A 576,716-nucleotide genomic window follows, 5' to 3' on the forward strand; every position below is an offset into this window, starting at 1 on the left:
GCTGGTGACCCCGGGTCACCCCCTGTTCGTCCTGGCCACATGTGTGCTCCCCCTGTCAATACCCGGGTGGCACCGGCCGTCACAGCCTGCTTCTGAGACCCGGTAATCCCCGAGGTTTTGTCTGCTCTGCTGTCTCCCACCTGGATATGCACAAAACAGCTTGTACTCGGTCCTTAAAAGCATGTTATCCGTGTTGTTACTGAAAGACACCTTATTATTCGTCAAACGTCTGTCTAACTTAACTAGGTTACGTTGACTTCTATTCCTGCCTTCAGAACCTGGCCAGTGGGGAGGCATCTACAAGAGCTTGTAGGAAGGCCTCAAGGCCCCTTCCAACCTGACAGAGGCCCCTCGATGACAGATCTCTGGGGCCTCCGGGGACCAGCCACCAGCCAGCGCCCATCACCCCGGCTCTGCTCCGCTTTGGCCAGTGTCTCCCACACTGAGGCTCCGGGGACATTTCCAGAGCATCACCAATAATGATGAGAGAGGAAACTCTTCTCCAAGGTCACCTGAGCTGCTACCCAGCCTTGTGGCCCGTTACCTCAAACGCTGGCAGGCTGTCCTCCACACCCCACGACCTCACTCTTGCAGCCGGCCTTCCAGGCTGCCTGTGGCCCTCCCTGGAACATTCTTCCTCCTCCTTCCCACTCATTTCTACCCTTCTTCTGGCCACCTTCCTTCCTCACATTCCTGCCCCTGAACGTGCCCTGAGCAGTGGGGGCCGTGGAGGGGCCTGCCCCCCCCACCCGCCCCCTCAGTGCCAACCCCCTGGACCCACCCCACCCAGGAGAACCGTCTTTGCTGCTGAAAAAGCTCTGTGTGTGCCACCCACCCTCAAAATACGCTCAGCGAGACTGGGGAGCTGGATTTCTAGTTTTATTTCATTTCAACCAATGTTAAAGTCACATAAATGAGCCCAACGAGAAGCTCATTGAGGAAATGGACTTCCCGCTCTCCTTCTGGTGTAGTGCCCGGCAAACAGCAGGGGCTCAGGAGTGAATGAACGAATGAATGAACGAACGAACGAACGAACATAAGGCACCAGGCAGCCTTGTGACAAACTCCCAGCTCTGATGCTGTGTTCTCTGGCCACCTTCCTAATGCTGCCCCCTTTGCTCTCCTTCCTTCCTGTCCCCCACTTTCCCCCCTTCCCCCCAACCCCCCGCGCAGCTGCTCTTAGAGGTCTCTCTCGCTCTCCCTTCTCAAAGCTATGGAAAGGCTGTTACCGGATGAACTGTGCCCCCCGCCACAGGCATACGCTGGAGTCCTACTGCCCACAACCCCAGAACGTGACCTGATTTGAAAACCAACAGGGTCTTGGCAGATGTAATTAGTTAAGCTGAGATAAGACCCAAGTGGATGGGGTGGTCCCCTAATCCAGTATGACCAGTGACCTTTTAAAAGGGGAAATTTGGACATAGGCAGACGCTCAGAAAACACAACGTGGGCAGATGAAGGCAGACATCACGGAGATGCTTCTACAAGCCAAGGAACACCAAAGCTGGCCAGTTCACCAGAAGCCAGGGGAAGGGCACAGAACCACCGCATCTCCCTCCCGGCCCTCAGAAGAAACCCAGCCTACCCACACCTTGATCTCCGATCTCTCGCCTCCAGAATTGTGAGACAGTACATGTCTTTTGTTTCAGCCACTCGGTCGTGGTACTTTGTTACCCTGGGAAGCCCTGGGAAGCTAATATACATTCCCGCTCACCTTTGTTTATAGAAAGGGATAAAATGGGGCAGAGAAAGCAATCAGGTGTCCTCCAGGGGCTTTCTAGGTTGGGAGGTCTATTGTATCAGGCGAGTGTATTTTCCAGGATGCTCTGACTTCAAATTTTCTGGGCTGATTTTCCTTACGAGTACACACAATTCTTACTTTCCAAGCTCTGCTGTTCCATTATTCTTTAGATCAGGAAACACAAGCACAGGGTTAACAATCATCGTCAAAAATATTAGAAAATTCCTATTCCAGTGTGCCAAGGGCTCACAAAGCATATTAAAAAGACATTGCCCTTATTTTCTGGGACACTGAGTCCAAGGCCAGCATGATGTTAGGACAAGTGCTGTTTATTTTAATTTGCTAATTTGTTGAAGGATAGTTATTGAGCACATGGTCCGCGTTATGGGCTGTAAGCTATCTGTCTAAGTCTTAAAAATCAGCAAAGAGAATGGCACGTAAGGGAGACGGATATCACATGTGATTTCAGGGCCCGCTGTCTCCTGGAAGGCACCGGGCGAAGGGCCATTTGCGAGTACACGTGGCAGTGAGGAGCCAAGGGCAGGCAAGAGGCAGGGCGCCTGCCATCCATCTCTCTTCCCCGCCCCTGGCTCGCACCTGCCACAGGCCCCTCCCGCAGCCCCATTAGGACGCTGGCTGAGACCCCGAGGCGGGCCTGCTCTCCTGCAACCCGGAAGCCAAATGGAGAAAAACGCATCTAGCTGGCTGAAAGGATGCCTCCTCCCCAGGCCCCCAAGCCAACGACTGGGTCCTGGCAGAACGTGGCTCCGGCTGCCACACTCGGGTGAGCACAGCCCCCAGGAGTTGGGTCGTTCTCAGTTTTGCCCTCATCCAAAAGGCAGCTGCTCCAGCACACCAGAAATTAAAGCGGGTGCATGCTGGGCACCAGCTGACAGCCTTTATGAGACAAAATGGCAAAAGCCATTGCCGCTGCCTGCGCTCTGTTCCAGCGGCAATGCAGGTACCCTCCTGCCGACCCCCAGAGTCCCTGGGGTCTAGGCTGTGCCCTTGACCGGAGACTCGGGCTCAGGCAGCCTCCCAGCTGGAACTGGCCCCTTGGTCCAAGCTCCCTCCCTGCCTTCTCTGCAGGGCCCGGGCACTCTGTCCCTTTGGCAAGAGCTAATCCCACCTGTGGGATTTTCCCTGCTCTCCGTAGAGTGAAAAAGAAGAGGAAGAAGAAGAAGAGAAGAGAAAAGGAAAGAAAAGAAAAGAAAAGAAAAGAAAAGAAAGAAAAGAAAGGAAAGAAAAGAAAAGAAAAGAAAAAAAAGAAAAGAAAAGAAAAGAAAAGAAAGGGAGGGAAGCAAGTCGTTATTTAAAACTGAAGCCAAAAAGCTTAACCTCCCCTTGGGAAAGAGTTCTCCTCCTGGGACTGGCTGTGTTGTGCCAAGTTGGGGAAGGAAAAGCAAATGTGGGAACAAAAGCGCCAGGCTGCAGCTGCCTGGGCCGATAGGCAGGTGGCCGGCCACAGGCTCTCGGTGGTGGCCGAGCTGCACCTGGTAACTATGAGGCAGGACCTGGGAAGGCGGTGAGAACGTGCGGCTCCCGTCGCCCAAGAGGCAGAAATCCAGGGCGCCCTGACGCCCTCAGTCGGAACTCCCCTGGGACAGACTGCATTTGATGGGACTCTGCCTCTCCCCCTCTCTGAACTGGAGACAATTCTACCTTGCACTCCTGCATCTTTAAAGGCTTCGTTGATTGACGGTGATTAAACGCCTTGAAATCAAACCCAGCTCGAATAAATAAGCACCTCTCACGTAGGGAGGTCACGGGTCCGGCCCTCCAGCTAGGACGTCGGGATCGTAATTCAAGACTTGCCACTAATTTTAGCGCGTGGCCTCGATATTGCCGCTTCCCTGAGGTGCAGGCAGCTGACTGTGCCTCATGAGTCCCCGCCCTCTGTCTGGCGGGGCCGATTCTGGCACCCCATGTCGCTGTTCGCTCTCGGATCCCTTGCCCACGCTGGTTCCCCCACTCGCGGCGCGCCCTTCCCCGCTCTCATACCCCCATCTCCTCCTCTTTTCTGGTTTGCTCATCCTGTGCTTCGGGTCTCAGCATGGACACTATCTCCCTGGGAAGCCACCCCTGGCCCCCACCCAGCACACCCTGCCTCCAGCCTGGCTGAGCTCCTCTGCTCCGGGCTCCCTGTCCTTCCCACAGGAAGGGCTCCTCTCGTGGGCTCTGCAGGCAGGGCAGAAACCGTCCCTTGGTTTCTCCCAACCGCCACAACAGTGCTGGCACAGAGTGGGTTCGCCACGATCTCTCGAGAAGCGCAAAGCATCATGATCACTTTGTGTCAAGAGGTTAATCAACGCAGGACTGAGCCCTTCCCTTACTTTACGAGTCTTCAAAGAAACCAAAGCCCACAAAGTCTTTCAGTGGCCATCGACTGCTTGAAGGGAGGCCATTTCCAGGTTCTTCCAAAACTTCCGAAACTTGATGGGCCCCAGACTGTGCTCACCTTGGGTGGGGTTTCCCCGCTGCTTCCCCTCAACAATTGTCCTTTCTGGATACAGGAGTACTGATGCATAGGGGCACTTGTACCCCAATGTTTATAGCAGCACTCTCAACAATAGCCAAATTATGGAAAGAGCCTAGATGTCCATCAACTGATGAATGGATAAAGAAATTGTGGTTTATATACACACTGGAGTACTACGTGGCAATGAGAAAGAACGAAATATGGCCCTTTGTAGCAACGTGGATGGAACTGGAGAGTGTGATGCTAAGGGAAATAAGTCATACAGAGAAAGACAGATACCATATGTTTTCACTCTTATGTGGATCCTGAGAAACTTAACAGAAACCCATGGGGGAGGGGAAGGAAAAAAAAGAAAAAAAAGAGGTTAGAGTGGGAGAGAGCCAAAGCATAAGAGACTCTTAAAAACTGAGAACAAACTGAGGGTTGATGGGGGGTGGGAGGGAGGGGAGGGTGGGTGATGGGTATTGAGGAGGGCACCTTTTGGGATGAGCACTGGGTGTTGTATGGAAACCAATATGACAATAAATTTCATATATTGAAAAAAAAAACAATTGTCCTTTCTGTGAACAAAAGTAAGGCCTTCCTCTCACTTCTTCTGGGTTGCTCTGGAGTGTAAACACCTCTACTCTAGGGCACCAAAAGGGAGGACAATTGTAGAATGCACTGTTCCCGAGGATACCCTGAGGGCATGGCAAGGACAGCTTTAGACACGAAGGGAGCAGCTCTCCCTGGGGTGAGGACACCTGACCCTCCCCCTCCCACCCGCCCCCACACAGCCTCACCCTTCCACCCACAATCCTTCTCCCCCTACCGTCTCTACTCTTCACCTCTCTCTCCGTCTGAGCCCTGGCCATGTCAGGATTCAAATTCAGAATTGAGATGGTCATCAACAATAATAATAGGGGCGTCTACGTGGCTCAGTCGGTTAAGCATCTGACTTCCGCTCACGGCAGGTTCTCAGGGTTCGGGAGTTCGAGCCCCGCGTCGGGCTCTGTGCTGACAGCTCGGAGCCTGGAGCCTGCTTCGGATTCCGTATCTCCCTCTCTCTCTGCCCCTCTCAAAAATAAATAAACATTAGGAAAATTAAAACAAATTTTTTTTTAAGGAGAGGTGTTCAAAAGACTGAGGAAAGATTTCTGAGGCTGCATGGAGAATGAACAAGAGAAATGAAAGTGATCGGGAACAGTAATACTCAGTTTTTTCCCTAAAAATTCTTGAGTGGAAAAGAGCTGGGCTTTCCCATTGCTGAGAGGAGGTCTGTGAATTCAGGGGGACCCCACAACCCAGGTAGGAAAATAATTACATCTTCATTGTCACTAACCTTCAGCTGAAACATAGCATTGCCTTTCCCCACAAATGTGAGCCTTGAATCATGGTGGCATTTTCACTTGCTGTGGTTTGTTCCCCCCCCCCCCCAGATATCATATGTTCATATTCCATTGCAAGTTGCTACGCATATCTTGAAACATTATTTATCCTTATCACAACTTCAAAATTATGGTATTAAGCCTGTGTGAGATCTTATCTAACTCATTCATTAAAAAACAAAACAAAACAGTATTTACTCTAACACAAATGAGATTTTAAAAAAATTTTGATAACTGTATAACAATATAATGGGTTTCCCCCGCAATCCTGTGTATTTTATTTTATGCATTTAAAAATATTATTCTGAGGGCGCCTGGGTGGCTCAGTCGGTTAAGCGTCCGACTTCAGCCAGGTCACGATCTCGCGGTCCGTGAGTTTGAGCCCCGCGTCAGGCTCTGGGCTGATGGCTCAGAGCCTGGAGCCTGTTTCCGATTCTGTGTCTCCCTCTCTCTCTGCCCCTCCCCCGTTCATGCTCTGTCTCTCTCTGTCCCAAAAATAAATAAACGTTGAAAAAAAAAAAAATTATTCTGAGGGCGCCTGGGTGGCTCAGTCGGTTAAGCGCCAGACTCTTGAGGTCGGTTCAGGTCACGATCTCATGATTCGTCAGATCGAGCCCTGCGTCGGGGCTGACGGTGAAAAGCCTGCTTGCGATTCTCTCCCTCTCTCTCTGCCCCTCCGCTGCTCGTGCATGCTTTCTCTCTCTCTCTCTCTCTCTCTCAAAATTAAATAAATAAATAAATAAATAAATAAATAAATAAAAATTTTTTAAATGAAAGTATATATAATTCTGAAAAAGGGTCCACAGACTGCCAGAGGGGTGCCTTGGCCCCTCCAAAATGTTTAAGAACCCCTGCTTTAAAACCACACCAAAAAAAAACGTTTTGAAATGTTTATGGCGACCGCAGGCCGCAGTGGCTTAGGGGGAAAAAAAAAGCATCCACACTGGAGAAGTGGCGTGAGGGCAGGCTGAGGACCGTAGACACCCCAAGAGGCCTGCTGGTCACACTCTGGGTCTCAGCGAATGAGAAGCCTTTCCTACATTTAGCAAATGGACCAGCTCAAACCTGGTGACTAAGCACACAGCGCTCTAGGTTCTTCGAACACGGACTCAAGTCCTAGAAAAGTCGCTGGAGTCAACTGATCTCATTGTCCCTGGTTTCCCACAAAAATCTTGAGTACCGCATGGCGTTCCATCCCAGCAAGGACCATAGGGTGGCAACAGTTGAGTTTGAATCCCATTCCACAGCCTCCCTCCAGTTTTTGCTGGGTTCCGTGTCTGAGGTCACCACAGAAGATAGATACCAACCTTCCTCCTAGCTCGCACCGGAAGATAAGCCATGGGTACGAGTTCTGAAAGCCAGAATGCCTGAGGCTGAGGAAACGGATTAAAACAATTCAGTGCAGGGCACCTGGGTGGCTCAGTCACAAGAACGTGCAACTCTTGATCTAGGGGCGTGAGTTTGAGTCCCACGTTGGGTGTACAGATTACTAAAAAATAAGTAAGTAAACTTTGAAAAGTAATAATTCAGGAGCGTCTGGATGGCTGAGTCAGTTAAGCGGCCGGCTCTCGATCTCAGCTCAGCTCGTGATCTCACAGTTCGTGGGTTCGAGCCCCACGTCAGGCTCTGCACTGGTGGCCCGGAGCCTGCTTGGGCTTCTGTCTCTCCTTCTCTCTGCCCTTCCCCTGCTTGTGTGCTCTCTCTCTTTCTCTCTCTCCTTCTCTAAATAAATAAATAAACTTCAAATAAAATATTTCTCTCTGACTGAGTTTTTAAAAATCAATAAGAAATCAATAAATAAGAATTCAGGGCAGCCAGGAGCATGAACTAACCACCTGTTAGAACATAGTAATTTTATTCCCACCGTTCCCCATCCAGAGGAAACAAGGAAACTCATTTTTCCTGGACAAGGGGGACAAGGCGAAGCCATTTTTCTTGGGAGGCTGTGGGGAGCGATGGAAAGACAACGAACTTGGAGCTGCGTTTGACTTGGGGCTGGGGAGAGCTAATAAACATCCCATGTCCCCAGTCTCCTCATCTATAAAATAATGCTGATGGGAAGGCCCATCAGTCTTGTGCTCTTTCCTTCTTTCATAATACAGTAGAGGAATTCTTCCCCAAGAAGGACAGCAAGAAGTGTTTCCTCCAGAGAAAAGACTACAAAACAAATAAAATCATGTGCTCTTTGCAACAAAGCCAGTCTTTCTTCTCCTGGCCACACTCGAACTTCCCGATCGGTGCTGCGTGCCTCCCTCGTCTGGCAGAAATCTTTCAGGTTCCCTTGTGTACAATCCGTCAGAGTCTGGTGACCAGCTGAAGACTTCTGAAACCACAGAGCAGAAAATCTTAGAGGCTCCTGGGTGGCTCCGTCGGTTGAGCATCAGGCTTCGGCTCAAGTTCATGAGTTCGAGCCGCACACCAGCCTTGCTGCCCTCAGTCTGTCAGAGCAGAGCCTGCTTTGGACCCTCTGTCCCCCTCTCTCTGCCCCTCCCCTGTCTGCTCTCTCCCTCTCAAAAAAATAAATGAAACTTAAAAAAGAAAATCTCCCTCTTTTTAAAAAATGCTTATTTATTTTTGAGACAGAGAGAGACAGAGCATGAGCAGGGGAGAGGCAGAGAGAGAGGGAGACACAGAATCTGAAATGGGCTCCAGGCTCTGAGCTGTCAGCACAGAGCCCGACGCGGGGCTTGAACCCACGAACTGTGAGATCATGAGCCGAGCTGAAGTTGGACTTTTAACCGACTGAGCTGCCCAAGCCCCCCCCCCCAAAGAAAATCTCTTAAACAATCTCGACTTAAGCAGGGTTCCCCCCTGAGCTTCAGAAACCAGGGCGGGCAGGCTGTCCAGGAGGGAGGCCGAGGCTCAGGGCTCCAAGCGTGCCTGAGAGTGGAGGGCTTACGGGTCCCTGATTTGTGGACCGGGGCGAGCAGGGATCCCCCCCCAGACTGAAGCACCACAGTTTTGCCAGGTTTTGATCTCTGCTGGCAAACGATGTTATGTTTCTAATCGGTCATTACGGATTCCGTCTTCTGCCTTTCCGTTCAAAGTACAAATTCCCGGTCAAATACTTGAAAAGTCTTGTGCTTCCTTTTCTTTGTTTATTTCTCCCTTTCCATTCAAATGACAATAATTTTCACACCTCCCGGTGACAGCTCACATCGGAGAGCACTTTATGCTTTTCAGAATGGTTTTGCGTCCAGAGCCTCTGACGGGCGTCTGACCTGCCCGCGGCTCAACTGTCCCTAACCCGGTTACACACTTCTGTGAGCCAATGTTTGGTTTCATCATGGCCTCCTTGTGTGGTTAATTCCCTAGGTTTCCCTCTTTTTGCAAAAATAAGAGCTTCAGTGAGAAGGAGTCACCTACCGTGCAACCCGCCTATTGAAAGTGTGCAATTCAGGGGCGCCTGGGTGGCTCAGTCGGTTAAGCGTCCGGCTTCAGCTCAGGTCACGATCTCGCGGTCCCTGAGTTCCAGCCCCGCATCGGGCTCTGGGCTGATGGCTCAGAGCCTGGAGCCTGCTTCCGATTCTGTGTCTCCCTCTCTCTCTGCCCCTCCCCCGTTCATGCTCTGTCTCTGTCTCAAAAATAAATAAAACGTTAAAAAAATTTAAAAAAAAAATAATAAAATAAAAAATAAAGTGTGCAATTCAGTATGGCTATTCACAGAGAGGGGCAAACCTCACCGCCATCAGTTTTGGAACATTTTCATCACCGTCTCGTTACTCCAAAAAGAGCTCCACACCCATTAGCGGTCGCTCCCCCATTTCCTCCCCACCTAACCCCCCGCTCCCCGCACCCCCACCCCCGGCACCCGCTGACCCATTTCTGTTTGTAGATTTGTCTATTTTTGGGCATTCCTATCAACGGACTCATCCAATATGTGGTCTTCTGTAACTGGCTTCTCTCACTCAGCATAGTGTTTTCAAGGTTTATGCATACTGTAGCATGGATCAATACTTAATTTCTTTTTATTGCCGGACAGTATTATATGGAGAGGCCACATTTTATTTATCCATTCGTCAGTTGACGGGCACCGGGTTGTTTCCACTTTGGGGCTATTATGTATGATGCTGCTGTGAACCTACGGACCCGAATTTTTGTGTGAATATATGTTTTTGTTTCTCTGGGGTACTTACCTAGAAGTAGAGGTACTGGATTATTTCCAGTCTGTTTAAGAATCATGTTATTCTTGGGGCTCCTGGGTGGCTCAGTCGGTTAAGCGTCTGACTTCACTCGGGTCGGGAACTCTCGGTCCGTGAGTTCGAGCCTCGCGTCAGGCTCTGTGCTGAGAGCTCAGAGCCTGGACCCTGCTTCGGATTCTGTGCCTCCTTCTCTCTCTGCCCTTCCCCACCCCCGCCTCAAGAGTAAATAAACTTTAAAAAAAAATTAAAAAAAAAAAAGAGCCATGCTCATTTAATTCTTCTCAGCCCTTTATGAAACACGTATCCAGAGGTGTTTATGAGTTTATTAATTAGCAGCAGTAAGAAACAAACCCCAACGTTTCAACGGTGTAACGTTCTCAACCTTTCCTTCTCACTCACGTAACACTCCCGTTCGGCAGCCAGCCTTCCCGTGTCCCGGGCTCCCTGTATCATGTGGCTCAAACATCCCCTCTGCTTCGAGCTAAAGAAAAGGGGTGGGGGGAGTGGAGAAGGCATATCTTCTACAACGACGCTGCTCCATAGTACATAGCTGCACCCCGATTCAAGCGGGGCCGGGAGAAATGTCTGAGCGTGGGCAGATCCTTCTCCAAAGCAGCTCTGTAGCGTGACAGAGGGATCAGCTGACAGAATGCCAAATGGAGGTTCAGTAAACGCTGTTAGTTGGCAGCCAAAGGGCACAGGGCAAAAGATTTTGAGCCAGGATCTCAACGAGGTCAAGAAGGAGCATTTCTCTCTCTCTCTCTCTCTCTCCTCTCCTCTCTGTCTTTCTCGCTCTCTTCCCAGCTGATCATCTTCTTAGGAGAGTTATCCCTGTGTTCAATGAGACACTGAAACACGAGCAGGAGTTGGTAAGCATAGGAAGCAGAGTTCTGGTTGGTTCTGTCTAGCTGCCACAAAGGCACCCCCATACGGAGAGGCCAGCATGAATGCTTACGTGCTGGGCATTTCTTCAAATGGTCTGCTGCTGGTAACGCCATAGACCCCTCTCTCTTCGGGTAGGCTCTCCGTGAAGGGGGCCCTCTGCCTCTGGCCACAGGACAGACCGCTGGCCCAAAGTAGACCAGATTAACCTTGCTCTGTGGGACTGGAAGCTTAAGCAATGTGACAGAAGAGCAGAGACACCCTGAGGGTGGGATCCCGAGGAGGTGCTGTCCATTCCTCTCTTGCTCTCGGATTCCTCGGTGGTGCTGGGATCCCAGCGGTTCCAGAGACTCGTGCCTCAGCTCTGGCTCTGAGGTTTGCTCCATAGCCTTACGATAAGCCTTGGGAAGTAGATCAGAGTTGTTTCTTGTCCCAGGCACACAGAATCCCAACCGATACTCTAGCCGGGGCAGAAACCTGAGGACCGTTTTAACATCCTTTCAACCTTCTGCATTCCAGTCCTTTTGATTCCATGTCCTGCGCAGTGCTCAGATCTGTCCCCTTGCTCCTAGAACCTCCGTGGCTACCGTTGACGTTCTTACCACTGTTTGCCTGAACTTCACAAGACCCCTTAACTACTGCCTTCCTGTCCCGTGGTAACTTTTCTAACATGCAAGTAAGGGCCTAAAAAAATTACAATACCACCTTTAGTGCAATGCAATTATGCACTCAAAAATTCCTAGTGGGATTGTGATTTCTGTAACCTTTTTGAAAGGCCATCTGGCCATTTTGGAAGCCATTTAAAAAAAATAATACATCCTTTGGTCCAACACTCACTTGTAAGAATCTTTTTCCTAAGGAAACAGAGATGTATATAGATTTATGCATGACAGTGTCCTGTGAATCATTCATCCATCCATTTATTCCACAAATATTTCATGCCCCCTACATGCCAGGCACGACTATTATTACTTTTAATAACAAATTGTTGGGGAAATAGGGGCGCCTGGGTGGCTCAGTCGGTTAAGCACATGACTTCGGCTCAGGTCATGATCTCCCAGTTTGTGGGTTCGATCCCCGCGTGGGGCTCTGTGCTGACAGCTCAGAGCCTGGAGCCTGCTTCGGATTCCGTGTCTCCCTCTCTCTCTCTGCCCCTCCTCTGCTCTCACTGTGTCTCTCTCTCAGAAATAAATAAACGTTAAAGAAAAATTAAGAGGTGAACAATGGTTGTCTCTAGGAAATGAGATTATGGGTGATTTTTATTTTTTTGTCCATGTTTCTATGTGTCTCCAATTATTAACAATAAACAGGGAAGATTACTTCAAAAATTACTTAAAAAGCAATAAGCAAATACGATCACGCTCTCGTTCCATATAAAACCAATCACCGTTTCTTCCCTTGAGGAATAAATGCTGCAGAATTCGCTCCTCCAACATCTCCAAGCCCCCCACCTGTCCCATTTCAGCACACCCGCCATTGCAGAGCACATTTGACACCTCAGCTCCCGCCCCCCCTCCCGCCCCACAGTGGTCCCTCTTTTCCTGCACCGCCTCTGCGTCTTTGATCATTCAACACTCAGTCCTCGGCGCTAGAAACACAATGGCGAAGACAGTAGACAAAGTCCCGCCCTCGTGGAGTTCATCTCTGTGGAAGCAGACAGGACCGGTTCCTTCTGGAGGCTCCAGGCGGGAGCCCATTTCCTTGCCTTTTTTAGCCTCCAGTGGTGACTGACGGCCTCTCGTATTCCAGTGGCTTCCACCATTTCCAAAGCCAGCTTTGAAGCAACTTCTCTTCTCTTTGAACATCTGTGGATGTTTTGATTGCAAGATAGATCTGCATCCATCTTGCAAGGGCTTTTCTGAGCGCATCAGGCACACCCAGATAATCCGGGATCATCCCCCCATCTCAAGATCCTTAACTTAACGCCATCCGCAAAGTCTGTTTTGCCAGAGGAGCTCACATGTGCGTGGCCTCCAAGCATTAGAACGTGGACATCTGGGGGGACCAGCCTATCGCGTGTGGTATGTCGTATGTGTTGAATACTGCGGAAAACAAAAAAATAAAAGAGGTTGAAAGTGCTGTGGACAGGGGTAGTGAGTTTGATCTTTATGGTGGGAGGGGGGTTCTGGGACCCTGATAAGGTCCTGTAGGAGGGCAGACCCTCCACTCTTGCGATTCCTGTGGTTGTCCTGGCAAAAAGCATTCATTTTCCAAGAACGGGTTCAAGTATCCCCTCCTCCGGTAACCGTCCCTCCATCTACCACCGACCTTGTGGGTTAGTGTGGCCAAGGGTGCTTCCGTATATCCCACTCTCATATCGCCTGGCGTCCTGGGTGATAATTTTTGTGTACAAATGGGCTTTCCCTAATGGTTTACGGGCTTCTTTAGGGCAGGGTCAATGTACTGTGCACCCCCCTCCCTCCATTCAGCACGATGCCCGGCACAGACATCCAGTGAACAGTCAGGAAGCAGGTGAAGAAATGAGAGAGAACCGGGCTTAGGATCGAACGTGAACCCCAATTCCCCCCTCCACCTGAGCGATCACATGACAATGGGCAGGTTGTGACACTTCCCCGAGGCTCCCTTCTCGTCTCTGAATGAGATGGTAATAGAGACACCTGCTTTCTAGGATCAATCCGCCGATCCCACGAGGCCAAAGTCTGTGAAACTTGTAGCAACTGGCTTGAGGGAGTTCCACTGAATGACACAGAGCTGTGCTGTAATAGCAGAGGTGAAGAGCAGTTAATAGAAAAGTAAGTTGTGAAAACTTGTGACCAGTCCCTTAAACTTCAGCTGAGGATCCAAGCTGAGCTCAGGCAGATACTTCCCGCTCTGGCTCAGGCCTCTAGCCTGTTACCTGCAGGGGCCTTGTCTCGTGCTGTATCTGCCACGGGGCCTAGGACATATTTGCTTAGCTCAACAAGAGTGTCCTGAGTGCCTCCTGTGTGCCAGGAACTGTGATAGATGCCAAGGGTACACAACTGACCGGAGAAACCCATTTCCTGGCCTCACAAACAGGACACACACTCCATGGAATAGAAGAGCCGGCCTCCGAGGCCGATTGGACTCACGGGGCCGTGTCCCGATGTTATTTGCTAATGCACAATTAGAACAGAAGTTCTAATGCATCGTAAGGCATTTTATGACATCCGTACAGCCCTGCGAAAGAACATGCTCACAACCGGGAGAATAAACAACGAGCCAGGAACAGAGCAGCGCGGGCTCTCGGGAAATTTCCATCTTCTCCTCACTTAGCGCCGTGAACCATCATGCTGGGTGCTCCCTGAGTCCACAACGGATTCTGAGAGAATCCGTGCTTCCCCGCGCAGCTCTCTCTCGGCTCTGACGTGGATGCTGACAGAAGCCAAGTTTCTCTGCCCTTCCAACAAGGTAGGGAGCTCCAGGGTGCCTCCTGCCTCCCTCCCTTGGGAAAGGTAGAGCGAGCCCTCTCTGGCTGCCTGTGCGTGGGTGCTGTCCTCCTGGGTAGTCGTGTTCCGAGATCATTATGTCATTGGCCCTCCTGCCCCAGGAGGCCGATGAAAGACCACCGGCAAAGCACCTTGCAGTTCACTGCAGAGGGGACCCCAGCGGCTCTCCAGTCCCGGCACTGGTCAAGCGGCCATGGCAGTGAAGGAGGGTGCTGGGACACACTGACAAAGCCACGCACTAGGACGTCCCTGGTCTTGCCCAGAACGCGCTGGGGATACCTTTCCAGCTGCCCGACGCACCTGAGCTCCGATCTGTGTCTGACCCGCTGCCCTCTGGCCTCCCGTGTGATGCGTCTTCTTTGCTGGGAATCGGCGTCTTTTCTGAGATAACTGCTTAGATTTGCTTTCCCGCCTGTGTATATTGGACACTGGCCAGAGTTCAAGAACGATAGGCAAGGGCAAATGGCCACGGGGTCCGCGAGGACCAATGTGGCTCCTTTCAAAATTTAAATTTGGTTTTAAGTCATAAAAGGACTATAAAACCTTACACTAAATAAGGAAAACTATCCCGTCCGGGGGCCTTATTCCTGCCCCGTTCTGCTTGGGTTCTCTCTCTCATTACGCTTGTATAATACAGTATGGTTTCTATTGAGTCTTTCCTTCCTGTTTTTACACTTTTTCTCGCTTCACTGACTTTATTATCGGCAGGATTTTGCAGCATTTTTTTTAACACAGCCATAAATACTATTCAATTCCACAAATGCATACAAATGGTTTCCATTAGAATTTTAATCTACTCTCAAAATGAAAGAAAAGCTTAATATAAATCTTTTTAAATTACCAGAACATAAATTCAGACAGGGACGGCTCCACCTAGACTACACACAAGGGGTCACATTCTGCTGTCCTCGCTCATAAATTAATTGAGGTCTCTCGCCGCCGTAAACGAAACAGCGCATCCCGGAAAAGATCATATCTGTCGAGATTGCAGATTGGTTTCCCTCAGACTTTGTAAAAGTCACAGCTTACAATACCTTCATTATGCCGATGAGAATGGCTGTCTCCCCAACTGGAAAGAAATAGGTGTTTTGTTCTGTTGGACCAAGATGTACAGAAAGCAATTTTCCTCCATGCAGGAGATACGACAAACCCACTGGGAAAAAAAAAAAAAAATGTCATTTCACAACTTCTTCCATTTCAGCACCTTTTTTACTGCCTGGTGTAGATCCTCTCCCCCGTGCCAATGGGCTGCAGTGACATTTAATGGCTAAGTGAGGGGGCCGCCGGTGAGGGGAGGCCCCTTTCTGAGGGGCGAAGCTGCAGAGTCAGGGTTCTCTCCTCTCTCCCCACCCACGGGCTGTCTGGACGTGTCCCAAGCATCCCCCGGCCCCAGGGAGTGGCAAACCCGAGCGCCTCGAGCCCTCAGACCAACTTGACCGTGAGAACCCACGCGAAGTCTTGACAGGCTTTTGCAGACGGCCAAGTTGGCTCAGTTTTCCTGCGGTCTGCACCCACCCCTCCGTCCTCGGCTCTCTCTCAGGAGGACACCTGAAGGGCAGAGATTGGCCTTGGGCTTTTTTTTCCATTTCCTCGTGTCATGCCCTAACGCTGTTCTAGCAGAACTTGTGCATATTAAGTTGCCTTTTAGCCGCCGGGAAGGGGGTGGCTTGATCTGTGGAGAAAAAGGCCCCTCATGTAAATGGATGACGGCTGACACCACCCCACGGAGGAGAGAGGGCCAGATCGGCTTGGAGCCCCGGGGGTCAGCACCCCCCTGGGAAACGTCACTCTTTACCGCCACTTGGCCCTCCTGGAGTCAAGAGCCGCTGTCCTGGGCTTCTCGCCCCCAGCAGCCCCCGCCCCAGGCCTGTCACCGCCTTGTCCTCCCGGCCGTGGCTGGCGACAGGGCTGAGGAGGTCTGAGGGGGAAGCGTCGGGAAATGTTTTGGGTTCCGAGAGCTTCTCAGCGGTTCGGGTACCGGAGAGAAAGCAAAAGGCAAATTCCCCATCTGTCTCCTGCAGCGGACGAGCGCCCGGACCTCGGGCAAAATCAGGCTGCAGATGAGGTTCCCACGGCCACTCACTCAGCCGCTCCGGGCCGGGAGGGGGGCCACGAGAAAGCCTAGTGGGGCGCCGTCTCTGTGGGCTGGCAAGGTTTTTGCAAATCTTCCTACGAATGATGATCTCTATCCGCATAAAGTAGCATAACAGCCTCTTCGCTTTACTGAGCAGGGGGCTGGCTGTTCAAGTGCTTATTTCTTGATTCTTCGCCCATTTGCTTTCCATTAGCAGTAATTTCAAGCGCGCAAAACTCCAATGACTAAGTGATAATAGAAATGCTGTTCTGCCTCGAATTCTCTAGAGCATGGGGTCCAGAGCCGACCCGGGTTCCGTGCACAGCCACGTTGCAATTATATTTATGCCACGAGAGCAGGACATCTGGCCAAGCCCTGGGTGGAAGGCCCAGGGGGAACGCTCACAGCAGGTGTCTGTGCGGCAGGGTCCTAAGGAAGCTGGGTGAGACGGGAAAGGTGCCCCTGACACTGTCCAAGGCACTCAGGCAGGGCCGTGGCATCTGGGGGAACCGAGGCATAGAGCAGGATGCTGAATGTGTGCTTCGCGGAATTCTCGACTCGGGGGCAAGGATGCTGGGGAGGGAGCGATTATAGAGACAGACAGAGCAGGGCGGGGGGTGGGGTGGGTAAAGTCAAGGGGGCAGTCGGGAACTTCACCCAAACTCAGGAGACAATTCACCATCCCTGTCACCCCCTGGTGACCACATGTGGCAGGCGGGGGAGGGGGGGCAGCTGGTTTTACTTTTGTTCTTTGTTGTGTTAAAACACCCATAACATGAACTTCACCATCCTAATCGTTTCTAAGTATACAATTCAGTAGTACATTGTCTGTAGGACTTTCTCATCTTGTGAGACCAAAACTGTGTCCACTTAACAACTCCTCTTTCTCCCCCCTCTTTCTCCCCCGTCCGCCCCGTCTGCTTTCTGCCTGTGTGAATTTTAACTACTCCAGATACTTTGTCTAAGGGCCACGATACAGTATCTGTCTCTTAGGGACTGGCTCACTTCGCTCAGCAAAATACGTCCGCATTGTAACACGTATCAGGATCTCCTTCCTTTTTAGGGCTGAATAATATTCCATTGTGTATCTATTCCACATTTTGTTTATTCGTTGATGGACTCTGGGGTTGCTTCCGTTTCTCGACTATTGGGACTGGCGCATGGGTCTCCTTTATAGACGATACGTCAGTCATCGTAACGGCACACGGGGGGTCCGTCCACCTGACCCACCTGACTCCTCCTGAAAAAGTCTGGCCACTCTCTTCCCCTAAGATTTCCCGCCCTCGACACCAAGTTCCCTACGCCCCGATCAGTGCCGTCTGGCTTCTTTCTTTCTGAGGCTCCCATCCCTCCAAATGTCTCCATTTCCCCGTTTCTGGCCTTCATGAATAACTATCGGGTTTTTTTTTTCCATTTCCTCCTCAACCTTAAAACTACTCACCATCCTTAGCTTGTTTCACTTCCAAGCCCTTCTGCTGAACTTCACCAAGCCCTGGCCTTTCCTCTTCCAAATTTTTCTTCAAATGTTCTCAACTGCAAAATCTTGTCCTAAACACACTAGAAAGGTAGCCTTAGGTATATGTACAGGCAAACAGACGATAGAATTTCTGGTGATCCGTATTTTGATGAGTTGCAGTTTTTTGGCTCAGACACATGTACACCCGTCCCCCTTGGAGAGCTCCTAATTCACGACTGCCATCCTGCAAAACCGTGAAGGCTTTGTCACCTGAGCAAAGTTCGTCCCAACGGTGTGTCCTCCCTCACACTGAAAAGTAGCAAAAAAAAAAAAAAAAACCCAAAACAATGAAGTGTGTGTGGTCTCTTTCCGGCCCCTTTGAGCTTTTCTGAGATGCTTCTCGCTCGGATTGCTCATTGTGGCACCAGCCACTTTTTTTTCTCTCCAGATATTAAAAAAAAAAAAAAAAAAAAAAAAAAAAAATGAACAGACGCTATTCTGGGGGGCAGTTTTAGGTTTACAAAAAGGATAGAAAGTTCCCATATTATCCCCTCAATTCTCTACCCCACACCCCCCAGAGATTCTCCCGTTATTAACATCTTGGGTTAGGGTGGCACATTTGTTATAAATGATGATACAATAATGATACATTATTATGAATGGAAGCCTATAGTTCGGGCTTCACTCTGTGTTGTACATTTCGTGGGTTTCGATACATACATATATATATGTATGTATATATATATGTGTGTGTGTGTATATATATATATATATGATGACATGTATCCCACACTATCACACGAAATAGTTTCGCTGCCCTAAAAATCCCGTTTTCCCTCTATTCATCCCTTCCCTCCCCTTGAGCCCCTGGCACCAGCCATATTTAAAATCACTTTGGACCAATTTTCATGAGACTTGCTACTGATCGTCCCTGGTACGTCTGGCCTCATGCGTCCTTGCTCAAATCCAAAGGAAGGGAGGGAGCGCTGATAGGACGGAGTGAACTCCCTTTCTGCCAGGGTTCCTGCCCGAGAGGCCATACACCAGGAGATTGGAGCAGAAAGCTGACTTACAAATCCTTTCTTCTGTGTCATTGCATAAAAATTGTTCATTGAGAGAGAGAGGGAGAAAGGGAGAGAGAGAGAGAGTGAAAGGCGGTATGTATTCTTCTGACACACCCTCCAAAACAGTGTAATGACATAAATGTTCGTCAAGTGGAAAATGGTTGTATGTAATTTCTTAGACGATCAGATTTTTTTCCACCTCCATACAGTTCTCAGTTGTGATGACTTCCTGGGCCTGGGTCCTGAGTCCAAGCCCTTCTGGTTTGCTTCCCCTGACACGCTGGCAGGTTCCTCTACCCTGCGGTCTTAGGATCAGTCCCAGCTCTGGGCCCCAACAAGTTTGGGTCACACCCTGCCCGTTCCCAGTCCTGGCACTCGTGCCGACCTGCCTGATAACCCAGCCCCTGAGGTGGCCCTGCCTCGCTCCGGCAGATCCCCTCTCCAGGTCCTGCCCTAGGGGCTGGGTCCCCATCAGCTGCTGACGAACCTGCCCCCACTGCCCATTCAGACGTCCCACTCCTGGACACCCTCACTGGCTCCTCTCGGCCTCCAGCCATCCTCACTCCGGGCTCGTCCCCTCGAGCGCCCGCTCCCTCTTGGACCATCGATGGCTCTCCTTCCCATCTATCATCACTGGACCCAATTCCTGGAAGTCCACACCCAGTACTTGATTCCGACTCTGGGGCTGGCCCTGTCTCCAAAGCTGCAGCCGACCTGTCCCCCCAGCTGCCCCGCTCCAGGAAAGGATCTGAGGCCAGGGTCCAGAACCTCAGTCTGCCTCTGCTGTAACTGGCCTGACCACCATCAGCCCTAGGACAACGTGGCGAGGGTGGCGTCATAAATGCCTCTCTGGGAAGCACATTGCGAGTGAGAAACAGAATCCATTTACATCACCCCTCCCTCTGCGACGTCTGTCCTCCGACCTTAGAGGCGGGAAAGAGACCTGCCTGAATTATAGAGAGCATTTCTGACCAAGACTTCCAGAGAGAAGTTCATCTGCTCACTCGGTCAGTCATTTCATACCTATTTTTTTTTTCAGAACTGCTCCCCACCCAGGCCCTGCTCGAGGCACTGGGGAGTCAACAGATAATAAGACACACGTGGCCTCTGCTGTCTTGGGGGGGGGGGGGACAAGTAGAAAACAACACAAAAAGCGGACGAAAGAAGGACGATGGAAGGAAGTCGAGTGCTATAGAAGCTGGGGGATGGGGCTGCTGGGAGGGCAGGTGGTCAGGGGAGGCCCCTCTGAGGAGTAAGGCCTCAGCGAGTGCGCACATGGGACGTTCTGGGGCGGGGCAGCTCCAGTCCAGGAAGGAGAAATAAATAGCCAGCGCCGCAGCCTTGCCTCGGACCGGGCGTTCAAGAAACAAAACAGACGCCAGCAAGGCCAGAGCATGGAGAAGAGGAGGGCGGGCAGAAGGCCGGAGACCCGGCCACGGTGGAAAGCCAGCGAGCGTGGGTGCCCTCCCGCCCGCGTGGGGCCGCGGACCCGGCTTCACCCCGGGTCACTTAGCCCGCGATCGATCGCAGCCAGGCCTCAGCGTCCGGGCAGCCTGTGTCCTCACCCCGGGGCTGCGTCTCCAGCTGCGGGAGCCTGGCTGGGCCCTTCCCTGCGCGCCCCTTCTCCACAAAGAGGGAGCGCCGGCCCACACGAGTGTGAACGCTCCGGTTCTCCGATGACAACGGTGCCCCGCTGCTCACCCACCACGGCGGACTGGCGGGAGCATCAGGACTCCGAGGGTCAAGGCGCCAGGCGGGCCTGGGATCCTCCGCGCGCAAACCCGGCGCCGCTCCCGGGAGAGTGGGAACCTGCCAGGCGCAGCCCAGGGCCGCTAACAGCTCACTTGGCCGCCGAGCGATGTCACCGCCGCGTCCAAGGGAGGACAGGCGGGAGGAGAGAGCAAACAGGCAGGAAGCCCACTCCCAGACAATGAGCCTCTTCAGCGTCCTGACGGAGCAGGACTCTAAATTGAAACATCATCCCGGGTCAGCGGAGTGATTGCACTAAAAGCAAGCTGGCAAAGCGTCAGACCAGCAGGTAACGCGGCGGCCCACGCGGCGGTTCCAGCTGACTTCCTAACGGGGCCAGCGCGCCCCGAGCTTCGGATGCACAGAGTGCACCGGCCGGGCCACCGGGCCAAAGCAGCTCAATGAAACGGGGCTTCCGAGGCGGCATGCTGCCCTCCCCGGAGGGTCCTAGGACTGACTCTTCTCATCTGCTCTGGCCTTGAGACCCACATCCAGGCTGCAAACCCCGGGAGCCTGGGGCTCACGCCCAGGCCTCTCCACCCGCCTGGCCTGGGCACTCTGCACCCTCCCCCCCCCCCCCCCACCTCCCTCCCACACCCCGGCAGACAGGCCTTAGCCCGGGAGGCATGCTCCACACTGAGTCCTTTCTGCAGCCACACGCCCATCACTGGGGAAGAATGTGCCCCGTGCTTTGAAATCAGGGTGCTGGTGCCCTTTGAGAACCCCGTCTGGGGGTGCCAGGGGACACACGTGTCACAGTGCCGCTGGGTACTTCTTTCCTCTATTGCACAAGCTGGAAGTGCGTTTCCAGGGAGGACAGACGCTCATACTGGGCAGCGAAGGGCCGGATCTGTGTGCGTGTGTCTTTTCATCAGGCACGTTTCATAAGGCAGCCTGCACCTTCCTCCCAAAGGCCCTGGGTGTGACGTGGGGCCAGCCTGCCTGGGGGCAGCATCCCAGACACGTGCTGAAGGGAGGTGAGCAGCACCGGCGACGTGGTCGGTGTCCCTCCGTGAGATCTGTGGGCTAAGGGAGGGCTGCGCTGTGCCCCCTCCCCAAACCCCTGCTTCCCTCTCCGAAGCCAGGGCTCCGGCGGGGCGGGCACTGGATCGGCTCCCTGCTCCCCTCCATTCCTGACTCCTCCATAGCACGAAGGAATCAAGGTCACAAAACATGCGGAGAACAGGCTCACAGTATGGAGTTTCTTCTAAGCACTACTTTTCTGATTCATTTCATTAAGAAATTAAATAGTTGGTCCGTTTGAACTCTCATTAATAGATATTAAATGTTGCTCGTTATAAAAATGCTAATAAATCATTAGGTTTTTTAAAAATTTACCACCAAATGGCTAACAAATTAAATTTGAATAATTAAGTCTGATATTCCTAGAGAGGGATCACAGGGGGTGGTACATTAGAGAACCTGTTTTTTTTATTTTGTTTGGATTTAAACAAAAGGAGCCCGTGCTGACTGCTGGCTCGGGCCTCCCCGGCCCCCTTCCAGAAGGCCAGGAGCATCTGCGAGGCAGCTGCCTGGGCGGAGGCTGCCGTTTGGAGGGTGGCCGGGCTACCTGGGCTGCGGGGCCGCGTCCGTGACCTTGGCCTCATTAGTCCTCGCTCTAAGCGGCCGCGCTAATCAGCGCCGACACGTGTTGTTCAAGTGCTGATGGCTCGGTTGCTTATCGCCTCTTCTCCGCCTGCCGCGGGTAATTAAAAGCTCTAATTCTACCACAAGGATGGCCAATCAGCCTCGTCTGGAGTTAGGAGAACTATGGTCCCCACTCCACGAGAAAGAAGCAGGAAAGAGGAAGGGCCCAGTACGGGGACAGTTTTCCTTAGAACTCAGAGCCGACCCTTCCAGCAGCCCGCCTGGGTAGCTGATAGACTAGAGCCGAACACGGCTTCCTCTTGAAATACAAGGCTGCCGCCTGATTCAATTCACTGTCTTTTATTAACATTTGGACACAGGGGCATTAAATAAGAAGAGAGTCGGTGATGTTCTAATTTGCAAACCATTACGGACGGCTTCATGTGTTCAGCTGCAGCATACCATGCGAGCCTGGTATCTATCAAGGTTGGGTCTATTTTTTCTTCTCTTAAAGTGAAGATATTAATCAGACCTTGCATGCTCGCTGTAATACGAGAGGAGATAAAATTACAGGGGAGGGGGAAATGATCGAGTCTTTAACACAAAAAACCTCAGGCGAGGTCACCCAGGCCGAGAAATGCATAAAGGGAAAGGGGCAAAGCCAACAGTGGACAGACATCCAAGTGTTCATCAGGCTGCTGCCACACTGTCATCAGAGCGGTTGGTTCTCAAAGCATGGTCCCGCAGTCTTTTCCGGGGTTTCGCATTGTCAAAACTATTTTCTTGCCTTTTTAAAAAAAAAAATGTTTTAGGGGCGCCTGGGTGGCGCAGTCAGTTAAGCGTCCGACGTCAGCCAGGTCTCGATCTCGCGGTCCGTGAGTTCAAGCCCCGCATCGGGCTCTGGGCTGATGGCTCAGAGCCTGGAGCCTGTTTCCGATTCTGTGTCTCCCTCTCTCTCTGCCCCTCCCCCGTTCATGCTCTGTCTCTCTCTGTCCCAAAAAAAAATAAATAAACGTTGAAAAAAAAAAAATTAAAAAAAAAAAAAAAAAAAAAAAAGAATGTCCTTGATGAAGCCCGGGAAAGGTATGACTTGTACTAAATCTTCGCCCTTGAGTCTCTCCATCACTCCCCGCATACCCGAGAGCCTCGATCGTCTCCAGGAAAAGTGCTCATTTGGTTGCTAGGTTGCTTGAGTTGCAAGCCAACCTAGCCTCTCGGCTCACGGAACATGTTTACTGGAAAGACAGACGGACAGACTGTGGTTAATCAGCTGTGGGTATATGGCACACGTTTTCTTGAAAATGAACAAAGTAAGCCTATCGCTTCAAGGAAAATGAAATGACAAAACTCCAGCTTTCGAGATAAAATTAAATTAGAGTTTTGGAGAACTTGATATCTGGCCCTGAGCTTGATAGTTTCCCAATACTTAAAAGACTTTTCTAATGAGATCAGCTGTGATACTTGTAAAGAAGTGATTTGGGGATACTGTAGAATGAAGTGAGTCAACATACGGAAGATCTATCTAAGTGAACCAGCATTTTCCAAATGACCAATGTTAATGTCATGTATGGGTAAAACATCAATTCGATGTACTAGACAGACCAATGGATTTTAATGTAAGGTACTAGGAAATGTTCACTGATATTTCAGATTTTATGTAGCAAGTCATTTTTTTCTTAATGTTGCTTTATTTTTGAGAGAGACAGACAGACAGAATGTGAGTGGGGGAAGGGAAGAGAGAGGAAGACACAGAATCCGAAGCAGGCTCCAGGTTCTAAGCTGTCAGCACAGAGCCCAATGCGGGGCTTGAACCCATGAATTGTGAGATCATGACCTGAGCTGAAGTCGGACACTTAACCGACTGAGCCACCCAGGCGCCCCCACATAGCAACTCATCTTTTTTTTTTTTTTTCAACGTTTATTTATTTTTGGGACAGAGAGAGACAGAGCATGAACGGGGGAGGGGCAGAGAGAGAGGGAGACACAGAATCGGAAACAGGCTCCAGGCTCTGAGCCGTCAGCCCAGAGCCCGACGCGGGGCTCGAACTCACGGACCGCGAGATCGTGACCTGGCTGAAGTCGGATGCTTAACCGACTGCGCCACCCAGGCGCCCCAGCAACTCATCTTAAAGAAAGTACCATTTATCAAGTTGCGATGTGAAGACTATACTTTTGGGGATCATTTCTATAGTTCGTTATCAAGTTGTGTTTTACAATTTTCTGAAAAGGCTAGTAAAATGCTCCTCCCTTTTCCAGCCACATATCTGCATGTAGCGGGATTTTCCTCACATACTACAACTAAAATATTGCCACGGACAGCAAGCACTCACAGAAACGAGAATCTGTTTTCTATTAAAACTCATTTAAAAAAGGCAATGGAAGCCAACGCTACTCTTTTCACTAAGTAGCTTTTATTGTTCTGGAAAATAGTTGTTTCTCATAGAAGTGTGTTAACATGTAAAGGGTTTATTATTGTTATTTGAAATGAATGAAAACATTTTTAAAATTTGTTTTAATCTCTAACATGGTACAAATCAGTAGCTATAACCCACATAAACTAAAGTGTTTTAGGGTCAATATCTTTTTTAAGGAGGAATATGTTAATTTTCTTCCCTTCCGATGAGAACTCTTAGGATTTAGTCTCTTAGCCACTTTCCTGTATATCATAAGCAGCACTCCCTAGTCACCGCGCTGCCCATTAGAGCCCTCCTACTTCTTTATCTTGCTCAATAATTTTTAAGAGTGAAGAGGGACCCTGAGACCATAAAGTTTGAAAACTGCTGCTTCTAAGGAATCTAGTGGAAGGCAACAGGAGAAAGGCGCTCTCTTAAAATCAGCAGTGCCACTGCGGGAATGTTCCAGATCAAAGGAGCTAATGAGACACCACCACTAAATGCACCTCCAACCCCTAGATTGCATCCTGTACTTTCATACCGTAAAGAAAATTATGAAGTCAACTAACAAAAGAGGAGTAGGAATGGTAAAGTATCGTTAACGGTGTTAAATGTACCGAAGTCGATAAATATGCTGTGGTTATAGATGAAGATATCCCTGTCCTCGGGAAAGACACACAGCATTTAGGGGATGGTATAACTTACCCTCAAACGGGGTGTGTGTGTGTGTGCGCGCGTGCGCACACACATGTACATGTGCTCGTGTGTATTTCATTTTTATAGTTCTACCCCAGCTGAGAAATGAAGATATTTTTTACACAGTTTGAAAGCCGGCTCAAAGGTCCACAAAATTCCCAGGGAGCAGATATCACCGCCCAACTCAACAAACATTTTAACCCCCGATACGTGAAAACCAGCTGCGTAAATTGCGTAATTAGGCAACTTCCCAAGCAAGGCGTAAGACGTGGCCCACGTTGTTACTGACAGCCACCGCTAACGCCCGCCCCCCTCGCGGCCTCCACTGCAGACCCTGGGACGCAAGTGCCCGCAAGGGGGCAGCCTCCCTTGCAGCCCAGGGCCGTCACGTGATGCGCGTGTGACCAACGAGACAGAAGCGCATGCGTGCTGAGGCTTCTGCGAAAGCTGCTTTCTGGATGGAAGGAATGCGCCCACCCCACCTCCCGTCCCCTCGTTCTTGCTCTTAGTGAGGGCCCTCGGCGCTTGACCCCACAAACCGGAGGACGCAATTCCAGAGATAGCCAAGTGAAAAGAAGCCCAGATCTCTGCTGACCCGCTCTACCAAACGCGTGCCTTGTATTTCCTGCTCCTTGCGGGAACCGTGTGCTGGGTGTGGAAGCCACTGAGAGTCAGGTGTCTGTTAGGTACAGCCGCGTAGACTCCCGATGCCTGCCTGTTCGGGACAAAATGGGGAAGAGACCGGGGAATACAAAGGGAAGGGCTGTATACGCCATGCACGACTGTCTAGAGGAAGCAGCCCCGGAACGAAACACCCACCAAAAACGTGGACCAAGTGGCATTTTTAACAATACCAGAGACGTAACAGTTTTCATGCGCGAAAGTTAAAATCCAGAACCCCTGCTCAACAGTAAGCATTCTCTGGTGATTTAAGACCTGGAAAGGTCAAGACAGCCCCTAATCAGATGGGTTTAAATGGAAACAACATCTGTGGGTGTTCTGACAAGAGTGTATATTATTGCCAGATTCCTAATTCAAAACCGCATGTAAGAATGCTTAATCTGAAACACTGAAGTTAAAAATACGACATTTAAATAGCAATCTCCCTTCTCTCTCAAAAGATAAATGTGCCCATTAACCCTGCATGCTAACAGGAAGATTTCTTACATTCTCTTTGACCATTTTTTCCCCGAGACACTCAAGAGGAAGTCAGTACAGAAAAAAATAATTTAGAAAGTGGGCTCCTGATCAGCGACTTCACTGAATTAAAGTGCAATCAGGTTCATAACTTTTAAACAGAGATATTAAACATGGGGCCCCTGGGCGGCTCAGTGGGTTCAGTGTCCGACTTGGGCTCAGGCCATCATCTCCCAGTTCACAAGTCTGAGCCCTGGGTCCTGCTGTGTGCTGACAGCTGGGAGCCTGGAGCCTGCTTCGGATTCTGTGTCTCCTCCTCTCTCTGCCCCTCCACCTCTTGTGCTCTGCCTCTCTCTCTCTCTCTCAAAAAATAAACATTAAAAAATAAATAAATAGTAAACGTGTACATTATAGCCCTCTGTGTAAGGTACCTACCGAGCAAACACGTGCGTGGGTTGGGAGGCAATGGGCACAACTGCACACAAGGCACAACACCTGCTCTTGTGGAGTTAATCATCTAGTTAGAGCAGGAAGAGAGCAACATGAAAAGTGAAATGAAGTGTTTCAATAACAGTTCTAGACGGTAGAAGAGATGTCATAAAACAGTGCACGATTCATTGCCAAAAAGATTGTTGCTGACAGTAACTGCTATAGGATTTCGGAGAAGAAAAAGGTCATTTTGAGCTGAGAAAGTCCTGGGGAGACTTTAGAGCAGGCAGGATCCCAGCTCAATCTGAAAGATGTGTAGGAGTCTGTGGGTGGGCAAAGGAAGTGTATTATTAAGAGCCTCTCAGAGAGGCTTTTAAATCTCTCTCTCTCTCTCTCTGAGCTCCTTCAGGATGTTTGGGTGACTAGTGTAGGACGGGAGGCGCCCAGGGACTCAGGCGGGTGATGCCAAGTTGTGAAGAAACATTAAGACGTTCAAAAGAAAATGCGGCCGAAGGCTGGAAACAACTCAAGCGTCCACCAACGAATGAGTGGAGAAACAAAGCATGGCTCACAATGGAATAGTATTCGGCCCTCAAAAGGAAGGAAGTTTTGACACATGCTACAAGACAGATAAACCTTGAAGGCGTTATTGGCTGAGTGAAAGGAGCCAGTCACAAAGAAAATTCCGTACGATTCCACTTACCTGACATACCTAAGTAATCAGATTCACAGAGACACAAAGTAGAAGGAGGGGGGGCGGTGGCCAGGGGCTGAGAGGAAAGGGGAAGGGAGACTTCGTTATTTAATGGGGACAGAACTTCAGTGCTGCAAGCTGGAAAGAATTCTGGGGATGGATCCTCGTAATGGTTGCACGATACGAATGCACTTAATACCACTGAACGATACGCTTTAAAATGGCGAAGATGGTAAATCTTGTGTGCATTACACCACGTTAAAATATGTATTTAGGGGCGCCTGGGTGGCGCAGTCAGTTAAGCGTCCGACTTCAGCCAGGTCACGATCTCGCGGTCCGTGAGTTCGAGCCCCGCATCGGGCTCTGGGCTGATGGCTCAGAGCCTGGAGCCTGTTTCCGATCCTGTGTCTCCCTCTCTCTCTGCCCCTCCCCCGTTCATGCTCTGTCTCTCTCTGAACCAAAAATAAATAAACGTTGAAAAAAAAAATATGTATTTAAAAGTGGAGAGAGGGGCGCCTGGGTGGCTTAGTCGGTTGAGCGTCCGACTTCGGCTCAGGTCATGATCTTGCGGTCCGTGAGGTCAAGCCCCACGTCGGGCTCTGTGCTGACCGCTCAGAGCCTGGAGCCTGTTTCGGATTCTGTGTCTCCCTCTCTCTCTGACCCTCCCCCGTTCATGCTCTGTCTCTGTCTCAAAAATAAACAAACATTAAAAAAAATAAATAAAAAATAAAAGTGGAGAGAGAGTTGGGGTGCCTGGGTGGCTCGGTTGAGCATCCGACTTGATTTTGGCTTGGGTCACGATCCCAGGGTCATGGGATCGAGCCCTGCATCAGGCTCCACACTCAGCGTGGCGCCTGTTTAGGATTTTCTCTCTCTCCGGGGTGCCTGAGTGTCAGTTGGGCATCAGACTTCCGCTCAGCTCACGATCTCGCGGTCCGTGAGTTCGAGCCCTGCGTCGGGCTCTGTGCTGACAGCTCAGAGCCTGGAGCCTGCTTCGAATTGTGTCTCCTTCTCTCTCTGCTCCTCCCCTGCTCGTGCTCTCTCTCCCTCTCAAAAATAAAGACTAAAAAAAATTTTTTTTAAAGATTATCTCTCCCTCTGCCCCTCCCCTTCTCCTGCACGCGCGTGAGCACACGCTCTCTCTCTCTCTAATACCTACATACATACAAACAGAGAGAGAGTAGCAGCAGGTGAGTGTTGGTAGGTCCTGGGGATCAAGGAGAATGGGGCTGGAGGGAAGAGATTTGGAGGACAAGGGCAATAAAGGCTGTGACAGCCCTGGGCCCCACCCACTAATTCCACTACTGAGTGGGGAGGAGGTGGCAGAGAGAACGCCTCTCCCAATTTTCTTTGGAAACCCCGAACTCAATTTAATTAAGGACCTTTAAGATCTTTTTAAAGCTTTGACCTTGGAGAGGGGGTAAGAGCCAGACACCTTCAGGCATACACTTCTGCCCCCTGCCCGTTCCCCACTGGCCTTATTCACAGGATGTGGACCCTAAAAGTAGACAACTCGACCGCAGAGAACGTGCAGGTCACAGGCACGTTGACAGCATTTTTGGTTCTTTGTTTTAAATCCTCACTTAAGTAACTTCTACCTCCAGCATGGGACTGGAACTCACAACCCCGAGGTCAAGAGTCACACACTCTTCCGATTGAGCCCGCCAGGTGGCCCACCCCCCCCCCCCTTTTTTTCTTAGTATTTGGGTAGCGTTTCATCCGGCTTAGCAAAGAGGTCGGCAGAGCCAACCCAGCAGGACGGCGCCATCCACATTGTCGCACCCGTTCAGGCGCTGGCCCGCCAGCCCCCGAGGGGCTCCTCAGGGAGGGCAAAGTTCTGTGCTTGAGAGCCACCGCGTGACAAACCCGGCTGGCGGAAAGTTGGGCCGACCTTGGGTCCCTGCATCTCCTTGTCGCTCCATCCCATCCAACAACCTACTGAAAAAGTTTTAGGGTGTGAAAGAAATGGGCTGGAATAAACTTTGCAAGTACCAACACGGTGTTCTCCATACAGTGATTATTAGCGGTCCCGTTGGATCCACCAATCTGTTGAGTTCAACGACAGGGAAAGGTTGTATGTGAAGGTAGGCCACCATTTTACACGAAAAAATAAAAACATTTTTGTTCTCTTCAGATTGTCTGTCTCGTGACGGGGTGTTGAAAACGTCCATTCTGAAGCTCATTATTGGATGCATTTCGGTGTGGAATTTACCATCTGGTAACAGAGTCAGTGGAAATTAAGGACACAGTGGTAAGAAAACCTGTTAAGGAGATAAATTCTTTAAATCACTGCTTAGGAATTTACTCCTATATCAACTTGGAAAAAAATTTTTTTGAAAAGGAACGCACGTGTGCGGGTAAGGGGAAGAGACAGAGAGAGCGTCTTAAGCAGTCTCCATGCTCAGCACCGAGCCCAACTCGGGATTCGATCTTGTGACCCTGAGGTCACGACCTCAGCCAAAATCATGAGTCAGACGATTAACCTACTGAACCACCCAGGTGCTCCAACTTTTAAATTTTTTTAAATTGTTTAAAAACATTTATTTATTTCTGAGAGAGAAAGAGACAGAGCGCAAGCAGGGGAGGGGCAGAGAGAGAGGAAGACACAGAATCGGAAGTCGGCTCCAGGCTCTGAGCTGTGAGCACAGAGCCTGACGTGGGGTTTGAACCCACGGACTGGAGATCATGACCTGAGTGGAAGTCGAAGGCTTAACGGACTGAGCCACCCAGGCGTCCTCCAACTTTTAATTTCTAATCAAGATAGTCTTTAGTGGATCAGGGTGTAGAACTACTTTATTATTCAAAATACAAATGAGCATTTCTTCTAGAGGAGCCACTTTGGTAAGTCAGAAAGTAAACAATGAATCCTAGTACCAGGAAAAACAAAACAAAACAAAACAAAAAACGTTGGCCAAGTTGGGCTTCATCAAGCGAGCAATTCTATTCTTGTACTACCCAGCCATCTAGGCCATCTCTAACTGTAAATAGGAGTCACCAGAGAATCCACCTGATGGCAGGTGGGTTAGAAATCTCTAATTTCTTAGGGATGCATATACTCTCACGGCGAAATGGCTTTGGATCCCTCCAGCAGTTACAAAGGAAAACTAGGGCTAGCTTTAGGTCTTTTCAGAATTCTTGGGCACCCCTCAATGGGTAGGAACGTGTTAAGCTTTTTCCTCTGAATGTGATCCTGGATCCCAAAAGTCCTGAGCTCAGAGTTATTCTGCCCTGCCTCCGCCAACCATCAGGGGGCGCCAGCCATCAGGGGGCGCTGGGCCCTTGAGCTCGGCTCTGCCCACTGAGTCTTCCGCAAGGCCTCCTGGCTAAGGACTTGCTAAAACTGCCCATTTTTTCAGTGGCCTTACGTTAAAAAACAAAAACAACAGAATCATGACTCTTAAAGCTTCTTACCAGTGTTGCAAATAGACCTACCTTCTCTGCATCCTTGGGCCCTCCTGCAACAATCTATCCTTCGACCGAAATATTTTTGACCCTCAGGTGGATGAGGACATCGGCAGATCAGAAATTATGCCCGGCACACCGGAAGTTTAGATCACTGGTGGTAGAAGCCTACGTTTTTATTCAAGCTCCTCTCAATTTTCCTTTATATGCTTGTTCCTCATTTGCAATTTAGGAAAAGATGGCTAATACATTATATCACTTTCGTTGCTGGGTCTTGTTGGGCTTCGGAAGTCTTTAAGGACAGACTCGTTAAAAAAAAAAAAAAAAGAAGAAGAAGAAAAGCATAAAATGTGTCAGGGAAATGGAGTTCCTATAATTTCACTCACAAATTTTGCCTTTTAAATGTAGTTCTCCTGCCGACAGGTCAGTGAAAGATGGTTTCCTTATTGTCATTTATTAGCCGTGACAGGTAGCAACACTGCTCTCAGATATAGTCTCCCTTTGCCACAATTATCTAGTAATGCCCGCAAGGCAGAAGACTGCTCAACCCTCCTTCCTTCTGGAATGCTTTTCCCAAAGGCAACAGTTCAAAGCAAACCTCTATTAACTGGAACACCGACATCTGCAGAATTCTCTGGACGGGAAGATCCCACTACTCCTGTAGTGATACCAGACACGAAATCATACTTGCACTCCAGTCGCCAGGAAATCAAGGTCAGCAACCAGTCTATATGTGAAGCCTTACATACCCACACGGAGAGGATCACCACCACATAAACCACCCAACCACACTGGATAGACGTACTTCCTTCTTAGCAAAGGTCTTTCCTTGTTAAACCCGTCCCAACAGGGAAAAAAAAATTTTTTCCCCTGCTAAAATTCAATGTAACCAATGGGGACAAGATACAGTATCGAAACGAAATAAATTAGATGCACTACTGGCTTATTAGTCTGCCGACATAATGGATGTGACATAAAACTTAACACTCTTTGCTAACAGGGCTCACAACTCATAATGTACAGCCACCTACAAATCTAATATATTTTCTATCTTTAAGTATCTTCACTGATTTCTTTCTTCTACATCCTTTTGTTTCATGCATTTTGGAGCAGAAGGCAAGTGGTTTGGGAGAGACAAGAGAAAAAAATGGAGGAGAGAAAAGAAGAGAGATTTAGAGAATAAGGTGAAGAAGACAGCAGGAGAAGGAGAGTGGGAAACAGAGGTGTCACGGGAGGGGGAAGCCTGGGGCCCATCGGATGGCCTGCGTGAGACAAGGGCACAGAGATAGATAAGTGAGCCTTTCTTAACACCTTCAACTTGGTCCATAAGGAAGGGTCGCCCATCCACCCTGGGGACAGCACCCTTACCTCCAACTGCTCTCCGAGCATGAAAACATATGCCGTGTGTTTCACAGACAACACAGAAATGACAGAAACGGAGAGCTAAGGACACGATTACACTATAAAAACGAACATACTTCAGTGTGGTGGATTTTAATAAGATTTTAATAATATTGGTAAGGAGCCAAGTTACAAAGACGTCCTGGAATACGGAGTACAAAACCTCAGAGACAAAAACAAAAACTCATGAGAACACAAGAGCGCTTGAAAACGGTAATAATCTCCAGGATAAAGAACCCATTTTTCTCAACAAAGCTACCAAGTGTGTTTAATAAAATCTAAAGGAGAGTAAAGACAAGGTGCACAGCCACGGCCCCAAGGCCAGCCACGCCCCCGAGTCTGGGAAGACACTGGGGAGGTGTGCTGCTGGAGGCTCGGCGGCCAGGAGCCAGGAGCACAGAGGAGCTCCCGTTGCCAGCAGATCTGGACTATAAACCGACTGCAGGCAGGCTGGATTTCCTCCCATCTCACTTACAGGGTGGGAATTCATTTATTCCCCGGTTGGAGAGCAGCCCTGGCCATGAACCGTGTTGGCACGTGGGGGCGCAGCGACTCTTCCCACACGACGGAGGAAGCTGGTGCGCGCACCACCTCGGTCCCCGCAACCCTGATGCCCCAGCAGGCGCGGTCTCGGGGGCGAAGAGGGGAGACAGGCTGCCTCCTCCAGGAACAACTCATTGTTCAGAGAAGCTAATGTACGAGCGCTGCGTGATGAACACACTGAAATTAAGAACCAAGAACAGGGGCCCCCACCCCCCCAAGAAGAATGTGCCATTACACTGCGGGCTGCAGGACAGCAGAAGCGGAGGAAGTGTCCCCCGCTCAGGTGTGCTCAGCATTTCTCAGGACAGATGTGCTATCCTGCCTAGGGTTTTTGGGTGGGTGGAGGGGGTTTCAACTCCCTGAAGCAAATCTTCCGCATTAGCTACCGTCATGTGGGTCCTATTTTTGTCTTTTTTTTTTTTTTTTCCAAGGGCACTACATGTTCTGCTTCATTGGGGCCAGATGTTCAAGTCAGTGTGTCTGATCATCCTGCCAGGAACACGACAACAATTATTTATTTGTCCTTCCAGCACCTGTAGCAGCGAGGACCAGCTGTGAAATGCAGGGGAGCCACCAGCGTCCTAAGCAAACCAGGACACGGAGCGGGAGGCCACTCCTGCCCTGTGCGACAGGCCATCTACAGGCTTCTTTACTTTAAACCCTAAATCAATAGCTTAAACAGATGCAGATTCCACGTGACAAGAGAGACAGGAAGATTTGAGGCTTTATATTCTTTAGATGTCTACTTTTGCTGTACTGACCATTAAAAAGTTATGTGTAACTTCAAGATGAAAGGCATTAGCAGCTTCTTAGGAGAGGATAATCCCAATCTTTTGGAGATTTAATGAGATGTAACTCACTGAAGCTTCTGGCTCGGTCTGCTGTTAATTGAATCAAAGTCAATGACAATCTTGCTGCACTTTGGTGTGAATTTCCTAAACATAAGAAACAAAATATATAGAGATATTATCCAGTGAGTAGTTTAAAGCAATTTGTTTACTTTGGCTTAACCTACATTTTCTGTGGGGAGGAAAAAATTTCCCGGGATTCACTTGATATCTTATCTCTATAGGAGCCAATTATAGTGCACCATACTGAGAGGGACACGAACCAGAAAAGACTAAGACAAAAAAAGGAATACATGGGGTGGCTCGGTCTGTGTGTTCTCCAGCCAGCTGAGTTCATGAATTATCAGGGAGTCAAAGGATTTCTAACAAGTTAGCTGCACAACATGACACCCGATTACTAGTTTTCCCACCAGATTTATCTTCCTTCCTAGGAAATTTCTGCAGCCAAGCTGGAATTGCTCAAAAGCAAAAAAAAAAAAAAAAAAAAAAAAAAGAGCAAATTTTCCTTTGCCTCTTGTACACAGCAAAAAACCCAGCCAGCTTTAGTGTGGAGTAATTTTTAAAGTCACATTTTAAAAATGCAGAAGTAAAATAAACCCGCTATATATTTTTACTCATTGATGTACCTTCTTAAAACAGTTAACAGGAAAATATTTGCAGACTGACTGTATTCTTTTAAAAACCAGTAAACAGTTGGGGCGCCTGGGTGGCGCAGTCGGTTAAGCGTCCAACTTCAGCTAGGTCACGATCTCGCGGTCCGTGAGTTCGAGCCCCGCGTCGGGCTCTGTGCTGGCAGCTCAGAGCCTGGAGCCTGCTTCTGATTCTGTGTCTCCCTCTCTCTGACCCTCCCCCGTTCATGCTCTATCTCTCTCTGTCCCAAAAATGGATAAACGTTGAAAAAAAAATTAAAAAAAAAAAAACAAAAAACCAGTAAACAGTGAATATCTAATTATCATTATTATGCAAACAATCTGCATGTAAAGTCTCATAAGGCAAAGCAATTCAAGAGATCCGTCACATCTAACCTCTATCCCTAGTGATGAACAGAAGTACGTTACCAATTACAGCACCCCACTGCTGACCACAAATACCGCAAAGGAATTGCTTTGAAAGCTTTCAGTCTCAAACGAAGTTTCTTACCATGAATCGAAGGTGGTAGAACTTACCTGCAAGTAAACATACCTCCCAATCTTTGCCTGGCAAAGATAAGCATAAAGGTCGAAATAACTTCAAATCTCCATTTAAAATGTTGTTGTAAAAAGCATTTCTACATGGCGTTTCAACCTAGCGGGTTACTTGCATCCTAAATTTTCAATGCCAGAGTTGTTACATTTGCAAACTTTATAGAAGTTTAACGTTAATATGGTAAAACTTGTGAAGTTTAAATTTTCTCCCTACTAGAATAATTTTAGTCCAAACCCCAGAAAGCTACTAATATTTAAGGGCAAGATCATTCCTCAGATCATCTTCAGATACTTCTGTCACTGCTCTTAAAAATCTACCCCTAGGGGCGCCTGGGTGGCGCAGTCGGTTAAGCGTCCGACTTCAGCCAGGTCACGATCTTGCGGTCCGTGAGTTCGAGCCCCGCGTCGGGCTCTGGGCTGATGGCTCAGAGCCTGGAGCCTGTTTCCGATTCTGTGTCTCCCTCTCTCTCTGCCCCTCCCCCGTTCATGCTCTGTCTCTCTCTGTCCCAAAAATAAATAAACGTTGAAAAAAAAAAAAAAATTTTTTTTAAAAATCTACCCCTAAAATAACGTTGGGATCCTTGGCCCATCGCACGTAAAACGAGGCTTCCAAGTGTGGAAGTCAGGCATCACAAGTAGAAATGAAACATCAGCGAGGTCAAATGTTTCTTCAGTAGGCCTTCGACGACCTTTACCCCAAGCTCTTCTGCTTACCTGAAGGCCACCCCAGCCATATCAAACAGGAGCCTCGCGGCTGTGGTCTCATCGCTATCGTGGTACTTATCAGATATGAAAATAACTTCTTTGATACCTTTGACACCAAAAGAAGCCCCATTAGTATATGCACAAATAGATACGGCAACAGAACGCAGACATATACCGAGCCCTGTCGTGTCTATGATTAATCACCTTTTCCCAGTGTGCTTACACACAGTGTCCAGTTACTGAAATACATATCGGCCACTTTCCAATACGGCAGACGATGTTATCTTTAACCTGCCCTCCAGTCTTTATAGATTTTTTTTTTTAACACGTGCAAAGTAAAAACATGTCAGGTAGTCGAGCCTCGATCCGATTAACAAAGTTTCTTTACTGCGGGCAAATACTCTTTAGTCGCAAGACAACTTCTGTCCGCTCAAGAGGCTGATGCAGGGGAGTGGACATGCTGGCGAAAATCAGAGGCAAGTGCCATCGTGGTTCCCAGAATGGTTCTGCAGACCAATTCCAGCCAGCTCCATGGACAGCAGATTGGTTTTCTTTTCCTGTCCCGCGGGGCAGGGCTAACTGGAGGGCACCTGATACACCACCCTGCTCCTCCTCCAGCCCCTGAAGGGACCACAGGAAGCTGGGTACACGCTGGCGGAGGAAAACTCCACGACGTTCTTTAACAGGGGCTGGCCTCTGAGTCTGAGATCACCAGACCTCTTCTCCTCGGAGACCCCCGGGCTCATGATGAACAGCCCCTTTAAGCCACACATCTGGCTAACATGATAAGTCTTTAAATCTCAAGCTGAGAGCTTTATGGAGATAAAGTGTGGCTGAATCTTAGATGTGACAGTCTGAAAAAGGTGAACTATTCAGAATACAATGGTGTAGATTTATGGTAACTGTAGCGTAAGGAAAACTTAAAGTAGTACCGTTCGAGTCTTATGACATTTATATGCGAAGATACGTTTAGGTCCTAAAACATCTACCATATATTAATACAAATTAAAATTGCATATGCAGCCTCCCAGCTGACCTTGCTTCTGACAGAAGTTCATTCCGCTCCCTCCCCCTAATCTATGCACAATATGTCAGAGAACAGTAAATTGACGGTAATCATATGCAACGCCGGTGTGGTTTTTTAGCAGCTTGCAGTTCAAGTTGCAAACTAAATTAAAAACATGCTAAGAATCGCAGAGGATACAATTAGTCTCAGAATACCTGGCACCGTTCAAAACCAAAACACAGGAAATACCTTGCAAAGTTGATAGTGCAATTAATTTCGATCCAAACAATGACAATTTAAGACCAAGCACTTTTGCAACGAGCCGCCGATGAGCGGGCAGCGACGCAAATGTGACAAATGGAACCGGCCCAGCTCCTACCTGCCTGGATGATGAGCTTAGCACATTCATTACAGGGAAACAAGGCAACGTACATAGTACAGCCTTTCACGTCGGCCGAGTTTTTGTTCATGATGGCATTCAGCTCGGCGTGGCACACTGCGGGTTCGAAAGAGAAAGAAAAGAAAAACAGCATAACTCACGAGGAACGTGCCAACGCTGCCGAAGCATTCCACTCGCCCCTCTGAAGTAGACACATGGAACAGACTCGATTTTTTAAACAGTGATTAGAAACGGAAAGTACCAAGAATACCAAATGAGGGCCGCGTGGTCTGACAGGTTGGCTTTTAGCGGTAAAACCGTTCAGGGCTGCAGCCCTGGGTCTATCAGCACCTGGCACTGCCAGGAGGGGCCAAGGTCAAGCATCTCCACCCACCCTAAGCACGGCAATAGCTCACGGCTCCACAAGACCCTGGGGTATGGAACTGCACACATAAAACGGCTCATTTGTGCGTTGCTACCCACATGCAAGGATATTCGCGGTGGCCGTTACGAGAGCAGGGTGCGATTTTAAGAGCAAGAGAACCGGGAAGTGAAGCTGAGTATTTCTATCCCGAGGGATCCGCTTCACCCCATGGATCTCGGCCCACATACACACAAGAAAAATGCCGGCAGACAACCAGCGGCTTTTCGTTTAGAAGGAAACATTCATCCACTTAATGAAACGGCAAGTTCTTGCCACACTGGCCCGTTCCGGCGGCGATCCCCAAACAGCGATCCCCACACGGGCCTGAGTTCAAGGGTGAAGGGAGCACCGCCTCTCCTCCCCCACACCTGGAAGCCCACCCATCTTCCCCAGCCGTTGGCCAGGTGCTCCCACCTCCTAAGCTTCAAGGTGCCCTCTCCTCAGGGGAGCACTACTCCCAGCCCTGATTCTGTTTAGAATCCCCTGCCCGCTCAGTGAGGTGGCCGCTTTGCCCTCTTCTGTCGTTATTCAAGTTTCTGGGTGCATCGCTCAAACTGTATCATAATCTGCAAACTCGTCTGCACTTGTCTGGAGTGTGGCCTGCCTGGGATGTGGATTTCGAAGAGAATCGCCCGCATGATTCTCATGTGCAGACACGTTCCAGAAACACTGCGTTGCAGAATCCTCTGGTAACTCCAAGGGGACTTAACACACACTAAGCACACAAGCGGTAAAATAAATGTCTGTTGAACAAATTAACGACAATCTGGCCGTGGTCCAAATCATACAAAACTGCCAGAATTATAAATATGGGGGCCCTCCAGGGGGGCCCCCCACCTTCTCCAACCCACCAACCTTTTACACTTAACACCCTCTTCTGGGAGTACTGAAGCTTTAAATGAAGAGCAGCCTAAGCATTGGGAGGGCTCCTTTTAGTCTCTGAATGCCACGACTGAGGGGGTCTTGGTCATATGTGTGGAAATGAACAGTTCCCGGGCATTGTAAGAAATTCTAAAAAAAATAAATAAACTGCGCTTAATCAGATCACAGCCCATTGGAGAATAATCCTCGCCGGCCACAGAGGGACCTGGGCCACCATCCCCGAGATGCCACGAGAGAGAAAAGAAAGGCTCCCAGGCTCAGTGGCTGTGAGGACACTGGCCTCAGAGAGGCCCCTTTTGGCCCCCATTTCCATCCCTGGTGACCGGGTTGTTCCCAGGCTGGGATTAACAACGGCTCCCAGTAAAAAACAATTAGATGTAATTGTTTCTTTTATTTCCCCCTCGAGGGCAGAGACCAGTCTTCTAGGTTCTTTGTAACTCCCCCAGAGTCCAACGCGGTGCCATGAACATAATGGGTGTTAAATATTTATTGAATGAATAAAGGAGGAAATGCAGATTCCAATTATTGACGGTGACATTGGGAAATGCAGGAAGTCCTCTTAAATTCAAATATCAAAACTATGCTTTCCCATCTAATAAATATTTTTTGATGGTGTTGGTACTAATATTCAGAACTACAGAGTTTCCGAGTCTGTTAGGAAACACTATTCTATTGCTTTCGTTTGAATCTCTAAAAATGGTCACAGTGACTCCAACTGTCTTCCTCTAATTCATCTGAGGCAGTTTGGGGACAAAATTTAGCATCGTGTGGTCTGGATTCATTAATGAAAATTCCCATAGGAAACAGGTTCTCGGGGGCGGCCTCCGACATCCCCGTATAAAGGGTGGTCTACAGAAAGAATACACGGGGTCACAAACAGACTTCCTTTCTCTCAGCTACAAAATCACAAGAAGCGACATACAAAGCTTCTTGTTTGTTGGAGAGATGTGAGGTCTACTGGGCACTATGACACTCAGGAGGCCCCCCGAAAAGGGACCATTCCAAGTCCCCAAACCCGCGGATCCAAAACTGGACAAGACGAACGCAAAGCTCCAGTGTTCCCTCCACACTTGACTTCTCTCGCTCATCCCTGTGCCCCCTCAACTTCGGTCCGGACAAATGCCCCCTCCAGCCTTCCCCCCAGAACCCCTGGCCCACCAAACCTATCTGGTGAACACCAGCTTCCCAGGCTGAGGAGGGAAACCCCAGCCCAACCCTGCCCGGTGATTTGCAAACTCCTCACGTCTGTCTGTCTGTCTGTCTGATCCTGAGGTCTGAGACGTTTCTGGCCTGGCACTGGCCTCTGAGGTCCGCGCTCCACACGACCTCTGCGGCTCTGACGCTTGGCCTCCCGTCCAAAAGTGCCCTGCGTTTCCCTGCAAGACTGACCCATCGACGAGGCACCATCTGGTCAGGCCTCGGGCCCCCACCGCGTCCTCACTGAGGAACGGGCAGACTCACGTGACTGTCCATCGGATTCGTTTACGGTAGGCCAGAGTGGGGTCTGAGGACTCCTTTCACCACCAAATGCCAGGTGACCCCCAAATCTGCCTCGGGCCACAAAGAGCAGGCTGGCCTGTGAAGGGCTGGCCCCAGGGCTCTGGCCAGCCTGACTGCAGGCTGAGAACCTTCCCTCTACTCTCCACCTCCCAGGCAGGGGTGGAGGAAGCGGGAGCTTTGCAGTCAGCACCAGGGTCAAGGCCCAGCTGCCCCTTGAAGCTGTGTGACCCTCACCAAGGCATGTGCGTGCCTTTGGCTGGCAGGAGGAAGCGACGCTGAGAAAGTGAACTGCCGAGGAACTAAATAAAAGCGAGTTTTGCAACACCAGGTAATCTAGTTTTTGGCCGTTTGCTCTTGTGTCCAGTTTCCTCCCTCCATCCACTAGAACAGCTGGTTCTTCTCCAAGACAGGCTCTCGATGGCAAATCACGAGGCCCCGCTCCTGAGGCCCAACGGCCTCGTCCCCACGCCGCGTCTCTCTGTTACAACCGTGGCCTCGGTCTCCACTCTGACCGGGCCATCTTCTCAGCATTTTCCTTTCGAGATCAAACTGTCCTGTCTACAAGCGCTAGGCTAATTCATTTTTAAAATTATCATCTCTTGGGGTGGCTGGGTGGCTCAGTCGGTCAGGCATCCGACTGCGGCTCAGGTCATGATCTCGTGGTTTGTGAGTTCAAGACCCACATCGTGCTCTCTGCTATCACCACAGAGCCCACTTCGGATCCCCTGTCCCCCCCCCTTCTCTGCCCTTCCCCTGCTCTCGTGTGCACTCTCTCTTTCAAAATAAATAAACTTCAAAATAATAATAATAAATAAAATAATCATCTCTTCACCCAGTAATGAACATAAGCTCGAGTTTTCACTAAATCAATCCTTTCAAACTGTAGGTCAAGAAATAAGTGGGGCGCCTGGGTGGCGCAGTCGGTTAAGCGTCCGACTTCAGCCAGGTCACGATCTCGCGGTCCGTGAGTTCGAGCCCCGCGTCAGGCTCTGGGCTGATGGCTCAGAGCCTGGAGCCTGTTTCTGATTCTGTGTCTCCCTCTCTCTCTGCCCCTCCCCCGTTCATGGTTGTCTCTCTCTGTCCCAAAAATAAATAAACGTTGAAAAAAAAAATTTTTTTTTAAAATAAAAAAAAAAAAAGAAATAAGTTTGCTGAGTTACAAACAGCTTTTTCATCCCTCTTTTTAGTGAAATGTTTGAAAGCAGAAGAGATCTGAATGTGTCCATATGACAGAGGTTAAGTGCTGTTCCTAAAAACTGTTTCAGGTGTGTGCGTGTATGTGTGTGTGTGTGTATTTCAGGTGTGAGCTATGTGTGCTGGGTTGCCATGTAAAAAGTATGTAACTATGGAAACCTGTTGACCTCTGTAATATGTTAGTAACATTTACAATCATTGGGAGGGGGGCGGTGGGAGGGGGAAAGGCCCTGATTTATAGAATCTGCTGATTTCGGGGGTGTGAATACTCCCACGCGGCCAATTTCAAGCTCCCGACAGACAGACAGTTGGGAAGATAGAGCGCTCAGATGAGCTGGGGAAGAGCCAGCTCCCACATACGCCTCTGGACGGCCTTATCTTCACCAAAATGCAGTCTCCCTCTGGTTGCCATCTCCGGATGGGCCTGCTCGCCAGGCCCACGCTTACGGCCAGCTCTCCACTCGAAACCCTCTCGGGCACCAGGCCCTATGGAGTCTCTTATGTTTCCGTGGGTCCTTTTCTTTCTCTTGTCTTTTGGGGCCTTTCCCAAGGTCCGGTCCTGCTCTTGGATTTTTTTTTCCTGTGGTCACTAAGAATCCATGCATTTGTAGATTCTCAGAGGGCGGATCTATCGGTAATACCCTAGAATCTGCATTTCCAACCCACCTTCTCTCGGGCCTTTGCCTCAGGTGTTCTGAGGCTTCTCCGTAACTCTTCTCACTATGATAAACACTCCACAGATATCTGACAGCAATAAATGAAAGAATAAATCGATCTTTTCCCAGTGCCAGCATTTTTATTGTGTTGCCTGGGAATAACGACGTCAAGAGTTGCAGAGAGGTAAGAGCAAAAACCAACCAACCGGGAGAGGTTCTGTTCGTGACCTTGAGATGAATGTAGTTTTTATACTTATAGCAGGAATAGGACCAAGTATCCCAAACACACACAGGCCCTAGGAGGTATTCCTAAGATAGCTCAATTGTCCAAAAAAAAAAAAGGACAAATTTTCCAACTCTCTACCCAGAATTACTCATCTCTGACTCAGTTATAAGCAGAAGAAATCTCCATGTACAAGTATATTTGATAAGCACAGAGGATGACACACAACCTTTCAATTATTCTCAACATTGTTGAAAAGGAAAAGAATCAAATGCTGGAAAATATCAGATTAATGCTTATAAAGTTCTTGATTGCCAGAAAGAGAACCTCTATTTCAGGTAATTATAAGACAATTCATATGCTGTGGTCTTTTTTTTTTTTTTTCTTTTCTATTACTAACTGTCAGAACTCAGAACTGCATTAACCTTGGACCACTGAGAAGAGATTGTATAATTAGAAAACTGTATTTTTCAAATTCCCTCTTCCTAGGGCTTGATTAATCCTCACTGTCTCATGTAGGCGGTTCTCTAGAAGTTTGACAAATTAACAGGATGTATTCCATCCTGGCTCGATGTGAGAGACTCACCATTTTATAGACTTGACTTTCATCTCATGTGAGACTAAGACAATATCTGTTTTAGATGGCAGTATTATTAAGGTTACTTCAATAAGTTTAAAAAAAAAAACCCACAAATAACACTAACCAAAGGCTAACTGCTGCACAAACAGTTTAGCAGCACTGGCGTGGCCCTGGCCTCAGCTGCTCTCCGTGTGCTACCAGGGTGTGAGGGGAAACGCTGGGCTGGACAGAGGTGGGAGTTGGGAAAACCAAGGTTCTCTTCCTGCTGAAGAAAGTCTCCAGGTTGGTTAAAACTCCTCATTTTCAGTGGTCCAGGTTGAAGCAGATGACTTGGTCGGGCCTGAGGGGTACTCTGGCAAGGCTGACCTAGAACGTGGGGCAGGCTGGCGTGCGGCCAAGGCTGACCTAGAACGTGGGCTCCAGTAGGGGCGGGTCGGAGGTTCACACTGGGAACACCTGCTGCCCCTCGGCAGGTGCCCGAGGTGCCTTCCGCTGACGCTCCCCAGCATGCACTGCACGAGCCTCAGAAAGTCTCTGGGGAGCGGGGTGGGGGGGGCGGGTCCGCCTCTGCCCCGACTGGGAGGGCGCTCGGGCAAGGCGGCCACCCACACGACAAGCATGGGGCAGTTCGCTCACTGCCAGGACACAGGGTCAGGACTCAAGTGCCAAGACGAGTCTGCACGTGGCCTTCCAGGCTGAAAAGGTGGCAGGCTTCACCCTGCAATTAATAATTGACATAGGGGCACTGGGGCTGAGCGTCCGACCTTGGCTCTGGTCATGATCTTGCAGTTCGTGAGTTTGAGCCCCACATCGGGCTCGCCGCTGTCAGCGCAGGGCCCGCTTCGGATCCTCTGTCCCCCGTTCTCTGCACCTCCCCCGCTAGCACGCTCTCAAAACTAAATAATAAACATTAAAAAAAAAAAAATCATTGACATGAAATGGGGCACCCGAGTTCAAAGTTGACCTATGCGTTTTAAAAAATAATTCAATGTTAATTTTTACAAGATATTCCATTTCCGTCCTGATGATGAAGCTGTCGTTATTTCTTGGGGCACCCAGGTGGCCCGGTCGGTTAAGCGTCTGACTTCGGTCGTTTCACCGTTCGTGGGTTCGAGCCCCACGTCGGGCTCTGTGTGGACAGCTCGGAGCCTGGAGCCCGCTTCGGATTCTGTGTCTCCCTCTCTCTCTACGCCTCCCCGACTCATGCTCTGTCTCTCTCTCAGGAATGAGTAAACATTAAAAAAAAAAGTCTTTAAATCCTTTCTTGAAATGACGGTCTAAGTGTTTTTATTTCAGGGGTCCTATAGCTATCAGAGTCACTGAACCCCGGCACATCTCTCTGTCGGGGCTCAGGCGCCCTCTTCCCGGTGCTTGAAGCCCCGCAGCTTTGAAAAGTCCACCGAGGGGTGTGGCATGTACATCCTCCTCTAACAGATCCATTTAGGGAACTGGGGCTTCTGGAGCTAAAATGGAATTTCAACTACTTATTTCTTAATTATTGAAAGATACCCTGACAGGGCCTCATACATCACTGCCAGCCTCCAAAGGACCCATCCTTCACATCAATAATTTAACAACAGAGTAGCCTCTACATTTAAGCACCCCCCCCAACCCACCGCCACCCCTACAATATCGCCCCCGAACGTTATCAAATGCTCACTATTACGGCTACCCCGAGATCCAAAGCGAGCATCCCAAGAATTTCGTGCCCAGGCAAGGTCAACTCTCTACCTTATCTCCCCTCCGTCAAGTTTCCACACCTGAAAAGTAGCAACCTGACTCAGTACGAGAGTGCCCGACGGACTGGGGACAGAGGTGGGGTGAGGAAGAGGGAGAAGCGAGTTAGAAGCCAGTTCAGCAGTGCCTGAAGCCAGCCCCAACCACCCAGGCCCACCCACCGCTGGCCCACAGCCTTGCGTCTGCCACTTTCTGGCGAGTTCCGAAGCCCAGCTCGCTCTTCGGCTTCTCAGCCAGAACGCGGCCACCCCAGCCGACGGAGCCTCCCTTTGTACCGGGAGGAAACAGTTTTAAACTGAAGCCATGTGGTGTATGCGTGTCGCGATGAATTCTGGTCGCGGGCAGGGCACCCACGGGGCAGGGCACCCGGCCCCGGCCCCGGCGGAGCTCAGGCCCGGCCCGGCGGGGGACACCCAAGACACATACCCGAGCTCCCAGCAAAAGGCTGTAGGTGCCAGGGAAGGAGCACCAAAGAGGTCAAGTGGTGGGAACGGCCGGGAAACGAGGGGTTAAACCTGCAGGCTGGTCGGTAGACGGGGAACTGAATCTGCGGGGAACAGTGTTCCGTGGGGAAAAGTACCTGGCTGACAAATGGCATTTCAGAACAGAGTGGGTCTAAACCCTGGGACTGGCCTACATGGGTGTTCCAGTCCCGGCGTCGCTCAAGGACAAACAGGAGTAACAGTGGCCTCCTCCCGGTCTCCCAGGGTTACAACAAGACCCACGTGAGGAGAGCGGCAGGGAAAAGCTTTGGGAGCTAAAAAGAGCGCTGCAAGCGAAGTCATGTGCCCCAGAGGCAGAACTGGGCCTGTTTCCGGAGGACGGACGGACGGCCTCAACCCTGGCTGGTCCCCACTGATGAAGATGCGTGGGCGTCAGGTGCCCGGAGGAGGGTCTTCCGGAGCGGAGGTGACAGGTGATGGGTGACAGGTGACAGCCCGCGTGCCTCACCTGACCACGCCCCAGCTGTTCCACTCCGTGTGCTTAGACGCAAACACCACTGCCCCTTGCACCCCCCTCCCCCGCCGCGCAGTGGAACGGGGCCTCACAACCTTCTGGCTTTGAGGGACACACGATTCGAGCAGAGAGACGTTCATTATTCCAGCGTGAAGTCTGAGGGTGGGAAAAGGGCAGGTAACAGCCCCGAGCCTGGAAAACGTCCTGAGTCTGTTCTGCTAGGCCCCTGCCCAGAGGAGGTCTCGGCCAGAGGAAAGGAATTCTGGCCAGGTCTGGGAAGACGGACGTCAGTCACTCACTTAGAAGGCGGCCAAGTCCTCAGGCGTCCGGTGTCCCGGTCCTAGAGCCGCGTTCACACCCATCCCCGCCGGCACACGTCCTGGGGCTGGACCCGAGGCACCCGGTTCTTGGAGCCATCGGCAGCCCTCTGCCGTCCCCTTGCCTCCGCCCTGCACGTCCCCTCGGCCACTCCTCACACGCTGCCTCCCCCACCTGCTCGTTCTAGGTCCCTACACCTCTTGTGGAGCCTCAGCCTCCCGGCCTGTGAAATGGACAGCAAAAGACCCGGCGTCACAAGGACGAGCGTCCGTGAAGAGCACAGCACAGAACCTCTCCGTCCCCAGGCTGCTCAGCTCGGAGACGGAGAACGGACGTTCCTCCCTCTCTGTCTCTCCTACTCTGATCCCCATCCCCTGCCTCCGTCCTCGCTGCCTCTCGCCAAGGCTGCTGGCAGCAACTCATGGCACCCAGGGGAGCCACTTAGCCCCAATGGTAGTGCTTAGGGCTAAAGAGAGTTCTGACTGTGGTGTTTCCATTATTGACAATAAAGCCCCCAGAACTCTAATTACATCGCTTCCCCATGTGCTAAGGGCACACAATCAGGTCAGAGGGAGGAGGGTGTGGAAATGCTGCAGTCCATCGGTGGGTAAGCCAGGCCAGCTCCCTTCCTGCAGTTCATGCGAAATACACGCATGAGGCCTAAAAGGTACTGAAGAAACATGAATAGGAACAGACCGCTAATCGCTGCTTGACAGCTTTGTAATGCAAATATGCGCCACAAAGATCCAAAGCCTCCCTCTTGCATTAATGGCTTTCAAAGGGTAAACTGGGACTGAGCAATGAGCACTGGAATAGGAGTCAGGATGTGTGTGTTCTAATTAATTCCAGCTCTACAAGGCCCGCCTCAGGCAACTCACTGATGCTGTTTCGGCGTGCAGAAAATGGGGCTTAGCCGACCTGACTCAGGCTTCTGAGATGAGACGCGAGCTGGAGACCCTGCCCTACCTTCCCTACTCTGCGCTCCGCACCGCGTTCTTTTCCCTCTCCCCTCAGCGTCCAACCCCGAACCCGCTCACCCCTCTCCTCCCTCCTTGCGGCTGATAACCTTGCCGCATCCTTCACGGAGCTGGGACTGATCACACTGCCACCTGCCACCCACGGACCTCTGTCAGCTGCCCCGCTCGGTGTCCCTCTTCTATCGCTCATCAGTGTGCCCGCAATCTCTCTCTGCTGAACCAGCCCACGTGCGTGCTGCAAAAACTAACAAGACCCAGGCCCTCCCCTCGTAGAAACCCTTCTCTTGGCCCCATCTCCCATGCGGCTGCCACTCTAACGTCTTTTTTTTTTTATGTTCTTATTTATTTATTGTGAGAGAGAGAGAAAGAGAGAGGCAAGGAGGGGCAGAGAGAGATGGACAGAGAGAATCCTGCGCTGACAGAGCGGAGCCCGACACGGGGCTCGATCCCACGAACCGTGAGATCATGACCTGAGCTGAAACCAAGAGTCGGATGCTTAACTGACCACTGAGCCACGCAGGCGTCCCAAACATCCTGCTTTCTTAACAACCATCCCAACCCCCTCTCCAGACAGGGTCCTGCTTTCCTCACCTGCTTTTCTTCCTTCAACAGGCTGTCACCTCCCATCCCCACCACTCCGTCAGCACTGCTCTCTCCAATAAGACCTGTGTGTCGCCGACCCCCCGAGGACGTTTGTTAGTCTTCAACGCACAGCTCCCTCCTCCTTAGCGGGGGGCTCCAAGCGATCCCTGCGAGCAGGCTCCTTCCCCCCCTCCTCCACCCACCCTTGTAGTGTTGCAGTTCTGAGACCAGCCCCAGGTCCAGCCTCTGCACACGCTCCCTACGTGCGCTCACGCATTTCCATGGCACAGTGTCACCCGAATGCCACACATGCCCACACTGACGTCTCGGACCGAGACCTCCGTCCCCACTCACACCCCCAACTGACACTTCTACTGGGAGGTCTCACAGACACCTCAAACTTCAGGGGCCAAAGCTTCCCCCAAACCTAGGCGCTCAGGCTAGGACTGCCCGGGGGAGTCAGACTCCCTCTCTGAGCCCCGTGTCACCCAGCCCTCTCGATGCTGCCTCCATTCCTCTCCTTCTCCTATCCCCCGGACCACCCACAGGTCCCCCCCACACCAGCTTCATCTTGTAAGTCCAGACTCCTTACCTCTGCCCCCTGCCGGCCCCCAACCTCGCCTCCGTACTCCGTGTGGCCCAAATTCTTTCCCTCCCACAGAAAGTTCCAAGCGCCCTCCTGCCCTCTCGCAGCGAATGTCCTTCCCAGCCCCAAACACTGACCAGCCAACCCTGACCTCCGGGAACCCATCGAATCCTTCAGCTCTCAGCCTAAAGGTCACTTCCTCAGAAAGGAATAAGCAACAGCATCTGTTTATTTCATTAACGTCTACCTCCATCACTGTTAGTCTGCCAAGTCCTTGAAAACAGACCTTGTACGTTTTTATTTGCTAGCGCGGGGTGCTGGCATGGAATGTGCGGCGAGGATGCCGGGCCACAGGTCAACGTCCTCCGAAAAATGTATTGTGATATAAAATATACTCGTGACTTTTGGGCGCCTGGGTGGCTCGGTCGACTGAGCGTCCGACTTCGTCTCAGGTTCATGATCTCACGGTTTGTGGGTTCGAGCCCCACATGGAGCTCGCTGCTGTCAGCACAGATCCTCTGTCCCTCTCTTTCTGCCCCTTCCCTGCTCGTGCACTCTCTATCAAAAATAAATGTTTAGAAAAATAAATAAAATATAGTCATGATTTTTAAAACGGAAACAAGTGACTTGAGAACTCCCCCATCACCAACAGACAACTCAAACCACTAGAAGAATGGATGATTCCTTAGTATTTATTTCAGTTCCTACAAAGTTGTAACTCGCTCGCATAAGGAAGAAGGACAGTGAGAGATTCTGCTTCCCTTTTCCACCTAAACCCAAAATTAATGGCATTCTGAACAAAGTCTTTTAATTGCAGAATTAAAAAATTCATGCTCAGTTATCATATTCAATATTTTAAATTTACTGTGGCATCTATCATTTGGCAGAAGCACAGAGACAAAACTCACACCTCTGCTAAGTGGCCGGGACGACCCTCCAGAGCGCGAGCTGAGGGGAGAGTGTGTGAGCCCTCCCGTCTCCACTGCCTTGCTCTCACCAAGACTCTGCATTTATCACGGGATTTCCCGATGCCAGGCAAGCACCCACGTTTCAGTAAACGTGGTCGCACAGACTCACAGAAGGACTTCTGAAGTCCTTCCCTTCCGTCTGGTCTAAGACTAACCTCTTCTCTCCTACAGTTCTGTACCTGCCTCCTCTCTTCATCTATTTTCCTGCACTTCGATGTGGGGTCCTTTTCTTCACTGCTTATCTTCCAACCTTTCTTCATCCAATGTCTTTGAATCTCCAGGTTTGTGGGGTAACCTCTACTCTTCGACTGCCCCCTCCTGCTTGTGCGTCCTGTCTTGTCCCATGTCGATTCATCTTAGGACTGGAGCAGATTTCCCATCGCTGGAGGGAGAGAGTGAATAAAGCCTGTTTCTCTCCTTATTCATTTGTCCCAACACGTGATGTATATTCTCTCCATGTCACGGCCTCCAGCAGGGTTTTACAAATCTGCAGCTTTCCCCCAGTATGGCTTCAGAACCCCCTGGGACCCCGTGAGCAGAGAAATGGCACTCTAATCCAATGTGATCCAAGCTGTATTGCTGAATTTTTCCTTAGAATTCTAGCACTGAAGGGGTCCTCAGTGATCATTTGCTTCATAAAGATACTGAGAAATAAACAGCAAATAATATAGTAACATCCCCACAATCACTGGGTATAAACATACCACACCTAGAACCTAAGTTCCAGAAGCCCTGTCCAGGATCCTTCCCCTTGAATCTGACAACTGCTGCTTTAAGCACTGTGGAGACTTTCTCAGCTAATATGTGTATTAAAGACATATATCATTGGGGCGCCTGGGTGGCTCAGTTGGATAAACATCTGACTTCGGCTCAGCTCAGGTCATGATCTCACAGTTTGTGGGCTCGAGCCCCGCGTCAGGCTCTGTGCTGGCAGCTCGGAGCCTGGAGCCTGCTTCGGATTCTGTGCCTCCCTCTCTCTCTGCCCCTCCCCCACTGTCTCTCTCTCTCAAAAATAAACATTAAAAAAAAATTGTAAAGACATATATCATCTCATCCAAATATAAAACAAAAGTCTTACAAAGTAAATGTGAAAAGCGATACAAATATCCGCAAAAAATCTCTAGGAACCAGGTTTTACTGCATATTTCCAGGAGCAAACAATATACACATATTCCATTTTGGTACCAGTATCAACAGGGTGTAGGAAAGAGAGATTCTTGATGAAAAAAATTCAAAATAAAATAACACCTTAGTAATTCAGACCGATTTCAGAGAAGATCAGCCCAAGTCAGCAAAACAATAAAGAACAGATCAAGAGAATAAAGACTAAGGCAGCTCATCATTGTCAGGTCCCCCCTGGAACCCCACTGCATGGTGGCCCAAAGTTCTAGACAAAGACTTATCGGAATTAAAAAATTTGAAAAAGTTATATTTATCACAAGGAATAACGGCGGGGGCGGGGGGTGTGGGGGGGCGCCTGGGTGGCTCAGTCGGTTAAGCATCTGACGTCAGCCTGCAGTTTCTGAGTCTGAGTCCCGCATCCGGCTCTGTGCTGACAGCTCAGAGCCTGGAGTCTGCTTCAGATTCTGTGTCTCCCTCTCTCTCGGTACCCCCCCACCCTGCCATTCATGCTCGTTGCTCTCTCAAGAATAAATAAACATTAAAAGAAAATTAAAAACAACAAAAAAAAGGAATATCCACTTGCACTCAATTAATGTGCTCACATATGTAAAAATCTAAAACAGACTGAAGGTGACCCTGAAATTTTATTGGTACTATTAAATTTCCCAACAAACCGTTTATTTTGAGCGATGGTACAAAGATAAAACTTCAACCCACTTCCCGTTCGTTAACTTGGAAATCACTACCCTTGGATTATTTAAGGTTTGAATACAAATTTCCATGAGGTAAACCGGTTCTTTGTAAAACGAAAGACAAACGCCGTGTATTTTTATGAGAAGGTTGGATGCCCAGAGATGAGCATTTTAGCTTTTCTTGCATATGCTTCTCAGGACTTAACCTGTTCCTATCTATACGTGCTTTGTAGATATTCCTAGTGAAATAGTAATCTCTAGCTCTTCAAAAACAATTAGCCTTGAATCTATAGATTAAAACACACAGATAAATGGGCTCCCGGCTGGCTCAGTTGGTGGAGCACACAACTCGATCTAGGGGTCGTGAGCGGGAGCCCCACATTGGGCGTAGAGATTACTTTAAAAAAAAATAAATAAATAAAATACATAGACAAAAATCTAATAAACTAACCCCCCAAAATCATGATTTATTCTTAAGACCATTTATAAACAGCTACACCTGAACGTGAAATACGCTTCCATCAAGCTGATTAATTTCCAGGGGGAGCCTCCGACATAAGCCGTTATATTTCTATGATTTGTCTCAAGCATCACACAATGAAACCTGAGTTGGCCCCTTGATTCATAAAAATCATCTACTTTATTTCTTTCTGGGGTACAGTCGCTCAAAGGTTTCCCGTTGGCTATTCGTTGTTTGGTACAAAAGGTCCTCCCGGAGCCCACCGTCAGGGCCACGGCTGCGAAAAGGCCGAGCAGGGGAGGGGCGGTGGAAAGCCGCGACGTGAAATCAGAATTCTGTAGGAAACGAAACAGCAACTCATCAAACCCACGGATCTGCCTAACAAAACCGGAGGGCGTTCAATTTCAGCCGGCTGAAGGAACAAATTTGATCTAAATTACGAAGAAGCTCTTACAAGTTTTGAGGAAGTCACAGCTTAAGAAGGATGAGCCGCCTAACTTCTTGATAAATTAGTTTCTCAGGACTAACCTTTTGGATGCCGAAGAAATACATCACACGCGTGGCAGTCAGGAAAATGTCAGTGTTCAAGGGGGTAAGGTAAATGGCTAAGTAATCACTGAAATGACATCTCTGCATGCTTAACAATATGCTAAATCTGAAAAGTAAAGACTAAATTTAAATATAAAATTTAAAGAAGCTCCACCATGCACTGGCAAAACCGATCAAAGTTGCCGTGCTGAACAATGCCTTTAATTAACTCCTCCCCAGCATGATATCCTCTTCTGAGTTTTCCTACAGAAATATGAACGGACCCTGGAAGGAGCCCCACGTCTCCCATTTCTGCCTGATGCACCTCGAGTGTGGCCACCACCCACTCTGGGCACATCAGAACCATGGTCGCCTCCATGATGAGCAAGTGGGATGCGGCAGGCAGAGCGATCCTGGCTTCTCGATCGATTGGGACAGAAGAGGCGGCCAGGCGGAGAGGCAATCTTACCCGCACATCCCTTACCAACAGGAAACGACATAACAGTAAAACACAGGCGAGCTGGATGAGCACTGGAACTACTATTGAAAATGGGAAGCCTGGTTTTTCTTTGAACTGTTTATTTATTTATTTTGAGAGAGAGAAACCCAGAGTGAGCAAGCAGGGAAGGGGCAGAGAGAGAGAGAGAGACAGAGAATCCCAAGCAGGCTCTGCACCGTCAGCACAGAGCCCGATGTGGGGCTCAATCTCACGAACCACGAAAGCACGACACTCAACCAACTGAGCCACCCGGGCGCCCCCCCCAAATGGCAAGTTTTTAACAACGGCTCTCAAGGATGAAAGCTGTTGATTCCACTCCAACTCTCTGGTCTGTAAACTGTCGCCAAAATCCACTACGAAATCCCAAGGAAAGTGTGCTATCTGCATTACCATGGGTTATTTTACCTCCATGTTATAAAATTGGTATTTTGATCAAACGTGCTTGGTTCTAATGAATTTCACGAAGAGAAAGGAACTAAAAATGTCAGCTGAATACTTCATCCTAGGTTTAGCAACCACCCCCTCCTAAAAATAAAAATCTTCCAAAGCTTTTTTATATGGTTAAATTAGATAAATCTGCTGCTTCCCGGTTTTTTTAATTGTCACTCATGCGAAAAGGTGTCACTTTTCGCGCCGGCTTCTTCCTGCCGCTTAATGTTACTGACATCACACTACCTTTTGGGTTTTTCAGGAAAAGAATGAGATAAAAGCAGTTTCCGTGGCAGGGGGAATCTTCATTTTCCATATTAATACTACATTATAATCAAATAGTTTCGTGGCGTTTTGATCCTGAGGTTGGAAGAACAAAAACGCCCCTTAAAAATGCCTCTCCGGAGACACAGCCCGGAAAACGCTCTGTCCTTCTGTTACAAGCGTTCTGCTCGTCCCTCCTTTCCACAAAAGGGTCAATCAAGACTAACGGCTTCTAAACTTCCAGAATTAATAAGGAGAATTAAGTTGTATACGTTCTTGGTCAACCCAAGCTCCCCTTCGGAGAAACGTTAAAGCAAACCATGTACCTTCTGCCTCATGCTAAGTGCAGGCGACCACCACCTGAGCTCCTGACCTCTGCGGAGTTACTCGCCTAAGCCCCCGTGCACTCAAGCGCATAGTGAAAAGGAGAAAACGGGTGATCCACTGTGTTCTGACCGAAGCAACATTTCAGAAGAGCTGAAGTCCTGGGCCCCACAGAAGAGACAGCTGGGTAGCAAAGAGCATTGACCTCAGGATGTCTCCCTGTCTGTGTGGCATTACAGAGGTGATTTACATTTCTGGGCCTTTCTTTTCCGATCCACACAAGACATTAGGCTTAGACTCTGTGGGCACAGGAGTCCAAAGCACTCCCCAGCTTCTGCAAGGGGTCCAAGTATGTCCCACAGACAGCAGAAACATCACATGTAGCACACACATACGCTTTTTCCAAACGCACACAAATGCTGTTTAATAAAGTACAGAATAAGGCAAAGTGTTACTGGTATCGAGTAGCTTTTGTTATCCGTGGATTTTCTTACCCAAAAGATGTTAATGATCTCACTTATGTGTGGAATCTTAAGAAAAAAAAAAAAAAAAGCTCACCGATGCAGAGAACAGATTGGTGGTTGCCAAAGGTAGGAATGGATGAAACAGGTGAAGGGGGCGTGGTCAAAAGGTACAAATTCCAATTATAAAATAAGTAAGCCCTGGAGAATGTAATGTATAGCATGGTGACCAGTAACAGTGTGTTTCATATTTGAAGGTTGCTAGAAAGATCTTAAAAGTTCTCATCGCACAAATTTTTTGTAACGATGTAAGGCGATGGATGTTAATGGGACTTACTGTGGGAACTGCTCAGCCGTGCATACAATTATCAACAAATCATTGTATCATGCACCTGAACTCTACTATAACGTTATACGTCAAATATGCCTCGGTAACAAAGAAAGATAGGGATAGTTTAATTAGCATTATACAGGGGTCCTGGAAGTTCTGTTGACATTTAAAAGAGGGTCCTCATATATTAAAAAGAATTAGGAAATCACTGGTCTAGAACTCTGGATGATCTCTAAAGCTCCTTTACAGGGATTAGCACATAATCTATCTTTCTCAGAGAGCAGGTCAGCCACTATTAATAGTGGTGAGGAAAGAAAGGGTTAAGCCGACTAATTCCAGACATTGTCACTTAATTTCAAAATCAATTGAAGTCTTAAAACGGAAGGAAAAAAAAGAACTTGCGTTTTGGTCAATTATCACCAAACGTTTCTATTACACCCAAGGCTATCCAAACATGTATTTCTCTGAGGCCTGAAACCCCTTGAAAAAAAAACAAGTCTGAGCACCCAGTTCATAGCCAGCCATCACTATTTAGACTTAAAGCCCATCTTTCCGTGTATTATGATGGTAGTAATACCAAATGCCTTTTAAAAACCATTTAATACCTTCTACGACTTTTATGGCACATCAAATTACAAGCCTACTCTTGTGAAAGGAAATTGTCTACATCCTCGCATAACCACGTGTCAAATGAATAATTGAGAAGAAACAAGGGCAAAGAGCTTTGAAAACCTAGAGGTATCATATGGATAGTAAAAAAAAAAATAATGCAGGGGCGCCTGGGTGGCACAGTCGGTTAAGCGCCCGACTTCAGCCAGGTCACGATCTCGCGGTCCGGGAGTTCGAGCCCCGCATCGGGCTCTGGGCTGATGGCTCGGAGCCTGGAGCCTGTTTCCGATTCTGTGTCTCCCTCTCTCTCTGCCCCTCCCCCGTTCATGCTCTGTCTCTCTCTGTCCCAAAAATAAATAAACGTTGAAAAAAAAAAAATAATAATGCAGACAGACGACCTCCGCCCTGAAATTCAGCAACTATTCAATAAAAATTACAAAAAAAAAAAAAAAAAAATCAGTGAAGTTGGACAAATCCCTATGTTGATTTTTTTTTTCATTCCTTCTAGAAAGGAGCTCTGAAAGGTACGGTCTCCAAGTTAGACAAAAGGCAGCGAGCGTCTAAGAACAAATACAATCGGCTACTTGAGAGGTTTCTGACCACTGGGAAGTGAGGGGCTGCAAACGTAGGCAAAGCTTTGGGCTTCTGGGTCACTGCCACAAATCTGCCGGGGCTCACAGGGACTCAAGAAGGCACAGGTCCTGAGGGAGAGCAGCTCAGGAACCAAGCAGGACCCGCCTACGCCTACCCACCTTTCTACAAGCCACCTCCCTGCGACAGACTGACACCTAAGAATTCCCCCATTCTGGGGCGCCTGGGTGGCTCAGTCGGTTAAGCATCCGACTTCGGCTCAGGTCATGATCTCGCAGTCCATGGGTTCGAGCCCCGCGTCAGGCTCTGTGCTGACCGCTCAGAGCCTGGAGCCTGTTTCCGATTCTGTGTCTCCCTCTCTCTCTGACCCTCCCCCGTTCATGCTCTGTCTCTCTGTGTCTCAAAAATAAATAAACGTTAAAAAAAATTTTTTTTTTAAAGAATTCCCCCATCCGGCAGGAGGACCGAGGCTTCACTGTGTGGACTGGGTGACATAGTCACCGTGCTCGTCATGTTTCAGCGCAGACCTTGAACACATAGACCTTTTTCACTTTTGCAGTTTTTGTAAATGTTTTTGTTTATTCATTTTTTTGAGAATGAGAGAGTGTGAGCAGGGAAGGGGCAGAGAGAGATGGAGACACAGAATCCAAAGCAGCTCCAGGCTCTGAGGTGTCAGCACAGAACCCGACGCGGGGCTCGAACCCACAGGCTGTGAGATCATGACCTGAGCCGAAGTCAGACGCTTAACCGACTGAGCCACCCCAGGGCCCCACAGTTTTACGGTTTTTACGTGGGACGTTGAACTGTACTCTGAAAAATTACCATCACGTGTTACCTACAAACAGCTGATCACTTCCCTTCTCTCTTACCATCGAAAGCTTACAGAACCAAAATCAGGATAACAAAAAGTTTCTCAAATACGTTAGCACGTTTATCTTTTCACTAGAACTCCACTCAGCTACAGAGCTAAGGCTGAGAAAACAGGTCTAATACCTTCCTGGGTCCGGGACCCTCCTCTCCTCCAGGGCTGGAGTGAGAAGGACAGACTGACTATAAATCCCCCGAATCACTCAACTGTGTTTCATTCCTGGAAAACCCTGACTGCTTTGCAGCCCCCACCCCCACCCTACCCTCATTCCTCTGTCCCTTCCCCACCTCCAGTCACATTCTTTCTTTTTTCTTTGGAAAACAGAACAGTTGCCCTGAAGCAATTTAAAAAGAAACTCAGGGGGCTTACTTAACGTGACTAAGGTCCAGGAATATCCGTAAAAATATATAAATGAGGCTAATGTAGACTTAGAATTCTTCATGAGAAAACCCCAGAGGACAGCCTACTATGGACAAATCAACAAAGCAGAAAGGTCTTACATTATTCCTTGACGCGGGCTTCCTACAGGCACAAGCTTTCCCATTTGAATGGCCTGAGTCTACTTTCCTCCCAACCAAGGTGGTGGGTTCCCTTCCAGACATAAACACAGGTCCTCATATTACGAAAAATCAGCAACCAGCGTTCGCAGCCCGATTCGCCTCTCTTAGAGCATTGGTTGTCCGGGGAATGAAAGGAAAAGCAAGTGAGGCTGTGGCCTGTTCCCGCCCCCGCCCTCCCAATCTCGAAAGTGGTTCTCCTTGGGGCTCAGATACGCAACAAATCACAAGAAGCACCCTTCCCTAATTGAAAGATGAAAACCAGAGCTGGCCAGGCCATGTGGTGCCACACGTCTGGCTTGCGGTCCACCCTGGGAATATAAAGCCCCCAGAACAGGAAGAAGAGAGGGCATCATCCATTTGCTGATGCCCCGCTCACAGTCATTTCCTACTTCCCAGAGACGAGCTTGAGATTTCCTCCACAGGCAGAGGGGCTGAACGAAGCCTGCTTCTCCTCAGAGCAAAGCCCTCGCCAGACCTTGGTCAGGTGGCTTTGCTTCCAAGCAGCCAGGAAAGCATGGGCAGGGCCAGCGTGCACATCCCTCAGCTACCTCTCCCGGGGGCTGTGGCCCTCTGCAGAAGCCCACCATCCACGCTCGGGTGTCGCCCAGCCTGGCGGGCTGCCAGCGAAACATACCAGGCCGGCCACAGACAACAGGTCCCTGGACCTCAGGGCCAGGCTGTGTACTGACCACTAACAGGCCCCCATGCACTGACTCTTTGGAACGTAAGGGTCGGGGGCAGGAAACGGAGGTGGTTCAACAGGATTCTTCTTCCGTCCAGCTGCTGATGACTGAAAAGAGATGATACTTTCTGACCAACTATCTTAGCTGAGCACCACCAAGGCCATGGCACCAAACAGAAGGAAACACAAGGCAGGCCTTACCGTAAGGGTACTTGGTATCCAGCTTTCTCTCTGCGGTCCTTCTCCAAGGCAACACGTCATCGCTGCACCCATTTGGCATTCCATTATACCCGATGCCGACAATCTTGTTCTCTGCGTTCACGATGCAGGCTCCGACCTACAGGGAAACGTGTCCAGACACTGGTGACGTCAAGTGGCCCATCGGCCCCTGGACGGGCAGTACATGAAACCACAAGCTTGCACAGCTTCAAAGCGAGCGTGCGGCTTCCGGCAGTGTGGTAAGAGCTCTCTCTATCTCCTTGCTCGCTTTCTCTGGCAGCTCCCATAAGCCCCAGGAAGCACCCCCTAACCCCAGAGCGGGCGCAAGAGGCGGTGAATGATGGAATGTGAAACATGAACGCACCCAGGGAGGCAGCACAGGAGACAGACTTCCTCTGCCTTTCAGGCGACAGGCATCCGTGGAGTCTTTCTTTTCCTTTCATAATGTGTTCGATTTGCAGGGATCTCTGTGCCAGTGAGGGTCCAAACATTCTCCCAGAACACTCACTTACCTGCGAATTTGGATCTTTGCTTCTCTGTGCCGATAAGAAGGCCACTGCCATGAAATACTCAGGCCATTCCAGGTAGTCATCACGTTTCCTGCAGGGAACTTCACTCATGCTGGGTCTAGACGGAAAACAACAGTTGAGAAAAGCATTTTGGCAAATCTGCTTTCCAGTTCAACGCAACCACGTTTAAACTTTCGGTCTGCAAAGTTAGACAATTTCAGTGACAATCAGAAATCACGGATCATGGGACCGCAGTGTCGGGCCTTAAGAAAAAAATAAATTATGTTACTATTTCGGAAGTTTGGATTCACGTCTAGTTTCACATTCCCAAATATTACACCTAGTCACTGCTTTCTCATAGGATTGTTTTCCACTTAGTACAAACGCCTGCCCCACAACTTGTTCTCTCCCCGATGAAACAGAGCCAGCACAAGAGAATGGGAGGGAGAAAGGAGAACATTTATTGATCACCTAATATATTTCAAACACTGTGAAAGTCAGACACATCATCTGTAGTACACATCAAAGGTAGTAACATCCCATGTTACAGACACGCAGGAGAACTTATCCTAAATCACATAGGATGATTATCCATGCCTGTCAAATCCCACAGGAGCTGTCCCAGCTCTGATATTAACCGGATTAATTCGTCCCTTTTCTTTCCCCTTGGTTTCCCCAGCTGAAACAGAAGTTATCAACCCTGAGTACGAATCAAATGAGGAGAAACTGACAAGTGTCGAGCCCTATGACTAAGGCACAGTTGTAGTAACAGGGGCTCTACTCAATCCGGGCCAGGCACAAGCTGTTCTCCAACAGGCCTCCAACAGGGGGCCTAAAACTTCCAGTAAGGGGTGGGGTGCTTTCAAGGGAGACCAAACAGGGCAAGGAAGGAGGGCAACTCAAGAACTGAGAAGTCTTGAGCAAGCCTAGGCGTCTGGGCTGAAGGAAGCCGGGAATTTCCCTGTATCTGGGCGGGGCGGCGCGGCAGTGCCTAAGACTGGGAACCATGATTACCCCGATGATGTTGCCCAAATTCCGAGAAGGCTGTAAACCCTCTCGACACCGAGCGATGCTGGACCGCGCCGGTTTGCCGCCGGCCTTAAGGGTTAGCATCCGTAACCGCTGCAGGGTGGGTACCAGATCGGTGCCAGCCTAACGGGAGGTGGGAGGGGCAGCAGAGGCGAGGGACGGGAACGCAGTAGCCCCGGGCGCTTGCCCCGGGTCGGCTGTGACGCTCACTGGAGTCCCGGAACCCAGCTGCGGAAACACGAGGGACGCCACTCCCGCTCCCCCGCGCACCACCACTCCCAGATTCCGTTCCCGGACGGAAAGCAGGCGCCCCCCACCCCCTCGCCATGTGGGCGCAGGAAGTGACCGCCAGTCTCGGCCTCCCAGTACCACCCTCCCTCGGTTTCCTGGAAGGAGAAAGCTGTCGAGCCCTCCCGGCCCGTACCCGCATGAGGTTCACCCGGGAGCCGGGATAACCTCAGGGCCCCCCGCCCCGAGCCCCGGCCGCGAGTCCCCCACCCCCGCGCCCAGGCCACGCCGCGTCGCGCGCAGGCCGCGTACCCGCAGGGCTGCCCCCGCCGGTCGTCCGCTCCGGGTCAGCGAACGCAGGCCACCGCCGCCGCCGCCGCCACCGCCCAGCCGCGCGCCCCGGGAAAGGAAGTCGGGAGAAGAGGCGGGGCCGCCGCGGGGCCGGAAGGTGACAGCGGCCGGGCGGTCACGCGCTCCGGGGAGGGGGCCTGGCGGGCGCGCACCTGGCGGGGTGCTCCACGGCGGGATCGCCTCCGCTTCCCTGTGCCGGCCCACGGTCTGGCCGTGCGACCTTCGGGACCCCGCGCCCTAAACACTCCTCCCGGGGCCGGCTGCCTCCCTTCGTCGAGGTGGATGCTTTGTGGTTTGCCCCTGACTTGGCGCCGGCTCCGGGACGCCCGAGAAGCCGCCCCGAGGCAGCTGGGCTGGGGGACCCGCGGGGTCGCCCCGCCGACCCGCGCCCCGTGCTCCCGGAGCCTCTCTGCCCGCGTTCGTGGTCCCCGGCTTGGGCCCCGCGAGGTCCCGGCTGCTCCCGGGGCTCCGACTGCATAATCTTTGCATTTTTTCAGATCTCTGATGCTGCGGGGTTGGGTCGTTTTCGTTGTCGATGGTGAGTTTGTTTTTACTCACCGGGCTCTACCGTCAATTTAAAAGCTCTCGCTGTAACTATATATTATTTGTAAATCAAAGACGCCCCGAAAGAGCACGGAAGTGCAACGAAACTGAAAAGGGCAGGGAGTAAGGAGACCTGGTTTTGGTCTCTGGAGTGGGCCTGCTGTGTCGCCGTGTCCTGGGGAAAAAAGGTAGAGCTTCACAGTTTCCTACGGGAGGGGTAGGGCGGGACGCTATGCCTCGAGGCACAAATGCCTCCAGGTTACATTTGTTTGTGCTTTGCTTGGCCAGCTTAGGGTTTCCTCTCAAACGGTGTGGAAGGGCCAAGTACGCTGAAGCCTGTTAGCCCTTCCCACCCCACCGCGGTGCGCGCACACCTCCGCCTTCCCCCACCGGGTTGGCCCAGTATAACTGTGCACACTGTGTTACAGCTGTTAAAAAAGTTCAGAGATACAGAGCATGGGTCAACAGGAAAGACGATCAGTGGCATTGATGAAGCTCCACGCCCCAAGGAAGTAAATCTGATTTTCTTGAACTTCATTATTCTATTCAAACGTGTAGCCTCTAATCCTGGAGGAACGTGGGTTCCAGCACAGAGAATGACAAAAGAACCCTTTCTGTTTTACACACAGAACCTGAGGATGTTGTCAGCACTCCATAAATAATAGCGGCTGTAATAATCATGAGTTCTGATCGGCGCATCCCAGATCTGAGCCACTAAGCCAAACAAAAGCTTGTTAACTTTATTAATTTACCCTAACGGGGCAAGAATGATGAGAATAAACAGTTGGTTCTACCTAATTTCTCACTCCCGCAGACATACCGTTCTTCATCATCATGGGCCAGCCTGTAGATTCAATAATTAAATTATGTACGGCTTTTGGTGGATGCGGGGAAAGCAGAGAGAAAAATACTTCATGGTTAACTATAGATTTTTTTTTTTTTTTTTTTTTTTTTGCTTTGATAAGAGTCAGGCTTGAAAGAGCTACACAGATTAAGATGATGCTTTTTAATGTCAAGTTAACTTTACTTGGCTGGCTTGTTGCCACTGAAATGCATTCTATACGGAGCCCTTGGTTCCCCTCCCCCCTCCCAAATCCACTGCTTGGTCTTTGTCAGGCTCATCTATAGTCTTCGAGTCTTCGTGGATTCATTTCTCTTCTTAGCAATCTCCAGCCAATACATCACCAATTGCTGCTGGGCCTTCAACCACAATATCATTAAGCTTTCTTCCTTCCTCTGCTCTATAAAGACTGTCATACATAATTTAGTTACTTCTCATCATTCTCCATTTTGGTCAGCTCACACACTCCCCTCTGCAATAAATTCAGGATCCTGCTTGCTGCAAACACATTACCCTGAATGTTCCTGCATTTCACAGCAAGTCTCTGGCCTTACAAGATGACATCATTCATAACACAGGAAACCCTCCTGATTCATAGTCTCAGAACTTGAAGTTTCAATTATTCTGCACCAACAGCCAACCCAGGCAGCCAAGGAGGAAGAAAAATGCATTCCTTGGTTTATCTTGCTCATTAACACCTTGTAACTCCAAGCGTGACTGTAAGTGTTAAATCTCTCTTGCTAATACCTTGTGTTTTGGTTGATAATTGAGGATCTTTCTCCGCCTACCACAGACCCAGAGGCTCACTCTGTTTTCAGCCACATCAAGAGCAAGGAGAGGGGGCTTCCCATAGGGGTGAACACAGACGTTTGTTAAGGACTCCTGTCTCAGGCTTGGTGTGGCTCCTCTGTTTACGGGACTGTGGGTTATCTATGCCTGATCTATAGTATAACCTGGAATATATTTCAGTACCTCAAAGGTGGGGGATCCAGATTAAAAAGATAGAATTCGGGGCACCTGGGTGGCTCGGTTGGTGGAGTCCCCGACTTCGGCTCAGGTCATGATCTCATGATTCGTGGGTTTGAGGACTCGAGGATATTGTCAGCACTCCATAATTAGTAGAGACTGTAATAATCATGAGTTCTGATTCACCACCGTCAACGCAGAGCCCGCTTCGGATCCTCTGTCCCCTCTCTCTCGCTTCCTGCCCCGCTCGTGCTCCTTCTCTCTCAAAAATAAATAAACATTCAAAAAAAAAAGGAAGAAGAAGAAAAGAAAAGATAGAAGTGAAGGCGAGATTCTTTGGGGGCTGCCTCAGATGGGGCTTTGATGGCATTCATGAGTGTCTGCTCTATCAAGATACTGCTTACCACTTCCCCTCCCCCCCCCCACCTCTTCTTGCCCGAGAAAGGATGTGGCTTGCAACCCAGAAATAGAGAGTCTGGAAAGCTGCCAGTGTGTGCATCAGGGTTATCATGGGAGAAGGGCACAGGCCTTGGACTCAGACCAGAGTCTGAACTGTAGTTCCATTTCTGATTACCCAAATGACTTTCAGAAGGGACTCCTGTTCTCAGAGTCTTTGTCTCCTCATCTGCAAATTCGGTAACATTCGATCATTCAATCTTTTTTTTTTTTTTTTACTAATTGCGTGCTCAGTGTTGTGAACACCAACAATAAACAGGATCAGCCAGTCCTTGCCCTCACGGGGCTTACCCACTTGTCTCCGAATGTCGTTGCTGGCTCAGTTAACACAATAAATGTTCTGATGAGGGGCAGCTGGGTGGCTCAGTCGGCTGAGCGTCTGACTTCGGCTCAGGTCATGATCTCGCAGTTCGTGAGTTCAAGCCCCCTGTTGGGCTCTGGGCTGACAGCTCAGCGCCCGGAGTCTGCTTAGGATTCTGTGTCTCCCTCTGTCTCTTCCCCTCTCCCACTCACGTTGTGTCTCTCTCCCTCTCCAAAATAAATAAACATTAAAAAAAAATTTCTTTTAATGTTCTCATGGAAGTTTCCTTTTGGGATATCTTGGTTCTTAATTCAATAGTCCTGAGGGTCAAAAATTGTTTTTCATAGCTCATCAGCTTAGATGCAAAGTACCACAGTTCCTGTTTTTCAGAGGAATAATTGTTTATATTTCCATGAAGCAGTCCAAACTAGAGAGAACTGTTTAAACCTTATGCAGGGGAATGACTGGAATATCTGCTAAACCAGAAAGGGAGTCGATGAAAATTCTAGAAAAGAATTAAATGTGTGTTCTTGTCAATATACACATTTTTATATGTGTGCTGGCACATGAGGTCAGGGGCGCCTGGGTGGCTCAGTCAGTTCACACATGATCTCACGGGTTGAGGGCATGATCTCGCGGTTCGTGAGTTCGGGCCCCACATCGGGCTCGCGGCTGTCAGCACAGAGCCCACTTTGGATCCTCTGTCCCTTCTCTCTGCCCTTCTCCTGCTTGTACTCTCTCAAAAACAAACAACCAAAAAAGAACATGAGGTCAGTCGTTCATGTTCAACGGAAGACACACAGACTGCAAACTGCTAGAATATTAATATCAAAAAAATTCAGGATTCCCAAATAGGATTTTTGTTATGAGTTAATGCACCCAATTAGCTTTATCATCACACAGCTTCAAAATTATAATGAAGATCAATGAGGAAATGTTAACTTGGCATATGCCCAGAGCTGGGTGCTTTGCTACATTGTAGGTCAGTAAATGTTAGTTGACCAAATGAAGGAATAGACAATAATTGCTTTATGCCAAAAATTTCAGAGCATCCAACACGTAAGGAGAAGCCTTCATCTGTAAACCCTACTCATACCTCTCTATCTGCTGCCTTTTTCTCCTTGCATTTAATGGACCTGAAAAGACATTGGATAAGTGAAGCCTTGAGGCTGGGGGATCAGGAACGAAGCGTGAACAGAATTGTTTCCAGGACACGTCATGTCTCAGGATTAGGATTTTGGTCTTGGCCTGCAAAGAACCATCTCTAGAATCAGAACGAAAGGCGGCCCGGAAAGGCCGTCGGCTTTTTCCCGGTTCCGACGGTTCTCCCCACGACTTGCTTTTCCTCTACAAAGCTGAACTTGTAGCCTCTTTCATACATAACTGGTTGAAGTTGATGGAAATTACATGTCTTATCACTTCTGAAAAGAAAAAAAAATAACAGAAAATGTAAATCTGAAAGAAATGGGCAATTTTCTTGTACCACTTTATATTTCTGTGTAAGTTACCAAGTGCCAATCATTCTTACTTTTTAAAATTCAAATTTGTCAAGCAGCCTGTAAGCTTTCAGTGTTGTACAAGAAAAGATAATGCCTCGTGTGGAACAGTCATTTATGCTAGTTCTGCAAAAGTGCCTGCCAAAAGAGAATTTATCAGATTACTGGTTTTATAGAAATATTAACGACCTCATTAAGTTGTCCCTCTACTGGGGGGGTCACCGCGGAATCTACTGAAAGGTAATCAGCAAGGCATTATGGCCGTGGATATAGAATTCTTTATTGACGTCAAAGCCCCTGCTCCTTTCATAATGTGCATTCGAACTACAAGAATCATTGTAAATGAAAGCCCGTGTGAAACGGTTTTCAGAAGTTGATGGCTATCATAACCTGCTTGACATGTTGTGTCTTCCCTCAAGCTACCTGGCGAGCTCACAGGGGGTAAACTTCTAAAACGAGAAAGCAAGAATTAAATGAATATTTTAGCAACGTGGTTCCCCGTGTACGTGTGTATGAAAGGTAACATCTGTGGTCCTGCCCTGACAACAGTCGATGCCGTCAGGTGAAACGTTTGTCTTCTACAGAGCACGAACAAACAAAATAAGGAAGCAAGCCTATCTTACCTGCATAAGTATTGACACTGTTCACAGTGAGAGATTTTACGATTCGGCGCGGGAGGTGATGGGGAGCAACGTGGCGGGAGCAAGGTCAGAGGCTTCCAAAAGCCTCATTTTTTTATCAACCCCTGTCTGCGACAGCATTTGATCGACAACCCGGAGGCAAGGAAGGGTGGAGAGCTGCCAGCCACGAAGCATTTTTGAGACAGTTTGATGGCAATGCTATCTTCAAATTAGCCCTGGACCGAGTTAAATATCAAACGAAGGGAGTAGAACGACCCTCGCGAAGTCATCCTTCGGAGAGGGAGAGAGATTTAATAGTTTGGTGGTTACTGTAACTGCTACCCTGCACGAAAAATCAATACCTACACTGTGTTAGAATCACACCAACCACTCTTGGAGCCGAGCCATTTCACTGAAGAATAAACCCAGATTCGTTAAACCAGAAAGTCGGGATGTGGCGGGAGGTCAGACGCAAACACACCCTGGGCTCTTTTGTCCGGAAACGCAAGTAGATGTTCTATTTTTTAAACACATGGAATTTACAGAGCTGGAAGTGACCTCAGCAATCAGGAGTCCAGCCCCTTCTTTTTATGGAGAAGGAAATAATGGCCCAGGAAGGCGATGTGGCCTGCTCCCATTCACACAGTTGACTTGCTGAGATTTCCTCCCTGCCACGCAATTTGGGCCCAGCCTTGGAGCCTCAGAATCGAACCACAAATGTTTACTAAGAGCCTCTGTGGAAGCCACTCCGCTAAGCCTTCAGGAAGCCTAAGAAAAAGCCCAACCAACGTGGGCAGAGAGAAGGCAGAGCCACGTAACAGGTTAAGCAGCATTCAGTGGTCAAGCAGCAGTGAGAGACTGGAGAAGCGTGGGTTTCTTTCTAGAGCTGTGGCTCGGCCCACACAAGGAAGAGCGAGCGTCTTCTCCTTGCATTCACTAAATATTCCATGGTAATACGTCCCCAGCGTGATCAGAGCCCCCGAGAACCAAGGAGTTTCAGGCAAATGAAAATACATACGTGCACGCAAGACTGGGCTCTCTCTGCTTTGTCCCATGTAATTCAATCCTTGTTGACATCCCAGGGATAACATTACCTCTTAGATAGACTTCTACTATCTTCCACCCACACAAAAAGCATCGCATGAAATTAAATAAATAAGTGTGTGCGGGAAGAAGACCCTCTAGGATTTGCAGAGCGAGGCGCCCGGACCTGGCGAAGAGACTGATAGCTCAACACTAAGTCTGGCTGCTGAAGGCCAACAGTATCTCCGCAATAACGCTCACACCCCCATGTAAACTCCTTATCTTTGCCTTCCACTCCTTTATATTTGCATGGCTCCTTTCATATTCATGGCTCCCCGTGAAACCCACAGGAGTCTATTTCTTGAAAGTCTTTGTTAATAGCCCATTCAAATGGTAGGCGTTGGCAAAGGGTGAGATAGGATGTTTACATTTTAGGGGGCCATCTCCTTCCGAAGCCATCCATTTGTTGGTAACAGCCTGCCGCAGTTGTAGCCAGATTCTATGAGCCAGGCACCCGGATCGCGGAGCAAAGCACCCCTTCTTGTAAAAAAAAAAAAAAAAAAAAAAAAAACGGTGGCAAATTCTATTAGCGATTTCAGCGGCACGTTATAAGCAGGTTATTATTAGACAGAACTGACATTTCACATGCAGAAATATTCATCACTTGAAAGTCAAGTGTCATTCAAAAGAGAGAGAAATTATTTGGAATTTTGAAAACATCAAAGAAGTCCCCCGCAAATCTCTCCTTATAAACACCTCCGTGGGCTGAGGGAACAGGGCTAGAACCGAGGCCTTTGATTTCTCTTTGATGCAAACAATAATACCAGAATGAAATGGGCTTTGCGAAATGCTCAGAAGCAGTGGTCAGGAAGGTAGATTCTTCTATCTCCACGGCCAGACCCCAGCGCCGACAGGCCGAAAAGTCTGTATTATTCATTCACAATGCGCACCACAAAGTACTCCCCACCCCCCCCCCCGCCCTCGCTTCCCCAAACAGAATCTCCTTCTTTTGCTGTAGAGACAGATACTGCAGTAGTAACTGAGATGCTTGAAGAGTTTTTCACTGCATATGCCTTTAGAGGTACACATTTAGCTCAGCGGAAGCTACACGTTTTTAAGAGCACGGTAAGAAATAGGCCAGAAAACATCAAAGCTTTATAGCTTTTTAGAAACCTTGATGGTCTTGCTGGTATAACTCCCTATGATATGGTTCAGTTGTAATAACAATGGAAAGTGTATCGGGGCAAACTGCTGATGAAACCTCAGAAAATGTAGCCAAGGGTCTTTTAAACACATTTAAGAACTGTTCTTTTGAACTGCGCCTCTTAGCCTTGGAAAACCTCTTCGAGATTTTAAACAGGGCGTCGGATGAACCGCAGAGGGAGAACCTGAAATTATCTCGTGCACTGGAATCAATATCAAGCAATATTCTCTCTTTGAGAGAAATTCAATCTGACAGAAAAGAGACGGAACAATAAGGAGACCGGGACCCTGGCTAAAACGCTCGCCTTAGAAACACGCGGCAAAGCAGTACAAATTAGGTGATGTCACCAGAGGCAGAAAACCAAAGTGACAGAATAAAATGTTAGCTGGGCTTCAGAATACTTCATTATCACTACCACAGGTCACTAAGCTTCACAAAATGCATCCATCAGCCTTGATAGCCATTTGTAAGCCACTGCTGTAGCTAGAAGGCGGGGTGACTGAACGCAGCGGGGAGCCTGGGGTTCAAAGGGAGGCCTGGGTGCCCAGACCAAGGTTTGTTAGTCTCAAAGTGCTCTCTAGTGGCCAGAGGGACGTAAAACCCCCGACGCACAGGAGGTACTTTGGGAGAGGATTCAGAAGCACACGGTTGTCTTGGAAAGGCCAGGCAGACCCCTTCCGGAGCAAATGGCATCTCCCGGACCCGTGGGAACGTTTTACAAGCAAACGTGCCTTTTCCCACTGTTGTGTTGCCACCCGTACAACAGTTATAAATTATTAAACTCCGCTGTGTCATTTGTGTACCGTGTGTTAGAGGCTGATCAAATTAATGGGGAAGCCTTTAGGTTTGAATGAACCCTTGTGCGCTTCTGGGAGGTTCGTTAATGAAAGGTATTTATGTCTACACGGAATACGAAGTACATTTCGTCTGTCCGTGCGTCTGGCTCTGCACATGCTCTGTACCGGGCTTCGAAACCACCCTGACTGGAGGAGTCGCTGTTTTTGCGGGGGGGAGGGGGGGAGATGAGATTAAAGGAACAGGTTGGTTGCAGGGAATTAGTTCTCAAGCACCTGTGTATTCCAGGCGCAGACCCGTTTTTTATTTCTAGTGCCCATTTAATCCTCACACACAAAAATAACCCTCTGATGTAGGAATCATTATCCTTTTTTTCCCCCCCAGGTGAGGCAGAGGTTGACAAACTTTTTTATAAAGCGCCAGAGAGGAAATCCCTGCACAACTCTGCTGTCGCCGACGCGGTCACGGACAGTAGGCAGACAAATGAGGGTGGCCGTGTTCCAACAGAACTGTATTTACGAGCACTGAAATGTGAATTTCATGTCATTCTCACAAGTCTTAAAATATTGGGTGTCTTGGGCGCCTGGGTGGCGCAGTCGGTGAAGCGTCCGACTTCAGCCAGGTCACGATCTCGCGGCCCGTGAGTTCAAGCCCCGCGTCGGGCTCTGGGCTGATGGCTCAGAGCCTGGAGCCTGTTTCCGATTCTGTGTCTCCCTCTCTCTCTGCCCCTCCCCCGTTCATGCTTTGTCTCTCTCTGTCCCAAAAATAAATAAACGTTGAAAAAAAAAATTAAAAAAAATATATACTGGGTGTCTTTTTTGGGGGAGGGGGGGTTCGTTTTAGCCGTTTGAAAATGTAAAAACTGGCGGCCATACGATAAGACGGGTAGTGAGCTGCGTTGTGCACCGGCCAGAAGATGCTGAGCCCTGCGATAGGGAAATTGAGTCTCAACCCACAAGTGTGTACATGGCGGCATCAGCAGCCAAGCCAGCAGCCTGTCTGCAGTCTTGTGCTGAACGGGGATCAGCCGTTGTGCCTCCATTTCTACCGTATCAGACCTCTCCCTGCCAACAACACCAGAGTAAAACTGTGTGTGTGTGTGTGTGTGTGTGTGTGTGTGTGTGTGTGTGTTGAGAAAGAGAAGAAGCAAAAGAAAACGTCTCCAGGAAATGCCAAGACAGAGACAGAAAAAGGAAGAATAAAACCAGTAAGGGAAGCCGATTAGGCATTAAGAAACAGGGACAGTACCCTTTCAGGAAGACCGCTTTATAAATTTAATAACTCTGATGAAGTCAGGGAGTGTAATCTCTCACTGTGAAGTCGATTCAGATGAGATCCTGCATGTGGACACAATCTTAACAAAGAGAGATTGAAATAATGGAGACACCTGAAAAAATAAGACTTTATGGACATTTCTGACTCACACAGAAGGCACAGTTCTTGAATTCAAAAGACTTCATAGCATAGAGGGACCACATAAGAAATTCATGGGAACATAAATAAAAACTTGCAGGTGTATATCCAATCACCTTTACTGGCCAAGGACATGTAACAAGAGTTGCTTCTAGGGGCGCCTGGGTGGCTCAGTCGGTTAAGCATCCGACTTCGGCTCAGGTCATGATCTCGCGGTCCGTGAGTTCGAGCCCCGCGTCGGGCTCTGGGCTGACGGCTCGGAGCCTGGAGCCTGCTTCGGATTCTGTGTCTCCCTCTCTCTCTGCCCCTCCCCCGTTCACGCTCTGTCACTTTCTGTCTCAAAAATAAATAAAACATTAAATCAATCAATCCATCAATAAATCAAGAGTTGCTTCTAGGAGAGGGACCTTGGGGAGCACAGGTCTCCTGTTTACAAAGGTGTCAGGCATTAACTCATTTGTAGTCTGAACAACAATTTGAAGCCACAAAACCCGGGTGAATAAAACCAAAAGGTACACTTTCTGATTTTTCCAGAATTTAGAGTAAATTCTGTCCTGAGCTCTAACGCCGACTAGTGAAAGAAATGCGGACTTGGTCACTGCAGGTTTAAAATCAGATCGGCATTTCCTGAGCTCTCTCCTGCCGTCTAGGAGGCGACAGTGCCCTCTAAGTGTTCGGTGGAAGGAACCTTTGTAGCCTCAGAGGGAAGGTGGGTGGCCCTCGGTGGGTGTTCCGTGGCCCCCTCCTGTCTCCAGTGGTGGGCATAGATCCCCACTGGTCTCCATGGTGATGGCCTCCAGGAACCCTGTGAATTCCTCATGCCAGCGCAAAGGCTCTTCCTGGGTGGCCACCAGCCCCCCACCCTGCCAGCACTGCTCAGGCTTCCCTGCCCAGCCGTGCCATGCAGCCCCCCTTCCTCCCTGCGGCCCAACCCCGCCATGCCGCCGTGCCGGCCCTGTGCTGCACGACCTGGGACCCCGCTCTCCTCCCTTCACTTCACCGGGACACAGGCACAGACCCCGCTGTCCCCAGACCCCCAAACTTACGCATAAGCACACAGCTGGCATGCACAGCACCCGGGTCACTCACTTCCCCTCCAGCGCTCAACATGGAGCTCTCTGTAACCTCCCCCCCAGCATCCACACCCCCCCCCCCCACCAGGATAACTTCAACTCACTCATCAGAAGTCTTCCCTATCTATTGTCAAGGTCAAGATCTTAACTCCGGAAGCTTTAAATTTCCTTTCTTCCCCTCTCTGCGTGGCCAGGAGCCCTGCCCTGACAATCTGAATCAGCTCAGTGTCTCCGTTTAACTGGGGAAGAAGAATGTGACTTTTTCAAAAGGTGTATGTTTGGGTGGGGGGGAAGGGAATTACAGAAGAGGCACAAAGGAACATTTCACAGTACTGTCCTACCACGCCGTCTAAAAAGTACGTATTAAGCGTCTATTATGTACTCAGCATCTGGTTAGGAAAAAGGACCGTCTCTGCCCATAAGGACATCCATCCTGCTGGGAGTGGGGGTGGGAGATGATGGGACAAGAAAGTAAGTTCATGTCTCACCACGACCCAAGAGAAGAACTGTGAAGTGTGGGGAGTCCCCATCCGTCAGGGGAAACACCTAAAAACCCAGAGACTGGAGAGAGCTTGGTGTATATTCGGAATGAAACAAAAGGGTGCCCAGAGCGGCCGAAGCCGGGGTGACCAGGGGAGAAATACAATAGAGGCGGTGACATTGGAGAATAGGGGCAGTACTCAGATCGCTGCGGTGGGATCTGATTATTCTGAATGTGGTGGGAACCCAACAAAAGAATGGAAACCTAAGAGCACAGGAGAACTCCCCTGTTGCACAGAGAACAGGGTAGAGGGGGAGCAGACAGGTGGCCGTCACTGGAGTCCAACAGGACGTGACAGGATGGTATGGGCTAGACGGCGGTGCGTGTGGAGGTGAAGGGACAGATCTTAGACTTTGTGGGGAAAAGTAAAGAACTGGGTACAGAGGTTAGGAGGATGAGGAATTAAGAATGACTCCCAGGGGCGCCTGGGTGGCGCAGTCGGTTGAGCGTCCGACTTCAGCCAGGTCACGATCTCGCGGTCCGTGAGTTCGAGCCCCGCGTCGGGCTCTGGGCTGATGGCTCGGAGCCTGGAGCCTGTTTCCGATTCTGTGTCTCCCTCTCTCTCTGCCCCTCCCCCGTTCATGCTCTGTCTCTCTCTGTCCCAAAAATAAATAAACGTTGAAAAAAAAATTAAAGAATGACTCCCAGATTTCTGGCTGGGGCAACTTGGTGGGATGAAGTCATCATCTGCTGAGACAGGGAAACTGGCTGAGGCATGAGGGTGGTGGTCGTCGGGGAGTGTGGCCTTGGAGATGCCACCAAGACATGGAGAGGAGATTCCAGAAGAACACTCTCCGCCTGCCCCATGCTGCCCAGGGCCGCTACTCTGCATCTGTCACAGTAGGAGCAGTAGAAACCTCCAGGCGCCGAACAAGCATGGGTCCGCTCTGAACAAGCCAAAAGGTGATGGGTGAGTAAGGTGCCCACAAAGGGAGTTGCTGAGTGGAAAGGGAGGGCTTCACCAACACGCTTCGCAGGTAGAAAGATGCAAATAAGGGAAGGAAGAATGTACAAATTATGGGACATATTGCCAAGAGCATTTGTAACAAGCGTGTGGTGAGGAGGGCATCCACTCCGAGGGAGGGGCCCAGCATAGGTGCCAGAGTCCAAGCAGGCTGAGGAGGGTGGCAAGCGTGGTGGGTGCAGGTCGAGAGGAAGGGCGGCCTCAGGGAAGGTTGTCAGAGGGAAGGAGAGCCACCACCGTGGACAAGGGGGCGCCTGGCATTGAGGGTCAGCCCAGGGGAGGGGAGGTGTGTGCATGGCCCAGCATAGGTGTTGAAACCCAGGTGCGGTGAGGAATGCACCCATGAGGAGGCGAAAGGGAACTGAGAGTGACACCAGGAGACTTGTTCTTTACAGAAGGACTGATCAAATAAGTAAATATGTTAGAAATACTAGGAGCCTGGTTTTTCACCGTGAGACAAAGGAATTACAGATATGAGAGGGGAAACTGGATGAACTCTAGGGTCCTGAATAGCAATTAAAGATACCACTGTGAGGGGCGCCTGGGTGGCTCAGTAGGTTACGCATTCAACTTCGGCTCAAGTCATGATCTCGTGGTTCATGAGTTCAAGCCCCGAGTCGAGCTCCGTGCTGACAACTCAGCCTAGAGCCTGCTTCTGATTCTGTGTCTCCCTCTCTCTCTCTGCCCCTCCCCTGCTCGCGCTCCCCCTGTCTCTCAAAAAAATAAACACTAAAAATCATTTTTCAAGTAAAGATATCACTTTACTTTTAAGTAAAGATATCATTTTAAATATACAGATGTAGAGATTAGCACAAATAGAGCCCAGGGTTGTGCTATTGAGGTGTCCCTGCTCCCAGAACCTCCCAGATGACAAAGCTTGAGAATACACACACACACAGACATGTTATATTAATTTCTACATCCAATCAAATCAGGGATAATTTGACCATCAAAATAAGTAACAACAGTAACATAGTACAGACCATTGAGTGCAACAGAATACTATCCGTCCATACTGATCCAAATTCATTCATTCGTTCATTGAAAGCTTATAGAGATAGAAGGTATTCATATAATTTCAAAGTATCTTCTCCAAGAATATTTAATCCAAGGGAAAAAAATGTAACTTTACAGTGAAGAAGCCTGGTAGACGCCACCTTAATCAAGGGTTCAAAGTTAATATGACCCATAATGGCACAAATCAAATTCATGTACCGCTTGAGAAGATTCGAGGAGAACACAGCATTACCATCGTGATAGTTCTGCCAAAGACATACGACCTGGGTCTAAAAGCGATCGAACATGAACAAACGCGGACTGGGGGACTTTCTACAAAGTAAATGGCCTATAATCTTCAGAAAGTGTCAAGGGCAAAACATTCAAGGAAAGACTGAGAACTGTCCTAAATTGAGAGCGACTAAAGACACATATGCTGAATACAGTATGTGCTTCTAGACTAAATCTTTGGGACAGCTAGAATGGAGTCTAAAGTTTAAATGGTAATACTGTGTCAGTGTTAACGTCCTGATTTTGATGGTTGATTTTACAGAGGAATATCTTTTTTTTTTTTTAATTTTTTTTCAATGTTTATTTATTTTTGGGACAGAGAGAGACAGAGCATGAACGGGGGAGGGGCAGAGAGAGAGGGAGACACAGAATCGGAAACAGGCTCCAGGCTCGGAGCCATCAGCCCAGAGCCCGACGCGGGACTCGAACTCACGGACCGCGAGATCGTGACCTGGCTGAAGTCGGACGCTTAACTGACTGCGCCACCCAGGCGCCCCAACAGAGGAATCCACTGAAGTGTTCAGGGGTGATGGGGTGACCTACTCTCAAATGGTTTATAAAAGTTCTTTGTTCTGTGCTTGAAACTATTCTATGAATTTGAGATTAAAGTTTATTTATTTAGAGAGAGGCAGAGAGAGACAGAGAGAGGATCCTAAGCAGGCTCCACGCTGTCAGCATGGAGCCAATATGGGGTTCCCTCTCACATCCCTGGGATCCTGACCTGAGCTGAAATCAAAAGTCAGATGCTCAACCATCTGAGCCCCCCAGGAGCCCCAAGATTAATTTAAATTAAAAAAAAAAAATAAAATAAAAGTATGCCTGGAAATATAAAAGTTCAGGAATAGCCAAGACGTTGCTGAAGAAGAACAAGGTGAGAGAAGTTGCTTTACCAGATGTCAAGATATATTTAAGTATGGTAATTAAGATCACGTGGTACTTATCAGCACCAGGGTAGATAAATGGGCTAACGGAACAGAATAGAGAATCCGTAAACAGGCTGACCGATAAATAGAGACTTCATAAATTACCAAGTTAGCCACCGCAGAGCAGCAGTGGGGAAATAAATAATGCTGGATTCACTGGAGATCCATGTGGAAAAAATTAAAACTTAACACTACCAAACACATACACAAAGATTAATTCCAGGTGGATTGCAGAACCAAATGTGAAAAGGAAACAAGACAATTTCTAGATCGGCGCTGTCCAATGGAACTTTCTATACTGTGCAATACATCAGCCACTAGCCACACGTGGCTGTTGAGCACTTGCAATGTGACTAGTGCAACTGAGAAACTGTATTTTTAATTTAATTTGATGAGATAGTCATATACGGTCAGCGGCTGCTATATTAGCAGAGATCTAGAAGATAACTAGATACCACTTCATAACCCTGTGTTAGGAAAAACAATGTCTTAAATAAGACATGAAGAGTACCAACCATAAAGAGAAAATGATACATTGTACCTAATTAAAATTAAGAACTTCTGGGATGTCTCGCTAAGTGAGATGAGTCAGTCACAAAAGGACAAATACTGTATGATTCCATTCATATGAAGAATCTAAAGTCTCAAAACCACAGAAACAGGAGAAAGGTGGTTGCCAAGCGCTGGGTGGAAAGGGGAGGGGGGTAGTATTTAGTGGATATAGAGTTTCAGTTTTACAAGATGAAAGAATTCTATTGCATAACAATGTGAATATACTTAATAATAATGAACTGGACACTTAAACATACTAAAGATGGTAAATTTATTTTTTTTAAGTTTCTTTACTTATTTTGAGGAAGGAGAGCAGAGAGGAAGAGAGAAAATCCTAAGCAGGCTCCATGCTGTCAGTGCAAAGCCTGATGCGGGGCTCGATCTCACAAACTGTGAGATCATGACCTGAGCTGAAATTGAGACTTGGACACTAAGCCAACTGAGCCACCCAGGTGGCCCATGATGGTACATTTAATGTTATGTGGTTTTTACCATGGTAAAGAAGAAGGAGGAGGAGGAGGAGGAGGAGGAGGAGGAGGGGAAGGAGAAGGAGGAGGAGGACTTTTGGTCTTCATTAACAGAGTGGGAAAGGTAAATTAAAGCCAAGGAAAAGCAAAGTATATAGTGGATAGAAGACTTATAATCGGTATGTAAAAAGAATTCCTATGAATCTACGAGAAAAAGATAGTCCAAAACCAAAATGTACGAGACAACTGAACAGACATTTCACAGAAGGTTATATCAAAACGGCTGGTAAATCCGTACATAATGTAGGCAACCTCATCAGTTATCAGGGAAATTTAGACCACATAGGGAGTTGTCCTGAATGCGCAGGAACTGGCAGCTCTCCTCCACTGGGTGGTGGGAGTGTCTGCTGGTAGAATCACTTTAGACGACTGTGTAGACTTATCCACTAAAGCGGAGTATATGCATCCCCTGCGACCGGGCAATCCCACTTGCAGGCATACACTCACAGAAGCCGGTACACATGTGCCCCCAAGAAACAGGTCTACAATGTTCATTCTCAGTCTCATTTGTAGTAGTCAAAATATAGAACCCAGACATCCATCAACAAGAAGATGGTAAATATATGGTGTGATCGATTCACGCAGCCGAATAAAAACCCCCGAGCCGTGGACGAGCCATTGACGCCCATCACATGGACGGATCACGCGAAGCGCACGTTGCGCTGGAGGGCCTCCGCCGGTTGTTAGGCGGTTGTCTTACAGCTTCAAGCTCCTTCCTCTCTGGGCTTCCAGGGCTGGGGCTGGGACCCAGAAGCGCAGTTGTGCTCAGCGAGCTGGCTCCCCGCCAGGTCCAGCCACCAGGGGGCGCTAGAGGCAGGCCACAAGGCTGAAAGAGGAAACTGGACCTGCTCCCCGCTGCTGCGTCAAGTGTTTCCACTTTTTGGTTTTAAATGGTCGCGGAAGAAGCATCGCTGCATGGCCTCGGACGTGGGAGCTTCGGTCCCCCGCACCCCGCCTCTTGGTCTGCCAAATGATAGCAATTCCGACTTGCTTTCTCTGCTCCCCTAGTCCTAGAGGTGGCAATCACATCCCGAGGTTGCCGCCTCCATGCCATCCTGGGGTCCCTTTTTGCCTTCTCAGTCCCCCAACGCCAGCAAATCTTAGATGAAACGAAATTACCCCTGTTGATATAGCCGGTGTGGTTTCTGTAATCGGATGCTACCAAACACAAAATAATAGTCTATGGTTCAATGTGCAAAAACAGGCAAAAACTAGAGACACCTTTGCAGAGGCAGGAGGGCGGGGCCCGGAGGGGGGGTGTTTCCAGGGTCCGGGGCAGTGTTGCATCTGTTGACCTGGACGGTGCTCACACGAGTGTGTTCCTGCCTCGTAAATCCCTGGGCGATTGATTCATTTCTGTTTTGTACCTTTCTGTGTGTGGCTTCTGCTTCAGTAACGTTTTCCTATTATTTTCTTATTTTTATTTTTTAAGTTTATTTAGTTATTTATTGAAAGAGCTTGGGCAGGGGAGGGGCGGAGAGAGGGGGAGGGAGAGAGAAGCCCAAGCAAGCTCCACAAGGTCAGTGCAGAGCCAGACTCCAGCTCGAAATCAGGAACTGTGAGATCACGACCTGAGTGACCTGAGTGGAAATCAAGGGTTGGATGCTTAACCAACAGAGCCACCCAGCCGCCCCGCCCCCATTTTTTTTTTTTTTTAATTAAACTTCTTTAAGTGTAAGAGGAGATTCCTGAAATGGCAAAGTGACAGCCTCTGTGACATTTTCTTCTCCTTGTGTGAACCACTGGCAGCAGTCAGGATTAAACAGGGTCGGCATTTGAAATGCAGGTGACAGAACCTCAGAGGTTCTAAGTCAGCAGGTCTGGGACGCCCCTCAGAATCCAAAGCTTGCTCGGGCTCCCTAGGAGCATCTCACACACATGCCAAGGTTGGAGGAGTGCTAATCCTGGCTGACCCGAGCCTCTTCCTATCAGACCCAGTAACTCCTGCTAAAACTCTATGAAGCCCAGCGTTGACTCTATCTCCAAATTCCTGTTGACGAGGAGTTTCTCGTGTATTTATTTTAATAAGGTTGCAGTGTAGAGAAACATCTCATATATTTGAAATAATGGGACTTTGCTGATAACCTGCATCCTCTGCTGACCAAAAGACTGGAAGTCTGGAAACTTTCAGGAGATCTAGGTATAAGATTGACCCAGATGATGGGTGATTTGATGGGTCCTTTGAGAATCTGCTGGCAGCTGTGGAAATAGGTGCAGAAGCACAGTTTGCCTACAGGGTGGATTGTTCTCAGAAGCCCAGCTGTGAGCCTCACAGGGACCCATAGACTCGCCGTTAAGAACTTCTGCGGTAGAGACTCAAAGCCCACCACTCCGAATTCTTTGCTGGTCTGTTTTGGATGCCTCGGAATGTGGAGAAGCTGGCAAAAGAGAAGTCAGCAAGGGTCAAATTCTAGTTCCACTTCTAACAACTGTAGGAAGGAACCTGTTCCCATTTCTTAATTTCTGTTCCAATGTCTTCTCTTGAAAAATAGCATTGATATTTGTCCCGCTTTCTTCACGGAGCTGTTCTGAGGCTCAGACAAGATGTGGAAAAGCCTATGCGTTTTGCAAAGTGTAAGCATCACATACATTTGCTCAACACGTGGTGCGAGTTCTGTGTGCAAACAGTTGTCAAATAGTTATACAAATACAAGGCACTATCCATGGACAGGGGTGGGTGGCCTCAAGATGTGACAATACAAGAAATAGGTGAAACCAAAAAATACGGGACAATTGAGTTTGTTTGGTTTTTTTTTTAAGGGAGAGAAGGGAAAAAACCTCACAGATAAAAATCATAGAACTGAAGGTCAACAAAATTCACAGTAACCACCGTTGTGAGGGCATTTTTATACTCTCCACAGGGTTCTGCAGAGAAAGCTCTGTCAGCACGCCCTCAGGAACCCTGGTCCGGGGACTTTGAACTCTTTGGGCTCCTCCCTGTGTGTCTCCGGTCTACTTTCCTGTCTTTGTTTCCTGCCCCCTTCACCTGGAAACATCCTCTTATTTCAGCTAAAGCAATGGGTCTTTGATGTCTTGACTAGTCTAGATTATTATAAACCATGGTCTACATAACGTGAAAAATCCGTGCTAATTCCTCACCTCGTATAGACAGCCTTCATCAAGGGGCGCAAACCCTTTCCGTGGAGAGAGAGCGTAATGTACCCCCCCACCCCCACCCAACTGAGCACTAATTAATTGACCGACAGTAGCAATTTTAAATATCTCTGTCATATTGGTCTTGCCCAGATTCTGCCTTCTGCTCTGTTTGATACTCTCGGGTCTCTGGTTTTAATATTTTTACAAGTTTGTTTGAAAAGGTAGGAGTAGTAGTTCTTCCAAAATTTGCATATGCTACTGTGGGAAAGAATGATATTAATATAACCAAAGCTGATTGCTTCGTGCGTTGGACAGATCTCACACAGCTTCAGAAGAATTTGCATTACATCTTTGAATTCAGACCTGCATCATCAACGGAGAAAATAACTGAGATTCTACCAGGGTTTTTCTCTGACAATGACAGATATTGTGTTGAATCCATTAGTGCTTGAGTCCTCAAATAGAAGATTATGTCGGGGAAAATAATGAGTTTAGTGATCATATGAAAACCAGGGTGACATATGCCAGGTCCTATTTTTAGTATCAAGGCTTGAAGGCAAAGAGGACATTAATAGATGTATGTGTACTTTTATTCATCATAAAGTGACATTCAGTGACATAATCCTTGGGCTCACCAAAGCTCCCTATTTCCAGAAGAGGGGAGACACTCTAGGTGTGACTCAAAAATAATAAAATTGATTGATTGTTGTGGAGTCTGTCTTGTTACTTTATAATCAAATTACAGCCTCTCGAATTGGTCGACCTTTGTCTTTGATTCAACTGTCTTACTAAAAAAAATCTGCCACGTTAGTTGCTACCATACAAGTTTTATTTTTTTTTTAAGTTTATTTATTTTGAGAGAGAGAGAGAGAAAGAGCATGAGCAGGGGAGGGGCAAAAAGAGAAGGAGAGAGAGAAAGAGAATCCCAAGCAGGCTCTGCACTGTCAGCATGGAGCCCTTTGCGGGGCTTGAACTCACGAACAGTGAGATCATGACCTAAGCTGAAATAAAGATTTGGATGCTTAACTGACTGAACCACCCGGGAGACCCCAAGTTTTATTTTATTTGCACCATTTAGAATCTTGAAACATATTTTGTCCAATGGCCAGCCAGAGCTCCCTCATAAGCTCTACACTTTCAGTTAACCTTAAACTCTAGAAATTATAAAATGAGTTATGCAATCGACATACATTGGAAACATCTTAAATATTTGGAAACACCACCACACCACCAGCACCATCATCCTCATCACTAAGATTTTCTGAGTATTTCACATGTATTGTATCAGTTAAATATCATAAGAACTCAGGAGAAATCTACCCATTTCCATTGGGAAATTGAGGTTATAGAAACCCAGTAACTCAGCCCAAGTCATATAGATAGTAAGCAGTGGAGTCAGAAGTTGGACCCAGGCGTTTTGATGCTGGAACCTGCCATCTTGCTATGTTGCCTTAGTTTCTACATTATGCTATGATCAAAAACGAATGGACATAGAGTACATAAATATAATGTATTTGAAGAATGTTTAATAGAATGAGAAATTTTCATCATATCTTAAAGAAAATAGAAAAATTTCTTGAACACTCACACTGCGTCTGACATTGTGGTAAGTTGTTATATATATATATACGATCTCACTTAATCGTTATCTGCACTGGTGGCATATTTAATTTTACTATTATCTCTATTTTAAGAGTATGGAAACTGATCAGAGATTTAAGAATCTTGGCCAAGATCACACAGGTAATAAATGGCAGAGCCTGCATTTGAACTTAGATTGATTCACTCCAGAGCCCGCGTATTTAAGCCCACGTATTTATAGCCCACCATGCCTATTGATTTTAGGACACAAAATCACACACAGTATATAGTGTCCATTTGGGTAATGGAGACATGTGCACACATACATGTGTGCACACGTGTAGGAAAGAAAAAAGACTGAAAGGATATACACAAAATATTTAAAAGTGATTGTCAGCAAGGGTCAGATTATTGATGATTTTCACTGTCTTTGTTATCCCTTTGTATTTTTTAAAATTTTTCTTTAATGAGAATTTATTTTAATTGGTGAAAACATTATTAACGATATACAATGAGTGTGTTATTTGCGTATGATGCGCTGAGCTCTCTGGAACCCCCACCCTGTGATAAGCCAACCTCTCCTTCCATCGTAAGCCTCTTCTTGCAGGTTCACCCCATTTCCTGTCACTGAAACCTTGAGCTGACCTTGAGCTCCTATGCCCCAGGGGACTGTTGCCACTCCAGACCATCACTCCCCCTCCCTTGAGACTCACAGCACCTGTTGGTACCACTCTCTCCTCCACTGAATGCTGCCATTAGCAAAGCTGGCCTCTTTCCCCTAATATGTCCCTTCCCGTTGACCCTCATGATCTTTCTCGACGGCTTCAACATCTACATGGATGATCCACCTAACAACCTGGCCCATCACTTCCTTGGCTTCCTGTGACCAAAGAATAACCTTTTCCTCCCCCCCCCCCCCCAGTGCTGTCATCCTCTTTCCTGACTGAATACACATCACCAAAACTTGTATCACCTTCAAAACAAACATTACGTACACTAACCCCAACCTCTTATCTTCTATGACACTTGACCAAGAACTCCCACCATATCTCACATTTATCACGACATAAAATCCATTGACTTCTCCATCCGCATCCACCCTTTCCCTGCTTCACATTTCTTCTGATTAGGCTCCATGGCCCGTCACATTAATCACCTAGCCTTTCTCTCCCTCCCCGACACTTGCCTGAACAGACCCAGATGCCCACCAGCCCCAAGTCTGCACCCGGCAGTTGAACTTTGCCAGATACACACAACTGGGCAAATTGACTTTACTTTAGAATTTGTGATCCCACACCCCAGGTGGCCTCTCATTGTAACCTACCTCCCCGATGATGGTTTTTGCTCCTAAGATTACTGTCCCGGTTTCCAGGAGAACCATTTCTTCTCTCTTCTCAAACCTTCTACCTTCCCAGTTGTTTGCTCATATCTTTCATCCCCCTACTTTACACTTGGTTGAGAAAGTAGGAGCTCTCGGGTGGTTATTTTCTTACCTTCCCACCATCAGATTTACAAGCTCCCTGCCCCCATGCTGTTGTTTATCTTTCCCCTCTTTTAGCAACTGAGGACACACAAAGGCTAATCCTCCCGTGTCTTTTCTGGATCCCATCCCTTCTCAAGGAATTTGCTCCTTAGTAATTCCCTCTTTCTTCTGCAATACCAGTTTTTCCATCTTTTAACATTTCAGCACATGCCAGGCAAGGCCAAGACTTAGGGATCTAATTATGGCATTGGGCGGACGTCCTGTAAAACCAACACATGCACACGTACACATACATGAACATAACACCTAACATGTAATTTTCTGAGTTTCAACTAACTTGTCTTTTAGCCCTGAAAGAGCCGTAACCCAGATTTACAGTAAGCATTCTTCATGAGGTTATTATAAACTGTGGTGACCTTAACGTATGGAATAAACCTTTTAAAATGTATTGTCCTCACTAAATTATTTAGGTTCAACGTTTAGGTGACAGTTTTGAGAACTCAGGATATGTTTCCATCATATCCAAAGTATTCCTACCCTCTGGACACCCCAGGGTAATTTCTGACGTTATGACAAATATAAAAACCTGAACGACTGACCTGCGAGTATGATGGCTCCTTAGCTCTCAAAAGAACCCATTCTGTCATATATTAGAGTTCATTTCTATAACATAAAATTTCACACTAGGGAATCTCAGGAATAGTTGCTATATATGGTTCTAGGCTTTGCTTTTAAGCACAACAGGAAAAAATGTCTCTGGTGTTACCAGAAGCATACAAGAGGGAAGATGGACCTTGATACTGGTGGCCATAACTGTTAGTTGTCATATCTACAAAATATGACTATGTATATTTTGTGGAATGTATTTATACTTACGTATTTTTATATTTAGTAGCTAATGTAAATCAAATATAAATAAATACATATTTATGTTCATAAACATACAAATAAGTAAATTTAAATTTGTCAAAAAACGATAGTTAAAGTATGGTACAGACTTCTTCCGTCTTCCTTTTCACTGCTGGTTATCTCCCCTTTTGAAGACTCCCCCTCCATTGGCTTCCATGATACCCACTCTCTTTCTCCTCTTCTGACCTCTCTGTCTACTCGAGAGTGTTCTCCTCTGATGGTTCCTCTTCCTCCAGTCCCTGCTTACACACTACCTTTCCCTGGAGACTCTAACCCCAGAGAGGCTACACTCTCTCTGCGGATCCCACTCGTGGCTTTTCACTGCCGCTGATGACTTTCAAATGTCTTCTTTGAGCCAGAGTCGCTCTTCAGAACTTCAGATTCATGGATGTGTCTTCCTGCTGGACATCTCCACTCTTATGATCCATAGGCACCTCGAGCATGACACGTCCAAAGCTCACACAACCCTTCCCCCCAAATACGTCATGCCTTCTGTATTTCCTTGCTCAGCAGATGATATTCTGCTCCTGCCGTGAAATGTTGGGGGTTATCTGAGACTACTTTCTCTCTGTTGCCTCAAAACTAATTGTTCAATGTCTCCGATTGAAACTATAGCCAAAATAGCTTTTAAATGTTTCTCCATCATCTCTGTCTTCACATTTGATGAGTTGATGGATGGCTCAATATTTCTGTAACATTCCAAAATCTTCTGCCTCTTTTAGGGACTATTTTGTGGATCTACCCCTTACCTTATTGTCAGAAGGATTTTCTTAATACACACATAATATCCTGTCCCTTCACTGCTCAACATGCTTTAATACCTCTTCTTTGTTTTTTTAAGTTTTTATTTTAATTCCAGTTAACATATGGTGTTATATTAGTTTCAGGTGTACAATATAGTGATTCAACACTGCCATACAAAACCGGTGCTCATCACAACAAGGGTCCTCCTTAATCTTCATCACATATTTTCCCCCACCTACCTCCCGTCTGGTAATCTCAGTTTGTTTGCTCTAATTAAGAGTCTGTCTCTTGTCTCTTTTTTCTTTGGTCATTTGTTTTGTTTCTTAAATTCCACATATGAGCGAGATTATATGAATACCTCCTCTTTACTCTCAGAACACCCATGCCCCTTAGAATAATCTACAAGGGGTTTTCTGATCTTACCTTTTGCCTATGCACACCATTGTCCAACAATCGTATACTGCATTTAATTTCTAAGTCTTGCTCTGCTGCCTCGTACCTCTTTGCCTTTGCACACACTGCTGTCTTTTCCTGGAGTGACTTTCTTCCATTTGCTTGCCTAGCTGACTCCTACTGCCCCTAAGAGAGTGAACTCAAGCAACGTCTCATCTAAGACTGTCCCAGTCTGATTAGCTATCTCCCTTTGTGCTGACACACTATTCTGTTCATATATCTATCAGACAAAATAATACAGTGATACCGGTTTATCATTGGATTGTGAAATTCCTAAGTGTCAGACTGTGTCTTTTTAATCTCTGTATCCACACGGCCTCACAAACAACATTTGGCAACTAACAAGTTCTAAATGGAAATCTGTGTTAACAACTTGTATCAAAGAGTTTCAGTGCGGGGCGCCTGGGTGGCGCAGTCGGTTAAGCGTCCGACTTCAGCCAGGTCACGATCTCGCGGTCCGTGAGTTCGAGCCCTGCGTCGGGCTCTGGGCTGATGGCTCAGAGCCTGGAGCCTGTTTCCGATTCTGTGTCTCCCTCTCTCTCTGCCCCTCCCCCGTTCATGCTCTGTGTCTCTCTGTCCCAAAAATAAATAAACGTTGAAAAAAAAAATTAAAAAAAAAATCAGATATTGTTCTGAATTCTCAATGCATTTTTTCCTTGCATGCGAAACCTATTTTCCAACACTCTAGGTCTTACTTAAGGTTTCTAATTTGCATCCAGCTGAACTGGGGCTGGCTGGAGATTTTGAGAGGAAATACTCTTTCATCATTTATACAAGAGCCGATGTTCTATAATCTTTATGAAGTTCACACGAACCACTAATTGGTGACAAGATCAGCTGACATTTTATGGATCATCAGAATCTTCCTCGAGGCAAAAATTTAGTGTTGCTTCTAACAGCCAACGGTCACCAAAGTACTCCTGTACCTGCTAACATTCATATTCCCGAACCTCACTGTCCAACTTCATTGTGTACTGTATAGCAATTCTTTCTCCTGTTTCCAATTATTTTTGGTTATGAAGCTGTAAAATTATGAAAACATGAGGAGTAGAATCTTCTTTTAACATTTTCCTTGACTATGCTTTTTAATGGAAAAATGAAATTATGCGGCCAATATGGAGCTTACTTGTATCCTGCATTTCTTTTCATTGTCAGTCTGCTTCTTTCCAAGGGAAAGACATACGTTGTTCCTTTGGCATGGAGGACAGAGAATCCTAATTCCTCTGGAACTCCATTTTCGGAGCCGGAATCTTGTTGAGATTATAGTCCATAGCATTCCCTTTTGTTTCGTAAACGTGAGGGAAGGTTACGCAGGAATCTCCAGGATCTGAAGGCCAAAAGACACAACTATGTGATAGTTCAGCACCACAGACAGCGGGGCAGCACTCCACGGCCACATCAGATTTTTTAACTTCTCCCCACACAACCGACACCCAAATTGAAATCACATTAAATGACCTTTTAGGATGCCAGAAGAAAAATATTAGAACTCTTATTCATAATCATTTTTTCTACAAAATTAAAAAGTTAAGCTTCATTACTGTTAAATATATGGATAGACAGGAGCACACATGCATAATTTAAAAGAAAACATATATTAGGGATGTGTGATCAAAATACTTTTATTGAGATGTACACAATCAAATGAGTTTTCAGGTTGTGTCTAGAGATGATGGGGCGCGACTGAAAAATTTGGCCATGATGAAGATATGATGAAAAGGGAATTTTGGGAAGAACAACCCAAAAGCAATACAAAGATTAGATATTAGATATTAGGGAGAGTAGAAAGAGTAGGCTGGTGGCACTGGGGAAACAGGAAGCCATTGCAGAAGATGTCGTAAAAGAAGAATCTTAAATTTTAGGAGTGAAAAAAAAATGTCAAGGAATATGTAGAAATTTTGAGCTAGGCTGGCTGGAAACAAACAAGGGGAATTGGTTGTGGGACTCGAACCACACTATAATCACCACACACAAAAAGGCCCACACAAATAATGTAGAATCTACCATATTATTTTCTGGAAATCCTTATAGTAGGAATACATAGTTGAATACACCACACCTTACAGGTTTGCTTCGTGGAGCAAGGATTGCACTCAAACTTGTGAAAGCCTTATGAATTTTTATGTTGGAAAAAATAAAACAAATACTCAGACCCCTCTAAATAGTTTTATATCCACAAAATAAGAAGTAAATATTAGATAAGAAACAGCTATCAGTTAAGGAAATATCAATAAAATGGGCACATATATAGTGGGTCATAATTATGATAAATTAATTTGCATTTCCCAGCTATCATACACTGGGAATTTTTCAGGTTATTCCTCTCCTGTTTTCCAGATGGGTTTTGAAATGTATTTCTTTTTTATTGGTAAAATGGCATACAGGAATTTTTTTTGTTGCTATTGAGTTTTATCCTCCAAATCTCTTCCGGATCTTTTTTTTTTTTTTTTTTAATTTTTTTTTCAACGTTTATTTATTTTTGGGACAGAGAGAGACAGAGCATGAACGGGGGAGGGGCAGCGAGAGAGGGAGACACAGAACCGGAAACAGGCTCCAGGCTCTGAGCCATCAGCCCAGAGCCTGACGCGGGGCTCGAACTCACGGACCGCGAGATCTTGACCTGGCTGAAGTCGGATGCTTAACCAACTGCGCCACCCAGGCGCCCCTCTTCCGGATATTTAAGTTGGATATGTTGCTTTCTGTTTCCTGGATCCCAATGTGATTCCAAAGATACAAAGTAATTTGAATGCTGAAGATATAAAATCTTTGGGTAACCTTCAAATCACCTGAACCTACCCACGTGGGGCTCTACCCACGAAAAACCAGGGCTAAAATACCTGACAACAGTGGATCTTAAATTTCTCCTAGACAATCTCTGCTGGCCTTTGTGCAAACAGAAAAAGGTCCTTCCTTTGTATAGATGCGGCCCCTGACATCACTGGGTGGATTTCGGTCTCCATTCTCACCACCGACCAGACGTGCTTGCCCAGTACACAACTGCTGTCGTGTTAAGCCCATCCGTTGGTGATATTTTGTTACAGCAGCCCTACCAAGCTAAGGCACCCACCTCCACCCTGCCTTCGTCTCACACCCCCGGCTGGTTGACAGAGAATAAAAAGCGGCTTAGTTCAAATATGAGTCGAGGCAGTCAATGCAGTCCGTTGAAGTGAGCTACAGGCTGCACCTCAGATCCACTCTAGCGATGGTCCTGAGAGACAGTGATGAGAACAAAATCCTCCCAGTGGGCACTACTGTACCCAATGAACCCTTTCTACGGAGAGAAAAGTGGATCGAGGTAAGTATATACATGGATGTCGGGCCTTGGTGAATGGTTTGGGCTCGCTTGTTAGGGCCATGGGAGGAATCAGTTTGGAAGGGGACAAGGAGGTCTAGGGGAGAGGCATATGGATGCACCTGTGGAAGAGGACATGAAACGTGGAGATCCTTCCACTGCGTGCCAGTGCTTACCAGAGAGCTGCTGCTACAAAAAAGGCATGAAACAACCAGGCAGATGGCCAGCCTCTGTCCTCGCCACTCCATGAACAGAGCAGTCATCATCACGGCACAGATAGAGGACTATTACAGAATTGGCTCCCCCGGGGACACTTTTTCCCATACATCTATGTCCTTGGCTTCCTCCCTCCCCTCCCTAGTCCTGGACAACCTCTCTTTCTTAGTGACACACACCCGCAGAGGCAGATTTATGTACAAAGCTAGTGAGCTTACGTCCCAGGACACACAGGACTAAGGTTTTATTCACACTTCTGGATTTGTTTCTTGAGGAGGCAGGCCTTCCGACTTGTACAAGCTTTGGGTCCCACACCCCCTGGCTTGCCCCTGCTTTTCCCGGCCGCTCTGTTTCACATCACACCTGCCCCTTTCCCCATCTCGGCACCCCTGATCTCGCCTACCCTGCTGTAATTTTTCTTTCCTTTGCTCTTCTCCATAGCACTCATCACCTCTGAACGTACTCTGTAATTTACTTCTGTTTGTTGCTTATTGTCTGACTCCCCCCCCCCCCCCATTAACATGCAGACTGCCAAGAGACGGGGATCTTGGTATTATTCCTGGATTCCACGTGCCTAACAGAGCGCCTCGCACATGGCAGGTACTCAAAAAATATCAGGGGAGAAGAAGGCAGAGGGAAGGAGAGACAAATGGAGAAAGGGAGAAAGAAGGGAGGAAGGGAGGGCCGTGGGAGGAAGCAATTGTTGAGTCACCGCAGTCACAGGACTGAGGCGGCAAGGGACAAGGACAGCGCCCCGCCCCCGCCTAGAGAATAGACCACAAGTTCATCAGTCGCGTGCGTCAACGGTGATCAACAGGGATTGCCGGCGGAGCACAAGGAGCCGGCAATGAGCAGGTGCACAGGACGACCAGCAAAGGCTCAGAGAGCAGCACGAGAAGCTGAACCTCAGGGCCTGAGGCCTCCTGTCCCGGCCACCATGAGGTCACTGAGCCCACCACGCCCAAGGCAGGAGAAGGCGGAAGGGGAGAACTCGGGATTCCTGAGCCCTGACCCGGAAGAAAGTACTTACACCGGAAGAGGAAGCTTTCATTGGCAACTCTTTCCTCCCTGCCCCCACACGCCTACCACACCCGTCGACTGAAGGTTTGAGCGCAAAATTCTATCGGCGATGGAAACAAATCCGGTGTTCTCTGCAGGTCTCAGCAGCCGTATGCATCTTTTTGAAGAGGAAGTAAAACCAGCGATAGAAATACACGGAAGAACCGGTGGCATTTCCATATGCTTCATTCCGCCGGGCTGCACATCCGGTGTATTAACTGGGATGTGGATGATCCCTAGCTGTGAGCATGGAGGGGGTGAGCTTGGGGTCCCCCCGCGTGGCCATCTTCCCGAGCTCTTTCCATGTGCTTTATTCTGAAAGGTCTGAGCATCCACAAAAAGGAGGTGTGCCATCAGTGTTTTGGTCAGTTTTATAAAACGGAAGCCTTTGTTGGTGTTTCTAATTTCACGTGTGCTGACTTGTGACTAATGACAGCCTCTAACCAAAATAAGAGACACCTGCTGGTTCTTACCGTGCACTAAACGTGTCGTGATACTTTTAAAAAAATCTTGCTTTGCATCAGTTATTACATCATTTATAGCATTTTGTAGTGCCGCCTTATGGCATGTAGCTTCTGCTATATTAAAAATTAGATTCAATTCATTGGATTTTAGGGGCCCCTGGGTGTCTCCGTTGCTTGAGCGTCCAACTTTGGCGCAGGTCGTGATCTCGTAGTTCATGAGTTCAAGCCCCGTGTTGGGCTCTCCGCTAACAGTTCAGAGCCTGGAGCCTGCTTCAGTTTCTGTGTGTGTGTGTGTGTGTGTGTGTGTGTGTGTGTCTCCCTGCCTCCACTCACACTGTCTCTCTCTCTCTCTCTCTCAAAAATAAATAAACATTAAAAATTTTGTTTTTAATTCATTGGATTTTAAAATATTTTGTAAAACAAATGAATGGAGTAAATAAATACACCCTTTATTTATGGTCACATTTTTACTCCAGTCACAGGATAAGGGGTACATACTATGTACACACACACACACACACACACAGCCTGAGCTTTAGATGTAGAAAATCATCCTCTTTGGCAAATGAATACCCTTAGCTGACATTTCACAAAGCGGGGAACACAAAATATTTGTTTTCCTGGAGTAAATAAAAACCCACATTGCCTAATTCCTGTCGGGACATGGCGGGAAGCCTTCCTCCCCAGATGAGGGCCAACCGCTCAATAGAAAATGCCAGTGGAGTTCATTGTGATGGAATTCTACCCATCTGTAATTTCCATTCCAAGAAACACACACTTTCATCTGTTCCCAACTCTTTCAAAAGATGCCTACCGTCAGTGGTAAAAGGAAATATCTACAGATTGTCATCTCGTTTTTGAGAGCCATTCAGAAAGAAAGAGACACACTGCAGGCTTGGGACCAGGAACAGATTGAATTCATAAAAAAAAAGGCACAAAAGCCAAACTGTTCATCTCTGGTACATGAAAAATTACCACTGTTGTTGTTAAAGCCATATGTTCTAGGTAAGGGGACAGCTTTTGTATTCGCTCTGACATTTGTTCTGAGGAATGTTAATGTACTTAATGCTAGCATGTGCTTAGCAGCAATTTGCAAATTTGAAAAGTAACCCAGAGTTCAAAAAATATGCGTAAGGAACATAAGAAACTTCATCTGAGAGATTTCTCAATTATCATTGTGTCTGAATGTTAGAGCATAAGTGAAGACCTGTGACATTTGTCATTATTTCACAGCTTCAGGTATGCAGATTCAACCTTTAAAAGTTGGTTCCCTCCCAAAGAAGTTAAAAAAAAAAAAAAACTTAAAAAATGTGAAGCTGCCGTAAGGTGAAATCAGTGGGGGCTTGGGTCACTGGAAGTGGCAGCGATTTGCATCTTTCAGCTGAGACTCTGCACAGTTTCTCGGCCCCAGGCTTAAAAAACAACACTTTTTATTGATGTAAACAGTGAAAGCCTATATGAGGTACAGCAATGTGCAGTAAATAGAAAAGGGTACAAATCAGTCGCGTTCATCTTGATAAATTAAAGCCAGGTGCACACAACTATGTAACTTCCCCACAATAAAAGGGGACCAGTTCACAATGGCTACAATTAGCAACTCAGGAAACAACAGATGCTGGCGAGGATGTGGAGAGGCGGGAACCCTCTTGCACTGCTGGTGGGCATGCAAACTGGTGCAGCCGCTCTGGGAAGCAGTGTGGAGGTTCCTCAAAAAATGAAAAATGGAACTACCCTACGACCCAACAATAGCATTGTTAGGAATTTATCCAAGGGAGACAGGAGTGCTGATGCATAGGGGCACTTGGACCCCAATGTTTATAGCAGCGCTTTCAACAATAGCCGAATTATGGAAAGGGCCGAAATGCCCATCCACTGATGGATGGATAAAGAAGGTGTGGTTTATGTATCCAATGGAATACCACTTGGCAATGAGAAAGAATGAAATCCCGCCATTTGCAACAACATGGATGGAACTGAAGGGTATTATGCTAAGTGAAATAAGTCAGTCAGGGAAAGACAGATACGTGCTTTCACTCATGTGGAGCTTCAGAAACTTTATGGGAGACCATGGAGGAGAGAAGGGGGAAAATAGTTTCAAACAGAGAGGGAGGCAAACCGTAAGAGACTCTTAAATACAGAGAACAAACTGAGGGTTGATGGGGCCGGGAGGGGAAAATGAGTGATGGGCATTGAGGAGGGCACTCGTTGGGATGAGCACTGGGTGTTCTACGTAAGCGATGAATCGTGGGAATCTACCCCCAAAATCAAGAGTACGCTGTATACACAGGACGTTGACCAACTTGACAATAAATTATATAAAAATAAAAAAATAAAATGTATAATTCAGGGGAGAAGAAAAAGGGGACCAGTTCTCTAGAACCCCCTCTCTTTGCCTTCCATCACTATTCCTTCCCTCTACCCCAAAGTTACCAATCGTACCGACTTCTAACACCATAGATTTGTTTTGTCTGTTTGAATTTATAAATGGACTCACGTATACATTCGCATAGGAAAGACCCATAAGTAGACTGATATATTCTGTGTTTGGCTTCTGTCTCTCAGCAGTATGTCTGAGGTTAATCCACACTGGTGTAGAGAACAATAGCGTGTTTATCCTCATCCCTGACGGCTTTCCATCGTATGAGTATGCCACAATTTATTAATCCCTGCTATCGTTGATGGGCTGTTTGGCTGTTTCTAGTTTTAGCTGGCTAATGATGTTATGTTACTGCTAACCTATTTTGACACACGTGGGCATGCTCTTCTGTTGGGTCTATACCTGTTAAAAAGAGAGCCACAGGCCCAAAAGGGCATCACTTGAGTGAAACTCCCAAGTCAGTAAGCCAAGACTTACTACCTAAACTATATCCTCAGTTTCACCCCCCCTCTCCCCCACAGAAATGTAATCTTTAACCAGTTGCCATCAGACCTGCCTGGTCAGTGCCAGGAAATTTATTGATAGACCCGTTCCGTTCCCCTTAGGAGAGCAACCTTGCCTAAAACAATGGATTCTTTGCGAATAATTTCTTTTCTTTTCCCCATTCCCTCTCTACCGTTAAAAACCTTTCCTTTCCTGTAGCCCTTTGGAGCTCTCCTCTACTTGCAAGACAGGATGCTGCCCGATTCATTAATCAGCCAATAAAGCCAGTTAGATCTTTTAAATTTCCTCAGTTGGATTCTTGCTACGGAACCTGCCTCAGAATGAAATTGTTTGGTCATGCGGTACGTATAGACACGTTCAACTTTATATTGAAGGCCAGTCTTCCAAAGTGGTGGTACGAACTCACACTACCACCAGACATCCCTCACCTTTTCCTGCTAGTGTCAGCCTTTTTGATTTGACCATTTTGGTGGTTTATAATTGTATCCTACCGTGGTTTCATTTTTTTTAATGTTTATTAATTTTTGAGAGGAAGAGAGAGAGAGAGACAGAGTGTGAGCAGAGGAGGCACAGAGAGACAGGGAGACACAGAATCCGAAGCGGGCTCCAGGCTCTGAGCTGTCAGCCCAGAGCCTGACGTGGGGCTTGAACCCACAAAGTGTGAGATCATGACCTGAGCTGAAGTCGGATGTTTAACTGACTGAGCCACCCAGGCGCTCCCCAGCGTGATTCAAATTGCATTTTCCTGACAGCTACGGAGGTGGAGTACCTTTTCGTGTATGTTGTGAATGGCCTGATCAAAACTATTGTTCACTGTTCTAATGCATTATCTCTTTTTCTTGATTTGCAGGATTCCTGTGTAAGTTCCAGAAATAATTCCTTAGTTTGCCGTATGTATTGCATATGTATTCTGTAGCTTTTCTGTATGTCTCCATAGCTTTTTAAACTCTTCTAATAAAATATTTGGACGAACAGAAATTCTTAGGGATTAGTTGTCTGATTTATCAATCTTACGACTTAGTGCAAAGTTGTTTAAGTCACAAAATGGATCTTGACTTTGATCAAATTCCTTTATGCATCTCTTAATTGATTTTATGGATTTTCTTTTTTATTCTTTTAACTTGATGAATTACAACTCAATTTTTATTTTGAAAAATTTCAAACTTATAAGATATTTGAAAGAACAATTCAATAAACACCTATATATCTTTCACTTCGATTCACCAATTATCTACATTTTGCCATGTTGGTTGCATCTACCTATCTATCATCTAATCTAACATCTGTCACCTCTCTATCTATCTATCTGACATCTATCAAAAGTAGATCTAACGAAAAGTAGATTAGTGGTTGCCTAGGGCTAGAGAAGATGTGGAGATTCGGATGGGATAGCTAAAGGCTTTCCTTTAAGGGTGATGAAAATGTCCTAAAAATGGATTGTCTTCATGGTCACACAATTGGGTGAATATTAAAAAACACCGAATTGTACAGTTTATTTTTTATTTTATTTATTTTTTATTTATTTTATTTATTTTTTTATTTTTATTTTTTATTTTATTTTTATTTATTTTTTATTTTTTATTTTTTTTTTAATTTTAAGTAGGTTCCACGCCCAGTGTGGGGCTTGAACTCACCACACCGAGATTAAGAGTCACACGCTCTACGGACTGAGCCAGCCAGGTGCCCCTGAATTGTTACATTTTAAATGGGTAAATTGTGTCTCATAAAACTGTTACCAAAAAAAATTTTTGAGGACATCATGACCTTTCTTCCCTTAGATACTTTAGAATGCCTCTCCTAAGAACAGAGCTAAGATGTTTCGTAAGTCAATAAACAGCGTTTTTTCAGTGACCCAGAGGTCTGGTGTTTCTGCTAGAAACACTCGCGTGTGTGTAACTATGTAAGCGGGATGGGGGGGGGGGGGGTAACATCTCAGACATTCACAGTTTTAGAGGCAACCTTCCATACGCACACCTAAGACGGAAGGTAGACTTTCCCAAGAGACCGTGTGAGCTGGGAATTGCCTTTTCTGGCACTCTCCAATACGATGTGCCTACGTGACAGCTCTTGCTAAAGAAAGGAGATCGCAAGTAACACGTACAATTTTCTTCTCACTTGCTTAAGAGAAAATCCCTAACCCTGGACGTGTCACTCCACTATTCTGTCAACTGAGATGGAGGAGCCTAGGCTGACCTTGGAAGTCATCTCTTGAAGAGGGGAAGGCTGCTGTCAGGCTGAGTTCGTGAACGACACGCATGTAGAAGGCGGTCGCTTGCCTCCCCCGAACACATGCCCTGAACTGCCACTCGAATTGCTCTCCCGGGGTCGCTGCATTTTCTGTGCCCTTTGCTGCAGCAGGTAATAGTACCCTAACTGATGCGGTAGTTTCTGGAATCACAGGGGGATGAAAGCTGTTCTCTGCCTTCTTCTGACCTTCTTTCATCGAGTGTGTAGCTTGGAGATATAAACCCCTCACCTGAAGTTATGGCTTCCGATATTCGTCCATCAGCGGGACCACTCCCCTCGAAAGCCGGGAGCATTTGAAGCAAGCTCCTCGGCAAGAAAAAGGACGTGGCTGGCTGGTACCCACGGGCACCTGATGGGGGGCTCAGACCTTTCAGTCTTCTACCCTAGCATGCATGCACCTATCAGGCAGGAATGCTTCCTCCGTATTTGCAACCTCATCATCTGTTTGTTCTCCCACACAACCGAGAGCCAGCAGCTGTCACTCTTAACTGTGACAAGGCCAAAGTTAATTTTTCCAAGCATATCTTCTTTGTTATGTAAATATTGGTCCTGGTTCTCAATATTTCTTCTTTCACTGTTTTCACTTAATTCTGCGTGTCCACGGGCAGATTTGGTCTACGTGCACAAAGCTGACTGAGTTCATTCCTATAGCACCTGCTACTTGGCAGGTTTCCCTGGAGAAGAAGTCCTAATGTTTGGGTTTTTTTTTTCTGTCCTAGAAAAGGAACCTCCTGTTTTCCCACCAGCGTTTGGCATAGGCCCAGAGGCATTTTGAAACCATCTCAGATTTTCACGGAGAACTATTTTAAAAATATCTGAGCCTGGACAAGAAGGGCGGGTGCTTTCAAATATGTGTTCTTATTTACTAGAAAGTTTCTAGCATTGCTGAAATTACATTACAGTCCGAAAATCCTTTTTATTTGTTTTTGGACGAGAAAAGGATTAGATAGAATCCAATAGAAAGCCACATGGAACCATATTTCCTAATATTAATATTCTGTGGGGGGAAAAGGTGACATTAGAGAGGAATTTGTTTCTGCTAGACTCACGTTTTTTTTTTTTTTTTTTTTTTTTTTTTTTTAATTTTTTTTTTCAACGTTTATTTATTTTTGGGACAGAGAGAGACAGAGCATGAACAGGGGAGGGGCAGAGAGAGAGGGAGACACAGAATCGGAAACAGGCTCCAGGCTCTGAGCCATCAGCCCAGAGCCTGACGCGGGGCTCGAACTCCCGGACCGCGGACCGCGAGATCGTGACCTGGCTGAAGTCGGACGCTTAACCGACTGCGCCACCCAGGCGCCCCCGTCTCACGTTTTTACATAAATGAATGCCTGATTGCATAGTTGTCACCGCAGAGCTTTAGGGAAGCGATTCAAAAACATAGCCAAGATTCATCTTGCTTCCTTTTCCAGTATGCCCTAAACAAATGGTAACCTTGGGGCTCCCGGCTGGCTCAGTTGGTAGAGTCGTGACGCTTGATCTCGGGGTTGTGAGTTCCAGCCCCACGCTGGGTGTACAGATTACTTACCTTTTTTAATATCTTTTTTTTGAGAGAGAAAGAGTGAGTGAACACGATTGGGGGAGAGGGGCAGAGGGAGACAGAGAGAGAGACAGAGAGAGAGACAGAGAGAGAGAGAATCTTAAGCAGGCTCCAGACTCAGTGCAGAGCCTGATGCGGGGTTCTATCACATGACACTGGGATCAGGACCTGAGCCAAAATCAAGAGTCAGATGCTCAACCGACTGAGCCACGCAGGCACCTTGGGTGTAGAGATTACTTAAAAATGAATTTTTTTTTTTTAATGTTTATTTATTTTTGAGAGAGACAGAGACAGAGCACAATTCGGGCAGGGGCAGAGAGAGAGGGAGACGCAGAATCCGAAGCAGGCTCCAGGCTCCGAGCTGTCAGCACAGAGCCCGATGTGGGGCTCAAACCCACGAACAGTGAGATCATGACCTGAGCCGAAGGGGGGCGCTTAGCCGACTGAGCCATCCAGGCACCCCAAAAGAAATCTTTTTTTAAGAATATAATATTTTTAGGGGCGCCTGGGTGGCGCAGTCGGTTAAGCGTCCGACTTCAGCCAGGTTACGATCTCGCGGACCGTGAGTTCGAGCCCCGCGTCAGGCTCCGGGCTGATGGCTCAGAGCCTGGAGCCTGTTTCTGGTTCTGTGTCTCCCTCTCTCTCTGCCCCTCCCCCGTTCATGCTCTGTCTCTCTCTGTCCCAAAAAAAAAAAAAAAAAAAAAAAAAAGAATATAATATTTTTAAAACCATTAAAAAATAAACAGTAACCTTGAATCATAATTTCACTACCAGAGACCATAAAATTCCATCAAATATCTGTAGCACCAACTATGTCAAAATTATCAAGGTAAAACCAAACGTTCGGTTTACCTATTTCAGGCAATGATCGACAAATACGGTTCCTCAATTTACAAAAACTTATACATACTCAATGCCTTCGAGTCTTTTCTAATGCTCAGGTGAGAAGAAGGCACATTTTGCTTTTTCAGGCTACATTTTAGAGTGAAACTGAAATAATGAGGGCTGTCACTGAAGGGCAAATATTCATCCTTCCTTTCATCTAAGCAGAAAGCTCTGGGAATGGGCCTCAGAAGAAAAATTCTTGAAGACGTGTGGAGAAGCCCGAGAATGTATGTCTGTGCATCTCTATAAATATAGTTAAATGTACCTACAGCTATTGCATAAGCTGTACATGATATCACACTAGAGGCTTTTTAAGAGGTGATTTTTCACATGCATATAAGTTTAAAACAAGATGTTTTCTGCATCCGATAAGTTACTAGCCTCTGAGACCCATAAGAGAAGTTCCGAATTGACAATTTTCCTCCAGAAAAGGTATGAAAGAGGGACCCTGTCAAGCAATAATTTAATAATTTTCTCTTCTGTGTAACACTCAGTAAGCCCAGTTATTTTCTCTAACCAAGATCTATAAGTACAATAAAGGTAAATGATATCGCATCCACTGAACATATTTTACATATATTCTGGCTAAAGACCAAACCCAATCTAATTTCCACAATAAATGAAGAATAATTGGAAAAGTCAGGCATCTTAAAGCCCTATTGGTTTTTTATTTTAAGGATTAAAGGAAAATTTGTATACGAGACCATTTTAATAAGGTCTACTCAACACTAAAAATTGTCTTTTAAAACCTGGATATGGTCTGAAATGTAATAGGTGAAAGGCAGGTCCATGAAATTCATCAACTGTGGAGATAGCTCTCTTTAACGGATAGGTAGTCACACAGGAACCCATTATTAAATTAATCATCGACCCCGAGAAGAGAAAACTAAAAAACGAAGTAAATATATAGACCGAAATATGACCGACTGAGGCTGAATAATTTTGTACTGGAACTACTCACCAGCTCTGCCCACTCCAAATATCAAACAGCAAAATCTTTCCCATGACGTTCAGCCAGGATCCTCTCAGCCCAGAGGTCTTTATAAAACAAGATATCAGAGCAGTTCTATAACCTAAGACCCAATGAAGTTTATGAAAAGATTCCATAAGGATGTCATTACCTCAGGGCTCCATCGGTGGAGAGAGTGACTCTTGATCTTGGGGTTGTGAGTTCAAGCCCCATGTTGGGTGTAGAGCTTATTTTTAAAAATTAAATCACATTTTTAAAGAAAGAAAGAATGTCAGGGGCCCCTGGGCGGCTCAGTCGGCTAAGCGTCTAGCTCTTGATTTCAGCTCAGGTCATGATGTCACGATTTGTGAGTTTGAGCTCCGCGTCAGGTGCTACGCTAACAGGGCAGAGCCTGCTTGGGATTCTCTCTCTTTCCCTCTCTCTCTCTGCCCCTCCCTGTTCACTCTCTCTCTCTCTCTCCCAAAATAAATAAACTTTTCTTTTCGTTTTATTTATTTTAGAGAGAGAGAGAGCACAAGTGGGAGAGAGGGGCGGAGGGAGGGAGAGAGACAATCCTAAGCAGGCTCCACACTCAGCGTAGAACCCAACGTGGGATCGATCCCATGACGCTGGGATCATGACCTGAGACAAAATCAAGAGTTGGAAGCTTAACCGACTAAGCCACCCAGGTACCCCAAAATAAATAAACTTAAAACAAAATTTTTAAAGTAAAGAATTTAAAAAAAGAGAACGTCATAACCTCAGTCTGAAGTGAGAATTTTGTACACTAACTATTAATTCGAACATCATTATGTGCCACTGTGAAGGTTCAGTTGTAAGTCCTCTTACACCTGCTAGGTGCACCACACTGAAAATCCAGGAATGGGTTTTCTGTTTATTTGGCCCAGTATCTACAAAAAACACTTCCACTAATATACATAGTGGTGAAAAGCTGAAGACTTACGCCCTTATCAGGAACCAAAGATGTCCTCCTTCAGACATCCTTTCTCACCATTTCTTTTCAACATTCTTCTGGATGTCCTAACCAGTGCAATAAGGCAAGAATTTAAAAAAAAAACAAAATGCATACAGATTGAAAGGAGACAGTAAAACTCTCTTTATATGCAGGTAACAATCACGGAGAAATTTACAAAAATGCTACTGCGGCTAATGAGTTAATGTATCAGGGTCACCAGATATAGCCATACATCAAAGTGACTATATTTCTATACTACAACAAACAAATAGAAATGAAATTTTAAGATAATACTATTTATGAGAGCATAGAGACAGGAAAGACTGAGGGATAAATTTAACAAGATACATATAAGACATACTTTACACGTATTAAAAATCTATAAAACGCTACTGATAAGAATTAGAAATATTAATACATGGAGTGATCTACTTCTGTTCATGGACTGGATACTGTTAAGGTGTTAATTCTCCCCAAACTGATCTATAGGTTAACCACAATACCAGTAAAATTCCCAGCAGAATCTTCTTCTGGGATCCTGACTCTAACACGCGTATGGTAATGAAAGGATTTGGAAGAGCCAAAACTATTTTGAAAAAAAAAAAAAAAAAGAAAAGCACAAATTTGGAGAACTTACCTCCCTGCTCTCAAGTTTCACTATAAAGCTACGGTAATCAAGACAGCGTGGTTTTAGTCCAAGGATAGACATTTAGATCAAGGTTACAGTTACAGAGCTCAAAATCAGAGCCACGTGTATTTATGATCAACTAATTTTTGACAAGGGTGCCAAGGTAATCCAACGAGGGAAAGGATTATCTTTTCAATAAATCATGTTGGGACAACTAATTGTCTATACTGGGAAACATAATAAACTCGACCTTTACCGCACACTGTGCACAAAAAATCCTGTTATGGGCTGAGTTGTACTCCCCCCACAACCAAATTCAGGTGCTGAAGTCTTAACCCACAGTACTTTCAAATGTGACTGTATTTGGAGACAGGATCTTCAAAGAGGTAATTAAGTGGAAATAAGACCATCAGGGTATGATGACCCCAATATGACTGGTGTTTTTATAAGAAGAGGGGATTGGGGGGCGCCTGGGTGGCGCAGTCGGTTGAGCGTCCGACTTCAGCCAGGTCACGATCTCGCGGTCCGTGAGTTCGAGCCCCGCGTCAGGCTCTGGGCTGATGGCTCAGAGCCTGGAGCCTGTTTCCGATTCTGTGTCTCCCTCTCTCTCTGCCCCTCCCCCGTTCATGCTCTGTCTCTCTCTGTCCCAAAAATAAATAAACGTTGAAAAAAAAAAAATAAAAAAAATAAAAAAAAAAGAAGAGGGGATTGGTCGACGACACTTCAACAATAAAAACTTAGAAAAAATCCACACGTGTGCCCCCAAATGTTAATTACTACGAAACGTATTATACTAAAAAATAGAAGCTGTCTAAATTTCTTTTAATATGGGATTATGGAAAGTGAACTTTACAAGTTGTGCAAATAAATAAAGGGAACTGGAAAAAAACAGTAATTCTAAAAAAAAAAAAAGGAGGCGGAGAGGGAGGGGGAGGAGGACGAGGGGAAACAATTAGGACACGGACACAAAGGAAAGACCATGGGAGGACACAGGGAGGAGACAGCCGTCGACAAGCCATAAAGAGAGGCCTCGGGAGGAGCTGACCCTCTGCCAGCACCTTGACCTTGGCCTTTAGGCCTTCAGAACTATGAGAACGTAAAATTCTGTTACTAAGCCACTCAGTCTGTAGTTTGTTATGGCAGTTCCAACAGACTTCTAAATATCCCTAAAAATAATCTCAACCATTAATAAAACTAAATCGGTGGTTTAAAAGTCTCATCACAAACAAACAGCAGGCTTAAAGGACTGGTTCCAGTTCTACCCAATAGCCAAGGCACAGATAATTTCCATTTCTTCCAAGGAATAGAAAAAGAGGTTGTGAGGCTAGCCTGCAGAAATACAAAAATTTTGAGCAAAATATAAGCAAACCAAATGCAACGATGTATTAAATCCCTGTTGAAGGAAGTTGAGAATAGAAAACAACTTGGGGCGCCTGGGGGGCTCAGTCGGTCAAGCGTCTGACTTCAGCTCAGGTCATGATCTCACAGCTTGTGAGTTCAAGCCCATGTCGGGCTCTGTGCTGACCGCTCAGAGCCTGGAGCCTGCTTCGGATTCTGGGTCTCCCTCTGTCTCTGCCCCTCCGCTGCGTGTGCTCTGTCTCTGTCTCTCAAAACTAAACAAGCATTAAAAAAGTTTTAAGTTAAGCAACATCAGAAACAAAACACAAATATCCGTGTCTACCATTTTGAGCAAATGAACCCATCACAGAATCAGAGACCCTGGACGGCACCTAGATTAGTCAAATTTAGAGAGACGGTGAGTAGAATCGTGATCATCAGGCACTTGGGGCGGTGACGGAATTACGAAAGGAAGGGGGAGTTGGTGCTTAATGGGTAAGGGTTTCAGTTAAGGAAGATGAAAATTTTCTGAAGATGGACAGTGGGGGCGGTTGTGCAACCACGTGAACGTGCTTACCTGTACGTTTAAAAACAGTGAAAATGATACGCTTTGTGTTACGCATATTTTATCACAATGAAGAAAAGGGGGGGGGATTTCTGTTTGAAATCTGAAGTCGGTGCAGAGGAAGACATTAGTGAAACAATAAATTATTAGGAAGAGCTCACTTCTAAAGAAACAGGATATGTCACCAAACCCTTAATTGTGTTTGCTGCCGCTCAAAAGCTCGGGAAGAATTGATGTTGAAATGGAAAGCGTTCCTTCCACCAAAGCCGTGGAATATTGCGAGCAACGCACTGTTATCTTGATCTCTGTACCTGAACAAATCTCCTTCTCCTGTTTGTTGTCTCCCTCTGATGTGTGCCCCCGGCCAGCACACTCCCCGCGTGGCTGTGTAAACTCCTCGCCTTGCCCTCGACCTCGGGGGTGCCCTGGCGTGTTAGTGACTCCTGGCTGAGGTAAATGATACAGCACGGTAAATAATGGCAACAGCCAGATCTTTCCCCTTTTATCTGCCTCCATCCACTGTCAAGTGTCTCTCCCCCACTCCCTCCTACCAGGTATCAAACACCCAGATAAAGGGGAAAGAGGTCATCTGAAGCATTGTGTGGCCCTGTAAGGAATCCAATTATTTATGGTCACTGGAGACATTTCCTTTGAAGTGTGTTAGTGAGTGACCTAAATGTATAGTTTTCCCTCCACCGTTAACAGAGTTCTGCCTTTATTTCGCATTTAAAAATCTTAAATAGTCCTTTCCCTTCTTCAAGATAAAGACGGAAGTTGCTAGAAAACACGCCGCGCCCTGTCACGAGGCAGAAAAGGCACGGATATTGAAGGCCTGCTCCTCAGAGCTCATTTTGGCCTTTTTTTTTTTTTCAATCGTTCCTAGGACAACAGCTGATGTCATTTTTTAAGGGACGGCTGAGTGGGACCATAATCCAAGGCACGGCCTGCGGTTCTGTTCCATCAAGGAAGTGACACAAAAGCATCCAGTCGTGAAAACCACTCCCACAGTCCCCTGGAAGGGTAAGGGGGTCGACCCCTGAGCTCACAGGAGTCCAGCTTCAAATCTCACCTGGGTGGAGGAATCTTCAGGCAGACCCAAAGATTGGTTTCATTTCTTTTTTTTTAAGTTTATTTATTTTGAGAGACAGTGTGAGTGGGGGAGGGGCGGAGAGAGGAAGAGAGAGAATCCCAAGCAGCCTCCACGCCGCCAGCGCAGAGCCCAATGTGGGGCTCGAGCCCACGAAGCCGTGAGATCCTGACCTGATTCGAAACCAAGAGTCGGACGCCTAACCGACGGAGCCACCCAGGTGCCCCGATTAGTTTCATTCTGCGAAAAGCCCGACACCCACCCCGTCCTTGGTGCCCCCTTGGAGGCTCCACGCGGGGCTCTGACCTGGAAACTCCGTGAATTGGATCCCTGTGAGGGTTTGAGTCTTGGCCTTAGGGAGCGTTCCCACTTGGGGTGCCCCCCCAACTGCTTAAAGGAAAAGAGGGGTGTTCATCTCCTTGAAGCCCTTTGCCCTTGTTGTGTGGGAGATAAATCCACGAGTGACGTTCCCAAGGAAGAATTGAAGAGGGAGAGGTCAGGGTCGGGACCTGGCAACAGCCTCTTGTTACTGGCTTTGGCCTGTGCCCTCTCTGGATTCCATGTTCAGAAAGGTCGAGAAAGAGCGAGAGCAGCCGAGGCTCCAGATCATCCCCGCGTGATGGCCCCAGATCGCCAAGTGCAACAGTGGCAGTTTCCACGGCCACCTGTGTCCCCTTGCTTGGTGGTCTCAACTTTTTTTTTTTTTTTTGTCATTTTTGCCCCCAGAAGGAGCCCTTTTAGACAACTTTCTCCCAATTGCGCCCCTCCCTGAAATTTGAGAAGCACGGGTACATCGGACGTCTCTGTTTCTGTACCCCCATGTACGTGGGTGCTTTAACACAGGAGTAAGGTTTCCACCCCTTCCCAAGAGCCCATTTTTGCTTGTGTTGGAGACGCGGGCCCTCATTCCTCTAGAGAGCCAATTGCCCCGGATGTGGCTTGAAGACAGAACGTGCTGCGTGGCGTCATGCTGAGGCCTGCCTGGCAGAGGGCAACAAGGTGACGCTGGGGCGAGACGCCCCGGGCATGGCCCGCCAGCTCCCCCCTTCCCTAGCGGGACCGGCTGAAAGAATGTAGGGAATTTCCCGTATTCTCGCAAGGCTCAATATCCTCACCTGTAAAATGGGGCTAATTTCCACCTTCAGGGCTGTAGGAAGAATTAAATGGTGAAATGCGTATTCCTCTTCTCTTTCATTGCTGTCAAAAATATAATACGCTGGCACTGCAGGTTATATGTAAGCAACGAATCACTAAATTCTACTCCTGAGACTACTGTTACACTATATGTTAACGAACTTGGGTCTAAATAACAATTTGAAGGGGCACCTGGGTGGCTCAGTCGGCCCAGCATCCGACTTCAGCTTAGGTCATGGCCTCGTGGGTCGTGGGTTCGAGCCCCGCGTCGGGCTCTGTGCTGACCGCTCGGAGCCTGGAGCCTGCTTCGGATTCTGTGTCCCCCTTTCTTTCTGTCTCTCCCCTATCCGCTCTCTCTCTCTCTCAAAAATAAACACTTAAAAATAAATAAATACATACATACATACATACATACATACCTGAGGGGAAAAAAACCCAATATATAATATTCTAGTTTATGGGGGCTATTTTGCGTTCTTTAGTCAGATTTTATTCTTTCTGGAGACCCGCTAGATTGAAAACTAATTTGCGGATGAATGTACAACGTGTTGCTGCTACAGCTGGTGTGGAAACGTTAACCACGCAGAGCTCGTAAACCCGATCAGACATCAAGAGAAAAGAAAAAAGTTATACACAGACTCAGACTTCACAGTTCACTGAAACTTCTTTGCACTTGAAAAAATGGAGTACTTGCATCCCTTGCTTCTCCCTACTTTCCTTCCCCAGTCAGGTTTCACCAGTCTGTACCTAAGGTGCCACATGGTGAGGACACCAACGAAACAGGGTTCTTTCTTTCCGAGCGTGGGCTCCACCAGGGACACCACTCAAGAATTTTACAACAAGCCTCTCAGGTGACATTTTTTAAAAACTTTATTCTTTTTCTTCACACTCAAATTAGTTAGCATATGATTTCAGGAGTAGCTTCCTTAGTGCCCCTTCCCCATTTAGCCCGTCCCCCCTCCCACAACCCCTCCATCAATCCTCTGTTTGTTCTCCATATTGAAGAGTCTCTTCTGTTTTGTCCCCCTCCCTGTTTTTATATGATTTTTGGTTCCCTTCCCTTGTGGTCATCTGTTTTGTCTCCTAAAGTCCTCATATGAGTGAAGTCATATGATTTTTGTCTTTCTCTGACTGACTCATTTCACTTAGCATAATAGCCTCCAGTTCCATCCACGTAGTTGCAAATGGCAAGATTTCATTCTTTTTGATTGCTGAGTAATACTCCATTGTGTATATATGCCACATCTTCTTTCTCCATTCATCCATCGATAGACATTTGGGCTCTTTCCATACTTTGGCTATTGTCGATAGTGCTGCTATAAACATGGGGGTGCATGTGTCCCTTTGAAACAGCACACCCGTATCCCTTGGATAAATGCCTAAAAGTGCAATTGCTGGGTCGTAAGGTAGTTCTATTTTCAGTTTTTTTGAGGAACCTCCGTACTATTTTCCAGAGTGGCTGCACCAGCTTGCCTTCCCATCAGATGACATTTTCCAAGATGGCCGGCTTTCTCTGGTCTGCCCCACTCACCCTTTACTATCCACCTAAACGTCAGCGTTTTTAAATTGAGCCCAATGGCGGGGATACAACAAGGAAGGGGGATGCTCCGGGTGTTTCGTGACGGCAACGGTAGGGCTTCATGGCAGCCTAATTTGGGAAGGAAATGAGGCATCTAGAACGACTTCAAATGATGTGTTGCAAGAGATAACTAATCAGCCAGCCAAGTACAAAATGTACTTTAAGGCGTGCTTGAAACTGAGAAAGTCACAGTTGTTTTAAAATAAGTAAATAGATACAATTAAATGACGTTAAATATCAAAAGCTAATTTGAGTTTCTGGCATCGGAGCCAATGCCTCCTCCACAAGCGTGGGTGGTGAGTGACAAATACTCCCGAAGTGGATTATCAGCAGCCTTCAGAGTTTGGGGTGTCTTCAGGCATCCCTGGGAGCAGTGGCTGGTGAGTCAGAGTTTGCCAAGGAGAAAAACACTCCCCAGGGAGGGAATTCACTATGATGTCCCCCTGCGTGTCATAGGGGCACAACAAATACCTAATGCTTCGTGGTTTTGTGTTTGCTTTCGACAAAGCTAAGCAGTCCACAATGCAGATAGGTGATGATGTGCCGCGGTAACAAATCAGTTCTGAACTCTCAGTGATTTAGGGTTTCAGAACGGCTTATGGCCAGCTCACATGAAGTCTACCACGGGCCCGGTGACTCTTCAAAGCAGTGTCCTCTGTATCATCGAGTCGGGTCGCTGACGAATTCGGCATCCTGCTTACCACTGTCCTCTTCCTTCCTCGGGGTATTTCTGGAATCAAATCGGATTTAGTCTCCCAAGGCTGTGCTGCTTCTGGTACAAGCCGGTACCCAAACCCAAGGGTTTATCTGGAACGTCCAGACATCTGGGACGTCAGAGACTGCAAAACGGGACCGCCCCAGTTAGCGCAGATGGCTGGTAAGCCTGTGGTCCCATGGACCGTGTTCAGGTACGAGATCAGTCGCGATTAAGCCAAGTTCGTTTCTTTTATGAACTTCTCATGTTTCTTGGCATACTTGAAAAGTGCAGTAAAAATGAAAGAGCCCTCAGCGATGTTGGTGCATCTCCGTGGTCCTACTGTTGCCTGGTAATATCATTAATTATGTACGGCTCCCACAGGGCCTTGCGTTTCAAGGGGGTGGAAATTGAATACGAAGTCTGTCATTCTTGTTTCCACTCCAACTCAAGTCATTAGTTCCCCAGCACTAATCACGCCCCCCCTCCCCCCCGCGCCCCTGCATCCTCGCCCACTCCCACAATTTTGCTGGCAAGACGGACGGCTACACCGTCACGTGACTCGGTGGTGTTCCTCCAGATCCCCACGGGGGGGGGGGGGGGGGGGAGGGGGCTTCCTATTTTAAGAAGTGGCGTAGTCCAAAAGAGCCACTCACTTCTCCCAGCGCCGGTCAGCACAACAGAGCCACGCTGGGACAGATACCTAGGAGAAAGTGCTTTCCTCTGCCAGAGGAGCCGCTTTGGGGTCCTTGAGAAGCTCCTGGTTTCTTCTCGTCCTGACCTGCAGGGCGGCCCCTGTCCTGAAGGTGGCAGAGCGCGAGCAACCGGGCGCCGCCGCCTGGGGACCCGGGGTCCCGCGAAAGCCTTGCCCGCCCCCCAGACCCTGGAATAGAAGGAAATGCTCCACCCGAGGAAGTAAAGCGTGCGACCGACCCCGACGGAGAGGGAAGCATAGGGGGAAAGAGGCGAGCCTCAAGGGCGAGGGCCAGCCGTGAGAGCAATGCTCCGTCGGGCTGATGGAGGCGGAGGGGGCCAAGGGGGTGGGGAAAGCAAGTGCGGGGCCCTCTGCTGTGCACCCAGCACCCACGGGGGCCGCATCACAGCTGTGCCCAGGTAGGACCTGCCCTGGAGGAGGTGGGGGGCACAGAGGAGGCTGCCCCACTGTAATGCCTCCCGGAGAATCCCTGCCTGGGGTTCTGACTCCCTTCCGACTGCGGGAGACCTCGGGGCTGGCCGTTCTGCGTTCTCACCGGGCCCACCGAGCTAGCGGCGTCCGAAGATACAGGTTTCACAGCAAGGTAAAGGAGATGGATGCCTCTTCCTCTGTGAAGCCTTCCCTGATTTCCCCTTTCCTGGCTCTCATACCATCGCGCTGTGTTTTCACATGTCGGCCTCTCCCACCGGGACTGGATCTTGCTCCCTGTTATCATCTCGGCGCTCCCCCCTCCCCATGGCGCCTGGAACGTGGTAAGAGATTAACAGTTAATTCAGTGGACAAATGAATGAAAGGAACAATTCTTTCACATAAAAAGGCAATGCTGGGCACGATAGTGTTCAACAAGACCGGCACCCACGTGTATGGTTTGTCCCTGTTGAGTGGTAGGTGTATTCAGCCCTCCGGGACACCGTGCCACGGAGGATAGGTGTGCTTGGCACATACAGATCATTCTATTTGCTTCCATGACATCTCCGACCACACGGTGTTCTTTACTTAATCCTGTGACTCCCTTTACGTGTTCATTCTTTAAGTGAACATGAATCCTCACGAACCATTGCTGAGTTTCGCAAACCGCGCATCTGTCTCGGGATATTTGTAAGGGCCGGATGGCATCCCTGGGAAGCTGCTGGAACAGCTGGAACAGGTGCACGAGCAGCTCTGGAGGCCAGAGTTCAGGCCAGAGTGACTTCTGCTGTGACTCCCGACAGCCGGGTTGTGAAGGGCTCAGGTGCCGGGATCCCTGGCAGATAAACGAATCTCAATTTAGGTAATATTTCTTTTTTTTTTTTTAAGTTTATTTATTTATCTTGACAGACAGAGAGAGCGAGCAGGGGAGGGACAGAGAGAGAGAGGGAGAGAGAATTCCAAGCAGGCTCCGCACTGCCAGCACAGGGCCCGGTGCGGGACTCGAACTCACAGACCAAGAGTTCGTGACCTGAGCTGAAACCAAGAGTCGGATGCTTAACTGACTGAGTCTCCCAGGTGCCCCTCAATGTAGATAATATTTGTAAAATAACTAAGAGGGGTCCTATGGATGACAGACAATGGCGACAGAGCCTAGATGCTCTGGAATAACCATCATAGAAACGGAAATCAGAACATGGTCATTTTCATTTCCAAGGAAACTTAGAACGCTGATTTATTCACTCCAAGTGACCCCTTCTCTGCGGACAGTTTAGAGTTTAGTCCCTGGGAATGGAAATCGTGTAACTTTCTTTCATCATTCAATTCCTTTTTCTTTACTTTGTAAGTAACTGGCTCAAATTGATCATCTTCTTTTTAAAGTGTGTTAACGTCTATTTATTTTTGAGAGACAGAGACAGAAACAGAGTAGGAGTGGGGGAGGAGCAGAGAGAGAGGGAGACACAGAATCCGAAGCAGGCTCCAGGCTCCCAGCTGTCAGCACAGAGCCCGATGCGGGGCTCGAACCCACGAACCAGGAGATCGTGACCTGAGCCGAAGTCAGATGCTTCACCGACTGAGCCCACCCAGGCGTCCCTCAAATTAACCATCTTTAAGAGACGAAGGGTAAATGAAGAGTCTGGTGCCTCATAGAAGTCTTACCGGCTAGAACCCCGATAGAGTGGATCGAGCCGGCCGGACCAGGTTCAGCCTCTACAACTATATGCTGAGTCTCCCAAACACCTGCTTAGCCCCTGGGCTCCTCCAAGCGGCTCTGTCCCTCCCCTCCCCTCCCCCGTGCCTGTGTCTGTGTTCTCTGGCGCTTGGTCCGTGAGTCCTCACTACTGTTCCTTCACCAAAAGGTCACAACCCGCGGCGCTGGTGGACTGACCATGGCCCACAGTCATAATTTCTTTGGCTCGCTTAGCAGTGTTAAAAATTTGCATTAGGTGCTGACATTTTTAAGTGGGGAGACCTCGCATTTAAAAGAAAAAAATTCTAGATTTCCATCTTCTCTTTAAAACTCGGAAGGTGCAACCCTGGGCAACACTGTATGGCCGCGCTGAGCTCAGACAAGATTGAATGACCCTCTAATAACACCGGTCATAGTGGTAGTGGTGACAGCTAATGCTTTTTATTAAGTTTATTTATTTTGAGAGAGACAGAGAGAGCGAGGGTGGGGGAGGGGCAGAGAGAGCGGGGGACCAAGAATCCCAAGCAGGCTCCATCCTGCCAGCGTGGAGCCCCTCGTGGGGCTCAAACTGGTGACTTGCCTGCACTATGGGCCAGACCCTGTCTTAAGTGCTTTGCATATATTGTCATCGAAGCCACACCCTGTCTTAAGTGCTTTGCATGTATTATCATCATCGAAGCCACACCCTGTCTTAAGTGCTTTGCATGTATTGTCATCGAAGCCACACCCTGTCTTAAGTGCTTTGCATGTATTGTCATCGAATCCTCACCTCAATGCTATGGGGGGAGGGGAAACTATAGTTATCTATCTCATTATCTTAAGTGAGGAAAACAAGGCACAGCGAGGTCAAGTAACTTGCCTCCAGCCACATAGCTTTAACTGGCAGATCCAAGCTTTGAACCAACCAGCCAGGCTCCAAAGTCTGAATCGTTAAGTCTAGTAAGTGTCGTCTCCCAGAAGATGCTGGCCAGGAAGGGACCCGTGTAGGCATATGGATGGTTAGATGTGAAACTTATCGCAATTAATGCGTAGTGATTAAAGATCGTATGGGCCCTAGAGTCAGATTGCTTCCGTTAGAACCTGGGCTCTGCCACTGGGAGAATGTAGGCCACCTGGTTAATATTTTTACGCTTTAGTCTCATCTGTAGAAAGGGAAAGTAGCGACATCTCCATGGATTCATTGTACTTTACAGAATTGAGGTACTCGATTTCTTTTTTTTTTTTAATGTCTTCTAAAAAATTTTTTTGAATGAATGTTGATTTATTTTTGAGAGGGGGGCAGACTGCAAGTGGGGGAGGGGTGGGGAGGGGGGACACAGAATCCGAAGCAGGCTCCAGGCTCTGCACTGACAGCACAGAGCCCAATGCGGGGCTTGAACCCATGACCTGAGCCGAAGTGGGTTGCTTAACGGACTGAGCCACCCAGGCGCCCCCTCGAGTTCTCATCATAGGTAAGTGCTGACACCTAGTAAGTGCTTAATTAATGTCCACTATTATTACTTTATGTGGGTAGCTCTTATAACGAAGAATTTCATCTGTGTTGGATTAAGAGAAGGCTTCAGCATCGAGCACCTTCTCCAATTTCTAACATTTTGCATTTTGTCATTTAAAAGAAATGTTTACAGACGAAAGTAATGTGCTCCGTGTCTAGGAAAGAGCGTTCAAGTACGATTTAGCTGGAAAGCATCATTCTATAAAACAAAACTAACTTTGAAAAAAAATAAAACCAACTTCTAACTTTAGTGTCCTTCAGCAAGTGTTTATTGAGCATCCAGAATGTTCCATTCATCATCGCATCGCTAATGCTTCAGCCGGGCTCTTGGTAGGGATGCAATAAAGATTTGTAAACTGCGTAAAAGATAAAAGCGAGAAGTTGACAAAACTTTGTTGGTTCTTCTAAAAGGTAAGAAACCAGAAAAAAAAAAAATTCTGAGAATCACTTCACGTAGAGTAGGCAAGCAGACGAACATACGAAATGTAATCAAAGAAATTTTTCTTGCTAGGATCAGAATACATTAATACTAATGAAAACAGAACCCAGACCCCTTCTGACATATTTTATACTGTTTAAAGATAAACATTTGTGCACTGCAAGCCACAAATGGATTTAAACTCCAATGAGGACTTTATAAGCCATCTGCTAGTCTCCTAATGAGGCTAGTAACTATCATTGTTTACATCTAGGCACCGGGGGTCATGGATATTTGTTGTAATGAAAACTGCAATGCATCACTGCAGAATCTGAGAGTCTTTCTTCACAAGGGCTAATTACAAATATAATAAGACAACATTAAAAAAAAAAACTCTTGGAGTCCGCAGAGAAACCTAATCTGGCACAACAAATACCAACCGTAGTTCCCGCTCTGTTTTCATTTCACGAATTCTGATTACAGAAGCCAAATCATATTTAACTACTAACAATACAAGGCCTTCAGTGGGTCCTTTGCTTCAGATCACTTAATCACAAGATGCTTCGTGAGCCATCTGGATCCGGAAGACGTTTGCTCTGACACTCGAGCATAAAGTGTGCAAATGCTCAGCAAGACCCACAGGTTATTTTTTGGGGGGGGGGGGTGTTTTTAATAAGGTGCTACTTTGAACTGGTGCCCAAACTGAACTTGCCGATTTGTCAGTTCAGCTGGGGTGGGGGTTGAGGGAGGGAGCATGTGAAAAATTCTTTGGGATCATAGAAAAAAGAAACTGATGGGCTGACTGAATTTTTACCTTCCACTTGGCAGTCTGAGCATCCCAGAAATGTAGTCTGAATCGTAATCGCCTTGATCTGCATATTGTGGCAGTGTGTCCACAGTCCCCTGGAGAAAAAAAATAGCCTGTTGCATTGATTGGTGACATCCACTTGAGTTCGTTATTCTCAGCATCCCAGAAAATGGGAGGAGAGTCTAGGAAAATGTAGACTCTCCGTAGGAAGGGTTCTTACAAAATGTTTCATATTGGGGCGCCTGGGTGGCGCAGTCGGTTAAGCGTCCGACTTCAGCCAGGTCACGATCTCGCGGTCCGTGAGTTCGAGCCCCGCGTCGGGCTCTGGGCTGATGGCTCGGAGCCTGGAGCCTGTTTCCGATTCTGTGTCTCCCTCTCTCTCTCTGCCCCTCCCTCGTTCATGCTCTGTCTCTCTCTGTCCCAAAAATAAATAAACGTTGGAAAAAAAAATTAAAAAAAAAATGTTTCATATTGATAGCACTATCAGAACCTGGGATGTCAAAAATGAGATAATGTTTTTGATCTCACTTAAATTGCCTGTTAATGGTAATAATAAGACCACAGGAATAAACATACCTTGTCTTTGTAGAGTGTTTCTCATATATTCCGAAGCCTTGTGAGTAAAACACAAAACCAAACAAAATCAAAACACAAACAACAACAAAACCCCACTAAGTAATGCATGTATCCCCTTGGGAGGGAATAAAGCTTGCCAGTAATGTTTTTAAAATAGGAGAGAAATTGCGTGGATCCCGCACTACCAAATATCAAAACATATGAAGTGTTGATAAGGTTGTATGGTCCAGGTACAAGAATAGAATGAGCACTCAAGGAACCGAACAGAAAGTGAAGATCCACAGGCAGGGCTGTTATGAATGGAGTCCAGGAAAATTGTGCCGAAGGTATTTAAGAAAGTGTATGTGGTATTTGAAGTAAGTGGAGAAAATCTGGGTGGCTCACTTGGTTAAGCGTCTGACTCTTGGTTTCTGCTGAGGTCCTGATCTCGCGGTTCAGGAGTTCGAGCCCCCCGTCGGGCTCTGTGCTGACAGCTCAGAGCCTGGAACCTGCTTCAGATTCTGTGTCTCCCTCTCTCTCTGCCCCTCGGTGCTCGCGCTCTGTCTCTCTCTGTCTCTTTCTCAAAAATAAATAAACATTGAAAAAATACTTAAAAAATTTAAATAAGTGGAGAAAATAAAAATTATTTCATCAATCACACCAAGATGAGAAGGTAATTTTGGGGGGCATGGGGGGCATCCTTCATATCTCTCATACGCCAAAACAAAGTCCATAGAATTAAGAATTACATGTAAAAAATGAAAGTATGAAAAAAATCTTTTAAAAAATGTAGGCAGATATTATTATATTGTATTATATTATATTATATTATATTATATTATATTATATTATGTTATGTTATATTATTAATATCATCTCTGGGATGGAAAAAGCAGAAACCACAAAGCTTTGTGGTTCACAGACCACAGATCGTCCCTAGCAGACTATCAAGCAGCTCGCAGGAATCTGCAGAGGAGAAGCTATAAACCGATTTTGTTCATATATATGTCATAAATTTTAAATGTGAGACAAACTGTGCTTTTCATAGAAATGCAAGTAAATTACTAAAAAGATTATGGGTTTAGAGGTTGCACGTAAGCTGTAAGGTGTGTTGACCGTTTTGGAGGGAATGCCGTCCGGTAAACGGAAGCTACTACCTTCTGGCTTATGTGCTTCCGAATCATTCACGTGGTACCGCTTGTTTAATTAAACGTGCCTTTTTACTTTTTTTTTTTTTTTTTTTAATTTATTTTTGGGACAGAGAGAGACAGAGCATGAACGGGGGAGGGGCAGAGAGAGAGGGAGACACAGAATGGGAAACAGGCTCCAGGCTCTGAGCCATCAGCCCAGAGCCCGACGTGGGGCTCGAACTCCCGGACCGCGAGATCGTGACCTGGCTGAAGTCGGACGCTTAACCGACTGCGCCACCCAGGCGCCCCCGTGCCTTTTTACTTTTACCCTCACGTCGCATGGTAGCTCCATTTCACAAAAGTGGATTAGTGGCTCAGAATGGTTTACTGAAGGACAAAAACCACAATGAAATAATAACGCGCGGACGACGACTCAGAGCAGCGTCATCTATCTATGTAGAGCACAGGATTGCCGTGTAAACCGAGAACGTGGATTTGTGCATGCTGGGACAGGCGCGTCTGTGAAGGTGCTGATTTCACATAAGCTTTGGAAAAGAAAAGTGTGCATAATAACGTAGGCTTCTGATATCTGAACGTGGAAGTTTCGTTCCGCTCATAATCCAGGCACTTCGTCCCTAGTGCACTGCCTGCATTGAAATTTTGTCACACAATGACATGAAGCCATCATGGTTTTTGCATCGTTTTCAATCCGGTCGGTGACCTTTCTAGCATCCATACAAGGTTTGCTGGGAGAAAGGCGAAATACTGCTTTATAAATAGGAAGCTGATCAGTGTCATCCCTAATGGCAAAGAAGAGGCCGTGATGGGACCAGGTGTCGGTGACACAACCGATAAGAAACGTCAAACCAGCCCTGGAGTCAATGGCAATATTATGCTTACGGGGAAGATAGAACAGTTCTTGGCAAAATGCCTCTGTCCGAGGCCACTGGTGGACATATCAGATCAGTGGCAAGTGAGAAAGTTATTACCATGTCTGCCTCCTGGTGGAGATTTCTCACCTTCCTGCTGGGCAAGAGCTCTGAGAAACAGAGCACGAGTCTGCTCCTATATGCACAGGACAAGCGCGGGAAAGACGTTCTTTGTGGCTTTTGACTCTATGTAACCTCCGAAAACCCTCACTCCATAAACTGGTACTTTCTTGTTTAGTTAGTGATTATTTAACCAATTAAGTGACAACGTAGTTAATTTGTCCACCGCTTATTCATGGGGAACGGTTGCTGGACAAAAAGATGCCCCTTGACCTTGGTTACTAAGTGTTGAAGAAAATAGCGAAATAGGTAAATATCCAATTGCCAGCCCTACGCATACACTATGTGAAGAAAATGACGATGAGTGTAGACTGCTTTTCCACACTGAGGTATGCTGGTGATTTCAGGGAAGGAGGATCACACAAGACTTCAAAGTCTTTAGACAATTTCTGTAACCTCAGTCATACCTTGAACAACCATTTTATAATTTCCAGTGACTCGTTACCAGCGATCTAATAGAAATATACTTGCTACCGTCTCCCAAGTTGAAAATCTCAGTCTTACACGGCTTTGACCGTGACAGACTGTTGTGTTAGCATCTCACAGAATAGTCGACATAGACCAGCTAAGAAGCTTGTCATATTTTCTAGGTTTTTATTCTATCTTAATATGCAGAACTAGCTGACAAACCATCAACTACCCACTGCCATTCCTGAAAACCTGAAACTTATTCAGAACAAACTAGAGGGGGAACATAACACACTTCTGGGGCAAGACGAAGAAGGCACCGTCTACTGTAAGTATGAGAAACGGCCCTTCCTCCTGGTGGGCAATGAAAGAACATACTTTCCAGATCAGCAGCTGCATACCATATAGCCATTCTGAGTTCGTCTGTCCTAGTAAACATCCCACATCCAGAATGGCAGCTAAAACTGGGGCATTACATGCTAAGTCTGTGCTAGTCCACGGTCATCTGCCATGACCCATCCAGATTTTGCAGGGCCAGACTGGTGAATTCAGTGGGGTTCTAATGAGGGCACCATTTTGAATTACTTGGTCAGACTTTGAATTATTTAAGTCTTTGACGGTGGCTACAATCTCTGCTATCCTCCAGCGTGATCTAGTTACCGTCATGTTTGGAAGGGGTGGTTTTGAGAGCTTCCCCTTGGTCTTTCCTTCTGTGGTGGTTCCTGTTCCACTACCTGTTTCATAGGTAGTCCCAATGCCAAGTGTGATCAACCCCATTATGTGCCCTGGAACTAGGGCACAGAATAGAGGTGAGCAGGTGGGAGGGATACGCGGACTCAATGTGCCATAGGCTTTATTTTCAAGGGCTTTCTTTTCTGACATCCACACTGCTGGGCTCTCACAGAGAGGCCACAATGGCATTTGGCTCCCTGACTATCAGTGTCAACCCCGATGCTGTTCCCAAGAGCCCCGGAAGGACCCGGACATCCCCCTCTTTCTAGCAAATGGCACGTGCATACACGGCCAGAGTTTCTCCTGGGATGCCCTGGGGGAATTCGTACCACAGAGCCTGTGCGGGAGATGCTGTGTAGACAGGGCCTTCCTGCTGGGGACCTGGCCTCTCCTTCAGTCGGTGAGCTCTGCGTTGAGAATCAGCTTAGATCTTGAAGTAGGGCAAGAGGTTCTAACTTTCCATTGAAAGACGGCTGACCTTGGCCTCCCGATCATCTAAGCTTGGTCTCTTTTTAAAGCTTAAGACTGGGTGGCGCAGTCGGTTAAGCGTCCGACTTCAGCCAGGTCACGATCTCGCGGTCCGTGAGTTCGAGCCCCGCGTCGGGCTCTGGGCTGATGGCTCAGAGCCTGGAGCCTGTTTCCGATTCTGTGTCTCCCTCTCTCTCTGCCCCTCCCCCATTCATGCTCTATCTCTCTCTGTCCCAAAAATAAAATAAAAACGTTGGGAAAAAAAAAATTAAAAAAAAAAAATAAAGCTTAAGACAGCACTAAGACTTTTAGTATCTCAAGCGGGACCCATGTATCTTGCTTCTAGAAACACCGTGTTCTGTGAGCCACAACAGACTCCCTACAGACTCTGCCACAGACCCCGTTACAGACGACCCTCTGTGGAACCCTCCAGTCCAGCTCTCGTTACACACGTACTGTCCTTACAGCGATCATGCCATCTAGCCCCTGACAATTAAGTTCTGCCCCTGCTACTGTGGAGAGCCCACCACCCTTATTGCTACCAGAGAGGACAGTTCTCTAACTGCATCTCCTACGTCAGCCCTGGCCTGTGGAAGACAGCCGCCACTGAGTTCTTCAGTGACGCCGGTGCCCCTCACCGGTGCCCGTCTTATCACTTCAGAAACGAAGGGTCCCCTCAGGGAACGCAGTCAGCTGATCTCATGTAGGACACCTACCCTAGCACACCCCCCCTTGCTTGGTCTTTGATTCTTTGCCCCAGAGCCGGCCAGGACCCTTCTGTCATCGTTGTTCATCTCACATAGGCCAACACTTTCTCCAAGTTTCTAAGAGTCACCCAAGTAGGATATTAGACCCAACTCCTGGGGCCTTTGCCAGGGAGTTAAATCCGGAGGGATGGGGGAGTGCTCCCACACTGACCAACTGCCCCCTTCACCGGCTGTATTTTCCACCCCCGCGACCCAGCTGCTCACAGCTCCCTCCCAGGCAGACTCACAGGTTCCTGCCAGGACGTGTCAGCCAGGCTCTACGGCTACTTTGCTATGGAACCCCTGCTTCCCTTCGCAGGCTACGCTGTTCCCCAGTCACGTCGTGCTGATTTTGGGCTCTAATTATGGGTCTGGGGGCCAAGAACAGAGGTGCAGGCCGATCCTGGGGAAGCCAAGCTATTTCTCAGAAGGCACTGTCTTACCACGTCGTCTTCAGGCCGAGGGGACCCACTGTCTTCCAACCAGGCAGTGGGGGCCACTTCTGCCGTCCTGCAGCTTTCAGGGGACTATCACTGTTTAAAGTTTTCGAGCACGTGTACCTACGTACCCTGTCGTAAGCCGTGAGGTCCTGTTCCTTCCCTAGCAAAGCCCTGAATTTATCTTCCCCCCAAATCACCGCTTCTTGGTTCTTTTCTTTCACATCACAGAAAAGCAGCATCTCTTGAGAGCGTTGGGTTAAATGTTGGAACGTAAAGAGATGTGACTGGTGCCTCCCTTCGTGGGGTTCCAGTGTAGGATGGAAAGCAGAAAATGTACATCAAAAGCAGAAATACAGAGGGACCGCTATTTAAGCCACGTCTCTTGAAGTCACTGCCCCTGTCCCGGAAGCATGCACGGAAGCGTTCACGAATCACTCTGCAGAGGGTAGCTGTCTCCACAGTGAACAAGCATAAAGTGAGGGTTTAGGATATATTCGCCATTCACTGTGTCATTGGGGAACTGTCACTCTTCCCTTGCCCAAACCTACCTTCAAATTTCTTGGTCACAGACTTCGCTGTTTACTCTTGCCTTTCCGAACTCTCCTTACCCCTAGATTTGTCACACCCAGCTCACTTGGCATGGAACCACCCTCCAGTAAGACCCCTTCTGGTTAAAACTGTCCCCCTGAGGCTCTCCCAGCTCAAATCCTGGCTTCCCGACTGAGCTGTGCGAGTCTAGGAACTCGGGAACATACCAACAGTGTGGAAACACTGGCAGCCGTTCAGTTCTGAGCTCAGGACACCTTTTTCTGTATTCGGCCAGTAAGCTAGGAACAGGAAACACGTCCCAGACTAAAGAGAGAATAGACGCTCTAAAACTCAAGGGTGAGAAAAGATGAAAACAAACTCCAGGAAGACAACAGGTCACTGAAACAGAGCTGTCTGTTCCCATCAGCAGGTGAGGAAGCCCCCCCAATGCTTTAGCAAGCTCTCCTCGATGCCCCATGAATCCCTCCTCCATGTGGCTGAGACATGGCTCTCTTCTCTCTTTCTATCCAGCAAGTAACCAGGGTTGTGGTATCTGTTTCTTTCCTTACGTCAAACATACCTCGAGAGCAGGAACCATGTTTATTATGCAGCTCCCCAGGTCTACTTGGCCCCACTTGGGGGCGGGATGGGAAACGTCTTATGCAGAAAGGCAGGAAGCATTCTGGCTAGAGGTGTCCACAGCTCCAACATATGTGAATCCAGGATAAGCCAAGGAAGTGGGCCAAACCACAAGTTGCTGAGAACCGGGGTAAATTTTGCCAGAGCAGACAGATATAGGAAGTAGTCGGGACAGCGAAACATCAGGAGAACTGGGCAGGGGCCAAAAGTTTGAAAAAAGCATGTGGTCATTGATTCACAGATGCCTGGAGACCATGAGGACCTTAAAGGTCATATGGGGGTGCCTGGCGGCTTAGTCGATTAAGTGTCTGACTCTTGATTTCAGCTCAGGTCATGATCTCACAGTTCGTGGGTTCAAGCCCCATGTCGGGGCTCTGCAATGATGGTGTGGAGCTTGCTTGCGACTCTCTCTCTGTCTCTCTCTCTCTCTCTCTCTCTGCCCCTGCTCAGGTGTTTTCTCTCTCTCTCTCTCAAAATAAATAAATAAACTTTTTTTAAAAAGGTCATGTGACATAATTGAGACCCTATGAGCTTAAGAAACAGGACTTGAACTTCCCTCCATCCTCAAGTGATAAGAACAAGTAGGGCTTGGTTTTCAGAGGAGTACTGGGATAGTAGGCAGAGGAAGAAAGACTTAGGAACTTAGAAACCAGAAAGCTGGGTACAAGTAATATTCAAGGTTAACCTTGCTCCTAAGGTATAAGGGAAGAATCAGTGACGAAACCAAATAAAAAGTCAGCACAGCAAGGTCTTACCAAATACATCACTAGGCCAAATGAAGACAAGTAGAAATATTTTGGGAATGGATGGATGGATGATTAAAAGGAATTTAAGATTCTGGACCATCTGTATATAAGGCTAGAACTCCTCAAATTCTTGCCTGCCAGGAATCAGATTGGTTCCAGATTTTGGACATTCTAGGTGAGGACAAAGTGGCCCCCATTGTGGAGATTCTCCATGCCGTGGGGTCAAAGGATGCACTAGAACATGGCAGAGCTTACGGTTAGAGGAAATAGCATGGGTGCCAACACACAGAGGAAAGAACCGAAGGCTGCGTCATCCCAGGTTTACCTCAAGCTAGAGAGGTTGGTAGCTTGGTCTTATATTCACCCTCTCAACCCAACCGACGGCCCATACCAACTCATCAGCCATGTGCGTGCGCCATCTTGAAAGTGGGTCCTTCAGCCCTCGGTCAAGGAACTGTAGCAAAGGCCAAGTCAGTTGAACAGGGATGAGCTGTGCCCTCCAGGCACTGCCCAAGCTACCAAAATGAACAAATAAATCAATTTGTTGATTTCGGCCACAACATTTTGGGATGGTCTGATACACAACAATAGACACCCCCAACTATCCTGTTGTTACTTCTCCCTCATCATTTCTTACATGTGCCCCTTCTTCATCTCTCTTGCCACTCGCTTCTTTCAGGCCCTCATCATGTCTGACTGCAACAGATTCTAACTAGTTTCCTGTCTTCTGCTTCCTTTCTTTCCCACCCCCCGCTTCCCGAAGGCATACCCTCAATCTCTTCTGCCGAGTAATTTTTCTAAAACGTCCATCTGCTAGAAATCCTCCACTGGCTTCCCGTGGCCATCAGAATAGAAGAGAATCTTCCTTACTGGGTGTGTGTAAGGGCTTCTAATGTCTAGGGTCCTGCCCACTCATTCAAGTTTCAAAACATCCCTCTCCTTCACCGCCCTCTACAGTCATGTTGACCTACTTAAATTCCCCGAATGGGCCACGCATTCTTCCGTTTCTGTGCATTTGAAGACGCTCCCCCCCGACTTCGAATGCCTTTGCACCACACATGCCCAGCCCGCAACGCCAGGTAGAAAACACGGAGCTCAGGCACCACCATTTCTTGAGAACTTTTGTTCACCTCTCTCCACTTCCCTTTCTCTGCCTTCTCACTGGCGCACTAGGAGGGGTGACTTCTTTGTGGTCCCACCCGCAGAGCCCTCTGTGTGCCTCTTCTCAGAGCTCACAACGCTGCTCTCTCTGTATACAGACCTTCCTGCCTCCACCCTATTATTTCGGGCTCCTCAGTGGTGGGAACAGCATATATCTGAATCCCCAAAGCACGGCACGTTGTCTGAACAGCCCAAGTACGTACAACTCAGAATATTTTGTTGAGTAGATGATTGCAAGTCATTGCGGAGGACATGTGACGTTTGTTTTCCAGGCTCCGCGTTCTCCCGTGCTGGAAACTTCACTTCGGCATCCTCTGGAAAACCACTAATGCTGCTGCCTGCTTGTGAGTTTTGCATGAGGCCGAGCCCCCCTCTGACTGCAAGAGTGAGTTCACGGAGGCTCAAGCCAATCACTGTTTTCTACTCCCTTGCCCCACGATTGCTTCAGGGTTGGGGATTTAATCCTGGAGGAGCCAAGAGGACATGAAGACACTTGGCTGAGGCTTCTGGAAAGAGACGCTTGCGCTCTTTATTAAATTGGCGTTCCAAAAGTGCGAGGCTGGCTGTGGCGTTCCCCTGCCACATCTTGTAACCAGGATGGGGAAACCAGGGCTTCCGGGAACTGGGGTCAGGAATTGCCACTGTAAACATCTGAGAAAAGGAGCCAGCCTAGGGGAAGCACTACAGAGAGGAGAATCCTGCCACACCGCTTCTTCTGTCAGTCAGGCCAATCGGAAGCCATACCCAACGGGATATCTCAGTTGTGGGAAACTATTTCATGCTATTATCTCAAAAGCTAGGGCACCTGAGGGGGGGGCTCAGTCGATCGGGCGGGCGTCAGACTCAATTTCAGCTCAGGTCACGATCCCAGGGTTGTCTCGTGTCTGGCTTCTCGCCGAGCATGGAGCCTGCTTGAGATGCTCTCTCCCTCTCCCTCTGCCCCTCTCCCTCGCTCGTGCTCTATCTCTCTCAAAATTTTTTTTAAAAATCCAGAAACTGTTCGGCTTCACGTATCATCGTTTCTTTGTGTTTGCTTCCTGACTAGATTGTCTGCTCTGTTGGGTCTTCTCCAACAGAACGCGCGTCTATAGAAGACGCTCAGTATGTATTTGAGATATTGATTGTGCGGAAATAAACGAAGACAAAACGAGAACAAGCAAAGGTGATTTATTCAGAACTTGCCAGAGCAAGGAACTCCGCTATCATCACTTGAGTTTTGGCAGACTCACGGGCAGGCAGAGAGTGGGAAAGTCTTACCGTGGAAGAAAGGGAAAGCATCCGATGGGCCCTGCTTGGAGGCTGTTGGCAGTCGGAAGCTAGAGCGGGCTAACTGGGAGCAGGGCATTTGGTGCGATTGGTTAGGGGTCATATTTGGCTTTCTCTGGTTGGTCCTAAGTTGGAAGCAGAGACAAGAATTAGGGAAGCTGTCAGTTACTAATTAAGTCTTGGCCATTTTGGACCAATCTGGACAGAGTGACTGTTTATTTTCCCGAAACTGCTACTAGAGACAATAGTCTGACCTCCCACAAGCCTGAGAGCAGGCTGGTTCCTGGGCTGGTTGCTGAAGGCTTGGGAGTCAGTTTTATGTTTACATATGGTCTGGCCATTGTTCGTTTGTGCATCTCGTCTATTGTTGGATCCTTTCTCTGACCTCCCTCAAGAGACAGACTTTTCCAGAACAGTTGGAAATTGTTATCTTTATTGCTAAAACGTAAACAAAAATGCGTCTACTATTTTTAATGCTCAGGGTTGGCTCAAATCCAATCTGGATTTGGAGAATCAGATCCAATCTGTGGTGATATTTAAGACAAGCTCGAAAAGAGAAAAACAACTCGGCCCACGTAAACGAGACAATAATGAATTGGATGCCGTACCTAGCGGTAAACAAAATAAGCTAGAAAGGCATTTCTCTACCTGTGTGGTGGCTTCAGGAGAAGCTGAAAAGTTCCTGAGGATTAAGAATGTCAAGTTTCCCTTACGCGGCAGAAATTCTAGAGAATTACTGGTACATTTCCCATATTAAATAATATACCAAGTATGGATATAACCTAAGTGCAGCCACATGTCCAGAGCTATAAAGTATATTTTTAGGCTTGAAGGGACTTGAAAAGTGCGCAACAAATTTTTTAACGAAAAAAGTAATAAGATTCCAGGGTAAGTTTAATCTTTGTAAAAATCCCCCTTTTCACCGTAGACACTTTATCAGTAAGAAAGCCTCCTGATAATCAGGTTCACAATGATACTGCTACATTTTCACAGTATATGTTCATAAACTTTAATTACTGGAATTAAAAGAAAGCAGCACATATGGTAAGACTATCTTGAAATGTAAAGTGACAGATGTCTATAAATATTAAAATTCTGTAATTATCAGTCTAGTTCATTAATTATCTGCCTTTGGATCATAAAAATAGGAACAATACTGATCACAAACATTCAGTCATTTAATGAATAACACCTTCTAGGAGGGAAATAAGACGTGGTAAGCTGAGAGGCCTTTTTTGGGTACTATTTTACTTTTAATAATCATGCAGTCAGAGGTATTGTGTTGACTCTTTGTACACTTTCATAGTGTGGATATCGCAAACCGGGTCTTAATTTGGATTTAACTATATAAGTTTCCTCCATATTTTTTTTTCTGAGGACAGAAAGAAAACCGGGACAAGTGGAGCCTTGTATATTGATGGGAAAAAATTAGAATATTGTTTGACCTGTTTGATATCAACGTGACTATTAGAGTCAGCAAAAGAGTAATGTTTGGCTTTCCTTGCACTAAGGATCCTTACCAGGGGGCCGGAGGGTTCGGGCAGAGTGATTTATGGCTTCCTCTCAAGATGATCGAAAACAGGGCTTCTCAGACTTTAATGAGCATACAAACTGCCTGGGGATCTGGGTCTAGGGTGGGGCCCTGAGTCTGCATTTCTGCAGAGATGCTATGTTGCCAATCTAAGGATTCTGAGCCACAAGACCTGGGTTATCAGTCACCAAGGACCTTTAAACTGCCTTACGGTAATCAACACCTTCCTGTAGCTTGGCTTGTCAAAAGTCTTAGGAGCGTCTTTAAAGACATGTTCATGATACGCTATCAGTCCTTTAGCGCTGATTGCTTTAGGGAAATGTGTTCTTCAGGGCAAACTTCCCAATGGAAATCTCTAGGAGCCCAGGGGCGGGGCAAATTCCCATCTATCATTGACTGCGGGGTGCAGGCTGGGAGAGCTTGCCATCCTAGCTCTCTAGGAAACAGGACTGTTCAAAATGGTTACCAGGAAGTTTGACTGTGGAAGGGTATTGTAAACGCTGGTGGTTTCAGTAAAGGAGGCTTCAGTAAGGAGTCTCTGTGCCTTGATTTACGCTCCCGTAAAGATCCCAGGGTCTTGGGATCCAGCCCTGCATTGGGCTCTGTTGGGCTCTGTGCTGAGCATGGAATCTGCTTAAGATTCTCTCTCTCTCTCTCTCTCTCTCTCTCTCTCTCTCTCTCTTCTTCTGCGCCTCTCCCCCACTCATGCTCTCTCTTTAAAATAAAAATTTTATAAAAAAGGAGGTTCTTCTGTATTATGAAATATTCTGAAGTAGTCCAGTAAAAGATTTCTACTTGCCCATTCAAATTCTTCATAAATAAATGAACTGGTAAATTTTGACTATGGAGATAGTTTATAGGATTTGATTAATTTCTTTGAACAAGGGGGATGGCAAGCTCCTTCCCCTGTGCCTGGAGGGGAGGGGCTGGACCGGCATCACTTCGAGTTCCCTGCTGACACCTTGCCAGGCTGGATGAGAAGAGGGTTGGGGGGCAGGCGGTCTGGGACTTGGAGTTCCCAGACCACCCCCGGCCAGGTCAGGTACTTAGCTAGAAACCCACAGACTCCTTTGTTCTCCAGCTTGTCTTAAGTGTGCCGGGATCCCTAGGGGTTTTCCTCTGTTTCCAGAATTTAGCCACTTCGTTCCTAATCCAGTGCACCTGACCCACATCCACGTTCCTCAAGGCAGGCATGGGCGACTGGCAAATAATCCAAATATTACGTGAAAAGACATTTGGGTAATTTTTTTTTTTTTTTTTTGTCTGAACCCTCTCTCCATCTCTTTATATCCAAGTGTTTCCTGTCCTTCAAGGTCCACGTGGATGTCACCTCCTCAGAGCCCCCCGGGTGCCCACCGCCGACGATAGGACGTGTTATTGTTCTCAAGGTGCTCACCCCATCTGCCTGCCGTTGTGTCCGAGTGTCCAGTCTCCCCTAAAACACTGCAGGCTCCTTGAGAGCAGACGCTGTGTCTCTTTAATCTCCAGCAGGCACTCAAGAAAGATTTTGGAGTGAAGGAATAAATAAAGGCGGGCAATGCCTACCAAGGTGTTATTGCAAAACTAAATCTCGGATGGGGTGCCTGGGTGGCTCAGTGGGTTAAGCACCAGACTTCCGCTCAGGTCATCACAAGGTTCCTCAGTTCAAGCCCAGTGTTAGGCTCTCTACTGTCAGTGTGAAGCCTGCTTTGGATCGTCTGTCTCCCTCTCTCTCTCTCTCTCTCTCTCTGCCCCTCCCCCACACTCTCTCTCTCTCTCTCTCTCTCTCAAAAATAAACATTTAAAAAAATTCTCAAAAAAACCAAATGCTTGGCTTATTCTTATGTGTTACCTTACCTTTGATAATTATAATGCCACTTAGACAGTGTGTTAAAATTTATAAAACATTTTGGGGCACCTGGGTGGCTCAGTCGGTTGAGTGTCTGACTTCAGCTCAGGTCATGATTTGTGGGTTCGAGCCCCGCATCGGGCTCTGTGCTGACAGCTCAGAGCCTGGAGCCTGCTTCGGATTCTGTGGTTCCCTCTTTCCCTGCCCCGCCCCGCTCATGTTCTGTCTCTCTCTGTCTCTCTCTCTTTCTCAAAAATAAGTAAACATGAAAATGTTTTTAATTTGTAAAGCATTTTAACAACTGCTTTTTTATAGACCATTTTTTTTTTAATTTTTTTTTTTTTTTTTTAATTTGAAAGGGTAACCCTATTGTAGGGAAGTGGCCATTTATTTACTATTTTTTTTTCAACGTTTATTTATTTTTGGGACAGAGAGAGACAGAGCATGAACGGGGGAGGGGCAGAGAGAGAGGGAGACACAGAATCGGAAACAGGCTCCAGGCTCTGAGCCATCAGCCCAGAGCCTGACGCGGGGCTCGAACTCACGGACCGCAAGATCGTGACCTGGCTGAAGTCGGACGCTTAACCGACTGCGCCACCCAGGCGCCCCTATAGACCATTTTTTTAAATCACTGGTTTCCAATGCTGTGCCACGAATGCGATGTTTTGGGGTTGGCACCTCTGTTCTTCTGCCCCTGAATTACAACCAGTAGTTGGTTGCCTGCACCCCCAACTGGAGATGTTGCCTGGGTAATAGCTCTCGACTCCACCAAAAGGTCTTGGCCAGGGACTCAGGACGTGAGCACAGCAGTTAATTCTCTGCTACAGCTGAGGGGGAAAGAAGAGTGTTTTGCTTAATATGTTATCAGGGTTGGTGGATATTCCCTCCATATTCTCTTTAAAAGTAACACTCCTTGTTCCCACAAATCTATTTTACTAGATTCAAATTGCCATCTTGTTTTAGTTTACTCTTCATCTAGATTGCCTTATTTTGTTCTGTTTTTTTTTTTTCAAATCTTTTTTTAAAGGTATATTCATTTATTTTGAGAGAAGGAGAAAGAAAGAACACAAGCAGGAGAGGGGCAGAGAGACAGGAGAGAGAGAATCCCAAGCAGGCTCCATGCTGTCAGCAGAGAGCCCAACGCAGGGCTCGATCTCACGAACTGTGAGATCACGACCCAAGCCAAGATCAAGAGTCGAACTCTTAGCTATCTGAACCACCCAGGCGCCCTGCCTTATTTTGTTCTATTTCTTTTTTTTTCCTATTTTTGTAGATTTTCGCCTCTTCTTTTCTACTTGCCAATTCTTTGAGCCCTTTATGTATTTGTCGTCTAGCCGTTTGCAATGAACTGAATGTTGTATATCCCCTCAAAATTCATATTTTGGAACCTAATGCTCAGTATAAAGGAAAACCTGATGTCCGATATAATGGTATTAGGAGGCGGGACCCTTGGGAGGGGCTGAGCCCTCACGAATGGGATTAGTGAGTGCCCTTCGAAAGAGACCCCACAAAGGTCCTTGCCCCGTCCACCATGTGAGGGGACAGTGAAAAAGATGAATCAGGGAGCGGGTCCTTATCAGACATCAAATCCGCCAGTGTCCGAATCTCGGACTTATAGACACCAGACCTGGGAGCGAGAAGGTTCTGTTGTTTATAAGCCACCCAGTCTGTGGTATTTTGTTACAGTGGTCGGAACAGACTAAGGCACTCTCTAAAGTGTGGTTCCGACAATGGCCATCTTCTTCTTGTTTATTTAAATTTTCTTAGGGATTATTCATTACCCGTTCTTTTACCCGTGTCTCAATTTTATGAATGTTCTACATCATCACTTCCTTTATTATTTTGGTTGTTTTTCCACTTAACATTCAAATGACCCCCACCCAAAAACAAACAAATCAGGAATTACAGTGTCATCGCTTCGGGCCCACCACTTGGCTTTACTTGACATTTTGCCCAATTTGCTTCAGATTTTTATTTTCTTGGAAAATGAAAAATCGCTTACGGAAGTTCATTTCTATTCCAATTTTGTAAAAACAAGATGTTACCATGAACTGACACTGAATTTTAGCAACCGCTCCTTCTGTGTTTTCCAAGACATTCTCCTTCTTTCCCCTTTTAATCTGTTAACATCACAAATAACAGAAACACAACTTTCTCATTTTAAACTATTTTGCACCCTGCAATAAATCCAACTTGTTCTCGATGTATTCTTTTCTTTATATATTGCCGATGCTCAGTTTGCCGAAATTTATTTAGGCTTTTTGTGACTGTGTTCACAAACGAGATTCTTTCTTTCTTGCACTGTCCTGGCCAAGATTGCATTCACTGGGAGCATTTCTTCTTTCTTTATTTAAAAGAGTTTTTATATCATTCAGATAATCATTCGTTATACACTTAACGCTTCTACGAGTGGGGTTTTTGATTGGTTGATTTTTTTTTTAACTACTGATAAAATTATTCCATGATTATTGATATGTTCAGGTTTTCTGTTGCTTTTCGAGTCCCTTTTGATAGGTTATATTTACTTTGGGAAATTGTTCATTTTATCGGTTTTCCTATTTTTTTATTTTTATTTATTTTTGAGAGAGAGAGAGAGAGAGAGTAAGCAGGGAAGGGGCAGAGAGAGAGGGACACACAGAATCTGAAGCAGGCTCCAGGCTCAGAGCTGTCAGCACAGAGCCTGATGTGGGGCTCGAACCCACGGACCGCGAGATCATGACCCGAGCTGAAGTCGGACACTTAACCCACTGAGCCATCCAGGCACCCCTTGGTTTTCCTATTTATTGGCTCAAATCGTGAAAAGCATTCTCTTCCGGTTTTCAAAATCTCTTCTCTCTTTTAGGCAGTGTCTCCATTTTAGTCCTTGTGTGCTGTGAGGGTGTCTCATTTTTTGTCCCACTGAATCAGCTATGGGTTTTCTAGTCTTCTCTGTTGTGTGTTTGTTTCCTCTTTCAAATCAGTTTAAGCTTTCAACTAATTCCTTGCATCTGGTATTTTGGGGTTTACTCTGTTGAACATCCCCGTATCTCATTGTTTCCTCAGGCCTTAATTTTTTAAAAATTAAAATATAAGCAGTTAAGATGGTTAATTTCCCACTCATGACCACCTTTGTTGTACTCCCCACGTGTTCTTTTTTTAAATTAATTAATCATTTAAAAAAATTTTTTTTAGAGACTGAGCGTCAGCGGAGAGAGAGGCAGAGGGATGGGGGGGGGGGAGGGAGAGAGAGAATCTTAAGCAGGCTCCACGCTGTCAGCCCAGACCCTGACGCGGGGCCCCATCCACCACCCTGGGACAGTGACCTGATGTGAAATCGAGAGTCAGACGCTCAACTGACTGAGCCACTCAGGCGCCCCGCCCATACATTTTCATGAATCTTACTTTCATGATCACTTGTCTGCATGCTTGTTTTCTAAGTGAAGAGGCAGTTTGGGTTGTGATAAAGAGGATGGTTCTGCCTCTTGGGCAGGTTATCGAATCACTCTGTGCCTCAGTTTCCCGACCTGTAAAGTGGCGAAAATGATAGTTGTCCGGGTGCTATGGAGATTCAATTGGCGCGTGGGAGGCCCGGCGGCTTCTCCCACCTGCTCCCACAGGGCCTGGCTGGCCGAGCTTGCCTGATGCTGGTTGCTGGGGAGGCAATGATTCCACACCCACGGGGAGAATGGAAAGGAGAAATCGCAGAGCTGTTCTGGTGGAAGGCTGTCAGGTTTCCGCAAACCATTAGCTGCTTTTTCCACGGGGTTGCCCAGTTGAATAATCTATAGCAGTAAAGTGCTTTATGTACTGTTAAAGCCAGTGATAAATCAAACATCCGTGTAACAACCTGAACTAAGAAGTAAACACAGGCAACACCCCAAAAGTCCCTCCCTCATTGCTTCCTGTCCCCAGTAGAAATAATAACCATTTGTCCTGACTCTTTATTGTTTTTTTTTTTTTTAATGTTTATTTATTTTTGAGAGAGACAAAGACAGAGCACCAGCAGGGGAGGGGCAGAGAGAAAGAGAGGGAGACACAGAATCCAAAGCAGGCTCCAGGCTCCGAGTTGTCGACACAGAGCCCGTCGCGGGGCTCGAACCCACCAACGGTGAGATCATGACCTGAGCCGAAGTCCGATGCCCAACTGACTGAGCCACCCAGCGCCCCTATCCTGACCCTTTCGAGACTCATCTGCTTACTGTCCTTTGTAGTTATACCATCTATGAAAGCATAATTTTGTGTTTTTGAATTTTATACAAGAGGAATTTTATTATCATTATTTGTGACCTACTGCTTTTTTAAATTGTGATAAAATACACATAAGCATGAAATTTGCCATCTTAACTATTTTTAAGTGTACAGTATAGTTATTACGCCATCATCACCACCATCCACCTACAGAACTCTTTTCGTCCGGGGCACCCGGGGGGCTCAGTCGGTTAAGCATCTGACTCTTGATTTCGACTCAGGTCATGATCTCATGGTTTAGGGAATCAAGCCCCATCTGGGAGCACAGAGCCTGCTTCAGATTCTCTCTCTCCCTCTCTCTCTCTGCCCCTCCCCTGCTCTCTCTCTCTCTCAAAAGAAATAAATTAAAAAAAAAAAAAAAAAAAAAAGAACCCTTGGGGCACCTGGGTGGCTCAGTCAGTTAAGCGTTCACCTTCGGCCCAGGTCACGATCTCACCGTTTGTGAGTTCGAGCCCCATGTCGGGCTCTGTGCTGACGGCTCAGAGCCTGGATCCTGCTTCACATTCGGATTCTGTGTCTCCCTCCCTTTCTGCCCCTCCTCCGTGCACGCTCTGTCTCTCTCTGTCTCTCTGTCTCTCTCTCTGTCTCTCTCTCAAAAGTAAATACTCTTTGAAAAAAGAACTCTTTCCATCTTACGAAACTGAAAACGCTGTACCTGTCACATAATAAGTCTTCATTCCCCTCTCCCCCAAGTCCCTGACAACCACCATTTGACTTCTGTCCCTGTGAATTTGACTGCTCTGGACACGACCAATACACGGAACCCGACAGCGTGTGTCCTTTAGTGACAGGCTTATTTCACACAGCGTAACGTCCACGGGGTTCACTCATGTTGCAGCCGGGTGTCAGAATTTCATTCCTTTTGAAGGCGGGCCACTATCCCACTGACGGTACAGACCACACTCTGTCTACCCGTTCGTCCCCTGACGGCCACTGGGGTGGCTTCTGCCTTTTGGCTGCTGGGCATGAGAGTGCCGTGAACGTGGCTGCGTGAACATCCCTACCAGTCCTTGCTTTCACTTCTTCTGGGCACGTACTCAAAAACAGATTTGCTGGATCACGTGCAGTTCTAAGTCTTTGGGGCACGGCCGTGCTGTTTTCCACGCCACCTGTCCTATGTCACACTCCCACCAACAGTCCACAAACGTTCCAATCTTTCCACATCCTCACCAACACTTGCTAGTAGGTATTTTTTCTCTTTTGACAGGAGCCATCCTGATGGGTGTGAGGTAGGATCCCACGGGGGGTTTTTTAAATATTTATTTATGTATTTATGTATTTATTTATGTATTTATTGATTTATTTATGAAAGAGAGAGAGCACGAGTGGGGGAGAGGCAGAGAGAGACAGAGAATCTGAAGCAGACTCCACCCCGTCAGCGCAGAGCCTGACGGGGGACTCGAACTCACAAACCATGAGATCGTGACCTGAGCCGAAGCTGGACACTGACCCGGCTAATCCACCCAGGCACCCTTGGATCTCACTGTGTTTTGATTTGCATTTCCCTAATGATTAGTCATATTGAGGATCTTTTCATGTGCTTATCGGCCATCTGCCTATCTTCTTGAGAGAAATGTCTATTCAAGACCTTTCCCTATGTCTTAATAGGCTTGTTTGTTTTTTGTTACTTTGTTGTAGGAGTTCTTAACGTTTATTTATTTTTGCGACAGAGAGAGACAGAGCATGAACGGGGGAGGGGCAGAGAGAGAGGGAGACAGAATCGGAGGCAGGCTCTGAGCTCTGAGCCATCAGCCCAGAGCCCGACGCGGGGCTCGAACTCATGGACCACGAGATCGTGACCTGCGCTGAAGTCGGACGCTTAACCGACTGAGCCACCCAGGCGCCCCGTAGGAGTTCTTTATATATTCCGAGCCTTAACTCCTTCATGAGATATGTGATTTGCAAATATTTCTCGAATTCTGCAGGCGGACTTTCACTCTGTTAATGGTGTCCTTTGATGCACAGAAGCGTTTCATGTTGATGTAATCTAGTTTATCTAATTTTTCCCTTTTTGGTCTGTGTTTTGGTGTCATATCCAAGAAATCATTGCCAAATCCAATGGCACGAAGTTTTTCCTGTCTTCTTCTAAACGTTTTATAGGATCTCGCAGTCTGTGGGTTGGAGCCCTGCATTGGGCTCCGTGCTGACAGCTCAGAGCGCGGAGCCTGCTTCAGATTCTGTGTCTCCTTCTCTCTCCCCGTCCCTCTCCTGCATGTGTTCTCTTTCTCTCAAAAATTAATAAATAAACTTAAAAAAAATAAACTAAAAAAAAAATCATTTCCTATACGTATAAGGGCTTATTTCTGGGTTCTCTATTCTATTGCATTATTCTAAATGTCTGTCTTAATGCTCGTACCACCCTGTTTTGAAGATAGGATCTTTAAAGAGATAATTAAGGTAAAATGAGGTATTTAGCATAGGCTCTAATCCAATATGACTGATACCCTTATAAAAAGAGAAAATTTGGGCACAGATAAGGTTTATTTCCCACCCTCTAGATTACACGTAGCATACCAAGACCTCTTGCCCATCCTATCCCATTGAAACTACGTGATGTGTAATGCATCATTGTGATATTATATGAGATGCTTTTATTTCCTGCCTCGAGAAGGGTAGTTTCAGAGGCTTCCACTTAGCCGTCTCCATTCTGATAGCAGCTAAGGGACCCAACGTAGAAGTTAATGCAACTGCAAAATATGTTGATTCCAAATACACACTCAGGGACTGGGGCAATCACTCCTGGATGGGTCCGTGGACCCGAGATCACTGTGGACTGGACCTTAGCCAGGACTCCATCTATTACCCGGCCAATATACGCCTGCAGTCTAACAGTTGGAGAGGAGCATGATGATCTTTTGGGTCTTTGGGTTATCCGTGTCACCTCAGACCCTGTGTCCAATAATTCTAGAAATGTCTGATTATCTCTCTTCCTCCAGTCTGCCCTCCTGTTTCGCTCCAAGGACACTATAGTTTACCAACTATTGGGCCATCTCCTTGCAGAAGGGGCTACCCCTTGGCTCTCCTCTCTGAGCTTTCATGGTCACAGTGATCGTAACCCCCTGGTGCCTGGTGCGTCAAGGCTCCGACCTCGCCTCCATTACTGCAGCTCCTTATTGTTCCATGGCTGACAATGAGCCCGGCTCCTCCCATCAGCCCTGGCCAGCAAAGGAGAGCCATCGCCGAACTTCCCACCAGCCCCTCTCTGGAGCACATCTTGAATGGCTTCGGTCAAGACCCTCTCGTAGTACATAATCCACTAGTGGGTTTTTGATCTCACATAACCTGTCCATCCCAGCATGATCACAATGTCTCAGACTCTACCATTTGGTAGGGCAACTCAGGCATTTCCACTCACCTGGGTATTGGTCATCCCTTTCTCCAGGCTTCCAAGAGCCATCCCGACAAGGAGTTTGCCCCCATTGTCTGAGGTCCTCGCCAGGATATTAAGTCTCATCTCCCAGGAAATTGCTTATCCAGGCTGACATTGCACTAGCCTTGACTGAGCATCATTAAAGTTCAAATCCAGGTTGCATCCTGGCTAATTGGTGCCATCCTTGTGGGATATGGTCTCTTTCCTCCCTTATCATGTCCCACATGCCTTCAGCTGGGTTGCACGGGGGTTCAGTCCTAGCCATCATCCTGGCAGCCAAGATAGGAGGCAGGACACTCCTAAGATGGGACAACGGCTGTCTTGTGGGGAAAAGGCCTCCTCAGTGTTCTCCAAGATGGCGGAAGTGCTCTTACTGGAGAAGGCTGGGAAGCCTGGAGAATGGGGAGTTACAGAGCCAACATCTGTAGGGCATTCATTCAGATGTCTCCTTTCCGGGTTTCAGAGTCCCCGGCTTTTCCCCAAAAGGACCCTAACTGTCGTGTAACAGATCTGTCTGGGCTATACACGCAAATGTCTCCAAGAGCTCTGTCTTCAGCCTGCTGCTCCACTGCAGGGGAGAAGAGCCCCTTTGGAATCTACCACCGAGGCTCTCACACTTAGCCATTAACTGCTTGTTAATGGCCCTTAGTTTGTCATTATCCCTCTGTAGGCCATCGATACAATTTAGCGGCAAACAGCCAACTGTTTTCGTAGCCATCCCCACCCCCTTCCCGCCATATTGCTTGAATGCCTGCATCACTGACACAGCCCCCTCACTGGGACATTTGTTCAGATGACCACTGGTGAAATCTTTAGCAACTAAGTCTCCACTTTGTGCCAGGGACTACTCGGGCCCCATCTACCAATGGGGATAGTGCCCTAGTGTCCTCCCGGCCCCCTTGGCAGTGTGCAAAGCAACCTCAAATCCCCATGCATCATCTATGGTCTGGATTATTCCTGGTACCACTTGTGTTAGTCCAGGTCTTCCAGAAAGCAGACACCACGACAAGAATTTATTGGGGAAATGCCTGTGAAGGAAAATAAGCACATGGTGAAGGGAATAGGAGTTGGGGGTTATGCTACAAGGCAGTTCTGGACCCTGGGAAGGAGGAAAGGGAGAAAAAAGAAGGCCAGGTGGGAGAGTCTTAAACCACAATGTAGTTGTAAGGAAGTGCAGTAAGGCCGTTAGGGGGTCATTAAGCCAGACTGGCCTGTCACAGGAATCCTGTGTCTCCCAGAAATAGGCTTCCCTCGGGGTTCTTGCTGTGTCCAGTCATGGGCTGGGAGCAGCCTGTGGAAGACAGGTCCTCTGCACGAATGTGCTAATGGGTATCAGAGCACAGCAGCTGGCGCCATCCGCCATTTATGGTCCCCACCCAGAGATCTGAGGCGCATTTTCACGGCGGCCACAGAGACACTGCAGATATTGGAATTCTCAAGGACAGACTGTGAAACAACTACTTTTAGGTATTAAGAAGTAAAAACAAAAACAAAATCAAAAAAACAAACTAGCTTGAAAATATCTCCAGGGAACCAGAAACTATAAATACTTCCTTAACAAAGAAACAAATAGAAAACTTGGAAAAATTGGAAACTTGGAAAAATCTAGAGCTGAAATGAATTACTCACTTATAGTTTAACAGCAAGTTAGACAGATCTAAAGAGGAAATTACTGAGCTGGATGTTAGTCAGAAGAAATTGTCTAGAATGCGGCACAGAAGACAAAAAACACAGAAAAAGAATAAAAGATGTAGAAAAGAGAATAAGAAGGTCAACTATATATTCAGTGAAAGTCTAGAAAAAGAGGATAAAATAAATGAGTAAAAACAATATTTAAAAAGATAATAGCTAATAACCGATAAAAGACAAATCCACAGATTTAAGAAGTTCATCAAATACAAAGCAGGAAAAAAACATCCACATCCTGACATATCAAGTGAAACTAAAACAAAACAAAACACATTTTTTAAAGCCTAAAACAATAATAATTATTTTTAAGATCCAACGAGAAAAATCTTAAAAAGAGCCAAGAAATAAAATGAATCACCTTGGAGGGATTTACAGTCAGATGGATACCTGACTCTAACAGCAACAAAGGAAGAGCTTCAGGGTGCTGAGAGAAAAGAATTGTCAGCCTAGAATTATTTCAGGAAGGGGGGCAAATAAAGCCATTTTCAGACAAACAGAACAGAGAAATTCAGAAACAGCAGAAATTCACGAAAGGAAATTCTAAAGGATATACTTTAAAAGAGGTAAATGATCCCATAATCGAGGGCCAGACATGAGAAAGAAATGAAGAGCGGAGGATGTGATAAAATAAATGTTTGGATTGGGGCACCTGGGTGGCTCAGTCAGTTAGGCATCTGACTCGGCTCAGGTCATGATCTTGCGGTTCATGGGTTCGAGCCCTGGGTCGGACTCTGTGCTAACAGCTCAGAGCCCGGAGCCTGCTTCGGGTTCAGTGTCTCCCTCTCTCTCTGCCCCTTCCCCGCTCACACCCTGTCTCTCTCTCTCTCTCTCAAAAAATAAACATTAAAAAAATTTTTTTAAGTAAATGTTTGGATAAGTCTAATAAACACTGACTGTATAAACCAACAATAGTGATGTCTTTGGGAATTTAACAGAATGATAGAAACATAGCTGGTATAATCTCTATGGAGGGAAATTTGGCAATAGCTATCAAAATTACAAACGTACATACTCTTTGATTAAGCAATTCCACCGGGAATTCTAGGAGTGTATCTGAAGGTTACATATTTCTTATTTTAATCAGTCTTCCCGATTGTTTCGACTGAAAATAAAGATATTTCAGACATGTGCACACTTTAGTGGAACTAAGAGAATGCTCAGTATTCTGAAATTGTGTAATTCTTACTAAATTCTTTCATCCTTACTGGCTTTCCGTTTACCCTCACTGGATTTATAAGTACGTCTATTTCTAAATGTTTTACAATTGAATCACAATTTAAATGCCTTCAGGACATCATGTTATTTAGACATTCCATGAGATGTTAATCTATGAGATAACATTTTTTTTTTAACATTATAAACCAAAGAGTCCCCAGTTTTTGTGTTTTAATTGCAGACAATTCGCGTCTTGAAGTGCTCTACATTTCTAAAGTTCTAGCTACTTGTTTGGATTCAAAGTGAATTTTCCCTAAAAATGGTTTTATTAATGATGTTTACAAATAATCTGGAGAAAACTATTTAACACACAACAAGCTGAGATGGTCTAGCCTTATGACGAAAATTAGCAAAAAACATCATTTATTATTGCTAGAAAACTGAGAATGGATGGGAAGAATTAGAAATCTTTGTCTTCCATATTGGTGCCTCAGAATAAGTGGGTAAGAGTGCGAACATCATTAGGTGAGAAGACAAAAAGAGACTTTTGTGAAACTCTGGGCCCCTTGGAAGGCTTGAGAATTTCATGGACAAATCATAAAATTGGCGATATCCTTTTTTCCTGGAACAATGTCCAAGAGGGTGGCATTTTTACTTTAAGTCATGATGGGTGTTAATGGTGGTGCACAGGTGGAACCTAGGAAAGGAGAAGGGAAATAACCATTTCTAAGGAAACCAAGCAAGAATTGAGGGAGGGAAGAAGGGCAGAGGGTGGAAAAGAATGTTCCCAAGAAAGCGAGTGCATGGGATTAAATAAACTGAAGCGCGAAAGTAAAGGAGATAGACAGGTCTGCCCCTAAGTAATTATCACCTGGCCTGACTCTCATGTAAACTCAATAAATGTTTACTGAGCAGAGCGAAACTGAACTGAACTGGGTGTAGGATGCCCTAGAGAAAATCGTTCGGGGGGTAAATGTTAGTTACCCCTATTGACCGCCAGGTGGCAGCATCATCTCATGACCCCTTGGGTGTCCCAGGTAAAACCCCCACAGGCAAGGGGAGCCAGTCTACAAATACAGGATTGTACATGGATGTTCATTAGTCACGTGTTCATAATTTGGGAAGAGCTCCTATGGACTCTCCAATCAAGCCAAGTACAGCTAGCGTAATCTTATGATGGATTTTTGGTCCCAAATTCCCCACATATTTTACCCTGAAATCATTGCTCTTCAAAAATTGTCCCCCCCCCAAACTACATTTCTAAACACCAGTATCAAGTTAAAAACCCGTGGAATGGGTAACATAGCACCAGTTTTGATAACAGACACTCAGAACGAACTATTGCTTCGAGATGTTACTTTTCTGATGGTAGTTGTGAGCTGACCTATTTCCAAAAAAATACAATTATTCGAGTTTCATTATTTCAGGCTGATTCATACATGAATATCCTTCTGGGTATTACTAAAATAAAAAATCAGGTGAAACAGATTAAAACCTATATTTAATGGTCCCCAAAGAAACCCTTTTAAAAAAGCCTTCTCTCTGCCCATGCTAGAGAATAATATCAGAACAGTTTGAAAGTTGAAAGCAAGCAAAGTAGAAAGTAAAACAAAATGTCCTTAGAATGTGTTGACCAAGATTTGGATAAATGCTGAAGAGAACGAGAAACATAACTGAGAGATGAGCCTTTTTGTTTGTTTGTTTTTTCTTTCATCTCTCATTTATCTAAGTGCTCATTGCCAGATTGGGATCACTTCCGTGATTCTCCTTTCTCTGGATGCACTCGGAATATTCAAGCCCTCCTTTTCTGCACTCCGTGGCTGACAATGCACCCATCAGCACAGTTCTGTTTATCTCCAGGTGTGGAAAACCCCAAAATCGCCCTCTTCACACAGATCTCCCTTTCGCTACCAAGAGTTATTTCTCTGTGTGCGGAACATCTACCATGGAAAACCCGTGGAGCTTGGAGCACCCGAGAACAAGATAGAAGTCAGATGCCATTTCCTTCTCATGGCCCTGCAGGATTTCACACAATAACCATTATTTACACATGAGTCATTAGCCTCACTGGAGATTCATTTGATTCCAGTGGACTTGAGTCTTGTACTTCTAACACTTTGTAAGGAGTGGCACTAGGTAGGCATTGACCGTTGAAATAGTGAGCGCAGGCCATGGTATTCTTGAAGTTTTATAAATTTGCCCAAGACGAATGAGCGATGCCTGCGCTCAAATTATGATCCTCAGTTCTACAAAGTAATGTGGGTAATACGTAAGGAGGTCAAACCCACAAGAAGATATCAACTCATACCTGTTAGCATGGCCATTGTCAAAAAGACAAGAGATTTACAAGTGTCGGTAAGGATGCGGAGAAAAGAGAAGCCTTGTGCACCGTTGGAGGGAATGTAAATCGGTGCAGCCACTGTGGAAACCGGTATGGACGTTCTTCAAAAAGCTAAAAATAAAAGTACTCTGTGATCCAACAATCCCACTTCTGGGGATATATCTGAAGGGAAGTACGTCAAAGAGATATCTGCTGCCTCATATTCATCGCAGCATCGTTTACAACAGCCATGACTTGAGAACAACCTGAGCAGTCATCAAAGGATAAATGGGTAAAGAAGTGGATAGAGATGTATGCTCTCGCTCGATACGTGGAATCTAAACAATAGAAGAAGAGATCGGATTTGTGGTTACCGGAGGTGGGGGCAGGGGGGGTAATGGTGAAGGGGGAGGTCAAAAGGTGCAGACTTCCCGATATAAGATACATAAGCGCTAGGGATGAATGCACACGACGACGACAGCAAACACTGTGGTATGACATGTAGGAAAATTGTTGAGGTACAGCAAACCTTAAGACTTCTCTTCACAAGAACAATTTTTTTCTTCTTTTTCATTTTCTTCTTCTTCTTCTTCTTCAAGGTTTATTTATTCTTGAGAGAGAGAGAGAGACAAAGCGTGAGAGGCAGAGGAGCAGAGAGGGAGACACAGAATCCGAAGCAGGTTTCAGGCTCCGAGCTGCCAGCACAGAGCCTGACGCGGGGCTCGAACCCACGAACCGTGAGATCGTGACCTAAGTTGAAGTCGTATGCTTAACCAACTGAGCCACCCAGGCGCCCTCCGCTTTCTTTCTTTCTTTCTTTCTTTCTTTTTTTTTTTTTTGTATCTGGTGAGATGATGGATGTAAACCAAACTTACTGTGCCAGTCATTTCCCAATATATGTAAGTCCCAACATGGCACACACCTTAAACTTACACCGTGCTATGGGTCAGTTATGCCTCCATAAAACTAGAAAAAAATAGTGACTGGGAACGGGGAGAAGGTGGAAAGTAAGTGAAACTCTGTGGGGGATGGGTTTTGGGCCTTGGAGACAAGGTCTGAGGAGGGAAGGGGATTCACGATTGATTGATTGAGTGATTGGTCGATTGAGTGATTTCATAGCTCGGGTCACGAAGAAGATAATCAAGTCATTAAGGGAGGGAGGGAAAACAGGAAGACGTAGGGATGAAAAGAGAATATTGGTCGAGGGAGTTCGAGCAAGATACAGCTGTGAAGGTGTCAACACGGCATTTGGAAAAGTCTGTGTAGACCTCAGGAGGGGTGAAACAAGGGCTGTAGATTCAGAATTCTTCAGCACGAAGGCCACAGGCGGGGCCACGAGCGTGAGTACTAGAGACGAGATACAAAGAAAACATACAGAAAGATGGATAAGAGTGCTGAGAAAGAACCCAGAGAGCCTGGACAGTGCGGGGCAGAGAGAGTGGTGGAGGAAGCAGGGGGAAAGCCTGAGTTCCCAGAAACGGGGCACAGTCAGCAGGGTTCAAGGACAGAGGACCCACAGCGGGAGCCAGTTTCAAGGCTAGAGCTCGAGACTGCGCTGCGTATTAGCTTGCTAGGGATGTCGTAACGCAGGAGCAGAACATTAGTACCACAGACCACGTGCCTTAATTGACAGAAATTTATTTCCCCAAAGCTGGAAGTCCAAGGTCATGGTTCTGGCAGTGCTGCTTTCTTCCGGAGGCCTTTCTCCTTGGCTCGTAGATGGCCGTCTCCTCCCCGTGTCTTCACGTGGCCTTTCCTCTGTGTGTGTCTGTGTCTGATCTCCTCTTCTTATGAGGGCACCCGTCACACTGAATTCGGGCCCATCCACAGGACCTCATTTTACCTTAATTATCTCTTTAAAGTCTCTATCTCCAAATACAGTCACATTTTGAGATACTGAGGGTTAGGACCTCAGCCTGTGAATTTGAAGGGGACACAATTCGGCGCATAACAGACTGTGGGATCTGAAACTTCCTCACTGATCAACCAAGGGACGTGCGTTATAATGACCATAGCTAGTCCTTACTGAGCACATATTATATGCCAGACCAAGTCTGAGCACTTCACGTGTATTAACTCAGTGTATACTCTCAACAACCCTGTGAAGTAGGTACTGTTATAATCACTTCTTTCTCCCATAAAAAGAAACAGCAAAGAAGGGGCGCCTGGGTGGCGCAGTCGGTTAAGCGTCCGACTTCAGCCAGGTCACGATCTCGCGGTCCGTGAGTTCGAGCCCCGCGTCGGGCTCTGGGCTGATGGCTCAGAGCCTGGAACCTGTTTCCGATTCTGTGTCTCCCTCTCTCTCTGCCCCTCCCCCGTTCATGCTCTGTCTCTCTCTGTCCCCAAAATAAATAAACGTTGAAAAAAAAAAAAAAGAAAAGAAACAGCAAAGCCAATGGATAACTTGGCTAAGGTCCCACAGCTTGGCAATACACAGTGAATTTTGGTCAGTGATTTCTGTTGTTTTTTTTTTTTTTAAGTTTATTTATTTATTTGGAGAGAGACAGAGACAGCTTGAGTGGGGAAGGGGCAGAAAGAGAGAGAGAGAAAGAAAGAAAAAAAGAAAGAAAGAAAGAGAAAGAGAGAGAGAGAATCCCAAGCAGGTTCCACTCCACCAGCGCAGAGCCCGATGCGGGGCTCGAACCCATGATCCTTGAGATCAGGATCTGAGCCGAAGTCCTCTGCTTAACCGACCGAGCCCCCCCCCCCCCCCCCCCCCCCGCCAGGTGCCCCGGTCAGTGAATTCTTAGTTTGCTACCAGCAGCACCAGAGAGAATAACGACAGATGTTGCCGAATACTAAATGGAGCAGAAGCATTTTCCTCTGAGCTGGGGTTGACCGCAGGCTTTCTCCGGCATGAGAGGAGAATTCTGGTGGCCAGAAGCAGCAACCTGAGGAGGAAGGAAAAGAAACAGTAACTAATAGATGGTTAAAATGCCTCAGACTGAAATGCAGAGGAAGCAACCCCATTTTGACTTCAAACCTCCTACATCCATTATGACCAGACATTTATTTCAGTTCTGTTTCCTACCTTTGGAATTGTAGTCCCAGAAAAGTACTATAAAATACAGTGAGGATATATTCTACACTGCATTTCTATGCTTAAAGATTTTAAAAATGTGTAGTTTGCACAAGAATCTTATAGTCCTGTATTTCCTATTGATTTTGGCTTTCTTGGTTTTTTATCAGAGATGACTTTGTGACCTTCGACTCTAAGGCCGACTTTAATGTGAGAAGACTGGAGAGAAAGAAACACTAAGATTACACACACACACACACACACACACACACACACACACACACTCAACATGTACACACCAATAAAGATGTGAGAGGAAAGGAAATAAAATTAGGTTACTAAAAGTAAATTTCACACAGCACCCATCAGTGAAGGTTCCTAAGAGAAGTTGGGTAGCCTGTCACTTTTACCTAGGAGACAGAGTCCCACGGCCATGGTACCAAAGACCAGAAATGGCTCTAGAAAGGTCTCAGACTGCTTTACTTTGTAGACCCCTCTCCAGAGGAGCAGTCTGGAACAAGAAGCCACAAGAAGTTGCATGAAATGAATTGCCTCTTCTGTGAAAACTGGGAGGTGATCCGTGGCTCGAGCTCTGACCACTGCTGAGAGTCTGGCCCCCCACTGGCACAAGAGACCCTTGGCACTAGACCTCTGCAGTACTCGCAGTCCAGTGCTGAGGCTGCCTTCGCCCTCCATGCTTCTTTGAGCCACTCATCACGGTCACATCTCACTGGGAGCATCTGATTGGCTGGGCTAAGTTGACGCACCGCCTGTGTTCCCATCCTGGTCCCTCTAGCGGGAGGCATTACCTGCCTTCCATCGAGTCTCCCACGCCGGGCTGCACCCAAGCTTAGGAAGAGGGTTCAGATGTCGGGAAAAATAAAGTCCTTTACGATTTTTCAACAGCTATTGTCAGAGACGGTGAAATGCTTGAAATCATGAGCTTTCTAAATTAGAAGCTGAAAAAAATTAAATTTATTCAGTAAGGATTAAAATATTTTAAAATGTACTTCCAAGATAATAAGAATCACCTGTTGGGGTAAGGAGCTAAACACAGAGGGAGGGAGGACTAAGACAGACAAGACTGTTAGAGGCTGGAAAAGAAAGAAGGGGAAGGGAAAGTGAACCACTTCTGAGCGGTGCTAGCCTATGTTAGACACTTGCAGCCAGTGTCTCAATGCTCACTGCAATTCCGGGAGGAAGGTGTTTGTATTCCCACGGAAGGAATAAAATTGGAACTCAAGGAAAGCGATTGGTAGGGTCACCCAGCTAGCATGTGGTGCTTCCAGGAATTTAACAAAGATCGTTCTGGTTGTCAGAGTCTAGGCTGTCCCCCTGGGCTCTTATAGCTTCATCTAGTGCTCCTACCAGAAGTTCCTGGACATGTGCACACACAAAGAATACAGTCCAAAAAAGAATGACAGAAAGGAATGCACACACATATCTCCATATTTGTGCATATGTCTGTTACCTCCACATTCACTGAAAGAGGAAGCCAGGGTAGCAAAGGCATTCGTCCATGCCCCAGGAACTCTTGAATGGAGCCGAAAGCTCCTACTTGGCCCATAGGTCAGAGGTTGCTTCACCCCCTTTGTAGGGAGAGTCTTCTAGCTTGCACCTTGGACTTTTCAGAAAGGGGACCATAGTGCCGTCTGCTAAAAGGAAAATCCCCTGTTGTCGACACACTTGATTTTTTGTTTTTTGGGTTTTTTTTTTTTTTTTTTTTTTTTTTTTTGCATTGAGAAACCAAAGCAAAACATGGGAATGAACTTTGTAGCTATTTCACTCAAAGAAAACAAAGACCAACTGGAGTGTTCACAGCCAACCGTGATTGGACAGCCATGACTTTTTACTGTGTGTTTGCAAACACAACGTGTACGTTACCTGGAATATCTTTGTGTACAAAATTAGAATGCATGTGGACAACCTTTCTGCAGTTCGATGCAAATCGATACTGGCCCTGTGATACATTTCTCTGCTTTACGGAGTTAAACAGGAATCCACCAAGAGGATTAGCTAATAATATGTGGCTCTAGTGAATATATTTAAGTCAAGAACATCTCAGTGTGTGATTTCTCTGGGCATTGAGCCCAAATTAGTTTTACGGTGCTCAATCTCCCATATTTATTTTTAAGTGAATGCTTTATAAATTATTATTCTATTATCCATGATATAAATTTTGATGGGTCAATATATAAGAATGAAAAAGCATTAGGCTCTGCAACTTACAACCGCAATGGCAGAAGAATGGACTTTTCCTGCCAGTTACAGTATAAATGCCAAAATAGTCTGGAGAACTTTCTGGACTTCATGGCAGTGCAGAGCCCATCTGTTTCATCTGCTATTTGGCTGTCTGAGTGGTTGGACTTTATTTCCTCTACGTTTTACTGAACTTTTAAGAACAAAGACTTACAGACAAGGATTGTGCACAGATGTGTGGCGTTACATATTCAAATAGGTTTTTATATGCACTTAATTTGTCTACCTTAAATAATGGAGTGTATGATGTCTTGCGAATGATATTTTTTTCACCTGGTGTACTGAGTAGTGTCTTACACAAAACAGCCATTCAAGCATACCGGATTTTCGAAAGGCCTTATTAGGCCACATAAACTGGCATTTTTCCAAAGAAGAATTATTTAGAATTAATACTATTTAAAGATTTGTGTGTGTGTGTGTGTGTGTGTGTGTGTTTAAAATTTTTAATTATTCTTTTTTGTCCCCCGAAATGTTATTTCAGGAGATTTGGTTGTGTAATACAATAAAAATTGTTATACACAAAATATTCGATGTTTCAAAATAGATAAGACCGACATTTTTTGGCTTTTGTAGATTACTAGCCAACGGTGCATGAAATGGATCAAATTAAATTCTTATTGAGCTGGAGTCATAGACCCGGAAGAAATTTCGAGATGCAAATGGTATCGCCCCCTCTGGTGCAGGAAGACCAACTTACCTGCTATAAAAGGCAATGATTGAATTTGTACATTTCAAGATATCTCGGGTCCTGACTGGTTCATTAGGAAGAGCATGCAACTCTTCGTTTTTTAATTTTTTTAATGTTTTTATTTATTTTTGAGAGAGAGACAGAGAGAGAGAGAGAGCACAAGTGGGGTAGGGGCAGAGAGAGAGAGAGGGAGACACAGAATCCAAAGCAGAGTCCAGGCTCTGAGCTGTCAGCACAGAGCCCAACGCGGGGCTTGAACTTGTGAACCACGAGATCATGAACCGCGAGATCATGACCCAAGCTAAAGTCAGACACTTAACCGACTGAGCCACCCAGGCGCCCCAAGAGCATGCAACTCTTGATCTCAGGGGTTGTGAGTTTGAGCCCCATGTTGGGTATAGAGCTTACTAAAAAAAGAAGCTAAAAAAAAAAAAAAAAAAAGATAGATCTATCTTTAAAGAGAGACATCTCCTGATTTCCTGTTCCCGTACAGTGTTTGAACTCACAGAAAAGAAGCTGTCTTAGGTCTACGTAAACTAATTTTCTTTCAGTCAGCTCTCTACTTTGGAATGATTTAGGTTTACATACACACGGCACCCAATTGCCCCTAATGTGGAAATCTTAAAAACCATGGTCCATTTGTCAAGCTAGGAAATTAACATTGGGACGTTACTACTCACTAAACCCCTGACTTTGTTCAGATTTCACCAACGTCTTTTCTGTTCCAGAATCCAACCAGATGCCTTTTAGTTATCATATCTCCTGAGTCTACTCCGGTCTATGATAGTTTCTCGCTCTTTCCCTGTCTTTCTTGACCTGTTTTGGAGAACGTCCCTCAATCTTGGCTTGTCTGATGTCTTTCCCAAGATTAGACTGGGGTTAGGGGTTTGGGGCGTGCATAGTGCAGGACAAAATACACTTCTTATGACATCATATCAGGGCACATGTTATCAATATGACATCACTAGTAATATACTAACCTCGATCACTTCATATTGCCAGATTTCTCCACTTTAAAGTTACTGTTTTTCCCTAGTCTATTTTTTAAAACGAGTCACTGACTCCAGCTCATACTTGGGAGGGAGGAGAATGGGCTTCGTCTCCTGGAGGGAGAAGTAGCCGCATGAATTGTTATGAGTTCTTTTGTGAGAAAAATTTGTTTCTTTCCCACATGTATTTATTCAATCACTGACTTATTATTGGACTCACGTATATTTATTTTATTTTGAGTTGTAACCCAAAACCGTGTTACTGATTTTGTTGGTCAAATAGTTCCAGCTTTGGCTATTTAATGCTATCTCAGGTTGGTGTGTTAAAATGTACCCATGAGAGGGGCACCTGGGTGGCTCAGTCGGTTAAGCGTCTGACTTCAGCTCAGGTCATGATCTCACTGCTCGTGGGTTCAAGCCCCGCGTCGGGCTCTGTGCTGACAGCTCAGAGCCTGGAGCCTGCTTCGGATTCTGTGTCTCCTTTCTCTACCCCTCCCCTGCTTGTTCTCTCTCTCTCTCTCTCTCTCTCTCAAAAATAAACAAACATTTAGGGGCGCCTGGGTGGCGCAGTCGGTTAAGCGTCCGACTTCAGCCAGGTCACGATCTCGCGGTCCGTGAGTTCGAGCCCCGCGTCAGGCTCTGGGCTGATGGCTCAGAGCCTGGAGCCTGTTTCCGATTCTGTGTCTCCCTCTCTCTCTGCCCCTCCCCCGTTCATGCTCTGTCTCTCTCTGTCCCCAAAATAAATAAACGTTGAAAAAAAAAATTTAAAAAAAAATAATAAAAAAAAATAAACAAACATTTAAAAAATTTTTTTTTAATGTTTTTATTTTTTATTTTTGAAGGAGAGAGAGAGAGACAGACAGAGCATGAGCAGGGGAGGGGCAGAGAGAGAGGGAGACACAGAATCCGAAGCAGGCTCCAGGCTCCGAGCTGTCAGCACAGAGCCGGATGCGGGGCTCGAACCCACAAACTGTGAGATCATGACCTGAGCCGAAGCTGGCCGCTCAACCGACTGAGCCACCCAGGCGTCCTAAAAACTAAACAAACATTTTTACAAATTAAAAAAAGTTGAGGAAAATCAAATAATAAAAGACAATGTAGACTGAGTGACAACACAGAGAGGCCAATGGCATCAAAGAAGAATTTGTTACTTACGGTTCCTGAAAGAAGGGGACATATCACACCACACAGGGTCACAGGGGGAAGAACCAGGTTTGGTCAGGAGGTGGATGCAGGAGTGAGGGGAAGGCATAGGCCACAGTCTTGACTGGGGTTTCCTCAGGAGAGGCAAGACAGAGCCAGGCAAACACCGTGGCACTGGTTGGCTTTGAGCCGTAGGGACTGTCGCTGGCCGTCGGGTACCTGGCCCTGGCTGGATACAGAGCCAGGGAAGTACTGACTCGGTGTGCGTGATTCAATGAAGGAGGTGGCTGGACACGTGGATCCGGGAGTAGTTAGAGGGCTTGTGAAATGATTTGAACACACCCACAGAAACTGGATCACAGGGGAGATACAATTTTGGCCTTTAGTTTGGCCCTGTGAGGCCACGCAGACAAATACGGGATCCAAGAAACGCGGTTGTATCAGTAGACTCTTGTCTATGTATATCCTCATTGTTTTGTTCTTTGATCATTTCGTTACTAGCTGGCATCACAAGGTGCTCCAGGCTCAGCCTGGACTTTCCCTGGCTCTAGAATCAGCCATTTCTTCAAGGATTCCTGGTTCTTTTATTGGAGGGGCAGAGAGAGAGAGAGGGAGACACAGAATCCGAAGCAGGCTCCGGGCTCTGAGGTGTCAGCACAGAGCCCGACGCGGGGCTGGAACCCATGAACCGCGAGATCATGACCTGAGCTGAAGTCGGATGCTTAACCGACTGAGCCACCCAGACGCCCGTGTTATTTTTATTATTATTATTATTTAAAGATTTTCTTTTTAAATAATTTCCACACCTAACACGGGGCTCGAATTGACAACCTCGAGATCAAGAATCACGTGCTCTTCCGACTGAGCCAGCCAGGTGCCCTAATGATTCTTAACTTTTTAAGAAAGTCTATGGCAGAAGATTTACTTGACCAAAACAGCCAATAGCCAACAGTGACCTGATGATGTTAAATTTTACAAATGTTCATAAATACGATTCCTAAATCACTATGAGACAGAAAGAAAAATCATTTTTTTTGTCATTATTATTGTTTTCTGCTGGACCTATTTCCTTTTTAGCTGAGAAAGTAGGCTTTTTTTTTTTTTTTTTTTTTACTTGAAGCCCGATCTTCCTTTGGGTCTGGAGTTTTTCTTTTATTATGTAGTATTTCATCACTTTAATATCCCCAGTGAAAAGCAGCACAGCAGTATTAGCATGTAACCTTGACATTCAAGGAATATTTTCAATCTTTGCAGTGGCAGTTTCTTTAACAATGTAAAAATATCTGAAATATTTAGCCTTGACAAAGATATAAGAGATATGTTCTGAACCTATCATTCGTCCATATCTCATTTGAGCATTATAGCTGCTCTGTCTACAGTCTTCCTTTCAAGTTCATGGCTATTGGTTCATAATTAAATAAAGTCTTGTATGGTTAGGTGGAAGGAAAATATCATAGAACCAGAGAGACCACTCAGAGTCGATCAGGGCAATATTTACAAAACTCACTTAATCAAAGGAGTAATGTGGAACTTCTTCAAGAGAACCTCAGGTTATTGGGAAACATAGATTCCACTCCCTTCCGTCGGCGAGTCTGATGCCATAGTCCTGACCCTGAACACCCGAATGCTTAACAAGAGTTCCAGATGGCGTTCACCATTAGGCAAGTTTGGAAACACTGATTTCATCCAAGACCCTGATTGTGTGTTAGGAAACTGAGGCCCGGAGGAGAAGATCCCCTTTCCTCTGAGTGCCCCTCCCCCAACACCCGTTAAACACCTGCTTGTAGATAGCACCAGTAAACTGGGAGCAGATGGCAAGGTTTGGGACAGTGCACAGCTGTGTTCTGCCGGTGGGATTGTACATTGGTACAACCTTCCAGACAGACAGTTTGGCAACGCATGTCAAAATATTAAACGCGCTCGTCCTTGGATCCCGTAATTCCAGACGAGAACGGCATTTCTTAGACTGTCACGGAGACCAGTTGCATCAGAAGCACGTAGGAGCGGTGCTCCGATGGAGAATGCGCTATTAGGATCCATTTTTGAGAGGTGAGGAAACTGAGGCACAGATAATTCAATTTGTTTACCCAAAGTCACGCAGCTCCGTGAGGACACTGGGTCTCAGACCCCAGGAAAGTGACTGGAGCGCCCGTGTTCTTGGCCATCTCACCGCAGGGCAGTGGTTAGTGTGGACCATTGCTATGAGGCGCACGCTGCCTCTTTTCTTTCTGGGCTCATTCGAAAGTGAGTCATGGCTATTAGTGAAAGTAATTTAGGTAGACTTGGACCAGGTTTCTCACTGCCAATTGATGTCAGTTGGTGGTTGCACAATATGAATGTACTTCCTGCGGCTGACCCGTGTTGTTAAAAATCATTAAAGTAACGCATTTTGTGCTATATCAATTTTACCATAGTAAAAAATGACGATAATGGGTTAAAACACACTTTATGAAAAATAATCCATAGGTCTTTAAGGATAAATAATAATGGTAATAATGATGACGATGGCAAAAAGAGATAGGGAAAGTTCTTCACACACAAAAAAATGCCATCTGCTAAATGTGGAAACAACCCCCACCATTTTGAAAAACCATCAAGGTAACAATTGATATGTGTAAGTATGGATCTTCAATAAAATGCCAGATCCAATGGGGGAAAGATTCGTTTGGGAAAAGGATATTCATGCGATCTCAAAGCGTCACCTCACAGATCATTTTTTTAGAGTTTGTTTTTATTTAAAAAAAAAAAAATTTAACGTTTACTTATTTTTGAGATAAGAGAGACAGAGCACGAGACAGAGAGAGACAGAGCATGAACGGGGGAGGGTCAGAGAGAGAGGGAGACACAGAATCTGAAACAGGTTCCAGGCTCTGAGCCGTCAGCACAGAGCCCGACGCGGGGCTCGAACTCACAGACAGTGAGATCGTGACCTGAGCCGAGGTCGGACGCTTCACCGACTGAGCCACCTAGGCGCCCCAGAGTTTATTTATTTTTTGAGAGAGAGTGGGGGAGGGGCAGAGAGCGAGGGAGGCTGAGATAATCCCAAGCGGGCTCTGTGCCATCAGCAGTGGGGAGCCGGGCACTGGGCTCGAACTCACAAACTGCGAGATCATGACCTGAGCTGAAATCAAGAGTCCGATGCTTAGCTGGCTGAGCCCCCCAGGGGTCCCATCACCCCACAGGTAATCAGTAACTACAGACGGAGAAAAGACATCTTTAAAATGGCATCAGATGCCCCTGTCAGTTGCCGCGTTAAGTGAGCAAATCAGGTTTCGCCAATGGTGGCACAAAACCAGCGACACGTGCCTCCAGATGTGATGAGGTGGCAAGTGTGCAACCCCGACTGTGAAGTTCTCTTGACACGAATTTTAATCTGGAACTAATCCTGGGGAGCTCAGCTAAAACCAGATAGTGAGACGTTTTGCAAAACTGCTGGCTTAGACTCTATATCGTTGCCATGAAAGACAAAAAAAAAAAATAAGCAAGGGCATGTTTGAGATTAAAGGAGACTAAGCAGGCAGGACAATTAAGTGCAATATGGTTAAGTTCGTTTTAAACAAAGAGAGGACGTCTTGGGGCAACGGGGGAAATCTGAATACTGACTGCATATTAGATAATATTTATTATATCAATTTTAATGTTTTAGGCTTGATAATAATGCTGTGGTTATGTGGGAAAGTATTTTTTTAAGAGATACATCTTGAAATATTTAGGAATAAAATGCCATATTTGTAATTTACTTTCAAAAGGCTGAGTAAAAAAGTCTAGACCTCGAGCTATAGACGGAATTAAAAGCAATGTGGCAACATGTTAATATTTGCCTCTGAATCTGGAAGATGAACACCTAAGTGCTCGTTATTCTTTCCATTTTTCTGCAGTTTTTCCATTTTTCAAAATAAAAAGTAGCGTCTAACTCTCTAAGTTATGTCTCAAGAAGTAAATGGTTTGGATTTCTTATTTCAAATATACGAAAATAAGGGCGCCTGGGTGGCTCAGTCCCGTCAAGCGTCTGACTCTTGATTTCGGCTCAGGTCATGATCTCACGGTTCATGAATTAGAGTCCCCCACCTCGGGCTCCGTGGTGACAGTGTGATGCCTGCTTGGGATTCTCTCCTTTCTCTCTCTCTGCCCCTGCCCTGATCGTTCTCTCTCTCTCTCAAATAAGCATTAAAAAATAAGTAAACAAAAATCGCACTATTACACCCATAAAATTATGGATATTTAAAGACACAAAAATAGCACAATCTATGGGAATACCCAAATACTGAGAATCAATATTGCGGGACCTTGTTCTTATTCACCTTTTAGTCTTCAGAACCCTGTTCATGGTAAGGGCTTAGTACATGTTGAATGGAGAAGTGAGGAATTTGTTTTATTTTGTAACCGGGTGTTTTAGGCAACTCCTTGGAAAGGTGATTTGGATGTTTTATGCAGAAAGAGGGAGGTGAGCCGGAGGGTAACAGAAAGTGGCTTGCGTGGAGTGCCTGGGTGGCTCAGTCAGTGAGGCGTCGGACTTTGGCTCAGGTCATTGGGTCTGTAAGTTCAAGTCCCGCATCGGGCTCTGTGCTAACAGCTCCGAGCCTGGGGCCTGCTTCCAATTCTGTGTGTGTGCCTCTCTCTGCCCCTCCCCCCCCCTCAAATTAAATAAACACTTAGAAGAATTTTGAATTGAAAGTGTTTGGTAAGTAGGTAGAACATTCCCTGTGTAGAATTATTGTTGTGTATAATTTGTTATAGTTTTTAAAAAGTTCTGGTACAGGGGCACCTGGCTGGCTGGGTCTGTAGAGCACGTGACTCTTGATCTTGAGGTTGTGAGTTCGAGCTCCACGTTGGGTGTAGAGATTACTTAAAAGTAAAATCTTAAATAAAATAAAAAAATAAAAAGTTGTGGTACAGGATAATAATTTGAAGGATATAGTTTCGTGTTATGGAATTATCATAATTGGATCTTCTTTGTATATAGGTCCCCAAATCTGTAAATAAATGAACAAGGAAACTCTTAGTCTATTTTAGAAAGAATAACCTTCAGTGTGGCATTTGCTTTCACACACACACCAAATGTGCTAATTATAACTAAATTTTTCATCTGTTCACGAAAGCATGTTTCCCAGGTGTTGGGTATTCCTCACACTTCGAGATCAAACTACAGTATTTCCGTGTGTGTGTGTGTGTGTGTGTGTGTGTGTGTGTGTGTGTGTGTACGAGAGAGCCAGAGAGACAGACAAAGAGCAGTTGAACATACAGAAAAGTGTGTAAAACAAGGCACACATTTTGACCAATAAGTAGTAAGCAAACAAGTGAAAAAACAGAACATTTTTAGAATCCCCCTTCCCATGTCCTTTTCCCCAGGTTCAACATCATCTCTCTCTTTAGAAGTAAGTACGACCTTGACCCTTGTGACAATTATTTTCCTGTCTTTCTCTATATTTCTACCTCTTTGTATACATCTCTAACCCATACGGCTTGGTTTTACCTGTTTCTGTGAACTTCACGTGAATGAAATCATACTGTGCAAATTCTTCTGTTACCTGCTTTTTTACTCCAACATGACGTTTTTAAGGATTCACCCAAAGGGTTTTGTGCACGTGTGGACAATGCATTTATTATTACTGTATTGTACTCCATTGTTTAAACATGCTACAACTTATTCATCCACTATATTCTTTATTGTACATATGCAAATTTCAGTTTTGGGGTTACTGCAAGTAATATTGCTCAACCGATTGAACCACCCAGGTGCCCCTATACTTGATATTATTAAAATTAAAAATTTTTGCCAATCTAGTAGCTGTAGGAGCTATCTGGTTGTGCTTTGAATTTTCATTTCACTTCATTCATTTTACCAATGATGTTGAGCACCTTTGCATGTGTTTATTGGCAAGATAGATTTCTTTGAACATGTTTTGTTCCATGGACCCTTCCCCCCCCCCCATCAATTTGAATATCCCTCAAATCGGACACATTTGGGAGATTATATTGTAGCTAAATTTTTTTTCTACTTTTTTACTGTTAGTTTTAATTTTTTAAAGCTTATTTATTTTGAGAGAGAGAGAGAGAGAAAGGGAGAGAAAGAGAGAGAGCAGGGGAGGGGAAGAGACAGAGGGAGAGAGAGAATCCCAAGCAGGCTCTACACTGTCAACCCAGAGCCCCACTTGGGGCTTGATCCCATTAGCCATGAGATCACGACCTGAGCCAAAATCAAGAGTTGGGCGCTTAACTGACTGAGCCATTCAGGTGCCCCACTTTTTTTTTTTTTTTTTAGAGTAGGCTCCACACCCAATGTAGGGCTTGAACTCACGACTCTGAGATCAAGAGTTGCATGCTCTCCCAACTGAGCCAGCCGGGCACCCCAATTGGAGATAAATGTCTTAACATCAAATTCAAAGCATTGAGGTCAACATCAGAGAACCAAGAACTGAGGGGAAGAGAGAAGATGAAGTGAGGCAAGAGAGACAGGCTGATAAATAATTACTAGAATAATAGTAAACTTTTAAAAATGTTTATTTCTTTTTGACAGAGAGAGAGAGAGAGAGAGAGAAAAAACACAAGCGGGGGAGGGGCAGAGAGAGAGGGAGACAGAATCTGAAGCAGGCTCCAGGCTCTGAGCTGCCAACGCAGATCCCAATGTGGGGCTCGAACCCGCGAACTACGAGATCATGACCTGAGCTGTAGTGGAACGCTTAACGACTGGGCCACCCAGGCGCCCCAGAAATAAAAACTTTAATGGAAATTTCAGAGTGGTTGGAAGGGAGAGGTCAAATTCCCTCCATAGGAGAGAATACAATCCCACCTTTTATTTTAATTTTTTTAATTTTTTTTTGTTTAACCTTTATTTTTGAGACAGAGAGAGACAGAGCATGAACAGGGGAGGAGCAGAGAGAGAGGGAGACACAGAATCGGAAACAGGCTCCAGGCTCTGAGCTGTCAGCACAGAGCCCGACGCGGGGCTCGAACTCACAGACCGTGAGATCATGACCTGAGCCGAAGTCGGACGCTTAACTGACCAAGCCACCCAGGCGCCCCCCCAATCCCACGTTTTAAAGAAGCTATTTTTCAGAGACTGTAAAGCTGGATGGAAACAAATGCAAATTGAAGATGGCAAAAGAAAAATAGAGCCTCGTATTATTTCATTATATAAGAAAGAATGTTAATGAACACCTACTCCAAGAGTCTACCGCACAGGGTATATAAGAGGTGCCCTCTGAGGGCCTCACTCACATAAATGTGCATTTAAGCTTTTGTTCCTTTCCACTATAAGTTGGAGATTCTAAATGTTCAATATCTTTTTAGCAACCATAGAATTTGCTCTGTGTGGGGCTTCCATCTGCAGTGAATAAGGTAAAACCTCATCTGTTTGATGTTGCTTACAATTGAATTTCAATGATGGTTGTTGCCTAAGGTGTTGTTATAATAATAATTAACTGGGGTTGGGGGGAAGTAGCTTATGGTAATCAAGATTTCTGGTTTGGCCTAGCGCTGGAATTCTTAAAGATCACATGCCTGTCTTCTGAAGGACTGTCTAGACCAATACATTTTAGGAATTATGGATTCGGGCTACCTAGCCACAATAATAGAGGTGTTATTTATTTCAACCAGTTCCGTGGCAAAGAACAAAAACAAGAACAAAAAACCCACTCTGGTTTGATTCAGAAAAAAAGGGACGCTCTCTTTATGAAGAAGTTCCACTTTATATGATCGCTGATCTCCCGGAGGAAACGGGGAATATTAAAATATTGAAAACCTGGTCATCTTGTCCCACACGTGAGTTGGTGCAGTAGCATAAGGATAAAGGTTACGGCAAGAATTCATTCACAGATGGTTTACACGCTAGGAACTACTTTGCACGCACATCCTGAAAATGGCGACCACATTTTACAAAGAAACAAACTAGATCATATGGCATGACCGAGGAGTCAGAGGCCAAATATAGGATTATAGATGGGTTGCTTAAATCTTATTGACTTGCCCTGACCTGTCCTTTCCCATATTCAGTCCAGAATCCTCGACCCTCTACAGACTTTCAGGTGGGTGACGCCCCACCATACATTTGCAGTCCTGGCCTTTTGTTTGAGCTCCAGTCCCGACCTTTCACTTTCTGCTGGGTATCTCTAATTTCTAGAAACAACCTCCATATCAGATCCCCCTTTGGACTTCCTCATTTATTTCAGCTATTTGAGTCTCTCTTGACGGCCTAAAATCTTGGACTCCTACCAGACTCCTCCTTCTGGTCTATTCACTGCGCCCTTCTTAATCTAATCAGTAGCACATTCTTGCTAGATCATTTCTTTTCATCCCCCCTTCCCCCACCCCGCTTGCCTTATTTTTAATGCAGACCTTTATCTCTCTCATACCTATATTATCACGCCAGCCTCCTAACTCCACGGCTCCAGCCAGTCTTGGGCTGTTTTGCGCCAGATTTATCTTTGAGCTTTGCACACCCGTTTCTTTGCACAAGCATGCCCTGCCTTGCCAGTCCGTTCTGGCGTCGTGTCTGAGCTCAACTCTACCCCATCCCCTTTCTTTAGTGATCATTTTCCTCATGTATACTTCTTTGACGGACCCCCCCCTGACGGCCCCCTGTCTCTATGAAAACTCCCTTAGTTTACTGTCTCAGTTCTTCCTTAGACACTACGGAAGAGTGCCGAACACTGCTGTTGGTCTTTACATTTTATGATTGGCTCTACCTCCAAGGAAGTTAGCAAGCGTGTCTTTTTTCCACTCAGTGTATCCTGGACATCTTTTTTTTTTTTTTTTTTTTTTTTTTTTTTTTTCCCCCAGCACATATATATTTATCTAATGCTCTTTATTTTATTTTATATTTGTAAGTAGGCTCCATGTGCAACGTGGGGCTTGAAGTCACGACCCTGAGATTGAGAGTCACGTGCTCTACTGACTGAATCAGTTCTTTTAACGCCTGCTGAGTATGGGGTGCATGAAAACTCATTGAACCAGTCTGTTACTCATGGACACCGGTGGTTTTGTTATCATCAAACACACTGCAATGAACACCCTTGCATATCTTGGGGGGCTATAATACCCATAGGTGAAATTGCAGCCCTGGGATTGCTGGATTGAAAAATATTTTTCAAATATGCTTAAACATATTTTAAAAATATTTTATCTCCTTTATATATTATATATATTTATATTTTTTACATCTTTATATTTTAGGTTTTATATGTTTTATATTTATACATATTTATGTCTATTAGTATATACTTTTAAAACTTGGATTCACATAATTTGCACCCTCTGCTTTCATTTATTTCCTTCTCATTTATTTTTTTAATATAATTTATTGTCAAATTGGCTAACATAGAGTGTGTTCAGTGTGCTTTTGGTTTTGGGGGTAGATTTCCGTGATGCATCGCTTACATACGACACCCCGTGCTCATCCCAACAAGTGCCTTCCTCAGTGCCCATCACCCATTTTCCCCTTTCCCCCCTCCCCATTCATCCTCAGTTTGTTCTCTGTATTTAAGAGTCTCTTATGGTTTGCCTCCCTCTCCCCTCTGTTTGTATCTATTATTTCCCCCTTCCCTCCCCCATGGTCTTCTGTTAAGTTTCTCAAGTTCCACATATGAGTGAAAACATATGATATCTGTCTCTCTCTGACTGACTTATTTCACTTCGCATAATACCTTCCAGTTCCATCCACGTTGCTGCAAATGGCAGGATTTCATTCTTTCTCATTGCCAAGTAGTATTCCATTGGATATATAAACCACATCTTCTTTATCCATTCATCAGTTGATGGACATTTAGGTTATTTCCATAATTTGGCTATTGTTGAAAGCACTGCTATAAACATTGGGGGTACATGTGTCCCCATGCATCAGCACTCCTGTATCCCTTGGGTTAATTCCTAGCAGTGCTATTGTTGGGTCGTAGGGTAGTTCTATTTTTAATTTTTTGAGGAACCTCCACACTGTTTTCCAGAGCGGCTGCACCAGTTTGCATTCCCACCAACAGGGCAAGAGGGTTCCCGTTTCTCCACATCCTCGCCAGCATCTATAGTCTCCTGATTTGTTCATTTTAGCCACTCTGATGGGCGTGCGGTGGTATCTCAGTGTGGTTTTGATTTGCATTTCCCTGATGAGGGGCGACGTTGAGCATCTTTTCATGAGTCTGTTGGCCATCTGGCCTACTTTCATTTTAGATATCACTCATCTTCCTGCCCCCCGGGATTTAGACATTGACCGTGGGGGTTTTGTTTAATGGCAGCTCATCCCCTCAGACTATGACTACCAGGAAGGTGTTAAGCCAGGTAGAGAAGAAGGGAAATGAGGGCCAGAAAACAGACTCCTTAGTGGCCAGTGTATAGCTTCTTAGACTGGGGGAATCTGCTATCCTCTGCCAGTTATTACCTGGAGCCCAAATGAAATCTGAATGTATCTATTTATAAAATAGGGATAATCTTTACTTCATTTTTATAGATATGAACATAGATGAAATAAGATTTCATTGTCTTGGGGCGCCTGGGTGGCTCAGTTGGTTAAGCATCTGACTTCGACTCAGGTCACGATCTCGCGGTCCGTGAGTTCGAGCCCGGCGTCGGGCTCTGGGCTGATGGCTCGGAGCCTGGAGCCTGCTTCCGATTCTGTGTCTCCCTCTCTCTCTGCCCCTCCCCCGTTCATGATCTGTCTCTCTCTGTCTCAAAAATAAGTAAACGTTAAAAAAAAAAAAAAAGAATAAAAAAAAAAAAAAAGATTTCATTGTCTTAACCATTAGGAATTCTCCAGGAGGTTGGTACTGTGCAATTGTGTGAACTCAGAACAGCAGAGTCCAAACTTGATCAAGATAAAAAAAGCGGTAGAGGGTAGTGAGTTTCTTGTCACCTTAACCGCTTTTGTGCGACCAAATGTTTCCTGTGCCTACAAGTAGGAAAGAAGGAGTGAGCTTGTCTCTTAATTGCTTTAGAGTTTTGTTTATTTACTTAACGCACCTTTTTGAAGTCCCGCAATTTATGGAACAATAAATGTCATTTTACCGCAGTGTGTTATTTTGGCATGCTCATCGGTTTTAGAAGTTTGCGTAAAAATATTTATCTGAGGGGCGCCTTGGTGGCTCAGTCGGTTAAGCAGCCCACTTCGGCTCAGGTCGTGATCTCACAGTTTGTGGATTCGGCCTCCGCACTGGGCCCTGTGCTGACAGCTTGGAGCCTGGAGCCTGTTTCAGATTCTGTGTCTCCCTCTCTCTCTCTGTCTCTCTGTCTCTCTCTCTCTGCCCTTCTCCCGCTTATGCTCGCTCTCTCTCAAAAGTAAATAAAGATTAAAAAATATTTATCTGAAAGCTTATCAAATTTGAAATCGTACCACAAAGTATTTTGCAGTTATTCATTCTAGTGAAACAAATTAAGTTGTGGCAACTGGAAAGTTACTTTTCTTTTTTTTTTTTTAAATAGCAGGATGTAGACATTTTAGTATAATACATGTTTTTTAATGGGTAGGTGCGGGAGCCTGGAAGGAAGGCTGAAACAAGAATAGTTTGGCTGCGTTGCTGAGTGATGTTATTAGTATACTAGAATGCAAATTTTGGCCATGCAAGTGAGTGAGTCAGTTCAGAGTGGTCCAAAACAAAGCCCCTTCACCTTCTCACACCTTAGTAGTGTGAGAGATTAGTTTCAGACAGGCCTCATTTTTTTCACACCATTCAGAAGTCCAAATTTAAGATTACCCACCAGGATGTCACAGGTCACTGGGAACTGGAGAAGCTTGCCTTGTGTGATCACGTCTTGACGAGTGGAGTGGGGGCAAAACAAGAGACCGGGAGTTGGGGGCTTCTCTTTGGAAGACCTAGAAGGACAAAGGGATTGAATTCATTGGATGACTCCCTTCCTCACCTTCTGCTTTTCAGAGTTTCTGGTGCTTTAAAGTTTCCACGTCAAGTGCAAATGCAACTCTTTCTAAGACTCCGGCGGGAGAAGGCAAGTCCTGTGGCTGCCGTGAAGCTGTTCCGAGCCTGGCCCTCAGTCCTTACTCTTCAGGACCTCACTCCTCCCTCCTCCACCTTCAAGACTGACTGCAGATGGCCGGACTCCCTGGGAATCTGGAAGCCCTGGACATCCCTGGGGCAGCTGCTACCCCAAACCTCGGTGTGCTGTACCATTGTCAATCCTGAGTCACTTGACTCCCTTACCGGTCTGTGAACCCAGGAGACAGGACTTTGTTCCAAACGCTCGGAAAGCCCCTGTCCCCTCTCCGATGCTGTGTCCTGCACAAGGTGGGGAAGTCATTTTGTGTTAGGCAGGACACAAATTGTCATGATTAAGCGAATTCATACCAGGAGGTGAATGACTGAGCTCCGGGACCCTTCTTTAGGGTGTTTTACTTTTAAAAAATTATTTATTTATTTATTTATTTATTAAAAAAAATTTTTTTAATGTTTATTTATTTTTGACAGAGAGAGAGAGAGAGACAGAGCATGAGTGGGGGAGGGGCAGAGAGAGAGGGAGATACAGAATCTGAAACAGGCTCCAGGCTCTTAGCTGTCAGCACGGAGCCCGATGCGGGGTTCGAACTCACAGACTGTGAGATCATGACCCGAGCTGGAGTCGGACGCTCAACTGACTGAGCCACCCAGGCACCCCTAAAATACTTTTTTTAATGTTTTTATTTATTTTTGAGGAAGAGAGAGAGTGGGGAGGGGCCGAGAGAGAGAGAGGGAGACACAGGACCCAAAGCAGGCTCCAGGCTTTGAGCTGACAGCACAGAGCCCCACACGGGGCTCGAACCCACAAACAATGAGATCCTGACTTCAGCCGGAGTGGGATGCTTAACTGACTGAGCCACCCAGGTACCCCATACTTTAAAAGAAGCTGTTAGTAACCCGGAAGAATATGAATGGGGGATGGTGTAGACCCAGCTGGAGAATACTTTTGGGCCTCGAAGACCCCCTCCCAGACCCTGTGGCTGGGGGCACTGAATGCCCTGCGACAGGGCTCTGCCAGTCCTACCGCTCCTGGTACTGTCCTACCCGGAGCCCGAGGTCCAGCCCCCAGTCCGTGCCCACCGGGCCGAATAAAGAACTGCTTGTGGGCTAAGAAAGATCCACGTTCCATGTAATATTCATCCAGGGCCTAGGAAAGCCTGGCTTCCGGGCCGCAGTGGGCTCCCTCCAGCGTGGTGGCCCACACCTTCTTGGCCACAGCGGGGTTCGGGTGGGGGACTTCCCGCCGCGGGGGCTGGGCGGAAGGGACCGGTTCCAGGATTTGTCCACGTCCAACTGTCCTAAACCCCTGCAGCGGAGGCCAGCGGCAGAGGGGCCCTGATGGCTGGCCTGGCCCCCGAGGGTTGAGCGGCCCGACCCGGCGGGAGGCTAGGGTGCCTTCTGCTCCCTGGCCCGCGTCGGGGTGGGAGGCAGTCGCTTCCCAGGATCAGGCTGGAGTTTCCCCCACAGGCCACAGGGGCAGGCGTGTCACTGCGCTCTGGGACCGCTGGACCCGCCTTCGCTTTCCGCCGCGAGGCCCGTGGCCTCTGGGCTGAGGTCATGGAGGGCCAGGCGCCCTGCAGAGGCCCCAGGGGCGACACCGCCCCGGACACGCCACCGACACGCTTCTAAGCGCTTTCGGTGCTTTTTACACTTTTCCACCACCCCGAACCGCCCTCGGGTGCCAAAGTAGCCCAGGGAGCGGCGTGGGGAAGCCTTTGTGCCCTCGCTGCTTGCTGGGACTTTTTCTTCCCGAAGAGAGCTTCCCCCACCCCTTTCCTCTCGAAAGTCTTGTGGTTTCCCTAGAAGTCGGAAAGAAGTTGCGAAGGTTGCGGAGCGCTCTCTGGCTCTTTTCTGTCCCGAAACTTTAAAAATCCCAAGGCGTGTGGCCGCCGGAAGATACTTGGGGTCAAGGGGAGGGAGCGAACAGCGCATTCCTTCGCCCTCTTCCCGCCCACCTGGTCCCCCAGCTCCCCTCCACCGCCCCCGCCCCGGGCTCGGCCCGGCGCCCCAGTTCTTGCAGCAGGCCCCGGGAGCTGCAGGGTTAAGCCCTGGAATGTGGCGGCGAGGAATGTGCATGCAGATGAGCCCAGCGTGGGGAGGGGCGGGTGAGGGCGGGCCCGGGGCGGGGCGCATGCTAATAGCATGCAAATGAGGAGGCCCGTCGCCGCCGGGGCCGCCGCTCCGTGGAGCTTCCCGGATCCGAGCCCAGACGGCGGCGGCTCGGGCAGCCTGGGCGCCGCGACCCTCGGCGGCCACAGGGGGACGGGGAGGAGGAGGAGGAAGAGGCGGAGGCAGCGGTTGCAGCCGCGAGGAGGAGGAGGAGGAGGAGGAGGAGGAGGAGGGTTCGCTCGCCTGCTCCGACGCAGACATGGTGGACTGATCCCCGGCGGGGCCGAGAGCAGGGTTTCCTGAGGCGCCCCCCGCGCGTGGCCCCGCCGCGCCCCGCGCCCCGCAGCCCCTCGCCGGCGCCCGCGTCGGGTGCGGCGGTCGGGCCGGGCATTCGCGTTCCCGCCGCGTCCCGCGCCCGGTCCCTATGGAGGCGCCGCTCGCCGGCGAGGCCGCCGACCATGCCTAGGAGGGCCGGGAGCGGGCAGCTGCCGCTACCCCGGGGCTGGGAGGAGGCCAGGGACTACGACGGCAAGGTCTTCTACATCGACCACAACACCAGGAGGACCAGCTGGATCGACCCCCGGGACAGGTGGGCGGCCGGGCCGCGGGTGGGCGCGGGGACCCGCCTCAGTAGCGCGGCGGCTGTTGTCCGGGAGATCCGGCCGATCGGCGGCGCCCGCGGCGCGGGGGGCGTGGGGCGTGGGGCGTGGGGCGTTGCCGGCCCCGGGGTGCCGGGAGGGGTCTCGGGAAGGAGGCGCGGGACCCTCAGCCAGCGAGGAGCCCCGTAGGGGGCCAGTTGGAGCCGCCCCTTCCAGGGCCTCTTTGCCTTGCTCCCTTCTCGACGCCCCCTGGGACCTTTAGACACTCCCGGCCGGGAGGCAAGGGTGGCATTGGCGCTCCGGGCTGGCACTCCGTGTCCAGTTAATGGACCCCGAGGGGCCACCTGAGCCCCGTGGCGAGCTCGCTTCCGCCTGAAGTGGGCCAGATTTGCGCTGGAGGGTATCTTCGGCCTTTGGGAGGAGGGGGCGGGCCGGGAGCCTCCTGGAGAAGGCCTGAGTGCAAGGTGGGGAACCAGCCAACCAAGCCACCTGTGGCATCTTCTCTTGGCTGTCCTTGGCTCCCTGCCTTGACTGCAAGCTCCTGACGGGGCGCGCCACCGGTCAGGCCGGAGGTCCTGGGCGTGGAGGGGGGCTCCAGGCACCCTTCCTCGCCGAGCCCTGGCTGTGGGTGTGATAAGCTCTGCCCCTCAGAGTTTAGAAATACTTTTTTTGGGGTGGGGGTGGTGGTGGTGTTACTGCGTACTGCCCTCACCAGAAACCTTGAACTGAGTCCCCACATCTTGAAAAGGCAGATTGTGTTTTGAAGAAAGAAATGCAGTGAACATTGGAACAGACTTGAGCTTATCACGATTTCTTGTAGTTTTCAACCCACACTTGTTAGTCCTGCTCGGAGGTAAAGAGGGGAAGCATAACCGAATCATCGTCTAAGAAGTTCCGGAGCTGAAGTTTTGCTAAATGTTCACAAATGTTGGTCCTTTATCCCGTCTTGTTACCCTTCAAAGGAAAATTTCTTATAGTGCGATTTATTATAAGAATAATAGATATTCCTAATTGTAAATTTGTAAATTGGCCATTAAGGAGGCCAATTTTTACAGTTCCTAACTGTAAATTAGGGGTTTATAACCTTTTTTTTTTTTTTAGGTGCTTCTACTAAACATTGCCCCGTTTCTCAATTTGAAGCTGGAAGAGTTTCATACTATATGTTCTCAATTAACTTTTCTCTTACGAATATTGTTTTTGAAACCTATTAACGAGTAATTATAAAAAAGTCATAAATGACATTATAAATTTATGGAACAGCCCTTATTAAATTATCCATGAAGGTATCAGTTTTGGTTTCCCTTCTGAAATGAGAAAAGGCACCTTGCTGAGGTTCTGGCTTGCCCCAGCCTGGCTGCCTGTTGCTGGCCTGATAAAAAGTTATGACAAGCATCACACCTTCACAGTTTCTCCAGACGTACTGGTTGTTGTCATAAACTTCCTGCTCCAGGTCAGTTATTTGACTTCTGCCCTTGCACTTGAAACTATTTAACAGATAGTAAATGTCAGTGATGATGGTGTGCACCCAGCAGTGACTTTTAAGGCACCTGTGTAAATATTTGGCTTTTACAGTTCTGTGGTCATTCTGCTTTCTGATACTTGGAGTTTCAGGCTATTGAAATCACAGTGAATTCTTGAAATATTTAGGCATTTCAGAGTCTCTTCATTGTGCATCTTCTATTATATCGTGTCATTTGTATTTACCCACAGAGATTACAAGAATATGTCATGCCCGGGTAAAGCAAATAGAAAGTGAAGTAAGAAATGACTTGGCTTATCCATATCACTACTTCTTAAACAAGTTAAGCATGCCTTTTATTTTAAACTGTTAATGGATTAACAATTATTATGAACTCTGTTTTCAGGAAACTGGGTAACCAATAACCAGTTCATTTGATGTGGATAAACAGTTTTGACTAAGATAACTTGTTACGATTCTAGTTTTCTGTGCAGCGGTTAGATCTTTAAGTATTTGGCAATATAAATTTGGGTTATACACATTTCTGGATCTCACTCTGAGTTTTAAAAGATTCTACGAGATCAGGGTCAATATTGACAATACTTAGTTTAAGTTTGATTGCTTTCTTTTAGGGCAACGAAGTGACTGTAGGTCTTGCTAAGTTGTGCTAAGTGAGAGATGGTGGGAGAGGATATTTGGAGGATGTATTGAACTCTAGTCAATTTTGTCAGACACGCACCGAACTTATGGAAAAAGAGATGTGACACGGGCCTTTTGGGGTGTGCCCATTCTTCTACAGGATCACATGACAAATCCTGAAAGAAAGTGAGTTGATAAACTGTGGGTAGGCAGTATTTTGGAACCCTCAAAGTCATTTAATTAAAATGGTCATGATGACTTATCCAGTTCTATTTATGTTAAGAAAAACTCTGACGGTCTATCAGAATTTGTGAAGTATTTCCGATTGTATAGATGAATATGCATATTTGTGGGGGGGAGGGAAGCTGGAGGCTTTTATGAGAACGTAATTTTGTTCAGTAAGTAGTGATTTTGGAATACCGAAGTATTAAAATTGCCCCAGCACTTATTGACTGAGTAAGCTTAGGTGAGTTTGTGAGTCCCTCTAAACCCCCGTTCTCAACTCTAAAATGGAGGTAAGACCACCTACCTCATGGCGATGGTTAGGGATCCATAATTAGGGCCCAGCCGAATGGTCATGGGTGTGGTGGTGTCATTCCAGTTCAGGAACTGAGGGGTGGTTCAGGTTACCCCTGGAACTAGTGGGTGTACCAGCACATATTTATTCAGTATTTATTGTGTGACAGTCACTGTGCTAGGCTCTTTAACTGTGATCTCCTTCTATTCTCCCATTAGTCCTATGAGGTCGATGCTAGGATTGTCTTGCAGTTACAGAGGAGATGGAGAGACGCCATGGCTGTTCAAGGTGGCCAGGATTTGAAGCCAGGTAGTTGGACTCTAGAACCTGTGTCCCATGTCATTCCTCCAGACCGCTGGAACACCTGGACGTGCTTAGAGGTGTTTGGGTGGAGCGGAACCTCTTTGCCCGGTGTTGATTTCTCAGGCCGATTGACCTGTCTTTATGGGTCTTCAAAGGTTCCTGTTAACTTTTGATGATTCTTAGATACATGTAGGATCCGGTTCATGAACGCTTTGAGCCTAACGGGTTGAAGGCCTGCCAGGTTGACCCCACCGAACAGCAGTGCAGGGCCAGGTAGAACTTGGAAATTCATTGCCCTCTTGGGCACATGAGAGAAGTTCTGTCTGGGGAAGAGTTAAGGGCTCTGTCTCATTCCTGAATAGACTGCAATTTTACGGTAACAGGCTTGACTTTACCCGCCCCCCCCCCTCCCCCCCATCACCGTTCCTGGGGAAATCTCCCTGTCCATGATTCCTTGCTCCCCTCCCCCACCCCCCAGCGGGTCAGCTGTTATTTTGCGGGTCTACTCCCTCCCTCACCTCTTATTTTGCCCACCGTGGACACCCTTTCGACCGCACCAGTTGGTGTTTATGGTGGCCCGTAGATCATGGCCAAATGGTGTGGTGCTTAAAAAAAAAAAAACACGGCTACATTCAACATAGGAGAAAAAGGTAGGACGGATTCATTGCCTCTGAAGGGACTAGGGGGCTAAGGTGGGCAGGCCTCGGAGACTTGGGTGAATGGGGGTACACACTCTCAGTAGAAGTTTTCTCATTTTCTGTGCTTGGATTGACTGCTGTCCGGAGATACCATAACTTTGTCTAGTTGAACGTGAAAGATTTACCAGCACACAAAAACTTGCTGATTTATATAGTCTTTGGTTTATGGCTAGGATCAGATATTGAGTGCCCTGTGTGCTTTCTAACTGAAGGGAAGAAGTTCTGGGGGGTGGGGAGGGTGACCGGGAGGAGGAAGAGGATGTCAGCTGGGTATCCTTGATGGCTGAGCTAACTCTTGGCTCTTCACACCCAGTTTATGGCACGTGATTAGGCTCTGAGGAACTCTGTATTGTCTTTCTTTCAAAGTCAAAGCAAGTAATTTTGCTAACCCTCCTGCTAGAGTGTAAATTCCTCAAGAGACCTAATTGCTTATTACTGCTTTCTGTGTCCTTTGTCCATGGTACATGTTAAATGAATATTGCTTAGGTCAATTAATGAAGAAAGTTGCTAAATTAATGAAAGAATGCTAGCTGAGCTACTCTCTTATTTCCAGTTGCTTATTGTTCGGCTTTCAGAAAATAAACCCATAACCACCAACCACCAGAGACCATTGATGTTCCAGTTAGATTAAAAATAATGAGAGAATTAAGCCGCTACATTTTGACTGATCGTATAAATATGGGAATTACCTCTAAGAGCAAAGAAAACAAAATCAGTCCTTACAGTCTTAATCACAGCTGCCGATGTCATAGATTTTGCCGGAAGTCGTTCCTCCCCGGCCGGCTGAGTTCGGGTGCCAAGTGGTTACTGTGAATTATTTGAGTGATTATGGTTTTTGAAGTGTGGAGAGGTTGTTAAAAGAAGGGTTGTTTTTGTTTTTTTGTTTTTTTGAAAAAAAAAAACAAAAAAAACAAAAAAAAACCCAACCCACTCTGGGAAGCACTAATTTAAACTCCACTGTGCTGTCTTCCAAAAATTCCCAAAGAAGTATTTCTTGTTTTCAACACAGTGTGCTGTAACACTTGCAGGAGGGCATAGTGGTTGCTTAGTATTAGTACTGAGATTTCTGCAGTGACTTTAATAGTCCACACTTTGCAGTTTCATTTTGTTGCAAGACCTAGGGCCATACTTGCTTTTTCCAGAAAGACTATTATCTATCAATAAGTGATTTTTTTTTTTTTTTTTCTTGTAGCTGCAGATCACTAAGTTGTGAGTTACATAGTCAGCCCTTGTGAGGCGTGGCCTGCCGAGGCCCTGCTCTGCCTGCCTGTGCCTTAAAAATGGCGCCCTCTAACTCGTTTCCGGTAAATGTCTGTAGGAAAAAGAGATGCCACCATTAAAGAGGGGCGTGGCCACCTTCATTCTGCCGATGGGGGCGTTACTGAAGTGGTAGCACGCAGTGTGAGCCCTCATGCAATGTAAATTCCTGGAGTTAGGGCCTGGGTCTGTGTATGCGCTGGTCCTGTGAACTTGATTTAAAATCGGTTGACCTGATTTCTTATTAGAATTTTGGACTAATTTCTTCATTTCTGAAGCTCCTGTTATTGGAAAAATGGTCACAGAAGTATATAGAATAGGAAAAGGGAATTTTCAGGACAGTGTATGTATAAGGTGTGGGTTAAAAGTAACATTTCAGAATGCTTTCACTGTCTTCAGTGGCTTTTCTTTCCAGTTACTTTATTTTTTATCGACAGAAAAAAAATCGCATAAAATTCACCATTGTAACCATTCTCAAGTGTACCAGTAAGTGATTTTTAGTATATTCCCAGGGTCGTGCACCCATAACCATTATGTAATGCCCGAACATTTTCTTCACTCCAGAAAGAAACCCAGTACCCGTCCGTTCTTTCGCCACCCCGGCTGCCTCTGGCAACCAGCAATCTGCTTTCTGTCTTCATGGTTGTACCTATCCTGGGCATTTCATGTAAATGGAGTCATACAGTGTGTGTCCTTTGTGTCTGGCACAGTGTTTTCAGGATTCATCTGTGTTGTAGCATTGTGTCAGAGCTTCATTCCTTTTTATGACTTGGAAGAATATTCTGTTGTATGGCTACACCATACACACTGCGTTTATCCATTCGTCAGTTGATGGGCATTTGGGTTGTTTCCCCTTGTTGGCTATTCTGAATAATGTTGCTGTGAACATTCACGTGTCGTTTTTGTATGGACGTATGTTTTCAGTTCGCTCGGGTAGATACCTAACAGTGGAACTGCTCCGTCATATGGTAATTCTATGTTTAACTTTTTGAGGGATCTGCCAAACCATTTTCCAGGGTGGCTGTGCCATTTCCCATTCCTACCAGCAGTGTCCAAAGATTCGAGTTTCTCCACATCCTCACCAACACTTGTTATTTTCTGTGTGTGTGTGTGTGTGTGTGTGTGTGTGTGTGTGTTTTAAAGTATTTCTAGTGGGCATGAGGTAGTATCTTACTGTGGTTTGGATTTGCGTTTCCCTTTTCAGGGTGTTTTGATAGCCTTCATGTGACCCGAAGCTTTCCCGCCTTTCTTCTAGCCTTTTAGTCCTTCCCACTCTCCCCACCTTTTTGTGTCCTCTTGCTAATTACCTGACCAAGAAAAGTTAGGTAAGAGACATTAGTTCTTTTTAGTCTCGCATCGTGCTTCCCTGTTTCCCCTTTCTGACCCCTTTGAATCATTTTAACACTGAAGTTGAAGATACAAGTTATTCAGCAGTTTTTACTGTGCCAGCCAGCTAAGTGCCTTGGACTCCCCAGCTCAGGCTACTCACTGTGTAGTTTGCATAAGCACCATTTAAAAAGTGAAAGAAGGGCCGCCTGTGTGGCTCAGTCGGTTAAGTGTTGGGACTCTTGATTTCGGCTCAGGTCATGATCTCAAGGATTGGGAGATCGAGCCCCGCATGGGGTTCCACACTGTCTGCTTGGGATTCTCTTTCTCCCCCTCTCTCTGACCTTCCGTGCTCAAGTGCACACACTCTGTCTTAACACAGGTAAAATTAAAAAAAAAAACAACTTAAAAATAAAAATCTTAATTTTTTTTTTTAAAAGTGAAAGAAAGAAGATTTGGGTAGTGTGCGTTAGATTTTCTTTAGCTATCCCTTTAATTTAGCCTAACAGTGAGGAGGAAGAGTTGAGAGGAATTAAAAGTAGAAGACAGTGACAAAATCTATTAACTTTTGTCTTCATCTCAAATATGATATGTTTAAGAGGCATAGATGTGAATCCTATAAATAATGAATGATGATGTATGTGTATATGTGTATAGCCAACTTATTAAAAATGATTTTGACATTTAAAAGCTTTTAGTTTAGTCCTATATGGTAAGATTCAAGTTCATTTTCATTATGTTCATTTTCTTATTTTGTAATTTTTTTTAAGTTTATTTATTTATTTTGAGAGAGAGAGAGGGAGCGCAGGAGGGGCAGAGAGAGCGGGAGAGAGAGAATCCCAAGCAGGCTCCGCACTGCCAGGGTGGAGCCCGATGCTGGGCTCGAACTCATGAACGTTGAGATCATGACATGAGCCGAAACCAACTCAGAAGCAAACGTCGGACACTTAACTGACTGAGCCACCCAGGCACCCTATTAATTTTTCTTTTTTTAAACAGTTGGAGGAAACCTGGCAAGACTGCCTCAGCCAGGTGATCAAGGTAAATGTCAACAGTGATGGTGACTCCTGTTGAGGTACCCTTGATACGATGTGATGACAATGGCACTTTTTCTAGGTGGTCTTCCTCCCCGCAAACTAGCATAACCCCAATGTAATCATGAGAAAAGCACCCACCAAATCTCAGAAGAGGGACATTCTACAAAATAACTGCCCCATACTCCTTAAAACTATTGCGATCACCGGAGACAAGGAAAGCCGGAGACACTGTCACAGCTGAGAGGAGCCTCGGGAGACATGATGAGGAACGTAAGATGGCATCCTGGATAGGGTCCTGGAACAGAAAAAGGACATTAGATAAAAGCTAAGGAAACCTGAAAAAAAGAATGGGTCGTAGTAATAATAATCATAACATCCTTATAGGGGGAACTGAGTGTGGCATATATGGAAGTTACGCGAACTACGTTTTTTCTATAAAACTGTTCCCCCAAAACAGTTGAATTTAAAAAGATTACAAAAAAAACACGCAAAACAGTTGGAAGTGTTTTTCTTCAGTCAAAATGTAACCGTGCTATGTAATTATGGTTTTTATTGCTATCCTCGAAAAGCAGGGGTGGCCAAACTATGGCCCAAGGGCCAAATCCCAGCCTGCAACCCTCTTTCCATGTAACCCTCCAGCCAAGAATGGCTTTTACATCATTAAAAGGTTGTAAACAAACAGCAACAAAGAGGAAGGTGTGTCCGAAATAGTACGTGGGCCACAAAGCTTCAATCGTGGCCCTTGACGGAACGATTTTGCCGACCTCTGATATAGAGTGAGATGATACAGTTTTTAAAATACTTTATGTAAGCATTTCAAAGAAATATTGATCTTCTGTGATACAGTGGCATGTTTAGCAGTCATCCTTGATCGTTCGTTTATGCCACAAGTAGCCGGGGCTCTGTGCTGTGTGCTGTAATGATGAATCACACACGGATGCTGAAGGTGAGGAGTTGCCTTGATTTTCTTATCACTTTTCTTTTAACGGAACGCAGCGTGTCACGGGAAGTTTTCCAAACCCATTCTTCTCTGAAGTGGCTGGAATTGTATGCAGGGACCTGAGAAAAACAGGCAAAAATGAACTTGTGGAGATACCATAGTTGTACCGTTGACAATTGGAAGGATAAACATAGTGATCCGTGGTGATGGTTGGAAACACTGATTTCCCCGTGATAGACGGACGGTATTTATAAAATCACCAAGTGGGTGGTGATGATCAAGTAGAAAATAAGTCCACGTTTGACCTTGATAAAGCCGGTACGTGTCACAGCCAAGGGTGTTCCAAAGATGCCGTGAAAGGCTACGATTGTATTGCTCTGTGAATGAATTTTCCTGTGCTGTTAGCCCTGATGCCAATAAAGAAATCCTAGTTCTGAGAGACCCGTGGGGAGCAGCACTGAAGATGGAACCAGCTGGGCAGTTGGGCAGGATAGTGGGGTAACAGAGTTAAGCTCTGGGACCCGGTCTTTGACTCCTGTACCACTCGAGGAGTTGAGGTGGTCCCGACAGAGACTTTGAACAGAGGTGAACATCATTTACCTTACTTTGGTCTCAGTGGCAGTAGGGGTAGAAAATGTAAAGAAATGTATAGGTTATCTTTTTTTTTTTTTTTTTTTCTTTTAGAGAGGGAGCGGGGGAAGGGCGGGGGCGGGGGGGGGAGAGAGAAAGAGAGAGAGAGAGAATCCCAAGCAGGCTCCGTGCTGGCTCAAAACTCCTGATCAAGAGCCTGTCTTCGGGGGAGCCCGTGGAATGTGTTGTGCACGTCACTGACACGGCTCCATTCTGTGAGAAGGTAACTTTATTAAGTGGCACTGATCCTCGGTAAAGTTTAAAGCTTGGGACACAACGCGTAACCGCGGAAGAGCGGGAGAGCACGCGGTTTCAGGCAGTGTAAAACTTTGCAGCTTCCTTAGTGGGATGGTTTTTCACAGAGGTAGATGGACACGCGGGCCTTTTTTTGTTTTTTCTTTGAAATCCTAAGCGCGAACGAACGTGTGGGATCCGTGTCGTGCGTGGCGTCCCCGGGCTGCCGGTTTTGTCGGCTGACGGGTGTAGGCCGGTTCATCTGTGGCCGGTCAGCGGTTCCGTCCACGCTGTGGGTTCCTTCCCTTTTTGCCGATCGTCCGGGTGTTTGAACTTCCCGGGGGTTTGCTTTCTCGCCTTGCTTACTTTCTCCCCTCATTGCCTCCCTTCCCCCCTTTCTGCTCAGTGGCCCAGCTCATGACATTTCTTATAGGACCGGATGACTGTAAACCGGTATTTAACTTGGCTAGACATTAATGCCCTGGTTTGCTGTTTGCAGATCCAGACTGCGGGGCTGACTTGGATGTCTAATACTCTGTCCGCACCCCCACCGGAGGGATGCCTTTCGATGTATATAGATGCATTCTTGAGAGATTTCCTAACGTCTCGCATGTAAGGAGCATCTGTGTGTCTGCATCACTAATGTTCTCGTAAAATTGAGTTCAAGTCAGTGGAGGACGGAGACCCGCTTTGCACGTACGCCGTTCCTTTGTGCTGTCTGCTCACACTGCCGGTCCCCACGGGACGTTTAAGAACCGCAGAGCCCCGTGCCCCTGTACACGAAATGTAAGTATTCGAAGGACCTTCGTCTTCTTCCAGCAGCTTCCATAATCTGTCCCCAGCCTACTCTTGACTGACTTGACCCTCTAGTCACTCATGCACTCGTTGATTTATTCGACCCTTCATCAAAGATTTGTTAAAAACACTACATGCCTAACACGTGTCTTGGGGACATGGCATGGAAGGGGAGAGGCAAGGTCTCTGCTTTCATGGATTTTACATTCCAGTTCAGGGAAGAGAAAGGATAAAGGCAGTAGTGAACGTGTTTTGATGAAAATAAACAAGGTGACACGGTAAATGGTGTCAGTGGCGGCTGCTTTGGGCGGGGTGCTAAGGAAAGGCCTTTCTGAGGAGTGGACGTTTAACGAAGACATCAAGGTGAGAAAGAGCCATCCCTGGGAAGATCTGTGAGAAAAGTGGCCCAGGCAGAGGAGAAGGCTACGGGGAATCCCAGTCTTGTGTCATAGCTGCTGGGAGTATGTGGCCATTTAAATTAATCAAAATTCAGTAAAGTTAGAAACCTGCTTTCTCAGTCTCACTAGCCACAAGTTAAGTGCTCAGGGGCCACACGTGCAGGTCTAGGGCATTTCCATCAGGGCAGAGAGTTCTACTGGACTGCACTGTCCTGAAGAGCTAAGGAGGTTGGTACGTTCAAGGAGCTGAATGGCAGCCTGCATGACTGAGGTGTAGAGACACAGAGGGACGAGGGTCTCGTGAGGATGAGGCGGAGAGGTGGAAAGGGGTCCGATCGGGTATGCCTTGTAGACCATCAACGCTTTCAGGGCATTTGGGAGCCGTGGAGGAGTTTTAGGTTGAATGGAGGTATGGTGTGCCTGTGTGTGTTCCTGTCTTTCCATTACGGGCACATCGCTTTGCAAGACCTTATCCATTTTTAAAAAGAGGTCACTGCTCTGTGGAGAAGGAGTAGTGGATGTTACTGCAAGGAGGTGATCGAGGGGAGAAACCATGAGATCTTGGCTTTGGCGTTGGGGAGAGCAGTGAATGGATTGGGGTGTTTTTTAGGTAAAAGTGACAGAATTGCTCATGCGTTGGCTCTGTGAGGCGTGAGGAAAGGAGAGGAGCGAGGGATTTGCTGGCACACCGATGGGGAAGGGGTAGGGTATGGCCGGTTGGGATGCAGTTGGGTCGGTCATCTGGAGTAGTTCTGTTTCAGATCCGTAGGTCTGAGATGCCTGCTAAGACATACACATAGATACCCAATAAGCAGCCGGATATAGAGTCTGGAGTTTGGGAGACAGCTCAGAGCTTGAGACAGTAAATTTGGGTGTAGATGGATAGCATTTTTAAATGGTGGGATGGGATAAGGTCCCTGGGAGAGAAGGAAAAGAAGAGGGGCCAGGACTAAGGACAGGCCTGAGGTTCAGTACAGGTCTTTTTTGTTCGTTTGTGAAGCCTTGTTCCAACTAAGATAGATGGTACTTATCGTCGTTGGAAAATCCCTTATACGTTGCACCAGGTGAAAGATGATGGGGACAAAGACGACGGTCATTGTGATGGCCGTCACCGAAGCCTTCAGGCATGTCATCTTGGGCCCCATGAGGGTACGTACTGTGTCTGTCTTGTTCACCGTTGCATTTCAGCGCCTAGTTCTGTGGCTTCATAAATGTTTATTAAATAAATGAAACCTTTGATAGGTACCGTTATTGCCCCCATTTTAGGAGGCTGAGGCTTCGCAGGTTGAGCGACTTGTCTCGGGCACAAAGCTGTTAACGTGGTGGCGGCCGAACTCATCCGAGTCTCTCTGACTTCAGAGCTGTGTGTTCGGCTATGTTCTGCCTCTGACAGCCGCCAAGAAGAGCCCTTGGCCTCTTCTCTGGGGTTGGAAGTCATAACGAAGTTTCAGCACTTGGAGCTCTCCCTTAACAGCTTAGCCACATGCTGTCCGCGAATGCCTTCATCCTCGTGGCACTTGGTTTTTGCATCTGTATCGAACCAAATTGTGCGCCATGTTGTCACCGTTGGGTTAAGTCCCGTACACTGTGGTTTAGTCAGGTCCCTCCCAGGACAGCCAGCACGTCTTGTGAGTAACCTTGCGTTGATTCTGTCACTTGTGCCTTATTCCAACGCTTTGAGTTCCTTCAGAGGCCGAGATCCCATATGCGATATATCCTCTTTATCCTTGTCTTCTGGTGCTAAAAACCCTTTGACCTTGTACCGCAACCTTCTCCCAATCCAGGCTTCTGTGGAATCGTCCCTTTCGCAAGTGTGCCTTATGCTACCTGCACCCTTCCAGGTGACCCGATTAGTAAGGATAGAGAATTTTCAAAGCAGAAAGCTGAATCCCAGGTCTTCCAGATTCTTTTCTAGAGCTCTCTTTCATCGGTGTAAACCCTGGTGGGTGATCCATTCATTGTCTGAGAATACCTTGGTTTTACCTCGAGTGTGTACCTTACAGACCTTGACTGAAACTGCTTTTTACTTTGAATCTTGTGGTTGAGCGTAAGTCTTGGGGAGGGAAATCATCTTTTTCTGTAAATTGCTATGCCCCAGTTTGCTTTATATTGCTTGGATTTGGAGTTAAGCTCTAGTCATCATAAATGGGAAGTGATAGAAACTGAGAGAGTGTGTGGTATATTTTTGTTTGATTTACTAATGCTGTGAAACTTACCTGGAAGAATACAAGCCCTACTAAAACGATGGTTCTTAAGGAACCTTGTAACTTGTATATTCTTTAACCTCGGCACAAGTTGCCGTACTTGTTTTGGTCTTTGTGGTAGCTAAACAATATATGGTGTATCTGCTTCTGCTTGGGAATCTAGTATTCTTACATTTCTACTTTTGACTTGGTTTGAGATCCAAGTTTGTGAATTTTAATTAAATGCTTAGATGATGCATGTGAAAAATCTTTTGTTCCCGTGTTGCTATGCGCAACGGTTGTTAAAGTTCACCTTCCCCTTTCTAAAGAAATGTAGACAAATAAATACATGAATTGTAACGCTCAAAAAAGGGTCATCATTTAGTGTTGTGACTGTTCTGCTTATAAAATAAATCGTTCCTGTGACCATAATTATCACGGCGAAGGGAAGAATGCAGCAGAAGTGAATAATCATCCGACACATTGACAAAACATTCCTAAAATACTATTCAAATGAGGAAAGACTTACGGGGCTGCAGCGAGTAGCCGAGCGTTGAGTCCTTTTAGTCGGTGCGTCTGACTGCGCTTACTGTTGTGGCTGAAAAGAAGCTGTGTGTAGAGTGGTTTGCATAGAAAAAACCATGACTTATCTGAAATCCCCCAACCTTTTTTCTTTTTTTTTTTAAAAACACTGCCTCGCATCCCCCCACACCACACTTTATCTCACTCTTAGAAGACTTCTTTTGTCCTGACAGTATTTGTTTCGTTGCTTTCCACCCTCCTTCCGTCTAAACTTTACTGGCTCCTGGTGATTGCTTAGGCTTGCCGTTTGATTCTGTTGTGTGATTTTTGATTACACTCCTTTGTGCTGTTTAAAGTAGCAGTGTTTACTTAAATTAGTGGTGGCTGCCAAGGACTCAGGTTGGCCCATTTGAATGAAAATCGAGACAGCGTTGACCGATGCATTTCCCTGAGCTCACTCCGCCGAGGGGCGCTAGGGAATTTGGCCGGACCGGGAAGCCAGCTCCCCGGTCAGAGGCAGGAGGGCTGGGAATGGCCGGCTTAGGGACTTACAGTGATAATGTAATTCATTCTCCCGCGGGGAATACAGGACTCCGGGAAGAGACGCCCTTTGCCTCCTGCTTTCTTGCCTCCGCCCAGCCCGCTCTGGAGAACGAACCCCCCCACCCAAGTGCCAATCCTTTACACGGTTTGCAGGGAGAAAACAGGACTTTCTTCTCCCAGATTTCAGCACCTCCTGCGGAGCTCTCCACCTTGAGGAAGGGGTGTGGGTTCCTCCGCAAGCCGGCGTCTCTGTAGCCGCGTGCTTTGGATGTTGGGAAGCAGCGATTTCTGTTTCAAACGGAAGTCTTATTTTTAATTCTGAAAATGTAAATTGGGCTTTTGCTTTTTAGTTTTTGGTTAAGATGCCAGTTTTAAAAGCACAGGCAGAGTGTTAGCATGCTAACTCTAAAATGCATTCTGGGGCGCCTCGGTGGCTCAGTTGGTTAAGCGCCCAACTTCGGCTCAGGTCGTGATCTCACAGTCCGTGAGTTCGAGCCTCGCATCGGGCTCTGTGCTGACAGCTCAGAGCCTGGAGCCTGTTTCAGATTCTGTGTCTCCCTCTCTCTCTGACCCTCCCCCGTTCATGCTCTGTCTCTCTCTGTCTCATGCTCTGTCTCATGCTCTGTCTCTCTTATCTCAAAAATAAATAAAAGTTAAAAAAAATTAAAAAAAATGCATTCTGGGATAAGAGTCGGAATTTAAAATGAGCACGTAGTATTTGGGATGGGTATTCATTCACCCAAACCCTGCCTCTTGTGTACGAAGTTCATTTCCTTTCCACTCTTGTCAATTCTTGTTCCAAGGGCCATCTTTAAGTCCTTTATTGTGATATTCACCCACGGTGTTAATTATAGAGTTCCTAAGCAATCTGTCCAAAGAACTTGAATTTGTTTATTGATGGGTTTTTCAAGAAAGTCACAGCGGAAAGTCACATTTCTGGATGGAAATCATCTAGACATCTGGTTTTATCAAGGCATCAGAGGTGACGTCCTGGCGGTGGAGATGAAAAGTTACCTTTGCAAGTATGGAAAAGATGTTTTTACTGCTTTAAGATGAACTTCTTCTAAGTTAACTAATAATTTCAGGATTAGAAAAAAAAAACAGGTAAGCTGGTTTTCTTTTTGTGGCCTTGAAGAGTAAAATGAAGAATCACTTCGTTGGAAAACCAGTTATTTTAGAATTTTTAAGGTCACGAGGTCAGTTGTTTGAAAACGGGTGTGTGTGTGTGTGTGTGTGTGTGTACATTTCATTGAAAAACACCTTTATTCATGTTGAACAGTCATGGCACATAGAAATGAAATACTGTGAACTGGTAAGGACGTATGGGTGCCGAGATACAATAAGAAATCTCTGCTGTGGTCCCATCTGAGTTAAAGCGTGAACGCACTCCTCCACACTCCTGCATTCTGATACTTGTCAACTGGAATGGTTTTGAGCAAGGGAGCTTTATTAGCAGCTACTTCGGGGGAGGAAGACTGCGATTGGGATAAAAACTTGGATTTTCTATAATCACTTCTGGGCCACATTTATTATTATGTACATAACTTCTCACTTACTGAAACAAAGCTCCTTTTACAGAGAAGAAAAAGCCCAAGTATTTTATAACTAAAGAGTGTTTGTTCAAATCATAATATCCCTAAATTTCCATTAATTAATATTGTATAATTTTCACCCCTCTGAATTTTGCAGGAAATTCTCTAAGCTCCTCTGGGATAAGATGGATGGAATAAATAAAACACATTTATTAATTTGTGAATGTTATTTATTGTTCTTAAAACTACCGTTGTGGAGGAAAACAATGAGATTGTTGATATGTGTGATTCTTGCTGATGATTGTTTCCCAAAAATAGAAGTAGAAAGATGTCCATAATCTGTCGATTGTCTGTGGAGAGAACATTTCTAATATCTACATATTTTAGTTTTGCCAGGTAAAATAGTTTAAGTATTATGCAGTTGCCTGGTTTAGTTCGAAAATTAATTTTAAAAGTTACATTTAAAAAAAATAAAAATAAAAAGTTACATTTTATTCAGTGCATATCATCTACACATGAAATATCTTTCTTCTTTGAGTGAGGACTGTTCTAGGGGAGTGGACAAACCGTGGCCTGGAGGTCAGATCCTGCCCACATTTGGTTTTTTAATGGCCTGTGACCTAATCAAGGGTTTTACGTTCTTAAGTGATTGAAAAAAATTAAACGAAGAGGATTTTGTGACGTGAAAATTATGTAAAATTAAAACTTTTGTGTCCATAATTCAGTTTTATTGGAACGTAGCCACACTCATCCGTGTACGTGTTGTCTACTTTTAGACTATAAAGGCTGAGTTGAATAGTGAGACAGAGACTCCTTGCTCCCAAAGGCTGACTTACCTGTTATCGGTCCTTTTTAACAAAAAGTTTGCTCAGCCCTCAAATAAGATAATACTAAAAAAAAAGTAGGAATGCATTTCTTTGTGGAAAACTATTGATGACAGTGAGTCTTCTTGATAAATCGTTTACCCTAATTTGGCCTCACTACATAGCATGTGTACTGGATCTATGGCTGTGTGTGTGTGTGTGTGTGTGTGTGTGTGTGTAAACCAACTCACCTCCTTTGCTTCTCTTTGCTAACTTTTTCTTACTTGACTTAAATTTCATTTTGCTATGTTATGTTTTTATAAGCCACCATCAATTGAGCTCTTAGAATTGGTAACCATAATAGCATTCCAGTTAGTTTTTGGGGGCCTTTTATGTGCCGGAAGTATGGTAGGTGTGTTAAATATATCATCAATTATCATAGCTTTTTAAAAAAGTTGTCAGAGGGGTGCCTGGGTGGCGCAGTCGGTTAAGCGTCCGACTTCAGCCAGGTCACGATCTCGCGGTCCGTGAGTTCGAGCCCCGCGTTGGGCTCTGGGCTGACGGCTCAGAGCCTGGAGCCTGTTTCCGATTCTGTGTCTCCCTCTCTCTCTGCCCCTCCCCCGTTCATGCTCTGTCTCTCTCTGTCCCAAAAATAAATAAACGTTGAAAAAAAAAAAGTTGTCAGAAAACACACAAAATTTACGATCTTAACCTTTTTTAGCATATAGTGCGGTAGTGCTAACAACACGCACATCGCTGTTGTGTCACAGGTCTTTAGAACCTTTTCATCTTGCAAAACGGAAATGGTATCCCCTGAATAGCTCCTCTTTCCCCCTCCCCCGCTGCCGACAACCACCACTGGCAGTTTCTGAGAGTTTGACTTAGCTTCCTCGTGGAAGTGGAATCATGGAGTACTTCCCTTTCTGTGACTGGTGTATTTCACTTAGCATAACGTCCTCAAGGTTCATTCATTCATGTTGTTGCACGTGACAAGATTCCTTTCTTTTCTAGGGCCGCATAATATCCCGTAACTTGTATATACCATATTTTCTGTTTCCATTCATCTGGTGATGGACATTTATTTATTTATTTAAATTTATTATTATTGTTTTTTAATCTTTATTTTTGAGAGAGTGAAAGAGGGACAGAGTTGAGAGCAGGGGAGGAACAGAGAGAGAGGGAGACACAGAATCCGAGGCAGGCTCCAGGCTCCGAGCTGTCGGCACAGAGCCCGACGTGGGGCCCTGAACCCACGAACCGCGAGATCATGACCTGAGCCAAGTCCGACACTCAACGGACTGAGCCACCCAGCCGCCCCTTCCTTTTTTTTTTTTTTTTTTTTTGGTGATGGACATTTAGGTTGATTCCATCTCTTGGCTGTTGTGAATAATGTTGCCATGAGCATAGCTGTGCACATATCCCTTTGCGATCCTGTTTTTAATTTTTTTGGATACATACCCGAAGTGGGACTGCTGGGTCATATGGTAATTCTATTTTTATTTTTTTAAAGAACTTCCATCGTGTTTTCCATAGAGGCTGCACCACTGTACGTTCTCACCAATAGTACAAAAGGGTTCCAATTTCTTCACATCCTGGGGCTCCGGGGTGGCTCAGTCGGTTAAGTGTCTGACTCTTGGTTTTGGCTCAGGTCGCGGTCTCGCATTTCCTGAGTTCAAGCCCTGCATTGGGCTCTGCGCTGACAGTGCAGAGCCTGCTTGGGATTCTCTGTCTCCCCCCTCCCCGCCCCTCCCCTGCTTGCTGTCTGAGTCTCTCTCGAAACGAATAAATACACTTAAATTTTTTTTTAATTTCTTCACATCCTTACCAACACTTGTTATTTGCTGTTTCTTGTTTGTTTTAATTTTTGTTTAGTCGCTATCCTCATGGGTGTGAGGCGATACCTCATTGTGGTCGTGGTGCGCGTGACTGCTGATGGTGAGCATCTTTTCATATGCTTCTAGGCCGTTTGTATATCTTCTTCGGAGAAATGTCTGTTCAAGTCTTTCGCCCATTTTAAAATTGGGTCGTTTGTGTTGTTTTTGAGTTGAACAAGTTCTTTGTATATATCAGATATTAACCTCTTATCACATATATGGTTTGTAAATATTTTCTTCCAGTTCATGGATTGCCTTTTTACTCTATTGCTCGTTTCCTTTGTTGTGCAGACTTCTGAAGTTTGATGTAATCGTACATGTCTATTCGTGCTGTTGCCTGTGCTTTTAGTGTTGTAACCAATAAATCATTGTCAAGTCCAATATCATGAATCTTTTCACTATCTTATATGAGGTTTAGTTTCTGGTCATGTCTTTAATCCACTTTAAGTTAGTTTTTGCATATGGTGTAAGCTAAGGACCCAAGTTCATTCCTTTGCGTGTGGATGTCCAGTTTTCCCATCATCGTTTGTTGAAGAGACTACCCTTTTCCTGTTGTGTAGCCTTGGCACCCTTATTGAAGATCCTTTGACCATACGCACAAGGATTTATTTCTGGGCTTTGTTTTCTGTTCCTTTGGTCTGTATGTCTGTTTTTTATATCAGCGCTCTTAGCAGGATAGGTAATATCCCCCTATAGATAAGAAAACAGGTTTAACTAGAAGATAAGGAGCCAGCATTTGACCACAGGCTTTGAAGTTATACAGTACACTAAGCTAGTTTGTCACTCTTCAGAAATCAAAAGGTCATTAGTACGTATCCCAAACAAGAAATATCTGAAGATGCAATGTGTTTCACTTTTAGGAACGATTATATGTGTATATAAGTATATATGCATGTTTCCTGTCTCTCCTGCTAAATTATAAATTCACTGAAGGTTGGAATGAAGATTTTTTGGTATGTTTCCCAGCACAGCATATATCACCTGCTGGTAACTGGAGGTTGGTATACACTTGTATGAATGTGACCTAGATGACATAATAATGATCTTATATTTGTAGTGTTTACTATGAGCTAGGCACTCTTCTAGGCTCTCCACATGCCTTATCTCATTTAATTCTTACCAAAACACCTTGAGGTAGATAGGTTCACAGTCTTCGGTGTTAGCCTTCTGACTTCGTTTGCTTCTTTATTCATTTATTTGAAAAATTCCATCACCTGCCCTGTCTTTGCTCTCTCTCCTAGGCTCTGCAGTTCCACTGTTGTTATGGTTCTGTCTTTAGGGGGTAAATGAAATCCTCTTTCCCCATCCTAGTAAGAGGCGGAAGATGCTTCATTACTTTAGCAAGTCAGGATCAGTTAGCAATTTTTTCCCTTTATTTTTCAATTTTTCTCATGTTTTGAATAGGTAATTACATGTTACACAATTCAAGAGCAAAAAGATAGTGAAAAGTCAACCTCCTTCCCACCCCTCTCGGTGCCCCATATCTCTCTCCAAATTACCAGTTTCTTGTGTATTCTTCCAGAGGTATTCTTTGCAAAAGCCTATGTGGGCACATGTATGGTTCTCCGAATATCTTAGCTTTTTATTTTTTGACACAATTGTACTGCCGCTCCGTGTTTTCCTCTTAGTAGGTCTTGGAGGTTGTTCCATGCTGTTGCGTATAACCTGCCTCTTAACACTCTATTTTGTGGGTGTACTGAACCTTTTGGAACCATCGCTTCATTGACGGACGTTTAAGTTTCTCCCAGGTTTTGTTTTTCTATTACAACAGTGCTTCCCTGACACTAATGTGTGTTAAGTTTCTTTAATGCAAGTGAATTTCTAGGAGTGAAAAGGCTGGGTCATCGGATTTGCATTTACGATTTTGATAGGTTGCTGTCCGTTGAGGTACCCGTTTCTGCTCCCGGCAACTTTCTAATTAGTGACTTTTCCCCACACCTTTGCCAACCATTATGTTTCAAAACATTTGGTATTTTTTACTGATAAGAGAGATGCAAATTAAAACGACAGTGAAATAGCATTTTCCACCTTTATGAGTGAGATAGAACATTATGTCACTTACTTAAAAGCCATTTATTTCTCCTCTTTTGTGAACCAAGTCTTTATATTCTTTTTTTTTTTTTTAAGGATTTTATTTTTAAGTAATCTCTATACCCAATTGGGGCTTGAACTTACAACCCTAAAATCAAGAGTTGCACACTCCACCGACTGGGCTAGCCAGGCACCCCAAGTCTTCATATTCTTTATTTTTTTTTTTTGCTATTACTGACTTGTAGACTTTATTTTATATTAGGAAATTGTGAAATCAGTGGGCACAAATAGATTACTCAAGAAATGGTGCTGGCCCAATAGGCCATCCATATCAAAAAATCCAATTCAGATTCCTGTGCTTTTCATACACAAAAATTTGTGGATTTATCAATGTGGAAAAACAGATTTTAAGCTACTAGAAAATTAGGTAGATGCGTGTCTGTGTGACTCAGTAGCAGGGGTTAAGAAGTCCAGACTGTTTAAGAAAAGGTTCATACATCTGACTACAGAAAAAACTTGACATGGCGAAAGTTACAAATTTAAAAGACAAAAGGGTAGGAGGGACAGCGTTGCATATAACCATAGAAAGTTAGTATTTAAAAAAAATTTTCTTTAACATTTATTTTTGAGAGAGAGAGAGAGAGAGACAGAGCACAAGCAGGGGAGGGGCAGAGAGAGAGAGAGAGAGAGAGACAGAATCCAAAGCAGGGCAGGCTCCAGGCTCTGAGCTGTCAGCACAGTGCCTGACACGGGGTTTGAACCCACAAACTGTGAGATCATGACCTGAGGCGAAGTCAGATGGTCAACTGACTGAACCACCCAGACACCCCAAATGTATGGAGAAATCTTGATCTCACTAGTAATAAGCGAAACACAAGAGTAAAACTCCCAACGAACTACCATCTCATTTTCATCAGATTTACTAAAGTTAATAAGTCAGGATAACATCAGATATGGAGAGGATGTGGGACTTCGGAGCTTTTATCACTGCTGATAGAAATGTGAGCTGGGGCACCTGGGTGGCTCAGTTGGTTGAGCGTCAGACTTCAGCTCAGGTCATGATGTCATGGTTCATGAGTTCGAGCCCCGTGTCAGGCTCTGCACTGACAGCTCAGAGCCTGGAGCCTGCTTCGGATTCTGCGTCTCCCTCTCTCTCTGCTCCTCTCCCGCTCCCGCTCTGTCTTTGTCTCTCTCTCTCTCTCTCTCTCAAATAAACAAACATTAAAAAAAAAAAAAAAAAAAAGAAATGTGAGCCGATAATATCACTAAGGAGAGCAGTTGGCAACGTATGTCTGCTTAAACATTTGCACTCCTCTAAGTCCAGGGTTCCATTTGCATGCCCTAGAGGAGGGCATATGTACAAGTGAGTTCATTGTAGCATGATTTGAAAAAGCAGAAAGTTGGCAACAATCCAAATGTCCATCAATAGGGGATTGTAATGAACAACTTTTATGGTTTAGTTATGTAATAGAATGCTATACAGCAGTTAAAATAAATGAGCTAGACTCTTCTTACATATATCAACATAGATAAATCTTGATGACAGTGTTTAGAGAAAAAAGCAAGTTTCAGAAGTGTATATTCATGTAAATTTTTTAAAAAACCCACAAAACTAGAGTTTATAGCATTTGTGGATACATATGTGTGCGGTCAAGATGTAAAAACAAATGATCCACCCTGACATAAGGAAAGTAATTGCCTGGAAAGGGAAGGGTATGTGAGGGTCTGTCCTCAAAGAGATTCATATTCTTGGGGTGCGTGGGTGGCTCAGTCGGTTGAGCATCTGACCTCGGCTCAGGTCACGATCTTGCCGTTCGTGAGTTCGAGCCCCTTTGCCGACAGCTGACTCAGAGCCTGGTGCCTGCTCCGGATTCTGTGTCTCCCTCTCTCTCTGCGCCTCCCACGCTTGTGCTCTGTCTCTCTCTGTCTCTCAAAAATAAATAAATGTCAATATATATATATACATATTAAAAAAGAGATATTCATATTCTTTGTGTGTTTAAATCTTCGTTCCTTAAATCTTGGTATTGTACACATAGATGTTCATTTGTCTCTGTATTCTTTGATACACTTTAAATATACATTTTGAATCTTGCCACACGCCTTTTCACTGTGTAGAGATACTTTGTGTTTTAAGCTAATAACACAGTGAAATTTATTGATAACTTAATGAATTTTATTAATTTTGAATTTTGATATAAAGCCCACTCAGTCATTTAAAAAGGGTATTGCCGGATTGTTTTCTAATACTTTATTTAGGACTTGTACAGTAATATTCACGAGAGTCATCTCATTTTTTTCTTCCTCTCTTTTGATGCTCCCTTTATTAGATTTCGGTCTCAGTGGTACACTGACTTCCTAAAATCAATATGGAAACTTTCGTTCCTTTCCATGGTGCAGTATCGCTGGAATTGGGTGTTCCTTGCAGTGTGGTAAGGTTCACAGTTGTGACTTCCTGTATGTATTCGATCTGCTTTTCCTGAAGGGTTAGTTCTCGCATAACCGTTTTCATAGCGGTATGGCTGATCAGGTTTTTGTCCCTGTCTTCAGGGATCAGTTCAGTATTTATATTTTCCTGGAAAATCATCAGTGTTTCAAATTTATTGGACAAGATAATCCCTTAATGTTCTTTTCCTTTCTACTACATCTGTGGTGGTTTTCCTGTTCTCATTTATTACTTCGTGTATTTGTGCTTTTCCATTTTTTTATCCTAGTTTAGGTTAGCTAATTGCTCAGCTATTTGGGTATTTCTTCTTAAAGCAACCAGCTGTTGAATTTATTCTTATTAAGTCGTCTTTTTCTAATTCAGTAGTTTTTGCTTTTATCTTTATTCATTCCTTCCTTCTGCTTTGTTTCTCATTTTTTGGGTAATTTCTTGAGATTGCATAATTTATTCTCATTGTTATTTATCGGTATTAGCAGTTAAACCTATGAATATTCTTTGGATCTGATGGGGTTCAGGACATACTGCCCCCAAATATGGCACACTCCTTAGTCTGTCATATTCCTCAACCGTTGTCCACTCTTCATCAGACCTAGCGTAAACAGACACAAGGGTAACCACCTCTTTGGCTCGTCATTTCCTTAGGAAGGCTTCCGTGTCGCATAAAACCTATTACATACATTTCTGTGTTTCTCTTCTGTTAATTTGTCTTTGTCAATTTATTTTTTTAAAGTTTATTTATTTTTGACAGACACAGAAAGAGAGAGAGAGAGACAAAGTGCAAGCAGGGGGAGGGGCAGAGAGAGAGGAGACACAGAATCTGAAGCAGGCTCCAGGCTCTGAGCTGTCAGCAGAGAGCCCGATGTGGGGCTCGAACCCACGAACTACGAGATCATGACCTGAGCGAAAGTCAGATGCTTAACCGACTGAGCCACTCAGGCACCCCTGTCTTTGTCAATTTAATTTTTGGACCCAGCCAGGGACCTTAAGAGAGTCAAGGAAAAGTTTTCCCTGCTTTAGTCGTATCAGAGCTTCTGATATGTTATGATTTCGTCGTTGTTGTTTACTCATTTATCATTACTCAGTTTTGAATTCCTCTTTATGTCAGAATTTAGAATCTCTGGTAACTCGGACTTTCTCCAGAGACGCATAGAAATGACTAACCTGCTCAATTATTCAGATGTGTTGTGTAGCCAAAGAGATGATCCCAAGTGTGGGAAACGTCCCAAGTGTGGGAAATGTCCCCGGTGCTGCATCCCTGCCAGGGGTTTGGAGGTGACACGGGCTACGAGGCTGCTTGTAATGTGCGTGGGGCACTGGGGCGGGGAAGGCTGGTGTAGGATTGCAGTCTTTTCTTTCAGTTGCCTTCATTCCCCTGATAGCTCAGGGCTGGAGGCTCTTACATAGAACAAGGTATTTTTCTCGGAACAGGGTGCAGGGGCGTGCTCGATTTTGCCAGTTCTGTTTCCAAATGACTCCCATTCCAGGGCGCCATGGGATCTGCCTTCATATGCCGAATGCAGGTTATCTGACACACAGTTTTAGCTGCATGTGGGTGCTCCCTGACAACTGTTCTGTTTTGGTGTCGTAGCTGTGATTGCCTATAAAGCACTGTTTTCATAATTATAAAATTTTAGATAAGTTGGTTGTTATTTTATAAAAATGAATGCTAAAAAATGGAAGATACTCCTACGAGTGAAAAATATGATGACTCCTTCGCTTCAATCAAATGCTTATTTGATTTAAGGTAGCTGTGTCTATGTTCAGTTGTGAAAGAAAATCAAAATTAAAGATACTCATGTTGGCATTGTATCATACAATATTAGGTCTAAAATTTCATGATATCGTCTACTTCCTTGCTCCCTCCCACGCCCACATAATGTAAGGCCTATGGAAAACTTTTCCTACTCAACTTAGTATGCTTTTTTTTTTTTTTAGTGTGCTTTTCTAGGAATTTGTTTTTTAATCTCAAAGCAGAAGATTCTGTATACTCCTTGCTCAAACTGCCTCCTGTCTGGAGGTGTCTTCCGCGTTCCGGCAGAATTCATGCTCCTTCTCATGTCCTTCCCTCCAAATTAGAGGAAGAGTAACCTCCCACCTGCTCAGCCGCGCCCAACGGAAAGGCCTTTAAGACTGTGTAATGAACGCCCACGTTGGGCAGATGGCAAGTGTTGGCATCGGTCACGTCCAGGACTGGACGGGGGTGAGGCCCAGGACGCGGGACCCGAGGAACCACTCCCCCCCTGTGCCGGTGCAGGTTTGGGGTCAGCCGTCGCGTGGCGTGATGCCGAGAGGGAGGGCCTCCTCGAGTCTCGTGTCCTGGGGCCCCGGCTTGCCTCCCCGTAGTCCCGGCCCTGTCCGCTTCCTCCGCCCGTGTCCCTCTTTCCTGCTTCTGCAGAGACCGTCTCTGGGGGCCTGTTTGTCCTCCGAGTAACTGAGACGCCACCATCTGGTCCACCGAGGTACCCAGGTAACTTTTGTCCGCTGCCGACCAGAACCGGGTGAGAACCAGTTCTTGTTCTGGATTGGTGTGAGAGATGATGCCAGTGCTGCTCTCCCGGGAGTGCGCCCTGTGGAGTGAAGGTCTGCTCCTGGTAGCTTCTCAGTTGAGTCCTCCCAGACCCTATTATGGCAGGCGCGGTGACTGGCCCTTGTCCTTCTCGGCCCGGGAGGCACCCTGGTGCTCCTCAAAATAGGACTTGGTGGTAGACGTGTGATGTCCTCCTCTCTGCTCTGGTCATTTTCAAGGCTACTGAAACTAGAAGTTTCTTAGGAGTAGCAGAGGAGCTATTGTAGATGAAATCGAAGTGATTTCCTTGGAACTTTCCAGGATTTTCAGGTCAGAGGATAGATGAGCTTTTTTTTTTTTTTTTTTTTTTTCATGAAGTTTATTTATTTTTGAGAGAGAAAGTGAGTGAGCACCAGCAGGGGAGGAGCAGAGAGAGAGAGAGAGAGAGAGATACACAGAATCTGAAGCAGGTTCCAGGCTCCGAGCTGTCAGCACAGAGCCCGACCCGGGGCTTGAACCCAGGAACCGTGAGATCATGACCTGAGCCGGAGTCGGACGCTCAACCGACTGAGCCACCCAGGCGCCCCCGGATAGATTAGCTTTTACATCAAACCTGGTTGAGTGAATAGGAAGAATAATTTGGAAAGTCTCTAAGGCCTGTGTATGCTCACACTAGTTTATTTTCACTTACGAGTGAGAATGGGGAGATGATTTGGAAAAGGAAGCAGAATGCTGTACCAGAACTCTGTATTATTTACTACGCTCTGAGATTAGTTGCATTTTGAATTAGGTGCAGGGATGAGTGTGGGTAGATATTCGGTACATCAGTTATTTATTGCTGCGTAACACGCTACCTCTAAATTTAGTGGCTCGGGGGTGCTTACGAGTAGTTTCGTGACTCCCAGGCTCACTTGCACATCAGACTTCCTTCAGAGTATGATCCACGTTTCTCTAATGCGAGTGGGGTCTTCACTGTCCAGTGAACAGACCCATTTGTGTTTTGGGCTCCCCACCGTCCCCGCTTGGAATTCTCCTGTTCCTCTTGTCATCCGTGTCCTGTGGATTCAGTAGGAGACGCTTGCTGTTTTCGTTCTCTTTCAATACATCTGTTAACTCTTCATTCCGTCGCTGATACTTAGTGTATGCCCGTTGTGGGAATCTACCCCTTTTGTTGAGGACTCGGTCAAGAATGGGCACGTGACCTGTTCTGGCCAGTGAGAGGTCAGGGGCAGTCCGCTGGACGCCGGGGGCGGTGGGGGGTGGGGAGGCTGGACGAGAAGACAGTCTTGTTCTCCTCCATGGTGTTTCGCCTGGAACGGTGGCGTCCGTCGTGCTGCCTGCAGACGGTGAAGCCACGGACAGCGGCACGGTCCTTACCGTCGAGGCGCCGCAGCCGTAGGCTCTGGGGTGCCCACTGTCGCTGTGATCGGTGGAATAAAAGATTTTCTTACTGTCTGAACCAGCTTCAGGCCCAAAGCTTTTACTGGGCAGCAGAAAACTTGTAACCTCACCCGTGGCCCTTCACATAGTATTGCGGTTCTAGAAAGCAGGATTTGGAATCTGATGGACTCTTAACTTTGTTTTGGTGCCTATGTAAGTGTATCACTTAATCCTTCGAGCGTGATCCTTTTGTAGAGTAAGGAAACTGAGGTTCCGAGTTTGCTGAGCTTGTTGGGACTGAGCTAGGGCCCGAAATAAAATCAGGTCTACGTGACTCCGCTTCTCAGGGCCTCATCATTTAATGTGAAAAGTGGAGATATTCTATAATGCTGACCTCATAGGGTTGTTGGGGGGATTAAATAGGTAATTTAGAGTTTTAAGTATATGGTCTGCTGAACAGACATCAATAAACAGCTGCTATTATCATTTGTGTTGCTGTTATTTTTCCCTGTCGTGTGCTCACCGCTTCGTACGGTATCTGGCACGTTTCAGGCTCTGCATAAGTATTTGCTGACTCATGAATGATTCAATGGCTAAGTTCTCAGATTCTGTGACTTCTGGTGCTCAGGCATGTGGCACCTCATCGTGCGTGCCATTTGACTACTTCACGAAGATTTCTCGCCTCCCCAGTGACATTGATTTGCATGTTCCTTGGCAGGAGGGAGCAAATCTTACCCTTTTCAGTTCTCCTACCTGGTTCAGTGGTAGGCATTTGAAGGCTATTAAAAATTAAATGCTTGCCGTATTAAGAAGTGTGTTTCAAGAACTTTTCTGTTTGGAACACTTGGCCCCTTGCACTGACTATAACATTCTCATGGGAATTGAAAGTTTTGTAAAGTATCCTGTTTGTTACCAGTTTTTTGGGCCGGGTTAATAGATTGAAGAGAATTTATTTTATGGATCACTTCTGAAATTCCTGTTTGCCTTACGCTTTGTATCAGAGGAACTCAAAAATTCTTTAGAAATATTTCCTTTGTCAGATTCTCACTGAGATGTGAACAGAGACCTAGTGCCTCCGTCTCATGAGTTGAATAACTTTTTTTTTTTTTTTTTTGCCTTCTGAAAGACAACTGAATCTGAATTTTACTCTGAATTTCTGATTTCTGGCTTATTGTTAGGCACTACATCATACTTTCTCTCAGGAGCTATAGATCTGTATTCTTTCCTATGACGGCACATGAGAACAATGGACATTCCATTCTGTCTGCCCTCTACGCGGGAAGGTCATGGCACAGGTACCGTGAGACCTTGGAGGGATAGTTTACGTTAAACGTGGTTGGAACAGCCCAGTAAGCTCAATTTCTCTGTTTTAATCCATTGTTTTACTGTTGTGATAATCTTTTTTTTTTTTTTTTTTCCTGCCTACATAGATAACTTGGCTGTATTTGTATTACCCATCAACACAGAAAAGAGTTGTCATTTTGTCCGTATGCTTCAGTAAATTAAGAAATGCTTTTGGGGCCTGGTTTCCTCTTTCTTTTTTAGGGATTTTATGAAGAATGGATATGCATTGTTTTGTGAGAATTAAATCTGATTTGCCAATAATGAGTAGGGTTGGAATATACAATTGTCTTTTATTTCCACGTCGAAATGGTATTCAAGAAGATCGTGGATCCTTTGGGTCCTAGAGACCGCGACTAAAAACAACCCAAGCACCTTTGAAATACCTTGATGCTTCTTTTCTTTCTTTTACTTGCTCATCTCCTTGAAATAAATTCTTCCACATTCAACAGTCAACAAATATTTAGTGGGCATCTGCTCAGAAAATGATGTGACTGATGCTGGACTACTTAACGACAACAACAACCACCACCTAAAACCCCTGGTCTCGTTGTCCTGTTCCTTTGCTTTATTATACTCTGACTTTTCAAAAGTAAACAGAGGCATGGGAATGCAGGCTGGTGCAGCCACTCTGGAAAACAGTACGGAGGTTACTCAAAAAACGAAGAATAGAACTACCCTACGACCCAGCAGTTGCACTACTGGGCATTTATCCATGGGATACAGGTGTGCTGTTTCAAAGGGACGCATGCACTCCCGTGTTTATAGCAGCACTATCGACAAGAGCCAAAGTATGGAAAGAGCCCGAATGTCCCTCGATGGGTGAATGGATAAAGATGGGGTATATATATAAATGGAGTATTACTCGGCAATCAAAAAGAAGGAAATCTTGCCCTTTGCAACTACGTGGATGGAACTGGAGGGTATTATGCTAAGCGAAACTAGTCAGAGAAAGATATCATATGACTTCATTCATAGGAGGACTTTAAGAGACAGAACAGATGAATATAAGGGAAGGGAAACAAAAATAATATAAAAACAGGGAGGGGGACAAAACATACGAGACTCACAAATACAGAGAACAAACTGAGGGTTATGGGAGGGGTTGCGGGAGGGGGGTGGGCTAAACGGGGAAGGGGCGTTAAGGAATCTCCTCCTGAAATCAGTGTTAAGCTATCTGCTACCTAAGTCGGATGCAAATTAAAAAAAATAAAATTAAAAAAAAAGTAAACAGTGGTCTTCTTAAATCCAGTGGCGAACCAATCAGGGCTGATTCAGGAAGACAGAAGCTATTCCCTTTTCTAAGGCATAGCGAGCGTAGGACGCAGTCAGCTGCGCATTGCGGAGCGAGGAGAAGCTGGTGTAGAAGGTGCAGGCCTGAGCCAGCACGGTCGCTTCTCAGGGCTCCTGGCGGTGACTGCAGCTCTGGCCGGCTTAGCTCCTCTGGCTGCAGGGGTGCAGTTCTCCCAATCTGGGAGGTCGGAAGGCTGCGGCCAGCCTCTGTTGGGGTTCCACCTTCTACCTTCATTCGTGCCTGCTGATCTCACGGGAGCTCCTCTCCTTGCAAAGCCGCCGCGAACCCTCCAGGCGGAGGGGCGCGGGGCCAGGATTTGTGGCCGCCCCGGGTGGTGGGTGGGGGGACAGCCAGCAGTCCCGCACGAGAGCAGCCTGCTTCTCAGGCTTCCTTTCATGTAGGACACGGTGGCCCCTTTCACTTGCTTGGGGCATTATCTGCCTTGCCTTGCATGAGGGTCCCCCCCACCTTTTGTCTCCTCTCCCTCCGTGTGTGGCCCTCTTCCGGTTCCCTCCTCCCTTCGCACCCACAACGTTTTGTGTCACACGCTTCGTCCTGGTGTCTTCGTTCTTCACCATGCTCTCTCCTTTGGGGGCCACTGTCGTCGTCACACGGGCGATCATTGTTTTCTGTTAGCGAGCCTCCCTGTGCTACGTACATCACGGAGACCAGGCGAGTCCCTCGTCTTTGCGTCGTTCCAGTAGTTCCCATAGTCGTAACTCCCTCCTTTACTGGCTGTGTTATTACACAGCGGAATCTCCTGCAGTCCCACCTCGAAAGAGGCTATATCGTTAGCAGTGTGTTATGTATTTGTCACCTTTTCTAAACAAAAAAAAATGCCTGTACTGACATATTTACTTTTTGTAAACCAAATGGGATAATATTAGATACGGTTTATAGCTTGAGCTTTTCACTTAATATCTTAGTTATCTTTCCCTATTCGTTCAGGTAGCTTTAATGCAAGCTTTTAATTAACAGCATCGTATAGAAGTTTCTTATAGTATTTACTTGTAGTATTTACGTGTCTATTGATAGGCATTGGGATCGTTTCCAGTTTTTGGCTCTTGTAAATGATACCCCAGTGACTGTCCTTACATGTACAACGGTGTGCGCTTTTGAAAATGTAAATCTTTTACGGTCCCTTAAGAGTCCGATTTAAGCTCAGGTCATGATCTCGAGGTTCGTGGGTCTGAACCCTACATTGGATACACTTCGGATCCTCTGCCCTCTCTGCCCTTCCCCCTCGTGCTCGCTCGCTCTCTCTCGAAAGTAAAAACTAAACATGCAAACAAATTTAAATCCTTTATTTTGAAATTAATCTTACAGAAAAATTGTAAAAGCAGCACAGAGGACCCTGCCTGACCTTTTCTCCAGGCTCACCAGGTATTGTGAACATTTTTGCCGCATCTGCTTTATGATTTTTCTCTTTTGAAAATTTATGTAGAACTTTTGTTTTCTGAACCGCGTGAGACTTTGCATATACATTTTGCCCGTTTCCCCCCGTGTTACTTCAGAATGTGCACGTTCAAGAACAAAGTTGTTTTCTTATCCAGCCTCAGTACGGTTTCAAGATTCGGGAAATCGATGCCGCGCTCTCATCTGCTGTCAGCACAGCATTTCATCAGTTGCTCCCTTGATGTCCTTCCCCGCTGCCCGCGTAGGGGTCAGAGCTGAGCATCGCATTTAGTTGTCACGTTTCTTTAGTTTCCTTTAATCTGGAACCCGGATCATCAACCCTTTATGGCCCTGACATTGCTGAAGACTGCAGGTCAGTCGTTTTAGAACATGGTCCCCGGTTTGGGTCTGTCCGATGCTACTCCGCGATTAGATTCTCGGCTGTGTGTCCTGGGCAGAGTATACTGTCACCTTGCGCCGTGTTGTGTCCCTTTGAGGCGTCACAGCAGGGGCGCGCGGGGTCCTGGTCCCCCTCGGTCGTGGTCGTGCTGTGTTGATCACATAGTTGAGGTGTTGTCTCGTCTCTTCCCTTGCTTCTTCTCAGTCTCCCGCGTGCTCCTCTCGTTGCCAGCTCCCCGGGAACCATCCAGACAGAGGGGTGCTGAGAAATTATTTACTGTTTTCTACCTTGTAAGCGAACAAGGGGTGTGGGGAAGACACTTTGAGAACGTAAAAAAGTCCTGTTCCTCTTCAGAATTCCCCTTAGATTCAGCATCCATTGATGCCCACGCTTTGCCTGCCTCCCATCTTGATAGATTTCAGAATGTTGATTTTCTGTCCTTCCCATTCCCCCCACTTGTACTCCTCATCATAGTATAAGGACGAGCCTTCTGCTGTCACCTATTTTTGTGTGTCCGTTTCGTTATCATTGTGGTTGATATGCTATTACTGTCCTGTGGGTACTTAAATTCTGACCCCTTCAACGTGCAGGATCTTTTTGGAGGATACATTTCTACGTGTGAAATGGCCTTCTCTGTACATGTACGCTTTTCATAGTTATTTTCAGTGTTGCCCTCACAAAGTGTGTTCGTTCCCACCAGCAGTGTTTGAGAATGCTTGTTTCCCTCACAACTTTGCTGTGATTCTGGGGTCTGCCTGTCTTTCCTGATCTGACGGGGTGGAGTGGTGGGGGGAGGGAAACCTTCTTTAATCGTTAGACTGGATTCTTTTAGTAGCTTCCTTGGAAAATGTTTTTCTCATGTTTAAATTTGGTTGTTGTTTTTTTCTTCTTATAATCTGCAAAAGCTCGTATTTAAATGCTTATAGCAGTTAGTCATTTGTTAATGCACTGTATTTTTTTCCATATAGATGTTATAGAGTTTTATGGTGTTTAATGTTTTGAATCTTTATTTAATGAGTTTTCCCAGTCTTTTCCCTTGTGCTTTTGGGTTTTGTCAAATGCCTATACAGGCCTTCTCTGTCTGAAGATTATGAAAATATTCTTCTATTTTTGTCTAGTCCTTAAAAACATTTTTTTTTATGTTTTATTTTTTATATCTGAGAGAGACAGAACATGAGCGGGAGAGGAGCAGAGAGAGAGGGAGACACAGAATCCAAAGCAGGCTGCAGGCCCTGAGCTGTCAGCACGGAGCCCGACGCAGGGCTCGAACCCACAAACCGTGAGATCATGACCTCAGCTGAGGTCGGACTTTTAACCGACTGAGCCACCCAGGCGCCCCTTGTCTCGTCTTTTTTTAAAAAGAAATTATTTTATACGTTTAATCTTCAACTCATCAGGAATACATTTTCCCGTTATTATTTCACATGTTCGGGGCCAGGCTCCCCTTTCCGCTGCACAGCAGATGCACCTTCTGGCGATGTTTGTACCATTGTCATTTCCACCACCCAGGAACAGGGTCTTCTTCGACTCTCCTCCAACGCTTCTTTCTTTGGCTCTTGCTAAGACACTCTCCTTGTTCTTCACCTTGATCTTTGACCCCCCCCCCCCCCCCCGCTACTTGGTGTTTTTTTAATCGGGTCTTTAAAAATCAGTCTTTTTAAAATTCTGTGTCTGTAGGGGCCATGTACCCGTGACCGTTGCATCACCACTGCCAGCCACAATGCTTGGCACACAGAGAAGTTGCACTTCTTGAGTTGACTGGCTGTTCCAAGATTTTGACAGTAGCTCTCAGTTCGGTCTTTTTTATTAGTGTCTTAGAGGAACATCTATCACATTAGCAGATTGGATAAAGTGGGGGAAAGATCAAGTACACGGCACATCACAGTGCGTTGTGGATTTGAGTAAAGTAATGAACTCAGTGAAACCTAATGCAACAATGTACGGCCTTGTAGAAGGATCTAAAAACCTATTGTATAAGTACTGTATTTCCTGATGGAAACGTAAGGGGAAATGACTTAAAAGTTTTCATCGATAACTTGGGTTTAACATAATTGAAGAGGGTGATCTTGTTTCTGAAGATGTTAAGGTGTCCTTATATGACCAGAGGAATAAATTCTGCTTTTTCCTGTGAGGAATTATATTTAGAATATTCTGTCTGGTTTAGGAATGTCAGTCCTGTGGAGCGCCTTCAGAGCCGAGGGCTTAGGGGATGGTGCGTCATAGGAATTGCGTCACAGGAGGATGGTTGGTGAAAAGGCAGATGCTTAGCCTGAAGAAGAGAATATTTCAGGGGGCAGGGAAGTGTCTCACAACTGGATGATCATATAATTTTATTGTCTAACGCAGGACTCTTTGAGAGTGAAAGAGGTCAGTGTTAATAATTATGCCGGGATGATGGGCGTAAACTGGGACTCTTCAAGGCAAGTGGAAACATATGGTCGTCTACTTAAAATAATCTTCAAACATTTGAAGGTCTGTTATGTGAAAGAAAGATTAAACCTCCCCTGTGGGAGAGATTGGGCCAGTGCACACAACGACAGGAAGACGTGCACCTTTCTCCTTTGCTAAGGAGCCACAATCTCGTTCTGCTTCTTTCTTGGGGAATGGGATGGGCTGCTTACAAGGTGGTATGTTTCTCATCATCGCTGGTGCCGAGAATTTGTATAGCTGCCCTTTCTAAGTCACGATAGTACACAGCTTAGAGCTTAGATGAATCAGTTTATACCAACCCATCAAATATTTGCGTATGTATTTTTTGCAGGAACTGTGCAGATGTCCATTTTCTCATTACCTGTAGCATAACTATTTGTGTGCTCATGGTCCTGTACCTTTCACTAGAGGAAGTTAGAACCCATGCCTTTGATGGCTTTTATGGGGACCTCGCCCTGTGGTCGTGGGATCAGAACCCGTGCATTCTGGATTAGGGTGTGGCCCCTCCTGCCCATTCTCCACAGTACTGGCCGGCAAGCCCTTTGTCTCTGGCCTTTCCCCCCCCACTTTCAGCTCTAGTGCTGTTGTCTTGTTCACCGTAACACCTCTCCTCCTAAATACCTTTCTGTTAAATGTTTTATTTCTGTGAGTCTTGGTTTTATGCTAAACAAAAGAGGTACCTTTTCTTCCTCGTGGCAGGGCCATCTCTTCAGCTTTAAGGGGTACAGACTTTGGATGTGCTCATTCTTTCTGTGGGTGCTGTGGTCATTCCTTGGCTTCCACCGGGCGCTGACGGGGTGCTTGGTCCTCTAGTACCTTGTTCAGCCCTTCACAACAGCTCTGAGTGGCACATGGGACTGTTTCCATTTTCTGTGTAAGGGTTGAGAAGGGTTCATCTCCGCTGGAGGTGACCCAGCCCGTAGGTATACCGATGGATCTAAGCCCAGGTCTCTTCCTTTGTCCCCTTATGTATGTATGTATTTATTTAAATTTTATTTGAGGTGGGGGGAGGGGCAAAGGGAGAGAGAATCCCAAGCGGCTGCACGCTCAGCGCAGAGCCCGATGTGAGGCTCGATCCCACGACCCTGGGACCATGACCTGAGCTGAAATCAAGAGTTGGATGCTGAGCCGACTGAGCCATTCAGGTGCCCCATCCGCGTATGTATTTATTTGACCAGTATCAGAGTGCATTGTGCCAGACTTCATCTCTCCCAGATTCGTAGCGAGTCTCCCCCCGCTTCTTCCCACAAGCACACGCTCGAGTCACATGGGGCACTTTTCTGTACCTTCAGAGTGCCAGATTTCTTCCTGCTGGGGTCAGTAAGACAGACCCAGCCACTGTCCCCATGTTGTTGGGGGTCTAGTTGAGTAAACAGATCGAGAATATGAGTTTTGTTTTACACATCACGATATTTAAGAAGACAAGTACAGAGTGTAATGGCAGTGTGCTGTGTGGCCCTTGACCTACTCTGGGAGTCAAGGAAGCTTTCCAGGGGAGCTGAGGAAGTGCCATTGAGACAGAAACCTGAAGGATAGTAGGAGTTAGCTAGAGAGGAGTGGGATGAGACTGCTTTGGGGGACAGAGGACAGTGCATGTGTAGAGTCTCTGGGGGAGAAACTTGATGTCCTAGAGGTTCAGAAGGAATCCGTGTGTGTGTGTGTGTGTGTGTGTGTGTGTGTGCATGCGCACCTGTATGAGGAGAGAGAAAGAGAGAGGGAGATGCTTGATGCAAGACTGGGGAGTTACGCAGGGGCTAGATCAAGGTCTTGGTAGATTATCTGGACCACCAGGTAGTTTTTCTTTCCTTTTAATTTTATGTGTCTTTTGCCTACGTGAAGCGATCACGTAATGGGATTTTCAAAGGACCGCAAAGGGCCCAGTAGTGTTGTCTCCTTCCCGCTTTATGTCTTCCTCCCTCCAGTTCCCTTCCCTGGAGACCCCTGTAGCCTCACTTCCTGTGTGACCTTCCACAGAAGCTTGTGCACAGACGGGTAGATAGACGACGATGTATTTTTCCTCCCCCCTTTTTACGCAAATAGCAAAATACTACACAGACTGTTTGGCATACGTTACTTTTTTCATTTAACATGTTTTAGATGCCGTTCCATGGCAGTAAAGGAAGAGCTATTTTGTTGGCCCGCGGCCCTCTCGGTGGCTTCCCAGGTGTCATCTGAAACCGGCCTCCATTAGTGGAAGGCAAGGAGAGACCGGAGAAGAAGGCAGGCGCCCCAGGTGTAGGTGGCAGTTTTCACGAGCAAAGGAAACCGCCTCACAAGGCTTCCCTGGGTGGCAGCAAGACAAGTGGATCCCTGCACCGCCCGCCAAACCGTGGAAGTCTGTACGGAGGCCCAGCCCGGGTTCAGTCAGCATACCGTGCAGGTGTTCTCAACATCACATCGCTGTCGCCAGGCTCCGTCCCTGGAGCAGCCTCTGGGAGTGGGACAGGCAAGCCGAGCCTACTTTCTAAGAACAAGGGAGGCGGTGAGGAGCCTCTGATTGCCCAGGTCCGGTCATGGGTCACTCGGCAGCTATGTCTGTCCGATGACCTCTCTCAACCGATTTCGTTCGTTCTTCTGGCTGCATGGTATTCTGTTGCAAGTATATACCTAACACCAATATACCTGACGAGCGCAGTATTGCAGAGGTAGAAGATAACTAGTAAACCGTTAGTATTTCAGGCAGGAGATGATGGGGCCTCGGATTCAAATAGTGGGGGTGGAGCTTATATGTGATCAATCGATCTACAACAAAAAAGGCAAGAATATATAGTGGGGACAAAACCATAAATGTGAGACCTGCAACCATAAAACTTCTAAAAGAAGACATAGGCAGGGATCACTTGAACATCAGCCTTAGTAAGACATATTTATGGATATGTCCTTGTAGACAAGAGAAACGAAAGCAACAATAAACTAATGGGACTGCACCAAAATAAAAAGCTTTTGCAGAGCAAAAGAAACTCTCAACAGAACAAAAAGGCAACCTACTGAACGGGAGAAAATACTTGTTTTTTTGTTTTGTTTTGTTTTGTTTTTAATTTTATTTTTTAAAATTTACATCCAAATTAGGTAGCATATAGTGCAACAATGATTTCAGGAGTAGATTCCTTAGTGCCCCTTCCCCATTTAGCCCATCCCCCCTCCCACAACCCCTCCAGTAACCCTCAGTTTGTTCTCCATATTTATGAGTCTCTTATGTTTTGTCCCCCTCCCTGTTTTTATATTATTTTTGTTTCCCTTCCCTTATGTTCATCTGTTCTGTCTCTTAAAGTCTTCATATGAGTGAAGTCATATGATTTGTGTCTTTCTCTGACTGACTAATTTCGCTTAGCATAATACCCTCCAGTTCCATCCACGTAGGTGCAAATGGCAAGATTTCCTTCTTTTTGATTGCCGAGTAATACTCCATTTATATATATACCCCATCTTTATCCATTCATCCATCGATGCACATTTGGGCTCTTTTCATACTTTGGCTGTTGTTGATAGTGCTGCTATAAACATGGGGGTGCATGTGTCCCTTCGAAACAGCACACCTGTATCCCGTGGATAAATGCCGAGTAGTGCAACTGCTGGGTCGTAGGGTAGTTCTAATTTTAGTTTTTTGAGGAACCTCCGTACTGTTTTCCAGAGTGGCTGCACCAGCTTGCATTCCCACGGGAGAAGATATTTGTAAGTAATAATGTCTGATAAGGGCTTAATTCCAAAATGTATAAAGAACTTACACTCAACACCAAAAATCCCAAACAATCCAATTAAAACGTGGGGAAGGACATTTTTCCAAAGAAGATACACAGATGGCCAAATGACGCATGAAAAGGTGCTCACTGTCATTCATCAACAGGGAAATGCAAATCAGAGCTACAGTGAGAGATCACCTGATACCTGTCAGAATGACTAGCCTAGAAAAGACCAGAAATAACAAGTGTTGGCAAGGATATGGAGAAAAAGGACTTGTGAGCTGGTGGTGGAACGTTGGTGCAGTCGCTGTGGAGAATGGTGTGGAGGTTCCTCAAAAAATTAAAAATAGAAATACCATGAGGTCCAGTAATTTCACTCCTGGGTATTGACCCGAGGATAATGAAAACACTAATTTGAAAAGATACTTGCAGTGCTATGCTTATTGCAGCATTATTTATAATAGCCAAGATGTGGAAGCAACCTAAGTATCCATTCGTACATGAATAGATAAAGAGATGTGGGATATATAAATGGAATTTTATTCAGTCATGAAAGAGAATGCAGTCTTGCCATTTGTGACAACATAGGTGGACTTAGAGGGTATTAAGTGAAATAAGTCAGAGGGACAGATTCCATATAATTTCACTTGTAGGTGGAATCTAGAAAACCAGATGAAGAAATAAAAAACTGAAAAAAACCCCCAGACAAATACAGAGAACAAATTGGTGGTCGCCAGAGGGGAGGTGGGTAGGAGTAAGGGTGAAATAGGTGAAGGGGCGTAAGAGGTATGGAGTTCCAGTTATAAAATGAGTAAGTCGTGGAAATGAGAGGTACAGCGTAGGGAATAGGGTCCCTAAAATTGTAAGAACATCGTATGGTCACAGATGGCAACTACACTTACTGTGATGAGCACTGAGTAACGTATAGAATTGTTGAGTCACTGTATTGTACACCTGAAACTAATAGAATGTTGTAGGTCAGCTATATGTCAATGGCTTATTTAAAATTTTATTTATTTACTTATTTTTTCACAGAAAAATAGTGGTGATGGAAAGAGAGCTTAAGTGGCTTTATACAAGAGAGATTTAGTGTTAAACAACGGGAGGTTCTGTTGATTAATGGCATATTAGGGGTGAAACACAGGGCTGTCTTCCAGCCTTTCAAGCTTGAGCAGTTGGGTGGAGGATGATGTCATTTTATAGGTTGGTTAACACTAAAGGAAGGTTAAGGTTGAGTTCAGCTGTACACCTGCTGAATTTAAGGAATGGGTGAGACAAGCACATGTGAAGTAGTCACTTGACTGTTGGAGCCCAGAGCTCAGGAGAGAGGATTAGTCCTAGGATATAATTTGGGAGATGATATTGTAGAGTGATACACAGTTACAACAATGGTAATTCACATTTGGGGAACGGGTGAGGTCACCCTGGTCGGTGACCTGATGAAAATGTTGTTGTGGCGGAAAGTGCTTAAAAAAGCATGTCCTTGTAGTCTTTGAGATAATGACATATAGCTGACCCTGGAGCAGCATGGGTTTGAACTGCATGGGTCCACCTACGTGTAGATTTTTTATAGTACAGGACTGTCATTGTTTTTCCCTGTCTTAGGATTTTCTTAGCATTTTTTCTCTAGTTCACTGTATTGTAAGAATACAGCATATAATATATATATATATATAAAACATACACAGTATGTGTTAGTAGACTGTTTATGTTATTGGTAAGGCTTTCCGTCCGTAGAGGGCTATTGGTTAAGTTTCAGGGAGTCCAGTTATACGTAGGTTTTTGGGTGCATGGGGTTCGGTGCCCCTAATCCCCGTGTTGTCCATGGGGCAACTATACCCAATGTTATAGGGTGTTATTAAAGTCCAGTGAGTGAGTGTGGAGACGATTACAGTTTGTTGTTTGATAACAATTAGCATATGAATAGAGTTCCTTGTGAAGTTGGCTATCCCACAACTTGACAACAGCTTATTTATTACAAATGCATTACAGATAGTTGGAATCATTCATTTATTCATGTAACATGTGTTGAGTTCCCACCTCGTTCTGGAAGGATGTTCATATTTAGTGTTGTCTGGAGATAGCCATTGTTTCCAGTTGCTTCTTTCACTTTGTAATTCTTGATTTCAGTTACTGGGGTGTCATTGTCTTCAACTGAGTTGTCGGAGTTATTTTAGCTGAATGTAGTCATGCATGTTCACACCAAGGGTATCTTTTACCCCTATTTCCTCCTGACAAAACTTCAGACACGCTAATTAGGGTTAAAATACGAACTGTCCCATATACGTGCTTATTCCTGAATTGGGAGGTATTTATAATAGTCATCCCAGACTTTTCTTAGATAGCTACCAGCTTTTTGTTAGTCCTGAGTTCTTTTACCCGGAAAGAGGAGAAATGGTGGGTGGAGGAAGCGGCCTGTGAAGAATTTCGCTCCTTCAAGGTGGCTATCTTGGCCAAAGAAATTTCCGAGCCATTGGCCTGGTGTAATGGCTGTCAACTCTGAGGTAAGCAGTAACTAAAAAAAAAAAAAAAAAAAAAAAAAAAAAAATTATACGTGCTTCGTCCTTACCCTAGAGAGAAACAACACAAAACCAACAAATTGTTAGAAATGGAAACCATTACAAAAAGCAAAAACATTGTGTAACTGTTTGGGAACTATGAACATTCTGGTAGTTAACGTATAATAGTTTTGTAAGGGAAGTAGGGAAGATGCAAAGTTTAATACTGTATTTGATAGATACAGTCCCTCTTTTGGGAGTCCTGGCTGTCTAAAAAACTGTTTTAACCGCATTAAAACTGAGCTGTTTCTCACAACTCAGTAATTAGAAAACTGGCAACGTAATAGAAGGTGGCAAAAGATTTGGGCAGACTCTTGACCGAAGAAGATACAGCGACGGGAAAACAGTATGTAAAAGATGCTCAGTATCATTTGCCATTAAACTGCAAATTAAGTCCTCCAGAGGTCCCACCGCACACCTACTGGAATAGCTAAAGCAAGCAAGGCAGCAAGCTGTTGCTGACACCGACTTCTGGTGACAACGTGGCCGCTGGACCGCTCGCACACTGCCGGTGCGCAGTATGGGACGGACACTCCGGTGAGCAATTTCATCTGCCTACACAGTTCCATCCAGCAATCCCACTCCTCGGTTATTATTCAAGAGAAATGAAGACATGCGTCCACTGATTTCTCGTAAACAAACTGGCACTTCTATATCGAGATTCTGCTCAATCGTAAAAAGCGACAAGCTATTGGTACATGAGACAGTACGGATGCATCTCAGATGCTACGTCGGTATTTATCAGCCTTGAAAAATTGCTATACCTCCTCTAACCTTTTTAGATTTTCCCCCCTAACTGCCCATTTCCCTGTGAAATTTTATTTATTTATTTATTTATTTAGGTTTATTTATTTTTGAGAGAGCGAGAGAGAGCTAGAGTGTGAGCGAGGAGGGGTAAGAGAGAGGAGACACAGAATCCGAAGCAGTCCCCAGGCTCTCAGCTGTCAGCACAGAGCCCAGCGTGGGGCTTGAACCCACAAACTGTGAGATTGGACGCTCAACCAACTGAGCTATCCAGGCGCCCCTCCCTCATGAAAGTTTAATACCTCGGGCCTTATGTGCTGAGGCCCTTTGGAGGACCCAGACCAGTGGAATATCAGGTTTTTGCACCTGCCCGGAACCAGTTTTTACCTCCTTGGGGACAGTATCGCTCTCACTTCCCCATTGAGAATGCATGGGCTAACTGAAGGAAGCCGAATTCATGAATTTATATGCCATTCTCAAAAAGGAAGAATTGTCAGGTCACAGGAAAGGCCCGTGCTTACCAGGGTAGAAGGAGGGGTCACAGACGGTCATGAGGCAACTTTGGGAGGTGATGGGAAGGTTCTGTTTCTTGATTGATTGTGGTGGTTGTGCTGCAGTATGCATTTGTCAGACTTACTAGAATTGTACCCCAAGAGACTGAATGTTACGGGATTTACACTGCAATAAGCCTCCCTTTACCAAACGTAGCGTCCTGGAGAAGCCTGGAATGGTTCGTGGGGAGTAAGATCAGAAGCGTCAAAGGCTGATCACTTGGGAATCCTGCATCACAGAGTGTGGTCTGTACGCTGAGAGATTAACATATGAAATCATAAGTAAACCCACAAAACTTGCTGGAAACACATAGATGAGTGTGTGTTTGTGTGTGCACGCACGTGTGCACACAGGCATGCGCACATGTACACACACTCACCCAGTGGGAAGCTCAAGGGACAGTAAACGATGGTGTAAATAGGGATTGTCTAGGGAGTCAATGAGGGTTTGATGGCCCAGCCTCCTGAGGACAGAGGCTTGATAAATCAAGGTCAAAAGTCCTAGTTTTCCCTAGAGACCTGCTAAAACCAAGTGGAGGTTTGATTTGCAAAAAGAGAACAGAAGAAAAGCTGCCTTCTGTTTCTTCGTGGGAGCTGAGCTGGCTTTTTTGTCTGTCAGTCTGACTTCAGGTAAAAGTTCCCCAGTTCCTGTGGCATCCAATCGGGGAGAAGTTTTTATGCTACATTTGCTTTTTGTTAATACGCTTTTTTTTTTTTTTTTTTTTTAAAGTAAGCTCTGCGTTCAGTGTGGGGCTTGAACTCCTGACCCTGAGATCAAGAGTCACTTGCTCTACTGACTGAGCCTAGCCAAGCGCCTCTACATTTGCTTTTTCTTCAGTTAAATCTGAGACTTTTTTCTCTTACTGCAATCTCCAACTGAAGTACATGTTATCATCTTCTATCAAGAGGAGCCTGGCGAAGCAGCGCTGGTGGAAATACAGGTTTTGCTTTTGGAATATCTTTAACAAAGGTATTTGAATTTGCAAGTGTTGCCAAGCAATGGAGATTCCTCTCCCATTAAAGCTCTTATGTGTAATCATTGTATGCATCTCTGAGCCAAATGCACGCATCTCTGTATGCATTCTGAGCCAAAATGTTATATTTTTAAATGCTCTGGTGACAAATGAGCTTTTTTTTTTTTTTTTTTCCTTTTCTTTTGAAAGCCCTTACTGAATTATCACATATTTTGGGAAGTTTCGCGGATAGTGCTGTAAGGAAAATTCTGCTTCTTGTAATCTTTCTCTTGCGGTAGTAGGCATAGGGGTTGTAGTAAAGGTTGTTGACTAGTGCAGATATTAAGGAGAACACCTTACGGACTGCATCTTAGTATATCTGAAAGCCGTGAAGAAGATATTACTGACTTCGTTGATCACAGGGAGACAGGCATCTTGTCAATACCTGTTGGTTGATATTTACAGCATGCCTTCTGGGGTTGGTAGGAACACAGGGAATACAAATGAAACTGAAGATACGCAGTCTTCAAGTTCAGTCACACTTTCAGCTAGCCTCGTGGATCACTGGCCCCTAACCTGTCACCTACCGCCGTTACCACAAGTGCTTCTGTAAGATTTATCACTGTTGATGCGGCCTTTAATTTGGCTGAGGTAGTGTCTTTCAGGGTTCTGTTTGCTACAGAGTTACCTCTTCCTTCCCTCTTCCCCTGCTACCCTACGTGTAGCCCTCACTTAGGGAGTGGGGGCTTATGCTCTGCCTCCTTGAAGGCACGGTATGTACATACATGACGACAGTGATTTTATAAGCTGGCAATAGAACATTTGAAACCAAAATTAAAACAGTAGCATTACCAAACCTAAGGTACACAAAACTACCATCTTTAAAGTGCCTAAAATGCCAGTGGAAGAAATCAAGGGATACCTAAATGAATGGGGAGACATAGTCATCGATGGGAAGACAAAATAGTACGGATGCCCACTCTTCTCAAACTGAGTAAATTCAATTCCCGTAAAAATCTCAACAGGATTTTCTTTCTGGATATACGCACGCTGAGTCTAAAATGTATACGAAGAGGTCAAGGAGCTAGAAAAGAGAAAAGAATTTGGCAAAAGAAGCGTAAGTTTGGAGGAATCGCACTATCCCCTGATAAGACCTACTGTGCAGCTGTAGTAACTGTGTTAGGGTTCACCAGAGAAACAATCGCTAAGAGGTATGTTCAAGGAGTTGGCCCACACAATTAAGGAAGCTGCTAAGTCCACAATCTGCAGGATAGGCCAGCAGCTGAAGACCCAGGAAAGAGCCGATGAAGCTTGAGTCTGAGGGGGGTCTGTAGGCAGAATTTCCTCTTCTTCTGGGATCCATCTTTTTTTTTTTTTTTTTTTTTTTCTCTTAAGGCCTTAACATCTAATGTGAATTTCTTCTAGAAAGTACCTTCACAGTCATGCCTAGGCTCAGGTTTGACCAAATATCTGGGTACTGTGGCTCAGCCAAGTCGACATATAAAATTAACCACCAGTAACTAAGACAGTGTGGTACCATGAAGGGCAGACATGGAGATCAATGGGACATAATAGAGAATCCAGAGATAAACACACGAATATGGGCAGTTGATTTTTGGAAAAGGCTCAAATGCAGTTTAACAATGAAAAGATACTTTGTGTTCAACAAATAGTATTAAAACAATTGAATATCTATGCAAAAAAACAAACCTCCGTGTAAACTTAACATTCTGTACAGGAATGAATTCAAAATGGATCATACATGTAAATGTAAAATATAAAATGAAAATTTTAGAGAAAGCATCAGAGAAAATTTTCATGACCTTCTGTTAGGCAAGGAATTCTTCGACATGATACCAAATACATGATTCACAGAAAAGAACAGTAGCTTAGACTTCATCAAAATTAAACAGTTAAGTGAAAGATGTTAAGACAATGAAAAACCAAGTTAAAGGGGCGCCTGGCTGGCTTGGTTGGTGGAGCATGTGATTCTTGATCTCGGAGTTGTAAATTCAAGCCCCACATTGGGTGTAGAGATTACTTAAAACTAAAGTCCTTAAAAGAAAAGAAAAAAGAAAAGTCAGCCTACAGATTGGGAGCAAATATTTGCCAATCACATATCTGACTATATTTTATGTAAATTATTCTTAAAACTCAACAATTGGAAGCATACATACCAATAAAAAGATGCCCAAAAGAAAGCCTATATGAAACACCCACATCCTCAATGTGGAAAAGTGGAGAGCTTTTCCTCTACGGTCAGGAATAAGACAGAGATGTCCACTCTCACCACTGTTAATCAACATAGTACTGGAAGTTTTAGACAGCTATCAGACAACAAACAAGAAATGAAAGGCATCCAGATTGGCAAGGAAGAAGTAAATCCCTTCCTATTTGCAGACGACATGATGCTCTACATGGAAAACTTGTAAGATTCCACCAAAAAACTGCTAGAACTGATAACAAATTCAGTAACGTCGCAGGATACAAAATCAATGTGTAGAAATCTGTTGCATTTTTATACATCGGTAATGAAGCCGCAGAAATTAAGAAATCAATGCCATTTACAATTGCACCAAAAACATTGAGATAGCTAGGAATAAACCTAACCAAGGAAGTGAAGGCATCCACGCTCCCAGATTGGAAGAACAAATACTATTAAAATGTCTATAGTACCCAAAGCAATGTACACATTTAATGCAGTCCCTAGCAAAATACCAACAGCGTTTTTCACAGAACTGGAGCAAACAATCCTAAAATTCGTATGGAACCATAAAAGACCCTGAGTAGCAAAAAGTAATCTTGAAAAAGAAAAGCAAAACTGAAGGTGTCACAATTCTGGGCTTCAAGTTGTGTTACAAGGCTGTAGTCATCAAAAACAGTATGACACTGGCACAAAAATAGACACACAGATCAGTGGAACAGAATAGAAAACCCAGAAATGAACCCGTAACAATATGGCAATTAATCTTTGACAAAGCAGGAAAGAATATCCAATGGGAAACAAATCCCTTCAACAAACAGTGTTGGGAAAACTGGACAGCTACATGGAAAAGAACTGGACCACTTTCGTATAGAATACACAAAAACGAAATTTGAAATAGATTAAAGACCTTAAGTGTGAGACCTGAAACCATGAAACTACTAGAAGAGAATACAAGCAGTAACTTCTTTGTCATTGACCATAACAACTTCTTTCTAGATCTGTCTCCTGAGGCAAGGAAATAAGAGCAAAAATAAGGTATTGGAACTTCGTTAAAATAAAAAGCTTCCAAACAGCAAAGGAAACAATCAACAAAACTAAAAGACAACTATGAATGGGAGAAGAGATTTACAAATGGTATATGGGATAAAGGGTTAGTATTCAAAAAACAAATAATCCAATTAAAAAACGGGCAGAAGACATGAACAGGCATTTTTCCAAAGAAGATATATGGATGGCTAACAGACACATGAAAACATCCTCAACATCACTGATCATCAGGGAAATGCAAATCAAAACCACAGCGAGATATCACCTCCCATCTGTCAGAATGGCTAAAATCAACAACCAGAAACAACAGGTGCTGGTGAGGATGTGGGGAAAGGGGAACCCTCTTGCACTATTGGTGGGAATGCAAACTGGTGCAGCCACTGTGGAAGACGGTACAGAGGTTCCTCAAAAAGTTCAAACTAGAACTACCCCACGATCTAGCCATTGCACTACTAGGTGTTTACCCAAAGAATACAAAAATACTAACTCAAAGGTATACATGCCCTCTGATGTTTATAGCAGCATTATCTACAATAGCCAAGTAATGGAAAGAGCCCAAGTGGCCATCAACTGATGAACGGATAAAGACGTGGTGTATGTATATGCTGAAACATTAATTACTCAGGCATAAAAAAAGAAGGAAGTCTTGTCATTTGCAACAACATGGACGGAGCTAGAGAGTGTTATGCAAAGCAGTAGAAGTCAGTCAGAGAAAGACAAATACCGCATGATTTCACTCATATGTAGAATTTAAGGGACGAACTGGCAAAGGGGAAAATTTTAAAAGAGAGAGGCAAACCAAGAAACAGACTCTTAACTGTAGAGACCCACTGATGGTTAGGGGAGGGGAGGTGGGTGGTGGGGATGGGGGAAATAGGTGATGGGGATCAAGGAGTGCACTTGTCACGATGAGCAACCCGGTGACGTACGGAAGTGTTGAATCACTATATTGCACACCTGAAACTAATATTACGCTGTATGCTAACTAACTGGAATTTAAATAAAAACTTAAAACAATGCTTCAAAGGTTTGAATAGACATGCCACCAGAGAGGATATACACATGGTAAATAAGAGAATGAAAAGATAAGCAGCATCATTAGCTTTTAGGGAAAGGCAAATTAAAACCACAGCTCTATTACCGCTGCCTGCCTATTAAAAAGGCTAAAGTGAAAAAAAAAAAAAAATGGTGACAATAGCAAATGCTGATGGGATGTGAAATGGCACAGCCATTCTGGAAAAAAAGTTGCCTAGCTTGTTAATGGAGTTACACGCAAACTTAACATACGACCCCACAATCCCAGTTCTCCATCTGTTTTTTTTAGAGAAGTGAAAACTTATATTCATTCCAGAACCTGTACATGAATGTTTCTAGCAGCTCTGGTCTAAATGCCCCCTACCTAGAAACACCCAGACGTCCCTCAGTGGGTGCAGGAACACTGCTCAGCCGCAAAACTGAAGGCAGTAGATTGGCTGGATCTCAGACATCTTACTGAGCGAAAGACTTCTGTCTCAAGAGGTTACAGACTGTCTGATTCCATGCATATGATATCCTCAAAAAGATAAATGTATGGGTGGTTGGGTGGCTCAGTCAGTTAAGTGTCCGACTTTGGCTCAGGTCATGATCTCAGGGTCTTGAGTTTGAGCCCCGCGTCCGGATCTGTGCGGACAGCTCAGAGCCTGGAGCCTGCTTTGGGTTCTGTGTCTCCCTCTCTCTCTCTCTGCCCCTCCCCCACTTGTGTTCTTTCTCTCTCTCTCAGAAATAATAAGTGAATACACTTAAAAAAATAAATTTATAGCAATAGAGAACAAAGCAGTGTTTGCCAGGTTTGAGGGTGGGTGGGTAGAGGACCCCGTAACTACAAAGAGGTCAAATGAGGGAGTTTTTCGGCGTGATGGAATTGTTCTGCGTTCTGTTCACCGGGGTGGCAGCTCTAATCAATACATTTGCTAAAATTCACAGGCTGAACACTCTCCGAAATGCCAGTTTAATTGTATGTCAATTAAAAAATCGCTCATAATAAAAAGGACAGACACATTAAGGTCAACACAATGAAAACTTTATATTTATTCATGTGGGTGACTGTCACTCATTTACAAACATTGCTCTGTCATCTTACGTTATAGAGGTACAGCCCGGGGTTGGGGGGGGGGGCCCGTGTCCGGTTTTACCCTGTGAGGACAGTCCTACTCCAGGCATATTTTACACGGCTCTTCGGGCACACGCGCAAGGGGAGATTCCCCAGAGTGCGTATCGAGGGCTGGGTCTGTTGGGCTGTTTCACTAGATAAAGCCAACTTTTTCAAAAGAAATTTTTTTTTTTTTTGTAAAGCAGTTGCCACTCCAGCAGCAAATGAGATTTCCCATTTGTATACATTCTTGGCAACACTTGAATTTGTCTGACTTCTAAACTTTTTTTCATTGCGTGGGTTTCAACTGGGATCTCATTGTGGTTGAACATCTTATGTTTAGAGGCCATTTATTTTCCTTTTCCTAGACATTTCTGGATGGGCTTTTTTTCTTTTTCTTTTCTTTTTTTTTTTTTGGTTGCTCACCTTTTTATTGGTTTGTTGTTTATTGAGTCTTAAGAGTTCCTTATATATTAAAAAAATTTTTTTTAACGTGTATTTGTTTTTGAGAGAGGGAGAGACAGAGTGCGAGCAGGGTAGGGGCAGAGAGAGAAGGAGCCACAGAATCTGAAGCAGGCTCCGGGCTCTGAGCTGTCAGCACAGAGCCCGACACGGGGCTCAAACACGCAAACCGTGAGATCATGACCTGAGCTGAAGTCGGACGCTTCACCGACTGAGCCACCCAGGAGCCCCGGGAGTTCCTTATATATTTTAGAAACGCATCCTTGTGAGTTATATGTGTTGCCAGTATCTTCTGGTTTGTGGCCCATTTTGCACTCTCTTTATGGAGTTTCTTGTGAATGGTAGTTCTTAAGTTAATATAGTCAGACCCGTCTGTCTTTTCCTTCGTGATTGTACCTGTTTCCTATTCAAGAAACCTGTCTCCTATTCAAGAAACCTGTCTCTTGTATCCTCAAGTGATAAAGCATCCTGCTATATTATCTTTGCAAAGCATTAGCAATTTGCCTTTCACATTTGGGTCTTCAAATCCCCAGGACTTTGGTTTTGAGTATGGGGTATAGGGTGGGGCCAGTGTCACTTTTTCCCTGGTGGTCTAACTTGTCACCACAGCACTCTGTATCCAGACGTCCAACTTTTCCCACCCAAGCAGCCGTGATACCTTTTCCAGGTCAGTTTCTATACATCAAGTGTCAGTCTTTGTGTGGCTCTGGTTTTGCATTGCTGTTCAGTTCTAGAACAAATTTCAGTATTTGGTAGTGAAGGTCTCTTAGGCTATTTGTGTGAAGACAGTGATTACATTTGCAAATAATGACATTTTTGTTCTCCTTTGCTGTATCCTTAATCCTTTTCCCCCTTTTTTCTTGCCATACAGTACTAGCTTAGATTTGCAATACAGTGTTGAATTCAAGTAGTAATAATGGGCAGCTTTGTTTTGCTCTAAATCCTACAGGAAATGCTTTCAAGGTAAATAGGTGTTTTGTGGATACCTTTATCAGGTTAAGGAAGTTCCCATCTATTCCTAGCAAGCTAAGAGTTGTTTTTTTTTTTAAATGATGTTGAATTTTATCAAAAGGTTTTCTGTTCTTTATGAGATAATCAGGTGCTTTTTTTTTTCCTATGAATGGCACAAATTTCATTAAATGCATTAGTTGATATTTTAATGTTAAGCCAACCTTGCATTCCTGGGATAAACTTAAGTCGGTTATGAATTATTTTTCAGAGTTTCATTTGCCAGTACTTTTTTATTTTTTTCAAATTTAAAATGCTGTTTATGTAAGATGCATTCCTATTTCAGGGATGTTAAATTTTCTTTCTTTCTTTCTTTCTTTCTTTCTTTCTTCCTTCCTCCCTTCCTTCCTTCCTTCCTTCCTTCCTTCCTTCCTTCTTCCTTTCTTTCTTCCTTTCTTCCTTTCTTCCTTCCTTCCTTCCTTCCTTCCTTCCTTCCTTCCTTCCTTCCTTTCTTTTTAAATGGCTAATGATGATTAGATTGTAAAACATATTGTGGTTTTGAGAGAAGTTAAAATATTTGAAATGTTGTGTCTTGATGCCAATTAAATGTTCTAATATTATATGCTTTGTGTTTGTGTTCTTAAGTGAACTTGACCTACAGTTGTCCTTCCTCATTCTTTTCTTGTCAAACTTAGGTATTAAGGCTGTGCACTATAATAAAATGAGTTGAATAATGTGTTTACTTTTTCGATATTCTTGAATAGTTGATGTAATATTGTCTTTATTTTATTCTTGACTTCTTGGTTGAACAAGCCTATAAAATCATATAGGTGTAACATTTTAACTACTGATATAGTTTCTTTAATCCTTATGAAACTATTCAGGTTTTCTTTTTTTCTTTATTTTAAAGTTTATTTATTTAACTAATCTCTACACCCAACATGGGACTCAAACTCATGACCCCCGAGATCAAGAGTCATATGCTCTTCTGACCGAGCCAGCCAGCTGCCCCTCTATTTATTTTTGATTCAGTTCTTTTGAAGAATTTGTTCGTTTCATCCATATATCCAAATTTGTTAGCCCAAAGTAATTCATAATAGGTTCATAGCATATGGTTGTTTAATCTATGTAGCATCTATAGTTGTCTACTCTTCATTTGTGCTATTGTCTATTTGTGTTTTATTCTTTTTTCTTCACCTGTCTTTGTTAGACGTTAGTCAATTTCACTGTTCTTTTTAAAGAGATGAGTTTTGACCTTGACATTTTTCATTTTCTTTATCACTTGCTTTCTATACCAGTTATTAACATACTTCTACTTTGGGTTGATTTTGCTGACTTTTTAAAACTTCTTACAAGGGATATTTAACATATTACATTTTGGTCTTTTCTCTCTCTCTCTTTTTAATGTTTATTTATTTTGAGAGACAGAGAGGGAGAGAGTGAGGAGGGAGGGAGCAGAGAGAGGGGGAGAGAATCCTAAGCAGGCTCTGCACCATCAGTGCAGAGCCTGATGCAGGGCTCGGTCCCATGAACTGTGAGATCATGACCTGAGCCAAACCAAGAGTGAGATGCTTAACCAAATGAGCCACCCAGGCGCCCCTTGGTCTTTTCTCTTTAAAATTGCACTTGCTAGGGGCGCCTGGGTGGCTCAGTCGGTTAAACATCCGACTCTTGACTTCAACTAGGGTCATGACCTCACAGTTTGTGAGTCCTGCATTGGGCTCTACACTGGTAGCATGGAGTCTGCTTGGAATTCTCTCCCTGCCTCTCTCTCTGCCCCTCGCCTGTGCACTCTCTCTCTCAAAATAAATAAATAAACATTTTTTAAGAAATAGAAAAAACAAAAATTGCACTCGCTAGATAATAAACTAAGTACACGGTGTTTTACTTGAATCATATATTTTTACATGCAGGGTTTTCTTTATTGCTGTTTTATGAATTTTGTAATTTATAGCTATTTTTTTCTTTTACCCATAACTCATTTTCCAAACAACTAAGGTTTGTTATTGATTTTGATTTCTGATATAATTGAACTGGTGTTAGAGAATATATAATATATATAGTGCCAGTCTTTTGACTTTGTTGGAACTTGGTTTATGGCCTGTTACATTATCATTTTAGTGAACATTACATGTGAGCTTGAAAACAGTATGTATTCTATAGGCAGTTATTGCAATGATTTTTTTGTATACAGATTTGAGACCATTGCTTCCAAGGGACAGTGGTCAGTGCTGGCAATAAACAGAGAAAGACAAGGGCAGATTTGCTTCGTTGTTATTCGTGGGAAGATATTGATCCACATGGGGTCATAGATATGAACTATTAACTTGGAACTTTTCAGTGCTGTCAAGAATATATTGAGATAACAGCTATTTTTTAGTGTATATATAGAAACATTCTTTTTTAATAAGCAGATAGAATTATGGTTTTATTATCAGATAAAATGATTTATGAGCTCTTATAGGAATAGCACTGGAAAGAAAAAAATGAATTACTCTCTCGATCTGGGCCCACTTTCGCTTTTTTTTAAACTAATATTATAGTATGACCTTCATAATAAAAGCAACCACCTTTACAGGTTTCATTCTGGACCAGTCATGAGTTAAGAGCCTAGAGCCCAGAGTCAGGCTGCCTTATTTCAGATCTTGACTTCTCTGCTTGATAACTGTGACCTCTCTATGCCTCAGTTTTCCTGAAATGAGGATGCTGGTTGTACCCACTGCACAATGTTATTTTGGGAGCAAAATTTGATAACTGTGCTCCTAAGAATATTTGCCAATATTATGTAGCATTTACTCGGCTACGCGCTGTTCTGAACGTTTACCGTAAGTTAATGAGAGCCTCACCACAACCCTATGAGGCTGACGTTTAGATTTACGGAGGCTTAGAGAAAGGCACAGAGAGCAATGAAACCTTTCCAGAACTGCTGACTTGTGTTACTAAAGCGGGGAAATCCTGACCCGAAGAGCTCCCCTGTGTGGATGAGAGAGGTTTGAGGGGAACCAGCGGGGGAGCATTTGACAGAGGAAGAGGAATGGGTTTCTGAAGGATTTCAAGGCTGTTAAAGATCATTTGATTTCCATCCCCTACGTCTTAGTCGGCTCGGGCTGCCGTAACAAAATACCAGAAACTAGGTGGCTTAAGCGACAGACGTTAGTTTTCTCACAGTTCTGGAGGCTGGAGGTCCAAGATCAAGGCGCCACCAATTGGATTTCTAGTGAGGGCTCTCCTCCTGGGTCGCAGAGGCCACCTTCTCACTGTGTCCTCACACAGCCTTTCTGTCTGAGTGCGCATGGACAGAGAAAGATTCCTCTCTCTTTAGGCCACCAGCACTGCCAGATCAGGGCTGCATCCTTGTGACGTCATTGAACCTTACTTGACTCCTAAAGATCTGCTTCTGTGTATAATCACAGTGAGGGTAATGGCTTTCACATATGAATTTTGGGGGGACACAGTTGAGTCGGTAGCATTCTGCCACCACCCAAGGAACACAGAACATCCTCCAAGACTAACTAGGTTCTCTGCTACCTTCTAGTGAGTGTCAGGTTTTTGTTTTGTTTTGTTTTTTTATTTATCACCAGAGTGGTTAGATTCACATTTCTATCACCAACAAGCATATTTCAAAGTATTTGGCATTTTTTTTAAGTTTATTTATTTTGAGAGAGAGAGAGGGAGAGAGAGAGAGAGAAGGAGAGAGGGAGAGAGAGAATCCCAAGCAGGCTCCATGCTGTCAGCACAGAGCCTGACATGGGGCTCGAACTCATGAACCATGAGATCATGACCTGAGCCCAAATCGAGAGCCAGATGCTTAACTGACTGAGCCACCCAGGCGCCCCCAAAATATTTGGCATTTCTGTAGGTAGCAAAATGGTATTGTTCTCCTAAAATAAGGCAGACCGTGGCACCGCTGTGGAGACCCCCAGAGTATGTCTTTCTGTGTACTGGGAGGCGTGTATAAGTATGCCGAGGTACAAATCTGCCCTCTTCATGTCTCATACATTTTTGAATAAACAGTTGCAGTCTAGTAGTCATTCATTTAACAAACACGTAACTATCCGGCTGTGTGCCTGGTACTCGCTCTGATAGTATAGCGAAAAGTGTATTCTCAGAGGGCCCTGCCTTCACAGACTGTATACTCTAGAAGAGGGACACACGTTTAACAGATAAAGAAATACATAGATGCATCTGTGCCGTGAAGGAAAAATACAGAAAGGTAAGGTGACTGAGGTTAGCAGTCTGGAGAAAACTTTAGAAAAGTGATAGGAAAGTAAGAGAGCGAGCCAGGGAATTATCTCAGAGACCAACGTTTTGGGCAGAGAGGACGAAACACACTAGTGGGGCTATGCTGGGCAAGTAGTGTGAGGGTGATGATACCCGCTGGCCCTGGGGCCTCAGTGCCTTGGGAGGGCCCAATAAATGTTCAGTATCGCTGTGACTGTCGTCGTTATGGTCCAGACGGAACTGCGATAAACACAACTTTTTTTTTGCCCAAATGTACCCTTATTGGAAGCTATACTGTTAACAGGGATCAGTTTGCCTCCCGTCTCTCCTCTGAATCAAGAGAACTTATTTTTTCCGCGTCACTCCTCGGTTTATGTATGCTAATAGAGTAATATTGTGTTTCTCTAAGTTTTCCACCAAACTATTCTTAATGGGAAGAAGATTGAACCCAAAGGGTATGTGTGCATAAGCGTGTATGTGTGTGTGTGTGTGTGTGTGTGTGTGTGTGTGTGTGTATGGAATCGTTCCATAAAGGGAACTTTTTTGGTAATCTCTTATTTTCTTCTAAAGATCCGTGCCGGTCTTCTATTCTTGTAAATAATATTATTTGTGCTTATTTTAATATTTAAATAAAGTTGTAAATGCCCTGTCTGTTTTGTGGATTTGAAGACCCTTGCCCCAGGTACATCACCTGGCCTGCAGCAGAATGAAAAGCCTTGGAACAGAGCCATGCGGTGTATGTTCTGGCTTAGGTTCAGCAGCAGGCTAATGTTACCCGAGGGTGTTTGGGTGTGGGCTGGGTGGTTTTACTCTTCGGTATCCTGTAAAGCAACACACGAGAACGTTCAGCTTCTTCCATAAATTCTATATAAAGTAAAAACAAGGAAAAGGCAGGGTTTTCACCCCCAGAATGAGCAGTATAAGGCAAAGCATCAAAAAATCCAATTTGCAGCCAAGAATGAGCCGTGAAACTCATCCCGTCACCACCAGAATTGAATCACCAGGTAGAAGGGGGAGCAACAAGCCTTTTCCCCCAATCACTTTCATCCGGTTTTGGAATCGATAATGTGATGCTCACTTCTACAGGCTAATTTTCTTCTTGAATTATGTTTCATTGAATTAGTGTTAAAATTAACTTGGCCGTCATCGAATATTTATTAATAGTGGGTGTAGGTGACAGGCCCAGTGTAGGCACCACCACACCCTTCACTCGCATCCTGGCCTTGGCTCTCTGCTGCCTAGAATCATCAACACCGTGCTCCAGGAAGTCGTTAACTAATTTCTTAGAGTCATCCTAGAGATGAACTCATTTGCTAACTCTGTTAAGTACATATATGAACTTCATTAGATGATTGGGAGTCCACTATAAAATAGCGGACCCTGATGATCATTCTTTCAGCTGTATATATTTTTAATAATAGAAAAGCATTTGTCCAGGCAAGAATTATGTTCACTTCCATTTCCAGGATACCAAATGAGATACACTGAAAGTTTTTCATAAAATTAAAAACGGTGCGCATTTTGAGCGAAGCCCTGATTTTGCACGGGATTGACGTTCTTGGCGTCAACTCTTCCTTAACGGGAAGGCCAAACTGCTAGTGAATATGAAATCAGGGTAATGGATCCAGAGACATAGAGAAGGAAATTAGAATAAACTGTTCTCCAGTATCTTCTTCAGGCACCTGTTTCAGAATCCTGTGTGAATGGGAACTTGTGGATATGCCATCGGCACATCCTCAGAAATTCTGAATGAGTTGTTTCCCTACTTTGAGTTACGTAATATTCGAAAGCAACAAAGGCAAGCTTCTTTTAAATAGCTGGTTAGTTCATTCATTACTTTAGTTTTTAGGTGTTTCCATAGTCCGAATCAGGGACCTTTTCCTCTGATGTGAATGTATGCGTTGAAGTGTTTGCAGAGATAAGAATGTAAGGTAAGAGTCTGATGAAATGTGACCGTTTTGACTTGAATAAGGCATAACTGTTTCCTGTGAAACTTCTGTGTTTAATTTAGTATCCAGTTGTAGTATTTCAGTTGCAAACTAAAAAAAATTTACAAATTTAGAGAGGATTTTATTAATAGATTAGTACTGAAATGACCTTGAAGAAAACTGCTTGCCATTAATTTCAGAATTTTGGAGCATTGCTAAATCATTCTTTGAAGGTTAAAATTAATATTTGAAAGTAATAATTAAGGCCTTGGCTGCCAGGACTAATTGAAATTTTTGTAGAGAGAAAATGTATGAGCCCAGATGTCATTACTCATTCATGATATGTCTTACTAATGAGAGATTATTCTGGCTTCAGTTGTTTCCATACTGTTTATAACAGGACAAGACTTGTTTAATGACGTTGATTGTACGTGGAATGCTATTCGTTGCATGTACAGATTGTGTTGTAATTAGAAGAGAATTACAAACAAACATTATCGTTTTTGAATTGGAAACAGTGTCACCTCAGTAACATCTCGGGCATTTGTAAAGCCACTCTGCTTTTCTTGTATATCTAAGTACTGGTTAGATTTGGTTTATTTAGCTGATGAAATCTGAATCAAAAAATCCCAACCCAAGGAAGCATGGCCATCGGCAAGATAGTGGTGTGCTCGTAGGATTTTTTCTTTAGAGTTTGGACTCCGTTGGTAGAGAGAGGGTTTAATGAACTTAGCCCCACAGTTGAGAAGCCGACAGCCTGGTCGTTGAGAGTATGGTTCATATCCTGGCACTGGGAGCTACTAAGTAGCCCCGTGGTGAGTTTCTCTGCCTGTTCCCTCCTAGGCTTTTTTCAGGGGTTAAATGTGCATTAATAAAACATTTAGGATCACCATTGCCTCATCGTCCCTGATTGTAAATGACTTTTAAATACATTTAAAAATTCCAGGCAGTATTTATTTTTAAGCTTTTTTGAACATATATCTGGCAAACACTTTTTCTTTTATTATTGAAAAGAGAAGAGATCAGCAGTATTTGAAAAAAAATTTTTTTTTAATGTTTATTTTTTATTTTCCGAATCCGAAGCAGGCTCCAGGCTCTGAGCTGTCCGCACAGAGCCCGCCCGACACAGGGCTTGAACTCATGAACAGTGAGACCATGACCTGAGCCAAAGTCAGATGCTTAACCAACTGAGCCACCCAGGCTCCCTGATAGATCATCAGTATTAAAGAGGAATTTAAAATAATTATCCATATAACCAGTTTTTAAAAGTAATGTTTGTTTGCATATTATCTTCTAATTATAATTTATTTGTGCATATTTTATGATAATTGAAATTATAATGTATGTAGCAGTCACTGTAGGCAACCGAATATGATTGGTCCATCCTGGTCACATGCTTGCTAAGGAGTGGGACGGTCATAGAGGTTGTAGCCATAGCCACATGGGAGGGGGCATGTGGTCTTCCCTCAAAGAGGGAGAAGGAGTGCTAATATAAGCTGCTGAAGGAAGAGAAGTCCACTATGATGAGCAGTGGGCTTTCTCCTACTGTGTGAGCGGTATTTCTTGTCCAGAAGTGTATGTTCATTAAACAGGTACAATCACTGTGGCAATGACAGCCTAGTACTGCAAAGACTCCATTTCCTTCGGGGATTCGAGCTGAGATCGTGATGTGGTAGGAAGAGTGTTAGACTGAAGGGCCAAGGGAAATGCCGTCTGAGCTGAATAACCTTGGACAAGCTTTCTAGGTCTGTAAAATAAAGCATCAGATCAGTTGATGTTCTTTTCTCCACCCCTAAATTTACCCTGTTTAAGGTACAGACTGCTTTTTGATATTTTTGTTTTGCCATACTGCTTATTTAGGATCGTTTATCAAGATGTTTTGTTTCAAGTTTTGTTGCCTTCCGCCCTCTTCTTTTTTGTCTTTAAACATTTTTTAATGTTTATTTATTTTTGTGAGAGAGAGAAAGAGAGAGAATGAGCAGGGGAGGGGCAGAGAGAGAGGGAGACACAGAATCTGAAGCAGGCTCCAGGCTCTGAGCTGTCAGCACAGGGCTTGAACTCATGAACTGTGAGATCATGACCTGAGCCAAAGTCGGATGCTTAACCGACTGAGCCACCCAGGCACCCGTGCCCTGTTCTTAATAGTGTCTGAACAGAGTAAGTAAAAAGTACATGTTTATCAAAATTGCCTTGCAGCAGTTTGTTTAACGAAATGATCTCTAAAAAGGAGAAAGGCGTGTGTCCATTTTCTAAAAAGGTGAAAAAAATGTACAACTTTTTTAGTAATCAAAGATACATGAGGGGCGCCTGGGTGGCTCAGTCGGTTAAGTGTCCAGCTCTTTATTTCAGCTCAGGTCATGATCTCACAGTTCATGAGTTTGAACCCCGCATCAGGCTTTGCATTGGCAATGTGGAGCCTGCTTGGGATTCTCTCTCCTCCCTCTCTCTCTCTGCCTCTCTCTCTTTTCTGCCCCTCCCCTGCTCGCATGTGTGCTCTCTCAAAATAAATAAACTAAAAAAAAAAAAAAAAAAAAAAGATACATGAGAAATAAAACCAATTCTCCCGCTTTTGAAATTGACAAAGCCTTAAAAACATCATTACACTCAGTGCTGTAAAAATATCATTATACTCAGTGCTGGACATAATGCAGGGAAATAAAAGCACGTAGCAGTAGTCAGACTGTAAGTTGACAGATAATTTCTGGAACAAATAGGGTGAAACAGAGTAATTTTCTGATGTGAACTTAATTAAAAATATAACCTCAGATTGTCATATCTGTTGAGTGCATATCTCTGACTTCACCTGTCAGAGATACACACGGTTCCCCAGGTTTTGAGGTTTTGGTTTGAGGTCTTTAAGTACTTACGATGATACTTGTAGGGCTAAACTCCTCGGCTGGGTATTTCATCGATAGCTGGAAGATCTTGGTGCCAGTTTTGGTTTGTGTCTACTCCGGACTCCACCAAGGCAGAAATTGAAGTGGCTTATCTTTTAGAGACCCCTGGAACAATTCACTGCCAGGGTGATGGTCTCTGTCTTCTGTTCCCCCTGAGTCTGGCTTTCATCTGAGTGGGTGCTGATGGGAACTGGTGAGTATCTGCTGGCAGAGAGCTCGTCTCTTGTACCCAAGCAAATTGGGCTAGTTTCATTCTAATTATCAGCCTTGGGTATTGGTAGAACTGGACTTTGACAGGACAGCATTCCAGAGAATCAGAAGAAGGAGGATAGAGGTTACCAGGCCTTGGAAATCACAGATGATGGAGTGTCTTCCTCGACTGGCTAATGCTCTCAGACCAGGCCAGCAGCTACTAGTTTGAACACCTCAGGCAAGTGTCCACCGTATTGATTTGCAGGATTGAGACTCCCTTTGTCTTGATTTGGGGCAGAATGATGGAAAAGATCTCAAGTGTGATGAGCTGCCTCCAGAACACTGGCAGTCTGTCTGTCCGCTGAGGGGTTTTTGGATGAGCACTTCCTACAGTTGGGGCAGAGAAAGGGGGGCGGGTGTGGACTCAGTTATGGTAAACAGAACTGCGAGTTTTGTCAAACCTTCGTCACTTGACTTGGAACACAATTCCAAGAAAAGCCTTAAAAGTGAGGCATAGGACATTCAGAGTTCTTGGGGATTCTTCCATGCCCCAGGTGCCGTGGATTTGGTAGAATAGTAATTTGAGACAGAACGGGGAAGGCTCACTTCGGGTCTGGGTGTGCATAGGCCGGCCTGCCCATGAGGGCATTGTACAGCTTGGGTGAATACCAGGCCCTTCTAGGTGTCTGTCTGTGTATCAGGGTGGTGCCGGGGGTGGTGATGGGACAGTTACCACATTGTCAGTGGGAGAGGAGTGCCAGGACGGGTAGCAACCAGCTGTGGTCTGGGAGGTGAGCCACTGAAGTCAAAAGTTGAAGCTACACGGCTGGGCAGTTGAAGGAGCTGGGGTGACCAGCAGGAAGGAGGAGGAAGCATGGGTTAGAACGTGGGATAAGGAATCACAAGAGGATGCTGCATGGAAATGCTTCGTATTTCTAGATCTGTAGTTCTCAAACGTTAATGTTCTTAAGCAACACCTGGAAAGCCAATAAAACATAGCTTCCTGGGCTTGTCCCAGAGATTCTGATTCGGGAGGTTGAGCTGGGGCCCACACCTTGAACTTGCATTTCTAAGAGGCTCACTGCTCGTGTCAGTGCTGCTGGTCCTGGGACCACACTGGAAGAACCACTATTTCAGATCTACTGGGTATCACAGGCAAGCTTTTCTTACCCCTCCAATCTCAGTGTTTCTGCAGAGAAGAGAAAGAAATAGGAACTTTTGAGTTCTATCCCAGATGCTTATATGTATGTATAGCATCAGTTGATTTTCACAAACATAAAGTTGCATAATCTGTATTTTCTGTGAGGCTGTGGAGACTCAGAGAGACCAAGTAATTTGTCCACAGCCACAGAGCTCGTCTGTGTTTTGACCGGTTTTCCGAGTTAATGCCAACTCCTATTGTAACTCCTGTTATTTTCCTCACAAGGAACTGCACAACAGGGTAGAGTTGAGGGCAGCGGAGGGAGCCTTCGCATCTGTCGTCAGGAACACTCGGGTTACTCTGGTGTTGGTACAGATTCTCCATTCACCGAGACCCAAAGTGTGTGGCACCAAGTGAATTTCAGAAATTTGTCACTGGTAAAACCTCTTCAACTTTTCGCTTAAAAACCTTGTAAAAAAAGAATGAAATTTCGGAACTTTAGAGTCAAGTTGAAGATGGTACAGAAATTTCTGGCATATTTTATTTGGCATTTCCGTTAAATCTTATGCTGAGAGATTTGGGGTGAGGTTAAGACAAAGGGTTCTGCAAATAACTTATTTCTTTTATAAAAGTCTGTTTTCTGAAACTTCATAAAGACAAACATGAAAGCATATCAAGGCAAATACAAGAACAATACGGTGAAACACTTTTTCAACAGCGAAGTATATATTTGCACGTGCTAATAAATTTCACTCTGTCTCATTGTTCAGTATGAATGGGAACAGGCTTTATAAAATGAATACTTAGAATGATTGTCCTGAATAATCCTTTTGTTTTGAATAGTCAAAAAAAGTAAAAATAGGTTATAAGAAATTTTAGAACTCTGTGAAATTATAGTCCTGCGGTTAGGTGATCTTACTAAAACCGCCCTTAAACTCTGGTTTACCTCGCCGAGTACAAAAGATACATGTGGTGTGTGAGATCGTGGCTGTCCCACAGGGCTTTAGGTGTGCATATTTCCCCCGTCAGGTGAAAATACTGGAGTGGGCCAAAGTGTGGGGTTTTTTTAATATAAGAAGAATATTGTTAAAAACAAACAAATTAATTTGGTAATGACAGATCCCATGTTGATCATGCTGCTAAGGAATATTGTAATCCAGTACACTAGGAAAATAGGAAACCTGTAGATGTGGAACTTAGATTTTTAACTAAGCGAGTACGTTTAAGGTTATCATGCTGCTTCGGTATTCCCCTCCCCATTTTAACCTTAGGGAACGAACATCGAGAAACGGCTCTGTTTCTTGGTAAGCTAGTGTAATGTTTACCAAACTCCGCGTTTACATTCCTTGCTGCCTTCTCCATTTCTCTGCTAGATTGAGTGTGGCTTCTTCCTCTCCAAAGATGGCACTGTTAACCGAAATAAGTAGGCTCCGGATTTCAGGGAGTGACGGCACGTCTTTGTTTTTTGCACATATCCTGGCTCTTGCTCTCAGCTCGGAGAGGGATTATCGTGTGCCCGTGCCGCTTCTGTCCCCGGGTTTGAACTTGTTGCAACAAGGACTTTCTTATTCAAGTTGGAATCTCTAGAAGAAGCTCTCTCTTTCCCAAACCAGGGTGTCCTAAATGAATTTGGCTACTCGCGTAGTCCTCTCGATTTGGGATGAATTTTCTCTTCAGAAACGTTTGGAGGGTTGTAGGTGTCCTCTTTTCGACTACTTTTTCTCTCTATTTGAGAGGAAAATAAAAGAAGAAACACATTGAAAATTTTTTCTCATTTGAGCTGAGCTCTTGGTTTTGTGGAACTGGACTGCAGTCCTAAGAATTTCTTTCCTTTTTTTTTAAAAAAATTAACTTTTAAAATTTAGATGTAATTGCCCTGTATCATCACCATTATGTTAGTTTCAGGCGTACAACATAATGATTCAGTATTTGTCCATATTGTGAAACGATCACCATAAGAAGTCTAGTTAACATCCATCCCCACACATAGTCACCCCCAGAGAATATCTTGAAATGATCTTGAAGCCCTTGTCCTGAATGAAGAGGAGACAGAGGTCAGGTACAACCCTTGCATTTTCCCCAGTGCTGGATTTCTGTGTTCACCAGCAGGATCTCCATTCCTGCAACCGAATGGGTACGTCTCCAATAGAGATGTGCCCTTCGTTACTGCTGTCCTTGAAAACGTGGCAACATTTCATTAACTTAGATTTATCTAACCAACAGTTCTTTATCATTTGAACTGGACTAGACGGAGTCCACCCTTCTGTCCGTGGGCAGCATTTGCTGACTACCCCTCAGGCCCTCCTCCCTCCCCAGGAGGGATAGATTATGCTGCCAATGGCTGTGTGCTGGGAGCACCGCGCCTGCCAGTGCTGCCCTGCCCACACTCTGGCTCCTGCTGTCAGACCACAAGCGCCGCTTCTCCCTGCGCCACCTTTGGCTTTACGCCTCCTCGAGAACCGTAATGGCTTCGATAGCTGCGCCATCCTGTTGGATTGTAGAATAAGCATGTGCCAAAGTACTTGCAAAGCTCGAGCAATACAAGAATGAAAGTGGGGGTAAGAATGACGGGCAGGACTCAGATCGTCGATATTTAAAAAAATAAGAACTCTAGGGCTTCTCTATCCTTCCTCCTTCTTCCCCACCCCCCACCCTGCTACGTGCAGCAAGTTCTAATTACTATTTCTTCCAAGGAGAGGGAGAGGGTTGAGGTAGTGAAGACAGGCTTCGTGGAGTTCGTGAGCCCCCAGGTGGGCTTTGAGGACCGTCAGGGCGAGTGTTAGGGGTCAGCGTAGACGTGGTGGCCAGCCTTGGCTCAAGGGGAATTGGAGAACAAGTTTGGAGAAGAAACCGAAGACTAGATAGGAGACGCTGCATATTTAGGGTAAGATTTTTGAACCTGATTGTTTTTAAATGTCTTTCACAGGGTTTTGATAAAGGTGTGGTGGCGTGGAGGGCGTATGTTAGAATTCGGACTCTGGAAGAGTGTGGTCGGAGAGATTGAAAAGGAGAGTGATGGGCAGGAGGGAGACTAGCTTAGGTAATATTATAATGAGCTAGGGATGATGCGGGCGCCTGGGTCCCGTGCAGTACCGGAATGGAGTTTTGTAAGAGTTGCTCCGTCATTCTTCCCTCTGTTGGCAGCTGGTTAGACCGTGTGCATTTGAAAGCAAATAGCGTGTACTTTACAGGGCGGCTGGGTGGCTCAGTCAGTTAAGTGTCTGCCTCTTGATATCTGCTTAGGTCGTGATCTCACGGTTTGTGAGTTCGAGCCCTGTGTTGGGCTCTAAGCTGACAGTAAGGAGCCTGCTTGGGATTCTCTCTCTCTCTCTCTCTTTCTCTGAAAATAAATACACATTGGAAAACCATGTACTTAAAAAAAAAATGTCATATAAACTTTTTGCTTGGTTCCTCTCTGTATGAGGAGGAACCTCATACAGAGGTTATTAGCCTGCTAGGCTAATACAGAGTCTATTTATAGTCATTGTCCGTGGGACACCCAGCGAGAGGCAATAGTTTCTCCCTGTGCTACCTGGCAAGGCTGGTGTTTTAAATCAGAATTTTCCAACCTGTATTATGGAGCCTGCTTAGTTTACAAGGTTACTTTTTTTTAATTTCTCAATTCAGAGTTTTAGATGATATGCTGATGTTATTTGTGAAATTTCATCTCTCTTTTTTTTTTGTTCTTTAATTAATCTCCTGTCTACTCTGCCATGGCCTTTTTTCCCCGGTGAATGAAGCAAGGCCTTGTCCAGAAAGTACACACTGGAAGCCTGGGCACAATTTCCCTCTTTTTTTCTCTAACTTGTTATTTTGAAATCATTTCCTACTTACTAAATAGTTGCAAAAAGAGTACAAAGAATCCTGGTTTACCCTTCATCCACATTCCTCAAATGTTAACATTTTACCGTGTTTGCTTTATCATTCTCTCTCTCCTCCCCTTTTCCTCCCTGCCACACCCACTGCCTTAGACACACTAATTTTTGCTCTGACATTCATGCTCTTAACATTTGACAGTAAGTTGCAGACATGATGCCCTTCGGCCCCAAACACTTCAGTTTGCATTTCCTAAAAACAAGGACATTCTCTTAGACAGTCACAGTCCGATGATCCATTTCATGTACTTCATTGGACTTGTGCTAAATTTTTAGCCCTACTTACGGTTCTTTATAGGACATTTCCCCCCCACCCCCCAGTCCACTCTACAATTCATACTCACCTGTTTTATTTAGTTGTAATGTCTCTTTATTCTCTGTTCTCCTGGGATAGTTTCTCAGTACCTGTCTTTCCTGCACTAAACATTTTGGAGGAGTATAGGTCATTTGTTTGGTATAATGAACGTCCCTCAATTTGTGTTTGTCCGATATATCATCATGGTTAGGTTCAGATTGTGCATTTTTGCTAGAAATGCTCCCGAAGTGATCTTGTGTCCTTCGCAATGCGTCGTGTCAGGGGGCACACGATGTCTGTCTGTCGCATTGCTGGGGAGGTCAACTTTGGTCTCTCGTGTTAGGGGGTGTCTGGCAAGGTTCTGACCGTGTCCTTGCTTTACTGGATGACTTGGGGACGACGGGAAGGATTTCCGTGCCCCTCAGTGGTTGAGAAGTTTTTTGTTTTTTATTTTCCTTGCAGGTTTCGCAATTTCCCTCTAGCTTTTGTAAAACTTTACCGTGCGCTTTCCCAGGAGCGACTCGCTTTTTTAACCTCATTTCCCCCCACACAGTTGTCTTTCCAAGACTGCCTCCTGGTGTCCAGGATGCACTTTTAAGGTTGCCTCTTTGTTGTAGTTCTCTCTTTAGCCCCTCCATTTCAGTGGGCCTTCCCGCTGAGCGCTGACTTTGACCGAGCTTCAGGACCACAGCTACCGCCCCCTTCTTTCTTCCGCTCCGTTTTTCCCAGAGTCCCGTTGTTCCTGCTCTACTGCAGCATATGCCTTCCTAAGAAGTCATCATGCTGTGCCAGATCGCACCATAAAAGCCACAGCACCCGTGGGGAAGATGGGTTTGGGGGCATGCGATGGGTTGCCAGGGCCGCCGTAACGAAATACCACAGGCTGGATGACTTCAACAGCAGAGATTTATTCTCTTCTGGGGGCCAGAAGCCAGAGGTCAAGGTGTCGTCGCAACGGTTGGTGTCTTCTGACATCTGTCTCTTGTCTGGTAGACGGCCTCCTTCTCCCTGTGTCCCCACAGGGTCTTCCCTCTGTGAGTCTCTGTCCTAATGTCCTCTTCTGATAAGGACACCGGTCGTGTTGGGTTAGGTCCCCCCTGGATGACTTCCTTTTACCTTAGTTACCTTTTTAAAGGCCCTATTTCCAATTCAGAAGTACTGGGGGGTTTTAAACATACACATTTGGGGCAGAGGGGACACACAACTCAGCCCCTAACGGGGTACAGCACTCAAAAAGTGTCAATGGCATGTTTAAAGAAAAGATAGGAACCTGATAAAAACCGTAGCGCCATCTTGCCCGTGTTGAGTCATTAGAAATACACATAAATACTCCAATAAATATGGTGCTTTAGAGAAAGACCTGGTGTTTGCTTGTGGGAGTGGCTCCAGGAAGGACTGTAGCTCGTGGGTTATGATACCAGATGGAAAGCTGTGACAGCCGACCTGGACGGCGGTGGCTCAGAACTGTAGTGAACCCGGGCAGCTGGTAGAATTTTGAGGGGTGTGGGCGCGTCTCCTAGTCCTCCCAGCTCGGTTCTGCCGCGCTAAATGCCGCTTTCTGCATTTACCCACTACTGTTTCTTACAGGTGAGGAGGCTCGCAAGCACATGGAGAACTTTCATTACGTTCTATTTGTTCCCTAACGTATCAATCATATTTGAACCCCAGGGTTTGCATTTTCAAAAAAGCGTTACAGCTAAACTGACGGCAACTCACTGGGCTATGGTGTTTATTTATTTATTTTTAATAGATATATAGATAATCAGAAATCATTCTAGCCTTCTGGTTATCCCAAAGGCCTGGGACACGGTTTTATTTGTTCTTGCTTCTTAAAGTTGTCTTTTTGCATTGTGGAGGATTGTTGGGAGATGTGGTGTAATTCCTCTTTGTAAAATACTTCAATCCCAGTAAGTTAATTTTGTCAGTTAATGTACTGTATAGTGAAATTTTATTGTAACACCTTCTTTTCCTCTCTTCTCTTTCCACATGCCTTCTATGACCTATTTGGTCAGACTTTAGGGTTCTTTTCTAATTTTTCCTGAAGTTTCATTGTTTCAATAAGATTTTTAAATTTTGCAGCCTCGTGGGCCTGAATAATTTTTAAAGATTTTTTTTTTTTTTTGAGAGAGAGAGAGAGAGAGAGAGAGGGAGAGAGAGAACGTGTGCACACACACGCACGCCTTAGGTGGGGAGGGGCAGAGAGAGAGGGAAGGAGAGCGAGAATCCCAAGCAGGCTCTGCACTGTTGACTGGGGTCTGACGTGGGGCTTGAACTCGTGAACCGTGAGATCATGACCTGAGCCAAGATCAAGAGTGAGATGCTTAACTGACTGAGCCTCCCAGACACCCCTCGCCTGAATAATTTCTAAGCACAGTTTGGAATGAAATTAGGCAGTCTTCACTTTGAATGATTGTAATGCGCACATACATACGTTACCGTGGTTTACTTAAATGATAGCAGTTCTGTGGCAACATGGTTCGCACTTCAGCTACCCCAGTCGATCAGCTGTGCCTGTGTGTAGTGTGGACTTTGCTCAGTGCTCAGGTCATTGCCTAAATAACAGATGTGCACCATGACCAGTGACAAAGCACAGCACCTTTTTCCAGCTCTCAGCGACCAGTCACTTTGTGTCTGTTAATTCTGTTCACATACAGACAACAAAATGTGTAGTCGTAGTGGTAAACCCACAGGTCGTTTAAACATTTTTTTAACATTTATTTATTTTTGAGAGAGAGAGAGAGAGAGAGAGCAAGCGAGCATGAGCGGGGGAGGGGGAGAGAGAGAGGGAGACACAGAATCCGAAGCAGGCTCCGGGCTCCGAGGTGTCAGCACAGAGCCCGATGTGGGGCTCCAACCCACGAACTGTGAGATCATGACCTGAGCCGAGGTTGGACACTTAACCGACTGAGCCACCCAGGCCCCAACCCGCATGTCATTTTATAAGGACGAATAGTTGAAAGGGGGAATTGGCCAACAAAAATGAAAGTGCAGCAAAGAAATGAAAGGTGATGATGTTGGAAGTGAAATTGGATGTATCAGAAGATTTGAGAATATTGACAGCAGGACCGAGAAGGGATGGGTTGATTAACGTTGGACCATCAGGTGAAGCTATAGCAGATTGCAAGGATTAGGGAAGGCCACTGAAGATCTCCATCATCGACTGTTTCAAGTTGATGACACACGTTGGAAGGCAACCCCATCAGGAACTTGTGCCACAAAAGACGTAAGATCTTGAAGTGGCTGTAATGGAGTCAGGCACAGAGTAACTTTTGCATTAGGAGGCAACACAAGGACTCCTTTAAATTAAAACTGGTGCTTATCTACCAGTCTGAGAATCGCAGAGCGTTAAAAAAAAACACAAAGAAGCATCTCGACCAGTCACTTGGCAGGCGAATAAAAGATCCTGGGTTATAATCTCATTGTTTGAAAACTTGCTTCCATTGTGTTCTTGTCCAGAGGTAGGCACAATAATTTAATTTTTGAAGCATGATTGCTACTGTTAGATAATGCTCCAAGTCACCCTGCTTCTCTTGGGGACTTGAATGGATGGGAAAACTTGAGTTTTACTAGCAGACACAACTTCATTAATGGAGCCAGTGAACCAAGGAGTTATTTCAGCCAGTAGAGGCTAGTTTATTTCCTTCCTTCCTTCCTTCCTTCCTTCCTTCCTTCCTTCCTTCCTTCTTTCCTTTTTTCCTTCTTATAAAACCTAGGACCTTAAATGGACTTCCAGACAGGTTATTGATGCTACAGCTGGAGATCATGCATTTTCTGTAGCTGAATTTTGGAACAGATATGACATACAGCATGCATTAGAAAATGTCCAGGCATCACAGCCAGAAGTAACAGTGACTAATATGTGCAGAATGGCAGCAACTTTTACCACACTCTGCAAATAACCTTGAGGGATTGGAGCTGAACAGAAACAGAGTTGGGGAAGGAATAGCTGACCAGGCAAATGTTCTTCACCTGGCCGCCATTGGAGATACTGGAGATAGGGAGCTATAGGAATCTGGTGAAGGCAAGTTTTTTGGCATAAAGGAGGCAAGGATCAAAATGTCCCAGAGGAAGTGATGCCACCAAATATCTTCGCATTAAAGGAGCTCTTGGAGATAATCATGAAATGACAAAGAGTAAAATGTTGGCAGCCAATCCAGACTTAGCAAGAGTGTGACACAGGGCACCTGGATGGCTCAGTCAGTTAAGCCTCTGACTTCGGCTCAGGTCATGATCTCACAGTTCGTGGGTTCGAGCCCCGCGTCGGGCTCTGGGCCGACAGCTCGGAGCCTGGAGCCTGCTTCGGATTCCGTGTCTCCCTCTCTCTCTGCCCCTCCCCCACTTGCACTCCGTCTCTCTCTCTCCCTTAAAAATAAATAAACGTTAAAAAAATTAAAAACAAAAAAGAGCGTGACAGTTTGTCAAGGTATGGAAAAGGTTCTCTCTTCGTATCTTAAGTGATACAGCCTAAAGAAGGCAAGCCCTTGTTCCAAGCACTTTTGAGCTTCTTACGAAGAAATAAACACTTTCATTCCCAGCATGCTAAGTCAACATTCGTTTTACTGTTTTGTTCGTCCCTCTCTCCCTTAATGGAGAGCCTTTACTATTTTGAATAGCGGGTTTCCAAGGTCATAGAACAGTTGTAGCCTCTCCCATTGATTACAAAGATGACTCGGCACGATTTCGGCCGGCATCTTCGCTTTGATTGCACAGCACTGGCGGGCAACGTGGGGACTCGAGATACAAGTCCCTTGCCTTCATCCCTCCGGCAGCCACCGTCGACTGTCTTAGCGTCTGCGCTGAGCTGCTGACGTGCTACCCGCTACCGCCACCTGTCTCACATTGTCTCGCCTTCCCTTTCCTTGTCGTGGTCTGCTGAGTTGGCAGAGCTGTTTTCCGGGGGCCGTGTAGGTCGTCTGACTCGGGAGGAAGTACTCTACTCCCGGATCAAGTCTTCCTCTCCCTGCCCGTCTCCCCGTCCCGTAGCAGTGCTGTCTTCCCCTCGTGCAGCTGCGCCTTCGGTGGCCCTTTGCTTCCTGTGGCAGGTGCTTGGAGTCTCCTCCACAGTCTCAAGGTCTCATCAAGGCCTTTGCCTTTTCGAACATCTTTGTCTTTCGTCTGTGCTCCACCAGGCCTCGTTTCTGGTGTTGGATCCCTGTCCTTCTCTAGAGCGCCCTGGGGAGGTGAGATGGCTTCAGGGAGGAGCAGCCGTCTCGCCTGAGTGCCTGGCACCGCAAAGCCCTCCAACAGCCAGCGACTTGCATGAGGCACAGGAGGGGCCGGGGCCACGCCGTAGGACTGCTTCCTGCGTGAGCTGGAAGGACGGGGCTCCGGATGGGAAGAAAAGTGGCAGCAGATGAAGAGTGAAGCAGCCAGACCCCTCCGCCTGGCCGCAGAGAGATCACAACCTGAGCGTCTTGGAAAACGTGCCAGCGGGAGGAGCCCTCGCTCTCTGTCTGGTCCACACCCGCGCTCCTGCCTGGCCCGGGCATGCCGCTGGGAAATGTGTTCCCTCGCCTCCGGAAGAAAGGCCCCGAGTCCACCGCTGAGAGGGTAATGAGAACGGAATGACGGCGGAAAGCTTGCCATATGGTGGGGAAGACCAGAGACCTTTATGTCCGTAAACCGTGAGGGCGAGACTTCCGCCATCTGGTCTGGGGGCCTCACCAGGTCAGCACCCTGTGCGCTGACCGGCTGGCTCGCCGACGAGCTCTTGGAGCCTAACTCCGGGTAAGCAAGGGTGGCTTTTAGATGTGTTCAGCTCTGGGAAGAGACGTGGGGTGTTTTCGAGGTCATCAGGCAAAAGCGACGAGTGACCTAGCTATTGGGTGCCTTGTAATTTTACGACGTAATTATACTTAGAATTGAATCATAAAATACAGTGGCGGGATTAGAGGGAGCGGTCTGGTCAATGTTGCAGGTTGCATTAATTTCAGATAAAATGACATTAGTGTTCCTTCGGACTGTTGAGCCCAGTTACCGGATTGCTGTATTCAGTTGGGACTGACTCAATTTAACAAAATGGTACTTTTAGAGGTTTTGAGGGTAATGAGAAAATGGAACAGAAATTAAAATTCTCTTTCGCAGTTTGGACAAAATAATTTCTGTAAGCAGCAATTAAGAAGGTCCATATAAGAAATTCACTTCCTGCTCTAAATTTCGTTTAGTAACGTTTCATAACCTTAAACTGCCTTTTCTTTTGCCTGCAAAGCGTTAGGACTTAATGCAGGTCAGCGTCCTCTGCGTTATGTGACTTGACCCTTTTTTAATGGGTCAGAAAGAGGTGGGAACGGAAAGAAGAGATTGGGAATCAGTCTTTAAAAGACAGAGAAAGTTACAGCTAAGTTAGAGATTCTTGCCTGTGTAAAAATCAGGAGTATTTGGGGAAACTCTGAAGCCAGTCTATACCGTTGGAGGCAAGTTTTACGTGGCTTCGGAGCCGGCGGAGAAGTTTGTCCTTTCTTGTGGGTACGGGTCCTAGAGAAGATCAGGGGTAGGCCAGCTTGACCCACCCGTTAGGATGCCCCACAGTGGAGCCAGACCTCTGGGTATTCTTTGACATTCACTGGCTTCTGGGGACATAGGTAGATTGTTCAAAAGCCAGGCAAATTATAGCTGGCAGTGTGCCAGTTCTGTATGACAGCCTCCAGTGTGGTGACATCCACACTGTCGTTACCATAATGATTTTTTTCTTGACCAGTGGTATCCTGTAGAAAAGGCACACTTTGGACATTTAATAAACCAAAAGTGCTGCCAGCTGTTACTAGGTGCTGTCCCAGAGGGTACGGATAGCTGATGAATGTTAGACTCATTGGAACGGTGTGCTAACGATCCCGACCTCTAATATCCCATCCACCAACATTCCCGAGCCCGTGCGCCTCACATTCCATTACTTACTTGTCCTGGGTAAACGCCCGTGGGAACTCAAACCAAGGTTGGGCAGAGTTGATACGAGGTGGGTGAGGGAGCAAGGGTTAGAGAGGTGGAGTGGGGGCGGGGGGGCGGGGGCGGGGGAGGGCCTCTCCTGACTTGGAGAGTCAGAGCCACGTTCATGTCCAACGGTGGAAAGGCCTCTTGATCAGGGTTTGGTATGTGGAGAATGGAAAGCCGAGTTGGTAAGCTTTCTTCTTTTCCTCCGAAATTCCACCCTGATAACAACAGAAAAGCACATTTGACCTGCACGGCATTAAAATATTTGAGCATTAAGGGTCAGGGGTTAGGCTGGAGGAGCTGTTGAAGCCGGGCTAAATGCAACTGGAGTGGAGATGTGGTATCTAAACACACTACGGGATAGGTGCACTATTTCTATTAGTAACTTGTGTTTAATTTTTAAAGAACACAGCAGGCCTTTGAAGGCAGTTTAAGGACTGGGTGTGGAAGGGGGTGTGGGGGAAGGAAATCTCAGCAGAATGCTTTTAGATACTTCCTGTTATATAAATGCTACATACTTCTCATGCCTCCAGACCCGTAGCAAATGGGAATGGAGCCCGTTGAGGCTTAAATTCAATTACTGTTACAAAGAAAGAATGTAGAAACTGTATAGGTAATGAAGGGACCTTAAATACTGGCATCAAGTGCAAGTTTTAATTTTTCATCCGAATCCTGTGCGTGGCATTTAAAGATGGTATCATGAAATATACTTGGACAAAAAAATAAGTGTGTTTGAGGTTTTAAAAGTGCTTGTGTTTAATCCGTAAGACGTTCTGTGTCAGTCCCAGAGTCCATCGCCAGGTGGACATTCGGCACGATGAAGAGCCTCTTATATTGTGTCCCCAAAATAGCTCGATGCGTTTATGTAGCGACGTTGTAACATGTGCTCGTGATGAATGCGGTGCCGTGCTGATACTTTGGCACTTAACACTTTCTGCTTCTAAATTCCTTATTTCTCTCAGTTGTGTTTTAATTTTTCTCTTTTTACCCGACTCTGACATAGCTAGGTCTGTCTGTATCTGAAAGCAGATCACGAAAGCTTTTCTCCCTTTGTTTTCAGAAAATTAATAGAAACGCCTAAGACCCCGGGGGCCGTTTTCTGTTGTAGCCTGTGGCACTCGGGGATGAGAGTAGCTATCGACTGGTAACACCTCCTGTTACATGCATGCCAGATCTGTCAAGTTCATTGCAGTGTGGCTGTGTGAACCGAGATAGTCCTGTGGTCAGAATGTGTGGGTTTAAGAGCTGCCGCATCACTTAGCAGCTCTTTCTGGACAGTGCTCTGCATTTCTCTGAACGATAGAGTGTTTTGTACCATGAGGACTCATCATATCTATCTCATGGGATTTTTGTACATTAAGGAGTTGGAATACGTGGACAAAGCAGGCATGACTCACTGTATAGCTGAAGCACATTTCAGCAGGGCCACAGAAGTTCTTCCTTTCCACGTAAGTAAGGCTGCCGCACAATTTCAAGTTACTTATCGATTTAAAATTAATTCAGCCCATATTCATTGAGTGAGTACTACGTATGTTATTCTGGGCGCTCGGAGGATACAAAGATCAGCGAGTACAGATCTGGACCCCACAGCGTCTAGAATGTATGACTAGAAATTAGTCAATATCCTAAGAAAGGAATGGATGAAATACTTCGGGATTCAGGGTGGTCAGAAGGCTATTGGATAGTAAGTAATCTCCCAGCTCTTGATCCTGAGGTGTAAGACTGCCAAGGGAGAACAAGGCTCTTCACGAAACATCTCCTCACAGATTGGAAACAGAATTCTGTAGATCTCGATTCAGGCTTAGACGTGTAGCTGTTACCAAAGCACCAAGTGGTGGGTGATAGGGAATCTGTCCCAACATACGACACCGTATGTGAATTTGGCAGAAGGGAAGTTTCATACCAGGACGAACCACCATAGTGTGTGAACGTGGCCGTTTCCGAGGGAGATGGCTCTCTGGCGTGGCCAAGGAGCGTGGTTCTTCTCTGTGTGAACTATGGCACTGATTTTAGAACGTATGCAACCGACTTGAAAGAACCTAATGTACTATACCAGATTTAGACATACCTAGGAGCTCAGCCATTCATCGAATATTTGCTGAGCACCTACTATATATGCTAGACCTTGAGGGGAGTATAATGCTGAATTATTTCAGACTGGTAAGAGAGATAAAACCCGTTATACATGTTGCTCAAATATATAAGATACGACCATTGAAAAGAGATCCATAGATTCCTGGTGTCCTCGTGTCCCACCCAATTAACATCCCCTTTCACTGTCAAATCGTCCCAGTTGAGATGATAAGTATATGTCCCCCTGGCTTGAGGATTACGTAAAACTTGACTTTGTGGAGACAGAGAACAGTCTCTAGGTAAGGATAGTACCGTGAATAAAAAAAAAAAAACATGGGCAATGGGAAGGCTTTGGTGTTCAGTTTGGAGCTTTGGGAACAGGAAAGGGAATTATTAGAGAGAAAAGTCGGGAAGGCCCGTTGAGGTTCTGGGTATACCTGAACGCCAGACCACATATATACCTTGCATTTTATGTAGCTGGCCACGGGAATGAGTGAACAGTTTTTCTCTTAAGATTTATAAAGATCTTCGTATTTCCTTCCAGACAGAGTAAAGGGCTCTTTTGGGGGCACAGGGGTTTGAAACAAAATTGTTAGGGGCCCTGCCAATTAAGGATCGTATATATTTCTATCTAAGTCCGTGGGAAAATGAGATCTGAATTACTGCAATCTACAGTGAATATTGTAGAATCCAAAAAGTCATTACACTTTAGAGCATGAGTTGACTTTGAATCAAAGCCTGTTGTTTTACAGATGAAGAAAACTTACCAGTCAAAGAGATTGTTAAATGTTTAAGCTCTTCGAGCCAGCTATGGGCAGAGATAGATCCTCGCGGCCCTGATTTCTTGCGTAGTGAGTACTTCACTGTAGAGCTGTATTCTGGGGCCTCTGTGATAACGTCTAGCCCGGTGATACCAATGTCATCGTGTCTCGGCTTAGTTGTGATAAAGTAAAGATGTCTACTCTACTTCAAGGATGTTGAAGCCTACTTTTTAAAATGCCGAGTGCCTAGAAATTCCTTGAAGAAAGCAGACATTAAGAAGGGAGATTGTGAAGCCATTTGCTTCTCGTCTGTCCCCGGGTGTCAGAGCGCATGCTACCTATGGTAGAAATCATTAAGGACACAAATTAAGAGCAAGGACAGTAACTACCATTTTCACACATTGAAACAGGATTTTAAATTACGGCTTGGGTAGAAATGCAAGAATTTTTAATTTTTTTTTTTTTAACGTTTATTTATTTTTGAGACAGAGAGAGACAGAGCATGAACGGGGGAGGGGCAGAGAGCGAGGGAGACACAGAATCCGAAGCAGGCTCCAGGCTCTGAGCCATCAGCACAGAGCCCGACACGGGGCTCGAACTCACGGACCGTGAGACCATGACCTGAGCCGAAGTCGGCCGCTCAACCGACTGAGCCACCCAGGCGCCCCAGAAATGCAAAAATTTTTAAAAAATATCTTTCATTATGAAATGTTGTCTTTTACAGCAACAGCAGAAAGCGTCATAAAGTCTAGATCTTTGTATTTTTAAAAACACTTGGAAATATTAAAATTAGCAAAATTGATCAAATAAGGACAGGCTTACAAATCATTGGCATGCGAGCACTTTATTTCGCTCTAATTAGACACAATCATGATTGATACTCATTGAGGTTAGATGTGTTACTATAAAGCTGTAAATGTCTGAGGAAGGGCCGAAAGCATGTTTTGTGTATTTTTTTTATACTTTATGGAAAGTTAATGTTTTTTTATCATTGTATTTCTGGATGTCCATCAGAGAAATCCGGAGAAAATACCTTTGGAATGACCATGGTGCATACCCAAGCAGTGGGGTGAATATTTTCATGCGTAAAAGCCTAATTGTGTATATCACATAATATTTATGGTAAAGGAAGTAATTTCGGAGATTCAAGACTTGATGTAAAGAACAGAAGTGTTATATGAAGTGCTACAACTTTCTCTTGTAAGCCATTAGTTGAATCATCAAATAAACGTATCATGTAAAATTAGGTTTTCATCCCAGGAACACTTTTGGAACCTGATTCTGGCTTATTTAATATAGTGTAAACAATCAGGTAGAAGTTGCTATAAAATCAGTAGTTTCTCAAAGACATCACTTAGAGCTTCAAAAAGAAAGCATACTTCGAAAGGATGGTTTTATTTTCTTTGGGAACTAGGTTTTTCAAGTTACTTAGAGAATAATAGCTTTGGGAGTGCCTGGGTGGCTCAGTAAGGTAAGCACCCGACTCTTGATTTGGGTTCAGGTCATGATCTCATTGTTCATGAGTTCAAGCCCCGCTTTGGGCTCTGTACTGACAATGCAGAGCCTGCTTGGGATTCTCTCTCTCTCCCTCTCTCTCTCTCTCTCTCTCTCTCAAAATAAATAAATGAACTTTAAAAAAAGAGAGAAGGAATAGTAGCTTTGTTGGACCAAACAAGCACACAGCTGCAGCAGAAATAATGGTGAGAGGTTTATTCCAGATGCATATTCCAAATGCTTATTAGAAACTCAGAAGGGCAAAGACATATTAGCAGTTGCTATGGCCTTGGCCAGAGAATGATTTCCACTGTAGAAAATAGTGGGTCTTCTTTGATCTGTCATCTGTCTTAAAACGTCAGATTCAGGAGGCAGATGCTTGAAGTCACAACGGGGGATGAGCTAGCCAGGCCAGCCTGAGGCTCGAAAGGTATAGAAATAAAACATTCTAAAACCTTCCATGAGTGTGATCTCCAGATATCTGACAACAGCTGCAGGACTTCCATGGGCAAACTTTTCAGCTCTGAGGTCCTGGAGTTTTTGTCGTTTGGAAGAATGCGTGGGGGGGGGGGGAGGAGTTGCGGGGGGCAGGGGGAGGAAAGCACGTTGGCCAGGTTTGGGGCTTGGTAGAGTACCGCAAAGAGGCGGGGACCAGGGGAACTCAGAGCAAGTCCTCCTGGGGGAACGCTGGAGCCTCGGATGTTGAAAGGCGCTTTTGGGGCATAGTTTTTCACTTAAACTGATTTTTTATTTGATTTTTTGAGAGTGTGGTAGACATAATAGAGCAGAGAAATGGTCACCTATTAGGACATTTAAGAGGGATTCCTTCAAATTAATGTGTATTTCTGCTTTTTAAATGGGGAGAGAGAAGGTAGCTGATGAGAGCTTGGCATGACAACCACCATTTCAGATGCATCCAGATGGAATCTTTTTCTAAACTGCCTTCATTTCTTCATACCATTCACGCGGCCCTCAGCACAGACCGCCTTATGTGATACTATTTCTGTGTGTGCTTTATCTTCCCAGTTAGACTGTAGCCTCTTTGAGAACAGAGTCAAGGGTTCAAAAATGAAAATAAAAGCATTAGTGTTGTGCTTTAACAGTTGATGGAATACTTTCCATATATATTATTTGGTATCTCTTAATGGTGCATTGCACGTAACAGGCTTCTAAATAAAATCTAGAAGAAAAAGATATATGATGTGTATTTTCTATTTTATTTGAGATTCACTAAAACTTGGTTTATACTAAAAGACCACATTGGCACGATTTTCAGATGTTTAGGTTATGTGCTTTCGAGTTCCAAAAAGTCTACTGTACGTAAGTTCCGAGCAAATGTAATGTTATCAATTTATATGAAATTTACTTAGAGATACACCTGAAATCAGTAAATAGAGACAATAGAGAAAGGTTTCAGACTTTTGAAATTAAAGTTGGAAACTTATGGGAGATTTTACAACTTTATTTCAATCCAAGTTATATCTGTAAGTGATTAATAAACACAAAATAAGTTTGTGGTCTCCTGATTGACTTCCTCGCACCCACACCTGATTCTCTCTCCCCAGAATCAACTACACATGTAGATATTTAATGGTTTCTTTTGGTATTTGCCTCTGTGTTTTTATTTTTTATTTATTTAATTTTTAAAGTTTATCTATTTATTTTGAGAAAGAGAGAGAGCGTGAGAGAGCAGGGGAGGGGCAGAGAGAGGGGGAGAGAGAGAATCCCAAGCAGGCTCCACACTGTCAGTAGAGTGTGGAGAATCCCAAGCAGGCTTGAACCCATCAACTGTGAGATCATGACCTGAGCCGAAATCAAGAGGCTGATGCTTAACTGACTGAGCCACCCAGGAGCCCCTACCTCTGTTTTTAAATAGCATATTTATATGTCTTAATTTTTTAGTTGTAGGTTTTAAGAATCAACTTCCTGCTCTGGATAAGGATTCAGCTCTCTTACTGGTGCCCTTCCTGCACACACACACTTCCTTTCCCCTCATCATCTCAGAGTATTCTGTAGCCTTGTAAAGAAATCAGTATTCAGTGTTTACATTTTTGACTATGTAAATATTATTTCTGGATGACCAATCTAGTGTAATAGAATTGAATTTCCTTTGTGTTTTTTTTTTCCTGTGGTTAATAATTATCTCTTTTTTTTTTCCCCATTGGTTCTATTTTCTATGTCCCTTTCACCAAGTAGCTGCCAAAATTATAAAGCTCCTCTCAGTGCATTTACACACAACAGATGTTCTTTTGGTTTCAAACTTCCTGCCTCCTTCTGTTCTTGGTCTCCACTTCAGACTGGTTATCACTATAACTGCTACACATGTCATATGTTTATGGGATCTCCATTTACTGTCATATCGTAGATTTCATTTGTCGTTTACCTGTGCTAGATGTTTTAATTTTTGGATCCCAGTCTTCCTGGTTTCTTCTGTCATTTTGGTAGAGTTCTGTTAGAACGGGGCCATAAGAGATGAATTTGTTGGGGCTTCTCATCTCAGAAAATGCCACATTATTGTACTCTCATATCTGATTGATATTTTAGCTGGGGATATAATTCCAGGTTGGAAATAATTCGCATTCAAAAATCTGATGATATTGCTCTACTGACTTGTAGCTTTCAGTCTTGTGTTTGAGAAGTCTGATGGCTCTGATTCTTGCTTTTCCAGTTTTATTGAGAAATAATTGTAAGTTGAAGGTATACAACATGATATTTATTGTGAAATAATTATAGAAGGTTCAACCAATATCCATCATATGATATGCATATGACAAAAAAAGAGAAAAAAGAAAATTTCTCCTTGTGATGAGAATTCTTCGTGTTTATTTTTTTTGCAACTTTTCTGTATATCATATAGCAGTGCTAGTTATAGTCACCATATTGTACATTCCATCCCTGGAACTTATCTATCTTATAACTGGGAGTTTGTACCTTTTGACCACCCTCCTCCAATTTCCCCTTCCCACACCTTTGGCCTCTAGCAACCACGAGTATGATCTTTTTCTATGAATTTGTTTGTTTTATAAGATTCCACATATAAGTGAAATTGTCCAGTGTCTGTCCTTCTCTGTTTGACTTAGTTCACTTGCATAATATCTTCAAGGTCCATCCATGTTGTTGCAAATGGTTGAATTTCCTCAATTTTTAAGGCTGAATAATATTCTGTTGTATGTATATACCATAGCTTCTTTATCCATTCATATATCGATGGACACTTAGGTTGTTTCCATGTCTTGGCTGTTGTAGAGAATGCTGCAATGAACATAGGGGTGCAGACACCTCTTGGAATTAGTGTTTTCATTTCTTGTGTATATATTCCCACAAGTGGAATTGCTGGATCCTATGGTAGTTCTATTTTTAATTGTTTGAGGTTCCTCCATAGTGGCTATGCCAGTTTACATTCCCACCGACGGTCTACAAGGATTCCCTTTTCTACGCATCCATACCTACATTTGCTATCTCATCTTTTTTGATGATGACCATTCTAATAGGTGTGAGGTGATACTTCATTGCGGTTTTAATTTGCATTTCCCCAATGATGTTGAGTATTTTTTCATGTACCTGTTGGCCTTTTGTAGATCTTCTTTGGAAAAATGTCTATCTAGGTTCTCTGCCCATTTTTTTAAATGGGCTATTTGCGGTTTGTTTGTTTTTGCTGTTAAGTTCTATGAGTTCCCCAATATTTTGGATATTAACTCCTTATCAGGTATATTGTTTGCAAATTGTTTTTTCTCATTTTGTAGGTTGTCTTTTCACTTTGGCGATGATTTCTTTTGGTGTGCAGACGTTTCCTCGTTTGATGAAATCCTACCTGTTTATTTTTTATTTTGTTGCTTGTGCTTTAGGTATCATATTCAAAAATTCATTACCAAGACCCACGTCAGGGAGCTTTATTCCTATGTTTTCTTCTAGGAGTTTCATGGTTTCAGGTCTTACGTTTAAGTCTTTAATACATTTTAAGTTAACTGTTGTGAGTGATTTAAGACAGGGGTCAGTTGCGTTCTGTACATGTGAATATCAAGTTATTTCGGCACCATCTATTGAAGAGACTGGCTTTTCTCCACCGAGTATTTTGCCTCCTTTGTCAAATATTAGTTAGCCTTATATGCTTGGGTTTACTTCTGGGTTCTCAATTCTGTTCCCCTGGTCTATTTGTTTTTCTGCCAGTATCATAGTATTTTGATGCTATAGCTTGAAATCAGGCAATGTGATGCCTCCTGCTTTGTTCTTCTTTCTCAGGATTTCTTTGGCTCTTTGGGGTCTTTTGTGCTTCCATATAGATTTTCAGAGCGTTTTTTCCTACATGTGTAAAAAATCGCATTGGAATATTGATAGGGATGGCATCAATCTCTATAAGGCTTTTGGTAGTATTGACACCGTTAGGATTCTTCCAGTTCTCTCAGCATGAGATACCTTTCTGCTTACTTGTGCCTTCTTCAGTTTCTTTCGTTAATGTCTTATAAATCTCACAGCAGGGGTCTTTTACCTCCTTGGTTAAATTTATTCCTAAGTATTTTATTGATTGATGCTGCTATGAATGGGATCCATTTTTTAAATTTCTTTTTCAGAAAATTTATTGTTAGTGGATAGCCTTTCTGGTTCTTAATTTGTTTGGTTTTGGTGACCTCTTTCCTCTCGGAAGCTTTGAGACTTTTCTCTTTGCCTTCATGTTCTAAAATTTAACAATGTTGCGCTCTGATTCAGGTCTTTTCTTAACCATGGTTCTGAGTGGGCCATATACAATTTAGAAACCTATGTCATTCCATTCAGAGAAATTTTCTTGCACTATATCTTTGATAATATCTTCTCCTTCATGTATACCTTATTTTCTGTCTCTGAAACTCCAGGCTGTCAGATATCAGTCCTCCAATTTTCCTGTCTTTTCCCTTCTTCTGTTGATCTTACTGTCTGGGAAATTTTCTTAACTTGATCTAACACTTAATAATTGAGTTCATTTCTACTATCATATTGTTTATTTCCAAGAGTTTTAATATTCTGGATATTTTTCTTTTGATCTGTTGTAACTATCTGCAGGTGCTGATTGAAATGTCTGCTAAATTGAAATTTTCTCCTACACGTTACATTGCCTGTTTCATTGTTTCAGTATGTTTGTTTTATTTTTTTATTTTTAATTTTTTTAGTGTTTGTTTATTTTGGGGAGAAAGAGAGACAGAGCACAAATGGGGGGTGGGGGGGGGTCAGAGGGAGAGAGGGAGACACGGAATCCGAAGTAGTCTGCAGGCTCTGAGCTTCAGCACAGAGTCTGATGTGGGGCTTGAACCCACGAGCCATGAGATCATGACCTGAGCCAAAGTCAGATGCTCAACCAACTGAGCCACCCAGGTGCCCCTCAGTATGTTTGTTTTAAATGTTTATTTATTTATTTTGAGAGAGAGAGAGAGAGTGTGTGTGCATGTGTGCGTGTGCGCGTGTGTGTGTGTGTGTGTGTGTGTGTGTGTACACGAGCGGGGGAGGGGCAGAGACAAAATCCCAAGCAGGCTTTGAACTGTTAGCGCAGAGCCTGATGTAGGGCTTGATCTCACAAACCATGAGATCACGACCTTAGCTGAAGTCAAGAATTGAACACTGAACCAACTGAGCCATCCAAGTGCCCCAGTGTGTTTGTTTTAGATTCTGCTTTTATTTTACAGGTTCTTAACTTCTATGTTAGACATAATTAATATCAGTCATTCTGGTTCTTAACTCCTTCAAGGCACATGAGAGGATTAACTTCCCTGCTTTTATGTGACTTGTTTTGGCCAGTGTAATATGAATAGAAGTGATGTACATGTCTTCCCTGCCCACAAGATGCATGTAACCTTGGAATGGAGGTGCCACAGTCACCCGGAATGTGTTCTGGAATGGCTGAGCCATGCTATCGAGGCCAGTTGCCTAGAGGAGTCATCCAGACTCACTTTGAACTTGGCTCGGGTGGGAAATGGGTGATTGTTCTGTTTAGCCACTGAGACTGGCATTGTTTTTTACTGCAGCGTCACCTGGCTTGTCCTGACTAGTACAGCTATCAGTCCTATTTAAGAAGGAGGCATTTAAAGCTCTTTAGAAGCTCTGTGTTTGTGGGTCGGGCTTCACTGGGTAGCGATCGAGCTCAGGCTCCCTGCTGTGGTACTCCCAGACATTCGTGTCAACAGCTTTCTTCTCCCGCTCTTGTTAGTTTTCCCAGGAAAAGCTCCACCGTCCCCTACCTACCGTAAACGTAAGCCCAGCTACCAAGATTCTACAAGCTGGGTAGGGAGAGGGGGCTTGGGAGGCTGGCTGGGCAGTATGTAGACTGTCCCTTAATCCTCCTTCCTGCCATACCAGCTGCCTGGAAGCCCACAATCCCTCTCTGATTGAGTCTGTCTAGAGAAGAAACCTGCAGTCGCTGACCAGGATGGGCACCAGCAGGCTGAACCTTTGACTACTTCCAGACGGACTTCCAGCTCGTCCTCCCAGCCCAGCCTAACGCCTGAAGTCCTCGATGCTGGAATTACAGAACCGTGTTAGGGGCTTGGAGTGTGGATCACTCAGCTTCCGAGCTTGCTTTCTTGCCGATTAGGTTTCCTGTTTCACGCGTCTGCTAAGTCGGTTACTCCTCGGCCAGCCATTTGCTTTTCACTACCTCAGATTTTGTTGCACTTGTCCGTTGCTCTGCCCTTTGTCGTTTTGTGTTTATGCCTTTTTTCACCCCATTTGCTGTGTTCCAGAGGAAAACGTGTATTGAGTCTGTTGTGTTTATTGGAATTTCCTTAATGAAGGATGTTCCCCCACCTTTTTATTATAAAAAATTTCAAACAGACAAAAAAAGTAGAATGAATGCACATACACCTTCTACTTAGATCTGACAAATGACTTATGGCGGTATTCGCTTTATCCTCCCTTCGTCTGTTTTTACATACATGTGTATATTATATTTATATCTATGTTTAGCTTTTTTGCTGGAACATTGGAAGGTGAGTTAAGATACTATGACCCTTCCCTACTACGTAGTTTTGTATACATCTTCCAAGAACAAAAATATTCTCTTACACATCATAAGACCAATTATCACAGCTATGGAAAGTCAAAAAAGGTTCTGTGATATTACCTAACATCTAGTATATTTAAATTACCTTAGTTGTTCCGAGAATTCTTTTATAACCTTTTTTTCCCCTTAAAAATTGGAATCTAATTGAGATAAACATGCTGTAATTGGTTGTTATTTCTCTTTTGGACTAAAAGCAAATTCTTCAAACTTTTTGGGTTTTGCATTTTTTCTTTTAACTCATCTTGACCAGTCCCAGCACCTATAGAACTGGATAAATAACTAAAGATGAGGTCCTGGTAAGGAGAGGGGAATGACCGTATGTGTGAACGGGCTGGGTTTTATTTTAGAAAGTAATTTTAGTGGCTTGTTTTTCTAAGTCAGGGGTTACTCATCTAAAAACTAACCAAGCAATATGCATTGCACATTCAGTTCATTAGCATTGTAGATAAAGAAGCAATATTTATCTTTGCAGTGATGAAGAACTATATTTAGTGCTTTTCCCGGCCCACCCCACTTCACCTTGTACCCTTTGCCAGCATTCGGCCTCATGACTTGCGTTTGCTTCACAGCGAATCTGAGTCGAAGCTCAGAGGGCGTGCATTTTTGTTTACGACGAAGGGCTGATCTCTGAAGGTAGTATAGTTATCAGACATTCCTGGCATTCCATATGTCTAATTCTTAGTGCTTCGACGGCCTGGTGCTATGCCAGAGGAAAATAGAGAGTGAGAGCACAAGGAAATACCACCAGAGATAGTCTTCATATAAGTTACCAAAATTCAGTCCTGTGTTTAACTAGCCAAGCGAATGCTAGGTATGGAATTGATTTGTAGCGTGTTAGTGCCATCGCTTAGGCTGCTTGGGAACATTTCTTCGTTCTCTCAGATTTGATTCTTGAAATCCCAACCCTGGAGGTTTAAAAGATTCTGTGATTCTTTTGGTTTGTGTGTTAGCTGTCCTCGGGGCCACGATGAGGTGCTTTTCAATGCAGAAGTCTAGTATCCCGAAGGTGATGTAGTGTGTGGTCGATGGGGGCATCGGTACGGACGCAGCGATTGGCGGAAAGCACATTTATTGATCGCGTGTTGAATGAACACCGGCCTTTGTTCTGGACACCGAGGACTGCGGGGGTGGACAGGACGGTGGTGAGGAGGTACCAAGAAAGACCACATCAGTAAGCAAGACGAATCAGACCTGATAGTAACTTTGAGGAAATCAACTGAGTGATATGATGTACAGTGATTATTTTGGATAGACTTGTGCATTACTCAGCCCTGCTGAGTTAACAAGCAGCCTGCAAATCTCAGTGACTTCTACACAAACGTCTGCCTCTCGTTCATATTACATCAAGTCAATTAAAAAACAAAATAAGAAGGAAGATAGTCACCTAAACTATAAATTGAAGGGATGGGGATTACACGTGATCTATTAAATTGGTCACTGAAAACATGTGCTTTAAACGAAACTTCAAATTTGGGGGCACCTGGGTGGCTCAGTTGGTTAAGCATCCGACTTCAGCTCAGGTCATGATCTTGCAGTTCATGGGTTCGAGCCCCACATCGGGCTCTGTGGTGACAGCTCAGAGCCTGAAGCCTGCTTTGGATTCTGTGTTCCCTCTCTCTCTGCCCCTCCCCTACTTGTGTTCTCTGTCTCTCTCTCTCTCTCTCTGTCTCTCTCTCGTTCAAAAATAAACAAAGCCTTTGGGGCGCCTGGGTGGCGCAGTCGGTTAAGCGTCCGACTTCAGCCAGGTCACGATCTCGCGGTCTGTGAGTTCGAGCCCTGCGTCGGGCTCTGGACTGATGGCTCAGAGCCTGGAGCCTGCTTCTGATTCTGTGTCTCCCTCTCTCTCTGCCCCTGCCCCGTTCATGCTCTGTCTCTCTCTGTCTCAAAAATAAATAAACGTTGAAAAAAAAATTTTTTTTAAATAAACAAAGCCTTTAAAAATAAATAAATAAATGAATAATAAAAAATTCAAATCTGGCTCAGTCCAGTATACGCATGTCACGGAAGAGGCAAATTAGGTCCCAGTGTTAATACCTTAAAATTATAACCTTTAAATTTGATAGAAAACAGTCTATTACAAAGAAATGGAAGTAAACTGTAGGATCTTTGGTCAGAAGCTTTAAATGTTTGTTATACTCCTTTGATATACACCAAGAAAAGTTTAAGAATGGCTAAATGATAGAAAGATGTTTTCTCTTCATAATGAAGACATTATACCTAAAATACTTGAGTGGATGTTTCCTCCTCTTAACGGTGACATTATATATAAAATATGTGAATAGATACTCTATAGAAACTACTGACCACAACTTAACTAAGTTTAAAAAGTAGGGGGCGCCTGGTGGCTCAGTTGGTTGAGGGTCTGACATTTCATTTCAGCTTAGGTCTTGATCCCAGGGTCCTAGGATCGAGCCCTGCGGCTCCGCGCTGAGTGTGGAGCTTGCTTACGAGTCTCTCTCTCTGCCCTCCTCCCCCACTCGTGGTCACTCTCGGTCTCTCAAATAAATAAGTAAATAAATAAATTATCTTCAAAAGCCCGTAGCCGATGTTATCCCCAGAATTTCCAAGTAACATTTATGGGTGCAGGCATACATTTCTTGCCTGTTTATAAACAGTCAGCTTTGAAACCAGCACGCCTTCCAGCAGGCGCGTTTCCTCCGGTATGAGAAACCTCAGGTACACAGAGGCCGAGGCCTCCTGCACCTCAGAGCTCTCTTTGGAAGCAGTCGGATGCGGTTTAATTTGTGGGAAGCTGGTCAGACGTCTCCGTGGTCTTCACGTTCTCGAAGACCTGTGTTTACCTGAGAGTCCCTTCTCCACTCTGGGCCCCTGCAAGGCCCCTGATGGTGAAATGCTAGATCCTCCATTTGGGTCGGTCCCGAAGAGACCCCTTAACGCAAGACCGACCGGCCTCTGCTAATAGGATCACCAGAGCATCGAGGAAACTTTTCCAGTCAAACCTATCAGGAATGCAGTGCTCACGGGGCCAAACCCACACACTTTCTTGGGGCGTTCATCCGGGCAGGCTTGACAGAGTGGGGATCTGCTGAAACAGCACAAGCTTCCCGTGACGAACAGTATGCCGTGCGTTGGCTTTGTCCCTACATGGAACAACGTCCGTAGACGTAAACTATAAATAGTCGAAACCAGAGGGTAGGAGTGAAGCACCAGATACGTCCCCACAAGTCACCAGGGCTTTTAATTCTCAGAATTCTCCAGCCTTGAAACCAGCGGCCTGCTCATGTGCTCGTGGTGGCGGCCAGAACCCGGCCCGCCGTAGCTGTGCCCACCGTCCCACAGCCACCGGGCTCGGGGCTGCAGAGCCAGAAACCCCCCCACACCAGTCACCTCGGCCTGAAGTCACCTTCCCCTGAGGAGCTGCCCTCCTGCGAGCCTGTGGGTAGCTGTGCAGCGGGCAGTGCCTTCTGGAATATTCAGTCCGGTGTTGCTTTTAGATACGGTTCGAGTGTCCATCAGTCCTGGACTGTGCTGAAAAGGCTAAATAAACCGTGATCTAAACCTGTCAAAAATGAGATGGCAAAGGAAAGGTCCCAAGTTACATTGTTGAATGAGTAAAGTGAACTGCAGAATGACACCTGCAGTGTATTATTTATGTTAACGCTGCGAATGGTTTTCTAGCTATGTGCGGAGACCGATCCGGAAGGATACGCACCGCACCGGTAAGAGTGGGCGCTTCTGAGGAGAGGGGTGTGGGGACCGCGGCGAGAGCCGGCCGTCGAGGGAGGTGGAGAAAGTGAGCCGTGCGGGTGGAGGCTGCGTCTGGAGGCTGAGCCTGCAGGATTTCTGATGGATTGACTGGGGGGGGGAGGGGGGGGGGGGGGGGGGAGGGCATCAGGAGCTGTGACTCCAGCATCTGGGTTGAAGATCATGGCATTTTCCAAGATGGGGAGTCTCAGGGAAGGAGTGCGGTTGGGGGTCAGGGGTTATGTTTCATGGGAGTTACACATTCCGTGTGGCTATGAACCGCCCCCACCATGGAATTATCAGGTAGATGTTGGCTCTGATATGCAGTATCTCCACGGAGAGGTGTGGCTAGAAATCACTCACTCACTCGTTTTCTCTAACATCTGTTGAGCCAGTGCCGTGCTATGCGCTCAGAAAAAAAAACCGGGCGGGACTTAGTGAACAGAATAGGCAAGTGAACTAGAAAAATATAAACAGTGCGGAAAATGACCAATCTGAATGGGAAAGCCAGTTCCCAAACCGGAGCTCACCCAGTGCAATTAAACAGCCCAGCCTCGGGGGCAGGAAGGCTTGCCTGGGAAGAAGGTGCTTTCTGAATGACCTCTTAAGGAAGTTGGATTTTAAAGGACAAGCGTAAGGAGAAACTGGGGAAGGAGAGAGCCCTGGAAAAGGGGAGGGAGGGAGGCAGGGAGGGTGTCCAGGCCGAGGGAGCTGCAGATAGCACACGAAAGCACGTTTCTGCTGCTTGTATGTCAGGCTCACGGTTTTCTGCTTCTTGTGGACTCACTGAGGCTTTCAGCAGTCAGTGGAGCAGGCATCCAAAGTGCAGATGTCCTGCTTCCAGGCAAGCGAGGTCGTGTAGGACTGCCACCCTCTGCCAGCCGGCAAACATCGTGATTTTCTGGTGTTAATGAGGTTAATAAGCGAATACCTTGTTGGTCCGAGCTGGTTTTTCCTTCTTCTCTCATGTTTTGCGTTTGTGGCCCACGGTGCCAGTAGCTCGTGCCAACCACGTCGTGAAACTTGGCCCTTCACGCCGAGCTTGAAGTCTGATCATTTTTTTTTTTTTTTTCCTCTTGCAAACGCTAAGTTTGTTTGCACATGTTTATAGCAGCCTTATTCACACTGGCAGAAACAGTCCCAAAGTCTGTAAAGCCGTGAGCGGATACAAAACGTGGTACATCCATACAATAGAATGCTATTTTGCAAGAAAGGGAACAGATTCTTGACACGCACACAGCAATATGGATGAACCTCAAAAAAACCCAAATGACGCGCTGAATAAAAAGACAGGCACAAGAAGCCACACGCCGTAGGACTCCGTTTAGGTGAAATTCCAGAAAAGCAAATCTGTAGAGACAGAAGGTAAATTGGTGGTTGCCGGGGGCAGGGGGTAGGGATCAGGGGGTGACTGCACCTAGGCACAAGGGATCTTCGGGGATTGGTGGGAACGTGCTAAACTTAGCTTGCGTGGTGTTTCTAACTCCATAGATTTACTCAAAATCTCTGATTTGTACGCTTAAGCGATGGGCAGACTTTATGGTGCAGAAGTTACATTCCAGTAATGCTGGTTTTTTTTTAAATTTTTTTTTTTAATGTTTGTTTATTTTTGAGACAGAGAGAGACAGAGCATGAACAGGGAGGGTCAGGAGAGAGGGAGACATAGAATCCGAAGCAGGCTCCAGGCTCCGAGCTGTGAGCCACAGCCCGACATGGGGCTCGAGCTCACAGACTGTGAGATCAGGACCTGAGCCGAAGTCGGGTGCTTAACCGACTGAGCCACCCAGGCGCCCCTCCAGTAACGCTCTTAAATAGTACCGACAACAGCTGGGCTTGGGGTTACGAGGTCTCGACACGAGCAGTGGCTGCTCCCCATGGTCAGGTGGCAGGAGAGCACGGTAGTGAAGGCCTGGTCAGCGTGTGGAGGAGAGGCGGTCCCCGTGTCGCTTCTGCCCGCCGGGTTTCCCGGCTGCCGAGATTCCTTCCCTTTTAACAAACGGGGTCGGTGGGACATAAGCCGGAGAGCCGGGTGCTTCAGTCCGTGGAGAGTCTGATACGGTGTTAAGAGGATTACCTTGTGTTCGGCTGAACGGCCTCCCTCGTGTTAATTCAGTGATTTTCTGGTCCTACGACAAACAGGCACACACTCAGGGATGGGTTTTCAAAGCAAACACTTAGCGATCACGGGGCGAGAATTTTAGGCCAGGCCTACATCTAGAGGGCAGCCGGTCACCGGTCATCTGTGGAGAAACCACTGGGGGACGGACGAGACCCATGCCTCACACATCCTGTAAGTCCGGAGCTTGGAGGAGACGTTTGGTCAATATTTGGTGACCCGATGCACGCGTGAATGAAATGTTCCTCTGTGGGGAGTTTCTCATTACTTCCTATTGGCAGGAATGAAACGATCAGAGAGTGAACTGGGGCTTTTTCCCTCTTCCGGTGGAAGTCCGTTTTCTAAGGCTTCTTTTTGCCATCTGCTTTTGTCCGGTTGACTGTGGGCACATCCCAAGCAAGGCCTCGTCTGGCTCATTGATCTCTTCCAGCTTCCCATCCCCCTGTGGAAATTTGGGTCCATATTTTACCTGTGTGTCCCTCTGCCACCTCACACATGGCATAACTTAAATTAATTCCCGATGACTTTGCTGACCCATCCTGATCTCGCTCTACTCAAAGCACAGAATCGGAGACTTGCTCAGTCAGCCTCTTTCGTGTGCAGGGAGCGCATTGTTTCAGTAACACTCCAGCCCTTCTTTATCCAGCTTCCACTTCCAAATATCCATGGCCGGGAACTCTGCATTGACCAGGAGGCTTTTCTCCTCCCCGGCAGCCTCAGATGCTACTATCGCCTTCCCTAGACAGCCCTCCTGTCTGCCACCATGTTGGTTTCCTTTCTCCTTGTTAATTGCCGTTGCTTACGACGTGATGGTAAAATGGAACCTCGAGATGTTTCAGCGTCTCTCCAGTCCAGGGCCTCTCATCCTGTAGCAGGCGTCGGAGGCAGGTGCAGGGTGCGGCCCCACCCTCAGAGTTCCTGACTTCGTGGTTTGAGGGGAGGGGGTCGATCACTTGTATTTCTAATAAGTCACCAGATGATGCTAACGCTCTTGGTTCGGGGACCACTGCTTCATTCCGTTCAGTGAGCTGCCGTTAGGTTCACTTTCCTAAATTAAAATCTGTCCCTGTTATGCCAACTCCTTGCTGGGGGTCTTCCACTGGTCTGGGACCAGGTTTCCCAAGGTGGGGGTAGTAGAACAGGGACATCACATTAGTCATATTATTTTTCTATTTTACTTTTCTTTCAGCTCTTCCAGTCAGGTAAAGGAGAAAGTCTGTCTGGTGCTAATATGACTTCAGCACCTTTCTGATTCTCATTAATTGCCTTTCCAACAAAGAGAGCAACCTGTAAGCTTAACGTCTCTTGTCAGCAGCTCTTTACAATTTCTCGTATGATTGTGTTCTCATTGTATTTATTTTCAATGGCAAGTGTTAAAGGACCACAATTTGAAACACTGGATGTGGAAATGGAACCCGGAAGTCTTAAAGAATTTTTGTGTATCTTTTGTTCTAGTTGGTTTCGTACTTCAGTTTCACTTATCCCATGCGATTCTTTTGATTTATCTGGAATTAACTTTTTTTGGAAGGATGATCTGGGACCTAGCTTTTTTCCCCTAACTGGCCATCCAATTTTCCCAACGCTTTTATCTTATTTTATTTTTAATGTTTACTTATTTTTGAGAGAGAGTGTGAGCGGAGAAGGGACAGAGAGAGAAGGAGACACAGAACTCAAAGCAAGCTCCAGGCTCTGAGCTGTCAGCACAGAGCCCGACGTGGGGCTCGAACCCACGAACTGTGAGATCGTGACCTGAGCTGAAGTCACACGCTTAACTGACTAAGCCACCCAGTTGCCCTCCCAACACTTTTAAATAATCAGTCTTAATATACTCATCGTAAACAAAGTTCACGGACAAGTAATATCCGTGGGAAAAAAATATTTGCAACTTGACAAAGGATTAATGCCAGCGTATATCACAGGTTGCTACAAATCAATAAGAAGGGCAGACCGCACAGTTTCAAAAAGGTCAATTTAGGGACTCCTGGGTGGCTCAGTCAGTTGAGCGTCCAAGTCTTGATTTTGGCTCAGGTTTTGATCCCAGTCGTGGGATTGAGCCCTGCGTCAGGTTTAAATTCTCTCTCTCTCTCTTCCTCTGCTCCTCTCCCCTGCCCTTGATCTCTCTCTCTCTCTTTCTCTCTCTCTCTCTCTCTCTCTCTCTCTCTCAAATTAAAAAGAAAAGAGCAATTCACAAAGGAAGCAAATAAACATATAGAAAAGTGACAGGGGCACCTGGGTGGCTCAGTTGGTTAAGGGTACAACTTCAGCTCAGGTCATTATCTCAGGGCTTGTGAGTTCAAGCCCCACATCTGGCTCACTGCTGAAAGCACAGAGCTCGCTTCAGAGTCTGTTGCCCTCTCTCTCGCTGCCTGTCCTCCCCCCCCCCCCCCCGCCATAAAAATAAACAGTTTTTTTTAATGTAAAAAAAAAAAGAGAGAGAGGAAAAAAATAAAAGTTACAAACCTTACTAATAATTATGAGATTCCTCCTCCCCTTTCGACCATATCAGGGGTAATGGTGCTCACTTCCATTGTGGATGAGAGTGCAAATTGGTAATGCCCACGTGGAGGAGAGTAGGTATCAGAGTTAAAAAATTTAAATGATGGGGCACCTAGGTGGCTCAGTCGGTTTGGTGTCCGACTCTTGATTTTGGCTCAGGTCATGATCCCAGGGTCATGGGATCGAACCCTGTGTCGGGCTCTGCACTGACAGTATGGAATCAGGTTGGCATTCTCTGTCTCCCTCTCTCTCTAGCATTCCTGTGTGCACGCTTTCACTGTCTCCCAAAATAAATAAGTGAACATTCAAAAAAATTCCAATGGTAATATGTCTTTAACGTCTCTCTAATGCACACTGACACTTTTGAATTTTACAAGTAGGTTATGTTCTTTGACTCATTGTCAGAAATTTATTCTAAAAAATACTCTGAGAGCTAAAATATTTACAAGTATGTTCATTGAAGCATTAATTCCTCTCGAAGGAAGTTGAAACTGATGTCTGTTAATTAGTGATTAGTCAAATAATGGGCTGTAATCCATTCTGTGTATGTAGATATTAGAAGATTGAGGTCAACCTGTAGCGACGATCATTGAAAGGTTTCTAACTTGTATTGCAAACTAAATAAAGTCCTAGAAAATGCACACAGTATGAGCCTGTTTGTATGTTTGATAATCGCAATTATGGACTGAAAAGAACCAACGTATTGGAATATAGATCATTGTATAGGGAAATGAAGGCAGGACTTTAATAATAGTTTATTCTATTTTATATATTTTTCATAATGAGAATATATTAGTTGCGTTTTTTAGGGCAAGGCTCAAAACTGTAGTGTCTGTATAGTTTATTTAATTTAACACCAATCTTGTAAAAATTGTGCATAATATTGTATGTGCTTCCGTATATGGGTGCATACGCTTATTTAAGAAAAACAGCCTGGAATGAAACCACTTGTTACCTGGGGTTATCCCTATGTGATAAGGTGTTAGGGATTAAAAAACATCTTCCTAGTTACTTAGTTGTTGTTGTGTTTTTTTAAGTTTATTTATTTATTTTGAGAGAGAGAGAGTGCAAGGGAGGGGCAGAGAGAGAGAAAGAGAATGAGAATCCCACGCAGGCTCCACACTGTCAGCGAAGAGCCTGAGGCAGGACTTGAACCCACGAACCGTGAGATCGTGCCTGAGCCGAAATCAAGAGTTGGGCGCTCAACCAACTGAGCTGCCCAGGAGCCCTCTAGTTCCTTAGCTTTTGATCAAATGAGTGCAGGACCATTGCAACCATTCGGGAAGCCTCTTGAAGGAAGAGGACGAATCCAGCAAGGTTCTAGCCATCCAGAGGGGTGTGCTGTGGGTCCCTTCTTTGTTGTTCTGGGGACAGCACATCCTCCAGAGTAAGTCCTCCAGCGTCTTGCATTCTTGTCTGGGATGGAGCCCGTGGTGGTTGTCCTGTCTGAGCGGGAGGCAGGAGGACGGGGCAGTCTTGGTGGTGGGTTTGTTTGTTGGGATAATAATCTGTTAAGCCCGCTTCCTCTCGCCCGCATTCCTACCTTCTTTACCGACATAGCCACTTAAAATCTCAAGCTGTTTTCCAAAACCAAGTAATCCAGTGGGCAAACATTTCTTGACACTTAGGACACAGAAGAGGTTCAGGTTAAAGTGTGTTGACCACCCTGTTTTCTTCCGTAGGGTCAAATACTTGGTAAAAAATTGCCGAATTATTGAAACACCTGCAATAAATTCTCTTACCTCTCTGCAACGAAGAATGTGTTTTCTGTTTAGCTGTTCATTTGTGGTGCATAATGTAATTATAATAGGCTAAAATAAGTTACAGGGCCAGAGATTTTGGGGGCCGTATTGAAAGATTTTTCTCCTAGCCTGTCCCATAGTTAACTCTCACCTTATTATCAACTGTTCATGCACATAGTCATCAACTATCACCTAAATACTAACCTTCATCTTGCTCACAGTAAATGCATTTACTGTTACATTTATATACATTGAAAATTAAAAACAAACAAACAAGCAAACCAACAACAGCCCTTCCGTAATTGTTTTCATTCCTCTCCAGTTCTTTCCTTCTAACCTGCGTCCATTCAGTCAGCATGGATTACGAGCTGGCTACGTATGAAGTGGATATGATGCCGGGAATGCAGAGAAAAGAGCGGGGGCCGTGCCTCTGAGAAGCTCGGAGAACAGGCTGGTGGGGGGGGGGTGGCGGAGAGCAGGCCGTCAGCCGCCTTAGATGGCAGCCGAGCCTGTGTTGGAGTGGTCCTCTGGGACAGGAGTCAGGGGGACTGGGTAAGAATGGCATTCCTAGGGTAAATGGAGTCAGCATTTCAATGGTTTTTTTTAATACTGCCAAATTGTCTCTTAAAAGGAATGTATCAAGTTGCGAAATTACCAGCAACAAATGAAAGTAACTGATTCCTCACATCCTCGCCAGAACTGCGTTTCATTAAGACAAAGCAAAACAAAAACAAAAACTTGATACCCTAATAGGCTGCAAATTAAATCAAGCCTCGTTTTCTTTGGCGCTTCTTTTTATTATTAGTGAAGTTACGCATTTTCACGCATTTTTATTATTTAACTTCCTCTTGTGAAAATACCTTACTCACTTGGAGTCTTTGCATTGTTATGACTCGTTCCTATTTACAAAAAAATAGTTTATTGAGGTTCGGTTCACACACCACCTAATGAACCGCTTTAAAGCGAACAGTTCAGTGGCATTTACGACAATTCCCAGGGTTGTGCAAGCACTATCTCTGTCTGATTCCAGAACGTTTCTACCCTTCTAGAGTCTCTGTCCACTCACTCCTCCCCCTAGCTCCCGACAACTCCTCCCGTACTTTCTATCTGTATGGATTTGTCTCCTAGAATCATATCATATGTGGCCTTTTGGGTCTGGCCTTACTTAGCATCGTATTTTGGAGGCCATCCGCACGGTAGCGTGTATAGGCACTTCCTTCCTTTTTACGGCGGGACAACAACACTGCGTTGCATGTACAGACCGCACGTCATTTATCCATTCATCCACTGATGCACGTTTGAGGTGTGGCCACTTTTTGGCTCCTGTAAATAGTGCTTCTGTGAACATGCATGTACACGTAATTGCTTGGGTACCTGTTGTAAGTTCTTTTGGGCGTGCACTCAGGAGCAGAAATGCGGGGTCATAGAGTAATTCCGTGTTGAACTCTTTGAGAAAGTGCCAGACGTTTCTGCAGAGGCTACACCATTTTACCCGCCCGCCCACGATGTACGGGGTTCCCCTTTCTCCACCTCCGTGCCAGCACTTTCTATGTTGGGGGTGTTGCTGCTGTTGTCTTGCTTATAGCCATCCTGGTGGGATGAACTGGTACCTCATCATGTTATTTATTTTCATTTTCCTGACGACTACCGACGTTGAGTACTTGTTACTATTTTGTATGCAGGTGAGAAAATGAAAGAAAAAGGAAAGCCTGCTTTCAAAGAACTTATTTTAAAATTGTTTCAGGGGCGCCTGGGTGGCGCAGTCGGTTAAGCGTCCGACTTCAGCCAGGTCACGATCTCGCGGTCCGTGAGTTTGAGCCCCACGTCAGGCTCTGGGCTGATGGCTCAGAGCCTGGAGCCTGTTTCCGATTCTGTGTCTCCCTCTCTCTCTGCCCCTCCCCCGTTCATGCTCTGTCTCTCTCTGTCCCAAAAATAAATAAACGTTGAAAAAAAAATTTTTTTTAATTGTTTCAATGTTCCTTGAGGGAAAAAAATGCTTCCTTAAAATTAAATGAAGTGGCCCTAATCTGAGAATTATTAAGCCATTAATTCCGTAGTTTTCGTAATACGGGTATTTATGAAGCACAGGCTTTTGCCTCCAGTTTCAGTTTCTTTATAAAACATTTTTAAAAATTTTATTTATTTATTTTGAGAGAGAGAGAGAACAAGTGGGGGAGGGACAGAGAGAAGGAGGAGGGGGGAGAGAGAGAGAGAGAGAGAGAGAGAGAGAGAGAGAGAGAGAGAAAATCTCAAGCAGGCTCCACACTGTCAGCGCACAGCCTGGTGTGGGGCTTGAACTCACGAGCCAGAAGATCATGACCTGAGCTGAGACCAAGAGTCAGAGGCTTAACCAACTGAGCCACCCAGGCTCCCCTCCAGCTTCATTTTTAAATGGAGTTTGTCTTCATTTCTCCATCACCTGGGTGGATTAGGGGTGTGATTTTGTGGTTTAACTGGTGGTTCTCAAAGTATGGTCCAGGGACCACTGTGTCACATCACATGGGGACTTGTAAGAATCGCAGATTTCCAGACCCCAGCTCCCCAGCTACTGAGGCAGAAACTCTGAGGGTGGGCCCAGCAATCTGTTTTAATAAGCCTTTCAGATGAGTTGGATGTACACGTAGGTTCGAGAGTCACTGCTGTAAATCCACACGTTCAGTCTGAGCTTACATTAAAGAGCTCCTGTTGGAAATGTAATCCACGATTTTGACCTTATAGGCACCAACTTTTTTCAGTTAAAATAGGCAGACAGTATAACCAATTCAGGCGAACCATTTTATAACCTCCTGTTTCAGCATGGCGTGTATAAATCATATAGTTGTATGTAGAAATTGCAATTCAGGGGCGCCAGAGTGGGTCAGTTGGTTAAGTGTCCGACTCTCGATTTCAGCTCAGGTCACGATCTCACGGTTGTGGGACTGAGGCTCCACATCCGGCTCAGTGCAGAGTACGGAGCCTTCTTGGGATTCTCTCTCTCTCTCTCTTTTTCTCTCTCTTTTCCTCTCTCTCTCTCTGAAAAAAAAAAAAAAAGGAAACTGCAATGGAGTCTACACATCATGTAAAAAAGATAAGTATCTTTTAAAAGCTACTTTCGATCTTTGGGCAAGTCTTCAAAGAATGTGAGAGTTGTGTGTCCTTGATCTGCCTCTTTCCTGCTCTCTGTGATTGGACTTTACCTTCTACTCCCTCCAGAGCCTCTGGTGAAGGTGGCTGGCGTGAAGGCCCGTGTAGGGGAGCTCGCGACCATTACCTCCTTACAGGAGCCCCTTGGGCGGTGACTAGGGCCGCAGGGTGTTCCTGTGCCCCTCGATGCTGCTTCAGCGTCCAGGCCCTTCTCCTCTCCCTCCAGAGCTTTTTAAAGGGGTCCCTCCCTTGCCACTTCTTCCAGAAGCTGGAGGAGAGTCACATGCAGATAGCATATGAACAGAGGAATGCATGCTTTAGAAAACAACAGTTAGGGCCACATACTGCATGGCACAGCAGATGGCTGGAAACGGCAGATGTTGACTAGAAGAGGTGTATGTTACCCAGTCGTGTGCTTACTGGATCGTAAGTAAAATTTTTTCCTATACGGGCTATTCATTTTTTGTTTCTAGTTTTTTTTTTTTTTAATGCTTATTTTTGAGAGAGAGTGAGACAGAGCATGAGCGGGGGAGGGCCAGAGAGAGAGAGAGAGAGGGAGACGCAGAATCAGAAGCAGGCTCCCGGGCTGACAGCTCAGAGCCTGATTGACGCGGGGCTCGAACTCACGAACTGCGAGATCACGACCTGAGCTGAAGTCAGACGCTTAACCAAGTTGAGCCACCCAGGTGTCCCCTACACAGGCTATTCAAATGCGACAATACTTGTATCTACTTTGCAGAGTTTTATGAGGATTTAACGTGCACATTCATGTGTATTGACGCATGTGTGTGGTCCGTGGTAAACAGGGAGTGTTTTATATCTTCAGTGTAATTACTGTACGTAAAAGTCAGCTTCTTTTTACATAGCATATTCTAAGCTTCGACATTTTTGCAGATGATGTAGCTGAGTCCCCAAACCAACAGCATAAGCAGTGTGTTTTTTCCAAGGTGAATTACCCACAAATACTGCCTTTCAGTAGTATATTCGTGAAGCAGCTATAGAAGGGGTTAGGTCTAAGGGAGGTGATAGGGCCTCCTAAAGTCCTCCACAGATTTCAGATCTCTAGGTTGGAATGAATAAATGATTAGGAAGTGAATGTCAAAGAGGAGCCAGAAGATTTGAGGCAAGGCTTTTTTAGGGTGGAGGGATTGGATAAGTTTGTAGGCTGCCGGGAGGAAAAAATGAACTCTAAGAGGGGAGATCCATACTTGATAATCACTGATGGGACGTGATTGCAGAGCAGGGAGAATGGGGTGGATTACGGACTGACGATTGGCAGGCTTTTGAGAAGAGAAGGAATTATGAGCGCGGTGAAGGGAACCAGGCATTTGGGTCCTAGGAGAGCAGGTTTGGGAAACAAGACTGTTGTGTTCAAATAGTTGAAAGCCCATCACATGGAAGAGGGATTACACTACTACTCTTTGGTACCAAGGGATACCAAAGGGATCAAAGGGATACCAAAGGGATAAAGCGTGCACCAGCGGGTGAAAGTTACAGGAAGACCAGAACCTGGGCCGACACAGGGAAGGACTGTCTGGGAGCCCGGGCAGGGGCAAAGAGTACTGGAACTCAGTCTGAAGAAATGGGCTGGTTGGGCTGCCCAGTTACACGCCTTCCCAGCTTTGAGACGTTGGGCGAGCCATTGATATCACGGAGCCCCAGTCTCTTCCTTGACCCGGTGTACCGGGCTCAGCACTGTCCCTGTCTGTGGTTCTCCTATCTAACATGACTCCTTTTGAAGAATCTTAGTGAATTTCCACAGAGACACAGAGTTAACCTTCTTACCCTCTTCTGACTTGGTCTGTCCAGTTTCTCTTAAGAGTCATTTGCTTGGGACGCCTGGGTGGCTCAGTCAGTTGAGCATCCAATTCTCGACTGCGGCTCAGGTTATGATCTTAACGGTTCAGGGATTCAAGCCCCGTGTTGGGCTCCGTGCTGCAGTGTGGAGCCTGCTTGGGATTCTCCCTCTCCCTCTCTCACTCTCTGCCCCTCCCCTGCTTCTCTCTCTCAAAATAAATAAATAAAGATTAAAAAAAAAAAAAAGTTGTTTGCTTCTTGCTGCCCCTCTTCACGCCTTCCTGTCATTCCCCTCTTCCTGTCCCTTTGCTGCTTCCCCGGACTAGCACGGTGATAGAAGCAGAGGGGCCTAATCAACATCATTATAAATTAAAATTAGAAAAACTGTTGCCCTTCTTTCGAAATCCAAATCGTGAACCACATCCTTACTTCTTCCCTGTTGTTTCAGAGCAGTTCAGCAGTGTTAGTGTGGACAGATTCTGCAGTGATCATAGACCGCGCACAATACGAACTCTGCTTTGACTTAGCTCAGCAATGGCCACAGCAGATGCTATGGAGTAAAAATAACTGTTAAGACCTTTATTAACATTCAGGCCAAACGATACATTTGGGGGACTTGAATTGTGGCAAGAGTTCTGTTAACCTGAGAATGGTTTTCTCTGTCCAGTGCCTTTTCTTTTAGTGCAGTGAGTACAAACTCCGTTCTGGTTTTGTGCTTTTGCTCACACACAGTGTTCAGCGCCACATAATTGTCAATATGCAGTCTGTGTGGCATCTCATGTCATAGGACAGGTATCCATGATGGACAGTAAATACTAACCGACGGCTCATGTACGGGGATGACATAATGCCCGCAAAGAGGGGAAATACCACGAGAAGTTCAAGTTGCATATGTCAACGTTGGCATAGTGCCGCAGTAAATTGCCATTTTCTTCACTTTAGTCACGGTGCAGAAGAAGGCTGTTTTTAAAGCAAAGCGTAGTCTCTGGAATTTAGCATAAAGACTCTTGTTAGTTTCAGGCTTTTTGCATGATGTTGCTCCTTTGTGAGGAACCAACAACAACAACAACCACCACAAAACTCCATCGATGTTTACTTCCTCAACATCAGAGGAAGATTGAATGTTTCAGAGATTCCTTGTCCAAAACAAGACGAAGAAGTTTGGAAACTAATCAACATTTCTGCTTACTGTGTTTGTTCTTAGTCATATTGTTTCTGATTTTGGAATGCACCTGTTACTTCTTTTTGTTTTGTGTTAACTTCTTACTCTGTCATAGTAATATGTTCCCATTATCAGGATAACAGCATAATTGAGTGCTTAATTCTGTTTGGTATCTGAGAATGTCATTCTATTTGTATCTTGTAATTCGGGTAAGAATTACATTCTAAAATTTTGAAACTTACAAATATGTATTTGATGGTTTTACTTGTTGATAAGAGTGCGGAGAAAAGCTAGCTATCTATCCAGGTACAGAATATAAAGCATCTGATTGATTTTTGAAGTCACACTGCAAATAACTTTTATGTTAAAATTCCCGAGGATGGAAACGTCTGAATTTTTAACTGAGCTCATAATTACATGTGTACCTATAGGTGTAATTCTAGTCTTAGAACAGTGACAGTTAATAAAATGCTTATTATCTACCGAACAATTAATAGGAGAAACTGGATTATTTCCAAGTGTAGTCAAATTACCATAACTTGTAATCATAACCCATGTTCTGAAGCTTTTGTGACTTTTCATTCTTCGAGCGATAAATATATTCCTGTCCCCCACGTGCTTAAACATGTTGATTTGGTACCAGGATAAAATTTGTGTAATACCACTCTTTTGTCATTTCTGTGTCTTATTCATTTCTTTAGGATGTGTGTGCGTTTTAGACGGCATTGATAAAAGGGGTTAGGGAAAGAGAACAGAATAATATGCAAGGTCACTTGGCCAAGAGGCTTTATCTAATAATCCACTTTATCAAGGTAGACAGAGATCAGTCTTACAATGGGTGAAGACAAGGCCACTTCCTATGGTATGGAGATTTTTTTTTTTTTCAACGTTTATTTTTTTTTGGGGGGGACAGAGAGAGACAGAGCATGAACGGGGGAGGGGCAGAGAGAGAGGGAGACACAGAATCGGAAACAGGCTCCAGGCTCTGAGCCATCAGCCCAGAGCCCGACGCGGGGCTCGAACTCGCGGACCGCGAGATCGTGACCTGGCTGAAGTCGGACGCTTAACCGACTGCGCCACCCAGGCGCCCCGTTATGGAGATTTTTTGATGCAGTATCTAATTCCTTGGTCACTTTTCCTGGGCGGTTTATGATCTGAGATGGAATTTAAGCACAGCTCCAAGAGCACAGTTTTTTTTGACTCCGATGGGGTTCAGATTGACTCCAGGTTTGCAGAGGAAATATGGCGAGCTGCCATATTCGGGCACGTTGCCCGAGGCTCACTTCACTAACGTATAATGTCTAATGTATATTGAAGCTCACCGTTTGTCAAGCATTATGCTAGTCAGTTCTCATTTAAACTTCGTAATCCACCCACCTTTGAAAAGAAGATTGAGAAACGGGTTTTTTAAGGTTAACAACCTGCCCTAGGTTGTATAGCAAGTAGGTGGCAGACAAGGAATTTGACCCATGTCTCTGGTGCCAGATTTCAAGCTCTTACCTCCTGAGCTAGTGGTTCCCAGATTTTCCATCACTGCCTGGAGAGTTCGATGAAACACGCATTGCTGCGCCCTAGAGTTTCTGATTCTCTAGGCCTCTGCTAGGGCCCAGGAATTTGTCCTTTCTGACCGGTGCCTGTACGTTGATGCTGCTAGTCGTGAGGGCTATACTTTGAGAACCAGAGCCTGACTCCGTCCCTCTGAAGAACGAATGAGAGAACTCACGTGTTGTGCTGGTATTGATAATCTAACCTTTGTTGACCGTTTACCATATGTCCTCGACAGTGTCCTAATTTCATTCCTTTTTTATCTCACCTCAATCTTAGGAGGCGGTTAAATTGCAGGGAGAGGATAAGGGAGTGTGATCACCACTTGGAAGAGAAGGAAACTGAGGTAGATAGAGGCTCCCAGTAAGGTGGCCTCGTAGTGAGTCAGTGACACAGCTCGTTGTTCTCATTATGACTTCGGCCAGCTGACCTGGTTTCAAAGAACAGTGTCCCTGGAGCTCTGTCCGGTTGCAGGTTTCATGCTATGGGAGCATTGAGAGGAAAGGAGGCACTCCCTCCGTTTCATCCGTTGGTATTTTATGTCCTTGGAGGAGGCTCCTGTAGGCCAGGCCTGGGAAGAAAGGGTCTCCCTCCTTCTCATATTGTTCCTGCGGCGTTCTGAAGGGTGCAGACGACACAGTTTGTTACTCTGATGACCGATGAAGTCCTGGAAACGAGCTCCATTTCAGCTGAGCTCTGGCATGGTTGATATTCGCGAGCGCGGATAAAAGGGACTCCGGGTGATTTTGTGTGTAAGCATTGTGCTGGTGTTGCTAGCACATAAATCAGGAGGTGTGTCAACTCATGTTGGCCACCCAGGAACGGGGCATTCACTAGTCTGTAGAGTTAGCCTGCCCATGGGTGCGCCGACAGCCAAGGAGAATCTCAGAATCAAAAATGAAGGAAGTGAGAGAGAAAGATCACCCCGCGATCAGGTTTGAAACCTGCTTAAGAAGCTGTAAGTTTCCCCATTCATTTTGAAGCTTAAAGAGAAAGTGTAAGGCAGTTTCAAAAGGTGACATCACATCGATACGTAAATACCTTGTGCGTTTGCTTGCATTAAAATTCGTGTTGAGTGACTGTTATGTAGAAGATACTTACAAAAATGAAATAAACTTGTCTCTCCCATCAAGGAGAACTCATAGCGGACCTCACAACCAAGGAAGTGTTCCATTAATTTAGGTAGGAGCCTCTAAATCTGAAGTTAGCGTAAGCTGATGCATGCCTTATCTTGGGGTTACTGGTATGGTGATTTCCACGATGCCAGCATTTGAATCCTGAGACAAAATCGTCTTCGTACTGAGATAGGCATTTAGCCGTAGAGCTAGAGCCTAGGGCCCAGGCGTCCTTACTGTCAGCTTGGAATGGTCTTACTCGGGGCACTTGGGTGGCTCCGTCAATTAAGCGTCCGACTCTTCACGTCGGCCCAGGTCATGATCTCACGGTCGCCCTGGGCCTGGAGCCTGCTTCGGATTCTCTCTCTCCTTCTCCCTCTGTCCTCCCCTGCTCGCTTGCAGGTGCATGTGTGCACTCACTCTCTTTTTCTCAAAATAAAATAAAATAAAATAAAATAAAATAAAATAAAATAGTCCGTATTTATTTTTTGTATGGATTTACCGCCCAGTCTGAAGCTGTGAACTTTGAAAAGGATGTTTTGACTTACTGCTCTTTTCTGGATGTTCGTCTCTGTATTTTATCCTTGTTTTTCCCCTTTGAGATTCCAGACACAGCGGTGCCAACTCTAGATACAATCAAGAACAGCAGGGAAATGCGGCCTAGACATGTCTTCCCTTGTGGGGAGGGTAACTAAATGTTGACACACGTGGTTTGACAGAAAGAATCACCTGTACGTGTATTCTGGTTTGTTGTAGGTTAACGAAGCCCTTGTCGTTTGCCGATTGTGTTGGGGATGAACTTCCGTGGGGATGGGAAGCAGGGTTTGACCCACAGATTGGTGTCTACTACATCGATCACGTCAACAGTAAGTTTTCCGTTTTGGTAACAGTAAACATAGCAGAACAGTGATTCCCCCCCCCCGCCCCCCCCCCCCCACCTAGAATCATGCAAAAGCATCAACCCTCTACAAAGTGAACTTCTTTATTGTAAACCCCACTTTGTCAGTGACTAACATTAACACATATGCCTGTTTTGCAATCTGGGGCACGTATAGAATTGGGCTTATGGGGGCAGAGACAGAGAAACGAACCTGTCTGTCCGTGTGTGTGTCTACCTGGTAGGAGGGGAGTTTCTCGAGCACAGGTCTAGAGGCCTGTGGAGACCGTGAGCCATTTGCCTCGTCCCGTCGCCACCGCCCCTCGGACTGGGTTTCCTCTTTTTCTCGTCCTTGCCACGGACAGAGTTGGGCGTGCGTACGGCCCAACATGAACAACTTTTTGAAACACATACTCGGGGTATTTTTTATATGTCTGTGTGTGTGTTTATGTTTGGCTCTCTATCCACCCCTATAAAAAATTTTTTCAGGTGGACACGTGTAATACTGATACTCACTTTGCTTATTTCGCTTAAAAACTAACCCTTTTATTTTTCTGGGTTTTGAGTAATACCTCATGGTTTATACTCTGTTAACTTATTTCTCATAGGTCTGTTGCACTAAAGATTTATATAATATAGTACTCTTTTTTAATATCTTTAGGAATAATATTATAGAAGAGTATCTAGGGCACCTGGGTGGCTCAGTCAGTTAAGTGTCCGATGCTAGATTTTGGCTCAGGTCATGATCTCGCGGTTCGTGAGTTCAAGCCCCACATCGGGCTCCGCGCTGACAGTGCGGAGCCTGCTTGGGATTCTCTCCCCGTCTCTGTGCCCCTCCCCCGCTCCCTCTCAAACATATAAATAAAAAGTTGAAAGAACAGAAGTATTTTATTTGATGCCCGGTTATTAGTGGTGGCTTGCAGCCTCCCTTGTGTCGGTGTATGATGAAGTCTTGAAGAGACACAAAAAGCCCGTATTAATAACAGTTCTCTTTTAGAAACCTCCGTATGTTAAACATACAGAATAGGCTTACAGCACTTCTATCGGATTGGAGAAAATATCCTGGCACTGGTTTCCTGTCACGATCTTTCTTTACTTGTGCCAATACTTCCCAGGACAACGGGGAAGGGTTCCAGAACTGATAGAACTGCTCCACTCCTGCCCGACGCCTGCAGAGGCTGAAGGTGGGGGCGTGTGCCGAGCTGGGGGAGAAGGCCTGGTGCCCCCAGGAGATCTGGTGGGAGGCTCCATTGCAGGGCGGTCGGGATGCAGGTCCCCATTCCAGCAATCCACACCATGGGGAGGGGCTCTGCCCGGAGACCACCGAGAGCGGTGGGGAGAAGGCTCCCCCACAACCCAGTGGCCGCCAAGCAGCCAGAGGAGAGGGCAGTTAGGAAGTATGGCGAGGCGAGCGTGGGTTCCACTGCGTCGGGCCCGCAGGCGGCGTAGGGAGTCCTGTCGCGGGATAGGCCTGAGGGCTGGAAACTGGTCTGAGCCTCACACAGGTCGATGGGATGGAGGGATTGAAAGGAGCGAGGACACGGGAGAGTGAAGCCGGTTTTTCAGTGAACACCGACAGCCGGTGATCTGGGGCGTGTAGTCTGGGAACCAGCTTTCATGCACACATTAGTTCAGTGTCAGTGCAGGTGACAGTTTCTGCAGGTTTTGCCGCTGTCTCTTTTCTGTGTCATTAGGAGAAGTGCGACTTTTGGGTAGAGAGATGTTTCCCTGAAAGTTGCCCCGGAGTCCGTGAAGAATTCATAATGGTGGGTTTTAAGGTTAGCTTTCATTTTTGTATCTTTCAGTAAACGCTTCTTTCTTCTTTAAAAATGTTCATTTATTTTGCGAGAGAGCGAGTGGGGAAGGGGCAGAGAGAGAGGGAGAGAGAAGGAATCCCAGGCAGGCTCCGTGCTGTTATCGTGCCCAATGTGGGGCTCAAACTCATGAACTGTGAGATCACGACCTGAGCTGACATTGAGAGTCGGACGCTTAACTGACTGAGCCACCCAGGCGCCCCAAACCTTCCTTGATTGTATTATTGTAAGTGGGTTCTATTGCTTATCAGTGACTGACATCTAACTATTTGAATGTTATTTTTTTTTTAAAGATTTTATTTTTTTAAGTCATCTCCACACCCAACGTGGGGCTCAAACTCACAACCGCGAGATCAAGAGTCGCGTGCTCCAGCAAAGGAGCCAGCCAGTCACCCCCAAATATTTTAATGTTACGACGGAAGGGACTACTTTTGGTAAAATTCTGACAAATAAACGGTCAGCGGGATATCTGGAATGCGTAACTATTTAAATCCACTTGCGTCCTTACTTTATACGGACACAAGTTTAGCTTGTCTTCTTTAAAGAACATTTGTGGAAGCAGAAACAAGCCTACCTGCCCTGACTCGCCAAAACTAAACTCTCGTGGTACCAAACGAGGAGATGAACGCCCTCGGCTTCCCTCTCGCTACCCACGGGCCACCTGTAGGGCGTCCTCCCCGTCTCGGTAGGTTCTCCTGCACCCCCGTCCCCAGGAGCCCTCTTAATAACTTTTATATCCCATCTTCCTCCCCTCTTTCGTTTCTTTATCCGTCATTTTCTGGTTTTAGAAATTCCTCCCTCCACTTCTTTACCTAGTGGTTCTGTTGTCTTCGTATTTAAACTCTGGAAACTCTCAAAATGAAACCAAACCAAAACTACCAGAAGAAACCAATAACAGCCGGCTCCCCCCGACCCCACTCATTCATACCCATAACCGTCTTTCAGCCCAAGTCCCTCGCCGGCCGTGGCCCACTCTTTCTCCCCCTCTCGGCGAAGCTTCCCGAAAGCCACGGCCTGCGTGAACGGTACCTCGGCCTTCGTTCTCCGTCGTGTCACAGAAACTGCCTTTGCTGAGCTCGCCTGAGACCCCACAAATGGCCTGATCCAGGCCACACCGGGGTCTCGTCTTTCTTCATCCGACAGAGTCCCTTGTCACTGTGGGTTATTTCCTCTTGCTCTTTACTCCTTTGGATTTCACAGTACCTTCTGCTGGGATTTATTTATTTATTTATTTTAACATACCTGGCTGCTCTTGCCCGGTTTCCTTTGCCTGTCCCTCGTCACCTGCCCCTGGGCTTCTGTGTGCAGCCTGCGGGTCCCCTTGGGTGAGGACCTCAGTTACTTCCTGAGACTGACGGCTGCCAGGTTTGTCCCTTCAGCCTTGTCCAGAGTTCCAGATGCACGTACTTGATTCCTTGCTACGGGGCCCTTTCCTGGCTGCCCCCACAGGCCTCCACTTGCCTCCTTGCCTCTGCCCCGCCCCCACACCGGAGGACATAGCACCTGTGCTGGGAGCTTCCTTGCAACTATTGGCTCGAGCCCTGGGCGCTCTCGGCCCAGCCCCTCGGCTCTCCCTTTCGGCCACATCCTTCTCGACCCCTCTGCCCAGACCTCCCTGCTTCCCACAGACCTTCTCCGGCACCAGCCCTCCTTGCAGGTGCCCACCGCCCCCCCTCTGATGGGGTGCCCGGTCCGGGTATGTCTACAGTGCCAGGTACCTAGGGATTTTTGGAAAGCACGTGGCAAACGGCCTTTAACTTATTGATTTGTGTGTTCTCCTCACCAAGTTGTGAGCTTCTTGTGGACAGTGCCTGTATCTTCATTTCTTTAACCTTGGGTGCCTAGTAGAAGGATAAACTCTTAAATGTTAGAAGGACGGAAGAGCTCGTTGTTTAACTCACACGCTAAAAGTTTTCTGTTTGTTTTTGAAGAAACTCAAGTTCATTTCAAGTGTATGTTATGCTTCAGAAAGCACCACTGTGGATATTTAAAAACTCAATTATTACAATGTAGGTTTTTTAATTTACCATTCTGCTTTAGTGCGATAATCGTATCCCAGTGGCCTGATGGACTCACTGTGCCCTAAAGTGCCCAAATTACCCACAGCAAGTAGTTTTCCCACTAAAAAGGATCTGGTCCATTATCTCATTAATCTTAAAGACAGTCTTGTGAAGTAGTTTAGGGAACAAATGGTATTATCTTCTCATAACAGCTGGTCCACACATATGTTGTGTCTTGACATTGTATAGTTTCAGCATTATTTTCTCTTTATTTACAAAAAAAAAAAAAAAAAGAAATGAAAACTGTTTGGCTGTTTAATACTATTTCTGTGTAACACTGTTAAGTATCTAGAAGTAAAAGATTTGACCTTGACAATAAAAGTATTTTAGGCCTTAAGTGTTTTATGATAGAATCCACCTTTTCGTGGGTTTGTGTGGAGTGGGGGTTATGGATATTGGTGGGGGACATTGGTAACTAATGGAAAGGTAATTATGAAATACGGTTTATCAGGTTGTGATATTATCACTAGAAGCGGAAATAAATCACTTTTTAGTAGCTTTAGAGTTGTGCCTTAATGTTTTTGTCTTTCTTCTGATGATGGAGGTCTCATTGATAGAAAATAGACAGCTCTTAAGTGCACCTGGGTGAATTGTGGCAAATGTATACATCTTTTGCCACGGCCGCTCCGGTCGAGATGCGGATCACCCCCCTAAGTTCTTTCCTGTTCCTTCCAATCACCCCCCTCCCCACTGCTACGGATCGTCCTGACTTCTATCAGGATGGGTTAGTTTTGCGTGTTCTAGAACTTCACGTACGCTGAGTACATTTGATTCCGTGAATGGAATCTTTCACTCAGCATATTTCTAAGGAATCGGATTCATCCACACGGTATCATGGATGAATATTCGTGCCTTCATCTGACAGAGAAGCCATATCCAGGCCAGACACAGAACTCCTGGAAACCCACACTAAGAAGCAAATAACCGAATTTAAAAAGGGCCGACCTAGACACTCTCCCAACTCTCCTCTCTGCCATCTTGCCCCATGCCCTCTGGCTCTGTGGAGCCTCTCGTCTGGGCATTCTAGCAGGTACTCTGTGGCTTTAGCCTCGCCACACGCTGCCGGCCGCTCCTCAGGACAGAGCGGACAGGAGACGAGCTGGCGCAGGGGGGACCACGCCACCACCGTTGGCCGCCACGGGGTTCAGCCCGTTTTCCCGGGCTTCTCCGGATGGTCGTGGGAGACGCGCCCTTCGGCACCCCCTCTCCCTGCCGGTCCTCCGGCAAGACAGAGCGGGGTCGGGCTGCACCCATTTGCAGTACCTGGGGGTATGGGAAGCACCAGAGGTGAGGGATGTGTAAAACAACAAGATAGGACTCACTGCCATGTGATGCTTCTGCGAGTTCCAGTTCCCTTCCACGATCCTCCTTGCTCTTACTTACTGTGCCGAGTCTTGCTTTGATTGTTTTCCGGACATTGTCGCTGTTGTTCTTGTTGTTTTGTTCTGCTGTCCTCGGTTTTTAGCTGTAGTCAGTAGGAGAGACCGGACAGCGTGCGCTTACCCCGTATTAGCTGAGCCAAACTGCTCTGGATTAGTTGCGAAGCAACACCTGTCGTGTTTAAATTTGATGAGAATTCCTCAAGTGTTGGCGATATTTTATGTGGAGCTGTTTCCTTTAGGAGGAGGGAAATAAATTTGGGACCCTCCTGTTTCATCTGTGTCTTATTTTATCCTTTGTTTCCCTAGGAGGGGAAACCGTTAGGATATTTTATAAGGAAACGTTCTAGATACTTACAACATGCGAGTAAAACAAATTTCAGTGGTAATGATACTCGTTTTTAGTGAGAGTAACTAACAGTTGTCAGTATCACTGATCTGTAATAATCCACATATTTCACTTCCGGGATCTATTCTCAGTCGCAGCGGTCCTTTCCTTCCACCCAGATGTAGGGTTGGCGTAGATGACCGTGCCTTTCCTCCTGAACCTGTAGCCTTCCTTCCTGCAGACTGTTCCCCCTCGCCCCTCATTTGCCATGTATTGAGAGTCCCTGTATCTTGTCACTCCCCGAAGATGTGACCTCACCCTCCTTCCCCAGCGTGCTGTCATTTATCTGCCGGACTATTGTTCTTTGCCCTTCCCGTGTGAACGACTCTTCCGTCTTTATTTGTGGCTTCGAGCGTCGTAATATTTTGTCAGACATTTCATTTATAGGACACTGCTGCGTCTGTTGTCATCAAAACTTGCAAACAAACAAGTACAAAATGGGATTCTTCTATTTTCCCTTTGACTTCACTATTTTTTGATACATTACAGTCTTCATGATTATTAACTTGAAAAATGTAGAATCGTTTTGTCAGTTCTTACAGAACTTTTATCTGTTATGTAATACCACATTTGCTCCTCTAACCTCTTTTCCACTGTCATTTTCCTAATTCAGACCCTCGTTACCTTTGCCTTTGCTTTCTGTCTCTTTTTTTAAAAAAACAAATTGCGTAAAAGTAATGCACGTGCATAGGAGAAAAATAGAAAATACAGGTAAATCAAAGGAAGAAAAGTATTGTCCATATTCACACCACCCAAAGAGAACTGAGTATTCTAAGTCTCTTCGTGTGTATCCTTCCAGACTTCATATTACTACAAACAGACACACGGAATTTTAAATATAATTTTATATCACAAATGGGAGTAGTATGCATACGGTTTTATAAGCTCTTTTCACTTACCATATAATCTTTTATCAAAAAAACTTGCACAATTATACAGACTCTTCTGTAGAGTTAGTGCTGAGTTGCGCAGAGATGATAGGACCTCACATTTCTGTCAGACGTTCTTCCTCACATACAGCCGAGATCCTTTCCCGGCCTTGCTTAGAACCTTTGTGGTACGCCATCGCTTACAGATGGAGTCTCATGTTTATTAACCTGGTATTCAAGAAACCACAGGCTCTTGGAGTATGGGGGAAGAAATGAGAAAATACAGTAGCACGTGGAAAGAACCACCCATCGGGCCAGCAGAACAAAGGAGGACACGTAAAAGTGCCCTGTTTCGGATGTCCTGAAGGGTGTCGCTGAGGCTGCTAGAGACAGTGCTTTGAGCTGATACCCAAAGAATGACTGAGTGAACCGGGCCTGGGGGAAGAGGGGCTGGGGTAGGGTTTGGGGGTTGGGAGAAGGATACCTTCCCGGAAGAAGAGAGACCACAAGTTAAAGCCGAAGTCTAGAGAGGCCACAGAAAGCAGGGCTTGATGAAAGAAAGAAATTCAGAGCAGCTGAAGGCTGGTGTGTGTCTTTGTGGGGGTCTAGGGAGGTGACTGGAAAAGTCAACAGGGGCCAAGTCCTGAGGGGCCATTGTCTGAAACCTTCCAAAACCCGGTTCCGTCACTGCCTGTTGCATGGAACGTTCCTTTTCAACCAGAGAAAACCCTGTATCTCTAAACGGCCGTGGCACCGCATTCTCCTCTCAAGGCTTTTATCGCTTTTTACTGCACAGACGTGCGTGTGTGTGTGTGTGTGTGTGTGTGTGTGTTTAATTCATGTGTCAGAAGTTTTTCTGTATTTTGTAAGTTCTTGGAAGGAGGGACTCATGCCTGAACATCTTGTTTCCCTGTTGTGTGTAGCAGATGGTCGGCACTTGTCTGCAGAAGTAACAACAGATAATAAGCATAGCGGATATTTTCTAGAAAGGAAGACAAGGAAAGCTACTCATGTTTGTTTCATCCATTCTTCCCGAGCACGACAGAAAGGACAGAAATAGGCGTGATAGACAGAAATCACGTTCCTTTCAAGAATCTGATGTGATCTTCCATGGGAAAGCTCTTAGAACTCACAACCGTGTTCTCCGTCTGTAAAGTCCCACATCTAAAACTGACGCCATGTCCATTCCCTCGAGGCACGTGACGTTTTCGCAGACATCATGCAAGTTATACAGCATTCTGACACAGTGACTTCCCAGCGTCACCAGGTCTTAACACTAACATACCACATTTTTATAATGCACTTTTTTAGTATTTACATTTAATAAAAATTCTTCACAGTCCGTTCAGCAAATACAACCAGTGGAGATGAAGCACGATCCTGCTTTATGAAGCCTTCGGAGGTGCCTTCGGGAACCCTCTTTGTAGCTCATATTTGATTTGTACGGCATTTCAGAAATGTAAATGTTCCCGCTGCAGCTCTTGTAGCATATAGTATTTAAACCAGCCTACTAGAGTGTTTCTGCTGATCTGTCCAAATAAATGCTCGTTTATTATTATTGTTATTATTATTATTGTTATTATTATTCTTGCACTTTATTCATTTAAATGTCAACGTTACTTTCAGTGTTTTGTGGCAATTTAGGCATCGACAGGTATTTTATTGAAACTACACCAGTTCCCCAAAACGTAGAGAAAATACGAGTAGACGAAACCTCTGAAGATACTGAGGGAGAACTCGGGGTACATATCTTCCTGTAACTATTACAACTTACGAATATCTCAAGTTGTTCACCTGCACTTTGTTTTTGTATCATCCCTTTAGTTGTGTAGTTTATTAGTTATATATCTCACTGGGACACATCACCCCCAAACCCAGTGGCTCACAATACATTTATTACCTCATGGTTCCAGTGGGTGATGAGTCCAGGCAAGGCTTCGCGGGATCCTGTGGCTCGCTGCGTCACAGGCTGTCTGTCCTCAGGGTGTCAGCCAGGTTTGCTGGGGAGGATCCGCCCCCACGCTCACTCACGTGGTGGTTGTCAGGATTCAGGTCCTTGTTGGCTGTGGGCCATTGGCTCCCCTCATTTCTTGTCACGTGGGTCTCTCCATAGCACAGCTTACAACATGGCGGTTGGCTTCACCACGGAAGGAAAGCCAAGAGCCAGGGAGGGAGGGCACGCACAAGGTGGCCCGCACGGCCTTTTGTAATCTAGTCCCAAGTGCCATCCCTGTCGTACTCATTAGAAGCAGATTACTAGGTCTAGCCCGTATTCAAGGGGCAGGAATATGAGGAGGTGAGGATTATTACAGGTCATCCACAATGGGGAAAACTTTTCTAAGACCATAAATTCCCATTCGTTAGAGGATGAGTTCTGGACTTTGAGTCAGATGGCGTTTACATGTCGGAAATGCTTGGAGAGCCGGAGACCTGATTGTAATGAATATCGTCAATTGAGAGGTTTAGGCTCTTGGGGCGCCTGGGTGGCTCAGTCAGTTAAGCCTCCGACTTCAGCTCAGGTCATGATCTCACGGTTTGTGAGTTCGAGCCCCGCGTCGGGCTCTGTGCTGACAGCTCAGAACCTGGAGCCTGTTTCGGATTCTGTGTCTCCCTCTCTCTCTGCCCTTTCCCCACTTGGGCTCTGTCTCTCTCTGTCTCTCAAAAATAAATAAGTGTAAAAAAAAAAAAAAAGAAAAAAGAGAAGTTTAGGCTCTTAATTAGCTGACAGCTGCCCGTTCTCCTTATTCTCCAAGGTGGCTGGGCTGCCCCACCGTGATGATGTCCTTGAGGATTCTTGGCTGGAGGGGCTGTCCAACCGGGACTGTCCCCTCCTACGTCTCTTTAGACATTGACTCCAGCATGGTTTTTTTCTCATAATTACGTGAAATATGCCTCTTTGGCCTGTTGGAATATTTACGTCTTTAAAAATTAGAGCTCAGGGGACGCCTGGGTGGCTCAATCGGTTAAGCATCCAACTCTTGGATTCGGCCCAGGTCACGATCTCACGGTTCCAGTATGGAGCCCCACATCGAGGCTCCATGCTGGCAGTGCAGAGCCTGCTTGAGATTCTCTGTCTCTCCTTGTCTCTCGGCCCCACCCCTGCTTGCACTCCTCTTTCTCTTTCTCAAAATAAATAAACCAAACGAAACTTTAAAGCAAAATGAGAGTTCAAAATACTACTTTAGAGGACGCTCCACTTTTTGTACCAGTGATCGTGAAGCAAAGATTCTAGGCCCGAGTCAGTGGCTGCGATGTGTCTGGCTAACTCAGGCCATCTTGTAAATCATCCAAAGCCTCTCTAAGCCCTAAGGGGACCCAGGGTTCACAGCTGAACCACTCCAGTTTAGTGTTATCCCTTATCCCCAGACACCACATTAGTTAGACGTTTCCAGAACCAGCCTGGCCCCTAGAGGTTCTCGTGGTCCACGTCAGATCCCCTCCTGTCACTGTCTGGGTTTTGACTTACTGCAGCCTCCGGGGCCAACCAGTAATACTGAGTTGGGGTACCGGAAGATTGGGCTTCACACGCAAAACATCTTAAACAGCACGTGTCGTGGAACATTCCAGCAAATTAACAAATTAATTTTCCTGTCCTAATTGGTCAGGAACAGGTTCTCGTATTCATACAGCGGCAGACCCGTTTTGACACACCTGTTTTGGCGGTAACTGATTGAATTCCTAGAGGTGACTGCCTGTCAGCACAGGGAGGTCGGTGCCATGGAAGGAAGTTGTACCACAGTCCCCCTGTCCATGCTTGCAGGGCCACAGGGGGAAGCCCCTGGTTCGGTCAGGAGGCAGGAGGAGCGAAGGAGAGAGCGCTGGCCAGAGCCTTCTTTGTGGTTTCCGTGGGGAGGAATGGGCGAGGCAGGGCGGGCAAGTTTGGGCAAGCTCGAGATTGGATCGTTTGGATAATTTCGTGGAGAAGGCAGTGTGTGGGCCATTGCAGAGGGGTTCGTTGGAATCTCTTGTGGAGCTTTGAAACCCGCCATTGCTTGGGTTCTACCCACAGAAACTCTAATGGGCTGAGATTTTCTTTTTGTAAGAGCTCTCTGGGCGATTCTAGTATCCAAGACTGCAGAACCAAGAACCGGGCCGTAGAGTGTTCTTCAACCAGGACCAGGCTTTGGTTTGGCTTTTTGGCTTCTGTGTTGGGCTTGTTTTTAAATGTCAAACCCACTGTGGAATGACAGATATTTTTGTAAAGTACAGTAAAAATGAATTCCTTGAAAAAGGGGAAAAAAAGTAGAAAATGCAAGCCCCAATATTATTAGAGTCATCACTATACAATAACTATATACAATTGCTTTGAAGATTTCAAAATGTTTCCTCGTGACTTCTCTACTTTTTGCAGTGGACGTATAAGAGAGTTCGTGGACCCGTGTAGTCTGCCCGCAGAGACTCTGAGTAGCGCTGATGTAGAGGGCAAGATGGCGTCCCGGATTAAGTAAATGGAAACATGCACCGTGGGAAGCAGATTGGGTTCAGATCACACAGGGCCTTGAATGCTGGCATAAATAGCTTGGCTTTTATTCTGTGGGTGTTGGGGAGCCAGAGAATTCTTGAGAGGAATGGCGGGACCCCAGCTAAGGAAGCCGACTTTGGCAACTTGGTGTAGGATGGCTTCCCAGTGAGGATAAAGTGTTAACGATCTGAAAGGGAGTGGACTGTGGGGAGCCATGGGGATAAATAAAACTTGTATCAGATTTCTGGAGAAGTCCCTTCACAAATAACCAACAAACTGCCTAGCGTATATAAGACTTAAAGCTGGTAAGTTTTTTTTTTTTTTAAAGCTTAAATAATCCAAAAAAAAAATCATTAAATTCTAAACAATAACCCACCTGGTATATTTTCAGAAACCACACAGATTGAAGATCCACGGAAACAGTGGAGGGGGGAACAGGAGAAGATGCTCAAGGACTATCTCTCGGTGGCCCAGGATGCTCTCAGGACACAGAAGGAGCTGTACCACGTGAAGGAGCAAAGACTGGCCCTGGCCCTCGATGAATATGTACGATTAAATGACGCCTATAAGGAGAAGTCAAGTTCTCACACAAGCTGTAAGTGCAGTGTGGCTGTTCAGACTGTGAGAATGGGGACCAAAGTGTAGCTAAGAGAAGGCCACCTGCGTTTCGCTGGAGTTGCCTGTTGAGGCCTGTCCCTTCCTAGGTAGAAAAAGTCCCCGGAAACCAGGAGAGAGGGCGAGGGTACCCCGCAGACTTCTCAGCAAGGCGCCTCCCCTCCGTCCAGGCAGCAGTCCCTCCCTCATTTGTGGATCATCAATCCCTGGTGGTTTTCACTCCTCTGCCTGATTGCCTTTTGTTTATTTATGAGTTAATGTTTACCTCTGCGGGTCAAGGCAAATAATTCGGCCCCCTTTGCTGCTCTTGTACAATATTTTAGCGGGAGGAGCTAAAACTGTTGGCTGGAATGAAGTTTTCTGTCGATCACCCGCTTACATCTCAGAAATGGATCGCCTGGAGCTGGTTTGTTTAAAGAAGCAGTTTTGATGTGAGCGGCTCAGAAGCTCTGCTTAAATTACCGGTTTCTGGGTAACGCACAGCTCTGACAAATCGTGTGCACAGGAAGGTCCTCTGAGAGTTCGTACATAGGTGTGAAATCCAGAAACCAGTAGGCTCCATGGTCTTTAAGGCATTCCTCTTTCTTGAGTTTTTTTAAAAAAAAAAGTATAAAGGTTTGAAGACTACTTTTTATATTTAGGTGTCTGATGAATGACAATAAAGGAGTTATAAAGTAAGTATCCACAAAAGCATGTAAATCTCGTTTTTAGAGTTTGTAAATTCCAAGCTGAGAGCTAGTTCTACAACTGGTAAAAGTTCTTTTTTTTTTTCTTTTTTCTCTTTGAAAAGTATTCTCAGGATCTTCATCCAGCACTAAGTACGATCCCGATATTTTAAAAGCGGAGATCTCCACTACGCGATTAAGGGTAAGGTTTTTCTTTATCATGGTTCTATGTTTAACATAGGCATCGAATCTGAGGGTGACGGAGAGGGCTTTAGTGATCTGGCGGGAACGTCCTCCACTTTTCCTGGAAGCTGGCCATTCTGCCTTTGTTACCACGTTCAGTGCCCGAGACTGTCCTTGTTGGAGAGACCGTGTGTTCCGTTACTCGGCGATTGTTATTATCTGCATCGTGTTACGTGTATTATACGCACCCAGTATGTTGAATGTACTTATTTAATGTACACTAATGTGACGTTACAATAGACTTAGAATATTTAGTATATTAAATCAAAATTTGATACTTACAGGTGCCCACAAATCGTGTTCCCACATCATCCCTTCTCTCGGTCACACTTCACTTGTTCCTCACACTGCCTCATGCTTTGTTTCCTGATCTTTACCTTAAATCTTTTTGACCGAACTGCTGCTAAGGCCAGACCTTGTGTATCCTTGATGTTTGGAGTCTGAAAGACCGTTCGTCAAGTAACTGCATTCATGCAACCAGGACGTAGGTCACGAAGTAGATTATTATCATGACTCCAGAAGCCCCCACTGCGTCCCTGCACCGACGCTGTCCTTCTCCCGAAAGGTAACACTGGCCGCCTCAACGTGGTAGGGGAATTTTTTGCTTGCTCGCTTTGGATTTTGTAAAACGGGAATGTTACCGTACGTATCATGAATGGCTTCCCTTGAAGGAACATTTCGAGATTCATCCACGTTAGCCTTTACTGCGTTAAAGCATCCCACTTTTGTCTGCACACCCTGATTTCTGTATCTCGTCTAACTACCGGTGTACGTTAGCGTTTATTCCGATTTCCGGTAATTAAAAAAAATACCTTTCTGTGATGCATATCTTTTGGTGCACGTAAGTACACGTTTTCATTTGTTGTGAAACTCGGAGAGGACTTGCCATGTTGGAAAACACACATGCTTCAACGTTAGCACTTGCTGGCAAAGGGCTTCGGGCCTTCTAATTTCCTGATACCTGCCCTTAAGGTTTAAACTACTTTTTACACATAGCTTTTGCATTCATCCCCCAGGTTTTGAACTTTGTATTTTTATTATCAGTTCAAAATATTTTCTAACTCTTTATGATTTCTCATATAAGGGTATTAATTTTTAAACAGTTGAGGATTTTCTTACCTTTTTTTTTTTTTTTTTTTTTTTTTCTGATTTCAGCTTAATTCTCCACTGTGCCTTTTTCAGTTCTAAAATTTCTATTGGAGTATTTTTTATTTCTAGTTACTTGCCCACATTCTGCACACTGATATGTAGGTTTTTGAACAAAATAATCCATTGCTTTTAAGCTCCACATCTTTATTAATACAATGTCTAGATTTCCTATATGTTGGATTCTTCAATGTGGTCTGTTTGTTTCTCATGACTTTTGGTCACTATTTGGGCAAGCTTCGTATCGCTGCTTACTTTTTATTAAGAGCCGTGTATTATGAATGAAGAAGTATAAGGATAATTTGAACTTTGGGATGATCTTGTCATCCTTCAGTGAGGATTCAGTTTTGCTTCTCATGGGCAGTTAGACCAGGGGCCGGTAATTATAAATCCGTCTCGGGTCAAGCTATCTGAAATCTGGGCTTCATTCTTCTTCTAAGAGCGGGTCTATTTCCCGTCTACCCTTTCTCTTAGGGCAGAGCTCTTCAAAATCCCAACTGAAATTTGAGAACGTTTATGAGGGCTCCTTCTGCTCGACTGAGGTCAAACTCCAAATCTCTCCCCTGAACCTGTCACCTCTATGGGACCGATAATAGCTCTGTACTTGTGGCTTCAGTCGCTGTCTTCTCCCACCTTTTCAGCCTCTCTGTTGTACACACAAATGCTTCAAAAGGAAAAACATCGCCTAGTCTGGATCCTGACTATGAGCTTTCCTTACCTTTTGAGTCTTTAGCACAAGTTCCTGCTGCCTTGGTAGTTCTCCAGTGTCTTCATGTAGATGTTTTGTTTTGTTTTTTCTCACAACTTTTCTATTTGTTCTCAGAGGAAGAGTGTGAAAACAGTTTGTATTCTTAGAAGCTGTATCTCCCTTCAGTTTGGATTTCTTGGTTTAATTTATGAAATCGTTAATAGAAGTGTTCTGTCATTCTACCATAAACATCCGTCCAGTGTATCACTGACCCTTTACTCCGTCAGCCCACCATATTCCTCTGTACGTTTCTTGAGAACATCATGCGATGGCTGGTCAGATGCCTTGTTGTTGTACCTCAGTCCTGTGTCTACACATTTCTGTGATCTGCGTGGCTAGATACCTTACCTAAAAAATGGAAATGAGGAGATTTTGTCCAATTTACTCTTAGTAAACTTCAGCACTCACTTGAGCTATGCACTTCTCAGGAAATTATCACTTATGATTGCCCTTTGAAATTTTAACAGTTTTTCACAGTTCTTATCTTTGTAAAACACGTTGTAAATGGAATATTACGCGAGGAATAGTGTTCCATTTTTTCCTTTTAGGAAAGATGTAAACCAAAGAAAAGATTTAAAAGCAAACGCATGTAGGATATCTCATCCACATAAACCATTTAGAAGGAAATGAAGCCCCATTGGAATTGGGGGATCCCAGGAGACCCCAAGTGGTCACATTCCCCAGACCTGTCTCCTAATGCAGCTGGCCCTCTTAGATAAAGCTTGTCTTGCCCCAGGTTTGATGTACTCTTACTATCAGCAGTCTGTATTTCATATATATATTTCATCACTGTGAGGCCACAAAAATGAGCTCTAAGGGAATGCCCGCCTCAAGAAAGCGCTTCCCTCCAGAAGAGGGTGTAAGACATTAATAACCAGCTGGAATGTGGGAGATCAGAAATGACTGTCTTCGTCTTTGTCGTTCGTGAATAGTTTAACACTTCCTGTCAGTGTAAATGCCTTTTTATAAGCACTCCCACAGCAAATTGGCCCTTGTGGTCTATGCTGCTACTGTCATGGTCTGAACACTGTGAAACAGATGGTGCTCTCGCTCTGCTGTTTGTGCACATTTTGGCCAGGTAGCCTTTTTGGAATGCCCCCGCCATCCGGAAGTGGACGGGCGACTTGGCAGAGTCTCATAGATGTTGGTAACTTGGCCCTTCTGGGCTTGCCTCCCCTTTAGAAATCCCTGTGTCTGTTAGTCCCTGTCACAAGCTGATGCCACAGAAATAATAACTCATGAATGAACTGACTCTTCCTTGCTTTGGGGTCTCAAGTACCTGCCTGCATTTTTGGTCACCAACAGTTGTTCAGGCAGAGCCAAACACTAGCTTCATGCTTCATTATCTTGATGTAATGGTGTAAGTAGATGTCGTGCGCTTGTTTTACTGAATTGGAGCTAGTTGGTCAAGTATTGGGGAGCCAGGTGCTTAGGAACATCTATCTAAAACATCTGTTTTAGGTCGTAGGTATTGGTGATAATTGGGTTTTCTTTTCCCCCTTGGTCAAGGGATAATAGTACTTCTTGACATCGTAGTCCTCATTATTGAAATGGTGAAATAAGTAAGTTCATGCTTTTTATTAATATACTCATGAGTTTTAGAGGTGTCATTTAATGGTACGAGAAAATCTTTCTTGGGAAGAGGAATGTAAAAACTTTTTACTGCAGAATGTATTATTTCTACAGGGAAGTCAGCTATTTCTCAGGAAACTGGGAAAAAATACTATTTACTTTATTCATAATAGATACTTAGACCATAGCCTTCTTGGGATAGAGAATGGAATATCTCGTACAAGCTAATACTTTAAATTCAGCTGGCATTTTAAAAAACTTATACTCCATAACATACATTCATGGTAAAAACCCTCAACGAAGTAGGTTAGAGGAAACATACCTCAACACAATAAAGGCCAGATAGGGAAAACCCACAGCTAACATTGGACTTAGTGGTGAAAAACTGAGAGCTTTCCCCCTAAGGTCAGGAACAAAACAAGGATGTCCTTTCTTAAACAGACTCTTATTCAACATAGTACTGGAAGTCCTAGCCACAGCAGTCAGACCACAAAGAGAAATAGAAGCCATCCAAACTGGTAAGGAAGAAAGAAGTAGAACTTTCACCATTTGCAGATGACATAATACTACATATAGGAAATGCCAAAGAGTCCACCAAGAAACTACCAGAACTGATAAATGAATTCAGTAAGGTTGCAGGATACAAAATCAGTATACAGAAATCTGTTGCATTTCTGTACACCCATAATGAAGCAGCAAAAAGAGAAATTAAGGAATTAATCCCATGTACAATTGTACCGAAAAAAACGAAATACCTAGGAATGAACGTCATCGATGAAGTAAAAGATCTGTGCGCTGAAAACTATAAAACATTAATCAAAGAAATTGAAGACAACAAAAAGAAATGGAAAGACATTCCACGCTCATGGATTAGAGGAACAATATGGTTAAGATGTCTAAACTACCCAAGCAATTTACACATTTAATGCAGTCTCTATGAAAATACCAACATTTTTCAGAGAGCTAGAGCAAACAGTCCTAAAATTTGTATGGAGCCACAAAAGACCCTGAATAGCCAAAGCAATCATGACAAAACTAAAAAACAAAAACAAAGCTGTCAGTGTCATAATTCCAAACTTCAAGTTATATTACAAAGCTGTAGTGATCAAAACAGTATGGTACTGACATAAAAATAGACACATAGATCAGTGGAACAGAATAGAAAGCCCAGAAATAAACCCACAATTATATGATCAATTAATTTTCAACAGAGGAGGCAAGAATATGCAATGGGAAAAAGATAGTCTCTTCAACAAATTGTGCTGGGAAAACTGGTCAGCTCTATGCGAAAGAACGAAACTGGACATTTTCTTACACCATACACAAAAAATAAACTCAAAATGAATTCGAGACCTAAATATGAGAACTGAAACCATAAAAATCCTAGAAAAATCATAGCAGCATCTTTTCAGATATGTCTCCTGAAGCAAGGGAAACATAAGCAAAAATAAACTATCGGACTACATCAAGATAAAAAGCTTCTGCACAGCAAAGGAAACAACAAAACTAAAGGACAACCTAGTGAATGAGAGAAGACATTTGCAAATGACATATCCAATAAAGGGTTCGTGTCCAAAATATATAAAGAAGTTGTACAACTCAAAAAAGCAAACAATCCAATTCAAAAATGGGCAGAAGACATGAACAGACATTTCTCCAAAGAAGACATCCAGATGGCCAGCAGACACTTGAAAAGATGCTTAACATCACTATCATCAGGGAAATCAAATGAGAACCACAGGGATATGTCAACGCATACCTGTCAGAGTGGCTAAAATAAAAAACACAAGAGACAGGTGTTGGCGAGAATATGGAAAGAAAGGAACCCTCATGCAGTGTTGGGGGGAATGCAAACTGGTGCAGCCACTGTGGAAGACAGTAATGGAGGTTCTAAAAAAATTAAAAACCGGTTCTGTGCCTACTGGTGGTGGCCACCTCACTGTCTGGTAGAGGCGTGGAATTGGTGGCTGTGGCTTTGGACCGGGATGAACTGCACTCCGCGTGGAGCCCGGGGCGCCGAGCCACAGCCATTGCCAGTACAGCGGTCGCAGTTGGACTGACCGTTGCCGCAGCAGGATTCACAGGCCATTATGTTGTGCAAGCCACGAAACGTGTGGAGCCTCGAGTAAGACCAGCTTTCCTAAGTCTACCAAAATCTGCGTCAATGGAGAATATTAGAGAGGTGTGTTTGAAGTGACAAAACGAGAAGCAGCGTTAATAGTAGATGTAAGCCCTGCTGTTAATAAAGGAAAAATAAGAGCTGCTTATTGACAAATTATGCTTTTAAATCATCCAGACAAGGGAGGATCTCCTTATATAGCAGCCAAAGTCAATGAAGCTAAAGATTGACTAGAAAGTCAAGCTAGTAAATGAAGTCAATGTGTGATGAATTTTAAGTTCTTGTTAGTTTACGTATATGAGTGCCAGCTTTTTATCAGATGCCTCAAAGTTAAAAAAAAAAAGAAAAATAGAAAAAGAAATCCAGCAATCGCACCACTGGGTGTTTACCCAAAGAATACAAAACATTAACTGGGAGAGATATATGCATCCCCATATTTATTGCGACATTATTTATAATAGCAAATATATGGATGCAGCCCAAGTGGCCATCGATAGATGAATGAATAAAGAAGATACGGTGCATGTGGAATATTTTTTCACCCATAAAAAATGAATGAAATCTTGCCATTTGAAGCAACATGGATGCATCTAGAGAGAATAATGCTAAGCAAAGTCAGACAAAGACAAATACCATAGTATTTCACTCACATGTGGAATTTAAGAAACAAACGATCAAAGAAGAAAAAGAGACCAAAGAACCCCAGACTTTTAACTAGAGAGGACAAATAGATGGTTACCAGAGGGGAGGGGTGAAATAGGTGATGGGGATTAAGAGTCCACTTGTCTTGATGAGCACTAAGTAATGCATGCAACTGTTGAATTACTATATTGTACACCTGAAACGAACATAACACTGTATGTTAACTGCACTGGAATTAATAATAATAAAATTTAAACATATAAACACACACACACACAAAACTTATATTCCCAGTTACATATAGGTGAGAGTTGATGAAAATTTGGTGGAGAAAATAGGTGGTGAATTTTAAATTATTACTGTTGTTTATTAAAGTGAAATAAAATGTTAGAAGTGTAAAAGAAAATCCCTAGAAATACAAATGCATTTGAGAAATGTATTGAGCACTATAACATATTATGTGATCCAACTTTTACTTTTGCAAAAATAAATAAATAAATAAATAAATAAGGCCCCTTTAGTTAAATTATATACACTCCACTCCAAACACATGGCTGGTTAGTGAGCCACTTCTGTTAAAAACTGTGTACTATATTTTGTTCTCACATATATTTACTCCCACATTGTTAATGTGAATTCACTTTGAATTATTTTTAGCAGCGGTGATGGACTCGGAAAAGTCGTCTCTAATCTTACCTGTTTGTAATCTTGTGCATAGATTTATAAGAATGGCAGTTAAAGTTCAATTTGTCCCTTCCTGTGGATAGAGTTAACTCATGTGAACATCGAATTATTACACTTTTACTAACGATGTAACTAACACAAAAATCCTAGCGGTGTGCTTCCGATGAAGAAAAAAACATGCCTTCTGCGAATGTACATTGCTGCCAATAAGGCTTGTCTTTCGACCCGACACAGGAGGTGTCTTTATACTCACGCTACATTTAAGACTTAGCGGATGTCCCAAGTTCTTCCAGCTGTGATTTACCGGATATTGAAGGAGCTGGAGCAGTACTGAGGCCTCTGGCACCAGCCCGTACGTTAGGCAAGGCTCTCGTTCCTTCAGGACGTTCAGAAATGAATTTGCATTGCAGTCGGTGCTGGGCTAGAAAATAGTACACCGGTCTCAATCGTGAGCGGAAGGAATGATGTGACTTGACTCACATTCCGTAAGAAAGAGAGAGAGCAGACTGAAAGAGAAAAGGAGGCAGGAGGACTCTACTAAATGCAAGAGCCACATTATAGTTGTCTCTATGATGACGTGCTAGGAACTTGAAGTAATTAAAATTCATAACCTAGGCGTGCTTTTTTCAAAAACCGTATTCAGACCTTGAGGAAAGTGACTCTGGAACACTTCGTCACATCCATTGATTTCATCATACTTTCTTTCTCTCTTTCTCTCTAAGGATTTTGGTCTCCTTTTCTAGCTTTGACAGGGGCCATCCAGCAAGCGAAGTAATATATACTTGAAAAGAAATCCTTTATTGACACTGTGCTGCTGGGGAGAGGCTTCGTTTCTTCTCACCCAGATGAACTACCATCTCAGCCTCTCTGGCCCTGACCTTCAATCTCCTCCCTCTTAACTCAAAAACATTCTTACATCCGTAATGCTGACGGCAATTTATAAAATGAAATGCAATTAACTTCTTTTATGAGAAAATCTATAGTCATAGGCAGGCAGGAAAATGATAATTCGTAAGTGATCAATTTTAAATGATTCTGTAAAGCCCGGAAACTCATTCTCTCATTTTTGAAAGGCCGTGGGAGTTCAGGTTTGTGAAACTGTATGTGATAAAGATACTACAATGAATATATTCAAACTAGTACTTATAGTCTGATACTTTTTCTTGATACTTGCACAATAAATACATTGACCTAATGTGTTCACATAAATAAATAGCATATTTATACTATATGCATTTTGTAATCTTCAGCATTTTCATGTGCATGTTTATTTTTAGAGTTGAGAGCGGGAGACTAATGGTCCTAACCGTTTCTACTTTATCAGAGAACCGGAATCAGAGAGCTCCTTCAAGGTGTAGGAAAATAGAATTTCATGATTTGAGATTAGCCAATTGGACACCAGATTTAGATCTTGTGCCTTTAGAGAGAGAAAGGAAGATTGAGGAGATAGGTCGAAAAGGGAGATATTTTATAGGCTGTTGGAATCATACAAATCTCTTTTATCTTTTAATACGTATACATTTTTAATGTTTGTTTTTTATTTTGGAGAGAGGGAGAGAGCGAGTGCACTAGCGGGGGAAGAGCAGAGAGAGAGGGAGACAGAGAATCTGAAGCTGTCATCACAAAGCCCGACGCGGGGCTCGAACCCACAAACCGTGAGATCATGACCTGAGCCAAAGTCGGGCGCTCAAGCGACTGAGCCACCAAGGTGCCCCTCCCACAAATCTCCTTTAAAAGCTCGAAATGGCTTGTTACAGCCCAGGAAGGATTAGCTGCTATAGGAATTGGCTTCTAACAGCTGACAATTAAAGACCTGGACAAAATCTATAAAACAGCTGCTCTCAGACGCTGGATAACAGGCAGTTGGACACTGTAATCTCTTACCGAAGTGAAACCGAGTAGGTGAGTCCTGAGATCACACCATCTCCAGTGGAGGGAGAAGGTCTAAAACATAGTCTACTTGTGTGCTTGAGCTGAAGAAACAGAAGAATAAAGTTCGGTGAAGTGGAAGCGTCTGGAATTTGTGGCAAATCCTAGAGAGGAAGGAGCTACAGAGAGAGAAGGAACAAAAAAAAACTCTGGAGCCTTCCAGTGTGATCTCCTCAAATCTCTGAGTACTAAGCATGGTATAAAATATGACAAGAATGGGGAAGGAAAGCAGTAGGACAAACAATTCTCAGAGCTCGTAGGGCTCAGAATAGTTTGTGTTCTATGAGCCAGAATGGAGAGACCTCATACGCTATGGGGCAGTAGAAAGAGAGCTCAGTAGTGGGACCACATTAGCCTAAGACTAAAGGCTGCTCTCGAGCTGCCCTGACAGAAACCACAAGCGAGCCTTGAACAGATCACGTTTATTTAAGACAGTTTAACTCTGTGCTAGACTAAAGTCCAGCACTCTTTAAAAGAATACATCAGAATTCAGCACCAATGGTGTAAAATTCACAGTGGCCAACATCTAGTCGAAAATTTCCATGCACGTTGGGAAATGAGAGTAGTGAGGAGAGGCAGAAGGAAGGGCCCCCGAAGGGGCATGAGGAAGCTTTCAGGTGAATGATGGATATATGCTTTATCTTGATTATGTTGGTGGTTTTGTGGGTATATACAGGTCAGCACTTATCAAAGTGTATTGTTTAAACACACTCACATTATTATATGCCGGTTACACACCAATGAAGCTGTTAAAAATTGCCAACCAAAGAAGCAAGAAAATATGACCTGTAAGAAAAACAAGAAGTGACAGCTGTTATTTAATTAGCAAGCAAACGTGTTAAAATATATTATACAAATTGTTCAACAATGTAGAGGAAAATAGGAGAGAAATAAAAGTATAAAAATGATCAAAATAGAGGTTTTATAGATTAAAAATACAGTCTCAGAAGTGAAAAATGACACTAGTTGAGAAGAACCTATATGCTAAGTAAGATCAGTGAATTTGAAGACACTTGACTAGTTAACTATCCAAAATGAATCACACAGATGAAAAAAGCCTGAGAAAACTTTAACAGCGCATTAGTTTCTTCTGATACAATCTTACATGGCCTAATGTATATGTTAGAGCCCCCACTAAAGAGCCAGGACGAAGAAATCACAAAAAATACTTAAAGAAATTAAAACTGTAAATCCATAGGTACTCCAAAGCAGAATAAAAACAGAGATCACACCAAGGTATATTATAATTAAATTGCTGAAAATCAGTGATAAGGAAAAAAAATCGTAAAAGCAACCATAGAAATTAAACACGTTACATGCAGTGGAACATTAAACACATTAGGTACAGTGGAACAAAGATCATCAGAACAGACTTCTCATCAGAAACTATGCAAGCTACAAGACAGTAGAGTGATATCTTAATACTAAAAGAAAAAATGTCAACCTCGATTGCTACACTTAATGAAAATATCTTTCAAAACTGAAGGCAAAAACAACCCACTTCAAAAATGGGCCCGGGACTTAAGAGACACGTGTCCCAAGAAGAGACGCAAATGTTCCATAAGCATATGAAGAGATGATCAACACTGCTATTCATTAGGGAAATGCAGATCAAAGCCACATGGAGATATCACCTCACACCATTAGGAGGTTTTGGTTTTTGTTTCTAAAGTGGAAAATAAACCAGTATTGCTGAGGATGCGGAGAAATTGGAATGCTTGTGCATTGCTGGTGGGGATGGAAAATGGTCCAACCACTGTGGAAAACAGTATACCAGTTGCTCAGAAACAGAATTACCATGTGAAATAGCAGTTCTGCTTCTAGGAGGACCCAAGCAGATTCTTGTACACCAGTGGCCATAGTGACATTATTCACAATAGCTGAAAGGTAGAAACAACCTGTATTAGTCAGAGTTTTCCAGAGAAACAAAACTAAGTGTGTGTGTGTGTGTGTGTGTGTGTGTGTGTGTGTGTGTGAAAGAGATTTATTAATAAGAATTGGTTCACATGATTGTGGAGACTGGCAAATCCAAATCTGCAGTGTAGACTGGCCAAAGATGTGGTTCCTATGCAAAGCTTACAGGTGGAGACCCAAGAGAGCCAGTGGTACACATGAAGTCTGAAGGCAGTCTCTTGGAGAATTCCCTCTTACTTGGGGAAGCTCATCTTTTTGTTCTAATCAAGTCTTCAGCTGATTGGATGAGGCCCACCCATATTATAGAGGTAAAGCTGCATACTCAGTTCATTAATTTAAATGTTAATGTCACTCAAAAACATTCTCCATGTTGACACACAAAATTAGCCACTACACAACTTGTATATCCATCAGCAGATGAATGGCTAAACAAAATACGGTGTGTGTGTATGTTTGTGTGTGTGTGTGTGTTATTCAGCCTTAAAAAGGAATGAAATTCTGATACATATTATAACATGAATTAATTTTGAAAATATGATGCCTAGTGAAATAAACCAGACACAAAACAATACTGTAATCATTTCCCTTATGTGAGGTGCCTAGAATAGGCAAATTTAAAGAAAGAATAGTTGTTAGGGACTGGGGGAGGGAAGAATGGGAAGTTAGTGTTTAATGGGTACAGAGTTTCAGTTTGGGATGATGAAGATATTCTGGAGATGACTGGTGATGATGGTTGCCCTTAATACCGCTACACATGGTTAAAAGGTTGGGGCGCCTGGGTGGCTCAGTCAGGTAAGTGTCGGACTTCGGCTCAGGTCATGATCTTGCAGTACCTGGGTTCGAGTCCTGTGTTGGGCTCTGTGCTGACAGCTCAGAGCCTGGATCCTGCTTCAGATTCTGTGTCTCCCTCTCTCTCTGCCCCTCCCCTGCTAGTGCTCTCTCTCTCTCTCTCTCAATATTAAAAACATTAAAAAATAAAAATAAATACAAATAAAAATGGTTAAAAGGTGAATTTTATCATATGTATATTTTACCACAAAATTTTTTTAAGAGAAGGTAAGATAAAGAATCTCTTCAGACACAAATTCTGTGAGAATTGATTGCCTTTAGAACTGTAATATACTAAATGCTAAAGGGAATTTCTTCAAGTAGGGAGAGAACAATACCATATGGAAATTTGGATCTCTATAAAGTAATGAAAAATGTAGGCAATAGTAAATAAGTGTGTGACTAGAAGACTTTTTAGTAATTTAAAGTCTTTTAAAATATATTTGCTTATTTAAACAAACATAAAAATATGTGATGGGGTTTATGAAATATTTAGAAGCAAAAGACAGGATATCGCCAAGGTTGGGGGAAAAGAAACTGATATTGTCACAAGGCACGTAAGAAATATAATACCATTTGCAGGTAGCCTGTATATTTTATACACTAAGGCAGGAGTGGCCAAAACTATTTTTTATAAATATCCAAATAGTTAAAAATCAGATTTTGAGAAACGTTAAGCAAAATTATAAGGTATCCTCTTTGATTTCCTGTTTTCCCACCTTCCCTGGTGATAGTATATACTCTACGTAATCTCCAAGCTGCATATGGTGCATCTTACTTTCATGATTAAGTTATGTTATATGGCATATTTAACTTAAAAACGGGAAGATCATCCTGGTGGGCTGGAAAGAATGACATGAGTCCTTTAAAAACAGAGCATTTCTAAAGGGAGGCAGAGACAGAGAGAGAGAGAAACAGACTCTTAACTGTAGAGAACAAACACGGTTACCAGAGAGGAGAGGGGGGGGCGGGGCAGGCGGACAGAGGAAATAGGGGATAGGGATTAAAGAGTAGACTTATCATGATGAAATAAAGTAAAATGATAAAATTTAAAAAACAGAGCATTTCCGTAGCTGGTTATAGAGAAGGAAGTCCGAAGTTCAAAATACAACAGGCATTTAATGCACCATTTCTGTATTCAGGATGGAGGAACCCACAGGGAAAGGACCTGAAAGTGACGTTTGCTGATAGCCAGTGAGGAAACTTACTCTCAGTCCTTTATGGAGCCATGGGAATTAAATTCAGCCAATAGCAAGAATGTAATGAGGACTGAATTTTTCCCCAGAGCTTCCATATGTGAGAACTCAGCCTGGTTGACACCTCAATTTCAGTTTTGTGATACTTTGAACAGAGAACTCACAAGCTAGACCTTGCTTGAGCTATTAAATGAGTGTAATTTTAAGCAGCCAATTTTGTGGTAATTTGTTCTGCAGCAACAGAAAACTGATAGAGAAGGCCACATACAGTCTCTGCCCTAGGTTTTTCTTTTCAGTTTTGGGGGAAATTATTAAAAACATGAAAACCATGGTTAAGTCATGAGCCATAAAAAATTAGGCCACAGGGTGTGTTTGACCCACAAGCTGTCATTTGCTGATCTCTGCCCTAGAATAACCGCTGAGAAAATGTAGAGATTTTAGAGTTATTACTAATAGTGAAAATAAAATGGAAAAATAAAAGTTACTTACTCCAAAACGAGGAAGGAATAGAGGTAGAAAGGATAAAAGAATATATGTGACAAGTAGAAAACAAATATAGTAGATTTAAACCCAACTGTATCAATAATCACACTAAATGTAAATGGTGTACACTCTCCAATTAAAAGGCAGAAATGATCAGAATGGTTAAAATAAGATCCAACTTTATGATGGCTCAAAAGAGCTATTTTAAATATGAGGGCCCAGATAAGTTAAAAATGAAAGGAATGAAAAATATCTACCATGAAAATGGAAATACAAAGAAAGTTGCAGTTGCCATATTAACATCAAAGTCAACTTTAGAACAGGATTGTATTACCAAGGATTTTATACTAATAAATCCGTTCATCAAAGGACATAAATATGTGTGCATATAACCCTAAAGATGTATACACATAACAGAGCTTCAACTGGGTTTCAATATACTCGTAATTGTATACCTTTAGCCACAATCTAATTTTAGAACATTTTGGTTTCCCCCAAAAGGAACCCTGTGCTTATTAGGAGTTCCTACCCATTCCCCAGACCTTTCTTCTCCACCCACAAGCCCAAGCAACAACTAATTTATTTTCTGTCTCCAGATTTATCCATTCTGAACATTTCACATAAATGGATATGGTCTTTGTGACTGGGTTCTTACACTTAGCATAATGTTTTCAACGTTCATCCATGTTGTAGCATATATTAGTACTTAATTCCTTTTTATTGCTGAATAATGTTCCATTGTATAGATATACCAGTTTCATCCATTCATTAATTGGTGTTTATTTGGGTTGTTTCCACATTCTGGCTATTATGAATAGTATGAACACTACTACACAAGTGTTTGCGTGAACATATGTTTTCATTTTCCTTGGGTAAATACCTGTGAGTGGAATTGCTGGGCCAAATGGCAATTTACTGACTTATTTTAATTTACTTACAGGGATCTAGCATTGACCTTTTGTATTTTTATCTAATATGTGTATCTCAGGGTAATATGTTTCATAAATATATCGTACAGTTTTTTCCAGTGGCTTTTGTTTCATTTTCTTTTTATTGTTGTCAAAGTTTGACTTATATGTATACACACACACACACACACACACACACACACACACACATATACATACACATATATTATATTCAGTCTTCTTGTTTCTGATGATAGAATCCTTGTATTAGTTATCACAAATGGCTCCAACAACATCTGGGATTGTTTTCTCTATTCTTTTTTTTTTAACATATACATATCATATATATATATATAATATATGATATATATATGTATACACACACACCTGTGTAGAGAGAGAGAGAGAGACAGAGAGAGAATCTTAAACAGGCTCCATGCTCAGCACAGAGCCCGACTCAGGGCTTAATCCCACAACCCTGGGATCATGACCTAAGCCAAAATCAAGTTGGACGCTCAACTGACAGAGCCACCCAGGCACCCCTGTTTTCCTCTATCCTTTAGTAAAGTCAAAAAATTGTTTATTATTGATCCTTTATCTATCTGGAGCTGATTTCTCATTTTCTTTAAAGGTGACTTGAGATGAGGCAGGGTAGTGAAGGATACTTAGTGAGGTGCAAGCAATTGTGAAGAGAAGGATTTCTAGAAGGAGCAAGTTGACAGTTGCCCTTTGTTGGTTTGCTAAAGGAGCTCTCGGCAAGACAGTAGAGAAAGTGGTGAAAGGGAAGGTAGTCATTAGTAAAATGCCATTTTGCTCATTATAGTTTTAATGGTTCAAGGTTCACTTTTAGGGCAGATGTATGAAACCTGCCTGTCTTGTGATCCTTCCGGGGTTCACAGATTCCCGGAATTTACTTTTCTTTCAGTGTCATCTTCTTTCTCCTTCTTTTAAAATCAAACTTATTACACCAGGATTGTAAGAAACGATAAGAAACTGATTTCCAGTCACACTCATCACGTTTAATCACGGTATCTTCCTGGTTTTCAGAAATGACTTTGAAATCAATCTAAAATGTCAGTCGCTTCAGTGTAGTCAGTGTAGAAAGCAGGAAATGTGTAAAAGCCATGGGTCTTTTGCCTCCAATTTGATACTCTGTGTTGTGAGATTTGATTCCTTAGAAGTAAGTCTATGAAATTAGATGGTCGGCTATGGCAGAAAGTTGAGTATGTAAGAGAAAAAAACATAGGCCCTAAGGCTTGTGGACTGTTCATGTGTTCAGTTTGGGTGGGATATAAGAATAATGAAGTTTCTAAGGTAAAATAAGGGCCATAGGTTTTATTTGGGTCATTTTCCAAAACTCTAGTTTGTCTTTTGTATTAGCAAAATGTATTACCGTGCCATTAATAGCTAACGCTTGTATAATTACAGTTCGTTTTAAAATCCATCTCCTGGGTTCCGGATCGTTCTCCACTCTTTGGTAGCAGTGTAACCTTCAGCACATTACTTACTTATTCTTTTTTTTTTTTTGGTTTGAGAGTCCTCACCTATAAAATAAGAATTAAAACTATCTATAGAGTAGTTACGAGGATTTAAAATCGGCATTTATATTTAGCACAATGCCTGGAATACATAAAGTCCCCCTGAATTGCAGCTCTCGTCATTGCTTCCCTACATTGTGCTAAATTTCCAAGTCCTTTAGCTTTCGTCCTTTAGTCCTTTAGTCCTTTAGCTTAGTCCTTTAGTCCTTTAGTCCTTTAGTCCTTTAGCTTAGTCCTTTAGTCCTTTAGTCCTTTAGTCCTTTAGCTTAGTCCTTTAGCTGTGATCGAAGGACGTTGGTGTTTACATTCCATGTCCTACCTTGAGGGTGAGCTGGAGAATGAAAGAGTAGACACTGTTATCCTCTAGTAGCTAAGGATGTCCAAAGGTTCTCGGAGAAGAAGGGCTGTTGAACTAGTTCAGACCATATTCTTTTTTTTTTTTTTTTTTTTTCCCCCAACGTTTATTCATTTTTGGGACAGAGAGAGACAGAGCATGAGCGGGGGAGGGGCAGAGAGAGAGGGAGACACAGAATCGGAAACAGGCTCCAGGCTCTGAGCCACCAGCCCAGAGCCCGACGCGGGGCTCGAACTCCCGGACCGCGGGATCGTGACCTGGCTGAAGTCGGACGCTTAACCGACTGCGCCACCCAGGCGCCCCCAGACCATATTCTTAAAACCAAACATAATTGGAAATGATGTTTGATTGGAAATAATCCTTGTTTTCACTTGTCATTATGACAGGATCAGGCTTTTTCATAGGTTACAATATAAAATGCAACACTGAGACTCAGGTAAGAATCCTTCAGGTAATTCACTAAGAGGACACCCCCCCTCCACGCCCCAAGATGAAAACAGTGGCTTAGAGCCAACTTTAGGGAAAATAAATAATGCAGAATGAAAGAAAGCACAGCTTAACTTCCTCTATCCTGGTCACTCGACGACATAACGATAAAATCTCACATCACTTAAACAGAAGAGCCTGAAAGGTCAAAAGGTAACTTTAGATTTTGAATGAAAAGTTTTGAAAGAAATTAAAACGAGTGGGTCGAGTGGGTCATCGCAGTCCAAGTGATTTTAAGTGGAATGCTATTTTATGTCCATGAGATATGCTCATTGTTTTAATTTGGTTGTTTTAAGTGGGTTCAACATCACCATTGTTTTTATCAACGGTGTCTTCAAAGGTAAAGTCAGGCCTCAGCCAAGCTATTTGAGTTGCTCTTGACTTTTGGATTAACTGTGGTTGTTGTTGTTTTAAAATAAAAATGTTACAGTCTTTGGTAAACAGCTCTTTAGAGTGCTGTCAGAAGCAGAAGTTCATGTGGAAAGAGCTATTGATTGCTGATGGCTTTTTTGACATGATAATAATCGAATCAACTGGAAAGTCTTGAGGATCTGCTGTGAATGAGCTCCTTGCTGGTCATGAATATTCAAGCACTTTCAAAAATCCAGCTCCAAAGTCCCCTGCTTCTGAGGACAGCCACAAGTACTCCTGTTCTTTGGATTCTGGTAGCATTGTTTGCACCTCTCTTTGTAGTTCTAAATTGGGCCTTGCAACATCATTATTTGTTTTTTTTCTATTCCCTAATAAAATAGAAGTGCCTTAGGACACAGACTGTTAGCCATTCAGATAAGCTCCACAGGTAATTTATCAACAGATGAATTACTGAATATCCATAATGCCCAAAGCCCTGTGCCTTAGGTATACAAACAGGAGACTTACACAACTCTTGTCCTTGTCATTTTATTCTGCATAGTGCCTCGTCTCCTCCTTGACTTTTTTTCCTCTCCTTTTCCGAGATGCCCTCTTTTCCCTCCAACTTCTCTTGCCACGACTTCACAGTGTGTTTTGTTCCTTCCTCGAGTAGACTTCTGAGTGATGGAGGTGCCTGAGGCGTGTTCCTGAACTCTTCTGTTTTCAATACGCACTCTCTCTAGGGGATCTCATTAATTCTCATGCATTTAAAGTATCATCTTTGTGTCAGTGACTTTCAATTTTATATCTCTGGTCCAGACACTTCTGAACATCAAGCCTCCATATTCTAATCGCCTTTGAAGTTTCGTGGGTATCAGAAAATTAAACGTCTTAAAAAACACCCTCGGTCCTACCCCAGGATCTGGTCCCACCCTCCAGGGAGGCACCTTCGTGCACCCACCTGGCAAGTAAGACTCCTGGCAGTGATCTTGGGCACACCTTCTCTTTCACCCTGCACATGAGTCCATCACCATGCCACGCAACACTTCCGTAATTCAGCAAATGGTAACGTCCTTTAAATCCCAAATTTGCCAAGTACCCTCCTCCCACAGTTTAGGGTTTGTCCGTGAGCCCTACCTTTTGAGGACCCCCTTTACCAAGCGAAGCCCCACCGACCTGCTCTGCTTAACCGGCCTTTCACACACAGGCTCTATCCAGCTCCTCACTAAATCAGGTCCCATCATTCTTTTTCATCCTGAAGTATCCTGAACCCTTCCTTTATGTCCCCCGTGGTAATTGGTAAGACTTAGGTCGGTAGATGATTATTTGCCCAACATCTGGCTCCCCTGTTGTTCTGTAGGACCCATGAAGGCAAAGGTCTCATCTGCTTTAGTCACACTTCAGACCCAGTACCTGACATGGTGGAAAGTCAGTAAATATTTGTGGAACGGATAGACCGAAGAGGAAGTAATAGTTCAAAAGCGCGTGGAAATACTGTGTAACAGAATGTGCTTAAAACTTAAGGCTATAATACGGAAATAAATTTCCGACAGCCCCGTGAAGACCTTTAGTTTGTGATGAAAACAGGCTTCTGCTCTTTTTTTGACCTATCACATCTTAGCATTGTCATTACCAAGAATATATGGGACCACAGGAAAACAATATATATCTTGTATCAGTTTGATGGCAAATGTGTATCGATCACACATTTTTTGTCATTGTCGTTTTCTTTCTCATGGTGCCTGGTACTTTTCTAGAAGTTTGGGATCTAGCTGGTGCGATATATGTCCCCTGGGGGACAGACAGTAAGCAAGAACACAGAAAATGTCAGTGCTTGAGAAATACTATGAACTAAATAAAACAGAGTGATGGCATGGGTGGGATGGTTGGAGAAGTCCTATTTGAGTGAAAAGGCGACCTGGGAGCTGAGGCCTGAGTGACAAGAGTCAAGCCTTCCACATGTGGCAGAAGTACATGTGGAAAGAGCTATTGATCGCTGAGGCAGGTACTGCCTGTTGTGTTTGAGAAATGGAGCGATGGCCAGTGGTCCCGGAGCGGAGAGAAGAGCAGAGAAGGAGGAGTGCACGCTTTTGGGGGTAGAGAAGCCGGGGTTTCAAGTTCTGACTCTCCCCTTCCTGGTTATCGATCACAACAAAATGGAGGCAATCATGACGCCAGCTCGTAGGCAATGTTGCTAAATAAGACGGTGAGGGTAAATGTTAGTAATAATGCACATCATTGATAATTTAAACATCATTAACCTACCTTCCACAGAACTTCTGTCCAGGGAAAACCGGTAGCCTGAATGTTAAACTAATGGCTGTGTTTGTGTGTTTAATAGCTTGCTAATAGACAGTCTTTTGAAAAGGTGTTGCTACTTATTTACAAACATTCATATTTACATTGATGTCTCGCAAAAGGTTAAGAAGCTGAAGAGAGAACTCTCACAGATGAAGCAGGAATTGCTCTATAAAGAACAAGGCTTTGAGACATTGCAACAGTGAGTATAAAAATACTGAAATTCACTTTAGAATAATTGAAAGCCCCCTAACTAATACAAAGAAAATAGAAGTACATTGGGGCGCCTGGGTGGCTCGGTCGGTTGGGCGTCCGACTACGGCTCAGGTCATGATCTCGCAGTTTGTGAGTGTGAGTTCGAGCCCCGCGTCGGGCTCTGTGCTGACAGCTCAGAGCCTGGAGCCTGCTTCGGATTCTGTGTCTCCCTCGCTCTCTGCCCCTCCCTCGCTTGCACTCAGTCTCTCTCTATCTCAAAAATAAATAAACATTAAAAAAAAAAAAAGAAAAGAAAAGTACAGATTACATAAGAGATTTCTCCAAGAAACATGAAGTAAAAAGCTCAGAGCTCTGCACCAGAAACCAAAGAAAACCAATCAACCAACAAAAAAACGTGGGGGAAATCTGTACACGTTGAAGAGGTCTGAAGTTTTATCCGTCATCGGAGATCCAAAGAAACCAGTGGGAATGTTAACTTTGTGCCCCGGGCACCTGCCAGCCTGCTCTGAATTTGAGGTATGGAACCAAGGGACGAGGCACAGGAAGTGCCTCCACATTGGGCTCCTGCGGCTGCACGAGGTGAGCCTCTGCTGCCCTGAGCCCGGGGTTGATCTCAGGGAGCAAGTCAGGTTGTCTGCGAGGAGCTTGAGTGAGTTCCTCATTTCCTGTGTCCCTTCTGTCCCTTCCAGTTCTGTAGTCAAGTCTGATAGGCTGGGCCAAGTTAAGGAAAATATGGCTGGCAGAGGGCAGCAGAACCTGGGATCTCCCGCCCCATTCCCGGCCCCCAGAAGCCACTGTTCTCCCTGCTGACGAGGTGCGGCCCAGCTAAAGCCTGGCAGGCACACCGAACTTTCCAGCCTTCCCGATCCTACCACAGGGTCTCTGGTGCGAGGCAAGAAGCTGATGGTTTTCACAGCCACATGACTGCAGAGAGGATTAAAGGCATGATCCCTCAAAAGGCATTTAACTGTTTTTTACTTCCCTCCTCTCTGTACAGGGCCCCCTGCCAACCGCGGAGCAGGGTTTACAGAGAGAGTCCCTGATTGCCTGCTTGTTCCTCCCCCGCCCTTCCCTCTGTAGCCACCCAAGGCAGATGGCATTACCCCTTTGAAAGATCCTGTATATTTGTTGGCCAGACAAACCGCAAGCTGGGTGTTCTGTGTGTTTGCACGATGAGTTATACGTCAGGACGCCAGTCATGACTCTTGACCACCAGTCCCGTGACTTTGGCTTCAGAGACTGGTTTTGTGGCTCAGTCTTCTTTTTGGCCACTCCCTCATGTCATCATAACCATTTTATTCTTCCAGATGCTCCTGTCCTAGTGGTTTTCAAACCTGATGGCATAGCAGAATAATCTGTTTAAAAAAAAAATACCTATTTTTGGTCTCCATCTAGGTATATTTTATGAGATCCCCAGGTGGTTCTCAAGTATAGCTGTGTTCTAAGAAGCTCAGCAGACTGCAGAGCCCCCCCCCCCCTTCAAAACTGAGCAGATCTAGAATGCCACAGATGTGATATTTAGTAAATTGCATATCAACATAAAGGAGGGCTTTGTGGTGCCAGTGGAGAGAGGACACAAACTTTGAAGAGTGCCACAAAACGTTTAGCTCTACGGTAAACATTCTTAAGGCACATGAAATTCTAACTCATGTCACCACCCGGGATTAAAGGTTAGCCAAACTTTGCTGTTTTTGTTCTATTGATATAACAATGCTGTATTGTTTTAAAGCAGTTTGCTTGCAAGCAATTTTTATAGGAATCTAAGGCATGTTTAAGAATCTGTCAATAACATTCCACAAGAAAACAATAGACATCTGTTGTAGAAATTCAGGCATTCTCTTGCAATGATTCTAAGCCCTTGAACCAAAGGCAGAAAGATACGATATCTAACATCAGAGACCTCTCTTGTTGATCCTAACTATAGACAAAATAAAGCTGTTTTCATTCAGATGTTAACTACCATACTACTAGAACATTGGATAAAAATTGATTGAACCCAGAGACCATACTTTCCAAGAAACCATATTCCTGATACTATAAAGGAACTTTTACTTGGAGTTTTGACAGAAAATATATTTCAGGAAAAGATGTAAATAGAATCCTACTGCATGCTTTATCACCTCTCATTTATTCACGATAGAATGGAATATTTTGGCCAAATCTGGGGCTATAATATAATTTAAACTCAGGCTTTCATTTTCCTGGGTACAGTAGTTTATGCTGGATGAATGAATGTAGCTTTATTCTCTACATTATTCATTTCAGTCTGTGGTCCCAAACTTGACTTTGGCCTCGGCAATAGCAGAGCTTATGTGTAGATGGACATTTCTACTTTGCCACCTGCAGCATCCACTCAAATGTGGAAAATGAGAAGGGAAGGATGAAGCACTGAGCAAGCCAAAAGTATATACCTATTCTGTGAAAATTTGGCTCAGGGGGTACATATTTGCCAGGGAAGGTGTGCAAATGGGACTCTCTTATCTTTCGGGAGAGACGAAGACATAGGGGAAATTAATAACGGTGCACAGAAAAAAAAACAAAAAGGAAAACGTTTGTTTTTTATTTTTTTTAGGGAGGAATATAAAATGGCATTTCTCAAATCAAGAACAAAAAACACAGTAGTTTGTCTTAAAGATCAGCAAATAATGCCCGTATTTTGTTTGATTTTTGTTGGGTTTTATTTTATGGTCGGTTAGGGTCGAAAAAGAGAGAAGAGGTGGGAGACGCAGAGTTGAGGACAAAAAGAGGAAGAGGAACAGTTAGAGGAGAACAGAGGTGTTCAAAGGAGGAAGAAGAAGGGAGAGAAAGCCCAGAAGGAGCTCCGCGGTGGGCGCTGAGTTGAGATGGCCTGTCCTCGTCGTGTTTAGCACCCAACTGAGCGAGCAGTGGGCAGCCAGGAGATTTTTGTCTAGTTCTGAAGCTCTCTGAAATGTAAATGAGCAGGCTTGAAGTAGTCCTGCCTTTATTTTTAAGTGTTAAAGTTAATTTCTGAGAACGGCTCACCTACTTTTTTTGTTTTCAGATGTTAAAGTTGATTTGTGACTTCAAGACCTGTTTTGCGGTTAGATTCTGAAGGTTTTTCACAAATAGAAAGAAGTCACTTGGGCTTTAGAAATTCCCTTTGACACAGTTTAAGAGTCCTGTGTTAGTAGCTACTTCATGAAATCTCAGGGCTTTGTGGGGTTTTTTTTTAATTAAAATAAGTTTTTTTTGCCTCAACTACTCAGTTGGTAGATACAGTACTTAAGGGAGCCAACAATTTCGCTGATGAATCCTTTCCCAGAGAAATGGAATTCGCCAATATTCAAAGTACCTCCAGTGATTTTTATCGAATATTCCAAGTGTAATAGGAGAGCCCTAAGCCCGAGTCTGTCCTTTTGAGGATTATGCCCCGACTAGCTAAGTGTTTATGCAATCTCAAGGCTAACGTCGGGTAAACTTCCTGGTCTTACTTTTCCTACTTGGAGGAAGTGTGACTAATAGATCTCTAGGGTCCCTTCCCACCCTAAACACTGTGTGTGTGCTCACGCGGCTGTTTAATTCAGTGATGCCTTTGGTTGTACTGTATTATCGAACAACCTGATGATGAAATTTACTTGATCTTAGGTTAAGACTGTTCGGCAATAAAATACTTACTAAAACACTACTTGGGGAAGTAGGTTATCTGCAAACTTCACTTGCTCGAGTCAACTTTGGAAGACTAAGATGGCATCATTGGTGGGTGGTTGTTTGGTTTTTGCTTTGTTTTTTCAGATTAGTCCCTTCACACTGACATAAATGTCCATCATTACATGTTTTAAACCGAACGAGCGCAGAGCCAGTTTTCTGTGGCTTCATGGATGCCATTTCTCTGTGGACAAGACTAAGAGTTATGTCCAAGAGTGAGAGCTCTTGGCCAGTGGGGCAGAAGCATAGCCGTATGTTCTTCAAGTGAACCCTGAATTGTATTCAAAATGAGTGCCAGGCAGCATCAGTGGCTGGAGAGTGATAGTGAGGGTCCTGTTAAACCATTTTTTTTTCAAACGTTTATTTATTTTTGAGACAGAGACAGAGCATGAACAGGGGAGGGGCAGAGAGAGAGGGAGACACAGGATCTGAAATAGGCTCCAGGCTCCGAGCCGTCAGCACAGCGTCCGACGCGGGGCTCGAACTCACGGACCGCGAAGTCATGACCTGAGCCGAAGTGGGACACGTAACCGACTGAGCCACCCAGGCGCCCCTGCCACTTTTTTTTTTTTTTTTTAAAGAATTAGGTAATTTGGTTGGGCCCTTCATGCACAAAGAATTAGGTTACTTGAAACCCCTGACATAGGGTGACCGTGCAAACTGTAAGGACATTTGGTGAGCAGATCTGCAGGGGTGACGGATGAGCTGGTGGAAGAACTCTTTATTCAACGTTAGCACCTCTGCTCTTCTGCCTGGTTCCTAGATTTGAACTCGTCCGCAAGGCAAGCAGTTTTGCCTTGACTCGTAACGGCCATAAAACAGAACGAGCATTTTTCACGTATTTGAAAACCAACAGGAAACTAACCACACGATCCAAATATGTAGGATTCTCACTGGTATAAATAATAATCGCTCCCGTTTGCGCATCGCCCACCAGCTCCTAGGCACCGTACTTGGTTTTGCACAGACATCAGGGCATGTGAGATGAGGCGACAGTGAGGGATCTGCACTTCCTGTAGTTGTTCAGTTTATTGGCACTTCTGTCCTGCTAAATCCTTTCCCGGTGGCCTTAACCTGTCTCAGGGTGGAGGTCGGATTAGCGTGAGGAGGTTTGAATTCAGCCAGTGGAAGGATCGCCCAAACTGACTCAAGACAAAATGACCGAGCTTGAAAGTGTTGAGAAACGGACTGGGCGTGAGGTGGGCAATGGGGGAGTGTGAGCTAGGAGTGATTGGAAGAGAAAATGGGAGAACAGTCGGCTTGAAAGCACGATGTCGGTATGTGGGAAGAAAGTCGCAAAGTCATCAGCCAACTACGATCGTCCAACAACCAGCCCCTGCTGTTTGTGTAACTTGTACTCTGTCAACAGTCTTTAACATTTTTCTTTCTTTCTTTCTTTCTTTCTTTCTTTCTTTCTTTCTTTCTTTCTTCCTTCCTTCCTTCCTTCCTTCCTTTCTTTCTTTCTTCCTTTCTTCTTTCTTTCTTTCTTTCTTCCTTCTTTCTTTCTTTCTTCCTTTCTTTCTTTCTTTCTTCCTTTCTTTCTTTCTTCCTTCCTTCCTTCCTTTCTTCTTTCTTTCTTTCTTTCCTCCCTCTTTCTTTCCTCTTTCTTTCTTTCTTTCTTTCTTTCTTTCTTTCTTTCTTCCCTCTTTCTTTCTTTCTTCCTTTCTTTCCTTCTTCCTTCCTTCCTTCCTTCCTTCCTTTCTTCTTTCTTTCTTTCTTTCTTTCTTTCTTTCTTCCCTCTTTCTTTCTTTCTTTCTTTCTTTCTTTCTTTCTTTCTTCTTTCTTTTCTTTCTTTCTTTCTTTTTTCTTTTCACAGAATTGATAAGAAAATGTCTGGAGGCCAGAGTGGCTATGAACTCAGTGAAGCCAAAGCCATTCTAACTGAACTGAAATCTATCAGAAAGGCTATCAGCTCAGGAGAAAAAGAAAAACAAGATCTGATGCAGGTATGTTACAAACATTTTGTGAAGTCGGACAGCTGCCTTCTGGGGCCCCAGAAACTCTTATCAGGGCAGAAGCTCTCCATCGGAATCCGGATGGCCTTTTATCACCCTGCCTCATTCACCCAGAACTTGCTCCCATAGGAGATGTTTGTGGGCACTGAGGCAACAGGCTGCCGTGAACGCGTTGGTTCTGAGGTTCTGATGTGCTTGTTTGAAGGCAGGCTTTGGATGGTCTTTGAGACAGGACGTGCTGGATCCTGGAGTCCACATGAGATTAGCATTTGGGGGCACCTGCAACTCACTGAAACTTCATGTGGAAACCAGATAAGCAGGGTTACCTAAACTGTGATCCTCAGCTGGGGACACACAAAGGGTACGTCACCTGTCAACAGCAGGTCGAGGATATGCCCTGAGGAGTATGGGAAAGGCATGTGAGGAGCTTCAAAAAGCTTCGCCCCACCCTAGGTGATTCTGAGGTGCCAGCTGGGGGTGGGGAATGCCGACCCAGCTGGGGGGTGCCCATCTAGTCATCCTAGGAAAGCCGCCGGTGGCAGAAAATCCCCGTGTTAAACCTGTATAGTTCTCAGCCCAAAGGTGAGCCAGCCTTGTGGGTACAAGAAACAACCATTCAGTGATCAGTGTCCTGCATTTTAAACACGTATAGTCAGCAGGCAGTCAGATTTAGGGGGTTTTTAAAGAGCATATCTGTTCCTTCTCTTACCTTCCCTCCATCCCATAATGATCACAAGGTCCAAGAATTCTTTGTGTTTCAGATATTGGGGGTTCTGAGTAAGGATTCAGTCTGTGTCTTTGGGAAAATGTTAGAGCCAGTGGCAATGTTTGCATTCTTAGTAGAACCTCTACATTTAAATACTATATTCAAGTACCTCATGTCAGTTTTCAAAATGCCAACGGAATGTAGGTACATGTTCTTAAACACCTATAATTTTGCATTTGGGGAATTTTGAAATAACCTGCAGGAAGAGATCAAATAGAAAAGACAGTAGTGATAATGGCGAATCCTTGTAAGTATTGACTGTGTGCTGGGCAGTCTTCTCCCTGCCTTGCACGAAAGTAGTTCAGTTAATTCTGACAACAGCCCTTGGGCATGTATTGTTCTCACTTACAGACAAGGAAATTGCAGGACACAAAAGTTAAGTAGCCTCCTTAAAGTCACACAGCTCAGGAGTGGCAGGACTTTGGTTCAAACCTAGGCAGTCTTGCTCCAGAATATGTGGTTTTAAACATACATGGGAAACATAGAAAACTTTATTTGGATATATTTCTATTTTGTCCTACAGCGATCCTGATGATTAAAACAGTAATTCCTAAAATGCACATCAGAGGTCCTTTGGAAAAAATTAATAGTTAGCTTGAGCAAATTTATGTCGGAACTTTATAATTCAGCAGTCTTAGGGTATCTTTGATTCTTCCAGTAAAGAAGAAATTTGGATTTATAAACAGACCAGATTAAGTTAAAAGATTAGAGTCCTTTTCAGTTACTAAAGTATATAAAATAATTAACTAGTAGATACAGAAATCGAGAGTAGAGCTAAGAAGAACATTAGGTGGGTAGCTTCCATGACTTTCAGACCTCTTTGACCATGACCCACAGTAAAGGATACATTCTACATGAAAACCCAGTCAGACACAAATGTCTTTATGTTTGGACACACACACACACACACACACACACACACCATATATCACAGATGTTTGCCTGCTTTTAATACTAGTAATGTGGTCTGAATTGACTTTCTAGTCTCTTCTTTTTCAGCACAAAACATGCCAGTCATGACCTACTAAATTGATAAGGTATACTGTCATCCCAGACAGGCTTGAAAAAATACTACTCTCTCCACTCTACAGGTGAAAAAATAGAAAAGACTTGCCCAAAGTCACTAAAAGGCTTCTATGTTCTTTTCTGTGATATATTTGATATGATCGTTGAAGTCTCATCCCTCTTGTATTTACATTTTGCATAAATGAACCCTTGAAAAAGAAAATAAAAACGGCTAGGTAAAAGGCACATGTCAGATCTCTGATATTTCTAGTTTTTGGGGGACACTTCTCCTTTTTTATTGTAAAAATTGTAAAGATCAGGATTAAATCCTGGCTTTTCTTAAAGTTGGCAATAATGAGCTTCTTACCATTTTTATTAGTGTTAGGGCCAGGGGAGGGTTGGGAACAATTTAGTTAAGATTTTTCTCTTTCTTAATACTTTCACTTGCTCACATCCTCTCTTGAAAGTAAGCTCAGTATATTAAACATGGGTGGCAATGACAGGCACATTCACTGTTGATTATTCACTTTACAAAACCAGACATTATCACTCTGGCATTGCCATGCAGTCAGTGTAAAGATGGGCTGGGACCAGCTGCCAGCACTTCAGCTTCTGGGCCTCAGTTTCCTCATCTCTGACGTTACCAGGAGCAGATAATCTCTTGGGTCCCATCCAGACGTAAAATGGCATAATTACGGAAGTCTGCTAAGTAGGAAGTTTTCTTCTATATCTAAAATGAGATTGCACTGTAGGTATTCCACATTTACATAATTTCTGCTGTATGAAGTGAGTAGTTAAGATGAGTCATTTTAAAACAGAGATCTTTTTGGGGCTCCTGGGTGGCTCAGTCGTTAAGCATCCGACTCTTGGTTTTGGCTCAGATCATGATCTCGCGGTTGGCGAGTTTGAGCCCCACATGGGGTTCTGCACTAACAGCGTGGAGCCCGCTTGGGATTCTCCCTCTCATCCTCTCTTTCTGGCCCTCTCCCGCTTGGACTCTTTTTCTCTCTCAAAATAAATAAATAAACCTTACACAATAAATAAGTTTTAAAAATAGAAATCTTTTCGATTGTTAAAAATAAGAAATGTATGTACTAAATGTAAAGGTGCCATTAAGCACAGCGTGAATAATTCCAGCTTGGGAAAGGTAAGACAATCTGTTTATTATGACCCCACACACTTCCAGAGTCACACGGGTGTATGTGGGAAATTAGGTTCTAATCTTATTTTTTCAATAATTTAAAGTGATACATACCTATTAAAGTAGCTGTTTTTTTTTTCCTATCGAGATCACTTCTTTCAATTTAATTTTACCTGCTGGGTGAGTCTTGCCATCCTAAATGTTAAGTTTCACGTAAGACTTTGTGTTTCCTGAACAGAGTCTCGCTAAGCTGCGGGAGCGGTTCCATTTGGACCAGAGCACGGGCACATCCGAGCCAGATTTGAGGTCCAGTCCTGTGAACTCCCATTTATCTCTCTCCAGACAGACCCTTGACGCCGGGTCGCAAACCAGCATTTCCGGAGATGTAAGTTACCCACGTGAACGGTTGGCCCCAGCGCTGGCCATGATGGGCCTGAATTACAACATGGATGGCAAGTGGGACGGGTGCTCGCTAGGTGGTTTGAATTCCAACTGCGTGGGTTCAATATTTCATATTCAGAGCTTGGTTTTAAAAATCAGAGCCTTATCTTTTCTGTCTGGATGTCACACGTATCAGGATTTGTCTGTGTGAATGCTTTTGCTCAGTCTTTCTCGTATTTATTCAGAGACATTATTGAAAGGTTACAGACACATAAAAATTTAAGTTTTCCCTATTAAATTTAGAGTCTTAGAAATTTAGATCTTTTCAATTAAACATTGAGGCTGATGAGAAACAAAAAATATGCCTTTAAAAGCTAACAGATTTTTTTTTTTATATCCAAGGTTGTTTATATTAAAAGGCATGTATGGTTTATGCCCAGCATTTGAAAATATTTACTATGGCTTTGAAAACTATTAACTATTTTGCCTTCTCTTTGGGATGCTGTTTAACAGACATTTACTTTTCAGTACGTTCCCAGTTTGCGTATTCTGTTCTGCGTCCTTGAATTCTGTGCTATGAAAATAAAACAGGCAGAGATCAACAGTAGGACTTACCTGTTTGAAAAATCATTTTTTGAAGTTGTTTAGTTAATATCATGCATTTGGAAGCTAAATGATGGAAATTTTGGCTCATGGAGACGAAATTAGTTTCAGTTCGTAAACTTTATTGACCTGTATTCCCTTCGTAAACTCTAAAATACCAGAAACATTGACATGATACTTTTTATCTTGAATCTGATGTGTGGAGATAATGATGTTGAAGTCTTTGAAAAACAGACAAGCTTGAATTAAAAAGAAATGTTTTGCCCCCACTGAGACTGGAAAGTAAGTGCCTTTTTAACTGGCGTTCCTGATTTCAAGACCATCTTCGTTAGTTTTCCAATTACTTGTGCTTCCTAGAAACAAAAGCAGTTTACCTTCATTCATTAGCAGAGTTAATTGACTTTTTTCCCTTTTGTTTTTTACCAGATCGGAGTGAGAAGTAGATCAAATTTAGCTGAAAAGGTCAGGCTGAGCCTACAGTATGAAGAAGCCAAAAGAAGGTAACAACAGGGGAGCTATTCAGCGTTCGGTGGTCAGCGGGCGCAAATAGTATTTTCTTTTCCAGAATTAATCTTTACTCGTATAGTGACATCTGCTGGCTGCTCCCCACGCCTTCTTACCAGGTCTGCTCTTCAGGGTTTTTAGATGTAAGGGTTGCAGAGTTCCCCCTCTGCTCGCTGTCTCCCCCTCACCCCAAAGCTAAAGGAAAAGGAGAATTAATGAGAAGTGTGGGCATGAAATTGCCCCCTTGTCTTTTGGAAGAAAGAAGCTTTGAACTTGTCCAATCCTTACTCACAAGTACAAGCGGGAAGATTGGCTGCTTAGGTGGAGTCGTGATATCGGCTCAGGTACAGGACTTAATAGTAGTTGAGCTCTCAGGTAAATAGCTTTAATTCCTTTGATTTGAGGGGAAGACTTCCTGCTAAGGTGCTTGAAGATGCTGCAGTGTCTGTCCCTGCGACTGCCTTCAGGGCAAAGGAGAGATTCTATTTCCCTCCATTCCCTTACAACCCTGTGCTTTCTTTTCGTGCTTCGTGATTCTGTGGAAGGTTCAGGAGACTTCTCCCTCCTCATCCAGTGCACGGGCTCACCTTGTTTTCATAATATGGAGACCTTGCTCATTTTGTAGGGGAGGGTCATACAGCTATGTTTGATTTCATTATTTTCCTCTTAAGAGTTTAAAAATGCTCTGATCACTGATTTGTGATTTGGGAAGACATTGGCAGGAGAGAAACTTCATTGTCACCCTGTAGGTGACAGAGAAGCTTATGTTCCTCCTCAAGAACATGAAAAGCTCAGCTGAGAACCTGCTAGAATGTCAGTTTCCTATAAGACCATCAGATAGATATTGAAGTATACCCATTATTATTGGTGATGAGGATTCTTTAAAAGTAATTAGCAAAAATTCTTAGAGGTTATCTGGCTTTAACAAAGCAATCGTTTGATTTGCCTAAACACAGAATTTGCCTCTTTCGAGCCTCTGTTACTGCTATTACTGGGTTCTTTGATTTACCGAAAAAAAACAAAAAACCCTAACTAAGCTCTGTTCCACAAATTATTAACTGTGTGAGTTTGAACAAGTCACTTAGTCTCTCTGAACATTTCACTCAGCTGATTTTAATGCTTGTAAGTTTTCCTTGTCAGATTTTACATTTCCTGAGGTTCTGAAAAATCCGGTATACTTTCTGGCTGCTTCTCAGTGCCCAGGCCATGCCTTGCCCTCCACCATAAGGACTGAGGATTGCTTTGTGGTTTTGTGGCCTGGTGACGTGAAAGCCTCTGGTGGACGGTGTTTGCGGCCCTCCAGCTGTGAGCACACCAACCCCTTAGCAGCCACAACTCCTGGGCTCTGTTGTAAACAAAGAGCGTTCTGTATCTGGTGTTCTGAAGGACAGTGGCCGTAACTCAGAATTAATTTTGGAGAACCACGCCTCATGCCCTGTGTTCTCTGGGGCTCCACTTGACTTCCCTTGGATCAGCTTGAACTTTCGCTTTACTTTTGCTGCTAACAGTTTATTCCATCTGGAGTTTATACACAGCTCTTCTCTCCCCTGGGTGTCCCCAGAAATCTTCATCATGTCTCGTTCCCCAGATTTGGTGTGCTCTTTCCAAATAAAATTCAAGACCCACCTAATGCCCGATCACGCAAGTAATAGGTGCGTTTCTTTCCTTCATTAAGTCGTCGCTCCCAGTTCTGTTGTTAAGTCAGTCACATCAGAACTTAAGACATTGGTTCTTTCCCACTTGGTTGCCTTGCTGGCCTATTACCATTTGGGGTTTTATTTTAAAGTTACGAGCGATGCTGATGAGAGGGTAGATCTCGAGGGTTTGTGCATATGTTGAAAATGCTTTTCTTCCTCAATTCCGAGTCCGTAAAGAGGCGGGTTGTATTTCCCTGCAACCTGTTTTCTCCTCCAGCCTTTGTTTTATGTGCTTAATGAAGCTAATAATATCATGCTTATTTAGCATTTTGATGATTAATTTTCTAGTACATTGAGACAGTTGCGTATGGTTTTGTGGTTAAAGCTGATGTTACATCTATGGGAAGTGCAGACGGTGGGGGAAAATCACAAGTACGTTGTATATGCAGGGCCAGCTTAAGATGGCATTTTTTTGTGGGGTTTTTTTTTTAAACTAAAACCAGAAACTGTGGAACTACTTCCATCTTTGTCCAGAAAACATTATTTTGTTCATCTTTTTCCTTCCCTTCTACAACTTCTTCTGTCTAAAAGTAAAAAAAAAAAAAAAAAAAAAAAAAAAAAAAAAAAATACCCCCTTTCTCTCTACTCCTCATATTCTAGTATGTGCTGTAACAGCATCCAAAGTAACCATCCAGCTTTGTTGTTGTTTTTTTTTTAATTTTTTTTTAATGTTTATTAATTTTTGAGACAGAGAGAGGCAGAGCATGAACGGGGGAGGGTCAGAGAGAGAGGGAGACACAGAATCGGAAGCAGGCTCCAGGCTCTGAGCTGTCAGCCCAGAGCCCGACGCGGGGCTCGAACTCACGGACCGTGAGATCATGACCTGAGCCGAAGTCGGACGCTTAACCGACTGAGCCACCCAGGCGCCCCCAGCTTTGTTTTTTAATAAGAATATAGATTCCTTGTGCTAACATCAATTGCATTCATAACTTACCTTGATGTTGTGCTCGTGGTCAAAACAGCCACGTGCCATTTACCTCGTGAACAGTCCTGATGGTCCTCACAATGCCGCAGAGCAAGTTCTTTGATTCAGACGGTCAGAATGTTTTTTTTGTTTATTTATGTACTTTGTGATTGAGAGAGAGAGAGAGTGGGGAAGGAGCAGAGAGAGAGAGGAAGAGAGAGAATCCCAAGCAGGCTCCACACTGACAGCACAGAGCCTGACACGGGGCTCGAACTCACGATCCGTGAGATCATGACCTGAACGGAAGCCAAGAGTCAGACGCTTAACCGACCGAGCCACCCACACGCCCCCAGAACATTCTGGTTCCGTCAGAAGTTAACTTTACCAATTAGCGTTAAGCAGTAGACATAGTAGAATCGGAGGTCAGGCAAAATTATGAAACCAGGGAAGTTCCCCTCTGCTGGTTTTTCCTCCTCCTCCCCCTTCTCCCCATCCCTGTCCCCCTCACCCCACCACCTGCTGTCACCGTGCCGGCGAAGGTCCACTGGGAGCTGCGTGCTCCTGGACAGCTCCTGCATACTCAGGGAAACCGGGTCAAGTGCAGGGATGTCTGCGGTGCTGGCTCCACGAGTGCTCCGCAGGCGGTGTGGGCACCGATGTCCCAGTGCACAGCTTCCGGGCAGCAGGAGGCCTGGGGCGAGGCAGGGCTGCTCCCTTTCCCTTGGCGACGTGGAGCCTGCTGGATCGACTTTGTTGTATTACTGGTCACCCGAGCCACCGCTCCGTCCTGTCCCCTCATCCTCCCCGACGGGCTGATAACCCGGCTGCCGCCCCCAGCCGACCCCGGGGACCCCCATCTTACTAGGGGACAGCGTCTTCACCCAGAGGAACAAAACCTGTAGTGATGTCACGGTAGCCGTCATTTACCTGAGTCGTTTTTTTTTTTTAAACGGAAGCCATCTGGGTATCCCTCCTGCCACCCTACCCAGGCAGTCGCACGTCCCGGCGGGCCTGCCCGGGGCTCCCGGCGCTCTCTGCTTTTTAAGCTTCGGTGTACTTTGACCTTCGCTCTTCTTTTTAGCTAGGCGGGTTTGCTTACTTGTGTCTTAAAGGTGAGGAACATGCAGCAGACCAAAGCCAGGTGTGGGGCGTCCCGGGGCTGGAGGGCGGGCTGCGGCTCTTACCTGCCTCCCAGCAGGCGATCACCGCCCCCCCCCACCCCCACCCCGGGGAGGGTCACCGGGTACAGTCGGGAGGGCATCTAGACCCCCAGCCTTGGCTGGGTTGTGTCTTCCCTTTCCTGGGCGTTCTAAGTCTGTGCGCCCCTCTTCTTATCGCTTTATTTTAGTATGGCCAACTTGAAAATTGAACTGTCAAAACTGGACAGTGAGACCTGGCCCGGGGCGCTGGACATCGAGAAGGAGAAGCTGATGCTGATTAACGAGAAAGAAGAGCTTTTGAAGGAGCTGCAGTTTGTCACCCCACAAAAACGCACCCAAGATGAACTGGAGCACTTGGAGGCTGCCAGGCAGCGGCTGGAGGAGGAGCTGTTGTCCGTGAGGGGTCCGCCGAGCCGGGCGCTGGCCGAAAGGTTCGTTTTCCTCCCTGGGGCCCCGGGGCCCCGGGGCCCGGCAGCCCCCGGGGGTGCGTCTTCCCGTGCCCGGGGGCCCATGCCCCCCGGTGTCTGCAAATCTGCATTGCGGCCGTCCTTAGTGGCCCGAGCCCCCCCCCCCCCCCCCCTGGCACCCAGGGCCTTTCTTTCTGTAGGGCGGTGGAGCGTTACCCTCCTGAGGCCCCGTGGTGTCAGCTCCCCTGTTGCGAAGGTGAACTGCCGCGACAGACGTTGAATAAGTAAGGAATGTGGACATAAAGCCAGGAATGCAGCACGTCGCTGACTGAGTGTGATAACAATGGCTATAAACTCCTGCACCCTGATAAGAAAGATTATCTGGACTGTTAGAGCCACTGAAGCTTCCTACTCTGGGTTTTACGACTCACAGGAATGCAAAAGTTTATTGCCTTTCGTTTCACAAGGCAAAGACAACTTGCTCCCTTTGGGTGTCTTAACAGGTCGCAAAATGTTCGCTTGGGTTTGGTTTGTCAGTCGAAACCCTCCTGTGAAGCAGGTGAAGATGTAAAGGGAAATACTTGAAGCAGTTTCCCGATCTTTCTGTGGGAGGGTGTGAGTTGACCACTCCACGTGAAACAGCCAGTTGTGTGAGCGGGAATATCAGGCAGGCGCTGTGCCCAGGAGCCCCGTGTCCAGGCCTCGCTGACAGATGTGGTCAGACGGATGCCTGTTCCAGCCGTGGACCGTGCAGCCTTTCAGAACCACTGCACCAGGGGCGTCCGGGCGGCTCAGTCGGTTGAGCGTCCGACTTCGGCTCAGGTCTTGATCTCGTGGTTTGTAGGTTCGAGCCCCGCGTCGGGCTCTGTGCCGACAGCTAAGGGCCTGGAGCCTCCTTCCGATTCTGTGTCTCCCTCTCTCTCTGCTCCCCCACTCACTCTCTGTCTCGCGCTCTCAAAAATAAATAAAAAGGTTAAAAAAAAAAGTTAAAAAAAAAAAAATCACTGCACCAGCAAGCGCTTTAGGCCAGCAGGTGAGGAGCAGTGCCTGTCCCGGAATGACAGGAAGGAAGGTCACGTTCATATAATTTCAAGTGACCTGGAAGTAACTTTAAGACACCCAGCCATAATCCAACTGCCTTTTTTTTTTTTTTTTAATTTCTTGGCTTCCTGCCTTCTAATTCCTTGTCCCCTTAAGGTTGTGTGTCTACATAATATCAAAATATTTGAAGTGTGGCGCGGGAAACAGTAGGAAGGAGAACCGCTGACGTTCCCGGGTAGGTGTTGGCCTGTGGACTTGCCTGCCCCGAGTTTAATCACCTGGGGAGAGTTGACTTCGGTGAGTTAAATGCCGGTCGAGAGGATGCCTGGCCACAGCTTTACGGAGCAGGCACACGCGTCAGAAGGGAAAGCCTCTGCACCTCGCATTCCTGAAAGAATTCTCGTTGCCCACCTGCCGCTTCTTTCCTCCCTTCCTGCTCAGACATCTCTGTCTAGCAGTGCCGGCTGAAGGCTTTCCCCAAAGGTAGATGTCAGCAAGGCCGGCCAGGGAAAGATACACCCAACAAAGAGCAGAAGGAACAAAAAGTTCTGGAGAGAAGGCAGAGTCCCGTTGTATTCCTGAACTACCTTGATGTCCTGTCCGTGTTTACAGGTCTTAAATTTCTAGGGTAAAAGTTTGATAATTACCAGTGAATAGGACGGAATGAGTAGTTTTTGTGTGGCCCACACACAAAGCAGCAAGCGTATTTGCGTCCTGTGTCACGCTTACTGAGTGTTATCTAATGACACAGGCCTCACGGGGCCAAGTGCGTCCCAGCCATTGTCTATGGTCTGTGTCTGGGAAGGGCCCCTACACGGCCTTTACGTTTGTTCTGGGAGAGAGAAAACAGGTGTGTGTTTGTTTTAATCAGAGTAGCGTCTTGTTTGTCTTTTTTATTAGAGCTAGAACTTCAAAAATGACTAACGAAGTAGCATTAGAAATAGTTTGTTCCCAAGCGCCGAGGCTTTGGCTTTCGTACTTTGGCTTGCGCATAATCCAAGAAATAACTGGAAATAACTGCCCAGATCCCAGCAGAAACAGTAGGTGTGAACCCCTCAGGAAGAGGAACTATGAAATACATAAAAAAAAAAATACCAATTTAGTGAGATCCAGCCCTGGGTTTTGTATCGGATGGGGAGTAGGCAGTTTGACTCTCCTCCTGACTCAGGATACCTGTGTGACCCTGTCTCCCACAATCGGATGTTAATGTTAGCAGGAAGTTCGGAAGTGTGTATGTTTTATATTCGTAGTATGTTGTTGGCCAGAAGCAAATCTCCATCATTGTGTCGTAGTTTGAGGCTGAGGGGACTAACACCCTCTTGCTTGAGCAACTTAAACTTTCCTCACTGCTGTCCTTGGATGCAAAACGGCCCAGCGTCTCCCATGTCCAAAAGAGCAGAGCCACCTGCCGAAGGGAGCACTCTGGGAGCACCGAGTCTTTTGCTGCCCGAGTAGACCCAGATGGGTCGGCTTTGGAGTTTGTTGTCGTCAGCGGTTCTCCTTTACTCCCCTGCGCTCTGTCACCTTTTCTACTTCTGCGTTATTTCCTTCTACTGTCTGTGCATAGAGTATTTCCGCTCTTCTTATTGTTACTGTTGAACTGAAACAGGTGTCTTAGAAGGCAAGAGGGTGGCTCTGAACAGCGGGCTTCCTCGGTGCTACAGCAGGTGGTGGCCGGAGACACTTCCGGGAAATAAGGGTCACCGCACAAGCCTTGGCTTCATCATAGAACAAACTGCTTCACCAGTACGAAACCCCTCAGTCTCCCCTTGGCATCTGCACGGCCGTCAAAGAAACCACTTCTGGGTCCCCCCAACTCTCCCTGTTTTCCATTTATGTTGTGGGTTTCTCATCATTTGGGGGGCGGGGTGGCCTCAGGCAAGACTCTGAGCCATGACTGAATTTACATCTCTGAAGGAGCTGAACTCTCCCGAATTTCGTGACCCCAGAGACCCCCAGCTTTGTGCCCCCAGCACCACCACTCTGTGGGCAGAGCACTCAGATGAGGCGAGGGCGCTCCCACCTAGGGCAGCAAAGCAGTTTGGGAAGAGGGAGACCTCCCTGTGAGGGATCAGCAGCAGAGAGAAATGGTTCTCAAATGAAAAACGTCACGGCGTCTAGGATTTCTCACACAGCTTCCGTATTCTCTCCATACAGCTGCTGAAATTCTAAAACCTCTGTGCTTTTCCGCAGCTGATAAGATCTTAACACTGCTCCTTCTTTCCTCACAAATCTCGTCTTAAATCTTGCCGAGATGTCTTCGTTGTCCCTTAATTACATGAATGTTTTTGTCTCTGCTTCTGAACAAATGTTAAAGCAAGTAGGTGGGGGTATGAGCGTCATTTATTTTTTAACGGAAAAGGAACAGCTCACTTGTATAGATGGCGTGACATTTTCCCTAGGTGGAAAGTTCTGGGTAGTCATCATCAGTCTTCATCAGTCTTTAAAACACCTCGGGCAGGTGCTTCTGTCTCTCAGGGAGTGAGGGCAGAGAGAGGGCGGAGTGAAGGCCCTGCCCGGGTCTTGTGTAGAGCAGAGGAATGGAGAGTGTGGACGGTAGGACCAGCGGGAGGGGCCGAGTTGAAATGACCCTTTCTCAGCTTGGAGAAGGGCTTGCGGAGCCTGGGATGCACCCTCGGGAAGGGGCTGATGATACCTGAGCAGTTTCTTCTTATCCCTGGTCCAGAGGAAGTTGGGGAGAACGCTTCCTACAAAGGACCCCTGGGATCTGAGGGAAGCTGCGGGCTTCAGTGACTCCCTCAGAGACGAGGGTCAGGTGCTTGACCGAGGACGGCCACTCCACGGGAAGGGCTTCTGCGACTCTCCCGGGTGCTTCGTTGTGCTTCTCCCAGCAAAGACACAAGCACAAGGGAATGTCTTCAGGCAGCCTGGGCAGACCTGGGGCTCGCCTTCCAGGAGCTTCGGGTCTGACTGGGGAGCATGCAAACAAGAACACGAGGCCAGGTCTCAGTGGTTCAAGTGACCATAAGAGGGCCTTCGCAGTCGGCTGGGGGAGGCCGCAATGGGGCTGTCGCTTGTGCCTGAGAGGCGGAAAGCTTTGGATGCTAAATTTCGCAGGAAACATGGTAATGTCATACCGAGGCCTCCTTAACCCACTAGAAAAGCCTTCATTTGTTCGTGCAGGATTTAGTTTTAAAACTTATCTAACAATGTTTCTCCTGTTTCAGAAGACATGGGTGGGTTCTTGGGCTTTCTCCAGACCTTTATACCTTCTGATTCAGTTAATCTAATTCATATTCATTTTCTCCCCTGTTGAGTTTTTGTTTATATTTAAGAGATTAAAAAAAAATAGGGACTGTATTCCTTTTCGAAATACACCTTTGAAAGCTGGGAATTAAGAATTTATCATGCTTTGAAGTGCTAAACAAAATGACAAGAATTGCTTTTTTTTTATTTTAACATATAATGAAATTGTGTGGGTGACACATCAAAGGACAGATAGCTATAAATAAAATATGGGCATGTTTCCTTACTGCCTAAAACATACATTTCAAAGAGGTGAGAAATTAGGGAGATTTTCTCTTTCTCCAAAAAAAAAAAAAAAAAAATCGCTAATTTTTATATCCCCACCTTGCAAGGCGTGCTGAGGCTCTGAACAAAAAGCATGTGTTTTGATGTCTGTGGAGTACTTTCTCGTACATCACTGCATTTGATCCCTTTAACAGCCCTCGCGGGCAGACACAGTAGGATTTTAATCGCCGATTTGCAGGGGAGAAAACTGGGACCCCTTGACTAAAGTGACTCGTTTAAGGACACACGGTTCACAGCAGCAAATCCACTGGAAACCCTGGTGGTTTTCTGGGTCCCACTCTGCCGTGGTTGGCCGCGCCGGACGGGCTCAGGCCAGGGACGTCTGAAGTCCTACAGCTGACACTGACCACAGGCCCGTTAACGTCTTAAAATAACTTAGTCAAAAACACGGTTCTCTAACCCTGGAAATTTTTTTTTTTTTTTTTTAAACTTGTTCGGTTGAACGTGGATGAAATTTCACGATAATGGGCACAGGCGATGAGATGCGTTACGGTAGGAACCGAAATCACTTTTGTGCCTTTTCCTTGTTTAAACTGTTAAGCCCAAATGAGCTCACGCTGGCAATATGGACTAATTTGTTTCTTAATCGCTGAAATTCTCATCCAAGTAAGATTGGAATTGTTGTCACTAAATATTCGTCCGGAACGGTCCTTGTCAATTCCAGCCCTCACAATGGTCCTTCACAGATTGGCTGTCGCTCCTGTCAAGTGTCGTAGTAATTTAAGCCCAGGTCCCAGGCCTGTGGAAGGATTCTGTAATCTGTGTTAGTGGTTTGTGGTTTTCCTCCTCACTGTCTTTCTCTACCTCATAAGGGCACAGGGGCTTTTTTTTTTAATCCATTTAAGAAAATAGCAGGTGATCAAAAGGTTTAAACTTCCCAGTGAAGTTGGAGACTCGGGCTAGGTGTCCCTCTTCCTCTGGCGTGGCTGTGGACTCTGATGCCCACTTCACTCCTCGCTGCCCTTCTGTTCTCTCTCTGGCCGACCCATTGGGATTTCCCCCTCGTGGTACATAATGTCTATGGAATCAGAATCTTTTCCTTCGGTTTCCACGCCTTACCGTCATTGCATGGAAGTAAATGCATTTGTTTCTTTTCTCCAGATTGCAGTTGGAAGAGCGAAGGAAAGAGCTGCTACAGAAACTTGAGGAAACTACTAAATTAACTACTTATTTGCACTCACAACTGAAAAGGTAAGCCTGTTCGGCCCTTGAGGGAACAAGAACATTCAGGCATGTTTTGGTCCATCCTTGATGACTTGGGTCAACTCTTTGAAAGTAAATAAAATAGTGATGACTGTACAGCTGAAACTTGGATGATCAAATTTAAAGTTGTATAGATTTTTTTTTTTTCCCCACGAACCCCAAGGTCACAATGTGGAATATGTGTGAAATACGTTGTGGGAAGAAGATCTATTGTAGCTATGAGTGCATACTTAGGAAAAGGACACATTTCTCCAACTCGCCTTTTCCTTGAAAAAGGGAGGGCGGGGATGACTTGCCTTCAACTAATTAACTGCCCATTCGCTCCTTCAGTGTGCCCACAGAGGAGAGGAACGGACAGGGAGACGGGCTTGTGTGCAACCCCCTTATTCTTATAAGCTTGCCTTTTCCCTCTCTAGAGACTAAAAGCTTTATTCTTTAAGCAGAATAACGGCATTAACACTCTACCGTCTCTGCTTTTTCTCCTCCTTCAATATTATTATTTTAAAATTTTTTAAGTGTTTATTGAGAAAGAGAGAGAGAGAGCATGAGCAGGGGAGGTGCAGAGAGAGAGGGAGACACAGAATCTGAAGCAGGCCCCAGGCTCTGAGCACAGAGCCTGACATGGGGGCTAGAACTCACAAACCGTGAGATGGTGACCTGAGCCGAAGTTGGACGCTTAACCAACGGAACCACCCAGGTGCCCCTCCCCCTTCCACATTATTAAACTGCGTAGTTGCTTCTCGATATCTGTGCAGGTAGATTTATCAATAAGTAGTTATCACTTTTTTTTTTCTTTTTTAATTTTGCAACAGGGAAATTAGTCAGAACAGAACTGCTATTTTGAGAGGACTCAGGGAGCCAGCTTGAAAGTGCTCAGGAGTCACCAAGGCTATAGGTGGTATAGTGGCAGCCACCCCCCCCCCCCCGCCCCTGTCATGACGTTATTTGGCGCCTCGGGGGGGGCCGGAGGGCACGGTGCTTGGGTGTTGCGTGTCGTACCACTTGTCACAGTGAGTGCTTCCCCCCCTCAGCCTCTCCGCCAGCACCCTGTCCGTGTCGTCCGGGAGCAGCCTGGGCTCCCTGGCCTCCAGCCGGGGGTCTCTGAACACCTCCAGCAGAGGGTCGCTCAGCTCCCTCAGTTCCGGAGAGCTCTATTACACCGGCCAGAGCGACCAGGTAGACGCGGATTATCAATGTAAACTGGACCTCCTTCTGCAGGAGAAAGGCGGCTACATTCCTTCTGGACCCATCACCACCATCCATGAAAACGAGGTGGTCAAGTCCCCCAGCCAGCCTGGCCAGAGCGGCCCCTGTGGGGCGGCAGCCACAGCCACAGGCCACACTCCCCCACGGACTGAGGCCCCCAAGTCTGTGACGTCCCTGTCCTCACGGTCCTCCCTCTCCTCCTTGTCCCCTCCCGGCTCCCCCCTGGTTCTGGAAGGCACGTTCCCCATGTCTTCCCACGATGTCCCTCTCCACCGGTTCACTGCTGACTTTGAAGACTGTGAATTGAGTAGCCATTTTGCAGACATTGGCCTCGGTGACAATCAGATCTTGCTGGACTCGAACTCAGGAGGAGCGTCCCAGTCTCTCGCAGAGGATAAAGACCTCAGCGAATGCGCCCGGGAGCCGTTGTATGAAGGAACTGCAGGTAAGCCGAGACCTTGGCTTCCACGCTTTCCCTCTTAATTATTTTCAGAAGAGTGACAAGAGGGTTACCTTTTCCACATAAACAAATTGTGCTGGCCCCCTTCTCTGTCTGCTGCGAATTCATTTTGGCTTCACTCGAGGAGGAGTTTTTAATTGATACACCCGGACTAGACATTTTTTTCTTTAACAGCTAAAAGTCACTTTCCCTATTTAATAGACTTAATCGTTAAGTATCTGTCCTGTTGTCCAGAAACCCTCTGTACGGTGGCAGCCGGCTGGGAACATGTTTTGTGAACACACGTCATACTTCCACATAGATTCTCGTTCTGAAATAGCAAGGCAAAGAAGAGGGCTTTCTTTTAAAAGTCGGTCTAAAACAGATTAAAACCAAGGCAATTAGCATACCAGCTAATTAGTACCGGGGTTCAGTGTTTGGACTGCTCGGGGAATTCTATATAAATACAATTTTTGTTTCGTGCCAGACTCTCCCTTTCTGCCTCAGTTTGGGGGAAAGCCGGTTCCGAGGTGCCGGTGTTACCCTGCCATCTTGTGGCCACGTTACTTTTTGCAGCCCGGGGAAGGAGCTGCCCATTGACTTCTCACTGCTGCCTTTGTACTCAGCCACAGAAACAGAGGGAGAATCGAATTCTTTTTCTTTTCATGTTTGTATCCCTTTGCAAGGCGGAAGCTTTCCATATATTCGGTGTGGCTGTAAAGGAAACAAGATGCCTTGCCTTGCTGGCAAATGACCATAGCTGTGGCCTGAGGAGGACGGCGGGTTTCGGAGCTCGCCCGGAACAGAATGTGAAAGAAAAGCCCCAGTGCTGGTCCCCAGGAGCCCCGCTCGGATCTGCACTCGGCTGCCTCGTTCGCCCACGCGAGGGGACAGGCCTCTTTACAAGCATTTTCCTGCCCTTTCGAGAAGACTGTTTTGTATTTCTGGTCCTAAGAATTCTAAGCATGAATTGATTGGCCAACCCAGACGTTTAAAGAGAGAGGCGGATCCATCGCGTTTGTGTGGTTTCTAGTACTGAAGGCCGGAGCGCCACCTGTTGGTGGCCCGGAGCAGGGGCAGAAGCAGGGCACGCGGGACACGGGTGTGGTTTGTGCGGCGCTGCCTGGAAGGAGCCAAAGTTACAAGTCCCGTGTTCATTCAGATCATCAGCATCAGAGACAAGAAGCACAGGAGTGGCCTTTCCCTAGTGGCCAGGAGGGAGCAGAAGCCAGCTGTGGGGCCGCCCTCCTGCCCCCCCCCCGGAAAGGAGTGCGGTGTGTGGGCCGTGCGTTCTGGCCCCGGAGCCGGTTCGGGCCTGCGCTCTTACTTTGGTGCAGTGAGCGTGAGCGCCTCACCCAGGCCGTCCGCCTTGTTGCTCCTCCCCTGCACGGTGGGAGTGACACCGTGTCCACCTCGTGGGGTCCTGGGAGGACGGGTGCCTAACACCTCATGGGGTCCTGGGAGGAAAGGTGTCTCCACCTCGTGGGGTCCTGGGAGGACGGGTGCCATAGCACCTGTAAAGCATCGCCCTGCGCCGGTGCTCGGCTCTCAGTTCACGTGATTAATACCACCGTGTCACCAGGGACAATACAAACCGCGCCAAACACAGCTCCTTCCACAACACGCTGAAATTTATGAAAGAAAGACCAAGCAAGAGAGGAGAGCCGAGTGTATTCTGTGCCATTCGTCTGTGCTTGGGACCTGAAGGATCTTGAGCGTTGCGGCTCTTTGCCCTCTTTGTGCGTCTGGAATTCTCTAGCGACTCTTCTCCACACTCAGTTCTCAGGGGCGGGGCAGGGAGGCCGGCCCGACAGTCGCCCGGGGTCCGAGCCCACCTGGGTCCTTCGGCCTCTGCCCGGCCGTAGCCTCGCTCCTGCCACTGGGTCTGCGGCTGTGTCTGAGAAGTCTGTGTCCGGAGCCCAGTGGCGCGGAAGCTTCCGGGACACGGCTTTTAGCTTTGAAACGCATATTCGATCGGAAAGCTGCTACTAAAAAGTCCCCCTAAAAGAATTACGTCCGAGAGTTTTACTTGTGAGGAGTATCCAGTGTCGAAGACAACTAAAAAGCACGTTTTTAACCGTAAAGGCTAGTAATCCCCTTCAGGCCAGATCGCCAGCGCTCGGTCCTCTCAGGGAGCGTCTGCCCTCCGTGCGGGGGCGGGCGGCCCATGGTGGTGACACGGCTCGGCCCCCTCACCACTCTGGAGTCTTCCGCAGGTAAAGTCGGACTTCCCTCATGCCCGTCTTGCTGGAGGACAGAGACCCCGTCGGAATGACGACGAAGGCCTTCCAGTCGGTCTCTGTCATGGTCAAAGTCAATTTCAGCTGCTGTGGCTATTCCTGGGGGTAATCAGTAAATCATGCCGTCACCTTCACCCCTCACAAAGGCGGGGGGGGGGGGGGGAGGGTGGTGGGCGGAGAGCGGCACTTCGTCATCAAGGAAAGAGCATTCCCACCGCCGGAAATAAAAGGGGGAAACGCAGCAATCAATCCCGTAATCTGAAGCCGTAAAACTTAAACGTCTTAACAAGATGTAAAGTCGCGACTCAGAAGGGGGGCGAAATGCCTACCAGGCCTCATCCCTGCTCCCTCGCTGGAGGATGAAAGCGCTCCACAGGCTTGCTGCTTATTACACAGAATCGCAGCTTTAAATGAACGCTTCTTGGTCACTGCAGGATGCAGGGTATGAATATGAGTTAGGGATAAAAGTTACGTGGTAGTTGGTGCGAAGGATTCAGTGGCACGAAGTTTTTTTCAACGCTGTTAGCCGGTGAGGAATTCTAGAAGTCAAAGACTTTTTTTTTTTTTTTTTTGCTTTTACTTCTCTGAGAGACGCAGAATATGGCCTGTGGAGAGAAGGGGAGGGCAAAAGAGGCAGGAGCCTGTCTGCCATTGAGGACTAGATACCCTCTGTTGCAGAAACACCTTTAATACTGGAGGGACGCGGCCTCCGTGCCGAGTGCGTGGTAACTGCAGTGACAGAGAGAGGCGAGGGCCCAGTGAGGGTGTCTGTCGTCTGCCCCTTCCCCTGACGTCCATCAGGACAGAGGAAAACCGCAGTCTCTCCAACGACGACCAAGCTAACCGGCGTCCCGAGAAGTCCCGGTGCCTCGAATCGGCTACATCTGTTGATTCACAAGGCAACGTCCTTGAGCCTCAGGCGGAAGGAAGTGTTTTGGCTTTCTCATGACCAAACCGCGTGTGTGGTTTTATACTTAACTTTTCTGAATGATAAACCCTAAGAGGAACTATCGCTCGCCCCTCCCTAGATGTGGAAAAATCATTACCAAAAAGAAGAGTGATCCACCTGCTTGGGGAGAAAAGTGCTTGCGTGTCAGCTGCTGTGTCCGATGAGTCTGTGGCTGGAGACAGCGGGGTCTACGAAGCTTTCGTGAAACAGTAAGGACTTAGCGGGAGTGCTTTTCGGTGACCCTGTATGTCCTCATAGCTGCGCACGGAGGTGGGGGGGCGGGAGGACTCTGGACTGATTGCACCAGCGCCCTTAGTCTGCTCGTGCAGTGGTAAGGGTCGTCGGCCCTTAAGAGGGGGTAAGGGTCGTGGGTGTTAAAGAGGTGAGGTGCCTGAAAATTTCTGTACACCAAAAACATCCCACCTGACCCGCTTGGAGACTTAAAATTTGATGAAAAAATTTTTTTGTTAATGTTTATTTATTTTTAAGAGAGAGAGAGAGAGTGTGTGTGTGTAAGCAGAGGAGGAACAGGGAGAGAGGGAGACACAGAACCCGAAGCAGGCTCCAGGCTCTGAGCCGTCAGCACAGAGCCCGACGTGGGGCTCGAACCCACAAACCGTGAGATCGTGACCCCGGCCGAAGTCAGACGCTTAACCGACTGAGCCACCCAGGCGCCCCTAAAACTTGATTTTAATGAGAATATTGGAGGCGTTGGCCAGTACCCAAATGGCACATGAAGTTCCTTGTGTCTTTCTGAGAGCCTGGAGTATGTCTCGGGGTGTGGTGGGCCCCAAGGAGGCTCGGGAAAGTCTCAGGCATCAGGAAGTCTTTCCCCTCAAGGTTCGTAAGCAGACTGCTCTCGAAAAGGTGAAGAAAGATTTAAAAGAGTGAGCTTTCACTGGGGTCCGGTCCACTGGGTGGTGTCGGAGGGCTGTGAATTCAGGTTTTCATTCGGAATCATTAAGTGGCAAACGGTAACCATCACGGTCAATACCCCTGCTCCTAAATGGGTCCCCTACACCCGCTGCCGCCCTGTCCCTAGGCCCAGTGAAGTTGAAGATGTTCCGTACAGTGAAGGGGATGTCACCATCGTGGAGACTGCCCAGGTGCAGATCGGACTCAGGTAAGGGAAGGCCCCCCGGGGACGGACGGTTCTGGAACTCGGTGCAGCGACGAGTGGCCTGTGCTCTCTCCTGGTCTCATCAGCTCCTCTCTTGACAGATATGATGCCAGAAGGTCAAGTTTCATGGTGATTTTAGCACAGCTCCGAAATCTCCATGCCTTCCTGATACCTCACACTTCAAAAATGTAAGTAAAATTAGCGAAGAACAAGTAGGGGAACTGAAAATTGTTCCCGTCTGATAAATTGTCCGTTGTAACCGAGCAGTTCATCCAGATAAAGATGAGAAGGACGTGGCCGGGCCGACCACGTCTTAATCCACAGTGGGTAAAACAGAAAGAATCAGAGAATGTGCAAAAACCATATTAGATGTTGATCCTTATGCAGCCAATTCGTTAATTCGCCTGGGAACCAAGATTTTTGAATCTCCCTTTACAGCCAGAAATTCTATATTGTGCTATGTTGGGGCCTGGTTGTGGTTGTTGTTGTTGTTGTTTTTTAATTTAATTAAAATGTTTGTGGTTGCCTAATTATGACCGCTGTTGGTTTGCAGGGATTTTCTGATCTGTTCCAAGAAAATGTGGTGATTAAATTTATCAGTACAACTTTGCCAAACACCTTATCGTGTTACGTGTAACGCGTCCTTAACATCAAGTATTCGTTTCCCCGTGACCATTAATTTCTTAAAGTTACTTCACGTCGTCAAATGAAGTGATGTCATTACTGCTCCGTAGTCTGTTGCTTAGGGACTGTGTTTCCTGACAGGTATCTCTAGCAACGTTTACCACCATTCACACTTTCTGGAGTCAGCGTTTCAGGGACTCTCTTAACAGTCCATGGCTATAGAGCACCAGAAAGAAGCCAGATTTCAACTGAGCACCTCTGACTTCGAATCCAGAATCCATATGTCCTACAGCCTTGCACTCAATAATATGTTCAGTCTGCCAGTACAAGGGCTTGGAAAGAAGAAAGTTCTATTGAGGGGTGACTCCCCCCTCCCCAGACTCTGTACCCAGCCAGGTGGATGTTTTTCTCATTGATAGAGTATATTCCTCAATGAGAAAGACATTGAACGGAGTAAATGTAAGAGTTCTGGATGCTTTCCCTATGGGTTTACTTTTAACCACACCTGAATATTCTAAGAATTGTCAGAGAAAAACTAGATCTAAATAAAAATGTAGCTAGATGGAGATCATTCAGTAGGCAGTAGATTAGAGCTGGTGGGTGTCTGTGTGTTAATGACCGTCAAGGCCGGAGGGGCGTAAGATTCCAGGGGGGGGAGTGGGCTCACAGGACCTCCTGAGTCAAGGTGTGGGTGGGATCCGCATTAATAGCAAAACCAGTAAAGAAGGAATGCTTACTGGGGAGTATCTGGATCACCCCAGAGAGCCTGCTTCCCGGGACTGAGATTAGGAAGTCCAGCCAGGGAAGACTGGCTTCGTATTGTTATTTGTGACTTCTCCCTGCCAGTAAATACGCGGACATACTGGAACGTTGGCAGCCTTTTCATTTCGGGGTGGCAGGTCTGGGAGATGACGGTTCCCCCAGGGATCGAACCTATGAACAGGGAGAGCCAGCCCACAAGCCCAGGAGACAACCACAGAAGGGCCCAAGATCAGGCATTTTCTCAACCTCGTCCTGTCGGGACAGGGCTCCCCAAATGTCCTGCCGCTGCCACTCCGGTCACTCTCACGTTCCCCCCAGGGAGTCACAAAGCGCCCCTGAGGTACGGTGACAGCCAGCACAGCTCAGGACCCGTGTCAGCACTCAGGCAGTGAGTTCAGCAGGCTCTTCTGCAACCCCCACCCCCTGTCCTCCCCAGCTCGCAGGCAGTCACTCCTCTAACTGGTCTGAACTTCGCCGAGACGCATAGCGCCACGTTCCTAAACCCGTACCTGAAAGCCTTGGCCCAAATAATGGCACTGCAAAAAGTGACAGCTTGTGTGAAATATCTTCGGCCAAGGCCCACTAGTCTACTAATGCTGAACCTCCGTAATCAGTGTCGATGTCAAATACGGAAATAACGTGGCGTGCCTCGGCCCTGCACCTGAATTTACAGCTTTCATAATTGGAGAAAGGCGTCTTTTAGAGTATGAATTAGACAAGGCTGGAATTGGGGGTGGGGGAGGGACTCAATGGGTGTTCTCTTTCTGGGATTGAAAAGAAAATACCTCGCGCTGTTTCTAAGGATCGTGAACCCTCACATAACGGGTGCTCAGAAAAATCATTTGAAGGCAGTGTTAGAAGTTACCGTTTTCCGCGAACTCTTCCTCCGAATTTTACAAAGCGTAAGCCTCTTAAAACAGTTTGTCGTATCTGAAACTTCCGTGATGCTAGACAATTAAAATTTTTAAGTTTTCTTATATGCTACTTAGCCTTTCTTTTTCACTAGTAGGATAATGTATTCCATTCCTGGGAAATGATCATAAACACCTCTTGTGTAACACTGAGGGTGAATATTCTCTGGGACAAAGAAAGCATGATTCTGTCTTCCCAGGCTCAGGAAGCTTTATTTTGGAATTGGCTGTACGTGGGCAGGTGGGATGTTAAATTCGTCCGCCCCGCAGATTTTCTTCCTCTTCACTTTCCCATCGTGCACCTCTGCCGCAGCCCTGTGGCGAGTGGCAGGCTGGGGCATAGCTCGCCCGGGTGGGTCACAAACACGGCCCCTCTGCCGCCGAGCGCGGACGGACCCGTTATGGCACCAGTCACGGTTGACCATGAACTCCGTGTTCCCGTGTTTCTCTCTTTTGCGGATCATTTCAGACGATAACTGTGAGTCTGGGATCACTGAAGTGCGCGTGAAATCCGTTTTGCTCTTGTTCTTCGCAGATATTTCAGGGTTGCTCTGCTTCCCTCCTCAACTGACGTCAGCTGTCTGTTTCGAACGAAAGTCCATCTAGCCACAGAATCCATTCTGTTCAACGATATGTTCCGGGTGGCCATCTCCCAAACAGCCTTACAGCAGAAGACGCTGAGAGTGGATCTCTGCTCTGTCAGTAAACACCAAAGTGAACAGTGCCTGGTAGGTCGTGTTGCAATTACCATTATCAAGTAACACCTCTGGTTGCATATCCTGACAGTAGCCGTCTAGCTGCTGTTTGCCAGCCCCGATACCGCTCTAGATCTGCCCAGTGCCGTGGACACGCCCAGTGATGGGTTCCTTTTTTTTTTTTTTTTTTTTTTTTTTAATCTGGAGTAGTGATTTCTGGCTTTCATCCTCTTATTCGAGAACTTTCAAATCTGCTTCTTAACTGTGATTTTCTGGAAACCTACCCAGTCTACCCTTTGGCTAAAGCCGAACTCTGAGCTCTGTCACGACTGTCACTCCGAGCGTGTTTATTATTCCCAGCACGAGTGTTGTGCTCGGTGCTCCGTATGCGTTCTGTCATTTAATCCTCGCGACTGTCCTAGGGAAAAGGTATGATGACCCTCCTTTCAGATAAAGAACTGCTATACGAGGTAGTGTGTCCGGGGTCACACAGCCGGTGAGGGATGGAACCAGGTGTCAAAACGCACCCCACGCATAATGCACCGTCACAGATTGAAATCAGACTGTGTAGTCCCATTATTCTCCTCAGCCCTGACGTTGCAGCTTCTAGGAAGACTTCAGTGTTGCTGTTGAGAGGAATATGATATTTAAACACTAAAGCAAAAGACTTCATATGTCACTAAAAGTGAGTTTTGCTCACCACTGTACATAATAACCAGAGAACCGTTGCACAGCGGGAAGGTGACACAGGGGGGTCAGATGTGAGCCTCTAGAGATGTGCCCGTGCGTTCAACGACAGCACGGGTCTCTGGTTGACTCTCCTTTGCGGTACAATGGGAAGCACGAAAACACGCTTCATGACGAGCAAAGTTTAAAAGGTAGAGAGACTTCTTGTAAGTATTTCCTTTTCTTTATATGAAAACGATATTTGATAATATTACCTGAGAATAAAAAAAAAAGAAGCAAAGGTAACAGACAGACTCATTAGGCTGTCAGAAAGGCGTGTACCACAATAGATATGGATGTCGGGAGCTCTATAAAATTAGTAGGTATGTTAATTAATCTCCTTTAAAAAAAATGATACAGTTCAGTTAGATTCTGGCTCATATGTGTGATTCGCTGGAATGTAAAAGCTTTTTTTGACGTACTACTAACTTACCCAAATTAAAATTTTGCCGTCTGGTCTCTCATCTAAGAACCACTATAGAGTTTTTATTTGTTTTTGAACTTTACAGTGGACAATGGGTTTCTGTGAGTAATAATCAAATGTTGCAGCATAATGTAAGAGGTATTATGGTTTCTGCTTAGTCGTTTACTCTTTCAATTTTCATTTTTTGTCTTTTCATTTAAAAATAATTCCACACGTACAGAAAGTTGCATGCTCTGTCATTAGGTTTTGGCAAAATAGTATCTCACAAAATAATCCTAGGGTTGGCTTCTAGATTGGGATTATTTCTTATTTAGTCGCACCTAAAAATATAAGACATCTTCAGGTTTAAAAAAAAAAATCCACCAATGCTGTAGAACATGAGTATTGCATGTTTTAAATCCTAACGCAAGCTTTCCCAATAATCTTAACTGTATGAGAGGAAGCAAATATGAATTTAAACATGTTATTTTCTCTCTTCTTTGCTCCCCCCGCCCCCTTCATTTCACATAGGCTGGAACTCAGATCAGTTTGGCCGACTTACCGTTTTCCAATGAGATTTTCACTCTGTGGTATAACTTGCTGCCTTCTAAACAAATGTCTCGCAAAAAGAATGGCGAAGAAAATGAGGATTCCGTATTTCAACCAGACCAGCCGTTAATCGAGCCTATAGACTTGGTGAGTCACGTTCGGTGAAAGGGCTCATAGTATGACCGGATGAAACCGTGCGGAATGGCCGCGGTGCCCACTTGCTCCCACACGCTTTCACATAACTGTCCTCTCCTCCTCTGACCGCTCACCCTTCCTCCCGGCTTCCCAGCAACGACGACACCAGACGCTCATTTCTGGTCACACGTCCTTCCGTCACAATAAACCGATGCAGAGCCTTCATTGGTTTAGGTGACCATGGAAGACCTTTTGATTTAAATTAATACTTCCGTGCGGTTGTGTGCGCGTCTTTGATTCCACTGCCAGGTTATCCGTTCGGAACTCTGGTAATTTGCAAATGTTAAATTGTCAAGGCCAAAGAGGGCCTTCGTTTCTATCCGTGGCATCAGTTTCCATAAATAGTTTTCCAGGAAAAAGGGTTTTTTTTGTAACCAACAGCCATACTTCCAGCGTTTCAGAAAACATACAGAGGGGCATTTGGGGAGGCCGTTCATCGCTGACTTGGCATTTGTGAACATTGTTGCCGAGTTCAAGTTTATTTTCGATTATCTGTGGGGAAAGAGCTTACTAAGCAGAAGTCAGATAATCACTGATTATCGACCGTGTGCAGGGCGCCAGAGTGGACGTCGCGGTGGGTGGTGAAGGGGACGCAGATGCCGGGAGAGCTTGCACTCCATGCCCGCGGCCGGCCCGGCGTCAGGCCCCCAGGATGATGGAATGCAACGTCCCCTTTGAGAGTGCTTCTGTAATGGTCACACTGCGGGGAAATGGCTGCTTACGGCTCGATGCAGTGTAACTCACATACCACACGGTTCCTCCACTTAACACATACTTGACCCATCTGAAGCACGCAGTTCAGTGGCTTTTCATATGTTCACGGGGTTGGGCCTCCAGCACCACAATCTGGTATTAGAACATTGTCGTCATCCCTGAAAGAAGCCCTGTGCCCATTAGCGGTCCCTCCCCGTTCTCCCTAACCCCTCTCCCCCAAGGCAACCACTCGTCTTTCTGTCTCTGTACATTTGCTTGTTACGGACATGTCAGAAAAATGGGATAAGACGGTATTTGTTCTTTTGTGACTGCCTCTTTCACTCAGAGTACTGTTTTCAGGGTACATCCATATTCCAGCATGTATTAGTACCTCATTCCTTTTTATTGCCAAATAATACCGCATCATATGGATATACCACCTTTTTTCTGTCTGTTCATCAGCTGATGGGCATTTGGGCTGTTTCTGCTTTAAAAAACTTTTTTTTAATGTTTATTTACTTTTTGAGAAACAGAGAGAGAGCACAAGCAGGGGAAGGGCAGAGAGAGAGGGAAACACAGAATCCGAAGCAGGCTCCCGGCTCTGAGCTGTCAGCACAGAGCCCGACACGGGGCTCAAACCCACGAACCGTGAGATCATGACCTGAGCCGAAGTTGGACACTTAACCCATTGAGCCACCCAGGCACCCCGTTTCCCTACACTCTTACCACAAATCTGGCCTTCTGATTTTAGCCATGTTAGTGTTGTGTGAAGTACGATCTCATTATGGTTTTGATTTATACCCCTAATGACTAATGATACTGAGCATATTTTCATGGACTTACTGGCCATTAGTATGTTTCTTTCTTTTTTTTTTTTTCTTTAAATCCAAGTTAGTTAACATACAGTGTAATAATGATTTCAAGAATAGAATTTAGTGATTCATCACTTACATATAACACCCAGTGCTCATCCCAACAAGTTCACTCCTTAATGCCCATCACCCATTTAGCCCAGCCCCCCACCCAACGCCCCACCAGCAACCCTCAATTTGTTCTCTGTATCTAAGACTCTCTTATGGTTTGCCTCCCTCTCTGTTTTTATCTTATTTTTGCTTCCCTTCCCCTATGTGCATCTGTTTTGTGTCTTAAATTCCACATATGAGTGAAATCATATGATATTTGTCTTTCTCTGACTTGTTTCGCTTAGCATAATACACTCTAGTTCCATCCACACTGTTGCAAGTGGCATGATTTCATTCTTTTTGATCACCAAGTAGTATTCTATGTACATATACACCACATCTTCTTTACCCACTCATTAGTCGATGGACATTTGGGCTCTTTCCATAATTTGTCTATTGTCAATAGCGCTGCTATAAACATTGGGGTGCATGTGCCCCTTCGAATCAGCATTTTTGTATCCTTTGGATAAATACTGAGTAGCGCAATTGCTGGGTCATAGGGTAGCTCTATTTTTAGTTTTTTGAGGAAGCTCCACATTGTTTTCCAGAGTGGCTACACCAGTTCGCATTCCCGCCAACAGTGCATTCCCACCGCATCCTCGCCAACATCTGTTGTTTCCTGAGTTGTTAACGCTAGCCATTCTGACAGGTGTGAGGTGGTATCTCACTGTGATTTTGATTTGTATTTCCCTGATGATGAATGATGTTGAACATCTTTTCATGTGTCTGTTAGTCATCTGGATGTCTTCTTTGGAAAAGTGTCTCTTCATGTCTTTTGCCCATTTCTTCACAGTATATTTGTTTTTTGGGTGTTGAGTTTGATAAGTTCTTTGCAGATTTTGGATACTAACCCTTTATCTGATATGTCATTTGCAAATACCTTCTCCCATTCTGTCGGTTGCCTTTTAGTTTTGCTGATTGTTTGCTGTGCAGGAAGCTTTTTACCTTGATGAGGTCCCAATAGTTCATGTTTGCTTTTATCTCCTTGCCTCCAAAGACATGTCAAGTAAGAAGTTGCTGTAGCCGAGGTCAAAGAGCTTATTGCCTGTTTTCTCCTCTAGGATTTTGATGGCTTCCTGTCTTACAAATTTAGCTCTTTTATCCACTTTGAGTTTATTTGTGTGTATGATATAAGAAAGTGGTCCAGGTTCATTCTTCTACGTGTCGCTGCCCCGTTTTCCCGACACCATTTGTTGAAGAGATTGTCTTTTTTCCATCAGATATTCTTTCCTGCTTCATTGGAGATTAGTTGGCCATACGTTTGTGGGTCCATTCCTGGGTTCTCTCTTCTGTTCCATTGATCTAGGTGTCTGTTTTTGTGCTAGTACCATACTGTCTTGATGATTACAGCTTCGTAATCTAGCTTGAAGTCCAGAATTGTGATGCCTCCAGTTTTGGTTTTCCTTTTCTTTTTTCTTTTTTTTTTTTTTTAACATTTATTTATTTTTGAGACAGAGAGAGACAGAGCATGAACGGGGGAGGGTCAGAGAGAGGGAGACACAGAATCTGAAACAGGCTCCAGGCTCTGAGCTGTCAGCACAGAGCCCGACGCGGGGCTCGAACTCACGGACCGCGAGATCATGACCTGAGCCGAAGTCGGCCGCTTAACCGACTGAGCCACCCAGGCGCCCCTGGTTTTCCTTTTCAACATTACTTTGGCTATTCAGGATCTTTTTTGGTTCCAGACAAATTTTAGAATTGTTTGTTCTAGCTCTGTGAAGAATGCTGGTGTTATTTTGATAGGACTTACATTGACTATGTAGATTGCTTTGGATAGTATCTACATTTTAACAATATTTCTTCTTCCAATCCATGAGCATGGAATGTTTTTCCAGGTCTTTGTGTCTTCCATTTCTTTCATAAACTTTCTGTAGTTTTCAGGGTATAGATCTTTTACCTCTTTGGTAATTTGGTTTATTCCTTGGTATTTTATGGTCATAGTGCAGTTGTAAATGGGATCAGTTCCTTGATTTATTTCTCTTTCTGCTGCTTCATTATGGGTGTATAGAAATGCAACCAATTTCTGTACGTTGATTTTATATCCTGTGACTTTGCTGAATTCATGGATCAGTTCTAGCAGTTTTTTGGTGGAGTCCTTTGGGTTTTCCATGTAGAGTATCGTTTCATCTGCGAAGAGTGCAAGTTTGACTTCCTCCTTGCCAGTTTGGATGCCTTTTATTTCTTTTTGTTGTCTGATGGCTAAGGCCAGGACTTCTAACACTATGTTGAGTATCAGTGGTGCGAGTGGACATCCCTGTTATGTTCCTGACCTTAGAGGGAAAGCTTGCAGTTTTTCCCCATTGAGGATGATATTAGCTGTGGGTCTTCCGTATATGGACTTTATCATCTTGAAGTATGGTCCTTCTATCCCTACTTTCTTGCAGGTTTTTATCAAGAAACGATGCTGTATTTTGTCAGATGCTTTTTCCGCATCTATTGAGAGGATCATGTGGTGGTTCTTATCCTTTTATCAGTGTGATGTACCTCAATTGATTTGCGGATTTTGATAAATCCCATTTGATCATGGTGAAGAATTCTTTTAATGTTTTGTTGTTTCTGGTTTGCTAGTATTTTATTGAGAATTATCGCATCCATATTCATCAGGGAAATTGGTCTGTGGTTCTCCTTTTTAATGGGGTCTTTGTCTGGTTTTGGAATCAAGGTAATGCTGGGCCATTAGTATATTTAAAAAATTTTTTTTGAGAACTGTCTATTCAGATCCTTTCTCTTTGTTTTAAATTCTTTATCATTTTATTTTACTATCTCTTTAATAATTATTATTTTATTATTGAGTGATAAGAGTTCCTTGTGTAGTCTTGACACAAATCCTTTATCCAACAAATGACTTACAAATATCCTCTCTCATTCTATGGGTTTCTTTTCACTTTTTAAAAATTAATTAGTTAATTAATTTTTGATAGAGGGCAGGCGCAAGTGAGTGAGGGGCAGAGAGAGAGGGAGAATGGGAGAGAGAGAGGGAACCCTATGCTGACATCATGGAGCCCAATGTGGGGCTCAAGCTGACCTGACATGGGGCTCAAACTCATAAACCATGAGATCATGACCTGAGTCAAAGTCAGATGCTTAACGGACTGAGCCACTCAGGTGCCCCTTCACTTTCTTGATGGTTTTGTTTGAAGTACAAAATTTTTAATTTTGATAAAAGTCCAGATTGTCTGTTTCTTTCTTTTATTGCTTCTGCTGTTGATGTCATATCTAAGAAGGCTTTGCCTAACCAAACATCACAAAGATTTATGCCTGTGTTTTCTTCTGAGTGTTTTACAGTTTAGTCTTATTTTTAGGTCTCCAGTCCACTTGGATTGTTCTTTATGTGTGATGTCAGGAGTGTGTCCAACTTCCTTTTCTTGTATTGTGGGTGTGTGATTGTCCCCAGTACCACTTATTGAAAACACTGGTCTTTCCCCAGTGAATTATCTTGGCACCGTTGCTAAAAATCAGTTTGCCGTAAGTGTGATTGTTTATATTTCTGGACTCCAAATTCTGTTCCATTAATCTGTATGTCTGTATTTATGCCAGCACCACACTACTGTGATGACTGTAGCTTTGTAGTTATTTTGGAATCAGAATATGTGCATCATCCAACTTTGTTTTTCTTTTGTAGGATGGTTTGTCTTATTCGTGGTCCCTTGCATTTCCATATTTCTGCAAAAAAAAAAAAAAAGGCAGCTAGTCTGTAGGTCGGTTGAGGGGTGGGGTGGGTATTGTCATCTTCACAGTTTTAACTCTTCTTATCCATGGATTTGGGATATCTTCCCATTTATTTAGGCCTTCATTAACCTCTTTAAAAAATGTTTTCTAGTTTTCACAGCCCAAATTTGCACTTCTTTGATTAATTTTTTTCTTGTTGATGCTATTGTAAATAGAAATATTTTCTTAATTTCATTTTCAGATTTATCTTGCAATCCTACAACCTTACTGAACTGGTTTATTGGGTCTGATAGTGTTTTCGTGGATTCCTTAGAATGTCCTGTTCATAAGATCGTATCTTCTGCAAATAGAGTCGGTTTTACTTCTTCCTTTCCAATTCCTTTTAACTTCTTTTTCTTGCCTCTTCATCCTGGCCTGAACCTGCAATACAATATTGAAAGAAATGGTGAGAACAGACATCCTTGTCGTGTATGTGATCTTGTAGGGAAGCTTCCAGTCTTTCACTATTACATATGATTTTTGCTGTAGTTGTTGTAGTTGCCCTTTGTTAAGTTGAGGAAAATCCTTTTCCTAGTTTGTTGAGTGTTTTATCATAGAGACTGTTGGATTTAACCAGTGCTTTTCTTCTGCATCTATTGAGATGACATGTGTTTTTTGTCCTTTATTCTCTTCATACGGTTTACTGATTTCAGATGTCAGACCAGCTTCTCATTCCTAAGATAAATCCCACTTGGTCATGGTGTATAATCCTTTTTCTATGATATTAGATTCAGTTTTCTAGTGTTTTGTTGAGAACCTTTTTTACGTCTGTATTCGTCGTTTTCTTCTGATCACCTTGTCTAGTTTCAACATTAGGGTAATTCTGGCCTCAGGGAATGAGTTAGGAAGCGTTCCCTCCTCATCTACCATTTGAGAAGAATTGGCATGAATTCTTTATATGTTTGGTAGAATTTGGCAGTGAAGCCCTCTGAGTTTGGACTTTGTGGGAAGTGTTTTGTTTACTAATTCAATCTCTTGTTCCAAGTCTACTCAGAATTTTGTTATAATACCGCTTTGAGTAGTTTGCGTCTTTCTGAAATGTGCTCACTTTATCTAGTTTATCCAACTTGTTGGCAGACGGTTGTTTCTAGTAACCTTTATCATTCATTTTATATCTCTAAAGTTGATAGTGATGTTCCCTCTTTTGCTCCTGATTTCAGTAATTTGAACTTTCTTTCCATTTGTCTTGGTCAGTCTAGCTAAAGGTTTTTACTTTTTTGAATCTTTTCAAAGAATCGACTTTTGGTTTCCTTGATCTTCTCTAATATTTCTCTGTTCACCGTTTTGTGAATTTCTACTCTGGTGTTTATTATTTCCTTCCTACTGATTGCTTTAGGTGTACTTTTTACTCTTTTTTCCATTTTCTTCAGGTGGAAGGTTAGGTTATAGATTTGAGATCTTTCTTCTGTTTTAACACAGGCACTTAACACTGTAAATTTCTTGCTGAGCACTGCTGTAAGCAGCATCTTACAAACTTCAGTATGTTTTAATTTTCATTCAGCTCTTAAATATTTTCTCATTTTCCTTGTGACTCCTTTGACTCACGCTCTTGCTGGGTGAGTTTTCTATAGGTGTTTGTTAGGTCTCGTTTGTTCACAGTGTTGTTATATATGCATACATATGCCTTCTTATTACACTTTTTATCGTATCCTAATCTCACTTTAACTTGTTTCTTTTGTGGAGGGGAGTGATGGAGAGATTTATAGCAAAGCGTACAGATCTGATATGAATTTTCCAGTGACTTTTCACAAAGCAAGCACACCTGTGTAGCTGCCACCCGCATCAAGGTATAGTGCATTATCAGCACCCCAGCGCCCTCCCTGGTGCCCCCGTCCTAGTCATTACCACGCTCCCCTAAAGGTAATCTCTACTCTGACGTCTGTCTCTGAACTTTACATGATGGAATCTTTCAATATATGTTATGTTATGTCTGGCATCTCGTGCTCACCATTATGTCTGTGAGAGTCACTTATGTTATTTTGTGTGATTGTAGCTCATTCGTGCTCACTGATGTGCAATATTTCATTGTGTAATTTTATCACAGTTTATTTATCCATTCTGCTATCGATGGACATTTGAGTTTCTGATTTGGAGGCTACTAGGATTAGTGCTGCTCTTACCATCTTGTACATGTCTTTATCTTTCATTTTAGCCATTGTGGTAAGTGTATAGTACTCTCATGTTTTTCCATATCCCTGATTATAATATTTAATGGCCAAATGGATGTCCTTTTTTGTGAAACACCTGTCCAAGATGTCGCCCATTTTTCTGTTGGATTCTCTCTCTTTTTTTTCAGTAGGTTGGTAGCCGTTCTTCATTTTAGATTTGAGTGTTTTGTCAAATATGTCTATTGCCAATATCTTTGCCCATTCTGTGGCTTGCCTTTTCATTTTCTTAATGTTGCCTTTTGGCGAATAGCAGTACTCAGGTTTAACGCAGTCTTTTTTATCAGTTGTTCCCTGTCTGCTTAGCGTTTTCCTTTGCTATTTAAGAACTATTTGCCCACCCCAGGGTCATGAAGATGGTTTCCTGTCTTGTCTTATAAAAGCTTTATTGGTTTACCTTTCACATTTAGATCTGCAGTTCATCTGAAATTAATTTTTTTGTAAGGTATGAGGTAGGGATCGAGATTTCTTTTTATCCACGTGGTAGCCCATTGGCCCAGCACCATTTGTTGAAAAGACTTTCTTTCCCAGCCGCATTGCATTTTCATCTTTGTCATAATCCACTGACCTGAACATGTGGGAGTCTGTTCCTAGATATTCTGTTGTATTCCATTGGCTTAGTTGTCTACCTCTGTAGAAAATACTTTTTCAAAGCGAAAGCTTTCAGTAATTTGTCGTGTAGAATGATTTTTCTGAGACTATGTGTAGATAATCACCATCAGATGAAAGAAGTTTCTTGCTCTTTCTAGTTTGCTAAGACTTTTTATTATGCATGGATATTGAGTTTTCTCAAACATTTTTACTGTCTACTTAACTCTTAAATTGATTACAGAGTTGTTCTCTTTTATTCTCTTAGTGTGCTAGATTGTACATTGATCAACTTCTGAATGTTAAACCACGCTTGGATTGCTGGAATAAAACAGACTTCATCGCGATGTGTTTTATATGTGTTTTTATATATGTTGCTGGTTTTGATTTCTTGATTTTGTGTTTGGGTTAATTTTCATTTATGTTCATGAGAGAGGTTAGTCTTTAATTTCCTTTTTTTTTGTAATGTCGGGTTTTTTTTTACTTCAAGGCTTACCAGCCTTCCTAATGTAAATTAGAAAGTATTCCTTTTTCACTTCCTGCGGAAGGTTTTGTAAGGTGGGTATCATACCTTCCATAAGTCATTGGGAGAATTCCCAAGAGAATTCGCCAACCCAGCCTATAATTTTCTTTGTGAGAAGCAGCCTTTTACAACCAAGGCTATGCAAGAAGTAAACATTTACCAAAAAAATATTTTCGATGACTATTTTCTTATTTCTCCCAAGGATGGCACATAACTCACACCATTTTAGATGTCATGTTTTGTTTTGCTTTAACATAATGGATGCTAGAGGGCACAAGGGCTTAACTCTAATGGAATCCCAGTTGAAAAGGGCTGGTGGACCATTTTTTATTATAGATTCCATTTCTTTATTAGATACAGAACTATTCAAGGGGCGCCTGGGTGGCTCAGTCCGTTAAGCATCCAACTTCCGCTCAGGTCATGATCTCATCGTTCATGAATTTGTGCCCCGCGTCAGGCTCTGTGCTGACAATTTGGAGTCTGTTTGGGATTCTCTCTCTCTCCCTCTCTCTCTGCCCCTCCCTGACTCATGCTTTCTCTCTCTGTCAAAGTAAATAAACTTAAAAAAAAAAAAAAGATACAGGACTATTGCAGCTTTCTATACTTGTATTCATTTCAGTAAGCATTATTTTCTACAGGATTTGTCTATTTTACCTAAATTATCAAAATTTTAGCAAAGCTATCCAAGGTACCCTCTAATTTTTCATATATACAAGGACTTTGCTATGTTTCTGTTTTATTTCTCACGTTGGCAAATTTGTACCATTTCTGCTTTTTTTCTCACTCTTGCTAGGGACTTGTCAAATGTTTTGTTTTATTCAAAGAAACATCTTTTGGCCTTGTTGATTCTTTTTCTCTATTTATACATGTGTTTTCTATTTTATTAATTCTGCTCTTTTCTTTATTATGTCCTTACTTCTGCCTTCATTAGGTTTAATTTGCTGCACTTTTTTTTTTTTTTAACTTCTTGAGATAGGTAATTGTTCAGCCATCTTCTTTTCCAATTTATGCATTTAGGGCTTAAAAATTCTTTTTGAGCACAGCTTTGTCTGCTTTTCACAAGTTTGATAATATGATATTATCAAAATATCATTGAATTTAAAATAGTTTTTAATTTTCATTGTAATTTCTTTTTTGATCTATGAGGGGTTTTTTTTAGAAGTATATTTACTTAATTCCTAAACTGGGGTTTTCTAGTTATCTTTTTGTTATTGATTTCTTCTAGCTGTATTTCACTGTTTTCAGAGAACAGAGAACATACTATTCAATCATACAGAATATTGAAATTTCCTTTATGCCTTAGTATATGGTCAGTTTGGGTAAAAGTTCTGTGTGTTCTTAAGAGAACATATTCTACAGCCCAAGTTTGTCAATTTTTTTTTTTTTTAATTTTTTTTTTTTTTCAACGTTTATTTATTTTTGGGACAGAGAGAGACAGAGCATGAATGGGGGAGGGGCAGAGAGAGAGGGAGACACAGAATCGGAAACAGGCTCCAGGCTCTGAGCCATCAGCCCAGAGCCTGACGCGGGGCTCGAACTCACGGATCGCGAGATCGTGACCTGGCTGAAGTCGGACGCTTAACCGACTGCGCCACCCAGGCGCCCCCCAAGTTTGTCAATTTTTGTCTTTCAAATCTTCTTCAAATTTTTCAGTTTGCTTATTTACCAGTTATTGAGAGAGAGATTAAAATCCTCCAACTTATGATTGTAGATGTCTGTGTCTCCTTTTAGTTTGTCAGTCTTTGCTTTCTGACTTCTGTGTTTATGTTCACAGATGAATATAAATTTAGCGTTGTGTTGTATCTTTCTGTTAGCTGGCCCTTTCATTGTTATCAAATATCCCTCTTTATCTGTACTAATACCCCTTGTTTTAAAATCTGTTTCGTCTGGTATTGATAAAGCTGTGTCCACCCTTTTTCGGTTAGTGTTTTCACGGTTTATCTTTTTCCATCCTTTTACTTTCAATCTTTCTGAATTCTTAGATTTAAAATGTTTCACTTGCAAGCAGTATATAGTTGCCTTTGGTTTATTATCCCAGTCTTATAATCCTTACCTTTTAATTGAAATATTTAGTTCATTTACATTTAATGCTATTAGTGATATATTTGGGTTTGAACATATTATCTTACTCTTTTTTTTTTTTAAGGAAAGGAAAATTTCATTTGCCCTTCTATTAGATCATTAGTAATACAGTCTTTTATTTTTTGCTCTATCCCTAGTGATTACAGCATGCATCCTTGCCTTCTTAAGAGAAGCTACCTTCAATTAATGCTTTTACTTTTTCCCACACAGTACAAGAATTTTAAAAGACTTGAACTCCATTTATGCCCTTTCCTCCTTCTGCGAAATTATTGGTCATGCGCTTTAGTTCTGTATATTTTCACGTATATCCCACAAGATACTATTGTTCTATTGCCAGTCAATATTCATTTAGATTTCCCCACATCTTTACCCTTCCTGGTGTATTTCATTTCTTTCTGCATTCGTGCACTCCCATTTGGGTCATTTTCCTTCTGCTTGAAGAACTCCCTTTAGGATTTCTTTTAGTGCATATCTATCAGTGTCTTTATTTCCACTTGAAAAGGAATTTTTTTTCCCCTGCATATTCAGAATTCTAGGTGGGCAGTTAATTCTCTGAACACATTACAGATACCATTTTGTTGTCATCTGGCTTCCACTGATTCTGTTGAGCTGCTGGAGAACAGTCGATCCTTAAAAAGTAATACATCTTTTTTTTTTTCACTGCTTGTAAGATTTTCTCTCTTCCTTTGCTTTTCAGCAGTTCCACTCTGATGTGCTAATGTGGATTTGTGTTTACACTAGTGAGATTCTCCACCATTTCGTCAGTTTTCTTGAACACATTACTGTAAAAACTTAAATTCCTTCTCTAAATAATGGCAGTGTATGGACCACCTGTAGGTTGCCTCTTTTATCTTATCCGTTGTTGTTCTTGGTTTCCAGTGGATGCTGGATATTATGTATGAAGAATTGTGGAGGCTCTGGCTGCTATTTTCCTCCAGAGAGGATTTAGTATTCTTCCAGAAGGCAGATTACAACATGGGCAGATCACCTGAGTCACTTGGAGGACCTGAATTCCAATTTTTCTCTCCCTAGGACCGTGAAGAAACTGAAGTACCTGCCTACTGTTTTAGCCTCCCTGCAGCTGGGCTTTGCTTAGTTTCCCACTTCTTGCTGTCGGATCTGCAGCTGAGGAGTGGGAAATACCGCAGCAAGAACATGGTGCAGAATACAGGACTCCCCTTTCCGTTCGTTTCCCTGGGCCCCAGTGTGCTGGCTGCCTTGGGGGCCTTCTCAGTTTTCATCTTCACGTTCTATCAATGGTGCCGCTGTTCTGCACAGCCACAGTTTTAGCCTGTGTGCCTCAACCGCTAGAACTGATACACGTCCCTGAGGGGAAAGGGTGGCAGTGACGTCGTTTCACCTGCCTGCGTTTCTCCTCTCCCCGGGGTCTCGGCCTCCAGTCCCGATTGGCTGTGTCGCTCTCGGTTGCTTTAAAAACGCCGGAGGTTGGTTTGTTGCCTTTTGTTTTATATTTCCATCAGCTTTCATATTTGTTCTCGGCAGGAGAATTGGGTCTGGTGCCACCTTCTTTTCCACAACCGGAAGCTTCAGTCCCCATCTGATGCGTTTTTGAATCATTTCTCACAATATGTGATGTTAACTGCCGTCCGTGCACCGTCTGTTCTCCAGGATGCCGTGTCAGCCCTCCTTGCAAGAACATCAGCTGAGCTGTTGGCTGTGGAACAAGAATTAGCACAGGAGGAGGAGGAAGAAGAAGAACCAGGGCAGGAAGAAGAGGAAAGGGGTCCAGATGGAGACTGGTAAAAACCCTGGGTTCCTTTTGCTATTCGGGAATGCAAAGAGGGTGTGTGTATCACAGGGAAACCTTTATAGGTTCAGATATTACCCTGGAATTATGGAAAGCGGTGCCGTGTTAGGCTGCTACCACTGAAGGAAGGACCCTCTTTGGTCATTAGAGAGTTGAGGAAGGTAACAGCAAAATTTTGGGCCGCGTCAGTGTTAACACAGGAAGGACTTTCTTTGTTCCTGCCTCCGTACGTTCTGACACTCTTTTCTGGGCTTTTTAAAATTCTTGGTCTCAGCTACCTGTTTTGAGGGGCGCCCGGGTGGCTTAGTCGGCTGAGCATCTGACTCTTGATCTTGGCTCGGGTCATGATCCCAAGGTCCTTGGATTGAGCCCCGTGTCGGGCTCAGCACTAAGCGTGGAGGCTGCTTGGGATTCCCTCTCTCTCCCTCTGCCCCACTCTTCTGCTCTCTCTCGCTCTAAAATCATCATCATCATCATCTACCTGTTTTGAAAGGTGTGGTAGTTTATTGTCAATTCGTAAATAAATTTAAAAACTTACTTTCTTTTTCTTTAAATTACCAGAAGTACCTCTGTACCATTTAGGTTCAGGTAAAGCAAAGCACATATCTGAGTATTCATTTTCTATTTGTTCACCTCTGCCTTCGTTTTCTGTTTCCACCTAATTATCCATACCCCGTCCTTTGAAAAAAGAAAAAAGTTACTTATAGATTTTGTCCAGAATCACGTATGTATAAAGAACTGCCTTTCCTGGTTTGCATTGTTTTCTCTAAAAACAAATTTTAATGAATGCATCCGTTTTTAAAGTATAGATGTAAAATTATTTGGATTAATTTTAATGTGTATATAGTTGCTTATACTGTTGTGTTTGATTGAACTCCTGTTAACACATATGCACATACATATATAGCATGCGTTTGTGTGTGTGTGCATGTGTGTATAAAACTTGTTACAAACGAACACTGGCAAGATACGTCGTAAATAACAAAATCTTGGACATTTGGAAGGAACAGCTCACTACAGTTAGGCAAAAAGGTACAGATATACATTGTTCTTGTCAGGAGCCTTTTACAGTGATTACCAGTCAGAGCACTGCAAAAAATAAATAAATACGAGAGTGATTATAAGGCCCATCATGATATATTTTTAAACACTAAACCTTTGTGTGTGTAAAAACACAGTTTGTTTCACATACATTTCCAAAAATACACCCGATTTGTAGCATAAGGGAATTTACAGCTCGTGGAATCCTTGCTAGCTTCCCTGTGGTCATCTCACGACTAGGCAGTTAGTAACAGGCGTGTGCCCATCTGTCAAGAGTCTCACCAATCACAATTACAGCCCACCCTTCAGTTATCAGTGGAGAAAATGTTACTGTCCTAAGGACATGAAACTCAACAGACCATGAGATATTCTAAGCCACGCTGGTACCCAGGCTTTCCTGTCGATGCAGTTTATTCAGAACATAAACCCGTATGTACATTCTGGGGCCCCGCCTGTAATACCACCCAAGCCCATGCTATGGCTTTGGTTAGAGACAAGATCACGTGGCCTTAGGATTCCTGTTATTTCAGGTGTAAAACTCCCTTGACACAGGGTTTTTACCCCTGCTAGACTGTAAGCACAGTTGTTTTTTATAAAGATTTTTTTTTATAAAGATTTTATTTTTAAGAAATGTCTACAACCAGGGTGGGGCTCAAACTTGTAACCCCGAGATACAGAGTTGCACAATGCACCGAGCCCGCCAGGTACCCTGACGATGGATATTTTCAAGGCTTATGTCTTTATTCGCTTTTAGCGAAGTCACTCCATTCTGCGGGAGGATTAATTTTATAACAAGTAAACAACTGAAATCAAGTTACATTAAAGTGAGTGTCAGTGCTTTTAAATGGCGGGGCTAAATGTTGTATGTGATTTTCAGAATATTTCTAATTTAACGCCTAAGAATTCGGTCCGATTCCATTAATGGAACTTTGTAGTACCCAATTATGGTGATTTTGCCGCATATTGCTGGAGGGTCGGTTGCTGATTTCATTTGGCGTGTAGCAGTTCGAGCCGGGGAGGTGGCTTGAATCGTTAATGTGAGTCTCATTCCTTGTGGGAGAGCGGTGTCCGCCCCAGGTGGCCCTGCTCACGCGTGCACCTGCCAGACCCAAGTTGCGTGTGGTTCTGCTCCGTCTCACCATAGGTTGACAATGCTGCGGGAGGCCTCTGATGAAATCGCGTCTGAAGAAGAGGCCGACGTGAAGTTGCCCGAGGGCGGTCGCCGTGCCGGAGACCTGTGCTCGCGCCCCCGCGTGCCCGAGGCGGAGGAGGACGTGGGCAGGAGAGAGGACGGTGGCGCTGAAGAGCGCGGCAGCCGGCCGCCCGGCGGGCCGTCCATCCTGGTGAGCACTTTCAGCCACACTCCCCACCGGCCTGACCTCCGGCGGCAACGCGCATGCTAAGTCTGTCTCCTCGGGTGTAAATCCGTACCAAGATCTGTGCCATACCTGCTCACGGCAGGTGTTTGTGAAAGGAGGCTTTAAGATGTTCATATGGGCCCCAGTATTCATTCGTGACTTAAGTTTTATGTAAGAAGATGAACAGTGCTATTTAGAGCTGTGTAAGTGGTCTGGGAGGATTTATTAAAAGCGTTTCCAGAATTTCCCGGCCAACACCAGGACGACCACTGAATTGCGTCACGTTTCGTAAGTGTCGTGAGTGGACAGGTTCAAGTCCGTCTCGGTGACGTGGTTCTCTGACCGGAATCTGCTCTGGAACGTGGCAGGTCGCTCGGTGTAGGGATGGGTGCTGGTTACGGGAAGGACGTGTCGGTAGAGAGTGCATCCCCAGAGGCAGGAAATCATTTTCAGGCTTGGAGGATGCTTGGGATGTCGATGATGGAGTCTACAAAACTCCAGCCCTTTGTTCCTGAGGAAAATAGTATTTTGCCCTGACCCAAGACTTCCTCCGATAAAGCAGCAAACAAGCACGAGGCAGCTTTTGAATCCTTTTATGCACACGAGATCAACAATAAACGTCTGCCTGTGCCTGTAGAGTTAGTGCCCTGAGAAACTTCTGTTTTTACTTAAATTTTATTTTTTATTACATTTCCAGAGGTACAGCGAAAATCCAAACACAGCTTCACAGCCGTTGCTATTTCCGTGTATGCATAACTGCGTATTCTGTGTAAACCTATAACTTTGTAGTATATTTTCATTTTCTTACATGTGATTACTTGTATCGTTGTTCTGAAAAAACAACCACCACAAAAACCAGGGATCAGAATGTTGAACGGTATTTCGTGTTGAAGTACTCCTAAACAAGATTCTCTACAGAACCACATTTACCCTGTGGAAATCGAAGGCTTCCTTGTGTAGGTCAGATGTGTTGGGGGGCACCTCCATTTATGGGTGACACCGTCGTCCTGCTCACTGCAGGTCGGTCACTTCCCACTCGGCAGAAAACCATCTCCCGGGGTCCCGTCGGGAGGAACGCCAAGCCTGTCTCTCAGAAGCGGCCCTAGTGCCGGGTGAGGCTCTGTTGGGAGATCAGCTGTTGCCTTTGTAGCTGGGCGAAAGGAGCAGAAATGTATCCTCATCCATCCGCGCCTGACAGGTGTCTGACTTCCGTTCTAGGTTGATAAAGAGACAAACACCGATGAGGCAGGCGACACCAGTGTGGCAGTTCGCCCCAAAGACCGCAGCGGCCTGAGCACTCGCCAGCGCCCCTTTGTCCGCAGCAGCGTGATCGTGCGCTCCCAGACCTTCTCCCCGGGGGAGCGGAACCAGTACATCTGCAGGGTAAGGGGGACAATTCCCCCCCCCCCCCCCGCCAGTGGGTGGCCCGCCGACCACCAGGGACAGTCACCGGGGGTCTTCCGATTCCGCCTACCAACACGGATGGGTAGAAATGCCCCGAAATATACATGAAATACCACACTCTCATGGGTCTTTCTTTCAGTTTGGGTTGTTTTTTACCTTTTCTTAAATTTCACGTCTCATTAACTCTAAGCCATTTATTTGGCAAATAAGTGAATTAAGGACCTGGCTGCTGAATATATTTGTACTTCAGTGTGTGTTTAGAAGCTTCAAATGACCTGAGACTTAAATATTTCTGCCGCATATCATACATGCCTCAAGCCATGTTAATCCTGCAGAACCAAAATTAGGTTTTAGAACAAAAATCATCTTTTAATAATGCCTCTAGACACCGAGTCCCATCCCTCCCTGCCTCTGTAGACAATATGGTGGGCCTTGCATCGGTTTGCCAAGTTCTACTTCCAGAAGAAGTCGTGAGTGGTAGTAATAGATTAATATTATATTATTAAATATTATTAAATTATATATTATTAAATTATGTTGTTTATTATTATTAAATTATTATAGTATTTAATGTATTAATATTATAGTATTAAATATAATATTTACTATTAAATATTATAAATAATATTATATTATTACATGGGTTACAAAATACCCTCAAAATTCTAAACTTACTCAGTGCAGCAAATATGTTTATTAACCGTCTGCTGGTAAGCATGTTTCTAGACACTTGACTGGAATTCCTCTGTGAACAGAAGAGGCCCCGAGCCCTGCCCTCGCACAGCTTACACCCCTGTGTGTTGAGGCACAGTTACCGTGAACAGGTTGTGAAGTGTCTTAGGTGGGGACCGATTCTCTGGAAAACAGTAGAGCAAGTGAAGGGGGTTTGGAAATGGTGAAAACGAGCGTCTCAAGGTTAAAAGTAGGGTCCGAAGCAGGTGAAAGAGTGAGTACAGGCTGTCTGGGTCAAGAACATTCTAGGTTGTTCTAAACTGTGACTGAAATCTGGCCTGGAACTCTGTATCTTATACAGACCCTACTTTTGAAAACTGAATATTGCAAATTAGCTAAAATACTTTTATTTCTAAAATTAGCTAAAAATACTTTTATTTCAAAGTCTGTATGATTATCTTAATGCATGAGTTCTGATGACTGCCTCCAAATGGCAGCTGGTGAAATTATACGTAAGAGAACTTAGTTGTTTAAGGAAAGCACAGAACAGAGAAGAACTTGTTTAGCGAGGATTTTCTTAAAGAAACAAACTCCTGTAATCACCACCTGCTTTATCTGGTAAGCTTCTCAGGTCTAAACCGCTAGCACGCTGTTATGCAGTGATTTTCTTTCTTTTCTTTTCTCTCTTTTTTTTTTATCCTTTGTTGCCAGTTGAATCGAAGTGACAGTGACAGCTCAACCCTGGCTAAAAAATCACTGTTTGTGAGAAACTCCACCGAACGGCGCAGTTTGAGGGTCAAAAGGGTATGTATTCCTTTTGCAACATCTGTCTCTGACCAACCCAGAACCACAGATCGTGAAGCAAAAGTACCAGAACTCCTGAGCGTCATTGCTGCACGCTCTTGGGCTACTGGATGAGGCCACCGTACTTCCAGAGAGACACAGATGTCGTGTTAGTTATGGAGATGGAGGGAGGGTGCCCCGGAGAGCGGCCACTCAGTGCTGATTTGGATCCTGTGCTAATTAAGCCAGGAAATTCACTCTGCGGTATCCACGGAGAAGGGGCTTGCCGAATGGGTGATAGGCTGCTAGGTCCCCACCCCACATCTGGCTCTGGAGCAGTTGTGGGAGTAGTGTAACACCCAGTACCTTTTTGGAAGGACCGATGTTCTGGTACAGGAGTGCACGGTTTTAGTAACTTGCTTGAAAACAGATATTTCGGGAAGGTTAAGGTTAACGTGGACGGCAAAGCTCCAGCTGACCTGGGGACGCCGGGCTCTGGACTGGCCTTAAAGGATGAGTGTGAGAGAATGTTTAAATACGTTAAAAAGTTGGACTGTTCGGGTCTTCAACCGTTCCCGCTTACTTACAGCTGAAATACTGATGGAGAGTTATTTTCCTGCTAATAATTTGTTTAGTAATTTATTAAGCCATCGTATTGCAGCTTAGATGTGTCGTTTAAGTGAGGACGAAGCATCGTGTGTGCTGAGCGAGGCAGACATGGCCGCAGGAGTTTCCAGTCTACAGAAGGCGTCCAGGGAGCACACAGGGCTGGGAAAGGTGCCTGGGTGAGAAAGGACTGAGCTCATCTGGTTGTGGGAATCTAAAAGGCTTGATGGGGGAGGTCTGTGGCCTTGACCCCTGTCTGCATTTTAAAAGAAGATGGTAGCTCTGTGGGAGGAGGGGAGGAGGGAAACCTGTGCGGTCTTCCCAGTGCAGTAACGTCGAGTTAACAGCATGAAAACTGGGATGACAGGACTAGTTACACCATGGAGATCAGCAAATTCTCACAAACCCAGGCTGCTGCTGCTTTTTTTTTCTGAGAGAGAGAGAGAGAGAGTCGGTGCACCTGCACAAGCATGAGAAGGGCAGAGAGAGAAGGAGACAGAGGATCCCAAGCAGGCTGCGTGCTGCCAGCCTGGAGCCTGATGTGGGGCTCGATCCCACGACCCTGGGATCATGACCTGAGCCGAAATCCAGAGTTGGATGCTCACCTGATTGAGCTACCCAGGCGCCCCCGACCGGTGCTTTTTTCTGCACCCGTGCCCCCACCCAGAGCTGCTTGTTAAACATCAGCCAGCGCAACACCGCACGCGTACACGTAACCGCTAGGAAGGATTTCTTATTCTGAAAAAAAGTAATACGGCCAAAGCAAGTGTGTGTCTAGGTGATTCTGCTGTGTAATAAGTTTGTTAGAGCAGAGACCGAATACAGGGGACCTAATAAGATTATAGAATGTTCGAGAATGTTACAGCAATATGTGTGGGACGAGGAGGAGGGGGTACAAGCTATGCAGCCCTGAAACAGGAAGAGGGACAGCAGGCCTCCCTCTGCCATCTGTCATGAGCACCCCTGTCGTCCAGATCTTCAAGCCCGAGTACTTCTCAAATTTGAGTCCCTCCTCTCTCGCATCAAAGAGTACCAGTTTTTACTCTTATTTTCCATTCCCACTGCCAGTGGTCTGGACAAAAAATACCCTGCTCGTTCCCCTCTGCTTATGCAACCTTCCCAGCCTCTTCTGACTTCCTTTCGTCAAGTAGGCGTGACCAGCTGTGAGTGGTCTCTCCCTTCCTGTGGCGCAGAAGGCGCTACCTCACAGCTCACGGCTGGACGTCTTCAAGATCAAGGACTGGGTCTTCTCTCCCTGGTGTGTGGCCCACAGCCAACCCCCCACCCCTACCCAGCAGACATTTATTCACACGTATTCAATCATTATTTCTTGGCAAATGGGTAAGATTGGCCCCAGGAAGAGCACCAGTGACTCGCTGGTGAAAGTGCCTGTTAGACAGTGGGAACTCGAGGAAGGGGTTGGGGTTTGAGCATATCGATGGGGGAGGCGCTCAGACTCTCAGCCGCACCGAGCAGCTGCATTCTGGCTGGCGCTTCCAGAAACGAGGGCCCGGGGAGCGAGCAGTGGGGTGCCGCCGTGTGTCCTGAGCTGGAGGGAGCGTAAGTTCCTTGTGTTTGTTTTGCACAGAGGACAGGCGCCGGGTGGTAAAACGGTCAGGCTGAGTGAGGCTTGTGCTACGGCAACAACTTCACAAAGCCTCTGCGGTCTGAACCAACACAGGTTCGTTTCTCACTCAGCTGCTTGTTCATTGCCGGCTGGCTAAATGCTCTCTCTGCTCATTTTGTCTTCCCTCGGGACCCGAGCCGACGAGGCCTCCACCCCCGAATCTTTGCCGTCCCTCTAGCCGGGGACGGAAATGTCCACACGTCACACCGGCCTCGAAAGGCTGCCGCCTGGCGGTGCCCGGCACCGCCACTCGCCTCTCCTCGGCCGCCGGCGCCTCCCTGCCCGGGAGCACGGAGACGTGCCAGGAGGGACGAGGAGCCGGATGGCCACCACCAGCCACCATAATGAGGGTGTTGTGCTGTTCTGTCTTCTGACCCTGCAGACGGTGTGCCAGCCCGTCCTGAGAAGAACGGCGCAGGAACGGCCCGTGCGCACATCCCTGGACCTAGAACTGGACCTTCAGGCGTCTCTCACCCGGCAGAGCCGCCTCAACGACGAGCTGCAGGCCCTGAGGGGCCTGAGGCAGAAGCTGGAGGCGCTGAAAGCTCAGGGGGAGACTGACCTTCCACCGGGCGTGCTGGAGGACGAGCGCTTCCAGAAGCTCCTGAAACAAGCTGAGAAACAGGTACCGGTCTCCGTGTCCCCGCTGGCCCCGAGGGGCGTGCAGAGATGGGTGCTAAAGCCTGTCCCGTGGAAGGTCCCCAGCTTACACTCGCTTTGACAAAGTCTGCAGGTGCTTTTCCTGGAACCCGGAACTCTTTTTTCCCCTTGTCGTAGGCCTATTTTTTTTTTTTTTTTTTGACCTAGGATATTGCTAAGAGAGCCGCACTGCCAACCCCCCAGGTACACAGCAGGTCCCCCGACCACTCCGCCCCCACCCCTCCAGCCACCTGCCGGCCAGGAGCATGGCCTCGAGGGGGAAGTGGCCATCCCGTTCCTGCTCCGAGGTTCTCACGGTCTCAACACGAGACTGGGCGAAGAAACTCAGTGGAACTTTTCACATTGGTGACATTTCATCTGAATCTTCTGAGTAGCCCTTTAGGACTCATTAACCACGTCAACTGTTAACGCCTTGTCAATTTGAAGGCTTCAGAATTTTCACAGTCTTTCTTCCCTTCAAAAAAGATCACATGTCTCATATTGGCATTTTTGCCTCTCACCCCACAAGTAACCGTACAAAATAAGATCTGATCACTGATTAAAAACTAGGGTATTGTTAAGGGAGTATTTCTATTGTCCTGCCACCTACCTGCAACCAAATTTTTTTGGAGCCTGCTTTGTTGGTTTATTCTCTAAAGTTTAGAATTCGTATTTGGGCATAAGAGAGTGTGTCCGCAGCCGTGTGTAACGTACAAACAGAACTTCTCACGTAGCCAAAATATTACAAGTGCCAAAACATTAGTCTCTTTCAATCACATTTGATGGAAATCCGAAATAGATTAGAAACTTTCTTAAACTAATAGAAATTCTTGTCCACAATATAAACTTCCCTTTTTTGGCCCTCGTTGTTATTTGGTCACCAATGTGTGATACTATGGAGAAACTGAGTCATTTAATTGACTAGCACTACTAATCCTGGGTGGAACTCAGAAACTTAATGAGTTTTAGGGATCAAACTGATCCCAATATTTTTTTAAGGAAAGTCCAAGCAACAAAACATGTCACACATCTGTATTATGTCCCAACCGACAGACAGAAACCTGGGCATACAGTAGAACGTCGTTAAGTATCTGTTCAGTGGGGAGTTGAATTATACGCCCTACGTTTGGTACTTTAGAGACTACCAGGGTGATTGGACGCTGTCGTGCCCTCCTAGGGCTTGCGGTTTGGTAAAGGCGATGAGCCAGATAGACCAGGTCCTCAAGAGAAATCACTTTCTAGCGAGGTCGGGAGAGGTTTCATAGAGGAAGTGGCGAAGTGGTCTTGAAGGTGAGTAGTGGGACTTCATCCACAGTGGTGGGGAACCCGCAGTAGTCAATGTCCGGGGTAGCTCATGACAGTGAAGGGAGAGCCCAGAGCCTGGCTATCCCTTTGCCTAATGGAAAATTGCATTAAAAGCTGAAGTCACCAACTCTTACATTTGTCACCTTGATAATAATAACCATTGCTTTTATTCTCTTGAGTCTTTCGATTCACCATTAGCAATCATTTTAAAGTCTTGGTTAACACTGACCAACTTTAATATCATGGAGAAGCATCACAGACCTTTGACCCCTAAAGGTCAAAGGCTTTCAAAGCTGGATTAGAGTTTTACAACTACAGATTTAAACAGAGCCTTGCATCTTTAGAGGTTTTTGTTGTTTGTTTTTGATTTGCCACAGTCTGAAGTTCTAGATCCTTGGGTAGCAATAATTATAAAAAACGGGACTTTGTGCACTTCATGTCATATTGCTAAATTCATCCCTGAATCGCTTGGACAATTATTCTGGTTCGTTTCGACTGCTTTCTAATCTCCAATGTGTAGAGAAAAGTTCAGTACAGCTAACGTTGGTTATTTGAAAAAAACTAAAAGAAAGAAACAAAAATAGACAAAGCTCTGGCAAGATCCACGAAGAGAAGATACACATAAAGACAACTATAAAAGGAAAGAGGGCTAGAATTACAGGTAAATTTGAGATATAAAAGAGAATAAATAATCTCAAAGATAAAGGCCCACAATTTGGACAAATATCTAGGAAAATATAACATATTAAAACTGATGGAAAGGGGGAAAAAAGATTAAAAACCCTATACCTCTTTAAGAAATGAAAGCAGTGATTAAAAATCTATCCACAATGAAGACATAGGTTTAGATGTTCTGTAGGCAAGTTCTACCAAACTTTCAAAGAATAGATTATCTCAATTTTATGTAAACTCTTCCAGATGCTAGAAAAAGAGAGAACACTCCACAACTCATTCTATGTGACCAACAACCCTAAAACCAAAACTAGACAAAGATACTATCAAAAAGGAAAATCATAGGCCGGTTTCATCCATAAGTATAGAAATAAAAATCTTAAATAAAATATTAGTAAATCTAATCCAACAATATATTTAAAAGATACTACATTTTGGGGCATCTGGGTGGTTCAGTCGGTTGGGCGTCAGACTTCGGCCCAGGCCATGATCTCACAGTTCATGGGTTCAAGCCCCACATCGGGCTGTGTGCTGACAGCTCAGATCCTGGAGCCTGCTTCAGATTCTGTGTTTCCCTCTCTCTCTGCCCCTCCCCAGCTTGTGCTCTCTCAAAATAAATAAAAACATTTTTAAAAAATTTAAAAAAAAAAATACATTTTCACCGTGCTGAATTGTGCAAGGCTTTTTTCACATTAGAAAAATCTGTTAGTGCAATGAATCCCCTCAGCAGATTAAGGAGAAAAACCACTGGATCAACTCAGTCGATGAAAGAAATATACTGACAATCGTCAATGTCCATTCGTGTTTAAAACTCTTGATAAGTTAGGAAGAGAGGACTTCTTTAACTTGATAGAGAGTAACCAAAAGGAAATACGGTCCTAAAGAGACAAACACTGGAATCATCACCTTTAAAATCAGATGCAGGCGTTCAACGCTCTTCTGCTCAACATTGGATTGGAAATTCTAACCAAAGTAAGGCAAGAGAAAAGTGGAAGCAGAAGGATTGAAAAGGAGGAGATAAAGCTGTCACCACTGGCAGGCACACCTGGATTGTGTACGTTAAAGATCTGCAAGTGACCACGAGGAAGAAGAGAGTCTAACACGAAGCGTAAGTAGAAGAATCATCTACAAAAGTCTGTTGCATTGCTGTATGCCAACCGGAAACAACTAGACATTTTACTTACGAAGATGTTTTTTTACCACGGTGTCCAAGAATATCAAGTATCAAGGAATAAATGTAACAAAAATTTGCATTACAGGGAAAACTTAATAACCTTGTGAGAAGAGTGGAGGGGGAAAAAACCTCTGAATTCATGGAGACGTATATGCCACATTCATGTAGAACAGAGGTCAGCAAACTTTTCCTGTAAAGGGAAGAAGAAATATATCACTACCTCTCAACTCTGCCATGCAACCGCAAGAGTCGCCACGGACCAGGTGTACCTGAATGGCCCGTGTTCCAAGAAAACTTGGCAAACACAGGTGCGGGCCAGAGTTAGCCATCCCCCGATCCGGAGGAGGAGTTATTACTGTGGCTATAGTCGATTCTCGCTAAAATGTACACAGATTCCATGTCACTCCAAGCAGAATGTCTACGTGCATCTACAGGGAAATGGATGAAATTAATGGAAGAAAAAGGTCAAAGAATAGCCTTGAATGCTGTGATGGGGGGCCACCAAATGCTTCTTGAGAGGAGGTTTCTTTGGGAAGCCTGTGGTAAGGATGTGTGTGTGACATCCCTAGGGCTAGTGTGGGAACCCCACCCCCACCCCCACCCCGTCCATTTTCCGCAAAATACAACGAAAGGAGCCTGGGCGATATCTAAGCTGTCTAATCCTGATTGGAAGAAACGGGATCGAAGCATCCTTTCAAAGATAAAAGTATCGTAGATGCACTGTTTCTAAGTGGGCTTTTTAAATCTTTCATCATATAGAATTCTTCTAAGACTTTTACTGGTGTTACTAGAGGATTCGAGGTTTGCAGGTTTTTCGGGTGACTCTTGTTTTCCTTCCTCGTTAAAGAAATCCTTAGCACAAGTGGATGGAAACGGGGAGGGCTGGAGAACAGCAACCACGGAGAACTTCAGGGCCAGCCTAGGCGCGTTGCTGAGCCTCTAAAAACCTGAGTGTGTCTGTTCTCAGCTGCAGAAAATTCCGGGAGGGGTTTCCTGGGGAACTTGAGCAGAACTGTTGCCTGCAAAAGACAAACAGCTCTTGAGTGTGAGTCTTTTCTCTCCTGGGTGCCTCTGGCCTAGCGGGTGAGCTCCCGCATAAACCCCCCAGGGCATTGGCGGGGCCACCCCCTGTATCACGATGCCACCACAGGGGATGTTCCATCTGACCTTGGCAGAGGTCTCCTCTGCCTCATGAAAGCCTGCTGACTTTGCTTACCAGCCAAGATTTTATCCTGTTTGGAGTTTTGCTTGTCCCTTACCCGCCACTGGAGCACACATTTGCCCCTGACTTGCTGGTGGATGGGTAAATAGAGCATAGACCGGATGAGGACAGTCGGTGGCCCCAGGGTAGCTCGGCCACCTGAGGCCTAGTCCCCACCCTCAGGGTTAGGCCCGGCCGTGGTGTGGGCATCTTGGTCTGGGCTGTGCCTCCAAGCTCCAGGAGTACCAGGGTCCAGGGCTGTTATCAGGTCAAACCCAGGGGCTTAGGTAGGACACCGCTTTGTGCATGAGCCTCAACAGTTCTGAGAGACGGTTCTGAAACAGGGATTTATGCTGTTCTGATCCCAGCATCCCACGTAATGTTCATAGTCACGATCTAGGAAAATAATGGCCATGATCCAGAGAAAAGTGGCCTGCTCACGCTTTCCAGGCTGCCGAGATCCTTGACTGCCCTCTGTTTTCAGACCTGTCGATCGGCTCCTCTTCCCGTCCTCACTGGCAGAAGTAATCCTAGGAACGTCAGGCAGATTTCCCAGACGTAATACGAGGTTGAACTAAATTCCCTTGGAAGTGGCCTCTCTGAAAGCTGTTAGAGCTCGGTCATTCGGGCAGCCATCTGTGTGACGTGGGTGGTAGTTTCACCTCCCGGGTCCTAATTATCAGCGTTTTGATTGTCCCCGTGGTAAGCCACCGTCTAGGAAGCGGGCACTGCTGAATCATCTCTGCGTCTACCCCAGGGCCACCGTTTCCATGAAGGTGCTGCTGTGGGTGTGTGAGGTTTTTGCGGGCCTCAGACCCCAACACAACCCAGCACACTTCTGTCCAGAGCCGCGTGTCGCTGGCCTGGCCAGCCGAGTTCACTTTCACGCCACGTTGGACGCATTTGCCCACGGAGTGGGTCTTCTCCTACCACCGGGTGACGCTCACTGAGAGAAGGCGGGAGCTGGGCGCCCGGCCTTACCGCTGCCCAGGGACCCTTCAGAGTCCTGGGCCTCGTCTGTCTGCTGCGGGGAAGCAAAGATTCCCCGTCCCTGGACGCTTGTCCAGCGCAGGATAGAAGCACGTCTCGTTCCGGCTTTGGGAAGTGTCTTAGAGGAGTGACACTTGAGAATTCTCTCTTATGAAATGGTGGTTGGTTTTTATATTAATCTGCAGTTGTTTAGTCATTACACTGTACCCACTTATGCATGATTCTGGCCTCATAATACGCTACTGATGATTATAATCATCCTTACAGAAGTTGCCTTGATGGTTTTGCTTAGAAATTTAATTATATCTTAATAGAGGTCTTCTCATCTGTGTATCTGATGAAGCAGTGCCGAGTTGGGTTCGTAATCAGCGCGCACAGCAAGATCCCGGGGGGAGAGAGGAGCCCAAGGAGGATTCGCTGGTGACTGTGCAGAGCGGGAGATAAACACCCCCCGTCGCTCTGCGCCACCCACGGGCCGCCGCCCGGGGAGCAGGGAGGGAGGAAGGAGGTGGCGCCTTTGTGGGTGCCAGGCAATCCCATGGCACGTTAGGGCTTCAACAGGGAAAACCCACGGCAGGGACTGGAGGCTCGGAGAAGGGACACGAGGGGAGGCTGTGCCTTCGTGAAGTCCCCGGGGCCCCACAGGGAGCTGATGTCCCCCGAGGGCAGCGGGAAAGGATGAGAGGGCCTGGGCTGACGTGTTAGGAGTGTCGGATTCAGAGAGAGACTATGGTTTTCCAGTTCTCATCGGGAAAATCCAGCGGGACGAAGCAGGGGTGTAGCCAAACAACTAAGGGCCAATAAGAGCTGAGGTAGTTGTTCGTCTTTATCACTTTTTTCTCCAAATGTCCATGCCGTCGCTGTTATTTCCTAGATTGTTACTGTGGACGTCAGATGCGGATTCTATTAATAGCGCAGGCCGCACTCCTTTGCTGGGGAGTTGAAGTTCACAGTGAACAGCATGCTATGCTTGTGTGCACAATGCAGGGCTAGCTCTCTACCCAGCCTCCTGATAGTGAAAAACGCTCCGGTAGACGTTGGGGGCCTCGGTGAGCGTCCCAGTGTGAAGGAAGAGAGTGACTGTGACAGCGAGGCTGGCCGGGCCCTCCCTCCCCTGCACCGGCTCTGTTTTCTCAGCGGGCCCCTTCCTTTCTGCCGCAGCTCCCTCCCGTGTTTCTAACAAAAATATGAACACAGATCCGCCTGAGAAAATGCCATAAAAAGGTGCCTATCTTCGGCTTCTGTGTTCTCCGTGCTCAGGTGGAGTTTCACATCCTCACCTACAAAACAGGAGGATGGGACTAGATGACTCCCAAGACCCCTGGTGGCGGCAAACTCTGTGATCTGTTTGCGATCGAATCTAGTACGTTCCGGGATGAGCGAAGGTGCTGACCAGCAGGTGCGCCTGGAAGGCCTCGTGGCCCAAAAGCCAGCCCTTGAGGGCACGTGCCGGACCTGGGTAACCCGGAAGTCTGCGCCGAGCTGGGCTCCCCGCTTCTCCACCCGAAGGCGCCCCCCAGTCGGCCCTCCCACTGGTCACCGGGGCAGCGCTTGCGGCCCCGCCGTCCCCGCACCTTGACCCACGCCTACCTCGGGCCGTTCCCGCCGCCGCCGCAGTGGGAAGACCGCGCCCCCGGAGCCCGGTGTGCCCTGGCCCCGGGTACAGTGATGGGGGTCCCGGGGACGGGAGTTCTTCCTCACGGCTACCAGCCCTGCTCGTGTGGGCCGCTTGAGTCGCGGACCTCGCTTTCCCACCGCCCAAGTTCGCGGCAGCCTCGCCCGTGAACACGCGGACGATTCCGGCAGCGTCCCCTTTTCACCGCAGCCGCCAAAGTGGGCAATCGCGGTGGACTTCCCCGTCCCGCCGGCCCGTTTCCGCACCCACGTCGCTGTGCACACGCGGACACGCCGGCACGCGCCCGCCGCACCTCGGCCCGGCTGCCCCCTCGGGGTGGGGATTTGTCAGGTGCGCGGCGGCAGGGCCATCAGAGGCGTGACGGTGAGCGCAGAGCCTGCCAACCGCCACGAAAACTACAGCGCCCGGAAGAGCGGTTCGTTGAAGGCAGCGGCAGGGCCTCGATCCACCTCCGTCGCCCGGAAACCCGCCGGGGCCCAGGGTCGCGTCCCATAGCCCCCCTCTTCGTGGCCGGAGGCCCGTTTTGCAGCTCGGAATAAAAACCGACGCAGAGCCCGTGGCTTCGCGTGTCGCACGACGCCCTTGGGCAGCGGAGCAAGAAACGCAGGGCTGTAGATCAAGACGGGACTGCGCTCCTTAGGCCGGTGGGCTTCTTAACGCGGCTGTGGCCAAATCACCGGACGTTTCCGCAGGCCAGGCTCCCGTGGCCAGGCTCTTCTGGAATCTGGGACGTCGGAAGTGGCTTCCTGTGCCGGCCCCGGGCAGCTCGGTCACGACCCGTTGGGGGAGAGGCGAGAGGGGTGCCCAGGAAGGCTTGGCGTTTTTCCAAAAGAGCCTCGTGTTGCTTCCGCAGCAGAAAGTTCTTGTTCTTCCTCAGGGTGATTTCCCTGTCGAAATGCCTTTTTTACAGCTTAAAATGATACAGATGTTAACATTTTTTTTTTTTTTTTGAGTTAGAATCTGCTAAGAAAATGACGTGTCAAAGATACTAATACACGTCGTGGGACAGAATAAATCTTAATGGTCACAGGGAATTATCCGGCTTGGAGAGGTAACCGCCTGAAGTTTGGCTACCCTGGACGATTAACAGCTGGCAAAAACTTTATGACGCATTGTGTCGCCCAGATTTTTTAGAGAAAGATACACACACAGAGATCAATGTAGTTTTCAGTGAAGTGTGTTCTTGCACAGCGGGGAAAGGAACGTGTGCCACGGTCAGTCTTAACTTCGCACAGAACAAAGCCGAATTTCTCAGTGATTTCGCAGCGACCGCAAACACGCTGGTAGTTGACAGTCAGCAGACGTCAGGCTCCGTAGAGAGACCATCTCACCAGGGCCCTTCCGTAGAGAGCAGAACAGGCCCCCGCACTTTCATTCCTGCGGAAGGCAGCCAGAGGCACAACAGGATCCGGGGAGCCCGTTGTTCATTCTGAGCTGGTAAAAGACATCCTGGGGAACCTGGCCCAGGTTTTCTTACTTAAGTATAGCCAGCACGTACCTTCCTCGTCTGGCCTCTCGCGATCTGCCCATTACTTAAGTCAATAAGCCGTTGGCTATTTCAAGATTGGTTTATTCACGCTGTAAGTTGCCAAGAACTAGACAAACTGGGCAGACTCTCCAGTCTGCTCAGCAGTTCACCACTGTGATGGAGACCGCAGCACGGCAGAAGCCAGGGGCTTCTCTTTACCGAGTCAGCTGCTCCTTCTCTGGGACCTCAGGAAGCACCGAGTGACAGCTACCCGGCCTCGTCAATGGCAAGATAATCGAGAGAATTACCGCTTGGCAAATAAAGGCCACTTTCCTAAACAGAATCCTCCAAATCAGGGCATGGGGAAGGGGGACAGTGAAAAAGATCCGGCAAAGGGATCCTTTGCGGTGACAGATGCCAGCCGCTAACTGCAGGGGACGAGGAATGCCCTCGTGCTGGACATGTAGCTTCTCACAGAGCCGTGTGAGTGTGATTGATTCTTCATACGCACTTACTGAATAAATAAATTTTCAAAAATCTCATCTTTCCTCAGAGTGCCTCAGCATTTTTACTTTCAAATTTTAAATGAGTTAGTACGCTTACACTTTGAGAACAGTTTGAGATTTAAAAAGATTCTCAAAAAAACTAACATACGCTTATTATAACAAGTCAGATAGTAACAACTGTTAACTCTCCTTGAAGCCTCATTCCCGCAGGTATTTGTTCCTTTGGCTCTTTGTTAGCCTCTAGGGTTAGTTGAAAGGGTTACACAAAAATAGGGTCATAAAGACAAATTGTTGCAAAACTTGTTTTTCTCTCCTCCCCCTCTCCCCCACACTTAATTCTATATTCTTATACAAACAACAGCTTTCCTGGGGCGCCTGGGTGGCTCAAGTCCGTTGAGCGCGTCAGACTCTTGATTTCAGCTCGCATCTTGGTCCCAGGATCGTGGGATCGAGCCCTGCATGGGGCTCTGTGCTGAGCATGGAGCCTGCTTAAGACTCTCTTTCTCCCTCTCTCTGCCCCTCTTCCCCGCTTGCCCTTGCCCTCTCTCTAAAATAAAATTTAAAAAAGAATAGCTTTCCCGGGGCACCTGGGTGGCTCAGTTAGTTAAGCATCGGGCTTCAGCTCAGGCCATGATCTCTCAGTTCGTGAGTTTGAGCCCCGCATCTGGCTGTCTGCTGTCAGCGTGGAGCCTGCTTCGAATCCTCGGGCTCCCTGTCTCTCTGCCCCTCCCCTGCTTGTGTGCTGCTCTCTCTCAAAAAAATAAACATTAAAAGAAAAAAAAAAAAAAAAGAACAGCTTTCCATACTAGTAGATGCTGCTGTAATTCATTATTTTTAAGGCATTCGCTTGGTGGCTATGTCATAATTATTTAGTCATTCTAATGACAGTTTCCCAAGTTTTCGGTTATGGACAATGTGCAAATGAGCATTCCTGTATCTTTCTGGATTCAGTAGTGTTTCCAAAGCTTAAATACCTAGTAGAAGACTTGCCGGTCCTGAGAGCTTGGCTGTGAACCACGGTCAAAAGTCTTGTCTCTGCCACGTCTGAAGACCTCGTCCTTCCGCTTCCTGGCCTTGACAGTGTCTGAAACAGCGGGCGCGTGTGGGAAGCCAAGACCCTTACAATCCCCTTTTTGCCAACACCAGTTTATCTCCTTCTAAACGTTATAACTGCCCAAGTTAGTAACAGGGGGACTTGGCTTTTTCGAGCGCAGAAGGTTCTCCGTGGTGGGATTGTCCAGTCAGTTTAGACTGCAGGCTGCAGGCTAGCGCCCTTAGCAAAGCGGTTTTTCCTTCCCTTTCCTTGTGCCAGTGCTGACTTCTGGCCTGAGTTGATCTCCCTCTAGTAAGACTTTGCTCCAAGCTACAAACAAACTGGCTGCTACCACTGTGGCCAGTGGCCTCCACTAAGCAGGGCCACGTTTTATATTCTGTCACTGGAGCGCAGCACTTGGGAGGTCACGGCGAGAGAGGCTGACCAATGCTGGGGTGGGGGGTGGGGGGCTCCCAAATGAGCTGAGTCTCCCCAGCCCCTAGCTCCCCTCCCCCACCCCAAAACCCCCTTAGTGGGGCGGGGCGGGGCGGGTGGCAGTTGTGACTCCAGATGCTTCTTCCTGGCTCAGTAGCAGCACAGTCCTCTCACCCGTGGAGGCTCCGGCATGGGGACATCTGCCTTGCTGTCCCTATGATTCCAGTCCCCGTAACTGTTCACAGCGTGGTAGGTGACAATGGTAGCACTTTGGTGACACGCGTTGATTTGCCATTAGTGCTTATTCCGTGTGGTGCCTGCTCCTGCCCAGTGTCCTTTTTCCTGTTGTGTTTTTCTCCTTGGAAGGCCTTTTAGACACCTTTCTGTTACTTGAGTTAAAAATGGTTTTGTTCATTCTGCCATTTGCCTTTTGAACACCTTCCAGATGACAGAAGTCCAGACGTTTGTTTGAGTCTAAGTGCATCAGTTTGCATTTTCTGACTTTCTGGAGAGCTGTGTTGGTAGTAACCCCTAGAAAAAACCCAAGGTGGTTCTGAACCTTTTGAGAGTTACTGAGGCCCATTAATCTTTAAAAGACGGTCACCTAAAAACCCGTTTTCCCCAAAGACCGACACGCACTCATTCAGACTGCGTTAGCTGTGCCCCCACTGTGTGCAGTGGAATCTCCCACTGGGGATTCCGGCACTGAGGGGGCCAGACAAGTCCCCACCCTGAAGCCACTTGAGAAAGTAAGGCAGGGGCAGGGTGCCTCGAAAAGAATCTCTAGTCCCTGTACTGCCCATGGGTATCACTGAGAAAATGGCTGATGCTTAGTAAGATGTGCCAAAAAGCGCTTAAGACACGGATTTGAATAAACCAAGTCACAGCCCATCTTGTCCAGGAGAAAAGTGACAGTTTCTGTTGAAATAAGAGCTACAAGGCGTGGGTTCCCTCCAGCACGAGGCAGCTTCCCAGCGCGTGCTTGGCCGGCTTGCTTTCCCCAACACCCTGGCGAGAAGTAGGAGGGAAAGCGAAGAGGAAAGTCACCCTGTATCACCACCCCAAACTTTGTTTAGACTTCCTTTTCTTAAAGCAGCTTTCCAAACAAATGCCAAAAATTAGCACACATATTTATTAGATCTCACTCTCCCTCAGAACGCAAAGTAATTTGAATTAGATTTTTGTTTCTGTCAGGTGCGGACAACTACTGTTTTGCGTTAAGTACGCGTTGACAAGACTGCTTCTAGATGACATTTCCCCTCGTTTGAGTACGTAGGTCGCGTGAAGTCTCCAGCCACTTGACGTAATACAGTTCATTGTATAACGCAACATCATGAGCAGCTTCTGCAAATATAGGCAGTTTTCGAAAACAAACCACTGGCTTCAAAATCTTTATTGAGCACTTGAACCTCTGTAAATCATGTCAAACAGATGCAGTCCCTGCCCTTCGGAAGCTTACGGGCCCATGTAAACAGCTCGGACCCCAAGGCAAACCATGAGCCAAAACCAAAATTAACAACCAGGCAGCCTCTTGGCTTCACCTGCAAGTGGGAGTCCGGGCCTTGGTGGAGGCCGGCGTCCACATGATGAATAAGCCCCATAATTTCCAAATAAGACGGTAGGAAGAATAGTAAGTAGCACGTTTATACCTAAGCCTCATTTCCTACTTCACAGTTTATTTATATAGCTAAGGAATCGTCTTCTTAGTTGATGTACTTTTAAGCTCTAAGTATAACTGAAACAAAATTGTGATTAATTTTTCCCCAAGATAGTCGGGTAGTATAAAACACACACACACCACATACACACACACACACACACATATGCAGATGTACTTATTGTGGATAGTTTTCAGAATACACAGGACATGCCTGTGTCCCCTCTACATCTGATTTAACCACATGTTCATTGATCTAGATGTTTAAATGCTAAATCCCAGGTGAATGAACATTGCAGCCTGGAAATAATTGAAACGTGAGATTCTAGAAGGTTAGTTCAATAATTACACCCCAGCTATTAAATACAATGCTATGAAACTATTAAAAAGTTACAGACTTCCATTTCCTGGTCTGGCCTGTTAGGAGCTTAGAAGTCACTACTCTGCCCTAACAACAAGGAAAGAAGCTGAACAAACTGAAAAATCAACAGCTCTTCTTAGATCTGTCAGGAAGATGAGGTCACAGGTCAAAACATTGCCCCCCCAAAGTAGAGAGACAGGCAGCACAGACAATGACCATTCACCAGAGCAGAAACTCCAAGGGGGCCAGTACTGGGGTCCGAGAGCCTGAACTGGGATTGGTGAACTGCGGGAGGTTCCCGGTCAACAAGCCTAAGACCTAAAACCTCCAGGGGGCAGCCATGGGGAGCCCCCCACCCCACACTTCTGTGAATTTTCCGTCTAGGATCTCTACTAGGTCCTCAGGATCAGAAAAGAAAACCTGTGCCTCCAGCAGCGTGAGGGGAAAGCGACCGTTCTGAAGTAGGCCGGAGCATTCTGCTAACAAGACCCACCCTCAGGAGCAGCTAGAGTCTAACCTACAAGGGTTTTTAAGAGAGCCTAACCAACTTGGGGGTAGGAAAATACCCACTCCAGCCACCCTGTCTCACCTAAGGGGGGGTTGGGGGACTGACAAGCATTTGTGAAGTTCTCATTTGGGGACACAGGCCCACCAAGAGACTGACCAGATTCAGACATGGCAGGGATGCTGGAATTATCAGACCAGGAACTTAAAGCAACTGTGATCAAGGCTCTAAAGGCTCTAATGGGAAAAGTAGGCAACATATGAGAACAGATGGTCAATAAAAGCTGAAAGAAAAAGGCAATTCTAAGAAAGAATCTAAATGAAATGCTGGAGATCAAAAACACTACAAAAGAAATGGAGAATACCTGTGATGGGCTTGTTACCAGACTAGATATGGGCTGAGGAAAGACTCTGAGCTTGAGGAGATGTCAGTAGAAACTTTCAAAACTGAAAATCAAAGAGAAAAAAGATTGACAGGGAAAAAAAGGAAGAGGGTATCTGAGACCTGTGGAACAATTACAAAAGGTAAAACTCACACACAATGGAAATACCAGAAGACAGAGAAAAACAGAAGAAATATTTAAAGCAAGAATGGTTGAGAATGTCTCTAAATTCATATCAGACACCAAACTACAGACCCAGGAAGCTCAGAGAACACCAGGCCAGCTAGATGCAAGAAACTCTGCACCTAGGCATGTAACATTCAAATCTCAGAAAATCACAAATACAGGAAAAAATCTTGAAAGAGGCCAAAGTGAAAGAACACTTAACTTATATAAGAACAAAGATAATAATTATACATACGACTTCTCAGAAGCCATGCAAGCAAGAATAGAGTGGGGTGAAATATTTAAGGTGTTGAGGTGGGGGGTGGGGACACCACCAACTGAGAATTCTATACCCAACAAAATTATCCTTCAGGACTAAAGGAGAAATACTTTCTCAGACAAATGAAAATTGAGAAACTGTGTTGTCAGTAGACCTGCCTAGCAATAAATGTTAAAAGAAGCCCTTCAGAGATTAGGAAAATAGTGTAGGTCAGCAACTCGGATCTGTATAAAGACAGGAAGAGCATTGAGGAAGGAATTAGTGACTGTAAAGTTAAAACTTTTATTTTTCTTATTCTTAAATGACCTAACGGATAACAGTTTGTTCAGAATAACAATAGCAACAATGTATTTCACATATATATGCTTACGTATAAGTGAAATGACTGACACCAATGATACGAGGGACAAGAGGGAGATATTTGGAATATTTTATTATTATATGGTACTTGCACTATCCATAAAGTACTGTGGTGTTTTGCATATTACAAAATATTAGACAACCACTTAAAAGTTTAAAAAAGAAGTACAATTGACATGCTAAGAAAGGAGAGAAAATGGAATAATACAAGTTGCCCAATTAAAACCACAAAAGGCAGAAAAAGAGTAGAAGGCAAAAACAAAGAACAAGGGCAGCGACTAGAAAACAATAATAAATATGGCGGGTATCAACCCAGCCATATCAGTAATCCCTTTAAACATTGATGATCTGAATTTGCCAATTCAAAGATATTGTCAGAGTTGAACAAAGGACAAGACCCGACTACATGTTGTCTACCAGAAACCAATTTTATACATAAAACACATAGAGGCTAAAAGTAAAGGCATAGTGGGGCGCCTGGGTGGCGCAGTCGGTTAAGCGTCCGACTTCAGCCAGGTCACGATCTCGTGGTCCGTGAGTTCGAGCCCCGCGTCGGGCTCTGGGCTGATGGCTCAGAGCCTGGAGCCTGTTTCCGATTCTGTGTCTCCCTCTCTCTCTGCCCCTCCCCCGTTCATGCTCTGTCTCTCTCTGTCCCAAAAATAAATAAACGTTGGAAAAAAAAAAAAAAAAAAAGTAAAGGCATAGAGAAAAATATGCCATGCTAACACTAATCAAAACCAAATTAATCTGAGACAGACATCTGAGCATAAAAAGTGTCCGGTATAAAGAAGGTCGTTGTATAATGACAAAACAGCCAGTTTTCCAAGAGGACATAACATATCCTTCATGTGTACACAGTTAATCACCCAGCATCACAATATGTGAGGCGAAGACTGATGCAGCTGCAAGGCGGACAAGTGCATCTACTTTTAGTGTTGGAGACTTCAATGCCCCCTTTTCAGAAATGGACAGATCCCAGCAGCAGAAAGCCATCAAGGATGTAGTTGAACTCAACCATTAATTAGCTAGACACAACTGACATCCATAGACTACTTCATCCAACAACAGCAGAATTCACATTCTCCTCAAGCTCACATGGAACATTCATCAAGATAAACCACGTTTTGTGCCATAAAATATAACTTAAAAATGTAAAGGAATACAAATCATACAGTGTCTACTCTCAGACCACAAAGGGGTAAAACTAGAAATCAATAACAGAAAAATAGCTGGAAAATCCCAAAGTACTTACAGACCTACGACACGTTTTTAAATAACACATGGGTCAGAAAAAGAAATCTCAAGAGAAAACATATTTTCAACTAAATGAAAATGAAAGGCCAACTTATCAAAATTTGTGCAATGCGGCAAAGAGGAAAATTTATAGTAGTCAATGTATATACTAGAAAAGAAGAAAGATTTAAAATCCATAATCTAAGCTTCTGCCTTAGGAAACTAGAAAAAGAAGAGTAGATTAAATCCAAAGCAATCAGAAGAAAATTAATAAAAATTAGGTAGTTCTCAATTAAATTGAAAACAAGAAATCAATAGCAAGTTTGCAGGATACAAGGTTAATGGAGTCAATTGCTTTTCTGTATGCTAGTGATGAACAAGTGGAATTTGAAATTAAAAACAATACAATTAGCACTCCCTAAAATGAAATACTTAGTTATGTATCTAACAAAATATGTATAAGATCTAAGTGAGGAAAAATACAAAACCTGATGAATGAAACCAAAGAACTAATAAATGGAGAGATAGTTCATGTTCATGACTAGGAAGACTTAATATTGTCAAAATGGTCTTCCCAAATTGACCTATAGATTTACTGCAATCCCAATCAAAATCCCAGCAAATTATTTTGTGGATGTAGACAAAATGATTCTGAAGTTTACATGGAGAGTGACGCATGATAGCTAACACAATATTGAAGGAGGCAGGGTTGTAGGACTGACATTACCCAACTTCAGGACTTCCTGTAAAGCTAAAGTAATCAAGACAGTGTGATATTGATGAAAGTAACCAGAGCATAATAGCCCAGAAATAGGTCCACATAAATGTGGATACAGGCAACTGACCTTTGACAGAGGAGCAAAAGCAACACAACGGGACAAGAGAGTCTTTTCAACAAGTCAAACAACTGGACATCCACATGCAAAAACAAAAAAAAAAAAACAAAAAAAAACAACTAGACACAGACCTTACACCCTTAGCAAAAGTTAACTAAAAATGAATTGTAGGCCTAAATACAAAACACAAAACGATAAAAGTCCTGCAGTGTAACAACTTAAGAGAAAACCTAGATGACCTCTGATATGGCAATGACTCCTAAGATACAACACCAAGAGCATGACCCATGAAAGAAAGAATTGGAAAGTTGAACTTCATTAAAATTAAAAATTTCTGCCCTGTGTAAGTGTCAAGAGAAAGAAAAGACAAGTCACAGAGCGGGAGAAAATATCTGCAAAAGACACATCTGATAAAGCCCTGTTATCCAAAATATACAAAGAACTCTTAAAAGTCAACAGTGAGAAAATGAACAGCCCAATTAAAAAGCAGACAGGGGCACCTCAGTGGCTCAGTCTGTTGAGCCTCCAACTTCGGCTCAGGTCATGATCTCATGGTCTGTGAGTTCAAGCCCCACAGAGCCTGGAGCCTGCTTTGGATTCTGTGTGTGTGTGTGTGTGTGTGTGTGTGTGTGTGTGTGTGTGTCTTTCTCTCTGCCCCTCCCCCACTTGTGCTCTCCCTCTCTCTCAAAAATAAATAAACTTTGGAAAAAAAAAACTACTTAGAGCAGTGAAACCAAGAAATCTCTCCTGTTAACATTTGGCAAATACACTTTTCAATCTCATTCATCTTTCCAAACCTTTTTTCTTATATTAGCCATTTTAAAAACAGTTTATTGGAGTAGAATTTACCTACGAGATTAGCTTCTTTTACTTAGTGATATACATGTAAGTATATCATGTGTTTCCATGTGTTTCTATGGCTTATAGCTCATTTCTTTTCAGCACTGGATAATATTCCATTGTTTACAAGCACCACAGTTTACCTGCCTGTCACTCACGAGAGGACATTTTGGCTGCACCCAAGTTTTGGCAATTTTTTTTTTAAGATTTCGTTTTTAAGGGGCGCCTGGGTGACTCAGTCGGCTGAGCGTCCGACTTCAGTGCAGGTCATGATCTCATGGTTTGTGAGTTCGAGCCCCGTGTCAGGCTCTGTGCTGACAGCTCGGAGCCTGGAGCCTGCTTCAGATTCTGTGTCTCCCTCTCTACCCCTCCTGCACCTGCACTCTCTCAAAAGGAAATAAACATTCTTTGAGAGAGATTTCATTTCTAAGTAATCTTAACATGGGGCTTGAACTCGCAACCCTGACATCAAGTATGCACGCTCTACAGACTGAGCCAGCTGGCATCCTCCCCCCGCAAGTTTTGGCGATTATAAAGGAAGATGCCATAAACATCTGAGTCCACAACTTTTCAACTCCTTTGGGTAAATACCAACAAGTATGATTCCTAGATCATACGGCAAGAGCATGTTTATTTAGCTTTGTAAGAAAACGTCAACCTGCACCTTAAACTTATACCACAGTATATGTCAATGGGATCTCGATAAAGTTGGGGCGGGGGGGGGGGAGAATTGAAAACAATGCCAAAGTGTCTCCAAAGAGGCTGTACTAGTTTGCGTTCCCACCAGCAGTGAACACGAGCTCCTGTTGTACCACATATTTGCCAGGATTTGGTGTGGCCAGTGAACTGTCAGTGTTTTGGATTTGGGCCATTCCAATAGGCGTGTGGCCTTAACTGGTTGTTGTTTCAATTTGCATTTCCCTAATGACATGCCACACGGGGCATCTTTTCATATGCTTATTTACCATCTGTGTATCTTTTTTGGTGAGGTGTCGGTTCAGGTTTTTTGTCTACTTTTCTTTAATCTTTTTTTTTTTTTTACATTATTTAACATTTATTTGCATGTAACATTTAATGTTTGTTTATTTTTGAAAGAGTGAGCGCCACCAGGGGAGGGGGAGAGGGAGACAGAGGATCCGCCGCAGGCTCCAGGCTCTGAGCTGTCAGCACAGAGCCAGAACCTGGGCTCGAACTCATAAACCGTGAGATCATGACGCCGAGTGGAAGTCCCAGGCTCGAGCCACCCAGGCACCCCGTCTTCATTTCTTTTCTGAGGGTTCTTAGGCTTTCCAGATGCAATAAAACGATCACATATTACCCGTGTAGTAAGATCTTTTAAATGCGCTGCAGTAAACTCGTCCCCAGCGGCGGCCGCGCCACACCTGCAGGGGGAGCCGCGCGGGACTGTCGCTGCGGAGGCTGCCCTCCCGGCTCAGCGCCCAAGCCCTCAAGCCTTACACCCTGTCTCCGGGACTTTCTAATTAGCGTCCTGTGGGGGTTTGTTTTTATTTCCTTTGCCAGGCCGAACAGTCCAAAGAAGAGCAGAAGCAGGACTTGAACGCGGAGAAATTGATGCGGCAAGCGTCCAAGGACGTGTGCCGGCTGCGCGAGCAGAGCCGGAAGGTGCCGCGCCAGGTGCAGTCCTTCAGGTAAGCGGCCCGGGCCCGCCGGTGCTCCCAGACTGTCCTCCGCGTGGTCTCGGTTTGGCGGGAGCTCACGTCAGCAGTGACAGTGGGTGGACCGTAGGTGCTTCCATTTGCTCCTTCGTGAGGTTACACCCCCCCCCCCACGACAGCGGTCCTGACCCGATTAAAGCCTGGCTCCCCAAGAACCCAGGGTGTCCCCGGCGCTTAGAAGCAGTTGGCACATCCCGCTGAGAAATCTTGACACAAAATACGAAGAGGTATATATCTTTGGGTCTTGTGTTGTTCACTCATTCAACAGACGCCCCCCCCCCCAACCCGTGGACGTGGATGCCCCTCACCCCGGCCCCCCAGGCTGTGCTGGGCTTGCTGGGGGTTGGGGGGATACACGCGGAGAGCCTGGGGCACAGGCCTGGGTGGGAGAGCCAGATACCTGCCCCAAGCATGGTGGGGGGGGGGCGGGGAGGAGGAGTGGAGGGGGACAGTCCTGGTTTCACCTGCAGTCAGGGGCCCCGTGTTCCCCAGCCGTCTGATTTGTCAAGGGAAGTTGGAAATAGGAGTCCTACGTGAAATATCTCGAATGTTAACATTGGCAACTGACTCTGGTATGTAAACCCCGCCTGCGCCAAAGAAATCCATTAGCAGGGAGTGTTCAGTTCGTGGTTCCACCTTAAGGCTTTCAGTGACGTCATGATCAGGCTTACTTGCCTTTTTTTTATTTTTACTTTGTATTTTTATTTTTTAAGAGTTTTTTTTTGTTGTTTTTTTTTTTTGTTTGTTTTAATGTTTGAGATAAAGAGCGAGTGTGGGAGGGCAGAGAGAGAAGGAGAGAGAGAATCCCAAACGGAGCCGGGATCAAGAGGAGAAACCACAAGAGCCAGATGCGTGGGGAGGCGCGCCTGGGTGGCTCAGTCGCTTGAGCGGCCAACTTCGGCTCAGGTCATGATCTGGCGGTCCGTGGGTTCGAGCCCCGCATCAGGCTCTGTGCTGACAGCTCAGAGTCTGGAAGCTGCTTCGGATTCTGTGTCTCCCTCTCTCTCTACCCCTCCCCTGCTCGTGTTCTGTGTCTCTTTCTCAAAAATAAGTAAACATTTAAAAAATTAAAAAAAAAAAAAAGAGCCAATGAATGCTTAGCCAACTGAGCCACCCAGGCGCTCCAAGGGTAGTTTTTTTTTTTTTAAGTAATCTCTACACCCAGCGTGAGGCTCGAACACACAACCCCAAGATTAAGAGTCACTCACTCTACCAACTGAGTCAGCCAGAGGCCCCTCCGTTGCCTTTTTTTTAAGTTTTGCTTTTATCTCTTCTGGAATCGAACAAATCTAAAGGATGCAAAACCACAAAAATAACTCATTCCAGTTTCCACAATTCTGTCATTCCCCCTTTCTTCTCTTCCTTTTCCTTAGTCTTTTGAGCTTTTCCACCTCAGTGCCTACTTCTTTGACCCCACACTTCCTCCACCATCTAGACAGACCCGTAGTTTCCCAAAGGAAGGCTGGTGCCGTATTCTTTTTTTCCTTTTTTTTTTTTTTCTTCTTTTTTTGCTTTTTCTTCATGGTTGCCATCGTGCCCCACATAATGTAACACATCCTCAGTAAATATGCGTTGATGGGGTACTCTGTACGACATGAACATTATGTACCAAAGTGGATAGATTGCTCCTATCTTTTGTAACTATACAATCCCAAAACCTTATTTATTGTTTTTTTTTTGTTTTTGTTTTTTGGTTTTTTTTCAGTATTCTCCTAACCTCTGAAAACCATCCTGCCCTATTTTCTCAGCTTCTCCCTTTCGGGCTGTTTCTCCTGAGCGCTGTTTCGGGGCGCAGGACAGACCTGCCTTTACCACAGTCACGCTCTTTCTTTCCCCTTCATTTGGAGTCGCGACATCACTCCACCCTTTCCTTACCATGGTACTGATTTTAAAGGACTTTCCCGATATCATGTACTTCTCTACGAGGCCCTGAGAAGTTCCCTGGGACTTTGGACTTCCTGCATCCTTGACTGCCTAGTTCAGAAGCACTCCTAACTGACCCGCTGATGGTTTAAAAACTGTCTCACACTGGAAATCCAGGAGGGAACGTACTGCCTTTGTCTGTAGGTGATTGACCGTAAGCCAGAACTGCCCTTCTCCCGCATTACATCCTGTCGTAACAGGCAAAGACGATCTTGACCTTATGGGGTTCTGCCTAAGGAACAGATCCCCTATCCAGGCTGGCAGAGCTCTTGGGACTATTTTCCATGGCCACAGAGTGTTTTCAGCTTCCTACTGAAGTCCATTTATTTCTCACCCCTGACTCTAGGGAGAAGATTGCCTACTTCACCAGAGCGAAGATAAGCATCCCGTCCCTGCCAGCCGATGATGTGTGATCACATCCCTGAAGACATTACGTTGTCTCCTGTTCATTCTTAGGGAGGGTACAAGACTGAACGTTTGTTTTGCTTCGGGGGGTTCTTTTTGTAACGTAACTATCAACTCTTAAAGAGCTTTTATTTCACAGCAGATTTTCAACATGTTAATTTGTAAAGTATCTTGAATGTAATTCTTATATGTTTAAAAAAGAAAAGAAATCCGATAACCAAAACGGGCTGATCTGGTACACGAACGTCCAGCACCTGCGTATTGCCAACGGGCTGCAGTTTCTAAACGTGGAACGGAGGCCGTGCCCCGTGCATATCCCAGTGGCCCAGCTGTTGAGAAATGGCTCGGTTTAGCAGAAGGTGAGTTTTGCTTTTCCTTGGTTGTCCCATGAGCAGACTGACGATGGCAGCCGGCCGGGCAGTATTTTTGTACCAAGGGGCAGCTCTCTGAGTTTGAAGTCAAACGTGAGTACGGTTCCGGCTCCACCTGAAACAGGTGTCTGCGCTCCCGTCCGCCACCTGTGTCAGAGCCCCTCGTTTCCTTAAAACAACTTCCTTTTTGCCCTTTTCTTTGAGTCTAAAGAAACCAAACCGCCGGAGCAGTGCTCCTGGCCGCGGGGAAGGCCTTTTGATGGATCACCTCCTGAGCGGGGAGAGGAAGGGGGAGAGCCGGGGACCCTACACACACAAGTCACCTCCTCAGCGAGCACCTGCCGCCTCGGACGCAGCCCGGGCTCGCGTACGTGCTCCGAGGGCCGTGCCCAGCCTGCGCCCTTGACGCCACGTCCTGGGCGTGAGGCTGGTGCCCTGCACGGCGCCGTGGTGGCCGGCGCTCTAAGCCCAGAGCGCGCGGGTGATGCGGAGGGAAGCGCGTCAGCACGCATCTGGTGAACCTGGGAGTCCCGATTGGATCAAAGTTGCCAAAAAAAAATTTTTTTTTTTAACTTTATTAAACCGATTTCTAACATTTACTAGAAACTATTTGGCAGCTCTCGTGTTTAGGGGATCCTATCTGTAATTTGTGGTGAGGAGGCCAAGAGAAGAGTGTGCCTGGGGACATTATTAACTTGAAATATCAGCCAAGGCGGTTGGTTAAGAAAACAATTCTAGATGATCTCGTGTCGAGAGGGGAAAAAGGCTCTAGGTCGTCCGTGTAGAACGGTAGCCCACCCGCCCCAGGCCCTGCTTGCGAGAAACGTATCTGCTCTGCCAGCATAAAGGCTTTTGAAGTAAAGAGTATTTGTGCAATTTAACTCATACTTCTCATTCAGTCAGTTCTACTGGAAGAGGCAGTTTTTGGTCAGCCATCTTACACAGCAAACTAAATTTTGGTGGTTTTGTTTTGTTTTGTTTTGTTTTGTTTTGTTTTTTGAGAAGTACAAAAATCCTCTTAACGAAATGGATCCCTTAAAAAAATAATAAGTTCTATTTCTAAGATAGCATCCTCAGCAAGAATTCTTAAGTTTCTTGAAAGTAATTCTACATATTCTGGAAAGTTCGTTTTATCAGAATCAAAATTCGAAGTAAGCAATTTCTGAGCCGAGAACTTTAATTATCTCTTCCTAAGTTATCCCACCACTTACATCTAAAATGTCTCCGAAGCCATAACTGGATGTGACACCACTCTGGACAAAAACCAGCCTCGCGACTGCGCACCGTCCTTCGAGGCCGCGCGGCCCATTCTTTCAGATGACTAAGGAAAACCAGAGCAGGAATGCCATTCCTCCTTGTCAAGGTCAAATGTGAAAGACAGAAGTTTATTTAATATAGAGCTAAATGAAGGTCAGCCGTTTTCAGCTTCGTAGTGTGGCCGTGAAAATGTTTATAGAATTATGTGTAGTTGTACCGTACGATTTTATTTTCTTCATTTATTTATTTACGGTCTTATTTATGTTCTGTTTAATATATAGTTCGGTTCTGGCCATTTTAAATGTTTGACCCAGAAGAAGCTATATTGGACTATTTACACCTTTATAAATGTTCCTCAGATTAGCAAATCACTCTTTGTCATACAAAAAGCTTCAGACCGGTATACAAGAATTAAATCTGTCTCAGGCTGGTAGTTAACAGTTGTGACCAAGATGCTTTAGGTTTTATTTCACAAAATGTGCTCCTTTCTAACATGAGAAACGAACTTATTTTAGTATAATCCTTTCCCACGCTTTAAAAATCAGCAATAGTGTTATGTATTTATAGGCAGCTTTTCACAATTCTGTCATATTTGTACTAACCCAAATGATTCACAGTGACAAAACATTTTAATAACTTGATCACAAAACCGTATGAACAATATGAATTTTAATATTATAAATACTATTTTTTAAAGGTAGAATTTATTCTGCACAGGGTAAAAAGAATGTAATATTTAGGTCTCAAGTTTGAATTATCAGTATGTTATTATAATTTTGTATATCAGAATCTAAGTTGCAGGTACAAAAAAAAAAAAATATTGGCAGCCAAATGAACAAAGTTTAGCTGAATCTCTGTGGCATGCAAATCAAATTTAAAATCTTTTTTTTTTCGCTATTACTTTATCTATATTGTATTAAATATCAAAAGCTCAGGACTGAACTAAATATTTAATCAGGTTAAATTCTGAATATGTTTCTGTTTTAATTTGTCTCGTTTGTAAAAGTATGCAAATACATCACATAGATTAACTTTGGTTTCTGCACTTTCCCTGTGTTTGTGGGTGGACAAAAGTTCGGTGGTTTTTTTTTTGTTTTTTTTTTAAACAAAGATGCATATTGCCTCTTACTTTATTTCAGTGTCGTTTATTGCTTAATTTCCCTAATTGCTGCAAACAAGAGTTTACTTGAGCCACGCACCGAGCAAGTATAAAATCTCTCACGAGGAAATTCCCAACCCCGCAGTTTGCTATGGATAGTTCTTGGTTGGAAGATATGTATTGCTGAGAGGAATAAAAATGGCATATTTTCATAGTGGGAGTAAAAGAAGGGGCTTCCAAGGTGAGCTCTGGGGTCCCCGCCCATCCCAGCCTGTGCTCTGGTCGGCTGGCCGGGCCGTGGTCCCGGGAGCTTCTCGGTCAGTACAACCCGCACTGACCCTGAGTGCCCCCTGTGGCTGCTCACCGAGCCAGGGGTTGGCCGGGGCGTCAGTTGTCTGCAGAGCACAGGACACAGAAGCCAAAGCACACCTGTGGGGTAGGTTTTCCGTGACTCTTCCCATGCACCAGACCGCCCCCCTCTGCTTCTGCCCCGGTGAGGAAGCATGAATGAACCCGGCTGGCTCTTGGAAAAGGCTCCGTAGAGGCGCTGAGGTCTCCGAATAAAAAGGAGATGGCGCGTCCCACATCGCTTACCTCCCAAGCTTTCAAAGAACCAGCAAGTTTTTAGGATACTCTAATGACATTTGCAATCGATCTGCAACAAGACTTTAGTTTCAGTATAATAGGTGATCTTACACACTTAAAAGCAGTAGGCGATCAGCAGTAACCTTTCCAGCTGCCAAAGTGACCCATCTCTACGAATGACACCTTCAAAGATACAGAGGCACTGATATAAGGCTTTATTTACCGGTTCTGTGCAATCACTGAATCTATTTTAAAATTGAGAAAACTCATCCACAGTAATGAGTGTGATTACTATCGAGTCTTGAGTGGTTTTGGTCTCAGAATAGAAGAAGACAGTGGTTTACTCTCCTAAAAGGAAATTGCAATGTAAGAAGCCAGTAGCCACAGTGGGAAAAAAAAAAAAAAAAAGTGCATTTTGGAAAATTAAACAGCTCAGTAAACGGGCAGCTGTGCAACAGGAGATCCTACCAAACCGAGACAGGAGTGAACTTCACTTGAAGAGTAGACGCCACTGATCCTTCCTGGCTTAGACCTTCAGATGGGCTTTTTTCATCTCCAGGTGCTGACGGTGACACTGTGTTTCTACCACCGCATAGGGGCCCGGAGCCGGAACTGCCTGGGTAACGCAGGCCACGCAGTTCAGCAGGCAGCCTCCCAGGAGGAGGGAAAACCCAGCAGACCAGCCCAGAAAGAGGGCTTCCCCAAACTCCCACCTGGGCACAATCTCTGGCATGGTCTCATCCCAGAACTCCTGGACGGTCATGTGGGCGACCCAGGAGACCGGAACCAGGGTCGCGACGCCTGCTGCCCAGAACACAGTCCCTCCCAGGATCAGCAGTCCCTTCTTGAGGCCTGGCCGCGTCTCTCCGACCCTCGAGCAGTCCAGGCCAAACCCGGAGGCCAGCAGGCCCAGGAGCCCCAGCCCGTTGGACAGGAACATTAAGATCCTGGAGATCCTGAGTTCGGCAGGCAAAGCCAGGAAGGATTCAAAGTCCTTGCACTGCGTCCCCCCTTCCTCTTGGACGACACAGACCTGCCAGAGTCCCATGGTCCAGTTCTCCATCTCGTTTAAGTCCAGATTGAGGTTTTTCCATTGTGGCAGGTAGTTTGTAAGACAGGACAAAACCCATCCCAGCAGAGAGAGTGAAATTCCAGCTAATTGCGCCACGCTTCGAACTACTAAAGCCATTGCAGATCCCCAGGAGCTTGAGCCAAACTAACTCCTGCCTTTCGATCTCTGCGTGAGGACGTGTGACACCTTGCGCTGTCACTTCAGAGCTCGGAAATATTTCTTCATTGTGTGTAGAGGATTCTTGCCAGAGCTGCTATTGTTTGAAAAGGTGTTGACTAGGTTTCAGCAAAGGATACAAGGAAGTAAGTCTGCCAACCAGTAATGCCCAGGTGTGGCCAGCACCGTGCCCGTGTCCTAGGAGCTGACTCCGTAGTAGCAGTTTGTCTCTGCAATAACATCAGATAGGACCGATCCTCCTTTCCTCGTTAACATCGCTAGCTTTCTAGCGAGTCAAAGGGTGAAGAAGTCTCAACGCAAAATGTGTACCTGACAGCTTGGGCTCAGCTCCCACCGCTCGCTTTCTTAGCAATTGCACCTGTCCAGATTGCCATCTGTTGCCGCTCTCCTGTTGCAATACGTACGTCGTGGTCATACCGGATGTTACCATTTTCTAAAAGTGAGTTCCAGAAAAGTATTTCTTATCGGAAATCTCTCTAGACCTTGCATCGGGTCTGTTCAGAAGACCCATAAGCTACACCCACCACATAACATAGGAAGCAGTACTGAACTCCCAACCCCAAATACCCAATCTACTTACCTACACGCCTTTTTGTCAGATCCGTGCACGTGTGCGTACGCACTTGTTATTTATTTCTTTTTTTTTTCCCCTACGTGGGCTTTCTGCATCGTGGAAAAGTTAAGCTGTAGGACTTTGTAGGTCAGGATGGACATCTCCCCTGGTTCACTTACTAATGTATGTATCCCCATGTCTGTCATTTTTCACTGAACCAAGGAAAGTTGTTACTGAGCAAACAAACTGTCACTATCTGGATAGCAAGCAAAATATTTTTGGAGTTGTTTATTTTATTATTTTTTTTTTTAATTGGAAACTTTGGAAGGGAGAGACAGGAGAGACTGGCCAGTATGTTGACTCTTGAGAGTATCGTGATATACTGAAAACCGTAAGCCCCCTAAAACCCTGTCACGCAGGGTACCTAGTCATCTCCTAGATGCAAACCACCTGTGTTCAAAGAAGACCAAAGTCCCTGTGGTGGAAATGATACTTTGGGACAGGCTTAACGGGATATTGCTAATGCACAATGTTTAAAAGATCGCAGATTGGTTTTTTTTTCCTTAGGAAATAGAAACTAATTATTATTTTTCCCAGCTATCAACAAAAGCAAAGTTCCTGATATAAAATTTAACACATCAAAGCTTAATTCTGATTAGAATGGACGGCCACCGCCATGTTTTGATTTAAATAACCGGGTCGATGAAATTATCTTTGCTCATCCCTGTGTAATGCTTCCCATGATAGTTTCCTTTTAGATATAAGACTTGCCTCTTTCTTACTTCTCCAGATTTGGGGAGGAAGAGAGGACCTAGGATCGAAAAGTAGTTACTTAATGAGAAAACGAGAGCAGCACAGATTTAATTACATAACAAAGACCCCTTTCTAGCATAGACCCCACTTCGCGGTTGATGTGGAAAGATGTGTCTTTCTGCTCTTGCCAAAGTCTTACACTCTGGGGTCTGCAGTTCCATTTTCCAGGTACAGACACTGAAATTGCATTTCTGCCACCGCATAGGGGCCCAGAGCCGGAGCGGCCTGGGTAGTACAGGCCACGCAGTTCAGCAGGCAGCCTCCCAGGAGGAGGGAAAACCCAGCAGACCAGCCCAGAAAGAGGGCTTCCCCAAACTCCCACCTGGGCACAATCTCTGGCATGGTCTCATCCCAGAACTCCTGGACGGTCATGTGGGCGACCCAGGAGACCGGAACCAGGGTCGCGACGCCTGCTGCCCAGAACACAGTCCCTCCCAGGATCAGCAGTCCCTTCTTGAGGCCTGGCCGCGTCTCTCCGACCCTCGAGCAGTCCAGGCCAAACCCGGAGGCCAGCAGGCCCAGGAGCCCCAGCCCGTTGGACAGGAACATTAAGATCCTGGAGATCCTGAGTTCGGCAGGCAAAGCCAGGAAGGATTCAAAGTCCTTGCATTGTCTCCCCACCTCCTCTTGGACGACACAGGCCTGCCAGAGTCCCATGGTCCAGTTCTCCATCTCGTTTAAGTCCAGATTGAGGTTTTTCCAATGTGGCAGGTAAGTTGTAATAATGGACAAAACCCATCCCAGCAAAGATAACGAAAGTCCAACGAGCTGCATCGCCACTCTCAAGACTAAAGCCATTGCAACAAGTCTTACAACTTTGGCCACCCCTGTGGGAGTCACTGTCTTTCGTGCTTCACAGTAGTGTGACTGTTTTGGTCCTATGCTGCCCGGAATATAAGCTTTGGCCATTAACTCTTTGGAAACTCTGAAATGCGTTTTTGTTCTTCTCGAATATAATGTTTCATGTAAAGGACGAAGGACCCTGTTAAAACTATGAGTTAGGCTTTCTGATAAGGATTTGATCTGTTACCTTCCAATTTGCTTGGTAAAATTATATCCCCAATGCTTGATGAGTATAAGTCTAAGGATGAACAAAGAGGGCTCTGTGACCCCTCACCCTAAAATACAACAGAAATCTTTGTGCTTCAATATGGATTAATTAGATTTTAAGTGGTGATAAAAGGCTGGCTCTTTCTGCAACAGGACTTCATTGTGATAGCTGAATCTGAGATTTCAGGGATGCAAAACAAGACCTTGTAAAGAAAGGTAGACTGTTTCCCTATAATCTTTATTCTCCTCGGACTTCCTTAACCTACACAAGGGCCTGGCCCTCCTTCTTGAGTGTCACAGGCCCTCAGTGGGGACTTGGCAGGAAAGTTGCCCCAGATTCCTTTGAAAGGTAGAGGCGGGTTCACTGGGTTCATTAAAATGAAAAAGACCGACGACTGATGCCCAAGAGGTGCTAAGTGAGGAGGGGAAAATCCTGGGAAGCTCTGGGTCTCACTCTTAAGATTTTCTCCATCCACATTGGGGACTTGGTTTTCCAAGTCCCACATTAGGGACAGTGTTTCTCGGTATCTGAGAGGCATGTGTGTGTGTGTGTGTGTGTGTGTGTGTGTGTGTGTTTGTGTGTCCCCGTCCAAAGCTGAGCTGTGTTTGCTGTCATTTAAGCCACACAGACAAAGCACCACCAGGCAGGAAGACTCCCGACGGGTCCAACACAAAGGTTCTGGTGAGAAAACAACAGCCACAAGGGGGCTGACCTTTGAGGCTTCATCTTGTTTGTTTCTTCGATTTAGGCCCCACCTTGAGAGCATACTTCTGCAGAGGGTGACCCCTGAGAGAATACAGGGTCTCCCAGGTGGGACAAGAGGTCACGTGCTCCAGATTCCCAGGGCTGCTCCAACCCCTCTCTGCAAGGGGCCCCGGGACTCCTGCATCCACAGTGGGAAGGTGGGATCTGACAGGCTTGGGGGGGACAGGACAGGAAGGTTCCTCAAATGGAGCCATTGCCCTGGAGGCTTCTAACCGGCTGAAACAGAACCACTGCCCGTCACAACCCAGTGGTTGAGTCTAGTCCAGGGTCAGAGAAGAGCTTTTATGATATTGTTCAATGGGAGATGGGAGAGAAACAGAACCCAGAGCCTGATGTAACCAAAGTAAGCCTCAGAGTCATTAGGTGAATGGTGCTCTCTTGAGTACTTGCCATCATTTTATGTTAAAAAAAAAAAAAAAGATGAGTTCTTAACTTTTACAAATTTTCAGAATCCCTTAAGTATATTGCTGCCCTCAATGAACTTAAAAGGTGGTTCCAGTTTGCACAAAGACGTAAGAGTCCACAAAGGGCTAGCGATTTGTCCTGAGCCCTTATCACCAGGAGCTGGGATAATGGTAAGCTAGGGTTTTCCTCCAGGCAGGTGGCCAGGATGCAGAGAGCTCTGGAGAACAACCATTAAGAGTCACGAGGAGATGATTCCGAATATCACAATGAGACGTGTGTGTGTGTGTGTGTGTGTGTGTGTGTGTGAGTGAGAGAGAGAGAGAGAGGGAGAGGGAGAGGGAGATGGAACGGACTAGGCCGCCCTGGGAGGCAGTGAGCCTTCCTTCCCAAGGGTGTTTTAAAAAGGCTAATTCTCACCTGTCTGGGCCACCGTGGGGGAGGTTTGTGCCATGCGGAGGGGGGCGGATGTGTGACCCCCCAACTCCTTTATTCTTTCAGCATTTAGAAAAATATTTTCGAGCACCTCCTCCTGGCCAGACTGTTAAGTGTGAAAGACACAATCAAGACCACGGTGGATGCAGGCCCCGCCCCAGGGGCTCGCATCCCAGTGGGAAGAAGCCATCGCGGAAACACGTGAGTAAGAGAATTCAGAGAAAGACAAGGAGCAGGGGAAGTGAGTGCTCAGGGCGGGGAAACCCCAATGCAGCATCCCTGGGACTGGAAGGTGCGAAGCCCCGACCCACAGCCGCATGCGCCTGGGCCGGTGTGTGGGCTCCTGCTGAAGCCGCGTTGGTCCCGGAGTGGGTGTGGGGGCGGAATTTGGAAAACAAAATTACCAGCACAACGTTCAGTGAGTGGAGGACCACACGATCTCTGTCTCCCAAACATTAATCTGAAAACAAAAACCCCAAGGGCGCCTGGGTGGCTCAGTCAGTTGAGCATCTGACTCTTGATTTCAGCTCAGGTCGTGATCTCAGGATCGTGGGATCAAGTCCTGCGTCGGGCTCTATGCTGGGCACGGGGCCTGCTTAGGAATCTCTCTCCCTCGCCCTCGGCCCTTCCCCCCCAACCTGTGTGCGCCGTCCGTCTCTCTCTCAAAAATTAAATGAATGAATGAATGAATAAGTAAAATTAAAACAAAAAGCCCTGTTTACCAAAAGTCACACACCTGGGGACACCTCTCAGTGCAGAGCAAGTGTTGACGAATGTCCCCAAGTAAACCATCCGTAAATTTAGTTGCTTGAAAACAGCAATCACGTAGATGTATTTACTCACGAATCTGCAGTTTGGGACAATGGTCTCTGCTCCCAGTGATGTCAAGTGAGGCTGAACATCAGCCTCACAGACAAGGCTGTCGCAGGGGCCTGCCCCATTCTAGGAGAGGGACGGAGAGGCACCGTCTCTCGGTGGGGAAGCAGCAAGTCTCTGGAAGAACTGTGGGACTGGAGGTACTTTCGTGGCCATTTTCGGAAAACGGATCTGTCGATGCAGCTGTGAGCCAATCTAGACCGTAGGAGACACGTGGCAGGCATCGCGTGGGGAACACGACCTTCCTTTCCCTCCTGGGTTTTATGTTTTCACGTTCAAGGTGAAGTCTGTGGTCGCAGGCAAAATGGGTTGCTTGCCCTGCCCTGCCTGCTGTCCTGGGACCTGCCGTCGGGGAAGGGAGTCCCTTCGAGAGTTCACGGGTCCAGCCTCACGCGTTTGGGCCCCCGCTCTGTGCCAGGCAGCACGTGAGAACCAGGGCTGGAGAGAGAGCGGTCATCAAGCAAGACCAACCCAGAGAAGAAGACGGGATGCTGAACACCCTGATAGGGACAGCACTGGGGCAGGATGGCTGTTTCAGGGGAGAGACGCCGGGTCGCTCCCGAAAGACAGTGGGCCGGAACAGCTGGTGCCTGGCCGGAGACCGAGGGCGCCCGTCAAAGATGAGGCCGGGTCACGGGGCACCGTCATGCAAGCTAAATCATTTGGAGTTTAGAATATAGATCATCAAAAGCCTTTGCAGGATTGTAAGCAAGGGTCATTTATGCACAACCTAACCGGTGGCCCCAGGGACGAGCTCCTTTGTACCATTAAGTCACAGACGCCCCAGGGGCACCCAGGTGGCTCAGTCGGTTAAGCGTCAGACTCTTGGTTTCAGCTCAGGTCGGCATCTCACGGTTCCTGGGTTCGAGCCCCATGTCGGGCTCCGCACTGACAGTTCAGAGCCTGCTTGGGATTCTCTCTTCTCTCTGCCCCTCGCCCACTCTTTCTCTCAAAATAAATAAATAATTTTAAAAAGAAAAAAAAACGTTTAAAAAAAAATGGAGCGCCTCGGTGGCTCGGTCAGGTAGGCGTCCGACTCCCGCTCAGGTCATGATCTCACGGTTTGTGCGTTCGAGCCCCGCGTCGGGCTCTGTGCCGACAGCTGGAAGCCTGGAGCTGCTTCCGATTCTGTGTCTCCCTCTCTGCCCCTCCCCTGCTCTCTCTCTTCCTCTCTGTCTCAAAAATAAACATAAAAAAAGAAAAAAAAAGACACAGAAGCCCTAAGAGCAAGACCACCTGAAAGCTTGGCTGCTGCCTGAAGCAGGTGGCCCCCTGGGCAATGGCAACCCTAAATGCAGGGGAAGATGAGCGGGGAGAGGGATTGAAGAGAGAAGGGGCCGGGGCGCGAGAGGTCTTTTGAGAGCGTTAGAGTCTGAAGGCAGTGGAGACACACAAGCCCCGTGATCTCAGAATTTCCCTAAGAAGCCCCATCGGCCCTGGGAGATCAGCGCACACCTTCCCGGGGCCCAGCGAGCGGTCCTTCCTCCCGCCACGGGCCAGCAACGAGGGGAGCACAGGATGAAGCAGTTGGCTTGGTTTGGGATCTTGAAGGGAAAACGTGCGAAGACTCTGGAATCCGCATCGTGGGGACACGGGGGGGGGGGGGGGGAACAACCAACCACAGAAACTACAAACGTCCCTCCGCGTCCCGTCTCCCAGTGGGGGCTCCGGTGCTCGATGACAGGGGAGAATCCGCCTCTGTCGTAACAGGTGTTCAGGCCTCCCTGCCACTTTGACATAAGAGTAGAGACAAAGGGGTCCTCCTGCCAAACACAATTGTTTTGAGCAAAAGAAAACCTGTGGTGTATGGCGTTTCTGAAAAACATCCCTTGTCCTGCTAAACAGAGATTCGCACTCTGAATCCTGGGAGGGCGCCCATGAGGCTAAGACACCCTGTCGCCCTCACAGCCCCCAGGGCACGATGCCTTGGGTTCAACAAATAGTTGTCTATTAAGTAAAAGTGGTGGGTCCCTCTAAATGATAGTGAATGGAGACATACGGTCCCAACGCTGTAATAAATGCCCATCACCGCCCATTCCCTTTCGTGGCGATGATGACACAGCCTGGCCGTCCTGGTTTATCTGAGCATGACCGGTGGTAGGAAATGTTACCCAAACATCATGAGTTAGCAAACAAGAGTGTCCTGTTCCGGAAGGGTGTCAAGATTGACCTATTCTAGGTTTGGGAAAATGCCAGAGAGGCCGGGGGTGCGCCGAAATGTTCACTGGGTGCTAAAGGTGGGGGCTTTTCCTTTCCCACATTTTCGTTAGTTGTGTTTTCTAAATGTTTTACAAGCCATGCAGGATTCTCAAAAGGGGAAATAAGGGTTATAAAAGGGGGGGGGGGCGGGGAACTGTCGGACTAAGCTTTTTTTCTTTTGTCAGATCATAATAATAGGTAACAGTTGCCACACGCTTTCCGCTCCCCAGGCACTGTCCCGGGGGCCTGGAACACACGTTAGCTTGCTTTGTCCTCACGATCACCGAACGCGGAGGCACTAGCCGCAGACCCATTTTGTAGATGACAAAGCACACACAGGCGGGTAACTTACACACAGTCACAGGGACCTTTACGGAGCTCTGGATGCAGGCGCCTAAATTCTTTTCCCAGAGCACAGATGTGGGCTGGGGCCCGGTCCCCAAGCCTGCCTTCAGCAGAGTTGCTCTAAGGCTCTGGGCTTCAGAACCTCCTGAGGGACTTCATTCCAGCTGGACTTCGGGGTTCTGCCCCCCAGTGGTGCGCCGGTAAACATTTCAGCAGCGGCTCCTGGGCTGTGGGAGCCCCCGTTTTTAGCCTTTGCCAGTTTCCGCGGTGTAAGTGCTCTTTTTTTTTTTTAATTTTAATGTTTATTTATTTTTGAGAGAGGGAGAGAGAGAGAGAGAGAGAGTGAGTCGGGGAGGGGCAGAGAGAGAGAGAGAGAGGGAGACACAAGAATCCGAAGCAGGCACCAGGCTCTAGGCTCCGAGCTGTCAGCCCAGAGCCCGACGCGGGGCTCGAACCCACAAACCTCGAGATCATGACCTGAGCCGAAGTCGGACGCTCAACCGACTGAGCCACCCAGGCGCCCCAAGACACCGATGGTTTAAACACAAACAAAAAACTGTGTTAAAGTTTATAGCCCTTATCCATCACTTGAATTGACTGGTTTGATTTATCGTTGCCAGGCAGTCTATTAGTTGAGCGTCCCCGAAACTGTCACCAAACAACTTTGAGAAGAGAGCAAAGGAAAACGATCCAGTCCTTGCCAACTGGAATCAAAGAGAGAAGAGGACGTCGAATACCGTAAAGAAAAATATCTCTATATGTCTATAAACAAAAACAAACTATTACTGCTCTGCAAGCGGGAACACGTGTGCCTGGGCCTTTAAACTTGAAGCCAGTAGCTTGCTCGGATCTCTGGGGGGTCGGCGCCAGGAAGTTATTCCCCCTGGCCTGCTGTGTTGTGCCCAGGACGGTTCTGGGGGTGAACGCAGTAAAGCAGGCGGCCGGGGTGGATATCCGGGGCACGGATCGGGGAGGAGGTGTGGACCCTTTCCCCGGGATGCGTCGTCCACATGCACTGGTTCTGGTTTGTGAGCAGCTCCAGGGTCGGTTTCAGGCGATAGCATTTAGGGCAGGAAGCAGAGGAAGCCTGGTCCCCGTTAACCGATCCCCCCTGGCGTGCCCCGGCGTGAGGGGACGTATGGGGTTCCAGCAGCGGGTCCGAAAGCCCTTTTTCATAGCTGGGTGTGTGGGGCTGCAGTGTCTCTGCAGGCCCCGTCGCCGGATGTTCCCAAAGTCCCAGCTGAGATTTGGTTCCAAGCCTTAAGAAAACTGAGGCTGAAAAACTAATGTGAGGCCTCGACTCCGGGTAGTGAAGGGAGCCTCCCGTCCATGCGGCATCTGCTAGGGAAAAACAGAACAGAACAGAACAACCCAGAATGAAGGCTAATGCTAATAGCCAGGATTTGAGGAGCGCCTCCTGCTGGCGGGGCATTGGGATGAGGATTGTATCTGTGGTACCTTTGTCCTCCTCACGAAAGCTCTATGATGTAGACGCTGTTATTACTCCATCTCACAGGTAAGGGGTCTGAGGCTTCAATAAGCCAATTAGCCTCCCATACATAGAGCAAGGATTGAAGCCCAAACCCATCCAGCACCGAAGCCCAGGCCTTAACCCCTTCAGCACCGTGGAAGCAGCCGTCAGCCATCGTGGCGCTTTCCTCTCCGTTTTGTCCAGACGCTTTGCACCCGCGGGGCACCCTGCTCCCTCCTCGAACCAGGGTCAGGCGCTGAGCGCACCTCGGCCTGGTGCCACGAAGCCGACCCAGGCTTTAGAGCTGGGAAGTTAGCAGCTGCGACAGCAGGGGGCGCCCGGGTGGGGGGCTCCCGGGTGGGGGGCTCGGTCGGTTGAGCGTCCGACTTCGGCTCAGGTCATGACCTCGCGGTTCGTGCGTTCGAGCCCCGTGTCCGGCTCCGTGCTGACGCCTGGAGCACGGACGTGATCCTACATGTGTTTTTAAGCGATTACTTTGGCAACTGGAAAGAATGGCCAAGGCAGCGCTTTGCGCGGCCGAGATGACGGTGCCGTCCTGGGAGGACGGTGAGAAACGGAAGAATTTTGGCTGTGTTCTCCAGAGGTTGAGTGGGGAGGACGTGTTGACGCCTGGCAGTGGGGGCTGAGGAGTGGACGGGGACCCAGGATCTTGGCTTTAGCCCCCGGGTGGCTCGTGGCACCATGTACTGAACTGGGAGAGACTTGAGGAAAGGACAAGAGAGAGAAGAGGCAGGAGTTCTTCGGGCCTGTCTTATATTCGCGATCCTACTTGCCATCCACACAGGGATGCCGGGTGGGAGGCTGGATAGACGCGTCATGCGCTGGGAGATCTGAGCCGGAGGCCTAAATGGGGAGTCTTTGGCCTTCAGGTGGGATCTGGGAGCATGGCCAAGATTTATGGGGGATTCGGAGGGAAGAGAAGAGGGCTCACAATGAAGCTGTGAGGAACACCAGCCCTGGGAGAGGGTAGAGGAGGGTGAGTGGGCGGAGGTGACAGGGAGAGAGGCACCAGTGGAAAATCGGATGTGGGGGTGCAGGACCCGGGACAGGAGAACATTCCAACCCCGGTTGGTCTGACCAACTTGTCTAATGCCGCCGGGCAGTGGAGAAAGGGGCAGAGAAGACTTTTTTTGCGAGACAAAGGCCTCACCTTGCGTTTCATGTGAAGTCGCCTGAACTTTGTCCTACGAGGAAGGAGGAGTTCAGAATGACCGACAACGAGCTGGAGGGAAAGAGACCCCTTTGAAGGTTCTTCAGTAGTAAAGGCAACACCATGAGGGCCGAATCTAGGGCCAGAGCAGTGAAATCGAACAGGCAGGAAGAGAGAGTCAAGGTAGAATCACTAGGTGCCTGTGACCTATAACGCGGAGAGGAAGGGATTTCGATGTGGATATACGGAATGTGACATCTTTAACCCAGACGGGAGCTAGCGGGGCCACAGGTGGGAAGGTGGGGACAGGCAGAACTGAGCCCATGTGCCTGTGGCACCTCCCTGTGGCTTTAGGGGTCTTGTGCTCAGGGGAGAAGCTGTGGCTGCTGGTGGAGTTTCTAGAGAGACCAGCGGATAAGAGTTGAAGCCCTGGGCTGGGATGAGCTTACTCAGAAAAAGGATGAAAAGCAAGAACAGCAGGAAAAAAACCTTTTTTTAAAAAAAAAAAGGGGGCACCTCGGTGGCTCAGTCGGTTGAGCCTCCAACTTCAGCTCAGGTCGTGATCTCACGGTTGGTGAGTTCGAACCCTGCGTCGGGCTCTGTGCTGTCAGTGCAGAGCCCACTTCGGATCCTCTGTCTCCCTCTCTTTCTGCCCCTCCCTGCTCACTCTCTCTCTCAAAAATAAATAATTATTTTTTTAAAAAAAAGCTTTAAGAACAGCAGAGGCTCTCTAAGTGCAAGGGTCCCCACGGTGGACACAATACACGGGACTCTTCAAGCCTTCGGTAGATGAGTAGGATCGTTGGGACTGTCATCCCCTGGGGAGTGGCCGCAGGATCTGTTTACAGCCTTTCTGGTTCTGGGGCTCACTTTCACAAAACTTGGGTGTAGACTCCCGCTGACAAGTTCCTGGACTCGCTCGTGAAGGGTGGGGGCCCCACTCCATTAGCATTCCCCAACCTTAGGGAGCTCTGGACTCTGTGAACAGAGGGGGCTCTGGTCCCGTATTCCAGAATGACTTGACTTTATTTTATTTTATTTATTTACTTTTATGTTTATTTTAGAGAGTTGGGTGAAGGGAGGAGCAGAAAGAGAGAGCGAGAGAGAGAGTGAATCTCAAGCAGTTTCCATGCTCAGCGTAGAGCCCGACATGGGGCTCGATCCCACGATCCTGGGATCATGATCTGAGCTGAAATAAAAAATCAGATCCTCTACTGGCTGAGCCAACCAGACTCCCCCAGAAATTTAAATTTAAATTTAAATTTTAAATTAAAAAAAAATTTTTTAATATTTATTTATTTTTGAGACAGAAGAGACAGAGCATGAGCGGGGGAGGGGCAGAGAGAGGGGGAGACACAGAATCCGAAGCAGGCTACGGGCCCTGAGCTGTCAGCACGGAGCCCGATGCGGGGCTCGAACTCACGAACCGCGAGATCATGACCTGAGCCGAAATAGGATGCTTAACGGACTGACCACCCAGGCGCCCCGCCCCCAGAATGACTTTAAAGGAAACATCAGCCTAAGGACCTGTACCAGTCTTAGCCAGGAGTCACGAAATGAGGAATTTCTGGGAACAAAAGGTAAAATCTGAATTCGCATCACTGCCCGGGTCAAGTTTCCCCGAGGTCACTACGTAGGGGGAGCCATTTATATAGAATGCTGTGGAAATACTTGTCCCTGGAACTGGGCAGCCCGGTGAGGTGCCAGTTCTGTTCCCTTTCTTTAAACACCACCACCAACAACACCACCAACAGCAACAACAACGAAACAGGCTGCAGAAAACGTTAAGAGTCTCAGTCACATGATCCAGAGTTTACTGAGCACCTACGGCCAGCCACAGGGCTGGGCCCTGGGTGGGGGTGGGGGGGGGATAGTGGTGATCACGGGCAGTCATGGTGCCCGTCCTCCTGGAAGGAGTCTAATGCATTTTGGCTGGAAATACGAGCTCAATGCCTAAATGAAGCCATCTATGGAAAAGCAATCAATTGAGTTAGGTACCTATAAGCCATCCATGTCTGGTTTTAAGCTTCTGGGAACTCTGATCCCCAGCCCGGCAGGGTCAGTACACTTAGATGCTCACCAGAAGAGGGGAGAGACAGCCACCACGAGATGGGGTTCCCAGGGGACAGGGAAGGCCCTTCTCAGGGCAGGTGGGCCTTAGGGAGCTGGGCCGGGGAAAGCTCTGTTTCAATCATGCCCGAACCCCAAATCTCAAAGAGTGTGGGGCAGAGTGGAGGAGCTCAGGTCACTTGCTCACAGGCCTTTCCAGAGCAGTGAGCCTTTCTAGGGACCCATCTTAGCGGCTGTGTCCTGAAGACTTGAGCCCCGGAGTAGGGGTGTCTCCAGCTCAGAGCCAAGCGGGCGCCACCCAGCCCTCTGGTGGCTGAGTGTGGGCCGTGGAAAGGGTCTGTGGGACGGCAGTGCGCACCTGGGCCTCCCCAGAGGACACGCCTGTGGCCACCGGGTACACGTCTCTCCCAACACAAGGCTCTTTGTTCTGCCAAAAGGCTGTTCCATCCTGGTTTCCCAAAAACGCTGTGCTAAGGGAGTCTGAAGGAGGTTTCTCTCTTAATTCCCCTGACAAAGGAAATCACTTGTATCCCAGTGACATTATTTTTGTCATGGCCTTTTCCTTCGGAAGCTCCTTGTTATTGAAACCGCTTCAAAGCATTGAGTTGAACAAAAATCAAAATGGCTGCACGAATGCTTCAGTGGAGCTCGGGTTTAAAGTAACCTTTTTCCTCTCTTCCACAAACCTCCCCACCTCCCCTCTAAGCTTTTTGTTTCAGGAACTGGGTACCACCCCAAGGACAAGACAGAGGAGGCTGGCAGCAATCTCTGTCAAAACGAGCTAAATCCTGAGGTGACTGGGCAGCTCAGTCAGTTGAGCATCTGACTCTTGATTCAGATCCCAGGGCTGTGGGATTCTCTCTCTCTCTCTCTCTCAAAATAAATAAATAAACTAAAAAAAAAAAAAAGCAGCATATAATCTTACAGGGAAGACAAGACATTCACCTGGCAACTACCATAGAAGGTAAAGGTGGGGAGTCCCCTAGGCCAGGTACAGATTACAGGAAATGCCTCCAAGGGGATCAAGGGCCAACGATGGAAGAGAAGTAACGGGTTGGTTTGGGAAGGCGTCACTAAGAAAGTGGTCTTTGAGCTTAGCTCAGGAAGTTGGGCAGGATTTGAATAATATTGATTTCATATGGTTTAATCCTTGCCAGGAGAGAGTAATTCCAGACTGGAATTCTTTATCTTACTCCTTGATATTTCCTTATTAAAGGTCCAGCTCACCCTCCCAAGGTATTGTGAATAAAGCTTCCTTATCTAAATGTTATCCAGTGTGCCTTCAGCATTTGATGAATGCGACCGTGACCTCTTACATAATTTGAATTTTACTTTTGTAAGGGTGACAACGTGAAGCTTTCAAAGAGTTCCACGACCCTTACAACAAGCAAAAGATAAATGTATTTTATTTCACGTGTGGAATTCATTCAACTCCTGCTCGCATTTTTAACAACAATGAAGAAAATCATGGTCCTGGGTGGGGAAAAAAAAAAACGTCTCTTGGCAAATGTTAAGACCTGTTCTGGAAAAACAAAAGTGCATCAGGAAATTAAAAATAGAAGTAGATCTTCTACAACCGGGGACTTTGTTTAATGCCAAAAAGATATTGCAAAATGTGAGACACGGTGGTAATACGTCATTCATTTGACCCTCAAAACCGGAAAAGAATGGACTTGAAGTGTAAGGATATGTACTCTAGCAGTGGTCTTGAAACTTGAGGAATTTGTAGGGAAATAATTTTGTTTTAGTTCTCTCAGAATGTGTTCACGAAACCCAATTTGTGAAAACATAGACTTAAGAAACGTAAAATCTTCTTCTAAAAATATCAAATGTAAATTCTCTTAGTGAGTTTTGTCTTTAAAAAGTACTCATTTTTAAAAAGTATCGCTGGGACGATACTTGGGTGGCTCAGTTGGTTGAGCATCTGACTTTGGCTCAGGTCATGATCTCACAGTTCAGGAGTTCAAGCCCCGCGTCGGGCTCTGTGCTGACAGCTCAGAGCCTGGAGTCTGCTTTGGATTCTGTGTCTCCCTCTCTCTCTGCCCCTCCCCTGCTCACTCTCTGTCTCTCAACAACGAATAAACATAAAAATTTTTTTAGAATAAATAAATAAATAAATAGTATCGCTAGAACGAAACTGCGAAATTAAAATTCGGTGGGTGTGTAAAATTCGGTGGGATGTGTTTGAGAAACGATTTTAGAAAATTATAATTAAGGCAAATTATATCTCTAATTGCCTGAGAAATAGTAGTAGCTGTTGTCTTTAAGTACGTGATATACTGAAAAAAGAATGTAAACTTTAATTATAAATGGCTACAACCTATGGTAGAGACAGAATAGTAAGACCAAGGGAGCCTAGTTTTACTCTGTAGTTTATACTCTATATCCCACGTCGCCTACTACTTCTTTAAAGAATCTGAAGTTGGCTAAGACAATTAAAACCTCTGCAAAACAACACTGTGGCAAAAACTTCTGGTTTTATTGATTTATCTCTTTTGCACAGAGTACGCGCGAGTTCAAAATTTTGAAGATTGCGTTAAAAGATTGGTTTATGCTATCAACAAAAATTTTTAATCTTTATTTATTCGTTTATTTTTATATAATTTACTTTCAAGTCAGCTAACATCAGTGTATACAGTGTTTTGGCTTTGGGAGTAGATTCCCGTGATTCATCACTTCTATACAACACCCAGTGCCCATCCCAATAAGTGCCCTCCTCAATGCCCATCACCCATTGCCCCCCACCATCAACCCTTAGTTTGTTCTCTGTATTTAAGAGTCTCTTATGGTTTGCCTCCCTCTCAGTAACTACTTTTTTTCCTTCCCTTCCCCCATGGTCTTCTGTTAAGTTTCTCAAATTCCACACGAGTGAAAACATATGATATTTGTCTTTCTCTGATGGACTGATCTCGCTTTGCATAATACCCTCTAGTTCCATCCATGTTGTTGCAAATGGCAAGATTTCCTTTTTTTTTTTGATTGCCAAGTAGTATTCCATTGTGCATATATATACATATATATATATACATATACGTATATATATACCACATCTTCTTTATCCATTCATTGGTTGATGGACATTTGGATTCTTTCCATAATTTGGCTATTGTTGATAGCACTGCTATAAACATTGGGATACATGTGCCCCTGTGAATCAGCACTCCTGAATCCTTTGGACAAATTCCTAGTAATGCTATTGCTGGGTTGTAGGATAGTTCTATTTTTAATATTTTGAGGAACCTCCACACTGTTTTCCAGAGCGGCTGCACCCATTTGCATTCCCACCAACAGTGCAAGAGGGTTCCCCTTTCTCCACATCCTTACCAATATCTGTTGTTTCCTGAGTTGTTAATTTTAGCCACTCTGACCATATGAGGTGGTATCTCAATGTGGTTTTCATTTGTATTTCCCTGATGATGAGTGACGTTGAGCATCTTTTCATGTGTCTGCTGGCCATCCGGATGTCTTCTTTGAAAAAGTGCCTGTTCATGTCTTATGCCCATTTATTCACCGGATTATTTGTTTTTTGGGTATTGAGTTTGATAAGTTCTTTACAGATTTTGGATACTAACCATTCATCCAACATGTCATTTGCAAATATCTTCTCCCATTCCACGTGTTGCCTTTTCGTTTTATTGATTGCTTCCTTTGCTGTGCAGAAGCATTTATCTTCATGAAGTCCCAACAGTTCATTTTTGCTTTTATTTCCCTTGCCTTTGGAGACATGTCAAGTAAGAAGTTGCTGCAGCCAAAGTCAAAGAGGTTATTATTGCCTGTTTTCTCTTCTAGGATTTTGATGGTTTCCCATCTCACATTTAAGTCTTTCATCCATTTTGCATTTATTTTTGTCTACGGTGTAAGAAAGCGGTCTAGTTTCATCCTTCTGCATGTTGCCGTCCAGCTCTCCCAGCACCATTTGTTAAAGAGACTGCCTTTTTTTCCATTGGATATTCTTTCCTGCTTTGTCGAAGATTAGTTGGCCATATATTGGTGGGTCCAATTCTGGGTTCTCTATTCTATTCCATTGGTCTATGCTACCATTTTTAATATAAAAGACATAAAAGGTAAACTCTTTGCTTAAGCGAAGACTAATATGCAGCCTGTCTAAGCTGACAAATAAAAAAGCTGTTGTTCACATATTTACCGTCAGTGTAAAAAAGTTAAGTGATCATGGATGGGAATTAATTTTTGTTTTTCCCAGTATGTTCTAGTGGCCTGTTTCTCTGTCTGCCTTCCCTGCTGACTGGATAATTGAGGAAGCCCTGGAAGGCGATGGCCATATTCTATTCCTTTCTGGAAGCTTTTTCTACTCCTGGTGTATTTGGCTCTTGAGACTGCATTTTGCAGTGACGACTTAATGGAAGGCTTTGACCATACAGCCTCCCCTTGACCGACACCTCTGGTCCATGCCCTCAGCTCTCCTCTTTACTGGCTATGTTCTTGAGAGCTTTGGTTTGGCACTCCCTTGGCATCACCCTTCTTGTTCTTAGACCTCGACTGAGCACCACTCTCAGCTCAAATCTACTGTTATTTGTTTGGTTTGTTTCGTATTCCTTGCAGTTGCCTCAGATTAGAATTTCTGTACCCAGCCACCCAATGTGAGGACACCCACCGTGGCCCACAGAGATTCTGGAACTTTGCATTTGCTCATTAACGCTTGTGGACTAAACCCAATGCGGTGGTAACAAGCAGACTTGGACCGCCAATGGATGGGGTACATGTGTGACGGTTGGTAGGGTCTTTGTAGATCAACCTGGAAGAAAAGGAAAGCTGTTTCCTTGGAACAAGGTTGTGATTCATGGATTTTTGTGTATTTTGTATTTTCTGGTCTCGTTTCATAAAAGCCATTAGAACAAAGACGAGAGCCTGAAAAATGGTTGGAGGAAGTGATCCTAATTTCACTGAAGCGAAAAGATAACCATGGAACAAGTCTGCCAGCCCTCAACCCTGTCACTGAAGAAGTAGGTTCTTTCCCTACCGAATGCCTTTTGCCAAGTGACTGAACGGTATTTGTCAGCAAGTAGGTAACTTATTCAATGGCCAGAGAATGGAGAAGGGGGGCTCAGGCTCTAAAGGCACCTTCTCCCCAAAAGGTCTCATGGTCAGGGGGTAATGAGTTTGGCGTCATTAAGGGGCCCAGATGCAAGCTGACCTGGGAGGTTTTGGGGGGAAGGAGAGAGGGCTTCTCAGAATCAGAGTGCCACCTCTTTTCTTCCCTTAAATGGGCACAGTCACATCTGTCCCCACACTGATAGGTGTGTTCATGGTCATTACCATCAGAAGTAACGATCCCGAGGTCTTGTGGGGAGTTAGCCTTGCACCAAAACTAGATCAAACTGGTTGAAAACTAGTTCATTAGGGCTTGTTTGGAGCTTGTTAGCGCATCCATGGTGACCACTCCTTCCCCTGCTCCTGTCGGGCTCGTCTCTGGGCTCTGAAGTGGGGAGCACCCGTGGGCTCCCTTGTCTAGAACGTCTCACAGATTTCTGGTTCCGCCCTGGATTGCTGGACACTGTGAGCCCCGGCGGCCACTGTAAGTGCCAGGGCTGATTAGTTCATCCTCTCATCGATTCACCCATTCTTTCACCAAATCGAACCACGCCCTGGTCCCAGGGAAACATGGCACCAACCGCCACAGTCCAGTGGGACGCGTGTAAGGAGGGACAGAGGGCAGGATGCTGTGGGAACACAGACGGCAGCTCCTAACCCAGAACGGCAGGTCAGGAATGAACTTGGAAAAGATGATCCACATTTATAGGTATTAGCAAGAGCTGTGAGCAGGGGGAGGCGTCCTGGCTGAGGAACCAGCAGGTCTGCAGGCTGGGGACTTAGGTCAGAGGGGACACGCACCTGGATGCTGGTGGCGCTTTCTCAGTGAGCCCCTCCTCCTTCCCTGGGTGGGGCTCACGGCCCGCTTTCCCGCTGGGGTCCCCACATGGACCTTTGGACGTCTGGCCCCACGCCAAACTGGTGGAGTTCAAACTCCCGGCAATGATAGAAATGTCACTTAAAACCATCTCCCGGGGCGCCTGGGTGGCTCAGTCTCTTGAGCGCCCTACTTCGGCTCAGGTCATGATCTCACGGTTCGTGGGTTCCAGCCCCGCGTCGGACTCTGTGCTGACCTCTCGGAGCCTGGAGCCTGCTTCGGATTCTGTCTCTGTTTCTCTCTGCCCCTCCCCCACTCATGCTCTGGGTCTCTCTCAGAAATAAATAAACATAAAAAAAAACAAAACAGGGGCGCCTGGGTGGCGCAGTCGGTTAAGCGTCCGACTTCAGCCAGGTCACGATCTCGCGGTCCGTGAGTTCGAGCCCCGCGTTGGGCTCTGGGCTGATGGCTCAGAGCCTGGAGCCTGTTTCTGATTCTGTGTCTCCCTCTCTCTCTGCCCCTCCCCCATTCATGCTCTGTCTCTCTCTGTCCCAAAAATAAATAAACGTTGAAAAAAAAAAAAATTAAAAAAAAAAAACAAAAAAAAACAAAACAATCTCCCACCTATTTAGCACAATCTTTTTTTTTTTTTTTTTTTTTTTTTTTTTTTAATAGAATAAAGGACAATGCTGGCAGGACTTTAGGGAAATGAGCACATGCTTACATGGCTGGTGGCTCTTCACAATGTTTCTCCTCTTCTTGAGAAAAATTGGACAATAGGTAACAAGAGCTACAGAACTGTTTGACCCGGTAACTCCACTTTGGGGAATATGCTACAGGAAAATAATGCTTAAGAAGAAAGAAAAAAAAAACCAACAACCTAATATGTACAAATATATACACAGCAGCTGCAATTTAACATGGTATAAAGCTGGAATCGGGCCAGACACGCAGAAAAGGGGAAACGGTGAGCAAATTGTACGTTGATCTCAAATACCCCGCAGCCAGTAACGACAAGGACGCGGACCACGTCAGTGCGATCGGGTCTGACTATTTAAGCCACGCCGGAGGGTAAAAGCACCCTGCGTGTGAGCGGAGTGAAACTATACTCTTTAAAGCATGGAAGTATTCCGCAAACACTACACGATAGCTTAAAAGGAAGTGTCATTTACATGTTCACTGGCTCATTTCTTTGCATAGAAATTCAAGTTCATGGTTTACAAAGCACGGTTTTAAGAGGCAGCTGTATGACCATCTCTTCAGAAGGAAAACAACCCAGACCTGGGAGCGAGGGGGCCCTACGCCATGGCCCGGGACGCCCCCTGAGGACGGAGGGCTGCAGTGGGCGGTGGGTGCCGCTTGGTTTCGGACTTGCACCCCAGGCTTGCACACCCGCCTCGGGCAGATTACACACAGCTCTTTTCTCCGCGCACCGTGGGGCGGCCCAACGCCGGGGAAGCCACGTGTCTCCTTTCTGCGGCCGCATCGTGCTGGCAGGAACTAACCAGGGAGGCGGGAAATTTCCAGCTTGATTTAGAATATGCCGAGATGTCCTCCTGACCTCCAAGACAATCCGTCTGGCTGGGCTGGCATTTGCTGCGCCAGGATGTAAAGAAGTCACTCACAAGGAAGTAAATGAGCAACAGGCCGGTATTTAGGATATTTAAATGGGTCGAGTAACTAAGACGTACGGGCTCCGGTCCTGATGCAGACTAGACCTTTCAGGATATAGTCGCCATCAATTCTCTTTTCTTCACTGCGTTGCTATTAAATTCCAATCCAAAGGCTTTATTTTTTTTTTTTTTTAATGTTTATTTTTGAGGGACAGAGAGAGACAGAGTGTGATTGGGGAAGGGTCAGAGAGAGAAAGACACAGATTCTGAAGTGGCTCCAGGCTCCGAGCTGTCAGCACAGAGCCCGACCCGGGGCTCGAACTCACAAACCACTAGATCATGACCTGAGCCGAAGTCGGAAGCTTCACCGACTGAGCCAACCAGGTGCCCCTGTGGTAACAGCTTGATTAAGATGTAATTCACACACCATACCTTTGCTTCATTTAAAATATATGATTCAATGGTTTCTAATATACGTGGAGTTGTGAAATTATCACCACGATCAATTTTAAAACAACTTTATCACCTCAAAAAGAAACCTCAAAGTCTTTGGCCATCACTCCCTAATCACCCCTACAACTAGGCAATTAGATACCTTCTATCTGTATCAATTGCCCATCCTATATGGAAATTGCCCATATTTCCTATATGGATTCCTACAATATGTGGTCTTTTGTATCTGGCTTCTTTCCCTTAGCATGAGGTGTTCAAGGTTCATGTTCATGTTGTCACATGGAACAGTACTTTACTTCCTTTTTATGGCAAAATAATATTTTATTGTATGAACATATTATCTTCTATCGATCCATTCATCACTCGATGAGCATTTGGTGTTTCTACTTTTTGGCTATTGTTAATAATGCTGCTATGAATATTCAGGTACAAGCTTTTATATGGACACATATGGACACATTCGTTTCTCTTGAGTATGGACCCAACAGTGGAATTTCTGGGTCATATGGTAACTCTACGTTTAACCTTCTGAGGAGTCAATAGACTGTTTTCCAAAATGGCCGCACCATTTTATGTTCCTTCGGCAGTGTATGAGGGTTCTAGCTTCTCCACATCTTCACCAAGACTTATTGTTCTCTTTTGTATTCTAGTCATTCTAGTGAGTGCGAAGCGGTAACTCATTGTGATTTTCTTTTTAATTTGAGAGAGAGAGAGAGGGAGTGCAAAAGCTGGGGACAGGGGCAGAGGGAGATAGAATCCTAAGCAGACTCCATGCTCAGCACAGAGCCTGATAAAGGGCTCGATCCTACGATTCTGGGATCATGACCTGAGCCAAAAATCAGGAGTCGATGCTCAACTGACTGAACCACCCAGGCGCCCCTCCTTGTGATTTTGATTTGATTTCCCCAATGATGAGTGCTGTTGAGTATCTTTTCATGCTCTTATTAGCTATTCACAAATCTTCTTTGGAGAAATGTCTGTTGAGATCTTTTGCCCATTTAAAAAATTTTTTTTAATATTTATTTATTTCTGAGAGAGAGACAGAGACAGAGCATGAGCAAGGAAGGGGCAGAGACAGAGGGAGACACAGACTCTGAATCGGGCTCCAGGCTCTGAGCTGTCAACACAGACCCCAACGCGGGGCTCGAACCCATAAACTGCGAGATCATGACCTGAGCCGAAGTCGGACGCCTAACCAACTGAGCCACCCCGGCCCCTCTTTTGCCCATTTTTAAGTCCGGTTGTCTTGTTATTATTGAGTTCGAAGAGTTCTCTATATATTCTAGCTCCAAGTCCTCTATCAGGTATATGATTTGCAAATATTTTCTCCCATTCGGTGGGTTGTCTTTTCACTTTCTTGATGGTGTTCTTCAAAGCACAAAATTTTAAATTCGATGAAATCCACTTCATCTATTCCTTAGTTGCTCGTGTGCCAAAGACTCTTGCAGACTTTGGTTGTACAGAGACATTCATTCGGTCCTGAGCTTTCTGAAGAAATTTAATTTAAAATTTCTGGACTCTTAGTATTACAATCCCCAGTGCTGCATTCAGAAAGTTATCAAGTCTGTGACTAGACGCCAGCGCGATTCACTGGAATTTCAACTTGCCACGCTCTGAGTTTTAGAACAGGACTTGCTGAGCGATAAGGAGAACATCCTGTCCTCAGGAAGCCCCTAAGCCGACCTCCATCACTGCTTCTCTAAGTAACTTGCCAAAGTCTCCATCGGTACCAAAAGAGGAGCTGGGAGCACGCCTAGGCCTCCTCTGCAAGCCCTCCCTCGCTGCCTTGCGCTGTTACCCCCTAAGATAGTTCATGGCTCCTGGAGGCTGGTTTCTTCCCTGGGCTGCAAAGAGCCTTCTGCGTTCACGTCCCACCTGTCGCCCCTCAGACCGGTGGGAACGTACCTTGGCGCGTCTGACCCAGGCGCGGGACCCAGAGTATGCCACAGCTCTACTTAGCCCCTCTAAGCCTCAGCTTATAGAAACACGGAGATAATAACTCTCTCGCGCAGGGCTGTTGTGGGGGTTCGATGGAATAATGCATGTAAAGCACCTGTCACAAACTGGGCTTTAAATGATGGTAGTCTACTGCGTGTCCGATGTGTGGCTCATCCCACCGTCAGTTCAATTCAGGCAGTAACTGATCCTCGGTGTGAAAAAGAATGATCACGTAGACGATCAGTAGCTCACACATTACGAACCCACGAGGTTAGTCAGGGCTATGAGCCTTAGAATTCACAAACCAGGAATCCACAGACTGAGACTGTGTGCTTTGTCTGGCTTTCTCAGTATTTCTGTACAATTGAGATAATATTTTAAAATGCAGAGGATCCGGGGCCCCTGGGTGGCTCAGTCGGTAAGCGTCCGACTTCAGCTCAGGTCATGATCTCACGGTTCGTGGGTTCGAGTCCCGCGTCGGGCTCTTTGCTGACAGCTCAGAGCCTGGAGCCTGCTTCAGATTCTGTGTCTCCCTCTCTCTCTGCTCCTCCCCCACTCACACTCTGTCTCTCTCTTTCAAAAATATATAAACATTAAAAAAAAAATTTTCTGGCTTCTGCTTGGGGTCCAGAAGGCTTCACAAAAGCACTGGGCCACCTGCCCTGCCCCGGGGCTCCCACCAGCTGTGCTTTTGATATGTGCGGACAGCTTCTTTTCACCACATCTGCTGTGTTCTTTATTTCAACTAGAAAAACCTTCATACCTAATCATTTTTCTCAGGTCTTGTGAATGAATGCCTTCTTATTCCTGTTTCGTATTGCCAATAGCTTCATTTTCTATAAAATAAATATAAGGAGTGTTTTAAATTTTTTCAACGTTTTTATTTATTTTTGAGAGAGAGAGTGAGCGCGAGTGTGAGCAGGGGAGGGGCAGAAAGAGGAGACACAGAATCCGAAGCAGGCTCTGAGCTGTCAGCACAGAGCCCGATGCAGGGCTCGACCCCACGAACCTCGAGTTGATGACCTGCGCTGAAGTCTGACGCTCAACGGACTGAGCCACGCAGGAACCCGGATAATTAGTGTTTCAAAGCCTTGCTCATCTGTTCCAATACTTCTGCTTTGGATGTTATATGTTGTCCCACTTTTTGGTCCTTCTCTTGTGATATTTTGCTCCTTGGAGAGCCTAAGTTCGTGTTCTGCTCGTACCCCTTCTGTAGGTGGTGCCCATTGGGGTTCAGGGCCAATTCCTGGTGCCTCTCGAGAAGCAAGGCAAGAGAAGGGATGAGCCCTAAGACAGAGAGTCACAAACCCCAAGACCCCTGGTTAGCCATATTTGTCTGTAGGTGTAAAGAGTGTTCCTACACATTTAAAAGGAAAGCGAAGTGTATCTGTGTCTGTTTTTCTGACACCTGGCCCATTTTGCTCCCACATGCTATCTGCCTGTCCCCTGTGAGCATCGGAGTTTGTCACCTCCCTGCCAACGATTGTGTGGGCTTGACTCAGAGGCATGTAACAACCGAGGACGGTTAAAGGGGATGTGCGTGACCTACAGCCAGTGCTGATTTGCGCCAATCGCTGGTCGAAGGGGAGACAAGGGGTGAGCAACTCGCTGAGTCGAGCAGAAGCCCTCATATCGACACGATCGGCGTTGGTAGTTAGTCATCTCACGGAAACAGTCTCGAAGCGGGGAATCGTGGAAAATGATACACGTTCACCTTAGTCGGGTCATTTCACTTTCAAAGACATAGATGTACACTCACCCACTCCCCTTGTGATGTCAGGCCAGGCTGTCCACGACGGCGTGTCCGCTGACCCGAGACTCTTTGTACTCTCTCGTGCAGACACTACCCCTGAACGCGCTATCCGCCAAGGCTGCTCCTGGGTTCCTTAAAGTGGAGTGAAAACTTAAAGCACGGTGAACATTTCTGGTGCAGAAGACGTCAAGATTCTTACGGCTCTCCCCCAGTTTGTTAACGACTGTTTCACCCATACCTGCTCCCATCTTGAGATCCTCACCTTTATCGTTTGCCCCAGCGCGTCTGCAGAGAAATAAATTTATTGCCACTCGTATTGAATCGGTGTAGGTGAGATCTAGCTAAATCAAAACCAAAGAAAAATGGCCGTAAGCAGGTCTGATTCGAGGCAAGCACACAACTGAGCGGGCAGGAGCCAAGTGCTGGACAACGGCCTGCATTCTGAGGGCCGGAGGCCCGGGCTGGCCCGTCTGCGGACTCCCGAGGGGCTGGGGAGTGTCAGCTCACCTGGCCAGTGGGCAGTGGGGGGAGAACTTCGGGCTGAATGTCTTCTTTTAGTGGCCCAAGGCAGGGGTGGCGCATTGGGAGGAGCCTTGCCCTAAGAGTCAGGGGACCTGAACTCTACCTGGGTTCGTCCCCTGAGTGACTGGAAGGAAACCTTTAGACCTCCTGGTCCCTCCCCCCTGCCACACTGAGCCGTGGGGGCTGCTGGAGAATCATAGGACCTCGCGCCCTAATGAGTGACAGCGTGACAGAGGCCGTCAGAAGAGACGTCCACACACTCTGGCCATCGTACGTAGCCACCCCTGTGCATCCCACCCGCCACCTGTCAGTATTCACCTCTGCACTCTGCCTTCCCTCCTGCGAGGAGGTGGGGGCTGTCACTGTCCTTGACCGCGAGAGCCCATAACCCCTAGCAATTCTCCCCGCCTCTCTCTCTGGCATCCTCAGTTTCCCCCCTTCACTGGGTCTAGATCATCCTCATCCTGTAGTTGCCCCCACAAAACAAGGGCAAAACCCTCCCAGCGACCAACCGCTGTCTCTCCTTCCCTTTACAGCAAGCTCCTAAAAAGACTCGTCTACGTTTGCGTAGACATTGTCTCTTCCCCTTCCCCCTGGAACCATGCCCAGCAGGCTCTGGTCCCCAGGCGTCACCTGCAACGGATCGTTTCCTCTCCTCAGCTGACCCAGCAGCCACACCTGACGCCCCTTCCTTGAACCACTTCTGCACTTACGTTCTGGACCAGCTCATTCTGTGGCAGCTCCTCGTCAGTCTCTGTTACCAGAAAAGGCATGTGGCAAACCCAACTTCCAGTCGGAATGTGACTTTATTTGGAAACAGGGTCATTACAGATGCAATCGATTAGGTAAGGTGAGGTCACCGGGAGTAGAGGGAGCTCCTAGGCCGACGTGACTGGTGTCCTTGTAGGAGGACGACACAGGGAGAAGACACACAGAGAAGGCCAAGGGAAGATAGAGAAAGAGATTGAGTGACACCTCTACGAGACAAGGGACACCAAAGATTGCCAGCCTTCACTGGAAGCCTGAGAAGGGACAGCCCAGAGGACACCTCCACGCCAGACTTCTGGCTTCCAGAACTGTGAGACAACCCTTTTCCGTGGCGTTAAGTCACCCACTCTGTGGCACATGGTTATGGCAGGCCTTAGAAACTAATGCCGTCTCCCTTCCACGTTTCATTTCTCCCAACGCTGGAATGTTCCAGAACTCAATTCTTGGACTTTCTTCCTTCTCTACATTTGGTGATCACATCTACTCTTCAGTACCTATATTCTTTAAAAAAAAAAAAATTTTTTTTTTAATGTTTATTCATTGTTGAGAGACTTCTCTCCCTCTCTCCTAGCCTCCATCCAATCTGTCCTCAAAGCCCGGCGGCTCTAACTCCAGATGCATCTGGAACCCATCCACTTCCGGTCGCCATGTTGCCTCTATTTCATGTCCTTCCTGAATAAAGCACACACCTTCCACTCCTCCCCGCCGTTGCAATCTATTCTCTGCCAGCAGGCAGACTTCTACAACAAAACAAAACAAAACGTAAGAGAATTCTAATAGTCAAGGTTCCTCCAAAATATATGACCAGTAGTCAGTTTTCAAAACTGCCCCCGTCATCAAAAGCAAAGAACATCTGAGAAACTGCCACAGCCAGAGGACGCTGAAGAGACAAGGCAACTAAATGCAATGTGGTATCCTAGATAAGATAAAAACTGTGGAAGTCTAAATACACCCTGCGTTAATACGAAGGCATCAATTTTTATTTATTAGTTGCAACAAATGTATCATGCTAATGTAAGATGTTAGTAGCAGGGGAAACTGGGACATATGGGAACTTTCTATACTAGTTCTCAACTTAAGATTTTTTTTAATGTTTATTTATTTTTTTTTTTTTTGAGAGAGAAACACGGAGTGTGAGTGGGGGAGGGGCAGAGAGAGAGGGAGACACAGAATCTGAAACAGGCTCCAGGCTCCGAGCTGTCAGCACAGAGCCCGACGCGGGGCTCGAACTCCCGGAGCGCGAGATCATGACCTGAGCTGAAGTCGGCCACTGAACCGACTGAGCCACCCAGGTGCCCCATATTCTATGTTCTCAATTTTTCTGTAGATCTAAAACTGTCCTTAAAAAAAATAACGCCTGCTAAAAAAGGCTTTAAGTCATTTCAAGTCAAGACCCTTTATCTGTTTCTCTTTCCTTATGAGAAAACCCTATGGTTAGACTCACTTCCTCTCACATCTTGACGTCTGTGACTTTCCCACCTTCTCCTTGTGGCTGCCTCAGGACCTTTGCACTTGCAACTCCCGCTTCCTAGGATTGCCTAAAGATATTCTGATAAGTTTTGAAGAAACATGAAAAGAAGTAGGAGATTAGGTCTTAATGACAAGTTGTCTAAAGAGCAGAATGTCTTCTGAGACACTGAGTGAAGGGGCAGGGCTATGCCAGGATGACTTGGGGACCCCCAAGGTATTCTCAGCATCGGAACCTTCTGGCCAGGATGCAGACTCAGTGTGAAGAAAAGTTCTTACACGGCCATGGTCTAAGGTCAGGTGTACGGCAGAGCCTTGAGGCACCTGTGGTCGTGGTAATGCCCAGCCCTGCTTTGGCCATGTAAACAAATGCAATTAAATCCATTCTCCGAAGGCCAGGATATGGCCTTTTTTCTTTGTTGTGATGGGACAGAAGCCAGTGGTTGAAAATCCCATAGAATACAGTAAAAGTGCTTTGGGGCTTGAAAAACAAAGCATGAATGCTCTTTTCCTTTCTTTCTTTCTTTTTTTTTTTTAAGTTTATTTATCTTGAGACCGACAGAGAGAGAGTGCAAGGGGGAGACAGGCAGAGAAAGAGGGGGACAGAGAATCTGAGGCAGGCTCTGTGCTTACAGCAGACAGCTCTTTGTGGAGCTCAAACTCACGGACCGTGAGATCATGACCTGAGCCAAAGTCAGATGATTAACGACAGAGCCACCCAAGCAGGCACTCTGCCTTTTTCCATTCATGTTATTAGGAGAGAAGCATGGGTCACCCGTGACCACACGTGGGGGCTTTCTCTCATTTACATTTTGGGCAAACTCCTGTCATTGTTTCATGCAGATCATAACACTGCTATCACTCAGCCTTTTCTTCTTTGTCTCTCTCTCTCTCTCCCTCTCTGTTATTTGCTTTTTTCATAGTACAAAGTAACATAGCATCATCTTCTTTTAATGTACAAACAATGAATGAATGAATGAATGAATGAAAACAAAGAAAAATCATCTGTAATCTTGCCACAGAGCAAGATCCATTCTAAACACTCCTGGGTTTTCTCTCACAATTATTTTTTATGCTTAGATACACACATACATGGTTTCCTTGCCAAACAAAGGATAAGAAGACATTTTTTCCCCGTTCCACTGGCCCTCTACCTATGTGTCTGCATGAGAATCTTTCCATGGTTGTACCGCATACCATCTGCCTGCCCGTGATGGGTTGGATGGTCCCCTTCCCAAAAAGATACGCCTGCGCAGAACCTGTGAATGTGAGCTTGTTTGGAAAAAGGGTCTTTGCCTATGTGATTAAATTAATGGTTTCAACAGGGGCTTGTCCCAGATTAGTTGGGTGGGCCCTAAATCCAGTGACCAATGTTCTCAGAAGAGGAGAGACGCGAAGGAGAAACAGAGGAGAAGGCCATGTGAAGGCGGATGCATAAATCTGAGTGATGTGCCTATAAGCCAAGGAGCGCCAAGGATGGCTAACAGCCATCAGATGCCAGGAGAGAAGCGTGGAGTGGATTCTCCCTCTGAGCCTCCGGAAGGAGCCAACCCTGTGGACACCTTGATCTTAGACTTTTGGCCTCCAGAACCATGAGAGAATAAGTGTCTGTGTTTCAAGCCACCAAGTCTGTGGCGATTTGTTATGGCGGCCACAGAAACGAAAACACCGGTCCCGTCCACTCTTCCCCACCCCTCCCCGTCTGCGTCTGCCCTGTAGGAATGCCATTCACAGGACCCCTTACCTTTGTTGTGGTCTTTAGCTCAGTCAACAGGAGCCTGAGTTGGAGATGAGAGAGAAAGGAGAGTCTTTATTCTCCTGGCCTCTGCTGCACAAGGTCCCTTGGGCTGGCCTTGGTCTTGACCAGCGGCCATTGCTCTCCGTAGGGCGCTCCACAGAAGTCTCTGCTGACATGTTCTGGTCGTCCCTCCCTTCCCTCCACATCCCTCTGGGGGGTGGCCAAGGTTGATAACAAACAGCTCTGCTTGCCCCGAGTCCCTTCACTGTCCCCGTGGCTCCCATCTAGCTCGTTGTGTGGTTTTGCCATAAAAACATATTTATAATTCATGAATTAATTTAACGAATCCTTTATTATTAGGCATTTCGAAGGTTCTAGTTTTTTGCTTTTATAAAAAAAAGTCTCGGTGAGCATCTTCATCGTCAAATCATTTGACACGGGCATGATTATTTCAGATAAATTTCTAGGCATTTGTTTGAACAAATACTTTTAAATTATTAACAATTTATTTAATATTCCTATCGAATGTCCGTTATGCTTAATTAACATTTAATATTAATTCTTCATTAACGATTTAATTCTAAAGTTTTTGACACATGGCACAAAATTGCTCTCCAGAAATGTTGTAGCAACTGCCCCTCCCATCGAGAGCGTAGGAGAATACCTATTTCTAGCACCAGCTCTAATCAACCTTGTTGGATAAATAATGAAACCCCAAGATCGAGGGGTCCCAGGTCTGCTACTAAATGCAAAGCTGTGCATTATGAACGTGAGGACAAAAGAAATGAGCTTTCAGAGCGGTGACTAGAGCTTCCTCGAGTGGACAAGCATCCTAAATAAGAGAAAAACAGAGCCTCCTCGACTACAGGGTTATCAGGAGCTTGTCTGGAATAGTTTGTAATGAATGGTTTAGGTCAATGAGAGGGTGATTCCAATTAAGGAATTTTATAAGAGGGGGGAAGGCAGCTGCCGGCTTGAGAAAGTGAATGACCATTATTGTCTGAGATTAAAGCAGCAAACCCTTCAAATAGAGGATGCATTGTTAGAAGAACTGATTAAGAACACGTCTGCAAATGGATGTTAGCGTATACGGAGGGTTGTTCTCACTATAGACTTTGCGATTTACTCCATGACACTGACCTTATCTTGAGTGAGTTATGATATTTTCTGGGTCTCAGCCAGGAGATCTCACATTGAGCTGACCTCATTGCGATAAAATAATCGGGGTTCGGTTTCGTCATTGCCATCCTTCGGGGCGTAGCCAGGAAAAATAATAAACAAGCAACTGGGTAATGCTCGGATATCATCTCATTAGGAGGCCTTTGTGGTGAGACTGTGGGAACAGAACCACAGTGTACTAAGCCCATAACCCATCCTGAAATCTCAGAGCCGTTCTCTGCTATGTGAAGACAAATGCTGCCTAAAATCAAAATATACCTGTTGTAAAAGCTCACTTTGTGCTCCAGCTAGCCTCATGAGCAGATCTGAACCCTGAGAGGCTGGCTGAGTTCAGAAAAGAGCCACCGTGGGACCTGGGAGGTGGTTTAAAATCCCAACGCAGTAACTTGTTCATCCACAAAGTCCAAATCCTGCACCCAGGAAAATTAACACGTACCTGAGACCTACAAGAAATCAAGCCTTGGGGAAAAGACGTGGAAAATAAAACCCGCCACCCTAAAGACCACCCCCCACCGTCAGATGTGAGTCTACCATAGGTTAACATGACCCTTGGCTTTTCTTGTGTCATGTCTAACCTTCCCCTCTTCAATACCCAAGTCTGTGTATCTTTCTGGACCGGCTTCCTGTCCTTCTCTCCCTCCATGCCTCCCTCCTTCCTTCTTTCTTTCTCTCCTTCCTTCCTTCCTTCCTTCCTTCCTTCCTTCCCACTCTCCTCCCTTCCCTCTTTCCTTCCACAGGCAAACAAACGTTCACCAAGGTCCTACCAAGCCCCAAGCACTGTTCTGGGGCTGAGGCACTAGAACCATCCAAAGGACACGGTCTACAACTCTGCCCCTCTGCCCTTCTCCAGATGTGCCCAACAGCCTCTCTCTCTGGGGAAATCCCGGGAAAGCCCTGCTGGAGCCCCGGTGACCCCTCAGCAGCCCCTGGGTCGGTTCCTGACGCTTATCTTCGTCACCTCTCACTTCATCCCCACCTGGACCTGAGAGATGGACCATCAGAGCCCAGAAGGGGGGGCAAAGAAAGAGCCACTGAAGCTTTGTGGCTGGGACACCAGCACACGTGGAAGAAATCTGTGGCAATTTCAGTCTGGACAGTGTCTAGGCCGGAGAGAGAGGGCATTAATGTCTGAGTCACAGTAATAAGGGCAAGTGGGGTTTATTGTTTATTGCTTAAGAAAATGAAATAATCCATGCCCACCCCTGCAACCTACAATTATTTACCCCCAAAGGAACAAATTGGCAAGAAGTCAAAGGAGCAAGATGTCAAAGAGAAAGAGTGTTTTTTTTCCACCCCCATCCCACCCCTTCCCCTGTCTCCCCACAGGCGCCATATATAGGCCTCAGGCTCCCGAGAACAAGGGGCCAGGCTCTGGTGTGTGTGACAGTAGAACTCTAGCTTCTCCTGACCTCCTCCTCTCTCAAGAAATAACCTCAAGGGACACCTGGGTGGCTCAGTCGGTTAAGCGTCCGACTTCGGCTCAGGTCATGATCTCGCAGTTTGTGACTTCGAACCCCGCATGGGGCTCTGTGCTGTCAGGGTGGAGCCCGTTTCAGATCCTCTGTCCCCATTTCTCCCTGCCCCTCCCCTGCTCGCACTCTCTCTCTCTCAAAAATAAACAAACATTAACAAAGAAAGAAAGAAAGAAAGAAAGAAAGAAAGAACATCAAGATGTCTCCTCACCATTGTATTTATTCATCCATTTATTCTCTCAACCCAACGCGGCATTTAAAAATAAGAGCTCAGGAGTCTAACTGCCTGAGTTCAAATCCTGATTCCAACACTTACTAACTGTATGACTGACCTTGGAGTGTTACTCAGACTTTCTGTGCTTTAGTTTTCTCCCTATAACATGAGGTTATTATGAGCCCCTACCCCATAAGGCTTTGGGGGGCTACTGAGAGAGCATAAGGCATGTAAAGGACTTAAGAATAGCGCCTGGTACTCGGTGCCTGTTGTCTCTTACTAGTTAAGAAATGTTCATCAAGCGCCAACTATGTTCCAGAACCAGGGACACAAGCCCTTTCCCTCAGCCTCCCGGAAGAAAGACAAGAAAACCACACAAGGTGACCAGGCAGCCATCAGAGCTGGGGTTGGGGGGGGGGACCAAATCAGTCAGGGGTGGAGGAAGAGACTCAGGGAAGGCTCCCCGGGGGGATGATCTGTGCCCTGGATTCCTAATGACAAATAAGATTCTACTGAGTGAAACGGGTGTGGACAGAAGAGGGGAGAACCGTCCGGAGGGCAAGAGACATTTGTTGGGGGCTCTGTATGGTTAGAAGCAGATTCATGAAAGACTCCTGGTGGCAGAGAGGACGCAGCTACACCATGAACGGTCTTTTCTGTCATCTTAGGGAATTTATTTTTTTTTTTTTAATTTTTTTTTTTCAACGTTTATTTATTTTTGGGACAGAGAGAGACAGAGCATGAACGGGGGAGGGGCAGAGAGAGAGGGAGACACAGAATCGGAAACAGGCTCCAGGCTCTGAGCCATCAGCCCAGAGCCCGACGCGGGGCTCGAACTCACGGACCGCGAGATCGTGACCTGGCTGAAGTCGGACGCTTAACCGACTGCGCCACCCAGGCGCCCCAATCTTAGGGAATTTAAACTCCATCCTAAAAGCCAAGGGGAAGCTCTAAAGGACTTTAAACCCGCCGTCCCTCCGAAGGGTTAACAAGCCAGCATATCACTGTCCACCTCATCTTTATAGTGTATCTGAAACAAAGCTTGTTTTTGGTTTTTTTTCTTTTGTCATCTCAAAGATCTTTGTAGAAACGCTTTTCTGGGTCTTGAATTGTGGCCGATTTTTCCTGAAGCAGTAATTATGATTTCGTATAGGCAACCGGCTATATAAACGCTGGCCTCTGCGAGATTTTTTTCCCCCCATTTCTCTCCTCATTTTGTGCAATCATTTCCGAAAGGGACCTGCCAGTTGTATTTCTTCATCTGAGGTCCCTGATGTGGATGAACACACGGCGGGGCCTTTTGCAGCGTTTAGGGCAAACCACTTGGCTGAGCTGTTAGGGCAGTGCGAGCGTCATCAGCAGATTTATTTGAGGAAATGTATTTATGGTACTAAATGGCTGTTCTAAATGGGGCCATTATCTGGCCTTTGCGCTGTTGCTATAAATGTCCCTCCAGAACGCGGATACCCACAATAAGTTCATCATGCTTCCCAGACATGACTTCGAGACAATATTTATGCTGCCCGCAGTCAATGCACATGCATGTTCTTGGGTAATTTCGGTCGTGTTTCTTGAACGCTTAGGCACACACTCAATGCCGGATGCTCTATTAAATGTTTTCAGGGCCATCCAAGACAGAAAGAGGGGAAAAGGCAGAGATTTGTGGAACAGTCAATGGCCAGTAAGGGTTGCAATGCAACTCTAAATTATTCATAGCTTGGATTACGCTGAGGAGGAATTATAACTATCCATCCGGGGCCACTTCAAAGAACACTATCTTTCTGCTCGACCTGGGGGTGCCCTCTGCCTGAAGTTCAGAGAGAAGAAGCCCAGCTGAGGGGGGAACGTCCAAGGGACCATCTTCAAGGAACAAGAGGCTGAAACCTCTCTGAAGGCCATGGACAGCTGCCAAGACCTCCATCAAAATGGAAACTGTTGTTTTCCTTGATTCTAGACCACTTTGCAAAGACTCTCGGAGACACGGCTGCTTCGAGATTTCTTAGAAAATGTCCGTACCAAACCCCCAAATACCTTTTCCATATGTTCCTGTTTTCTTCCCCACCTCTAAAGCTCGTACAACAGAAACGGGAACAGATTCTTAAAGAAAACTCCAGTTTTTATTTACTTAAAAAAAAACCCATTATGTGTGGACAGGGATAAGCCTGTGTATACAGAAATGAAGCAAATATCCATGTAGCTAAGCACCTCTGGCATCTGATCCCTATCGATATTTCAATGAGAAGAGGAAATTACTATTTAAAAATTTTAATTAACATAGATCGTTCACATGGTAGGGGGAAAGCACTACTCAGTGTAGACGGCATACGTGCTTAAGAACACATGTGGGGTTGGGGCGCCTGGGTGGCTCAGCCGGTTAAGCGTCCTCCTTGGGCCCAGGTCATGAATCTCACGGTTCGTGGGTTCGAGCCCCGCATCGGGCTCTGTGCTGACTGCTCAGAGCCTGGAGCCTGCCTCGGATTCTGTGTCTCCCCCTCTCTCTGCTCCTCCCCTGCTCACACTTGCTCTCTCTCTCTCTGTCAAAAATAAAAATAAAACTTAAAAAAAAAAAAAAAAGAACACATATGGGGGCTTTTTGGTCAGAAGACATAAAGCCCTCAGTGGAGTTTATTTGGGTTGAGATTGGCAGGGGAGGGCAGAGAGTAAGAGGGAATTAAATTGTTCTCCTTAATAAAGTAAGGGGGATGTGGGGCACCTGGGTGGCTCAGTTGGTTGAGCTTCTGACTTCTGCTCAAGTCAGGATCTCATGATTCATGAGTTCAAGCCCCACATGGGGTTCACTGCTGTCAGCTTGTCAGCCCAGAGCCCGCGTCGGATCCTCTGCCCCTCTCCCACTTGCACTTTCCCAAAAATAAATAAATATTAAAAGAACATTAAAGAGGGGCGCCTGGGTGGCTCAGTCGGTTGAGCGTCCGACTTCAGCTCAGGTCACAATCTCGCGGTCCGTGAGTTCGAGCCCCGCGTCGGGCTCTGGGCTGATGGCTCAGAACCTGGAGCCTGCTTCCGATTCTGTGTCTCCCCCTCTCCCTGCCTCTCCTCTGTTCATGCTCTGTCTCTCTCTGTGTCAAAAATAAATAAACGTTAAAAAAAATTTAAAAAAAAAGAACATTAAAGTATGGGGGATGTAGGCAGGGTCCTCTGGCTGTTCTAGAAGAAGAGTGTTTTGTGGGCTTGGAAGATGGAGAGAAGAACAGATATGGAAGAGAAGGGTCTAGAAGAGAAGAGGCAGCCTGAGGACGCAAGACAAGGCACGGACACGAGGAGATGAGGGACAGCCAGGGAGAAGGACCCCGCGGCAGGAGTGCAGAGGGATGGAGGGCTGGGTGATGTGGGCTCATTAATTGCAAGTCAGTACCTATTCTGAGCAGGGCGGTGGGGGTCTCTCTGAGCCCCACGTGGTCCTCAGATCTTGGTGCTTTGGGAAGTGGGAAACTTGGGGGGGGGGGTCTGTTTGCGAGGACAAAGCAGTGCGGGGAGGAGGGAGCAGCCCCGGGAAGTGAGAATATGGACAGGTCACCCAGATTCAGTAAAAGCAGGGATTTGTAGCGAGAGATGACAGCGAGACAATAAACTTGTATCCCTACCCCCCAAATCAGGGGGAGTCATCATTCACCCTGTTGAGGCCAACAACGTCCTCTAGCCCCAGTATGGCATGGGCTCGCGAGTGAGTGTTCGGATGTTTAAAAAAAAAAAAGCGGCTGCAGAGGGGCTGGGGGACTTCAGGGCCTCCAGGCAGGTGACACTGGGTTGCAATTATGCATTATTATGTGTATGGATCCAAAGGGGGAAAGAAAACCCTGTGATTCATCATTTCCCGATTTGCTGTTCTGAGTCTTAATCGGGCGCCGAGTCAACTTGCGGCCCGTGATGCATTTTTATTTCTTTGGCTTTTTTAAATTGCTTTTCAGGGTCCTTTTGTTTGCTGCAAAGGGGAGAGCCTGTAGCAGACACAATTCCTTCTTTTTAATTCCCTCAATTAATGAGGTGCTAGTTTCTGGTGTTCTCTAATTGAGGCCATTTTTCCTCCTTTCTTGAGACCAGCCTATAATTGCCTGGGGTATGGAGAAAGGCCAAACGGGAACCAACAATTACATTGTTTTCAAAACGGAAGTGGTTTTATTGGCTTTTCACACGATGAAAGGAATTTCTTAAAGAAAACTTTTTTAAGTCAGCCGATACAGAAACGGGAAGAGGAAAATAAAAATACCTGCTTTCCTGCCCCCACAGCTTTCTACTTTACAGAAACTCCACAATAGATGGTGTGCAGTTGTGTACTTGGCTTTGTGTGTCCATGGCTCTGTATTGTGAGCACCTTCCCGTGTCCATAAGTATGGAACGCTGTTTCTCCCCTCTATTTTTTTTAATATTCTTATTTATGTACTGGACCATCATTTTAAATGGTTGCATAGCATTCTATTGAATAGCTGCCTTTAATTTATTTAGCCAATCTCTCCTCTGTAGACACATTAGAAGCCACGGAGAGATAAGTGACCATTTACCAACATTTTGGGGCTACGTCTTAGAAACAGGAGGTATTCACTAATTCATTAAAACGCGTAGTGAGTGTCTCCTAACAATCTCTCTTGACACTAGGATAGAGCAATAATCGAGATAGACACAGTCCCTCCTACAGGGCTGTTAGTCTGCTAGAGAATTGAGGTATTAAATAAGGAATGCGAATAAAGTGTGATGAGGGTCTTCACGAGGAAAGTACAGAATATTCTGGTTCAAAGGGCATGCGCTTTAAAAAGCTTGCAAGTGGACACCTGGGTGGCTCAGTTGGTTGAGCTTCTGGCTTTGGCTCAGGGTCACGATCTCATGGTGTGTGAGCTTGGGCCCCATCTCAGCTGAGCCCCGTTTCTCTCTCTCTCTCCCTCTCTCATTCTCTCTCTCTCTCTCTGTGCCCCTCACTCACTTGCACCCTCTCTCAAAAAAATAAATAAATAAAAAATAAATAGTTTGCAAGCACCTGTGTCCTTACTTACATTGGTGACCTTGTGAACCCACATCCTTTTTAATCTTTGCCAACCCAAAGTGCTTCTCATTGTTGTGTTCACAGCAATTCATTCTGAACTGCCAGGTTTCCGGGTTACTTCTCTTTTGTCTGATCCATTTGTAAGAAGACACTTAGCAATTCTACCTTCGTGTGCGTTCGGTTTCGAAACACTAATTGCCTCATTTCCCAAAGGGATGCTTACATTTCATACCTCCGGCAAATTGTTCACAATTGAAGTCGGTCCCTTGTATTGTCCTTCGCCCGAACTTCCCTGAGCTCACGATGCTCCCTGGTGTGCCAAACTTGTGTTTCTTTCCATCCCCGCGGGGGCTGCCCTCAGCCCCTACTTTCCCTGAATAATACCCATCGCTGCTTAGGAGAGCTCAGAGGAAGGTTTCTCACTGATGTGTACTCGTTCCCTACACTTGCTGCACAAAACGCATCCATGCAGAAGGCTTTGGGTGGATGGAAGGAGGGAACGAGCAAGGCAAAGGATTGAAGTAACGATCCAGCCTAGAAGAGCCCACGGACATTGGTAAATCCCACAACAGGCTTATTGAACCATTTTCTGGGCTCCAAGCATGTCAGTCATTTCTGTTCTATAAATCAATCCGAGAAATAAAACGTCGTTCATTTATTCACTCAACTAGCAGCTATTAAGCTCCTCATTTGTGCAAGGCCTCCAGGCCTGAGGGGGAAAATGCGTGTATGTCATTATGTGACGATCATAAGCGATGATACGTTTCAGTTATTCTTGGCTGACGAACACTAAGATAGCAGCGATGACAAGAGGGCCCTCGTGCCTGTCGAGTTGCACCATCACGGTAGGATCAGAAATAGTCTTGAGGAAATGTGATTTTTTAAAAATTTTTTAAAGTTTATTTGTCTTTAGAGAGACAGCATGAGCGGGGGAGGGGTAGAAAGAGGGAGGGAGACAGAGAAGCCCAAGCAGGCTCCGCACTGTCAGGGAAGGGCCCGACGCAGGGCTGGAACACCCAAAACCGTGAGATCATGACCTGAGCCAAAACCAAGAGTCGGATGCTCAACTGACCGAGCCCCCCGGGAGCTCCTGGGCATCGGGAATCCGATTTTCTATGCTGCTGATATTGTCTGTAGCTGTTCCCTTTTTGTTTTCCTTTGTCAGTGACCTTTCAAAAATGCCAGCTTGTCTCCTTCGTATTAAGAGACACCAAGAAAGGAAACTCCTGTGTACTCAGGCTGGGTTTTTCTTCTGGGAGATGGAGAGGCTCGCCCCCTGGATTAGCAGAGGAATCAAAGCCACGTGACTACAGGGTGGGGGAGGTTTCATCTTTCTCCATACAAGGTTATTGTTCCACTTTTTCTTCTTTTCTTCCTCCTCTTTTGGTATCCCTTTTCCTCCTCCCTAACCGCTAGCTCAGTGATAAGTTGAGAAGGGGCCAGACCCTGGGTGCCCGGGCGACTCAGTCATTAAGCATCTGACTTCGCCTCGGGTGAGTTCAAGCCCCACATCGGGTGAGCTCAAACTCCACGTGAGTTCCACCACTCTCTCTCTCTCTCTCTCTCTCTCTCTTTGCCTCTTGTGGGATTCTCTCTCTGCCCCTCGCTCATTTGTGCCCTTTCTCTCTCTCAAGAAAAAAAAAAAAGAAGAAGTGGCTGGAGCTCTCGAGGTGCCTTCAAGAAACCACGCCGAAAGGAAAGCCTCACCCTGACTCCAGGGGCTGCCCCGCAAGGGAATCATCCTCTGACAGTGCGAACCTCCGAATCTTGTTTTTACCTTAGCTCTTCAACGTTTACACTTCAGTGGGAGCAGAACACCATCCTTTGACTTAACTATGGCACAGCGCCGTTCTCACAAGGCAAGAACCCCTTAGCCATAGGGCCCCGAGAGAAAACACAGAGGCCGTTCCCAGCAGACCTGCTACCTGGAACCCTGAGCGACGTCGGAAGGCGTTGTCTCGGGTTTTTTAAGTCAATGGCAACATAGTTCCTGTATTACTGTATTTTCCTTGTGTGTTTGCACATGGATTTTTCACGGATGACTGGGGTATTTGTGCTGTCACTCGGACAGGTAAGATCCCCGTCTTTGTCTGCCCAGGAACCACACAGAACGCCCCAACCTGAAGCAAATGGATGCAAAGATAAAGCTGCCCCCTGGGCAAGTGGTTTATAACGGGCAGCCCACACATTGCCATCCAGGCCCATTCGGGCCGCCCTGGGAGCTGGGGGGGCGGTGGGGGTGGGGGTGGGGGAAGGCATCAACCCACGGCTCCCCCGTGTGCCAGTGTCGGGGACACATCGTGGGGATTCCGAAGGAGATCCAACCCCGTGCAAGTTACTATAGCTTGACAACCCTCATTAGTTGGTTACTGACTTCTATTTTCAGGCTTTACAAACACGCGCCCCGCTGTTAACCCCTCCGGGCACATGGACGTTACTGATCGTGTTACACAACCAGCAAGCTGACCACAGCCGGCCAGAGAGCCAGCCCCCGACAACGTGTAACGCCCGTCTTCGCCGTCGCTTTGCCCCGGATCACGTCCAGAGTAAACGTCCGCGTTCTCTGCTCTCTGTCACTGAAGGTCAGAGTACATCTCAGATGCGGAGGCCAGCGAGACAGGTGCCGTTTGGAACTGAAACTCGGTTTATAGCGGGGCAAAAAGGACAATAAACCACCCCCCTTACAAGTTCGCTCACTGATGTTTGAGATTTCGGAGCTGGAATCCTCACCCCGGGGGACCAGAGAGCAGAAAAGGGGAAAAACAGGAAGCAAGAGGCTCTGGGTCAAGGCTGGGACTTCCGGCCTTGCAACCTTGAGCGAGAGAGTTGCTCACAAAGACGCAATTCCCCATCTGGGAAAAAGGAGGAAAGGGGGAGGAGAAGACTCATCATTCATGCAGCCCATTTGTATCGGGTCCCCCTGTGCTGCAAAGGGTTTGGGCACTGGGGATAGAGCTGCGAAGAGAGACACAGGCTCACCTGTCTCGGCCCTGTTGTCGCTTCCGAGAAGTGACCGGTGAACATCAGACCACAGGACAGTGAGCAGCTGTGCTCAAGCGGGAGGAATCCCCCGTGACCGTGACCAGTGCCGTGGCCCCCAACCTGGTCGCAGGTTTGAGCAAGTCTTCTAGGCTGAAACCTGAAGCCCGAATGGGGGCGGGGGAGGGTGGCCGGGCGTTGGCAGGGAAAGCCCTCCACACTCCACACGTGGAGACTGTGGGAGGCCCAGGCCCTGATTCCGAATCCGAATCTGAATCCGATTCCGCAATCCCGGTGGGTGTTGGGTGGAGCAGCCCTCCCGGCCTCATCTCAGCTTCTCGCAACATCCAGGCCCGGGGTGGGGCCGGGGGGGCGCTTGGCTTCGCCCCAGGAGCCCTTGTCTGCTGCCCGGCCTAGGGTCCTAGGTCCTACTTTTACTTTGAGCAGGAGAGGGGGCGGGGGGTGCGGCCCAGGGAGAAGGGGTCTGGGCCGGGGGGGAGTGGGGGAGGGGAAACGCAGCTATGGGAGGGGGTTCCCGGGAAGGGGGGGGGCGGTCTGGGGAGGGGGAGGGGTGTGGCTCTCACGAGGTGGCCCCCCGGGGCCTGGGTCAAAGCCAGCAGTTTTCAAAGGCCTTCCTTGCTGACTCTGTGGGCTGGGCAGTTAGTGGTGAGCTGACACAGGGAAACCCTAAAAGTTTTATAGTTCTGTTCATTGGTTTTGAGGGTCTGTTATTTGGCGTATGTGATTTGGTTTTCCTATGAGGCCCAGAAGGTATTTTTAGACAATTTAGAAAAGCTTGCAGGAACCTGGGTATATAACCTGGTATATATACCCGCGAACCGGGTAGGGAACCTCCTCGGTAGCCCCGAAGCTTTATTTCACGGCTCCAGCATCCCTCACCTCTGTAGCCCCTACTCATTCAGGTCGACCCCCCTTTCCTCCTCAGCCGGCCGAGAGCCCAGGTCCCTGGCAGGGGTTCTGCCCTGCACGTTCCCCCCACCCTTTCGCTTCCCTTCCCTTCCTCGAACTCACCCGCCAACCTCCCACCTGCTCATGTCCAGCCCTCCCACAGCACTCCCGCGTCCATGAAGCTGAAAACCCTGGAGAAACACGGCCGTGCTGCTGCTCCCACTTTTTAGAGCCCAAGGGTTTCCCAGAGGCCCTGCCTCCTGCGCCTGGGTTCACTCCTCCTGCAGCTTGATGGCCGTTTTGCAAATAGTCACTCTTCCAGACCCCCCCAAAACCCCTTCTGTGGAGCTGGGGGAGAAAATCAGGAGAGAAGTCCCGCCCGCCCTACATCCCCCGACCTACCATAAGCTTGGTCGTTCTGGGTGAGCCGTCCGGGCACCCACCTCAGGGACCCCTCATTTGCACCCTACATCCGCACGTCTCACTCAAGGACATGCTGCCCGCGATTAGCCCCTCTCTCTCCTGCATCACCAGCTCTTCCCTTTCTATCGGACCGTTCCCGGCAGCATACAAACATTATTCACATCTTTAAAATATTCTTTTTTAAGTCATCTGTACACCCAGTGTGGAGCTCGAACTCACAACCCCGAGATCAAGAGTCGCACGCTCCACGGACTGAGCCGGTCCCAAATATTATTCACATCAAAAAAAAAAAAAAGAAAAAGAGACAGCCAACATGTCCCTCAGAACCTCACATCAATTCCCCACTCCCTCTCATTTATGGCAACACTTCTCAGAGTGGTTTTCTCTGGAACCGGTCTCCGAATCCAATCTGCAATCAAATCCTGTCGGTTCCTGCCTTCAAAATAGACCCGCAATATGTCACCTCAGTGTCGACCACTTCCGTGGCCACCACCCAGGTCCTAAGCCACCATCCACCCCAGCCTGGAGGACTGCAGTGGCTGCTGCCTGGTTCCCTTTCTGCGGAGAGAGCCAGTCCTCTGTCAAATGGCTCCCGTTTGACGTTCCAAGGGCTTCCCGTTGACGCTCGGTAAAAGCCAAGTGCAAGGCCTTAGGAGACCCGCCCAGCCCCCAAGGCTCCCACCACTGGGGCACCGTGTCCCGACACCTGTCCCATCCCGGTGACTGAGCCCCAGCCACGTGGGCCCCTTACCGTAAGGCTCTTCCCCCCAGGGCCACGTCTCACTCCCTCCGGTTCTTCAGATCTCCCCTCCAACGTCCCTTCATCAGGGAAGCCTTCTCTGACCAGCCAGTTTACAACCAATTCCAGGCCCACGTGTCCTAATCCTCTTCCCTTGCTTCATTTGTTCTCTCCGCGGCTTTTATCGCTATCTCACAGATGATGTATATTCTCTTTTATCGCACTGCATTACTCCCCGCCTAGAACGCAAGCTCCGCGAGAGCAGGAAATGTGTTATGTGCTCTTGCGCAATTCCGTCTCCCGTAGGAGACAGAGCGCGATGGCTCCGCGAACGGCAGCCGTTTTACAAACACGAGGATACATCGAACACATAGCAATAGGCACATAGTCGGTGGTAGTAGCTGAACCCCACAGGTGGATCTCCCCTGAACTCCACCCCCTCGTGTCTGTGTGCCTTTGCGCAGCCCCGTCCCCTTGAGTCTGGTTCCACCCTACTCAGGGGGTTCCGGGGCTACGTCGGAAGTAGACTTGCATTGCCTGCCGGCCTCGTGGCGCGTGGCATCTCTCGGGCAAGCCGGTGCCAGAAAGTTGTCCCGCTCCGAGATGGCTGTGCTGCGAGGAGGCCCCAGGCGGCCTCCGGCTGTTGCAGCCACCCTAGCCTGGGCGCACCCTAGCCCGGGTAGCTAAAGAAGCCTTCTTGGAGGCTCGGGAAGTGCCAGGCCAGCCCACCCCTGATGGCAAGTGCATGAGAGGTCAAATCACGTAGCCGGACCCAGCTAAGTCGCCGAACCACGAGACGGAAAAATACATCGTTGTCTCAAGCCGGTATGTTTTGCGGGGCGGTTGGTTATGGCGGAACAGATAACCAGAACCTTCCCGGTGCCTTTAGCGCTGGCAGATATGCCGAGCCGGCCCAGCACAGGTGTGCTGTGCCTGGAAAATCTCCCACATGAGAAATTTTGTGTAAAAGGAATAAACTCAGGCCTTAGAACAGCCCTGTCTTCTCGCAAGTGCAGCTTCCGAGGCACTTGTGAGCATTCACTAAGAGGGTGATAGCTGCTTATCAGAGGCCTATGAGCAGAAAAACAGAATGAAATGTTGGAAATAACTACCTGTTAAAGATAATTAGGTGCCAAGGTAAAGCATCCGAAACTTTATGGTGTCAGTAAGCGAGAAAATTGCACGACCAAAATCGAATTCGCGCACGACCTTTCAGGACCAGACCCAGATATTAGAGATCCTTAAGCATGTGTTGATTTCAAAAGTCAGTCCCGCTATAGAAGCCCAGGTCACCCCGGTCCCCAGGCTGCTCCGCCCCTCTTAACCAGCCCAGAATGTAACCAGGGAGAAATAGGACTGAATGCGGAATTCTCCAGATGGGTGCTCTGCCCAGCCACACACCTCACCAGACAGATGCCGAACTTCCCGTCTCTCTTCCACCTGCGAACAGAGGCCACCTCTGCCGTCTCAAATTCAATGACTCAGTAGTTCGGTAAGAAGCTCTGTTAACCCACAAAACCGTCTCAAGGTGTTGGGTGTAGAATAAAGTTCTATGCTTTTAGATATTATGGAAGATAATTGTGGAGTTAGAAAATATTTACCTTTTGGGGGGTGCCTGGCTGGCTCAGAAGAGTGTGCCACTCTAGATCTCGGGGTCGTGAGTTCAAGCTCCACGTTGGGTGTAGAGAGTACTTAAAAAAAATGAATAAAGGGGCCCCTGGGTGGCTCAGTCGGTTAAGCATCCGACTCGATTTCAGCTCAGGTCGTGATCTCACTGTTGGTGAGATCGAGCTCCGCATCCGGCTCTGTGCTGACAGTGCTGAGCCTGTTGGGGATCCTTTCTCTCTCCCTCCCCACGCCCCTCCCCCACTCTAGCGCTCTCTCCAAATAAACTTAAGAAAAGGAAAAAACAATAAATGAATTAAAAACTTAAAAAAAAAAAAGAGCCACTGGGTGGCTTGGTTACACATCGGACTCTAGATTCGGGCTCAGGTCATGATCTTACGGCTCGTGAGTTCAAGCCCCGAGTCGGGCTCCTCACTGGCAGCCGGGAGCCTGCTTGGGATCCTCTCCCCTCTCTCTCCTCTGCCTCTCCCCCGCTCTCTCTCTCTCTTTCTAAGCAAATTAATAAAGTTAAAAAAGAAAAGAAAAATAAAATATTTATCTTTTTTGTTAGCGTGTAGAATGAAGCATTTGCCCAACGTAGTATTCTGTCAGCAGAATCAGGATACTGTGAAAGAACGGATGTCAGTTGTCGAAAAACCAGTAGCCTTCTGTTCAAGACTAGAGAAAGGACTCCTTACTCCACACGGCGGCCTTGTCAGTGCAGGGGGGGGGGGGGGGGGGGCGCCGAGCCCCGCTGGCAGAGAGCAGCTCTTGATGGGCGTGCACTGGGAATAAATCACAGGGCGTTAGTGCTCTGATAAGGAGGTGAGCTGCGAGGTTGGCCTGTCCTGTGGCTGGGAAAGGATAAGATAAAGGATTCTTTGATGTTTTCATTTAAGGCTTATGCTCAATAATTCGATGAGAAGATCCGTTAACCCACGACGCCATCAAAATGTGTCAGGAACAGAATGAAATGACCTGTTGGTTAGATGCTATTGAAGACTTAAGGGATACGTACCTTATGCTTAGATGTGTGAGAACTGAAAGGCAAGATTGTCTGGGTAAATGGGTTGGTTCAGTAGGAAGAAAACTAAGCAATCTCCTGAGGGCCTACCACCCTCAACTCTAAGCAGGATGTGCGGGGAGAGACTCCTGGCTCCTTGGGAAGGCTGAGCAGGAGAAGGGAAAGCCTGTCGGTTACGAATGCTTTGGGGATTTTAAGAAACGTGAGACGCTCGAGGGGTGAACATTTCAGAAATAAGATGGATAAAAATGACGGAACTGTGGCCCCTGAGGAGAGAGCTAAGAAGCCTACGGAGAAGAATTGGAAAGAAAAATATAGTCAGAGCAAACGAGGGAAACGGTGCAATGGGAATGTGGAGGCTTTCCACTGCTCTTCTGTTAGCGGTGACTCCAAGATGATGAGGAAGATTAAACAGAATTCATACAAAATAAAAATCAGCTAGCCACGCCCAAAAGACAGCTATTTCGTGGTGCATTTCCATTTTTCGTTCTGATTTTGGTCTTGATGAATGTTTTCGGTACAAGACACAGAAGAGCGTCTTCAAGAATAAAATATTTCTGCTGGTGTCCCTCCTACCCCCAGCGACGGGAGGGAAACCACCACCAATATCAGAAAACACGCTGGGGCTGAAATTTGAAATCTGAAAATTGCATCACTGTGGCCAACTGATGGCTCCCCGACTTATGTAGGTGCTGGTGGGGCTGCTGGCCGTAATCACGTGTGCATGTGTGTGTGTTTGTGGGAGTGGGGGTGGGGGGGATGTGCATGGTGTGTTGAGGGTCCTGACACCAGCTAAGATCCTGGCCGCCGACTATTCCAATGTGTACCAGACGCGGGGTGGTGTTTCCACATTATCAACTCAATTCTCGGACAGCAGCTGGGTGTCTTTGAATTCAACTCAATTCTAACACTATTTACCCGGAGGTAGCTTCAGATCCCACAGGGGAAGGGCTCAATCCTACAAGACTGCCTCGCCCACCTTTAGACGCCAAGCACAAGTCCAGTCTGTCACCTCATAGCCGGGGCACAGAAGAGCAGTGGGCGTGGGTGGGTGTTCCAACAGACCGAGATCGGCCACTCATCACCGACAAAATCCAAAGGCAGAGAGCCAAGTGGTGGTGGAACAAGAAAGGAATTTATTTCAGCGAGGCCAACACGGGGAAGACTGCAAACTAATACCTTAAAGACTGTGTCCCAAGTGCTGAAAAGACTTCCAGGTTTATATAAGGAAAATGGGGGGCAAAGGTCAGTGGGTACTGTAGGTGGGCAGTGAAATCAGGTTGATCACTGTCTTGGGGTCAGGTTGACCGCGGGGTCTTGCGGGCTCAGGGCAGTCCCTACTGCTCGAGGGAGGGGATTCAGTTCCCATCAGGGGATGCTTTGCCCGCAGTGCCTTTTGCCTACGTTAAGAGATCAACTGCAAAGGAACTTAATCACTTAGGAAGTCGGAGACCAAAACGGAAGCAACTGAAGTCTTCTCTCAACCTGTGCTTCTGACCAACGGTCTACAGATTGGAGGGTCCAGTGACCCCCTCCTTAGGGTCAATGAATTTGCTAAAGCAGCTCACAGAATTCAGAGAAACATTTTACTTCCTAGATGTCCGGTTTATTATCAAAGGATATAATTCAGGAAAAGCCTTCTATATTATAAAAGGTTGTATCTCAGGGACTCAATTCCATTTTCCTCTCTGAGCATACCACTCTCCCCAAATCTCCACGTGTTCACCAACCTAGAAGCTCTCCGAACCCTGTCCTTTTAGGGGTTTATGGAGGCTTTATCACATAGGCATGACTGATCAAACCATTGGCCATTGGTGACTGATTCAACCTCCAGCTGCCTGACCTCCTGTGGGGTCAAGGGGCTGGGACCAACAGTTCTAACTGTCCAGTCACATTGTTGGTTCTCCTGGCCACCCCCCCCCCCCAATCCTTAGATGGGCTACAGAAGTGGCCTCATTAACACAGCAAAAGACACTTCTGTCCCTCTCATCAGGTAGGAAATTCCAAAGGTTTCAAGGGTTCTGTGCCAAAAGCAGGAACAAAGACCAAATCTATGTTTCTTATTTTAAATCAGAGTATCCTGTGTATACATGGGCAATGGGCATTGCTTGGTATTGTAACCTAATCCCCGGCTGCCTCCTCCTGCCAATAAAGCAGATGGCCTCCTGGGAGGGACCAGGTCCTCCTGACCAGCCACGTTTCCCCCACCCCCAGCCCTGGGCATGCTTAGGGAGTGATGGGCGTCCACACAGGTGCACCGTGCAGAAACACTGATGAGGACCAAAAAGGGAAGACCCCAGAGGGGTCCCTCTATGAATGAAACAAGCCCTTTGGGACAGAGAGGCAGAGGTTAAACAAACATAAAGATTTTATAGGTTCGGGGTACCTGGGTCGCTCAGGTGGCTTAGCGTCCAACTCTTGATCTCGGCTCAGATCATGATCTCACGGTTCGGTTCGTGAGTCTGAGCCCTGCCTCTGGCTCAGTGCTGACATTGTGGAGCCTTCTTGGGATTCTCCATCTCCCTCTCTCTCTGTCCCTCCCCGATTATGCTCTCTCTCTCTCTCTCAAAAATAAACATTGAAAAAAAAAAACAAACCTTACTCTCAAAAAAAAAAACCAAAAACATTACAGGCTCTGTGACCCAAGGAGAAATAAAACTTACGCTTAAAAACTTACAGGCCACTGATGTCTTTAATTTACTTTTAATTATGTAAAAATTAAGATGAGTTGCAAAATAAAGAAAAATGTATAGATGGAGAGATAGGTCATCAAAAAAATATAGTATAATGTTAATGATAGAGCCAGGGCGGTGGGGATATGTGTGTTTATTATGAAATCCTTTCCACTTTTCTGTTTGAAAATGTTTATAATAAAATGTTGGGGGGGGGGGGGGGGCGGGGATCTTGACCAGGTGAACATGATCTTAACCGGAATGTGGAGATCAGAGTTAGCACCTGGTGCCTCCCATGGAGTTCTGTCTCAGCAGCAGTACTCTTCCCAATGGATCTGTTCCACATTTATTCATTTCCTGGGGGCAAAATCTCAAGGTTCCTCTGAAGGAACTCAGAGGAAGGAACTCAACCTGCCACAGAGAAGAAAGTAACAGTAGAATTAACCAGCACGACATTTCACAAGAGAGACGTTCACAGGAACATCTCTTTTACACTCTTGCCGGTAAACTTCTTCCCAGAAAAACCTTCCCTTCCCTTCATGTACATAAGGTGGTGGTGGTGGTTGTTGCTATTATTATTATTAGTTTAGAGAAGGCTTTTTCCCAGCACAATTTCATGCATGGTGGGCGCTGGGAATGTTTGTTGCAGTATTTGTTTCCTAGATCTCCATCCCTACCTGGGATGATCACTGACCCACCACCCAGCAGGACCAGGGCACTGAACAGCCACAGTCTTTGGTCTGAGACAAGAGAGACTCCATGTGTGAAAGGAATTGGTGCCAGAAATACTGGTGCCAATTAGAGAAGCCAGTTAGTGTCCACGGAGATAAGATTCAGGATGCCAATTCAGAAGAATCTATTTATACTGCCCTAACACCCATGAGTGATAAGAAGGGGGCAGAGCACTGAGTTAGACAAGGAGGTTCGTTTTATGTTTTTTCTACTTGCCAGATTTATGATCTTGGATAATACCTTCATTGACTCTTTGGTGTCTTATCTATAGAAGGGAGAGGAAAATGCCTTGTTTGCAGAGTTGCGATAAGGGTCGGGTGAGATCATGAATGCAACAGAGCCCAAGCATTGTGGGCACTAATTGCTTCCTGATGTTGACCGGAGTCGATCGATAAGCCACCCTGAGCCTGCCTCTTGGGGTAGGGATTTCAGGGAGCATCCGGGAAAGGCACATTCGTAAGATTGGAGACTTGGAAGGTAGCTCAGGAGAGCAAGAGGAAGGAATGCCTGTGGAGAATGGGGGGGCCCAGCCTGGCAGACAAAAAGAGATGGAATAAGGTTGGCAACACGTCAGGTAAGAGAGACTGAGGGGACATTTGCTTCTGGTAATGACTGAAGAACCTTCTAGTGGACCACCTCTCCCACAGATGATAGCTGAAAGCTATAAATTCTGGACAAAATACAAAGAAACAACAACCATGAAAACCCCAATACTTGAAGGCACTGGGAAGTGACCAAAAATAGCTTCTGGAAGAAAAAAAGGGCACTAGGTGAGTTCTTTGTTTCCATGTCTTCAACCACAGTCTGCAACCTACAGAGTGTCTAAAACTTAGGGTGACCAACCAACCCAGTTTTTCCAGACATGTCCCAGCCTCAGCCCTGGAAGTCCCGTGTTCCAGGAAAACCTTCAGTTCTGGGCAAACCAGAATGATGGTTGATTACCAGGATGATGGTTGAAACCAGGATGGTTGATTACCCTACTAAAATTCCAACAGAAAATCTGCAGTTTTTCTGCCCTGAAGAGATAGTAGGCAGACTTTGAGGCAAACACAGCAAAGGAGAATATGTTCACAATGAATGAAACGATGGAAAGTTTCAGAAGAGAAACAGAAACTATATTTCTCAGAATCTCCAGAGAAGCAGACCCAATAGGATGTCTACATACACAGACACATAGACTTATACACACACATACACCTACACATGTACCGAGAGAGATTTATTGTAAGGAATTGGCTAATGAGATTATGGAAGTTAGCAAGTCCAAAATCTGCAGGGTGAACAAGCAGGCTGGAGACCCAGGGATGAACTGATGTTACAGGAAAAAGTCCAAAGTCAGTCTGCCATAGATCTAAGAAGATACCATATTGCAGATGAAGTCTGAACGGCCCTCTGCTGCAGAATTCCCTCTTGCTCAGGGGAGGTCAGCCTTTTGTTCTCTTCAGGCCTTCAGTTGATTGGATACGATCCACCCACATTATGGAGAGCAATCTGCCTTACTCAAAGTCCATTTTTTTAAAAATTTTTTTAAATTTGTATATTTGAGAGAAACACAGCACAAGCAGAGGAGAGGCAGAGAGAAAGGGGACAGAATGGGATTTCAGTTCTTTCTGATCTTTATGCCTTTTATTTCTTTTTCTTGCCTTATTGCAAGAGCTAAGACCTTGAGTAGAATAGACATGGAGAGACCGGACATCTTTTCTTCCTGATCTTGGCAGGAAAACACTGAATACTTCACCGTTAAGTATGATGTTTGCTCCGGGGTTTGTGCTGATGCTGTTTATCAGGTTGAGAGAATTCCCCTCTTTCCTATTTGGCTGATAGTTTTTTCATGTCTTTGTTTTACCACAAATGAGTATTGATTTTTTTTCCAAGTAAGTTTTCTACATCTATTGAAATAATTATGTGGTGTCTCTCTTCTATTCCATAAAGATGAAACATGACACAGATTGATTTTTGAATGTTAGACCAACTTTGCACTACTAGGGTAAAATGTATTTGGCCATGATATTCATCATTTTTATATATTGCCACATTTGATTAGCTAATATTTTGTTGAGGATTCTTGTGTCTATAATCAAGAAGGATATTGGCCTCTAATTTTCTTTTCTGTCTTTTCTCTTTTTGTAATGTTTGGTCAAGCTTTGGTATTAGGGCTATGCTGGTCTCAGAAAATGAATTAGAAGTGTTTCCCTCTACTCTATTTTCAAGAAATATTTTTTCCTTAGCTATTTGATGAATTCACTAGTGAAACAATATGTGCCAAGAATTTTCTTCCTGAGGTTTTGGATGATAATTTAAATTTCTTTTATTAGATATAGGGCTATTCAAATTTCCTGTTTCATCCTGTATCAGTTTTTTTTTTTAATTTTAGAGAAAGAGAGCACAAGTTGGGGAGAGGGGCAGAGAGAGAGGGAGAAAATCTCAAGTAGGCTCCACACATGGACCCTGACATGGGGCTCGACCCCATGACCCTGGGATCATGACCTGAGCTGAAACCAAGAGTTGGATGCTCAACCAACTGAGCCATCCAGGCACCCAATCCTGTATCAGTTTTTATAAGTTATCCAGAGAGTTTGTCCAACTTCATTTAAATTGTTAGTAATGTGTTGGCATGAAGTTGTTCATAATATTCCCTATTATTCCTGTAACGTTAGTGGGATCTGTACTGATGACCCCTTTCGTCCTTGATATTGGTGATTTGTATTGATCTATGTTGGAACATGTATCAGTTCTTCATCTATTTTTATTGCTGAACGATATTTCCTTGTATGGACATACCACATTTCATTTATCCATTCATCCGTGGGTGGACATTTGAGTTAGCATTTTTGGCTCTTCTGAGTAGCGATGCTACAAACGTTTGCGTACAACTTCTTGTGTGGATTCCTCTAGCTTTTAAATCGGTGTACCACCCTGCTCCCAACAGGCCTTCCCAATTGCCATGTACTTTTAGTTGCTCATTGCTGTGTAATTAAGTCAGGAGATTCCCTCTGTTCCTGTCCCTGAGAGGTAAGCGGGTCATGGAGCCTTAGCTGGATGAAGCCAATGGGGAAATCTTGAGACACCCAAACACCTGGACACTCAGGCAGCCTGACTTGAACTCACTAAGCCGCTGCAGAAGGTGCAGAGGAAGAAACAGCAGGTGCAGAATTTTATGACTTGGTGGAAAGCCCTTGCTTAAGAATTCTTTGTGCATAAATTGAAAAAGAAATTCGAAAGCTGTGAATAGAAAACAAATTCTTGTGCAATACGTGATTTGTCCATGCAAGTTAATGAATGCCCATGTTAGTCAGCACTATAATTTGCCTTTGAGATTAGCTTTGTTCTTATACACGCTCCTTTATCCCTGAAAATCCTCAGGAAAAGCTGTTAAATTCTGGAGGAAGAGTCATCCCTTAAAGTCCATTTCCTCCTCTGCAATTCGTATGTAACGCCAAAGGACAAAATGGTAATAATTTATTTGTCGCTCACGTTTTTATCATTTACCTTACCGAGAACCACTCCTTCTGAAATCGGTCAAAGTTCCTCGCGTTAAATGAGAATTTGACCAGTCCTTCATTCCTTCTTTAATTTTCATTTTAAAGGGCTTGTGGGTGAAATTATTGAAAGAACCTTATATCTGATAATAGGCTAGGTCTTGAATTGACTTAATAAGTAAAGAAAGGAAGGAGCAGAAGGAGGTTAACTATGTGTGAATTTATAGATGTTTTGGTGTCTGGGGTCCGTGTAAATAATATATTACCTCACTGTAAATATTAACTCTGCTAGAGTCTAGGTCTTTAAACAGAAATTACCAGGAACTCCGGGGAATGAAGACATGCTTTGCGCTTAATGATCTTTTTAACACTCACTCCAGGTTCTTAGGACCCTGTAGGGAATTTCTGGAATGCATAGTCCTCAACTTGCTGGTTTCCAGTGTTGGATAGTTTGTAAAGGGGGGAAAAAAAAAGGCATCTTCTCCATAGAAAAGAAAAACTAAAACACTCTACAAACTCATCTTTTAAGAACAAATACAGAAATGGCTATTGGCCTGCGGACTCCAGGCTTTTAAACATTCAGGAGGTAATTTTTTAAGGAATAAAAGTGGAACATTCGATCAAGATGATTCTTCGAGGCAAGGCTTGTATGGGGACAGATGATTCACACCTGTCCTTCCAGTGTGGCTGGGGACTCAGCCTGACTTTCTTATCCCCGCTGGTCTCTCCAAGACAACCAAAGCCAGAGCTCCCATACTCCCCACGTCTGGTACTCTGGCCTCACCCCACCCCTCCACCCAGTCTCCTGATTCCCACTTTTCACACCAGCCCAGTGAAAATGTTCTCTGAGCTTCCTTGCTCTCAAAACCGTTTGGCTCTATGGGAATTCTCTTTCTGCCTCTCTCCCTCCTCACTAGCATAGCACCTGCCTTTGGAGTCACAGACTTTTCTCATTTCCGTGGTGACCTGTGACTTCTCACCACTTAGCACTCCCTTGCCCCCCCCACCGTCCCCCCTCCCCACCTCTCCCCACCCTGTTCCCACCCTTCCTCTTCCTCGTGACTGCACCTTGGCCGGTGACCCTGTACAACTTCAGTTTCATGGGCTTTGGAGCTGATACTACCTGTATGACTTTTGCCACTTGCTAAACTCTGAGCCTCAATGTTTATGGCCTAGATTGGGGTGATGGTTGCACGGATGTGTACTTACCTCAAAACTCACCAAGTTGTGTCCATTAAATGTGGAGAGCTTTTTGTGCCAATCACACCTCAATAAAGTATTTTAAGAAATAAGTCAACACTGTCTTCTAAAAAAACTAAATAATAACGCTTCTCTGAACATTTGGTTAGAAAAGAAACCAGAAAGAAAGAAGGAAGAAAAGAAGGAGGGAGGGAGGGAAAGAAAGAAAGGAAGAAAGACAAGAAAGGCGAGACACACCTAAGAGATGCTAATTACTTCTCTGCCTGCCTGTCCCTGTGCCCTTCCTCCTTTGATGCTGGGACTTCTCCTTCTTGTCCTACTCACCCCCGTCCAGGGTTTTAAAAGTATATTTCAGGGGCGCCTGGGTGGCGCAGTCGGTTAAGCGTCCGACTTCAGCCAGGTCACGATCTCTCGGTCCGGGAGTTCGAGCCCCGCGTCGGGCTCTGGGCTGATGGCTCAGAGCCTGGAGCCTGTTTCCGATTCTGTGTCTCCCTCTCTCTCTCTGCCCCTCCCCCGTTCATGCTCTGTCTCTCTCTGTCCCAAAAATAAATAAACGTTGAAAAAAAAAAAAAGTATATTTCAGGGATAAAGTAATGGACACAGACTTAAGTAAGTTGTGAGTTCGGAGCCCTCAGTAAGCACCTAGATTAGGGTGGACAGCAGGGGTGATTGTGGGAAGGCACCACAGGCCAGTTGTCTGTTTGCAGAGGACTTTGATATGTTTAAATATATTTTGTGGGTTTAAAGACAGAAAGAGCTCTACTCTTTTTCCGATAACAAACGTAGAGTGTTTAGCCAATTAAAGTTTATACTGGAAGAAATTGGCCAGCCGGCTGCCACCGTGCCACCAGATACCGGACCCCATCTTGCTGGTCCCCAGGGGTCCCTGTAGGTGATGCCCCCCCCGGCGTCCTGAGTTCTCGTGGTTCCCGAACCATGGAATGGTGAGCCGTGCCGAAGGGCGTCTCAAAGCTCTATTGCTTCAGCCTTAGTATCTGACAGTGTACATTAAAGCAGATCTTTCCATTTTTCTACTTGTAGTTTTCTCTTTCTCTAGACATGTGTGTGTGAAGTAAACTGGGCCAAGAGCAGGGGAGGACGAGTTCCCTGCTGCTCCCACAGCGTTCAGAACAGCTTCGTGCTCAATTTCCTCCCCTTGGATAAGCTCCCCAGTTTTTGCAGAAGGAGCCATGTTGGGTCACCACACCAGTTTTCCAGCAATGACCCAGGCGGAATTCCTTCCTGGGAAGCTCCTCAGCCGCCAGAAGTACACTTCTGTTGGGTCTGTTCTGCCTGTCTGGGAAGGACAGCAGAAAACTATTGCTTTGGGGCTCTTGGGTGGCTCAGTCAGTTGAGCGTCCAACTCTTGATTTCAGCTGGGGTCTTGATCTCATGGTTCGTGGGATCGAGCCCTGCGTGGGGCTCTGGAATGATAGTGAAGAGCCTGCTTGGGATTCTCTCCCTGCCCCTCCCCTGTTTGTGTGCACGCGTACTCTCTCTCTCTCTCTCTTTCTCTCTCTCAAAATGCTTGTGAACTTCTATTTTCCAAAAAATTGGCAACGGCCTGTCCAGTTATTCCTTAAGGTGTAGACGTACTGTCGTAAAGAAGGGTTTAAACTTCGGGCAATCGCTTACAAGATAACCCGTTGCAATAGTCCTATGTTCTAGCAGATTCGCCTTGCAGATAATGCCGTGGTTTCGTTCATATTTTTGATGAGTCTAAGAAAGAAAGAATCAAGGCTCTTTGCTGGCAAAGATGGAACCACTGAGCCATGGTCTCGAGACCACGGCTCAAAATGACTCAGTACCTCCAGCAACTGGACTAAAAGAGAAAGTCTAAAGGAAAGGCTTGAATGAGGACGTCCACTGATAAAATATGCACCAAATGCCGAAGAGGGCAGAGAAGCTGGCTTTTTGCTGACTTTTTTTTTTTTTTTTTTTTTTTTTTGATATTCTGGAAGTTTACTGATGATATTGCATCCCACGGAAAACCATTCTGGAATTTTACCACGAAAGGCAGGCCGACGCCATTCTGTTGCATCCGACCTTCTCTTTGGGTCCTCCACACCCACTCTGCTGCTACAAAGTGAATTCTAAAAGGACTTCTGAGGCAGGACCTCAGGAAAATAGATTCTTTGACCCTGGTGCCCTGCAAAATGCCCACGTTTTCTCAGAAGCTAGGAAAAGGCAAATGTGGGTTCTCAGGAGGCTAAAAGTGTCGTTCGTTCAGTTAATCGGTCATCAATCGCTATGAAGCACCTACAATTAGGTGCAGACGTGGTGAGGAGCACGAGGAGGTCCGCTGTGAGGAAACACAGTCCCTGCATCCGGCCCAGGGGGTGAAGGGCAAGCCATAAGTTCTAGTCCCGTGGGGCACTGTACTATGTGGGTTCCTGGAGGTCATCGTCAACACTCTTTCTTCTTCATTTGCTCTTCCACGCCGGTCCCTGATGGGGCTGTTCCTCTGGGCTCCGTCTGGCCCCGCTTTTCTCCTGTTCCTTTGGCATTATGCAGCTTCCCGTGGTCTGTGACGCAGTGGAAACCGTGTTCTGTCCACAGTGTCCCCATCCACATGCCAGAGCTTCAGTATTAGCTTCTGAGAAGGACTTCTGTGGTCAGCACAGGGTTCTAGCGGCGTCTCCTTCCCACATGTCCTCACACTTGACCGGGTGACAGCAGCCCCATGTCTGCCAGCAGCTGTGGCTGGGACAGAAAGGATCATCTCGCTGCCATTTGTGAGCCTGCGCTATGCGTGGGGACCTTTTCTGGGTGTTTTCTGTACATCATCCTTTATGCTCACCCAACACGAGGAGGTAGGTATTAACACTCCCATTTTATTGTTTTTTTAAGACTTTTTAAAAAGCGTATTTATTTTTGAGAGACAGAGAGAGTGCCAGCAGAGGAGGGGCAGAGAGCAAGAGAGGGAGACACAGAATCCCAAGCAGGCTCCAGCCTCTGAGCCGTCAGCACAAGAGCCCGACCCGGGGCTCTCGAACCCACCAACTGTGAGATCATGACCTAAGCCAAAGTCGGACACGTGACTGACTGAGCCACCCGGAGCCCCTAACACTCCCATTTTATAAATGAGAAAACAGAACGGAGAGTTTATGAAAAGCTCCCACGGTCTCTGCTGAGTCACCGAGCCAAAACTCAAAACCAATTCGAAGGAAATGATTATAAAAACCTGAGACTACAGTAGCCTGTGATCCAGGTAAAAAACACAAACTGAACTAAAAACGTGATGCGCTTTTCCTTTGTCTACAAACATGCGAGCAATCCTATTGTTTCCCACACCTTAGAGAATACTCCCAAGGAGGAACCCCCGAGGAGCCCCTGAGTTAAGGAGTCAGAGAAGAGGGACGGTCATCGAGGGTGGGTGGGTACCCTCATGCTACTCTGTGGTGACAAGCTTGCCTTGACGTGACATTGCCTAAGAATTTACATGTTACATTGGGGCGCCTGGGTGGCGCAGTCGGTTAAGCGTCCGACTTCAGCCAGGTCACGATCTCGCGGTCCGTGAGTTCGAGCCCCGCGTCGGGCTCTGGGCTGATGGCTCAGAGCCTGGAGCCTGTTTCCGATTCTGTGTCTCCCTCTCACTCTGCCCCTCCCCCGTTCATGCTCTGTCTCTCTCTGTCCCAAAAATAAATAAACGTTGAAAAAAAAAAATTAAAAAAAGAATTTACATGTTACACGCATTCACACGTTCACGTGCCTAGGGCGTCGCACGGAATGCTAGTGTCGTCTTTTGCCGCTGTGAGGGTTGTCTTTGAAACTTTCCGCCCAAAGTGACCTCTAGCAAAGTCATTACCCAGGATATCCTGTCCTGGGTCCTTGTCACTCCAGATCCAGGAAAGAACAACCAAAACTTAGTGATCCAAATCCTGATCATCTGGGAAGGAAGAAGAAAATATAGCTTTCTTTTGTTATTTAACACTCCTGGCTAATTAAAAAGGAATTGCCAGTGGGACTGGGTGGGGGGATATAAACTAAAGGGGAAGAGATTGTGTTTTAGGTACACCTTGTACTTAAAACACAATCCTACACTCCCTCTCCTTTTGCTTTAAGAACAAAATGGATTTAATCTTGCCGGATATTTGAGGAAAGTCAGACCAGGCAGATCTAAGCTGTTTGCAAATGTTACTGTCTCTTGTATACAAGCTGAACAAAATGAGAGTACAATCTGCAAATCTGCAAATGAACCCGGGTCACCTAGACATTCAGCAGAGAGGCAGCTTCGCGTAGGTAAACCCGTGACTACTCATGACTATCAGAGTTTATTTTTTGTTTTAAAACTCGCAGTGGTGAGTTTAATTCTCTATAAAGCTTTAGTCCTGCCTTGGACTTTTTTCTCATGCTTCTGGACAGAAATCACCGAGCATGGTGTCATGCCCAACGCAGTGGAGCGAGCATCCTGGGAAATAAAACTCGTACAACGTACCCCTTGGCCAGGAGGAATAACCTCTGGTCTGACTTATGAAGAACGATGGAAATTTGGATCCCAGCTCACAGATTTGATCTTGCCTGCACTCAGCAAGATAGCGATCACATTTTCAGGTGAAACTGGGGCTCTGGGATGTGGGGGCCCGGGAAGGGACACAACGCACTGGCTCCAACCCTGCCCCAGCCCCCTGCCCCCAACCTGCTCACTCAAAGTAACTCCCACCTTCCGGCGTCTCCTGCACGACCTCCCCTCATGGGCCTCCCAGCCTCTTCGGGTACCCCATCTTTTGGCCTGGCTTGACCTGGCCCCCGTTCCTGACTCCTACTTTGGCATGTTTATGAAGTTTTCCGTATCTTAAAAGTCTAATTCTGCTGCCAATAGCCTGACTCTCTGGCTAAAGCCCAAGAAGGCCTCTACCCACCCACGCAACGGCTCAGTGACCTGAATCCACCCGAGCGCTAGGTGCCAGAGTGGAAGGACAAGTAATTAAGTGTAAGACTGTATTAATCAGCCTCTCCAAACGCAACAGAGGCAAAGAGCCAAGGGTATTTAGCTCTTTTTGGTTGTTTGCATCTAAATTAAAGTAGTCACCACTTTCATCAATAGTAATTAATATTTCCTGAGTGCTTATCGGTAGCATGGCATTCTATGAAGTCCGCCCAGGGCTTTTCACAACAGACAGGATGGGAACTCTCTGGTCTCAGAGTGCATATAATAATGAGCAAGGACATGGCACTTAATTAGCAACTATTTATGGAGGGCCTACGTAGGCTGGGGGTTTTGCTAGAAGCCTGGGCACCACCGCTCGATAGTCCTGGGAGAGACCCTGGCCTGGCTGGAGGCTGTCTCCCAGAAGCCCCGAGTCCGGCTTTTGGAGGATTCGCAGGACGTTGCGCGGTTTGCTTCCTCACCTCCAGCCCCAGGCAAGGTTTGCTATCCTGGGCCACCAACTCTCCAGGGTTACTAACCAGGGGCAGTGCACCCCCCCCTCCCCGCCCACCGCCCAAGGGGGGGTTTCAAAACATATAGGAGCATTTCTTACCTGCTTTTGGTTGTTACAAATCAGCATTTAAGGTGCAGGGTCCTGCAGTGTGCCCCACAGCCCTTCCCAACCAAGAACGTCCTGGCTCCAAACGCCAAGAGACCCCCTCTTGCAAGCTGGTGGGACAAAAGCTATGGAAATACAGCAAACGTCGAGAAGCGCTCACTCTGTTTCCTTCCTGGAGACCTTGGGAAACCCTCGTCAGGGGGACGGCGTGGGGTGGGGGCAACGGCTAGGTTACCCAAATGCTCCAGAAACCTGAGAACCTCGGGCACTTGAGATTAAGCCTCACGGGTCTGTTCTGCTAACAAGTCCGAAGGATCATCTTTGTGGTTACGTCACCTTATTGGGGAGAAGTAAAGCAAAGTTTTTTTTTGTTTTTCTTTTTTTTTTTTCCAACGTTTATTTATTTTTGGGACAGAGAGAGACAGAGCATGAACGGGGGAGGGGCAGAGAGAGAGGGAGACACAGAATCGGAAACAGGCTCCAGGCTCTGAGCCATCAGCCCAGAGCCCGACGCGGGGCTCGAACTCACGGACCGCGAGATCGTGACCTGGCTGAAGTCGGACGCTCAACCGACTGCGCCACCCAGGCGCCCCATCAAGATTCTAAGTGTTGGTATTATTTGGCCCCTGTTTTGTTTTCTTATTTTTTAATTTTTTATATGTATTCTACAGTAATTTTATTTATTTGTTTTTAATATAATTTATTGTCAAATCGGCTCACCTACAACACCCAGTGCTCATCCCGACAAGTATTCGGCCCCTGTTTTGAACTTAGCGGCTGTATCATAGTTGTCTTTCACAATGATTTTTCTTTTTTTATATAATATATTTTTTTAACGTTTATTTATTTTTGAGACAGAGAGAGACAGAGCATGAATGGGGGAGGGTCAGAGAGAGAGGGAGACACAGAATCTGAAACAGGTTCCAGGCTCTGAGCCGTCAGCCCAGGGCCCGATGCGGGGCTCGAACTCACGGACCGCGAGATCGTGACCTGAGCCGAAGTCGGATGCTTCACCGACTGAGCCACCCAGGCGTCCCCACAATGATTTTTCTTAATAACTGTGGCCAATTTAAGAGGAACATGAAGCAGCAAAGGGACAGTCACGTGACCTGCAGTGAAGGGTGCATCAGACCCCTGTCACCGCCCAAGCCCTGGGTACCACCAAGATCACCTGGGTTCTCGCCAAGCTGCCTGCAGACTTGAGCAGCCTGAGAACAGAGAAAGAAGATCAGAGGAGGCCGACCAAGGGGCAAGTACCCCAGGGACCGGCATGGAAGGAAAGGAGAATGGGGCGCCTGTGTGGCTCAGTCAGTTAAGTGGCCGACTCTTGAGCCTGGCTCAGGTCATGTGATCTCACGGTTTGTGAGTTCGAACCCCACATCAGGTTCTGTGCTGGGGGAGCAGAACCTGCTTGGGATTCGGTCTCCCCTCTCTGCCCCTCCTCCGCTTGTGCTCACTCTCTCTCTTTCTCTCTTCAAAATAAATAAATAAACTTAAAAAAAAAAAAAGGAAGAAAAAGAATGAAACACGGCAGAAGCAGAATGTGCTGTGTTGGCCTGAACCTGCCAGACGCGGTGGGGTGTGCGGGGAGAGATGTCAAAGTTCAAATCCATTTAAAGCACTGCCCTTCAGGACCAGAAACGTGACCTTGGCGAGTGACATCGGGCTCTGGGGAACGCTGAGGGCACCTTCAGGGTGGATGAGACGTCTTCACTCACAAGAAGGGATTCTTGGATGATTAAGGCACAATTTCAAAAAGAGAACATAAATGTCGGTAAAGAATAGATTGGGAACTTACGTGTTCCCAACTCACAGTGCAAAGGCAGGGGAAACTAGTAATGTTGAATTCTAGGTATGCTGTGGTCTGCCAGGAAAAGATACAAAGGCTTGGAAAAATCTTGCATGACCTTGGAGCCTCCCAGGCAGGCTGCTGATGTTGGCAGAAGGCTTTTTTTTTTTTTTTTAAGCTTATTTATTTATTTTGTGAGAGAAAGAGGGAGAGAGAAGCCCAAGCAGGCTCCTCACTGCCAGCACAGAGCCTGACGCAGGGCTCGAACCCACGAACCGTGAGAACCCAAGCCGAGCCAAAGTTGGATGCTTAACCGACTGAGCCACTCAGGTGTCCCTTGGCAGAAGGCTTTTAAGTCCAAGTTCTACCATTTCCTACTCTGTGACCCTAAACACCTCTGAGCCTCCCTTTCCTCATCCTTAAGTGATGATATTACCCAGTCTGGGTCTGTTGTGAAAATTAGGAATAATGTAGTAAAAGCCCAATGCCCATCACCTCACAGGCAGCCACTGGACACTAGGTATTATTATTATTTGACGTTTTTCTAAGAATATCCCATAACAACTTCTTCCTACCTAAACTAACATTTAATTCCAAAGTGTTCCTACCACATATGTGTTTTTGACATATATTTTTTCTTTTTTTTAATTTTTTTAACATGTATTCATTTTTGAGAGGCAGAGAGAGACAGAGCATGAGCAGGGGAGGGGCAGAGAAAGAGGGAGACCCAAAATCCAAAGCAGGTTCCAGGCTCCGAGCTGTCAGCACAGAGCCTGACGCGGGGCTCGAAGTCACAAACCGCGAGATCATGAGCTGAGCCGAAATTGGACGCTCAACCGACTGAGCCACCCAGGCGCCCCTGACATATTTTTTTCAAGGCAATGATTATAGAACATTTTATCTGATCATCAAAAACGTTACTGTAAGATGCTCTGCCATAACAACAGTATCAGTTAGAACTCACAGTGGCAAAAGACAGCAAACTGCATTCAAACTGTCTAAAGATGAAAAGTAGAATTTTTTTCCCCATTTAAACTGAAAAATGCAGGGGTGGATCCACCCGGCTTCAGGTCTGGCCAGATCTGTGGCTCAAATAATATTGCCAAGACTTGGTTTCCCTCTTTCCATCTTTTGATCTATTAAGTAGAAACTTCCCTCGTGGTGGCAATATGGCTGCAGCGTCTCCAGACCCTGGATTCAAATCCTAATGGTTTCTGCATAAGACTCGACACCTAATCTGCTTGGACTAGAGTCACCTTTTCATCCCCGAACCAACCACTGTGGCTGAGAGGATCCAGTGCCCTGAGTGGCCAGGCCTGGGTCACATGTTGCACCCTGGTCTGGAGGATGAACCCACCGGAAGTGCATGAAATGAGCAGGGAGGAAGGACTGTTTTTCAAAAGGAAATGCAGAATGAATGGATTTGGGGCTGAAAAACACATCCACTCCCAAATTCTTTACTTATTGCTGGACCACAGCCGGGTTTCTCCAGGTCATTAGAGTACAGGGCTGACCGGGCCATGGATTTTCCAGCCAGATGAGCCAGAATGGTGAGCTTGGCTCGGAATTTCTCAAAGAATGGCCCGTGGCCAACCGCAATCTGAATATGCTGGGATGCTTGCTAAGAACTTAGGCTCTTGGTCCCACCCCAGACATACTTCATCAGAACTCTGGAGCTGGGACCCCAAATCAGCATTCTATTTTTTAAAGATTATATTTTTTAAGTAATCTCTACACCCAACATGGGGCTTGAACTCACAACCCAGAGATCAAGAGTTGTGCGCTCCACTGACTGAGCCAGCCAGACGTCCCCCAAATCAGCATTTTAAAGTAAGCTTTCAGGGGCACCTGGGTGGCTCAGTCAGTTAAGCGTCTGACTTCAGCTCAGGTCATGATCTCACGGTTCGTGAATTTGAGCCCCACGTCAGGTGCTCTGGGGTCAGCACAGAGCCCGCTTCAAATCCTCTGCCCCCCTCTTTCTCTGCCTCTTCCCTACTTGTGCTCTCACTCTCTCAAAAATAAATTAATAGTTAAATTTTTTTTAATTTTAAATTTATTTTTGAGAGAGAGAGAGAGCATAAGCAGGGGAGGGGCAGAGAGAGAGGGAGACACAGAATCCGAAGCAGGCTCCAGGCTCCGAGCTGTCAGCACAGAGCCCAACACGGGGCTGGAACTCGTGAACCACGAGACCATGACCTGAGCCAAAGTCGGCCCCTTAACCCACTGAGCCACCCAGGCGCCCAAAAGTAAATTAACATTTAAAAAAAGTCTTTAGGGGCGCCTGGGTGGCTCAGTCGGTTGGGTGGCCGACTTCGGCTCAGGTCATGATCTCGCGGTCCGTGAGTTCGAGCCCCGCGTCAGGCTCTGTGCTGACAGCTCGGAGCCCGGGGCCTGTTTCAGATTCTGTGTCTCCCTCTCTCTGACCCTCCCCCGTTCATGCTCTGTCTCTCTCTGTCTCAAAAATAAATAAACGTTAAAAAAATTTTTTTAATAAAAATAAATAAATAAATAAAATAAATTTAAAAAAATCTTTAAAATAAACTCTCAGAAGATTCTAGTGAACAGAGAAGTTTGAGAACAAGTGAAGTGTAAATCCTGGACCATATCGGCGTGAAGAGCCCAGGAGAAACAGTGCGGAATCAGCCTCTATATGGACAGCAAGAAAATCAAACAACAAACTTTGGTCCACCCCCGGGATGCTATTGCCTCGCTCATTTATATAGAGAAGCCTCACACGGCTTTTGCGTTTCATCCTTTTGATGGATTATCCTTTGGTTGGGGTGCCACACAGAACTGCTCTCTTTACTGACGGGAAACTGAGGTATGAGGGTTGGTAAAGTAGCAGAAATGATGCCCTGCCTCTAAGACGATGTCTTAATTTGCTCCGATGTCTTAATTTGCTCAATATTCCAGCTTCATTCTTCTCTACAAATTGTGTTGAACTATATGAAAATTCCCATAGGTCAAGAGAATCTCCAAACCGGAAGCAAGTTCCCTGCATATTTGACTCTGAGTTTATTTTTCATTCTGGCTAAGCACTTCCATTTTGTTGACGGAACACCAGCTTTCTGAGTTCAGAGGAACCCCCCCCCCACCCCCGCCCTCTGTTGGAGATCTAAATAATGCCAGGAATCCAGTGAAAATACCACTAAGCACATTTGCAGGACGTGCCTCTTCCCACAGGGAGACAAATAGAACAGAGTAAACAATATGAAACCCAATGCCTGCTTTAAATCCCCATCTAGAGAAATGTGGGCCCCATTGGATCTGACGTCTTTAAATAAAAACGGGATCTGATTGAACCACGGAAACTCCCACCTCACGTGCAGGATTCTGGCTATTCTGTTTTCAGCGTTCAACAGTGTTTTTATGGCCTTTTTATCGCGTTCCTTTCGGCAAGTCCGCAGTCACATTTCATAGTGAAATTTACTGCCAGACAAAGGCCGTAGGAAGCAACTTTATTACCACTTCTGTTTTCTAAGGGATCCTTCTAGACACACAGACCAAGACAGCATCCATCTTGGTTGTGGCAGTGATATTAGGGACTCGGATCTTTGGCAAGAAATTAGTATTACTGCCTGGTTTTTTTTCTACAGTGCCGTTTCCTCAACAGCAGCCTTCCTTTTTTATGTATTTTGCTGAAGGTTATTTCTCCCCAGGTGTATTACCTTACATTTATCTAAATTCAATCTCTTCTCATTTACCCCGATTCCTCACTGAGCTTGTCATACCACAATTTCATTATTTTTTACTTCTGCCTTCCTCTCTCCTTCCCTCCCTCCCTCCCTTCACCTTCCTTCTTTCCTCCCTTCCTCTGTCTTTTGTGCTTCAGTGGCACCATATTGTTTTTCTCCCTCTCATTAATAAATAAATCAGAGTAAAACTCTTGGCCAAAATGGATCAGCAAGACGCTATAGTTTACACCCTCCCCCTTTGAGAGGGAACCATTAATGAGTATTTGCCTCTGTCAGCCTTGTCGTCAAAAACCATTTTGCTTTGATCATAGGGGAGAACAGCAATGTCTGTAGATCTGGTTTCTATCAGAGTGGGATTCATCTCATCTCTTGGACTTGACTCAGTCTTCCCCCTTCCTGATCGATTTGGTGTTTCTTCCCATAATCATACATTGAACAGTCACCAAGTTTGTGCTTTCTTTTCTCTTCAAAATCGGCCTTGATATGAAGGTGCTTGAACGCACATGCATGTTTTCACATGTCCACACTGGAGTTCTGTCATGTCACTCGTTGCCCAGACTAGGGCGTGATGGCAGAGAAAGAAAGAAAGAAAGCTTCAAACATTAAAGTACTAAAGAATACAACAACAAGAGATCATATGTAATAGGACCACAGGACTTAAAGCAGAGAATACAGGATTCGGGTGGTTAGCTTTCAACCCTAGACACCCCTGTGGTATGAACGGGTTCTCAGGCGGCTCTCCAGTCGGTGACTAAATGTGGTATTGACGTATGGGTGTGGGTACCACTGTTGCCAATGCCTTTGAGTTCTGCTCCATCCCAAATCGCACCGATGCATCCCACTTTTGAAAAGTTGCTGAGTTCTTGGGGGTAGTCCCAGAATCACTTGGGCCACCCTGAGCACTCAAGTCAGTTTTTTAATCATTAATTTCAGAGAAACTAATGAAATGCTTGCTTTTCTTGGGGAAGTCACTTCCCCGAGACCACACAGGTAAGTCGTTTCTAGGTCCAGAGCCCAACCCAGGGGCAATTTCGTGTGATGGTAAAGAACACAGGCTTTGGTGGCTCTCAGCTTGGGCTCTCCAACCGTCAGAAAGCAGGCAACACATTTGTCATTATTTTCAGTTTTCTCGGGAAAACCCAAGAAAATGGATTAAAAACAGCTAGCTCTTACTAGTCATGTTTCCAAATGAATATTATAAAATGTCAGTTATCCCCAACGTCATTTTTAGGTTGAATCCTATAGTCCGAACACATAATATCACTAGATCCAATTTTAAAACAGAATAATGAGGGCAGACATGTATTAAAAGTTGTTTAAACGTATATTTATATATTGAACATATCACACTCACATAGGTACATGAACGATCATTTAAAGGTACGATACTCGCACAGGAGTGAACAAACAAACCAGTGGAAAGAATGACAGATTATCCAATACCTAGTGCTAAGAAAACATTGAAGACTCATTTGGAAAGAAAGTATTTGTGGCCACTGACCCACGATAGCAGAAAACAAGCTACAAGTGAATTAAAGCAGTAATAAAAAAAAAAAAATCACAATAAAAATACTAGAAAAAAAACAACCAAATATTTATATGACATATGGCTGAGAAAGGACTTTATAAACATTTTTAATGGAAAAACTCCGAAGAAAAAAAATCAACGCATTTGATTACATAAAAATGGGACAGGGGCGCCTGGGTGGCACAGTCGGTTAAGCGTCCGACTTCAGCCAGGCCACGATCTCGCGGTCCGTGAGTTCGAGCCCCGCGTCAGGCTCTGGGCTGATGGCTCAGAGCCTGGAGCCTGTTTCCGATTCTGTGTCTCCCTCTCTCTGCCCCTCCCCCGTTCATGCTCTGTCTCTCTCTGTCCCAAAAATAAATAAACGTTGAAAAAAAAAATTAAAAAAAAAAAAAATGGGACACTTAGGCACATGAGAATTCATTTAAGACCCACTGCAATCAACTAGAAAGTGGCAGACAAAGAGTTAATGTTCCTTCATTCAGCCGTTCAGCAAATATTTATTGAGACTTACTAGGCAGTAAGTGTTTGCTGGGCGCTGGGTGTCCAGCAGGAGGTAATACAGACAGAACCACTGCCCCCGTGGCAGAGTGAGAGGACAACAGACAGATTGTTAAGATAAGCAATGAACCCCAGACAGAAAAAGGGACAAAGGATACAAGCAGATAGTTCACCTAAGAGGAAAACGGAACACCTAAGAAATCTCTGTTTGTGTTGTTCCTACCCAAGTCTGTCCTAAATTCTACAAGTAGAATCCGTGTCAACCACCTGGCACCGCTCCGTGAGACCAGCCTCGCTCCTACGGCTCCGGGTCAGACCTTCTGCCAACAGCTGACCTGTCCGTCCACGTCCGCGGGCCTTCAGCCATGCTTGGCCGTTCCTGCCACCCGGGTGTTGGGGGCTCCAGGCTCTGGAGTTTGGTTGGGGATCTTGGCCCCTCTGCTTCACACAGCCTTGGGCAAGTTACTTAGCCTCTCCGTGCCTCAGTTTCCCTCATTTATAGAGCTCAGATTAGAGAAGTGCCTACCTCAGTGTTAGGGTCAAGATCAAATGAGCTGACTCGTGGGAGGTGCTTAGAACAGCGCCTGGTGCAGAGAAAGCACAAGATGCATGGGCCCCCCCCCCCACCCTCTGGGGACACCCAGCAGAGGCTCTAGTGATGGGACAGGAGGAGAAATCCATTCCCCACAAGCAAGTGGGAGCAGCACCCACGTTCACCACCTCCCAGGCTTCAGGGTTTGTGATAGCTGTCCTCACACGAATGGCAAGATGGCGGCCAAGAGGCAGCTCCGCGGACTTCATACCACAAAAACTCAGGGCCCAGAAACTCTTGCTTTTCCGTCATTTTCAGTGACACGTTGGATGCCAGTTTTTCGTGTGCGGAAGCACGGCACTGCACACCTTCCTGAGGAGTTTTCGTGAATGAATTCTTGATGGCTCACCAAGTTCTAATAAAGCCCTATGTTGCCTGTCTCGTGAGCCCATGGGAAGCAATGAAAAAGATCTGACAAAGGCCCTAAAGAATGAAAGAGAAAAAGAAATCTTGTGAGCGGTCCTCCCGATATCTTGTTGAAAACTACCCTTAACATACACACGTTTATTTTGCTGCCTTGGCCTCTTCAAGCATCTCCCGTTGTAAACGCCACAGTCCTCAGGTAGTATTTCAGTGTACCTCAGTCCCATCTTGGAAGTGCCAGTAGATAGCAAACCCACCATTCTCCAAGGGAAGAGGGGGATTTAAGGTTCGCGTTCCAAATGGCTGGTGTGAAATTTGAGGGTCTCTTAGATCCTTGGCTTGAGAGCAAGGCCGTGAATAACTAAGACCGTCGAAACGTCTTTGTTATACCTACTCCTATTTAAAGCACCTTAGGAAGGAGAAACTATTACGGGGAGAATTTTGACTCTCCTAGAGCTCCAGTGCTATCCCGGTTCGCAAAAGCAAGACGCGTTTCAGTACGACAATAAAAATATAGCTCTTGGCTATAAATACAGATTTTTCAAAAGCACGCAATGTGCCCCAATGTTTGCTTCCAAATTTGGAAATTCCTTCTCCTAACTCCAACCCTCCAGAATTGCAAGCAAGAATATTCTAATTCAAGAAAGAGTCATGTTCAAGGATATTAACACCGTTATAAAACATAGGAGAGATACTATGCACATGGCCTGCGTATGTAAAACTAATAGACTTGTAGCTTTGAGAAGGGCTTTCTGTTTCAGATCTCATTTTAATTGTAGCGGAGCCTGGTTTCACCTTTATTTTTCCTTAACCCACGTCCTCTGTTAGAGTCCACACTTAAAAGAAGCATTTACGTAAGGACATTTTTGCCTAGTGAAAACTCGCTAGAGAACCATTGGCTAAATACCCTTGTGATAACCGACAGGCCAGTTACGTAAATGAGAAGGACCAGTGGAACCTAGAAACTGGAGATAGGTGCCCCTACCTAAACTTGGCCTGTCAAGTATTCCCATTCAGGATGAAGGGGACCAGGGTCAGAGATCTTCCAATATTTCAGCACGAGTCAGAAATCCTGATTTTTAGGAGGAATCTGCAAATTTTCTCATTTTGAACACTATGCGAAAATCAGAACAGAACACCGTATAGCCAAGCAAACAAACACACATCTGTAGGCGGTAACTGTTTTGCGGGCTCCAGTTAGCGAACTCTGCAATTAGTCAGGTATTCGATTTTGTTTCCTTTTGGTTTTAGTTATTTAAATGCTAACTGCATTTCGTAGCCCATGGAGACTCCTCATAAAGCACCGAATTTGGAGCTATGAGTGTATTCAAGTCAATAACACGAGAGCTCAAAGCAGATTTTACCCAGACGAGAGCCATCATTAGAAACGTAATATGCTGGGAGCGTGTACAATGTTTGGCATTTTAGGAATCAGGCTTGTTGCAAGCGGCAGGCTAGCACAGTTCTGGAACGAGAGTTTTCCATGATGCCATATGCCAGACCCATGAGAGGGTGGGTCTTCAGAGGACAAGCGACAGGTAGCCTGTAAATAAATACTTAAGTCTATTTCAGCACCCAGGGTTACCTGAGCCACGGGTTACATTTGTTCTGGGTGACGTGTGTCAGATGGAAGGAGCTAACACTTCCTCCCTTACTGTTTCTGTTTCCACTTTCTGTGTCCTAACTTTCTTCTTCCGGATGGGCCAGCTCTCTCCTCCCGGTCTAGGCTCATCATATCCATGGCCCAGGCCATTCTTCTCAATTGCCTACTCTTCCTCAACTAATAGTTTACAGTTTGGTTACAGAACAGTTTGGTTCTGATACGCATGATTCCATTTTCTTACTTTATTCACAACATTATCCTTAGGTGGAGATTAAAATTAGTCTTAAGGAAACAATGCCCCCCGTTTTCAAACCCAGCACTGCCTTCCTTCTGTCACAGAACGCCACACCCCCATCCCGTCTCTGTTCTTGTCCATTGGAAGCTGATGACGGCCGTTGCCCGCAAGGGCGTTTGGGATTGATCACAGGCTACATGGGTTGGGGGCTGAGCTGGGAATGGGCTTCTGGCCTTCGTCCCCACCTACTCTCCTTAAACTCGTTCCTCTTGCCATGTTGAAGAACTAAACAAGATCACTCTTACACGTAAGGAGTCCTGCCCTTGAAACCGACAAACAAAATAGCCAGAGAACCCACTTCCAACGTGAATCCTTAAGAAACTTGGTTTTCTCACGGGCAGAGATCTAGGAATACGATGGGTGAGGTAAGGGAGATTTAAGATATACGAGGTGAAAGAAATAATCTAGAGGTTTAGAAACACGGTCTGGGAGTTAGTGATTAAATAATTGTAGACGCATCCAGAAAAAAAGGAATTCCCAAGGTCAGCTACTGTGTTTGGCCCTGGAAATGCAAAGATATGTACGCTACTGCTAACGTACCTTATTAACATAGTAACATAAGTCAGAGGTGGGCTCTTCCTTCAAGGGTCTCTGTCTAGAAAACGAAGCAGGCAAGTAAGTCTGTAATTAGTAATTTGCTAAAGAAAGTGAAACTCGAGGCCTTAAGGGCAGGTTTTAAAGAAAGTTGAGCTACCGGAACGGGGTTTTGAGAGAAGAGTTGCCCAGAAAGGCTAGCTGAGGGAGGGGGAAGACAGGTACAGTTTCCCTGACCTAATGAAACCACGGGGACTATTTCCAGCCCTGACATGTTGGCCTGTCCTCTGAACGGCCGCTGGGATGATAAAGGTGCTCTGAGCCAAGCAGCCAGACTAGGGCGGCTCCTGAAGATGAAGAGTGTTAGCAGCGGTGGGAGGCAGGTTGGCAAAGAGGAGAGAGGGGGGCATGTCGGCAGGTGCAAAGGCTCCGGAGGAAGCCAAAGGTGGGTTCTATGAGGGGGCTGGCGCCGCTCTGGTTGGCTGGCCGCAGTGTGAGCCGGGGCAGGGGTGGGGGGATGAGGAATGGGGGTAATTAGGGTGCCCCCGCAAGGGCAGGGCCTTCCAGCCAGGGCCGCCTGCCTCCAGGAGGGTGCACTTTACCATCCAGGCCAGGTGGAGAAGAAAGAAAGAGGCAGGACCAGTCGCCCACTGTGAAGTAATGAAGATGGGCAGTGGCTGTGACGAGCAGCAGAAAACATGGCACAAAAACCGGCCCCAGTGGGCAGGAGCTGTCAGAGTCAGGAAGGAGGATAGGCTTAGGATGCCACAGAGCTGCTGGCCACAGCACTGACCCAGTGCACACCATCGTAGAGGAGAATGCCAGCCGCCAGCCCGCCGCGGGCAGGCAGGGGCTCTCTGCTGCGGCCTCGCCCCTCGCCCGGCTCTCCTCAGCAGGGATGAAGCCAGGGCATCCCAGACAGAGCTTGAACTCCACACGCACACACATGCACACACACACACACACACACACACACACGCCCTGGCTCCTCTCAGGCTGGCACGGACCTGCCTGTCGGTGCCCTCCAGCGGCCATTCATCAGCCTGCCCTTTGTTAAGTGGCTGGCTTCGACCCAGCCAAAGCCAGGAAATCGCTCTCCTTAATCCTCGATTTGTTAATTATTTAAACAGCGTGTGTGTGTGTGTGTGTGTGTGTGTGTGTTTAATTTCCTTTATTAAAAAAGCACACCGTGCCTACTGGGACAGCAATGCTGGAAGAGGCTGGAAGGACACCCGAGAGATTTCATCCTGAGAATTAGCCAGCAAGCCGGCACGGAAGTCGGCGATCAGAAGATTCTAGTGGCAACAGAGACTCCTAGCGATGAGAGCGAGTGCGGGCTCCCCTGCACCTCCAGCCTGGGCTCCGGGCTCAGGCATCCCGCCTCACCGCCCCCCTGCCTGGCCCTGCCTTCCTGCAGGCCCGGTCGTCCTGGGTTCCCTCGCAGCAGGCAGAGCTTGAGGCTGTTTCTCAGCCCCTGGGGCAGCCCTGCCGGGCTGTCCTGGCACTGGGATGATGGACACAGGGGCCCAGATTTATGCCTGTCATCTTGTAGGTCCTTAAAAGAGAGGCGCGTGGTGGATAACATGATGTTTAAGGTTTCCTAGGCATATACTCTGTGCTAGACACTGTATCCCCTCAATTACTCCTTATCTCACACTTTTGAGGGAGGCTCTGTTGTTATCGCCGTTTAACAGATGAGGACGTGAATGCACAGAGAGGTGAGGGAACTAGCCCGAGCTCACACAGCTGCTGTTGGACGCTGGGAGGCCACACTCCTAGCCATGCCCCTCTCTCTCCGCTCCTTCCCGCCCCCTGTAGGAGAAAGCGGAGCTGCCTCGGGGTGTGTGGGGCCCCCGGGCCTGTCTTTCACCAGGGCTCCCCGATGGATCGGACTTTAAATGGGAAAGGTGGAATCAGAAAGGAGCATGACAAAAACATAGTGCATCGTTTTAGAGAAATCGAGAAGAGAAAGCTGTTTCTAAGCGTGACACAAAACCCCGGGCACATCTGGGGGAAAATCGACAGGCCCAAATACATAAGAAATTTTAAATTCTATTTGGCTATAAAACAACAAGACTGAGGAACTGGGCAAATATTCACACTACTTGTTAGGGACGAATGGCTACGTTTACTAACATTCCAAAAATTCTTCACGGTAAAAAATGTAAATAGGCATTTGACAGGGAAAGAACTAAAAAATGTGTGCTAAGCAAATGAAAAAGATGTTCAACTTCATTTATCTTTGTTTAAAGGTAAACTTTTCGGGGCACCTGGGTGGCTCAGTCAGTTAAGCGTCCGACTTCATTCAGCTCAGGTCACTATCTCACGGTCCGTGAGTTTGAGCCCCGCGTCGGGCTCTGGGCTGATGGCTCAGAGCCTGGAGCCTGTTTCCGTTTCTGTGTCTCCCTCTCTCTGCCCCTCCCCCGTTCATGCTCTGTCTCTCTCTGTCTCAAAAATAAATAAACGTTAAAAAAAATTAAAAAAAAAAAAAAGGTAAAGTTTTCACCTGTGAAGTTTGCAACCATGAGTTCACATGACTATCTCTGCTTTCAATGGTACACCCAGGCTCCTGTCTAGTGTTCTTGCTTTCCACAGTCCTAACTGCTCCCTCCAGCGTGCAAAACCTGGCTCCCAGCGCCCTCATTATATTTACTTATTTAATAAATCCCTTTTCCGGTATCAATCCCCCATTGCCCACTGCCCCCACTCTACCACTGCTTAGTCTCTGATACCCTGGGCCAGCCCCTGCCTCCAACTCCTCCCGCAGGAATGTCCCTTTACCCTGAATGGGTGCTAACACCCTGCTCTATCCTCCCCCCCCCCCCCCCCCCCCCCCCCACCCCCCCCCCCCCCCCCCCCCCCCCCCCACACACACACAGACACCTACCTCTCCCAGCTTGGGCTCCGCATTCCCAACCGGCCATACCCCTTATGCAGATACCCACCCTTCTCGGCCCCACTTTTAATTCAGACGTTGTTTAAAAATAAATCTAATTGTGTGAAATAATGGGCTCAAAGGCCATAGTCTTTGAATAAAATTGCTTTCCTGAAGGGTTGTGTCAGTTCATAACATCGTAAGAATCACATTTGAGTGCCTGTTTAACCGTATCTTTGTTGGCATCGGCTTTACCCATTTTTCCAGTTTCTTTTCCTTTTGGTTCCCTCCCATAGCTGGTGTGCCAAAGACAGAGATACAGTCCTAGAGCTGTTTATGGAGCCATCTCATGTAGCCCCCTGAGTCAGCTGGGTCTGTACTAAACATTCTAAAACAGATGGGTTTTGATCCATTTAGTTGGTGAACCACATAGTAGTATTAAACCTTCATTATAGTTAATACGTTTCTTTTCTTTTTTTTTTTTTTAATTTTTTTTAACGTTTATTTATTTTTGAGACAGAGAGAGACACAGCATGAACGGGGGAGGGGCAGAGAGAGAGGGAGACATAGAATCAGAAACAGGCTCCAGGCTCTGAACCATCAGCCCAGAGCCCGACGCGGGGCTCGAACTCACGGACCGTGAGATCGTGACCTGAGCTGAAGTCGGACACTTAACCGACTGCGCCACCCAGGCGCCCCTTTTTTTTTTTTTTTGTTAGTCTTTGAGACAGCACAAGTGAGGGAGGGGCAGAGAAAGGGGGACAGAGGATTTGAATCGGGATCCGTGCTGACAGACTGACAGCAGTGAGCCGGACATGGGGGTTGAACTCACAAACTGAGATCATGACCTCGGCCAACGGCAGTCAACCGACTGAGCCACCCAAGTGCCCCTAATATGTTTCATTACTGAGCTCATGCTCCCCAACCCGTTGAAAAAGTAGGAATATGCACCAATATGTGCCAGATTTTGCAGGGGTTTTCAAAGACGGGTAAGTTACAGCCTGGGCCCTCAAAGATCTTGTTTATTTGTGGGTTTTTTGGTTTTGTTTAGTTTTTATTTATTTAGGAAACGCTACACCCAGTGTGGGGCTCGAACTCATGACCCTGAGATCAAGAGTCCCATGCTCTAGCTGCTGAGCCACGAGCCAGGCCTGCATCTTTGAGAAGGCCAGATATTCAGATGGTATTATGAACACAGCGTTCATGTGATGAGTTACCTGACTTCTCCGGGTTCCATGTTACTCATCTCGAAAGCGATACATCCAACCTTCTAGCCCCTATATTCTGTGTGACTTCCTATTCACAACCCACTGTCTTTCACACCCACCCCTCCTCCCCAGCACAAGCGCTGTGGTCCGGGCAGACCAGTCCCTGCCTCGAGGCGCCCACGTGAGGTCACTACTGTGGACGGCAGGCCTCGACCTCGCTCCCAGGCCGCAAACAGCTGCCATGCGTCCGTGACCCCACTGACTTACCACAACTTTATGAGGGTCATTATTTTTAATCCCCACTTTTTAGAGATGGAAATACTTGGAACTTAGACGTTTAGAGACCGAGACTTCAAGAGGGTCTCGCGAAAAGGTCCTAAAAAGAGGGACTGAAGGCTGAACCCCAGTCCGTGGGACCCTAAAGTGTGTACCCTTCTGTCTCATCCCACTGTCTCCTTTCTTACCTGTCTCCTGCCCGTCTTTCCTCAGCGACTCCCCTAGGCTTCCTCTTCGATTATTTAAGTCCTATCCATCCATCAGGGTTCAGCTGAAAATCCCACGGGGTCCCACAGGCCACCCAGGCTGCGACGTGCCCGAGGAAGCCAACGTCTGACGGACTTCCAAGGTCACCTAGGAAGTGTTTGATGAAAATGGAAGGGGCTCCCCAAGAAATAATTCCTGGATCCCACGCTGACTTCTAATGACTCTCTTGTCCCCTTGGGTGGAAACGCTTTTCTGATAAATGTCCCCCTTATCCACTGCACTGGATAAAGTCCTCCTGGCTGACGGCCATTCTGGGCTCCCGGTCTGACGGAGACAGGAGCGGGTGCATGTGGGTGTGAAAGGGAAATTAATTCCGTGCTTGCGAAAGGAAGGGGCTGTATCAGGAAAATGCGCCTCGTCGTGTAAAAAGGCCACCACGGTTGTTGGCACTGAGCCACTCTCATGCCGCCGGCCTCGGCACGTAGCGGATTTATGTTCTTCGTCACCTTTGTCATCGCAAGGAGCCATCGACTTGTTCCCGTTCTCCGGCTCACAGAACAGCCAGGGGAAGCACGTTTCTCTCAAGCCCGTGGGCTCGGAATTGGTCTGTGTCCGCGGTCAGCCGGTCACCACTGTTATAGCTGCGTGGTTGCTTCCGGGAGGTAAATGAGTGGCTCTGGTTGAATACCCGCTGCACAGATGTCCACCCCAGTTGACACGACCTCTCGCCTCCTTGTCCCCAACCTCGAAGGCAAATGCCTGGGCTGGCTGGGCCTCGTGACTTTTACCTTCTATGACTTTGGAAGCACGCAGGAAGACAAGAAAAAGAAGCTTAAACCCATTCCAATAATAATAATCTGCCTGTGGGGCGCCTGGGTGGCTCAGTTGGCTAAGCATCTGACTCCTGATTTCGGCTCAGGTCATGATCTCGGGGCTTCGTGGGATCAAGCCTCACATGGGGCTCTGCGTGGCCGGCGTGGAGCCCGCTCGGGATTCTCTCTCTCTCCCCCCCTCTCTCTCTCAAAATAAATAAACTAAAATAAATGAAAATAAAATCGATTTAAGGAAATAATAATGATCTACCTGCAACAACAGTAATAATAGCGGGAGTTCTGTTCTGTGCCTGTAGGGCGGGCCACGGGGTTGAGGCATCTCGGAAGCAGGGACTCATGGTCTCCCGCTATTCTGATGGCCACTCTTCCCTTCACTCAGAGAACTCCTCTTGCTCCCAAACGAAGCTCCACCATTTCCTACCCTCCTCTCCGCCCTCCTGGGAGAGGCAGGGATCAAACTACCCTCTTTCATCTGCAAGCATGGCCGTGGATGAAGGGCACTAGTCCCGATGTTGGGGCGAAGAAAGAAAGTCAGAGGCCTCTGGGCTCAACTCTATGACTGCCCCCACTTAGCCCGCGCCGAGACGGACGGAGGCGAAGAGTACCAAGGAGGCCGCGAGAGTACAGGCGGAGGCAGTCCCCTAGGTGTGGCAGTTTGAAAACATGGCCCCTTGGGGCGCCTGGGTGGCGCAGTCGGTTAAGCGTCCGGCTTCAGCCAGGTCACGATCTCGCGGTCCGGGAGTTCGAGCCCCGCGTCGGGCTCTGGGCTGAAGGCTCAGAGCCTGGAGCCTGTTTCCGATTCTGTGTCTCCCTCTCTCTCTGCCCCTCCCCGTTCATGCTCTGTCTCTCTCTGTCCCAAAAATAAATAAACGTTGAAAACATGGCCCCAGATTCTCTGATACTCCTGTCCAGGGGTGGGGGTCTCTGTTCTCTTCTCTTGAACTTGGGCCCTGCAACCGTTTACCCAGGTGGATGCAATGGACACAAAAAAGTGCTGGGCTAGGTTTCCTAGCCCCGGCCCCGAGACACTGGCGACACCCACTTCCTGTGTCCCCGGGAGCCCAGCCACCGGACTGTGAGGACGCCCAAGCGGATCACGGAGAGGCCCACGGGGACAGAAGCCAAGTCCCCTGGCCCTCAGCACTGCCTGAGCTCCCATCCAACAGCCAATTCCAGTCTCCAGCCATCCGGTATGTGGATCCTCTAGCCGTGCCCGTCCCGGTGGAGTTGCCCCAGCTGGTGCCACATGGAGCAGAGATGAGCCTTCTCCTGCACCCTGATCCCTGTCAAAATTGCAGACCCCATCAGCTACCTCACTTAAGCTTCAGAGGGCTCGTTATGGCACTCTAGTCGCCTCGTCTCCCACACCCCGGTCTTCACTCCCTGCTGTAATGGGAACTTTGCACTCTCTTACACGCCCATCACGGTGCTTTATGGAAAACAGATGCCACCGTGGGACCAAGATGGGAGTGAGACGAAGGAAGGGAGGGCCTATGAGAAAACTCAAGGAAAGTGAGTCACCAGAGCCAAGAGAGGACCAGGTTGAGGGGGATCAGGATGACAGGTCCCAAATATAACAGAAAAAAGGACAACAGCGTCTCCTGGATTGGGGATTATGGACCAAGTCCGTTTTAGTGGAGCTGAAGGGACAGAAACTAAGTCAGGGTGGACTCAAGGAAGTCAGAGGGAGGAAGCCAGGGCTGTACTCACAGGCAAGTCCCCCCCAACCTTTGTTGAGAATGGAAGGCGAGACGGGAGTAAGTCTAAAGGGAAAGTGGAAGGCTAGTAGGCTGGTTTTCAACTTAGTCTGGGTTTTAGGATGGAGGTTGCTAAGCCGGGTTAGTCAAGAGAGCAGCGGAGGGGAAGGGACGACCACTGAGGCCTGGGGAGGTGCGGGGGGCGGGGGGGGGGGGGGGGTTGGAAGGGGACCGCAGGGTGAGCCCCTGGAGATGTCAGGGGACAGGTAACCAGGCAGCTAGGGTGCGCAGGATTTCACGCTCTCTCGGGTCTTTCCGAGCAGGGGAGGGGAAGGGCTGCCAGCTGGAAATCCGGCTTCGGGCTGCAGGTGCACATTCTTAATGCAGATGGTCTTTTACAGAGCAACAAAAATACGATTTTCCAAAGAAAACCGTCTTGTCTAAATATGCGTTTATTCCTTCTTTATACAAGAGGGAGTAAACAGCGACTGTCCACATTGGAAGTGGCTTTGGGAGGACAGCCGGCCCCACTGCCTCCCCGCCCCAAGTCACCTCTGCGCATTGCCTCCGTGAGGGACTTGCGCCAGGGCGACCGGACCTCAGCCGCCATCCCGGCTCCTCAGCGCCACCCAGTGGCTTCGGGGCGGAACATCACGCGAGCGCAGAGGGGCTCCGGCGTAAAGCCACCCTTTGTCTTCACAAGGTGCTTTTCCTGCCAAAGCAAACCGCCCCGTGTTAGGACTACTGGAAGGAGCAATCCTGCGAAACAAAGCCCTGATTTTTTTATAGCAGCGGTGGAAACCAGACCCCACTTCCTTCCTCCAGGACTGGGGCTTTATTGATGCTGGTGGAGTAGGTCATCTTGTTTCAGAGTTGACCCGAAGCCATCCATACTCAAAAGAGTGAGAGAGGAGAAATATTTAAGCTCTCCCAGGGATTTTATCAAAGGTTTTTCTGTTCAGGTTACCAAACAGCCCCCAAGGACTCTCAGATGGGTGTTTATTTCTTTTTCTCTTTCTTTCCTTCTTCCTTTCGGTCCTTTTCTTTTGTCAGTTTCTTAACGCTGAGCCTGAATTTCTCTTCCCCTCCAGGTAGAGGGCAAATGAGCCTGGGGGCGTGTGACGCGTGACAGGCCCCTGTGCCCGCCTGTAGAAGGAAAACTCTGGTCACCAAACAACCTTGCCGTCCAGCTGCGGTGACCAAATGGATCTATACAGTGGGAGCTAAGGATGAATTCGATTTGTCAGAAGGGAATTCAAGAGAAACCACTTCAAACTAAAGGTTTAGCAAAATTCAAAGAATGAAACCGCCACAGGGATTAGTATGCAAAGTAGGGAGGGGGTGGGGGGGGGTGGCCCAGGCATTCCCTTCCAGGCTGGGCGGTTCCCGGCGCCCCTTGATCCCTTGATCGCAGTGAGGAACTGAGTCCCTTGCCCCTTTTAAGGCTGTACGTCCTCTGCAAAATGGCCGTGACAGTAATGCCTACTTCCTAAGATTCTCGTGAGTTTTGAATGAGATAAAGGATATTAAATGTGTGTGGATTTTATCCTAAAACTTGAGTGTAAAAAAAAAAAAAAAAAAAAAAATGCCGCATTCTGAATTTTTCTGAATCATATTCAATCAACTTACCTGCGTGCTGAGAAACTCCATCTCAGTCATGTTTGGGATCTCCTCCCGTCTCTAGGGTCACACGCGTGTCACTGGCATATCTTTGGTGTCCAGAAAACCGGTTTTGGGCCTCCGACCTCAGCCCATCGGGGCCGCTGTCGACATCCACTCATGCCCACGCTAGCCTGGTCCCTAAAGACTGTCAGCCCCCTGAGTGTAGGGTCTGGCCTGCTTAGGGGACTCCTCTGAAGGTTCAAAATATGCCAATTTGCCATACAGATTATTTTGAGCTAAAGGCAATTGAGAACCAACCATTGCGGAAGAGTGTCCTGCCCTCCCCTTAACTGCTTAAAAGCAGGGCATACATTTCCCTCTGTGAACTTGGCATAAATACCCCCCGCCCCCCTTATCCCGGGATGAGAACAACCCTTATCACAGCAGGTGGAGAGCCAACACCAAGATGAGTCTTGCATCCACAAACCTTGTTTTCGTGATTTTTCTAGTCACCCTCCCCCGGTTTCCCAGCCCCGGGAGCCCAGATCCCCCTCCTTGGTCTAGTTGCCAGCCTACAACCTCTCTCCCTTTGGCAAAATGGTATATAAGTCCCCAAGTCTAACCGTATCTTTAGGGTTTTTCCTTCTTTCATGCGAAGCCCTGCACACATAAAATTTAGGATATTTGTTTAATTTCACACCTTTTCTTCTGTTAACCCGCCATTTGTCTGCTTAATTCACAGGCCTCAGTGACAGGGTCTAAGAGGGTAGAGGAAAAAAAATTTTTTTTCTCTCCCCAAACAGTCAAGTCCTCTGAGTTCCTCTTCCCCAGGGGACTTGGTGTGCGGTGATGGGTCAGGGCCAGTCTTTATTACTTACAGAATCCACCCAAACCTCTATCCCTTTGCCAGCCTTTGCTGGGCTGGAACTTCTCCAAGCCTCTTGTCACATTGGCACCTTCTGGCTCTTCCCCTCCAGAGACCTCAAACTCTGTCCCATGCCCTGAAAAAATACCTCCCACCATCCCCAACATGAGGCAAGAAAGCCAAAACTTGGTGACAAAGGGGAGAAAAAAACCAACAGGAGATCAGCAACATGGGGGCGCCTGAGTGGCTCCGACGGTTGAGCAGCTGACTCTTGATTTCTGCTCGGGTCATGATCTCATGTTTGTGAGTTCGAGCCCCGCCTTGGGCTCTGTGCCCTCAACTCAGAGCCTGCTTCGGATTCTCTGCCCTTCCCCTGCTATGTCTCTCAAAAACAAATAAGCACTTTTAAAAAAAGAACAGGGAGGGGCGCCTGGGTGGCGCAGTCGGTTAAGCGTCCGACTTCAGCCAGGTCACGATCTCGCGGTCCGGGAGTTCGAGCCCCACGTCAGGCTCTGGGCTGATGGCTCAGAGCCTGGAGCCTGTTTCCGATTCTGTGTCTCCCTCTCTCTCTGCCCCTCCCCCGTTCATGCTCTGTCTCTCTCTGTCCCCAAAATAAATAAACGTTGAAAATAGTTTAAAAAAATAAATAAATAAATAAAATAAAAAAAGAACGGGGGCACCTGGGTGGCTCAGTCAGCTAAGCAACCAACTTCCACTCAGGTCATGATCTCGACGTTTCCGAGTTCAAGCCCCGCGTCGGGCTCTCTGCTGACAGCTCAGAGCCTGGAGCCGGTTTCAGATTCTGTGCCTCCCTCTCTCTTTCTCTCTGCCCCTTCCCCACTCATGCTCTGTCTTTCTCTCAAAAATAAATAAACATTAAAAAAAAACTTTTTTAAGTGAATGGCAACATAAAAAACACACATTAACCTCTCATTCATCCCGTAAAACGGGGGCTCACGTACACGGTAAACCTTCAACGGACGGCAGTACGTGTCCCTGACGCCAGGGGCTGGATTGGGGGCATGACGATCTTCGCCGGGACTGCATTAGTGCTTCGGGTGTAGCCCACTCACACGTTTCGTCGGTTTTATCCACCCAGTCTGCCCTGCCCCTTCCCTGGGGCCTTGACGTGAACGTCCTCAGGTGTCCCACCTGTAACTGAGCAGGTCGGGGACGGAGGGGGCAGAAGAGGTCACGGATGTTCATCGGATGCATTCCGGAAACAACTCCCTGGAGAGGCCATCTTGTTGGCAGCGATGCCTTGGGTGGGAAAATGCCAATTCCCCACGGTGCCTGGGCCTTCATACCAGCCTGAGGCAGTGGCGGAAACTCAGAGACTGCTCGGCTTGGTGGCCTCGGACTCGCCTTGTCCCATGGTACGCGGCAGCCTTGGCCGTCTGCCTGCCCCCTCCACCCTCCCGCCACGCACTGTGGGGTGGGGGGCTCTGGGGGGGGGGGAATCATTCCTGGGCGCCTCTCTGCCCGGCTCTCTCTCTCTCTCTGTCTCTCTCTCTCTCTCTCTGCCACCTGCCAGCGGCCAGCTCCTTCCCCAGGGCCCCTCCAGCAGAAATGTAAGGGGCACCGAGCACAAGGAAAGAGCACCTTCATGCAGGTGCAGTGCGAGTCGTGCTATCTTCCCAGTCTCTGTACAGGGAGGACTTTTCATTCTTACAGATGAGGAGACTGAGGCCACGGGGTGTGTGTCAGCTTTGTGCCCCAGTTCCCACAGCCAAGAGGACACGGAACTTGACCCGGCCCTCGAGTCGCTGGAACCCGGTCTCCGCCATGCCAGGTGACAGGGCAGCCCAGGCCGTTTCCACTTTTCCGAAGACACTTTTCCCCAGCCTGGCAAGTGGGGTGTGGACAGGACGGAAGGGGAGAGTGTCCCCAGCCCAGGAGAGCACCTGACGAGGGAGACCGGCTGTCCACCGAGGCTTCCAGAAGACGGTAGCCCTAGGAATGCGCGAAGGAGGGTAAGGGCACGTCAGCCGGCCGAAAAAAGCCATCTGTGCTTCCAGGCAGAGGGGCCGGGCCCGGGAGAGGACCGAGGGGCTCTCACCAAGCCAATCTGGCTGCCGTAGCAGGGGCTCACCAGTAGAAATGCAAGCAGCATTGCTTGCATGCTATTGCAGCATTGCTATGTCTGTTCTTGGCTCGTTTTAAGGCTTTGTGCGTTGGCATTCTTCAGGAGAAAATCCTCTCTGAGGACCAGCGTTCCCACCAAATCTATTAAAGAAGAAGAATGCGCTAAGTGTTTTTGGTCACAACTGAGAGACCACGAGATGACTAGGAAAAGACCCAGCACTGACGAGACGCATCTAGAAATTTCGCCAGGCTTCTCAGCCTCCGTGATTCTTGCAAATATTAATTTAACCTGCTGGGTAGATTGGTAATAAAATTCTCTTTGTATTAAGGAAGTGGTAAAGTTAATAGGCTGGTAAGCCAGAATAACTCTTGGGTGGTTTTATTGCAGGGCGTGCTGGCGCCTCTAATTGTGCTGTGAAGGGCTGGGTTGCTTTGCCTCCCCTCACGACCAGGACGGCGTTGTTGTTGACTCCCGTGGCCTTCCCAGCCCTGAGATGCGACTTGGCCCAAAGTAGTTGTTCAATAAGTGCCATTGCACAGAGCCTAAAACTTGGTCAACGCGGCCCAAAAATAAAGATGGAGAGGCTACAGTTAGTCGGGTTAAAATTATCTAGACTCTGATGAATATTTTAATGCCCGAGGTTCAGGAATCGGTCTAGAACCTTCGTCCTTGGTGCCCTAAAGCTGAGATCTGGGAGATCCTTCCCAAGATGGCTTATTTGGAAGATTTCTTGGCTCCTTGGGTGATCCAGCTCATAGTTGAAGTCAGTGCCCAGAACCGTAACAAATTCTGAATTTTGTACATTCGTTGTGAAGAAAAATTTTTACCAACAAGATTAATCACCTCAGTCAAAGGTCTATGACGTAGGGATATTGCTAACAGATGCGTTATACCCAGCGTCTGCGCCTCAGGAGTCCAAGGGACCAGCTTACCCACTGCTTGTGGTTTGAGGAGGCCACCTCCCTTGGCCGCCCTTAGACAACCACTGTTAAGCATCATCACTACACAAAGCTGGCTTTCCTCCCGTTTCCGTCACTTCCTGACGTGATTAGTCAGGCCTCATTCATGACTCTTTGACCACATCTGGCCTGGATCCCACTCTGACTTGGTAAAATAGGGGCAGCTGTATTGTTTGGCTTTCCTTATTGCAGTCAAGGGAGCTCAAGTCGGGGGGCTCTCATGTGCGTCAGGGGTCATCGTGAGGGGCTGGGCCAGATAGAAGGTTCTGGAAGGTCCAGTGCCTCACCACTGTGTGACTCAGCCATTTCTCCGGCTGGGCATCTTCTGTGGGGCCACTCACTGTCCTGCTCAGGGAGGCCTTGGCACTCTTCCGTCCATGTGTCATTTTTCTAGGCCATGATTTCCTCCTATTTTGAAACTTCAGCCCACTTGGGGTCCATCGTGACCTGTGTGTTGTTGAAGTCAATGGCCAATCCTCAGGCTCCTTATCCCTGGTCCACGATCTGCATTAGGTCCAGGAATTTATCTCTCTTCCTTGAAAACCATTCTGCCCATGGCTTCTAGGTTACCACATTTGCCTACTTTTCTTCCTACCCTTCTGGCCCCTTCTTTCCCAGTTTCCTTTACTGTTAGCATCTCTAAGCTTCAGAGAAAGTGGAATCTCAGAGAAACAGGTCCTTCTTCAGTAAGAGCCAGGGAAGGGGCCTACGGATGGCTTCCTGACATTGAATTTGTAGGTCTAATCACGAAACTTTGGGACTACCTGTCGGAAAGCAATTATTTCTATGTCAATTACTATTCCAGCCACATTATCATCGGATTTTAAGTCTTCATCTGGCCATTTAAAGCCATGTCAGAATGGGATTTAATTCATCAGCCCTGAGGTGAAATTTAGAAGGAAAAAATCTTCATGTCATTTAGTTAAAATTGTCCATATATTGAAACGAACGTTGTCTGTTAAGTGAAATGGCACTTTCTCTCTCTCTCATGTATTTTTCATGTTATAAATATATACTAGGGGCACCTGGGTGATTCAGCTGGTTAAGCATCCGACGCTTGATTTCAGCTCAGGTCATGATCTCATGATTCGTGGTGAGTTCAACCCCCGAGGTCAGCTCTGCACTCACGGTGCAGAGCCTGCTTGGGATTCTCTCTCTCTCTGCCTTTCCCCTGCTTGTTCTCTCTTTCTCCCCAGTTCGTGCTCTCTCGCTCTCTTTCTTTCCCTCAAAAGAAATAAATAAACTTAAAATTTTTTTAAATAACATTTTTTTTTAATTTTAAAAATAAATATATATTATATACAAACATGTATCCTATATAAATATATATTATATCGGGGCTCTTAGACTTTTCCCCGTTCCTTCTCATCGCCCCCAGCCCAGGATATCCAGTCTACCCGACAGGCACAGACGCAACTATAAAATCGGAAGAGGTTTCTATGACTTTCATTCAAGATGGAGCCACGGACTGCAGCAACCTGCTGGTGATAAACCCTTTCAAATGAATCCTCTTCTGCAAAGATAAAGAAAACTAGACTCACACTCTGATCTCCTTGTGTCTTATAGCCTTCTTCTTCTTTTTCAAGACCGGCTGCACACATTATTTTCAAGCCAACGGTGAAACCGCTCTTCTGCACACAGATGGAAACTTGCTCTCCCTGCATGCAGATGCCGCTGCGTCTGAATCCTTCTCACTGGCCCCCCTCAGTCTCAGCAAGGGAAACAATTCACAGGACGGCTGGCGGGGCCTGGTCTTTGCAGCCCCTCGGGGCTCCCCCACGTTTCAGAGCTTAGCTCCGGATGAGACTGCGTGGGGAGTCAGCCCGGACTTCTACTGGAGGATTCCACAAAATTCTGACACGCGGGCTGTGAGGTCAGTGGAGTGTACCCTCTAAGCCAGCTGGGGAGGGAGAGACACAATCTGCTTCATCCAGCAAACATCTGGAAGCCGAACGCTCTGGCTGCCAGCCCCAGCGACCGCTCCCAGCTCTAATTGCTTCTTTTTTGTACTGTTTTTGCACAAGCTCACCGAGGCCAGCTTAAGCGCGCATTGCTAAGAGTCCGTGCCTTAGGATTGTTTCAGCTCGTAGGAAAAGATGGAAAGTTTCCAGTTCATTTCTTGAAGTTGACATAACCCTGGTAACCAACAGCTGACGAGTATCTTGCCACACACCCACACACAAAAGATCAGTTATCATTTACGCTAGAGGCACATTCTAAATAAAATATGAGCCAAAGCATATTCAGCCCAAGTGAAAACCGGTGCAAAAGGGCGCCTAGCCCGGCCACATGCACTCGGTTCTGCAATGCTCTCTCCACGTGCCCTCTCTGGCTAGAGGGCTAGGGCAGGCAGCCGTGGGGACATTCTTCCATCCTTGACCTTGAGAGGGACCTTGAGAGGGAACCAGCCGGAGGGCCTCGGGGAGCAAGGACAAGGAAGGACAGAGAGCAGCGCTTCAGGGAAGCCTCCCCCAGGAGAAAGAAGGTCACAGTGGTTCACCCTTTACCCAGAACAAAAGGAGATACAGTGTTGCCTTGATTGACTGGGGCAAGAGTTATCCTGGGGCACTTGAGTTTGTGTTCTCTCATGCCTTTCTTTCCCCACTGGAAGACAAAAGTTTGTGGTATAAATTATGTCAGCTTTATCCCTGGAAGAAATGCCTCGAGCCATCCCTCTTGGCCACTCAGGAGCCAAGCCCCAAACAGAAGGCCCCACTTTCTTTTGACATTCCACTAGACTGCTATTTCTCAAAGTGTGATATATGCACCACCTGAAAGCCTACTTTGAAATTCAGAATCCAGGGGCGCCTGGGTGGCGCAGTCGGTTAAGCGTCCGACTTCAGCCAGGTCACGATCTCACGGTCCGTGAGTTCGAGCCCCGCGTCAGGCTCTGGGCTGATGGCTCAGAGCCTGGAGCCTGTTTCCGATTCTGTGTCTCCCTCTCTCTCTGCCCCTCCCCCGTTCATGCTCTGTTTCTCTCTGTCCCAAAAATAAATAAACGTTGAAGAAAAAAAAAAAAAGAAAGAAATTCAGAATCCAGAGCCCAAGTCCAGATTTTCTGAATCAGGTAATGCCTGGGTGGCTCGATGGGTTAAGCGTCCGACTTCGGCTCAGGTCCTGATCTCGCCGTTTGTGAGTTTGGGCCCCACTAGGGCTCTGTGCTGACAGCCCAGAGCTTGGGCCTGCTTCAGATTCTGGGTCTGCCCTCCCTCGCTCTCTCTTTCTCTATCAAAAATAACAAACATTAAAAAGAAGAAGAAGAAGAATCTCTTGGAGTAGGGTCCAGCAATGTGCATTAGGAGAACTTTTCTCGTGTGATTTTTTTACGCATACTCGAGTTTGAAAACCACTGCATTAATGCATCTGTGAACGTCCGTTCTCAGCTCTGAAGCACTTGACCTAGATTATATTCTTAATTCCATCGCTGCCTGTTGACTGAGCCTCCAACTTCCCATCTAGAAGATAGAGGAAACTCTTATCTGCTGCGAGGTATTTGTCTAGCATTCTTTGAAGTCCTGAGATCAGAGGGACCAGATAAACATAGTACTATTACTTATCAACTATTCACCCGTGAAAGGCCCCCCGAGCATTTTCTTCAGCACTGCGCAGAAACTCGCCAAGGTAGGAAGGACCCGGGAGCCACGGAGAGTGTTTGGCTCCCACTCCACATATGTGGGTGGGTTAAAATGATCGGTTTCTGAGAGTTTCAGATACCTCTTTCCCCCTCTTTGCAACATTCTAAATCAAACCTGCAGACTGCCCTCGCACTAGGTCAAGGCCGAGGTAGTTGGAGCCATTCAAATCTCTGACGGTCTCAGAACCAGGATGTGAATCAGCCTGCTATTCGGGTCAACAGGAGAGCCAGCCCACTTCCCCTGCCCCGGCGCCGCCTGCAGGCAAGCTTCCCTGAGGGGACTGAGCGTTTGCTCAGTGCATAGCATTACTTCATCAATACTCAACAACCCCACAAGCTGGGCTTTTTTGTTTTTATTTTAGAAGCACGCAAGATGAGACTCAGAGAGGTTCGGTGGCCGGCCGAAGGTCACACAACTGGTGAGAGGCATGGCTGTCACTTCACTGCTGGTCCCTAGAATCCTGCGTGTGTTCGAGCCCCCTCGGCCCCTCACCAGGGAGGAGCCCGTGATGGAGTTCATCACCAGGAGGAGGCCTGGCCTGCCTCTGCCTTGCCCTGAGGCTTAGGGAAGGTGCTCCGTAAACATTGGTGAATCGGTAATGCCTACCTAGGACTGGTTGCTTGTCCCTGAACTTGGGCAGACTTCTCTCATATAGGCGAACCGTTTGCCTGGACTCCCCACTGGTCTGCCTCATGATCTGATGGGGACATTAGTTGTATTGGAAGCCCCCTCCCTTTCCCTACCAACCGCTTGCCTACTATGAGCTATGGATTGAATGGTTGCGTCAACCCCAAATTCGTATGTTAAACCTGAATCGTTAATGTGATGGTATTTGGGGGCGCCTGGCTGGCTCAGTCAATAGAGCACACGACTCTTGATCTCAGAGTTGTGAGTCTGAGCCCCGTTTTGGGTGTAGAGATTACTTAAAAATAAAATATTTAAAAAAGAGAGAGAGAGAGAGAGACCCCAGAGAGACCCCTCACCTTTTCCACCATGTGAGTCACGGCCAGAAGACGGCCATCCATGAACCAAGAAGAGGGTCCTCACCAGATGTTGAATCTGCCAGCGCCTTGCCCTTGGACTCCCCAGCCTCCAGAACTGGCAGAAATAAACCTTTGCTGCTTAAGCTGCCCAGCCTGTGGTATTTTTGTTATAGCAGCCGGAACAGACTAAGTCTCTAGGTGCCATTTGCCAGGCAGACAGGCTCCAAGTGCTCCGTTTGCATTCAGCCTGCTGGACAGACCATTGTGGCCCCTACAAGTGAAGATTCACTGTTTTCCAGGGGTCTGACCCGCCTTCGTGAGAGGGTCTCCATCAAGGGCAGGGGCCTAGTGCTACCCCACATCTACTTACGCTCACAGATGTTTGACAAGAGACTGGATTCTCAGTACTTATTCAGAGACTTCCTGCCCGACGAGATGTCCAAGCTTCCGTGATTCTATACTCTTTTCCTCCCGATGATGCCATTAAAATTCTTACGAGCAGTGAAAAAGCACTACTTTGACAATGTCAAAGGTATAGAAGGGAACATTCAGCAGACTAGAGACTTCAACAGGTTTATAGAAGGTGGAGAGGGTATGACGCAGCGTGGGGAGAGCTGCCCTTCGGAGATGTTGTCGCGCAGGTGACAGCTGGGCTGCCTGGCAGAATTCCAAGATGCTCCAGACGTGCAGAGTTCAGATGTGACCAGAGGAAGGAAGTGAGAAGCGGGTAGACGAATGGAATGAAAAATATACGTCCATATTTTTTCTTACAAAAGTAACACATGCTCCTTGTAAAATTCAATTAAGATCGAAATGGCCGAAGAAAAATGAATAGTTCCTTGCCTCCCAACCTCCAGTAGCTGGAATGCACCTCCTTACCTCTTTGATGTAATTACTGTTAGCGATTTTTGTATGTCTGTGCATGAATTTTCATTTTTTTGGAAACATAAACAAAGACATGTGCATTTATAGATTTTTAAAGATAAAATGAGATCACACCCTACATAGGTATATATATTTTGATGTTTATTTATTTTGAGAGAAAGAGAGTGACAGCATGAGTGGGGGAAGGGCAGAGGGAGAAAAAGAGAGAGAGAGAGAGAGAGAGAGAGAGAGAGAGAGAATCCCAAGAAGGCTCCGTGCTGTCAGCACAGAGCCCGACGTGGGGCTCGAACTCACAAACTGTGAGATCATGGCCTGAGCTGAAGTCAAGAGTCAGACCCTTACCCGACTGAGCCACTCAGGTGCCTCCCTTGTCCATGGCTATGAGACTAGTGACTGCAATTGTGTCAGATACCAAGTAGATGCTCAAAAGTATCTGCTGAATGAATAAACAAGTGGACCATATAATATGCTCACCCATTGCTTTATCCACAGCCAGATTATTATTTCTTAGTATTCTAAACAATGCTTCAGTAAACATCCCTACAGATATATCTTTATGCATTGGAATTAGTCAGGATTGAGTTTGGAGAATAAAATAAAACCCCCGAGATTGTGACTGAACCAGGAAAGAGACTTAGTTCTCTCTCTTATGTTCAAGAAGGCTGTCAGTGGCCAGGCTGGTGTGGGGGTCCCTGGAGCAGGGGCCCAGTCTTCCTTCTACCTTGCTGGCTCTGATCGCATTCCCACGGACACCTCAAAATCCAAGCTTATTGCCAGAACTCCAACCAGCAGTCGACATTCCAGGGAGAAGAAAAAAGCAGAGCCTCAGGAGTATTGTTCCTCCCTTGGAGGAAACTTCCTAGAAATGGCTGCTTCTGCACCCACATTATCGCCTAGAACTGGAGTGCACAGCCACAGCTCACACCAAGGAAGAAGGGACGTGTAGCCATGATTCCCGGGGCCACGTGCCCAGCTCAGCGTCTGTAACTGGGGAAGACAGGGTGGTTGGTTATTAGGAAGCGACTAGCTTTTTTTTCCGTCAGATGAGTTTCTAGGAGTAAAAGTGATGTATTGGGAAGTACGTGCATTTAAACACTTTGAATAAAAACCGACAAATACTTTTCAGAAGGGTTTTAGTAATTGAATCCCTCCAAGGGCGTATGAGAGAATCCCTTTCCCTACTCACTATCATGGATGTGGGAAAAACTTTTTTTTTTTTTTCAACGTTTATTTATTTTTGGGACAGAGAGAGACAGAGCATGAACAGGGGAGGGGCAGAGAGAGAGGGAGACACAGAATCGGAAACAGGGTCCAGGCTCTGAGCCATCAGCCCAGAGCCCAACGCGGGGCTCAAACTCACGGACCGCAAGATCGTGACCTGGCTGAAGTCGGACGCTTAACCCACTGCGCCACCCAGGCGCCCCGGGAAAAACTTTTAAAGAGTGGTGATCTGGGGGCAGAAGATCTGGTGTTTTCATTTGTATTTACATGACTACATATTTGCTAGCCATTTTCTCTCCCTCTTCTATAAACTGCCTTTCTGTATCCATTGTTCATATTACTCCCGGGAAGACATGTTTTTAGCGTTTTTACAAAAATGGAATCATGCCATGCCTTTGATTTTGCAACTTGATTTTTTTCACGGACATCCTTCCCTATCAACACATAAACAACTACATCACTCTTTCCAATAGTATGGATTAAAGGATTCTGTAATTATACTCCTACTGCTGACCCTGTTTCCCACCCATAGCAAATGTTGGCTCTAATTTCCACCTATAGCAAAACAAGAAGACGGAGGAGAAGGAGGAGGAGGAGAAGGAGGAGTCCCTTTCCATTAAAGCCTTCCCTTGTGCCCCCTGTCACAACAGCCCCAAGATGACCGTCTTGGTGACACCTGAAAGGATACTGGTAGCCCATTGCCATACAAGAATGCCCGTAGGAGGCCAGGAGGAAGCCTTCTTCTCTCTGGTGCTTCTCTTTGGGAGTGAAGCCTGCCCCTGGGTTTCCACGTGGAGCAGAAGAGGTAAGATGCCTCTGACTTGGAGGCCTTTCTGCACCGGCAGAGCTGGGCCGTGGGGTGGGAATTCACACGTCTTCAAAGGGGGCACGAAAGTGGAGTGTTCAGCAGACTGAAGCTAATATCGAATTAAAGCCTGGGGCCGGCAGCAACTTCCTGGGATCTTTGAGGGCCAGACAGGCACAAGAAGGGGTGAAAATCCCTTGCGAACCGGAGGGAAACGTCCCAGAGTGGATTCTTCCAGGCGGTGATGTGACCAGACTTCACAGAAAAATTATATTAACATCTGAAGTTACCAAAGCTCGTTCTCAGCTGTGTCAGGAGAGAGCCATGTACCGGGAGAAAAGCGACCTAATATGGTAATAGCCAACGTGATATCCTCTGTATTATCCTGGAATCAAATAAATAGAATCCTATCTTTTATGTTTCGAGAGCGCTTTTATTTTTTTTTTTTAATTTTTTTTTTCAACGTTTATTTATTTTGGGGACAGAGAGAGACAGAGCATGAACGGGGGAGGGGCAGAGAGAGAGGGAGACACAGAATCGGAAACAGGCTCCAGGCTCTGAGCCATCAGCCCAGAGCCTGACGCGGGGCTCGAACTCCCGGACCGCGAGATCATGACCTGGCTGAAGTCGGACGCCCAACCGACTGCGCCACCCAGGCGCCCCGAGCGCTTTTATTTTTTGAAGCCTTCAACGCCAGAGCGCCTGGCCAACATGATCTGATCGCTCTACCGTGTTTCCGTTATACAAATTCCCCTTAAGAGAGTCAAAACCTACTTCTCACTGACAGAAACACTCAAGGACGCCTTGGTAAGAATGCAGTTAGGTTTCTAAATGTAAAAGTCCCCCATCGGGAAGAGACGACGCAACAGAGTTCCCAGGCAACCCTCCACTGTCCCCACTGGGCTCATGGGGGGCTCTATTTCGGAATCTCAGGACAGTGGGGGTTCTCTGCGCCAGACTGTGCAGGCAGGCCCAGGGAAGGGAATTAATTACACACCAGGCGACCGCTGTCGCCTCATAAGGACTGTATGCTCTGTGGTTACCGAGGCTCCCTGCATTGTGGTGCGTGCGGGTTTGTACTCCATTTCCTCCTTGCCTTTTCGGGCACCGTGAATCCCCCAGATGAGGTTAACTATAAATCAACTTGCACCAGGAGTTTGTGTCTGGCTCGGGGAATCCAAGGGGCTAGATGCTAACCTCTTTTCTTGAAACCGGGTCTGGTGGACAGAATGCTGGCCTGGAAATCAAGTGTCAGTCACCGCTCACGGGTCTCTCCAAGCCTCAGTTTCCTGATCGGCCCTCAATTTCCTAAAAATGAGGAAGCAGCCTCGCTTTTCCATCCCCAAGGAGCCTGCCTGCCAGGAATAGAATTCCACGTGTCTACGAGGTCATAAGAGAATTGATATCATTTAGAATTGAAATAATTCCCTAATTTTTTTAATTTAATTTTTTATTGTTTTAAAGTCAGCTCTTCGGCCAAGGTGGGGCTCAAACTCATGAGCCCCGGGATCAAGAGTCACGTGCTCTGCTGACTGAGCCAGCCAAGCACTTCTCCAATGTTTTTTTTAAGTGACTATATTACATCCCCTCTCTCCGAACCAACAGCTAGAAGATTATGGTCTCTGTCTTTCAGGACAACCAAAAGTAACACTAGATCCAGAATCCCACGACCCAGGGCCACTGAGGCAATGACAGTGTGTCCACCTTGGGCAATAGGATGGTCCCAGGACTTCAAGCTCCTATTGTAATTCTTCGCCGAAGCCTCCAACTTGTGTCTGATTCCACTTCCATGGTCACTGAAAAGCACGATCAGATCCCCCCCCCCCCAATAACGAACAGATTCATGCCCACGGTTATAATGTAACTCTGTGCTTTTCCCTTCCTATTTACTAGTTCTAATTTCGTACGGCAGCGATAAAACGAGCATTCTGATCCTCTTAAGCTCTAGCTTGGAAAAATAAATAAATGTGAATAAAAACGTCCCCCGCCCTCGTTCACTCTGTCAAAGCCCTGTGGAATCAATTTTACCACACCAAGCCCCACTGAAATCAATGGGGTAAGCTCCTGAATTCATTTCCATGGACTTGGCATTGTAAAAATAATTGGATTGCACTGCAGACTAACGCTCCTTTCAAGAAATAGAGAAAATGTGCCTTTGCTAGTAGGTGGGGGTGAAAACGCGTCTCGGTGCTGGTGGGTTTCACCCTGTGTTTTCGGCATCTTGTCAAGGGGAGCTATTATCTAGTCCCAAATGAGCGTGGCGGCACTACCCTCAATGAGGTGTTTAAAACTGCCTTCCCTAGTGAGAATGAAAACACTTCTTTTGTTCCCATCTTTAAAATTAACTGCATAGTATTACCACTATCAATGAGGTGTTTAACATCAAAATTGCCTTCCCTGGTGAGAAGAAAAACACTTACTTTGTTTCCTTCCTTAAAATTAATTGAGGTTTTTAAAAACTCATCCTTATTCACCCAACAGTTGCGTAGCAGGGGAAGAAGAGAAGGAGGTGGGATTTTGAAGTGTTGCCTTTGGTAGCCCATCAAAGGTTTTCAGTGCGTTCTTTCCGCGGAGATCACTGGCTGGACTTTTTTCTGCCCCTCTGCTTTCTTATACTCCATCGACCCAGATATTCCTTACCAGCTTGCAAGTTTTCCACCAACCTCTCCCTCCGATGGTGTTAAAGAAACTGCTTCGGGGCACTTGGGTGGCTCAGTCGGTTAAGCGTCCGACTTCAGCTCAGGTCATGATCTTGTGGTTCACGGGTTCAAGCCCCGCATCGAGCTCTGCTGGCAGCTCAGAGCCTGGAGACTGCTTCGGATTCTGTCTCTCTCTCTCTCTCTCAAATAAATAAAACATTTAAAAATAAAAAAAGGAAATTGCTTCATAAAAATTAATATTAGTCTCTAGTATGAAAATAGGAGGGGGCTTTGGTAGATATGGCTCATTTTTCTTGGGAATTCTAGAAGTGGCTCTAACGTTTATAACCCTCTAGCTAATACTTGCGATGTGAGCTGTTCTGTGGCCACTGCCTTTTGCAAGATGCAGCAGAATATAGAAGGCAAAGAAGCAAAGTCTTGACTTTTATAGATCAACAGTCCGGGTAGAGGATAATAGCAATGAGGGTAGAAGAATATTAGATAAGGAGCCAGGCTACCTCTGATCCAGGTAAGAAATTCTGCACAGGAAAGGGGAACTTGAAGGGAGGGTCGGAACCAAGGGAATGGGACTCCTGGCACGTTTCCCCAAAGAAACCCCACGTCCTACCCCCGGGCCCCCCCCCTCCCCCGGGCTGAACTGCAGACGGAAGGAGACTAGGGAGCAGATGCTGAAAAACGCAGGAGGCTTGGGGGTCCTTGAGCAAAGTGGCCCAGGGAAGCCGGAAGACATCCAGGGCACCCCTCCTCTCAGAACGCATGGACGAGCCACTGTGTCTGGGCCAGCGGACCTGAGACAGCGTCACAGAGAACACGGTACCCTAAGCAACGGGATGTTCCCCATGCCTGAGCCAGGTGTGAGCACGGCAAGGAGAGCCCTCCAACTCTGCCACAGGGTGAGAAGGGTGAAGCAGTGGCCCACATGGACCTACAGGGACAAAAAACTGATGCCGGGGGACTCCTCACCTTGACCCCCACCTTCAGCCCCTGTCCCTCCACACCAGGTAAGTTCCCTGGAAGGGGTGCTCAGAATCCTGACTGGACTGAAATTTAGTTTGCGTCAGTTGGTGACACGGGACCTTAAAACACAAAATGAATTCGATCATAGAAAAATAGTTACATTTCTTTGTGCACCTTGGGTTTGTGGACTGAGGTTTGTACCTACTGAACTCGGTTCATCTGCAACGGTGTTATTTGCATAAACCAAAAAACCGATGATTACAATTGCCTCGTGACCAAATAAAACTTCAAAACATGTTTCGAAAGTGCATTTATTGAGTATAAACTATGTACCAGGTTTGACCTCTTCTCTTTATATATGTGATCTCATTTATTCCTTACAATTCTAGGTGCAGGTACCCCCACGTCGTGGTGAAGGAAACAAAGATTTAGAGAAGTTAAATAACTTTCTAAAGTAAACCCTACACCCAGTGTGGGGCTTGAACTTCTGACCCCGAGATAAAGAGTTGCAAGCTCTCCACATGAACCAGCCAGGCCCCAAGAGAAGTGAAATAATTTGCCCAAGGCCACACGAGATACATAATGGAGACAGAATTCAAACCCGGGAATGTCTGACTCCTAAATCAATATTCTGAACCCCTGGTTAGGCTACATCCTCTCCCCTGGCTTGGCTTCATGGATCTCTCCAGAAACGTTCCTTTCTACTGCCCCTGGTGTTTGTAGCTTCAAGGCAATCACACATTCATGTACCGCAGTCCTGGGTACAAAGAAGCACAAAGTTCATATCCTTCCTGCTCCTGGTTACCAAATTGCCCAATAACTAAGTGGATTGCTGCCATAATCTCGGTGCCCGGATTTAACAAGTTTCAGCTCACTTTTGCAGCCACTCCACCTCGTGAGTTCATCAAAATTGCCGATTGATTAAACTTCACCAAGAAACAAAATGTGACAGGAGACCCGAGTCCTAGACCAGAAGTCAACAGACTATGTTCCTTGGTTTCTCATTTTTATCCTTCCATTCATTGATCGTTTGATCTTGGGCAATCACTTAACCACTCTGACCCTCAGTTTCTTCATCTGCAAAATAAATACAATCTTAAGGTCTCCTTCTAGCTCTAACTTTCCGTGATTCTGAAGAGTTGAGATCAAGTTTATTATTTTATGGGAAATTGAACTGTTACTTCTCCAAACACTAACTATTCTCTGATCTCTATCTGTTTCTCGGTTCTAGAGTTAAATCTTCTTCTTTGTGGGATAAGTCACAGGTAAAGAATTTCACAAAGGGATGGGAAATTACACATAAAAATACCTTGTCTTATTGGCATTAGAAGAACCATGAAGACTAAAGATGAAACTGTTTTTAGGAAGACTCTATATAACACTATATAAAGAAATACAAGAATTGCTGTAAAATGATTTTATCACTTTGGCTGTGATGTGGAGGAAAGACATCATCCTGATAATAAGATCTCACATAGGAAAATTGTCTTGTGTCCTTTGCAACTGCTTACTACCATCCTTTAAAAATATTTTCTGGTATTTCGTGATCCTTCTCATATGACTGTTATCTCCATTTCCTTGAGTGTAAATTCTTTGATGCATTTAGTTTATTTCCCTTGCATGATATTGACCCTACTCAAATGTTTTATTATTCTCAAGGTGGACACACGACTTAGACCTCTGCAACTGGAATATTTCATACCCCTGTCTAGAGTGTTTATTAAGGATAAATGGATTACCAGCAGAACTCAGGACATGGTCAGGAACTATCAAGAAAGAGATATTCCTAGTTTGCTAAACTAGAGACGATGTACATGCTGTGAGCTGCTCAAAACCACCTTGCCACGATGTAGGAAGAGCTTGCCCGAGATTGAAGTTGACACAGAGAAAGCAAAGTTTAGAGATGAAAAGTAACAGGTTTCCTGATTGTATTATTCGAGTACCTGGATCCCATGGTCTACTTCCTGGTCTGTCAAGAGCACAGCCAATAAATTCCCTTTGTGTTTAAGCAGAAGCCATTTTAAATCTTTTTTTTTTTTTTTTTTTGTCACTTGCAATGGAAATTAATCAAACTAGAATTTATGAGCCTGTAGAGAAAGTCCATAATTCTCCCCTTCTTCACATCAGCAGATGCCTAAGGGTCTTTCTAAAATTGAGATAATTGCTTTGCCACAGGAAAAGGTAAAGTGGAATCGGATATCTGACTTTCATCTACATGCTGATTTTGGAAACTAACCCCATGAAAGACGTAACTTCACAATCTTATTTAATTCTCGAAGCAGCAAACAAATTGATTGACACTTATTTATGTTAAGGATGAATGTACAAACAAATTGCACCACCCCTGCAGGCAAGTAGGAACACTTCAGAATTTTCCACCTGCTGCCAAGTTACCATGAGCGATGGCATTTTCTCTTAAAGCCAGACTTTTTTTTTTAAGTTTATTTATTTTGAGAGAGAGAGAGAGAGAGTGGGGAAGGCAGAGAGAAAGGGAGAGAGAGAATCCCAAGCAGGCTGAACGCTGCCAGGATGGAGCCCGATGCAGGGCTCACACCTATGAACCGTGAGATCATGATCAGAGCCAAAATTGAGAGCTGGACGCTCAACCAACTGAGCCACCCAGGAACCCCAAAGCCAGACTTTGTGAATGCCCAAATATCTGCCTATGGTCTCTCTTCCAGAATTTTCTTACATGACATGGGACTCAAGAGTAATTGTCTACAATTGAGAGACTATGAAATCGAAGATTAAGTATAATATTTAAATGCATTATAAAATGTGGGGCGCCTGGGTGGCGCAGTCGGTTTAAGCGTCCGACTTCAGCCAGGTCACGATCTCGCGGTCCGTGAGTTCGAGCCCCGCGTCGGGCTCTGGGCTGATGGCTCAGGGCCTGGAGCCTGTTTCTGATTCTGTGTCTCCCTCTCTCTCTGCCCCTCCCCCGTTCATGCTCTGTCTCTCTCTGTCCCCAAAATAAACGTTGAAAAAAAAAAATTTTAAATGCATTATAAAATGTATTTAAAAATGCATTGTTAAATGATTGTGTCTCCCTCTCTCTCTGCCCCTCCCCCGCTCATACTCTGTCTCTCTCTGTCAAAAATAAACATTAACAAAAAATAATGTATCTATTAGCTCCTTTCAGTCACAGATGCACATGCTCAAGCTACTTCCATCTTAATAAAAGCTGCCTGGACCCCACATCCTTTCTCAGCTTCTTGGCTCTCCTCTCCTTCACGGTCAACCGTCTCCTTTCCCTACCCCTGAACTCACTCCAATGTCCCCATCACTCCACCCAAATTGCTTTTGCTAAGCTCATCAACGGTCCCAGCCTCTAAATCCCACTGTTCATCAGCAGTATTCCTCTTCCTTGATTTCTCCCCAGCTACTGATGCAGGGGAGCACTCTCTTCCTAAAACATTCTCTGCTTTGACTTTTCAGGACACCTCCTCTTATCACTGTGATTTGCCTAACTTGTGACCTCATACACTGTTTTGGGTAAAAGTTTTCCCTTCACTGTGGAATGTTTCTCAAGTGAAGCCATAACCTGGGCAGAGACATTGGCTGGAGCATTTGTTTGACCCAGACCCCTGCCCTCCACACGCAGACCTTCATGTCGAACGCTTCCCTAGTCCTTTGCTCGTTTCCGCAGTCACCCTCAGGAGCACGCGTCCATCCTTGCAGTTCGCTGCATGGGGCGGCCATCTTGCACAAAGGCCAGCTTGCCCCTGGAGTTTTTACTGGATTTCTTCAGAGACACAGCATAGCAGCAGTTTTCATGAACGTGCTTCTGCTTGTAGTGGAAAACTTAATCTCATGAAACGAGGAGAATTCAGCCACTTGTGGCTCAAAACTCAATTCTGGGGTGGTGGTGGGTATTTCTCAGTTTTTTGTTTTTTAAGATTCTACCCCCCCCCCCCCCCCGCCCCTGCCGACCAGGTTTCTAGTGGGGTGGGGGTGGGGGGAGAGGCTTGGGTATCATCCAGCATTGTCTCTGTGCTTCTTTCTTTCCTTGCTTTCTTCCCTGTAGGATCTACTCAGAGTGAACTGTCTGATCTCCCAATACAAGTGGTGCACCTTGGTCTTTGGCAACGAGTTTGAGAGCAGTCACCCTACTGAATGGCCCAAACGGGATCTCAGGGGCCTGATGACTTGTTTAGAACTAGCTGCCGCCTCCTTCGCAACTTGGACCATCCAAACCTCTAGCCTCTTTTGGGTCATGATGCCTGAGGGGCACTGTGGCTTTTCTCTCTCTGGGCCTTTACATATATATATATATATATATATATATATATATATATATATATATATATACACACACACACACACACACACATAAATTTTTTTGTAATGCTTATTTTTGAGAGAGACAGACAGAGTGCCAGCAGGGGAGGAGCAGAGAGAGGGAGACACAGAATCCAAAGCGGGCTCCAGGCTCTGAACTGTTAGCACAGACCCCAACGCGGGGCTTGAACTCACGAGCTGCGAGATCATGACCTGAGCTGAGGTTGGACGCTCAACCGACTGAGCCACCTAGGCGCCCCATCTCTGGAACTTTTTGGATTCCTCCCTCCTGGACCTGGGAGAGACAAGTATGCGTATGTGCTGGGGGGAAGGAAGGGAGCTGAGTAACTGGTTATCAGAACAATAAAAGGGCCCCCCTGGGCTCATTCCTACCCTTCTAAAGGCCAACCCAAGGTGGCTCAGGACACCAAATGGACTGTCTTCTCCCAGAGGTCCAGGCAGGGCCAACATTCCCTCCTCACCGTCTCCTCCACTCACACCGATTTTCCTGAATTCTCTTAACTTTTTTGTCTGCATCTTTCTGACAGCCCAGAAAGGAATTGATCTCCACATGGTGAAAAGACTTATTTTTTCTAAAAAAATATATACCATTCTTTTTAACTTTGTGGTCCATGGTCTGTGCCCTGAATCTTTATATGTAAAGTCAGCTTTTTAAAAATGAAAAAGAAAAATACTCGTAGCTTTTCTGCCAAGCACCTGGCTCTTGAAAAGTGGCTTTCAGACCACATTGCTTTTATTACAACTTAAAACAAATCATTTCGGAATTCAGGGACTACTTGTTCCCCCTTCAAGGCAATGAAACCAATAGGTAGAGGGCTACACGGCAACAAGAAAATTAGTGGGGAAATTGTTGGCTTAAAACGCACACATATGACCTAGGTATGTAACCACGGGTTCTTTTACTTGCGGTCTTCCCCATGCCAACTAATTCGCGAAAGCAAAAACGATAAAACTTCTCGTCTTTTAAACTGCCAGGTTTCTGCAGCTTTTCATCTCTCTCAAGTTTCAGAAATTCGCAGTGAAAAGGAGAAAACGAGCAAAATTAGAAGCAAAATCTCAGGCTTCAAAACCCTTTTGTGTCTCTGCCTTTCCGGTTTCATTTGGTACGGCAGGAAAGCGGGCAGTAAGCTTTTCGTGTGAGTTGGATGTTGATGGTTTCAGCATGTATACAAACGTTAAAAAAAAAAAAAAAAAAAAAATCTTATCTAGGGGCGCCTGGCTGTTTCAGTCAGAAGAGCATGCAACTCTTGATCTCCAGAGTCCTGAGTTCAAGCCCCACCTTGGGTGAAGAGATTAAATAAATAAAACTTAAGAAAAAAAAAAAAAATCTTATCCAGTTTAAGTCACTTTTTTGGCTTGGTTTTTCTGATTCAAGCGTTTTTGAATCAAAGTCCACATTTAGTGAGAGGAAAATTTCTTTTTACTTCGTAACGTATCATTATTACATAGGACTTATTTTCACTTATTAAAGTGTATTCATCTTGAAGACACATATACCTGAACTTGGAAGCGTTAACAATAAGCAAGTCGGAAGTAAAAGTGCGAAGTGTGGACGGTATAAAGTAGAAAAGAAATGCAAGGGGGGAAAGGCTCTAAAGGAGAAAGGTTCGGGGCGATAGAAAAGGGCACTTTTCCATGCCGCCTCCTGGCTATTTGTCCAGCTGGGGGTTCGTTTGTTCCTTTAAGGAACTACTACGACCGTCCTCGGCACAGTTCGGACCAAAACCCAACGCGAGAGGAAGCCCGCACCGCCCGGGTTGCGCTGCGGAATCCTAACCCAACCCTGCGGGGCAAGGGCGAGTTTCAGACTCCGCGTGCGACAGCGATCTGGATTAATCGTCTGACTTCACTATCATCATCATTACTATTTAACATGGTGACTATTTCACATTCCTAAAAGCCCCGCGTCCAGGGCGGCCTCCCAATGCTTCGCTCGTCTGCATTCAAAACAGCGTTGGAAGCTATTTTCTGACAAGATCAAAAAGATGGAGGCGGGCTTTTGTTCACCTCGGCCCCCCTCCAAACAAGCGTCTTCGGGCGGAGACGCGCGCACCGCGCGCCCGACCGGCGGCTCGGGGTCTGCGAGGACGCGGCGGCACGCGAGGACCTGGCCCGGCCCGGCCCCCACCCTCTCCGCCGCCCGGCCTCCCCCGCCTCCACGCCCCGCGCCGGAGGGAGGGAGACGGCGGGAGCGCGCGCGGCGTCACAAAGCCGAGCCGGGACGCAAGCGCTGGCGCCGGAGACCGGGGCGCCCCGGGGGAAGCCACTGGCAGCCCGCCCTCGCGGGGCGGGAGGCGCGAGCGCTCGCCCTGCCTCCCCCCGCGCCCCCGCGGGCGCCCCTCCGCCTCCCGGCCGGGCCGCGGCGCGGCAGCTCGGGCGCCGCAAAGCGTCCTGGGAGAGCCGGCTCGCGCCGGAAGGACGCGCGGGCGCTCGGCGGCGGCGAGGTTATAAAAGGGAAGGAGCCGGCGGCGGGCGGAAGTGGGCGGTTCGGCTGCTCCGGGCGCTGTTGTTTGGCGTCTCGGCCTCCCGAGGGGCGTTCTCTGGAGGGCCGCCGGTGCAGGCCGCAGTGACAGGGCCGCTCGCCCCCGCGCACCCCGCCTCTTTCCCGGTGCAGCGTCCGCTCGCGGCCTCCGCGACCCGCAGGCCCAACATGGCGCAGGAGGTGTCGGAGTACCTGAGCCAGAACCCGCGGGTGGCCGCCTGGGTGGAGGCGCTGCGCTGCGACGGCGAGACTGACAAACACTGGCGCCACCGCCGGGAGTTTCTGCTCCGCAACGCCGGGGACCTGGCCCCGACTGGCGGCGCTGCCGCCGCCAACACGGAGGAAGCTGCGGACGCCGAGAGCGGGACCCGCAATCGGCAGCTGCAGCAGCTCATCTCCTTTTCCATGGCCTGGGCGAACCACGTCTTCCTCGGGTGCCGGTGAGTGAGGAAGAGTCTCCGACCGGCTCTCCCCGTTTTGTCTGCCGCCCCCGGGCTGGGGCCCGGAGCCTCAGCGGGGAGGGGGAAGTTGTGAAGCGCGGGAATCTGCGGGACTGGCCGCCCTTTAAGGGGGAGAAGGGCGTCTCAGCCAGAAGCCGACGTGATTAACAGCCTGCCGCCCCCCCCGCCCCTCCGCCCCGCGGTGGGTGGGGGGCTTCTGGTAGGGTCGTTGGTTGACATCGCTCTCGTGGATGGACACCGAAGTTTAAGGGTTGGTGAGCAAGGACCCCGCCTCCCAGGATCCGGGGCATTTGTTTCTGGGGTTCCAGGAAACCGAAAGTTCCTGGCGGTTGGTACACTTTCTTGATTACGACCAGGAAATGCCGTTCCTGTGGCCTGTTTTTGCACAGCAGCAGGAGTAGCTGGGGGGGAAACACTTCTTAAAAGTGCCTTTTTCTTTTTTCAGGTACCCACAAAAAGTTATGGATAAAATACTTAGTATGGCTGAAGGCATCAAAGTGACAGGTGCTCCAATCCATACCACAAGAGACGAACTGGTTGCCAAGGTGAAGAAAAGAGGGATATCGAGTAGCAATGGTTAGCAGATCATAGATGTGAACATACATAGGAGTTTAGAACATAAGTTTGATGTAATTAGGATTTACTGTTATTACTAATTTTTTTAACAAGCTAGAATTTATACACTGTTATTAATCAAGTTGGAATGTTAAACCTAAATCCTGTGTTTGTGTGTTTTAGGCCCCGGTTTTGATAGTCTCCTTTGACTGCTTTAGATTTTCAAGTGTCATATGTTGTCTGTGCTGTTGCTTTTTTAATAGTAGAAGTTAATGATGTTTTTCGACACTGTTTTGAGAAATTAACGAAGTTATTCCACACTTTTTTAAAGAAACTGCAAGCCCTGAAATATGTTCGCCTTGTGCCTTTATTTTAACAAGTATCTGTCTTGTAAACTTTCAGCTGATCTGTATGAGCTAGACTTAGTCACATATCTGTTTTCCTTCTTTTTAGAAGGGGTAGAAGAGCCGGCGAAAAAACGAATCATGGAAGGGAAAAACAATTCCACGGTTGAGCAAGATCATGCAAAAATTTCTGCCAAAACAGAACGTGCATCAGCTCAGCAGGAAAACAGCTCGACATGTACAGGGTCATCCACCAAATCAGAGAGCAGTGGAAACTCCACCCGAAGCTCTGCCACCTCGAGTCAGAATAGCTCTACAAGTGATGGAGACCGGTCTCTTTCCAGCCAAAGTAGTAGCAGCGTTTCCTCTCAGGTAACAGTGGCAGGGTCTGGAAAGGCTTCTGAGTCAGAAGCTCCAGATAAACATGGTTCAGCCTCGTTTGTTTCTTCGTTGTTGAAATCCAGTGTGAATAGTCATGTGACCCAGTCTGCTGATTCCAGACAACAGAGTGGATCACCTAAAAAGAGTGCTTTGGAAGGCTCTTCAGTCTCAGCTTCTCAAAGCATCTCAGAGATCGAGTTGCCCTTGTTGGGCTCCTCCGGAAGCCCAGAAGGAGAGTTGCCACTGTTGTCTTCTAAACCTAGTTCAGAGACAGCTTCAGGTGGGTTAACTTCCAAAACTAGTTCAGAGGCAAGTGTTTCCTCCTCTGCTTCTAAAAATAGTTCCTCATCAGGCATATCCTTGCTCACTCCCAAAAGCAGCACATCCACACCTGCATCGCTGCTGACTTCCAAAAGCACTTCGCAGGTAGCCGCGTCGCTGTTAGCTTCCAAAAGCAGCTCCCAAACCAGTGGATCTCTAGTTTCCAAAAGCCCTTCCTTAGCAGGTGTGTCCCAGCTGGCCTCTAAGATTAGTTCTCAGACGAGCACATCACAGTTGCCTTCCAAAAGTACTTCGCAGCCCAGCGAGAGTTCTGTTAAATTCTCTTGTTGCAAGTTAACTAATGAAGATGTGAAACAGAAACAACCTTTTTTCAATAGACTGTATAAAACGGTGGCGTGGAAGCTGGTGGCCGTTGGCGGCTTTAGTCCCAGCGTGAATCACGGAGAGCTCCTAAATGCGGCCATAGAGGCTCTGAAGGCCACACTGGATGTGTTTTTTGTTCCGCTGAAAGAACTGGCAGATCTGCCTCAAAACAAAAGCTCTCAAGAAAGCATTGTCTGTGAATTGAGGTGCAAGTCTGTGTATTTGGGCACCGGCTGTGGAAAAAGCAAAGAGAATGCAAAAGCTGTTGCATCAAGAGAAGCACTGAAGTTATTTCTCAAGAAGAAAGTAGTGGTAAAGATCTGTAAAAGGAAATACAGAGGCAGTGAAATAGAAGACCTGGTCCTCCTTGATGAAGAGTCAAGGCCTGTAAACTTACCTCCAGCATTAAAACATCCTCAAGAATTACTATAATTTGCCCAAAATACCACTGCAGATGATGGCTGGTATTTGAAGAGAAAAACTGGCTTACTTTTGTATAATATGAAACACAGGCTTTCACAAATTTTGTATTGCTTTTTTCCAGTTTTGCAGAAAATTTACATTCTAGTTCTCTTCGCACAGTAGAAGTTGTAAATAATTTATGAATGACAGTACATATTAAGAAGTATGCGTTAACAGCATACCAGTATGCTGTTTTATTTGCTGAAGAAAATACTGTCTTCTATTTTTAATGATCCGTTAGGTACGATGTGTAGTTCTGTAGAATCTTAAAACTTTTGTACTACTTTCAATTTGGTGAAAATGTATTAAGTTGTCTACCACGCTTTCCCCACCCCCAGCTGAATAAAGCTCCACATCAAAGAAAAGGGGACCATAGTATTTGAATGTTTGAAAGTCTGTGAAGCTTAAGGTTTTAAGAATGTTGCCCATGATACTGAACATGTCTTGTTAAAGAATAAAAGAAAAAATAGTTGCCTCAGACTATTTTTATGAGAAGTTGTAAGCATTTTTTAGATATAAAGCAGTATAAAGTACTTAAGGTTATTTTATTCTGAAGTTGTTTAAAATTCACCATGATTTTGACCGCTGCAGATTCTTTAAGTGGGTTAATTTATGTTTGAGGTAAAATACAATTTACACTTTTTCTTAAAGACATAAATGTGGGTTTCTATATTAAGCATATTTTGTGACTACTATTAACAGATTGATTTGTTTAGATATTAAATGCTTTAAGCTATTTTACCTTTTCAAGAAGTCGTGTTTTTTTTCCCCCCCAAGTCAGAACCAATTCCTGGAAATGGGCTTCCCACTACTAGTCATTATAAATTACAGCCGGGTTATTTTTCATAGCTGATATGCAACTTTTTATGGATAGAGAAAATACAGTTTGCAAATCTAGAACTAGATGGTTTTTTTTTTTTTTTTTTTGAACAAATCTCCTAGAAGAATACTGGAAACAATGAAGAGCCATGCTGAGCTCTACCGAGCTCGTCCAGTTGCATGACATTTGTTAGTAATGAAATGGAATCCTATGCCTGACATGATTCTGATTGTATTACTCTATTGTGTGTTCTCTTTCATTTTTCTTCAAACTCTGGCCCAAGTTGTTATCTTTCTGGCCTTCTATCTAGCTGCTGCACTTTGAGCAGTAGTGGTAATAATGTCCTGAGAAAAATCAAGAAATGACCTTTTGTGTGCCTGGTATATTGGAGTAGGAAAATTGAACATAAGTAGCATCATTTTAAGGATGAAGTTATTTCTATTTTCTATTCTAGAAATAGACAAGGATACTTACACATTCGAAATGATCACCTTTCACTTTACCAGATAATCTTTAAAAATGACTCCATATTGAGGATATAAAATTAGGTACCAAAGTCCATATTCTGTAAATAGGTTGCCTTCATATGTTGTGAGAAGTAGTAACCTGAGTGTTTGGAAAGTACTTCTAATTACTCGACTTTCCTCAGTCTTGGGAGTGTGTATTTTGTGGGACAATGATTTGCTAGAAAAGCCAAATACTACAAAGGATAAATAAATTTCTGTAATGTGTCTAATTAGGTGGTTTGGTATTTCCTAAATTGTCTTGTTTCAAGTTAATATAAATATTGAAAATATTTTAAGTTATACTAACCTTTTGATATGGTAGACTTGGAGGAAGCTGCTTCGTATAAAAGCATTAATTTATAAACATTTACTATAGCCTTATTAACAGCTTATAAAATGCTCTTAATCAAAATGTAAAGAATCCCAGATACAGAAACAGATTTTACGATAGTTCGAGAAGAAAACAAGCTTTGGTAGGAATCTGTAATTCTTGAGATAGAATCTTGTCTCCCTTTAGGAATTCTGCCTTTTAACTTCATCTGTAGAATAAGACAAATGGCCCTTGAACTATGAGGGTTAAAGGAGATAATACACTTGAAATGCACTATACGATAGTTTATTAATTGCTTATTTATGTATACTCCTTCCCTCACAACCTTATGAGTAACTATTCTTATTTGGCCCATATTTCAGATGAAACAAAGTAATTTGGCCAAAGAATGAATTCAAGCCTGTATCTGATTGTCTGCAGAACACAAGCTCTTACTATGTTGTCTTAATAATTCTCATTTCTCTAAATGCTAAGATTTCTGAAACTCCCAGATTGCAGTTTTCTACCAGTTTTATTAAGTGACAGCATCTTTTCAAAGCCTTCATTTCCTTGGAATGAATCACATCAGTACCTCTTCTGCTTATTAATCCTTCTTGGTATTTAACATGTCTTGAATATTATCAACTAGGGAATTAGTCCCATATGGGTTCAACTGAAATTAAAAAAAAACAAAAAAAAAAAAAACCTTAAAATAATTTGCAATCTAGTTGAGTGAATAAAATTATCAAGATGGGAAATAGTGAATTTCATTTTTAAATCACTGCGGTGAGATGATGTTCTAAAACTGGTTTTTCTTAATGGTATTAGAAGCAGGATTTTTTTTTTTTTAACCGTAAAGTTAGTTGACTTTGAAGAATAGTGTTGTGAATTTTAACCCAAATTCTTGGGGCCTGCCACTGCTTCCATTGGCTACGGTAATTGTCATAAGGGTGTGTAATTCCAAGGCTTTTTATATGTATTATGTACATATTTATATACATTTGTATTTGTATGTATAAAAAGCCTGCTCCAATTTTAATTATGTGTGAAAGAAAGACCATCGTTTTTCCTACCAAGGGTAGGAAACTACCAAGGGTAGTTTTTTTTTTGGTACAGAATTCTCTTTGCTGTTTAGATCTCTGAGTAATGGCAGTGAGAAGGTAACCAAAGCATCAACTGGGAACCAGAGCAGTCCTACAACTGTTGTCGTTTAAGGGAAGCTTGTAGGCTTTTTCCTCAAAAATTGTGCTAAAGTCCTACATTGACTCACTTCACTGGCAAATCTCTTGGTATCAATTTTAGCCATGACTTTTGAAAAATAATGTAGTTGATGAATAGAAATACTCTTTGTAGCTTTTTATCATTTAAACAAACAAAACTGAAGAAGGATTATTATTTGCAAATGAACATTAATTAGTTCTGTTGTTTTGCTGTTTATAGAGCAAAAAAGAAAAAAGAGTAGTGAGTGGGCAAAGTTCCAAAAATAAGTTGACTAACTTGGAAAGGGGGGAAAAAAAGTAATACTGAAAAGGAAGGATTACATACTGGACATTCTTTTAAAAACTAGAAATTACAGGGGCTCCTGAGTGGCTCAGTGGTTAAGTGTCTGACTTCGGCTCAGGTCTTGATCTCGTGGTTCATGGGTTTGAGCCCCGCATTGGACTTTGTGCTGACAACTCAGGGCCTGGAGCCTGCTTGGGATTCTGTGTCACCCTCTCTCTGCCTCTCTCCCAGTATCTCTCTCTCTCTCAAAAATAAACATTAAAAATTAAAAAAAAAAAAAGAAACACTAGAGATTATGTATATCAGTACTTAACAGGAAGCAATCAAATACCTTCTGTGATTTAGAAATTTTTATGAGTAGAATCAGAATCCTCCTTGGCAGTCATTAAGGAGGCAACCAACCTAGCGCAAAATAAACAGTAAATAAACTGAACTATAAAACCATTATATAGAAGTGGAGTGTATATAGCATGAAAAGGAATATAAAGATAGGCCAAAATGGTAAGAATCACCTAGTGTTTTTCTTATGACTGTTGTCATGTAAATCAGTTTACCGGGGCTTGGACACTCTGAAATGATAAAACTCCTGAACATGTAATTAGTGTTCAAACTTGAGCCATATATCCTCAAAGAAAACTGGGAGCCCTGGGTGTATAAAACAGGAGCAGGACGATAGTTCAAGGAGAGTGGCCACCATTGAGTTTCTTCTTAATTCCTGCAGAACCTCTTTGGACCATGAGCAGAAGGGGGTTTAACAACCATGGGATCCAGTGTAGACAAGCTTCCTTCTGCAACAGGTATTAGAAAGTCACTAGCTTACTACAAAAAGAAACTAATCTGTTTTTAAGTAATCTACCATATAGAATTTATAGTTAGTAGGGACTCAGGTAAGGCTTAAGGGACCATCACATAAGTTAACATTTAACTAATGCTAAAAATAGCTATCACTTAATTTCTTACATTTTTATTACGAAATATAATTGCAGAAGTCTGTGAAGTCCAATAATAATTAATTGAATGCCCATATAACATTACCTAGCTCAAAAAATAAAACTTCGCCACTGCGAGAACTCCCATGTGAATAGCTACCATTTATTTGTTGCCTACGATGTGGTGTTGGTTTACCTATGTTTGTTGTTTGTTTTTTTAAAGTAAGGTCTATACCCAATGAGGGGCTTGCACTCCAGACCCCGAGATCAAGAATCACACGCTATGCTGACTGAGCCAGCCAGGTGCCCCTACCTATGTTTTATTTGAGCCTCCCTGAACCCAATGGGGTGGGTTGGTATTGTTGATCCTATGTTACAAATGAGAAAACTAATGACCATTTTGAATTGTTTCCCTCAAATCACAGAACTAGTATCTGGTGAAGCAGGGACTCAAATCCAGTGTCCTTACAGAAGACTCAATGACGACTTAGTTCCAATTTGGGGCAGTGACTGTGAATACCAATGAGACACGCTGTCCCATGACATTTGTTTCCCATGTTCCGGAAAATAGTAAGTGTAATCATACTTTGAGGAAAATTTAAGAAATTTTATTTGACCATTTAAACTAGGAAGCTTCCAAAGAAGTAAATACTAAAGGAAACTGCTCAAGTATGTATCTGAAATAATCCTTTCCTAATATTTCCTATAAATTTTATTTGTAGAATTCAAAGGGACAATTTACAGAGGCAATGGTGTAATCAGTGATGTAACCAGTGGTTGAAGCAAATTATCTTATGAATCCTGTCTCATTACTCTTCACCATGTGTGTATTATTATTATTATTATTTTTTGGACACTGGCTAAAGAAAAATGGTTTTCACGAAATGAAAAAAGAGGTCCGTGGAAGCATTTCTAGTTTATCTTACCTGTGTGTACGGATAGTGGGCCATACTCAATGTGGGGATTCTCAAATACACTCAATAACCTGCAGTTGGGAAACCAGTATGGGGTAAAGTATGTGTGTCTTCTGTCCTTGTTTTTCATTTCAAAATATTCAATGCAGTCAAGAAAAATATGACATAGGTAAAATAAGGATACTATTTTGAAAATATTTGTTCCTTTTCCCTTGCAATTCACATTCTCTGGCAGTCATTCTGCTATTATAGTTCCTATAAGGAAGGAGAGGATACTATGACTTTAGGGAACTCCATGCCAGGGATAGCAAGGAAGTTAAATCCACTCATTCCAGCCTGGGTAGATTTTGAGGAGGAGAAGGGTGAAGAAGGAAAGCAGGTGTTTGAGACACGTGGGCCCTGATCTCTGGTCTATAGCATGAACTTCAACTGTCAGAAATGAGGCTGGAGTAATGACAGTTTTCATTTAGTGAGGATGCCTTGTTTACCCCAACGGCCATCAAAGAATGCATCACTCCTTAGCAGGATCTGAGAGATCCAAGCAAAGAGGGCTTGAATAAGAAATGCTGAAGGCATCAGGACCGAAACTCCAGAGCCACTGACTTGTACAACACCAGGGGGCGTCATTCCCATGGAATACAATGGATGTCATTTAATACAATGAAAGATGTTGTGGAACAAGGTGGACCTTTTTGGAATCCCTGAAATTGTTGTATGAGTCAACTTATTTTTAAAATCATACTTTAAAATTTTAAAATACATATTAGTTGTTCTGTGAAGCATGGATAGCATATAAATTTTAACTGTTCTTGTTAAAGAACGAATGTTAAAGTTATGTTGACCATACGGGGGGCATTATTTATACATACTTGGTCATGGGTTACTTTGCCCAAAACATTGTTCTATCAGAAGAATTATTTTGAGACAATAGCCTAAAATCAAGTATCAGGTGAAGCAAGGCTACTTGGGTTAAGGATTTTTTTCTCTCTTCACAAACCTTGGGGAAAACCTTCAGGAACTAGGCAGATGAAGAATTATGTCAGTTCAGGTATGGAATAACACTGACAGTCTGCTCGGTGTTCTCTCCTGCAGATAGATAAAGTCCCTTAATTATCGAGTTTGCTTCTATACATTCGATGTAAGCCCACCAACCCTTTCTCAGTTTCCCTTTGATCTGTGTGTCTGCTCCATTAATTCTCTCTCAGTTGTTACCTTTGAGCTAACATAAATCAAAGATTGTAAGAGTTTTACTTTCTAAAACCATGGAAGATAGTACGTACTTCAGAAGTCAGACATCCCATACATTTCAGTGTGATGTCGCTTCTGGGAGAATAGTGAAAGAAAATTGCTGACCCTTTTTGATCTCTGTCAGTAGGAAGAAAGAGGGGAAAGACTGGTACACGGAAAATAATATAAGGTCAGTTCCCTCACCTCTGTTCCTGTGAAATGGATCTATGAATTTTGTGTAGACTTTGGTGGTTTTTTAGAATTATATTCTATCCCTTATTTTAAGGAAATCCATGCCATCATCTATCAAAGCAAAGCTTTCCTACTGAGTCTTCACCTACAACAGTCAAACTAAAATAACATTAACAGCATATTGAGTTTCTATTGCTGCTGTAACACATTTACCACAACTTTGCTGGCTTAAACGACACGAATCTGTAGGTTAGGAGGCCAATGCAGGTCTCCGGGGGCTCAAATCAAGTCGTTGGCAGTCCTGCGTTCCCTTCTGGAGGCTCTGAGGAAGAATCTGTTTGCTGGACTTCTCCAGCTTCCAAGGGCTGCTTATGTTCCTTGCTCCTGACCCTCTTCCTCAGTCTACAAAGCTAGAAATGGTGGGGCGTGTCCTCAAATGGCATCACCCTCACCCTGCTTCTGCTGTCACATCTTTTTTTCTGCCGCTGGCATCACCTACTCTTCTTTTTCTGCCTTTCTTTCCCACTTATAGGGACCCCTGTGATATTAGGTTCACACAGATAATCTCCCTATTAAAAATTTTTTTTAATGTTTTTAATTTATTTTTGAGAGAGAGAGACAGAATGTGAGAGAGAGAGAGAGATGCAGAATCTGAAGCAGGCTCCAGGCTCTGAGCTGTCAGCACAGAGCCTGCCGCGGGGCTCAAACTCGTGAACTGTGAGACCGCTATTTGAGCTGAAGTCAGATACTTAACCGGCTGAGCCAACCAGGCGCCCCAATTATTTCCCTATTTTAATATCATCTGATTATCTGATCAGAGGATCAACTTTATTAATTCCATTTGCAACCTTAATTCTCCTTTGCCATGTAATGTAACATATTCACAGCTTCCAGGCACTAAGACATGTTTACCCTGACGGTCCATTATTCTGCCTACCCTATAGGGATTTGAATTCACCACTATCACCACCACCATTTTTCTTAAGAATGTTGGCTTTCTACCTTCCTAAGTGAAAAGTGTTGACTACCTTGCTGCTGAGCAAGATGTAGAATGGAAAGTGGTACAGCTTAGAGATGAGTGCAGCTTGGTAAATTGATGTGATTAAGACAGATATACTTATTTTAAACAATGTCTGATCGCAAGTATTTTCTCTGCCATTTAATCAGAGTCTAATTAGGGAGTCTTTTTCTACTTCAAGGATCCTTAAATAAGAATGACTTTCTCTTAAGGGTCAAATAATGGAAGTAAAACAACAGCTGCAATGGCAAGCAAATTCTTGACAGTTTTTCAAGACTTCTTTCGAGGCTAGGAGACAGGGGAGAATTGCATCTTTGCCATAATGAGGCTGGTGGGTACGGGAAGAGCTATAAAATAAGTGCTCTGTGCCTAATTTCATGTACATGTTGCCTGACCCTGATGTCACAAATGTGAAATGCCAACTTCTCATTGCTGAGAAACATACATGTTTTTTTTAAATTCATTTATTTAAATTCAAGTTAGTTAACATACAGTGTAGTATTGGTTTCAGGCATAGAACCCAATGATTCATCACTTACATATAACACCCAGTGCTCACCCCAGTAAGTGCCCTCCTTAATGCCCATCACCCATTTAGCTCATCCCCCCACCACCCTTCCAGCAACCCTCAGTTTGTTCTCATCAGAGAAAGATACATCTCAAATTTTTTTTTTAAGATTTTATTTTTAAGTAATCTCTACAGCCAATGTGGGGCTTGAACTCACAACCCCAAGATCAAGAGCCACACACTCCACCGACTCCAGCCAGGTGCCCCAGATACATCTTAAATTTATAGCTTTTAGGTATAGCTGAACAAATAGCCAGAGAGTATATATAATTATTAAAACACATGCTTAGACATTCTTTGGAGCCATAATGGTTAAATACATCCTAGGCATTTAAAAAATCACATTGACAGACTTCAGATATCTAACATTTCATTGCAAGTATTCTAAAGAGGTAAAAGGGAAGTATTCATGACGAACATGACAGCACATTTTGCTCAACATAATATGTATACTTCTAAAATCAGAGTGTTTTTTTTTTTTTTTTTACATTTATTTATTTTTGAAAGAGAGCACAAGTGGTGGGGGAGGGGCAGAGAGAGAGAGACACAGAAACTGTAGCAGGCTCCAGTTATAGTGATAAACCCATATGTCATTTAAACATTTTTTTAACATTTATTTATTTTTGAGAGAGAGAAAGCATGAGCAGAGGAGGGGGAGAGAGAGAGGGAGACACAGAATCCGAAGCAGGCTCCAAGCTCTGAGTTGTCAGCACAGAGCCCAACCTGGAGCTCAAACTCATGGACCATGGGATCATGACCTGGGCCAAAGTTGGACGCTTAACCGACTGAGCCACCCAGGCACCCCAGAGTTACGTTGTGTTTTTTCTTTTTTAACTGCAAATTTATAAAACACGAATTTTGTGTGCTTCAAAGAAAATCTTTATTTGTAAAGAAGATTTTTATTTCATTATTCTACCATTTTCAAAAAAATTTTAGGCCACCTCTTTTGGAAGGGCCTTTTGTTCCAGAAGCATATTCTTTGGAATTGCCTCAGTTATTTAGTGGTAGAAAATGTCTGTATTTTGTGGATTGATTCGATTTTTTACTTTTACTTGAGTACAAAATGCACTTATCAGATGGGGCCTCAAATTAACTCATCAGTTTTGATGACTCACAAGTTCCCACTTAAGGGCTCTTGTGTCATTTGTCAACTGGCTTAACAGAAAAGTTCTTCAATCTTGCTGTTTCTTGAGTGCCTGTATCAGTTAGAGTTCTTTCATTTCAGGCTACAGAAATTAACTCTAAGATGGCCAAACAAAAATTATTAAAAGGTTACTCATTGAATCAAAGGACAGGTTAAACCACCAGAGCTCAAGAATCTAGGCAGCAGCTGCCTGTAGGGGACTCATTTCAGACCTAAAGACACCTGCTGATTGAAAGTGAGGGGATGTAGAAACATCTCTCATGCAAATGGATAGCAAAAGAAAGCCCGATTAGTAATACTTATTTTGGACAAAATAGACTTGGAAACAAAAACTAGCAAGAGACAAAGAAGAACACTATATATTAATAAAGGGAACAACCTAACAAGAAGATATAGCAATTGTAATAGTTATGCACCCAAAATAGAAGCACCCAAATACATAAAACAGTTAATAACAAACATAAAGGAACTAATCAATAATAACAATAATAGTAGGGGACTTTAACACCCCATTTATATCAATCGACACATCATCTAAGCAGAACATCAACAAGAAAACAATGGCTTTGAATGAATCCACTGGAACAGATGGACTTAACATATATTCAGAACATTCCATCCTAAAACAGCAGAATACACATTCTTTTCAAGTGCATACAGAATATTCTCCAGAAGAGATCACATGTTAGGCAACAAGACAAGTCTCAACAAATTCAAGAAGATTGACATCATACCAGGCATCTTTTCTGACCACAATGCTATGAAACTAGAAGTCAACTATAAGAAAAAGTCTGGAAAGACCACAAATACATGGAGGTTAAACAACATGCTACTAAAGAATGAATGGGTCAACCAGGAAATCAAAGAGGAAATTAAAAAGTACATGGAAACAAGTGAAAACAAAAACACAGCAGTCAAAATCTCTGGGATGCAGCAAAGGCAGTCTAAGAGGGAAGTTTATAGCAATACAAGTCTGCCTCAAGAAACAAGAAAAATCTCAAACAGCCTAACTAGAAAAAGGACAATAAACAAAACCTAAAACTAGCAAAAAGAAGGAAACAATAAAGATTAGAGCAGAAATAAATGATATAGGGACTAAAAAAATCAATGCTACAGATCAATGAAACCAGGAGGTGGTTCTTTGAAAAAATCAATAAAATTTATTTTATTTTATTTTTTTCTTTATCAAGAAAAAAAGAGAACTCAAATAAAATTATAAATGAGAGAGGAGAAATAACAACCAATAGCACAGAAATACAAACAAACACAAGAGAATATGATGGGGACGTCTAGCTGACTCAGTCAGTAGAGCCTGAGACTGTTGACCTTGGGGTTCTGGATTTGAGCCCCATGTTGGGTAAAGAGATTATTTAAAAATAAAATCTTAAAAGAAGAACATTATGAAAAACTATATGTTAACAAATTGGACAACACAGAAGAAATGGATACATTCCTAGAAAAATATAAACTACAAAAACTGAAACAGGAAGAAATAGAAAATTCAAACAGACTGATAATCAGCAAAGAAGTTGAGTCTGTAATCCAAAAACTCCCGACAAATAAAACTCCAAGACAGATGGCTTTATAGGTAAATCCTGCCAAACATTTAAAGAATTAATATCTACTGCTCTTAAAACTATTCCAAAAAGCTGGGGCGCCTGGGTGGCTCAGTCGGTTGAGCGTCCCACTTCGGCTCAGGTCACGATCTCAGAGTTCGTGAGTTCGAGCCCCACGTTGGGCTCTGTGCTGGCGGCTCAGAGCCTGGAGCCTGCTGTGGATTCCGTGCCTCCCTCTCTCTCTGCCCCTTCCCCACTCATGCTCTGTCTCTCTCTGTCTCTCAAAAATGAATACACGTTAAAAAAAAAAAAAAAACTACTCCAAAAAGTAGAAAAGGAAGGAAAACTTCCAAATTCATTCTATTAGGCCAACATTATTACCCTGATACCAAAACCAGATAAAGACACAACTGAGAAAGAAAGAGAACTACAGGCCAATATCCATGATGAACATAGATGCAAAAATTCTCAACAAAATACTAGCAAACTGAATTCAATGATACATTAAAAAAATCATTTACCACAATCAAGTGGAATTTATTCCCAAGACGCAACAGTGGTTCAATAATCACAAATCAATCAATGTGACAATCAAATCGATAAGAGAAAGGAAAAGAACCATACGGTCATTTCAAGAGATGCAGAAAAAGTACATCCATTCATGATAAAAACCCTCAACAAAGTAGGTTTAGAGAAAACATACCTCAATATAATAAAGGCCATATACGAAAAACCCACAGCTCACATCATCCTTAATGGGGGAAAACTGAGAGCTTTTCCCTTAAGATCAGGAACAAGACAAGGATGTCTGCTCTCCTCACTTTTATTCAACATAGTACTGGAAGTCCTAGCCACAGCAATCAGAACAAAAAGAAATAGGGGTGCCTGGGTGGCTTAGTTGGTTAAGCACCTGACTCTGGATTTCGGCTCAGGTCATGACCTTTGGTTGTGGGATTGAGCCTGTGTTGGGCTCCATGCTGAGGGTGGAGCCTGCTTGGGATTCTCTCTCTCCCTCTCTCTTTCTGCCCCTCTCCCACTTGTGTTCCCTCTCAAAACAAACAAACAAACAAACATTAAAATAAAACGAAGTAAAAGACATCGAAATCAGTAAAGAAGAAGTAAAACCTTCACTATTTGCAAATGGCGTACTATATGTAGAAAATCTGAAAGACTCCACCAAAAAACTGCTAGAACTGATCAATGAATTCAGTAAAGTCACAGGATATAAAATCAATGAGCATAAATCTGCCACATTTCTATACACCAATAATCAAGCAGCAGAAAGAAAAATTTAGCAATCTCATTTACAATTGTACCCAAAATAATAAGATACCTAGGAATAAACTTACCCAGAGGCGAAAGACCTGAACTCTGAAAAGTATAAAACGCTGATGAAAGAAATTGAAGAAGACACAAAGAAACGGAAAAACATTCCATGCTCATGGATTGGAAGAAATACTGTTAAAATGTCTGCACTACCCAAAGCAAACTACACATTTAATGCAACCCCTATCAAAATACCAACAGCATTTTTCACAGAGCTAGAACAAAATATCCTAAAATTTGTATGGAAGCACATAAGACCTTGAATAACCAGAACAATCTTGAAAAAGAAAAGCAAAGCTGGAGGCATCACAATTCGAACTTCAAGTTCTATCACAAAGATGTAGTAATCAAACCATGCAGTGCCTTGGTGGCTCAGCCAGTTAACAATAGACTTAAAAAAATTTTTTTTAAATGTTTATTTTTGAGAGAGAGAGAGACAGAGCGTGAGCTGGGGAGGGACAGAGAGGGAGGGAGACACAGAATCCGAAGCAGGCTTAAGGCTCTGAGCTGTCAGAGCCCGATGCAGGGCTTGAACCCACGAACCATGAGATCATGACCTGAGCCAAAGCTGGACACTTCACTGAGCCACCCAGGCGCCCCTAAGCCATCGACTCTTGATTTCAGCTCAGGTCATGGTCTCACGGTTTTGTGAGTTTGAGCCCCTCATTGGGCTCTGGCTGGCAGTGCGGAACCTGCTTGGGATTCTCTCTCTCCCTCTCTTTCTGCCCCCTCCCAGGTCATGCTATCTCTCTCTCTCTTTCTCTCTCTCTCTCTCTCAAAATAAATGAATAAAAAAGACCAGTATGGTACTGGCACAAAAATAGACACATAGATCAATAGAACAGAATAGAAAATCCAGAAATAAACCCACAATTATATGGTCAATTAATCTTTGAGAAAGGAGGAAAGAATATGCGATGGGAAAAAGTCTCTTTTTGGCAAATGGTGTTGGGGAAACTGAACAGCAACATGCAAAAGAATGAAACTGGACCACTTTCTTACACCATACACAAAAACAAGTTCAAAATGGATTAAAGATCTGTGAGACCTGAAACCATAAAAATCCTAGAAGAGAACACAAGCAGTAACTTCTTTGATATTGGCTATTGCAACTTCTTTCTAGATATGTCACCAGAGGCAAGGGACACAAAAGCAAAAATAAACTGTTGGGACTACATCAAAATAAAAAAGCTTCTGCACAGCAAAGAAAACAACCAATAAAACTAAAAGGCAACCTTCAGAATGGAAGAAGATACTGGCAAGTGACACATCTGATAAAGCGTTAGAATCCAAAATATATAAAGAACTTATAAAACTCAACGCTCAGAAACCAAATGATCCAATTTAAAAAATGGGCAGAAGACATGAATAGACTTCTTCGGGTATCTCCAAAGAAGACATCCAGATAGCCAACAGACACGTGAAAAGATGCTAACCATCACTTATCATCAGGGAAATGCCAAACTACAATGAGCTACCACCTCACACCTGTCGGAATGGCTAAAATCAATAACACAAGAAACAACAGGTGTTGGCCAGCATGGGAAGAAAAGAAACGCTCGTCCACTAGTGGTGGGAATTCAAACTGGTGTAGCCACTGTGGAAAACAGTATGGAGCTTCGTCAAAAAGTTAAAAATAAGAACTACCTTATGATGCAGCAACCTCACTACTGGGTATTTACCCAAAGAACGCAAGAACACTCATTCAAAGGGATACATGCACACCTATGTTTACAGCAGCATTATTTACACTAGCCAAGATATGGAAGTAGCCCAAGTGTCCATCAGTTCATGAATGGATAAAGAAGATGTGGGTGGTGTATGTGTATGTATATATGTATACATATAAATACACACAGTGGGATATTATTCAGTCATAAAAAAGAATGGAATCTTGCCACTTGCAATGACATGGATGGAGCTACAGCAGTATTATGCTAAGCGAAATAAGTCAGAGAAAGACAAAATACCATATGATTTCACTCACATGTGGAATTTAAGAAACAAAACTAACAAAAGGAAAAAGTATCCGACTCTTGATTTTGGCTCGGCTTAAAATCCCGGGGTTGTTGGATCGAGTCCTGCATCGAGCTCTGTGCAAGCATGGAGCCTGCTTGAGATTCTCTCTCTCTCCCTCTACCCCTCTCTTCCTCTCACTCACTCGCTTTCTCTAAAATAAATAAATAAATAAATAAATAAATAAATAAATAAATAAATTTTAAAAAGAGAGAGAGAGAGACAAGTGAAGAAACAGTCTCTTGGGCACCTGGCTGGCTCAGTTGGTAGAGTGTGCAATTCTTGATCTCAAGGTCATGAGTTTGAGCCCAACATTGGTCATGGTGCCTATTTTGCTTTTTAATGTTTATTTATTTTTGAGAGAGAGAGAGAGAGCACGAGCAGGGGAGGGGCAGAGACAGGGAGACACAGAATCTGAAGCAGGCTCCAGGCTCCGAGCTGTCAGCACAGAGCCCAATGCAGGGCTGGAGCCCACAAACTGTCAGATCATGACCTGAGCCAAAGTCAGGCACTTAAACAACTGAGTAACGCAGGTGCCCCCTATTTTTTTTTTTTTTTAAGAAAAGAAACAGTCTCTTATTTATAGAGAACATACTGATGGTTACCAGAGGGGAGGTGGTGAGGGGATGGTTAAATAGGTGATGGAGAGTAAGGAGTGCACTTGTCATGATGAGCGCAGGGTGATGTATAGAAGTGTTGAATTACTATATCGCACACCTGAAACTAACATAACACTGTATGTGAACTAACTGAAATTAAAATAAAAACTTAAAAAAAAACCTACATTATGCTGAAAAAGGAAAGAAGAATCTAAGCAGCAAAGACAATTTTTCTTCCTTCCTTCCTTCCTTCCTTTCAAGTAAACTCTATCCCTGAGGTGGGGCTTGAACTCATGACCGCAACATCAAGAGTCGCGTGCTCTGCCATTGAGCCAGCCAGATGCCCCAGAGACAGACACTTTCATCGAAACAATTCAGTTCTGGGGCACCAAGCTTTATGTTCTCAGGAAAGAGAATCCAAGTTGCTAAGCTTAGGTTACATGTCTGTCCCATGGGGTGCAGGTGGGGGTGCATGAATAATTTATTGATCAATGTCAATAGTACACTTGGCTCCATGAAGGCCCAGACACAGATACCACCTGCATAAATCAAAGTTTACCTTTTTTTTTTAAGCTTATTTATTTATTTATTTTGAAAGAGAGAGAGAAAAAGAACAAGCAGGGGAGGGGCAGAGAGAAGGAGAGACGGAATCCCAAGCAGGTTCTGTGCCATCAGCGCACAGCCCATTGTGGGGTTCAAACTCACGAACTGTGAGACCATGACTTGAGCCGAGATCAAGAGTCAGATGCTTGACTGACTGTGCCACCCAGGCACCCCTCAAAGTTTACTTTTTAAAAAAATTTTTTTTTTCAAACGTTTATTTATTTTTGGGACAGAGAGAGACAGAGCATGAACGGGGGAGGGGCAGAGAGAGAGGGAGACACAGAATCGGAAACAGGCTCCAGGCTCTGAGCCATCAGCCCAGAGCCTGATGCGGGGCTCGAACTCACGGACCGCGAGATCGTGACCTGGCTGAAGTCGGACGCTTAACCGACTGCGCCACCCAGGCGCCCCTATTTTTTTAAAGGATACAGAACGAAGTTAGCACAGTTGGGATACTCTGCAGAGAAATCAACAATATTTTCCAAGGACAAAGAGAAGTTGAAACTTCTGGACCCAGACCCTCAAAAGATAATGTTTTGAGTTGGCGAGGGTCACATCAGACCTTCTGAAGGCACAGCTGCATCCCTTGGGCCCACATTTCTGTGGCAGAGGCGAGAGGTCTGAGATGCAGCCTGTCTAATATGTTGAAGGCTGCCGTACCCGAATCAAACGCGCCCCATGGTAGAATTACGTTCTGCACACTGTGATTTCTAGGGTTCAATATATAGTACTTTTAGGCCTGGAAAAACTTCATCCGTTGTCTTAGCTTTCCCAAGACAACATGGCTTGAACAAGAACATACTTGAATTCAATGCTGTAGGACCAGAACAAAGTCAGTCACTTATGTGTCCCCAGGACTCTAGCCCCTGGACCAGCTGATGAGGCTGTCCTGAGCCAGGCACCTGGACCGATACCTCCTTGAGACCATATGGCGGGGTGTGGGAGCAGGCAGGGGTGGGGTACTGGCGGGGGTAGGAGAGGAGAGTTCTTCAAAGTTCTTGTTGCCTCGAGGATTCTTCTCCAGAGGGATGTTTTAACTACCAAAAGGGAAAGATGTGCTGGCCAAAATAGATGTCCTGTGGAGTGACTTATGTGAATAATTGGCTGTCGGGACCTCCCACAAGTTCTTCCTGTGCGCCACACTATAAGAAGATAGTCATTAAAACCAGCCAGCTTCTCGGGTCCCAGAGCACACTCTCTCCCCATTCTCAAAGTCTTTTCTTCCTAAAAGTAGCCCAAGCAATTATGTACCAGAAAAAAAAAAAAAGTAGGCAAGAGATGTGCCTCGGAAACTCCCCCAAAACCTGATCAGAATAACGCAGTGTGGGTGCTTTCCCACGATGGATTTTCCTCACCATGGTTACTGTGGATTCCCTTCTACTGGATTTCGAGCTACTGTCACATCTAGCTGACGCAGCTCTTTGCTGCTACCCTAATTTTTTCGTCGTCACTGACTTCCCGGAGAAGCTGTTCTCACTAAAATAATCTCCAACGTCTTCTTCCAGTCCAACAGTTGAGAGATGGGAAGCACAAACACACGGCATGCTCTTAAATCTGATATAATCTGTGAGAAAGAATAAAGTATTCACTCTTCCCTGCTTTATCAGTAAAAGGTACTTGTGATGGAAGTCACAACCGAAGGACAGCACATAATGGACAGGGCTGCCTCCTTGGGAGAGGAGAGAGGCAGCCCCAGAGGATTACCTGCTTTCGGGAAAAGTCCATCTCACGAGAGTCCGATTCCAGCCTAGCTCTTTAGTGTTTCCTACCTGCCAGAGGAAAGTCTTCGTGTTGCACACAACACCCCCGTCTTCCGGAGCTGGGGAGAATACTTAGCAGACAACTCATGAGTGTTCTTGAGGCACAGGACATGTAGCGCATCCTAAGCACAGGCTGACTTGTGTCTTTAGCACTCAGCCTACCATCAGGCATGTTCGCCCATGTGATCCAAAATACTTACTCTTTCTCAAAGGGATTTTTGTACCTGAAACTTAGCAGCCTGAGGAACCCTGAGGTATACAGCAGGCATAATAGACCCAATGGGTCACATTACAGCCAACAAAGTCAGTCCGAGACACGTTTGCATTTGCTAAGAAATCTAGCAGCATACTAGCACTAATTTGGGGTATGAAAATGAAAATTCTATAAAGCTATGGAAAAGACTGCAATTGTAAATTCGCTAATTGGGAAAGAATTCACAAAGACGAGCTATAGAAAAGCATGGCCCATAGTAGCACAGATGGAATAAACATAAAGCCTTCCAAGGTAAAAATTTAAATGAAATTGGCACTTAAATTAATGTGTGTAATTTGGGAACAAATATGAGTTATGCATCGTGTGTTTATAAGGTTTTGTTATAATACAGAGCAATTTCCAGAGTTTGAAGTTGATGGTGTGAAGCTGGCATGGGGCACTTATTTTCCAGGAAATAATCCAAAACCATAAGAGAAAATGAGCAAAAAATAAAAATGTGTGTGTTTGTGTGTGTGTAAGATAGGGAAAGAGAGAGAGAGAGAGAGAGAGAGAGAGAGAGAGAGAGATTAGGAGACAGCAGAAATGCCAGATCACAAAATAGTAGAGGGACTGTGGAAAACAGTGGGGATCAATCAGGGATGAGCATAGAGGGATATAGAGAAAAAACAACTACGGGGTCGTAAAGCCAGCAAACTACACTTACTAGAGGATACACCATGAAGCGCAGAACTTAAATCCTTTTTTTGTGATAGTGGGAACAGGGTATGTGCACCAAAAGGTTCAGTTCTCATGGAGGAAGCAGCCTGTCTCTGTAGCAACAGGAGAAAAGAGATACGGCATTATGAAAACAAACAAAAAAACAAAAAAACCCACCTAAACCTACAAACAAAACTGTAGGTCGTAAGAAAAATCCCAGCCAGGCAGCAACATGGTTTGGGATCCTCCGCAACAGAACTTTCTACAAATAGCTGGTCCAGAAATAATTTGTCTGTTTCAGAGATGAGTAAGCAAAAAAAAAAAAAAAAAAAAGAAAAGAAACCATATAGGATCTATAAAAGTATACCTCAGGAAAAAAATTAACAAGGTGAGGAGGAGAAACAGAAAGAAAAAAAAAGCAGTAGTCAACAACTACAGAAGAAAAAATGTTTGCATAGAATGGATAAGAATTTGGACCATTGCATAACTTCATGAATTAAAAGCAACAACTTTATTATTTTTTTAATGTTTTAATGTTTTATTTATTTTTGAGAGAGTGCAAGCGGGGGAGGGGCACAGACAGAGGGGGACAGAGGATCCAAAGCAGGCACTGCGCTGACAGCAGTGAGCTCAATGTGGGGCTTGAACTCATGAACTGCTAGATCATGACCTAAGCCAAAGTAGGATGCTCAACAGACTGAGCCACCCAGGTGCCCCTAAAGCAACAGCTTTAAAAAGCAATTAGTCCTCTGAAGCAGCAGCTTGAAGCAGAGATACCATAACTTGGACAAGAAAGAATGAGGAACGGGAAAGAATACATAAGACAGAAGCTGGGGGAACTCCGGGAACAAGCAGAAGAAAACAGGACAGCCATCAAAGGAATGGAAGAAAACCGGTAGTGGTGAAGGGAGATTAGACGCGGTGGCTGACACAGGAGCACAGAGAGCAGAGAGCATAAAAGTGGGTGGAAGGAAATGCAGACCAAGGTTAAAAGGGGTTAGAGAGAGAAAATGACAGACGGGGAGAGCAGAGAAAGGAGATTCACCATACACGTAACCGCATTGTCCCGAAATGAAAGTCCAAATAGTTGAACAGGACAAATGATAACATTTCAAGAAAACATTTATGAAATAAAAGAAAGCTGGAATCAATATGTCAGAAGAGGACACTGCTTTTCAGGGAAAACTGATCCATAGTAGTAAATATTTAGATATATCCTAGTAAACTTACTGGACTTGAAAGGTTTAGAAAAGAATCCCCTGGGTGTCCAACCAAAAAAGATTAAGTCATTTATAAGAAAAAGTTAGAGTGACCTCAGACTACTTCACAGTAAGTCAGCACTTAGAAGACATTAAGCAGGAAATGTGACCCAAGAATTTTTTATCCAGGGGTGCCTGAGTGGCTCAGTCTGTTGAGCACACGACTCTTGATTTCGGCTCAGGTCATGATCCTGGGGTCATGGGATTGAGCCCCATGTTGGGCTCCATGCTGAGTGTGGAGCCTGCTTAAGATTCTCTCTTCCTTTCCCTCTGCCCCTCTCCCCTGCTCATGCTCTCTCTCTCTCTTAAAAAAAAAAAAAAAAAAAAGAATTAAAAAGAATTTTATATCCAGGCAAACAATGATTCTGATATAAAAGAAAAAGACAAACAATTTTTAACATCCAAGAATTCAAGGAATATTGTCCCTAGGAGCCCTTCATAAGTAATATACTAGGGGAAAATTTAACCAGCAAGCAATAACCGGGAAAGCTAGGGCATAGGTATTGGCAGTGATCATTGACTCTATTTAGTAGTATAACAAAGATGAAAGCAAACTTGAAGATTACAGTGGCAGAAACAAAAGTAAATATTACATTTTTTGATAACATAGAAATGATATAATTAATGAAAGTCGGGCCAGAGGCTGAGAAAGAAGTTAGGAGGTAATAGGTATACAAATTTCCTCATCTTTAATAGATGGGCTCAAAGGTTGCCAAAGTTGGCAAATCAAATAATGGATTTTTTTTTCAAGTGTTCAAAAGTAAACATTGAGAAAGATATTCAATGAAATTTGGGAATAGTATATATAATAGTGTGATGGTTAATTTTGCCTGGGCCAGGGGGTGCCCAGGTATTTGGTTAAACATTGTCCTCGATGTGTCCGTGAGGGTATTTCTGGATGAGATGAATATCTGAATAGGTAGCCTGAGAAAGCAGGTTGTTTTTCTCCACTCTGGGTGGGCCCCAACCAACCCATTGAAATCCTAAATAGAACAAAAAGGTAGAGGAAGAGAGAATTTGCTGTTTCTGCCTGACAATCTTGGAGCCAGGACATCAGTCTTCTCCTGCCTTCAGAATCCGATTTGGATTGGAGATCATACCCCCGGCTCTGCTGGTTCTCAGATCTCTAGACGAAGGACTAGAACTGTACCACTGGCTTTCCTGGGTTTCCGGCTTGCTGAGTGCAGACCTTGGGACTTCTCAGCCTCCAAAACCATGTGAGCCAATTCTTACGATAAATCTCTTCATAATGTATATATATTCCTATTGGTTCTGCTTCTATGGAGAACCTTCACTAATACAAGTGTGTATATATAACCATAGGGAATTAAAAAATACTGCCGAAAGAAGTCAGAGATTAGAGCATACTATGAAGTGAGAAAGGTAAACTCTGAGAAGAAACTCAAATCTTACTTCCTATCACAGGAAACACATACACACAAAACAAAATAGATCATATGCATCATCTTGAAAAAGATTTAAAAAGAGAAAGCACAAGGTAAATAGGGCAGGACCAACACCAAATATATCTTATCAAAAAATGTTAATGAATCAATTTACTGCTTTTTAAAAATAGATGTTTATTTATTTCAAGGGAGTGTGTGTGTGTGTGTGTGTGTGTGTGTGTGTGTGCACGTGCACTCTTGAGGAGGTAAGGGGCAGCGAGAGAGGCAGACAGAGAATCCCCAGCAGGCTCTGTGTTGTCAGCGCAGAGCCTGATTTAGGGCTTGATCCCATAAACTGCGAGATCATGACCCGAGCCAAAATCAAGAGTCTGAAGCTTAACTGATTGAGCCCCCTGAAGGCGCCCCTATACCTTTATCTTTTGAAGAAAACATTTTTCAGACTGCATCACGAAGCAAAATACAACCCTGTGGGGCACTCAGGAGACATGACTAAAACAAAATTATGCAGAAATTCAAAAATAAAAGGATAAGCAAGCATATATAATCAGAGTAAAAAATATTAAAGGGGGTGTTATGTGGGGTGTTTACATTGCTTTGCACATAGAAAGTACTAGGAAAATGACAAAAACCAAACTACCCAAGAGAGCAGGAGTTGAGATGTTATCAGCCAAGAATGCAGGTGTGCCCACGAATGACCTTGCTCAAAAGGAAAGACGTTCATTAAATCTTGTCTGGTGACTTATTCGCAAACTGAAAGGCAGGAAAAGGATTAATCTTTCTCTAAGACAGGAATTCAGATAAATACATCATGTATTAAGCCAACTTGGAATGGTGTTAGCAATTGTTGGCCTTGAATATAAACAACTTGACTAACGTCACCCATCCACAAATCCGTGCGTGTATACTAACTACACTGGTATTAAACTACGGCTGTGGCGATATTTAGGATTTTCGTTTTTTGTCCTAAAAATAATTCTTTCACATCAGTAACTCTTTGATGGTTTTTACCAGGGACAACAAAATACAAACTCCGTCCTAATTTTTTTCTTCCGTTGCATACAGGAAGAGTGTCTGGTCTGATAGCAATTCTACAGCATTTCCCTATCTATTTCCAGGCTGATCACAGCCTCTGGCTTCACTGCTAGGTTGCTGTACTCCAAGACAGCTAATTGGTGCAGCACCAACACCCCCTACACATGAAAAAGCGCTTGCAAAAAACCAAGCACAAACACTGCTTTAGTCTCTCCCAAATGCTGGAGCTTTCCTAGGTCTTTGGAGAGAGAGCCCACGGTATTCGAAGAGTAAACACTGTCTTGTATATATCCGAAGCGGTCTTGAATTCATTTCCATCCACACTTAAATGTTTTCTAGGATCACAAAATAATGAAGGGAAAGAATACAAATAAACTTTGAAAGAAGCTGGAGTGTCCAAGGTTCATATCGGGGTATTCCGATTGACCAAAGGCCTGATACGTCATACCTGCAGGTCTCAATTCATAAGGCCTAGGCTGGACCACATCATCAGTAAAGTAGTTCCCACCCACCCGTGTTGTCTTTGAATGGTTTCTCAACTGGCATGCGGGGTAGGAGGGGGCGGTGCTGGGTTCTGTAAAATGTCGCTAGGGGTTCTATAAGCGCCTGTGACTGGAACAGAACATTTGTTTGAACTTTGCATGCTGTTCAACCTCAGCACACATAATGATCAATTGTACTATTAATTTCGTTAGAGGTCTCTGAGCCCCTTACGGCAGGGCACAGTCGGACAGTGCTCATTTAGTTGAGTCCATTCTCCGTTTTTTGTTTTTTTGTTTTTTTGTTTTTAATTTTTTTTTTCAACGTTTATTTATTTTTGGGACAGAGAGAGACAGAGCATGAACGGGGGAGGGGCAGAGAGAGAGGGAGACAAAGAATCGGTAACAGGCTCCAGGCTCCGAGCCATCAGCCCAGAGCCTGACGCGGGGCTCGAACTCACGAACCGCGAGATCGTGACCTGGCTGAAGTCGGACGCTTAACCGACTGCGCCACCCAGGCGCCCCCCATTCTCCGTTTTTGACACCGGATAAAGGGGTCCACTGATAATCTGATAATCAGTAGGCACTATTGCAGGGGGGCAGTGGGGTGAGGGGAAGACCGTAGGCTGCTGACATCGGCTCCCCAGTCTCCCCTTACATGCCACCGACGGACAGCAGCAAATGTGACTACTGGTTAGAGTATTGCGGCGAAGGGGCACCTGTGTGGCTCAGTGGGTTAAGCATCAGACTTCGGCTCAGGTCGTGATCTCACAGTTCGTGGGTTTGGCTCTGTGCAGGCAGCTCTGATCCTGGAGCCTGCATCAGATTCTGTGTCTCCCTCTGTCTCTGCCCCTCCCCAGCTTGCATTCTGTCTGTCTGTCTGTCTGTCTCTCTCAAAATAAATAAAAATTAAAAAAAATAAAGATTACTGTGGCGAAATGTCCTTTCAAAGGAAGGAATCTTGATGCGCTGTGACTCAGCTGCCCACCCCCGCTGCTTTGCTGATGTAAATGCTGCAAAAGGTAGATCGTGCAGGTAAAAGTGAATTATTACTTTTTTGTGCTTGCAATTCTCTCGTTTGGTTTTTTACTATGCCCTTCTGTCTCATATTCGTTTCGCTTTTTGTGTGACAGCCTAAGGTAGCAATTTTGTTCTGGAGAATAGATGAGATTGACGGACATCAGTTTACACGAATGGACGATTCTAAATAAGGGTTCGTACAACTTTCTGAGCCATTTCACCACTAGTGAAATGAAGAATACCCAAAAAAGTAACAGTGAAAGTTATTTGTCAATGGGTTTTAGGGGGGCTGGCAATCCAAGTTGGCCTCTTTATATGTTGTCAGACAACTTAAAAACGCAGCAGTGGCTCCAAAAAAAGTGAATAGAACTTAACTACAAACCACGGCTGTTTGAAAGGTACTGACAATGTCCCAACACACTGCTTTCTTCACAGAGAGGTGCCGAAGTGAAATGAAATGATAAAGGTTCGGAGTGATTTTACAAGAAGAGTAAACCGCATTTAAACAAAGCCCCGTTCACCTGAGTATGTTCTCAGAACTGAAAAATCGGGACAAAGGCACATAAGTCTGGTACATAAAGCAACCCGGCCGCTTAGCAGAAGGAGAGTTCCCAGCCTGGTTGAGTTCAAAAGGGGCTTGCAGAAGGACTTTTGAGAAAACAATAAGACAGATTTTCCTGGTGCTTCAAAGATAAAGAATGTCAGCAAATACTGCATCACATGAACTAGCCAAATGAGCATCTACCAGGCCCTGGAGAAAATGTTTCCACTTCAAGTAACAAGATTCTTGGGTTTTGTTTTTTTTTTTTTTTTTAACATTTATTCATTTTTGAGAGAAGAGACAGAGACAGAGAGAGAGTGGGGGGAAGGGGAAGAGAGAGAGGGAGACCCAGAATCCGAAGCAGGCTCCAGGCTCTGAGCTGTCAGCACAGAGCCCGATGTGGGGCTTGAACTCACAGACCCAGAGATCATGACCTGAGCCGAAATCGGACACTTAACCGACTGAGTCCCCAAGGCGCCCCACATTCTTGGGTTTAAAAAGAAACTGAATTTTTGGAACAATCACACTGAGAAGGAAAACCGTGAAATGTTTCCACTGCTGTTTGGCCTTAAGAGTGAGGAAAGATAGCAGTAAGTCTCAAGTTTTCCTGAAAGCCACCCAGAAGAACCCATGGCAGAACAGGGGGAACAGGGCCTTCACTCCCTTTCAATGCCACCGAACACCTGGGGGAGGGATCCTTTCTCTGAGTCTTCTCTGCTCAGCTTGAGAACTTGACTTTGAGACAAGAGAAAGAAGTTTGTCAACTACAGCCTGAGGAGTACACTCTGGATGAAATTCCTGACCTTTTCCCAGACATGTTCTGGATGTCTGCAAAAGAAAAGTATCCTGACTCTCATGGGCAAGTAATGAAAAATTTGCCGCAATAGTCGACTTCTTTCTTTTACGCGTAAGCTTTTTGTAGCTTAACAAACATCAAGGACAAGGACAGACAGATATGGTCCTGCTTCAACTGAAAATGAAATCCGTGGGTACATATTTCAAATTCACTCCAGGATCAAGTATTTGCATAAACAAAAATAAGCACTGGTGTCTTTTAAAGAAGGAAATTTTGGTCTTTATTTTTAGTTTCAAAAATATTTTTTATGCACAAATAGGCCTATAAGAGATTAAGAAACCAACACACGTCAACAATAATTTTGTAAACTGTTGTACTGATGTGATCATTTTACTCAATAAGGAAATGTTTTTACCAAGTCTTCTATAAAATTGTGTTCTGGAATCTATTTTTATTAATATTGCTTTGACTTCTGGTTTTCATGGCTTTGCTATTCAACATGGTCAATACATTTTCATGTTAAGGAACATTAATTAAAATTGATTTATAACCTTAAGTTAAAGTCATTCTACCGAGACTCCCTTTTAAAAAATTAAACCCCAATTTTGGCTTCAGCCAGTTATTTATTTTACTGTGTTTGCCTTATGACTTTTAAACATTTATGAAAAAGAAAGAATGATTTATCTTAAGAAAGGAAAGCTAACTTGAACTATTTTTTAAAAGAACATTTGGCCAAAAAATAACTTTTCATTTTAAAATGGGGGAGACTACTCTTGCACATAGCCATATTATATAACATATACCATATCTTATTACCCTCTTAAGTAGTAGAGATTTTTAACAAGAGCTGTAGGCCAACTTGGATGGTTAAAAAAATCAAGTATGAAATTAATAAGGAAAAACTTGTTTATTCTACCTACACTACTGTTATCCTACAACAGCCTTAATATCTCTTCGGGGAGAGGAAAACCACAAGTCAAACACAGAAGCTCGGTGCCCGGCCAGGAGCATTGCCTGGGAAGAGGTTAGGCTTGGTGAAATGTCCAGTGACAAGATCCTTGAGCCACCAGGGGGCAGCATTAGGGCATTGATTTCTTAGGAACTGAATAAAAAGAAGGAAAAGGCAGATACACATCTTATTCAACAAAAATGTATTTGGCATCCTACGTGCCAAACACCTAAGAAGTGTTTACTGCAGAATGAAATGGTGTTATAGCAGGTATCAAAAGCAAAGTTCCCTGCTTCCAATTTTGCCTGTAGTTTAGGTCAATAACGTCGTCTCTTCCCAATACTCATGTCAGCCTTTTAACAAACATTGTGTTTTTCTCTTCTCACTTTGAGCCCATTTTTATGTTATTAGTCCCACTTTGGAAAAGACGATAGTTCAGGCAAGGCTATGATCATTTCTAAGTGGAACAAAGAGAGTGTTCCTTTGGCCTCTCCTTTCTTAAAATTATATGTATCATTATAGACTTTTCTTCTACCAATGCCATTGTAGGAATTTATTTATATATTTTTTCCCACTAGGCCTTCAAAGCCTGCATTATTATTAAAAAAATTTTTTTGAGGTTTATTTATTTTTGAGATGGGGGGGGGTGCGGGGAGGGGCAGAGAGAGAGGGAGACACAGAATCCGAAGCGGGCTTCAGGCTCTGAGCTATCAGCACAGAACCTGACGTGAGGCTCGAACCCCCGAACCGTGAGATCATGACCTGAGCCAAAGTCAGACGCTTAATTGACTGAATCACCCAGAAAGCCTACATTATTTATCATCTGGTGCCATACAGAGAAAGTTTGCCAGCCCTTGACCTAACCCACTATTATCTCTTCCTCGCACAAACTCAGAAGATTCCAGACCATGTACCATCTGGCTTCTGTCTTACTTCTTCACTTACCATGGCCGCTTTTCTCTTCCTCAAACGCATTAAATCCTTCCCCTCTTCAGGACTTTCATATTTGCTGCACCCTTTCCCTAAAATGCCTTTAAAGGTTCATTCTCATTCTTTAGGTCTTATCTCAAATATCACTAACTAGAATGACTATTTCTTACTCCCAGTTATTCTTTCTACAAAATCACCCTCTTCGTTTCCTTAATCATTATCTCAATTATCTATCTTTTGCTTAGTCATTGTCTGTTTCCTTCATGGGAATGGAAGCTTCATGAGACCAGTCACCTTATTGTCTTGTTCATCAGGCTGGTACATAATAGTACTTAATACTTTTTTCGTTGTGCTAAAATACATAGAACATGAAATTTACCATTTTGAAGCGTACGATTGATTCAGTGGCATTAAGTAAATTCACATTGTTGTGCAACTTTCATTGCCGTTTATCTCCAGAACTTTGTCACCCCCACCCCTCTACTATCAGCCCCTGGCAGCCACCTTTTTACTTTCTGTCTCTATGAATTTGACACGGCACCAATAAGTGAAATCGGACAGTGTGTCCTTTTATAACTGGCTTATTTCACTTAGCACAATGTCTTCAAGGTTTATCCATAGTGTAGCATGTCTCAGACTTCCCTTCCTTTTTAAGACCAAATAATATTCCTTTGTATGCACACACCACATTTTGTTAATCCGTTCATCCATTAATGAACACCGAAGGAAACTTAATTAAAAAAATAATCTTACCATTAATGAACACCGAAGGAAACTGTTAATTAAAAAAATAATCTCATCAACAGTAAACTTTCCCTGGGTCTCTTAAATTAAGCTTAACTGAGCTTTACAATTACAATTAATGTACAGGTATTTATTTTTGACAGACAGAGACAAGAGTGTTAGTGGGGGAGGGACAGAGAGAGAGGGAGACACAGAATCCGAAACAGGCTCCAGGCTCTGAGCTGTCAGCACAGAGCCCGACGTGGGGCTTGAACTCACAAACCATGAGATCATGACCTGAGCGCTTAACTGACTGAGCCACCCAGGCGTCCCAACGTACAGTTAGTATATGCTTAATTCTGTATTTAAAATTCCCACTAGCAAAACCAAGAGAATAATCAGCAACAAACCCCAGAGATTTTATAATAAGACAGCCATTAGAAAGCATTAAGGTGGGCAGCTTTTTTTTATTCCAATTTTTTTATTATGGAGTTTATCACACATACATACAAGTAAGCAAAATAATACAATGAACTCCCATATAATCATCACTTACCTTGACAACTACCAGCTCCCTGCTAATCATATTTCATCTATAACTTCATCTACTCCCTATATTATTGTGAAGCAAATCATTTTGTCTATAAATATTTCAAATGTTTCTCTAAAACATAAGTAAAGGGTTTTGATTTCTTAATACTTTATTAGGAGGATATGTTTTAGCTGAATTTGTTTGTGGTGTTATCAGATACATGTCTGTAAGTTTGTCATACAATTTGATGGAAAGCATTCCTTAATAAAACAACTTTTGAATTGAGTATTTTAAAGGGATTTATAAATGCCTGATTATCTCAAGAATGCCGACCCTGAAGGAAAATATTTGCCAACATTTGGCCACAAACAAAAATCTTAAATGTTGGGCTACAAGGTGACTGTACTTATTCAAATGACTGGCACCTGAGCAGGGACCTGGACACGAGGTCTATGGTTCTCTACTTCAGTGAGTAGAAAAGTCACGAAGAGCTTGGTTGAAAAGCAGATTCCAGGGCCCTGTTTTTCTGGATTTCTGATTTAGTAGGACTGGGCAGAGATCTAGAAATATGCATTTTTTAAAATGTTTGTTTGTTTATTTATTTATTTATTTATTTATTTATTTATTTATTTATTTTGAGAGAGAGAGAGAGAGAGAGAGAGCGCACGCGAGCAGGGGAGGGGCGGAGAGAGAGGGAGAGAGAGAAGCCCAAGCAGTTTCCGCACTGTTAGAGCAGAGCCCGATGCAGGGCTCGATCCCACGAACCATGAGATCATGACCTGAACGGAAATCAAGAGTCAGACCCTCAACCGACGGAGCCACCCAGATGCCCCGAAAAATGAATTTCTAATAATTGCTGGAGATAATTCTGACGGAGGGCATCCAAGACTGCCTAAAAACCCTATTTCAAACTTTAGGACTCATTTGCTGGATGGTTTTGCCATGTAACATTCATGCCTTTTAGTATTCCCTTCGGTAAAAATTTTCAGGCACTGACCAAATCAATGTACCATAATCTAGCATTCCCTCCCTTTTAATTCTCTACTTTGAATGATATGCATTTTCTCCACAAGTTTATACATGATCATATATGGGTCTCCCTTGTGAGTGTCATTGGTTTTCATGGGCTTTGGAAATTTTGATTACTTTATTGGTTTCCAGAACAACAATCTTGGTAAATCAGGATGACATTGGCCTGAATAATTTACAATATGAATAAGAATATATTATCTGTTTTGGTAATATTCATAAGTTCTTTTGTATCAGACTATGTTTATTGTTACAGCAGAAATGAATACAATTTGGCTCAATTTTCTTAATTTAAAAACTGTACCTAAATCAGCGGTGCTTGTTAGTTATTAACAGCAATCTTCTTAGAAAATCATTTTATGCTACCTAATTAAAATTTCAATTTCACAGTGATGTAGCCAAGGCAAAAGGAAAAACTGAAAGAATAAGAGGCCTAAACATGAGAAAAAATGTAACAGAGGAAAATAAAGAATAAAGGGAAGCTGGATTTTAGTTACTTATATAATTGCGTTAAATGGCAGCGGTAAATTGAAGAGGGTCAAAATATGCCACTTTGGGACAAGGGTTATTTTGAACTGATAGCAATGGAGACTTTCTGCCTAAAAGCAAGGCATAAATTTTCCTTTGTGAAGGTGTCTCCTGTTGTACCAGAAAGGGAGAAACCTTTACCCCAGGAGATGGAGAAAGCACCGAGACAAGTCTGCATAAACAAAACCATACTAGGAGCGCCTGGGTGGCTCAGTCAGTCAAGTATCTGACTTCAGCTCAGGTCATCATCTCACAGTTCATAAGTTCGAGCCCCGCATTGGGTTCTGTGCTGACAGCTCAGAGCCTGGAGCCTGCTTCAGATTCTGGGTCTCCCCCTATCTCTGTCCCTCCCTTGCTTATGCTCTGTCTCTCTCTCTCTCTCTTTCTCTTAAAAATAAATAAACATTAAAAAAATTTTCAAAACCATACTAAATAACCCTATCTTCCAGTAGTTTCCCCTGTATATTTACTTTCCCACAACTTACCAAACCCCTTTTACTTTGTCACTTCTCCACAATTCATTACCTTGGTTAGGATGGTTTATAAGCCCCCTGAGATTAACTACTTCTTTGGACTTCCACTTTATATGAAGACCACCATGCACATAAAAAAATTGAAATATTAACATCAAATAAAGTTTGTATGCCTTTTGTGAATCTTTTTCAGTCTAATTCTCAGGCTCCAGACGTGAACCTAAGAGTGGAGAGAAAGTTTTTCCTCCCCTACATATTTATTTAAGAACTTAACCCACTAGGCATTTGTTCACACAGTTTTTCCTTTAACCCGGTACGAATAGCGGTGTAGTAGAAAGAGCTTTGAAGTTAGACTAGCCTGGATTGAAATCTTGAATCTACTATGTAATGCATGACCTTGGGCATTTATTTAAACTCTGTATCTCAATTTCTTCATCTATAAAACAAAGGTGATAAGACCAACCTAATGTAATTGTTGTAAGGGTTAAATATTTGAAGTACGAGAAATAGCTAGCACAAAGCAGTGGAGCCTCGGTAACACTTAGTTCCTCTAAATTTTGATGTGTATCTCTGTTGTTAAAGCAGAGACTGTTGGGAAGAGATAAGAGTTTAGGAAGAAGGATGGACAGAATATGAATCTTGAGCTTCTCTCAACCACCCAGGCACCCCACCCTCATTTTTATAACCCCTCCCCTCCTAAAAAAACCCACCACCACAACAAAAAGTATTCAAAAACTGTATACATGGAAAATACCTGTAGTGAAGGCATTCTTTGTTATTGATTAAAAGGAGATCGAATCACTTCAGGTTTCAGATTTGTAGGTGGCAAGATGGAAATTTCCGGATGTCAGTTAAAGAGCCTGAGATTTGTGTTTCGTCCAGCGGGAGAGGGTCTCCTCTGACTCCACACGGAGAAGGCCTGCAAAAGAGAGTCAATACCCCTTCAGTAGTAGATTTAGAAGGACTTGAGCCAGAAAAAGCCCCTAACTGAAGCCTCAGAATTCTGTATCTTAAAGTATGGAAGAGAGAATCCTGGCTTAGACCTTGAGGGTAACTCCACATTACCATAAAAGGCCTTGATACAACTATTAAAGAACACTTGATTTTGAACAGGACTATATTCATACGTTTGGTCATAAGAGATTTAAACCTGAGAACTACATCAGATGACTTCTCATTCCCTGAACCTGGCAAGAGTTTAAACTGCTTCTTTCTTGGGGCTTGAGATTTTCTCTCTCCCTTTGCCCCTCTCCCCTCTGTGAGTGTGCTCTCTCTCTCTCTCTCTCTCTCTCTCTCTCTCAAACAACAGACAAATAAAACCCAACAAAAACCAAAAATTGTTTCTTCCTATAGCAGGTGATTTTGTCCTTCCAAGACCACTACTAGGAATATGTGACTGTATTTCCCACAACAAATCAGGCAATGTATTTTCCTTCTCTTGCCATTCCTACCATTCATAGGGTCTTACATGGTCCACTCCACAGGGACTTTTTCTTTTTGGAGCTCCATTAAGTGCATTTATTTATTTATTTTTTAGTAATCTCTACACCCAGTGTGGGGCTTGAACTCACGACCCCAAGATCAAGAGTCTGATGCTCTTTGACTGAGCCAGCCAGGCACCCTGGTCAGGATTTTAATTAACTCCAGGCTCTATGGCCCTCATCTGATCCTCAGGAAATATTCAAGCAACTTTAGGCTGGACACACTTAAGAATGGTGGGCTGATCCCAAAACATCAACAACCCCATCTTCCTTCCTTCCTTCTTAGGAACTAGCTATCTCTTCTTTGTTTTTTAGATTTTCTAGGTGTGAGTTGGTTCATGTACTGTGTTTCCTTAATGACAGGTGAGTATTTTAGACTTTCTGAGACTTTCCACTGAAATCCCTTTCTCTTGACCTTGAGTATTCCCACTCTTACTCTCTGGATGACTGCACAGCACAGCCATTTCTAAAATAATCTCCACAAATCATTCAACTTTTTTGAATCCTTAATCTATGCTGAAATTTTGGCATGGTGGTCTGTTTAGAAGAAAACTTACAAAGAATTCCTCCCTCTGCTATAATTTTGACAGGAAGAGTGTCATTTAAACATTCTATTATGTATATACCTGTATTACATAGAAAAATTCTGGAAATGTCTGATGAGAAATTGGCTTTCTCTGGGAAGAGGAGCTGGGAGGCAGAGGTCAGGTATGAGGCTATAATTCTGTTCACTGTATATCCGTTTTTACTACTTGGATTTACTAAGTACATATTTTTAAAAAATATTTTTGAACATTTACTTATTTTTGAGAGAGAGAGAGAAAGATAGTGTGTGTTCAGGGGAGGGGCAGAGAGGGAGAGAGGAGACACAATTTGAAGCAGGCTCCAGGCTCTGAGCTGTCAGCACAGAGCCCAAAGCAGGGCTTGAACTCACGAACTGTGAGATCATGACCTGAGCCAAAGTCTGACGCTTAACTGATTGAGCCACCCAGACGCCCCACATATATATATTTTTAAATATTTGAGTTAAGAAATTTAGAAATAAGGAGGTAAGAAATCCTGCATACATGAATGTTGCTACTATGTTCTTGGTGGGGACAACTTATTGTAATTGTTCAGTTCATTAAATTAATCTATAAAAAAACTAATCTATAAAAAAACAATTGTAAAATTGTTCAGTTCACTAAATTTATCTATAAATTTAGTGCAATTCCAAGCAAATAGTTTCACCTAAAGAAAATGATACTTTCATAAAAATCTAAACTTTATAAAACAAAGTAAAATGAGTATCTGCACTAAAAGATTCTTTTAATTTATATCAGGATAATGGGAAGATTTTTATTAGAAACCAGAACACTTGGCTCCGCCATTCGATAGTTATGTGACCTCAGACTAGTATCTAGCCTAATATTTACTTAAGCTTATTCCATCACCGTGAAATGCTGTCTACTTTAGCATCAGTGTGAAAATACGCATGAAAATATTTTGTGAAATATAGAATGTTGTAAGTAAATATCCAAGGAGCTACTAAAACTCTGTTTTGATGTAACATAGCAGCTTCCCTAATAATTTTTTAAGAATGGATTTATAAAAACTGAACTTATACATAATTTAAAGGAAAATAGGGGTCAATTACTTTCAAGCAAGATAGGAGGTAAAATTATACATATCAGAAGATTCTGAAGACTTTAACAATAAGGTTGGTAGTCGGCTATGAGCAGCCCCTATCTGCTCTTTAGAAAGGATCATTACTTCTTTCAGTGAGAGATGTTCATAGTTTCAGGATAAGTGTTATTTATCACCATACAAAGTAGGTCAAATTTAGGAAAATTTTATTTTTTTTTAATGTTTTTTAACGTTTATTTATTTTTGAGAGAAAAAGACAGAACATGAGGGGGAGAGGGGCAGAGAGAGAGGGAGACACAGAATTGGAAGCAGGCTCCAGGCTCTGAGATGTCAGCACAGAGCCTGATGTGGGGTTCGAACTCACGAACTGTGAGATCATGACCTGAGCTGAAGTTGGACAGACGCTCAACCGACTGAGCCACCCAGACGCCCCTAATTTAGGAAAATTTTAAATGTAATCAGCCAAAGAGAGGAATGGAAATTTAACTTTGTAAATAAAAATATGATTCAACAAAAGGAAAGATGTCCATCTCCAAATTCACAAATAAAAATTTTTAGTTCATTCTTCTGTAGTTGTTAGCCAACAGTTAGGCGTTAGGTAGTTGATGGTACTGTTAACACCTACCTATCATTCTTTCTTTTGTTCTCCCTCTCTTTTCTCCCTTCCTTCCTTCCTTCCTTCCATCCTTCCCTCCCCCTCTCTCTTTTTCTTTCAGTTCTAGAGGAAGAGATGTTAAAATTATCAATTTTGATTATGGAATTGTCTATTTCTCCCCTTAATTCTGTCCATTTTGGGTTCATGTATTTTGAAGCTGTCTATTCATGTTTTCTGCCCATTTCTTAACTGGATTATTTTGGGGGGATGTTGAGTGTGTAGATTTTGGATACTAACGCTTTATCTGATATGTCATTTGCAAATATCTTCTCCCATTCCATAGGTGCCTTTTAGTTTTGTTGTTTCCTTCACTGTGCAGAAGCTTTTTATTTTGATGAAATCCCAATAGTTCATTTTTGCTTTTGTTTCTCTTGCCTCTGGTGACATGTCTAGTAAGAACTTGCTGCAGGGCGCCTGGGTGGCTCAGTCGGTTTAGCGTCCGACTTCGGCTCAGGTCATGATCTCCCGGTTCGTGGGTTCGAGCCCCGCGTCGGGCTCTGGGCTGACAGCTCAGAGCCTGGATCCTGCTTCAGATTCTGTGTCTCCCTCTCTCTCTGCCCCTCCCCTGCTCACGCTCTGTCTCTCTGTCTCTCAAAAATAAATAAATAAATAAATAAACAAACAAACAAATAAATAAATAAAACTTGTTGCAGCTGCGGTCAAAGAGGTTGCTGCCTACATTCTCCTCCAGGGTTTTGATGGTTTCCTGCTGGGTCTTTCATCCATTTTGAATTTATTTTTGTATGTGGTATAAGAAAGTGGTCCGGTTTCATTCTTTTGCATGTTGCTATCTGGTTTTCGCAATGCCGTTTGTTGAAGACATTGTCTTTTTTCCATTGGATATTCTTTCCTGCTTTGCCAAACATTAATTGCCCATATAGTTGTGGGTCCATTTTTGTGTTTTCTATTCTGTTCCATTGATCTATGTGTCTGCTTTTGTGCCAGTACTATACTGTCTTGATGACTATGGCTTTATAAAATATAGCTTGAAATCTGGAATCGTGATTCCTGCAGCTTTGTTTTTCTTTTTCAGGATTGCCTTGGCTATTTGGTGTCTTTTGTGGTTCCATACACGTTTTAGGATTGTTTGTTCTAGTTCTGTGAAGAACTCTGGTGGTATTTTGATGGGGATTGCATTAAATGTGTAGTTTGCTTTGGGTAGTATAGACATCTTAACAATGTTTGTTCTTCCAATCCATGAGCATGGAATGTTTTTCCATTTCTTTGTGTCTTCTTCAATTTCTTTCATACGTGTTCTATGGTTTTCAGAGTATACTAACAGTTGTTTTAAAATCCCTGTCTCTAATTCCAACATCTAGTTCATTTTGGAGCTGATCTCCATGGATTGACGTTTGGGTCACATTTTCTTATTTCTTATTATATCTAGTAATTTTAGACACTATACTGAACATAGAATGATGTACTTTAGAGATGCTTGGTTCTATTTCTCTAAAGAGCAGTAATTTTTTGTTTGTTTCAGCAGGCAGTTAACTTTGCCTAAACTCGAACTCTAACCCAGTGCACTCCTTTTAGCCTTATCTGTGCTTCTTGGAGCCCACCCTGCACATGTATAGTCTAGGAGTTAGCTAGAGATTTGGGAAGTTTCTGCAAAAACTTTAAGCATCCTCTCTCTGGCTCTCTCTTTTCTGGAAACTCTCTCCCCCACTTTCCAATACTGTCTGGTTTAATTGCCTTCTCTTCATCTCATTGGTAAGGGAAGGGAGGGATTCCCACCCTATGTTTATGGGAATCACCTAACACGTGACACCCAGCACTGGACAGATAAGATCAACAGTAGTTTACTAGTACATATATTCACAGCCTGATTGGAAGATACCAAACCCCATGTAGGGCCACATGGAAATTATACCCAGGAGTAAATAACCAGGCACTGTGGGAGGCAGGTTTTGTAATACCAAAAGGATGAGGTCGCCCCTGGGTTCCATGGAAGGATGTGATTGGTTTGAATAATTCCACAAGCCTGCAGCTTGCAGGATAAGGAGGAAATATACCGGGTTTCCGAGACAAAGGAGGGTTATTTGACGAGGGGACCTTATCCACAGGAGGAGAGTGGGGAAGGGAACTTGGACTTAGGCCACTGAAGACATTCATGATTTTACCAAGGCAGCATATATTAATTTTAGACCCTATATGACACTGTGGTTGCCCTGGACTCCGTCCTCTGGTTCTCCAAGTCAATATGTCTGCAAGTTTCTAAGTTTGGGTCAATCTACATGACTGGATGCTGCAGGCTAAAAGACATAAAAATAGGAAACTCTTGAAGTGCCATTTCATTCTTCCAAGTGTTGACTTCTCTTAAGAATTCGCCTTCTTTTGCTTGCTCTCCAGTGTCTTTTCGGTATTATTTTTATATATTGACCTGATAGGAGCTATTTGGCCATCAAAGAAGAGCTCTTTAAATTCATTCTTAATCTTTGGATAGAAGCAGTCTAGGTAAATAGCTACAGAAATGATCAGATATTGTTTATTGATGAAAACAGGAATTAGCGTGGAGTTTGGAATGATACTACATAATTCATAGGTGACATAACTGTAGAACTCAAATAATCGTTACATAAAATATTTTAAATTTTTTTTTTCAACGTTTATTTATTTTTGGGACAGAGAGAGAGACAGAGCATGAACGGGGGAGGGGCAGAGAGAGAGGGAGACACAGAATCGGAAACAGGCTCCAGGCTCTGAGCCATCAGCCCAGAGCCCGACGCGGGGCTCGAACTCACGGACCGCGAGATCGTGACCTGGCTGAAGTCGGACGCTCAACCGACTGCGCCGCCCAGGCGCCCCAAAATATTTTAATTTAGTACAAATTTTTATTCCACACAAAAAGTTCAGTCAGACTTGAGTTGGACTAAGCACTTATCAGATAAAACCCAGAAAAAAAGCTTTTTATTTTACATTTTTTATATAGTGCTGAAGTATACATGGGGGAAACGACAAAAGCTACTATTTGACAAGCTGGTCCCATATTTCTTCTTAAATATGCATCATCTTCCATAAATCTTGACTGACTCTAACCAATGTTAATATTTTAATCTGCCTTCCTTCTACATTTATCTCTAATTTGCTTTTATTTATACTTATGCCCCTAAGCATTTTTACCAACACTCTATCTGTGTCCTATATCCCTATAGAGACTATAAATGTCTCCTGAACATGAGCCAAAGACTTGATTTAGTTTAAATCCACACACACAGATACACACTCACATCTGTTAATTTTTTTTTTTCCAGTAAATCCTACCAAGATTTGGATGGACAAATTGGGTTTTAAATTTCCTCAGTACTTTGTGTATCTGTGCTCCCAGAAGGACTCACAAGACTCAAGAGGATGTTATACACATGACTAAAATTTATTACAGCAAATGGCAGAGAGCAAAAGCAATGGGAAAAAGATCCATTGGTGAAGTCCAGAGAGGTTCAGCATAAACTTCCAAAGTCCTTTGCCTGAAACTATACAGGAACTCTCTCTCTCTCTCTCTCTCTCTTTCTCTCTCTCTCTCTCTCTCTCTGTCTCTCAGAAAACTATAGGCATCTGTGGAATGTCTCTGCCCATGGAAACCCATTTGAGTTTCAGGGTCCAAAGCTTTTATGGGGGCCTGTTAATATACATATATTCTGCTATGCAATCAGCCATGGCAACTGAAACTCAGGACCACAGCAATGAAACCAAGTGCACATGTTTGTGCAAAGCAACCTGACAAGCCAGTATGGCATGATCCATTGTTCCAGGTGTATGTAACAAAATCATCAATGTTAACACAAAAATACTCCAAGGCCAAATTCCCAGGGTTGGCCAAGGGTCAATCATGGTTCCCTTGGAGATATGCAAGGACTAAGCAAATACCAGCTGTATTGACTTTTTCCTCACAAGGGTCTATATATATCCTTGATATCATCTATTATCAATTCCTGACTTACTAATAGAAATAATACAAGCTAAGTCCTGGCATATGGGAAGATATTTTTAAGACAACTATGTCTCTAAATCATTTCCTCTAGTCTCTCTGCCCTTCTCAACACATTCCCAGCCTCCAATTTCTATAGCTGGGTGTTCTTTACAAACAAACAAGCTGTTCATAGGAAGCAATAATTTGTGCTGTTTGGAAGAGGAGGCCTAAGGTTGGTAGAGCCCAAAGATGTAAACACTACAATTATATTCTTGTATGACTTAAATTCGTATCTCCCCCCTACGAACCTGCCTTGCCTCCTGGATTTCTATTTCACACAGTATTGCCAGGATCTGCTTATGGCCCAAGCCACAATTCTAGATGATTTTTCTCCCATCCCCTAAATATAGTCACTAAACTCAGGTGATAATACCTCCTAGAAGTTTCCTGAATCTATTTCATTCTTTCCATATGACCTCATTTCCCTGTTAATTGCTCCTTTCATGCTTCCCCTTCCTTCTCGCCATGGGCCATTATTCATTACGGCAGTGCTGTCACTCCAGTTCTTTTCTAGAAAGCAACATGCCATACACTGAAGAGTAACTTTCTGAAGAAGATCTCTTCTATAAGGTATTGTAATCACTCAGGTCACTATGCTCAATTGTTTTCCTGTATGTTATATATCTACTAATATCTATTTTATTGGGGAAAAATTAATTTATATCCCAAATTGAAAAATATGTCTGGTGAGACAGAATTAATTTCTTGGGAGTTCTTTGAGTCATGCGACAAAACAAATAAGAGCTGCTTCCTGTACATCATCCTCTTTGCTTTATGACATCTGGGCTCTTCTCCCAATCTTTTTCCTTTCTCATCTGCTATGTTCAGAGTCTTCTTCATTAGATACTTCTGTTACATTTCAATCCCATAGAGAAGACCACAGCTCAAGGGAAGGACTCTTTCTTGGGTAGATATATTGCATAGGTCCCTTCTGAGGTCATAGGCAGAAGTTACAGATGGCATTAATATATAACATCTACCTGAATAGGAATTGTCAAACATTCAATTCATAAAAATTGATAAAAAAAAATTATCCCACCTTAACATAAAGTACTCAAGTGACATCACACAGAAATTTAAAAAGCTCTTAAGAAGTTGAGGGCTATACTGAATGAGAAAAAGATTACATGCAACATCTCTTAAACTGCTAAAAAACCTTCACAAAAAATAGGTTACTGATGCAAAACTGCCCAGATTAGTTCCTAATGTGGGAAGTCTTTAAAAGCTTTAAATTGACCAATTGTATTTCTTGTTTTTAATTTACATAATAACATATGTGTAATTACAATGCTAGTATGCTAAATGCAGACAATACTAACAGTGGTGATAGAAACATTCTCATAAAAGTGAACCGAATCTAAATATTTAGATTATGTGTCCTTTCCTAGGAGGTAGTATACATATGCATTTTGTTATTCCAGAATGTACAGAAAGTTTTCTTGCTTCTTTTATATTTAAAATAAACAAAGTTTAAAAATAAAAGAAAGTTTAGATTTTATTAAAGTAATACATGTATCAAAAAAATTAAATGCAAAAAAAATTAAATGCATAGCATAATGTATAAACTTGTCTGAATCCCTACACTGTATACCTGAAATCTGTGTGACACTGTGTCCATTATTTTCAAATAAAACATTTTTTTTTTTAATTTTTTTTTTCAACGTTTATTTATTTTGGGGACAGAGAGAGACAGAGCATGAACGGGGGAGGGGCAGATAGAGAGGGAGACACAGAATCGGAAACAGGCTCCAGGCTCTGAGCCATCAGCCCAGAGCCCGACGCGGGGCTCGAACTCACGGACCGCGAGATCGTGACCTGGCTAAAGTCAGACGCTTAACCGACTGCGCCACCCAGGTGCCCTCAAATAAAACATTTTTAATTAAATGTGCAAAATGGCATTTGTGAAAACTAAGTGTCTCTCCAACTCCAGATCCCCAGGCCCTAAATTAGAGGCAACTATTATCAGTATATATTGCTGGACAATTCTTCCATAGATATTTACCTGGATATAAAAAGTTAGGGGTATTCTAAAGATAACACCATATAAGGAAGTCACTAGGCTCTTTTGAAATTATTTTGGAATCAACATGCCAATTTTCAAAGATTAAGTTAGAGAGACTATTCGCCCAACCCTGTGTTACAACTGTGTTTTTCACTGCAGAGTGAAAAAGAATAAAAGAATCACATAAAAGAATCACAACTAGTTTCCATAGAAATAATTTACATATCATGGTCCCTAAATTTAATTCTAATGTACTACCACCATTAATGACTTAAATAATCATTCCTTTCTCTGATTCTTCTACTTTCCTGTAACAGAAAGCTTTTTAAAATGTATTTAAAAAACATTTTTTTTAATGTTTATTTTTGAGAGAGAGAGCGAGACAAGAGTGTGAGCGGGGGAGGGTCAGAGAGAGGGAGACACAGAATCGGAAGCAGGCTCCAGGCTCTGAGCTGTCGGCACAGAGCCTGACGCGGGGCTTGAACTCATGGACCGCGAGATCATGACCTGAGCTGAAGTCAGATGCCCAACCGACTGAGCCACCCAGGTGCCCCTAAAATGCATGTATTTTTAAGTTTACTTATTTATTTTGAGAGAGAGAGAGAGAGAGAGAGCATGTGAGCAGGGGAAGGGGAGAGAGAGAATCCCATGCAGGTTCCATGCTGTCAGCGAAGAGCTCAGTGCAGGGCTTGATCTCAGGAACCATGAAATCAAGATCTGAGCCAAAATCAAGAGTCAGATGCTCAACCGGCTGAGCCATCCAGGTGCTCCCAGAAAGCTTTTTAGCCTCTAATATTTTCCACTCAAAATTTCCCTTCATCTTTTATATCTTTGACTTTTTTATGCTTCTAATTCTGGTGCTTACTTTAGCCAGATACCAGTAGAAAACATTTCTACTGTCACTTGGGCATTTCTTCAGAGCCTTCTCCCTGATGATGGCGTTTCTGTGACCACAGGATATCGTGCTAAAGCATCTGGAATGTATGCCACAGTTAGAACAAGCAAAAGAAAGTACACCTAGGCTGCGGTTAGATAAGGAGGAGCACAAACTGTTTTCTCAAGCAGAGCAAGACACTTGAGGCCATTCTAGTAAATGAAAGAAAGCCAGATGAGGTTGTTTTTGTATTAGGTAAATATTTTCAAAAGTTGGATCTCTTGTTTTATAGAACTGGCACATTGCATATTACTTACAGCAAAATAAGGTTTGAGCACAATTTTCCAGAAACACATACATTGCATAAAGTGAGATCTATACTGGTTTCCATATATAAAAGAGTCTGAGAGTGGAGGGGGGATGAGTGAAATAAAGGAGATTGAAAGGTACAAACTTCCAGTTATAAAATAAATAATTCACAAACATGGAAAGTGCAGCAAAGAGAAGTTAATCAAAAATATCGTGATAATGTTGGGTGACAGATGGTGACTATACTTATTGTGGTGAACACTGAGTCACTTACAGGACTGTTGAATCAATGTTGTACATCTGAAACTAATAGAACACTGTATGTTAATTATACTTCCCTAAAAAATAAAATAAAATGCCTGCTCCCCCCCCACAAAAGAGTCAGAGAACCTCAATTTATGGAACTAAAACTGGATAAGCAATTTTTAAAAAATTGTCACCCTCAGAAATCAACAGTTACCAAATGCTGGATTAAATTAACCACGACAAGAGTGATTCATGTAACACCAGCTCCAATAAAGCCTCATTAAATAATCAATTAGAAATAAGTCACAGGGATAAAAAGTAAAACAAAGGGACTAATGTAATAACTTTGTATGGTGACAGAGGGTAACTACACTTTTCGTGTTAAGGACAGCCTAATGTGCCTAATACCTACTGTGGAGCCCCGATGCTGTGCACCTGAAACTAATATAACATTGTATGCATACTTCAATTTAAAAAGAAGACAGGGAAATAACATTGAAAAATATTTAAGTGAATAAAGTTAAAAACCTGTTAAGTAAAATATATTCCATCCTTCTAAAAAAGAGAAAAACCAATCAGGATAATTTAAAAGGAACAAAGAATTTAGCAAAAATCTCCTGGCCAATAGTATGTTTTATTCATAAAAGAGTAGAGCCTCCTGGGGCACCTGGGTGGCTCAGTCAATTAAGCATCCAACTTCAGCTTAGGTCATGATCTTGAGGTTCACGAGTTTGAGCCCTGCGTCAGGCTCTGTTCTGATAGTGTGGAGCCTGCTTGGGATTCTCTCTCTCCCTCTCTCTGCCCCTCCCCAACTCACTCTCTCTCAAAAATTTATTATTTTTTATTAACTTATTATTTTTGAGAGAGAGAGTGTGTGAGCAGGGGAGGGGTAGAGAGGGGGACAGACGATCCAAAGCAGGCTCAGCACTGACAACAGAGAGCCCCACATGGGGCTTGAACTCACAAGTCGTGAGATCATGACCCGAGCAGAAGCCAGAGGTTCAACCTACTGGGCCACCCAGGCGCCCCAAATTTCTAGGTGTACGCTTAATTCATAAATTGCCATGTGACCCTGGGCAAATGAATTAACTCCTCTGGGTCCCCAAATCATCATCTGTAAAAAATGTTGGTCTAGAGGTGATCCATTAATAGGGATCCTCAACCCCTTCCCCATCATTACAGCCATGATGATTATGATAAATTACTATGAGCGGCAGAGGCTTACCCAGCTATTCAGTGAGACTATGTGTTGTTGCCTCTTCTTTTTCCTTGATGGGAAATCGTTGATCTAAGATTACTTTTTGCTATAAAAAGTCTATGAGTCTAGACTGATCATGAGATTAAAAATAACCATCTGCAATCCTGCAACCTCGAGATGCACTTTTTAATTTTCTTTTCCTGCATCTCACTTCTATTTATTGAGCACTGTGCAGGCCTCTGATAACAACAGACATGGTTCCTGAATAAAATCATCATTTTTGAGGTTCTTAGTAAAATATATATATATATATATATATATATATGTTATGTATATATATTACATATAATATATAAATTATATATATAATATATACATTTAATTTAAAGATACGGTTTAGTCTATGCTACCACAGCTTTCAAGTTTCTTTGTTTTGTTTTGTTTTTTAAAGCAGGCTCCCCGCCCAACGTGGGGCTGGAGATCAAAAGTTGCTTGCTCTACTGACTGAGCCAGACAGGTGTTCCACTACTACTTTCAAAACATTCCCTCCCTCCACTTTGCTCTATCCATTGATGAAATTAATAGGAAAATCTCTATGACCAATTAAGAGTAGCATCTGACGCCAAGCTGTAATCTCAAGCTTTCAAAGAAGGTAAGAAGTCAAAGTTTCAGTTTACATGTGATTTGGCTACTCCAAGATTCTAGGCCATTGTTGGGTTTACTGATTACCTGCAGAAACATTTTAAGATAAGATGGCTCACTAAGATAAAAGAGGGATCTTCAAGGAATGCACCAGCAACTCCTACCACACTTATGAATCTAGCCATTGCAGCATTTGAATAGATTGAACAATTTATACCTATAGTATCAACTATTTAATTTTGGACAAAATTTTAAGTTTCACTCGCAAACCTAGACCACAATTTCAATTTTGAACATATAGTATAAATCTCTCTTCCCTAAATTTTAAATGTTTTCCCGTTTTTAGGAAGCATAATTGCATAATTCAAACTCCTTCAATACTGTGACCTAGTTCCTCCTCTTGATGTTATAAACAGCTCATGTAACTATGGTAACCACCTAGGGAAAACTGAATGTTTTTCTGGTCAGCGATATGCAAAGTATACCATATGTGTTATTTTTTTCTGTCTGGAATAACCAAAGTAGATAATATGTGTTTGCTTTTCTTCTTGGCCATGGGAATGATAGTTCATGATACTGAATTTTCTCTTTACTAGTCCCAGTCATTCATAGTCCCTTCATTTTTGGCTGTGATCATCTTCCACTGTCAGTAGTCAGAACCCACAGTGGGATTGACTGCACACACCCAATTTTAAATCCGTGCTGTCTACCTCACAAACTAAATGTACAGACCAACACTGCTCAGATTTCTAAAGTTCCAGCTTGAGAATCTGGTATTTTCTTAACTTTATCCTTTAGTCCTAGCCCAAGCATTTCCTTAAAGCAGAAAACTAAAATGCAATTATATACTTAGATTCCAAGAAGAGTTTTATCTCCAGTTTGTAGTGACTTTTATCTATCTTCTTTCTAGCTCTATTTTTGTTTTTTAAATACAATTAGTGTGTACCACTTATGTAATAAAGCAATTAATACTTTAAAACTGAGTTCAATGGAAACAGACTGCTTTGTTTCGTTTTTTGGTTGCCTATTGTGCTAATGAATTGATTTAAAGTTTTAGGTTTTTTCAATACAACTTACAATGCTTCACTGGACCTTCTAGAACAAATAAAATATGAACTCTTAGATTTGTAATGATTTATTTATTTGCATTAGGTACAATTACATTTCTACAGTGGGCTATCAATTGGTGACCTTTTAATATGAGGATTTTTATTTAAAGTGATTTTCTTTCTACTTATTTACTTTGAGAAACAATACAAGTGGGATGGGAGAAAGAGAGAGGAAAGAGAATCCCAAGCAGGCTCCACGCTGTCAGTGTAGAGCCCGACGTAGGGCTCGACCTCACAAACTCTGAGATCATGACCTAAGCCGATATCGAGTTGAAGGCACCCTAAAGTGCCTTTATTTTTGAAGTTTATTTATTTTTAGAGAGAACATGTGCCTAAGTGGGAAAAGGGCAGAGAGGGAGAGAATCCCAAGCAGGCTCTGTGTTTGTCAGCTGACATTGCAGACCCCACCTGACAAGGAGCGGGGCGGGGTGGTGGCTTGATCTCATGAACCAGGAGATCATGACCTGAGCTGAAATCACAGGTAGGAAGCTTAACCCACTGAGCTAACCAGGAGCCCTAAAGTGATTTTCTTCAATTTCCTCACACTTTGAACAGTGCTTTCTAACGATCCAAATACCCTCCTTAGAAAAACACTGCTATTTGCTTCACTGAATTAAATAGGAAATTAACTGCCTTTTTTTTTTTTTTGGAAATTAACTGCCTCTTACTGGTTTAGAAAAAAATCTAACCAAATGCAAGATATGGAACTTGTGTGGATCCTGCTAAACCTGTAAAAAGATATTAATGAGACAATGGGGAAATTTGGACATTTTAATTGTCTGGATATTAAACGATAGATAATTGTCTTGATGGGATAATGGAATTGTGGGTATGTTTTTATTTTTTAATGTTTATTTATTTTTGAGGAGAGAGACACAGCAGGAGTGGGGGAGGGGCAGAGAGAGAGGGAGACACAGAATCCAAAGCAGGCTCCAGGCTCTATGTTGTCAGCACAGAGCCTGACACAGGTCTCGAACCCCTGAGCCGTGAGATCATGACCAGAGCTGAAGTCAGAGGCTTAACCACCTGAGCCACCCAGGCGCTTTAGTGGGTATGTTTTTTAAAAAATTCTCTTATCCCTCCATATTTAAAGTATTTACAGATCAAAGGAACAGTCCAGCAGGAGACAGGAAGCGTGGAAGGCTACAGATGAAATAATATTGGCCATATATTGATAAATATTCAATAAATATTCATATATTGATAAATATTCAAGGCTACAGATGAAATAATATTGGCCATATATTGATAAATATTCAAGCTGGTGAATAGTGCATTAGGATTTATTGTATTATTACCTCAATTTTTGTGTGTGTTTGAAATTTTCCATAATAAAAAAGTGTTAAAAATATTAAGAAGTAGAAAGAAGAAAAGCATTTCAAATTTAATTGGCCTGACTTAAGCAATAGCTGAAATTTTCTCAGGTAGTATCTTTAGGAATCCTTCAGAACTATCTGCTAATTTGCTTTTTCTTTTCTTTTCTTTTTTTTAAGTTTTGCATTTTTTAATGTTTATTTATTTTTGAGAGACAGAGAGAGACAGAGAGAGAGAGAGCACAAGCTGGGGAGGGGCAGAGACAGAGGTGGGGAGAGAAGATTCAAAGCAGGCTCAGCACTGTCAGCACAGAGCCTGATGCAGGGCTCGAACTCACCAGTCGTGATATCATGATCTGACTCAGCCACCCAGGCACCCTCCCCTGCTAATTTTGTTTTCAATGAGAGTTTGAAGCTAATGCCCTCCCCTCTCACAATATAAATAAAGCTTATAAGACAAAGGTTTAGAGGCATAAACATTTCCCACCAGGGACCTCTTAAAAGAAACTGATTTCAAAATTACAGGTAATCCCAGACACTTGGTACTAATCTGGGGGAGTCAGTTACTTATCTTTTTTAGGGTTACTTAATGGTAGAAAACAGTTTGAAGAGCAAATAATATGCCTTTTGGCTTTATCAGAGGACTTGATATCACCAATTAATTCCTACATTGCAAAGAACTGGGGGCTTTTAGATTTTGCATTTAGCAGAGTAAGGGAATCCAATGTGAAAACCCCCCCAAATGTCCAGGTAAGTGATTACTGAGAAGAAAAGAACATCATAAATAACCAAAGATCAAGAACTGAGTTTAGGGATTACGGTGATTTCTTTTTTTTTCCAAGTTAGTACTCTCTCCACACAGTGTGCTCTCACAGGTATGGCAGGAATAAGCCTTTGATTAGCTTATATTAATTTAGCAAAAAAAAAAAAAAAAAAAAAAAAGCACGTCTGAAATAATTCACACCCCGTCCCCCCCATATTAGAGTGTTTTTTATACGCTTAGGCCAACACAAGCTGAAAAAAAATCACCATTTGGATTTTTTGCTTACTTTCAGCCTGTTTAACAAGAGTTATGAAAGGTGAAAAGAATGTATAAAAGATCTCCATTACCATACTCAGCCTCTCTTCCTCTCTTCTTGCTCTAGCTTCTTAGACGGAATAGTCTAAGCAGCCTGCATCACTGCCTTTCTTGCTTCGGGTTTCTAACCACGTGTCCTATCTGCCAGCGGATTACTTCTCAGGCTGAATAAAACCCATAGGTGCATTCGGTGTCTAACCTGAATCGGTAAATAACAAAGCATCTTGCATTATTTGGGGCTTCCAATAAGGACTCGGTGATTCAAATCCATGAATAAGAAAACAGTAGCGTTCAGGTAAAAAGCAAAAAAATTCAATTTTTAACAGTGACGGGTTTTTGATAAGACCTGTCTGCTTAATCTGAAAGATACTAAAGAATGACAACAATGAAATCCCTAGACGATTCTCAGAAACACATCACCCTGTACTGCCTGGGTCGGTTTAATATTCAAGTAGTCAAAACCACAAAAGTGTCACAGTATAGTAACACGAGGCAATCTCCGAGTCCCGAGCAATATTTTTATTATTCCCAAGACGCCGAATTTCCTGGAGGGCTTTTGGTTTGAAATTTAGCATTTCCAGCAGATCAGGGTCTAGATTTCTCTTTGCATGTCAATGGGTACTTCTACTAACAGATGTTTTCAAAGTGCTCTAAATAGGTCACCGTACAGGTGTACCACCGCTGCGAACGAACTGGATAGAAGGAGAAATCCAAGTTCAACACCCACTTACGTTTCCTTTTTAATTCAAAGGTACTACTCGGAATAGGACTTGTGTTCATAGACACTCTACGAAAATCCTCCGCGGATTCGTTCTATTTACAGCCATTTCTTTCAAAAACACATGTTAGCATATACTCTGAGAGTCCATCTGGAATTAAAATGAGCTCTTCTGCAGGGCGTTTCATTTAGCACTACACAAAAATTAAGCCTTGAAAGTCGATCACATACACAGGGACGCGGGCCTGATTACAGATTAGGCTTTTATTCTTTCGCTTCTTCCCGACCCGATGGTTTTCAGTCTTAGGATAAAAAGAGATGAAAAGGGGGTGCTGCGCCCCTCACGCCTTCTGTAAGCGTCGCCTACGTTTAATGTCTAAACGTTCTGACACCGGGAGGGGGAAAAATTCTTTCTTAAAGGTGGCCTATTGGACGAACACGTTTCTGGGGGCAGATGCAGCCTAAACTAAAGAGGAATCCTGAAGGTGGACAAAACCTACGAGGCACTTCGGCGGCGGCGGACCTCCCGCGTCTGAGAAAGGGCGGAAAACACTAAAGCCAGGAGGGAGATTTAAAAGCGAGCGGACTAAAAGAGAAGGAAAACGCAGGGGGCACGCGGGAGCTCCGCCTACCTCGGCTACCAGCCCTCCCCGGCGCTCCGTGAGCCCGAAAGCCGCGGCAGGAGGAGGGCCGGGGCCCGCGGGCAGCGCTCAGGCGGCGGCCGGGCGAGCCGCGGCGGCTCGGCGGGAACTCCGCCGCCGAGCATGCCGGGAGCCGCGCCCGCTGCACGCTGGGTCGCGTAGTTCCCGCAGGCCTTACTCCAGGTTGTAGCGAAAAGCGGCCGGCCGCCTGCTGCTCTTTTAAGGCCTCGCGAGCTGCCGCGCCAGATCCACCTGATGGGGAAAATGTCGGTAACGCCCGGCCGAGGGAGCTGGACCAAGATTCCCCCGGCCTGTGGGAAAGACGAAAGGAAGGACTCAGCCACCTTCCCGCTCAAGTCCCATTCAGGCATTGAGCAAAGAGGCGGGCTTGACAGCGCTTCCCCTTTAAGAGGGGGCGGGGCGCAGCCTGCCGTTTGGCCGTCCTCCGCACCCTCCCTCCGGGCCGCAAGTTGACAGACCAATCGCCCGGGTGGCGGAGGGAAGGCGGGAGAATGCGAACCCTTCGGTAGGGCGGTAGGGGCGGGCCCCCGGCCTTATTAGGAGTAAGTCCTGCGCAGGCGCAGAGGCGGCCACAGGCGGAGGGGCGGGGGCAGTCCAGTGAGAGACTCTCCTACAGGCACGGAGGGTGATTGGGAGAAGAGGGGGCAGCGAGGGGCTTGTCATGGGGATCCGTGCTACGAGACGGCATTGGTAGCATCTGGGGACTTCCAGGGGGACAGGAAGTGTCAACGCCCGGGACCCCGGCGCCAGCTCCGCTGGGGGGATCCCCGCTGCTCTAGTCTTTGGGAGGGAGGGGAAAAAGGAGGGAGCCCTGATCTCGCCCCGCCCCTGGGCTTGTTACCGCGGGGGCGGGGAGTGAGGGCTTCTTTTGGGGGGAGTGGAGATCGGGGGACTCGGCTGTGCCCTCTTGAGCGGCGGCCGGTGTCCCCGCGGCGCCGGGCTGCCGAGCAGAGGAGCCGCGGCGGCCGTGGCTGTTGCATGTGTGGCTGCTGGATGCGGAGGCGGCGGCGGCGGCGGCGGCGAGGAGCAGCAGCGGCGGCAGGATGTTAGGGCAGCAGCAGCAGCAACTATACTCGTCGGCCGCGCTCCTGACCGGGGAGCGGAGCCGGCTCCTCACCTGCTACGTGCAGGACTACCTCGAGTGTGTGGAGTCGCTGCCCCACGACATGCAGAGGAACGTGTCTGTGCTTCGGGAGCTGGACAACAAATATCAAGGTAGGGGGCCGCGGAGCTGCGTGTGCGGGTCCTCCCCTCAGTCGGATTCGCTGGCCTCCGGGCACTGTCGCTCGGAGGCTGCCCGGGGAAGTGCCACTTTCCATTTCTCCTGTGACAGTCTCCCCGAGTGCACAGAGGGGGTCTGGTGTGTGGGACGGGGGAGAGGGACTGGAGACCGCGTTCGGGGCCCTCCCTTCCCCCGCTGCGGTCGGCGAGGACCTCTGTGGGGTATCACGGGTGGGGGTGGGGGCCGCTCGTCAGCCCCCGCTGCAGACCCAGCGGCTGCAGCTGGTGTGGAAAGGAATCAGCCATTTTAAGCAGCATTTGTTCCGGCGCTTGCCTGCCCGGTGCCGCAGACCCTCCTGCCCCGGCGAGGGAGCGTGCAGCCGGGCGGGGGGCTGTAGAGAGTGAGCGGCCGGCCGCAGCCGGACACCCGCTGGTCTCCCGGGCCTGGCTTTCCACCTCTCCTCCGACCCCCACCCCGAGAGCAGATGCATTGGAACGTGCGGGGGGGGGGAGGGGGCGGGAGAGGGCCGCGAAGGCGGACTCGGGGAGGTCCCTCCCTCCGCTCTCCGGCTCCCGGCTCGGGAATTGAGTTCTTCCCTTCTCCCGCCCCAGGGAAAGTTCCGGGCCGCAGCCTTTTCCTCTGAGCCTTCAGCCAAATGGTTAAAAGGGGAGGGGTCCTCGCGGGGAAAGGAAGAGGGGTGTGTGTGTGGCGGGGAGGGCCTCCGTCCCTGGGGGCGGGGCCTGAGGGCGTGACGTAGGGCATGGGAGGGGCGCGGACGGGCGCGCTCCCGCCCGCCTCGAAGATGGCTGGTGCCCGGAAGGTTTGGGCAGAGTTGGCTGGTTGGGAGGCGTCGGAACGTTGCAGGACGTTAATTCGTCCCTAGCGCAGTCGATGTTGGGGTTTGGGACATATTTGTCGTGGTTTTTCGAGTCTTTCTCAACCACTCAATCAGGACGAGGAAACATTCAGCTAACTAGGACCATCGCTGGCCCTAGCACCGCGTAGGTTCCGGGCCTTGCGTCACTTCCGGGCCCCAGGTGGAAGTGGGTGGTTGACAAGGCAACCGCCTGGCGTCCTTTAACCCATGGGTCCCTCCTTGGCCAAGTTTGAGTAATGAGGCAAAAGCCACCCTTTGTGGTCAGAAAACTAAGATAGGGAATCAGCCTTTCCTGCAGAGAGTATCATTTATCATCCACTATTGGTTGACTTTGGCCTGCTACTAGGAGGGGAGAAGTTTAGATGGGGAGCCGTTTCGCGTTTACTAACCCTGATCAAGGAACAGACCTTGGACATAATGTGGGAACAGCCATACGGACTTCAAAAAGATAACTTTTGGACCCCATTCTTTGTTTTTCTAGACCCTCCACTAATCTTATGATTTAGTCTCGAACCCACTTCTGGGGTGACATTTTCTGACCTGTAGCATATTAGAATATTTAAGTGCCTCTGTGTTTTTGAATCTATAACTTATTTCTGCCTTCTGAATCCATACGATAGGGCTGATGATAGGACTGATCTCTGTTAGGGGGAAAGAGAATTAAATAGTGATTACTTACTGGGTGTCATTGCTGTGTCCGATCCAGAACATTATTTCATAATTCTCTGACGTAAAAATTTATTTTACTAAGAAGTTAAAATTTACAAGGCGTTTTAAGTCACTTGTTCACTTAATTAGGTGGGGAAGTAGCCTGGCTCCTTCATGTACACATCCTTGTTTTTAAACTATTAACGTTGTATACAAGCTTTTTTAAAGCACTCTAAAGGTATTTTCTACAGACATGGAGCACATACATGAAGTATAGCCTAAGAATGACACATATGGGGGCGCCTGGGTGGCGCAGTCGGTTAAGCGTCCGACTTCAGCCAGGTCACGATCTCGCGGTCCGGGAGTTCGAGCCCCGCGTCAGGCTCTGGGCTGATGGCTCAGAGCCTGGAGCCTGTTTCCGATTCTGTGTCTCCCTCTCTCTCTGCCCCTCCCCCGTTCATGCTCTGCCTCTCTCTGTCCCAAAAATAAATAAACGTTGGAAAAAAAAAAAAAAAAGAATGACACATATGTGCTTAAGAATTGTATATTGAACATTTTTAGTTTTTCAAATAGTAACTGAAGTTTGTAAAGCTTGCATGGTTTTGCATTTCTTCACAGACATATTTGCCTTCACAAGAGTTAAGCTATTTTCATTTTAATTGGGGAGGGAAAATTGGTTATTACAGGGAAATCTGCCATCTTGACCATCTAGAATTGGGCTAAGTAGCTCTGGTAACATGAGAAACCGTATTAGGCTTTAAAAGATTGAGAGATTATAAACATTTTCAGCTCTCTTAAGATTGTGGTCAGCTTCAAGATTAATGTAAGACAAGGATCTGGTTTTCAGTCTGTGCCTGTGCTTACTAAGCTCTGCTTCCACAGGTTTATGTTCATTAGCTTTATATACTTCTGTGTTCTTGGTTCAGATTTCATATGCTTTTTGTTTCTTTGCTAGTTCTTAGGCATTTTCTGTTTTTGGATTTAAAACTTACGGCAGTATTTAGTGATATGAATTATACGTGAAGTCAAAAAAATTTCTCTCCTACCTATTTGAGACCCTTTCAGAAATTACTGGAGAATCTTAAAAGTAACCTTAAAGACTTTAAAAATAGAGAAATGAAGAAAACAATTTCACAATTCAAGTATTTATTATAGGACCTGGTTATTAGAGAACCTTAATTTTTGTTACAATATTCTTGTTCCTAATGTCTTGAGCTAATAATCATTAAAGAAAAAATTAATACTCAATTTCAAGTGCTTTCCGTGCAGCTTAGTAGCAAATGCTTCAATGGCAGAGCCAGACATACGTATGTGGCAGAGTTCAAAGTCTGGGGTTGTTACCTCTTGAACTTGATTTTCTTCACATATAGAAGTGATAGCGTCCATATAAGGTTGCTGTGGGGATTAAATGAGAAAATCTTTATCACATACAAGGGCCCTAGTAAGTGTTAGTTTCCTTTCTTCTTTCACTACATAATTAAGATGTCTTAGAAATGTGAAGTTTTCTCATGCATAGTATCATATCAGTGTGCTTGTATGGTATGATATAATTAGCCTCAAATCCTGATAGTTAGGTACAGAATATTTAAGGTTTACCTTTATTTTTTAATCCTCAAATTTTGTCTGAGGGGAAAATATGTAATGTCCTTATTTTTCCTGGAGAAAAATTACGTTAAGAAAGTCACCCAACCAGGCAAATGGGCTAGATGTGAACTTTGTTTTAAACTATGCTGTGCAGGTACGAGTACCCTCAAATGTGCGGTGGCATTTTGTCACGTATCCCGGGTTAAGCAGTTGTCCAGCACATGTGAGTACTTCTAATTTCTAGGGAGGAGTTAATTCATAAGAGTTGTGTTGAATGCCTGTGTTGTGTTAACATTTCTCGGAGACAGCCTAATGTATGCATTTTACTCATCTAGCATTTCTGTTCTTGTTAAAGTAATAATATTGGAAGGCAAAACGATGGTATGCCATGTGCTGGTAATAATATTTGGATGTAAAACAGTGATATGCCATGTGGCGTGATCAATTAATTTTTGTTTCTCTCCCTTTAGTAAGACAGAACTCAGATAGCGTTGTATCTCAGAGGGGCAAGAAATAGAACAATAGAATAGAATAGAAATTTAATCTTACGTAAATTTTTTGGTGACATCTGGAACTCTATTTTCAGATTTTTGTATGCCTTCTAGTGACTCAGACATTTTTAATTGATTTAAATGTGTCCCACATGCTATACAATACCAAAATCAGCAGTTCAGAAAGCTTAGAACCAACTGCTGAGTTATCTACAAAAGCAGAGTGATCCGGTGCTGACTTTACTGTAATTGTATTAGTAGCTTCGTCAGTTGATGCCAGAATGGGAACCTAACCCTACTCTGTAAATAGCTTGGTTTTCAGAATCTCCCCTATGGTAAAATAAGAGAGCCATTAAAACTAATATGGGGGGGGAGGGGAAGAGTGACTTGTGTCTGCTTTGTTTGAGTGTCCAGGGATATGATACGCAAGTAAAGGTGTAATGTCTCTCTGGAGTCATGTAGCAAGTCATTGATTGAGCTGTAAATCCTGTAAACACGGTTGGACAGTAGTCTGTAGCCAGTTTTAGAACCTAAGTTTTACAGTTGAAGTCTGGCATGTAAGTTTCATTACAGTGAGTGTTTTGAGGTTCACGTGAAGTGTAGGTGACTTCACTAGGTGGGCTATAAAGTGGCATACAGTGTTCTTGCCCATGTATTAATTAGTGCATACATCTCTTATCCTTTTTTTTTTTTTTTTTTTTTTTTTTAAGTAAGTTCAGTGCCCAATGTGGGGCTTGGACTCATAAGCCTGAGATCAAGAGTCACATGCTTTACCAACTGAGCCAGCCAGGCACCCCTCTTATCCTTGTTAATATAAATTACTGAGTATTAGAAAGCTTTGTAAAAAATAAATACATAAATAAATAAGAAAAAAAAAATCTTTATATTCTTCTTATTAGTTTATTTCTTTAAAAACTTTTTTTAATGTTTTATTTCTATTTTTGAGAAAGAGAAAGAGTATGAGCTGGAGAGGGGCAGAGAGAGAGGAAGACCCAGAATCTGAAACAGGCTCCAGACTGAGCTGTCAGCACAGAGCCTGACATGGGGCTCGAACCCAGGAGATTACAGCCTGAGCCAAAGTTGGATGCTTAACCGACTGAGCCACCCAGGCACCCCTTATTAGTTTATTTCTAAATATACTTTCATATTGGATAACGTCTGGTTTTTCTAGGGGAAATAATTTTTTTAGTGTATGCATACCATAGAGGAGACTGGTTTTATGATTTGAGTTCATTCAACTTTACCAATTCTGTGAACCATAACTAACTTGAAAAATATCATATGTGCTAATGCACAATAATGTTCTGGTTTTTCTCTTCTGTTTTTAGAAACATTAAAGGAAATTGATGATGTCTATGAAAAATATAAGAAAGAAGATGATTCAAACCAGAAAAAACGCCTACAGCAGCATCTCCAGAGAGCATTAATCAATAGTCAGGAATTGGGAGATGAAAAAATTCAGATTGTCACGCAGATGCTCGAATTGGTGGAAAATCGGGCAAGGCAGATGGAGCTGCACTCACAGTGTTTTCAGGATCCTGCTGAAGGTGAGCGCACCTCGGATAAGGCAAAGATGGATTCCAGCCAGCCAGAAAGATCTTCCAGAAGACCCCGCAGACAGAGAACCAGTGAAAGCCGTGATTTATGCCACATGACGAACGGGATTGAAGACTGTGATGATCAGCCACCTAAAGAAAAGAAATCCAAGTCAGCCAAGAAAAAGAAGCGCTCCAAGGCCAAGCAGGAGAGGGAAGCTTCGCCTGTTGAGTTTGCAATAGATCCCAATGAACCTACATACTGTTTATGTAACCAAGTGTCTTATGGGGAAATGATCGGATGTGACAATGAACAGTGTCCAATTGAATGGTTTCACTTTTCATGTGTCTCACTCACCTATAAACCAAAGGGGAAATGGTATTGCCCAAAGTGCAGGGGAGATAATGAGAAAACAATGGACAAAAGTACTGAGAAGGCAAAAAAGGATAGAAGATCGAGGTAGTAAATGCCATCCACATTTTAAAAGGTTATTTGTCTTTTATATAATTCTTTCAGAATTTACTTTCAGAAAATGTTTTAGGGTAAATGCATAAGACTATGCAATAATTTTTAATCATTAGTATTAACGGTGTATTAAACGTTGTTGTACTTTGTCTGTGACCTTAATTTTCTGCACTGAATTACCAAATATTTTAAACCAGGTAGTCTTTAGATCGCCTGATGAAAGGAGCAGGGAATAGGGAGAGGGTGGTGTGAGCATTAGAACTTCACAAACCAGGCCTATTTCATTTTCATTGAAAACTACAATGCTGTTTCTGAGGTAAACACCAAAGTTTTGCTAGTATTTTAGTTCTCTGTGCTTTAAAAATTTAGATGGAGTTCTCTGTAAGCATTCAGATCATCTCGGGTAATTTAAGGTATGAACACTACATTTAGAGCTTCTTTCTCCCTAGCCCCATTTATACATACACTTGTTCATCTCTAGGCTTCCATGAATTTAAGGAGCTAGAGATAAGAATAATTTGGGATTCCATGTGGAATAATGTGCTCTTATTAGAGTATTTGCTGCTGTATTTTCCTTAGTAGCATTTTGATACACTGTCAGTAGCCCATTTGTAAATGCCTTCCTGCTGCATCATAGATACATTTAATCTAGTGCTTAATAAGGGAGTTGTGTTTTGTTTTGTTTTGTTTTAATTGGGACAGGCAAGCATAGTTAGGATACCAAAAATGGTGCCATTGGCTTATATTGGAAAATTTGGGGTTCTGTAGTATCATGGTTCAAGGTTGAGCAATTTAGAAAAAGCGTCTTCTTTAAAAACATTTTCCACGTGACCCACTGCTGAGTTGCCTAGCCACGGGCCTATCAGTGGGGACAAGGGCATATACTAGTCTTTAAATATTGCCTTTATGTCAAACAGGAGTTTCAATAGTTTTGCTAGTGGCTATAGTTGATTTCTGTCCCAATCAGTGATTATATATTATTTTAAGTAATAGTGTATTCACTTTCACTTTCTGGTACTGGTGCTGTTTGATGTTTTCATGTTTAATGAACTAATTTCATTATAACAATGCAATTAATAATGTATTTGTAAATTGAATTTTCCAAGATCCTGGTACTTTAAGAGTAAGCATATTGATGGATATATATGAACATATATTCGGAGAATTGTTTGGTCTGGGGGAGGAGGCAGATGATTGACCAGTCCTTTAAATCTGTGTGTAACGTAACTTTTTATTCCTCATTTCTTCCTAATCTGATGATCTCGATTCTTTTTGATTAGCGTGAAAAATTCTGTCTGCTTGTTTGGAACAAAAAAAAAAAAATTGTTTTTTCTTCTTCTAACTCTCCTGTGTGACTTTTAGGCATGTTATTTCCTCTCATCTGGGTGTCCAGTTACACATCTGTAATACAAAATACAAGGTTGGCTTCAATATCTCCAAGGTTTTTTTGAAATCTATAGTTTTTGCACTATGGTAAGGATTTTAATAATCAAATGACTTGTTTTTCTCTTTGGTTAATTTTGTCCCTCATACTGAGATATGAAAATACTTTAAAGGTGATCTTTGAGACAGGTAAATGCACAATATTTGATTAACTTCTGTCCTAAGGATATTTTGCTTGATGACTGGAACTAGTTGGTTATATTACTTCTTGAGCGAGAAGTATTAGACAGCATGATGAAGAATTTATTTGTTGTAACATAGTTGAGTTGTAAAGACATTCTTTTCTCTCTTGAAAATACAGCATTTTGTCTTAGTGATGACATCCTTATTACCAAGATAGAGCTGTTTACCTGACACCATTAAAAATATCGGTATGTACAAAGTCTCCAAAAGCTTTCAGATGTCACTATATGGAAGTCAACGCTTTTTCATACGTTAAATTTCCCTTAGCTTATGGGGAAAACAAAATAAACTTCATAACAGCGGCCCCAAATTTGGATTAGGCTTGCTAGGAAAACAGACATGGAGAATCCTGTAAAATGTGCTCTCTTCAAGACCTAATGTTTGAAACAGTCTTATTCTTACGAATTTTTTGTTTGTTTTCTGTACCATACCACACAGGAAATAGAAGTCTTAAGTTTGCATAACATTTTGACTGGGATTTCTTTTTTAAGTATTCTAGGTTTCATATACTATCTCATATCATGGTTATTAACTCATGCTATAAACCAGGGGTTCCTAAACTTGTCTCAGAGTTACTTCAAGAGTTTCAAGAAATACAGATATCTCTCTCCCACACCCAACAACTGTGATCTCATTCATTTGGAATGTGGCTGAAACATTAGAATTTTTTTTTTTAATCCCCAGGTGATTCTAATATACAGAAAAGTTTTGGAACCACTGCCATATTATGAAAATTTGAACCTGTTCAAAACTGGGTGTCTTCTCTACATTCAGACTTATGGGACTCTGAAGCACATCTAAGTTCTGAAACATGTGCAAGAGTTGTCCCTCGCACCCAACAGTCTACCAACACTTGAAGACGCCACACTCGAGTGCTGCTTGTGTGCTGTTCTAAGCAGTGGCGGTTTAGAAGACAATCCTTGCTCACACACCAGACATTCTGATAGTCAGATATATGTAATGGTAGGGAACGGTTTAGAGGGGAGTAAAGCAGAAGAACAGAAAACGGATGGAAAGAGAGGTGAGTCTTAATCGTGGTGATTAAAGAAGGTCTTGAAGGAAGTGATCTTGGAGCTGAGGCCAGAGGGGGAAATAAGGGAGGCAGGCAGAGGTTTAAGGGAAAGAGGGGTAAAAACAAGCTCATCAGTTTAACTAGAACACTTGACACAGTGTGGAAGGGACTAGAAACTGCTGACTCTCGAAAGCCATGGTAGGAAATTGGGGAAAGGTTTATATTGAAGAGTTTTTTGACGATCACAATGATCATGCTGCACTCAAAATCTGGGGAGCCTTAGTGAAAGTAGGGAGTCTCAGGAGACTCAGAAGCCTTTGCACAAGAAATATTGATGGCTTACGGTAGGACTCTGCTTAGGTCTTCAAGATTATTTTTTAAATTCACAGGATTCCTATAGTTGCTTTTTAGCTTCAAATGGATATTAGCAAAACTTCAAGGATTTTGGCCCAGTGATTGGAAAGCAAAGAGATGACAAGGGTGACTCGGGTTTTGGGGTTGTGGGGAAAGATCAAGATTTCTGTTTGCATTTGGGTGTGAGATTCCTGATAGACTTCTTGTGGGATCCAATGTGGAGTTGAGGGAGGGGCCGGGAGCTAAACATGTGGAAATTAGCCTGTGAGTAGAGTTTAAAGCCATGCGACTAAAATCACTTGTAAACACATGATTGCCTCTCAAATTTTTTTTTAATGTTTGTTTGTTTATTTATTTTGAGAGGGTGAGAGAGAATCCCAAGCAGGCTCCACGCTCAGTGTGAATTCCAACCTGGGCTCGGTCTCGAGACCTTGAGATCATGACCTGACCTGAAATCAAGAGTCAGGATGCTTAACCCACCCAGCCACGGAGGCACCTTGAGTGCCTCTCAAATTTTAATGTGCACGAGTCACCTGTTTTTGTCAAAATGCAGACTTCGATTCAGTAGGTCTGGTATGGGGGCCTGAGATGCTACATTTCTTTTTAAAAAAATTTTTTTTTTCAACATTTATTTATTTTTGGGACAGAGAGAAACAGAGCATGAACGGGGGAGGGTCAGAGAGAGAGGGAGACACAGAATCGGAAACCGGCTCCAGGCCCTGAGCCATCAGCCCAGAGCCCGACGCGGGGCTCGAACTCACGGACCGTGAGATCGTGACCTGGCTGAAATCCGACGTTTAACCGACTGCGCCACCCAGGCGCCCCCTGAGATGCTACATTTCTGACAAGCACCTCAGTGGGGCTGATGCTGCTGGCGGGGGGCGGGGGCGAACCTACATTTTGTGTAACAACTGGGTGGATCCAGAAGAGGGGGAGGGTGGGCCCTGTGGCGCTCCAGGCTTGGAAAGGGGGAGCCACTGAAGGAGACTTCCAGATCTCTCCGAGAGATCAGCCAGAAAAATGTGGCACATCGGAACCAAAGGGAAGTGTTTCAAGAAGAGCATGGTCCCTCATTGAATTGCCACCCAAATAAGAGGAGGACGGCGGCTAATCACGTGGTTGGGGGGATGGCAGCCTTAACAGGCTGCGAGTTTGGGGATGAGGAACCGCTTGGAGTGGCCGGTGACCAGGAGGGCGCAGAGGTAGCATCAGCAGTTACGGACAACTCAAGTTTTTATGTTTTTATTTTATTTATTTTTAATGTGTATTTTGAGAGACACCGTGCGAGCGGGGGAGGGGCGGAGAGGGAGCAAGAGAATCCCAGGCGGGCCCTGCGCTGTCAGCACAGAGCCCCGCACAGGGCTCGGTCTCATTAAGTGCCAGATCATGACCTGAGCCGAAATCAAGAGTTGGAAGCTTAACCGACTGAGCCACCCAGGCGTCCCTCAGGTTTTCGTGTGAAGGGAAGCATGATTGTAGCTGAGGTGAGCGAGCTAAGGGAGGATTGTAACTCCTAAGGAGACAATATAGCGTGACCATATTGGAATATTCCATTAGAGGGGACGGATGCATGCTGTCAGGAGAAGCGGGTTATTGCAACAGTCACATCTGAACGGGCAGGCAACAAGGAGTGAGCGAGAACTGAGACTCGTGACGGGTTCATCTCAAACAGGCACAGGGACAGCTCCAGTTAATGTGTCAAAAAGGAAGGTGGTTTTTTAACTCACTTGTTAAGATCTGTATTCGCTCATCTGTTACTTACAAGGCACTGTTTTTAGGCCTCGGGGAATAAAAGTGATCGAGACGACAAAAATCTGTGTAACCTGGTGGTACTCAGGTTCTGCCAGTGAACAGGTGTGAATGCAGGCAGCGAGCTGGAAATGCCCAGTAGGTGGCTTCCTCGGAGGGCTCTGTCCTCATTACCCCCACCCGACCTGGAGAAGGGGCTGTCTTCAAGGAGCAGTGAGGGTAGAAATAAGCCAGACAGCTCTTCAGCCCTTCCTGAATCAAGTGCTTATAGTTTGATGTATACTTTTATGTTGTAATTTTTTTTTAGAGGCAGAAAGAGCGCGCGAGCAGGGGAGAGGGGAAGAGGGAGAGAGAGAATCTTAAAACCCACCCGATTGCACGACTCCATCCCACAACGGAGAGGTCATGACCTGAGCCGAAAACCAGGAGTCGGATGCTCGACCCACTGAGCCACGCAGGCGCCCCTGAAAATCTATTTTAAGTGAAGTGTAAGTTACCTTGGAATTCGCTCACCATGTTGCCTAAACTCTATACATCAAGTAGAGAGACCAAAGGTCCCTGTCCTGTCCTACATGCGAGGTCAGTACCCTGGCCGAGGACTCCAGAGATGTGGGCTTCTCTGGGGTCTGCAGTTTGTTCAGCCATAAAATGAGCGATTTAAGGTAAGGTTATGCTAAAAATGTGGTTATTATTAATCACATACCTTACAATTGATAGGAAAGAGTTCTTCTGGTCACAAACTTACTAATTGTGGAGTTTGTAAAACAAACAGTGTTTAGTTCATGTATGTGGTAACTAGACTTTACAACAGGGTTTTCTAAACTTCGGACAATCACATGATCTTGATGGGTTTTTCCACGTCCACATCCCATTCTCATTTTATATTTATAGGAATTTACTTATTCAAGACTTTTCTTTAAAATGACTCACTTTTGGATGTCAGTTTATGTGTAAAAGAAAGCCTGTCACTTTGGTAAGTGGAAAATTGTCAACGTATCACTTTGATTGGATTACCTTAAAATATAATGAAAACAAAGTCATGTTATTAAATTCCAGCTAGGTAGTATCACTGTGAAAACAGAGCCCCAAATCTGCTCTCCCTTTTTAGACGTGTGATTAGTAAATAATATTGGGTAAGGGTAAAAGAGACAAATAAACACCGAGTCAAGTCTCTTCTGCATGATGTAACCAAAAGGATTTGAAGAGAATATTGAGGGGCGCCTGAGTGGCTCAGTCGGCTGAGCGTCCAACTTCGGCTCAGGTCGTGATCTCATGGTTCGTGAGTTCAAGCCCGGCGTCGGGGCTCTGTGCTGACAGCTAGGAGCCTGGAGCCTGCTTTGGATTCTGGGTCTCCCTCTCTCTCTGCCCCTCCCCTGCTTGCACTCTGTTTCTCTCTCCCTCAAAATAAACATTAAAAAAAAAAAAAAAAAAAGAATGTTGAGCACTACGTCACCATCCTGCTCCGAGAAACACTTTAAGCAACAGCAAAGGTTAACTACCGCACTTTGTCGGCAATGCTAACATGTCTTCGAGGCACCCGTCTGCTACGTGCAGATGGACTGACTGTGCCTTGTAGTAAAGGTTTCTGTAAAACCCCTAAGGTATTGGCCAGCACCACCTCCATTGCTATGAGGGTAACTGACATTATCCTGACTCCACTAACTTTCCAGACTTGTTGGTGTTTTTAAGCTCCGGATAAAAAAAATCTGCAGCTCCTCGAATACCAGGCTGGGAGCAGAGAGAGCGGTCCTAGGCAGCCTCGTCTATAGTTTTGGGCCTGGCAGTCCAGCCTTAAAAAAAAATAAAAATAAAAAATAAAAAATCCTTGGAATTTCCCAGATAACTTCCTCAGTCACCCACTTGCTCGGCTTGGCGATCTTCGTTGAAAAAAAAAAAAATTCCAATGTCTTTATGAATTAGATAACAGCAAAATGTCCTAACACTGCCGGACTCAGATTTCTGGTATTGCAGTGTGTTTTGGTGTGCTGGGTAGCTGTGCCCCCATATGCAAAGTCGTCTTTCACCTTTTAATTGTATTAGATAAAAATTGTCCTGCCCCCTTAAATACATCCTTCGATCCTTTTTGGCAAGATTTGATGCCTTCGTCCTTTGACTCAGCACCGTGTGCATATCCGGGGATTTCCTTTCATCTTGGCCCAGTCTGGAGGGCTGTTACCTCTCTACTTGCCTCGGATGAGTTTTTAAAATAAACGTGGCTGCGTTTAACGCGATTGGTTCTTTCTTGCTTCTAAAACCGCCTGCCCAGCGCTGGAAAAGCATTTGGGGAAGTTTGTGTCTAACTGAAAAATAAATACATTCTAAGAGAGAATCTCGTGCTTGAGCTTTGATGTGTGGTTTTGGTTTTTTTAGGTAGGTGGATTCCCCCCCCCCCCCCCCCATTTTTGACTGTGTTCAGATAACAGTGTTTTGCTATATTCTTGCTTTGAGCAGCAAAATCGGATTACTGTGACCGGAGTCCTTAATTTATTTGTATAGTGCCTTAATCTTCGAAACTTCCCACATAGAAACAAAGGTGTTAGACCAACCGGCTAGTTTTCGCTCCAAAGATTCAGGTTTTAGACTAGTAATACGGAATCATGTCCTCAGTGGGAGGTAAAGATTTGGGTGCTAAGAATCTGCTGTTACACTTACCGAGGTTGTAAAATGGTAACATATAGCAATTCCAAGCCTTCAAGACAGACTTTGATTGCATTTTTGTGCCCCCCTGAGGCACGGCAAATCCCTCAAATGTCAGAAAGTGTCCCCCAACATCTTTAGAGTGCATTTGGTTTTTTGGTCATAAACTTACATTTCTCACCAACTTGAAAAAGAAAACAATTCTCGGATTAAGAAAAGCCATTTATAAACTGTAGCAAATTAGTGCCTGAAAAGTTCCTCAGTTTTGACTGCAAAACATTTCCAGTAGCTTTGGCCTTGAATTTATGATGCTTGGGTATCGCGTTGAAAATTTGCTCCGCCTGCATCAGTTTAATGTCACTTTGGAATAATTCTGGCTAAATGTAAGGTGTAATTTAGTAAAAGTGACCATCTAGCACTTTTCTAACTGTACAGTGGAAAATAAGCCTTCCATGGCTAGTTAGAAGGATGTAAATTATTTTTTCTGTTTAAGACTTTATCAAAATCCACCTGAAATTATATTTCTCTTTCCAGTGCAGATCAAATGCTTAATTATCTGGCATTGAGAGATTAAAAACCTTTTCATATGACTTTCATGTCCTTTGAAACATTTGAAAACAAGACTTTGACCCTTCCAAGCTAACAAGAGTGAGTTCAGGATGTTGGTAAAGCGTTGTCGTAAAGAAATACTTTATGTGTGAGTTTGTAGTGTCTGCTTAAATAACCAATGATTAACTCAGTGAGTTGCTAATAGTAGCTAAGGATATTATTTTGCATGCAGGGTTAAGGTAGATGATTTGCTGGGAGTTTTTTGTTTGTTTCTTGCTGCTTTTTGTTTGTTTGTTTTTACCAGATAACCCAAATCTTTGTTTCACTCATTATGATCCCACTGACAGCCACCCTTCTGGGGGGGACAGAGATGCAAATACTATGCTATGAAAGAAAATTCAGTAGTTTTGGTAGCATTCCCACCACTGTTTAAAGGGACAAGGGCTTGCCCCTTCTTTCTGGTTGCTAGGCAGTACTACTCAAGCTGGCGGAGGAAGTGTGTCAAACCCTCCCAAGTGAATCTGATACAACAAATAACAATATGGTTCAAGGAAGAATTGTCTGTCAAATATCATTGGGTTACGTAGCCCATCAGCTCAACTTTGAAAGTATTGTGCTCAGTTTCCCGATGGGTAAAATTGGCCTTGATTTCTTAGGTAAAAGGGCTGTAACCTTCGTGTTTGATCAGAGAAATTCTAGAAGAGGCCACTTTTATTTTTTATTTTTTATTTTTTTTATAAATTTTTTTTTCAACGTTTATTTATTTTTTGGGGGACAGAGAGAGACAGAGCATGAACGGGGGAGGGGCAGAGAGAGAGGGAAACACAGAATCGGAAATAGGCTCCAGGCTCTGAGCCATCAGCCCAGAGCCTGACGCGGGGCTCGAACTCACGGACCGCGAGATCGTGACCTGGCTGAAGTCGGACGCTTAACCGACTGCGCCACCCAGGCGCCCCGAGAGGCCACTTTTAATCTTGCACTCGTTTCTGGGAAAAGCATGGACTACAGACAGCGAGCAATAATGAAGATGTGAATTCAAGCCCTATTTTATTATTACCGTATGAGTCAACGCTATGAGAACTGACTGTTGGGGAACAATTTTCTGTTCTCAGTGGGCTCTGACATTTATTAGGATTTAGTGTGTGACATTGCTTTGGCTCTAGAACCTATAAAGATCAGGCAAACTGTTGTCCTTGGAGATATTTCTTGTTTCAAAGTCATATAATTTGCTTCTGTAAAATGCAATTACTGAAAAGGTGGAATTGCTTAATCATTGTCATGGTCAAGAATTTCTGCGAAAGGGCAGAGAAATACCTTCTGTAGACAGGACTGAAACCTGAATTGTGTATGAGGCACAGGGCCTTTGGAGAAAAGGGGTAGCCAATCAATCGCCCAAGACTTACAATGCCAGACAGTGATTGGCAGAGTTCCAAATTTATCATTTCTAGCACAGTTCAGTTGAGAGAGCAGGAAATCTTTTTGTTCGTTTCACCTTGTTATTAGTTGGGGTCTTTAGGAATATCAAGAGCCATGAAGAATAAGATAAGTAAATTATTCCTGGAACCAGGAGATTAAGCTAAAGCAGTATTTGGTATGCCGGCCTCTATATCCTGAGAAGCAACAGACTCTCTGTTAGTCTCTAGAAATGTGTTTGGTAACGCTCTTTTGAGAATAGCTTGTTTATTCAGAAGAGAATGATGTGTCAAGTCCAAGTGAGGGTGATAGGCAAAGGGAAAACTTCCTTTCTGCCTTTTCACAATCATGCTCATTTTACAAAGGAGGGAAGGAAGGAAAGAAGGAAGGAAGGAGGGAGGGGAGGGAGGAGGGAGGGAAACCTCCTTTTCTTAAAGCACCATAAAACTCACTCTTTGTCGTGTTTAATACAGTTTTACTTATTTTTAATGAATTATCAATTTTATAATGTTCTAATCAATTGTGAACTAGTAATTGTAATACTAACAATTGAGAAGAAAGAGGCAGATATTTGTTGCAAAGAAGTATAATACAGTAATCAAACAATTCTTTTTTTTTTAACTTTATTTTTTATTTTTTAAAATTTACATCCAAATTAGTTAGCATATAGTGGAGCGATGATTTCAGGAGTAGATTCCTCAATGCCCCTTACCCATTTAGCCCCTCCCCCCCTCCCACAAGCCCTCCAGCAACCCTCAGTTTGTTCTCCATATTTATGAGTCTCTTCTGTTTTGTCCCCCTCCCTGTTTTTATATTATTTTTGCTTCCCTTCCCTTATGTTCATCTGTTTTGTCTCTTAAAGTCTTCATATGACTGAAGTCATGATTTTTGTCTTTCTCTGACTAATTTCACTTAGCATAATACCCTCCAGTTCCATCCACATAGTTGCAAATGGCAAGATTTCATTCTTTTCGATTACTGAGTAATACTCCATTGTGTATATATGCCACATCTTCTTTATCCATCGATGGACATTTGGGCTCTTTCATACTTTGGCTATTGTCAATAGCGCTGCTATAAACATGGGGGTGCCTGTGTCCCTTCGAAACAGCACACCTGTATCCCTTGGATAAATGCCTAGCAGTGCAATTGCTGGGTCGTAGGGTAGTTCTATTTTTCGTTTTTTGAGGAACCTCCATACTGTTTTCCAGAGTGGCTGCACCAGCTTGCATTCCCACCAGCAATGCAAAAGAAGTCCTCTTTCTCCGCATCCTGGCCAATATCTGTGGCTGCCTGAGTTGTTAATGTTAGCCATCCTAACAGGTGTAAGGTGGTATCTCATTGTGATAATCAAACAATTCTTAAGAATAAGAATGCATCCGGGCGCCTGGGTTGGTTGGTTAAGCATTTGACTCTTGATTTTGGCTCAGGTCATGGTCTCATGGTTCGTGGGATCAAACCCTGAGTTGCGTTCTGTGCTGACAGCGTGGAGAAGCCTGCTTGGGATTCTCTCTACCTATTTGCCCCTCTCCTGCTCACACACTCTCTCTCAAAATAAATAAATAAGCTTAAAAAGAAAAGAGTAAAAATGCATCATTAGGATACTATTTTGTGGGGAAAGTGGAATGGATATATAATTTCGAGAGAAAAAGAGTGTTAAACTCTGTGCAGTAAAAATGTGCGGTATGTATATTCCATTGAATGTATCTGAGCGACGTAATGATTTCATTTTAAAGTGCCAGTATAGATTACATACCGGAATTTTTATTTGTTGCATTCACACAAGCTTAGAGGTCAAGTTATATGTTTGAGAGGATATATAGTTTTTCAAAAAAAAAAAGTTTAGTAGATTTGAGAGCACAACCAGAAATCGTTGACAGAGATAATCTGTTCCATATTGGCCTTGACCCTCTCACCTCAAATGATTTATCCCGCCTTCGCCTTAGACTTTGCAATTACCAGAATCTTCGTGTGACTACTACCAAAGAAGCCATCGTCGATTTTCAGCATCTCATCCTCTAACCGCCACCTTCTGTCATTCTCACTCCCTTCTCTACTCCGACTGGAGCCATCCTTCAGCATCCGCACCTCCAAAGTATCCCCACCAAACCTTCCTACTTGCTCACCTCCTCAGGTGGGCGTCTGCCTCCTTACCTGACACTCTGTGGCCCATCACTAATCAGGTGTCTGCACACACAAAGCTCAAGCGGGCCCCAGGGCGGCCTGACCCACCTCCTACGCCTTCTGAGCGCACTTCTCCCTCTCCGAGCTCCCTGTTCTGTGAACATGCAGTACCGTCCTCCTTCTAATCTAATCACAAGCTGATTAATTCACTTCTTACTTCACTAGAAACAGGAAGGTTAATCAGAGACCTCCACCTGCTGTTTCTACCCGAGGTCTTGGCCCACCCGCCTGGCGTCTCCTTCTTCTGGGTGAGCGTCTGTTCCAAAGGTCTCCACCTGTACAGGGACTCTGTCCTGACATTTACTCCCTCCATCCTAATGATCCCCGTTTTCTCCTTCCATTGCACTTTCTATTGGCACGTGATGTTGTTGTATTTCCAATCTGGCGGCTTTCAACTCCTTTGATACTCTGGTGGTTCCCAAATGCACATCAGCAACCCGACCCTCATCTCGGCTTATGTACCCAACACCCCTTGCAACACATGCCTTTGTCTAAAGCGTGCCTCAAACTAAACACATAAGCCCCGGAGTTTTTCACTACCCCCCCAGCTGCCAACCTACTCTTTCCTCGTCTTTCTCTACACAGTAAAGGGCAGTTACATCTTTCAGTTGCAAAGATTGCGAAAAATCTTGGAGTCATCTCTGATTCCCTGTGTTCTCTTACACGCCCAAACAAATCTGTCTGCAAATTCTGCCAGTGTGATATTCAAAATATATCCAGCGGCTTGCTCTCCGCTGATCTTTTACTTCATCTAGACCACCATCAATCACTTCTGCCGGAACCATTGTAATCGCTTCCCAACCAATCTTCCTGTTTCTGCCTTTGTCCCTATGCGTGTTTTCTACAAAGCAGCTCAAGAGATTCAGCAAATCAGTCTCTCCTCTGATAAACGTCCTTCAGTGGCTTCCTATCTTAAAGTAAACTCCAAAATCTTTACAATGGCCTAAAAGGTCACATTTAATCTGGCTCTGAGTGCTGACCTCTCTTAGCCCTCTCCTTTTGCTCACTCTATTCCAGCCACATCAGATCGGCCACCTTGCTGTGCCCTGAATATATATCTATCACCCCAGCCACAGGGCCTTTGCGCCTACTGTCTCCTCTGCCTACAAGGGTTTGCTCTCAGATTCCCATTTCACTTGCTCCCTCTATCACTCTGCAAATACCTATTTTATGCTGTAGAATGCCCTGTGTTTCTCTCCCGAAACTCTTCATGAAACTCCAGCTAGATTAGAAAAAAGACCAAACTTTATGAAATTCTAACTAAAGAATGATTATCTGACCTTAACCTTCTTACCAGCATTTTAATATTGTTAGTCCTGCTAGTGTGATATTAATTCAAACAAGTTTTGAATTTGTGGAAATTTGAGATAGTATATGAAGAAAATTCAAATATTAAAAAAAAGAACCCTAATAAAAAGAGAAAATGTTCCATCCCTTCTCAGTAGGTCTGTTTTCTTTTCTTTCTTTCTTTTTTTTTTTTATGTTTATTTATTTTTGAGAGGGAGAGAGAGAGAGAGACAGCACGAGTCGGGGAGGGGCAAAGAGAGAGGGAGACACAGAATCCGAAGCAGGCTCCAGGCTCCGAGCTGTCAGCACAGAGCCGGATGCGGGGCTCGAACTCCTGAACCCTGAGATCATGCCCTCAGCTGAGGTCGGTCGCCCAACCGACTGAGCCCCCCGCAGGCGCCTCTGGGCCTGTGTTCTTGGAATGAAGCTGCTGGGTGGACCCAGGGCTTGTTCATATGACTGAGTAATCAGTGATTCTGGCAGGGACCTACTTGTCAGGGCATTAAGGGAACATCAAGCTATTGTGTTTTTTCTCTAAAATTAAACACTGATGCATTTAGTTCATGTTTTGGGGGGAAAACGTGTTTGAGAGAAAAGCGCAAGAATGCTTTTGTTTCCATAGCAAGAAGTAAAATATGTTGAGTAGAGGAAATGCAAAATTAATTTTAATAATGCTTTAGTGCTTCAAGGAATAGGACGTAGCACAACCTGTGATAAAGGCATTAAATGGACAGTGACCATCACAAAATGCCCATTGCCTGTTGGGCAGTTTGGTCTGACTAAAGGAAGACAAGGCTCACTGAGTTTTCACTTGAACTTGCTATCACCTCGGAAACACATTTGTCAGATTCTGTAACGGTCAAGCCATACAGATCAGCTTGCTGCTTATTCACTGGGAAAGATGAGGGGTCAGCTTACTACCCTTGATTTCCTGTGTCAAAACATAGAAAACCGTGTTCTGCTACCCAGACAGGAGAACCGTATTACTTTGATAGGGAAGGACCTTTCCCGGTTGCTGTCCCTGGTGGTGTACAAATGCTTTCTTTTTCAGGGTGATGTTCTCCACCTAAACAAGCTGAAGACAAGACAGCAAAGGTGCAAAGTCACAGGTAGGTTAGAAAAAAAATGTCCAAGATGTTATATCCCTGGATGATATGGATTGGCCACAGCCTTGTATGATTTGGGGAAAGAGAGGTATAGAAACAGCAAATATCTGGCAAGAGCATTGCAGTTAGGGACCCATGCCAGACATCACTAATTTTTTTCTGGCATTCTTTACTGCTGAGTTTCGGTGACCTCAAAAGGTCTTCTCAATGGTGACACCAGTTGATTGATGTTAGCACCAAAGATCAAGCCTATCTGCTATTGCAGTTTGAGTGGAACTTTAGAGATTCTTTCTGACAGGTGTTCTGCTTTCTGATTATAATTCTATGCAGAAGATCAAAATGAGTTCTTATTATTGGTCAACTCATCGTTGACTGGGTTAAACAGGATCCATAAAGAGAATTTAGCTTTCTGTTTGCTCGATCTCCAAACCAGGTTGTTTATTTTTTTCTTTCCCCTCTTTCTTAGTTTGTAGTAAAGTACTTTGAAATTTATGGGCTACCTTGAGTTGCGAAAGCAGAGACCAGTGCTTCTAGATTAGATCCTGTGTTAAGCGTGTAACACAGGCTCATCATCAACAAATTGCGAAGGGAGGGACGTGCACAGTTTCCCTTAAGTCGTTACTCTGCCCTTGGAGTTGGGACTCCGAAGACTGGCTGGTGTTGGTGGCGGTGGTGGTGAGGCATGCTAAATAAGTCGGCATCTCTCCTACTTCCTTTTCAAAGACTCCACATTCTCGTCGACTTTTGTTGTGCTCAACAGTATTGGCATTTCTCAAAACTGTCTGATTTCGCCTTCACTGAAACTGCACTCTGTTTGCTTTTATTTCCAGGGCTCTTTTCTTCTTTGTGTCACCTCTTCTTTGTCTCCTTAACCAGGAATGTCACCCCACGCTTGGCCATGGCCTTCCATTTCTCTCCGCACTCTTCTGAGATCTCGATCTTTATGACTTCACCCATCACCTCCTGGATCTATATCACCATCCCTTAGCCTGACAACCAAGCCTCTCAGTCCGCTTGCCCTAGCTAGCTCCTCTTGGATGGTGAAGTATCAGCTCACAGCAAGGCATCTTCCCCTTGACTGGCCCAGTTCCCTCCCAATTTCTGTGTCAGCTAAACTGCCTCTGTATCATTTCCATCCACTTCCCATCCACTACAGACGCCAACACCATGGGAGATGAAAAAGAAAAAATCATCTTCTTGAAGTTCTAGAAAGCCAATGGATCCTATGCTAAAAGAAGGGGAGAAGCAGGGCGCGCCTGGATGGCTCGGTCAGTTAAGCGTCCGACTCCTGGTTTCAGCCCAGGTCATGAGCTCACACTTTAAGAGTTCGAGCTCTGAATTGGGCTCTGTGCTGACAGTGTGGAGCCTGCTTGGGATGCTCTCTCTCTCTCTCTCTCTCTTTCTCTCTCCCTCTTTCTCTGCCCCTTCCCCCTCAAAACAAATAAATAAACTTAAAAAAAAGAAGGGGAGAAGCTATGAACCATGGAAAAGGCAGCCTTTTTAGCAGGCTCTCAAACAGAAATGCATGCCTCCGTGCTGGTCATCCCGTCCCAAACAAATCTATATTATATTACATATCATGTGACACTACACATATATTAATAATTATAGTATACATTATATATTATTTTCCTTCTTTTTAAAGTGTTGATCCTACTTTTCCACTTGAATATTCTTGTTACGTGATCTACTGTTTCAGTAAGTTTGAGATTCATTTGAATTAATACCATGTGATTAGCAGGCTTAATATTCTAACCTAGATAGATATGGAAAGAAGAGTTTGTTGGTTTGTTTGTTCGTTGTTTTTTTTTCCTTAATTTTTAAAAATACAATTTATTGTCAAGTTAGCTAACATATAGTGTATCCAGCGTGCTCTTGGTTTTGGGGTTAGATTCCCATGATTCATTGCTTCCATACAACACCCATTGCTCATCCCAACAAGTGCCCTCCTCAATGCCCATCACTCATTTTCCCTGCTCCCCGCCCCCCATCAGCCCTCAGTTTGTTCTCCGTATTTAAAAGTCTTTTGTAGTTTGCCTCCCTCTCTGTTTGTAACTATATATATATATATATTTTTTTTTTTCCCTTCCCTTCCCCCATGGTCTTCTGTTCAGTTTCTCAACTTCCACATGTGAGTGAAAACATATGATATCTTTCTCTGACTGACTTATTTCACTTAGCATAATACCCTCCAGTTCCATGCACATTGTTGCCAATGGCTGGATTTCATTCTTTTTCATTGTCGAGTAGTATTCCGTTGGCTATATAAACCACATCTTCCTTATCCATTCATCAGCTGATGGACACTGGGGCTGGAAAGAAGGGTTTTGATTGGGCCAGAGAAACTTAGGGCAATCTGAGCACACTCTACAGATCTTTTGGGATAGCTATGTAATAGCAGCAAAGCATTAGGACAGCTCAGAGGGAAAGATATTGGAAAGTGAGAAATGGCTGAAAAATAGGTAAGAGTTTGGGAAGAGGAACGGGGCACATGTGGTGCAGCTCCGTCTGGATTCTTCCATCAGTCCCGTCTGCCAGCAGGGAGGATGCATTCCTGTCTCCTCTCTGCCACGCTATCGATAGGGGTCTGCCCTTGTGGGACAGCGGGGACCGGGTAGGTAATGGGTCTAACCCACTTAGCAAGATCACTTAGCGGCAGTTACAGAGTCATGCTCTCCACCAGCTTATTAATAATAAAGCTGGCATGTGGTCTGCGTTGGCTCATTTCCTCTTCTTCTTTCCGCATTAGTTCAAGCACGCGTGCATGGGAGAAACCAAGGAAAGCTGTTATTTATTCGCCTCCTGAAACTTCCACACTTAGTTACAATTAGTCCTCAATAAATAGTTGTTGAGTGATTAAGGCACTTTCCTATTGTGCAAATTCTCCTCATCTCACCTCGTTTGGCTTGGTCCAGCATAGGACCAATTTGAAATGCAATCTCACTAGCCGCATGAGAAGCTGTGGCCTGGGTTAGTGTCTCTGGGAGAGAGAAAAAGCACATAGGTTTGTTGGGCAGATTTCTGGCACATATCTTGTCCCAGGGCCGGGTGAAGTAACATTAGGAGAGCTCTTTCCCTGAGGATCAGGCCGCTCTGTCCTCCGGTTCGTGTATTTGACCTCATCTAGCTGGAAATGACCCCGGGAGGACTCTCATCCTTTCAGGAACCACCTTTCTGAATGCAATTTCATTTTGGACAAGATATTCCGGATCTTCCCATCTCTTCCAAGGGGAAACTAACAAATGCCAAGGGACTTTTTATGAAGCAGTTATTGAAATGTTTCCATTTTCTCTTTCAGTTCATTTTCCAGCTGTCCTTTTCTTCAATTTTCCTATCACTTGGAGTCCCAAAAGCTGAAATGATACAGCGGATAAAGGAGAGTGATTTAAAGAGGCCCAGCTGCTCCCAGTGGCCGGTCCACACAGCCCAGAGTTTCTAGAACCAGGCCAGTAGCAAGCCACAGCTGTTGATAGAGTAGCTAGCTTCACATCTCTCTGCCCACCCAGGAGCAGGAAGGCACTCCACACCTTTATCTCAAAAATGCTATCAATACTTGTCAAGCCCACACTCGGGAGGATCCTCAAAATAGAGGACTGACTTCATGTGAGTCTACACCTAGTGACAGAGGATGCTAATTCCATCCTGGTCCTCGGCTTGTATTTCCCATCTCGCTCCTACTTTCGCTTTCGTCCTAAATTTGGAGTATTCCGCTTGGTGCCTCCTTCCAGTAATAGATCACAGATCTGCTTCTTGGATTCTCAGTTCCCAAAGGACTTAAAGTTTTCAAGAAAGAATCTGGGGGGCCCCACATGGTCTTTGCAGAAATAGTGTCAGGGATACTCACTGATCGGAGGTCATTAAATATGTCAATATGAAAGTGTTTGGGGGCCACTGGGGTGGCTCAGTTGGTTAAGCATCTGATTCTTATTTTCAGCTCAGGTCATGATCTCACAGTTCATGAGATCGAGCCCCACGGTGGACAGCAGAGAGCCTGCTTGGGATTCTTTCCCTCCCTCCCTCTCTCTCTCTCTCTCTCTCTCTTTCTGCCCCTCCCCCAACTCTCTCTAAATAAATAAACATTTAAAAAAAGAGAAAAGAGAGGGTTTGGAATGTTTACCACCTGATAAAGAGGATCACCGTAAGAACAGGAAATTTAGGGGCACTGGGGTGGCTCAGTCGGTTAAGTGTCCAACTTCGGCTCGGGTCATGATCTCATGGTTCGTGAGTTCGAGTCCCACGTTGGGCTCAGTGCTGACAGCTCAGAGCCTGGAGCCTGCTTCCAATTCTGGGTCTCCTTCTGTCTCTGCCCTCCCCCACTCGCACACTGTCTCTCTCTCTCTCTCAAAAATAAATAAACATAAAAAAAAAAAAAAGAACAGGATATTTACATGGCACCCAAGTATCACCACACACCTTGTTAACTGACTTCAAAGGGAAACATACCAAGTCAGTGGGAAGGTCTGGCTGTCAGCACCTTTTACCAAATCAACATTACTAATAGTGAGACAGTTCACTGTTACGTGCCCTGTGGCATGGTGTGGTGTGAAATACCCAACATCGACTCTGAATATATTTATCAAAATGTTAAATCTAAATGAAATCCGGGTCTCTAGAGCTAACATCTAGAGGGACTAGAGCCAGTTAAATTACAACATCAGGAAACAATCAGAAAAGTCCAGAATGTGAGATAACTGGCATAGACATTCCAAAAAGTCAAAGTTTTAGGGGAAAAAAAGCGGGGAGGGGGGTTGCCTGTAATTCTGGGAAAAAAGACATATACTCAAATGCAATCTGTGAACCTTGATTGGATCTTGACTTGAACAAAAACAGCTCTAAAAGACATTCTTGGAAAAATGGGCAAATTTGACCATAATTGAAGATTAGACGATATTATACAATTATCGTTAATTTCCTTCGCTGTAGTAATGACATATTGATCACGTAGAGAATGTCAGATGATCCCCTTGAGTCAGGTCAAGGCCTTCCTCTTTCCAGGTAGGGCGAGGAATCTACTTTTGGACACCTGGCATCCTTGTCGGCTGGGCCCAGAAACCTCAACCAGTGTGATTCTGTATGGGTGGCCCAGATGCTGATCCGAAGCCTATCCAGAAACTGGGAATCCTTCGCAATGGTACAAGGCTGAAAAAGCCCTGTGGCAAAGGAACCTGTTTAGTGACCAAACCTCGAGGTGACTCGGCCGGAGAACACCGGGTGTCCTAATCCTCATCCGAGCTGGCTGTAAGCCGTAACTGAGAGCTGAAGTGTCCTCCCTGTAGGCAGATGAGTTCCTGCTCTGGTGTCAGTGACCCCGCATCTCAGAGGAGGAGGGCGACAAGGAGAACTTCGCGGAAGGCTTGTGATTTGTGTTTCCCTCCTTAGGCTCTGCTCCAAATAGGCTGCAACCACTAGAGACCAAATGTAAGTCTGGGGAAAGTAGGTTATCAGGCACAGGACGGAGATAATTAGTCTATTGTGTTCTGCTTACAGCACGATTCTTTTACCATGTTGTCCTCCCCAAATGCTCCGTTTCGTGGAAATTAGTGTAGTATTGGCATAGCATCTCATAATGAAGCCAGGAGATGAGGAGAATTCCAGCAAGCGCCTGACCTAAGCAGGTGGACAGAGTCACGCTCCCAATTCCTTTGTACCCACCACTTGCTTTGCTCATATCCCATTTCTCATGCTGCTGCTGGTAGTTTAGCTGTCTCAGCCCAATTTGAGTTAAAAAAAAAAAAATGTTGGCTATTCTAAGTGCAGCTCCAGGCAAGTGACATTTACAACTCGTAGTTTCTTCCCTCCACCCTGTTTTCTTTTTCCAGGGTTTTTTTTGGTGTGTGAAACTGTACTTGTTTCCGGATAGGGCCACGACGTGGCACGTTGCTAGAAGAAAGTAGTGCAGGGAGGGGACCAAACTTTGTGTCTACTCTCTTAGGGTATCCAGATGGGCCTGAGAATGAAGTCAATGGAAGACAGATTGACAAGAGGAAAAACACAGATTTCACATGTGCGCGAGGACCCCCAGAGGAAAGCGCAGACCCAAAGAAGTAGTTGGAACGGAATGTTCATATACTAAGTTGGACAAAGAGTAGTGAGTGGTAGAGACGTGACAAGATCAAGGGACTTGGGCTAGGGCAGTTAACCATGACCAGGAAGACAAGGATTCATTTAACAAGGCTTGTTTTGTTTGTACAGAATCTCCTTGGCTGTGTCTCCCGTCTCTGGTGATAAGGATGTTTGTTTCCTCCTGGTGTAAGAGGACATCTTTCATAGGGGGGCTTCATCTCCTTCTTTCAGGAACAAAACAGAAGGTCAGAGAATCCTTCTTCTTCTTCTTCTTCTTCTTCTTCTTCTTCTTCTTCTTCGTTGTTGTTGTCGTTGTTGCTTTTCTTCCTCTCTCTCTTTCTCTCCAGCTATTCGCTCCAGGATCAGGGCTCCCTCCCCACTGTAGCATCCACGGCTCTTTTCTCCCACAAATTAATTCTCTGCAGTTCCCACCTTCCACGGGTCATTTTTTTAGCATGCGTGGATGTGCAGCTTTGTTTTCTAAGACTTCCAATTGATTTCTTGGATGTTCAGAATGATTTGATATTTATCCAGCTCTTCGGGGAAGAAGGCAGGCTTGGGGTCACCCTACTCCTCCGCCATCTTAACCTCCCGCCCGCCATGTGCTTCTTGCATTTGTTGCTTTTCCAGCGCCTTTAAACTCAAAATAATCCTTAAGCCAAAGTGGCACATTTTGGGGTGGTGTAATTTGCCACCCTTCCGTAGTACATCGGTTGAATTAAATAAGCCCTCACCATGCGAGTCTTCGGGTTTACATTATGTCGGTACTGAGGGAAGTAGGGAGAGGGGCGACAGAGAAAAATGCCCTTTCAGAGCTTATACCCTAACGGGGGAGACGGACACACACACATCTGTGGAGAAGTTATCAGATACGTCCTCATCTTCCCATCACCCAAACCACCCAACTAGCCATGCCTTTGGCCACACTCTCCATCCTGCTCCCTGTTGGCCCATGTCTCAAGTCAACCTCTCTTCTTTTTTTTAAAGTATTATTATTATTATTATTTTAAAATTTTGATCCAAGTTAGTTAACATATAGTGTAATAATGATTTCAGGAATAGAATTTAGTGATTCGTCACTTACATATAACACCCAGTGCTTGCCCCAACAAGTGTCCTCCTTAATGCTCCTTGCCCATGTAGCCCATCCCCCCACCCAAAACCCCTCCAGCAGCCCTCAGTTTGTTCTCTGTACTTAAGAGTCTCTTCTGGTTTGTCCCCCTCCCTGTTTTTATATTATTTTTGCTTCCCTTCCCTTGTGTTTATCTGTTTTGTATCTTAAACTCCACATATGGATGAAGTCATATGGTGTTTGTCTTTCTCTGACTGACTTATTTCACTTAGCATAATACACTCTAGTTCCATCCACGTAGTTCCAAATGGCAAGATTTCATTCTTTTTGATTGCCGAGTAATATTCCATTGTATATGTATACCACATCTTCTTTATCCATTCATTCATCGATGGACACTTGGGCTCTTTCCATACTTTGGCTACTGTCAATAGTGCTGCTATAAACATGGGGGTGCACGTGCCCCTTCGAAACAGCACAGTGGTTCCCGTGGATAAATGCCTAGTAGTGGAATTGCTGGGTCGTAAGGCAGTTCTATTTTTAATTTTTTGAGGAACCTCCATACTGTTTTCCAGAATGGCTGTACCAGTTTGCATTCCCACCAGCAGTGCAAATTGTTCCTCTTTCTCCGCATCCTCGCCAACATCTGTGGCTGCCTGAGTTGTTAATGTTGGCCAATCTGACAGGTATGAGGCGGTATCTCATGGTGGCTTTGATTTGCATTTCCTGACGATGAGTGATGTTGAACGTTTTTTCATGTGTCTGTCGGCCCTCTGGGTAGCCAACGTCTCTTCTCGTGTCCAGTCCCATCTCTTGCCTTGTTAACGACTTGCTTCAAGCACCCCTCTCTCATGTCTGGTTCACCACTCTACCCCTGCCATAGCATTCTTCTCTAAGGGCACACCTGTTCAGAAATAACTTTACCTCTACCCCCCAGTGAGCCAATCGCCTCTTCTCCTCGACGCCCTCCAGCTCTTGTCCCGTTTCGGGGCCGCTCATCTCGCACTTCGGAAGGCTTGTGTGTTGAGGCCGCCTCTACTTCCTCTCTACTCCTTCATCACCTCCCTTTAGACGAGCTTCCATCCTCCAGACCCCCCCCAGGGAGCACCTTGGTCACTGTTTCTGGTGACCTCCAGGTTGCCAACTTCAATGGTAGCGTCTTTGTATTTATCTCCTTTGATTTCCCAGCAGGTTTTCGTTCGGTTCACCACCCTCCTCCTTCTTGAAACAATTTCCTCTCGTATTTCTTGACACGAAGCCCTTCTGGTTTTCCCTCTACCTTAGGGGATGCCAACTCTTATTCTTTGTTTGTTCTCCCTTCTCCATTTGACCTTTTGATGACCCGGGATCCCTTCTTGTGCTTTCCTTTTCTGGGTGACCTCATCCAACCCCATGGCTTTTGACATCTCTACATGTCGATGACTCCCAAGTCTGCATCTCCAGCCCTGATGTCTCCCTGGAGTTCCACATTTTTATAATCAACTGTCTAATCGATTCATCACTTGATAGGTTTATTAACTCCACTAAGATTTATTGATCGTCTATATATGCCAGCTGCTGTTCTAGGTGTGGAGACCATTAGCAACACACATAAGTAAATTAAGTGCTATCTCAGAAGCTGGAAACCATGGAGCATGGGAGATGGATGGTGAATGTCAAGATGAAGGAGACGGTGTTGTAGTTTTAAGTAAGATGGTTATGGATGTCGTACTGAAGAGGGAACAACCGAGCAAAGACTTGAAGGAGGGAAGGGGTGAGCCATGTGGATATCTTGGGAAAATAACAATCGAGGAAGAAGGAAAAGCAACTGGGGCAAGGGTGTGCCTTTTTGTATTCAAGAAACATCAGGGAGGGTTAGTACAGCCGAAGCAAGGTAGAAGAGAAAGTCAGAGAAGAAATGGAAGCGATGCATTGGGAGCAGGTCCCACGGAGCTTGGTTGACCATAATGAGAACCTTGAGTTTTATACTGACTGAGATGAAAATCTATTGACAGTTTTGAGCAGAAGGCTAACATAATTTGATTTACTTTTTAAAATATCCCTTGTTTGCTTTATTGAGAATAGACTCTAAGGGACGATGGGAGAAGAGCTGGAAGGCTATGTCAGTTCTTGAAATGGTGAGTCATGTCTTGGACCAGAGCGGCAGCAGTGAAGTTGGTAAAACGCTTCAGATTATGGATATATTTTGAAGGTAGAGCCAATGGGATTTGCTGACAGATTGGATATGGGATGTGAAAGGAAGAGAAGAATGAAGGATGATGCCAGTATCTTTGGGCTGAGCTGTTGGAAGGATGGAGTTGCTATCAATTAGGGTGGAGAAGACAGTGGGTTGAACACATTTTCAGATCCAGTTGCCAGATTTAACAAATGAAAATGCAAGATGTCTGGTTAAATTTGATTTCAGCTAAACAACAGATTCGTCTTTAGTTTAAGTACATCCCATGCAATGCTGTTTAAACCTACACTAAAAAGTTATTTGCTGTTCTTCTAACTTAACTCGGTGTCCTTTATTTTATCTGGTACCCCTGGATTGGAGGGAAGTCTGTGTTGTCTGTTCAAGAGAGCGATGTTGAATAGGCGGCTGGACAAATGGGGCTGGACTTCAGGGGCGGATTCTGGGATGGAGCTTAAAGTTGGGGAAGCATCAACATATAGGTAGCTGGAGGAAGTCACTAAGGCAGTGAGGTTGGATAGAGAGAAGGTCCAAAGGTGGAGCTTATGGCCGTCCAATGCAGAGAGAAGAGACGAGCCAGCAGAGAAGTCTGAGCAGCAGGCACCAGGATGGAAATCAGCACATCTAGAAGGTGTCTAAGGTTTAGGATGGCCCAAGTGCACTCTTGGCTTCTCCACACACCCCTTCTCAATTCTGCTTCCTTCCGTATTCTATCCCAATTCAGGGTAGAACGGCATTCATCCAGTTGCAAAGGCCAAATACAGTAAAACCTTGGTTTTCAAGCGTAATTTGTTCTGGAAACATGCTTGTAATCCAAAGCACTTGTATATCAAAGGGAATTTCCCCATAAGAAATAATGGAAACTCAGATGATTCGTTCCACAACCCAAAAATATTCATATAAAAATGATTCCAATACTGTCATATAACACAAAATAATAAAGAAAATACCAAATATGAAGAAAAATAAACAAATTAAGCTGCTCTCCCCTTTGAAAACTTTTGTGGCTGATGTGATGGAGACAAGAGAGAGGAGGGTTATTGTGTAGGACGACTTTCACTCTCACTAACGGCATCACTCCTATCTGTTGGCTCAATGGAATCTTTTTCTGCATGGGGACCGTTGTATACGCTCGCACGGATGTTGACTACAGTTCAGAGTTAATAAACTTGTCATTTACTGTGTTTCATGTAACTGGCCATTAGCCAGCAGAGGAAAGGGTCTATGTCTGCAGGCAACCTGACCTAGAAGGAAGCAAAGCATTACCTAAGCTCACTCTTAGGTGGAGAAACAAGGGACTGTCCATAGGCGCTTGGAAGTGACATAAAATACACAGGTGCCAGTTGTGGGCACCTTCCAATGTTTTGAAAAATCACTGATTTCTCCCAAGCACTGTGGCCTGAGACCGAGCATCCAAGCATGGGGGACGATCACCCACAGTCCCACAGTGAGAGAGAGAGAGAGAGAGGGAGGGAGAAGAGCCATTGGCCCAGTTGTGGTCATGTGACGTTCAGCATCACGTACTACTCGTATTGCAAGACATCGTTCATTAATCAAGTTAAAACTTCTTAGACTTGTTTGCTCATCTTGCAGAACACTCACAGAACAAGTTACTCGCAATCCAAGATTTTACTGTATCTAGGAATTATCTTTAATTTCTCTTTCCTTTACCCTGCCTATGTTTAGTCTAACAGCAAGTTCTGCCTCTTTTGTTTCCAAGCCACGCTCTGAATCCATCAAGGTCTCTCCATGTGATGACCACAGCCCAGCCTCCGTCACTGCTCAGCTATGCTCCTGCAAGCCTCTTGCAGGACTCAGTATGTGGTGTGTGTGTGCGTGTGTGTGTGTGTGTGTATGTGTGTGTGTGTGTCTGTAAATCCAGGGCTTCAAATCTGGCATCTCACTGTCAGGGTCGGCACGATGAAATCTAAACTCATGATGACACCTGGGCCCTGTTACTTCTGACTTCCCTCTGTGACCTTTTCCTGCTCATGGGATTCAGCCCCAGTGACTGGATTATGCAGGGTCAACAGGAGGGAGTCAATTTTAATAGTCCCGGCAAAGAAAAAGGGCTTGACCTGCAGTGGTGGGGTTGGGTTTGGGGGTAGGGTGTGTGTGTGCATAGATATTAGAGCGATCTCAGAAGGAGACGTAAGAAGGTTTGTCCTTGATTTCTGCCTTTCACTTAATTCTTTGTGGATCGTGATTTTAGATCACAGATAATGAAGAATGATCTGAAAGGTATGGTTGTCTACTTTCGTCTCTCAGAAATTAAAAAACTGGCTTTCTGTTGGTTATTTTAAATCTGGGCAATGGGCCACTGTTGTGAGCTGTTTAGTTTGGGTGTCCCTTTGTTTGTGGACCCAGGAACTTTAGGAGAAAAATATAGATGTTAAGGACAAAATACCAAGAGAACGCAGCAAGCAGGCAGCAACCGACTTTCCCCTCCAAACTTTCAAATCCTCTCGTTTGTCAATGTTTAGCCTTCATGAGAAATCACCTGGCAACAACTATGCATTATTCGGATTGCTAGGGAAAAAAATGACACAAGCGCATTCAAAATCCTTAGAAAAGATTGCCATCTTTTTTGATGCTTTGTTGAAAAGCACGCATGAGAAACTACCATCACTGGTTGCCTCTAGGCAAGGGGACCAAGGGTCTGGAGATCCGGACTGGGAGATGTGTTTTTACTGTGCACTCTTTTATATATTTTGAATCTTGTGCCGTGTTCCTGTACTATCTACTGCTGCAGAACTAATTTTTGTAAAAATGACAGCTTAAGAGGGCCAGAAAAACGAAATCTTATTGGTTGCTGATTACTGTGATTTCATATGCAAATTTTAAACATGTATTCCCCGCATGGGCAAATATTTTGCGGACTGTTGAATCCGTGCCTGGTCCTGCACGTAGCAAAGAGAGCTCGGGCACCTCGTGCACAGACGGACGGACACCCCGGGAGCTCCCCAGACTTGGGCAGTTCCCGGTGCTACTGTGTGTTCTGCTTCCTGGACTGTCAAATGTGGGGCCACCTGGGGATGGCCTCTCCACTCCCTTTCAACTTGGATAGCCTTTACGCGTACTCATTTCACAGAGTGAGAAAGCATCTCCTGGCCTTTCTAGCGCAGATTTTTTATGGGCATTGCCTGTGAAATTTCATCTCAAAGACAGGCTGAGTGCTTGCCTGTAGAGCGGTGCCCATGGATCCCCACCAGCAGCTCACACCTGGGAAGTTGGTGGGTTTGCTGAACGGCTAAGACTCACGCCTGCAGCTGGCTGGTGCTTCCCAATCCATGTGGGCTGAATCTGAATCTGAATACTAATTCCACCCTCAGGAGCCAACACATATGGAAAATATTAATGCTTCCTTCACATGGAAATCTTTTTTTTTTTCTTTTTGGAAAAAAAAAAAGATTTTTAAAGAAGATTCTAGTTACGGTGCTGCAAGGAAAAAAAAAAAAAATCATCTTTCCAAATGCCCATAGAGTCATCGTTCTATCAGAAGTAAAGAGAAAATGGGGGATTATTTGAAGGGAAGAATAAAAATCAAGTCGGGCTTTTTCCTTCAACGGCTACAGGTCATTAGCCCTAAAAATTGGAACTTTCCATTTCCCGGAAACAAACCCAAGAACATCGATGTCAGCTGTGTTCCTGTGTTGTTTAATCTGTGTAGAGCCTGCTGGACTGACTTCTCTCTGACCCTTACAGAAGGTTTCAGTACGTGAATTGTGAGTGTTGAACCTGGGTCTGAGTAACCACGGGGACCTGCCCTTCTTGGTCTCAGTGATTTTGCGTTTACATTTTTAATTTTTTTTACTGTTCATTTATTTTTCAGCGAAAGAGACAGAGTGTGAGCAGGGGAGGAACAGAGATAGAGGGAGACACAGAATCCCAAGCAGTTTCCAGACTCTGAGCCATCAGCACAGAGCCCAACGCGGGGCCCAAACTCACGAACCATGAGATCATGACCTGAGCCAGAGTCGACGCTTAACCGACTGAGCCACCCAGGCGCCCCTACATTTTTGACGTGATACGGCTTCTGGTAAGTTCTTAATTGCCATTGCTCACAGTAATGTGGAATGGACGTGAGGGAGAGCTTTTGATAAGAGGAGGTCTTTCTAGGAGCCTTTTAAGGCATTTAAACATAAAATCTTTATGTTTATACAATCACATCTAATTTTTCTGTTTCTTGTAGCCTGACATCTAATCATCTAACAAACTTGTGCACAGATTTAAGTAACTGGTCCCTGTGTTCTCTCGTGCAGCACGAGGTCAGTTTGTGCTGAGTTAGACTCCCTGGGGGCGCAGAGAGGTTTGGTGTGAAGGGAAGGAGGATTTACTCCAGTAAGATTGAGCTAGTTAGGAGAGACCTCCGGATGTCCCCAATGAGAGGATTTCTGGGAGGCTGGATTAGTGGCAAACTTCAGGAATTGCAGTTCAGTCTTCTGCACGTCCCTCCCCCAGGTGCTGTAGGAAGAACCAAGCGGGGCGTGGGGAGGGTGGGTATGGAAAACAGTAGCTCAGAGCTGTGCTCCTTCCTGTCAAAGCCCAGACTAGGCTTGCTGGTTCACAAAGGAATGGGGGCAGAGAGAATGAGGGTGCCTGGGAAAGGAATGTTGAGAGGGGAAAATATATTTATATAAGAACACGAGGACTCAAACTATGGCTGGTGCTTTCTCACTGCTCTTGATGCTGAAGACATCCTTGGGGGCGGTGAGGACCGCGGGACCCTGCCTGACCATGCTAACAGTCCTCCAGTTCCTCTCCTTGAAATAGATAAATAAAATTCCAGTTCTTTCTACTCCTGGAGACCCCATGCTCTGCAGAAGGGATTCCAGAAATCTGGGTTTGGGGTGATACCTTTTCCTATTTCTTGTTGCATGCCATCACGGGAGAGACCCTTTTCACTTTCTGAGCAGAGGAACAGGTCCGTTTTCCCACAGATCTGGTTCTTTTACCGTGATAGGTAGCAAAGCCTTGTTTTCTGTATCAAAAGGTATTTTGCCACGGTGCTGACTTCGTGGTGTGCGCAGCGTGTGTTATAAATTATGAGCTGATTATATGGCTGACTTCATTCTCCCTCTTCTGAAACTATGCAGTCTGTCCCAAACAATTAGCACTTAATTATGTTTCTATATTGTTTCTTAATTGTTGCATATGTTGGGGTTTCACTCCTCAACCAGACTACACGCCTCTGGATGACAGACATCAGAACTGAAACTTCTTCGAACCTGCCACACAGCAGTACTTTCTGTCCTGATTAACACGGTCACTGGCAGAGTTGGGGTTTTAAGAAAGGGACGGTAGCATGAGTGTAACTGAGTCATTTGTTTGCGAGCAGGGTGGGCAAAGCCAAAACCAAGATTTAAAAGAAAAAAGCTCGACGGACATTTACTGAAGTCGTTCGTTGTTCACGTTCCCAGACGGCAGGGATCGTATGTTTGCATTACTGCTGCCTTCCCAGAGCCCAGCCTCCGGTTTGGCAAGTAGCAGACACTAAATGATTATTTTTATTTTTGTTATTTTTTAAAGATTTTACTCTTTCTTCAGTAATCTCTCCCCCCAGCGTGGGGCTCGAATCCATAACCCGGAGATTAAGAATTGCACGCTCTACCGACAGAGCCAGCCTGGCGCCTCTAAATGACTATTTCCAATGACCCAACAAATGAATGGCTTGAGCTCCTGTAGTTTCTAGGTCCTGTGCTACAATAGGAAGACACAAAGACAAATGGCATCTTCTTTCTTCAAAAGCTCACGGGCTGGGGAAGGGGAAGAATGGCGGAATTGAAAACGATGGACTCCCACCTACAAAAGAAGCTGTTAGACTTCCATACAAAGGGCTTTGCAACCAGAGAAGGGAGTTGCTCACTGTCCAGGGGCGGTCAGAGAACTTAAAACAAACAAACAAGGGGCGCCTGGGTGGCTCAGTCGGTTAAGCGTCCGACTTCGGCTCAGGTCATGATCTCGCGGTCTGTGGGTTCGAGCCCCGCATCGGGCTCTGTGCTGACAGCTCAGAGCCTGGAGCCTGTTTCAGATTCTATGTCTCCCTCTTTCTCTGACCCTCCCCTGTTCATGCTCTCTCTCTGTCTCAAAAATAAATAAATGTTAAAAATAAAAATAAAAACAAACAAACAAACAAACAAAAATTTGATGGATTTTGGAGGGAGAAAAAGAATTTGCCAGGTGGAAGATGTGGAGACATTCTGGGCAGAGGGAATAATTGGACCCAGTTCAGAGGGCGGGGAAGTCTGTGTTTTCTGGGAAACCTGTGGTTCTTCTGAAGGCTAAGGGATGAGGTCTCTTGAGGGGGGTGGAAGAAATAAGACAAGTGAGTTGAGACCTGTTTCTGAGAGTCTCAGCGTTGCTCTTGCAGGCAATGGGGGCCAGCGAAAGTGTCTGAGCAGAGAATCACCGCAAGTAGGTTTGGATTTGGGGGGATCGCCCTGGACAGCGTGGAGAGCACATCGGGAGCGGGAGAAACGAGTCAGAAAGCCCTCCGCGAAGGTGATCGTGGCCCTTTGATTAGAGATTATGGAGGCAGGAAACGAGGGAGTGGAACTGGGGATGGAGAGAAACGGGCTCATTTGAGAGCTTTTCGGAAAGTAGAGTTACGGGAGGACTGAATGTCAACTGGGTATAGGGAGATGGGAAACGGAAAGACAGGAGTCCAGAGTGATTTTTATTTTTATTTATTTATTTATTTATTTATTTATTTATTTATTTATAATGTTCTATTTATCTTTGAGAGAGTGCAAGCAGGGGAGGGGCAGAGAGAGGGGGAAAGAGGATCTCAAGCAGGCCCTGCACTGACCGCAGGGAACCCAATGCCACTTGGACTCAGAAACTGTGAGATTGTGACATGAGCCAAAGTCCCCGGCGCAACTGACTGAGCCACCCAGGTGCCCCAGGGTGATTTTTAGTTTCTAGTTTAAGAAAATGGAGAACCCAGGAACAGTAGCGGGATGGGTGTGTTGGGGAAAAGCAGGTCTCATTTTGGACTGTAATGCAACAACCTCTTCTCTGTGTCGACGACTTCATTATTGTGACTATTATTTTTAATGTTTTTATTTACTTTTTTTTTTTTTTTAATTTTTTTTTTTCAACATTTTTATTTATTTTTGGGACAGAGAGAGTCAGAGCATGAACGGGGGAGGGGCAGAGAGAGAGAGGGAGACACAGAATCAGAAACAGGCTCCAGGCTCTGAGCCATCAGCCCAGAGCCCGACGCGGGGCTCGAACTCACGGACCGCGAGATCGTGACCTGGCTGAAGTCGGACGCTTAACCGACTGCGCCACCCAGGCGCCCCTGTTTTTATTTACTTTTGAGACAAAGAGAGAGAGAGAGAGAAAAGCACGAGTGGGGGAGGGGCAGAGAGAGGGAGACACAGAACCTGAAGCTGGTTCCAGGCTCTGAGCTGTCAGCACAGAGCCCGATGCGAGGCGGGGCTCGGGGGCTCGAACTCATGGACCGTGAGATCATGGCCTGAGGTCATAACCTGAGCTAAAGGTCGATGCTTAACTGGCTCACCCACCCAGGCGCCCCCTGTGTCAACGACTTCAGACTGTTTTCCTGTTGAGGCAACAGGGAGCCTCCCCTTTGTAAGGAAGGAGAAGAGGCTTCCGTGAGGAGGTCAGGACATGGGTCCCAGTGTGAGCCATCTTGACAGGAGGACATTTCTCAGCCAACCAGCTGTAATTCCAAACGTGGTCTTGAGCTCTCTCTCGATTCTAGATTCCAAGAAGCCGTGGCCCCTTAGCTACAAATCAGGCTGCAAGTAGCCTGCAGACTACAAGACTCAGAGAAGGACGTATTTTGTGAGTCAAAGAATTTAGTTACATGCTGTCATGTGCTTTTTTCATTTTTCTTATCCTCGAGCATAGTCGTCTACAAATAATCTAGTCTTATGGTAACTGTCCTGTAATGGCTTCAAGAACATAAAAGGAACAGTACCGCCCTTCCCTCCTTCGGAATAAGAATGATATTCAGGAGGAGGAAACCCCTGAGGGGATGGGTGACACCTGCAAGGTTCAGGGACTTACCCCTTCAGACAGTCCCCCTCGGTTGCCAACGTGGAAGAATGGTGCTTTATTTTGTTAAGGTGGACAGATGTTTCCTTAACGGCTATGTTGTCGTTTGAGGTGCCTACCCTATGTCACTTCTAGTATGTCTACTAGAAAATGGCATCTCCTCCCCGGCTCCCCCAAGAAGAGGTAAATACCCACATCCTTTTGTTGATCCTGCCCCAGCTCCAAAGACTGACACGCTTGTAGTAAATGAGTGTCAAATGGGTTGGTGGCCATTCGGGGAAAGGTGTTTGTAGCCTATCACGAGAACCCTTATCTAATAATCGTACCGGAAGAAGACACCCCTCCACGCTAACATTGTCTATCCTTTCTTAAAATATTATTGTCAATTGTGGTAAAATACCGCGTGAAATTGACCATCTTCGCCATTTTTAAGTGTGCGGTTCAAGCACGTTCACGTTGTTGGGCAACTATCACTACCAACCAACTCTAGAACTTTTTCATCTTCCCTTACTAACACTCTGTACTCATTAAGCTCATAATAAACCCCATTTCTCCCTCCCCACAGCCCCTGAAAAACCACTATTCGGTTTTCTGTCCCTATGAATTTGACTTCTCTAGGGATTCTCAGTAATGTCCATGGAATCATGCACTACGTGTTCTTTTGTAACTGGCTTGCTTCACGGAGCATGATGTCGTTGGTGTTTGTTGGTACTGTAGCCCGTGTCAGACTTTCCTTCCTTCGTAAGGCTGAATAATATTCTTTTGTGCGTACCTACCACATTTTGTTGCTCCATTCACCCCTCATTGGGCACTCGGGTGGCTTCTATCTTTGGCTGTTGTGGGTGAGGCTGCCATGAACATGGGTGTTCGCGTCCCTCCTTCCTTTTTTTTTTTTAAGTTTATTTACTTTTTTTTTTTTGAGAGCGAGAGAGTGTGTGAGTGGGGGGAGAGGAGCAGAGGAAGAGAGAGAGAGGGAGAGAATCTCAACCAGCATCTTCTCAGCATGGAGCCCCACACAAGTCTCAATCTCACGAACTGTGAGATCACAACCTGAACCAAAATCAAGAGTTGGAGGCTGAACTGACTGAGCCACCAGGCGCCCAGCACTTCTCGTCTTATTCACAGCTATACCCCCAAAACTCAGAGCAGAGTTTAGCGGATGGTAGGTGCTCCATACTATCTGCTGGATGAATAGATAAATAAACTAACAGTTTTGACTCAAGCGGAATTTCTTTTTTTTTTTTTTTTTAATTTTTTTTTCAACGTTTATTTATTTTTTGGGGGGACAGAGAGAGAGCATGAACGGGGGAGGGGCAGAGAGAGAGGGAGACACAGAATTGGAAACAGGCTCCAGGCTCTGAGCCATCATCCCAGAGCCCGACGTGGGGCTCGAACTCACAGACCGTGAGATCGTGACCTGGCTGAAGTCGGACGCTTAACCGACTGCGCCACCCAGGCGCCCCTCAAGCGGAATTTCTATACTGAGTTCTCTTCAGTTCTGTTGTTGAATGTAGAAGGGGAATTTTGAACAAAGCTTTCAGTTAGATAGTGCCTCACATTCCTTACCTCTAAACTGGGCATTGCTTTTAGCAATACTAAAATAATAATACTGGTCTTGCTTTTAGCAATACTTGTGAGCCTCCCCCGTGTGACAGGGAGCAACGGAAGGGTCATCGTATTTTCTGGCAGAACTCTGGCCAGCCCTCTAGAATGATAAGCAAACTCCCTGAGGGTGGCGTCTGAGGATTTTCTCTCTGGTTTTCTTCTACTGGAAGAGTGACAGCTTTGTTTCTTGAGCTACGTTAACTTAAATTAAAAAAACAGTGTATCCTGAACTATCCATTCAATGACATAGATATTGTCTCAAAGTATGCTAAGCCGTAATTAAAGGAAGTTGTAATTATACCAAACTTGAGTTACACCCGTTACTACTTTTAAGCACTATTTTATGTATAAACTTCCAATAAAAACGTTTAGATACAGGGGCACCTGGGTGGCTCAGTCAGTTGAGCGTCCAATTCTTGATTTTGGCTCAGGTCATCATCTCACGGCTCGTGGGTTCGAGCCCCTCGTCGGGCTCACTGCTCTCAGCGCAGAGCCTGCTTCAGATACTCAGTCTCCCTCTCCCTCTGCTCCTCCCCCACTTTTACTCTCTCTCCTTCTCTCTCTCTCTCTCAAAAAAAAAAAGAAAAAAGTTCATATACATTTCACTCAATATGATGAATTATTTTATTCAATTTGAATGTTATTTTTACAACTTTATTATAACATGTCACTTTCAGAAGGCTTTAGGATGGGCTCAAAAGTAGTATGACTTGTTCAATTTGCTTATTTTCAGTATTTCATATTTGTGTCCCAGAGTAAGTCAGTTTATGAGACCAGACCTCCAGAAGAGGAGACTCTCATCAAACCTATAAGCAGGGAGGGGCGCCTGGGTGGCTCAGTCGGTTGAGGGTCCGACTTCAGCTCAGGTCATGATCTCACAGGTCGTGAGTTTGAGCCCCGCGTTGGGCTCTGTGCTGCTGGCTCAGAGCCTGGAGCCTGCTTCCAGTTCTGTGTCTCCCTCTTTCTGCCCCTCCCCCGCTCATCCTCTGTCTCTCTCTCTCAAAAATAAATATTCAAAAAATTAAAAAACTAATAAAAATTAAAAAAAGAACCCTATAAACAGGGAGCAGTTAGAAGGGATTCCCTAGAAGGAAATTTAGTTTTCTTAATGTTTTTTTTCAAATGTGTATTTATTTTGAGAGAGAGAGAGAGAGAGAGAGATGAGAGGGGGAGGGGCAGAGGGAGAGAGAGAATCTCAAGCAGGTTCCACTCTCAGTACAGAGTTTGATGCGGGCTCAATCCCACAACCCTGAGATCATGACCTGAGCTGAAATCAAGAGTCGGATGCCCAATCGACTAAGCCACCAGATGCCCTTTGTGTGGTTTTTTTTTTTTAAGATTTTTTTTTAAAGTAATCTCCACACCCAAGTGGGGCTTGAACTCACAGCCCTGAGATCAAGAGTCTCACACTGCACGGACTGAGCCACCCAGGCACCCCTTAACCTTCTTGACTAAAGAAGAAGGTTAAATAAATATCTTCCTTACCTTCTGGTCGACAAGCTTCCACTTAGTACTTTGTATTCATGTTCTGGGTGGGCACATCATAAAGGCCATCCTTACGTATTTCTTTTCCCCAGGGCTAAACGCTAGTAATTTCTGAGAATTATAAAAGAGAACAACTTGTAAATTATTATATATTTAAAGATTGAAACATAGTGTTAGTGATTTGGTGATGGGCAGATTGGAAGAAAAGGCACTGCCTCTACACTCTGTCCACCCTGGTCCTCTGCATCCCCTGTCCCAGGTCACAGCTCCACTCAAGGTGGCTGCACACGACACCCTCCTTTCTATTCTGGCAAATGCTCTTCTCGTCACCCGCTCAGCCCAGAAGCGGTGCTGCTTTACCTCTCAGACAAGCTTTTGTAAGTGGTCTCTTCTCTTCTCCCTCCTCAGCTGACAGTATTTGGAACGCACCCTCTTTTCTCTGATTGGGTCTATTTGATCCATAGGGTTGAAGTCACCGAAAGGAAAAATGACTTCTGTGACCAAGACAAGATTTAATTAAAAAGTGCACAATACGCAGAGTTGCTCTAAACTACAGGCAATCCAATACCAAAAAGGTGGAGAGTGAGAGAGAGAGAGAGAGAGAGTGGAGTCAGGGAAGAGGGGGAAGGAGAGGCGGAAAGGAAAACAAGTGCTACAAGTCTTGGCTTTTGCAGAACTAGAGGGACTCTGAAGTCCCGAACCAACTGATGAAGGTGAAGGGTGTAGTATGCAGGAGAAATGACAATGACAGCTATCACTTACTGAATGGTTTATGCGCCTAATTTGCTCCGGAAACATGCTTGTCATCCAAAGCACTTCTCTATCAAAGCGAATTTCAAGAACCATCGGCTCAGTGGTGATCATGCGATGTTTGGTGTCACATACGACACGTATCGCAAGACATCGCTCGTTTGTCAAGTTAAAATTTACGAGAAATGTTTGCTCGCCTTGGGGAACACTCGCGGAACAAGTTCCTCGCAATCCAAGGTTTTTTTTTTAATTTTATTTTTTATTTTTATTTTTTTAAATTTTTTTTTTTCAACGTTTATTTATTTTTGGGACAGAGAGAGACAGAGCATGAACAGGGGAGGGGCAGAGAGAGAGGGAGACACAGAATCGGAAACAGGCTCCAGGCTCTGAGCCATCAGCCCAGAGCCTGATGCGGGGCTCGAACTCACGGACCGCGAGATCGTGACCTGGCTGAGGTCGGACGCTTAACCGACTGCGCCACCCAGGCGCCCCTTTCGCAATCCAAGGTTTTACCGAGTATGTTAGATGCCCGTCTGAGTGAGCCTGCTTGGGCTGCCACAGCGAAATGTCACAGGCTGGGTGGCCTAACCCGCAGAAATTTATTTCCCACAGTTCTGGAAGCTAGAAGCTCAAGATGCAGGTGCTAGCAAAGCAGATTTCATTCTGAGGTCTCTTCTCTTGGCTAGTCAACAGCCGCCATCTTGCTGTGCCTCCCAAGGCCGTTCCTCCCTGCGTTCGCTATGCAGAGAGGGGGAGAGCAAGTCTCTTCTCATAAGGACACTCATTCAGTCTGATCAGGGCCCCGCCATTATGTCCTCATTTAGCCTTGCTTACTTCCCTAGAGGGCCCATCTCCAAATACACCCACGCTAGGGGGTTAGGGCTTCAGTGTATGAATTTGGGGGGCACCTGAACATTCAGCCTAGAGCACCTTAGTCCGTGTGCTACTGCTTTCTCCAGAGTACGACCACAGGGAACCAGAAAGAGGTTAAGGAGTGAGGCAGGGAAGGGGGACAGCCATTGTGAAGGCCAGTTTCCAAGCTGGCCAGTACTTCATATCAAACTTGATGTCAGGGACCATCTTGGGAGATGCTGAACAAGCACTTCCTGAGACTCACTCAGGGAAGGAAGGGGGTTAATGTGTCTACTGAGTTTGTGCCCGTGTGAAGTTGGCAGGAGCCCACACAGAACTGATGGCTGCAGCGGCGACTGGGCCGGAGACCCTGGAGACAAGAAGCCAGGAGAGCAGAAGGGGCAGGAAGGAGGAATAGGCTTCCCTACCATATTAAGCGCTTTAAGGACATTAACTCGAAGCCTCATAATAACCCTCTGAGTAGATGGAGTGCCCGGTGCCCCTTTGGGAGGGAAGCGTAAGTTCCCTGGAACCAGGGATTTGAGCAATGCTGAGACCCTCTGTGCCCCTCCTACTGCTCTCAGAAGGGTTTCCCCTCGTTTCAGAATCAAGACCACCAGCCTCTCTGGCCCCACCCCTCTACAAGGCTGCCACTTGAAACGAAAGGAAAGGGTTTCTCTTTCTCTTATATAGATTGAAAGCATCACAAGGAAGGGTTCTGGCTGGGCTTTCGGTCACGTGGTGACTCCTTGGGCCAATCGCTGCAGAGGGAGCTGGGGGCCCAGTCACTTGGCTAGTCCTTGGACCAATCGTTGCAGCGGGAGCTGGAGGCCGTGCTGTGATTGGCTACTGTCTGGTAGTGTGCCCTGCCGGGTGGCTGGAATCTCGGCATGTTAACAGAGCAAGGGAGCAGACCAGGAAAGACGCTCAGTGTGCAGTACAAAGAGCCTAAGGTGGTCACCGTCACCTAGGTGGTGAGGGCCTGAGGTGGGTCCTTCCATCAAATCTCACTCCTACAAACAAGGGCTAGCCATACACCAAGAACACCAGATATCTTGTTTGCATGTGCACCCAAGGTCAGCCCCGTCTGTCTTGTCCAGAAGGATATTTATAGGGAACGTGTTTGGCGCGATTTCACCTTCTGCCCCCACATGTAATTGGTATTATTCCCTAGTTTCTGGAAAGGGTAAAGAGATAAAGAGGAAAAGAACAACAGGGAAAGGAATGGAAAGGAAAGAAAAAAAAATCCAAAATGACATTTAATGCCTAGCTCTTGTATCAAGTCAATTTTGGAATGAGGTGAGGTCGTAAACAAGTCAACAAAATCATCACATTTTATAGTAACTTATTTATTTATTTATTTATTAAAGTTTATGTATTTATTTTGAGAGCGAGAGAGAACCAGGAGGGGAGGGGCAGAGAGAGAGAGATGGGGGGACAGAGGATCCGAAGTGGGCTCTGTGCTGTCAGCAGAGAGCCCGAGGTGAGGCTCGAACTCATGAACCCTGAGATCATGACCTGAGCAAAAGTCAGACACTTAACGGACTGAGCCAACCGGGCTCCCTTAACAACATATATTCTTATCTCCAGAAAATAATCTGGCCTGGTGTTTGTGATGTACCTCTTGGTTGGAAGACACGATATTATTGCAATTGAGGCTGGGGGTGACACCGATTTGGGGACAGGTGCTTGAGGATCAATCCAGGAATGCAGCGACGAAGGTAGTAGGTTAAGTCACGTGGCAACAGCCCTTCAAACTCCTGACAAAGCTCAGTGGAAAACCCCCCAAAGATTCTGTGGTAGAGTGTTTTATTGTTTACAACTGCTCACTCCTCCTTTCTATAACAGCAGATTAGACATTCCTGCTCGTTGCACGTGACGTCATAGTAACTCCCCACCAGCAGGGGCAGGGTGTCGTGTGGCCGGTGACACATGAGCAGACGTGGCCTGCACCTCGAGAGCAGGCGCTGTAAATGCGACTGCTTGCTTCTGCACCAGACTCCTGTTTCTGCCTTCCGCCATAGGAAAGCGTGTTCCAGATCGGGGCTGCTCTCATAGCCGAGATCCAGGGTTGAGAAAACACAGAAAGCAGACAGCTCCGGATCAGAGCCACAGCCTGGAGCTGACTGTACAGACCCACGTGGAACATGAAGAAAGCCATAAAAATGATTTATATTATAAGAAACGGAGATTTTTTTTTTTGTAGTTGCTTATTACGGCAACAAAGCTGACTATATAGAGAAGTCAATCAAAATTCTTTTTTTTTTTAATTTTTTTAAATTTATTTTTGAGACAGAGAGCACAAGCTGGGGAAGAGCGGGGCGGGGGGGGGGGGTGCGCAGAGGATCTGAAGTGGGCTCTGAGCTGACAGCAGCGAGCCCGATGTGAGGCTCAAACTCACAAACTCGTCCTTTGACCTGAGCCAAAGTTGGATGCTCAACCGATGGAGCCACCCAGGCACCCCTCAAAATTCTTTAAACTGAAATATACTCTTTAATATGAGCCATTAAATCCAATACTAATAGAAGCAACAGGGAATTTATTGCAGAGGGAAAAAAAAAATTGCTTTGATTTTTGGTAGGAGTAGAATCTCCAATTACACAAACAAATGAGCAAATATTCACACCCCATGTCGTTATTTGCTGCCCTTCCGGTGAAAGATTAGACTTCCACGCATCATTGACATCAGGTACGGCCATGGGACTTGCTTTGACCTGTAAACTGTGAGTGAAACGGACACAGGACCCTTCTAAGCAGAAACCTTAATGAGGATAATTTGAACAGAAAAGGTTATCAGGAATTGGAAACACAGTAAGAGATCTAAACTGCCAAGTAACATGGATTCCCTTTGTTGATCTTTCATTGTTATTTTTTAAAGTTTATTTTGGGAGAGAGAGGGAGAGAGAGAAGGCATAAGCAGGGGAGGGGCAGAGAGGGAGGGAGAGAATCCCAAGCAGGCTCTGCACTATTAGCACAGAGCCGAACGCAGGGTTCCATGCCACGAACTATGAGACCATGACCCGAGCTGAAATCAAGAGTCAGACGCTTAACCGACGGAGCCCCCCCAGCTGCCCCTCTTTGTTGATCTTTTAAAGGAGGGGTGTCACCAGACGTAAATCTTCTGGCTGGTCAGCAGCAGCCTCGCTGGTGGTATTTCCTTTAGGAATTCTTGTCTTAGTTGTACATGTCCAGAAACTTCATCCTAGTGTGACAGACAGATTAGCTACGTGGAGAAAATGGCTGACGCTAATACAATCCACAAGGGGTCAGGTCTAAATCAGATCCTTGGTGTCTTGATCTATGAAGTACAGTAGCCTTTCCGGAGCCCCAGATCTTCCTTTCCAGTTCCTCTCCAGCACGAAGCGTATGCACTCGTCCCTAACAAGGGATCCGGACATGTAGGGAGGAAATCTCTGGGTACGTGTGGAAAAGACGAGGCAAACAGCATCAAGTGTGTTTAAAGGAAGCCGCTTGGTGGTGTGTACCAGCCAGAGTCCCAGAAGTTTCCGCTATATTCTGAGACTCCCCTTCTTTCTGTGCTCCAGAGTTGGACATTCTCCCCTCTCACTGACACTTTTCTGTAGGTGCGTTCATAACACTAATCATTTCTCAAGTACACAGTTGCTTTTCCAGTTCCTAGCGGGTCCTTTATTTCCCAGTTCGGAGACAGAGTAGAGAAAGCATGGGTGTTGGAGCCAGACAGACACGGGTTCCAATCTAGCCTCTCCCATTGATTGGCTGTGTGTTTCTTCGCCAGTCTGAGCCTGTATCTTCAACCGCAAAAAATTAGGGTATTACTGTCTTCATCTCAGGGTTATTGTATAGGAGTCCAGCCTAAATGGTGCACACAAATGCAAGGTTTCCTTTCTTTCTATCTGTACTAAAACGTAACGCAAAATCATCTCACAGTGATGATCACAGCAGTAACACTAACCCTTCCCGAGTCCCACTGTGTTACTCATGCCATGCTGGACACTTTTGTTAACTATGCTCTGTGTAACTCAAAATGATCATTTAATCCTCTTTTCCTTTTCTTCTCCGTGCTACTGTCGTATGCCTCCGTTTTCTCTAGAAGCTAGAGATTCTTTGTAGCTCAAATAGCTCTTAATGCTGATGAAAACCTCCATGCTCTGTCCTATCTTTTATTTATTTATTTATTTAATTTTTTTTTTTAAATTTTTATTTTTGAGACAGAGAGAGACAGAGCATGAACAGGGGAGGGGCAGAGAGAGAGGGAGACACAGAATCTGAAACAGGCTCCAGGCTCCGAGCTGTCAGCACAGAGCCCGACGTGGGGCTTGAACTCATGGACCGTGAGATCATGACCTGAGCCGAAGTCGGACGCTTAACCGACCAAGCCACCCAGGCGCCCCTCCGTCCTGTCTTTTAATTACAAAGCCTCTTATCTCCACAACTGGATTCTTTGCGAAGCACCCTTTCTATGATCTCACGGCTCTGGCCAAGAGTTTACAATGGCTCCTGAGTGTATATGTATCAGGCTGAGAGACGACCTCCAGACTCCCCAGCCCCACTGTCACTCCTTGAACATTCCCAACTTTCTGCCTAAGGGTCCATGCCATCCACCTCCCCGCACGAACACACCCGCATCTCACTACTGATTTCCTTTATGTGAACTCTCTTTATGCTCTTCCTCTGCCTCCAATAAGGTTTCTTTCCGTATTTCCCTTCTTTGAAAACTTGCACTTTCTTTCAAGTCAAATTCGAAGTCACAGAACTTTCTAAGGGTAACCGAACCTCAACCTACATAATTAATATTTGTTTTGCTTTGAAAAATCTCCCCCTGTCCCTCTCAGATAGACAGGTTACACAGCTCCTCAGTCACCGAAGATTATAGCCCCCCAAGGAGAAGGAAATTGTATTCTATTACTTTAGTGGGTTTTTTTTTTCCCCCATCTCTGAGCGTAATCAGAACTAGAGAAAACAGTAGGTAGGTATTTAATAAGTGCAGGAATGAATCACTAGTGTAGTGATCAGTGAGCCATGGAACTGTTTACCACAAAAACTTCTTGAATACCAAAAGAGTTCAACTCAGATTTGTGAATAAAGTTTTGCTCAATTTATACATGCTACGTATAGGGTTAATTTTGTTTTAAAATTCACGCATAGTTTTTAAAATGCATGTGTTTTTAAGAGCCAGCCTACTTAAAAAGATTCTAAGAATTCGCAATCAAGCCACATAAAGAATGATTAAAATGTGAATCGTTTAATAAGAATCATGTAGGGAAGGAGGGAGATAATTGTATAGTTTCATCTCCAGACTGTTGAAGGGTTGCCTTCCTGAATGTGACCTTTTGGTCTCTTGGAACCTAACGTAATTATGCATATGAATATATACTTTGCACAAGATAAGAGAATGACACCCAGTCATGATGTTTTTTCCACCATTGTTCGTCGTATCTTTAAAAAGCATGTATAAGGGCAAATAAGTTATATAGCTTATTTTTCAATATAACCATAAGGCACAGCATCCCATCCGTAACCTTCTTCTATGTGCTGACTTGTGTGAATGGAGGGGATAGCTGTAAACAACTTTCCACGAGAGACTGTGGAAAACAAAATAGCTGTGGCTTGGAACCTTCCTGGCGCTTACTGGGGGACAAAAGCAATGGCATGAGTAAAATATTCATCGCTTGCACCCTTCTCTGATTTTAGTATGGGCGTTATGGACATACCAGCATGTGGTCTGACTACTTCTCGCTCACGGATTCCTGGGCCAAGGTCTAGGCTGAGGACAACGTAAATGAAGCCCAACTTTAGCTCTGAGCTTCATGGCAGCCGAGGAAGGATGAAGATTTGGGTGTCTTTTGTGATTTGACATTGAAAAAAACCACCAGGTCTTTAAGGGATGAACTTCTTTTCCATATCAAACTGAGAAAAGCTGGTCCTGGGACCCCGAGCCGCGAAGGCAGGGACTTCAATGAAGATTTCAAGAACAGATGGCCTTTCTTGTCAACAGACAAGAGCCTAATGTGCCAAAATAATTCTGAGAAATATTTTGACAGGGAGTTCAAGTGAGTTAATCCTTTCAAGCCATATCCTGATATAGCCATAATAAGAGGAAGTCATTAAGAGGGACTTAGTGGGTTATTTGGTTTTGTTTTTTAAAGCTGAAAATGGGGTGAAAGCGATTGAAAACAGAGTTTCACGAAGTCCAGGGAGCAGAGCGTTCTTTTTTTCAATTTTTCTTCTCCTTTGTCCTATTTTGGCTGATTTGTGGATTGAAAAGTAAATTATTTATGTCACACTTTGTTACCAGAAATGAGTGAAACACGTTTGACTACCGAATGCTTCTGCGGCGTTTGCTTCCCGGGATGGGTCAGGTGTCTCTTCCTACATATTTGGCCACAGGGGCACTTGTAAGGGAGCCCACCTCAAGTCAATACAAAACACGGGCTCCAGCCCAGCAGAGCACTAGAAGATGACCTTTGGTCTGGGCTGAGTTGTTTCTGTAACTTGCCTTCTCTTTCCTTCCGGGGCTTTGCTATCCCGGTGGACTCTCACCATCACCTTGCCTCTGCGTCTCCCAATCCAAACCGCGGGACGGGCCGTTCCACTTTGGGACTCTACCCCAAACTTGGCCGAAATAATCTTCCCTTGGCTCCCCAGAGCATCCATGCATTCATTGGATGATAATTAATTCAGCATGATCGCTGTGCTGGATCCTCTCCTAGGTCCTGAGCCGCAGCGATGAACGAAGCAGAAAGAGTTTCTCCCTAATGGGGCTGCCCTTTTAGCGGGAGAAGCTACACTAAGCGTATAAATAGAAAAGACATTGATTGTTAGTCATAAGTACCATTAAGAGCCTGTGCAGCGTTTACATGAAGAGCTTGCATATATTAAGGGAGAATAAGAAGAAAAGATGATAGGAGGCACAAATAATGAGGTATTTACATACGAAGTCTTACAAAGCAAAGGTTTTGGTAGCTTCGAAGAGCTGGCACTTTGCCACCCACCTGTCTTTCTAGTATTTGGACTCAACCACCTTGCTGGTTGAGCCCTCAAATGTTGCTCTGATGCCTGTTTTGTCTCCTAGATTCAACACTTTTCTCTTTTCAAACATCATCGCCAAGAAGCCCTCCGTTACAAACAAATCAATGACCCGGTAAATTATCTAATGCCATCCCAAGCTCCACCGATCACTGGTATAGTCTCAGAATGCCCAAGTGGGAAATGTTACGTGGGGCATGTCACCACCAAGGACTTGGAAATGAGGCGAATAGCCAATGAGGAGAAAATGAAAACTTCCAAGGGACTGGAACAGAGAGATGCAAAAAGCTCTTTGGTGACTCTCGGGCTGGTTAAAGACGAGTAACACAACAGAAGATGTTGGCTTATCTAAAAATGTGTCACTGTAATCTGGGGGTTTGTTAGTAGAGAGGGCCAGAAAACAGTGGTCAGAAAGGCTGGTGTTGGCAGGGTTGTCCGTGGACAGGATGCAGAGTTTTAACCTGGCAGAGTCTTAACCCGTACCCATCGGTTATAAAAATGAAGGCACCAAGAATGAAACCTTATTGAACATTGGAATCATAATCTCCCTTGCTCTAAAACTACGCTCGTCAAAAAATCTTCTGTGGTTTGTTTCCCAAGTCCACAGAGGAAACAAGATCTTGGTGATCTCTGGGCTCACTTGTTAGTTATATTTTTTTATAGAAATGAATAAATTGGAATTTTTATTAATGTAATTTAATACCTCATCAGTCCCCTCTGCCCCTCCACACTCCCCCACCCCATCCCATCCAAGTCTGATCAAATCTGGAGCGCTGACCAAATCTAGTTGTTTGGTTTTTTTTTAAACGTTTTATTTATTTTTGAGACAGAGAGAGATAGAGCATGAATGGGGTGGGTCAGAGAGAGAGGGAGACACAGAATCTGAAACAGGCTCCAGGCTCAGAGCGGTCAGCACAGAGCCCGACGCAGGTCTCGAACCCACAAACTGCGAGATCGTGACCTGAGCCGAGGTCGGACGCTTAGCCGACTGAGCCACCCAGGCGCCCCCAAATCTAGTTTCTAAGTTCCAAAGAGCTCTGGGCTACGTTGGAAATTCATTTGATCATTCCTTCAGTCAACTGAATATTTTTGAAAACATATAGCTCAAGCACTGTGTTTAGGAATATAGCATTGAGCAAAACAGATATGACCCTGATGGCCAGAGAGCTTTTAGGCCAATAGGTATGATCAAATATGACAAGGATTTCTTGGCCATCAACGTGCAGAAGAAAAGAAAACTTTTGAGTCTAGGAGAAATTATTAGGTTCAGGGGAGCTTTCTGGCGCAAACAGTACCTAAACAGAGACTGGAAGCAGGAGTTCGTGCAGCGAACAGGGCAGGAAGGGGAAGAAGATAGCCAAAGAAGTGCAGAGCAGGAGGACAAGATGAGGGTAACAGAGAGAAGCTGTTAGCCTGGCTTTTTAAATGTCGGGAGCCCAACCAGGGGGCAGACAAAGGGCTTTGTGCTCAAGGTTTATGGAGTTTGGGCTTTATCCTCGGGAACCACTGCATAACTTAGCAGTGATTAGACTCGCATTTTGGAAAGATCTCTGGCCATGCAGGAATGACACTAGGGAAGAGCGAGGGGTGAGAGTAGACAATCTGAGGCAGGGAAGTCAATCTGAAGTCACCTATTGTCATCTGTGTGAGAAATGATGGTGGTCCAAGGGAGAAACAATGGCATGAAGGGAGAGGTACATGAATTTGAAAGACATTTCAGAGGTAGAGCTGAGTCTGGGCAGGCTGCTGGCTTGGCCAACTGAGTGGATGGTAAGGGAACCCCCTGAGCTGGATGCTGATCTCCTGTTTAGACTTTTCTTAAACATACACACAAGGATGTGTACATATTGACAGAAGGGTCATCTCCCAGTAGAGAACACAGAGGAAGGAACAAAGTTCAAGATGGAAATGACCAGCCCATTTTAGGACTTGCCTAACCGTAAATGGGAAAGCCACTGACGCACCACTGTTCAGTATGGAAGCACCTGGAAAAAGAGCACTCACTGCTTCTTTCTCTGGGGACCCAAGGAGACAGAAACTTCCTAGAAGTGAGAGGCCAGATGATAAAACTGGGCTCTGTGCTGACAGCTCAGAGCCTGGAGCCTGCTTCGGATTCTGTGTCTCCCTCTCTCTCTGCCCCTCCCCTGCTCACACTCTCTTTCTCTTTCTCAAAAACAAATAAAGATTTAAAAAACATTGTTTTTTAAAAAAAGAGAGAGATTTAACGTCTTAAATTTAATATTTTAAGATCTTCATTCCTATTTTAAGATCTTCAGTAATTTAAGATATTGGTGAATGTAAGATATTTAAGCAAATAAGTGTCTTAAGTGTACCTTTGTTCCTTTATATTCCTGCTCCTTCCAGAACGTTTGGCTTCAACATTCACCATCTTCTCTCTTTGAGGATTTCATTGCCTCTTGTACCATGTCGGCCTTTGGTGGGTCTCATGCTGCCCTTTACTGTGTGTCTCATACAATCCTTTTCAAGGTGACATGGCTGCTTGGCTTTTCGACCTTCAAATTCCCGGGTTTATTTACTTTACTGAGCTTGGTTTTGCATACTATCTCCTTCATTTCATCTTAAAAACTTCCTTTGTTCCTGGTGACTTACTGAATTCTGCACGTTTTTAGCTACCCTACACCCCGCCCCCCCCCCCCCCCCACCCCACACACACACCGCCATCCATCTTGAAAGGCTGTTGTCTTTAGGCTACGGTTTTATCTGTGTGCCCACATCAGCATTCCAAATACTACCTCTGAGATTAGTATCTTTGCAGGTTTCAAGGATTAGCTTTTCAGCCTCTCTGGTATATGTAGTTTTAATTGTCAAGAAAAAAAAACGATTAAAAAAAATAATTAGATACTACTACTTTCACTCTTTGTCATGGATTTGAATTTGATGTTCAAGCGTCATGAAAGAAAAATACAGACAATGAAATGTGTGTAGAAGAAAAACAATTGATGGGATGCTTTTGTTAACGGTAATTGTCGGGAAGATACTAGCATTACTTAATAAGCTTCTGGTGGTCTTTCTATCGGGGCGGCGAAAAGGGGCATTTCTAAATTAATGTTGCCAACTTCACGCGGGCTCTCAGAACTGCCTGGAAGTCTTAATGTTTCCTGGTTCACTCCCTTTCCCTCTCCACTCAGCGACTGCTTTGAAAACTGTCCTGCTTTCCTCATACCTCTCGTCCCTACACCTCCCTTCTCCTCCTTGGCCTCTGTGAGCAAATTGAAGTCATCTACAGGACTTTTCTCAACTTGCAGTAAATTAATTACCTGGCACCCGAATGTAGCCTCCTTGCACAGTAGCAATTTATTTTCCTTTCTGAAGCTTTCATCCTTTGGACTCTAAATATCAGGATTCTTTAGTGCTTTGTCCTAAACTCTGTTCATCTTCTTTACTTTCCTTGGGAAATAGCTCAGCCAAAAGCTCCAATCGCTCTCTATATGCTAATGACTCCCAGCCTGACTTCTCCAAACTCTTCTCCCCACTGGATCTTCCTTACTTCTCCACGTGAAAGGTCTGAAAAATTTCTCGAGTTCAATTTGTCCAAGGCTGAATTCATTGTCTCCTTGCTTAAAGCTGGGCCTTTGCCATCATTCCTTAGCTCACGGACAGGAGCCACTATGCTGGTGCACAAGTAGGAACCTAGGTGTCAACCCCAATCTAATTGCTTGTCTTTACCTTCCGAATTTAACACAATATAATTCTGCTGATTTAGCCTCCTAAACAGGTCTTGATTTTTCTTCCACTGTCACATGCAAGTCTAAACAAATCCTAAGGAACTTCAACGAAATCAGGTAGCATACAGGTTTTCTGAGGTCCCCTTTCTCTTGAAACTATCCTGCTACCCTCATATTTAACTAGTACGAGTACCAGTGGCCATGGGTTTCCATAGCATCTAATAGTGAACCAGGGGGTAACAGTAAAGTAATTGCCTAATGGCTGTACATTATAAGCAAAATGAATACAGTAAAACCTTGGTTCGTGAGCATAATGCGTTCTGGAAACATGCTTTTAATGCAAAGCACTTGTATCTCAAAGTGAATTTCAAGAGCCACTGGTTCAGTTGTCATCATGTAACATTTGGTGTCACGGACTACCCGTATTGCAAGACATCGCTCATCTATCAAGTTAAAATTTATTGGAAACGCTTGTTTGTTTTGCAGAATACTCGCGGAACAAGTTACTCACAATCCAAGGTTTTACTGTATTTCTAATACTGTAATCCCCGATTCTTGCATTATTTCATTGGTTACGTTTTACTTAAATTGTATTCTGAATAAGGGTGACATTAAAAAAAAAATTCATTGTGCAATTGACAATAATTAATTATGTAGTGGCGAGAGATGCGGGCTGTAAAAGGTTAAAATAGGCTTAGAATTGTACACGGCGCACATTTTTCAAAAGCGACTGCACCAATAAACGAAGCATGAAGGCAAAATTGTATTTTATGTAACCTTAATTTAAAGCTAAGGGAAAGGTAAATACTCAATGAAAACCTAAACAAAGCATGTCCTCTGATGAGGAAATATGTGTTCTCAAAGGGATCGCAGCAAGCAATGCGGTCACAATACGCAAGTAATACACACAATTAAATAGTCTTTTCATATCTTAAAGTGCTCTCTCCAAGAGAGGTCATCAAGTGAGTAGGAGTGGTTGTAACGTGAAAACCTCTCCCTCCCAGCAGTGCAGCCTGGGCACCCAAAAGCTCTTCATTACCACAACGAATGCCCAACCACGAGTAACCATGACGACAGCCTCTACAATGGTTAGCGGTATGCCTGTTAGAAAAAGATACAGTTCAAGGTCAAACTCCACATTTGTGAAGAAGCCTTACCCTGTTCCTCTGCACAAACTTTCCGCTGAACAGCAGCCACAATTTGAGGTTCCCTCTGCCTTGAGGGTGTTGGTCAAATACCCCTGCTGGCTGCCCTCCCGTGGATCCTACAGGACTTCCTCTTTCTGTCCTTTCTATCTTGGACCGTTGGGGTACCTCCATTTCCCGGAAAGCCCTCTGTTGGGGCCAGAGTTGGGATGACAGCCATGAAATCCTTTCACTTAGTCTCTACGGCGTTGAACCCACTGTGCCTGGTGGCTCCCGCTGTGGGCCTCAGCTGTGGACAAGGCCTTGGTTGGATTCCCTCCTCCTAGAGCTGGGATCAAGCCTACCAAGATACCGAGGAGGAATGACAGCCTGGGATCCTTCCAGTTTGTGAAATCTTTATTTCAATGCTTTTGAAACGGAATGAAGCATTTATTTCAATAGATTCCCTTCCCACCTCCTCAAGATTTGGAACCTACCCATGCTTCCTCAACACAACAGGGTTTATTCAACCTACATCATAGCCTATTGCATTTATGACCTTACTGGCAAGTTTGATAAAGGTGGGGATATGCTTTGAACTGAAAGGCATGGTTTAGCAAGGTGAAAAGGGTGAAAAATCGCCTGGTTTGAGAAGATGCTTCACCCCAGCCCAGGGCTGATTTGAAAAATGGCCCATCCTCATTCCTTACCGAACAGTTACGAACTTTGGTGCCAAGACTGAGGGGAAAAAAGGATGTTCCTCTTTCTCTTCTCTGCCTTCTTCCTTTCCATTGTGTTTGGCCACACTGTGGTCAAGTGGCAGTGGTTTTTTTTGTTTTGTTTTGTTTTTTAACGTTTATTTATTTTTGAGAGAGAGACAGAGCACGAAGAAGAGAGGAAGACACAGAATCCGAAGCAAGCTCCAGGCTCTGAGCTGTCAGCACAGAGCCCAGCGCGGGGCTCGAACCCATGAACCATGAGATCGTGACCTGAGCTGAAGTGGGACGCTCAACCGACTGAGCCACCCAGGCACCCTATTATGTTTATTTTTATGATCTGAATCTTTCCACTAGACCATAAACTCCTAGAGAACAGGATCTTTCTTTTGCTCACTTTATTTATCGCAAATGTCCAAAATGGTGCCTGGCACGTTGTAGGTCTTCGATAAATATTTAAGCAAGTGAAGAATAAATTGAAATAAAGCCTTCATGAAACTTTTCCTAACTATGTGGAATACGTGCACATATTTTCTCATCTCATCTATCAAAAAAACAAAAACAAAAACAAAAACAACTGGCCAAGATCCAGGACGCTTCTGAGACGATGCTACAGAACTTAGCAATAGAAGGTGGGCATGAGGGAATCAGGGGAGAGGGTAGGAGCGGGGCAAGAGGAGTGTATCTAATAAATGTCGTAGTGGTTTGAAAATATATCCTTTTTTTAAAGTTTATTTATACTTTAACTATTACTAGTTCTTTTTCCTCTTACACATTATATATTTACCACGACTCACATTTCCAAGCCTGTATGAACAAGTTTCATCATTCCTGAGGTTATTTATTTATACCCCATGTATAGTCCTCAGACTAAGAGAAGGAGGCTGAGCTCACTTCTAGAGCTGACTAGAGGCAGCCAGCTCATCTCACTGCCCACAAGACGCGAGTGAATATGTAAGAATTTAATATTGGATATTTTCCCCTCCTAATAAAACTATTTAATTTGTACTTGTGTATTGCTGAAGGTTTTCTGGTTGATACGAGAGAGAGCGTGCGTACGTGTGTACATGTGAGTGGGGGAGGGGCAGAGAGAGAGAGAGAGAGAGAGAGAGGGACAGAGAGAGAATCCCTAGTAGGGTCTGCACTGTCAGCACCAGATCTGATGCAGGGCTCGATCCCATGAACCGTGAGATCATGACCTGAGTCAAAATCAAGAGTTGGACACTTAACCGGCTGAGCCACCTATGCGCCCCAGTCTTAGGTTTTCTATATTGATTACATGTAGTGGTGATAATATTTTGGATATATTGGAGTACATAAAAAGTATTATTAAAATTAATTTCACCTATTTCTTTTTTTCTTTTTCAAAAGTGGCTACTAGGAAATTTAAAATTACGTTTGTGGCTTCCACGTATCTACTAGCGCTGAGCTAGAGGCCGGTTTAGAGTCTCTTGGGACTAATTCCATGCCCAGTTACTTCAATTAGCACACTTGATCTCATCCGCACTTGTGTGAGCCCTTCTCTGTGGCTTAACCACCTCCCTTAAACAGCGTCCAAGCAAGCAATTGGGTGTTAGCAGGGATTAGTAGGGCTGGCTTCTGATTACAGCCTTCCCTGACATGGGAGCCGGCTGCAGAGAGGTTACTGGACATGCTGAAAAGTTATCTGCCTTCTACCAGGGGAACAGAATTAAATCCCAGGGCCCGTGCAAGCAGGAGGTCAAGGCCATAGACTCTACCCAACTGAAATGATAACTCCAGCCTCGAGCAGAAAATGTTCTTGTCAGAAGTAGCAGGATGAGGGGGTCAACAGGAAAAAAAATCAACTAAAAACATTTTAACTTTGTGATTCCAGGGTTAAAATTATATTTCCCTTGTCCCCATTCGGCTATGCAGTTGGTATTTCCTGGGCTCTCAGTGATGGCATATTTTTCATGGCTTGGTCACTGGGAGTTCCTCTATACTTCACCTTCCATTTTAGTCAGAGGGAATTTTGTTTTACTTTAGTCTTTTGGTGACCTGTAGAGTCATGAGTCCCTACCACATTTAAAGCAGCTTGTTAACATCAAATTATTCCCAAAGCAATGCAGAAGAATACAATATAGGGAAATTTATGTTTATTCCTTTCACAATTCATTTTTCTTTAATAAACCATGACTTTTATTTTTTTAATGTTTATTTGTTAGAGAGAGTGAGCAAGCTTGTGCAGAGCGTGGGGGAGGGGCAGTGAGAGAGAGAGAGAGGGAGAGAGAGAGGGAATCCCAAGCAGGATCCATGCTATCAGCACAGAGCCCCACTCGGGGCTTGATCTCATGAACTGCAAGATCATGACCTGAGCTAAAATCTAGAGTCAGATGCTTAACGGATTGAGCCACCCAGGCACTCCAAACCATGTACTTTAAAAAAAAATTTTTTTTAATGTTTATTTATTTTTGAGAGAGAGACAGGGCATGAGCAGGGGAGGAACAGAGAGAGAAGGAGACACAGAATCTGAAACAGGCTCCAGGCTCTGAGCTGTCAGCACAGAGCCCGACGCGGGGCTCGAACTCACAAACCATGAGATCATGACCTGAGCCAAAGCCGGATGCTCAACCGACTGAGCTACCCAGGTGCCCCCAAACCATGTACTTTTAAATTCCAATCGACATCGATTCCCAAGGAGGAAAGTTTATTTTATTATTTAACTTATTTATTATGGAATCTTTCAAACATACACAACAGAAAGGAGAGTAGTATGATGAGTCCACATGTGTGTATCATGAAGTTTCAACAATTGTCAAAATAATCCCAATCCTATGTCATTTGTTTCCCCAATATATTTCCTTTTTTTTCTTGAGCATTTTGAAGCAAATCTCAGATAACACGTCTCTTATAAACACTTCAGTGTGCATGTCTAAGTGATAAGAAGGGCTTTTGAAAGACATAACCACTCTGACATTTACCACTTGAGAAGATTAATAACCACTCCTTAGGGGAAAAAATGTGTAATTATTTGTGGTGACCGATGTTAACTAGACTTGGTAACCACCTCACAATATATGCAAGTATTGAATTAATATGTTGTACACCTGAAACTAACATAATGTTTTATGTCAACTATGCTTCAATTAAAAAAAAAAAAAAAAAAGCTCATTCCCGGAGCACCTGGGTGGCTCAGTCGGTTAAGCATCTGACTTCGACTCAGGTCATGATCTCACGGTTCATGAGTTCAAGCCCTGCACTGGGCTTACTGCTGTCAGCACAGAGCCCCCTTTGGATCCTCTGTCTCCCACTTTTCTCTGCCCCTCCGCTTCCTGCTCTCTTTCTCTCTCTCAAAAATAAACAAACATTTAAAAACATAAAAACGAAAATAAACTCATTCCTTAATATAACCTAATATCCGGAGAATATTTGAAATGCTGCGCTTGATCTTAAAATGCCTTTTATGCAGGTTACTTATGTGAATCGGGACCCAAACAAGTATCACGAATTGCATTGGGTTGCCATGTCTCTGAAATGCCCTTTATCCTACCACAATCCCTTCTCTACCTGCTAGCATTCAAGAAGAAAATGAGCCATTTGTCTATAGACTCTCCCACAACCTACTGCTGATTGTTTCTTCATGGTATCATTCCACTTCTGTCAACTCCTGTATTTCTTGTAATTTGAGAGTTAGACCTAGAGATCTGAATGACAGGCTCAGGTTCAATTTTAAGGTCAAGGATCCTTCGTATGAGGTGCTGTGTCCTTCTTTTGGCATCGCATCATGCGGTACATAATGGTTCATTGTCCCACTGTCACAAAGGCCAGATTGATCGGTATCTACCTCGTGTGTCAGACCGACGCCTCCATTATGAGGTTTCCCGCCAACATTTCATCTAATGGTTTTGGTCTTCATCAAAGAAAGACCATTTTATGCTCAGACTATGAGGATGAGTGGGGCCAGTATTTTTGACACAGGGCAG

The 576,716-nt window shown here is 45.4% G+C and overlaps 6 protein-coding genes, 2 long non-coding RNA genes and 1 pseudogene across 16 annotated transcripts; 5 read left to right on the plus strand and 4 right to left on the minus strand.

Moving 5' to 3' along the window:
• Window positions 1–32,208: 32,208 nt before the first annotated feature.
• DCTD (dCMP deaminase) lies at window positions 32,209–59,602 on the minus strand. Of its 3 annotated transcripts, none has more exons than XM_045452574.1 (6): window positions 59,088–59,602; window positions 57,522–57,636; window positions 56,992–57,127; window positions 36,787–36,903; window positions 35,411–35,507; window positions 32,209–33,599 (listed from the first exon to the last, which is right to left on the minus strand). In XM_045452574.1, the coding sequence occupies exons 2-6, from the start codon at window positions 57,627–57,629 to the stop codon at window positions 33,521–33,523; spliced, it is 537 nt and encodes a 178-aa protein (XP_045308530.1). In that variant the 5' UTR covers window positions 57,630–57,636; window positions 59,088–59,602; the 3' UTR covers window positions 32,209–33,520. The 3 variants fall into 3 exon arrangements, with proteins under 3 accessions (XP_045308530.1, XP_045308535.1, XP_045308543.1); XM_045452579.1 differs by having other exon boundaries at window positions 57,522–57,717; window positions 59,088–59,168; XM_045452587.1 differs by lacking the exon at window positions 35,411–35,507 and having other exon boundaries at window positions 59,088–59,223.
• Window positions 59,603–158,146: 98,544 nt separating this feature from the next.
• WWC2 (WW and C2 domain containing 2) lies at window positions 158,147–366,529 on the plus strand. 5 transcript variants are annotated; one of them, XM_045452603.1, is made up of 23 exons: window positions 158,147–158,696; window positions 259,282–259,391; window positions 270,766–270,969; window positions 271,780–271,856; window positions 291,217–291,296; window positions 296,793–296,922; window positions 300,082–300,228; window positions 301,254–301,327; window positions 305,281–305,523; window positions 311,194–311,283; window positions 312,327–312,946; window positions 316,209–316,338; window positions 317,172–317,252; window positions 317,351–317,437; window positions 320,082–320,274; window positions 321,902–322,066; window positions 334,465–334,595; window positions 336,789–336,987; window positions 338,221–338,385; window positions 339,790–339,882; window positions 342,477–342,719; window positions 361,294–361,421; window positions 363,718–366,529. In XM_045452603.1, the coding sequence occupies exons 1-23, from the start codon at window positions 158,566–158,568 to the stop codon at window positions 363,782–363,784; spliced, it is 3,588 nt and encodes a 1,195-aa protein (XP_045308559.1). In that variant the 5' UTR covers window positions 158,147–158,565; the 3' UTR covers window positions 363,785–366,529. The 5 variants fall into 5 exon arrangements, with proteins under 5 accessions (XP_045308559.1, XP_045308577.1, XP_045308570.1 ...); XM_045452621.1 differs by lacking the exon at window positions 158,147–158,696 and adding an exon at window positions 168,262–168,532; XM_045452614.1 differs by lacking the exon at window positions 158,147–158,696 and adding an exon at window positions 180,804–180,859.
• On the plus strand, window positions 277,267–277,843 carry LOC123596486 (annotated as a pseudogene).
• Window positions 364,718–370,501, minus strand: LOC123584948 (putative claudin-24). The gene has a single exon (XM_045452644.1). The coding sequence runs from the start codon at window positions 370,499–370,501 to the stop codon at window positions 369,839–369,841; it is 663 nt and encodes a 220-aa protein (XP_045308600.1). The 3' UTR covers window positions 364,718–369,838.
• Window positions 367,615–368,277, minus strand: LOC123584953 (claudin-22-like). Its single transcript, XM_045452655.1, has one exon. The coding sequence runs from the start codon at window positions 368,275–368,277 to the stop codon at window positions 367,615–367,617; it is 663 nt and encodes a 220-aa protein (XP_045308611.1).
• Window positions 370,502–379,816: 9,315 nt separating the features above from the next.
• On the plus strand, window positions 379,817–394,163 carry LOC123584960. 2 transcript variants are annotated; one of them, XR_006705810.1, is made up of 3 exons: window positions 379,817–379,998; window positions 385,333–385,449; window positions 392,199–394,163. It is a non-coding gene; the product is annotated as an uncharacterized LOC123584960 (long non-coding RNA). The 2 variants fall into 2 exon arrangements; XR_006705808.1 differs by lacking the exon at window positions 379,817–379,998 and having other exon boundaries at window positions 384,474–385,449.
• A 71,011-nt stretch (window positions 394,164–465,174) lies between these two features.
• On the minus strand, window positions 465,175–466,770 carry LOC123584973. Its single transcript, XR_006705817.1, has 3 exons — window positions 466,673–466,770; window positions 465,569–465,662; window positions 465,175–465,237 (listed from the first exon to the last, which is right to left on the minus strand). It is a non-coding gene; the product is annotated as an uncharacterized LOC123584973 (long non-coding RNA).
• Window positions 466,771–466,829: 59 nt separating this feature from the next.
• LOC123584966 (CDKN2A interacting protein) lies at window positions 466,830–470,736 on the plus strand. Of its 2 annotated transcripts, none has more exons than XM_045452684.1 (3): window positions 466,830–467,587; window positions 468,054–468,153; window positions 468,617–470,736. In XM_045452684.1, exons 1-3 carry the CDS (start codon window positions 467,316–467,318, stop codon window positions 468,623–468,625), a joined length of 381 nt encoding a protein of 126 aa, XP_045308640.1. In that variant the 5' UTR covers window positions 466,830–467,315; the 3' UTR covers window positions 468,626–470,736. The 2 variants fall into 2 exon arrangements, with proteins under 2 accessions (XP_045308640.1, XP_045308632.1); XM_045452676.1 differs by having other exon boundaries at window positions 466,845–467,587; window positions 468,054–468,184.
• A 47,327-nt stretch (window positions 470,737–518,063) lies between these two features.
• Window positions 518,064–526,542, plus strand: ING2 (inhibitor of growth family member 2). Its single transcript, XM_045452702.1, has 2 exons — window positions 518,064–518,688; window positions 523,624–526,542. The coding sequence occupies exons 1-2, from the start codon at window positions 518,517–518,519 to the stop codon at window positions 524,292–524,294; spliced, it is 843 nt and encodes a 280-aa protein (XP_045308658.1). The 5' UTR covers window positions 518,064–518,516; the 3' UTR covers window positions 524,295–526,542.
• The last annotated feature ends 50,174 nt before the right edge of the window (window positions 526,543–576,716 follow it).

This window comes from Leopardus geoffroyi, chromosome B1 (assembly GCF_018350155.1).
Source record: "Leopardus geoffroyi isolate Oge1 chromosome B1, O.geoffroyi_Oge1_pat1.0, whole genome shotgun sequence".
NCBI classification, from domain to species: domain Eukaryota; kingdom Metazoa; phylum Chordata; class Mammalia; order Carnivora; family Felidae; genus Leopardus; species Leopardus geoffroyi.

What these genes read in the sequence shown, in the direction of transcription:
- WWC2 (XM_045452596.1), top strand. Translation starts at nt 240,750, where the DNA reads ATGGGGGCATCGGTACGGACGCAGCGATTGGCGGAAAGCACATTTATT. An exon ending in AGCCGGGCGCTGGCCGAAAG is followed by an intron (nt 305,524 to 311,193) that starts GTTCGTTTTCCT and finishes TCTTTTCTCCAG; the next exon opens with ATTGCAGTTGGAAGAGCGAA. An exon ending in CCGGCGGGCCGTCCATCCTG is followed by an intron (nt 336,988 to 338,220) that starts GTGAGCACTTTC and finishes CTTCCGTTCTAG; the next exon opens with GTTGATAAAGAGACAAACAC.
- DCTD (XM_045452574.1), bottom strand. Translation starts at nt 57,629, where the DNA reads ATGAGTGAAGTTCCCTGCAGGAAACGTGATGACTACCTGGAATGGCCT. An exon ending in GGATACCAAGTACCCTTACG is followed by an intron (nt 36,904 to 56,991) that starts GTAAGGCCTGCC and finishes TCGAACCCGCAG; the next exon opens with TGTGCCACGCCGAGCTGAAT. An exon ending in ATGGCTGGGGTGGCCTTCAG is followed by an intron (nt 33,600 to 35,410) that starts GTAAGCAGAAGA and finishes TCTTATGTTTAG; the next exon opens with GAAATTCACACCAAAGTGCA.
- LOC123584953 (XM_045452655.1), bottom strand. Translation starts at nt 368,277, where the DNA reads ATGGCTTTAGTAGTTCGAAGCGTGGCGCAATTAGCTGGAATTTCACTC.
- LOC123584966 (XM_045452676.1), top strand. Translation starts at nt 467,316, where the DNA reads ATGGCGCAGGAGGTGTCGGAGTACCTGAGCCAGAACCCGCGGGTGGCC. An exon ending in CACGTCTTCCTCGGGTGCCG is followed by an intron (nt 467,588 to 468,053) that starts GTGAGTGAGGAA and finishes TTCTTTTTTCAG; the next exon opens with GTACCCACAAAAAGTTATGG. An exon ending in AGGGATATCGAGTAGCAATG is followed by an intron (nt 468,185 to 468,616) that starts GTTAGCAGATCA and finishes CCTTCTTTTTAG; the next exon opens with AAGGGGTAGAAGAGCCGGCG.
- ING2 (XM_045452702.1), top strand. Translation starts at nt 518,517, where the DNA reads ATGTTAGGGCAGCAGCAGCAGCAACTATACTCGTCGGCCGCGCTCCTG. An exon ending in GCTGGACAACAAATATCAAG is followed by an intron (nt 518,689 to 523,623) that starts GTAGGGGGCCGC and finishes TTCTGTTTTTAG; the next exon opens with AAACATTAAAGGAAATTGAT.
- LOC123584948 (XM_045452644.1), bottom strand. Translation starts at nt 370,501, where the DNA reads ATGGCTTTAGTCTTGAGAGTGGCGATGCAGCTCGTTGGACTTTCGTTA.